At 40.7% G+C, this 536,056-nt stretch overlaps 1 protein-coding gene and 1 pseudogene across 8 annotated transcripts; both read right to left on the minus strand.

Annotated features, from left to right (window-relative positions):
• Positions 1-14,649: 14,649 nt before the first annotated feature.
• Positions 14,650-459,713, minus strand: PKHD1 (PKHD1 ciliary IPT domain containing fibrocystin/polyductin). 8 transcript variants are annotated; one of them, XM_048219585.2, is made up of 68 exons: positions 459,527-459,713; positions 450,522-450,720; positions 449,653-449,787; positions 448,055-448,132; positions 447,273-447,417; positions 444,809-444,917; positions 440,436-440,493; positions 437,088-437,166; positions 435,711-435,785; positions 433,462-433,526; positions 432,710-432,749; positions 431,788-431,858; positions 428,661-428,762; positions 427,774-427,869; positions 424,673-424,814; positions 421,692-421,806; positions 420,210-420,488; positions 419,127-419,216; positions 418,928-419,018; positions 418,102-418,244; positions 416,591-416,721; positions 415,128-415,303; positions 412,166-412,304; positions 409,568-409,695; positions 407,177-407,361; positions 406,157-406,279; positions 404,840-404,945; positions 403,817-404,092; positions 391,468-391,598; positions 389,378-389,513; positions 385,186-385,381; positions 384,404-384,471; positions 381,408-383,015; positions 379,071-379,214; positions 373,665-373,884; positions 367,227-367,377; positions 321,404-321,560; positions 305,154-305,366; positions 281,000-281,210; positions 280,239-280,396; positions 277,752-277,943; positions 274,931-275,056; positions 272,787-272,843; positions 272,401-272,531; positions 263,376-263,488; positions 262,003-262,108; positions 257,267-257,401; positions 251,437-251,572; positions 248,847-249,093; positions 235,604-235,781; positions 234,022-234,217; positions 223,116-223,181; positions 217,089-217,217; positions 179,992-180,129; positions 163,693-163,806; positions 161,196-161,283; positions 142,854-143,008; positions 141,314-141,466; positions 136,006-136,884; positions 135,145-135,313; positions 132,992-133,149; positions 60,360-61,374; positions 50,296-50,431; positions 49,258-49,345; positions 41,150-41,257; positions 34,849-35,007; positions 32,543-32,662; positions 14,650-17,720 (listed from the first exon to the last, which is right to left on the minus strand). In XM_048219585.2, the coding sequence occupies exons 3-68, from the start codon at positions 449,702-449,704 to the stop codon at positions 17,266-17,268; spliced, it is 12,234 nt and encodes a 4,077-aa protein (XP_048075542.1). In that variant the 5' UTR covers positions 449,705-449,787; positions 450,522-450,720; positions 459,527-459,713; the 3' UTR covers positions 14,650-17,265. The 8 variants fall into 8 exon arrangements, 7 of the variants coding, with proteins under 7 accessions (XP_048075542.1, XP_044243103.2, XP_048075543.1 ...); XM_044387168.3 differs by having other exon boundaries at positions 321,404-321,542; positions 459,527-459,699; XM_048219586.2 differs by lacking the exon at positions 450,522-450,720.
• LOC113261201 (keratin, type II cytoskeletal 8-like) lies at positions 292,010-294,865 on the minus strand (annotated as a pseudogene).
• Positions 459,714-536,056: the final 76,343 nt, after the last annotated feature.

Below are 536,056 nucleotides of genomic sequence, written 5' to 3' on the forward strand. Positions count from 1 at the left end.
CCACCACTAAGATTGTGTGAGTGGGTAAGGAGAAGACTTACTAATCAGTGACTTTTAAATTGTCTTTGTTTCTTTGAAGAATTTATTGATTTAATCTATTAAATCTGATTCCTTATCTTTAGTACAAGGGTCTTAGATGGGAAGAATTCTTAAGTTCCTTACAATTCTCTAAGTCCCTTATGTTGTGACTCCATCATGGCAACTCAAGACACCTATGAATTCAAACTTAACAGACAGAAGGAGAGAAATGTACTTAGAATGTTTTTACAACAGAAACAGACAAATAGAGAAATCTGGAAATAGAGAAAGTGTACAGCCACATAAATAGATGGTATATACGTTTTGTGTTGTGGAGTGACGAAGTTGGCACAGTTTCAAGAAAGCGTAAAACATACTTTAGTTGAGATATGATCTTGTCCCAAATGGGTATCATCTTGTAAATATATTTGGAAAATATAATTTTCTTCCTGAAGTAAATTTTGGATCATGTCATGTAAAATGGAGCCCCCAGATCAAAAGGATGACTCAGGGTTCTGCACCTTGAGCAAGCCACAACACCTGTGCTCTGACTTTCTGGGCAGGGTAGCACGGATCACCATGCATCCACTCAGAAGAGCCAGCCTTGAGAATGACTTGACTTCCCCTTAACCAAAGCACTGGTGTCTTGGGAGGTTCCTGGTTTTAAAGTCAGGAGAGCCAAATTTATTCAAAACTCAACTAGTCCTAATATGTTTTATATTAGAGAAATCACTTTACATTTTGGAGCTTCAATATTCTCAAGAGCAAACAATAATTATAGCACTACCATCCTCACATTGTATAACTTAGGATTAATAATAGACACTCTATTTATTAGATTGGTTTGGTGTTCAGTTTAGATTTGTGATTTACAAACCTTTGAAAACTCATTATTATAATAAAAGTCATTTTATAATTATTTCTCTCTATAGAATATAAAATGGTACCATACTTTTTAAGCATGTACTTTCCTAGGGCTATTTATATGACACTTTATATTTAATCAAAATGCTTGAATTCAAAAGAAAGTATAAACTATCTGGTGTCCTACTGGAGAGGCAGCGAGGTGAATCTCAGGTAACATAAATTTAATTCTAAGAGGTATATGACCTTTACTTAAATCTAGTACTTTGCTCATCTGAAAAATAGGAATCAAACTATTTTTTTACTATATTTTCCTCATCGGAAAATATTTGTATCACTATAAGCTATAATTATTATTTCTATAATTATCAATACAAAGGTTTTTTTCCCAAGAAAACGATACACTTGTTAATTCTCCTTTAACTTGCATATTCTGTTTCAAGAAATGTAATAAGTTTACAGCATTCATACAAACATTTAGAAAGAGTAACAAGAAAAAAAATTCACAGGGGGCAATCTAATTATCACCAGCAGCTGTAACCTGTTGCTTTCAATGCCGGAACTACAAGATAGCTGCTTTAACCAAATGTTCAAGCATTTAAAAGACTTCTTTTATCTTTTCTTGGGATTTAAAAGCAAATTACAGAGGAAAAGCCCGATGTAGGATACAAATGTGTTTTCTAACACACAGAAAAAGTCTTAACCCATCTCCAATTAGCTTTGACACTTTTGAATTGTGAGTCCCCTCACCTCTCAAAAACTAATCTCATCTCCTAGAGATAGAGATGTCAAGTATTTCACACCATGGGGTTTCCTTTTCTCTATTATATATCCCTTTTAAGAAGATAGCATTGCAGGTTGTCTTAGTGTACAATGATTGGGATAAATTGGCATGGTGTTTCATAAGAGAATGATCCCATTTTGAACCAACACGATCAATAAAAAATTCAAATTTGGGCTGATTATATGTTTTGTTTGAAAATCATAATTTATTTGACTGAAAATCATCATTTAAAATAGAAAGTTGTCACAATTCATTCAGATGGTTTGATTGATACACACATTCACAATTCGTGTTGTGCTTCTTAACAGTTATTATTTTGTGAAGGGAAGGATTCCTCTGATGAAGGGGAAATCAAGTTCTATTTCATTTCTCGAGTTGGAATAGGTTGTGTCTATTCCCTGAAGTATATCCTCTTCAATAAGCTTACTTCCAGCATATGAGTGGTAAACTGGCAAAGCTTCTTACCAAAGATTCTGTGTAGTATGAATGATGCTCTACTTTCTTTAATAAGAGAATTTTCCTCATTCATACGATGGGTAAAGGGTAAAAGTGGAAAGAAGCTTGAAAATGAAGTGTAAGAAGAGAAAAGTATAAGAGACAAAAATAATTAAGACTTCTACAGACCATTCTCTTATAGATAATGCAAACAACATATGGAAACCCGTAAGAAATCTTGTCTTCCTTTGTTTTCATTGAAACAAATTGTGATTTCTTTTTCTGGCAGTCACTGGGTGCAGAAACCTTAATGATTTGTTTTATAGATTTTGAAAATTGTTACTTTTCCCTTCTAGTTCCCTGTCATTTTTTGCTGAGGGTGTGGTAATGAAAGTATTTAGTCTGGTGACTTTTTCCCACACTCCTTCTTTAAAATAAAGTTTATTGCCTTTCCTATCCCTAGTAAAGGAGAAAAACATATATTATTGAATTTATTTTTTAAAAGAGAAACCTCAAATGTTGTGTGTTCAAATGCCTCTCCCCTCACACAGAGGCTTGGGAAGAAATTTAGTGCTAAATAAATGGTGCCTCAAACCAGGCAAGATAAAACATAAATCATTGCATTAAAACCTCTAACAAGTCTATCTGCTTTTTGAAATGACTGGAAGATGAAAGCGAGGAGTCTCATTTAAGAAGGCCCAGCGGATCAGTTCTGCATTTATATAGCTGTTATCAAAAGCAATTCATTTGGAGATCAAATAGACTGACAGATAGGACAAGCAGGGGATCACCATTGCCTTCAGGCAGCCCAAAGCCAGGACGGCTCCCCAGCACCATCACTAATATTGAGTCGAGTCCATGCTCCTGTTTATTACCCTTCCATCCTCTCCGGCTGCACAGTCTTGCATACTCCTTCCGCCCCTTCCCACTCAGGCGACTGGAGGGAGAAGAGTAGTAAGAATAACCTTTCTCCACCACACCCGGTGGAGACTAGTTTCACCCTAATTTTGGACAAAGGTGAGGACAGTGAAGAGGAATAATGGCAAAAAAATAAGAGGGGCTAGCCAAGGGGCCTTGGGTTCCATGACCCCTTCCCGGCTGCAGATTATGCTCAGTCCTTTCCAGATGATTCTCCCACAGTGGGGCAAGAGGGAAGCATGTCAGTATAAAGTGACTTTGTACAGGTAGGCATTTTCAGGGTTAGCATGGGAGGGATCTATTTATCACCCAGGAAGTTGGGGTCTCTAGTCTTCTTTTAAAGAAAATTTAACAGTTTTTTTTTTTTAATCTCATTAGAAGGTAACATGTAAATTGTTGAAAGTCTGAATAAAACAGAAAGAAAAAAGAAAAAGGAAAAGGAAAGAAAAAGAAAACACATTTTCCGAGATAACTCCTGTTATCACATGCACATACATATAGGGCATAACTGTGCATGCACACATTTATGTGACATTATACTCTGTTTGCATGCTGTATGTTTGACTTTAATATTAAAAATAAGGACTTTATGTTTCATTCCCCCTTCTGATTACCCCCCCTTTCTTTATCCCTTTCTTCCCCTACCGATCATCCTAGTTCTTATGTTCCATAGATGAGAGAAATCATATGATGGGTAGTAAGGAGGGCACGTATTGCATGGTGCACTGGGTGTTATACACAACTAATGAATCATCGAGCCTTACATCGGAAACCGGGGATGTACTGTATGGTGACTAACATAATATAATAAAAAATCATTTAAAAAAAAAAAAAAAAAGAATGACTCTGTTACACAACTAATGAATCATCGAGCCTTACATCGGAAACCGGGGATGTACTGTATGGTGACTAACATAATATAATAAAAAATTATTAAAAAAAAAAAAAAGAAAATTACATAAAAAAAAAATAAGGACTTTATGCAATTATTTGAAAACACAGTTTGTATGAATCAAAATCTTTAATTATTTGCATATGCCAATCTTGATTTAATTAAATCCACATATTTTTGTCAATACTTTAGGGAATTTGTTGTTGTTTTGGCATATGAGTTTAGTATATATTTTGTCTATATATTTTTCAATGAATTATTTAAATTTTTATTTTCTAATCACTTACACAAAATATATGTACATTTTAAAGTCTTTTGATAATGATCCAATTGCCCTCTATAAGGTTTCTACCAACTGATAGCCACACAGAGAATGCATGGTATGGTTATTAGACTGTATTTTTGCCAGCATTAAGGAATGCTTCCATATACTGAGTATTACTATTTCCTTAAATGTTTGCCAAATGAATGGGCAAAAGGAGGCATCACTTTGTGTAATATGCATTATTATCGAAATGAATGTTTTCACACGATTACTTGCATATATTCGTTCTATTGTAAGTATGTTTGCTAGTTTTGAAGGGAGTTGGGCATGGTTATTTTTTCCTAAGGAATTTTAAAAGGCTTTTAATTATTGAATTTTTTTTATATGTTACCAATAATTTTACCCAGTGACCAGAGCTTTGAGGAAGCATTAAATTAAACATCTAAAATAGATGTAGTAATGAAATAGATACATTATTGACTTGAAGGCATTTTATCTCTACCAATGGTTCTAAAGCATCATGTGTTTGTATAAAACTTAGGTTTTATTTATTTTTTTTTAAAGATTTGTTTATTTATTTGAGAGAGAGAGTGAGGTGCACGTGTGGGGATGGGGTGGGTGGTGGGAGGGGCAAAGGGAGAGGAGAATCTTAAGATTCTCTCAGATTCCATGCTGAATGTGGAGACAGAGGCAGGCTTGATCTCATGACCCTGAGATCATGACCTGAGCTGAGACCAAGAGTGGGATGTAAAGTACTTATTTTTTTTCCTATAAAGTACTTGTTTTAACTTGCAGTATTTAAGAACAGAATAAAAGGGGAAAAAATTATTGGAAGCTCCATCCTAAATTTGTTTTACACTTAAAACTCCAACCATTTGGATATAGAATATTCAAGAAAAAAATATTAAGCCTGCTGATCCCATTAAAGCGAACCCAGAATAATTTTTCTTCTATAGGACCTAAGTTATCAATCAATCAACAACTATTTACTGAGCACCTACTCTACTTCTGATTGCCTAGGAGAATCATAAATATGTAGAAATACATATTTATAGATATGTTAAAATCACAGATCTTGCCTTAAGTCTGATTTAAGAAAACAAAATTTTTCCTATACTCATTCATTCAACATTTGCATGCATTCTGTTAACTGAGTCACAGTATTAGGACAGTGACTCCTACTGTATTAGCAGTGGTGGAGAATTCAGTGATACAGGAGACATGGTCCTTGCTGTCACTATGTTTACAACTTAGTTGGGGAAATAGACATTCTATAAGACGCCAGCAGTCACTCATCACCTACCATGGCCTTGTATTGTAATGAGGGCAGCACAGACAATCTCAGGCAAGGAAGAGCTAACAGGGGCATGAGAGACCAGAATTAGACCCCGTCCGGCCTCTGAGGAATATATGGGACATGAATTGTGGAAGGAAAGGAAGAGAAAATTATACTTATGAAGAAAAAGACAAGTATTCTTTCTTGTAATTATTTGAGCTCCAAAATATAATCCTTTTGCTCCAAGATCCAATAGGCACAATGACTTTCATCTTTGTGTCTGTGGTGCCTTTCTTTAAGCTTCTGTACCTCTATCCCAGTAGCACTGAGTGGGGACCTTGGAGACAAGTGGACAGAGGGGCTCCACTCTATGACCTCTCCATTCTCCCTACCATTGGGACTATAAAGGTGTATAGAGAGGTAGTTACCATAATAAAGGACTCCATCCTCAATTCCCAAATTATACCCTCAGCTGAATGCAGGATTGTCATTACCATAGCTTTTCCTTCCTCCAGAGCCAACCTCACCCATAGACATAAACAACCAGTGAGGATATTATTTGTGGTAGGCTGAATGGTGGCCACTCCAAAGCTACCCCCATCCTAATTCCTGGGACTTGTGAATGTTACCTTACATAGCAAAAGGGACTTGCACCAGTGATTAGGTTAAGGACCTTGAAATGAGAAGATTACCCAGGACTACCCAGGTGGGCCCTAAATCACAGGGGTGATCACAGGGGTCTGTAGAGAGGCAGGAGATCAGAGAACTGTAGGAGATGTGAATCAAGAAGTTGATGTGAGGTAGACATTGGAGATATGCTTTCAAGGTACAGAAGGGACCATGAGCCAAGCAATAGAAGGAGCCACCAGGAGCTGAAAAAGGCAAGGAGGAGCTTCTCCCCTAGAAACCCCAGAAGGAACTGGCCTTGACTACATTTTGATTTTAGCCCAGCCAATCAGATATCAGACTTCTGACTTCCACAACTTTAAGAGAATAAATTTGGGCTGTTTTAAGGCACAAAGTTTGTGGTAATAGCAGCAGTAGGACACAAGCAATTATTTAAGGTAACTCTCCTAAAATAACCTTCTCCTGTAATTGGAATTCCAACGTTAGATATATTCTTTTAAGCCATGGCTTGAGAAATCTGTAAAAATAAAAATACCCCTAGCAGGTATGATATATTTAAACGTCACAGCATTATTGTGAATTATAGTGTGAATTATTCAATGAAACTATCTAGATATTCTGGAAGAAACGGGTCACTGAGGAGGCTAAGCTTGATGGGAAGGATGTAGAAGGGTAGGTCTAGAGCTTGAAACACATCTGAGATGAGCTCTACTCAGCACTGAAGATTTGGAGACAGTAATAAAATAGGACAAAGGTCAGGGCAAACCCAAAACATTCATGTTAATAATTCCACAGTTTTGCCTCACCTTAGCCCTGTTTTCATGCTCTTTACACATATAATTTATACCCATTTCTAAAGGAAAATACTCTATTTTAACTAATTAGTGTGCAAAAATACTAAAAAGGAAGATCCGTTAAGAAATCAAATATATTTCATTAAGCGTCCCAGGACTGTGGATTCTAAATGTAATAATTCAAGTTAAAATTTCTACATTACCATATAAACTTTCTTCTTGTGCACAAGGGAGCATGGATTTATTATTATTTTTTAATATTAAATGTAACACCTGTTATCTCAGGGGCCAGACCTCTGCTAGGTGAGAAATGTTATAGCTCCTTTGGGAAGTGAATGTACTGTTTAGCCCAACACTTGATTTACATTTTTGGATCTCAAATACATTAATGCACCTAAGTTGTGTTCTATGTTATAAGTAGACACATTTTTTAATGCAAGATCAGGTGTTCAAGCACATTCCTAAGTATCTGAAAAGCAAACTCAAGCTCCTTTACGTTGACTACAGCTGTATTGGGAAGAATGTTTTCTAAGCTTAACCACAAGTCAGGGAAAGTGGAGGCTAAAAATGCCATTTTTTTTCAGATATCAATAGTAATGCTCGAGCTGCAACCTCACATATTTTGGAAGACTGAACTCTTATCTACCAAGTTCGAGCAAATCAAGTTCACTTCCAGATACATGTAGAAGTTTATTTAGCTCAAGACCATTTTACAAAAGTATAGTCGACAATACTATTGATTTATTATAGTAGAAGAAATTACTCTTTTACATTAATTATAATGGTAATGTATTAGGGTGACCAATTCATCCTATTTGGCCTGGGACTTTCTGGGGTGTCCTGGTTTCAGAACTGACAGTCCCGTATCCTGGTAAACCCCCTCAGACTTGGGAAAATCAGGACATGAGGTCATACAGGGGGTAAATACCTGACAAAATGAGATTTCAACAATGGTTTACCCACTTAAAATGAGGAAATTAAAAGAAGATACATTAATCTTCTTTTAACATAGAGCAGTAGTTATAATTTTTATTTAAATTTCTTTAGTGGAATATGCATTACTAGTATGTATTTTAAGTAGTGGTGGTGTTTTCAATGTTCATTATTGGCTCAAATTTTACTTAGTCTTATTTTTACTTCAATGAGCAATCAAAGAGCCATCAAACTGTGCTTTTTTGTTTTGAAGTTAATCACACTTTTCAGGGTCCAAATCCAGATTTTCTCTGTACACAGTCAGATGCCACCTGTCAAAACCCCCGACAAGCTGGTGCTTGCCCACATATTCACACCCAGAATGAAACATCTATATTTCTAATGCTATTTCAGGGCAGTGTATCAGATTTAAGATCTTTACTATCTCTGAGACAGGACAGCATGTAGATAAATGTCCAGATAGCCCAAGCTTTCAAAGAATGTTACCGTTTATTCTGCGGATATGCACCCTTGTGCAGCCACCAGACATGACACAACTAAATGCAATTCCGCTTTCCCAATTCCCTTCTTCTTCCCCTTTGCTCCCCAATTTTCTCTTTTCTCTTTTCTGCTCCCTCTTTCCAATGTTCATTTGAAGATATACTTTTTACTAGGATTAAAACAGGGTTTGCATTTAAAAATTTCATTCACCAAACAGAAAAATATTTTACTAGAAGGGAATGGTATTAAGGAGAAATGAGTTTCTGTGTGCCCCGAGGCCTGGCATAGACAGGATTTGATTTGCTATGTTCGGCTGGAATCTGGATTGATACGCAGAGATGAGAGGGGGTGTTTAATAAAATTTACATTTCATTTTCTCACTTGACACCAGTCTCCTGTCACTCAGGGAACTGATGGGAATGTCGCAAATAACTTTTGTCAGAATCTAGTTGGGGAAACAGACTGGGAAATGAGAAAACAGAGGGAGAGAGAGAGAAAAGAACAATCTGGCTTGTTTTCACCTTGTGGTTGCCGTGAAGGGAACAAATCCACCATGGCTTGAGGACCTGACAACTGGCAGCTTTAACACAGAGGGAGCTCGCGGACCAGGGGTAGACGGGGAAAGGCACCTGGGAACTGATGGGACGGATCAGGCTTCCCGCAGCCAGAAGCCATGCTGCTGGATGGGAGTCTCTGGACAGAACAAGGAGTTTAAGTTCTGGAGGACAGGAAGTGATTGATGTTAGCTGAAAAAGAGATCAGGAGATACCCAACAAAGACAAGAGAGGAGGACGAAGCTCCCCTTTTATTCAGTGAAACCCTAGTGTCTATATCAGTTTTCTGTTGCTGTGTAACAAATTACCACATATGTAGTCGCTTAAAACAATACCCACGATAAGTATTATTCAGCCTTAAAAAAGAAGGAAATCCTGTCATGTGTGACAACATGGATGGACCTGGAGAACATTATCTCAGTGAAAATAAGTTGGACCTGGAAATATGACTGATGTGTGGTTTCATTTATATGTGGAATCTAAAAGGGTTAGACTCACAGAAGCAAAGCAGAGAATGGTGATGGCCAGAAGCTGGGGGAAAGGGAAATGGGGAGGTGATGATCAAAGGGTACAAAGTTTCAGTTCTGAAAGATAAGTTCTGAAGATCTATCTATTCAACATAGTGCCTATAGCTAAAAATACTGTCTTGTATACTTAAACTTTTCTAAGAAGATAGGTCTTACATTATGTGTTCTTACCACAAATAATAAAATACTACTACTACTACTAATAATAATAATAAGGTGGGAAAAAACCTTGGGAGATGATGGATATTTCTATGGCCTCAATAGTGGTGATAGTTTCACAGGTGAATACTTATTTCCAGATTCATGGAATTGTATACATGAAATATGCATATAGCTTGTTACATGTCAATTGCACATCAATAAAATGATTAAAAAACAAAATACAATACCTGTTTATCAGTTTTCAGCTCTGTAGGTCAAAAGACAGGAACAGCTCAACTGAATTTTCTTCTTAGGGTCTCACGAGGCCAAAACCAAGATGTTAGCCAGGCTGAGCTTTTATCTAGAGGCTTTGGGAAAGAATCAGCTTTCAATCTCATTCAGGCTATCAGCGGAATTCATTTACCAGTGGTCATAGGACTAGGTCCCTGTTTCTATACTAGCTGTTATCTATGGGCCACTGATAGCTCTCAGAGGCTACTTGGATCCCTTGCTAGGTGGTCTTCTCTATTTTCAAAGCAGCAATGACACACAGACTCCTTTCCATGTTTGGAATATCTCTGACTTCCTCTTCTACCATTAGCCAGAGAAAACTGTCTTTTTTTTTTTTTAAAGGGTGCATGTAATTAGGTTGGCCCACTCAAATAAATTTCCTTACTTTATTATTTTTCATTTTTTATTATTTTATTTATTTTTAAAGATTTTATTTATTTGGGAGATAGCAAAAGTGATCACAGAGGGAGAGGGATCACAGAGGCAGAAGGAGAAGCAGACTTGCCACTGAGCAGAGAGCCTGATGAGGGGCTCGATCCAGGGCCCTGAGATCATGACCTGAGCCGAAGGCAGTCACTTAACCAACTGAGCCACCCAGGAGCCCCTATTTTTTAAGATTTTATTTGCTTATTTATCAGAGAGAGAGAGCACAAGCTGGGGGAGAGGCAGGCAGAGGGAGAAGCAGGCTCCCTGTCGAGCAGACTGCATCTCAGGACCCTGGGGATCATGATGCTTAACCTACTGAGCTACCCAGGCTTCCGAACTTCCCCTGTTTTAAGGCCAAGTGATTAGTAAGCCTAATCAAAACTGTAGTATAGCTTTTGCCACTTAATTTAATCATGGGTGTGACACCAGGTGACTGAGATAATGGAGGCCATCTTAGAACTCTGCCTACCTTATTGTCCTATGTATGATCCGTGGTGCCAGCCAAGGGTAGACAGAATGGTTGCTGAGGTTAGCTGGTGGTTTCTGAGAAGTCTGAAGATCCAAAAGGATAGCAAGTAAGGCATCAAGCGAAAAATATTTATAATGTCTTAATCTGTGTCCTTCTTAAGGAAAAATAAGACATAGAAGTTACAATTTCTTGGTAATGGTCAGAAAGATAACATCAATGCTAGTTTGGCATATTTCTCAGCATTAAGTCAAAGTGGTTCTTTCACTAGATTTGATATGACAAGCAAATGAGGAATCTAAACAGCCTTGGAAGCACTGGTGGAGGGCTCAGGGCTGTTTGGACAGAAAATTCAGTCTTGAGCAGTCAATGAATGGTCTAGAAAGGGTGGGCATGGTGTGCGGTAAGCACATCACCTTGGCCTCATGGACTCTCTAACTATGTGGAGGAAGGTATCTGGGGATGAGGGAAGGTCAAAATGGAGCTCTCTAGAGCCCAGGGCCTGGGGGAAACTCTTCTTTACTGAGTCTAAAGGCAGTATTGGCTGGGGTGCCATATTTCTTTGATCCAAACTTTATTTGATACACAAAGAAAAAGAATATCTAGAGGTCATTTACTCCATGATATCCCATTATATTTATATATTAGACTAGGAAAGTGGCATTTAACCATGCCTTAAAAATCTCAACGGAGTAGGATGCTGAAATAATTGTAATATTTACCGTTATTTTTTCTAGGCAATAATTTTTTTCCCTTAATGCTTAATCTCTTCCTATATAGTGAGCATCCTTCCATCTAGCCCAGTCTAAGTTGAAATCATTTCTACCATCTTTTTAATATAATTTCACATGTTTAAAATGGTTATTAATTATTTATTCAGGCTTTTATTTCCTGTGTTCAACAGCATTAACTCATTCTTTGAACAATCCATGATCTGGGGATAAGTAACTCTTCCAGTCCAATTTATATATTTCCCCCTACCTGAAATGTCATCTTTTTAAAAATTTATTTAAATCCTATCTATTTTCTGAAGTCCCACTTAAATTTTCCTTCCCTTTAAAGGTTTTCTTCCCTTATTTCAAAAAAATTGTTATCTTCTCTTTTTCAGTGATTATTTCTAGTATCCAAAAAGACTTACCTATGGAGAGAATTTTCAAAGTGTTTAAAATAATGTAGAAAAAAGATCTTATGGTTTTTCAACTATTCCTAAATAGGAAAAAAACTCAGACTGATTTCTGACATCTCTTCTAAAACACTAAAGTCAGAAAATATTGGAATGATGTTTCCCCAGTTTTGCAGACTAAAAGTTGTGATTTGTTTACTTTATACACAGTCAGGTTGTCTTATGTGTCGGAAAACCATTTTCTAAGACAAATGGGCTCAGAAGGAAACATCTCACTAACCCATGTATCAGTTCTCAGTCTTGTAAGTCAAAAGACTGGGAAGACTCAACTGGGTTTTCTTCTTAGGAGATACAAGATTTGGGATCAAAAACCCAGCCCTGAGCCTTCACACTACTGCTTACTGAAAAGGTGTCTTCAGTGACATAAGAGGGAACCAGGGAGAAGAACCATTACAAAAGCCAAGAGAGGAAAGTGGTTCAAGAGAGAGGAAGAGAAAGGTTGAGTTAGATGCTCCTGAGATGTCATGTAAGATGAAGTTAAAGAATTATTCTTTAGAATTGGCAATAAGGAAGTCACTAGGTTTGCCCCAGGAGCAGTCCCTGTTGTGTAGATGGGTCAGAAAGCATCCTGGAGTCCCTGGTAGAGTGAACGAAAACTAAGGAAGTAACAGAATGTGTGAACAAAAGTCTTTTAAACAATGTTGCTGGAATAGGAGTAGAAAAATCAGAAAGAGAACTGAAGGGGCCTATGGAATCAAAGAATGTTTTCCTTTCCTTTCTTTCTTTCTTTCTTCCTTTTTTTTCTTTTCTTTTCTCTTTCTTTTTTTTTTAAGTGGGAGCTACTTAACCATGTTGGATAGTCATGAGAATAATCCAGTAGAGGGGGAGAGATTGATGATGTTGAAAGAGAGCTGATAATGGAGGCAGTGACATCCTTGGAAACAGAATGATGATATGTGGAAGAGAATACTAAAGAGAAAATGTGGTATTACTAAACTTATAGTCCAAGTTTATAGCACTTCTAGAGTTGTCTAAATTGTAGATAAGCAGACAGGATTATTTATTCATCCCCAAATTTAAGAAAATTTTGGACCATCTTATTTCTCAGGCCACATCCATGATTTGCAAATTAAATACCATAGTCTTTTTACTTAAGGTTCTATCACAAAACTCTGAGTCTCTGGAATCTGCCTAATAAATGTGCTGTGATAGCTGCTACCAAGAGTCGGCCCTTTTTGTTCAGGTCTTAATACCACGTGGTGTGGATTTAGAATAAGTCCTTGTGGAACTGGGCTGGATGGAGTACAGATTATGGCACTGATCTGAGAGAGAGAGAGAGAGGCATACTATTCAGTGGGCACTTCTCAGTGCTATGGGCATTGTGCTGGGTCTACTCATGACTTAGGGTGAGCATCGGGTTCCATAGCGTTTCTTCCATAGGAGTGATGGGAAGGTGGCTCTTTTATATTTGAATCTTACTGAGAAATGCTGAGTCCATAGCCATGTACAGGTTTTCCTTCTAGGCCCCTCACACAGATGGGACCTTAGGTGGCATGCCCTGTATGACATTCCAGGGATACTGTAGTGTGAACGCAGATTTGTTAGCACTCTAACCATTGTCCACCAAGGAGCATTTCTTTCTTCAGTTGAAGACTTTCCTTTCTTTCCCTTTCATTCCTCTTTGGCCTCTCTTTCTGATCCATTCGTTGTCCACTCTCTACTGTCTTTTCCTTCTCCCGTATATATAACTCTTCCATCAAGAACTAAATGCATTTTCTATAAGCAAGTCCTACTCTTGGATGAGAACTAAAGAGATTGCTAACCTCTGGTCAACCATAAGTTGCAGAAAATATTTTTTAAAATTTATATTAATAGTAAAATGTCTTATAAAATAACACTGAAATACAAAAAAAGATACAAAATTTGAAGTGCAAACCTGCTCCATTCCCTAAAGATAACTATTATTTTAAAAAATTATTGGCCACCTCTCCATATTTTTTCTATACATAAGTAAACTAGAGGTAAGAGCATAATATACGCATTGCTTTGCAATTCGCTTTTTTTCCCCCCAGCCTAATAGTATATCTTGAATAATTTTCTACATCAGTCATTCTACTGGATTACATTAAGGACATTTTAGAAAGAATCAGATACAGTCCAGACAAATTTCCAATTTTGCCTTGGACCATTGCAAGAATTTGGCAATTAACTGTTTCTTCATCTATAAAGTATAGAAAGAAGCGGCATTTCCCTCATTTTTCAAAAGGAAATCGACTCTCTTTCCTCTTGTTAAAGCTACTAATTTTGAAATAAAATATGTGGTGATAATAATAAATGAATCATCATTTTGAGACTGAAATAAGAAAAAAGAAACAATTCTTCAAACCCCAGTAAATTCTAGAAAGTCCTCCAAATGCATTAAATGAATCTTCTGTCTCAAAAGATGTCAGATTGATGGGCAGAAAATACTCTCGTCCTGAGCTGTTCCAAGCACAGAGAACCCTGGTCTTTTTTCATGTATAAAAATAACAAATGTTAGAGAATATTTGTAAACACACAAGTCTCCATATTCTACCACTTAAGTATCATTTAACTTTATAAAAATGGTTTATCCCTTTTAAAAGATTACATTCAGGAAATGTGATCTGCCTCTGAAATATATCTGCAATTAGTCACCGCGCTATTGTATAGGTTGAAATCAACTGTTCCACACTCACTAGAGTAATTCTTTCCACTTACAGCTCTTTCAAAATTGACATTGAATACATTATAAATTCCAGAAACAAAATATGGAATAAATGCATGAATTTTAAATGACAGAATTAATTAAAATCCTTTACTGTTATTGACATGTATGATTTTATAGAAGCTTGGTTGAATAATATTTACATGTGATTTACATTCAATTTCCCCATACTCATTTTTGCATAGAGTTTGCATACATTTCAATGTATAGTAATTTCATACATTTGGATTTTAGACTGCTAGATGGAAGAGAGCCATTCACTAAGTAATCCTTGAAAGGTCTGGGTCTCTTGGTTCTCAGTAGCCTCAACAGGCAACAAGATGGCCAAATCTGCTACGGGACACAACCCTGGTCAGACTGGGTCAGTCTATCACTCTGAGGGAGATCCGAAGTTCTGTCAAAGTCTGGTATCTTCTCTGAACATAACCCCTAAAACTTGAGATGTGGTGGAAACTACCCTAGCTCTCTTCATCCCTCCTTCTTGATTTTAACATCCAGAAATATTTACAAATATTTTTGAGCTCTGAAGAATTTTAGTTTGTTCAGTATCTTGGGGGAAAAGAATCCACCATATAATAGAAAATCAGAAATGGGAAGCATGAAGAGTTTTTTTGAAATAACAAAAGAACATGACACTTTTCAATTATTTATTTCAACAAAGAGTAAGGCCTGTCACTGCTGGGAAATATTTTCTGGGCCACCTGTGTTAATGGCTTGAAGAAATTTAAGGTTGGCCGGTAGTGACACTTTATCTAACCAGCTCATCTCCAGATATAAATGAACTAAGAGCTACTGTCTTGGCTTCCAGTATTTACCCAGTTCTCCCATATTCTGAAGAGAAAGAGGACTGGCTTAATTATGGGTTAGAGAATTCTGACTAGACTCTGAAATTCCATGCCACATGCTAGAGCCCTGCAAGTTACTCTGGATATCTCTGGCTGCTGTTAAGGCCCAAAAAGTCCATTTTGGCCTCCGGGACCCTAACCATTATGAAGGGAACATTAATCAATTAATTATGGTTGTTCCTACACAGAGGGATAGGATCAAACTTGCTTTCCAGAAAGATCCATCTCATGGCACATGGAAAACTGGTAAGAAGCTACTAAAGGTTGGAAGAAGGGTAAAGAAGGAGTAGGAGTAAATGACTGGGAAGAGTAAGAACATGGAGTCCGGGTTGACCTCCAGATCTTCAATCAGAGGGCAGTGATGTCATGTATTGTGTTAGGGCAAGCAGGTTTTAAGGCTGTGTTAACTTCTAAGTGGCTGTGGGATAACCTACTGAAAGTTCTCAGTAGGCAGCTAACTGTATGGTGTAGAGCTCAGGAAAGAAATCGGGGCTGGAATTTGTGGTGGTACAAGAAGTCACGGAGTGAAAGGGAGAACGTGCAGACAAACCCACGCAGTAGTGCTAAGACGGCTATCATTTCATAATTCTCAAAAGCCTTAACTTCTTTCTGAAATGCTTTTGTACAAAAAGATTACAGATCTCTGATGACTCAATGTGTATACTAAAGATTGTAAATACAAATAACTTCATAGACCAGGAAACTACAAAAAAGTGATAGAGGACAGGTTATAAGGGGGGACTAAATAAACTAGAGAAGGTATAATTTGCCCAAGCAAATCAAGTTATTTTTTTCTTTGTTATGTTTTTAAACACTGTTAGTGCCCAAACAAAATACAAAAAGGACTTCAGGAAGCTAGTTTGTGCCTCCAGAGTAAATTTCTATAGGTTAGATTGCCCATCAATGCCTTTCTTAAATACAGATAGCCTGGATTGAAATTTCTTGGAGAACATCAATCTTGATACCTAATTGTTATCTCCCTCAGAATCCAATACCACGGCACGGAGAAAGCTGCCTTCCTCCTTTCAAGGCAGCTTTGAGGTTTGAGATGTCTATAGTACATCTAAAGAGTGAACAAAAGGCTGAGAATGTTCCTGAAAACTCATGGTAGGGTAAGACATACTCTCCCATTGATGCCTTGCAGATGATGACTCCCTGCCAGTACCCACTATGGGACTAGTTCCAGGGCATCATTACTTAAAATTCTGCAAGAGAAGCATTTGTTTCCTTTCTATGTTCTAATTCAAACATAGGACAGCCTCTGAATCTTTCAGAGATTGGAAAATCCTGATATATATATTTGGAAAAGCTGAGAACAAGTTGTTTCTTGAAATTCTCCTCACTTCTGCCATCTTTGCTTTACTCCCTTGGATCCTTTTGGATCCAGAGCCAAGGACACAATCAGGCTGCTTAAAGTGTCTAGTTTGAACACTGATGAGCATTCTGCAGATGCTTGAATTAGGTGAAATTGCCTTTAGCACCCCTACCCAACTTGATACCCGTTGACCCTCCACTCTGGTCTTTATCAGAACTCCTCGCACACAGCCTAGAGAGGTTGCACATGATATAATCTCTTCCCTCCTTCATTGGGTAGCTGTACACATTATCTTCTCCAAAAAATCAGTGCTCTGAAAAATGAGTTCACTAATAATCTGCTTGGGCACTTGGTTATCCCTGGTCTCCCCAAATAGTTTTCTTCTAGTTGTAAATTTGACCCAGCTACTAACAGGAAGAACTATTTAAAAAAATGTCAGCATTGGTCTGTGGACAACTGCCTTCCCCAAACTTACTGTTTTTATATCTTTGTCCTTAATTAAAGTCTCAGCAAAGCCCATGAGCACATCAATTTTCATGCGTCCATCACAGCTGTTCCTGAATAGGTTCCGGGTGTACGGGAAGAGGACAGAATGTCTGGGGAGCACCACAAGAGGCTTTCTTCTCTTGAGAAAGCCCCAAGCAGCCTCCTTTCTGGCCCAACAGGCTCTGCACCTGCATCTGCTGCTGCTCTCGTCTAAGGTCTGGGCAGAGCAGCAACCTCTGATCTTGGCCCGCCAGCTGGTACCTGACCAACTGCTCTTGGGCCTCCTTCCAGCCCGCAGTCTCTTGCAGGTACACCTGCTGAGCAGGAGGGCCTGGAGCACAGGTGTGCCCCTGGGATGTGACGCTGGTAATACTGGGAGCAGGCACAGCAGCCTCTTCCCAGCGGCCACCCTCCTCTCGGGCAGCACGCCGGCCCACCTTCCTTCGGGACACTCCATTCAGGGACTGGTGTGGGAGCTGGCTCAGCTTGTCCACAAAGACCTTCATCTTCATATCTGTGGGAGAAAAGAAGTTGGGGAAGAAATGGATTTAGTTCTCAAATCAGTTAAGGTAAGAACCCTCACTTTATATATATTAAGATTCCTGAAACGATACTGTCAATTAAAGATTGAGTTGTATCAGCTTATTGATTTACAAATACCTCCAGAAACATATTTTTCCCAAAAGAGCCACTGTATTCCATGCCCGATTTATAATTAATATTAATTATCTGATAAAGAATTGAAAGGCGCATGTGAGTGGCTCAGGCAGTTGAGTGTCCAACTCTTGACGTCAGCTCAGGCCTTGATCTCAGGGTGGGGAGTTCAAGCCCTGCATTAGGCTCCACTTAATAAATAAGAGGATGTGGAGAAAGGGGATCCCTTCTACATTGTTGGTGGGAATGCGAGTTGGTACAGCCACTTTGGAAAACAGTGTGGAAGTCTCTTAAAAAATTAAAAATTGAGCTACCCTATGATCCAGCAATTGCACTACTGGGTATTTACCCCAAAGATACAGACGTAGTGAAGAGAAGGGCCATATGCACCCCAAATGTTCATAGCAGCCTTGTCCACAATAGCTAAATCATGGAAGGAGCCGAGATGCCCTTCAACAGATGACTGGATTAAGAAGTTGTGGTCCATATATACAATGGAATATTACTCAGCTATCAGAAAGAACGAGTTCTCGACATTTGCAGCAACATGGACAGCACTGGAGGAGATAATGCTAAGTGAAATAAGTCAAGCAGAGAAAGACAATTATCATATGATTTCTCTCCTCTATGGATCATAAGAACTAGGAAGATCGGTAGGAGAAGAAAGGGATAAAGAAAGGGGGGTAATCAGAAGGGGGAATGAAGCGTGAGAGACTATGGACTCTGAGAAGCAAACTGAGGGCTTCAGAGGGGAGGGAGGTGAGGGAATGGGATAGGCTGGTGATGGGTAGTAAGGAGAGCACGTATTGCATGGTGCACTGGGTGTTATACGCAACTAATGAATCATCGAACTTTACATCAGAAACCAGGGATGTACTGTATGGTGACTAACATAATATAATAAACATTAAATAAATAAATAAATAAATAAATAAATAAATAAATAAATAAATAAAAATTTCTGCTGGGATTAAAAAAAAAAGATGTGGCCCATATATACAATGGAATATTACTCAGCCATCAAAAAAGAATGATTTCTCAACATTTGCTGCAACATGGACGGGACTGGAGGAGATAATGCTAAGCGAAATAAGTCAAGCAGAGAAAGACAATTATCATATGGTTTCACTAACTTATGGAACATAAGAACTAGGAAGATCGGTAAGAGAAGAAAGGGAAGAAGAAAGGGGGGGTAAAGAGAAGGGGGAATGAACCATGAGAGACGATGGACTCTGGGAAACAAACTGAGGGCTTCAGAGGGGAGGAGGGTGGGGGAATGGGATAGGCTGGTGATGGGTAGTAAGGAGGACATGTATTGCATGGTGCACTGGGTGTTACACTCAAGTAATGAATCATGGAACTTTACATCAAAAACTAGGGATGTACTGTATGATGACTATATAATAAAAATATTATTAAAAAATTAAACAAAGAAATAAATACAAATAAAAAATAAAAATTTAATCATATCACTTCCCCTAAAAAAAAACTTTTTATGATGCAGATAAGTCAACAAGGATTTCTCCTTGTAAGCACAATGGCTTAAATACAAAAACCAGACCGCAGCCAGGCTTACCAAGCAGGCCAACTCACATTTATATTAAGAAATCTGAGCTCTAAGGGTGCCTGGGTGTCTCAGTCCTTTGGCTCAGGTCATGATCTCAGGGTCCTGGGATTGAGCCCCATGTTGGGCTCTCTGCTCAGTGTGGAGTATGCTTCTCCCCACCCCCCAACTCTCTAAGTAAGTAAATAAATAAATAAATAAAATCTTAAAAGAAAATTTGAGCTCTAAAAGCCAGTCTTACTTAACACTGTGGTTTTTATGACAAATTCACAATTTGATTATCTTTGATTTTACAAAATGTGAATATAAACAAATGTAGAGATAACATAAACACATCAGTAGGCATGTATTCGTATGAGTGTGTACATTTATGGTTGTGTAATAGTGGAAAGAAAGAAGGAGCACTGACTGGAGTCACAAAACCAGGGCTCAAGTCGCCCTTCCCTGCTAGCTGGCTCTGTGACTTTCCTCCTGCTTCTTCGCCTCTCTGGACCTCAGTTGTAGAATTTCATATTACTCTCAGGTACTATTTCACAATTTACTCAAATGTATTTCATTTTAGTAGTCTTGTTTTAATTACAGTTTCCTTCCCCTGACATTTCATTCATATTTTATTTTCCTATTCAACAGAATGAATATTCAGCTCAGAAGAGCACAACATTGGTACTGCTACAGTAAACAGATGATCCGGGCACTTTTGCCCTAATCCATCCCAGTTCTTTGCAGGATGCGTTATATAAGCCATAACACTTCTAGCCTTTAAAATGTGACCATGCCCTATGTGAATGAGCCAACCAACCTATCCTATTATTGGGTAATAAATAAAGATGAACTAGAGCTATATAGAGTTCTACTGATGCAGTGAAGTAAAACCTACTAAAACAGATGTTTATGGTATTAAATATATGAGACAGGGTCCCTAGAAGCAACATAGCAAAGCAGCTAAGGTTACAGGCTTGGAATCAAATGTAGTTCGAGTTCCTGCTTGGTCCTTTACTTGCTGAACACATGTGCAGATTCTGCTTACTCTCCATGTACTTCAGTTTCCTCATCTGTAAAACAGTTATATTGATAGTACCCATCTCATAGGATTGTCTGAAGGTTAAATAAGGTGAATCATGTTAGCACCACCCATGTGGTATGATGTGGTAGACTGGATAAACAATAATCACAGTAATTCAAATTGCTAGTGCTCAGAGAGTACTCATCCCTTCCAGGCACTGTTCTTCATGCTTGACATGTATTCACTCACTTAATCTTCATAGCCACCCCAGAAGGCTTGTCCCATTATTGTCCTCATTTTACAGATGGAGAAACAAAGGTACAGAGTATGAAGTTACTTGCCCTAAGTCACAAACCCTCCAAGTATAGATATGAGATTTGAATTAGCTAGCCTGGTCTTTACCATCTAACATAATTATTTAATAGGATTCCACATGCATCTTTTTTGACTCTGTCTACAGTTTATTTTTAAAAACAAATGTACCCTAAATTAATAGCCCTGTAGATATCTTTATCTCACACAGATAGAAACGTTATACAAATTCACATTAAAATGAACAAGCAAGCACAATTAAAAAGAGAGACTCCAGGGGACGCCTGGGTGGCACAGCGGTTAAGCGTCTGCCTTCGGCTCAGGGCGTGATCCCGGCGTTATGGGATCAAGCCTCACATCAGGCTCCTCCACTATGAGCCTGCTTCTTCCTCTCCCACTCCCCCTGCCTGTGTTCCCTCTCTCGCTGGCTGTCTCTATCTCTGTGAAATAAATAAAATCTTTAATAAAAAAAAAAAAAGAGAGACTCCAGGTATCTAACTTGGGAGTATCTTTTCTCCCAAGTTTGCTTATATTTTGTAGACACATTCCATTCTCACCAGTTTTCTTAGATGTCAGCTCTTAGAATTGCATTTATTTGCCAAGTATCTTGGTTGCTGAAGGTTTGAGACATTTTCATTCTGAAGTTTCAAAAGTGCCTCAGATTCAATATCTCTAAAGAATGAACTTGTCAAATTTTTCTCAAATTCTACTCTTTTCTTTCCTTACCCATTTCATTCATGCAACCCCATTTTAGGTGTTCAAACTAGGTTGTAGGATGAATCATTCTGAGCCTCCGGAGATTCTTCATTGGAGAGCTCATCTATTTTCTCACTGGTTTATTAGTTCATTGATTCATTCTTTCATTCATTATTTTCTGAGAACCTATGTGGTAGGCCTAGAAATACAGCAATGAACAAGAAGCAGTCCTAGTATCATGGAATTTATGCTCTAGTAGTGGAGACAGACATAAATTAGAAAATGCATGGAGCCTGTACTAGGTCCTATGATAACAAAGGTCCTGGGAACATGTCCTGTGCTCTCCAGGAGCTCCAGGAAACAGACCTGTAAGCTGATTAAGGTGAAAGCCTTATAGTGAGTGTGTGTAGAGCGTGTATAAGTAAAATACTAGGGAACACAGAAGAGGAATTACTTAACCCTCCTGAAAGGTTAGGAAGACTTCACAAAAGAGATGACTCAAGTTTTGAGGCATAATATGGTGGGAAGACATTCTAATATACAAAAAGACAGAAGAGAGTTTATAATCTAGAGAAAGTAAAACAGAGTGTATTTCTATTGCATCAGAAAAAAACACAAAACATTTTCGGTACATATGAAGATCAACCAATTGAAAATACAAATGTTCCTCTCAGGCTGTATTACTGGTGGCTGTCCAACTTCCTGGTGGCTGTAAGTGCTAATGAGTTTTTCTTGAATGAATACTATAAATATAAGGACGTGAATATATTTTACATTCCCCCCCAAGAAATTATAGCCTTCTTGAAAACATGGGCTTGCTCCTGCTCTGCTTTTATCTTCCGTAGAAATTATCTCACTGTTAATTGAATACTGGTATTAGTTTCCTTTTCTGTTAAGAGGAATGTTCAAGGAAGTGGGAAGCTTTTTCAGGTGACGTATATGGAAAAGCATTTCACAGTAACAAAGTCCCTAATTTCACATTCTGGCTAGTGCTCACTGTGTGTCTGTGGATGTGTGTGTGTGTGTGCATATTCGTGTATGTATGTGTGAGTGTGTATGTGTACACGTGTGTGTGTGTGCACACGCGCACACTCACACATGACCTCAGGGCAGTTGGTAAGAGTGCAAGTTTTGGAATGGGACAAACTACTGAACCTATGCCGGGGTTTACTAGAAAAACTAACTGACCCTTTGAATTGCAGTTTTCTTATTAGTGATATGGGATGATTTGGTCTGCTGTCTCTTAAAATTGTCATGAAAGCAGATGAGTTACACGTTTTGGCACCTTGTAAACTATGAAGGACCCTATTAAGCTCAGCTGTTGTGTTGTGGTTGTGTTATTATTGTGATGATGATGATAACTTGAAGAAGAAACAAAAGAACCATTCATATGAGTATTTCATGGGAATTTAATGTACATACTGCCATACACATTACAAGCACTGTTTTCAAAAAGTATATTCTCTTCCAACTTTGACATCTTAAAGTCTCTATGGCTGGGCGTTCAAGTCCAATTCCTTTAAAGTACTTTATAGACACATAGTGCTTAGTCTCTGGCTGCGTCCTCCTCTGAGCCCAAAAGTGTGAGCTCTTCCCCCTAATTACCTCATCTCCCACCTGTAAAAATTATCATAAAATACCGTAGCCCTGAAATATTTTTTCATCCTATCTTTCAACATTCTCTGCCTTTTAGTCATCTCTCCAATGCCTTACTTCCTTCACAAAGTACTTCCTAACTCATGTGCTTCTTATAATCACAACACATTGTGTATTGAGGGATGTATCAATCTATTTTTTATAAACATTAAGGTATCATGATTCAATTTAAAAAACAGTTTTATTGAGGCGCCTGGGTGGCTCAGATGGTTAAGCATCTGCCTTCGGCTCAGGTCATGATTCCCAGGTCCTAGGACCGAGTCCCATGTTGGGCTCCCAGCTCAGCGGAGAGTTTGCTTCTCTCTCTCCCTCTGCCCCTCCTCCTGCTTGTACTCTCTCTGTCTCTGTCTCTTTCACAAATGAATAAATAAAATCTTTTTAAAAAACAGTTTTATTAAATTATAGGGTTTTTAACAAATTAAAAGAAACTCAAGACTGTTCTCTTAATGATGCCCTTATTCATTTGTTTTCCAGTATGTGTCTTTTGAAGAGGAACGGGCTAATTATTGAAAATAACACTTAAATAGCAATTATAGCAATTATCACATGTTGGGCACTAATTATACATATACGTAATTTAATACTTACAACAACACCCGGAAGTAAGTGCTATTATCTCCCTTTTAGAAGGGAGGCCATCGGGTACAGAGAGGTTAGGTAGCCTCCCACGACCACATACAAAGTAGTGGCAGATCTTACTTACTTGACAGAATTCAAGATTCTTGGCTCCAGAGTCTGTACTTTAAGCACCACAGAATACTGTGTAGAGCTGAGGATAGCAGCGGGGAGTTAAGAAGAATGTTGGGTTGGATACATGCATGGGAATATGGCATGCACGCAAATGTCATCTTTCATGGGCCTTACAGTGAAAACAAATGTTGAGAACTATCCTAAATTCCTCGGGGCGGGGCGGGGGGGGGCTATGGCAATACTGTCATCAACATTTCCCATGCCTGCTTTTCTTATCTCTCACTTCCAAATTCCTTAACGTAAATGCTACTTTATTAACCTGTATATTATCTCCTCTCTCAGTTTCCCAAGAGTTGTTTTGATGTGCATTAGCAGACAGTGATCATGTCTGTATCAGAATTTATCGGGGCAAAGGGTACCAATTTTCTACCTCAATTTAATCTAATAATGAAGGGGAAGTGAGGTGAGGAAAGCGAGGGTAATGACATAATATAAATATATGTGATATACATTTGATTTGGAACAGTCAAGTGAGATAAAGTTATCATGTTGTTTACATTGTCTCTGTGATACATCAATTAATATTCTGCTAAACCCATGTTATTCCTATCTTCTCTCTCCTTTTCCATAGTCGTTTTCCCTGGCATGTATCTGCTGTGGGATATGACCTAACTATGGAATGATTTTCTTGCTTAGAGCTATGAGAACTTTCAGGTTATCCTAGTTTCCCTATGGGATCTTTAGATCCTTCCAGAACAGTTCCTGGACAGCTTAAACTACATTAATTTATGCCTCAATACTTGTTGACTAAAGTTTCTCATTTGACTTGGGCAACCGCTTCTATCATTGGTCACCTTTCCTTGTATGATGGTTTTGTCTTTCCCTTGGGATGTCGAGTTCCTTCCAGGAAGGAACTTTTTGTGCCATCAGCCTTGTCTCCCTCTTATGCCCAGTCCTATGCCAACTACTGAGATTGGTGTCATCTCCATAATTACTGCCCCCACCAGAAGGAAAAGACATAGTTTATTGAGATCAGCAAATAACCAAAGAACAAGAAAAATACATTGTCAGATAGAAGCAAACTTAAAAAAGGGGAAAAAAGGCTTTGAATTTTTATCCCTTGGTAAAACCAATACCACTTCATAGAAGAGGAATCAAACACGACAAGTCACCTATTTTCAACCCATTGAAGATACTGTTATCTTGTTTTTGAGAGACCGTCATTGGAGATCTGTTCCCCCTTGTTCTTCAAGTCTGCATCTATTCATAAAAGACTAACACAAGTGTATCTTTCCTTTTCAGGCCCCAAAACATTTAAAAATCTCCCATGAATTATTTACATGGAAGCTCCAATCAGCAACATACCTGACAGACTCCCTAGTCGAAATGAAAGTGCACTGTGTAAAGGTGCCCAGGGAGGCTGGCCGCCTCCCACTGTGAGGTTATAGACAGAACTAAGTCAGCACACATTATATGTCAGCACTGACATCAGAAAGAATCAGATCCTTTGATCTCGGACCTCCATAGGAAGCTTAGATCTCAGACAAATTAGATAAAAAATGAATTTATAGCAGATACATGTCCTAAGGCATTCAGCTGAATGTTTGGGTTTTAGGGAAGGAAGAATAGTGAATATCAAAACATATGAATTGGCATGCTTCTCTTCTACCTCCACCTTGTTGGTGAGTCCCCATTAAAATGGAAAGATAAGATTTCAAATGGCCCCTCCATGACACTGAGAGCCCCACTGGTGGGTTTGATCGAGTTTTAGGAAGAACGGGATAAAACACAGGAACATATATCCCTCTTCTATGAAAAGTAAGACTCAGTGGTTTTGGATCCTTTCAGCTAGTGGTTTGGGATCCAGTTCACCACAGACAGCTGTAACTTTTCCAGCTATCCTTAACCTCCTTTGTTTTCCAAAACTTTCTTGGGCAACAAGTATATGGAGTGCCTGTGATTGTTTTAAATTTGTGTGGGTACTGCTCACTGGCTCCTTTTGCAAGGGGAATATTAGCAATGAGCCTCTCCTCCTCCTTCCACCACCCTCACTGCTCCTATTTTCCCAGCCCAGTCGCCACGCATTCTGTGTTGGATGACCTGGATTCAGCATAGAGGGCCAAATATAGTCACCTGGACTCTAGAGTCTAAACAGCGTCTGAAGCAGACAGATGGACAGTTGATCAACCAACAGAAAGAATGTACTTCACCTTGGTTTCTCATTTGTTAATAAGGGCAACAGTCCTGCCCACATATTGAAGAAGGCATATGCAATAATTAAGATTAATTAATCTAGATTATTTGTTCCTTTAAGTGAAAAATGATAGTATATTTTTAATAAGAAATGAATTGCAGATCAGAAGGTATGGAAATTTTAAAAAGATGAAGGAAAAATGCATTTAATCCCATATCACATCATGAGTGATTTCCATTTTATTGTTTTTATAATATTCCAGCAATGGATATGTTTTAGTAAACCTGATTTAACTCATTAATCCATATGGAGTTTATTTTGATGTATTTTGGGGGGTTTTTGAGAGGGAGAGAGAGAACAAGGGTGAGCGGGGGTGGGGAGGGGCAGAGGGAGAGGGAGAGAGAGAGTCTCAGGCAGAGTGTGGAGCCTGACCTGGGGCTCAACCTCACAACCCTGAGATTATGACTTAAGCTGAAAACAAGAGTCAGATGCTTTACTGACTGAGCCACCCAGGCGCCCCCACTTTGCTTATATTTTGAAGTGTGAATCTAGATTGAGAAATGTTCTAAATAGTCAAATTTACTAACCTTATTGATAGACTAACACTTGTTCTATTTTTGTTATTTCCTTTATCATGTTACACTAATATACACTAATACTTATATCTAATTGAAGTTATTTGCACTAATATCTCCACATATTCTTGTGTCAGTATCATACTGCCTTAAAAATAGTAACTTAAATATTACTCCTTTGAGCTACCCATCCCTACTGTCATAAAATCAATTTCTTATAAAAAAAAAGTTGGCTTTGTATCATTGATCTGTATTTTCTGAAGAACTTTAGAATCATCTTATGCTGTTTTATTCAGTATAAAATGGTTGTAACTGCATTAAACCAAAATTAATTTAGGAACTACTGATGACTTCGCAATATTAGTCAATCTAATTAGAAACATGTTGCAATTCCTTATGTAATCAAGTCTCCCCTTTAAACAATTCAATAGAATACAGTTTATTTTTTATATAAGTCCAATACATCTCTTAAGATTGTTTTCCAAGACAGTATATTTTTTAAGTCGCTATTATGCATTTCAGTATGTTTCATAACTGTATACCATTGGCTTATACAATATTATTTTTGCATAAACTGACATAATATTGAGTAAGCTACTCAAGTTACTTATAAATTATAGCAGTTAAAGGTTGAAATCTTTTAAGTTACTATTAAACAATGTATCATCTGCAAACCATCAGGTATTTTTTCTAACATTGCCTTAATTTTTTTTATATCCGTGTTTCCTAGCATCCTAAGATATATGTTATAAAGTTATGGTAATGAATTACTTGTTTTGTGTTTGTGTGAGTAGTGCTTCTTGTAATATTCCATTTTTAAAAATGGTATTGGATCTCGATTGTAAAGAGCCTTGGAATTCTCCATCTTATTTAACAGGAAGGCTCTTATTCCTAGTATTTTAAAAAATACTCCTATTTTCAGAAGTTTTCTTAAGGAATTAAGTGCTAGATTTTATTCACGTTTTTAAATTAGGAGAGGTTTATATCTTTTTAATTATATGACATGGGTATGCTATTTATTAATTTCCAAATATAGTTTTACTTTCCTGGGAACTTGAGACAATTTGTAGTTCTGAGTTGTTTTGGTCTTCCCTGCTTCTGGATATCTTGAGGCCATCTCTCTCTTCCCATTTCCCTGTCATTCTTATAGATTTGTACTTATAAAGGTAAACTGACAGCCCTTTTTATTTTATATTCACAAAATACACCATATATAGTCAATAGGACTCTAAAGTGGGAGACATAAATCCCTGAAGTCGATGGTTACAGTCACACATCCATAGTATCTTGCCATTTTTACATGTCAATTTTCAATTTCTAACATCGTGTACATGGATTTCATAAAAACAACAAAAAAAAAGTGGTTAGTGTCCAAAGATCAGTGTTTGCTCAGAAGGCAGCACTGAGTTCTGCAGCAGTAGCTGTCCCACAAAGACTAAGGCAGTAGCAAGGAAACTAAAGTGGCCCTAGAAAGCATTTTGCCTGGAAGTAAGAAGTTACCTTTTGCTTATTGTTAGGATCCCGAAGATGTATAGTCATTACCCTGTTGTTAATTTTGTGAACCCAAATAAATGTTCTACATCTCTTTTACAAGAGATAAGGGGACTTTTCTATAGCAGTTGAAAAAACTGCTGGAATCCAGGGTTCTCTAAAGAGGGGGAAGGGTAGGAAGGGGTCTCATTTCATCTCTGTCTTCATCGTTCACTCAACAACAATAATTATAAGTGGTCTAATATCCTAACGCCCTATGGTAACAGTGCCACTAGAATTAGAAAAGATACAGAACTTTCATGAAAGGATCTGGACCACACAAACACCAAAATTATATTATATATAAAAGGTGTTAAGGGAACAAGAGGGAAGTGTTATAGAAGTTGAGAGAAGGGGATTATTCCTTCTAGCTAAAATAAAAAAATAAAAAATTGTAAAGGAGGAAAAGAATTCGATCTGGGATAGGAAGGAGTAGAGACTTCAGATATGTGGCTCTGTTGGAGAAGGACATTTTGAAGTTGGGAAAACTAGTTGTGTATGGGGACTATTGCCCTGGAGGGAAAGAAGGAGTGGAGCGGTGGACATCTATTAGCTGAGACTGAATGCAAGATATATCTGTGAAAGGGAGTGGGTGAAAGTGAAAACCCAAGACATTGTAGAGAAGGAATTGGTCGAACTTGTGCCCTGAACAAGGGCACGGGGCGGTAGGGGAAACACTAGGAGGTAAAGATAACTCTGAGGTGTCTCGCCTGGGAGATCTGCCCCCTGTCAACCAAATTAGGAGAGCCAGGGAACGGTTGAGAAGGAATGACACAAAACTGAGCTTTGACAGAGCAAAGCTAGACTCCCTCCCTGGCATTTCCATAAACCTGGGTGTGTGAAAACTGGACAGCCAAGCCCTTAGCAAATGGGATTTGAAACAGTGTGATATGATTTAGGAGCTAGAGGGACTGAACATGTAACTTAAGATAATGATATTCTTTCTCTCTTGGAGCATTCCCTCCCATCCATAAATGCATTGAATACATATTGTTTGTTTTGACTGCTTTACACTTAATTGTTTGTTGCCTAGAATTGTTCTTTCATTTTCCCCCAAATATAACTCTTGTGTCTCAACCATACTGCAAACTCATAAAGGACAGGGGACCAGATATCACTTCTTTGCAACTATACAGAAAGGATGTCATAAGGTTCTAAATAAATATCAGGAGGTAAATAAATACTTATTCAATATTTATTGGGAAACATAATCTAACTATTTATTAAGTCATTCCAGCATCTCCCATCTATATGTTACGAAGACAAATAACAGCTTCTGCCGGGATTTCTCAACCTAGACATTACTGATGTCTTGAGACAAATAATCTTTATTGTGGGGTGGTCCCATGCATCATAAGATGTTTACAGCACCCCTGATCTCTTCTCGCCAGACGCCAGTAGTATCTCCCCCTCCCTGTGACAACTGTGACAACAAAAATGTCTCCAGACAGGGGTGCCTGGGTGGCTCAGTCAGTTGGGCATCTGCCCCTTGATTTCAGCTCAGGTCATGACCTTAGGGTCCTGGGATCGAGCCCTGTGTTTGGCATTGCAAATGTCCCCTGAAGGTAGAATGGCCAACTGTCTCAATTTGTCTGAGACTGAGGAAGTTCCTGAGACATAAGGCTTTGATTTTTAAAACTGGGAAAATCCTAGGAAAATCAGGATGAGATTTTCATCCCACTTGGGGGCCAAAATTACCCTGGTTAAGAAGCCCTGGCCTGTGGGAACAGACAACCATCTATGTATGATAAATTCTAAAAAACACAAGTACTACCACAGAGGCACACAGTTAATATTCTTGGCACCCAAAGAGGAAAATACTAACTTTCAATGAAGTAGGAGGGACTGGGAAAGACTTTATGAAACAACAACAACAACAACAACACACATTTAGCTGGTGCTTAAAAGCTCCAGGAGGTTTTAACAGGTGAAGACAAACAATCTAACTGGAAGAAACCGTGCAAGCCAATGGTGGGAAGTTCTTAGACAAGTCCCAGGATGAGCAACTCGAGTTAGTGTGGGGAGTGTGAGCAGGTGGCAGGAAGGTGAATTGCAAAGTAAGATTACGAAGATAGGATGGAGTCAGGCCTTGGAAGGCTTTGAGTCTTAACTAACAAGAAGAACCAACAAGAGCTAACACATATATATTATATACAATATGCCAGGGAATGTTCTGCACACTTTAGTGATATTAACTCACTTAAGCCGCACAACTACCATAAGGACTGGCGGTATTATTATGACAACTTTACCAGTGAGGGAGCCTGACGGGCACAGAGAAGACAGTTGGCTTCCTTGAGGCCGGGAAGCAAGTCAACGGGAGAGTCAGGATGAAACTGAGTCTGTCTGACTCCTGGCCTTCATGCTGTTAACTGTCACATTCTCCTGCTCTCCAGCTAACACTGAGAATTCATCACATCTTCTGATGGGTAGAGTGACAAGCACAGATATGAATTTTAAAAGCTGGCTCAGATGGCTGGTAATAATAAAATATGAGGGATATATGCAGCACACCTTTCTTTCCCCGTTGTAACTCTTCACCTCCCCCCATTGCAACCATGCAATTTTTAGCAAAAGCCACAACAGGATGAGTTGACAGTCTGAATCTATGGGACTGTGGAAATGCTCAAGTCCACCAGCTGAATAATCTTAGTGGCAGGTAGTACTGAGTGAATGCATTGTGCTCAGGAGAGAGACATGGCCGATCCCAAAAGTTTAGAAAAAGAGGGAAACGGGAAACTAAAGTGCCATGGAAATAATGAAATAAAACCAAACTTATTTGCAGCTAGCAGTAACTAGTTGCTTTGTAGCTGGTAATAATTCCTGAAGAAAAGTAGGAAATGCGTCATTACTTGCCTTGGAATCGATGCTCTTTAGCTTTGGACAAAGCGTAGAAAATAAGGAAACAAATCTGCTATGATCCCTAGGGGTGGATTTGGATAACACATCTTTCTATTTTTAACCTGGATGTCCCAATAACATGGCCTTTGATACTCCCATCCCTTCAATCTAAACTTTTCCACAGGAACCCTGTCCTTTATCTCATTCCTGATAATTTATTAATAAGCCACCAGATAAAAAATGTTCCTTAATAAAACACCCAGGCATTGTGGACTGCTTAATGTAGTTAATTTAAGTAGGGCAACTGAGATTCATGGAGATAGCCATATTAGATTAGGAGGAGATTAGCATCACTCTTGTTGTTTGCTTAAGAATGCAGCTGAATATGCTGTTCTTTGCAGTGCTGAGTTCAGATGAGCATTTTCAAACACTTGGTCTGAATTTGCATGCAGTAATACGGACAAGAGTTTTCTAGAAACCAAAATTAGTGTGGTCTTGGATGGAATCCAGAAAGAATTCCTGTCCATTTTTCTTTGTCTTCCTTCTTCTCACACCCGCTCACTCCAAACCTATACCACCTTTGGGGGGCCAGGCTGGAGTATGGCTGGCTAATTTGTTGGGATATTTCTAAAAAAAAATGACTTCATTTCCTCCAGAGGAGAAATACAAAAAGGCAAACAAACTGATATTTATACACACACATGTGCACACACACACACACACACACACATACACTCCAGAGTTCATTGAACTAGAGAGGCAGAACAACATCGAATTGCTACTTTTTAGTTAAACATGGTACTAGAACCATTAAGATTCATATTCCTTTGTCAACCAGAAAATATCATGAATATTGACTATTGCTTAGAATAAATAGCAATATTATTCTCTGTAGAGTGTATGCTTCAAAGCATTTCAGATCCATGGAAATTATATGAATATTTTTCAGACACTATATCCATATTTGGCAAATCCATCTTGTGTTCTGTCCACCATCTTCCTATTTTCTGTGTCTTAGAAGGACAAGGGCAAAGCATTGGTCTGAAGTAAATGCTTACCTTTTCTTTGCTTGGCACCAATTCCAATGGCATATAAAAAATATAACAAGCAAAATCATCTAGCATTTATGTACAATGTAAGCAAATAATACATTTTGCTAAAAAGTATGACCAAACAACAAACAGAGCTTAACAAAGCTGACTCATTTCTTAAGGGTTCCATATTCAATCTAATTTGCATAGCTGGTATTTGGCAACTCCACTATCTTATTTCCCAAATTAGATAATGTTGCCAGACTGGCAGCTTTGCAATAGCTAAGGGAAAGATTATATGCCTATACTTTGGTTTTCCTTTTCTTTATGTAACAAATTCAAATGTTAAACCAATTATCATCTACTAAGAAAAAATATAAATGTCAAATTGAATAACTGATTAATAGCTCATTGAATCAGCTGGCCTTGCGTCCTCCTATGCTGGGGTGTAACTTCCTTGAGAAGAAGTGACAAACACTAAAGAAGGGGCTAACAACTAAATTGATCCAGAAACTGACAGCCATGGAGAGAAGGAGGCCACAGCTCATCCATGATGGGTGTCTCTTGTGGGAATCACTGTCCAAGCTTACCTTCTCCCATCATGGCATCTTCCTTTTTAGTCTCTTGTGATCTTTGGCATTTGGATGAGAGGTGGATATGATTCTTTTGATCGTTAGTCTGGAATTCAGAAATATCTTCACTTTTTACTTCTAGAGTAAAGAGAAAAAGATGTGACTGTTTCTTGTTTTCTAGAATGAAACATCATCTTTATTTGTAAACAGGTCCAGATGCTAAGGTGTTTCTCTTATATGCCCCCACAAGATGATTGTGATATACATGCGCTAGAATGCATATAATGTTTTCAGAGCTTAAGAAATAAGGAAGTACAATCCCTTATACTGACCAGCAACTTTAAGGCATAAAACTATACATTAGCCACCATATGTGGCTACACAATACTTGAAATGTGCCTAGTTTGAATTTAGATGTGCTGTAAGTGTAAAATATACAAATGATTTTGAAAAACTGTAAAATACATAATATTTTTATATTTATTACATATTGAAATGAAATTTGATGTATTAGGTCAAGAGGATACTAGAAAATTGCATCATGTGCCTCACATGTGTGGTTCATGTTATATTTTTACTGGACAGAGCTGGTATAGAATGTTACAATACTCTTTTTAACTTTTTACTTTGAAATAATGATAGAGTCACAGGAAGCTGCAAAGAAATATACAGGAAGGATTCAATTACCCTCCTCCACCCTCCTCCACTTTAACCTATGTAACTATATAGTATGATATCAAAACCAGGAAATTGACATTGGTGCAATCCCTAGAGATCATGCAGATATGTGCTTTTGATTGAAGACTTCTATTTTTGACTGATGAGATGTTTTATATTCTATTCATTAATTTATTAAATATCTTTATCAAAAATATATTTACCTTGCTCATACCACAAACTGTTCTAGGCAATGGAAAGACAATGAGTAAGAAAGCCCTGGTCCCTACTCTCATAGAGTTTTATTCTAGTTTGAATGGCAGAGGATAAACAAAAAAATTCATAATGTAATGTCACATGATGCCAGGCCATGGCATATGATAATTTTTCTCAAGAAAAAGCACTTCAGTGATTGAGGTTAGCTAAAAACCTGATTTTTTCAGGAAACGTCATTTTACATTGAAAGAACTTGGAAGAATGAGAGACAGATCCTGGTTATTCATACTTGGGTATTTGGTAGGTTTTTTTTTTTTTTAAGTGAATGAAGCTAGCCTGTAACTGCTATGAAACAACTGACAATATTTGCCACCAGTGATAAAATTCAAACTTTCATGGGAAATTTAGAATTTTGGACAATTTATATCAACTATAAGTTTTGCAGATATCTAATTCTTAAAGTGTAATGTTGATATTACCAAATGCAGTTTTTTAAAAAAATTATAGAATGAAATATGTCAGCATTTGGAATATCTTTATAACTCAGTGAAACAATATTTCCCAAATGGCTAAAGCATAATGTTTCAAAATCACGCGTAGGTAAAAGCTCCTACGTAGGTAAAAGCTCCATGACAGATTAGTGGTTTTCCATGTAACAGAGTATAGAAAGTACATTGAGATGTTTCTTTAAGTAACTATCTCTTGGCCAGTTTGGGTACAGTATCAAGGAAGATTCTCCACAATTATCTGTGAAGGCTATTAAAATACTCCTCCCCTTCTACTATGTACTTGTGCGAGGCTGGATTTTCTTCATATACTTCAGCCAAAGCAATATATTGCACCAAATGTAATGCAGAAGCTGCTAAGAGAATCCAGCTGACTTTTCTTAAGGCAGATATTAAAGAGTTTTATAAAACTGCCATTCTTTTCATTATATATATTTGAAAACATCATTTTTAAATTAAAAAACATGTTAATTATGTTAACATATAATGCATGTATTATTGTTATTTTAAGGTAAATACCTGGGCAGTGGAACATAGTGTTTCAGAGAATAGGATCTGGAGCCCAACTGCCTGGTTTTTTCCTGATTTTGTGACCATGGGAAAGTTACTTAGACTTCTGTGCCTCGGGTTCCACCTCCTTAACACAGACCCTACGTCACAGGGTTGTTATGAAGGCTAAATAAATCCATGTATGTAAAGTACTTAGAATCTGGCCCCTATTGAGTATTCAATAAATAAGAGCTCTCATTATTATCACTATTATTATTTAAGGTTAGGCAATCTTTGTCTCTACTGTATGAACTGAATAATTTGGTTCCGTGTGGTTTAATATGTTGCAGTTTCATAAAAATTTCTCTTTGGGGAAAGAAAAAGAAATGTTAGTATATTATACATGATAATATTTCCCCACCAATATTTTCATTCCCAAAACAAAAATATACATACTTCTACTTTTGCTTTTCTTAAACCAACCGCACACCAGACAGCATAGAGCCAGCCAAGAGGCCACTGAGCACAGGGAAGCAGCCAAGATGATGGTTGACTTCTCTGACCTAGCCGCAGGTGAGACAGTGAATGACCTTGATCGAGCTGTAAAATTGGCTCCTGTTAAAAAAAAAAGCCCCAATAATAACATATTAATAGGATTTAAAATGCTGATATAATAAAAATTTTGTGGAAGAGATATGTTTACAACTATACCTGCCACTTAGGTTCAATAAATATTTATTGAATTAAGTGATTAAATGAACTAATAATACATCCAAGATTTGTATTTCTGAAGAACTACAAGAATCCAATTCCAACAATAACATACAATTGTTCTTTCCAATTCTGTCCATTACTGATGGGACATTCTTCCAATTCTCTCCTTTCATTCTCAGACTTACCTTTTCCACCAATGCAAAATTTCAGTTTCACTCTCATGTTCCACTAATTAGAACAGAAATGCTCTCGACTCCAGAATGTGTGAAACTACTTGCTCTGACATAGGTATCCTATTTAAAAAATGGCATGTACACATCAAAACAGGGGAACAGTGTCTCCTACCACAGAGCCAAGAGAATTTTCTAATGTCCATAAGAATTTTGTTATCTGGAAAACTGGGAGTAGAGCAGTGGCAGATGGAGCCACTTTGGTCATGATGATGGGGCAAATGGGCAAGTTCCTTTCAAGACTGTATCTTTCTAAGAATTCATCTCAAATCCTTTAGTAGACTGAAGAATTTCATTTTCACTTCCTCACTTCATTATTATTTTTGGAATAAAGCATACAAGATCTAAGAGAACAAAAGCTTGCTTATACACATAAAAATAGTACACAAATGTTTGTAGCACCTCTATCTGTAATCATCCAAGCCAGCGAACAACCCAAGTGCTCTTCAACATGGGAATGAATAAACCAACGATGATTGATCCAGACAATGAAATACTACTCAGCCAAAAAAGAGGGGAAGAAAAAGAAAAAGAAGATGGAACAAACGAACAAAAGGAGGGAGGCTGGGAGTGAGGGAGGAAGGAATAATGGAAGGAAGACAGGCAGGAAGGAAAGAAAAAGAAAGAAAGAGACAGAGAGGAAAGAAAGAAAGAAAGAAAGAAAGAAAGAAAGAAAGAAAGAAAGGAAGAAAGAAAAAGAAAGAAAGAAAAAGAAAGAAAGAAAGAAAGAAAGAAAGAAAGAAAGAAAGAAAGAAAGAAGGAACCAGACTATTAGTAAGAAAGTAACAACTGGATGACCATCAAAGACATCGTGCTGAGTGAGAGAGTCCATCTCTAAAGGGTACACACTTTATGATTCCATTTATATGACATTATAGAAAAGACAAAATCGTAGACATAAAGAACAGAAAAGTGATTGTCAGGGATTAGTGGTAGAGCAGGGGAGAGCGTTGAGGACAGAGGAACAGAATAGGGGAGATTTTCTGGAAATGTTCTATATCCTGATTGTGATGGTAATTACATGAATCTGCTCATGTATTTGAATCCATAAAAATACCTACAAAAATAAATTTTACCGTATGTTATTTTTTAAATAAAAACATTTTTAATTTACCTATAATTTTAAGGGTGACAAGTTCATTATCTTAATCGTGAGGATAGTTTCATAGGAGTATAGATTCATCAACATTTATGAAACTGTATGTTCTAAGTATGTATAGTTTGCCCTATGTCAATTATACCCCAATACAAAAATGAAAAGTTAAAAAACAAAAAAGCTTGCCTATGAACGTGGGTTAGTCATAGCCAGCGATTTTTAAGGAGGACATCCAAAACAAACCAACCCACACCAACCTCTGCTTTCATCTGAATAATGCAGGCAAAACCAGTTTTTATTTTCTCTGTGCAAGGAAACATCATGCTTTTCCTTGCTGTGCTTTCCTTGGGCTGAATCTGATAATTTGATTGAAAGTCACAGTCAGGTTTTCAGTCTCTCGACTCCTGGCTGACTCAGTCCCAAAGCTACCATAACAAAATTAGCTAGAAATGGTTCTCCTGTGTGTACATCTTATATCTGAGACATACTTGGCTTGTTTGTTATTAATTAGTTGCTTTTTATAAGCATCTGAATAAGATAAATTTAGCCCAGAGACGGGGGAATGGATTTTACTGGGGATTTGCAGAAGTAAAACAAAATTCCTCGTTCTTTTATCTATTTTCCAATGATTGCTCAGTGATTGTTTACTTTGCTAACTGGATAAGGCACTGTTCTTATTCTGAAGATATTTACAAGCTAGTAGATAAAATGAGATAGATATACAAACATTTGTAATACAAATCAGAATGTGACGCATGCCAGCAGAATAATGCAGATTGCTCTGGAAGGATATTTCCCATCAATATGGTCAGAGAAAGCATCCCAGAAAAGAGAATAGCTGGGGCTTTGAGGGCTAAGCAAATAAAGGCAGGAAGGAGAAAAGAGCAATTGTTTAGGAAATTAATGCTGCAAAATACTGGGAATTAATGCTGGAAAACAGTTGAGATAAATTTTGGTCACAGTAAATGTCAGCCAAAAGCCCCTTGACTGTATTCTGAAGGCAATGAGGTGTCAGAGAAGGAAGAATTCTGAGCTGGGATGTGGCATAAACCAAGGGGGACATAGAAGGTCAGGCCATGGGAGTGTTCTGAACACAAATAACGGCAGAGGGGCCGAAGTCAGTGAAACTAGTTCATAAACCCAGAGAAGTGCCTGGGTCTAAGGGTAGAGACCACCAGCTTTCAAATATGGTTAGCAGCAGAACAATACAAAAATGTTATCTTAGACATCATCTCAATATCCTCACTTACTCATGAACAAACAGTCGTGCCTCTGATGTGCCAGCGATTTTTAAGTAGCACATGTAGAATGATTTTCTACATTCCGAAGATACAGTGCTGAGCGCAGCAGAACTCCTGTCCCTTTTGGAACTTAGGTTCTAACGGGGGGCAGAGCACAAAGGCATAGACGAACAAGCAAATACGCTGATACCCTGATGCCATGTAGCAGTAAAGTGCCATGAAGACCAAAGTGAGGTTGGCAGACAGAGAGTGACTGGTGATGGAGCAGGGCTAGGAATGGTCGTGGCGTAGACTGAGCGAGGCGGAAAAGACCTTTCCGAGGAGGTGACATTTGGGAAGAAATCTGAGTGAAATGATGAACGCAGCATGTGAATTTCAGGAGGAAGATTATCCTAGGCATGGAAATGGCAAGGACAATAGGGTTTCTCTGGATTTGGAACCCTGGCTCCCTCTCTTTTCAGCCCAGCAGCCCTTGAGAATCCCCTACGAACATGGCTCCAAAGAATGGTCAGAGAAACCACAGTCAGACCATGGGAATGATAATGAAGAGGGAAAGGCTGACTGGGAAGTCAATAGAATAAGCACACGGAAACCCTTCTCTTTCTTGGTGGTGTCTCAGGATGTTCCAAAATGAATAAATGAGCTGGATTAGTGAACATATTAGAAAGACTTGTGAGGGTCCCATACACATCTGGTCAGACCTAATTAATTTCTCAGTTCCTCAATTTCTTTTTTTTTTTTAAAGATTTTATTTATTTATTTGACAGAGATAGAGACAGCCAGCGAGAGAGGGAACACAAGCAGGGGGAGTAGGAGAGGAAGAAGCAGGCTCACAGCAGAGGAGCCTGATGTGGGGCTCGATCCCATAACGCCGGGATCACGCCCTGAGCCGAAGGCAGACGCCCAACCGCTGTACCACCCAGGCGCCCCCTCGGTTCCTCAATTTCTATACTTCTAAATATCGTTCTTCTATTTTAAGATATTTGTCTTCTATCTTCCATCTATTCTCTTCTAATTTAGACTCCGTAAATCTCATTCTGACAGAGCCTCACCTCATAGACGTGGTTTTGAAAATTATGAAGAATAATTTAAGGAAAAATGCTGAAGAAAACCTTTTCAAGATAATTCTTCCGTTAGCCTCTTCTACAAGTAGTCATTTGGTGAACATGAACACGAAAGCCCGCTCAAAATCATAAATATTACTGAGAAGTTTTTGTCTACACCACGTCTTACATCTGGCTGTATCACTTATTCCTTAAAATAACCTTGATGAAGTATTTAGTCTTGGTTAACCACGGGGAAATTAAAGGACAAAAGTCCTTTAAATAATCGGACAAATCTGGCACAAAATACCCAGCTCTGTAAGTGTTGCCCTTCAAAATCTATACACTTGGGAATCCCATGGTCCCGAACACTGAGCACATGTCTCCACGGATCTGTCCTTATGTAAAGGCACTTTCAGAGGTTTTAAAGGATATCTGCAAGATTAAAATTAATAATAATATACTTGACCTCAGAAGTCAAGTGCAGAAAAATTGTCCAGGACTTGGAATTAAGGGCAAGAGAGAGAGAGAGAGAGAGAGAGAGAGAATATATAGAGTATATATATATATATATATATATATACACACATATATATACATATATATATTATGTATATATATTTTGTATGTGTGTATATATATATATAATATAATATTAATTAGGCCTAGTTTTGTTAATTTGTAGCAGATTGGTAAACTGCAAATGATTTTTCTCCAGTACAGATGTGACTGGTATCTGTAGACGTGTAACCTCAAAGGTTACAGCTCTATTGCCCTGTATCCAATGTGGCAAACTTATTTCAGCTGGCTATGTGATTCCCATCTCTCAAATGCTCTTCTTTTTAATACTTATCTTTTAATTACGGTAATCTCAAATGCTCTTTAAACCAGCTTTGCCGTCTTCCTGGTACCCTCACTAGGGAGTTAAAGAACTTGTTGACAAATGCTCATTATATATTTTCCCAAGAGTTGCACTTTTTGTTTTTTGAGAAGTATACTATGACAGTTTGAATTCAAGTTTCATGAGGAGAACTAATATGTGGGCTTAATTAAACATTTTGTTGTCAGGCTTCAGATCTCTTACATCAAAACATGGGATTCCGCTGGCCATTTGCATGAACTAACTGGTTCAACGCCGGTAATGATTATTCGAGCATATTTTATAAAACTTTGCATTATCACACCCATGCATTAACTGCTTTCCACAGTTGCGTGGCTTTAGTATCAAACTAATTTTCTGCCCCAAATTAATAATTGATTATAAATATCTACGTTTTTAGTTCAAATGTGGTGTTAGCATTTTTAGATTTCTTTTAGATGCTCTCTTAGCTGAGGAATTTTTTTTTCTGGTAAATCACAATAATGAATGGGAGAGTTAAATCTCTTTTTCTTTTTCCAGTGGGTTATTCTGTGTTTCCATGAGAGTTCAGTATTTTAAAAAGAGGATGTCAAAGCTACTCTCTCAAAAAAAAAAAAAAACCCAAAAAAACAAAAAACTCCATTCTCACCACTCCTTGGTAGGAGGAGACTTGGCTTCATGGAGACCCTTCATGGAAATGGGAGAGGAGTATTTTGCATAGGTTCATTTGAAGTTTAATTAACATGTTATCTACTTCAAACTTATTGAGTAGTATTACCTTCTAATAAGGCAAAAATTGTCAAGAATGCTTCAGAAGGGGAGAAAACTTCAAGTTTTCATCAAGAAGAATTGGAACATAGAAGTAATTTACATACACCTTATACCTGTACTTCTAAAGTACCAGGATTTTTTTTTTTAAGATTTTATTTATTTATTTAACAGAGATAGAGACAGCCAGCGAGAGAGGGAACACAGGCAGGGGGAGTGGGAGAGGAAGAAGCAGGCTCCCAGTGGAGGAGCCTGACGTGGGGCTCGATCCCAGAACGTCGGGATCACGCCCTGAGCCGAAGGCAGATGCTTAACCGCTGTGCCACCCAGGCGCCCCTAAAGTACCAGGATTTTGAATGGGTATGGTTGTAATTTATGGAGTTGGGGGGAGGCAGTGGGTGAGGAGGGCAGAACTGAAAGATAAAATTTCATAATACTTAATATCCCATGACTCTCTTTCTTTTTTTCCATGACTCTCTTTCTTATCAATTAAAACGTTCTAATTAATATACAACCAAATGCCACCACATGTCAGAAAAAGAATAAATAATAATAAAAAACAGCATTCAAAGTAAATTTTACCAACTGGAAGAAAATGTACATTTGGATTCTCGCTTACCAGAATTCTCTGGAGGCTTAATTACCACACGTGTTCTTGCTTCTCATACCTTAATGATATAACCAAGTGATTTTTTTCCTCTAAACTATGATGACTTCTTATTCATGATAGGAGCTATTCCCATTATAAAGAAGAGGCTTTTTTTTTTTTTTTAAGAAACAGTAAAAGCACACTCTGCTGATATTACCTGGAGGGGAAGTGACAGTAAAAAGAAAGTGCCAATTTGACCCAGAGATCGAAACTGCCAAGTTGGAGAAGCTCACGTAACCATCTTGACTTTCTGCCTGAGTACACCCTACAAACAAACACGGAAACAAACGTAAACGTTAGTTACCTACTAAGAGCAGTTTCTTCAAGTCTTCTCTGTAAAGAGGCAATTGGGCACTAACGGGAAAACAAGATGTAATGAAACAGATTACCAAATCCATCAGGCTTTTCTTAGATAAATCTTGGAACCAAATAATCCAAGAAAGAATAATAATAATAATAGTAATTGAAAGTTTGTTATGCCGGACACTGTGTTTTATATACATCATTTTAAGTAAACTACACAACAGGCAATAGATAAGCTTATGAAAGGTGAGATTACTCAGTGTAGGGGTTACAGCCCCACAGCTGTCCGATTTCCAAGTTGGCATTCTTAACCACTACTATACATTAACTATTTCATTATTAAATGCATGTCAAGAAAGAAAGTCTATTATCTTATAGGTGGCCAGTTTCTAGGCTCTGCCTCTCTTTTACCCCAGGGATCTGTAGTTTATGTGGTGGCAGAGTTAGGCCAATAGAGCAGGACCACAGCGATACATCAAATCATGACTGATAAAGGCTACCCTGATTTAGCAACTTGGGTTGCCTAGGCTATGGTTTAATAAATAAATACACGAATAAAATGCAAAAAAAGAAAGTTTACATCTTCTTACAATAGGCCATCCGTTTTTAAAGTGAAAGAAGGCAACTTAACTCAGGATCCCATTCACAATGCCATTAATTCGTCTTCTGACTCCACTACCCTCACATTACTTTGCTAATTAACAGCTGCTACAGTTCACTCTGGAAATGTCACGATGATTGATATGATGGACAATGATTTGGGAGAGTGGTCTTAAAGTTTATAAATTGGTTTGAGATCTTTAAGGCTGAAAGGTATCATAAAGATATAATATGCTTAGTGTTACATTTTTCAATTCAATTGCTTAATCCTTTTTGTGGAAACATTGTCTTTCCTCATCAATTTCGCAGAGCTAACTAAAACTTCTTTTTCAAAAACATCTTTTCCTTCATCTCTTCAGCATCCCAAAATAAATAAAATGCCCAGAAAAAATGGAAATAAATAAGCCAAGACTCAAATAAATGATAGGCACCCAAGATAAATGCAGTTTATACTCTTTAAAACCTATATGCATCAAAATTATGGTCAATAAACTCTTGCAAACAATGAACTGCAGAGTACAGATGTTCAACATGAAATCGTTTGCTGCAGTTTTTCCTTTGACAAACGTCCTTATTGTTCCCATCTTTGGAGGAATACAAAGCAGCATTTAATCGAAATGTGTCCATCGAGCACAGTGAGTCTGGCTCGTAGAACAGCCGCCAAACTGCCTAATGGAAAGTGTTTTAGCTCCAAATGTGTTTGCTTTTGTGTTAAATACCAGCTTGCCTCAGAGATCTCTACAAAGATTCCCATATATATCTATGATATTCTCAGATTTGAAGCATATGTGCCCAAAAGCTGAGGCAGTTGCTGCCAAGTACAGTACCTTACTCCAGGGTTCATCATATCTCTGGAATGGTAATTGTAAAATATACAAATGCCATCGATAGGCTCCCTGATCAAGCTGGTTGGTATAAGTAATGTACTGGCTGGGGGCACTTGGGATGAGATGGGGTGCTGGGCTTGAAGCAAGACTGAAACTGACGACAAGACTTAGCAGAGAGTGCTAGCTGAATGTATTTCTGTGGGGCATGTGGTTTCCAAAACACCTTTCCGCCCCAATTCTCCCCCACAACTCTCCCTCTCACCCCTAGCTATATTAGCAAACTGGCATATCATTAATGTTGAGACTATTTTTTTAATATCAAGAACGTATTTTTTTCCTACAACTAGGATCTATAATTAAATAGGAAAAGGTCTATAGGAGCCTTAAATAATTATCTTCCAGTATATAAATTCACTTTTTTTGTTAATTGATTATAACCTCCTTTTTTACTGAGGGGGATCTACTGAGACAAGAATAGAAGGTTTAGACGAGACATACAGATATGGTTTGGTTGTTACTGTTTTTCTCCAGGAAGTACTTAGAATAAGCTAGGTCATCCATCCCAAATGGTTTTGGTTCTACTCTTCCTGTAGTTAAAGAGAAGTAGTTCATGATGGCTTCAAGTGATACTTTCATGCATATGAAAAACGGTGTTTTGGTGATGCGGGCATTCTAAAAACATAAAACTCCGCAAGATTTTTTTCCCTGCTTCATGACACACACCAAAATGTGTGCATAGAAACAACTTCAGCCCATTCCTCATACTTCCTCAGTGAATCTTCCAAGGAAGACAGTGGTGACCATACTAATCCAGATGAGTCAGCTGGCTGAGAGTGACATGGTTAATTTGAAACATGTTTTATTTGAAACAGCAAACAGTTTCATTCATTTTGCGTGGTCACAATATGATTCTACGCTAGTCGGTGATGGTATATTTGGAATAACTGAAGGAAAAATAATGAAGGATTGGGGGAGGGTGTCAGGACTGGGGCAAAGTAAAGCATAGAGTCTGAGTAAGGTATGGTCCGGAAGAAGGTATGGAGGATGGGTAAAACAGAGAGTGTGGGTAAAGTGGTGGGTATGGGTAACGTATGAAGAAGGGTGAGTTATGAAGTATGAGTAAGGTATGGAGTATGAGTAAGGTACAAAATATGGGTAAGGGTATGAAGTATGAGTAAGGTGAGGCATATAGGTAACTGAACTGTACGTGTAAAAAGGGCTATGACAGCAAGTTTATGTTGTATGTATTTTACCACAGTTTTTTAAAAAGGAATATGGACAAGGCATGGAGAATGACTAAGGATATGAAGTGTGGGTAAGACATGGAGTATGAATAATGTCCTAGATATGGGTAAGTTACAGAGTATGGGTAAAGGTATTGCCATGGAGTGAATGTTTGTGTCCCTTCAAAATCCAAATGAGGAAATTTAATCTCCAATGTGCTGGGATTTGGAAGTGGGGCCTTTATGGAGTGATTAGTTATGAGTATCCTTCTAAAAGAAACTCCAGAACGCTCTCTTGCCCCTTTTGCCCCCTTTTGTGATGACACAGTGAGAAAATGGCCATCTATGAATAATCAGGAAGCTTGCCTTCACTAGACGCCAAATTTGCCAGCACCTTGATCTTGGACTTCCCATTCTCACAGAACTGAGAGAAAGAAATTTCTCGTTTCTAAGCCACTCTGTCTATGGTGTTCTGTTATAGCAGCCGGAAAGGACAAAGGTAGTTATGGAGTGTGTGTAAGGTTTGGAGTATGGATAAGATATGGAATAGGGGTATAATATGGAATAGAGGATAGGGGTAGGTAAGCTTCAGTATCCAGGTGAGAGTAGTTGATGTACACATTACTAAAACATTAAAAAAGCCAAAAATTGATATTTTTGACACTGTTGTCTTAAGATCAGAAGGTAAGCGGATTACTGTTCTATCTTATGAATCTCCTACAAAAATGCCAGCAACAACCAAATGGCTTTGAAGAATGGACAGAATGACATCATCAAAACAGACAGTTTAAACTACTTCATAATACAGTCTTGAATGTTTAATTTTCACTGGCCAACCTTGGGTAGCTTTGCTTAATTATCTTACTTTCTTAATGATGTGGCTTGTTTCTGCAATCTTGCACATCCCCATCATTTTGGGCTGCCCTCTTTCCTTGGGATTTTAAACCTAAGGAGTTTCAGGCTTAACCATTTGGGTAAAGAAATGACCAAGAAGAGCAAAAATATGAGGCAGCAATTTGGGTGTTACTTTCACCAAAGTGAGTAAACTATACATTTTTGTGAGTGCAAGAATGGAAGACATTGAGTCTATGAGGTGAGTCTCAGAGAATAAGCAGCATTACCCGGGCCTCTAAAATTGGCTTGTATAAACAGAAAGTATACAGGGTGGGTGCTCAGGAGAGTAACAAGACTATGAAAGTTTAGGGAAGTCATTTTTGTGCCCAGGCTGAAAAGATTTAGTTTCTTGATAAGAAAGGAGACAGGGTAGGGAATTTATGGGCCAAAATAGTTGAAAGGCAACTCAAAAAGAGATAGTAGGGAAATTTATAGCTCTAATAAGAAAGGAAGAGAATGAGACAAGCCTGAAACAGTAAGGGTTTTGAAGCTATGAAATATTTAATCATGAAATGTCAATTGCCTGCTCAAGAACAATTTCAGAAGGACCAATTCTGTTTTCTGGAATTGACAAGGGGTAGCTTTACAGGAAAGCAAAATGTATACGCTAAATAAAACAGGGATATAAAAAAAATTCTGTGATTAATTCATTAAAAACTATGTTGAGTGATGATTCACTAACTTGGAAACTTTATCGTAAGAATTTTATATTTTGGGGAACCTGGATGACTCAGTCAGTTAAGCATCTGCCTTTGGTTCAGGTCATGATCCCAGGGTTCTGGGATCGAGCCCCACATCAGGCTCTCTGCTCCTCAGAGAGCCTGCTTCTCCCTCTCCCTCAATCTGCCACTCCCCCTGCTTGTGCTCCTTCTCTCTCTCTCTGTCAAATAAATAAATAAAATCTCAAAAAAAAAAAAAAAAGAATTTCATATCTTTCCTTTTTTTTTTTTTTTTTTTAAGACATGTAACAAAGAACGAAAGGACAATATCCTGAGGAGAGACAGGTGTTATATACCAGATGATAGTAATAGTTTAGGCCAAAAAATAAATGCAACTACCAGGAATAGCACGATTTAGTATTTCTACAATGGACTTATTCCTAAACATTTTGGCATTTCATATATTTTACAGAATCCATGTGAAGGAGCTTAGGCTCATAGCCAGGGTAGAGCAAGAAATAACGGTAAAGTCATGGCTTAGTCCTAGAAACCCGCTATTTGATAGATAGGCCGATATTTTGAACTGATGGATGAGTCATTTACAAGTTAGGGGAAAAAAAAAACATTGCAGACAACCCAAAACCAACAGAAATGTCCTAACCAATTCATGAGGTACATAAGAAATCTGATAAGCTGATTTTTTAAAAGAGTTATCAGTACACCTTTTACTTGGCTGCTAATTGTTGCCTGTGTGTTTGATGTCATATCTATGAAATCATTGCCAAGACCAATGTTAAGAAGCTTTCTTTTCTTCTAGGGGTTTTATACTTTCAGGTCTTATGTTTTAGATTTTGGTCCGTTTTGAGTTACTTTTTCTGTATGGTGTAAAATAATGCTCCAATTTTACTCTTTTTCATGTGGATATCCAGTTCCCCAACACTACTTGTTGAAGAGTTTATCCTTTTCCCCATTGTGTATTCTTGGCTCCCTTGTTGAATATCAGTTGGCCATATGTATGTGGGTTTATTTCCAGGCTCTCCATTCTGTTCAGTTGGTCTATACATTTATCTTCAGGTCAGTACCACACTGTTTTAATTTTTATGGGTTTGTAATATACTTTGAAACCACAAAGTGTGACGCTTTCAGTTTTGTTTTTCTTTTTCAAGAGTGCTTTGGCTATTCAGGATCTTTTGTGGTTGCATATAAATTTTAGAATTGTTTTCTCTATATCTGTAAGAAATGTTATTGGGATTTTGATAGAGATTACACTGAATCCGTAGATTGCTTTGGGTAGTATGGACATGTTAAGCAAAGTCAGAGAAGTAGGATTACATTAAACTAAAAAGCTTCTGTGCAGTGAAGCAAACACTCGACAGAGTTTGAAAAGGCAACTTACAGAATGGGAGAAAATGTTTGCAAGCTATGTATCTCATAAGGTGTTAATTTCTAAATTACGTAAGAAATTCCAATATATCAATAGCAAAAAAACAAAACAAAACAAAACCAAAAACAAACAAACAAAATGCCCCTGATAACCCGATTTTAAAAAATAGGCTAAAGACTCAAATAGACATTTCTCTCAAGAAGACCAGCAAATGGCCAACAACTGTAGTATATAAAAAGATACTCAACATCACTAATAATCAGGGAAATGCAAACCAAAGCTACAATGACATACAACCTCACACCTATTAGGATGGCTACTATAAAAAAAGGAAGGAAGGAAGGAAGGAAGGAAGGAAGGAAGGAAGGAAGGAAGGAAAGAAGGAAAGAGGGGAGGAAGGAAGAAAAGAAAGAAAGAAAGAAAGAAAGAAAGAAAGAAAGAAAGAAAGAAAGAAAGGAAGGAAGGAAAGAAGGAAAGAGGGGAGGAAGGAAGAAAAGAAAGAAAGAAAGAAAGAAAGAAAGAAAGGAAGGAAGGAAGGAAAGAAGGAAAGAGGGGAGGAAGGAAGAAAAGAAAGAAAGAAAGAAAGAAAGAAAGAAAGAAAGAAAGGAAAGAAGGAAAGAGGGGAGGAAGGAAGAAAAGAAAGAAAGAAAGAACGAACGAACGAACGAGCTGGTGAAGATGTGGAGAAACTGGAACTCTTTTTTTTTTTTTTAAAAGATTTTATTTATTTGACAGAGATAGAGACAGCCAGCGAGAGAGGGAACACAAGCAGGGGGAGTGGGAGAGGAAGAAGCAGGCTCATAGCGGAGGAGCCTGATGTGGGGCTCGATCCCAGAACGCCGGGATCACGCCCTGAGCCGAAGGCAGACGTTCAACCGCTGTGCCACCCAGGCACCCCAGAAACTGGAACTCTTATACGTTGTTGATTGAAATGCAAAATGGCGCAGCCACTATGAAAAACAGTATGGAGGTTCCTCACAAAAACAGAAACAGGATTACCATATGATCCAGCAAGCCCACTTCTGAGTATTTATCCAAAAGGACTGAAATCAAGATCTCAAAGAGGTATCCAAAGCCCCATGTTCATCGCAGTGTTTTCATACTAGTGAGGATATGGAAACAATCTAAATGTTCATCAAAAGATGAATGGATTTAAAAAATACAATACATGCATACAGCGGCAAACTATTCAGTCCTAAACGAAGAATATTCGGAAATAGGCAACAACATAGGTGGCTTACGGACATGATGCTAGGTGAAATAAGCCAGTCACAGAAGGACAAATACTACATGACTCCACCTATATGCAGTATCTAAAACAGTCAAACCCACAGAAGCAAAGAATAGAACGGTGTTTTTTTAACTTTTATATGAACAAGCTTCAGGGAAAGTAAATCAAGCCAGCAGTGGTACTAGGACTGAACAGGAAGGCAACAGAGGACAAGGAAAGGTGGAGAGGGGAACGTCAACCCTGAGGGCCTTCTCTGGACCAGGTGCTTTGCGTTTGCCATTGCATTTTTTCTTCATAACACTGAGAGTGCTTCTATTTCCCCATAGAAACCACATCATAGGGGCGCCTGGGTGGCTCAGTTGGTTAATCATCTGACTCTTGTTTTTGGCTCTGCTCATGATCTCAGGGTCCTAAGATTGAGCCTCATGTGGGCTCTGCACTCAGCCAGGAGTCGGCTTGGATTCTCTCTGTTTCTCTCCCTCTGCCCCTCCCCTCCCCTGCACTTGTGCTCTCTCTCTGTCTCTCTCAAATAAATAAATCTTAAAAAAATAAAAATAAAAATAAAAACCATATCACACCAGTGACTTGCTCCCTGGCTCCCTGGGCCGGTCCATGATACAGTACCAGAATAATTTGTCTTGGGGGACATGTCCTTTCTCTTACGTCATAGTGAGGATGTGATTATGACAAAAATGCCCCTTCATTATGCAAGGGGAGAAGAGGAGGTGGCTCCTTAAGTATTCACTGGCGGTCTAATCTTCCTTTTTACAGATGTGGCATTGTAGACTGGGGATAAAGGAGATTTCTTCCAGGTTACCCAAGATACTTAGTATTATTGACCTTGCTATGCTTTTTTTTTTTTTTTTTTTTTTTAGGATTTTAATTATTTATTTGACAGAGAGAGAGCACAAGTAGGGGGAGCAGCAGGCAGAGGGAGAAGGAGAAGTGGGCTCCTTACTGAGCAAGGGAGCCCAATGTGGGGCTCAATCCCAGGACCCTGGGACCATGACCTGAGCTGAAGGCAGATGCTTAATCAACTAAGCCACCCAAATGCCCCAGAATTCCTTACTATGAATTCTAATGGCTGCAAACATTTTCTTATAGATGTAGTAGTAACGGGTGTCAGAATGTCACAGGTACCGACCTTTCAGCGCTGAATCCGATGTCCCTTCCAGGGAAACAGAAATGGCCCAGGGCTCTGAGGGGGGCCCCAAGGACTCTACTCTCTGATTCTGGAAATAGAAAAAAAAAGAGGGGTGAGTTGGATTGAGAAGAGAATTTTGTGAAGTTTTCTAAACCAGAAAAGTTTTCAGACAGAATCTTTTATGAAACACAACTCAGTAGAGACAGGCGAAGGAAGGACCGTGATGAATATTTTCTTTCTTATGTTAAGAATATATCAAAATTAGCTTATCAAGAAAAGAGAATGGAGATTATTGCAGGAGAAGTTGGTGCAGGTCAGTGAAGAGGAGAAAGGCAAGCTAAATTTACAGAGGAGAAGAGTGGAATTACATGATGAAGATTAACAAGGAAGGCACGATTGAGAGAAAGCTGGACTCAGCTGAGTGGGTGCCAGATTACTTCAAAAAGGACAGGTTTCCAAGTGTGGACCTCAATCTCACAGGCTTCCTCCCCGTGCAAACAAGTCAGGGGTGAATTTTTACAGTAAAGAGTAGAAAGCAGATTTAACAACCATATTTCCCTTCCTTCCCCCCATGACTCAAGTAAATATAGAAGAGAGAAAATAGAATCAGAGGGCATGGACACTAAAATCAGAATTAAGCACAGACGCCTTTGTTGATGATTTACTTAACCACATATAAGAGAAATCATTTACAATAACATAAAACTGTAATGCAGATGTGATTGCAGACATTCTTTCATTAGCATATGAAATGACTTCTTTGGAAAGGCTAGATTTCCAGAAGATATGACAGACCTGCCTCAAGGATTTGCTTAGGGAGGAAAAGCATCAGGATTTTATTTTTACTCTTGATCAAATTCTGTGCACTCACAGATAGTGGAAGGAAGCCAGCTGTGAGATGGAAGGCAGACGACAAGGTCTGTAGAGGTTCTCAGGGCAGCCGACAGCACACAGGGGCCACCGGGTGAACGTGTGACATGTGCCGGATACGACACCCTCCCAGCTCTAAAGAGAGACTATTCCCCGTGAACCAGTTACCTGCTTATCCAGAAAAACGAGCTGTGGTTGTACTGTAAGTTCTTTTCCCACTTCTCCATCTGAAGGCTGGACCAGGACCGAGAGAGCATAGGGCCGAATATATACCAAGTTCCCAGTTTTAAAACTGCTTGTATTTCTGGCACATGTTGACAAACATAGAATACATCCATAAGGTTACAGATGTGATGGCAGGAACGATTTCTAAAATGCATTATTACCAGTGAAAATATTTGCATTTGCGTTGTTTCTAGAAACTTTGTAATGCAGTATATAGAAAATATGACCTTATAACCAAAGAATAATTGCTTATTTTTTGTTTGCTTAGCATTGTTAAAGGATGGACTGGGTGTGTGGGAGGGGTGGGAAAAAGCACAAATTATGAACATCGATTTTTATCACCATTCATTAATATCACCCCCAAGAATGCTGTGTCAGACTAAAATATTTAGAAGGTGCAGATATGTTCACGAGTCTGCTCGTAAACCAGCTCTCTCCCCAAAAGGCTCTGATTTGTGATGTTTTCCAATTTTTACGGTATAGACTTCAACGATGGCTGATTCCATGGTACCAAGATGATGTGAAAGGAATTGGAAAAGATGCCTGACAGCAAACTCCGGCAACAGCACTGTTTTACATAGAATAGCTCATGTAATCCTCACGACAACTCCCGTATTTACATTCTCCACAGTGTGCTTGCACTAAATAGGCTCAGTAACTGTGGAATTAATTGATTAATCTATTTTAATTGAATGAAGCCCTTAGGGAGAATAATAACTTAAAATTAATATATGCTGAGCACTTACTGTGTACCAGGTGCTATTCTAAGCTTTCCACATATAAACCCATTGAGTCTTGAAAATGACACTGTGATGTAGATACTTGTAGTTAAACTTGAAGAAACTGAGACCCCAAAGGGCTTAAGTAACTCGCCAAAGGTCTCACAAATGGTCAAGTGTATGATCAAGGTCTAGAGAAGTTAACCGATGAGCTATACTGTTTTTCACCGCTTTCAAGCACATTAATTGCTGATGTGACTTAGCAATAAAATACAATAAATATAAAATAAAACAAAATGGTTCTGCAGTTCACGATACCTTGAAACATCTTTTTCCAATAGCTTAGGTGTTTTTAAAAATGTTATTAAAAGAACATGAGAGATATCTGTTGTCCTATTAAGCCTATCGTATATTATACATCGCAGTCATGCAATAGATTTTTAGCAATTACATGGAGATAGAGAGACATCATATATCACATGTATGACCCTAGTATAGAGCATCCGTTGTTGACTTATTCTCAAAACAGCTTAGGTCAGTCCTAACAAGGCTAGGATTTAAAAAAAAAAAAAAAAAAAGAAAAAGAGAAAAAAGAAGTAGCCTACCCTGACTCAATTAAATGCTTGTAAGTCAACTACTTTATTCCCCAACTGTTTTTTTCCCCCTCTCATCTAAGGAGAAAAGGGTAAAATATTTATTTAACATGGAAGGTGTGTACCAGTCAAAGATGACAATTAGTCCTAAAAAGAGGAAGGAGTGGCAGAGCAAAGCAGTGGACCACAAACTATGAAGTTTCTGTAGGAAGCAGTTTCTCTCCCCCCGCCTCCCCGAGAAACCTGAGAAATGGAGACAGGATGGGAATATGGGGTCCTAAGAATCCCCTGTGGTCATCTGTCGGCTAAGGCCCTGACCTCTGTGCTAGAATCACTCACTGGGAATTCAACATACAGCAGCCTAATCATCATTTATTAGTTTGCTTAGCCTGAGTGGGCAAGGCTCCTTCTTCTTTTTTTTTTTTTTAAGGGGAACAATTTAAATCAGATTTTTAAAATCCATGCTATTAATTCTATCCTTCCATGGGGCCCAGGTTATTGGAAAATTCTAACATTGCTACCAGATCCTATTTTTCCCCTAACTCATTTCTGAAATGCTTCCTGATGTGGGATGGGGTGCAGGCTAGCAATGGGGTTAAGGAAGCCAAAAGACTCCAGTGGAGATCCTGACATAAGTACCTTGACATCTAGAGATGAAGAGATGGGAGCCAGCCGCCTGAAAGCCCACTGAAAGGCCCGTCCCTGACACACTTTAAAGTTTATTGTGAGCAAACATCTCTTATTAAATGTAAACAGCATCTCACTGGAGGTCAGAGACTTGCTGCTACAGCATATCCCAAGGTAATGCCACTTTAAGCTCCACATAAACTCTTAAGCAGTTTCTATCCTAAAACCTGACCGTAGGTGGTACAGTTTTTTACGATATGTTATAATAGTGCAATAAATCTGTTAGCTTAAAATCGAATCTCCGTGGCCTTTTAGAGAAATCATCATTAAATGCAGGGTCCTGTTAATGATGCCATCGAAGTGAAATTGTTTAATCTGCTAAGGGGGTGAAAGGTCACCAAATGAATTTTTTATAATACATCAACTTGACACGCAATAGGGAAAACTGTAATAGATAAAAGCAAAGGAAAAGGGCACTGTCTTCTTCTGATAGGTCAATAGCAGCCAAGAGAGTCACTCATCCACTTTCCTTTCACGATGGGGCTCCTTTTGCATTTAATATGGACACCCAATTAATACCTCAGCACCACAGACAACCTCATTTTAGGTGACTTATAGCAATTTCTCCCCCTTCCCTGAAATGAAAGTGATCACAATACATCATAGCATTGTGCGAATTAACGTTAATTGATTCAAGTTACCAAGCAATGATGGGCCACTTATATAATCTAGGCGTTATTGGGTGCTAGAAGGGATGGAGGGAAGATTAGATTCCAGTGTCCGTTGCTGTGACGACGGGAGTCACCTGACGCCTTGTTAGACAGTTGTAAGGTTCTATTGCTGGCCCCAGTGGGGTCGTCAGTAAACTGGAGTGATGTCCAAACATCATTATACGCTGCTCCGATATTAAAGCAAAGGGATTAGCAACTTATTGCAAGCAACCTGGATTTGTCATTGTGCTGTCGTTATCCAATTTCTAACTGCTAATGTGACTGTAGCCTGCAGGCAGAACGACCTACAGCCAAACTTTAAAAAATGGGGGAGGAAAGTTCCCTCCAATCCTCCCAGTTTTAACCACTATTTAACAGCTTCCAATACCCAGTCAGGTATGTGAAAGAATTTTCTTTTCCCTTTTAATGCTTAAGTACAAGCTTAAAAAGAAAAAAAATCAAGAGAATACAGTCATTTCCCAGTTCGGAGATCACCACTATTCACTCCAACTCTTGCTTTTCAATCTGCCAGATCCGAAACGCTTACTCTGTAGAGGAGAGGATTATTTCTATTCGCATGGCAAACCTAGCAGACAGAAATAAATCCCACTAAGGCTGGCTCTGGGCAAGACCTGTGGGGGTGGGCTGAAGGTAGGGGCATTAGAGATACTTCCTCGTTCCCTTTTCAACCTTCGTCTCCTCAAAGTTACTAAGTCAGGTTCCTATAAAAGTGCCCCACGTTTTGATTAAATGTTTCAGGTGTCCTGCATTTTCAGTCATTCCCGTTTTGACTAGGCTAGATAGGGCGGAATCTACATGAGCCATGAGGGGGCTTGAATTCCAAAGAAGGTTGCAAGATTTCCTGGAAGAAAAAAGTAAGCTTTCTAGTCAACTCAGTTTAACGAACACGGTAACCCTTCCATTATGGACAAACATTGTTCTAGGCACTGTGAGATGTGCAAAGATAAATAAAACACCATGACCTCTGTCCCTCAGGAACATAATGCTCCCCCCCATGTAGTTTGTAAGGCAAGAATGACTTTCCTGGCTATCTCTCAGAGTACACACATACCATTTTGTTTATATTTCCCAGCCCTTATGCTCCCTATTAGACTTAGCCAGTTGCCTTTAGCTGCTGTCAACTCCTAGGGAGAGAAGAGGGAAGAAATGTCTTGTGATCAGACAGTTTCCTTCCGGCACTACAACGAAGTACTTCCAAACCTGATACACTGTAAGTACCCAGTATACGTTACCGTAGTAACACTACGACAAAACAGTACTACCACGTACTTCCTCTGGTCTTCGGTCTTTACCTGCCTCTGGAAAGCCACTACCTATTTTGGCCTGGCTAACTTCAAGTGCTGGTATACTCCTCATTTGGTATGGTTACTGCTGTTCTCCAATACTTATTATTAAACTCTGTGGTTCTTTGAAATTATTCATTTTGAATTGAGACTTGAGTCACCCTAGGTGTAGGCTGCAGTGTGCCAGGAGCATATAAAGAGAGAGAATAGACATGGCACATCTTCCAACAAGTCAACTCAAAGGTTAAAACCTAAGTGTTTGGATGGAAACTCATTTAAAATAATATTTTGTAATAAATGTATCATGACTGTCTTATCTGGGATAATGGAAACTTTGAACACATTCTTTAAGATCACACACAAACTATTCAAAATGTCCTGTTTGCATTAGGGAGCCGTAGCAGTCATAGTGGGGCCAGGAAAACAAGATCCAAGGTTTACTTGATCGAAGAGATTTAATACAGGATATTGGTTACACAGGAGTATCAGAATAGCAGAGAAGCCAAACAGGTTACATTTCACTGTTTGCAACAAGTATTTAATGATCGTGACACTGTGCTTAGGCACTCTTGGGAATATAATAGTAAGTTGAAGTGTTGACCTAATAATTATTATAAAGATAAAAATATACTAAAGTTAATATAACTAAAGTTAATTTTATGAAAAACTAGACTAATGGTGAAGCAGGTTCATATCGAATTAATTTCTTTGTAATTATAGAATTAGATTTAATATAACATACTCTTTTAAATAGTTGTGCAAATGTTTGTTTTGCCTATCCATTAATTTTTAAATCTCTAGATTTTCATATGAGCCATATAATTTTTTGGACATAATAGCTGTTCAGTTAATGTTTGGGCAATAAAAGACATTGAAATGTAAGGTTTTATGAGTCCTTATTATATGTACCTACAACTTCACTATCCATACACAGAGATCTTAATTACTTGATTTTAAGGTAGCGTGGTTCAATTTTGGAGTTAGAACTACTTGCGAATGTTGAGTGGGGATCTGCTGGATGCAGATATGTCAGCCGTTGCAATGGATTACAGTTAACATCCTGTTTACAAGGAAAATAGCAGAAAAACATAACCTGCAGAAGTAGAATCAAGGATTTAGTGGTCTGGGGCCATTTAATGTAAGAACAATGGTCCCTAAGGGTATCACTGCAGATGTGAAATAAATGATAATTTTAATGATGACCATGAATCATCAATAAAAAATGTGAATGGTCTACATTATTTCCCATTTAATAAGGCTGGATAATATGTTTTTATTTTGTTTTGTTTTGTTTTAGTTTAAGAGATGAACGCTTTTTAAAATGTAGTGATAAAAGAAACAATTTTTAATTAAATAGAAAGCTTGCCGAGGCAGAGCATCTCATTTTCCCACAAAGCCAGATATAGGAAATACCATTATGACAATTTTGCCATTCACCTAACTTGACAAAGCAGTGAATTTGTATTATAGCAAAAAGAAGAAGTAGCACAGAAACATTCTTCAATGGCGGATCAGTGGTTTTGCCACGAAGGAGGAAAAAAACAAGCTGGCAGAAATCTCTTCCAGAACAAACATTCTGCCAGTCTTGGGAAGAATGTCCTCCCATGTTATCAGAAGATTCTGTTATTCTGGGGCGCCTGGGTGGCACAGCAGTTAAGCGTCTGCCTTCGGCTCAGGGCGTGATCCCGGCGTTATGGGATCGAGCCCCACATCAGGCTCCTCTGCTATGAGCCTGCTTCTTCCTCTCCCACTCCCCCTGCTTCTGTTCTCTCTCTCGCTGGCTGTCTCTATCTCTGTCAAATAAATAAATAAAATCTTAAAAAAAAAAAAAAAAGAAGATTCTGTTATTGTATACTCCCAACAGCTGTTTCCTAGAGAGCAGGTGCCTGGGGGTATGGAGAGGTTATACAAAAGAAGATGCTAGAGGAGACTGAGTGTCAATGGACTGCTAGTCTCACCAATGGTCTCAGCTAGTTCTCCTCTCTAGTCCAAGTCTGGTTGTAAGGTGCTATTTACACAGAGTAAGGGAACTTAAAAAGATACTAAGGTGATGGGCTCAAGAACACACAGAAACTCCTACAGTGTCTTGCTCACCCTCACTAGAACCGTTTTCATGCACGAGCTGAGGATCCTGGCAATGTCATTAACAGAGAACTTCATCTGAGATAGCATATTAGATTTTTATTGCTGCATAACAAATTACCACACACTTATTATGTTTGGGTTGTGGGTTAAGAGTCCAGACAGTCCTGGCTAGGTTTACTGCTGGAGCCTCTCAGGAAGAATCCACTTCTAAACTCATTCAGATTGTTGGTGGAATTTATTTCCTTGTGGCTGTAGAATGGAGGTCCATGTTTCCTCACTGGCTGTCAGCCAAGGTCCATTCTCTATGTATTCCACCTGCTTTTTTTTTTCCATGTGGTCCCTTCCATCTTAAAAACAGTGACACTTCAAGTCCTTCTCACACTTTGAATCTCTCTGTCTTTCTCTTCTGCCAGAGCAGGAGAAAGCTCTCTTCTTTTAAGGGCTCATGTTATTATTTGGGCCCACCTTGATAACCTTGGCTATTCTCTCTTTGGGTCAACCGTGCCACATGACATACTGTATTTAATGAAGTGCTATCTGACCATATGCATAGATTCCTGGGATTAGGGCAGCACATCTTTGGGAGGCCATTTAAGAAATTTTGCCAGGCACAAATAGCTTTGGCATTTCAATATTTAAACGTCCATAAAAGATACAGATATATTTAATTTATTTAAAGGTCTTTAAAAGAAAATTGTTTGTAATGAAGCAGGGGAAAGGGAGAGAGAAGAGGAGAAAGGAAGGAAAAAAATTTAAGAGAGCAAAAATCAAGTATTTACTGAAAGAAAGGTAAGCAATATTAAATGTTTCCTGCCAGGATTCCAGATAAAAGACAATAGACAAATAAGACTCCTGTGGAGAATGCCCAATGTAAAAAGGGCAGATTGACCTTATGTTTATTTCTGTGTCCCCTACTCCACTGAAATTACTTAAAAGAATAAAAATGAATAAAAATGGTGTAAAACATTTGGCGTAAATGGTGTAAACTAAAAGGCAGGGAAGGAGAGAAATATTGACAACAGAGGTCAATGAAGTTTTGGAAGATGGAAAACAGGTTCATGGAATTGACTTTGCCTAGCAGACAGAATTTAAATTCAGATGTCTCTAGAAGAGGTCAAAGACCAGGAGAGGCCAATTCACTGTGTATTATTTAATTAAAAAGTAGAGAGAATTCCATTTTTACCCCCTAAAAAAGAAGTTACTAGCTTTTTGAAAGCTGGTAGTACTCCCCTTGAAAAGTAACTGCCCAATATGGCCTCAGTTTGTTGAAATGCATGCAAACCCATTATATTAGCACGAGTGAACCTCTCAGGAACATCCTTGGTGTTTTTCACTGAAAGGCCTTCCTCCCTGGGCTGATCCTGCTGTGTCAAGGTCAGTTCATTAGCTTGTCAATGGCTCTCCAGTGAGTTCAATGGAAGTCCCAACTGACACTGATCAAAGCTGAAAGAAACAAGGCTGGCCCGAGGCCTGCACCAGGCTCCAGGGTTGTGTAGCATATTGTGCAATTCTTTGGACCATGAGAAACCTTGCTAATTTTCATTCAATCCCTTAGGACAAGGCATTTCTCATTCTGCAGGGATTTATTCAGATATACTTAAGCAGCAGTTTTTCCTTATCTTCAGAAGATTGCTTTTTGCCTGATGATGGAAATCTCTCTTAAAATACTAGAGGGACAGAGAGAGATGGGGGAATAGAACACATCCCAACAGAAAAATCGATGCTATAATATACATGTTCGGCAGCTTCTTATTAAATCAGAAATATCTGAGTCAAAAGTGAAAACACAAGGGCTATGATGGATGGTGGGCCATAAAGGTGATCTCTTCTCTAAAGCTGTCTTGCCTCTTCATAACGGAATGACATCCCCCACAGATATGTGTGTACCTAACCTGGTGTTGGATCCGCTCTCCTTGCTGGGCTTCCTCTGTTATACCTCTATTGTTCTACTCTTTGACTTTTCTTTCCTTCTACTTAAAGGCTAAATATTCACGGAGTCTCTTTTTATACATAACACAAAAATCAATATTTGGGAATGATGACCTATTAGAAAAGCTCAGTACTGTAAAATCTAAATAAAATTTAGCAATGGATGGGCCCTTTTTCTCTCTATAGTCAGCCATACATATAATATATTTATAAGAACTCAGTGTGATTTAAATGAAATTGGGCTAAAGGAAAAAGATATTTAAATACAAGTGAAGGTGCATTGGCATCGTTTTTTTTTCAGGTTCTCGATTCTTATGTTACCATGCATTATAGCATAACGATAAAACATGGTACAGTTTGGTGGTCGGTAAAAATATCCAAGATTTAATAGTTTCTGAGCAATCATGGAACTACGAATACTTTTTAATTCTAAGATAGCAATTCCTAAAGGCCTTCAAATCAACAAGAATTTAGGGGAAAAAAACTGCTTGAGTTTTCTTCTCGTATCTCCCATACGTATTAATGTACTGTTGGGAAAAGGAACACCTATCTACATTGTAATTCAGGTAAAATAGGATACAAAAACACTAGGTAAGCTTTCATTTGGATATATTGCTCTGCATTTAAGAAGGCAATCAATGTATCAGTTAAATATGCCTAACAATGTGAAGGTGTCTCTTTTTGTTTTTACTCTTATTTTATAGCAAATCCCATATCCATTGAAGATGATACATGGAAGTAACTGATATCCATTAAATATCAATAGTTTATTTATTAGTACTACCACAAATAAGATGAAAAAGCAAGTTGTAGGTGGCAGGAGTATCCCTGTTGCCAACTATGTTTATGGCACAGAACTGAGTAAGATCTGTAACATCCTTTGTGCTATGTTATTCTGACTGTAAACGCTTATATTTTGGAATCCTTGAACAGATTTCTGTTCAATAGACATTTCAGAATTAAATTTACCTGAATGTTTTTCTGAGCTTAGTAAATGCAGAAGCATGAGAAGTACACAATAAGGGAAGGCAAGGGTAGATTACTCTCAATTTTATGGATTGTGTTAGCCAAGGGATAAATTGACCAGCCCAAGTTCATCTAAGGTTCTCTCATAAGGTCCAGACTGTAAGCCCCAAGCTTCAATTTTTAGCAGATGCAAAAGAACCAAAAATGATAGCCTAGACTGAGAGACAAGATGAACTTGTTCTAATGCTTAAGAAACATATATAAAACCAACCATCTCACAAATGAACACTGCTGGTTATAGAGGGCTAAAGGTGGGCAACATGGATACATTCCTTATAAATTGTAACCTCTACTGGAAAATAAGATCAAACCCATGCACATTTTCAGTTGATACTGGATCCCTGAAATAAGTAAAATTACTTAGATTCTGAGATATATTATTCAATGAGATTTTAGAACATTCATATTCTTTTATATTATTTTGATGTTACTGTTTTTTCATCCTCTTCAGGGCTTTATAATCGTAGGCTAAATAAAACCCAATCAGTCATCGCATTACCCTAGTAAATTCCTAGTCATCCCTCCAAAATTTTCCTAAACATAAGTCCCTTCCCCAGTCCCTGTAGGAAGAATTATTATCATCCTCCACAGTACTCAACTTTTAGCTTGCAGCTTGTTGGAATTGTGAAACGTAGTGTTTCTGACCCTTAAGGCAAAGATCATAGCTGTTTCACTTTAGTAAAGCCTGCTACTTAAATTTATTACATGAATAAAAGAATGAACAAATGAACTGAAAACAAACTGCTTTGGAAAAACTTCTTCCTACATGTTTTTCACTTTAAGGTACCAAAATATAACATCTTCAACCACCCAAAATATAGAATAGTCATGAAGACTATAGATTTAATAAAAAGTTTTTAAATTAATAATTTAAGTCTATAAGCGACTCTCTAAGGTTTTATTCTTATCTTAAGCAACAAACAGGTTATGTGATTCAGTGGAAGTTGACTGACATTTGCAATATGCACCGAAGAAATCAGCCCTTGTTTAGATGTTATTATAATTAGTACTCACCCATAGTCAGTGACTCCCTTTGACTGAGTTACCAGTAAGGCCCCAATAGTCATATTCAGAACATTCTCTAGTACTCCAGTCTGTTGAGCAGTGATAATCTGGTGAGCCAAATTCTGTAATTTATTACTTGATAAATATGAAATCTGTCCAGTGCTCCTTATAGTTGCAGGATCACCAATTTCAATGACTATCACTTTTGAGATAGTTTCCATAGTGGGTGGTGGTGGGACCCTATATGAGCTCATTTCCATCATGAGAGGTCTACGTTGACCAACTCTGTAATGACTGGCACAATTCACAATTGGGCAATTGCGCTTTCTCTTTGCTTTATTGTCAGCAATGGCCTTTAAGGTTTCTTCATTGCCAGGCATCTCATGAATAAATCTGATTTGGTCTTGGCTAACTTGCAAGAAGTCAGTTAGTCTTTCGAGGATGATGATTTCCCAGCCTTTTTCTAGGACTGAAAACATCACAGTGAGGGCCAAATGAATGGAGACCCCTGAGCGTATTTCAATGGGCTCCTGTCCTTGTAGGACAACATACAGGAGGTTATCCAAGATGCTGAAATAGTTAGAGCCAATAGATTCATGCAGCAGTGAAGAAGTCGACTGAACCAGAATGGGTGGAATGAAACTTTCCCCTACGAAAACATGGGGGCTCTGGAGTTCATGGTAGAATATAGCCAAGAGAAGCTTAGAGGTACTTTTGTTCCCCAATAGAAAAAAACGTAACACTTGGGGAGGCTGATCCACAAAGCAGACCGTGGTGATTTCTCCGGTGGGTAAAATGGAATAGAAAGTAGATACAGACCCTGAAGTAGAACAGGGAGTATTGGCATTTACACTGCTAAAGGTGTCAACAAAACCACGAGTAACAGATACAACTGGATATAACTTCCTCATTGCAAAAGTGGCATCAGCATTGTCAAGAATTAAGATCACTTGGTCAGTCTGTTTGCAGATGTAGCCTTGTATCAGGACTCGGTATGTGCATTTCTGTTCTTCTCTAAATGTACCTATAAAATAAAAGAAGGTAAGTGATATATAAACCACAATCTCTCAAAGATTATTTGCAATCCATCATTCTTATTATCATCTGTAACCTTATGAAACATTTATTGAACTTTTAAATGTGCTAGATACTGAGTATGCAAAGAAGTCTGGGTAAAATATGAAAAGATACATATATTAAATAACAGCTATTAATAACATAAATGTACATGTTGCATAATATGTATTATTTAAAGGTAATAATGGACATAATAGCTAAGTTAAAAAAGATTTGAATAAGTCAAATAATTAAGGAAAAGGAATAATCACTAAGGCCTCCATAGCGGAAAAAGGATAGGGGAGAAAGAGGTAATAATATTAGAGTCAATGAAAAGGGAGGTAGATTGAGGGGGCTGGAATGGAGAATTTATGGAGGTGTATTAAAATTGAAGAGGTATACTGTGAAAGGTTGTGAAAGAGTTTGGATGTCAGACTATACAATTTTCTCATTCTCTCTTTTCTCTAAACATGAAGAGTAAAAAATATATATATATAAGAAGGAGAAAAGAAGAAAGTAGTAATTTGGGGAGTATTGCTATTAAATAGAGCCCAAGTTGAGGATGACTGGGGCTAATCAAGAGTTTAAGAAACAGCATTACCCATTATTCCTACCATTCCTAATCCTCCTGTCTACGAACTGTAAGTAGTTCTTGTTCTGAATCCACAGGGATATTTTAACTACGAACATACAGAATTCCACTGATTTAAAGTTGATATTCACAAAAGTATCTTGTATCATTTTCAAGATATTTTAATTTGCCTTTAAGTGCAAGGTCATCAAATTAGCCTCAGGATTAGAACCAAAAAAGAAAATTACTACATTTGGACATGATCTAGCCTTCTCCTATATCCTTCCTCCCATATGATGTGCTTAGAAATCTGTGCCAACGCTGTCTATGACATCAATAAATTTAATTACCAAAATGTTGCTTCGGGAGTAGGCCACATGGTTTACTTGTGCCTCAACAATAATAACAACAATAGCCAAAATTATGAGGGAAATTATAAAATATTTCAAACCGAATAATAATGAAATTCTAGCATGTCAAAATTTGTTAGATTCAGTGAAAACAGTGCTTTGAAGGAAAGTTATAATTTTAAGTGCTTATATTACAAAAGAATAATTGTCTAAAAGTAATAATTTAAGGTTCTGCCTTACAAATTTAAAACAAGCAAAGCAAATCCAGAGTAAATAGAAAAAAGGAAATAATAAATATAACAGCAGAAATCCATGAAATAGAAAAGAGATAAACAAAGAAACAAAAATAGAGAAAGTGAACAAAGCTAAAATTTGATTCTTGGAAAATATCAACAAATTGTTTAACCCCTTCACTAGACTGATCAAGATAAAAAGAGCACAAATCGCCAGTTTCGGGGATGAAAGGATTATTACTACAGATCCTACAGACAAAGATTAAGAGACTACTACAAACAAACCTCATGCTAACAAATTCATCAACGTAGATGAAATAGACAAATAGAAAACAGACACAAGATAAAACAGAAAATTCAAATTGTTCTAACTCTCTTAAAGTGATAGCATCACTAAATTGAATACTAAGTTATTAATTTAAATAGAGATTTAATTATCAAACATAAAAGAAGGGTTATTCTTACATAACATGCTTTCTCCCTATGGTCATATAATATGGAAACACTAATGTTAAATCAAGAATTGTTTTCAGAAGCATGGAACTAGTATGAAGGGAATTAATTCCATGATCTTAAAAGACATGTGCTCTAAGATTCTGACACAACAGTCTCTACCACAGATATATTCTTTTGAAATGAGATAGTTAGGTAGCCTTCTCTCATAAAAAACAAACAAACAAACAAACAAAAAACCCTGACTCACACTACTTCCCCTTTTCTAAACTTTACCTCTCACTCTCCTTCTTTTAACACATTTTTTTTCCAGCCATGTTGATGTCATGTTGATTAATTGTTCACATTCCATCCAGTTTTATAGATTTCTGACTTTGTTTCTCCTGCTTCTGATTCAGGAGATACAACATCTTTTAAAGTGATCTCTACAGACTGCTAAATTTTTGGAACTGTCTCTAAATAAAATACTCACTCTCAGTTGATATGCTTCTCATCACTCTGCTACTAACTGTATACAGTTTGATAAATCATGTGGAATTTGTTGGTATTGTTGCCCTTAAGTGGTTATTTTTTAAGGCCAGGGATCATATCTCCTATTTAAACTACCACAGGGCTTAACACCCAACCTCAAACACAATAAATGCTTCTTAATATGTATTAGTTGATTGATGTGTAGTGTCCTTTTCAAAACTCTTATTTTTAAAATAATTTTTGAAAGATTTTATTTATTTATTTGACAGAGAGAAAGAGTGAGCACACAAGCAGGGAGAGTCGCAGAGGAAGAGGGAGAAGCAGGCTCCCCAACATGGGGCTCAGTCCCAGGACCCTGGAATCATGACTGGAGCTGAAGGCAGACGCTTAACCAACTGAGCCACCCAGGCACCCCTAAAATAATTTTTATCTATTCTTGCCAGGTATCTAGTTATAAGATTATTATCCTATAGCTTGAATACATTTTAAACCAATTTATGACAACAATAACAGAATATACTACAAAACCTTATGAGATTTGTTCCCTGAATTGACTCTAATATATGATAATGTTCAATATTTGGTGAAATCCATCTATTTCACATGAAACCAGAAGATTGAAATTATGGATGATTATATCTATATGAATTTTTTTATGTTCCTGAATCACATAACTGATTTGTCTGATTCTGTTGTGACAAAGCATTGTTTTCTTGACTAATTCATTAAATAAATACACATGTAGAAACATGAGTTTTTATTTATTTCTATTCTTGATGGCAGGTGCCTTCCAAGGCTAAAATAACAAAATGGATGATTTATAGTGTGACTCAAATTCTTTTAGAGTAACATGGCATAGGAGCTAAACTAGTAGGATGCACACCTTCAAAGGAGTCGGGTATAGAATTCTTTTCATCAATTCATTTATTCTTATATGTGACTCCCGGAAGCTAGTCCACCAAGAAAGCTGGATCCCCAAGCCATCTCTACCTGCAGGATCCAAAGCTCCCTAATCCCTTATTTATTTATTTTTAAAGATTTTATTTATTTATTTGACAGAGAACGCACAAGCAGGGGCGGGGGGCAGAGGGAGAGAGAGAAGCAGGCTCCCCGCTGAGCAGGGAGCCCTACACAGTGCTCGATCCCAGGACCCTAAGCCAAAGGCAGACACTTAACCCACTGAGCCACCCAGGTGCCCCCCTATTCCCTTATATAGCAGTGACAATGGATGGGGCAGAATATGACTAACAAACAATGTTGGAGGCGGGATCCTAAGAGGAAGAATAGAATGAGGGAGAAAAGAAGGGTTTGTATAAGAAAGGGTCAGAGAGAATTTGAATGTGCAAGTTCAAGAAAGCACAACTTGTGTCTGTGCTGCAAAGCATGTGTACACCCTGCAGGGTCCAGGACCCAGGCCCATGACAAGCTCAGGAATAAGGTGATAGAATAGAAGTCACTGTCAAATCTTCGTAACCGGTCAGAATTTTGTATGAGTTAGATTATGAACCCCAGAAACAAGACAAGAAATTCAATAAACATTTATTGAATGCCTCGTGCATGCTGAACCTGTTAACAGGAAGAAGGTTTTGTTACTAGGTCACCTCTCTTTTCACTGTTAGGAGCGAGTTGCTTTTTGTTATTTTTAAGCACTATGATGTGATAAAGATTAAATGCCAGACACACGCAGTTACACAAATATGCAGGAATTATTTGTTTATTTAAACTTAATTTTTTCCTTATTCAGAGTAACTAATGCAATGCCAATTACACACATTGTTTCTATCCCTAATATGTTCCTTTTTTGTGTTTTAAAGCTCTGTGTGTGAACGTTTTATTATAAAAGGAACACATGCTTTCTGATGTCTGAGACATTTGCTTGGAGACTTACCACTCTGACTTTCATGAGGTCAATAATTAGTATCTCCTAAGTTAAGTAAAAAGAAGTTTCACGAAACATTGGTTATTATAAAATATTATCCCCATGCCTTCCTCCCCATACCCCCATAAAATGGAAGACATACCCATTTGATCCAATATAAGTATAAAGAATACTTAAATTACTTCTTTGTTTCAAGTCTTCTTGACAAAATATAAAACAAACACCTTTTCTCCAAAATCATATATCCTACAATTCTTGCCATCATAGGAATAACACCATAAAAAGTCTGTAATAAATAATGTATTAATTATATTTTCAGGCTGTTCAGCTTATGAGTGTTTTTCTGGCCTACATGTCTCAGAAGTCAAAGCTGAAGTTTCTTTGACAGTAGTCTGAGAATGGTGATTGGGATGTGATTGTTCCCACCACTTTGTAAAGGAGATAAAACTGCATACAAGTAACACTTACCCACCGAGAAAAGAAATTATTTACATGGTGTATATGTTATTGTAGTTAACTAGAAAATCCTTCTTTATAAAGGAAGTTAAAACACACAAAACCAAAACCAAAACAATTCCACTAAACCATTATACAGTCATCTCTGATAGGATAGGCTTACTTCTAGCTGCAATTTCTACCTTAGAGTTTTGACAAAAGGATTCTATACAAAAGAAGTGCCCCATGTGAGCTGAAAAGTAGGTTCTTTTAAAATACTTAATACTTAATTTTACCGAAGTACTCTGGTCTGGCACTCAAGATGAGGTTGGGAAGAGCAGCTGGGACATAACCATGGTAATTCAGAGCCTTATAACATGTACTAGGAAACAAAAGACAGATTGCTATGTCTAGACACTAGCTGAGATTCTGCAAATGAGAGAGAATCCATAAAAAGGGAGAGACTGGCATCAGAGGAAGTGGATGAATGACAGACGAAACTCCTTGAGAGGCTAAGGGAGAACAGGGTCCAGAGCTTTTAAAAACGGGTGGGATATGGTAGGTCAAAAGACTCCATGTCTCCTGGAGCAGGAAGGACAAAAAGTGTTCGTGCAGCTTGAGGTGAGAGGCAGACGGAAGGCAGTCATCTGCTGGGACATGTGAAGCAAAACAAGGTTATCAACTGGAAGTCAGGGGTGAGGATGTGTGTTGGGGGCTTGGATGCAGGGAGAGAGGATGCGTGGAATGTTTGCAGATTGAGAAAATGGTGGGAAACTGTCATTGTACAAGGGGAGTGAACTCAGTTGTTCTGGATTTTCATGTTTATACAAAACTGTGAATTAAAAATGAGAAAAATTTTTAAATGAGAAAAAGAAGTCACAACACAGTAATAAATGTAAACCCCATAAATACCATAAACATGATAAAATCTAGGGAAAATTAATACTATTAATTAAGTACCCAACATACCACTGTACACTTTTTCCTATTTCTTCTTGCACACTTTTGTGTTGCTTTTTTATATGAAAACAATGTTGTAATATTTTCTATAGGGGGATAGAAAGGTAATTCAGTCTTGCCTTCAACCTGGATGATTGACATTTATTTTCTATCACTGGTAGTTTAGAAAAGTTCCTTTTCGCTTCAAAACTCATGATTGGTAATGTATAAATGTTCAGAACTGTCACATATGGGACATTTCTTACAAAGTTTTCCTCATGTATGAGCTGTAATACTTGAATAGGTTTTTATAGAGTAACTTCTGTGGCAAAGTCAACTCAAAAACCTACTTCTCCTCCACCTCTCACTTTCTTTTCATGCCTTAGGGTATATTCATAACACATGAGACCTAGGGTCTGGTTCCTGTGTGTCACAGCACAGGTAAGATGACATAAATGGCTAGTAGGACCTTCATACAGAAGTGATTTTGAACCACAAGAACCACATCCTCTTAAACCCATAACATAACAAATATGTGTCCAGTTCAACTCCCCCTTAGCTAGATCTTAAAAATGTTGCGTCCATTGGTACCCACCCTCACAGTGCTTATGATGAAGGAGGATTTCGAGCAAGAAGAGAGTGTTATCTTAAAATTTGGTTAAAATATCTCAAATTTGCAAAATTTACAAAAACATAGGGCCATGCAAACACACTGTTGGCATTCCTTCTGGAATCTTGGAAGTGGCTTGTGTAAGCGAGGACCCTTGAAAGCTCAACTCCATCACCTTCACAGTAAGTCGGCCTGGGTTGCAGAGAGTGGAGGAGCAAATGCCTTGGATATACCTAGCAAGATGTCATCAGGAAAAAAGGGTGGCTGGGCTCACTGAAGGTCAGGTTTTTGCCTGTGACCAAGAAGAAGGGGCAGAGGATCACAGGTTCTAAAGATATTTCCAAAGAACCAATTGTAATGAAGCATAGCACATCTCAGCTGCATAAGGAAGGAAATGAAGCAAGGGGTGCTTGTGCATATTAAAAAAAAGGACATGTGGCCATAGATTTAACGTCACAAGGAAAGGGCTCTTGACTGAGTGAGCTGGAAAGGCATGGGTCATGGTCTTCGAGTAGGATACTTGGTTTGTGATTTTGAAAGTTGGCGGTGATGACAATTTCAGTGCTGTGCCTGCATTCAGTAAGGTAGAATGGAGAAAAAGCATACTCGAAAAAAAAAAAAATAACAACAACTTTTATGGAAGACTTTCTCTGTACCAGGTATTCCCCTACAGAAGCCTCAAGATAATTTGAGCAGTAAGAGACTAAATACACAGACAATAGCCAGACTGTATATGAAAACAGAACTCTGATCCACAGTCTACAGTGACCAGGCCAAGAAACCAGTCCATTATTAGCACAAACAGTTAAGGAAAGTCACATTTCTATCTGCATCAGCTAGTCCAGGATGACCAAACAACAACCCTCAAAACAACCAGCTCCCAACAGCTAGCACCTGATTAATAACTGTCAACCTCCCCAATTTCCTTCCCCACGTCCAACTTAGGACCAAATGAAGAAAGCCAAGTACGTGTCTCTAATCAATCACATAGGATGCCCCATTTCTGATGAGCCCACCTGCAGCTTCCCCATGCCAACAACAGCTTCCAATCAGGGTATACCTGAAGTCTTTCCTTTTCTTCCACCAGAAAGCTTTCTCCCTCTCCCAGCCTTTGAGCCTCTGCCAGAGCAAGTGCTGGTCGCTAACTCGCTTGCTATAGCGAACTCAGGGTAAACAGCCTCTGCTTCTTCTTATTTGGGTAGTCTTTATTTCTAAGCAGTCAAGGTTTCAGATGAATTCTTTGCCTGAATAAGAGCGATGGCAGAGTTAGAATGGAGAAGGAAACCATGAACTAGTTTCAATGGCTTTCAGGGAGTGAAAAGTAATGCCTCCTACGTCATTATAAGACACATCAAGTAGGGAGAGCAGGTAGTGAGCCTAAGGATATCAGCCTCAGAGAAGCAGGGGTGTTTACTTAAGGGATATGACATAGAGCATGCGAAGAACATCGAAACGTGGAAGAACCTCCAGGTTTGAGGGTGCAGCAATAGATAAGCTGGAGGTAAAAAGGTTCCAGAACACTCTATGAAAATAGACAGCAGTTTGTTGATTCTAATTTCAGAGTTCCACACAGCACTGGGAGCAAGATTTGGAAAAAGAGACTTAAAGGTTGGGTGGGTCTGTGAATGACTAGGCAAGAGATGTGTATTGTGGAGATGTCAATAGTGTGTGGTGGACTTGTGGTGGTGAACGCAGCAAACCGGGATGCTAAGCAAAATATGCTATACCCTTATACTCTCTAATGTGGTGTGGAAGTTGGACATTATCAGAGGGGTCTTATGGATTTCACAGCTTATCAATGGGCGACTCTGGTTACTGCTTAGTCTTAGGTGGCCAGATGGTGGCCATCCCATGGTTGTTGCAACTAATAGAAAACAGTTGCCCAGGAGAGCTTCGGGTATAGAAATATCTGACAGCAAGTCTACAGACTAATGGAAGTCATATCTGGAAGGGGGACCAGACAGGATAAGGACTAGAAGAGCAAAGAAAGACTTACTTCACTACAAAGATGCCCTCAAGCCATCAGATTGGTGGTCCTTCCTTCCCTATTTCTTTCCTTCCTTCTTTCTTCCTCCCTCCCTTCCTTCCTCCTTCCCTAACCTTTACCTAAAACTTCCTCATGGCAAGTTTAATTATCCCTAGTTCATAGATAGAAACATTGACTCACAATTTTGACTCACACAACTACTTAGTAATAGTAATGAGGAAAAGGGGGAAGAGAAAAGCAATGTAATCCAAATAATTTTACTCTGGGTTATACTTAGATGCAGGGTCAGATGTGACGAGTAATACTGGCTGAGAAGTGCCACGATCATCAGGGGTTCTCTCTACAAAGTCTAGTGAAAGCAACTCAGGGAGAGGTTTTGGGTTTTTTGCCATTATTTGTCAAATCATATATCTGGTGAGATTCCATTTGCTTTTTTATATTGCCACTTGGCTTTTTTAATATTTTAGCATACTATCCCAGAAGTCTAAACACGCATATTTAACAAGGCGCCAGTCTAAAGATTATCAGCAAGTAACATTGATTATTCCGTTTTCTAGCTAAACTTGGAGTCCTGGTGTTCATAAATAAGAAATTTTATTTTTATTTCTTAGGCACTTACCACTGACTAAGAGACAGGGTGGTTTATCAGTATCTTTCCATCCACTTTCCTATGTCATCTCTGGAGTTAATCAATTCTAGTATTTTCGTTTTGATGGGAGGCAAAAATAAAGCATATGTAAGCAATGCATTAGGGTTCCAGAGCTGCTAAATAAGCGTGGTTTTTAACTGTGGGAAAGGATACACACTACTTAAGAGAGGGCTGTGCACATGACCGGCAGACGTCATCGTTGACTGTCCTGGCCACAGCTGGCAGAAGCGCACAGACACAGGCTAGCTTCCCTTCGAAATAGTGTCTCATCTTTTCTTCCTATGGATCTCTTTCCCTCTTGCTTCTCTCAGTTGGGGGAAGGTTTAGTTTTGAGTAATGATTTTCTTTCTCACTTGTTCCTGTCTTTTCTTTTCCCACTTCTCCAAATGGCCTTATCTGCCAGTCACAATTTTTGTGGTCTGCAATTCTGATCACTTTTAAATGAAACCCATGCTGGCTTTGGTAATCATAATGTCATTTACAATTTACCACTAAACACGTTTATTCAGTTAGTAGCACACTGGAGAAAGAGAACTCCATATGAACTCACCGTGAAAGGCCTAATCTGATTATTTCCTCATGAAAATCCAGGCAGGGGTGCTTGTAAGAGGGGCTGAGAGAAGAAGGGGAAAAAAAGCAAGGTCTGGCCACAGCTGACTTTCATAATCAATGTGAAGAGATAAGTGACACAGCCTGTCAGGGCCAGCCGCCTAGTCACCCCAGGGCATTCCTCTCAAACAGGCAAGAGTGGACAGGACTTAATAAATGCTGAGTGACCATTGAGTATTGGCTTGGCATATGCTATTGCATTCAAGATGGACAAGCACAGTGATAAAGTCCAGAAGCTCTTCTCTAAGTGGGGGGAATTAGATTAAGCAGGTTGTATTCGTGTGTGCATGTGTGCACACGAACACTTGCTTTGTGTATTCTTTAACATCCTAGAATATCCTAGACACACAATATGCCCCATCCACCTTTCCCTCAACTGGAAACCACAGACCTAAAAGCCAAGAAAGGAAGTGAGTTAGGCGCCTGGTGAAGGAGGAGAAAAAGGAGAAGGTACGTATGCGTGTGTGTGTTTGTAGACTCAGGTTGCTTCCAGGGGTTCTAACAAATATTAACTTTGTGTCAATATTTGTCCTTCCTGTTGTGAAATGAGGATTTTCCACCTCATTTCACATTTGAAAAGAAAATATGCCAAAGGGGTCGTCTTTGCTAGGAAAAAAAAAAATTAAAAGAAAGGGGAAAAAAAGAAACAACTTCTATCTTTTATTTAGAAAAATGGGTCAGGAGGAAAGAAAAAAAAGTATTTTTAAAATAAATGTTTTGACTCAAAGGCACATAGGATCCTTCCATCTTCCCCTTTCAACAAAAGGGAGAAATTTATATGTTTAAAATTGAACGAAATACATCAACATTAATGATGTTTTTCCTCGAGGTAAACATCACCATTTCCCTCAATAATTTTTTTTAGCCATTTTGTGATATATTTCCCATTCATGGTACAGTAAAGTATAGGAGATTTTGACAAAAACAAAATATATAATCATTCTCTTATTTTCACGAAAGGTAAAGAAATCATTTACAATTCTTTTCTGTCAAACAACATTTACACCTCATTATTTCTAATTTAACAAATATAAATGGCCACAGATCAAATAAAGTGTAGACAGGTTGAATTGATCCCCATTTATAGATGTTGTCGTAGACCCTCAGGCTATGAAGAGTGAGACTCCAAAATCTCAAAGCTGTGTTCCTAAAACACAAAGAGAGTAACTGAGATCTTGGAAAGAAATATTAAAGAAAACATTTTGGTCATACTAGAAAGAATACACAAAAACTGTCTACTCTTTTAGAATGAGGAATTCTAGCTAAGACTTTTTTTGTAAACTTCAGAAATCATGGTTGTGTTTTATCTGTAAGGTGACTTGAGAATGGTGTTCTCATGCCTCATAGATTCCCTATGGATGACAGAAGACACAGGCTTGCTAACTTGTCTAGAATTAGAGGTCTGTAACTTCTGTTGAGTGACCACCATAGGGTAGTACCAGTCATTATAAAAGAGGTAAGATAGATACGCTTATACATACACTCACATCCACAGATGGGATTATAAGATAATTTAATTTGGGAAATTTAAAGTTCATTAAATTGAAAAATTAATGGAAATAAAGTTCAGCACTGGGAGTTTCAAAATTAAGGTATTGCCAGCTTGGCTTTTGTAATTCATTGACCAGTGGTGCTTAAGAGCATAGTCTCCTCTGGGATCATTCTTGCTGAAAAAGACAGCACTCTTACAGCTGGTGACTGGCGTGGTGCACTGGCTTGCAATGCGTTGGAGTAATGAGGGGGCAGAAAAGAGAAGTCCCAAGTGCAGAGACAGCGGCACAGGACTGAAGGGACTGCACAGGAGCAGGAAGCTGCTAGATGAGAAATACACACCTCTGTAGGCATAGATAATGGGCAGATGGACTTCAGGGGCTCTGCACTCTAGGATTTGCCACAATTTCATGAGCAATCTCACCGAAGTTCTTGAACTTGGGTCTATTTTTGAAGGGAACACATTTCCAATCTAATCTGAGAAAAATGGAACACTATATAAAACCAACAATTACCTGAAGCAAGATGCCTGTACGGCCTTCTGTGAAAGGTCTTTCTGTCTTTACTAAGTTCTTTGGATGGGTATTTCCAAATATTTGTTTCCATTTTATAGAAGTGTTAATGTTGAGGGGAAAAAATGATCAGGAGATGAAAGTAAGTGAGAAAATGACAATGAAGATGAGGGAAGAGCGTCAGATATGTATCAAATAGACCCTTCTGAATCAATCTATTTTTTTGGTTTTTTTTTTTAATTAAAAAAACACCTATTTTTATCGATGAAGTCTATTCAAACAAATTCCAGCAGACTATTTTGTATTCTTTTACTATGTTGAAATGTCATTTACATTTTGCTTAAAATAGTGGCTTAGAAAATGTTTTTATGTTTTTGTTATTTTGTTGTATTATGATTTGCCCTGCAAACACCAATGGGTATGGTCTCAATTATGACTTTTATTCTTTGAATAAAAGTTTATACATTGAAAACAGTCAAAGCAAATGCAAGTTCAGGAAGTACAGCTTGGCGGGTAAGAGATCAGGTTTTCTAGCCAGAGAGATTTGCATTGCACTTTCTAGCTGCAAAACCATGGGCAAGTTACTTATCCTCTTTCTGACCCAGTTAACTCATTTGTAAAAGCACCCAACCCACAAGCTGATGGACAGGATGAAATGAAATGGGGTATGTGCAGAGTCAGGAACAAACATGTGCTAATAAATATAAGTTGCTACATTAGCTATAATCAAAAAAGGGGGTATGTTTTTAAGATACTTTGCACTCTCCTTTGGCCTCTTTTGGCACCATCCTCATCTCAAATTAATAACATTTGCCTTGTCTGAAACAGCACCTGTAAGTGTTGCAAGCATTCATAATGAACAGTGTTGAAAGAGACAAGTTACAGGTGAAGAAAATGCTTACAATGCAGACATACTATCTATGATTTTAAAAAACATGTGCGAGAAAGAAATACACACTCACAGATACACACACACATCTATAAGCAGGATGTGTATTTTTTCCACCAATCAAGAAATCAATAAAAACCTTCAAAATCCAAGATGGTTTCAACCCTTTCGTCAATCTTAACTTTCCCCTTCATTCCTTCGGTAACGCTCTCCACCCCACTGCCCCTTTCTCGCCACCCTCCGATTTCCTTTTTGCTAGCGAACCTGGCCTGCCGTCTTTGACCACAGTGATGTTCATGGGTTAGATTAAAGGCAGGGGCAGCCAACAGCCTTCTTTACAAATACAATCTGAGCACGCTCTTTCCCCGGAATGATAAACTTATCACCTCTCCAGCCCTCAGTTGGAAGCTACAGCGGTAATTCTGTTGGATGCCAAAACGAAAATGAATGTGACTGTGCCATGCCCAGCTCTGAGCTGTGGCTGTAATGAGATTTGAATGGGAAGCCCTGGACACAATAAATCTGCGCCATATGTGACCATTTCCTGTGTCAGTTCCTTTCTCATAACCAGTGGAGACTTTTTTTTCCCCTCTCATGACCCCACACCATGACTCTGAAATCTTTCATGGCTGCTTATGGGCCTCAGGCTTTTTACAGCAGTTGTATAAATAAATGAATTTGACAGCAAACATCATAACAGTTAGCAGTAATGTGTGTTCACCACAAGTGCCTATACTACTCACTGGAGAAATGGCAGAGGAAACAGCTTGTTTTGTTACCTAAACAAAAGTAGTTTCGTTTGACAAGTGGTGAAAGAATTAGTCAAATAAACTTGAAATCCACTAGGACTGTTTGTGCCAACTCTCCCTGCCAGTGAAATGTTCCCAGCTCCTCAATGCCCATGACTCACAAGAGATAAATTTCCCTCTTTTATTCTGAGATAAAGATCTGGGCTGGGAATACAAAACCTTTGCCTGATATTTTATATTCATCTGCTTTGCAAGGCAAGAGTGTCATGTAGGAGAACTCAGGTAGGGCAAAGGGTTTCCAAAGGAACCTGTGGCGGAAAGGCCAAGGAAGGCAATTGGGGGGAAGGGGAAGGTTGGTGGCAATAATGACCCACCCTACTGATTACCCACTGAAAGCAAACTGAAGCTTATGAGGGCTTCCTTCTCTTTCATGTTTCCTTTATTCAAGAAAGGAAACTCCTTACACCAGACAGTTGCTGAAAGAAAGGGAGTTAGCATTTTCTCTGTATCTCCACACTCCCAGCAACCTAAGTGCTGTTGTCCATATTGGGGGAATTTGTGGTCAGATAAGCACACAAAAAAAGCATAGATTTTGCTCAGTTACATGGATTGGTTGTTTATAAGTCCTTAACTTTTTCTGCTCCTCTACTGGAATCTCAGTAACAATTCCATTATTTCAGCTGTGAAAGAAAGACATTATAGCTCAGTGGTTATTCCTATGGACTCGGGTCCAAACTGCCTAAGTCCAAATCCTGGCTCTGATACTTACTCTCCGGGTGATTTTAGGCAAGGAACTTATCTTCACTGTGCCTCAGTTTCCACTTTTGCAAGGTGGGAAGAAAACTGGTATGGTATTCAGCTCATAAGGTAGCTGTGATAATTAAGTGTGTTTTAAAGGGCTCAGAACATAAATGATAAATGAGGACGTTATGCAATGTGAAGTAAGTCAGTTAAAAAAAACAAATACTGCATGATAATACTTAAATGAGGTGTTTACAAGACTCAAACTCATAGAAGCAGAGAACAGGGGCGCCTGGGTGGCACAGCGGTTAAAGCATTTGCCTTCGGCTCAGGGCGTGATCCCGGCGTTCTGGGATCGAGCCCCACATCAGGCTCTTCCGCTATGAGCCTGCTTCTTTCTCTCCCACTCCCCCTGCTTGTGTTCCCTCTCTCGCTGGCTGTCTCTATCTCTGTCGAATAAATAAATAAAAAAAAAAACCTTTAAAAAAAAAAAAAGAAGCAGAGAACAGAATGGTGCTTGCCAGAGGCTGGAGGAGAAGGGGAAAAAAGGCTCAAAGAGTGGCCAGGACTTAAGTATTGTTGTCATCGTTATTATTATTCTAAACAAAGAAACTTGGATAATAGTCTGTTTAAAAACACTAGAGCTCTTCTCTAGGATACCTTGATATTGGCAGCTGATCTGGGAAATAAAATTTAAAACCTGTGTGGAGAAACTATAATAGCACTTTCATCAAAGTCAATTACAATTAATTATAAGATACAGTACATCATCAATAAAAATATCATCTGGACCTTGAAAATATTTTTTTAGATGTAGGTTATTTTCCCTCTTTTGAAAGTAGTGCTCTTTGTCATGGTCAAGTAACCATTGCCTCTAGAATCTTCTCATACTCAAAAGAACTCTCGCTGTTTGGGGGAATAAAAACTGAGAGCTATCCCCAACTAACAGATCTTAGAGTCTATGTCCTGCTCTCTGTTTTTATCTCTTTAAAATTTAATTATTAAAAGGGCTCTCTAAAGTGTTTTGCTTGTGTGATAATAAGCAAGAAAGCGCTTTAACATTTTAGAAGGTATAGATTATAATCAATATAATAGAGATATTTCGATTTATAGAGTACACTACTTACACAATAAGTTCCTAATGTCTCCGTTTTAACTGATTGACAAATCCGCTTAAATATACATTTCTCTATATCTAGTCAACTGTTTCTGTGGAGAAAGTCAGAAGTGTGAATGAACTGAACTGTGTAAAAGTAAATGGACTCTTTGAGCTGTGCTCTTACAGCAGGACCTAAAAATGGAAAGAAATGTGTCAACCAAAGATAGGGAACCATTTGACTTTATAAACAATGACAAACCAGGAGGGGGCAAAATGGGGTTGGTTGTGATTCGGGAGGGTGGGTTTTGCTAGAAAACCAAATACATAAAGTGACATCATCCTGTGGTAAAATAGGCTTAAGGGAGACTTCATATATAGTAAAATAAACTGAAACTCCACCTCATTGTTGCTTCCTGTGTACAGGCTACAGGGCTACATCTAGGAAACGTCTCTAAAATTGGTCTGAGAAAATAACTTTGTGCCCTAGAAACTTCGCTGTTGAGGAATGTCATCTGACAAAACACCCCCCCTTACTACCTCCAAATCCTTTTCCAAGATCAGCTTCTAGCGTGCATATCCTGATTCACTCTCGAAGTTGCAAATGTGAAGATGTCATGCAATAGATAACTCTAGCTATTCACACCCAACATGGCCACCAAGGCTGAATAAACACAGAGCTGAGCAGTGTCCTTGTTGATTGACTGGTCACTCCTCCTGCCTCTTATAGCAAAGGAACACTGCCACCTTGGAAGGTTTGTTTTGTTGAGTTAAAGAGAAAACTGAGGGAGTAGAAAAATTCTAAAAGAGCAGTAGCTTCATCAAGCATGGTGGAGTTCCGGAAATAACTGTTCAGCTCTTTCTTCATCATTTTCTGGTTATATGTGTGAACACCTATACAGGTTAGGCTTATCTCAGGAAGTGACAGGCTTGTACTTCCCCATCCTCTTGTGGTTGAGTAGAATCATTAGCTAATCATCAATTATTGAGCAGAGGTAACAAGTGGCTTTTTGGGGCCATACAAGTTAATTGAAAGAGGTGGCAAAATATAGGCCAAATCCAGCCCACTGGCTGCTGTAAATAAAGTTTTATTGAAACATGGCCCGTATTCATTTGTTTACATAATATAAACTATTGTAAACTCCACTTTTGCACTGCAATAGCAGAGTTGAGTAATTGTGACAGAAACTCTATGGACTTGAAGTTGAAGTTGGAAATATTTACAGTCTGGCCCTTTATAGAAAATGTTGCCAACCCCTGATCTAAGAGTTCTAAGTTTGTCTCTGAGGCAGTGACTAGCAAAGTACAGGATGGAGGCTTATCTCTCAGCCTGGGTCCCTGCCAAAGACAGATAAGAAGAGTAAGCAAGAAATAGACCTCTGCTGTTTTAAGCTATGGAGATTTGCAAGTTGTGCGTTCTGGCGTTCTAACCTAGCCTACTCTGAAGGGTACGACATCTTCACTATTCTCTCGTGTATCTTTTTCTCTGCACATACATAATATATCCCGCTTTAGGGAAGGAAACAGAAAGCATAAGAGGACTTTGTTTTTCTTTCTTTCTTTTTCTTTCTCTCTCTCTTTTTTTTTTTTTTTTGTCCTCAGGAGACAGGATGCGGACATGAAATGTTTGAGTTCTCAGTCAACATTTGGACTAGAATTTTTCCTTTTCTAAACATAAATTTTCTTTATATATTTTATCTCAATATTTGCTTCATCTAACACCTGAGAATCAATCTTCTTTGTTAAAGCTCTTTGAAAATGTGTCCCACAAATCTCTACAAACCTGCCTTCCTTGCCATGTAAAGATGAAATTTCCTCAGGGGCGCCTGGGTGGCACAGCGGTTAAGCGTCTGCCTTCGGCTCAGGGCGTGATCTCGGTGTTCTGGGATCGAGCCCCACATCAGGCTCCTCCGCTATGAGCCTGCTTCTTCCTCTCCCACTCCCCCTGCTTGGTTCCCTCTCTCGCTGGCTGTCTCTATCTCTGTCGAATAAATAAATAGAATCTTTAAAAAAAAAAAAGATGAAATTTCCTCAATATATTGCACACAGAAGGTTGTTGAAGTAATTAGGGGAAAAGATTTCTGTAAGCCGGAACTGGCATGCCAAAGTCTTTCAGAATGAGTTCTTGCGTTTGGGCTTTAGCAATTCTAATACGGGTGAAAAATGCATACAGTTGGTTCTACTTACTCATTTTGCTATGTCCAGATCTTCTCCTTTGGAGGAAATAGAAACAGGTCCATTTTTTGCCAGAAAACAACATGATCTCTTTCAACCTCACAGAAGGGCAAGTTGACTAGACAGTCTGCCACCGATACTGCTTTTTGGAAGCAGGAAGTGATGGAGGCCATTATGAGAGCATCATGTTCCAGGTGTCAGCCATCAAAGGGAGAGCCAAGAGGTGTCTTGCCAAGATAAATGCTGTGATCTGATGGATAGGGACACTGGTTTGAAGATGGCAATTCCAATTTATTTTCTTCTTATTCTTGATGACCTTAGACAACAGACAGACTACCATGCACCTCAGTTTCCTTATCATACGATACAAAGCAATAGACATGGATATTCACCTACCAAGAGACTGCATAAAAGTTAACTGCACTAACGTCTGTGAAATACTGCAGGGGAAAGAGAATTGAAAGAGGAGGCAGTCACCCAAGCAATCTGTTCACTGAGGGCAATAGATACGAGCCAGGAGGGAGTGTGATGGCAAACATGATCAGGATAACCAGGTACCGTTCAGTCATTTGAACAAATGATTTGTTAGGATTTTTACAAATAAGATATTGGGCCAGGGGCTCCCAGGTAAGCTCCTTCCGAGTCATCTTTCAAGTTCAATGGCTCCCTTAAAAACTGGTACAACACAGTTCAGCAAGGTGAAGGGGTTTTAAGGACATTTTGAAACTCGACTTGGAGGAACAAAACATAGCTACACTACTGAAAGGCACAATGGGCGCCAAACATTCAGACAAAATGGTTTATTTATAGAAAGGGCTGTACACAAACTGGAGGCGGAGTAATGTCTGGAGCTAGAAGAACAAGTACTGCAAAATCTGTCTATAGATGCCAACAAACACTATCTACAGACTCAATGTGGGAAAGAATAACTGATTAGGCAAAATTTAATTCTGCTCAACTATATATAAGATTTAAAAATTATTAATAGTAATATACTATGGTTTACATATAGGGTTCCTTCAAGATGAACTCTTCAATTTGGAAGAAGTCTGGTATGGAATCAGGAAATCAATAGTTATCCTATGCATTATCTTATTCTCGCGAATCTTTGTAAATTCTGGGGGAAGGGAGGGTGAGGAGAGAAAACAGGAAATGAGTATCATTTTCTAGCTTCTTCATTGGATAGTTCTGCCATTGTAAGCACTGATGTAACATTATATTTTGAGCAATTCTCATTATCCTGATAGCTATCTAGACTCTGGAAATATGTAGTTAAAAATAAAAGGAGAGTCACAATGCTTGCCTTCATGGAACTTACTTGGAGCCAAGTTTCTAGGTTAAAAAATATGCCTTCTTTTTCAGAGTGTGAACTCATGAGCCATCTGAGTACAGATGTCTCACTTACTCATCTTGGCAAGTTTTGCTCCTGTCCCAGTGCCTGTGACTGTCAGAGGGAAGAAACATCAAAATTCTGTGGGTCCTCCGTGCCGGCTACTGCAAGAATCGTTCAACCTGTCTCATTTTATTTGGTCATCATGCCAATCTGAGAAGTATGTTTTTATCGCTTCCTTTTTCCAAATAAAGAAACTGGACTTGCGGCTGGATGTAGAGGACCCCAAAATGGCAGAGCCAGACGAGAAGCAGCCTAAATCCCTGAGTCACCACTAAGAGCAAAGCTACCAGGGGATTCACCCAGTCTTCTTTAGGCTCAGTTGTGAATGGAAAAAAAAAAATGTCCTTTTTTTGAACAGTTGAGATTTGGGGGTTATCTGCTAACTGAAGTTAATTACTCTGTATCATACAATATCATGTTTTATATGAGCAAATGAAATAAATAAGTACACAGACATAAAGAACAAACAAGGCTAAGGTCTCAGTTGGTTTAGAAGCAGTATGAAGAGGAAAGGCCAAATGCTCTGACTTTCTGACCTAGATTACACCTACCACTTAAGGAGCCTCCATTTAGGGGCACCTGGGTGCTCCATTGGTTAAGCATCGGCCTTCGGCTCAAGTCATGATCCTGGGGTCCCAGGATCGAGCCCTGCATCAGGCTCCCCGCTCAGCGGAGAGTCTGCTTCCTCCCTCTGCCCCTCATCCCACTCGTGCTCTCTCTCTCTCTCAAATTAAAAAAAAAAAAATTAAAAATGGAGGCTCATTTAGTGAGAGTGTTGCTCTCTCAGAAGTTCATTGAGAACTGGCTACAGATGAGTTTGCCCTCTAAAGTGATCTCCATTTGGTGGCCAGCTCAAACTAATTTGGGAAACCTTAAAAGACAGCTAAAAATTCAGTTTCACTACGGTCTGGAATATAAGCACGCAAGCAGCACACTGCATGCCAAGAAAGTCAGAAACTACAAGCACCTGGTTTAAACTTTGAAAAGGTTTGGCAAAAGGGCAAGAGCATACTTATAATTCCTTAGGGATCACTCATGTGCTTCCTATCGGACATGTTCTGTGTCAAAGGCCATTTCCATCCAGTATGAATACACTAAGTTAGTTACATGAACATTGTGTTTAGAGAAATTCACACACGGGGTCAAAAGCAAAATTAGACCATATCCATATTCATCACTGGGGAGTTTATGATTCCACCAACTACGAAATTCTTTTTGCTTGGAATCCAGGCTGATTTCTTCTGAAATACAGGATTTTCCAGATAAAACTAGCCACTGGTCTTTTAAGAATGGTTTTACAGGTTAATGGGAGCTGCCTCCTGAGAAAAACTGCACCCCATAATGCATCTGGCCAATTCTTTGGTGCCATTCAAATTATTAGGGTAAGAGTGGGAGAATTCCTTCCCTGTCCACTGAGACGATCATTTTATGCCCCAAAGCTTCAACCTCATTATTCTTATCTTAGGGCATAATTACAATGTTATTATTGGTCATAAAATTAACCAGATTTTCCTCTCTTTTCTTTTCCTCTTCAGCATTTGACTCCCTGACCTCCCCCAACAGAAAAGTCTATGGACTGATTATATGCTAAATGTAGAAGTATTTCCTTTTATTTGTTTAAAATTTTCCCACTGTTAATTTCATTGAGAGCATGCTTGTTCTCATATGAAACGAGGCAAAGAAAAAATAAAAGAATTTTTACCACTCCTGTAAAATGCGAACATTTTTATTCCTGTCTCTCAATGCTTTTGAGACTGTTCACTTCTGTTACCTCACAATCCAGAGATCCCGGTCTGCATTTGCATCAACCTGTGGGTATATGGTTCACCTTATAACCCGAGATCCTTTGCCAATCGCTCCCCTGTATTCGGTGCAAACTTCACCTAACTATTCTTCAAAGTAACTTCTTTGTTCTAACTAACCCAAATGGCGAAAAGGTTTTACTTCTAGGGCTGCTGCCTATCTGTGGCAATGGCTGCCGAAGTACTGTCTTAGAAAGGATGATGAAGCCATGTAAGGTCTCAGTAGGAAAGGGCTATGATAGATTAGCAGTCTACTGGGGTTCGGGGTGATATATACAGCGGAGTCTCAACAAAACTTGCTGTCAGGACAAACACCACTACATCTGCTATACAAACACCTCTTATGTATTATATGCGTTCTCCGTGTTCACATATCCAAATTCTATCCATATTCCATTATCCAGAATTCTATCCAAATTCCATTCACCAATCCACATCTGATACTTTTTAAGCTTCATTTTATTTATTTATTTGTTTGTAAAGATTTTATTTATTTATTTATTTATTTGGGGGAGAGAGAGAGCACGAGTGAGGGGGGAGGGGCAGAGGGAGATGGAGAGAGAGAGACAAGCAGGCTCCATGAACAGCATGTGAGCCCAGTGTAAGGCTGGGTCTCATGACCCTGAGATCATGACCTGAGCCAAAATCAAGCGTCGGATATTTAACTGACTGAGCCACCCAGGTGTCCCAAAGGTGTACATTTAAAATTTGTAAGGAAATCTTCCAAAAAGGGCTTTCCAAGCAGGACTGGGTATCAAAGCCACCATATGTGTCTCAGGTGTCAGATATGAACTTACATTTTCTCATATACTCCATTTTCCCTTCGTTTTCAGAAAAGTTGATGTTCTTAGCTTCCTGAAATCCTAATACCACAAATGAAGACACAAGCTATCTCACAGCAAAAAGTGAATGAGAAGGAGAGAAACAAACAGAAGCAGGGTAGAAACAGATGATAGTATTCCCAGTACTTCCTGCATAGAGAGGAATGAATTAAACATGAGGCGAGAAAGTCACTACATTAGATGTAGGATTTCATCAGATTGCCGGAATCGCAGCAAGATTTCGATGAGAATGAAAAGTAAAAGGAGAAGACAACTTTACATTTGTGTTGTACCATTTAATATTCAAACAATTATAACTCCTGCTATTACATGCAAATGTAAGTCCTTTTCAGTAACAGCTACGTTGTATGCATTACCTGTTCTACAGATGGAGAGACTGATGCTCAGAGAGGTTAACCATAGACACCTGTCTACTCAGTGGCAGAGTCAGCATCCGAAGCCATAATATAGTTGCCATTCCATGCACTTTGCCCTTATTCTACCTGCCATCGTTTGCCCTTCACAACAACTATAAAAGACAGGTACGGGAGATGATATTTCCCTTTGCCTGATGAAAAAACTGAGTTTCAGATAGGTTAGTACTTGCCCAAAGATAGAGTGAATTGATCAGAAATACTATTCTCCTGACATCTTAATCCAATATTTTGGCCACAACCTGATGGTCCTCGTGTTGGCTATAAAACTAATGTTTTACCCAATAGTCACCCAAATAGCGGGTGAACTTAAGAGTGAAAAAATCAGCTTGATTCTGTCATCTCCAAAGTAACTCTGAAACTATTTTTATATTTTCAAATCATGTGGATTAACACTCAAAACATTTTTAATTAGAAAATAGAGGGTAACTAAACTATCAGACTGAATTCTATAAATAGTATTGCCTTGAGGTCCATCCACTTAAATTAACCAAAAAGCACCACTAATTAGCTAGACTTAAGCAAGGGCTGGTGCTAGGCAATGTGACCTTTTTAGGTCACATGTCACTGGGATTACATTTTCTCTCTGATATACAAGTCATTGGTCACAGTAGGCTGCCAGGATTTGACACCATGGATTTATTTGATACAGTGTGCAGAAAGTGTGCATATTGGTTTGTTGATTTCTAAGCACTATCTTGAGTCATTTTATAATAGTGTGTCCTCCTTTACAGTGTTTCAAGTATATAACCATGTGGTTTATTATACACAGCCCCACATGGAAACAAGGGCAATTGGGTTCTACTAGCACTTTTGCCAAAATCCACTGTTTTTTTTTTTTTTAAGATTTTATTTATTTATTTGAAAGAGAGAGAGAGGGAGGGAGCATGCATGATTGAGGAGATGGGCAGAGGGAGAGGAAAAGAAAGAATCCAAGCAGACTCCAGGCTGAGCACAGAGCCCAGTGTGGGGCTTGATCTCATGACCCTGAGATCATGACCTGAACCAAAATCAAAAGTGTAAAGCTTAACTGACTGAGCCACCCAGGCGCCCCCAAAACCATTGTTCTTGAACAAGTTGCCTTAGCTCTCAGAACTTCAAACTTATCAACTAAATAGACTGTTTAAGTCTATTTGTATTAAATAGGTTATCTTTGAGATCCCTTTCAACATTCAGCATGAAAATGATTTTATCACTTAGAAACCATCCCACTAGTCCCCACTCTAAGGGCCGGACCCTGGCCCTTTCATTTCTCCATTTCTGACATCTTAAAAAAGAAAACTCATCTCTCCAATGAAACCTTCTGCTTTTTAATTTAAAAAATTGTGTTTATGTTCCTGCTGTATCTAGTCCCTTACCTCACTGAAACTTCATTCTTGGTCCATCAGCCCTCTTCTGACTTTCTTCCATTACTCACCTAATGGCTACTTCCTTCCATCACTGCCCTGGACCCCCTCTCTCATCAGCATTCTCTGACCTCCCGTTCTTTCATCACTCATTCTCTACCCATGGCCACACATAAAATCCTTGACTTTGACAAAGCTATGCATCTACTTTCATCACTTTTGCTTCTGGGAAGTTTAAGAACTCTACCAAAAATCACATAATTAAAAAAATAAAATAAAATAATGTATAACTGTGAACTGTGTCATTTGGTGCTATCACAAATACTTTATCTCCAACCTCAATCAAGTCTTCCATGTTAATCAGCCCATCTTCCATTCATCTCTAGCGGAAGTGTTCTTCTGTTTAAGGCTTTGCTGCTCCCTATCTTTCTACCTGCATGATCAAGTCATGGACTTCACAAATACATCTGGGGACACGGGAATTAATCCTCCCACTTTCACCCCTAACATTTTCAAATATTCGCTCTTTCTTATTTCCTTCTCATCTGACTCACAGGAATGGAGAACTTTCATATTTCCCAAGCTAACCTCTACACAGGTGACCTCATCCCTGTCTTCTCCTGCTTGAACACCGCAAATTAGCCTCATCAATCACTGTCTGTTTTTTGAATCTTCAAACTTCTTGTAAAGCATGTGTACATTTCTCATATTATAAACACCACCTTTCTTTCTTTCCCTTTACGCTCAAATTCCTTGAAAAGATAGGTTTTCTTTTTCTTTTGATTTATGTTACTTATTATTTTGTTTTTCTCTTTTAGACAGGTCTCCATCTACTGAAGTCTACATGTTGCCCAGTCCCTCTACCAATACTACCGCCAGTGGTGTTACTAGAAGCCTAAGCTTTTAGCTCCAGTTCTAAGGTCCACTTACTTTTTTTCTGATTTAATCATATTTAACATAATTACAGCCTTTGTTATTGCTGTTCCTGAAATGCTCTCTTGCCTCAATTTCTAGGACATCATTATCTCCTGTTTCTCTCTTACCTCTGTTCCTCCTCAACTGCTATTGTTTTCTTGGGGAGCCCTCCTTCATCCAACCCTTTAAGGGAAGGTGTTCTTTAGGATTCAGGTCTTTGCTTCCTTCTCCTAACAACTATGCCCCCTGGACAAGCTCACACACGCAAGAAAGATGGAGAGAGAGAAAGAGAGACAGACAGACAATAGAGAGAGACAGTGAGCATCAGAGAGATGAGAGACACAGAGAGCATGAGAGAGACAGATAAAAGAGAGGGACAGAGAGACAGAGACAGCATGAGAGGGAGAAAGAGACAAATCAATTCATGTGCTAATGGCCTAAATTCATTATCTCTCCTGAATGACAAAACTGTAGTGTCAATTACCCTCTCTCTCAAGGCATTTCACACACACCTCAAACATACCCCCTTTCCTACATCCCCTCCATAGTTCAAGAGGAATTATGTGCTCATACCTACTTCCTTAAGAAATGATTAGATTTAAGAGACCCAGAAGGTCAATTGCTTACTCATTCCTTATCATATATGCAAATTCATTGGGAGGTTCCAATAGAATGGCTTCTAACACTAAAGCACCGAGCATGTCCCTGAGATGGTGTGGAGTGGAAATTTGCTGAAGAATAAGTGATATAGAGACAGGGATCCCACCGAGCCCTGCGGTTGCAGAGCTGTTCCTCGTGTGATACCGCCTCCAGGAGACATAGGTGCAGTTTTGTTTAAGGTATCGGATGACTGTGGCATAGCCATTACCTCCTTTGCTCACTGAAGATAATAATTCCAACAACAATAAGAGCAGACGACGTGGATTAAGTGCTTATAATGTGATAAACACTGCTTTAAGCACTTTATAAGCATTAGCTCATTTAATCTTCATGCTGACTCTATGGCATAGGTACTACTCTTATTCCCATTTTACAGATGAGGGAAGTGAGGCATACATGGTTTAAGCATCTTTTTCATTTCTCAGTAGCTTGAGGAAAGTGAACACTAGGCAGTCTGTTCCAAAGCCCATGTCCTTGACCTCTATGCTATACTCTCTTGCTATTTAAGCACTTTGCTGTGTTTCCGCAAGTAGCCTTGAGTGCTGGTTACTACGCATCCTTTCCCTTACTGGCACCACCACACCACCTGGCTTTGTCCCAATAATTAACAGCCCCGCTGTTACGATATTTATTATTTCTTTCTCCTTCTCCCTGTTTTGGCTTATTAGTTTATAACAATGTCTGCAAATGTTTTCTTTCTCACTCCCCCCAAAATCTGACCACATTCTGTTTCATCCTGGATAATCTATTTTACTGATCTTTTGCAAGCTACACACTACCTCTATCATAAAAAATAAGAACTACTTGAACCATTTCCACTCTCTCCATATAGCCTTCTAAGTTTGAAGTGACCATGTAACTTATTGTTTAAACCAACACACTTTGAGAGTGGCTGTATTACAATTGTGCTGGGACAGCAAGTATGGACTTTGGTTGTCCTGGGCAAACAGGAGCTATGGTCACATCACTTTAGACCCACAGAAGACTCGATACAGCTGCATGACCACGTTGTTGACTCAAGAGATTTCCTAGCTAACAGCTTCCCCACTGGCAATGACATCATGGCTTCGTCCAATAGCACTGACTACACAAGAATTGGAATTCTGCTGGGGCCTTCAAATAACAACAAGCACAAAGAAAACAATCTTGCCAAAATTTTAAAACAGAACATGAAGAATAAAAGAATATGATTTAAGGCTCTAAGTCTATATAACCAATGGCAAGTAGACAGAACTGAATAAAAATGGACTTAAAAGTATTTAGTAATATTTCTTTAAATCAGCAGGGTTTAAAGAACAGAGACCTTACTTCTTAAAGTCTTTCCAATAAAATCCTCGGTTCAATCTCATTGAAAACACTCATTTCTTGTTAAATAAACATTATCTAATGAACAAAGGATTTTTGCAAAATCCTTTCATATCTTGTTATTCTCAAGTATAAATTAAAGCTTTTAACTCCTTTTTTTAATGCAACCTCAATCTCAACCCTCTAACCTTTCTCTATAGCATTTAATTCTGTTATTTCTGAAACATAAAGACCAACTTGCCAAAAAAAAAAAGGATATAAAATGAAATCTTGAAGTTTATAATCTATTATATTGTTGGTGATCAAGAAATAACTTTTACCCATTCCACTTATTTTTAGGGTTCATTTCTATAGTTCTTCAGCTTGAACCAACGTTGCATTTACCTGAGTCTCAGAAATTGATACTCAAGAACATTTTTTCCCTAGGCTGTGAAATTGATAACTGATGGCTATTTAATATCATTGGTTTAAAATAATAACACTATGGATAGATGTGGAGATCTCTGGGAAGTACATAAATTATAAATTCCTAGGTTTTGTAGAGACTGTACTGTGTACAAGATTCTATGATGTAACAGTGAACACTAGAATGGAAATCTTCCTACTCTTTCCTGTCTTGTATTGGCTGTACATCTGGATGTGAAGAGTAGAAAGAAAATGGCATAAGCCCAAAGTAAAATTGTGAAATAGGAAAACTTTGCCTTTGATGGCCCTATGGTGCTTGGAAAAACAACCTCTCCCACTTTTGGGTTCCCAAAAATATCCTCTATTCCTACAGAAAAAGAAAGAATCTGCTATCCTTATTTGAATTTTGATGAAAACTTGTTTTAATAAGCTAGCATTCCCAGTTTCCATTTACAAGTTTGAACTTTTAAACTCTCCAGTGGATTTAAAAGTCTATCTTCAAGTAAAGGAATTATAAGCACCAAGTTGCAAGCAGTGCTATGATTTTTAGAAAGGGGTCTTCCTTAGTCTGCAAACCCTTAGCATTCTGAAGGCTGATCTGAAGCCAGTTCTGCTTTAAGAATTTGGCAGTGATGGACAGACACCAAGGTAGCCAAGAATGGTTGCTTCCCTATAGACAAGCCCATAGATGCATTATTGATCTCGGGAAAGGAGGGAATGGGGCGGAAAATTTTAGAAGGCTAGCTCTCAGGAGCAGCATAGCAAGATTCATGAAAGCCCCTTGACTAAGCAAAAATCTGCCCAAATGTCTTGAAAGTGGTTTTCTTTAGTCCCAAACCAAGGACTGAGCTATACCATCCTGTCCCCTATGCACTCTTCCCTGGACAGCTGATTATTTATATAAAATCATTTTCTGGTCAAGATACCTACCTATTGACTATCTCTTTATAAAGAGTTTATTTTCAAGGTCCAGAATTCAGAGAGAAAGAGAGAGTGAAATCAACAGGATTTTCTTCTCCAAAATCCTTCAAGTTTAAAACTCAAACAGCTACACAGAGGATTAGCAAACTAGAAGATTAGAGGCAAAACCGAGAACAGCAACCCTGCAGAACTGTCCTGGGAGCCAGGGGACCCCAGCTAGTAGGATGTGGACCCCAGAAACTGTGTGCCCTTGATAGAAAGAGATGAGGAAAAACTGTTGTCTGATCTTTGCATACTAACAATAATAGAGAGGAGAGGAGAACAGTGCTTACTCGCACAGGTTAAAATATGATACTAGGAATAGTCCTCTTAATGAGCTGTGTTCCCTGTGTGCCTAATCAAACAGGCTGCAAAATAATTATAATGCATATCATGAAGTTTGAGTTAGATTAACATTGCTTTGCAATTTGCTTAATTACAATAATAAATACTCTTCTTCTATGCCCCAGGTCTGATTTGAGAAGTCCCTTGTGAAAATCACCTCAATGCATATTCTGTACCTACCATGTTCAGGGCAATGTGCTCCATGCTAAAAACACATTTTCTTCTTTTGATCAAGTGGGGTTACTCATCCTTGGCACTAGTTACGTATTGGACTGGATCAATTCTCGGTTGTAGAGTCTGTCCCGCACACTGTAGGATATTTAGTGGCATCCCTGTTCTCTACCCACTAAATGCCAGTAAGTACACTTCCCCCAGACTCCCGCTGTCACAACCAGAGATGTCTCCAGATTTGCCAAATGTCCCCTGGATGGCAAAGTTATCTCAGTTGAGAAGTCACTACTGTAGAAAGATTCTCTACATACCTGGTCCTTGGGTTACTTACTGCTCATGTAACATAGCTGCCTTCTTACCAAGTTCTTAACCTCAACTTACACAACAACAAATATTCTCATTGAGTAGAATGAATATATTCCAACTCGTGAGTGTTCGCAGAAGGATTTGTCTCTCACCTGGCATTCATTAAAAAAAAAAAAAAAGTCTCCATTAGGAAGCTGTAGATGCTAAATGAGTTGCTGCTGGCCCTAAAACAATGCCTCTACATTTAACAGCTACCTAGGAGATAGGAAGGCAGAAAAGGATCAAATGATATTATTAGCCAATTCAACTGTTTCATTCTTTTTTTTTTTTTTTAAGATTTTATTTATTTATTCGACAGAGAGAGAGACAGCCAGTGAGAGAAGGAACACAAGCAGGGGGAGTGGGAGAGGAAGAAGCAGGCTCATAGCAGAAGAGCCTGATGTGGGGCTCGATCCCAGAACGCTGGGATCACGCCCTGAGCCGAAGGCAGACGCTTAACCGCTGTGCCACCCAGGCGCCCCCAACTGTTTCATTCTTAAGGAATCAAAGCAATCTATCAGAGAGAAAAATGGTAAAAAGTAACTAAAGATTTCTCAGTTTGATAACTCCTGGGAAGAGTGTGGGAGTAATTCATTCTGAGACCATAGTACGTAAAGCATTGAACAGTCATATTGCAAATACAGAGCGGCTTATTTGCTTTTCCTCTTATAAAATATGGGACTTTGAACATATAAAATCCATCAGATGAGATAGGATTTGTATCTAGTAGTTTTTGCAGCCTCATAGTAGAGTAGAAAGTCAAATGCTCGAGAATTAGATCAAGTGTATCACAGCATTCCTGTTATTTGAGATCTCAGCAGTATCATCCAATGGTCAAAATAAAGTTAGCTTTTAAAAATGTAAAAGCACTTAGTTGTATTATACTGTTTCTCTTTAGCCCAGCTTTCTCATCTACAGCTCAGCAATGAGAATCAACACTATTTGAAACAATGGTCAATGCTTTATAAGGAAGATTTAAATGTCCCTCAAAAGCATCAGATAATTACTTAAGCCAGAAGCAAGATGTTAGACTAGGCAGACTAATGATGTGATCTAGGATGGTAATTCCCATGGTTCTTAAGGAGCACAAACATCAATCATTTAATAAATACGTGGTTTCCATTGGACTCCAGACTGGGTGAAAAAAAAAGAAAATCTCAGCAGTGAGAAAATCGCCCAAGTTTTCCTGGCATATCAATATGCATGTCCCTTAAAGCAAGGCTCTGTCTAACATAACACATTTCTAATCTTTCTTTCAAATTCTGTTATATTAATTAATGCCAGAATAAACACCAGAGGGAGATATCTGCATAACTGGGCAACAAAGTGATGGGTTCAAACAAGATTCCACAACTCTGCTTCAAATTTTGAATAATTATAGGAGAGTTTCCTTTTTTGACAATAGTATTTTACGTCTTTTTGAAAAAAATTATTCTAGGAGCACCTGGATAGCTCCGTTGGTAGAGCATGCTACTCTCTCCTCAAGTTTGTGAATTTGAACCCCACGTCGGGCATAGAGTTTAATTTAAAAAATAATTTTAAAAAATTACACTATAACTGACTTTCTACCTTTCCAACTCTCAGACAACCATCCCATGGCTCTCAAAACCCATGGTATCTAGTTGCGTTGTGCCCGAGAAGTTACCACCTGACTGTAAGTAAGTCTCAGTTGGTTAAACAATTACCTAAATCTTATGGGCTGAGAGATTTTATTTTATTTTTTAAATAATCATATGGTGGCTTTTTTTCTTTTGGTGCTCATTTACGTGCAGTTCAATAATGTATCCACAATTAAGATACAAAACAATTCCGTCATGCCCCCAAACGCCCTGTGCTGCACCTTTGTAATAGTAGTCTCACCATGCCCATACTTCTGGTAACCAGTGACCGACCTTTTCATTGGCCTTATAGTTTTCTCTTTTCCAGAATATCACATAGTTGAAATCATACACTATGTAGCCTTTTCATACCGGCGTCTCTTACTCCCACAGTCTTCGAGAATTATCTATCTTATGTGTATTAATATCAATATATATCAACAGTTTGTTCCTTTTTACTGCTGAGTAGTATTCCATTGCATGGATATACCATGGCTTGTTTATCCATACCACTGTTGAAGGACGTTGGGATGTTTCCAGCTTTTGACCACAAATAAAGCTCTTCTGAACATTTGTCTAGAGGATTTATGTGGACATAAATTTTCATTTCTCTAGGGTCAGTGACCAGAAGTAGGATTACTGGGGAATATGTTAAGTAAATGTATAACTTTATAAAACACTGCCAGGGGCGCCTAGGTAGCGCAGTCGTTAAGTGTCTGTCTTCGGCTCAGGGCGTGATCCCGGCGTTCCGGGATCGAGCCCCACATTGGGCTCCTCCGTTGGGAGTCTCCTTCTTCCTCTCCCACTCCCCCTGCTGTGTTCCCTCCCTCGCTAGCTGTCTCTCTGTCACATAAATAATAAATAAAATCTTTAAAAAAAAAAAAAAAAACCACTGCCAAACCATTTTCCAGAGTATCTCTGTAATTTTGCTCCTACCACCAGTATATGAGAGTTCCATTTGCTCCACATCCTCACCAGCACTTGGTACTCTAAGCTGACAGTTTCAGTCTAAGAATGCTAGAATGGCTTTATTAAAAAATATCTTTATCAACTGTTATAAGGTAGTATGTACTTAATATAAAGCAACTAGCTCTCCAATTAGGAAATAGCATTATTTTCCAATAAAGTGTTTTGTAGAAGTACTTGGATACATAATACAATGTTGTATTCAAACTATAAGATCTTCTAAAATTGTACTATGTAATTTGTCAGAAGAGCTGTAATTCCCCTGAACTACTTGTTTAATTCTTTTTGTGTCTATGGTAACTATAAAAGTGGCCTCCTTGCTTTTGGGGCTGCTATAAAGACCAGAACCACATTCATTCGTTCAACAAATATTTGGTAAGAGCTATTATCCTAGGCGGAGTCATAGATAGGACAGACTTGGCTTCTGTCCTCATAAGGCGTATACACACTTGGTTTCATAGGTATCAGGTACTCACTCATAGAAAGCTGTGCTTTAATTCAAACAATGAAATAGTGTTTCTGAGAAATTAGTGCATATTAGAAACTAAAATATAACACAAATTCTGATAACTGAATAAAACCCTTCAACTGCACGATTCTGGAAAAAGCAGGTCTAGAATGCAAACAGAAAGAAAACTACGAATGGTGCACTGAGTGTTATACGCAACTAATGAATCATGGAACTTTACATCAAAAACCAGGGATGTACTGTATGGTGACTAACATAATATAATAAAAAAATATTATTATGAGAAAAATAAATAAATTAATTAATTAATAAAATAGCAAACCTCTTCTGATACATGGAGAGTGCATTTAAAAAAAATATTTTATTTACTAATTTACTTTAGAGAGAGAGGGACAGACAGAGTGAGGGGAGGGAGAGGGACAATCAGACTCTGTGCTGAGTGTGGAGCCCGATGCGGGGCTTGATCCCACCAGCTAAGATCACGACCTGAGCCGAAATTAAAGTTGGACACCCAACCAACTGAGCCACCTAGGTGCCCCTGCAGAGAACATTATTAATGTCATTGATAGCTACAACTTAATTCTCCCATCTGCTGAAAAGAGTCACCAGACCCCGTCTCCTTCCCCCCCACCTTCTTTCTTGGAACATTCTCTCTCTTGCCCAGATTCCCAGTGTCCACATTATTATTAAGGATCACCCCAGGGGTCTAATTCTCTAACTCCCCTGGACTGCTGGCTCTGGACCAGATCTGCAGCCTCCTGGTGTCAGAGGACAGCCAGCCCAAGAGGGACTGCATTTGCCCCCACCTCAGCCTCCTAATTCTCTGCACCCAGCCCCTCTTCTGGGCCATCCAGAGAGGGAACCAGACATTAATAGCTCATTCGTGATCCACTAAGGAAAGGATAATATGCCAGAACCATTCTTTCGCCTGCACTTCACATTGCTCCCTTCAGTAAAATGCAGCCCATTACCTGAAAGCCCTGTGAAATTGGCGGGGAATTGAAAACCTCATGCTTATACAGAAGGCTGACTTGCTTGCTAAAGGTTAGGCAAGGCACTCAGAGGGCTCTCCTGCTAACAAGATTCTTCAGAAATGAAGCCGCCTGAACATAATCAGCTCACCCTAATTGATTGCATACAGTTTTATTACATAACTGATGGTTTTAAACCCCTAGCCAATTAGTTTGTCAAACAGAGGTTAAATTCTTGACTGGTTTATTCAAACTAAATTTAGGCAGGATTTACAATACAATCCGCCCTATCCAGGCAGTGGAAAATGCACTCTTTTAACAAGTGAAAATTAGCAAGGACTTCCCTGGCACCCAAAGGGAAAAAGAAGTTTCACTAAAATGCTAAACTTAACGAACGAAGGCATTCACTCTGGGTTTTATTTTACCCGATGCAATTCTTTTGCCGTGTAGTTTACGTGGTTTTGAGATCTTTAAACATATTTGTATGGTTGGTATCACTGGTAATGCTGCATTTGAAATGATTAAGTGAAAGTTAAGCAAAAACCCACCCCTTTGGCCTGATGTGTTAATTCAGAGGACTCTCTTAGGCTGTCTGAGATATCACCTCTAGTCCTTCACAGATTGCACCAACTTCTAATGTTTGGCAGAAAGTTAAGTCTGTCTGATGATTCTAGAGTTTATTTCTGAGCATATCCCTCATAGTCCAGCCCAGTCATTTAAACTAATCCTCATTATAAATATCTGTGTTTACACTGCATTTTTAGGATTCCATGGATTAAAATTCTAATGGGATAAGGCAAAGTGTTTTCCTAAAACCGAGCAGTTAGAGAAATAGATCAATTAACCACTTTTTACTAAGTATCCATTATGCATTCAGTCCTATGACAAGTCAGATAGGGTACCAAAGAAGGGTCAGGCAGAAATGTAGATGAGCAGAATTCAAGATTTCAACGTCCATGCTAGTGTTAAAAGGTTACTAATGGAAATTTTTACAGGCTGATTATTTCTTAAACTTATATTTTATACAACAGAGCTCAGAAAACCTTTCCTGCTGACAGAGGCAAAATTGAGAATATTATATGTATACTTATGTAATAAGAAAACAAATTTCCACTATTTTTTCTTGACGAGATTCAAAACTTGTATCAGGTTTACATATCTCAGATAACATAATTAGCAAGGTAATGGCTCTATATTTTATCTCTAAAACCTCTATAAAGAATAGAGAATTCAATGTACAAATTTTCTCTGGGACTCAGAATTATCAGAAATTCTTTTTTTTTTTTCTCAGAGTTGCCTTTGGTTAAACAGGTATCAATTAAATGTTTACTATAATTCGCGTGGACTTTGCTAGCTGATGAGGACACAAAGAGAAATAAATGGCCCCCTAACTTCAAAACACTAAAATTCAAGGGGAGACAGACAAATAGACAAAGTAGTATAATGGCATATGATGTGTGCTTCAATAAAACTATGTATACAGTGCTCCATAAACATTTGTATAAAGTGCTACATAAACACAGATGGAAGGCTTATGAAAATATCGTTGGAAGTTTTTCTAAAAATGTGTATTTCTCCCCTTGCAGTCTTAATAACAAGGACTTTGAACCTACAGAATATTTAGTTGATTAGGAATTGCTTCTGAATAACCATTCTGACCCATTTTCATTGTCTCACTTCACAGAAATGGACATTCCAGGTAATTTGCCTGAATGAGAAGGGACAATGAGGACAGAGTCAAGAAGTATTTTATTTGTGATATGTTTTTACTACACCTGTCACAATAAGTTTTTTTTATATCCTGACGATTAAGATTCTGATTATTGGAGGGCTCTAATTAATGGGGAATTTTCCCCTGGACGTCTCAAAAATTAAAATGAGGATTTAAAAGAACAAATGAACAAAACGCCAGATTATTCAATATAAATCCAAGCCAAAAGAAAGAGGGGAGAAATCTTTAATATTATTATTATTTTTTTTATCTTTCAAACCAATGTAGCATACAACAGGCAATAAACCACCAAAGCCAGATACTTATTTTATAAATTCAGAAGGAAACCAAAGTCTACTGTCTCCTCTCTCCTGGGAAGGTCTGTGGTGAACTCCTACGTAACATGTGACAACATGCCTGGTTGATGAAGTGTTGAAGAATCTTGTAACCTATTCCTCTTCAGATATTAATCAGATGACAACTTTAGCATATCTCTGTACCACCCCAAAAGGTCCACCTTTTTTTAAAATCCGGGAAAGCTTATCTAGCAATAACCATAAAGAGAAGGGTCTAGAAGTTAGGACGCGCTGCTGTTTCTGAGGAACGGAGGCTATTCACATCTCTGCTCTGATGGTCCTAGTCTAGAAGGTGCCTGGGACATCTCTGAAGTTATTTGTACCTCAGGATCAGGCTAGTCAGGCCAGTCCTGATTAAAGGCAGTAGTAACCTGATGAGAAATGACACATGTCTGCCTTTCCTCATCCTTCCGCTGACATGTGCTTCAGTCAAGCCACACCTACAGAAAGGGAGTTCACTCCACAATCCCTGTTGGCATGGAGTCTATTTTCTATATAGGTAGATAAGACACAGTCATGAAACTAAGAGAATGATCCAGAAGAACATACTATCCAAAGGTTGTACTGTGAAGGGATGTGGTGCCTGGAGAAGAAGCCAGAGTCTTGTGAAGGTGGTTAGATCACAAAGCACATCAGATGTGATGTTAATGAACAGAGATTTTATTCTGTAAAATAAAGGGCAGACGGTTAGCAGGTTTCTGCCAAAGTTTACAGATCAGATTTGCATTTTAGAAAAAGCACTCCTTCCTTGTGCAAATGCTAGAATTATAGAGGTTTAAAGTAGTAAAGGGGAGAACAGTACTTACTGCTCTTGCTCAGATAAAGGCTCACACCAAGGCAGTAGTGAGAAAATGGAAGAGTATGAATTTTACAGCTATTAGGGTGATAGATTTAGCAAGCCTTTGGGACTGTACGAAGGAAGCCACTCAGAGGGCAAGGTGCCCAAGAATGACTACTAATTTGGGAGACTGAATATGGGGTGAAAGGTGGAAGATAAAGCATTCTAAAATAGGTAGGATGGAGATATATCTGATAGGTGGTTAGAGATTCAGATCTGGAAGGGATGTGAGCCTAGAATAGATAGAAATTTGGGACCCCAGAGTCAAAAGCCAGGGCATTGATAAGGTCAGGATGGGGGGAAAAAAGGAAAAGAAGGTGGTTATTGACAAAACTTTAGTGATCACTAACAGTGTAGGTACGGATAGAAGAAGATTGATTTGGAGAATATAAGGGGGAGGCAATGCTTGGGCAGTGGTGGCTCCCAAATTTCCATTTTGACAGGATCCAGAGCAGCAATCAGGTCAGAAGGGGTCTTGAATATCGTTTGCATAGTACTTGATAAAAGAATTGAGAAAATTTAATTGTCCATATCAAGAAATGGGGAACGCTGTGGGATACTGTTTCCCCACCCCCACCCCCAGCCCTGGGTCCACTAGTTGCTCTAGAACTGAGAGGTTGGAGAACCAGGGGAGCACATCACCTTGCCAAGAAACCAAAGGAGGATGGGATTTTAAGAAACAGGGAGCAGACTCAGAGTCATATTTGGCAGAGATCATATAGAGAGGAAGAAAATATCTGGTCAATTTACAATTGCTGATGTTTGCCGGTGCAATTTCCATGAAGTAATGGTGAAAGAAGCAACAATGGGTGGGCAAAGATGGAGTGAGAAGTAAGAAGGAGTCAATGAGGGTAGACTTCTCCTTGAAGATGTTCGACTATGAAGAGATGAAGAAAAATATGGCAGTACCCACAGGGGGTGCAGGGTCAAGGGGCCTCAAGAATAGTTTGAAGACACAAGAAGAGACTCTGTCTCAGAGCTAGCGCTCAGAACCCCATGTGACAGGCCTGCACTGCCCACAGCACAAACTCCTGGCTGCCCTTCTCCAGAAAATGCCTCTCCTGCAGGGCCCCATTTCCATCTAAAAGTCCGCGGGGAAAGAACCATCTAGTGGAGCCTTGAAGCCTTTTTCCCCCAGTAGCAATTTTCTATTAAAGTTCAAATACCTAAGTAAGAACTGGAAATGAGGCCAGGATAGATGCTTAAAGTGAAAGAGGAAGTAGGAAGGTAAATGCCAAAGAAAATTTTGCCTACCTCACAGTTTTGCCTGAGTTGGCCCCCAGTTCAGTCACTAGTAATGCCAGAAAACTATATGTGTTCTGTAAGGGGCAGAGAACACATATTAATCACGGATGCTGTTGAGCTGAATCCTCCTCCATGCCCTACATAGAAAGAGGCATCATACATAGATTATCAATCTCTAAGAATAAAAATTCAACTTAATAAACTTAATACTAATTTGGATCAAAATGAAGTCTCTTAGGAGATACAGATGGTGCTTAAAAATGTTAAATGCCCCAGGGTCAAACTTACAGGAATCAATTGCAATTTTCCCTCATTACAATCAGAGAAGTGAAGTAAGGATGTGGGGAAATCTAAGTCTGACAGCGGTTACTAGGTGACTTTTGAAAGGTAGCAGCATATGCCTCTCCCCAAAATGCCACTTTGGCATGCTGATTATTTTGAGCTGAAGACAATTGAGAAGCAGGAGAAACAAGAAAAGCTCTCTGCATTCCCCCTCTTTGCCTAAAGATAGGAGATAAATCTGTAAGGGCGCCACCTCTCCTCTCCCTACCAGGAAGGACTGAAGTTAATCATCTGAGACTCTAGACCCCTATCAGCCCAGTGATGATACCAGAGGAATCTACACAACAAACTTTACTGTGTAACCCTTGCCTACCATTAATTTCTCCACAAATTTACCTTCCCACAATTTCCACCCCAGAAGCTCAAAGTCCCAGGGGCGCCTGGGTGGCACAGCGGTTAAGCGTCTGCCTTCGGCTCAGGGCGTGATCCCGGCGTTATGGGATCGAGCCCCACATCAGGCTCCTCCACTATGAGCCTGCTTCTTCCTCTCCCACTCCCCCTGCTTGTGTTCCCTCTCTCGCTGGCTGTCTCTATCTCTGTCGAATAAATAAATAAAATCTTTAAAAAAAAAAAAGTCCCTTTATTTTGTCTTGCTACTTTTCCAGACAATTAGTGTTCTTCGCTAACAAGCTATATAGGCTCAAGTTCTAACCACTCTTTTGAGTTACTCATCACTGAGTCCTCCTTGTACGTGGGTGATGTAATGTTAGTAGGCTTCTTTTTGTTTTTCTCTCGTTACTCTGTCTTATGTTGGCCTAATTTGCTGGACCCCAGCCAATGAAACTAAGATGGATAGAATTTTTTCTTCCTCTACACATTCTTCTCTTGATATTTCTTCAACAATTGAAACAACTCACTTACATTTTGTCTGTTGTGTCTGCTATCCCCATCCCGAGTTCTCCATCTGGGGATCATAGACCCTTGTTTTGTTTTCTCATATATCGAAGGAAGGTCATTCACAATTTATGCATCCCCAATGTATAAATGTCCCTAAGTGCACATGAGCAACTGGAAAAAACACTTTTAACCTATATAAGAGGCACTGCAGCCCCAAGAAGGACCTTTCTTTCTACTTGCAATTGATTGTCCTTTCTTAGCCCTATGAGGGACAACTTCATAAACCATCTGTAATTCCCATCTCACTCCAGGACTGGTCTATATTGGTAGAAAATATGTAACATTACTGGTAAAAGAGGGAGAAGAAAGGAGAAGAGGAACATGTAGAGGAAGAGGGGCAAGTGCAACAGGTGGAAGAAGACTCATTTAAACACCAGAAACCACTTCCTAGCTATTCAGTCATGATGCTCCTCTTCAGTCCCTAAACTCTGTCCCATTTTATCACCTGTCCATTCATGCCTTTTCTCTATAGTCCTATCCCTGGCCAAACTCTTATATGAAATGCCTAGGAACATGTGAATCTGATTCTTCTCTGAAATAAAAATGAATTTCACTTCAATTCTTTACAAGTCAAGGAAGTACTATTATCTTTTATGTGTGAGATTGCCTCTCCCAAAAGCAACAGTTGCGCCCAGGACCCTGGCTTGTGGGTCTGAGCTATGGCTAAGTTACTATAAGTTGAATTATTATTATCAAAATTATTGCAAAGAATCTGAGGATTCATATGCTAACCAAGCATTGTGTAGACTGGAAAAGAGTATTTGACACATAGAATACCACCTTTTTAAAAATTTACATAGCTGTATGGTGATTACTAAAACATGTTCATTTAAAAGACTTACTGAATATATAGTAGCTTTATGTCAACATGTATTTTTCCAATCAATGGAAAATTAAGAAATGAATATTATTGTGACAGTCTCATGAGGTTTTTGACATTGAAAGTGGGGGCAGTCTCCCAATTAAAAAGATTGGGGGTCACAATGAGGAAGAATATTGAACTGTCAATTGCTTCTGAAAAGAAATTGACCAGCATCTTCATGCATCCTTTCTGCTTTCTATTGCCTCATTTGAGAAGCTCCTATTCCTGTGTGCTCTGAATCCTACGTCTTCCTGATTTCTCAAAAAACCTTGCTCCTGTACCATCACTTTATGTCTCTTGACTTTTTCTCATGCACATTAAAACATGTTCAAGACATCCCCTATTTTAGTAAGCCCCGTCCCCATTCTGACATCCAGCTCTAGCTACCATCCTGTTTCTTTCTTTTTCCTCCAACCTTTCAACTTGTTAGGCTTCTTGATAAAAGATTTCACTTTCACCATCTCTAGGTACTCACACTCACTGCTTGATCCACTGCTGTCTGACTTCCAGCCCTACCACTTCTCTGAAACTGCTTGTATCAAGATCACCAATGAAGTCTGTGTTATTAGATCCAATAATTTCTTCTCAAACCTTATTTTGTTTTCCCTAGTTGCAACATTTGATACTAGCACCATCCCATTCATTTTGAAATGCTTTCATTCCTTGAATTCAGTTCTCTACAATATCCCAGTTTTCCTCCTACATGTCTGTCTATTCCTTCTTGTATATTTTGTGAGATCTTCCCTGCCTAGCCATTCCTTTAACATTGGGAGGCTCTTCTTATTCTACAGATGCAATTTCATTCAGTCCCATGGTCTTGGTTCCCATCTATATGATGACCTTCAAATCTCTGATCTCTCATGTGAACAACAGAGCTGTTGTTGGTAGCACCTATTGGGTAGCACCAATTGGATATCTAGCATATACCTTGTATTTAGCATGTCTAAAACTATATTCTTATTTTCCAAACCTGCTCCTCCTCCAGGGTTCATTCTCGGTCAATGTCACCACCAGCCACCTAGTTGTTTAAGGAAGAAAACTAGTTGTTTAAGGAAGAACCCAGAAGTCATGCTTGCCTCCTATCTCGTCCTCATTCCCTACACTCAATCGATCAACAAATAAATGCAGCCAAGTCACCTCACAAATCACACTGAAGTCATGTATTTGTCATGTCATCATCCCAGCCTATGCTGCCTCATTATCTCTCCTTTGGACTTTTGCCACCATCCTGGACGCCTTGCTACCTCTCTTGCCCCATGCAGATCTGATCATTCATGTAAAACCCTCTGTGAATTTGTCTAGACCATTTAAATCTAGCTTAAAATCCTTAACATGGATTATAAAACATTCTAGGAACTGATCTCTCACATCTCAGTGTCATGTTGGGGCATTCTCAGCCAGGCTGGGTTTCTTTTGATTCTTTTTTTTTTTTTTTAAGATTTTATTTATTTATTTGACAGAGAGAGAGAGATAGACAACCAGCAAGAGAGGGAACACAAGCAGGGGGAGTAGGAGAGGAAGAAGCAGGCTCCCAGCGGAGGAGCCTGATGTGGGGCTCGATCCCAGAACTCCGGGATCCCGCCCTGAGCCGAAGGCAGACGCTTAATGACTGAGCCACCCAGGTGCCCTTCTTTTGATTCTTTAAAGATACAATACACTTTGGTCTCTGTGCTTTACATGTTATCCCTCCATCTCGTATCCTTCTTCCTACAATGCTTTACCCAGCTAGCTCATTCATTCATATTTCAAACCTCAGCTTGCATGCCACTTGTTCCAGAAAGTTTTCCTGATCTCCTAGATAAGGCATTGACAAATTATGGCCCATGGGCCAATTTACCCATGGCTTATAATGGTTATAGGCCTCAAGCTAAGAATGTTTTAAAACTTTTAAAGAATTTTTAAAGAAGAAAAGGAGGAGGAAAAGGAAGACAAGGAGGAGGAGGAGAGAGACCATATATGGCTCTTAAAGCCTTAAATAGTGAAAACCTAGCATATTTGCTAGACCCTTTGCAGAAGAGTTTGCTAAGCCCTACCTTAGATCATCAGCTGAGGGCCCCTACTGGATGCTCTCTTGATACCCTGGACTTCCTCAGTTATCACACTCATGCCTTACTGCAATTATTTAATGCCTCCATCTCACACTAGCCTCCAAGCTCTGCAAAGTCAGGTACCATGTTGTTTATCACACCATATCCCCAGATGTCATACATGGTAGATTCCCAGGAAACACTGGTGAATAACCACAATGAAACTGAAAATAAATGACAGCTTCCATGTTACTGTGTCTACAAATAGGCCATGGAAGCACTTTCAGGGGCATGTGACTCTCAGGACGATGATGATTTATACTTGTCATCCCAGCAAAATTATTAGTAGTTCCCCCTTTGCCTCTTGAAAGTGTCCCACTTTGAAGGAAGTTAGGATACTTGGAAAAAATATCAGAGATCCTACTCCCTGGGGAAGAGAGGCTTCCTAAGACCACGGGAGCAGAAACCACAATGGCCTTTGTATCAAACGTCAGAACTCTTCCTATGGGGAGAAGAATCCTGTAACACGCAGTGTTCAGAATCCAGAAAAGTATTAGTAAAATACTGAGCTTGTAGAATATCATGAATAAAATGGGCTTTTGTTCACTGACCTGGAAATTTGCCTATTTTTTTTCTAACATAATCATTGTGCGAAAAGACATCCCATATTGTACATAACAAACATTGGGAAATCAACCCATCTAGAATTTGGAGCAGTCAGTATAATTGCATTTAATGACTATATTTATGAGCAGGTCTTTTTGTCCATGCCATATACAAGTAAGTCACTTTGCTTGGGCAGCATGACTGAGAAATTAGATATTCCAGCTAATCAATATTCAGGAATGATAACATAACTATTTTGAAATATAAAATTTAAGAATTGAAATCAACTTTAAGAATGGTCTAGTTCAACACCCTTATTTTATGGAGGACAAAGGAAGCAAATGTTCCTGCAGTGTATAAAGGCTCCTTGAATCAGTGACAGGCCTGTTTAAATTTTTTCCCATAAATTTAAATAAAATTAAACATACCTAATAACAAAATATCTTTTTTATATTGTATTCCCTTTTTTAATGATTTGGAATAACTTTGGGATCTTCATGCCTGAGAGTCATCTTAAAGAATAGCAGTCCAGGGGCGCCTGGGTGGCTCAGTCGTTAAGCATCTGCCTTCGGCTCAGGGCGTGATCCCAGGATCCTGGGATCGAGTCTCGTATCGGGCTCCCTGCTCCACTGGGAGCCTGCTTCTTCCTCGCCCACTCCCCCTGCTTGTGTTCCCTCTTTCACTGGCTGTTTCTCTCTCTGTCAAATAATAAATAAAATCTTTATTAAAAAAAAAAAAGAGCAGCAGTCCGTACTGTACTTCTTGTGTACAGGAATCATAGCTATCCAATGAAAGGTACAAATCCTACATCTCTTCAAAATTTCCTTTTTGTTTCTCTAAATAGTGTTTTGCCACCACTGATCTGAGCTGCGGACCAAACTCAACAAATATATGTTTAATATGAATACCATTAAATATCAATGATAGAATTTATTGAGTATGTACAGTGCACTAGGCACTAAGTTTATGTGACTTACTCACTCATCACAACAACCAGACAAATGCCATTCATTAAAAAATGAGAAAACTGGAGCTAGGAGCAAATGACTTGTTCCAGATACACAGCTGGGAAGTAATCCAGATGGAGCCTCAACTCATATCATTCTGAGTTAACTCTGAACCACAACCCTGTAATTACCATTTTTTGAGGAGGCCTATGTTGGGTAACTGTATGCCGCTTCAAATCTCCATGGTGTCAACTCTTTCTCCAGCTACTGACATAGCTCTCAGTTCTATGCAGGAGAAATCTAAAGAGAGACCTACTTGCCTTCTGCCTCTGGGTCTTTCTGATGCTACTGCATGATGAACCACCACACATGTGACCAGAAAGTATTTGAGGTGGGGCTACCTTTGACCAATCAGAGACATGAACCTGTGTCCTGTGTCTTCTCTCTTTGTCTATGGTTAGTACTGAGATACATTTCGTAAGTTCTCAGAAGGCCTCACAAGATCAAGTATCTCCTGTAGGCATCTTGAGTTGCTTTCCCTCCTTCATTTCACTACTGCTGTCCCCCACATTTGTTCCCTGGAATCACCTCCCAAATAAATAACCTCTGTGTCAGGCTTTGCTTTCAGAGGCATCCAGGACAAGAAGGGGCCATTTCCCCCACCATCTGGAACCATCTTGTCTCTACTCCTGAGCTTTCTATCAGTAATATGCAACAGCTAACATACTTTATCTGAAGAGGAAATCCCCCGTCTCTGATGGACCTGACTTCTTCATTTCCTGTGAATAGCAGAGCTATCTGCATCTGTAGGGTCTCAGGATAGCATTGAGAATATTTGTCTACCTCTGCTGGAAGCCCTTCTGATTAGTCAGGCTCCTTGAGTTGGAAACATAAGGATTTATAATGAAAAAGAATCACACAGTAAAAACAGAAAGAATGAAAAGAAAACAAACCAATAAAGAACCTATCCTATCATAACATTTGAGGTTCTGGTATTTGCTGGCTTTGGAAGGAGTTCAAAATAAATGAAAGAAATGTGTATTTTATTAAATGCTAATATTTAGAAGATGTGGTGGAGGGGAAGAACAGATAAATGCTTCCAATCATATTTGCAAATATGAGGCATCTCGTAGCTCCTTCAAAATGGTTAGATGTTTTCCTTGCATTTGAGCCACCTACTCAGTTTTGGAAGTAATGCCTGGGACAAGCAGAAAATTGTGTGAGGAGTAGCAAATTTGCACGAGCATCAACCAACAGAGATGGGCACTGCACTGTGCTCTCAGCCTGGACTGTAATACAATAACCATTCTTTTCTAGCCAAACTACCGCTGCCCATCTGACTTCCTCCACAGGAAGAGCCTATTGCTTCTGACCCCACATAGATTTGCCTATAAAAAACTCTATCCTTCCTTTACAACATCTGCTATTGTTAACATGATCTCTGTTTGTCTTGAAGTATAAATAGGCCCCAAATTTCAAGAGTTCAAAATACACTGAACCAGAACAGCATAGCTTCTTCCTTTTCTTCTTGGTAAGAGTCTTATCCCTCTCTTGGGTTTTGGAATTCATTTTAAGAGCAACAATGAAATCAAGTGGAGAGGAAGATTTGGAAGGATCAGGAGTACTCAAGGCAGTCAGAAATGAAGAGCTGTCCCCTTGTTTTTGTTATTCCTCTATTTGCAGTAATACAGATCGACTGTCAATTTGAGCCATTTTCAGTATTCACTTTTTTTCCATAGTAATGTTAAGAGTTTGGGGCAAGAGAAGAAACTAATTTAATTATTAACTAGTACCCAAGGTGTTTTTGCAATGTTCATGTTTACCAATTTAAAGTTTAAATTTTTGCTTGAGCAAGACATTTTCTTGTTCTTTATAATTAATATACTTATTTTTAAGAAGAGAAAACAGGTGAGCATTAGTCCTTTCCTCCAATGCAGAATATGGACAAAAAGCAAGACACTGAGGCCCAATAGCCCTAGATTCCTAGCCTAGACTTGGCATTAGGCAAATTGACTTCACTCCTCTAAACCTCAACTTATCCATAAAATGAATGAAATGAGTAATTATTTCACAGCACTGTTAAAGTAGTAAATGAAATAATCATGTGAAATGCTTGGTAAGTGTGCTTAATAAATATTAATATTTATTACAGCAATAGGTGTAATTTTTATCTTCCAGTGAGACTCCAAAAACTCGAACAGTTCAGTTTTCTGAACTACCTCAGATAGGGAGGAATCAGTTCCATATGTATTTCCAGCTGAGGGGTTAAAACAGACAAAGTGCTCAGAAGAGTACCTAGCAGGTTGTAAACACTTGATAAATGTTAGCTATTCATCACCATCACTATTAATGTGTCATTAATAATGTACAATTATCCTTAGTATTGTAATCAGTTTATCGAATGAGCTGGACTCAGCAGGTGCAAGAGAGAAAATTTAGTGTTTCCTAACCAATTCTCATTTAAACTCATGCCGTCAAATGATTTTTCTCAGGTCCTGGATGAAACCCTAGGTAGATGACATCGCTTTCCTGATTGCTTTCACATTTGAAGAATTCCAGTCCAATCCAACACAATCTCAAATTCTTTGAAAACGTCTTCCTTCCCTCAGCTTGGGTCTGCCTCAGGCTGAGAAATTTGTGATGGAAAAAAGTGCGGTTGGCTTTGCATTATTTTCCTCCCTTGATTTCTCTTCCTCCACTGACTATGAAGATGCTGGTCCTCCAGGGTTGAGCCTGGGGCCTGGGTTAAGAGAGGGAAGAGCAACACAGGACAGAAGCGGTCTTCCTTTACCAAAACATTTACAATCTAGCACTGATATCGTCTGAGTGTTGCAGATTTCTAGAACAGTCTTTTTTTGCGTTAGGTCCTCCTGAGGGTTCCACGGAAATTTATTCTGCAGTTGCCTGCCAACTGGTGATGCCTATTCCTGCTGACCGTTTAAGACTTCTTTGGTAGCCGCTGCTGTCTGGTGTCTACCTCTCACTTGAGGTCACCTCACACCTCCTGGGTGGGTCTCTGTTAAAATGATGCATGATTCTCTCCCCTAGCAGGCCCATACCTGGTCTAGTGTTGGCCATCTATGCTCAGCAAGCTGGGAAGAGGATCCCTCTTCAGCATCAGCTCCTTTAGCCAGTCTCTCATGTGCAGACTCTTCTTCAGCCTGTCAGACACCAGTCTCTGCCTGTAAACCTTTCCTAATGGAGCTTTAAACACTAACTCATTTGGATAGAGACATGAGGGCAAGCACTATGCTCTGTCCCTCTGTGAGAAGAGATGGAGAATTCATAGCACAATGAAATTATCTGCAACCTGATCCTCAGAACAGTCTTTTTCCACCTCCCAGTGAATGCTCATCTTATCTTCTATACACTGGAAGTACATGACGGTTAGGTAGGCAGAGGCTGCACTGGGTTTTAGCTACTTCCTCTGCAAAATCAACATCTATTGTCTTAGTCTGCACTGTCCAACACAGAAGCCACTCACCACTTGTGGTTCTGTACTTTTACATTTTAACTGATCACAATAAAATAAAATAAAATACAATTCAGTCCCTTGATCTCAGGAGCCACATTTCAAGTGCTCAGTACTCACATGTGGCTGGTGGCTACCATATTGGATGACACAGATATTGAAAATTTTCCATTGTTGCAGAAAATTCCATGGATGGAGCTGGAACTCTAGCACCTTGCTTTAGAAGGTGAAGTATTTGTTATTTACTTTTTGTTGTTGCTGCTGTGTTCCCAGGCCTTGGAACCTCTCCTGAAGCTACAGTACAAGAGAAAATTCACATTTACCTCTTTTTTCACATAATCAGTAAGTAGATAGATTATGACATCTGGATTCTGGACTAGGGATATGTCAAAGCAAATGAATACAAGACCATTTTTCATAATGCTAAAATCTTAGATAAAATGGAAATAATTAATTGGAGTTCTCATGATTGAGCCTCAAGTCTAAAAAATATTTACTCAGGCAGAGAAATCATGTCCATCATTTCTGCCCCCATGATGAGACACAGAACAGTGTCCACCAAAGGCATTATCCTTAAATTTATGGTGTTTTTACAGTTTATGAGCCACATGAATTAATCTCTTTTTTTTTTTCTAAAAGCAACTATGAAAAGTAGGCAGAACAGGTATCATTGTACCTAGACTAAGGGAATATAAATGACCTGCCCAAAGTCACAGAGCCAGTAACTGGGAAAGCCATGTACCCAAGCTTCTTCTGCTTCATTCTCCTTGTTCCTGTAAGGCTAGACAATTTTAAAAACCAATTCTTACTACTACATACAAAGAAAGCAGGAATTCAGAACCGAATCACTTTCAAAGACTTCCACGATTTTGACTTGTCCATCATGGATGACCTTCCAGATACCTGGAATGCTTAGAATTAAAATTAAATGCTACTCTATTAGTAGGATGTTGAGAAACACTTGGTCTGATAAGGAACATGAAAGACACACACTAGATGTATTCTATCTTCCTCAGCAAGATTGGGAGCTGGGTTTTCTCCTTGAGTACATTCCCGCTTTGCTTCTTTGCAGGTCCATGTCATTTACTCAACAATACTAATAGACTTGATGCCAGTTCCTTGGGAGGATGACCTAATATGGAAAGACATTTGAACACAGCTGATAACAGGATGAGAAATGTCACTGCTACTGGTATATTCCTGTGTGGGGTAGAAGCTTGTTTGTTCATTCTTTTGCAACCAAACTTAATAAAGAAGAAGAAGTATGAAGAATACATAGGAATAAGAAATACCAAATTCAAGATAGTTATCTCTGGGAGGGACAGGGAAGGGAATTCAGCTGAAATCAGGGAGGGGCCTAAAGGGGCTTGAACTATCTTTTTAAGTTTTTAATGTTTTACTTCTAAAGATGGATGGTGGGTACGTGGGTGTTCATTATGGTTTTTTTTTAATACCATTGAATAATAAAATCCTTCAAAATCAACTTTTAGTAATAAAAAAGGAAAGTCAGTAAAGGCCTACTTGCCGGAACACGGATTATTATTATAGGCCTGTTGGTCTTAAATTGTTGAAACACAACATGTTGTTTGAAGTATTTTTCTATAACAAGGCCAACAGAAGGCTAAAACCTAGAATGTTCTCTGAATAGGGCCGGCTTCGCCCAAGTGGGCTGATAAAATGTGGCATGGAATTGAAATGACTTTCTGGTCATTTAGCTTGACCACACACTCCATACCAGTCACTAATACACTCCTGAATCTCGGAGGAAGAGCTAACAGGAGATGCAATATTTATCTGAAAACATTCCAAAAGCATTAACTTCAGCAAGCTTGGAGTGTAAATAAAGGTAAACACACAACTAATACAATGAATGGTTTGGATTTATTGATGGGCAGAGGCACAAGGGAAGGGTGCCCATTCCCCCTGCAGGGTCAGGAAAAGCTTCACAAAGTCCCTCTTCAGATGGGTCTTGGGATGTAGCATACTGTACAGCTCCTGTTTGGCTGCCCAAATGTCTCTGCCCCTCCTCCTTCTCCAGATTATGGATCCTGACCTCTGGCTAAGAGTGGATCCATAACCAAGCTCTGTCCAATCATATTCCCCCACTCCTCTGGACCCATTGATTGGTCCTGAAAGAGGCCTAAAGGCCAAATAGGAATTAGCACTCTTTCCCTAGGCCTGATATACAGATATTGGGAGAAAACAAAATTTCCTTTCAGCTGGGATTCTAAGCTGAACTAGATGGAAAAGGTTCTTCGGCAACAGATGGGAATGAGGTCAAGAGTCACAAGGAGCAGAGAGATGCAGCAAGAGCAGAAACAGGGCCTGACAGCATTGACTCTTTGGTCTCAATTCTTGGCAGGCCTCAAGGCTCAGATCCTTCCAACTCTTTCTTCCATTGTGTCAGGGATTGCACAAGCCAAATATTTACATGTTGCTTAAGGTTCTCAGAGTAGTGATTCACTCCCTCACCCTGAATGATATTTGGTCAGCGATCACCTGAGGCAGGGCAGCGAAGGGGATTTTGAGAAGAGTGGAAGGGGCACAGGCATGAACGCATGAGGCAGCATTAGAGAAGACAGCGTGGCCTCAAGGGGACTGGGTGTTTAAGAAATAAAGCCAATGTGGTAGGCCAAGTTCAGGCCAAGAAGACAGTTACTTGCTTTGACCCTCACTACAAGTACCTACTACATGTGTCTTATTTCCACGGGTCACAATACCTCAGCAAGGTATTCCAGGGTAGAAACCTTCGGTTAAATGAGCTAAGTAGTTTTTTGCTACTGGTTAAAAATTTCTGCTACATCTCAGCACATTAACATTTTAATAGTGGCCTGCTCAAGACAAGAAATTCTTCATCATATTTAATGATCAATCTTTTCTATGGGAACTCAGTGCCTGAAGGCCGGTGGGCTGAGTTGAAGTTGGAGGAGGGAGAGGAACCACTTTGTGGGGTCCTTCAGATCATGCCAGCAGACCGCTGTCTGCTTGGCCTACACGCACACCGCACTCTTTCTCCACTGCGTACACACCTCACTGCGTACACACCTCACTGCATCTGCTGGTGATGTGGGCCATTCTTCTGGATTCTAGTAAATGTAAGCACAGTTGTTATTCTCTGATGCCTACTTCCTCTGGGGGAAAAATGGGGAAAAGTTGTCTTCATGAAAAAGAATCACGAAATATTGGCATTAATGCTCACAGCTTAGAAATGTGGGTCTAGTCATTATTGTTTAGGAGGTTAAAATCTCTAAAGGATACATAAATATATTAAAAACTTCTCTGCAGATTATCTACTTGAAGTTTAAGCAATAAGGGTATTACTGGTGGGATCTGAAGTTGAGCACGGGGAGATTATGCTATGTTGGATCCATTAAATAACACTTATTATCTGTCATCTGATCTATAGATAAATAGAGATGGTCTCAGTGAAAGTGATTTATGATATTTCCAGCCTCTTTCACATAAAATGGAACAAGTATAAATGGAGATACAATCAAATAAAAAAGCCTGGCAACAGCATTTAAAGTTGATAACGTGGTTCAACGTGATGATGCATGCAAGAGTACCGCATCAGGACAAAGGGAAATACAAACGCAATGTTCATGTGTCGAGTTGATTTCTTATTTATGCTGTGGGAAATTATCACTTAAGTACTTATAATACAGCACGAGGGTTATACTGTTTTTGTGCTTATGCCGTTTGGACATTTCATTGTTTTATTTAATTCAGTGTATACCTTACCTGGCTAGACTGACCAGGTCTTAATATATTGACGTGGCTGCTTCATAGAAATGCAGACGAAATAGCCAATGTTAACTACGTATATGAATACAGATTTAACTTGAATGTCAGTCAGATACTAAAACTTCTGGGACAGGTAATGAAGTATAATACAGAATGTGTCAAATTAGGAGTCAGATTATATTTTAGGCAATTATTTTTCTTACAGGTAAAAAGGAAATAACTTACAGCAAAGTGTCTTGCCCTGTTCAGCCCTACTGACATTTTAGGGTGGATAATTCTCTGTTATAGGGAGCTGTACTGTGCATTGTCAATGCATAGCAGCCTCTCTGGTCTCTATCAACCAGGTGTCAGTTGCACCCCTCCAGTTAGGACAACTAATACAATGTCTTCAAATACAGATGGTTCCTGACCTACAAGGGTTCAACTTAATGGTTTTTTGACCTTATGATGGTGTGAGACCAATATGCACTCAGTAGAAATCATACTTAAAATACTGAATTTTGGTCTTTCCCCGGGCTAGCGATATGTAGTATGGCCCCTTCTTGTGATGCTGGCCAACAGCAGTGGGAACACTCCCCAGTCAGCCACACGATCATGGAGATACAGCTGGTACACTCACATACTCCATACCCATACAACCCCTTTGGTTTTCACTTTCACTACAGTATTCAATAAATTACGTGAGATATTCAACCCCGCTTTATAAAACAGGCTTTGCATTAGATTATTTTGCCCGTCTACAAGCTGATGCGTTTTGAGCACGTGGAAGGCAGGCTAGGCTAAGCTATGATGGTCCGTAGGTTAGGTGTATTTTTTTTAAGATTTTATTTATTCATTTGTCAGAGAGAGAGAAAGAGAGAGAGAGAGAGAGAGAGCACAAGCAGGGGGAGCCCCAGGCAGAGAGAGAAGCGGGCTCCCCACTGAGCAGGGAGCCAGATGTGGGACTCGATCCCAGGACCCTGGGATCATGACCTGAGCTGAAGGTGGACGCTTAACCCACTGAGCCACCCAGGCGCCCCGGAAGGTGAGGTGCGTGAAATACATTTTTGACTCTAGATATTTTCAACTTCTGAAGGGCAACCCCATCATGAGTTGGGGAAGATCTGTATTGCCAAATGTCCCCTGGGGGCAAACTCCATTACCTCACTGAGAACCATAGACTTGGAGGGTTATTGTGAGAATCAAAAGAGGTAATATCTGTTACTATCTTTATGAAGTGTCAATTCCCTTACTAATTTTCCAATCTTTTAATTGGTCTGATTATACTGTATAATAAATGGCATTGCTCTTATAACATAAACTTCATGATGCCCTTGACAAAATTCATAAACAAAGCGAGATCTGGCAGCTCTTCAAGCAGATTTTGGATTCACATTTGTAACCCCAGAATCTAATACAGCTCCTGACACATGTCATTATCCCCATAAATTTTTGTCAATTGAAAAAAAAAAAGCTTAAAAGAGATATTACTATGTATATTTTAAAGAATGCTTTAACCTTAGTGACTCTCAATGAATGACATGGATAGATAAAGCTCTCAGACGTATGTGCATGGAGTCAGGGTGAAGGGGGCATGGCTGAAGAACAAACACTCTTCATCAGTTCTATTACCAATCACAGTTCTGTCTCTTCTATCAAATAGTTTCCAAATCATCAGAAAATTAGCAGATCTCCACTGCAACGAGAGCAGTCCGTGCCACCATCTTCTATCACCTGGATCCCTGCAGTAGCACTGCTAATTCATCTCTCTCTTATCCATTCTTGCAAATCTCCCTTTATTCTTCCAAAGTTTTAAAAACGCAAAGTCAATCACACTGGTTTCCATCGCAAGTGGAATAAAATCTCATGTTTTGTTTTGTTTTAAGATTTTATTTATTTATTTGTCAGAGAGAGAGCACAAGCAGGGGGAGCAGTAGGCAGAGAGAGAATCAGGCTCCCTGCTGAGCAAGGAGCCACATGCAAGACTTGATCCCAAGACCCTGAAATCATGACCTGAGCTGAAGGCAGACACTTAACCGACTGAGCCATCCAGGCGTCCCTAAAATCTCATGTTCTTAAAATGTTCCACAAGGCTCCTCAGGATTCGGCTCTCATCCATTGTCCAACCTCATCACAGGCTACTCATGTATTTGTGTCCCCACTATTACTCAGTTCCTCTGGCCTTCAATGTTCTGCTCCTCCTGCCCTGGGATTTCTCTCTGTCTAGAAGGCTTTCCCTTCCACACACAATCTGGTGAACGCCTACTCAATTTCGGTCTTAGTTTAAATATCACTTCCAAGAGCAGCCTTCATTGACTCCCCACCACCCATCTCTACCATTCTGAAAGTATGGTGCACTTATCACACTCCTATTATGGCATTCATCATATATATAATTATATATTCATTTCCTTTTATGTATATATTTGTCTCTTATTGTTTACGTTCCCTAATAAGATGAGGGCAGGAATTATGTCATTTTGTACATCTAGCTCTATCACAATACCTGGTATATAGTAGCTGCCAGTAGATGTCTACTGAATAAAGGAATGAATGAATGAATGTGTACATCTTAACACTGACTTTCTGAAGGAAAATCTCTTGCAGCAAAGATAGCAGTTCCGGAGTGCCTGGGTGGCTCAGTCAGTTAAGTGTCTACCTTCAGCTCAGGTTATGATCTCTGGGTCCTGAGTTTGAGCCCCACATCGGGTGCCCTTCCCAGTGGGCAGTCTGCTTCTCCCTCTCCCTCCGCTTCTCCTCTCTGCTCATGCTCCCTCTCTCTCTCAAATGAACAAATAAAATCGTAAGAAAAGAAAAAAAAGATAGTGATTCCAGGCTAAAAAGGAGAAGGCAGTATGGGTAAGGGAAGTACGTAGGGGCTGACAAGACCCTGGGTGAACGAATCCCCTACATCACACTGTATCTGCACCTATTTCCTCCATCAGCGCACAAAACAAGCCCGGCTTCTCCTCCCGCTGGATGACACTCCACCCAATCTTTGTCCTGTAAGTATCCCAGAAGCCAGCAAGTAAGTATACAGTGAGAGCTTTTGCTCCCATGGTGGGTAGTCCTACCTTTCAGCCTCCTTGTCTCTGTAACAAGCCATAAAATATCATGTATTACTCATCTGCCTGCATACTTTCAAACAAAGGCTCTCCTCAATGCCACGCATTCTTCAACACTTTGGCTTCAGTTTATTTGCTTTCTCCCTTCGCTGGCATCTTTTTTTCCCCTAATGTTTCACCAACCACCTAATTCCAGATAAATTTCAATTTTATTTCTAGCTGCAATTTATCTCCCAGTCTCTAATCCTAGAGATTCCAGCCACCAGCTGCATTTGTGAGTAGTTCCTATCCTATACAGTGGGCACCCCAAACTCACTAAAGGCAAAGCCTAGGCAATCATTTCTTTATCTTACTTCCCCATATTTGCTGTTGGAACCCCCATTCCCCCAATATACCATGTTGACTTACTGTCCTTGGTCCCCCACAGTCAGGAGTAGGGAAGCCCTTTCTACTTCCTCTCTTTTGCATTTCTTTGATCTATACATCCTCTCCATTCCCACTGCCATCAATCTCTTTCAGATCTTCAATGCATTTCCTCAAAATTTAAACAATTGAAACAGTGTCCTAACAAGTCTTTCCATTTGGTCCCTGCTCCTACCCAATCTTCACCCTGCTTCCTACAGCCTGAGTAATCTTTGTAAACTACAGCTTCCTATAGGCTCCTCCTCTATTCTGAAATCTTCAAAGTACCCCCCCATTCCCTCTGTGCAGCTACTGAAGTAAATAGAAGTACTGGAGTCCAGCATTCAAGGCTCTCCAAAAATATGGCTCTGCTCTCCCTTTCATTTCAATGTTTCCCATGCTTCAGTCTATGAAAATACCTACACCCTGTGTTGTCTGTGTTCTTTATTCACGCCCCAGTGTGGGAAGTTCTTTCTTCCTCTCTCAAAATCCCACCCACCCAGTCTGCTCAGAGTACTCTTCAGGTATTTGCAGGTGCTTATTATTGCTTATTGCTTCATATTATAGTCAGATGTTTGGATTATTCTTCTAGAGTATCTCCTTCAGGGTCAAAGATGAATCTCACATGGAATTCTCCAGACAGCCTGTATACAGAAAAGGTCATGGGCATTATGAAAAAAAACTTAGGGGCACCTGGGTGGCTCGGTCGTTAAGCGTCTGCCTTTGGCTCAGATCATGATCCCGGGGTCCTGGGATTGAGCCTCTAGTCGGGCTCCCTGCTTAGCGGGAAGCCTGCTTCTCCCTCTCCCTCTGCTTGTGTTCCCTCTCTCGCTGTGTCTCTCTCTGTCAAATAAATAAAATCTTTAAACAAAACAAAACAAAAAACTTAGGCATTGAATTCAGATAGATTTGGATATAAATCCTGGCTTTACCACTGGACATACCATCTTAAACGAAGTCTCTAAACTCTGAGAGCCTCAGTTTCATTCACTTAGAATGATAAAAATGAGGCTGACTTTGCAAGTTATTGTAAAGATATGAGATATATATAAAGCACCTACCACAATGGCGGCATTTGAGAGGCACCCGGTAAATGGAAGCTAGCACAATAGTAGTACCTATTATTACTTTGTTCTGTGTTGTTTTAAGATTTTTTTATTTTTAAATAACCCAATGTGGGACTCAAACTTTCAACCCTGAGATTAAGAGTCCTACGCTCTACTGACTGACCAGCCAGGTACCCCTATTATTACTTTGTAAAAGAAAATCAACACATATTGGTTAAACAATTAAAATTAGCATAATAAATCTGTCCTGTCCTCCAGGAGGTTATAATCAACTTGGGGAGTGAAGTCATCACTACATGCGAATATAATTAAGCATTCTAAACAAAATGGAACAGGAATGATTGTTAGAGTAGGCAGTTAGGTTCTAATAGGATGCCTGGAGGCCAGCAAAGAGGAAGTCATGGCCAACTGTGAGGAAGTCAGAGGCCTGTCCTAGCCGTACTCCAAACAAATCCACAAGAAACTGGATCAAACCAGACAGGCCCAAGATGGCTGACAAAGCAGGCCAAAGTTCACATTATCCTTTCATTATACTACATTAACATACTGAAATCTCTTCCCTAATGCTGCCATGACAGGAAACCCCTGACCAAATATAAAAGAAAAACCACGTAACCCTGCTTCCCAGAAATCCCCACCTCAAGTCATGAATATTCCACCCCCTTGTTAACAACTATCAATACAAGATAGAAACCCAAACCGCAGGGGCCAAGTTCTCCCTTGAGCTCACCCACTCTCACATCTTGAGAGTATACTTCCGCTTTGCAATAAAGCTTCTTCTGCTCTACTTTACTCTGACTCGTCCTTGAATTCTTTCTCACAACAAAGTCAAGAACCTGGCACGGGCTGGTGGCAGAGGTCTCAGGGCCTGAGACCTCCCCCAGTCTGGTATCATGATGATATCACTAGTAAGTTCCAAGGTTTTCTGAGGAGAAAGACTTCATTTGTTCTGGAGTGGAGAGGGCAACCCCTAAAAGGACAGGTAGGCCCTCTGCAAACTTTTGGAAAGATGGAATAGCGGCAGTAGTAGACATGCTTTGACCAGTAAAGGGTTACTCTCAATTGTTTCTCTTTTTTCTTTTTCCTTTTTTTTTTTTTTTAGGAAAAAAAAATTAGCTTGTTTTAAATGAGCCATTAATCATTTATTTACTTCACTAATTACTGATTTATTTTTTAATTAACTTTTTGTTAAAAGACATTCTGATACAGGGGGGGAAATTCTGGCTTGAAGACTGTAAGACTGGTCTAATAGGTTATATGATTATAAAGGAGTCATTTTGCTCCTGGGACCTCCATGATAGCAGCTGCAAGTAGCAAAATATCAGATATGCTTTAACAGGAAACTAGAAAGAGTGAGGGGATGACCCAGCTGGTTATTACTGTCCTTAAAATGGGAATAAGGGGAGTTTAGTAGGCTTTCTAGTGACTGAATACGATCATGTAGACCAGTGCCAGAGCTCATGCCTATGAACTGATTGGCTCTTCAAGAACAATTTAGGTTCAGGTGGAACAATTTCGAGAGAGGTGGGAAATAAATGGTTGAGAATTTCAAATAGTGATGATAAACCCACCTCTAAAACTGGAAGTGAAAAATGTTCAAAGAATATTAAAAAACAATCAATGGTGAGGTGTTATTTTGGATCTGTTGTGAGTGTGTGTGTGTGTGAGAGAGAGAGAGAGATTGATTTAGGCAATTCAGGATATTTTCTTTCCCCATTCTCCTTCATCTGTTTCAAGAGGAGAAAGGGAAAGAAAATACCCTAAATTGCCAAATCTGGAGATGATAGATAGATAGATACAGATATAGATATATTCATATATCTATGATGATATATTCAAATACCTATGAAATATATATATGAATATATTTTTCATCTTGGAATCTTGGAATCACCAAGCATGTTAGTCTGAACAATGGCCCCAAGATGTCCAGGACTTACTCATGGGTCCCTGTGGATGGTGCCTTCTATGGCAACATGGACTTTGCCAATGTGACTGAGGATCTTGAGGTGGAGAGAGCATCCTGCATCATCCAGGTGGGCTCTAAACATAACCACAAATATCCTCACATTTGTGAGGAAGCTGAAGAAGATTCAGCCACAGAAGAGAAGGCAACCTGATCACAGAGGAGAAGTTAGAGTGATGCAGTGACCATGCAAACAGCAAAAGGCAAAACGGAGAGCAAAAGATTCCAGTCACACAGTGAAGGAAATGAAGACAAGCCCCATGTCTCTCCCATGCCATGTGGCTCAGTGCTTCTTGGTTGGGGCTTTTCGCTCTGAAGCTAGAGTAGGTCTTGGGGAAGGGGAAGCAGTCCACAATTAGGCTCCTGGAAAAGAGAGGGGCCTCCTGTGACTGCTGTGTGTTTCTGCTGAGGGAAGGACCCCTCCCCAGGCCAGTGAAGGGGCCTCGCGCGTTCCCATGGTTGTCATCTCCACAGGGGTTATTCAGCCACCAGCGTGGGAGGATTGATGCCTGCTCACTCAAATAGGCATTTGGACTTTTTTTTTTTTAAACAAGTCTAAACAATTGCTCCTTGTTTTAAAAACTTCTGTTTCTGTGTCAATTTTCATGTCCAAGACAAATGGAGAGCCAGGTTGAGGCACGGCAATTGAAACCTTGCCCGTTTCAGAAGAAATGTCACTCAGGGTGTCCTTCAAAAGAATTTCCCACCATGCACTCCATGCTGTCCCTCTTCCACTCAGAAAAATGGGAGAAAAAGGGGAAATACAAAGAAAAAGGAGAAAAATAAAGCAGGAACATGGGGATAAGAAAGTCCAAGAAAGAGAGAGAGAGAGAGAGAGAGACCATCGGGTGCGTGTGCGTGACTCTCTTTCACATGGAATTAATGGTGGTTTAATGGGGTATGAAAGAATGTTTTACTGGAAACAATGAGGAACAATTGTCTAGCTCACGTTTCATTTCACAGGTCATTATTGCATTAAGAAGTAAATCGACCAAGTCCGGTAAATAACAGTGTGCGTATTGCCGAGAGCTTCAAACCAACAATTTTAGCCATTGCCAACTAATATCTCTGTCATTTTAACCCTTGCAGGGAAGTGCTAGGGGGCTAAACAATTACAGTCTTCACCCAGCTCTAGCAGGTGAGCATAATTCATTGCCCCTCTAGTCCCTTCTTTTGCAAAACCCAGGAGGCCATATTTTAGCATTGTTGTTTTGTTGATGAGCCAGCCCGAGCCCTCTGCAGCTCTTGAAAAACAACCCCCATTTTAGTGAGTGCTGTAGGCGTCTTTAAACAGACTGCTTTCTCTGCAAAATTAATTGCTGCAAAATGCAGTGCTCCCTCATTGAAGCTTTTGCAAGCCCATACTCAGCTGTTTAGGTGGGCCGTAGATGTGTCTGAGAGAGCCAGGGAAAATGAGCTGCTTTCCTTGATTATAGAAGTTCACATTTGTGTCACCAAGCATCATCGAGCACCGGACATCCAGGACTTTCTAACGCTTAAATTCTGCTTCCCGTCACTCAGAGGAGGCAAATGCTAGCAGAGGAAATAAATACATCAAAGGTGGGGTAGAGCAAACAGGTGAAGTTAAAATGCATGTAATAAAAGACATATTTAAATGCAAACCAAAATAACATTTTCTTGCTTCAACTTATAACAAAAATGAGACAAAAATCGGGTTATGAATCCTAACGTTACATAATCTCATCGAATAAATCAGGTTACACTGGTAATTTATCCATCAAAACTCGATGTTCACCCTGCAGAACAGATAGGGAATCCTCCATATTTCTAGAATACCTCTGAAGCAAGACAAACGAGGTCCTACTTTCTCCCTATAAGAGAAGAAAGTTTCAAAGACAGCATCGGCGTTCCAACTTAGTATTTCTTGTCTCTGATTCTTGCACCTTTTACAACTAAAACTAAGGCCTTACAGAGAACTATGGTAGGCTGAATAATAACCTCCCAAATGTGTTCATGCCCCAACTCCGAACATGTGAATATACCGAAGGGACCTTGCCAAAATGATTAAGGCTATGGATCTCAAAGTGGGGAAATTATCTGTTTGGGCTGAATCTCATCCTATAAGCCTTTTAAAAGCAAAGAACTTTCTCTGTCTAGAATCAGATGCAGCAGAAGAAAAGACTGGAGAGATTCAAAGCATGAGAGGAGTACAATCCACCACTGGGGGCTTTGAAGGTTAAGGTCAGGGAACGTGGGCAGCCTTAGAAGCTAAGCATGACCTTCACGCCTTAGAGCAAGGAAATGGGGACCTCAGTCCTACAATCCCATAGACCTGAATTTGGCCACGCACCTGAGTGATATTGGAAGTGGATCCATCCCTAGATACTCCAGAAAGGAGTGCAGTCCTGCCAATGCCTTAATTCGGTCTTTGAGAGACTCAAAGCAGAGAAGCAGCCAAGTCTAACAGACTTCTGACTTGCAGAACTGAGAAATGATGCATGGGTGTTTTTTTAAGCCACTCAATTTGTAGTAATTTGTTATGGTAGCAATAGAAAAGTAGCACACAAGAATTGTTAAGACGTGAGGCCTGAAACGTTTAAGTCATCGCCCCAGCCGGAGGCATGATAAATGGGGACAAAGAAATAGTGGCCACTAGTATTTACTTGGTGCTTATCCCAAGCCAGGCTTGGAGCTAAGTATTTTATCCACGTTGTGTCTTTTATAGCTCTAAGTTCTGCTCCTTTACCTGGAAAGCGTTCAAACAGAGAGAATATGGCCTAGATGTAGGGATAGTCTGGTTTCCACATGGGCAATGCTCAAGGAGAGTTGCATCTTACAAACATCACCCAAAAGGGAAGAGATTATTATCCACAGCCACATTAAAAAAAAAAAAAAAAAGTCAGCTTCAACTCCCTTTCTGCATGGCAATTACTTTCAGGAACTTAGATTCAATTTTTATTAATATTTCTCCTGTGAGGGAGTTGAGCAAATTGGAATTGGGTCCTATAGGGAGTCCCTAATTCCATAGTAAAAAGATTGGCTTCTAGGTCTACGAAAATTTCCTTCCTTCTGTGTCCCTTTTCTTGACATGCTTTACATAATAACCAACTCATTTTTGAGGATTCCATTTGTTATATAAATGAGTTTTACTATCATTATTCGTATTAAAACAATAAGTAATACATATACATGATTTTTTAATACGGTAACTTCGCAGTTGTTCCCTCTGAGCAGTAGTACTGAAGATGAGGATAGCAGAGGGCTAAGAGGCAGGGAGTGTTTTCTTTCTCATTGTGTGTTTTACTGTTTTGTTTATTCGCTCAACAAAAATCTCTAGGATACTGTCTTAAAAGTGGGGTTGCTGAGTCAGAACTTTTAGATGGTTACCAGATGACAAGAGGCCGCCTCAAATGATATTTGAGAATAAAGTCCAAAAGTCTGAGACCTGTTTCTGTGCACATTCCCCAACACAGAGAGATCACACTTTTTAAATCATTACCAAGACAATTGCTAAAGCAATAATATTAATAGTAATTATAGTAGCAGTGGTCACCACTCTTAGTAGTAGTGGTGGACAACTTCGTTGAGCTGCTCTCTTTTAATCTTTACCATAATCATGAGTATATAATATTGATACCTCTAAATGGGGAAACTGAGGCTCCGAGAGGCTAAGAAACTTGCTCAGAGTTACATCCAGTAAGTGGACACCGTCCAGGCAGCAGGACTCAGTGTAAAAGCTTTTTTTTTTTTTTTTAAGATTTTATTTATTTATTTTGACAGAGAGAGAGCACAAGCAGGGGGAGGGGCAGAGGCAGGGGGAGAAGCAGGCTCCCACTGAGCAGGGAGGCTCAGTGCCAGGACCCCAGGATCATGACCTGATCCGAAGGCAGATGCTTAACTGATAGAGTCACTCAGGCGCCTGAGTATAAAAACTCTTAACTTGTACTTTGATTATGAGAGAAATTGGGCTTTTTGTATGTTTACTGGTATTTGTATTTCTTTCTCTGTGAAATACATTTTGGAATCCTTTAAATACTTTTTAAATTGGTTTGTTCCTTTTCGTTCTTAAATATTAGTAAGAGTTTTTTAATTAGCAGGTAATTAGCTCTTTTCTCTATGAGTTGTACATTTTTCCTACGTTTTTTAGTTTAGTTTTTTATATTCTTTGCAGAACTTTTTAATTCTTAATCAAATTTATCAAATATTTATCTCATGTTTCCTGTATTTTGATTTATGCTAAGAAAGAGCTCCATAACTAGAAAAGTATAATCTCACCAATATTTTCTAGTAATTTTATATATTCAATTTTTTCATCTTTAATCCATATGGAATTTATTTTTATAAAAAGTATGAATTCCTCAACGTTTTCCCTAAATGACTACTTAAATGCCTCAATGTCATTAATTGAATAATTTCTATTTTCCCATGATTTAAAATGTCATCTTTTTTATAAACTAAAATCCCAACGACATCTGGATCTATTTCTGACCTTTAAAAGTCTTTGTTCCTTCTACACGTCTATTTTCAGGATATTTTTAATAATTACATTCAAACCATCACAAAATAACATTAGTTTTTACATCTAGTGAGTGTGCAAATACATGGAGAAAAAGATCAAAGAATCTTCCAGGTCCGTAATATTGAAATGAGAGGATCTGAGTCGTGAACTTGTTTAGTATCTATTGGTAAGGCACAAGCATTTTATTTACTGATGGGACTGTTCAAGTATCTCCTTCCATTAAAATGCACATATGTGCGTGCATACACACACAAACACACTTAAGAATATATAAAATAATCAAACAAATAAACAACATCCATCTGTCTTAGGTGTAAAAGAAGCTGAAGTTTGAGCTTCTGCCTTCTAAATCTTCCAATACTTTTGTGCCGAAAGATTGAACACGGCAATGCAGAATTCTTTATTATTAAAATTTGAAGAACAGGAACACAGTTTACTATTTGATGAAGTCTGGAAATAATCTGGGGAGATGGTGTTGGGGATGGGAGCAGGGGCAAAGAAAGAAAGAGAGAAAAGTACGAAAATTAAGAAAAAAGAGAGAGCCAGTATATTATCACAGCAAAAAGTCATGTAATTTCATTTAGTTACAGATATTCAAAAATAGTCCCTCTCGTGGAACATTGATATTATCGATCTTCTCATACAACAAAGCATAGAAATGTGAATAGACTTTTCAATAAAGGGTCCTTAACTTGAGTAGTAAAATTCCCAGTCTCAGAGAACCTTGACGCTTTGTTGGAGTACTGGGTATTAGACCAGTAGCTCCTACTAATGGCAGACAATTCCCATAAGCTTCTTTCTTTTACTGACTGGATCATATGCCCAGAACCAATTAAGTAGTCCGTAGAATGGTTTCTAATTTTGGGCTTAGTGTCTGATCCAAAGAAACCCAAGTTACATCGAACGACCTGTAAAAGTGACTTATAAAAATGAAATTTAACGGAGATTAATAGAGTCTACACTACCTAGGTTAAAAAAAAAAATCGGTTCTCTTTCTTTGACCATCCAGAACTGGGGAAGAAAGATACCCATAGGGTAACCATCTCTACAGGTGGTTATTTAGCCCCCGAACTATGACTAGAGCAACTAAGAATTAAATTTTAAGATGAACATAATTTTAGTTACTTATAATTTAAAGTGCATACATGATTAATTGTTGGGAAATATTTAGGTATATTTGGAACAACTTGTACATGTGAATCTACTTATTCAATTCAAATCTAGATACACATAAAATAATTCTGATGAAAATGTAGTTTCTGAATTGAGATATGCTATAACTGTGAAGTACAAACAAAATTTCAAATACACAATATGAAAAAATAAATGCAAAATATCTCAGTCATTTTATATTGATTAATCTTAGAATGATAATATTTTTAATATATTGGATTAAATAACATATACTATTAAATTTCATTTCATTTCTTTTTACTTTTTTTAATCTGTCCACTAAAAAACTTAAATTATACTTAGGGTTTGCATTATTATCTCTATAGGACAATGCTGCCTGGATAGATAATGTTCTGGCTTCTACATTTTGGAAAAATCACCAACAAATTGAAGAATATAAAAAATAAGCCAATTTAGAAAGTGAAGACCTAAAAACAATCTGTCATATGTTGACTAACAGAAGGAATTTGGAATTTCTTTGCTTGAAAGAGGCATACTGGGTTATAATAAGATCATCGTTTTACTGATTTGAATATGTAAAAAGGCTGTAATATGGAAAGAATTAAACCTGTACTCTCACACCAAAAGGCAAATTAGGTCATGGGTGGTGGAAATCATAGAAAGAATCCTTACAATTAAAATTATTCAATATATATTAGGTAGCCCTGGAAGGAAGTGAATTCTCACTTCCTGAGAAAATTAAAGGTAGAGACCATCTATGCATTGAATGGAAAGTGGAACATATTAACCTTCAAGGAGCCATCCAAACTAAACATCCTGTAATCTTATTTCTTTCTAACTGGCATGTATCCCTACAAACTAATGAATTAATATGAGCCAGAATTTCCCAAAATGCATTCTGAAGTACACTAATTCCAACGGACACTAATGTGTAGAATGAATAAGTATTCACAGGTTAAGAAGTTTGAGAAATACTGGATAACACAAAATTTAAACAGTATTTTTAAATTTAACTGCAGAACTTATCAGAACCTTTAGTATCTTAATGTACATGATAAATCTCCAAAATGGGAATAGTCAGAGTTTTCAAAATTTAACCATGGACCACATTTTGCACCATCTCCTGAGATGAATGAATAGGGAACATTCTTTGAGAAAGCTCAAACAAAGTATATTAAGTAAATCTCTAAGATTTACTTTGTGGAACAGTTGGCTGGCAACGTAAACTTGAATTCTTGACTTTTTTACTCGTTTATTCACCCATTTACTCAATTATTTCCTCATTCAGCAAACATTTACTGAGCATATGTTATGTTCCAGGGATTATACTAAAAATTCAAGGATCTTTGCCATCAAGGTATTCACAGTCTGGTGAGATGACAGGTTTGAAAGACGATGGCAGGAGAGCATCATATATGCTATAAGAGGATTCAGTGACAGGTAGAGCAAGGACACAAAGGGCCAGAGCCCCAGTTGCGTCTGGACGCTGGAGAGCATTCCACAGGGGAGTTGCCACACTGCAACGCGATGTGTCTGCTGCTTCACAACGCACTCTTTGCCTGGCTTCTTTCCTGCATGCTTTTCAAAGCTTTTCCCGATGTTCTAGGCTAATGGCAAATTCCATTTCCTTTCTAGAGCCTTTGTCTAGATCCCCAGGTATATGTGGACTCTCCAGCGTATTTTGTGCCAATTTTATATTAACTCGTTTTCTCCATCTCATAGCCTGGCGCCCCCGCACCCAGGCACAAGGGCAAGGATGATTTCTTATCTTCCTTGCTGCGTCCTATAGGATACCCCAACAGTACATAGTGCTTTGCTCTCACTGGACTCTCAAGAAACATCTAAGTTGGACAAAACAACAACAACAAAAACAAAAACAAACAAAGAAACAACAACAAAAAAAACCCTACCTCAATTTATTGGGAGAAAGGGGAAGCTACAGAAAAATTACCGTAATAATTTTTTTAAAGATTGTATTTATTTATTTGAGAGAGAAAGAGAATGAGCAGTGGGGAGGGGCAGAGAGAGAGAGAGAGAGAGAGAGAAAAGCAAACTCTCAGCTGAGCGGGAAGCCTGATACAGGGCTCAATCCCAGGACCGGGAGCTCATGACCTAAGCTGAAGGCAGACACAACCAACTGAGCCGCCCAGGTGCCCCACCGTAATAAATTTTCGATCTCATGACCAAAGCTTCTACTTCATACTGCTCTATTGTCACACAACTTCCAGGGGTTAACACTGGCAAAACGCTTTTCTTGGATGCGACAGAGTCCATTTACTTCGGACACGGGAAATGGCTATATACATATGAGGAAGACAAACTGAGGCTTTTTTGTGGTCATTATTACCATTGCCTTTCAATAATGTTATAGTAATTGACAGTTATTTTTTAAAATCTAAAAATCGATTTGCTACCACGTAAAATGGAAAAATGTGAATTCTTGGTGAAATGTCTCTCTGTGCAGCTCCCCACAGATGATTCAGACCACACGATGATAATTATCTAGAAGTGGTTCCAAGCCCAGATTTTGGAATCAGACAAATATAGATTTCAATCTTGGTTCTGCATATTCTAGCTGGGGGACCATGAAAAATTAGTTAGCTTCTCTAAACCCCTATTTCTTCGAACGCTGAAAAGGGATAACAATCCTTACATGTTAAGGTTGTTGAACGGAAAAATGGGAATGTTTATAAACCACTTAGCATAATGCCTGGCACATGGAATATGCTAGATAAATGCTAACTATTATTATTGCTAGATGGGGTGGATCATTGCTGAAATAATTGCACAGTCTCAGTTTGCTTTGTTCTGTGTAGACAAGACTCTGTGTGAGAAAGGCTGATAGATCTAAGAGAGCTAATCCTGGAGAATGTAGAGAAAGAAGGAAAAAAAAACTTAGCAAGAGGGGACAGTATCGCGCATAGTGTCAAAAACACTTCAGCTTCAGTCCTGAATCTTCTATGAATTAGTTTATGGTTTGGGCAGGTTACCTAATATCTCTACATCAGTTTCCATAGCTACAACCGGTAGGGAATAAGAATATCTACCTCATAGGATATGGTCTGTTGATGGATTACATGAGATAATTCATCTGAAGTTCTTAGCACAGTCAGAAACATGGCAGATACACCACCAGTATTAGTTGCTAATAGACGATTTGAGGATCCAGGCAATCGCAGGAATAACAACGTGTCCAGATCAAGGAGAGGCAACAGAAATTATTCCCATGGTTCATATGCCTTCTCACATCATCCTTTACAAATCGCACACGAAAAGCATTCCAACTCACACTATGGACGATTTCAAAATGCAATCAAACACTGTTATGTCATTCAGGGCCTGGAGACGGGGCAAGTCACATGGGAGTGAGAGAATCAGGTGAAGGAAAGGTGCTCTTTGCATCTCACAAAGGATCACAGAAAGCTTTGCCCTCTTCTGCTTGGGAGAAAAATCCCTGCAGCCACGCATCCCAAAGATTCTCATATTTTCTGAGACTCTACTGTGCCTTTATATTTTAATACCCTGACATCTGGAATCCTAAAAGTCTAATGTTTAACCATAAATATCTGCTGAGATTAAAGAGCTATATACCAAGTTTCAATCTTTGGGGCCTATAATTGCTTGGGAAAAGAGAATGGTATTTCCCCCTCTAGCTAGAAGAAAAAGACCTCTGCAAACACAGATATTGGCAGACAGACCGTTTCCTCTCTCCATTCTGTCCCCTCATTTTCTCCCTCCCTCTCCCTTCTCCCATTTTATAATACCATCTTGCTGTCATTCCCAGGACAAATGGGAAGAAAGGGAAGCCTAGAAAGCTTAAAGAAAAGTCGCATTTCGAGATCTAGCCACAAAGAGTTGAGAAAATGCTAACCCCTCTGTCTGCAAGCAGCTGAGCGTACGTGTCTCCGTTGCTGGAGCTGTCCCATTATTCAGTTGGAAACCACTTCATCACTCCATGGGCTGACAGTCAAATGCCAGCTTTATTTTCTTTTTTATCCACCTCATCTTTTATTTTTGATTTGAGGCCAGTCACTTTTAAGGTCTCCATAATGCTTTATAACTTTCTCAAGAAGCGACCAAGAAGGAACGCCGTTTGAAAAATGTTTCTTACCCTCTCAGGCAAAGAATGGGAAACGCTCTCACCTGCCCCGAAGATGGATTTGGTCCGAAGTCCTGGTCTGACCACAGTACTCTGCTGGGAATGACGTCAAGGAAAGTGTGGGAAAGCTTATCATGAGTTTAGGTTTTTAATATAATGATTCAATGTAGAATTTAAAAAATAAACTAAGCATTGACCTCATTTTTATCCAATGCTTTATTATTAAAGTGACATTTTGAGGTCGTTCAACTCACTTTAGTACTAGCAAAAATAATGTACAGTTAAAAAAGTTTAATATATATCCTTATTATTTGAAGACTTAATTTAGATTGTGAATACGCCTCTATCTTTTTAGTGCATGTCTTATTCCGTTTTAGAAATATATCAGTGTGTGTGTGTAAGCAAGTATATTTATGCCTTTGCTATTTGGCACAGGGAGCAAATTCCGGATTTTTCATGAGAAATTGAGACTGCTCACTTTTCAAATTAAAAATATTGTCTTTATAACATCCTGTCTATTTACTTCAAAGGACGCACAGTACTCTACAGTTCGTGATTCTCAAACCTCAGCACAAGAGAATCACTCGGGGAGGTTGTGTGTGTGAGTGAATGCGTACCTGTGTGCACGTGTGTTTAAAAGGCCTGGGCCTCACACGTACCTATTGACTCAAAACCCCCCCCAACATGCAAATAAATGTTTAATGTCCTAGATAATTCTGATGATAAGTCAGCGACAGAAGCCATTGTCTTAAACACATCAAATTTACCTCCTCAACTGAAAAATACTTGGCAAGAGAACAGGGTTTTTTGTTTTGTTTGTTTTTGTTTGTTTTAAAATCTCCAGGCCGTTGAGGACCAATACTTTAAAAAATATAAATTATCTGACAAATTGAACATTAAAAAGAAAGCCCCAAGTTTTCTTTACCAGAGTCAACAGACAAAATTACTCCGTCAAGTTGCTATGTTTCCAAGTGATCGAGTCACGTCATTATCTCACGGTAGACCAGTGCAAGACTGCGGGCCAGCACACGTCAGCAGACCTCCTGTGGGGTGGTGCATCCCTAACCCACCCTTAGCTTTAGCTTCCTAACTGCACTGCCTGCTGCCAGTCTGACTCCCACTCCCTATCTATTTATTCCATGGCTGCATGTACCATCTTTTCGGAGAGTGAACAAAATCTTATCACCACCTTTCTGAAAACCCTCCTACATCATCTTAACAAATTGCCCTGGCCTAGGAAGGAGCTGGCTCCTGGCTACCTGCAACTACTCCCATTTCCATTCATTGCACACCCGTAGCACTGATCTCCTTTTCACCCACCCCTCACCACGTTGAGGCCATTCTTGTCTCAGAGCCTCTGTTCTGGCTGCTCTCGGGCCCTAGAAGGCTCCTCCCTTTGCTCCGAGCAGTGACCCCTTCCCCGTCATTCAGGTCTCGTTGGAAATGTAACTCTGTTCCAAAGAGCAATGTCCTTACTCACACTTGTGTGCACACCAGCACACCCTTCAATCTACCTCTCTAACCCTAAACCCTATACTATTTTCTTCGTACCTCCCATCACTATCAGAATATTTTTATTTGTTTCTATATCTTCTCCACCGGAACATAAGGTTGATGAAAGCAGGAGGGCTGTCTTGTTCATAGCCGGAGCTCCCGTCAGTAGAAGACTTGGTAGACCGTAGGTGGCCAAAATGCTTTTGCGCAATGAATGAAAATGCCAACTTCAGCAGGTGGCATGAAGAAGCTGCTCAAGGAGGGCCACCTACCATGTCACCCCCCCTTCTACTTTCTTCATCATGGCTCAGAAACTGTAAAATGCCATTGAAAGTAGAGCTCTGACTTCTCCCAGTCTTCTCTCAACCATGCAGGTACTCCACCCATACAAACTGGTCTGGGAGGTAAAGCCATCCATTTGTAGTCTGGGACAGACTGGAAATGACTAAGAAATCACAGTGGGAAGCTCTGGCACCTGTCTAATACCACCTGAATGGGATCCTAATTTCAAGACTTAGTTTTTGTTGGGGTGCCTGGGTGGCTCCGTTGGTTAAGCAGCTGCGTTTGGCTAAAGTCATGATCCTGGGACTCCAGGATCGAGTCCCGCATTGGGCTCCCTGCTGAGCAGGGAGTCTGCTTCTCCATCTGACCCTCCCCCAGTCATGCTCTCTCTCTCTCTCTCAAATAAACAAATAAAATCTTAACAACAACAACAAAAACGACTTTGTTTTTCTCCATGATTTTGGATCTTCAGATCATCAGCTGCTTCCATAATCAAAAGAAATCCTTTCCAGAATAAAATGCGAATGACTCTCAGAGGATCTCCTGCTTGGGATTAGCTGCTCTGCACTCTGTTGCCAGGCATGTTTCAAAGTTGGCTGCAGACGCACACTTACAGATAAGTACAAATCAAAATTAACAGCTCACTTTCCCCCTGGCTACACACCCTGCATCACACAGATAGCAAAACCCCCTGGCACAGTATTCCTTGAAGCTGATCCACGTGGATAATTTTTGCTTCTAATGCTAGAGTATATGACAATATGCTGGGATCTGTAGATATCTGTCTGGCTGGTAGCTCCACTGTGAACTTACGTGTGCAAAATACAATCTGTATTTTTCAAATTAAAAATAACCCTCAAAGGCAAGGGACTCCAAACCGTTTATTAATAAAGTTGAGAAAGAACAGAAAGGTGTGTCACACTCGACGCCACTTGGAAGAAATATGAGAGTTGGTTCTAGTGGTCTCCATTTCCATCTCTGCCACCCTCCTCTTCCTGTTCTACAGAAGATTATAGATTCTTGTCTTGAAGAGGGAAAATACAAAATAGACACTCCTTCTCTTCAGATTAAATTTGTGCTTTTCTCCTCTACCAGATTGTGTACAGGAATTGGAAAGCAGCATACAAGAGAATGGTTTAAAAAATAAAAAGGGACTTGAATTAGGGAAGGAGGATCTATTCATATCTTGGAAGTCAAAGGAAAACCCTACAAACCTGTCAGCACCTGGAAGACAGCATTTAGGCTATGTGCTGTCTCCTTCATTACAAGAAGACAGATTGCATTTTTAGCGGTACTACTGTGGAATCCTTGCGGTTGGTACCTATAGCAAACTCACTTAAAATGTTATAAAGCTTTAAAACATCAGGAGTTGAAAGCAGCCGGTCATATGCACCTTCCTATATACATTCAACCACATACCCACACATACACACACACACACACACACACACACACACACACACACACACACGTTTGTCTACACGCTGATAGTAAGTGGGATTTCTACTGTAATATCTGCTGGAGTTTTACTGTTGAATCAGATTTCACAACCACGCCAGAGAGTTAAGAAAAATAAAATATACAACCAGCTGCAAGAGCATGTTTATGCCTAACCAGTATATTTATACCACGTGGTAAGCAACCATCTGAGTTCATCCAACCACCCCATTATTTACGCTTGGAGTATTTTTAAAAGGTTTTTAAAATTTATTTGGCGGGGGGAGAGAGAGTGCAGGAGCAGGGGAAGGGGGAGGGGCAGAGGGAGAGGGGGAAGCAGACTCCCTGCTGAGCAGGGACACCCCCCCCCAATGTGGGACTCAAGCCCAGGACCCCGGGATCATGACCTGAGCCGAAGGCAGACACTAAACCGACTGAGCCGCCCAGGTGCCCCTACACATGGAGTATTTGGTCAACAATTTAGAGCTCCTCTTCGTACCAGACATTTTCAATGGCACAGCCATACATTTTTAGCACTCACCTTCACACACCAAAGACTGCTGGTGGAACCTACCACTTCGTTCTGAGAAAGGTTTGCTCCTGGCCCCAGGAAAGAGCACCGCTGGCCTTTGTTCAGGGAAAGCCAAAAGGCTAGAGCTTCAATGTCCACAGCATTCTTCAGCCAATGTCAAGCAGAGATCTGAACTACTAATACCTTAGCCTCTTCATAGCTTAGCAGGGATACATTTCGGTCAAGTGCCCAGGGTCTCCTGGAGCTCCCCCCGAGACTTGAGCACCTGCTGTCCACAGTGGTAACCAGTTTGACTCTATCCTTCCTGGTTTCATCTCTTCCCCTGTCATACTTCCCCACTTCTTCACTTCCCTGAGCTCACCCCCTCCCATACACTACTGGAGTCTAAGCCTTATGTCAGTGTCTGCCTCTGGTGCAACACAAACCAAGACACTCTGCAGTCCTAATTCTTTTCTGAAATGTAATAGTCATTAAATACTCCTGGACACACGTCCCTTGGTACTGATTCCACAGAAATGAGGTCCTCACCAAAAACCACAAGTGTAGAAAAGCTTCACAATTATGCCTGTACCTTGTTTGAAAGTCGGATGTTTTCTCCACGGCATAAACACCTGTAATAGTGGGATGACTCTGAAAACCAACAGAAGAACTTACTCTAGAAAGCTATTTGATTAGATATAATGGTAAATGAGAGAGTGGCTGCCCATCTCTTATTTCCTTTTACTACTCTGCACATATTCTCTCAATGTATACTTTCCCCACATTTTATTCCTCTGTGCAAAAATGTGTTTGCTGGTTATATTCAACAGATATGACCAACATATCAAAATGAATATTTACTTAGCATGTTCCACGCACTCAGCACTGACTTTTTAAAACCTATATTGTAGTCCCCACAGCTTGTCATCCTGTTGCAAAGATAAGCCTTCAACTTATGAAAATATTTAAGAGGAATGTGAAAAAGTAGTGAAGCATGAAATCATATGGTAATTAAAAGACTTATGTAGAAACTTCTGTAAATGCCAAACACTACAAGCAGCAGTGTTTCAAATGGAAGTAAGGTGGCAACAAGTAAAAAGAGACCTAGGAAATCTTGGTTCTGGATTTCCTATTATGGATAAATCCTTAAACCCATGACCTAAATTGAAGCCTCAGTTTCTTCTGTACGTTCTTGAACGGTTTGGAGCAAACAGCATTAATATTCTCCTTGGGTATCAATAATTCATTCACTTGATCAACCCACCAACTACTCTTTGTTGAGCATTCCCCAAATATACAACAATGAACAGGACAAAACCTTTGGCCTCACTAAGTTTGCACTTTAAAAAGAAAACAATAAATCAACCAGTAAAAAAGTATATTTGTAATACAATTTCAAATAATGGAACTCAGTAGAGCTAGAGAAAAATGGGGGCATAATTCTTTTGGACAGGGTGACCAGGGATGGCTTCTCTGAGAGCCTGTCATTTGAATAGAAGGAGCCAGCTCCACAAAGAAATGAGAACAGATTTCAGACAGAGGAAACAGCCAATGCAAAGGCAAGCCCTGGGGTAGGAATAAGCTTAACATGTTAAAGGAAATGTAAGACCACGGTGAATAAGTAAAAAGGGTGTCAAAGGTAGGCAGGGACCAGATACTATAAGACTTACAGGCTTGCAGTTTGGATTTCCTTCTAGGGGAATGGAAAACAATTGAAAACTTGAAAAGAGCACTCTGACTACCACAAGAAAAATGGATTGTGGGGTAGAAGAACAGAAGAAAAAAGACCAAGTTAGGAAGCTATTCCATTCCCTTGTTGGTGAGAGATGATAATGGTTTACAAGTGAGAGCGTTGATATCAGAAAAAGGAATAAAGGATTGCTGCTAGATTTTTTTACTTAAATAACCTCATGAATGATGATACCGATGACAAGGGTAGGGTCAACTAGGCAAGAAGCAGTTTGTGGATGCAGGCAGAGCTCAAGAATCCATTTGGGGTATGTTGAGTCTGAAATGCCGATTGTACTTTCCAATGGAGTCAGTGGGATATACCAGACCAAAATTCAGGGCTGCAGATATGAACTGGAAGTCGTCAGCAGTAGAAGATATTTCAACCTTGGACTTAGCCAGATTAGGGAGAGAACAAAATAGATCTGAGAACATAGTCCTGGAACGTTCATTCACTTAGAACTTAAAAAGGGAAAGGGAGACTAGAAGTATGGAAAGAATCAACCACTGAAACAGAAAGAAAGCTGGGGGAAATTCTTTAGATTTATGTGCAACAGTTCCCACCTGAACTCAAACAGAAACTCAGAGTCCCGTTGATTGTGGACGTAGAAGGATGATGATGTCTCTGGGGTTCCAGCTATTAAAACTGATCCCTAAATGGGCTCTGGTGTAGAAGCAAGAAGAAGGAATTTTGATTACAGCCCCCCGGGGACAATGAACAGATAGAGGAAAGGAAGAAAACTGCATGACATCTACTCCACCACCCTCCCCAGAGTGAGAGCCTTTCAGTCCGGAGGGAAGAGAAGTGTTGAGTCAGACAGCAGAGGAGCTGGCTCCCTGGCTGACAGTGAGCGGTGAGAGCGCTGCTCTGGCTGCGGGTGAGCACGCTAGTGAGGCCATGTTCTCACCCAGGCACAGGGCTGCGCGCTGGGAATCTCTCCTTACACAGACACATAAGCCGCTAATGGAGGGAATAGCAATCCTGTAATGGCATCACTTAATCCCTCAGCATTCCTACGACAGCAGGGACTCCAACTCGAACTCAGTTTCTCTCCTGGCTATTTTGTTCCCACTAGAGGACCCAGTCAAACCAGCTCCTTCACAGGCATGCTCCCTCTACTGGAGGCATCAAGTTCAGGTATAACCAACCTGTGTCGAAGAAGGATTCAGTCCATTCTGCCTCTGTTTTAGGAAATACAGATACTGGTGGTGGCAGACCCAGGGCTCTTCCATCCAGATCCTTAAAAAGGTATTTTCTTGGATTTTCACAATCTGATTCAGGGCAGACCAGCATTCCTAAACCTTTCCTGTGAAGACAGACAGAAAGCAACTCTCATTCCATGATAATCAACATAAAGAAAACAAGATATTGGTAGTGCTGACATGAGAAAAAAATCCGGGATGCCTGGGCGGCTCAGTCAGTTAAGTGTCTGGCTCTCAGTTTTAACTCAAGTCATGATCTCAGGGTCTTGACATCAAGCCCTGCGTTGGGCTCTGCACTCAGTGTGTCCCTCTCCCTCTGCCCCTCCCCCCAAATAAACAAACAAATAAATAAAATCTTTTTAAAAAAGAGAAAGACAAATTCAATAGGATTTCATTATTAATAATGTGCTATACAAATACAAAACAAAACTCTCTAGGAAATGTTATTTCCCAGTTATATGGGCAAAAAGAAAGACATTCTTATAACCAAATATTCTAGATATCTGAATATATAATTTTGCCTCAATTGCTAATTTCATAAGAAACAAGATATAATAAAATGCGTCTACCTCTAATATCTACTGAACATAATGAAATCATTTCTTTATGAAACTTTGAGGCCTTGCAAGACTTTAAAATTATTATTGTAAGTATCAATTCTATTTGTGCTATATACAAATAAAGTAAAAATAGATATTTTCATTCAACAAATATCTATTGAAAACCTACATTTATATGTTGGGGAATACAGTGGTGATAAAGACAGACATGGTTCCTATACTTTCAGAATTGAGAGTCAGGCGGGTTATATAAACAAGTTATAAGCAATTATAGCATTGAATTATAGAGCATTTATTTGATTTTCCCTGGTCTAATAATTTTAGGTACCATTGGTAATAATATTAAATATTTATTGTATGCCAACCATGTGTCAGGTATTAATAATACAAAGAATCAGATGCTAATATCATTTAGCTCTATAACGATTTCATCCCATAAGTAAGACATGAACCTAAGGAAAATTGGGCAGAAGAAAAAATGACAGAATAACACAAATTGCAAACCTTATAATGTTTAGGTACCAAAAAAAAAAAAAATGGTTCAGGGATGGGCATTAAAAAGAGATTGGTGTTGAGCCAAACATATTAACTTTCTAATTAGGGTCATTTTTCTTGATTCTTTTCTTCCAGCTAAAGGAGTTTACCTCAATGAGGGGAAAAGAAAGTAACCCATTATCCCTGCTCCTAACTTTCCCATTCCCTTTTATGACAAAAAGAATTCCTCATTTTGTTTTCAGATCCCTGTATAAAACTCCCAGATCGTATGTTCAAGAACAGTAGTTACACAGGGTCTAAGCGCCAATATCTAAGCCACTTTGTTCAGTGTAGGGATTCCTGGCAACAGACACGGTCTCCTTTGACCTCTTAGTCTCTGCACAAGAACTCCTGAACCTTCTTCTGAAAATTAGCGACACCATACTCTATGGAAGATTCAAGGATTAGAGTAAATTTTTTTCCAGTGATTTTGAAAACACCTCAAAGAAGTATCTCTAATAAAGATAAAACAATGAAACAACATTAGCAAAATTTGCATTCTGTTCCTTTTGCTCCCTTTTTTTTACAAATCACATGGATGAGCCCAAATTCAAGAGAGAAATAGAGCCACTGCCTCTCCTGTGGAAGAGACTGCAAAAATCTTGTATCGAAGGGTATGAACATAGGGTAAAGAACTGGAGTCACTCAATCAATCTACCATATCTTTCCAGAAAAACTTATTTCTATTCACACTGATGATTTCATTCTTTTTTTTTTTTTGAAAGGTTTTATTTATTTATTTATTTGACAGAGAGAGAGACAGCCAGCGAGAGAGGGAACACAAGCAGGGGGAGTGGGAGAGGAAGAAGCAGGCTCCCAGAGGAGGAGCCTGATGTGGGGCTTGATCCCAGGCTCCTGGGATCATGCCCTGAACTGAAGGCAGACACTTAACGACTGCGCCACCCAGGCGCTCCTATTCTTTTTTTTTTCTAGACATGTTTAAGGATTTGAGGAATTGCCAAATACGTCATAAACATGGCTTATTATAAATGCCAAAACTGGTACCTAGCTTGCAACGGAGGAAAGTAGAACTTGTTTTTATCTTTGATCTTCAGCATCCTGGTCCTCTCTGCTGTTATTGGATGCATGATTCCAGCATTCTCCACATTGGGCAGGATGCAAACATCGAGGTCATCACTATAACAACTCTTCACAAAACTAGAAAAGGTGACATCTGAAAAAAAATTTAAGATATCATAACATTAGATCATAGAACCAACCAACCACAAATATAGACTACACAATTAAATATTCTTACACCAACCCATATCTAAGGAGTAAATTTAAGCTATCCACGGTAGTTCCAGGAGTTAATATAAATTAACTATAATTTAATTTAATAATTTAATATAAATTAAAAATATCTGTAGTTCTTCAATACACGGGCATTGTTTGCAAAAGAGAAGAGTATTCCAACACATTAAAGTCTTAAGAGCAATACTTTTCATCAAAGTTTTGATCACAATCCAGTGGGAGATTAACATCATAAATTGTGGTATAACTTGTTCTAATTCCGGCTGCCCCATCATCCACTAAACAACTTCAGTGAGGCACAATTTCAGCATCTGTTTTCTCCTCTAATAGGAAAAAGAACACCTGCCTGAGAATTGTCATCTAATCAACTTAAATAATCACTGTGAAAGTTCTTCAACACAAAGAAAGCAATGACTTTTCAAAGGAGCCACTCCCTGTCGTTGTAAATCACCATTGTGCTTATCAATAGCCAGCAGCTTATCAACAGGACAGTAGGCAGCGGACTATATTGTGCCCTCTTGCTGCTATAATTTCAGAATGCTATTGAAGAGCCTATGCACAGACGTATGAAGATGCTAGGCGCTCCACTGCTTGGAAGCCAAAACCTCCTACCTTGAAGTTTCATAATTCCTGAAATTGAATGGCCATTCCTCGCTCTGTGCCATGGCTCCTGAGGCCACCGATTTGGTTCTGAGGTGAAGACAGGCCACAAAATACCAACTCGACCCCCTCTTGGATTGGAAGGAGCTCGATCCGTGGATGTCAAGTTGGCAGAGCGAGGCTTAACTCTGTCCTTAATGCAGTCAAAAGAGGAGCTAGTGGCCACAATGACTGAATTTCTAAGTAGAATCTGTACATTTTCAGTGTGACCCCGTGGAGCAGAAGACACGCACACTGCTGCCAAGAGGCCGATGGTATTATCCACCAGAGTGAGGTTGTCTAGCTGCACACTGTTCTTCACATGGAGCATGGCACCATAGTCAAAGTTCTTGAAAGCCAAGAAGCCAGAGATACCGGTACAGTTGTCGAGCCCATTTTCCTTGTAGAGATGAAGGCCGTGAAGGCTTGAGTGGGCCACATTGTCAGACCAGCGAGCTTCAGGAGAGGAACACCTGTGGCCTCGGACGTGAAAGCCAAGTCGCTCTGATCCCGCCACAACATTGCCATAGAGGTTGACGTCCTTTGCCTGGTTCACTTTGATTCCTGCCACCCACATGGTGGACCATGCTGGCTGTGTCATCAGAACCACAAGGTTATTAGAGAGAGAAAAGTTCTGACCCTCCAAATCTATCCCATGGCCAACTGTGCCAAACACTATATTGTCATTTAAAATGATCCCGTGACTGGCAGCTGCACGGATGCCCCCACTGCAGCTCTGGTGCAGAGTGGACGATACTATCCAGGATCCTGCCGATACATTAGTGAGTTCAATGGAGGAATACAGTGGTGACCCAAAGTTCTGAATTTCCACATTTGAAAGTTGAAGGACACCTGCAAACAAAAATGGATATCATCAGGTACTTTCTCTTTCCTTACAAAAGACAGAAGAATGGCCCATTTACGGACGTCAGGAGATGCAAAAAAATAATAATAATAATAATTTAATAGTTTATTCTCAATACCAGCACTCTATTTCACACCATGAGTCTCACTAACAATGTATGAATCATTAGAAATATCACATGAATGCCTGCCAAGGGTTCATGTGTAGTCTGAAGAGTCCGGCAATAGGATGGAGGAGAGGAAGGACAGATAAAGAAGAGAGACAGGCTTTGGAGATGAGCATGCTAGCTGGAGGATTCCATGTATTTGTCTGTTTGGCTGCTCAAGGACCCGGATGAGAATGGAGGAAGTACGGGTTCCTGGCCACTCACCTCAAGGCTATGTCTCCTTTCAGCGACCCCAGGTGAAAGGTCTATCACCATCCCCACAAAGATATTGCATGAAGGAATATAATGGTCAATTATATAAAACATATTTTGAAATCATTTTAAAGACCACGGAAAACCTTTTCTGTATTTTTATCCCAGCCACACTGTGGTCCCTGTCTCATTTTCACAATAAAAAGATTCTCTAAATCTTCTATGTCAGGAGAGGATAGTGAATTGAGTCTTACTGAGGAATTTGTTTGTACTAATTTAAGTAGATAGTTCAAAAATACAGTATGAACTACAGCCACTAGATTGATTTGAAAATATAATGAGCACTAATATGTCAATGTATATACTCTCGGTAAAATAGATAAGAACACGATTGTAGAAAAAATGAGGTGAATTAATAACTTTAGCACCTACTTCTTGTGTAGCGTTAATTAGGTACCAGACACTCTTTTAAGTCATATCTCAATACTGCATGTGTGTTTGTGTGTGTGTGTGTGTGTGTGTGTATTTAAACTCTTCACAAAATTTCTACGCGATCAGTACAGTTATCATCCCCATTTTACAGATAAGGAAACTGAGGTAGAGAAGGTTTAAGTAACACACTACACCTGGACGTAGGCAAATGCGTGCAGAGGATGCACTGTGAACCCCCACAGAGGCACACTGGGGGTGGGGAGATGTGGGGAATAAAACGAGCAGCTTTGCATTGGGATTCATGCGACTGGGCTACAGCGGATGTGCCAGGAATTAGTCATGTGCCCTTAGCTACAGAGGTCACAACTTTATCCCTCACGTTGCTTGTTTCTTCCTTCTTTTTCTTTTCTTATTTTTTTTTGTTTTTGTTTTTGTTTTAAGCTTTATTTATTTACTGGAGAGAGACAGAACGAGCAGAAGGAGGAGAGGGAGAGAGAGTCCCAAGCAGACTCCTCACTGGGCTTGAAGCCTGATGCAAAGCTCGATCTGAGGACCCTAAGATCACAGCCTGAGCCAAAACCAAGAGTTGGATGCTTAACTGACTGAGCCACCCAGGCAGCCCATTTTTCTTTCTTTTTCTGAAGGTGAACTATAAAGTTATTTCTCTCATTAAAAATGGTGGAGCTATAATGTTTCACTAATAGTATTTAAAGTTCAAAAGTAGTTCAGCCTAAACCCTCCACCTTCCCCACTCCCTTTTCACTGAGGAAAAACAAACACCCAGCTGCCATGAAGGACCAAACCATGGTCTGCAGGACAGATGAAGTGAAAGATGATGTATGTTTTTCTGGGTTACACGGGTGGCTAAGTTGGTTAGGTGGCCAACTGCTGACTTTGGCTCAGTTCATGGTCTGGGGTCCAGGGATCGAGCCCCACATGGGCCTCCGTGCTCAGTGAGGAGTCTCCTTGAGATATTCTCCCTGTTCCTCTCTCTCTGCCCCTAGCCCCACTCGTGTTCTCACTCTCTTTCTCTCTAAAGTAAATAAATCTTTTTTTTTTTTAAAAAGACCACATACATCTTTCTTTGTAACCAGATGACAGGATTCCAATATATCTAAATTTCTCAAATGACACTGATTAAGGAGGCACTGGTAGATGGTGTAGAAATATTCACTGAATGATAAAACATCCAAAAACTGTTTGTGTGGCGATAGCATTTTTGACAGTTCCCTCACCAATAGCACACAGCTGAAAGGGCCGTTGAGCCTGTCTCCATAGGTCTGTGGTCCAAAGGACACCAAATGCTAGATTCCACACAGAAATAGCTTATTTTATAGAATAGAAAGTGGTTCTAGAGTCTCAGTAAAGGCAATATATCAGTATTATTTTAATTTGTGGGTTTTTTATGTCTTATCCTTACATGGTTATAATTCATAGTTTTAAATCATATAGTATCTTTTTACTCGTGTGCATATTAACCAGTGGCCAAAAGCTAATCAATAGTAAATACTTAACAATGTCTTAGGCATTTAAGTGAAGAATTAAACAACGATTATGTTCACAACTACTATCTTAGTTTTTCTTTTGACAATCACAATTCTAAGTACAAATGGCTGGATGTTACGGTCAGAAAAAGAATGACAGGGGCCTCCAATTTAAAAGTAGGAATTGTAAGTTCTGGCCTGATTTTCTACCCTCTAATTGTTCAGCGCCCATAGCTGGCAACCTTGACCTACACCTGCAGACTCCACCTCGTCCAGACTCTGGAGTATACTTACAGAAAAATGCAAGGCTTCTTTATCTAGTGTGGGAACCCAAATTGGATTCTAGAACAGAAAGGGACATTAACAGAAAAACCGGTGGCATCTGAATAATGAGTTTTGTGAAGAGTAACGCACCAATATTAACTTTTTGGTTTTGACAAATGCAGCAGATATGTCAGATATTAACAATAAGAAAGACTGGATACACAGGAACTCTCCATTCTACGTCTGCAACTCTTCTCTCAGTCTAAAATGACTACAAAATTAGAGGTTTATTTAACAAGGGCTTCAGAGTCACACTTGAATTTGGATGTGACCTCTGTCACTTTCTAGCTGGATGACTTTTCTTACTCTCCACTTACTTTCTTTATTCCCATTTATGAAGCACATAATACCTAGCAGTTCCTATACTAGAAAAACAGTGATGAAAGATCCAACCTTACCCTCACATTGTTCACAAGCTCCTAAGTGAGTTTCACACATAAGCAGGCAATTTTATTACACACTGTTTCCTCATCTATAAAAATGTCTCTCTCACAAAGGTATTAGGATTGTATGAGATAAAACAGGCAGGAAAATCAGCATTAATCCCAGTCTATAACCTCCCTCCCCCTGGGGTTGATTTTAGAAACCCGGAATCAGCAATGTCAGTTCAGGACCATGTCAGTCTTGCTGCTCATTGAGTTCTGGCCTAGTGCAAAACTGTCAGAATTGGCCTTCTATCCTGTGATCATGTTCCCTTGGCCTGCAGTTCCAGTTAAAAGAGGCCCTGTCTCGTCTCGTTTCCAGAAGACCAGGACTCCCTCCGTCTGTGTCTCTGTCTTCTAAAGCATGGTTTCTCAAACTCAACACTATTGACATTTTGGACCAGAGAATCCTTTCTTGTGGGAGGCTGTCCTTGCCTTGTAGGATTGCAGGATACACTGAAGGCTCGTTAGCATCTACCTACAAGGTGCCAGAAACTCCCCCAAGTTGTGACAAGCAGAATGTCTCCAAATACTGTCAAATGTCTTTTGGGGGGAGGGAGGGAGCAACGTCAGTTCTGTTGAGGACTCATGGACACAGAACCTATGGAAAGAGAGCTTGTTCCGTGGGCCAGAAATCCTGAACTTTGGATTTAAGCTATGAACACTGCCCTTTACCATACTGGTAGAACAGATGCACCAACGAAAAGTGTTTCATACTCAATATATTTGGGAAAGAGTTAGATCCTTTACTCCAGCCCTTCTCAGAGCCTTTATTATATTCATGTACTCAGTGACTTTCTAAAATGAAGCCACTGTGATATCCTTTCCTGAATTTATTTGACCAGGAAACAATTCTGGAATTATATTTAAGGAATACAAGTTTAAGAACAAGGTCCTAACCAAATAATGTTGCAGCATTCCAAAAGAGTTAAAGCTTGAAAGAAATGAGAAAGATTGAACTGATCCTTAAAGCAGTCTAGAATATGGAAATCATTTTTATTTAAATTTACACTATTAATTTATAGCGTGAGCTGAGGCCTGCCATCAGATGTAGCATGCTACTGGGGAAGAGTAATAGAAATTCAGGAAAGATAAAATTCAAGTGGTCATTAAATCATCTATAATTTCAAAGCAGAGGAAATTTCACATCTGCTGAAGATGTTTTCTTTGAGGTAAAAATGTGCATATGTGCTGATCGCTAGTATATTATTTTAACATCACACTGATAATTAAGCACAGATTAGAACTGAAAATTCATAGCTTCTTAGAGCACAAAGGAGCCATCTAATTTGAACATTTTGTTTTATACATGAAAATTCTCACAGTTGGAATTTCTGAGTGTCCCAGATGAATAGGCTCCAATCGGTAATGCTTAGTAACTTAAAATTCCATTCACCTGAAAATTCCTCACTGCTGGATTTTCTGAAGGACCCCACAAGTAGTCTCGCCGTGCACGATGTATCAGGCTGGATTTGTATGTTTCGGGTCAAAAGTCCAACTTCTGCAGCCAAACGAATGTATCGGCCATTCTCCATGACATGGACACTTCCTGGGGCAATAGGAATCGGGCAAGAGAAAAAAAAAAAAAACAACTTTAAAAATGTATTTCGGAAATTGCCAGCTGGGGACCCAGAGAACCTGACAAATGAAAACACTCCTTTCCCCTCGGAAGTCCTCGCAACATTAAGGTTGCTTTTCCTCGGGCATTCTCCACAAATGTCAGTTGAGAAATGAAAAGCTCGTTCACATATCTCTCTTTGGGATCAGAGTGAGACTGTTCGAGCAAGAATTCATTTCTCCTTAATAACTGTGGGTACTGGGACAAGGAAGTCAGGGCACACCTGTCCAATTAGTGGGGTCCCCAACCTCCTTCCTTAAATTCATAGGCGTGAGACCTGAGTGTTTGGTTGTACATCGTCCGTGGACCTCTTTGATGAGAGTGAAGAATCCCAGACCGACTGAGGCAGTGACAGAGCTAAGGCAGCCATGTATAGGAGCAAAGGGACAAAGAGCAGCGGCAGTGTCCTCTCATGGTGGGTCTTAAGCTAAGCACTGCCAAAAGGAGCCTCCTCAGGGGTAGGAATTGAGCGCCCCGCTGGCGCACCTTACACTGCACCTTACATCCTACCAGCAAGGACTGCTGGAGATTTCTCCTTTCTCTTCCACTTTTTAAAAAAGAAATCATCCTTGGAACTATGATTTAGAAATAGCTTTACATAATCCTGCTAAATACATGTATGTTCCTCTCCCATATCAGAGACAAAAAGATATTCCCTAATCTATTTCCATGTTTTATTACTTATTGGTAAGAGTTCTTAGATTAAATATATTTATTGGACAGAACAGGAAACTCATGGTTATTTATAATTTATGTGCAATGTATTTGAACTGTGCATAGTGTATAAAAATATTTATACTTTTTTGTGAAAAAGGTATTTGGCTTTTTATCTTTCTTTATTTTTTTTTTAATAGTAGTAGTAGTCAGTATATCAAGTGTCAGGAAGGACACATTCCTGAGTATGGGAAAAGAAGTCATTATTTACAATAACTGCCAAATTCTAAGTGATTGTGTGATTCAGTGTGCCAAGGAATGAACTGGAAATTCAGCTCCCCTGAGGTTTATTCTGGCTTAGCCATGAAAATGCCCAGTGACCTTGAACAAGATGCTTGACCTTTCTGCTTGCTTCTAGACTTGCTATTATATGTAAAAAGCAAAAAAACAAAAAAAAAAATTCCTTCACATCTAAGTATTCTTTAAAAGTTAGGCAATACAATTAATGAAGGAATAGAAGTAAAGTTTCTAGGATGAGTCTAGGGAACAGCAAGGTATTATCCATTCCCTCTGAATGGCTACTGGCACAAGATCCCCGGGCAGGTTGCCTAACACATTCTTCCTGGCTCATTCACTTCCCTTACCCAACAAACCAAAGCTTTACCAATGTGCCGGTGTTTGAGCCGTTCATGGATCTTAACATGGTGAGCCTGGACTTCTTTCACAGTGAGGACCTCTGCTTCATGAGGCTCATAAGAAGAGGAGCTAAGAACGATTTTGTCATGGGGTCGCCAATCCACCGTGTCCTCTACTATAATTCTGTAAGAGCACAAAAATCGTATCAAGTCTGCTGGCCGTGCAACACAGATCACCTACTAACTCCAAACAGAAAAGGGAATCCACAGCAAGCACCGAATCCCACCAGGGAGATTGACTTAGAAATAACAAGTCAAGACAGAGAAAAAACATTTCTGTGAAGAATTTAATGCTCATGGGGTCAACGGTCTGGCTTACGTGTGTACATTACAAGGACTGCAAAGTGATTCTGTAGCCATGAAGTACAAGACAAACTAACAGGAAAGAGTAAAAGTTCCGGGGTTTATTACATGCCAACTACACATGGTTTCTTAGAACAGGACTCTTCCTCCCTGATTGGGAAACAGCTTGAATAATAAGGGTGTTTCAGAAGAAATCTTTTCTTAAATTTTCTGAAGAACTGTTATGGCATTTTTGGACAATTTATTGTCACATATTGAGGCTCCTACCTTCACGGTCAGACAGAGAAAATGTGGATCCTAGAGACACCACTTAGCAGCTACGTGACCGGAAGAAGTCACTTTTCTAAGTTTCACATCTTCATCTAAAAAGTGCCAATATCGAAAGCTTCCCTCTGACATTCCGTGTTACTGAAGGGACTAACAGGATGCATTTCTGGAGTGTGCTATGTTCTAAACACTACGCTTCCACCATAATATGAAACAACAATGGTTTTGTTCATTTTCATTTTTTAAACTCACATTTAATAAAACTTCTGTTCAGCCTTTCACTGCTGCCTAGCTTTTCCTAGGGACTATGTCTGCTGTATTCTTCATTCATAGTCATTACCAACTTCAATGGCATAAGTTTATTTTAATAACCTGCCTCTTTTGCTAATGTCCACATTTTAGCAAGCTTTGACAAGAGATTCTCCTCTACCCATAAATATTCACCCAGGCAACAAGTCCATGTGAAGGCTATTCAATCATGAAACATTTATTGATTAACAAGTGGTATGCACCAGACAGCATAGTAGGTGCTAGAGGCGTAATGGTAAATAGAACATATGTCATTTACATTTTTAAAAATAACAACTTAGATTCTGACTAGTAGACGTCCTTAAAGAGTTTACTGCAAGGGAGGGGAAATACACACATGTTTCTATATAATATTAACACCAAAAAAAAAACCTTAAATAAATTACAGGAAATCGTTTGTGGACCAATGGTATGAGTCTGCTATGAACCGAAGATTATAACTAATTCAAGTCTGTACACCTGAGCTTAGACAGAGAGGGAGAGTCACAGAAAAAAAGACTAACGTCAATTGCTGTAATTTTAATGAAAGAATTTAGTCCTACCTTTGTTCCTGGTTTGTAGTGACATCCTAGTTACAGAATATTAAAGCAATTGCTAGCTTTTAAAGGCAAAGTAACTAAACTCCAAATGATGAAATAACAAAGCTCAATACTAGATCATTGAATGGAGCCAGAGGTTGAGTTAGGACAAAGGAAGACTGCTGATTAAGTCCAGGTTCTTTCCACTAAATAACATTGCTTCACCTGTCTGACTCATAGTCCTTCCCCAGCTAAATGGTAATAAAAAGCAATATCAGGGTGCCTGAGTAGCTCAGTCAGTTAGGTGTCTGACTTTGGCTCAGGTTGTGATCTCGGGGTCCTGGGATCCAGCCCTGCATTGGGCTCTGCTTTCAGCAAGGAGTCTGCTTCTCCCACTCCCTCTGTCCCTCCCCTCCGCTCATGCTCTCTCTCTCAAATAAATAAATAAAATCTTAAAAAAATACCCCCACAGCTCAGAATGATATCAAGATAATGCACAAAATTATGAAAAGTCTGTGAAACATACAACAGAATACTATGCAGTCATTTAAAAAGGGCATTGGAGGGGCGCCTGGGTGGCACAGTCGTTAAGCGTCTGCCTCGGGCTCAGGGCGTGATCCCGGTGTCCGGGATCGAGCCCCACATCAGGCTCCTCCACTAGGAGCCTGCTTCTTCCTCTCCCACTCTCCCTGCTTGTGTTCCCTCTCTCACTGGCTGTCTCTCTCTATCAAATAAATAAATAAAATCTTTAAAAAATAAATAAATAAATAAATAAATAAATAAATAAATAAAATAAAAAGGGCATCGTAGCAGAGTATGAATTATAAGACATTTTGTTCACAATGTGTGGATTGAAAAAATCAGGATATAAAACAATATGACCAATTTGTTTTTTAAATAAAAACAATATATGCGGAGAAAACAGAAGACAGGAAAGATGCACAGTAAAATGTTAGTCCACCTACGGATGGTGAGTTTATTAGTGATTTTCACTTAAATCTAAATTTTCCAACTTAACAGGTAATACACCATAGTAAGAAAAAAATACTTTTTTAAAAAGAAAATAAGGCTGTGGATAAAAAGTCACACCAAAGTCAATTAGCAGCACAAATGAAACTGATCCTTTCCTTCATAGTCAGTATTATCTGGATAATCTTTTTATTATTATCCATACTGCTGAATAAAGTTCTTCAGACGATAGGCACTATAATGTTCTGAAAAGTTTCTTATGAAATGAGTTGAAATTCATTTCTTGTGGACACAGGGGATTTTTAGGGCAGTGACTTTGAGATCTCTGCCGACCCCCAGACCATCAGCCACAGTGTGGTCTCTACGCATGCCACAGTACCGCGCTGCCATGAGGCATGATGAGGGCCACACCTGCTCCTAGGGCCTTCCAGAGAGTCCAGCCAGGCCTAAAGAGAGCCCCTGGCCCTGTGTTGGGTGGGTGCCAGGCCCTTCCGTCTCTGTCTGAGGAGGCCTGCCCCTTCTTCCCTCCTGCAAGACCCACCTTGATGGGGCCAGAATCTGCGTAGACAACCACTCCCAGCTGGTCCTGATGGGATGGGCTGCATCTTCCACCCTGATGGCCCTGGCTACAGCTGTTGCTTGTACTTGTGAACAGATTTTTGTCTATGCTGGGAGTAGGCATGTGCAATGTTGGTAGGAGATAGAGCCCACCCTACTGGCCTGTCCCAGACTTTTGCTTTGTTTTGTTTTAAAAAGAAGTCCATGGGGCGCCTGGGTGGCACAGCGGTTAAGCGTCTGCCTTCGGCTCAGGGCGTGATCCCGGCTTTGTGGGATCGAGCCCCACATCAGGCTCCTCTGCTATGAGCCTGCTTCTTCCTCTTCCACTCCCCCTGCTTGTGTTCCCTCTCTCGCTGGCTGTCTCTATCTCTGTTGAATAAATAAGTAAAATCTTTAAAAAAAATAAAAATAAAAAATAAAAAGAAGTCCATGTTCTTTATTGTTGTACAAAAAAGAATGGGTAGACCCCAAAGTAAATGAAACATTATCACATTTGTTTACACCACTATCTAGTTCTTCACGTTAACGCACTATTCAAACAACAGAAAGTAGGTAGCAATTTAGGGATTGAGAAAGAGATAAAAACCAAAAAATTCCTTTGGACCATGTTTATTCTACATTATGTCTACACCGTGTGTTCACAGAGACATCTTCTTTTATTTCGCTGTACAGGAATTCCGTTGTATATAAAATCGAACCTGTTCAGAAGCTGAGGGACACTAGAAATGATGGGTCCATCTCCTGGTGCATTGTCATACAATTCCAACAACGGTGCAGCCACCCACTTGTAATTTTTAGGGACTGCAAACAAGGCGGTGTATGCTATGACAAGGATGGATGCATGTCATCCTACATTTGTCAAACCCCACGGAATGGACAACTCAAAGAGTGAACCCTAATGTAAACTTCCTTAACTTCCTTAAACAAGGGTTCTGCTCCAGCCAGATGAATCTGCTCACTCTCCCAAGAAATAGCTTTGTGCTTCTCACCCATCACTTAAAAATCATTGTCCTTATTCTGCCCTTCAGTCCACTCATTCTTAAAAGCTGACTGAAGTTCCTTGGCCCTCAAAAAGTCTTCCCACGGGCGTCTCTTCCCCACTGAACACCCAACCCCACCTCTGTTCCACCCCATTTTGACATCATAGATACTACTGCCTTGCAATTGATTTTGTTTTCTTGCTTTCTGTGGCTATTCAACTTTGATACCGTTAGGTAATATGCAATAAAAATATGGCTACATAGCTATATGAACCCTATAGCACATAGCAATGTTCTTGACAGAAAGAAAAAAGAACTACTGAAATCATTAGCCTCAGTTTTATATTAAAAAATATAAATGAACTTAAGCTGACCTTTTCCATTAAGGCTTCTGAAACCTTACAGGTTCATGAAAATTAATCTCTCCTCCATACTCCTGAAACCTTGGGAATCCATATGTCATGAGGACCGTATACATATGGCAAAGGAGTGTGGCCCCTTCCACTTCTGTGTCCACACAGCTGTAATAGTAACTTCAAAGAAAATCATGGTCCCTGTTATCAAGAACTTAGATGGCTCTGTAGGTCAAGTATCAGTTTTTCTTCAATTCCAACATCCATACTTTCCACTGACCATCTTCTATTATTTGGTTACCCTTCAACCATTTCAAGAAATCCTATCTTCAGGACTGCTTGAAGCCCAGCTGTCTGCTTAGTACTAATAAGGGTCCTATAGCTACAGGGGAGAGGATAGACCTTTTTGTTCTGAGCAAAACACACCTAAAACAATAAATAAACAAAAAAAATTAAAAGAGCTGTTTGCAACATAACTGGACCTAAATGAAAAACATATGAAAAGAGAGAGGAACCTATGAATAATTGCTGCAGAAGTCTCCAAAAGAAAACCTTTAAAAATATATAAACAAGATGTCATCACAGTTTTCTTTACTTTGGCACTAACATTTTATCTAGTTTTGAGACAACACAGTACGTTTGGTCAAAAGAACCTAATTACGAAAAAGGAAAAAAATGTATGCTTTCCAATTTGATTTAAAAAGTTTTTACAACCATGCATAAGGCATCCATATATAGACACCTACCACTTAAATGGATTTGTTAACTAAACGTTGGGGAGCTCTTAATGATGATGGCTGCATTTGACCACAGGCTCAGAGTGTCCGGAAGCCAAGATGATTTCTTCCCAGGAATAGGGATAGCCATAGATTTCTGAATTCTACTAACACTGAAGGTTTGTTTTTAAACTTCAGTTTAAATTTTTTTTTTCATTTTTTTTCAGTGCTATCAAAAGGTACTGTGACACCTCAGCCTGCATTGGACAATGTGAGGTACTGAAGAAAGGGAATGGCTGTAGCCATGCCGACACTGATGATGGCAATAAGGAGTTATCATAAATGTCAACTATTTCTCTCCCTGGTCTCCTTTCTCCTTTCTTTCCATAAAATCCATCACATCTTTTCTTTTCTTTTTTCTTTTACGATTTTATTTTTATTTATTTGAGAGAGAAAGCACACAAGCAGGGGGAGAAGCAGACTCTCTGCTGAGCCCGGAGCCCAAAGCAGGGCTCCATCCCAGGACCCCAGGAGCATGACCTGAGCTGAAGTCAGATGCTCAGCTGACTGAGCCACCCAGGCGCCCCTCTCCACACCTTTTCTGAGAACTGCTCTCCTTAACTACCATCCTAATTCTGTGTCCTAGTGAGCACTGCTGATTATAGTTCCACAAACCCTATGTGAAAGGGTGGGCGAGGGATCCAACCTGCCTTTGTCTGTGAAAATCCTTCCCTTGGACTTCATTGTATCAGCTTTATCGACGTATAATTGACAAATAAAGTGTAAGATATTCAAAGTGCACAATGTGTGGATTTGATATATGTAGACGCCATGAAAAGACTGACCTCACTGAGTGAATTGACACATTGAGCACCTCACACATTTACTTTTTGTGCGTGGGAACGTTTAAGTTCTACTCTCGGCAAACTGTACTGATGCAATACAATGCTCTCGACGACAGTTGCCTGGCCTTTTGAATTGAAACTAAGGAGAGAGAAAAATTTACTCTCTGGTGGTAAAGCTAGGAAAAGCCTGACAGGTCTGGGGTTCACTTGTACCCCACAGAACGTAGAAAACTTTTTTTCTGTAGATGCAAATGAGGTCGACATAGAGAAATAAGAGAGGTTGGGGGAGGGCCTGCCACAATCTTCCAAATGGATTGAGAAAGGCTACTTTCACTTATTTCTACTATAACCACAATAACTACCATGTCTTGAAGGTCACTTTGTGCCGGAAACGGGGCTAAGCCCTTTACATACATTAATTCACTTAATCCTTCTAACTACTCTATCAGCTGGGCATTTTATTCTTTTTTTTTTTTTTAAAGATTTTATTTATTTATTCGACAGAGAGACAGCCAGCGAGAGAGGGAACACAAGCAGGGGGAGTGGGAGAGGAAGAAGCAGGCTCATAGCGGAGGAGCCTGATGTGGGGCTCGATCCCAGAACGCCGGGATCACGCCCTGAGCCGAAGGCAGACGCTTAACCGCTGTGCCACCCAGGCGCCCCTGGGCATTTTATTCTTATATCACGGAATAAGAACTTGAGGGTCAGAAAGAATAGTTTGCTCAAAATTACGCAGTTAGAATTACTACAGTCTGCCTCCCTCAAAGTTCGAGCTTGTCTTCACTGTAGCATACTATTTCCATCCTATGTTCCTACCTCATGTGCCTTTTCCCGGCATGAAGACAAGAGCCAATCTGATACTAGAACCCACTAGTTCACTGGACAGACAGAATCATCTTCTTCTGGCGGCTACGTACTTAACCTTGAACTCCTGCCAATAAATGAATAAGGCCACCATCTCTATATTCTAATTTTACTTGAAGAAAATTGTTATAGTAGAATAATGAAGTTTGAGTAATAAGCAAAATAAATTATAGTGGTTCTTAAAAGTAAACATAAGATTCTCATTTATTAGATGATATACCACTGAATCAAGAGGCTCACTACGTTCTGATTTCCAGAAAAGACACATCCATTCAAGGCAGCAGGCATTTATTAGAAGTCTTCTTTGTGTTCAGCTGTGTACCAGGTGCTAAGTAATAGACACAATCGATAAAAAACAATATTTTCCTGCTCCTGTAGAAGCTACTTGGAGGAACAGGACACAGACAGCTTAAGTAGCTTAGGATCAGTCACCAGGAAGCACATTTTTGTTAAAATCATAAATCAGAAAACCACATTCTATAATTCAGATGGTGAGAAAATCAGTGTGTGCTGGAGGGGAGATTAAATGTCTCGTGGAAGATGTGGCAGATTCTCAGGATAAGCAGGGAGTGTCAAGGCAAGAGGAGATTCAAGAGTACGGTGCACCTCCTTATTTTACGTATCAAGTATTTAGGGAGCCTCGCAAAAATAATTGTTCTGGACACTCATGTGTGAAGTGGGAATGTATAAGAAAGGAGAACGAGAAGTATCCAAAGTACAGTCAAAGAACACCATCACTAAGTTGATACAGGAGATGGCAGGACAGATGACGTCAGCGCGGAAGGCTGGAGTCCTGGGGCAAGGCTGAGGCGACAAGTGATTTGTTGTTTAGTTCAGAGCTATTTCCTTATAAATAACAGAGAAAGTTAGTACATCACAGAAGAAACATAGAAAACAACAGGACAAAGGGACTAGATAAGGCTCTCTACACTGTCTTTCTCTAAAAAGTAAATGAGAAAAGGAATAAGAAAAAATTTGAGACCTTTTGAGGAAGGTTCCCCATAAACCTACTCTTCCCCCTGTTTCCTCTTCTCAGTAAACCAGAGCACTCCTCACGCAGTTGCTCAGGTCAAAAGGTTTACGGTAATCTCTGATTCTTCTCTTTCTTCTACCCAATCTATCAGCAACTCATATTTCCTCTGTCTCCAACATGTACTTCACCATTCTGTCCTCTTCCTTAACTACAACCCTAATCTGAGCCACCAGCATGTGTCACTTGAAAGACTGTAATGTTAGTGCTCTGTCCTAACAGTCTCTCTGCTTCCACTCTTGTCCCCAACAGTCAACTCTCTACACAGCATGAACCAGATTACAACATGAATTGGACCCTGTCCCTGCCCTGTTTAAAATTTTGCAATGACCAGGATAAAATCTAAAACCTTTACATAGGATTGATTAAGTAACCATTCAATTTTAAAGAACACACCATCACCCTTACGTGACTCACAGCAAGACCTCTACTTAATACTGAAAATGGGTAAAAAGCCAATTTCTTTAAATCTAAGTATAAATTTAAGTATAATTTCTCTTGTCTTATCTGAAGTCCAAAAAATCCAACACGTTGTTCATCAGTCTCCCCCAAAGTCAACTGAAACAAGTGACAGTGAAGAGTAACTTAAGAGATAAATTTATATTATAACATAGAACAAAAGAATATAATATGGTTTCAAATATCTTGCTAAGCCTACTTTTATCGGTGGTATGAGAAATGAGTCTCGGTTTATAAAGTTAACAAGAAATTTTTCCTCTGAAGATTTCACTTCAATGTTCTTCATAAAATAAATCAATTATACACAAATAAATTCAGATATATAATTCAGTTGGTGAAAATCCATAAGGAGGTCATATCTGTCCCCGTAACAATGCATTAGAAAGACTTATTAAACTGACTTTTAGCATAAAGAAGACCACAGATCAATGTTTAAAGAAATGGTTTGAATAAGGTCTGTACTTCAGTTAATAGTAGACTAGTATCAATTGGCTAGATTTTACCATGTCTAGGTTATGAAATACATCATCAGGGAATGTTGAGTGAAGGGTACATGAGAACTCTACTATTTTTGCAACTTTTTGTGAGGCTTTAATTATTTTACATTTTTTAAAAGGTTATAAAAAGGAAGGCTCTCTATAAAATGGATGCGCTATGGTAATTATGTAACATTCATATAAACTCATTAAAAACTCCTCATCAGGGCTTATACTAACAAATTTTGTTTTTAATATTTTTATTATATAGAACACTAGAACACAAGCAATGGAATCAGACAAACCACGATTTTAAAAAAGAAAAAAAAAAGTCAGCCCCAGGAACTCTAAGCTTTATAAACCTGGAAATTTTACTCAACTTTCTATCCTCAGTTTTTGTATCTGTAAATGCAGATCATGATACCTAACATAGTACTGAGAGATTTAAATGAGATAATGTATGTAAAATGCTTGGTAGATGCCTGACAGAGTAAACCCACATGTAAGAACTCATTAAATGGCAGCTAGTAACACTAGATAGTTTTCATTCATAAAATTGAATTTCTTTCAAAAGAGCCTATAGCTCTGACTCTGAATGAGGTTTTTAACACATTCTTGAAAGACAAATCCATTCAATATGGCTCTTGCCAAATTCCAACTCACTAAATTTATAACTAAAGTTTCGTAATTATCCCTGCTTGAACTGCCTACTCACATTTCCTTATGGGTATCAAGCACTTCAAAGTCAACATGATCAAATCTGAATTCATAATCTTTTCCCTGAAACTTAGTCCTCTTTTAGTGAATGGCACCGCCCTCTATCTCTTCAATCTAGAAACCAAGAGAGGGCCTCACAGCCAATACATCTTACAGACTTATGTCTCCTGTCTCTACATCTGTCCCACTTCTCTCCGTCGGCACTTCAGCTCCTGACTACAGGTTATGCTATCTCTTGCTTGGACCTCCTAAGTGGTGTCCCTAGATCTGTTTTTGACTCCTCCTGTTGTCTGCACTGTCCCTAGAATGATTTCTTTTCTTTTCTTTTTTTTTTTTAGGTATAGGAATATGATTGCAAGCTCTACCTCCCACCCAAACTATCCTCTTAGGAACTTAAAATAGTTACACAATGCTCCTGGAGGGTAAAAACTAAAATTCTTGATATTGCCAGTGAATATACCCTGACCCCTAACTACTCCTGGGAACCTGCTTGGTCCCTGCTCTCCAGATCAGCCAACCTGGCCTTTTTCCAAGTCCCTCATATTCCCCATTCTTCCTCCCATCACAGAATCACCTCTTGGGCCTCTGCTTCTCAGTCATCTGTGCTGACTCTATCAGCTTCTAAAGAATTAGAGTGGCCCCAGTCTCATTTCTAGGCTCCAATTTTCTCTTCTTCCTGGCTTCTTGATCAGTGACATCATCTACTTCCTGGATGACTCCCCATCATTTTCTACCTGAGTCCTAAACCACATATCTTAGTTGTCTTCTTGACATCTCTACTTGGTATCTCCAACTTAGCATGTCCCATCTTCCACCCTGACAAATTTGTTCCTCTTCCAGCCTTCCCATCTCAGTGCATGTTTCCACCATCCACCAGGTTGCTCAGTCAAAAAATCTGAGGCACTTCCTTCACCTCAACATTCAGTCCATTGGCATGTCCAGACAGCGCCATCTCTTCTCTCCCTCCCTGTTGCCTCCTCTATAGTCTTAGCCACCATGATATTTGGCCTCCACTGGCCTCCTAATGCATAGCCCAGCTTCTGCTTTTTTCTCTACCACTCATCATATAGCAGCCAGAGTGGTTTTCAAAACATAAGTCAGAGTCTATCCATTGCCCTCTGTTAACCCCTCAGTGATTTTCCCTCTGACCTCTCACACCTAAACAAGGTACCATGTGACTTGGCATTTACCATATCATTTCACTCTCTCCTCTCTGCTCACTCTGGTCCAGCTAGAGTGACCTTCTCTCTGTCTCCCACTACCCAAAGGCCACCTGAGAGACAATGGTGGACCAGATGTCCCTCCTTCACTGAGCACTCTAGCCCATTCTCATCAGACAGCACGATGCCTGCTACCATTCAGATCTCAGCTCAAGTTTTCCTTCCCCAGAGAGGTCTCCCCCTTCCATTCAATCTAAAAGGATACCCTGTACACTCCCCAACTATTTTTGATCGTACCATCCTGTTTATTTCCCTGCTAGTGCATTTTATAATGTGCAACTATGTTGTTTATATTTCTGTATTTGCTTCTTTATTGTCTCTCTCTCCATGAAGATATAAACTCCCAGAGGACAGTGATCTCTTCAAATTTGCCTCTACATCTCCAGGGCTTATAGCCATTCCTGGTACATAGTAAGTACCCATCAGATATTTGTTGAATGATTGAATGCTGTTTGCTCTTGTTGGAGTGCTCTTTCCACACACCCCCACCCCACTCTGCTTAATTAAGGCCCACTCATTGTTTAGTTCTCACCTCTGAAATCACTCTGCAGGGAAGCCATCTCTAACCTCCATTACTGCCTCAAGTTCCCGTATTCATGTTTTCAGAATCCTATAAATCCCTCCTTCATAGCATTTATCCCATATGTAATTTTACATTTACTTTATATTTATTTCATTAATGTCTGGATACAGAGACCATGTCATTTTTTACTTGTTATTGTATTTCCAGGCCATAATTCAATGTTTTACATAGGGTAAGAATTCACAAAAATTCTGTTGAATAAAACAGTAACAATGTTCAAAGGTAATAACTACTCTATGAAGAAATTCTGTACACAGAGAAAAGCACATCAAAGCAGTAGCCAGCTACCATCTCACCCACAAGGATCCCTGCTGTTCTGTATGTCCTTCCAGACATTTCTCTATCCACATATATGTATACATAAATGTTATTTTAGTTTATTTACAAAACTAGGCTAATATATAATATTAGCCTGAATGCCCACATCTCTTCCCCTTTGTCAACATGGAATTCAATCATCTTCCCCTTTGGTAATTAAATATTTTAAAATAGTGCTCAATTTTTTTTTTAAGATTTTATTTATTTATTTGACAGGATAGAGACAGCCAGCGAGAGAAGGAACACAAGCAGGGGGAGTGGGAGAGGAAGAAGCAGGCTCATAGCGGAGGAGCCTGATGTGGGGCTCAATCCCACAACGCCAGGATCACGCCCTGAGCCAAAGGCAGATGCTTAACCGCTGTGCCACCCAGGCGCCCCTCAATTTTGTTTTAATTAACATTTATTTCAACTCTAGTAGGGAAGAACATTTTTCCATATGTTTATTAGTCAGATGTATGTCTTATTTTGTGGCTCATGTATTCAAACTCTTTAATGTTTGTTCTTCTAGTATATTCATCTCATTTCCTTTTTATTCCTAAGCATTCTTTACATATAAAAAATATAAGCCCTCCATGTGTACTATCATAAATTACAAATATTTTCCATTTTATCATCTGCCTTTGCAGTTTGTAATTGGTATGCAAAAATATTAATTTTCTTAAATACTGATTTTTTTATGTTGTCAAATCTATGACTTCTTGCTGTTATAGTTATTGCATTTCTTATGATAGAGAGGTCATCCCCAATTTAATATTGCATAATATTTACTTAAATATTCCTCAAATAATTTAGTTTTATTTTTTTACATTTATTTTTTAATCTACCTATAATTTTTTTTAGAGTGAAGTATAATTTGAGAATTTAATTTTATAGTTTTCTGAAGTGTTTACCAATTACTCCAGCACAGTCTGCAACTAATTTGAAATGCTAATTTATTTAAATTCTAAGTAATAAGACATACCTGAGTCTATTACTACACATTCTCTTCAGTGTTGGTGCCAACAGCTATAAGTAATTATTCACACTGAAGGTATATATATATACACATTTTTTAAAAGATTTATTTATTTATTTATTTGTTTGAGAGAGAGAGAGAGAGAGGGAGGGGCAGAGGAAGAGGGAGAGAGAATCTCAAAGCAGACTCTTCACTGAGCTCCAAGCCAACATGGGGCTTGATCCCAGGACCCTGGGACCATGACCTGAGCCAAAACCAAGAGTCAGGCACTCAACTGACTGCAGCACCCAGGTGCCCCAAAGTATATATTTTTCAAAAAGTAACTGGTAATGTTGGCTATCTTCAAGTGTTTATTGTTCCAAAAGACTTAGACTTAGTGAATCAGATTTCAAATGCATATATTTGACTTGTTATTAATGTTGCATTAGATTTAACATCTTTATTTTTTTTTAAGATTTTATTTATTTATGTGATAGACAGACAGCAAGAGAGAGAACACAGCAGGGGAGTGGGAGGGGAAGAAGCAGGCTCCCAGCGGAGGTGCCCGGGCAGGGACTCGATCCCGGAACGCCTGGATCAAGCCCTGAGCCGAAGGCAGACGCTTAACAACTGCGCTACCCAGGTGCCCCAGATTTAACATCTTTAAAATATAGAGCCTTTCCGTTGATGTTATGCATCACCATTTATTCTAATCTCCTTTTATGCCTCTTACTAGTGTTTTATAGTTTTGTTTCTATTCCTCCTGTAATTTTAAGTTTATTCTAGATATTTTAAATTGAAATTCAAATAGGATTTTACATTAAAATATTCAAAAGCTATTAATTTGTGCATTTACTGAATGACTGCAATGATGGTTTTTCAGACAATTCTCTAGTGTCCTAAGACAAAATACATATAATCTACAAAAAACTGACAGTTTGGATTCCTTTTAATAGTAAAAACTGATGCCTTTTTTCTTGACTCGATACATTGGCTAAACCTTTAATAATAATATTTAATGATTATTTTAATACACAGTAATTTTTAATGTCAGTTTTTCCATAAAATAGAAAATTGCCTGTTTGAGAGGGATTTTTAATGATTTAATTTGTATTACTATTTAAAGTAGTGATTCTCAACTCATGGCCAAACCACTCTATTAAGAAACATTGATTTTAAAAAATATCCTTAAGAAAATAAAATAAAGGAATATCTTTGTAGTCTTAATTTACTGTTTATTCCAAAAATGCAAGCTGAATTTTATTAAATGTGTTTCTGTTTTGTATCAAATTGATCACGTTCTTAGTCTTTATATAGATTGCTTCGATAAATTATATTAAGGAATTATTTTAAACCATCCTTCTTTACTTGGATAAATCACTCAACCGTAATTTTTTTTCTTAATAAGTTACTGGATTTCATTTGTTGTTGTTTTATTTAGGATTTTTTTTTTTTTGTATTTCATTTACACTTAGGTGTTGCTCCAATTTTCTTTTTTTGAATTACCTTTAGCAGCTGTTTTAAAAATTATTTCATGAAAATAAAAATAATAAATAAATTAAAAGTATTTTATGCTTCCTTCCTAAAATTAATTGAAAAGTTTCACATATTTTCTTATGCTATGGAACGGATTATACAACATAAAAAGTGTCTAATATTTGAATGATTGAAATAATATGCCATCAGTTTATTTGAGCCAAATGTATTCTTGGGAACAAATCTTTGATAACTGCATGTCTTTTACTATTATTTGTGGTTTCAGTTATATTCTTCTCTAACCAATTATGATAATTTATATTCCTACATATAATTTATTTTTTTAAATTTCAGAATGGTACTCTATAGACGCATACATTTTATTATAATTCTAATCTCTTTGGTATCTGTTACATTCGAATTCTCATTTCTGAGTTTACATATTGTTTCCTTTGTATAATTAATGTTATTAAAGATTAGGGGCGCCTGGGTGGCACAGTGGTTAAGCGTCTGCCTTCGGCTCAGGGCGTGATCCTAGCGTTGTGGGATCGAGCCCCACATCAGGCTCTTCCGCTGTGAGCCTGCTTCTTCCTCTCCCATTCCCCCTGCTTGTGTTCCCTCTCTCACTGGCTGTCTCAATCTCTGTCGAATGAATAAATAAATAAAATCTTTAAAAAAAAAAAAAAAAGATTAAACCATTATCACTTTAAAAATTTCAAGTCTACAAATTTGCTACTTTCTAATTCACCTATTTCTGCCTTTACTTTACACAAATCAATTTCATTAGATTTATTGGTTATTTTGTTTCTGGTTTCTCACATTGACAGCTTAGTTTGTTTATTTTTGTATTTTATTATTCAGCAATTAAAGCATTTAATGTGATGACATGTTGGTCACGACTCATGCAATACTATTACTGCTATTTTGCTAGCATTCTCCTGCTGGAGTTTTCATCTCCTCGCTGATACAAAAGTTATTTAGGAGAAGGTTTATTTTTTCTTTTCTGCTCTTTTGTCTTGCAAGAGGTTAAGAGTATTGGTTAAGATGTTCCTATCTTTACATTTATTTTATTGTGATCATAGTCTATATCATTTCTGTTTACTAAAATTTGTTAAGGTTTTAGTTATATTTATATTTTGGGGTAAATTATATTTATATTCCTTGTATATATAAATTAAATTGCCTTTATTACATTATTCAGATTTCTTCATGTTTTCTTTATCATTTTTAACCTAGTTTAAACGTTAGAAACTGAAAGGGGGGCACCTGGGTGGCTCAGTCAGTTGAGCATCGAACCCTTGATTTTGGATCAGGTCATGATCTCAGGGTCTTGGGATCGAGCCCCATGCTTAGGATTCTCTCTCTCCCTCTCCCTTTCCCCCTTCCCTCACCATGTGGCTTTTTCTTTCTCTATCAAAAAACAAAACAAAACAAAAAAAACTGAATGAGGTAAGTAAATGTCTTTCATTATCATTTTTGTTTCTGTCAATTTCCTCATTTTTTTTTGAGATCTCCTTTATATATTTCTATATTATGTTACCTGGTATAAAACTTTCCTGACTCTTGTGGTCTCCCTGGAGATTGAATTCTTTATTAATATATAATGTATTATTTTATACACTTAATTTTTTCATTTCTTATAATTTTGAGTCTTTTGTTTTTGTTTTGTTTTTATTTCAATAATTCATTTTATCTAATATTTAATTTTTTTCTATATTGGTTTTATTTTCCTCTAGTAAAAAAAGTTGTGATTACATGTTGATTTATTATCCAATTTTTTCCTATGTGGGGTCATTTTTAACAATCATATTTTCTTTATTTAATTTTTTCAAGAAAGGTATCTTTTTTAAAATTTTTATTTTTTTGTTATGTTCAATTAGCCATGTAGTGTTCAACGATTCATTAGTTGCATATTTTCTTTTTATAACTGGAAGATTTATTCTTACTTTCTTACTTCTGTTGGCTCTTTATACCTTTTTGTTGCTTTAATTCTCTTACTATTTAATTTTCTTCTCCTTCTGTATTTTACTATTTATTTTATGGCTTCTTTCATTCTCTTTCCTCTCTGGTGGTTTGGAAGGTATATACCCGATTTAAAAAAATTTTTTTTAAAGATTTTATTTATTTATTTATTTGACAGAGAGAGAGAGAGAGAGAGAGACAGCCAGCTAGAGAGGGAACACAAGCAGGGGGAGTGGGAGAGGAAGAAGCAGGCTCCCAGCAGAGCAGGGAGCCCGATGCAGGGCTCGATCCCAGGACCCTGGGATCACACCCTGAGCCGAAGGCAGATGCTTAACGACTGAACCACCCAGGTGCCCCCCCTATTTTAAATTCTGCTAGAACAAACTGACTCATCTTTACTTCATATGGCACTAATGTCCCATCATCAGTTTCCTATGGCCACAGGCCCAGGTTGTAAACCCAGAGTTTTATCCGAGAATTATGACCTGTCATGGATAGTCTATGTGTCAGCTAGGCTAGGTTGTAGTGCCCAGTTATTCTATCAAATGCTAATGTAGGTGTTTCTTCAAAGGTGTTCTGTAAATGTCGTTAACATCTACAATGAATTAACCTTAAGTAAAGATTACCCTCAATAATGTGGGTGGGCCTTAGCAATCAGTTGGAAGGCCTTACAAGCAAAAGTTTCCCTGAAGAAGAAATTCTGCCTCAAGACAAGGTTCAAGACTTTGCAGCCTACCAACCTGCCCTCCAAATTTTGAACTTACTATCCCTCCTAAGAATATAAGTCAATTCCTTGAAATACATCTCTTTATATATACTATTATACTATTATATATACTATATATACCATATATATATATATATATATATACACTATATATTATACATACACACATACAACCTATGGGTTATATATATATTTATATATTTATATTTATATATTTATATTTATATATTTATATATTTATATTTATATATTTATATATTTATATATATATTTATATATTTATATAAACAGAACCCTAACATTAGTTAGTTAATGTACATTAGTACATTAACTTCTCAAATTTTATGTAGTTTCTTTTACAGGAATATTAGACTTTGTCTTCTTTTAACAGCCATATTTACAGTATACGGTATTATATTTAACTTATTCTAGTGCTTACCTTTAAAATAGACACTATACCTTTACAGTATTCCTGAATTTTATTCATGAATTTTAAGTCAGTTTAAGCGCTTTATCAGAATATCTTTTTGCATTTTTTTCAGTTCTTATAAAGCAAAGATATATATATGCTTTTTTGCTTTCACATGTAAATAGCAATTTTAACAGGGTATCCAGTTCTTTGATTGAAATCCCTAAACATGTATATATTTTTCCCTAAACATGTATATATTTTACACCACTATTTTCCTATATTTAATGGTGTAGAGAATTCTAAGGTTAAGAAGCTTTATGTTCCTTTATGTTTTTCTTTTATTTTGTTCACTGCTTTTTCTTGTAGCATGCGGATATGTAGCAATCATTATTGTTGGCATCGACGTCTTCATATTAAATGTAAGTGCTCTCAGGTTCACTAGTGTATTTTAGGTGGAGTTTTCATTATTCTTTCTGTTGTAATTACTCTGGGCTCTTATTAAAAAAGAGCAATTACCTATATGTACTTGGCATTTTCTTTTCTCTATTTCTAATACTTTCTCTTTTATGATTTTTATCTCCTGATCTTGTGTTCCGCGTTCAGGTAGATTCCATCAGTTTGCTCTTCATGGTGCCTATTCACTTTGAGGCAGTGGCAATTTCATTCTTTACCACCTCCAATGCATTATGAAATTCTGTTACTACATTTTAAATTCCATAAGATTCTTCATATGCTTCATCTCACTCCTATTTTATTTCTATCTCTTCACCAGCTATCCTCTCAGCTCAGACTATTATGATGTCACTTTACATTTCATCTATTATCTCCTAGAATTCATATTTTTAAAGATTTATTGATAGCAGTAAACATGTATTATCTAAACTTTACTCCCTAAATAAACAATGGACTCCTCTGCCTTTGATTTGTTCTTCTTCTTCTACTCTGTTACAAAGGCTTTTTAAAATCCCTTTTAGTCCCTTATTTTTTTTTAAAGATTTTATTTATTTATTTGACAGAGAGAGAAACAGCCAGCGAGAGAGGGAACACAAGCAGGGGGAGTGGGAGAGGAAGAAGCAGGCTCATAGCGGAGGAGCCTGACGTGGGGCTCGATCCCAGAACGCTGGGATCACGCCCTGAGCCGAAGGCAGACACTTAACCGCTGTGCCACCCAGGCGCCCTTAGTCCCTTATTTTATCATTTATTCTTCCTTGAGTTTTGAGTCTTAATCTAAAATTTAATTTCATCCTGTAACAAAACAGGAAACATCAGCAAACTAAACAAGCAAATACAACCCTAACTTACTCTCATTTCTTACCTCTCATTGCCTGAGGCGATGTCAGCTGCAAGACGGGTCCAGGATTTCTTAGAACAAGCACCATGAAGCTGGACTTTCCCATATACTCCTGAAGGGAAAAGGAGCATCAGCCGGATAAGAAATTTTCAGAGGAATTAGGGCCACCTACGTAAAACTCACGAGAGACCTTATTGTGCAATATCTGTGAAATGGAAACTATATATCAAGATGTCCACCTTATCAAAGACTACTTAAGTTCTCTATTTTCATCAGGTTGAATATATGTCACATGGCTACGGAAATTACTCTCGTTCTCTCAAAAGCTATAGTGAAATTAATGCTACCCCACATCTAGTAAGCCAAAAGTTGGGAAATAGACCATTCCAATGACTAACTAGTTAAATTCTACCATTAAGTGATTCAAACCATTTGTAATCCTGTTGGAAGTTAACTGGTTTTGATATTTTATGTTATAGGCTTCATTTTCTAAAAGGCAAGGGTAATTTTATTCCCTGAGGAAAGAGATTTGGGGCTATTAGCTTTGTTTTCAGTGGTTGGACCTCATATTTTTTTGTATTACAGATATCAAAGGATAGATCTCTAGCTCCTTTGTTTCAAAATATAATTTATTTCAGACTCATAAATTAAAGTCGTACCAGGGACATGCTTGATGCAGTCCAGTTTTATTCCTTCAGGTCTTTCCTCTTACATGTTTTATTGCCATTTAAAATCACATGAAGCACAATTCCTCATATTCCAGAGGTCTCAAAATGGTTTGAGCATGAACCCAAGCAGTAACAAAATTATGATTGTGCACCCCTAATGCATGTGTATTTATTTTTAGAAAAATATACATATCTATGAATATATTCACATATGTTTGAACAGAGCTCTAGCATTTTCTTCCTGAACCCAGATGTATTGTCTGTATACCGCTGGATTGGCACATACCGTGGTACAAAGACTCAAGACACAAATACTATGTGTTAGGTTTTAATCCAATGTGAACAACAACAACAACAACAAAAAATCTCAATCAGTTAGAATCTAACCAACTGCTTATGTTACTACCTATATTTTTTCCATACTCTAATTCAGAAAAAGTCATAAAACTTTAATTGGGATTAATGGAAATGTAAGAAATACTCTCACTTTCAAGACATGTTCTGGAATAATCAATCTTTCATAATAATAGTCATATGTATATGACTATACACATATATACAAGTTTCATATGATATCATCATCATCATCATCTCAAAAAAATTCCATCTTCTTTACTATTGGCTAAGTAAACTAGGAAGTGGAGGAATGTAAAGTAATTTAGAGAAATTTCCAACAACAAAAATTTTAGCAAAAACCACTTAGTTTCCTTAAATTTGAGTTATACAGAAAATATGATTGACCAGACAAGTAGATTTCTTAATCATTTTCAATCATCAAAGATCTACTGTAAAATTACACCATTTCTTAGTTGTTTCAAGATTATAATACTTAAAGAAATTAAGATCTGTCATTTACTTATGTCACAAAATTTTAAGCATGCAGTGAAATAAATATATCATTCTTTATTCAATTTAATATCAGAGAAAATTTTAAAGCCCCTAGCTTTGCCACATGGCTGGAGTCAAGGATTAAGACAGACATCCTTGCATACTCCTAAAACAAAGTTTCATCCAACGTGGTGCTGCATTACACAGAGTGGACACCACAGGCAAAAATAAATTGAATGTTCCTGCTATCCATTTAATTTGTCAACTTGAAAAAAGTAAAAATATTCTTGAACCTCATATTCTTAAAAAGATAAAAGCACGGATGAAAAATCCTTTGGAAACAATAAAGCTCTGTTGAAGTACAGTACTATCTGGCAATGGCTATCCATTATGAAACTAGGTTATCAAACTTCACACCATCCTAATATGGTTGCTTCCATTTTACTGGGTTGCTGAGACCTTAGAAAATTAGTAATGCCATAGAAAGAAAGTGAGAAAATGCTAGAATAAACAGCCTTTTATCCCTGTCCCTTAAAATGGAGTTAGTGAGGCTCTCACATCCTGGTTGGTGCAAGGCTGGTCCTGGCTTCTGTGCTCCTATATAGGTCAATTTTAAAATAGGATTTGGTGCTGTGATAGTATTGAATGAAGAAACTGCCAACAGTAAGTGTTTCTTAGTAATCTAGAGATCTACCAATTTAAAAATATCTCAACCACCACATAGCATTTACGGTTGATAACAGACACTTAGTCCAGGCTTCAGTGTCTGACCAATTTGGATATAAATCTAAGCTCTGACACTATAAAGCTGTGTGGCCTTCTGCATATTGTTCGTCATCTCTGAATCTTATTTTTGACAACTGTGAAATGGAGACTATTACAGGAGACCTGGTATGTGAAATAATAAATATAAATTATCTAGAAGAGTGCCTGGAATTTAGTAGATGTTCTATGGATGGTACTTCTATATCAGAAACACACACATTTCATTTCATTTTTAATAAAAACCCGTATTATACTCTCACCAATTGTTCCTGGGTCAATATGAATTCCATTGAAACGGTCACAGAAAACTCCCTCTGAGGCTCTAAGGACAATCAGAAGCTTTTGCTCTTTTTCTAAGGGATTTTTCAAAGTACCTGTTTACAAAGAAAAGTATATCATTTAAGTTAATTTGAAATTAAAAGAGAGAGGAGGAAATCGTCATGTAATTTAGAGGATGCAAAGTAGATGCTATCATGTAGGCTATATGGACAAGAGCCAATGGTCACAAAGATGAAATAAGAAATGGGGAAAAAATGGGATGCGGTAAACTTCTCAGAAGTAGACTGAACTACTGCTCAGCAAATATTCACTGTCCTTTCTCCATTAGGGAAGGGTATACTTTCCTGACTTACTAAAATTTAGTCTGGTCATGTGACTTGTTTTGGCCAATGAAATTTGGGTAGAAGTGATAGTAATACCAGTTCTGAGTTGATGCTTTTAAATACTTCCCCAGTTTTCACCAGATCGTTTGCAATTGTGTTGCCTGTCATGAAAGGAGAATTCCTTAAATAACACCTAGTGTCTGAATGAAGAGACATACACCACACACCTGAATAGAATTGCATAAGCTGAAACTGATGTTAGCATAAATATTTGCGGTTGAAAGCCACTGAGATTTGGGAGGTATTTGTTACACACTATTACAGCAAAACCTGGCTGATACACTGTCTGTGGCTGGATCTCTAAACTGCTTTACATGTACTTTTGCATTTAATCCTCACAGCAAACCTGAGAAGGAAGCATGATTCTTGTCTTGGTTTTAAATATCCATACATAACAAGGCTTAGAGGTTAAGGGATTTGTCCAAATTTCTCCAGCTAGTACGTAAGAGTCTGAATTTGAATGATGGTGAATTTGAACAATTTATGCCAAGTGATTTATTAAACAAGTACTAGGTTCTTTTCTAAGCCTAAGTTATTTTAGCAGCATAAGGAGACGATCTGTTCAGGCTACGAAGGTCAGCGTTACTTTTGACTTCTGACTTCATTCCATTGATGCAAACAGCGGAGTTTGGTCACTTTTACAGCTTGCAAATTGTTTGGGGAATTCTGCCGGAATAGTGCACGTATCAACCTAACAAAGGGGTTATTTTCTGCAGAACATACATCTTAAGATACAGAAAGTATTACCAAGACTTCGGTTTTCAAGAAGCAACCAGGGCAAAGATAGTCCCCAAATTACACCCTGGAACAACAGGTTGACAACATCTGTTAGCAAATGAGACTTTCCAGTTTAGAAATTCCTGAACACATAACCAAAACTGAGGTTGCCAAATACAGTATGAAGTCTATGAAGTCCCTGATGAACTGAAAATTGCCTGGTTGTCACTTTGGTTAAGTGGTCTTTCAGGGGGCATAAAATCATTCTCCTCAGCCGGCATTCCACGTACACACCTGGTCGGCCAGAAAGTTCCCATGTGAGTGTGAGTGTGCAGCTTGCTACATCTTTATAGTCTAGCCTTCACAGCCATTAGTCCACGAGGCCGTGTTGAAAGTAAGCCTCCGAGAGGTAAGGCAATCTGCCTGGAGCCACACAGCAGGTCCGTGGGCAAGGATCAGCCCCCACAGCCTGTGTATACCCGATGAATGGCCTAAGACCACTGCTACTCCACGTAGGCAAAGCCAATCCTCAGCTGAGTGACTAATGTATCCTCTCGGCCCAAACAAAGACGTGCTAGAGCTGAAAGAAGGAGAGCAGGGGAGGAGGAGAATGTGAAGAAAAATGTGCGTGGTGTGGCTCTTATCTAGCAGCTTCAAGTCTGTCCAGTAAGCCGTTTTCCAACTGTGATTTCATTTATTTCACGGAGGGTAGTTTAGATTCTTGGGAGGAAAAATGGCCTAGCACTAAGCAGATACCAGAGAGAAAAAAGTAGGACAGTTTTTGCCCTAGAGAAATGTATGCAGAGTCCCACAAAGAGAGTTCAGCGTTCCTCTAAAACCAGAGATTAAATCAATTATGCAGCCCCAAACTGCAGCACACGCGAGCTGTCGCAGAAAGTCTGGGCAAAATTAGTCTCTGCCGTGATATTTTGGTATCTGAAATGACCAGAGTTTGATTTTTTTGGGTGTGATGTGGGGGAAGGGAATGATAGAGGATAGGGACTAGGTAGAAAGAAGACAAGAATGAGCCAGGAGGGGGGGAAATTATGCTATTTTCACATGAAAAGGCAGTACCTCTTGAATGTGTACAAGCTGGTGAATGGGAAGCCCTAAAGGCCAGGCTCCTCTTTTATTCTCAAATCTAGCAATCAAAGAGAGGTGAGGGCTCTCACCAGCTTGGGCTTTGTCCCTAAATGACAGTGGCCACCTCTGAGAGAAAGCTCTCAAGATAATGCAGTTCCTCTCTGGTTTTCCTTTTCCCAGCTGCTTCAAGCTGCTCTAAACTGTGGCAAAAGGCATTTTTCAACTTGGATGAATTTAGATACCCGCGATGGAGGGGAGATCATTGTCCCTGCACTGCAGACATGCCCAGTGTTTTTGCATACTTGATTTCACTGAGTTCTTCCAACCCTCTGATGGATTATTACCGAGGTTCTCATGAGGGAACTGAGACAAAGAGAGGTTAGGTAACTTGTCAGAAATTACACAGCTAATAAGTGGTGAGACTTGGCTTAGACTTAATAGGTACCATCCTAGGACACGGGGACATCGGGGAACAGGAAAGAAGTAAAGGGAGGTTGCCATTCCTTAGTGTGATGGTGGGCCATGGAGGGGAAACAGAATATGTTCCAGATGCTAAAATCACCTGGGGAGATGGAAGAAAATAAGTTCTGGTATACAAAAGATAACTGTTATAATGATCTGAGGAATATGGTACAAATGGATTCCATGAACTTCAAAGGTAAGAAAAAGGGAAAAGAACATTCTATTATTTTATTAACTAAATCTCTTTGATGGAATCAAGTATAAACTTAGTTTACACTTAAGCCCACTCTCTCAACATGACTCCCCACACCTTGTAACTAAGCCAACACACACTGAATTACTTCCCATTCCCTTTACACTCTCCCATCTGCCCATGAGAGTCCCCAGGCTTTAATATCCCCACCGCTGTCCCGTCTAACTCCTAATCATCCCTCAAAACATGGCTCCACTGTAATTTATTTCTAACAGCCTTCCATGATTTTGAATTAGATGCCCTCTTTCATGCATAAAAATGTCCACACCCCTTGCTGCAGTAATTCTCCCCCCAAGGAGCTTGTCCTGAAGAAAGAATATGGAATATGGACAAAGGTGAATGCCCTGAGTTCTTCACTGAGGTGTTATCTACTTATAGTAGCAAACAATTGAAAATACTTTGAAATAACAAATGATTGGAAACCACTTTGTCCATTTAGATCCCTTCCTTTCCCCCCAGTTGCCTTGACATGCTCAAAAGCTGAGTCACCTAAGTCCCTAAACAAGCCCAAAGCCAGCTCTGATGCTACCTCTTTGGGGATCCTTCCTTGTCAGCAAAGACTGGGTTAAGTGGCCCCCTATGGGCTGTCACAACATACCATGGCTTATCTCAGTACTTCTAAACTCTGCCCTAAGTGCCTTCTCCCTGACGGTCTCCTTCTCTTTACAGTGAGTTAACTGAGAGAAGAGACTGTGTACTGCCAATAGAGTTCATTTACATTTTATCACAGAAATGGTGAACCAGTTATTTTTACCAACCTTCTTGTTTGCAGAAAACAATCAGAAATAAAGAGGGATATTCCAGAGTAAAAAAGATCCATTTCATCCATGTTAGAATAATCTTAAGCATCTATGCGTCTAGCATCATAGTTGCAGAGTAAATAAAGCAAAAACTGACAGAGTTACAAGGAAAATAGGTATATCTATAACAACAGTGGGAAATGAAACATAACAACTCACAGAATAAATAAAAAGCAGTGAGCATATAGCAGTTCTGAGCAATATGATCGGCAAATCTAACTTAATAGTCAGAGATGAAAAACTGAACCCACGAAGAACATGTATCATTTTCAGACATGCACAATAGAGTCACAAATATTGATCCTATGGTGAACCCAAAGCAAGTTTAACAAATTTAAAAGGATTGGAATCATATAGCATGTGCTTGCTGACCACCGTTCAAACAAAATATACAATTCATATTAAGAAGGTTTATAAAATGATCTATATTGAAATAAAGATTTCCCAATTATCTAGAGATACCATTAAGAGAGTGAAGAAGCGAGCCACAGAGTAGGCAAAGACATTTGCTATAATATAACCAACAAAAGGTATATTCTACAATATATAAATGACTTCAATAAATCAATATAAAACAGATAATGCGTCATTGAAAAAAGGCAAGAGAACATCTACCTCACAAAACAAGATCTCAAATAGACAATAAAAATTTTTAAGTGCTCAATCACATTAGAAATGAGAGAAATGTAAATTAAACAATAATGAGATCCCACTACACACCCACTAGAATGGACTTCTGTTCAATGAAGCTGGGTATTTTTTATTTCATAAACTTTTCTTTATATGCATGTCATATTTCACAATAAGTAAAACTTAATTTATTGTTATGTTTCAAGGACACCCATCAATAAGTGCTTGTTGATCAAAAATATGGAAACTGACCAAAATTATATTTGTTTTACTGCTTCTCCATGCCATTAATATTTTTACAGCTTTATTGAGATATAAATAATATGCAAAAAACTGCATATATTTAATGTATACTGACTAAAATTTTAGACATATCTTCTTTTCAGGTCCTTTCCATTGAATTCAAAGCAACAAACTGTGTTTCTAAATAATTTGTATTTCTGTCCAAGTAAACCTTGAAATTCCATGAAATATCATGATTGCACATGAAAGATAGGTTAAGAAATTACCCCCCACCAAATCAATTTTGCACATTTTCTTTTGTCCTCTGAAGTAGGTTATATCATGATGACTTTAGAAGTTGAGCTTGTAACTGAAGCAAAACTATTTTTCTCATGTCCTGCTATAGCTATTTTCTTCAGAGCAGAGCCTCTAGAACATTCTTACTATCAGACCAAAACTGACAAATAGTGCTAAGCCAGTTAAATTGTGAAGCAGATTTTATTATGAATTAGCTTTTAATTCCTAGTGTCCATTTGACCCACCTATCCTCAAAACACTGCTCCCCAAAAGAATCAAACTTGGTTAAAAACAAAAACAAAAACATAGGAGAGAGGGGCTTTCAGTCCAATGAGATAATGATTGGTCATAAGAGTAACCAGTAGGCACAATCAAATGATAATCTCTAACCCATCTGAGGTGATTTTATTCAGGCTGACAAATTTTTATCATTGATGAGGCCTGTCATTTTGTCCAACAATTGATAGAATACTAAAATAAAAGTTAATACATAATTTATTCATTCACACACTGGCAAAATGTATAAAAACTCTTAAACCTTTATAAACAAGGGTCAGCTTATTCACTTCTGTAAGCCTTGGTTTCTGCAACTAGAAAATAGGCATGATAACAGCATACATTTGTTGAGAGTTAAAAAATGTACTGCATGTTATGATACACAGCCCAGTGTCTACATATAATAGAAAATGTTTCAAGTGCTTTGAAAAATGTTGGCTCTTAGTAGTAATAATAGTAAAAAATAGTAGTAGTAACAGTACAGAAATGACACATTTTAAAATTAACATTTAAATTTAGAAACTAAGAAAAAGAAGGCAAGCTTTTCCCAACTAGTAATGTTCTGTGTCTAAAGTGCTAGAAACTATTAGGTAAAAATATTAAGTGGTTACTTATTTGAATGTCCAGCCCAAGGAACTGTAGGGAATACAATTAAATTTATCTTAAATTCAAACGCTGATAAGAGGTTGCTAAACAAGGAAACAAATTATTCATTCATTCAGTCACCTGTTTGCTTAAAATAATTTAGTTTTTCTATGCAAAAATAATTAAATAATACTTAACAGTTATTTTATTTATTATATAATTTATATAGTTATTATATAACCATTTAAATCATTTAAAAATAATAAATGTCTATGGAATTTTATGCTATTGTTACGGAAGTTCAAAAATCCAAAATATAGTTTGGGGGACACCGACTTAGAAAATATTTAAATATTAAAGGAAGAATGTTACTGTTTAGTAGAAACTGATAGTCTGACAAAACAGAAGAATTATTTCTTGTGTTAGTGTGTTTCTTTAAAATACATATATAGTTAAGATAAAGTGATGTTTATCTGTCAGAGAACTGATATCCATCTGCTTAATTTCATTTTGAGATACGTATTAAACATTGGCTGCCAGTTTGCTTCGAGACTCACAGAAATGGAGTTTAGTGCTTTCCTGAACCTGCGAAGAATAAAGCTTTTATGTTTTTGTCCTTATAGTTTAAAAAGTGCAATATTTAAAAGTAACATTCTTTTTGTGTCCCTTTTTTATTTCATCAGCTAACACATAGTTTAATTAGAGAATTGTCAGTGTGAACAGAAACTGATTTGTTGACTGATGGTTCATATCAGCTAATTTTTAAATGATCTATTTTGCAGACCCTAGGTATACTTATATTTACACCTTAAATGTGTATTTGTATGATTTTCTAATCATAGTTAAACTTCAAAGAGGAGATATATACTTTTTAACTTAATATATTATTTTTGAACATCACTACAAGATTCTTTCTGGCTACTCAATGAGTCTAACTACTGGGTATTGTGGCTTTAGGCTAGAGGATATGTTTTAATCTACACTTTTCTCTGGTTTGTCTCCTTTTTATTACTTAATCATCCAATGAGCCTTACAGAACTGTCAGTTTGGAAGGCAATAAACTGTGTATGGATTTTTCTTCTTTAGGATTGAGAAAGTCCCAATCATGGAAGCAATGAAAGAAACTTCCATACACCTAGTACTTCATTTCCTGACAATCAAAGTCATGTGCTAATGATGACCTTAGGCTCCTGGCTACAAATGTGAGACAGGGCTGACAAATACCCATCACTAGCTCTGCAAAACAATATGTGACAAGTTTTAGGATAAAAACCCAGTTCTTAGCATAATTACTGAGCAAATAGGCAGCATATCATGTGACCTGGTGGTGACAAGCCAAAGAAACAATGAACTGCCATGTCCTCAGGGAAACTGATGTTCAGGGCATGTCTTCGCTTACCTAGGGATCAAGGAGGGTTCTATTAACTTTTAAAGACACTAATTATTACTGGTAATCCCTCTCTGAAATCCACCTACAAAATATCAGAAGAGAGTTGTCCATTTGCAAGTTTAGAACCATGACATTAAAATACTCTTTCCTGGGGTACCTGAGTGGCCCACTTGATTAAGTGTCTGACTCTTGATTTTGGCTCAGATCACGATCTCAGGGTCATGAGATTAAGCTCCATGTTGGGCTCTGAGCTGGGCATGAAGCCTGCTAAAATTCTCTCTCTGTCCCTTCCCACCCTCACGCTCTTTCTAAATAAATAAATAAATAAATAAATAAATAAATAAATAAATAAATCTATCTCTCTATTGAGTTGAACATTTGAATGAATAACAAGTTAACATCATTGATATCTAAGATAACAAAGAACACACTTTAAGGCATAGGAATGATGTCTCCTCTAAGAAGAGACACTGGTGAAAAAGATGAGTTCAGGAAGCTACTCATGGTCAAAGAAATACAAAATGTAAAACAATCAACAAACCAAAGTTTATTAAACAGGCTTTGAGTTGGGCATTTTTATGAGTTTTCTTCTAGACAGACTAAAAATTGAAAATACTTTGGATTTGCAGGATATCACCAACTTTTCCAATGTGTTTCACCACTGTTTTATTCCTTTCATAGAGGGGGGAAAGCATTGCAGTCATTTACACATTAACACTATAATTCTTTCCTTACAGATGTAGACATTTAAATGTAGGGACACTGAACATGTTACAAGAAAAATGCATTGAGCTGAAAGACAGACTTAGATCTATCCATTCATTTATGTATACGCTAATCAGTCACACAGCACAGTATCAGAAGTCTACTATGCACTAGGTACTTTGGTTACAAAATGTCTGAAGAAGCCTATCATCTAATATACAGAAGGCATTCATGAAAACACACCATTGCATAACAATAAAATGAATATAATAGTGAAAATATGAACTAGTGAATGGACCAGAAAAAAAGACACTGAAACCTAGTAAATGAAATCAGGAAGTACTCACAGTAAAGATAGTCCTTAGGCACTGGCTTCAAGTATGGGTATTTAAGGTAACTAAAATAGCCTCTAAGCCTGGTCCTGGTCTTTATCAGCTAGGAGACCTGGAAACAAATCAGGAATCTTATCTGTCTTGCTCACTGCTGAGTACTCAAGTCCCAGGAAGAATTTCTGGCACAGAGCTGGCATTCAATGAAAGAGAGAGAAAGGGAAGGAAGCAGGAAGGGGACAGAGCCAGGGATAAATCTATAAATAAAACTTTGGAAAATCATCATATCAGAGAAATTATCTTCTCCTTAATATTTACTAATTTGCCACATTTTATTATCCAAAAGAAAGTTATTCATGAAAGCATATAAAGATTTCATGATCACTCTTAATGCGGATGACTGTTCATTTTTAAACATGAGATTTAATATGTTTAACTGCACTTAAGATTATACTAAAGCCAAAAAAAAAAAAAAATGAAGTTGTTAAAGAATAGGTAAATGGTATTGAACTCATTAAAAGTTACTGTCCCTCAAATAATTTGTTGAATTTTTTCTTTGTTCCACATTCAAAATAACATTTTATATTAAAACCATACTGGACAGCCATTATAAAAAAACAAAAACAAAAAACCAAAATAAGATGGCCAATTTCCTTTCCTACTTTCTTTGCTTTCTCTGCTATACCTTATATTAATGACCACTCTCTCTTTCTTGTAAACTGCCTCCTGTGTTTCAAGATATTCTTTTCTTATCATTTCATTTTCCTTCTACTTACACTACTGTTTCTTTTCCATCCTCCATCCTGAGCTCAGCTTCCTCTACCACCCTTAAAAGGCTGGTGCTCCTCCAAATTTTAACCACTTATGCACTCCACTGAAATCCAGTTTTGAGGGGTATGAGTCTATGTTTTCAACAAACAACTGTAAGGGCTTCCTATGTGCCTGACACTATTCAAGCACTTTAATAAATACTCAATTAATTCTCGTAAAACTCCATGAAATAAGAACTATAATTATTCCCATTTTGGAGGTAAGGAAACTGAGGCAGACGTAGATCCTGTAACTTACCTATAGTCACTCAACTAAAAAGTGGTAGAAAGGTAATTCTATCCTCGCACTACCATCAACCCAGATCTCCCAACCTGAAATGTGGAATGTATTCTAAGCAACTCCTTCTCACCTCACATCAAAATTGCCACTAGGTTCTAGTGATTTCTTACACCCTCAGTATTTCTGCAATTCATTTTTTCTTTTTAATTCCAATGCCTTAGTCCATTTCTTTTCTCTCCTGAAACACCTCAACAGCTTCTCACATTTCACTGTGCCCCTTCCAATACACCATCCACACTGCCAGGAGTGATCTTTCTAAGACCAAATTTAATTATGTCACTTCCCTACCTACAACTATCCAGTGACTACCCACTCACTGCCTTCATGATAAAATCCAAACTCCTGGGGTGCCTAGGTGGCTCAGTCGTTAAGCGTCTGCCTTCAGCTCAGGGCATGATCCCAAGGTCCTGGGATGGAGCCCCACATCAAGCTCCCTGCTCTGCTGGGAGCCTGCTTCTTCCTCTCCCACTCCCCCTGCTTGTGTTTGCTCTCTCACTGGCTGTCTCTCTCTCTGTCAAATAAATAAATAAAATCTTAAAAAAAAAATCCAAACTCCTTAACGTAATGTGTAAGTCCAAGAAGCTTCACCAGCTACCACCATTCTATAAATCCTGCAATTCAGACTATTCCCTACAATTTTCGGAAGGTATAATGCGTTTCCACAAAGATGTGCCTTTTCAGATCTCTTCCTCTATTTTTAAGTGCCCTTCAGGTTGGGAGATGGGACTCTTCCAATTATGTTACTACTTGTTTGTCTCCACTATTTTACTGAGACATCTCTTGCAAACTAGGGTTGATGACTAATATTTCTGTACATCCAACTTCTCCCATGGTACTTGGCAAACAATAGGCAATGAGCAAACACATGATGAATGAAAGAATGGACACACAGATGAAATACTTCAAGCTTATCCCAAGTGTTTTATCAGATTAATGAGACAATCGCTGAATGAAGAATGAAATTGAGTTTGCCATTTGTGATACAGCTATAACCCTCTAAGCAAAGCTATGATCTTAAAGTTCCCTTCTAATTCCATAGCACTCTATCTTTCTACTCTACTAAAAGTCACTTGATACCTCTTGCCAGCACCAGTTGACTTAAAAGCAGGACCACCATATAATTCCACCATGTTAGGACTTGGCTCAGATGGCATCAGACAGCAAACATACTCTGGCAGTGCTCTGTGCCAATGTCCACATCTATTAAGTCTGTTTACTAACCAGTCTTATTATTTATTTCATGTTGGGATTTCTTTAGGGTGTGGTAGAATTAGACAGATGGGTTGAAAGTCTTCCTTCAGGCATAATACACATAAAATTGGGCAGATGGGTTCCAGTAATCAACCTTTAGGCCTAGAACACATGGACAAAGCAGGGAGAAAAATAATACACCATTGTCTACTAATAGCTAAAAATACAGTTGGGAATGGACAAATTATAAAGTAAGATTTAAAATGTATAAATCAAAACCGGAAAGTTTCTGTGTCACTTCCCTTCAAAGTATATTTTTTCAGGCAACAAGTTTTTATTATAGTGATAAGTGAACTCAGAAGCCTAAAAAACAACTTATAAATAAAAGACTAATCTTAGCAATAGATGTCAACCTGAAATACATTTTCTAGTCAGAAGAACAAGGCTCAGTTTTATTAAGTGCTTCTCTCAGTTAGCTGAATGAGGATTTTATAGGCTATTAAATAAATGAGCAAATGATATTAATCTGGGAGGAAAAGATCAGAAACTAAAAGGATTTCCCCACTGTGGGAAAATGGATTGAAATGATAAAATAAAGAGATAAGCAAAAGTATCACACTTAGATCCCCCTAAAACTCAGGGGAAAACAAAATAATCCTTACACAAGTGTACAATGTAGAGATATGAAAAGAATAGGAATTAGAGTTGACAATATAGTTGGCAGGACCAACAGCATGAAGGGTTGGACAGAGATGTTAGTTTAATGTCTGACTGTATTAATAAAAGGATGGTATATATTATGGTAGCTGGAAGCTGATTGTGCTGGAGAGCTTCCGTTGACACCTCCATTTCCACACTCCGCCTTTCTTTTCTCTGCTCAGTTCCCCAGGATGCTGTTGACCTACACGCACTATATCAACTTCTCCTTTCCTCTGAGCTCAGGTTTAGCCAAATGATAGAACAAGCAAGAGATAAGGGAGTAAAGAAAGTGAGATTAAGGTATTTTTCCCCATAGGTCTTTTCCTGTACCAAGTGAATCCCAGATACACAAAAGGTCATGGCACTATCTGGCAATCACCTCCACACATCCCCCCCAACTCTAATCCCAGCAATGTCTTCCTTTTCTCACTCCTTTAAAGCAAGGGGTAGTAAGGATGCTCTACTCTTACTAGCCTTAGGGAAGTCCCCATGCCATTTGGATTTTTTGTGAATATTTCCTTCATTAACATCTCCTCAAGTTGTCCAATTCAGTATGGCGCCTATTTCCTTCAAGCACCCTGACAGGTAAATTTCACCAAATACCTATAACATGCCAAGCATGTAGAAAGAGCTGTTATTTTTAATGGTTTTAACATCCCTCCAAGGAAGTTTCTATTTTGCCACATATTTACTGATGAGTAAATGGATGTGTCCAGAGGGTGATTTGCTTAAGGTCAAACAGCAAGTAGGTAACCAAGCTGGATTTGATCCCAAGCCATTTGACTTAGAGCCCATGCTCGTCACTATACTCATTTTACTCTGTTCAGAGTAAGTCAGGGTCCACCCAGGAAAAGTTCTTTCCCTCTGGCTTCATACTCTCAGAGGAATTGAACAAAGTGGTGTTTGAAGGCAATGTTAGAGAGTGTGAGGGATCTCATAACTCAGATATGTGAAGTGAGTGCAAATTTGTAAAATCTGTCTGAAAAGTAATTTGACAACATGTATCAAGGACCTTAAAACATGCACTTATCTGAACGGAGAAGAAATACAAAAACAACCATAAAACAAGTAGCAAAATGGCAATGCCTACATACCTATCAATAATTACTATGAATGCAAATGGACTAACTGGTCCAGTCAAAAGACATGGAGCGATGGAATGGTTTAAAAAGCAAGACCCATTTATATGCTACCTACAAGAGACTCATTTCAGACCTAAAGACACATGCAGATAGAAAGCGAAGGGATAAAAAAACATTTATTGTACAAATGGAAGTGAAAAGAAAGCCAGGGTAACAATACTCATATCAGACAAAACAGACTTTAAAGCAAAGCCTATAACAAGACACAAAGAAGAACACTACAAAATCATAAAGGGAACAATCTAATAAGAAGATATAACAATTGCAAATATTTATGCACCCAACATGGGAGCATCCAAATACATAAAGCACTTATTAACAAATATAAAAGAAGTAATCAATCGTAGTAAAATAATAGAAGTTATTTTTACACCCCATTTGCATCAAATGGATACATCATCCAAACAGAAAATCGACAAGGAAACAGTGGCTTTGAATGACACATTAAATTCACAGATGGATCTAACATATATTCAGAACATTCCATTCTAAAACAGCAGAATACACATTCTTTGCAAGTACACATGGAACATTCTCCAGAATAGATCACACAATAGGCCACAAATCAAGTCTCAACAAGTTCAAAAAGAGTGAAGTCATAGCATGCATCTTTTTCAACCATAATGCTATGAAACTAGAAATCAACCACAAGAAAAAATCTGGAAAAAGCACAAATACATGAAGGTTGTATAACATTCTACTACTCAATAAATGGACCAACTGAGAAATCAAAAAGGAAATCAAAAAATACATGGAGACAAATGAAAATGAAAGCATAATGGTCCAAAATATTTGGGATGCAGCAAAAGTTATTCCAGGAGGGAAGTTTATAGCAATATAGGCCTACCTCAAGAAGCAAGAAAAATCTTAAATAAAAACCTAGCCTTACACCTAAATGGAAGTAAAAAGAACAAAAAACAAAACCCAAAACCAGTAGAAGGAAGGAAATAATAAAGATTAGAGCAGAAATAATCAAAATAGAGACTAAAAAAACAACAGAACAGATCAATGAAACCAGGAGTTGGTTCTCTGGAAAGATAAAAAAAAAAAATTGATAAGGCTTTAACCAGACTCTTCAAAAGAGAGAGAGAGTGAGAGAGAGAGAGAGAGAGAGAGAGAGAGAGAGAGAAGACACAAATAAACAAAACCAGAAATGAAAGACGACAAATAATAACCATCACAGAAGTCCAAAGTTTACTAAGAGAATATTATGAAAAATTATATGCCTACTACATGCCGACAAATTGGACACAACAGAAGAAATTGATCAATTCACAGAAACGTATAACCTCCCAAAACGGAATGAGGAAGAAGTAGAAAATTTGAACAGAACAATTACCAGCAATAAAATTGAACCAGCTATCAAGAAAATCCTGATAAGCAAAAGTCCAGAAGCAGACGGTTTCACAGGTAAATTCTATGAAACATTTAAAGAAGAGTTAATGCTTATTCTCAAACTATTCCAAAACAATAGAAGACAAAGGAAAGCTTCCAAATTCATTCTATGAGGTCAGCATTACCCTGATACCAAAATCAGATAAAGGTACTACAGAAAAAGAGACTACAGGCCACTATCTCTGATAAACACTGATGCAAAAATCCTCAACAAAATATTAGCAAACTGAATCCAACAATATATTTTAAAAAATCATTCATCATAATCCACTGGGATTTATTCCTGGCATGCAAGGATGGTTCAGTATTTGCAAATCAGTCAATGTGATACATCACATCAACAAGAGAAAGAATAAACATCATATGATCATTTCAATAGATGCAGAAATAACATATGACAAAGTACAAGATCCATTCATGATATAAACCCTCAACAAAGTAGGTTTAGAGGGAACATACCCCAACATAAAAAGGCCATAGATGAAAAAAAACACAGCTAGCATCATACTCAATGATGAAAAACTGACGGCTTGTCCCCTGAGGTCAGGAACAAGACAGTGATGTGCACTCTCACCACTTTATTCAACATAGTATTGGAAGTTCTAGCCATAGCAATCAGAAACAGAGAGAAATAAAAAGGCACCCAAATCGGTAAGGAAGAAGTAAGACTTTTACTGTTTGCGGATGTCATGATACTCTATATAGAAAATCCTAAAGACTCCACCAAAAAACTACTAGAGCTGATAAATGAATTCAGTAATACAGCAGGACACAAAATCAATATACAGAATTCCATTGTATTTCTATACACTAATAATGAAGTAGTGGAAAGAGAAATTAAGAAAACATTCCTATTTATAATTGCACCAAAAATAATGAAATACCTAGGAATAAACAATCAAGGAGGTGAAAGACCTATACTCTGAAAACTATAAAATAATGGTGAAAGAAACTGAAGATGACACAAAGCAATGGAAAGATATTCCATGCTCATGGATTTAGAGAATATTGTTCAAACGTCCACATAACCCAAAGCACTCCCCACATTTAATGCAATCTTTATCAAAATACCAACAGCATTTTTCACAAAACTAGAACAAATAATCCTAAAATTTGTATGGATCCACAAAAGACCCTGAATAGCCAATGCAATCTGGAAAAAGAACAACAAAACTGGAGGTGTCACAATCCCAGATTTCAAGAAATACTACAAAGCTGTAGTACTCAAAAAAGTATGGTACTGGCACAAAAACAGACACATTGATCAATGGAACAGAATAGGGAGCCCAGAAAAAAACCCATGATTATATGGTGAATTCATCTTTGACAAAGCAGGAAAGATTATGCAATGAGAAAAGGACAGTCTCTTCAACAAATGGTATTGGGAAAACTGGACAGCTACGTGCAAAAGAACGAAAATAGACTGCTTTCTTACACCATACACAAAAATAAACTCAACAAGGATTAAGGACCTAAATGTGAGACCTGACACCATAAAAATCCTAAAAGAGAGCACAGGCAGCAACCCCTTTGACATAGGCCATAGCAATATATTTCTAGTTATGTCTCTTGTGGCAAGGGAAACAAAAGCAAAACTAAACTATTGGGACTACATCAAAATAAAAAGCTTCTGCATAGCAAAGGAAACAATCAACAAAACTAAAAGGCAACCTACTAAATGGGAGGAGATATTTTCAAATAACATATCTGATAAAGGGTTAGTATCCAAAATATATAAAGAACTTATAAAACTCAATACCCCGAAAATGAATAATCCAATTAACAAATGGGCAAAAGACATGAACAGACATTTTTCAAAAAAAGACAAACAGATTCTTACCCATAGAGAACAAACTGGTGGTCACCAGAAGAGAGGTAGGTGGGGAGATGGGTAAAGCAGGTGAAGAGGATTAAGAGGACACTTACCATGATGAGCACTGACTAATGTACAGAATTGTTGCAACACTGTATCATACATCTGAAACTAATATAGCACTGTTAACTATACAGGAATTAAAAATTTTTTTGAAGAATTTATTTATTTATTTCAGAGAGAAAGATCATAAGCAGGGGGAGTAGCAGAGGGAGAGGGAGAAGCAGACTCCCTACTGTGCCGGGAGCCAGATGCAGGGCTTGATCCCAGGACCCTGAGCCAAAGGTAGATGCTTAACTGACTGAGCCACCCAGATGCCCTGGAATTAAAATTTTTAAAAAAGTTTTGGAACTAGACAAAGGTAATTGTTTCACAACAATTGATTAATTGTTCCTTCTGAAAGACTAAGCCATAGGTAAATTCTTGTACAAAGGACCAAAGGCAGAATTGATCTGTGGCCTGCAGGGAGCCAGGAGCCCTGCCATGAGCAGCAGCATGGGAACCCTAGGGCCAGAAGTATGGCCTGATAACAGCAGGTGGACATGGGAATGACCCATCAAAGTCACCTCTGTGTTGTCTAAAGCTTGTAGAGGAGAAACTTTCCTAATTAACTTGCCCCTTCCCTTAACCCTCCCTAAACTCCATTAACCAACCTGCTGGATGATACCACCATTTTCCAAGGCCTTTCTCACAGAGTTAATTCCCACTGGGCTCCCAATCGTTGTGCCCTGTACTTACCAGCTTTCAACTCCCCGCCTGCAATGACCATGCACGCCACACTCAGAACATTGCTTCTGTATACAGGGAATTCTAATGTCCCCATCACATAAAGGCCTTTGAGGAATGGAAGATTTGTATCCACAAGGACAGTCCTGTCTGTAGAAGAAAAAGAAATTGCTCAGACACATAAGAAAAACAAGAATTGCTTTCTCTCCTCCAGTGATTTACGTGGGGGGTCTCCAGGCAATTCAGGAGATGCTTACATTGCTACCCATGCCAGGACAGGTGTAGCAACTAGAAGAACAAATAGTTTGTTAAAGACTAGGTCTTAATAAGGACACGGGAGGAAAAAAAAACAACACATGATTAATACATTCTTCCCCTGCCCCACAAACCAAGTGTTATGGCCAAAAGGCGTGTTTATGCTCCAAACCCCCAAACCTATGTATTTTATTTCTTATTTTTTAGAGGGTGGGGAGGGGCTGAGAGGGAGGCAGAGAAAGAGAATCCTCAAGCAAACTCCCTGCTGAGCACAGAACCCAATGCAGGGATCGATCCCATAACCCTGAGATTATGACCCAAGTTGAAATCAAGAGTCAGATGCTTAACCAACTGAGCCACCCAGGCACACACACACCCTCCCCTGCGCAGGCTTACTTAGTGCAAATGCACTAAAGGTTCCCTATCCAATGTCCCTTCCCTTCACTTTGGCTATAGTTTCCAGGACGTAGGGAACCACAGATATGGCCCCTGAAGTCAGATTATTTGGATGTGAATCCCAGCTCTGTCACTTATTAACTGTGTGAACCAACACCTTTATCTCTTTGTCCCTCAGTTATCTAATCTGTAAAATGGGAATAATAAAAATACCTGCTTCATTCATAGGGTTTTCGTGAGGGTGAAATGAGTTCATAGATCTAAAGCGCTTACACAGTACTAGTAAGTCATTCTCAACCTACTGATTTAGAGAGACATTTGTGTTTCCCAATTTATGTTTCTACCACATAGAGCAAAGATCAGGCTTGTGCTCAAGAAATGCTGGGTATTTTCATTACCGGTACTGTTGTCAATTAGTCTGGCATGCTTGTAGAATTCATTGGACAACTTAAAACCATTGTTCTTCATCTCCCCTTTCATAAAGTTTCCATATAACTTCAGGAGAAAGGAAACATAGATTTTTGTCTGAATGTAACAATAGGGCAATACGTGAATAAAAATTCTCATTTAAAACAGTAAATATTTCATGTATGCCAAAGTATTAAGCGTTATTTTCTATGGCTTAGTAGTAATTCAACACAAATTAAAGAACTCAAATAAATGTTTCTGCCTGAATTCAAGTACTGTAATCACTGACACATGTAAAGGTTTTAAGGAATTTTGTTAACATAATCTCATGGCTCATTCCAGGAAACAGCATACCCTGCTGTTCTTAAGGACCTGCCCTCCAAATTAACATCTCAGAGGTTGTCTTTCCGAGTCCCCAACTATTCCCTAGCTATAAGACTGCCACACCCTCCTGTGGCAGAGACTCTAGGGTTTTAAACCAACTATTTCCCTTTTCTCTTGGGTTCACAGTTAGACCATCTTTTCTAGCCTCTTTTTTTTTTTTTAAGATTTTATTTATTCGACAGAGATAGAGACAGCCAGTGAGAGAGGGAACACAAGCAGGGGGAGTGGGAGAGGAAGAAGCAGGCTCACAGCGGCGGAGCCTGATGTGGGGCTCGATCCCAGAATGCCAGGATCACGCCCTGAGCCGAAGGCAGACGCTTAACCGCTGTGCCACCCAGGCACCCCTTCTAGCCTCTTTTGTAGTTAGGCGAAGCCACATGATTGAATTGTAGTCAATAAAGTGTAAGCAGAATTAAAGTGTGACATCTGTAGGCCTCCAGCATACACTTTCTCCTCTCCCTTGTCTCTCAGTTGGAGAGGAGAACAACGGTTCTCAAGGTATGGCTGTGGCCCAACTGCATCAGCGCCACCCACTCACCCACCAGAATCGACCCAAGGTCTAGCTCTGCTGGGAAGACATTTCCTGTCTTCTCCCCTTTGGACCCACCACTCCCCCCACGGAAATCTCTCTACCTCCTGATAACATAACATTAAAACATTTGATTATAATTTTATCCATAATTAGTATATGTAAGGAGGTAACTGTCACTCGGCTGTTCCTCAGTGTAATTGTGACTTTCTCACCCACTGTAACTTTCTTAGGGGAAGCAACCGTCCATTTTTAAAAATCCCTAATGCTTACTGTGACATTAAAGATAAAGTTGTTAAATAAATGTTGCCCAGATCTGCCGAGTTTATTAAATTCAAGAGCACATTAGTAAGTAATACAAAATGAACAAGCAGGCTAAACAGATAAAAATAAATATATATTTCAATTTCATCTCAGGTACTTTAAAAACATTCAAACAAAAGAGTGAAATACCTAGAGAATGTTCTAGGTTTAATACACATTTTGTGAGTTCATGAGTTTTATATGATTTCAAAAGCAAGACAGAAATTATTTCAAGTCAGCACCTTAAAAAAAAAAAAAAAACAAGAGTTCTACACCGATGGCATTTCTTCCAACCTTTGGCACAAACTACCAACGTTTGGCTGCTGGGCCTGATTGTACATAATGATTAAATTGCTTCAAAAACTATTTTCTCTCATTCACGGAGTACTCACGCACATAAAAGCATGATATTAGGCTTCTTTTTAACAAATTTTATCAGGTAAAATATGACAATAACACAGAATCTAAAGTTTTCCTTTTGGTCTTCATCACATATCCTTCTTAGAAGAAATTTTTCCTTTCAGTTGCCTTATCCACTCCAAATATACCAACAAATTTCACACAAATCATAGACAGCCTAACTCTTGTAAGCTCCATGAGAATAGAGACTATAGCTATGATTCTCACTTTTATTTTCTGAGGAACTGGAACTATAGATACTCAGAAATAACACCAAAGAACACACACAGACACACACAGACACACACACACCCTGCATGTAAAATCTAATAGGTATTCGAGGGGAAGTACAGGATGAAGACAAGAGTAGAAACATTGTTCTTATTGCTTTCTGTGCCACCTTCCACTTTGAAATTTCCTGTCTAGGGGCTCCTGGGTGGCTCAGTCAGTTAAGCATCTACCTTTGGCTCAGATCATGATCCCATGGTCCTGGGATCGAGCCCCATATCAGGCTCTCTGCTCAGCAGGGAGCCCGCTTCTCCCTCTCCCTCCTGCCTTCTGGTGCTCTCTATCAAATAAATAAATAAAATGTTAAAAAAAAAAATGAATGAAATTTCCCGTCTATTCACCTTTTCTTCTTTCTTTTCCTTCCCCATGATGTGCCAAATCTTGTTGGGTGGTGGGAAATCAGCCATGAGTAAGACATGGGTCCTATCATCAGATGAGGATAGATAAAAAATAAGTACAATGTGGTATACTTGAAATGATAATACAGTTGACCCTTGAGCAATATGGGTTTGAACTGCATGGGTCCACTTATACACGGATTTTTTTTTTTTTTGTAAATACTGTAATACAGTACTTACTGCAAATGTCCTTTATCTTCCTTATGATTTTCTTTTCTCCAGCTTACTTACTGAAAGACGACAGTAGATAATATATGTAACATACAAAATACATGTTAACCAACTGTTTATGTTATTGGTAAGCCTTCTAGTCAACAATAGGCTATTACTAGTTACGTTTGAGGGGGTCAAAAGTTATATAAAGATTTTTGACTGCACAGTGTAGGGGATCAGAACCCTAACTCCCATATTGTTCAAGATCAATGTATATTTTTTCATTATATAGAGGTTGACCTCATCTTTTTTCCCAACTACTTCAAAATGGAAAGTCTATTAATGTGCCTAATAACAAAATTCTGCTAAGATGAAAGAAACATATGCCCTATAAATATTTCTTTTTTTTTTTTTTAAAGATTTTATTTATTTATTTAACACAGATAGAGACAGCCAGAGAGAGAGGGAACACAAGCAGGAGGAGTGGGAGAGGAAGAAGCAGGCTCATAGCAGAGGAGCCTGATGTGGGGCTCGATCTCACAACGCCGGGATCATGCCCTGAGCCGAAGGCAGACGCTTAACCGCTGTGCCACCCAGGCGCCCCGCCCTATAAACATTTCTATAAGGGAATTTTCATATCACAGTAACAGAGACTACAGCTATCATTGCAAGTAACAAAGGGAGAAAAATTCATTCCAATATAGTCTCCACAGCAAATCAGCTGCAGGTCCAAACTGACCAACCCTCAACTATAATGACAGCTTGTAGTAGATGTTTCTCCCCTCCAGGTGTGGAAAATTAGGATCAATATGCCACTTTCACTAAGTAGCCTCATTTCCATGAAATTCCTCAAAACATTTCAGGAAAAAAATCACTCAGAAACAGTTATTTATACAACCCACTTAAAAACATAAATGATAGACCACCTCTAAAACGGTGGCCTGATGCTTTTCATCCTGCCTTGCTTTGACCAAGGCTGTTCCATCCTACTCTGTCAGTGACCAATCTATCCTACTTGAGAGAATGAGCACGGGCATATGGAGGGAACCATCTGGAATTTCTGTTGCTTGATGGGAGGCTGATAGGGGAACAGATCTGGGGAGAGACTCCAAAAAGAATTAACAAGTACCAGATGTAATTAAAGACTGCTTTTTCCCCCCAAAGGAGCTCAGGACCAGCCTTGGGGTGGCACCTCTTGGTTCCGAATTATACCCCCTTTCCACTTGTTCATCTATCAAGCACTAAACATCCCACCATCTTTATTTTAGCATCTTTTGCCAAGCAGTGGTTTTTTTTTTCCCCTTAAAGAGCTGTATTTTGACAATAATAAGGACAAAGCCTTAAAAATAATATCTGGAAAGTTAACACTAAGGAGGAATCACCTGAATTTCCCCATGTATCAAATATACCAACAACAAAGAGGCTTTAGTCTTCTGTAAATGCACTAGCTCCCTTATGACCAGAAAGCCTGAACCAAATCAAAAGGCAGATGTCTCTGACAGAGGGCTGGGGATTCTTTTGTATTGGGACTAATCTGGTTACAAGGCATTCCGTATCATTTCAACACTAGATTTAAACTCATTTTTTTTTTCACAGCAAAGTCAGGGAATCAAGGTCACTATTGTGTAGCATTCCAAGGGTCTGACACTTGTCTAAATCCTGTAGAAATGAGATCAAGGGCGAAGGGCACAGATCCTGGGAATAATGATGGGGTCACATTAACAGGCATAATTTAGGGCAGGCCGGCCCACTGCTTCTATGGTATTCACTGTATCAGGCCCCATAACTTAGGTGGTGAAGACAGTTTCCATTACAACCCTGCTATTGTCAAAAACACAGCTTACAACCAACTTTGGACATAGCTCAGACTTCTGAGGGAGCGTGATGGCATGCAAGGGCAGAGCAGGACATACAAGGACTATTTGTGGGCTTGTCATTTTCCTGTACCTTCCATAATTAACAATTAAACACAATTGTTTCTACATTCAGCCTGACCCACAATACTTTCCCATAAATATATGCACAAATGGAGAAGTAAGTTTTAATGCCATTTGAAACAGTAATTTGGTGGTGTTTTCTTTCCTTTGTAGTCTTGCTTAACTTTTGGTGAATCTAACAATTTATCCAATAGTCTGTCTATACAATTTATGAGAATGGCTGGCACACAAAAAAGGTACTCTTAAAATAGAATGGGAATTCTCATACGTAAATAGTTCACAGGGATGAAAGTTTAGTGTGGTTGAAAATTAGTGTCAAAACTGGGGATGTACTGTATGGTGACTAATACAACAAAATAAAAAATATTTAAAAAAATTAGTGTCAAGTAGCCTAATTTACACAGATGATGGTATTCGTTTATCAAGAATTCATTCTATTGTAGAAAAGGCAGAACAAAGAAGAGCTAGAAGGTAAAGATGCATTCTTTCTATAACGAAATTCTTTTCAAAGAGCTGGTAACTTTATAGCCTGCCTTTTTATCAAATCCACACAGGTGGTTTCTTTATTCTACTCTGCCTATCATTTTCTTTCAAACTGGTCTTAAAAATAGGCAGAAGAGGCAGTTTTCAAAGTGCCCAGAGGCACGTGATTCAAGACTGAAAGCCAGCTTCCTTAACACCTTGAAGAAAAGCCATCTGTCTGTCTGCCTGCCTGTGGGCGAGGTGGGAGGGGTGGGGAGCTTGGGGGAGGGGCAGTTTTAACTTTGGATAATAAATCCGCATCCCACTCCCCGTGTACACTCTCTCTGTCTTTCTCAGTCACATACAGACATGCATAACTCTCATAGTAGAATCAACATTTTAAATTATGATATTTTAATTGATCAATAAAATGTTTAACATACAATGTTTATCTCTTCCTCTAGTCTATACCATCTGTTCTTCAAAAATATTTTGAATCTATTTAATAGGAAGGTCTTTAAGTAAAATTACCAACTGTATCAGATCAATCCTCTGAATCCCAAATTCTGAAAGGAAAATGCCAGAAGGTGCTGCTGTTTTCATAAGAATAGAAAAGAATCTGTGCCTTCTCTCATTCCAGGCTTTCTTTGTTTTATTTTTTGAATCTTCGGATGGTGTTGCGCGGCTCTTCTCTCCATTAGACCTCAAAGAATTCAGAGTGACCAACTTGGTGGTGTCTTTTTTTAAAAAACAACTTTAATATTAAAAAATATTGGTATATAATCAACATACAAAAAATATGTATATGTACATATTTCATGTATACAACTTAATGAGTTTGGAGATAGGTACATAACCATGTACCCATCATCCTAAATCTACCCATTCTTTCCAAAAGTTTCCTCCCACCCTTTTCATTTATTATATTATTATTATTTTGTGACAAGAACACTTAGCCTAAGATATACCTTCTGAGCAAATGTTTGAGTATATAACACAGTATTGTTTCCTGTGGGCAGATCTCTAGGACCTGTTCATCTTCAATAACTGAACTGTGTACCCTTTGGCTATCACCTCCCCATATCCTCCGCCTCCCAGTTCCTGGCAATCACTCCATTAAAAAAAAAAAAATAGGTTAGTGAGTGAGATCTCGTATGTAGAATTTAAGAAACAAATCAATCACAGGGGAAAAAAAGAGAGAGGCACACCAAGAAACAGACTCTTAACTCTAGAGAACAAACTGATGGTTACTAGAGGGGAGGTGGGTGGAGGGATGAGTTAAATAGGTGATAGGGGATAAAGGAGAGCACTTGCTGTGATGAGCACTGGATGTTGTGTGGAAGTGCTGAATCACTAAATTGTACACCTGAATCTAATATTACACTGTATGTTAACTAACTGGAATTTAAATAAACATTTTCTTAAAAAAATTTTTTTAAATTTTAAAATGGACAAAGGAACTGACTAAACATTTCTTTAAAGAAGACATACAAATAAACAAGTAATAGTAAAGTGTGCTCAATATCACTAATTAATCATCAGGGAAATGCAATCAGAACCACCATGAGATATCACTTCATATCTGTTAGTGTGACTTTCATCAAAAAAAAAAAAAAAAGACAAAAAACCCAAAACAAAGATAACAAGTATTGGTAAGGGATTAAAGAAAAGGGTACCCTGGTGCACTATGGGTGGGAATGTACTTGGCACAGCCACTCTGGAAAACAGTATGGAGCTTCCTCAAAGAATTAAACGACCCTATGATAGTAGGGTAGAGGTATCGACCCAAAAGAAATGACAGCAGGTTCTGAGAGAGCTATCTGCATTCCCATGTTCATTGGTGTTGCCATTTGAAACAAGGTCCATGGTGCTCTGGTTGCTTTGATGTCTTGAGTCTCAAAAAGAAATCTAGACCTTGTAATCCCCAGAAGACCTAAAAGTGAAAAGTATACCTTTTGAGAAACATGAGGTCAGATTTAAACTATAGTTTGGCTTTATCCACGTAATTTTATTACCTCTATAGATCATTGATGAATCTATACTAACCATAAGTTTGAGGACAAAATCCCTCTTCAGTCATTATGGTGAATGATCCATATATATGTGGAAGGGCATAAACTGGTAGCTCTCAGGCAATGGAATCATTACATTTTTACATGTTACGATTAGTGTCAAAGCCAAGGACACACAGATCTTATTTTCCTGTGGGGTTTTTTATTCATTTCCTTAAGAAAAATAATGAGACCAATTGCTAGTTAACAAATATATTTTCACACTTTAACCCTGAAGAAAAAAAATGAATACCCATAAAATAAATGATTTGTTCCTGAAAGAGGCTATTCAGGCATAGGCCCATGTAGCAAACATTCTATTCAGTGAGTTTATTTCCCCCATCAAATATTTTTTTATTTGAAAATAAATACTCTCTTTCTGTCTCTGCTTGACCTGAGAGAAGGCAATATGTCCAGAACAGGGTGAGATTTTCATTTTTTTAAAGTTATTTTTTTTCTCCAGCTTTCAATTGCTGCTTCTAACTGGGAAAAAAAACCCAAAACAAAACAAAACAAAAAACCCAAATCCTAAAACATTACTAAATTTCTTAAAGAAAGATATTTATATCCTCTTTGTTTAAAAAAATTATATCTATTATTGCATAAATCCATAATTAATGCTTAAGAGAGAGCTTAGACTATAGTACCTGACTAATAAATATTGAGAAAATAACCTCTATTCTACATTTTAATATGTTGTATCAAAATTTATATTTTTTGGACAAACTAGTCTATGAATTATTTCCTAAATTCATAAAGTGCTTATATTCTATATAAATATAAAAATTACTTCTGTAGACACTTTCACTGTTCTCAACACTCCCATAGTTTCCATGGTTACATTTTCTAGAAATTCCCAAAGCCTTTAAGAATGTTTAATAAATTCCAATAAATAATTGTATTTATTTAATGCAGAGTTCCTGCTTGAAGTTTCCAAAATAAGTTCCTTTCCCCTTGAATTCAAATACTGTCCCAGAGACCATGAAGTTTCCTAGAACTTTTACTCACAATGCTAAGTATTTCAATAACAATATCCAGATCTTATAATCTCTGCCAAAAACCCAATGCTCTATAATATCTCCATGGTGCCTGGCAAAGGTACTGAAATCCCCATCTTTAGAGCTAATCCCCTGTTTAATCCAGGGTACCTAGAAGTTCCTAAGAGAAGAATGATATGTAAAGAAAAGCGTTTTTATTGATCAATACATATATTCATTCGTCCATTCATTCAATTAGCAAATATGATCCAGTGGCCTTGCCAGATACTGACCCCTGCCAAAGAAACAAATATAAATAAAACAAGGCTCTCACTCCACATAGAGGAGTGAATATTTTCATAAGATTGATGAGGAAGCAGTAGATCTGAATCATTTTTAGTATTTATTTCTGATACCCTCCAAAATAATCACGGCAAGGCCCCGGTAACGTTTCAAAGTAAGGAAGACTGCATCTGTTTCCCTCTTCCTTCTAGTGCCCATCCATCCCTGAGCACTCAATGCCCTCATCTGCTCATAACTCCCTAATAGCGAGAATCCCCCTGATGTCCCCATCTACCTACACTGCACACATACCCGGGGTCTAAGTGGTTCTGTAGTTTCAGTCACTTCTCAACTGTGCCCTCATTCTCTCCAGGCTCCCTTCACTGATACCTGACGAATAAAGAATTAGTGTAGGACAAATACACTGGCTGATTCATCTATTACTATTTGCCCCAAAAGCAAACTGGTACAATGGAACATTCACCAGATTGCAATCCAGACAGACCAAAGTTGGAATCCTAAATAAGCCTTCCCTTCCTTGAAAAAATTGCTTAGCTTCTCCAATTTTCTGTTCCTCAAGTGCAAAAATAAGAGACATAATACCTCATGGAGGTGATAGTAAGGATTAGATGAAATGCCACATATAAAAGTATTACAGTGTTTGGCACATAACAGGCATAAAATGATTAGCTATTGCCTGTTTTTATATCCGATATATATTTTTGAGTATCCACTATATACCAGTTGCTCTGTTGTTTGGTGAGCCAGAGAGGCATAGGTCCTTGCTCTCATGAAACTTAGAATATTTTAGAGAAAATTGACATTGAACATAATCACCCACGAATAGCTGCATAGCACAAACTGTGCTAAATGATAAGAAGAAAACTGCATGAAGCTATGGGGATAGCATGCTCTAGAGAGAGAAAGTAGTATACATGAAAAGTGAGAGATGGGAAAGAGCCCCATAAATTAAAAAGACTGAAAAGCAGCAGGAGTGCCTGGACTATACAATCTGGAGGAGAGCCATGAGAGTTGGGAACACAAAGGTAGGTGAGCAAGCTGATTAAGCAGGATTTTGGAGGCTCTGTAACAATTGGAGACTTTAGGGGTGCCTGGGTGGCTCAGTCGTTAAGCGTCTGCCTTTGGCTCAGGGCATGATCCCAGCATTCTGGGATCCAGCCCCACATGGGGCTCCCTGCTCAGCAGGAAGCTCGCTTCTCCCCCTCCCACTCCCACTGCTTGTGTTCCCTCTCTCGCTGCCTCTCTCTCTGTCAAATAAATAAATAAAATCTTTAAAAAAAAATTGGAGACTTTATCCTAAGAATGACATTAAGCCAGGAAAGGCTTGTAAGCAGGGGGATTACATATGCAATTCATAAATTAAAAGGATCACTTTGGCTTCAGTAGAGTGGAAGAGGGCAAGAGTGGCAGGAGGGAAATAAGAGGGATTCCAGTGATTCACACAAGAGGTGATAATGCATTGAGTAGGGTGGTGAGAGGAGAGATAAGAAAGGCAGACAGATTTGAGAAATAGCTAGGAACAGAATATACAATATTGGTTGAAGTGTCAAGAACAACTCAAAGCAATCAATAGTGGAAAATGATACCAGGTCCTGGAATGGGAAAAGCTAGAGGAGGAGCAAGTTGTCAGCTGGGAATGGCAGCCTCGGGGGCAGAAGAGGATATATAAAGAGGATTTTCTCCGGGTTATTCTTGTTTGAAATACCTTTAAGTCATCCCAGTAGAGATTTCATGTTGGCAGTTGGACATATGGGTCTGATACTTGGAAAAAGCAAAAAGATTTCACTGGCTTCCAATGCTGTCTTTAGGTTGACAACTATCAAATTTATGTTCTCAGGAATTACCAAGGGAGCAAAGACAGAATGAGGAGAGAATAGCCAGTATCTAGAAGTCAATGAGGGCTCAAGGGACTCATTTTAATCATACATACATAAAAAGATGCATGTGTGCTGCTAGAAAGTAAGCTGAAGGAGGGAAAGCCTGCAGACAGGGAGAGAAAAGAGACACCTGAGGTACCTGGAAAGCAAGACTGGCATCAGATGCAAAGGACACCAGGTGACACTGACCTCTGAGAGAAGGTAAAGCCCTTTCTCCATTAGAACAGGAGGGAAGATAGAAACACGTGCAATCTACATGTACCCACCTCCTTTCAAGAAGAAACTGAGGGTTGGTACAAAGTGTAAAAATGAAATACCCTGGAAAAACGGTGAAGTTAGGACACACCTTCAGCTTGCCTCTAAATCAGATAAAACATTCAACTCCACCGCCAACAACCAATCAGGGAGGACCTCTACTACAAAGTTCTTTGTGTGAAATAAATCTATATAGCAGGGCGTTGGGCTTAGTATCTCCCTAAGAAACTGTGTTACCTTAACAACATCTGAAGGGGATTCTTTTTAAAGTAATTGATGAGAATTAATACATAGAGATGAGTGACTGCTATATAAATACACGGAATTATCAATGTGATTAATGCAATGGAATTAATAGACATCCACATATCAAACCAAACATATATTTTATATATGGGGTCTTTTTAGCCATCCGTCCATTCTCAAAAAGAGACTGGTTCCATACTACAACATGGGTGAACCTTGAAAACATTATACAAAGTGTAAACAGCCACTGTATCATTTCATGTATATGAAATTCTAGAATAGGCAAATCCATAGAGACAGAAAGTAAATTGGTGGTTGCTTGGGGCTGGGAAGGATAGAGGGAGTAGGGAGTGGTTGCTAAGGGGTACGGGTTTGGTTTGGGTTTTTTTTTTTCTGGGTAATGAAAGCGTTCTAAAACTGATGACAGTGATGATTGCACAACTCTATAAATATACTAAAAGTCATTGAATTGTACACTTTAAATGGATGAATTATATAGAATGTGAATTATGCTTCAATAAAACTCTCAAAAAATGAAGACATAATTAACGTAATACAATGGAAAAATCTTCAAATAATATCTTTTAAAAGAAGGTACCACACAGTTTATAATATGCTATCATTTAGGTAAAGGAAATGGTTAAGGAAAACTATATGTATATACGTGTAATTTAAATTTTTTTGTATATGCAGAATATCTCTGGAAGGATACCCAGGAATTAGTAACATTGTTGTTTTTAGGAAATGAAACTAGACAGAAGACAGGATGAAGGGAGAATTTCCAATGAATATTTTTTGTGGGTTTTTTTTTTGAATGGTGAACAATGTGAATGCACTATTTTAAAACATTTTAAAAATTATTACCAAACTAAAAATAAACTGGTAATATCTTTATTTGCTATAGGCTAAATTGTAGTCGTGTGTGTGTATGTACGTGTCTGTGTGAGAGAGAGATAGAGGGAGAGGGAGAGAGATTGAGAGAGTCTTTTCTTGAATTCTCTTCTTGTCTTTGCCAGACGTATAATTTTTTTCCACTGCTACCAATGCCTTGAGGAAAAGAGTTACCTATGCAGTCTCTTACTTGACTTGCCCTTTTTGGCTTTCTATTTCTAGTGTCCTTAGTTTACATTTTGGTATGTAGTGCTCCTTTCCCATTTATTTCCATTTTTGCCACTTTTACGTTTGGATATTTGTGAAATGCTTCCTATTGCTGAGTAACTGTGAATACAGGAAAATTTTGACTCTGCCACTGGGATTGGAGTTTTGTACATTTTAATTTGTTCTGATTTCAGTTTTTGCTTGATAAATTAATATTTGGACGAAACCAAACTGTAATACTTGCAGAGATTACACTGCTCTTCAGAAAATTCTCCATATTGCATTTTTACTCACCCAGAGTCACTGGAGACAACTTAATAAAACAAGGACTCATGGGTAGGCAAATAAGGAATTGTAAACACAAACATAAGCAGAGAACCATAAAAGAGAGATACCAAATAATCAATAATCAATTTAATAATGTCAAGAACCAATACTAAAACACACAAAATAGAGCAAATAGAAGGATCCAGTTTGAGCATATTTCCAGAGATATTTTAGAAACTATATCTGTGGAAAAAAAAAACCAAATTAGATATATGGTACTTTAAAAATTATCATACAAACATTTTTTATTGAAGTATAATAAACATATAGTGTTATATCATCAACAAATTTTTTTTAATCAGTAGACTGAGTAAATAGTACAATGGATAGTGCTAGAAGTTTAAATTCAAAATCAAGCTCATAGATTCTACCCAAAACAAAAACAGTAAAAAGATAGAAAATAGGGAGGTGGGGGAAGATTATAAAACATACTAATATACCCTAAAGTCTTAACATCTATTTACATGTTTCAAAGGGGAAAAAAAGCAAAATATCAGGAAGAAAAACCATTAAGAAAATAATTTACCATGGTCAAAGAAAAATATATCCTCATAATAAAATAGTTCAGTGAGTAAGAGAAAATCCTTTAAGTTTTCCAAAGATTAAAACAAATTACCTACAAAAACTAAAAACCAAATGGATTTCAGTGTTGTGTGCTAGAAAACAATGGACAACATCATCAAAGTTCTTCAGTTGTTCCATGAATGAATTACTAGAAGACATGTATCAGCAAACAAAAAGTAAATCCAGAAAAGAGGAAGATGTGGGATACAAAAAAGGTAGTATGCAGAGAATCAAGTATAAATTACAGATTTCTAACTGTTAATGTATAATGTTAATAATGTAAGTTTCGATTAAAACCTCATCTATAAAGTGTGGATAATAATCATACATATCCAATATATCTAATAAGGTTATTAGGAGGATAAGAATGTCAATGTATAGGGGCACCTGGGTGGCACAGCGGTTAAGCGTCTGCCTTCAGCTCAGGGCGTGATCCCAGCGTTATGGGATCGAGCCCCACATCAGGCTCCTCTGCTATGAGCCTGCTTCTTCCTCTCCCACTCCCCCTGCTTGTGTTCCCTCTCTCGCTGGCTGTCTCTCTCTGTGTCAAATAAATAAGTAAAATCTTTAAAAAAAAAAAAAAAAGAATGTCAATATATAAAGCACATATATAGCAAACGGCAAGTATTCAATAAGTGCTAACTTTTATAATCTCAGTAATCTGTGCTAATCTGGGAGCCAAAAAAGATACTACATCTTTTTAAAGATTTTATTTACTTATTTGAGAGAGAGAGAGAGAGCACAAGCAGGGAGGAGAGGGATAGGCAGGTTCCCTGCCAGCAGGGAGCCCGATGCGGGGCTTGATCCCAGGGCCCTGAGATCATGACCCGAGCAGAACGCAGACGCTGAACTGACTTGAGCCACCCAGGCACCCAATATCTATCTTTTTTTTAATTAATATTCTCCTGATTAGTAGTAAGGTTCAGAATTTTTTTGTGTTTTTTGGTCATTTTGTTCATTTCTCTGTGCCCACCATTAGTGTTTTTCTTCATTCAGAAAAAATTCATAGGATTTCTTCATATACTGTAATAATATGTATTGTCATGTACTGTGTATTGCAAATAGTTTGTCCTCATGGCTTGAACTTTAGCTTTGCTTACAATTTCTTTGATCATAGGGAAGTTTTTAATTTTTTGTAAACAAATTTTTCCATCTTTTCTTTTCCTGCATCTAAAGTTTCCTCTGTCTTGTTCAGGAAGGCCTTACACAGAATATAAGCAAGAATACAAAAAAAAAATAATCTCCAATATTTCCTTTCAATTCCTTTATATTTAATATAGGGCTTTTTCATTTAGCCTGAATGATATAGCTTGATAATAGAACATGAATTTTTTTAACATATGGGCAGATAACTTTTCCAACATTGGTTACTGAAATTTAGTCTTTCCCCACGGTTTTAAAAAGCCATCCTAATCACCAAGTAAATTCTCCTGTATCCATGGATCTGTTTCTGGACTTTATTTTGTTTCGTTCACTTCCAGCTGTTCTGTCAATACGACACCACCCTGATTGCTGGGCTTTATCTAGAATAAGCCTCCACAAGGTCCCTTAAAAAGTTAAAAATTGAGCTACCCTATGACCCAGCCATTGCACTACTGGGTATTTACCCCAAAGATACAGACGTAGTGAAGAGAAGGGCCATATGCACCCCAATGTTAATAGCAGCAATGTCCACAATAGCTAAATCGTGGAAGGAGCCGAGATGCCCTTCAACAGATGACTGGATTAAGAAGTTGTGGTCCATATATACAATGGAATATTACTCAGCTATCAGAAAGAACGAGTTCTCAACATTTGCTACAACATGGACAGCACTGGAGGAGATAATGCTAAGTGAAATAAGTCAAGCAGAGAAAGACAACTATCATATGATTTCTCTCATCTATGGAACATAAGAACTAGGATGATCAGTAGGGGAAGAAAGGGATAAAGAAAGGGGGGTAATCAGAAGGGGGAATGAAACATGAGAGACTATGGACTATGAGAAACAAACTGAGGGCCTCAGAGGGGAGGGGGGGTGGGGGAATGGGATAGACCGGTGATGGGTAGTAAGGAGGGCACGTATTGCATGGTGCACTGGGTGTTATACACAACTAATGAATCATCGAGCCTTACATCGGAAACCGGGGATGTACTGTATGGTGACTAACATAATATAATAAAAAATCATTTAAAAAAAAATAATAGAATAAGCCTCCACAAATTAACCTCCTCTTAAAAAATTCTTGCCTATTGTTGTCTATTTATTTCTTCCTAAAAATGTTATAATCACCTTCTCCCATTCTATTTTTTTAAAAGACTAGCTGCAATTCTAACTGGAACCACTTGAATTTCTAGATTCATGTAAAAGGGAATCTCTGTAATAGTATTTTCCTGTACTGGTATGTCGTTCTACTTACCCAAGTTTTGAGGGTTTTTTTTTTTTCATGTAATATATGAATTTCTTGTTATGTTTATATCTAGATATTTTTTGTCTTTTTTAATCAAAAATAGAATCTTTTGCTTATGACTTTTTTAAATTAGAAATGCTATTGCTCATTGCATGTTGGTGTTATTTCCATTTTACTGACCTCTCTTATTTAGTAGTATTTCACTTGAATCTATTGTATTTTTCTAGAAAAAAAATGATTTGTTTTACCAATTATTGGTTTGCCAATAATTATTTTCCTCCTTCTTTCTAATGGTTGTGAGCTTTGTTATATTTTTTCGTATTCTACTGCATTGTTCTGCAATGCCAGTGGTAAAAATAATGGTAGACATTCATGTTTTGTTCTCGACTCTAGTAGGATGCAATTAATCTTTCCTGGTTACTTACGATGTTTCCTGTGGATTTCTTGTATTTTATATCAAGTTAAGGAAAATTCCTTCTATTTCTAACCTGACAATTTTTGTTGTTTAGCAGTTCTTGAAACTGATCAAATGCTTTCTCTTTTATAGATTGAGCAGCCTTTGAGAAAAATCCTCTTGATACCACCATGTAATCATTTTTCCTTCAGGTGGGAAGCAGATAAGTTTGACACACTATTATTAGCTTTTGTCCTTATTCAAGGCATATAAATACCTCTGTGCCACATTCAAGAGGGAGACTGCATATTAAAAAAAAAAAAAAAGGACATGGAATACCTTCAAAAGTCTTGCTTGGAAAAGATGCTTAGATTTTATATTCATTTGCTCTAAATCTTAGATGAAATAACTTGAGGAAATTTTCCCCTCAGAGTCCCAAATATGTTGAGAGACTTGTGATGGGATATCGTTAAAACCCATAATTTCTGTTTTCAATTAGTCTGTTCCTCCTTCAACCCTTTCTATCCCATTCTTCTCTCTTCCCCTAGAATAGTTTTCTCTGCTCATTCATACTTAGCTCCCTATAATAGACAACATTTCCATCATTAACTCCCAAGACCCTCTGGACTCTGGAGACTTGGACAGTCTGGGTATCTAAGATACCCATACTCGGGTAGAGGAACAGAGCAGTGTAGATGGAGACTGTGATTGTATTTGATAAGGCAGGGAGAGGGAAAGTTAAGCTCTTACCATTCTCTGGTTCTCCATATAGTGAAAATTTTGTCTCATTATCATAATAAAGATTCAAAGTGCAGTCTTGGGGAAGGAAGAGAGAAAGTTCTAATTTTGCCTTAATGAATTATGTTAATAGATTTTTTTTGTTTCTGAAGTAGAACCATCCTTGCATTCCTAGGATTTAATCATTTATGAGTCTTCTAAAGCATGGGCACATTTGATTTGCTAAGGTTTCTTATCAATGTCAATTAAGATTAGCCTCTAATTTTCTTTCATTGCGCTAACTTTGACTAATTTTAGAATTAATTCTATAGCCTTGAGAATGAATTGGGAAGCCTTCTATCTTCCCTCCCACCCCCGGGGCTCTGAAGAGTTTATAATATGCTGATTATGTGTTTCTTTAAGGTATTTTTGCATTTTTTTAAGAAGCAGCCTCTGATTTCAGATATAAGTAGGCTATGGACTCCACTTTGGGAATCAACTGGCCTGAAGAAATTCTCCCATACAATAAGGGCTATTTTTTGCTGCTGTATTTTCTATAAAAGCAAAAAACAGAAAAATAAAAATCGTCAGTGCTTATCCGTAAGATAGTAGTTCAAAAATCATGTTACATTCTTACTCTGGAATATAATGTAGTCATAAAAAGGTTATGATAGCTTTCTCTTCACTCATATGACAGTATCACCAAGATATATTGTTAACTTTTTTAAAAGCCACATACGAATACTTAGAACATAGTTTCATGCTGAAATGAAGGAATCTAGCGTGGCATGTAAGAGTTCCAGTCAGACTTTTGGTTCCAAATATTGTCCCTCTTTACAGTCTTTAAGTCTCAGCTTGCTTGACTGATAAAGAAGGATAATAATAGTGCTTCATAAGGTGGTTATGAGGGTTACAAAGTGTATTCATCTTAAATACTTATGATGGATAAGAAAGATTTGTAGCAGTAATTTAATAATAGAACTAATCACAGTATGGTATTAATAATAGTATTATAATAATAATGTGTCCATTAAAATAACAAGATAATAATGGGAGTTCAGGTTTTTTTTAATGTGCTGGGCATTGCATTAATGTTTATTTTATATCACCAAAGCTTCATAAAGATGCTGTGACATTGGTATCTAATAATAGTAGCAGTAATTACAGTCTGGTATTAATAGTAGCATTACTAGTAATAATATGCCCATTAAAATGATAAGATAACAATATGAATTCAGTTTTTTTAATGTGCCAGGCATTGCGTTAATATACATTATCATCGAAGCTTCATAAACATGCTGTGACACTGGCACCACACTTTACACACAAGGAAGCCAAGACTGAGAGCAGAAGTTCTTAAACCTGAGCACGCATAAGAATCACCTGAGATGGTTTTAAAATACTAGTGATCTGCGTTTTGGGTGAACTCTGCAATTAGTAATAAAGCAAGGTGTCCATGGACCCCACTTTTGAAAGCCCTGGCTTAGAGTAACATTCCCTAGATTACACAACCAGTAAGGACTGAGTCAGAATCACATGCAGATCTGTCTTATTCCTGCTGCCTTATCTGTATTTTCCTTCATGTTGCTTTGTACCCAAATATAGGTGTAATACTTTCCTTTCTTGCCTTATACACCCAATTTCATATACTATTGGACGTCTTCACAGTTAGTTTGGCTTCTGTCATTTTATTCTTCTTTTTGTTTATTTTTTATTCTGTTCACTTAGCCACTGTATAGTGCATCATTAGTTTCTGATGTAGTGTTCAATGATTCATTAGTTGCTTATAACACCCAGTGCTCATCACAACACGTGCCCTCACCCTGTTACCCCCTTCCTCTACCCCCATCCCCTCTGAAAACCCTCAGTTTTTTCCCCCGGGGTCCACAGTCTCTCATGGCTCATCTTGCTGTCTGATTTCTCCCCCTTCAGATTTCCCTCCCTTCCCCTATGGTCCTCCGTGCTCTTGCTTATGTCCCACATATGAGTGAAACCATATGATAATTGTCTTTCTCTGCTTGACTTACTTCACTTAGCATAATCCCCTCCAGTTCCACCCATGTCAATGCAAATGGTGGGTATTCATCCTTTCTGATGGCTGAGTAATATTCTATTGTATATATGAACCACATCTTCTTTATCCATTCATCTGATGAATGGCATCTCGGCTCCTTCTACAGTTTGGCTATTGTGGACATTGCTGTTAAGAACATTGGGGTGCACATGCCCCTTCTTTTCACTACATCTGTGGTCTTTGGGGTAAATACCTAGTAGAGCAATTGCTGGGTCACACGGTAGCTCTGTTTTTGACATTTTGAGGAACCTCCATACTCTTTTCCAGACTGGCTGTTCTTTTATAAAAAGTTTAAATAATATATGAAAAATCTTTCTTGTCCAAAATAATATAAAGATACACAAAGCAAAATTATCAAAGAATTCTTAACCCCTTCATGTTGCCCCCCCCCCCCCGGATATCTGCTATTCTTAATTGGGATTCTACTATTCTTCCTAACGTGCGTTTTTACTTATAGAATGTATGGATTTCAAAATCATTAATGAACAGAGCACTTTATTATATGCCAGGATCCACCTGAATATCCTGAATTGGAATATCCTCAATATTTGCCTTATATTTACATAATTTACGCCCTTTTTTGGCTCAAAAAATCAAATTTAAATACCTCTGCTATTTTCTACATCATTTCTTGCCAATAATCATTTATGGCTTTCTGGTTTTAACCCAGCTTCTCTGACCACTGTTATTCAAATAACTTGAGACCTTGAAGGGCACATTCATTACTTGGTGCCAATATTCTGGCATGCTCCTTATTAATGTGATGTGATTTGCATCTGCCTGTGATGGGAGATGGTAGAATTAGATGGGAAAAGAGAAGATAGTAAAACAGTAGAGTTTATAAAAATCGTGGTGAAAATTTTCCTCCCGGAGTGAGGCTTGAACTCAGCCCAGTGTGACAGAGCTGTTACCAATGAATCTTCTATTTTTGGAATACCAACCCATCTCTCCCTTCTTTTTGTCACCTGAAAAACCTTAGCATGAAGATACGTGCACCTTTGGTCCTAATTCTGCTCTTCTTTGGGGGGGGGGATGTACATTTCTCACACAGCTTTGGGGAAGAGACTCATAACAGTACTTAATGTATAAAAGCTGTGATTTCTATGCAAACTGCTGCTTTCCCAGAAAAATGGAAAAGCCCTTTTTAGCAGTTGAAATACTTTAACTATTTCCTTCCCTTCGTACTTGCACTATGCAGCCAGCTTGCTCTGCCTCATCTCAATGGCGCTTTCAGATGAATAAGATAATTTCAGCAGTGTTAGAAGCCACTTCAGTTCATTCAGACCCATCGGATATCACTAAATACACACCAGGTTCACACACGAGGAGCATAAAAGACTGACGACACCTCTCTGATCCCCTCAGTTACAAATGACTCCCTCACCGGTACTATGATAGAGACTTTAACTTTTGGACAAAGAGCAAAACTTGGGTCCCTTTGCAGTAGCCAATGTCATGGCTCTAAGCCGGCACCAGTGTGTTCTCATTTTCGCTCTGCCTTTTATAGCTTCACCAGAAAAGAAACCAAACAAGAGCAGGTGCAGGCACACTATGCAAATGAGAAAAGGTAACCTGTGAAACTCTTTCACAGCAAACAGAAGATCCTCCAGCCGCTCCCTAGCTACCACCACAGGAGGCGTGTCAAGCGTCTAGAGGCGAAGAAGCCGCGGGAGGCCGACAGGCTGGGAAGGCAGTAAATCCCCAGAGTGCTCTAAACTCCTGATCGGCAAGCCACGCCAGGCCCCTCCGTTCCTCAGGTGCTGCTCCACGGGGGGGCCCATCAACCGTTCAGGTGGAAGGTGCAGGAAGGAGGGAGGAGGCAAGCTGTGTGGAGGAGGAGCTTGCAGGAAAGGCCGCCAGCTCACCGGGGGAGAAGGGAAATGTGAGGCACCTACTGGGAATAGCAGAGTTCAGAGAACTCCATTAAGAAGAGGAATGAGCCTGAGCTCTCTGGCATAGAGTATCTTCGTACCCGTGGGAAGCGCATCTCACAAAGTGCCAGTTTCTGGCTCAAGAGTTCTAAATAAACGCTGGTGTTGAATGGTTCCCAGACTGGGTTCCGTGGCAGACACCCGGGGCTCCCCAACACGGTCAGCACCTCCCAGTCAGTTGCTAAGGTTCTTAGGAACCCACCACCCTCCACCCATCCCTTGTTCACAAGATTCCCAGCATGACAGGGACATCCCTCCCGTTAGCTTCCCAAGTCCCTAGAAGTCCTTGAGCAGGAACCGACTGCACAGTCCGTGCATCTCACTCTTTCGCTTACCCACTCTCTCATTCACTAGTATCGGCTACATGCCAAATGCTGTCCTTTCCCCTGCAGATATAAAAAGTCAAATGAGGCGTGGCCTCTGTCCTCAAGGTGACGTAAAAGTAAAGCATAATTTCAGAATACAGGCACATGATAAAAATACGCCCTCGGTGTTGTAGGAACACGGGGAAGGAGAATTAGATCAAATGGGATTTAGGGATACTTTTGAAAGAGATAACACTAAGTCTAGTGTTAAAGGACAAAAGGGAGTAACTGGAAAGGAGTGTTGGGGTGGAAAGGGGAGGAGAGCCGGGAGGAGAGGTGGGGGAAGCTAGGCACACAGGAAGGGAAAGGAGAAATAGTTGATTCCACCCAAGAGCGGTAAGCAGATGGGTGTGATTGGGCCTCCAGGCACCCAGGGACAAGGTGGGTGATGAGGCCAGATCACGGCGGACTCCGGACTCCGTAGTCGGAACAAATGAGTTTGAGACTTACCTTGAAAGCACTCGGAAGCTCCTGAAATAAGATACAAAATCAATACAAAAGACCAAGACCTCAGGGCGCCTGGGTGGCTCAGTCAGTTAAGCCTCCAACTCTTGATTTCAGTTCAGGTCCTGATCTCAGGATCCTGGGATTGAGCCCCATGTCTGCTCCACGCCCAGCGTGGAGTCTACTTGTCCCTCTCTCTCTCTCTCATGAATAAATAAAATCTTAAAAAAAAAAAAAAAAACAGACCAAGGCCTTAGGAAAATGAAAACTTGCTTCTTTTGACCATTTCACTTTTTTAGATTTCCATAAAGGTTAACTTATGTTTAAGCTTCTTGAAGTCAAATTTCTCATTTTATATTCTATCGTTCACTTTTAAAAGCTTCTGTAAAATCATATACATATAAAACGATGTGTATCATATATAGCCCATATTTTACTAGTAAGTATTTTTAAAGGGGATTCTTACTATAGTTATTAAACACCACTATGGCATTAAAATTCAAATAAATGTCAAATATTCCTTCTCTAGACTTAATAAAATTTTAATCTATTCTCAATATTTATTTACTTATAAATTTAATGATAAATTTGTAATGTAATACATATTATTTATATAATCAAACATATACAAAGGTAAAACTTTCAAAGGATAGGATAAAAAAGAACAAATTAAAATAAAGGTTTTAGGAATTTTCTATCTGCTTTTCCATGGATTATCTTTCATGCCCCATTTTGGAAGCCACTCCATTAGATAGCTAACAAATGCCTAGACTCACCTCCCCTACACTCATACATATGCATGTATATAGATGTCAATATGCCATTCATGAAAACAAATCAACTAAATGAAGGAAAACAGAGACGAGGAGAGTTATCAAAGATGGTGATGACATAACACGCTCCAGTCCAGCTAATCTCTGTATAGCTGATAAGAGATTGAGGCAACAGATCACAACTTGACACCCTTCTCTCAGCATTCTGGGGTCATTATCAAGCTTGAACCTAGCCCAAATTATGAAGCAAACTCTCGATCCCCCTTTATAGCACAAGAAAAGCAACCTGAGTGAAGTCAGAGGACTCGAGGCAGGATACTTCACCTGAGGAGTGAGGGGGACTCATGGGCTTCCAGAAAAGCCTCTGCTTTCATATTGCCAGAACTCCAGAATCTCCAAGACAGATCCATATTTCTAGGGGCTAATTTTCCAGTTTTCCCTCAGGAGGATCTAGGAGTCAGCACTCTGGGACCCACTCTACGTCAGAGGAACGTGTCTATATTTCTTTGCCAGAGGAAGCATTGCTGAGCTTGAACCCTACTCCTAGGATCCTGCCTGCTTCCCTTTTCCCCGGGGTTTTAGAAAGAAAAACCACCACGGTGGTGAAGACTGGAATTATAAATACCTGCATCTGTGAGAGGAGACTCTGTTCTAGACCCCCTCATTCCCTGGATCTCTCAAGGAGAAAGCGCCTCCACACCCAGGCCCCTGCCCTGTGATGGGCTGAAGGGAGAGGAAGGGATCTGGCTTGTCAGTGTCCACACTCTGATTCAGAACTAGAGCCTTGTCCCCAGGGCAACCACCCAAGGTGTTTGCCAACAAGCGATTGTTCCTTCTGATCTATCCCAGATCCAGCAGTTGCACCGTCAATATGGATGGTAGAGAGGGCCTGGGATTTAATCAGAGTTCTATCCAATTCACTATTGACTCACTTGCTCACTCAACTGTTTATTTAACAAAGATGTGAAGAGTATCCACCCTGTTCTGGGCTATCCAGGACGCTGGGAACACAGAGATGACGAGTTCTCATTGGTACCAAGAATGTGCTACAAGACGGCAGAGTGATGGCTGCCATTTGTACCGCTGAGCACAGCCCAGTCTGTCCTGACACAGTGCGATGAGTCCACCACCTTTGTGCAAACCCTCCATGCGGGCTTGATGGACACCATCTCTCCACACGCTACCACTGCCTGAGAAACGCAGTCAGAGGGATTAGCCCACTGTCGTGCAACCAGACAAAAACCCAGCTCGATCTAGGTAAGAGCAATGTTTTTTATCCAGACACTAAATTGCCATCAGGTGATGTTATCGTGTAAATAAAGAGAGGCAAACAGATGGCTTCAGACAGGACCCAGGGCAGCAGAGCATCACTGATGTTACAAATGAAGAAAAGCTGGGACAAGTCATTTGACGCAGAGCAGGCCTGGCGTGCACAGCAGCCCGACAAACAGAATCCTGGTTTTAGTAACACATCCATAGCGAAAGGCAGTCACACCTCACTTACAGATTTTGTTAGTCAGGGGCTGCTAATTTCCAAATGTGGGGATATACCTCTAATATATATTCCTACCTTTCCCTTAAAATTATACTTGACAGTAGTGTTATCTGTTTGGATCACCAGGTTTAGACCCGTTATCTGTTTATACCACATCCTTTCAAAGGCTCTATTCTGATCCCTCCCAAATGTGTAAATAGGGATAGTGTCATGAACTAGAGAGACTCAAGGAATCTGGAAGCTTGGATTTGAATCTGTGCTGTCTCTCCTATCCCTGAGCTTTTTTGGGCACCCCTTTTGGGGCCCATTTTTCTCAGCTGTAAAATGAGACCACCAGCTGCCTCCTAGTAAAAATTCCTTAGTCAAACAAACAAATAAAACTCCAACTTTTAGCTGAATATATTGTTACCTAGTCCAAAAATTACATTTCCCAGCCTCCTTTCCAGCGAGTTATGGCCATTTAGTTAAGTTTTGACCAATAAGATGTAAGAAGAGGTGTCATGTGTGACTTGTAGGGAGATTCCTTTTATACTTCCTGCTGTTTAGAATGTGGTTACAAAGGCTGGAGCTCCAGCAACCATACTGGACCACAGAGTGACTTTGGGAATGAAAGCAACACATGGTGAAGCAAGAAGATAAATGGAGTTGCAATTACTAAGGAGACATAAACTTCTATTTCGGGTCTTTGTAATTCACAGAAGAACTAATCTTACCTAATACAAATGAATACCCAACCCTGTGGAGCCCTTGCAAGGATTTAGGTTAAGTGTGAGATTACTTTGTACTCAGAGTGTTTCCCTAAAATTCTGGCATGAGCTGCTCTGTGAATAAAAGGATTACGTGGTTAAGCGTCTTTGAGAAACAGCACATACTATATCCCTTCTGGAAATTACACAATCCATATTACTATATAAAAGGCTTTGAAAAGACCAGATGCAAAGAAGTTATTTTTCTGTGTTTAGTCCAAAATTTTCCAAGCTCACTTGACTTTGTTATCTTTTTCCCATGTGATACTTATAAAACAGCCAGTTTCATAGGAAACAATTTGAGAAATTCTGGATACATTTATTATTAGTAATAATATACAAATGGTTGTTTTTAGCTTTAAATATAGTTCACCTAGTTGGATTCTCTTCCATTCCAGTCCAGGCCCTCATGACATATGGTTTCAGAACTCTCTAAATGTTTCCTACAGCACAGTTGTTAATTTTATCAGTTTATAATTGTATGTGTGATTACATTTCTGTCTCTCATACTAGGCAGTGAGTTCCATGCAGGTATTACAACTGTTTTGCTCACCATTTTATCCCCATCATAAGGCCAAGCACCTGGCACATAATAAAACATGAATCCAGTAAATAGTTGTTCAATATATTCATGGCTCCTGAACTCTGCTTTAATATCAGGCACAGTGTGCAAATGGCATGATAGAATAAGCGTAAATCAATTTTGGAGAAAAAAGATCCAATGTTCACTTTCAGGGGAAGTTTTTCGTCACTTTTTGCTCTCTTGGAGAGCATGGAGGCCATTAACTCCTATAGGGCCCATGTGGAATCTTAATGGACAAAACCTCATTTAACCCTACCAAAAAATCCTGAGTAAGATTGAGCCAAGGACAAAATAGGAGATTTTTAAGGTGTTTTCAGATAAAGGGGAAAAGAAATCCCTCAGAGTTGTCAGCAAGACCACATTATTGGGCTCAATTGGCCTGGATGTCCAAGATAGATCACTGACATGACTGGGAATTGGTGTTGTCCACAAGCTAGCACTTATCTGGGGCCAGCAATCAGTGTGAAAAACATGGCCTCTCCATATGATTTGGGATTCCCATAGCCTAAGGCTAAGGGATTGAAATGGGAGCATCCCAACTGCAAGTAAGACATTTAGGCAAAAGGTTCTTCTTATATAAGGGTTCTTGTGACCTGCCACTGGTAGTCCCAGAACATCACTTCTACTACATTCTATTGGCCAGCTTAGATTCAAAGGGAGAGGAGTGAGGCCCAACTTCTCCAGGGGAGAACATAACACATTTACAGGGAGAGAAGGAATATATGGCAATACTTCTTGAAAAATAGCTGCAACATTTAAATTATGACAATAATTAGAATCAGCACTAGATATTATCATTTAATGCTCTAATAAAGAGCTATATATATCACAAATTTTATTTTTTAATATTTTGATAGCTATATTAATATAACTGGTTTCTTTTATAATCCTATTTTTTTAAGATTTTATTTATTTGAAAGAGAGAGAGCAAGCACAAGCAGGGGGCAGGGGCAGAAGGAGAGGGTGAAGCAGACTCCCCACTGAGCAGGGAGCCTGACTTGGGGCTTGATCCCAGGACCCTGAGATCATGACCTGAGCCAAAGACAGACACTTAACCAACTGAGCCACCCAGCTGCCCCTATAATCCTATTTTATCTTATGTATGAAAAATATTATTATGAGAATGGACCTAGGTAGGCTTCACCAGACTGCCAACCAGACCTAGAACACATGAAAAGTTAAGAACTCCTGGGCTGTATAAAAGCGTGGTGACTCAGGAGTTGACAGCAAGCCCCCTATGCTCCTCCTGCCCCTGCTGGCTGGACTGTGCCCTTAATCACCTCCTCACTGGACACACTTCTTTTATCTGCAAAGCTCTGCATATGAAGAAACTCCAAAAGCAACCTCAAGAAAGTATAATCAACTCAAGAAATGGCAACTATACCTACTAAACCAATACTTGGGAAATCATGAATTATTTAAGTCTACGTTCCAAGAATATGGAAAAACAGACCATGAAGTAAAGAGAAAAAAGATGTAATTCAATTAGAGCAAGGGAAAAAAAGCCCTGCTCTATATTAGGGGCCCCATGGGCAGCTGTTCCTTACTTGGCTCTACTTCCCCAATTCCAACCAGAAGGGCAAAATGCATATGCAATCACTCAGGTCCCCTTCGCTTGTAAGAAACGCCTGTGTCTCTTCAAAGAATATTAATTCCATGAGACAAATTTCCTGAGGGAATAAAACTAGGTAAAATATCAGTTTATGTATTTAAAGCAAGAAAAGATTCATTAATTCTCAGCAAATGCATAGCAACGCAAATCATAGAATATGGGGTTGGGAGGAATTTTAAAAGTGATTTCTTAGTGGACTGACCAAACTGTCCTAGTTTCCCATAGACTGTCTAGGTGTTATCACCACAAGTCCTGGGTAAACCAGAGTGGTTGGTCATTCTATTTACTAATGACTTTAAGAAATGTATTCCTAATATCAACACCTGAAAATAAACATCAAAATCTCCGGATGCTGCTTTCAGTATGCTGAAGTTGAGAGGAATGGGAAGTGCTCTGATGACCTACGGCTACGTGTCTTAAATGTGACCCTCAATTCTTACCTCCAGAATGAAACCCACTGTAAGAATTATACACAATCTTCTACACATTTTTAAAAAATTGTCTATTGTCCTATTCTGTGTTTTTGTAATACTGTACCCCTTTAGGAAATGACAGCTGATATCTTAGAGATTATAGTCCACTCTATTTTCTGAACAGATTGAACTATACAAATGGACCGCTTCTGTTGGAATTAAGCTATCATAGGAGCCTATTAATTTAGAACACAGTATTCTAACCAGAGAGTGACCAGAGACAACTTGGTTGCCACCCTAGAAAGGCTGCTATCTCATCTGAGAGTAATTGCTTTTAATTTTTACAAAGACATGGGGATCCTTAAAGACATTGATCTAAACAAGGGTTTCCATAAGGATCCAATGTAGATGTGTGAAATTGTAAGACCAGACAAGCATTAGATTTTGCATTTGACTTGTAGCAGCTTCCAGGGAGTAGGTAGTTTATCTTCAGGCAATTTCTAAATCCTTGGAACATTTACTGTTAACCAACTCCACCATCTTGGTGTTGCTCTTTTCCTGCCTTCTGCCGTCCTAGCTCACGTCCTAGTTTCGCGATTGCTCCTTTTCTGGTTTCTTTTCCTTCTACTTAAATTAGAATTTCCTCTAAGATGTTGTGTCCTTCCCTCTCCTTACAGCCGTGTGTGATGGTTCTCCTGTTGGCTCTAACCCTAGTTCAATCCCCACGGCTTCCTCAGTCAACTCTTCTGAGGATTACCAAATCTAAGTCCAGATTCCCAACTGGCTTCCCTACTAAACTTCTGGTCCACATTTCCTGTTACCATTCAGGCATCTGCACATGAAATTTAGGATATGTCTAAGGGAATGTATTATCCTCCCTGCTAAATCTATTCTTTCCCCTGCATCCTCTCTCCCTATTGATGGCATCCCTAGCCGTTCACCCAAGCACAAAAGCTCTGAGTACTCTTTTCAGGTTCATTCTCTCTACTCTTCACAATTAATAAAATGCCAAGACCTGCCAGTTCTGCTTCCCACCATAGCAGCACGGTTCCATAGCAACCCCAATGCATGTATTCCTCCTATGAAGCTGGTAGTTTACACAGTTAAGGTCAAAGTATACTTAAAAGTTCTAAGGAAAATAGTGCACAGTTTCTTGAACAAGTAGTATGACACTATGCGTGGAGGTATGCAGAGGTTATGGAGGAGAAAGAAGTTGTTACAGAAGCAAAGAAATCGTATCTATTGCAACTGAAGGAAAAGCACCATGGGTGTTCTATAGGCATACCCGTTAGGCTGGAGCAGAAGGTGCCCAGAAGGGTTGCACTTTTGTAAGCCTTGAGTCAGGAGTTCGTAAACTGATAAAAGTGGTGATTCTCCAGGTGGGGGTGACAACCAAAATAAGCCCTGGGCCCCTTAGGTACTTCACACTTGCCAACGCCACCCTGTCCCCTCACCCAAATTATGATCTGCAAACCCTGAAGAAATATTTCCCCTCTTAAAAAATCGCTGATACTAGCACTAATGGACTATGATAATGAGTATGTTTGTCAGGTGAGTAATGACAGCAAAGGGTTTGAAAAACCACTCAATTCAAGTAGAACTCTCATTAGTTCCAGCAAGTTAGCAAGCCATAAAGAGTGTAAGGGCCTACATGACTTTGGGTCCCAAGAGAAGATTCTAAGTGAGTTCTAATTAGCCCAGAAACAAACACCATGAGTGAGTCAAGCAGAGATTGACAAATTGAGATTAGGAAAAGGATATCAATTTATTTTAATATATATTTTTTAAATAATGCTCATTTTGTCACTTATAGGAAGTAAAAATTTCTGTGCTGCTGTTATTTTAAGTGAACTTTAACTTTTATGGAGAAAACCTATATAACTATAAAAATACTTTTTTTTTTTTTTTTTAATTCCAACTCCTGTTTGGAATTGTCTGCTCCTCGAAAGGGTACTCCATTACAGGCCTAGGTCAGTAGTTCAGATACTACTACTATTAATTTGTAAGAAGCCATTTGAATCATGGTCATTGCACTAGAAGGATCTCCCAAGGCTGCAAATGTGTTTCAGAGATGTAATCCTATTTTAAGGAAACAGAACTCTAAAACAACAAATAAAATAACAATATCCCTTCTTATACATTTTAGGAGGCAATTTGCAACACTGGGTTGAAAACAAGGAGACAGGAAGTCTATTATCCTCGGTACAAAATATCATAGAAGTCTGGGCAATAATAATGCATTTCACAGCATTTTACAATTTCTAAAACACTTGCATTACCTTAGCTCATTTCAGTTGAATTAGATAGCACCTAAATTCCCTAGCAGCTTCAATAATGCTATGTATCCATATTTTTACATTTATATTAATATTTACTTAATACAAGTCAATCCACATAAAGACACCCCCAAATAAGACAAATTCCTAGATAATCATTCAGTTCATCAAAGGACTCCATTTTGCAAAAAATTTTATGCTTAAATTGCTTTCCAGAGTGAGCTTCTATCGTGTATTCTTAAATTAATGGACGTATGAAAAGTCAATTTACATTCAATATTTCAAAACTATTTGGGGAGCTCTATGGAAATACTTGCCCCATGAAACCTGAGATTTCGAGTTTTCCTTCTTGTGGGAAGAACGTGGCCTTAACACCCTTTACCATTAAGCGATGTTCACGGTCTGTATTCTCCTCCAAGGAACTGCCTGAAAGGAAGGGGATTTATACAGTACTAAAGATCCTTTGATCTTTGGTTTCAGATTTTCTTTTTATTTATTTTTATTTGGCTGTAATACTGATTAAAGTTTCTGTGTCAAAAGTATCTCTTAAAAATCATATTCATCTGTTCTTCCCCATAAAATCTTAAAGAATAGCTTTCCCAGTCATATTCTAAATAAGGCAAAAGAAAATCCTGACTGTCATCCCTGTGCACTTTTAATTTCTGCCCTGAGAGAAATAAAATGTTCAAAATATTTGTGTTCTGTTCTTCCCCTCAGCCCAGCACACTCCTCTCTCCCAAGAAGAGGCTTCTGGTCGTGCATGTAAAGATTTGGACAGATGCTGCAGCCCAAACATTGTCATCCAACTCCCCCCCTCAAAGTGAGCAGTCCCAGGTCAGGGGCCCACAGTTCTGTTTAGAGGGTTGAAGAATCCTACTTTTGGGTGGCAAAGAAGCAATACAAGACCACCAAGCATCACAGGTTGTAAAGAATAAAGAAACTAAAATCTTTTGGCCAGTCTGTCTCCTGGTGTTCTTCAATTTCTGATTCAGGTAAGCCAACAGAATCTAAATAAATTCTGCCCAGAGAGGGAAGACAGTACAAATTTAGCAGACCCTAAAACCCTCAAATCTTTTGAATTAAGTCAGGTACATCTGCTTCTAATTACACGCGTGCACACACACTCACACACATAAACAAATACACAGTGGTAAGATTAAAGACAGCTGCAAGTTCTTTGCTTGTCCTCGCGTTGAAAGGTGGAGCCCAATTCTCCTCTCTTGTAACTGGGCTGCCTTTAGTGCCTCACTTGACCAAGAGGATGTGGTTGTCATAATATTCTGAGGCTGCTAAGGTTGGCTTATAAGACATGCAGCTTCTACCCGGGTCTCTTGGACTGTTCAGTCTAGGAGAGTTCCCTCTTAGCCTGCTCTTTCTTGGAATCCAGCTGCCATGCTGTGAGAAAGCCCAAGAAGTTCCACAGAGAAACCCACATGGAAAGCAACCGAGGCCTCTTAGCTGACTGCCCTGACTGAGCTCCCAGCCAATAATGACCAACACAGACCGCCAGCCATGGGAGCGAGCCATCCTAAACCATGCAGCCAAGGTTGAGCTTTAGATCACTACATCCCAGCCATCATCTGGCTGTAACGTCTGGAAATCCCAAACGAGAACACTCCAGCCTTCCCCCAAAAATTGTGAGCAAAATAAAATGTGAGTTTTAAGCTAGTAAGTTTCCAGGTGGTTCGTTAAATAGAAAGAGATTTCCAGAACATGTCAGTCACTATTCTGATGCCATTCCTCATAAAAAGGATCCCAGCAACTTAAGCTTAAATTTCTTCCCTTTTCCATTTGCCAGTAATCCAGAATAAATGGGGTGATGGTTTGCAAGACTCTTTGGTCTCATCCAAACGGGACGAGGTCAGAATATTGAAAACTACTCAAGCTACAGGGATATAACATAATATTACAATATCTGATTTCTAACTGATTTTGCAGACTTAAATCTTTGTTACATGTGTCTTATCCTCAAGTAGTTATAATCTCAAGTAAGAAAAAGGTAAATCGAGCTAATAATGCTATGATTACAATATTTTGTAGCAATTCTCACCTCCACTATTACTTCCTGGTTTATGATCATTTTACCTCATATCCCCAACTTTAATGCCTTGTGATTTAATAAAGAAATGCATGAAATATTGCCATATTTGAACATCACATGAGCTTCTCTGCCATTTAAAATACCCAAGTATTGAAAATCAGAACAAACAGAAGAACTATTATAAAGGAAAAACAGTATTCTTCCATTCATTTCTTCAAATAAGGACAGTTCAAAGTAATACAGAAAAAGGAACACAGTGAATTCTATCATACACACACACACACACACACACATACACAACGCTGGAGGCTATATGATATCATATCTGTACCCTTCAAAACAGAATCCTATCATTTGGAATTAAAACACATTTTCCTTTCATTAAGCCTGCTCTGTGTGAAAAGGGTGTTATCCTGTCATGGCTGAAATTCCTTCAGAGAAAGCACTGGAAGCATCATATACAAAACCTCTCAGGTCATTTCAGGACAAAACGTGGAGTACAGTTTAGCAAGATTATTTCGCGCATTGACCATCTATGCTTGTGAAAGTGCAATTTGTAGAATATGTTAGACAGAACTTGTCTCCACTCTGTAAGATGCCTAGAATGCATTTATACCAATTCTCTCAATATTTAGGAGGCAAAGACAATCAGATATACTTGTTTGTGGGAAGCAAAGTTATCATAAACTAAAATGCAAAGCAAAGTCTTCATGATTACCTTAGCTTACTCCATATAATACCACCGAGAAGAATTTATAGCTCTTTCAAAATCCAATGTCTATAAAGACAGAACGCCTTGGAGGAAAATGGTACCATACTTAAGATAGTGATATCTTTTATTAGTACAGTAAAGTCCTATTTTTATGGAATAGGATGGGTCTGAGGTCATTCCATAAAATTGATTTCCCAGAAAATGGAAATAGGCAATTTACCCTAAGAATTTTATTGAAAAATTATGCTATTCTATTTGAATAATGATGGGAATGTTCTACACGTTTCCTTTATTAATGAATTAAAATACACAAAACACCATAAAATTATATTAGAGGTTCAAAAGTATCACTTAAATCTTCTTTACCAGTCACTTTCATTTTGTAAAATCAGCAGTTCCATTAAAATCGTATTATGTAAAAATGGGTTTTTACTGTAATAATAGTTATTACCTATTTAGCTCCCAAGGATGTTGTGAAAATTAAATAATAAGCCATTGGAAAGCAAATACAAAGTGTTGCTAATACCAGAGGCCAAGAGGGGCAGCCAGATGGAAAAATGAAGGAAAAGAGCACCTGATACATTAAAAATCACAGCTTTCATCTCTAATTCCATTACTGCCAATACTCTATGCAATGGTCATGTGTACTGACATGATCTCATTTAATCTTTTTAACACCATGACATCCATATTAATTACAGCCCTCATTTTATAGATGAGGGTCAGAGAAGTTTACAACTTGTCCAACGTCACACAATTGGGTCAATGTCAAAATCCAAATGTGAACCCAGGTTTATCCTAGTCAACAGCCTGTCCTCATCTCCTGAAGCATCACTAACTCCCCAATAAGCTTTTGTGTCTCCTAACTGCCCCTCAGATTCTTACTCCATTTTTCAAGGTCCTCTTCTGCCATGAAACTATCTCACTTCCAAAACACTTCTGTTGCTGATTCCAGCTATTTGTTGTATTATTATGTATTCTGTGTTTTATTGACTCAGCTAACTCCCTAGCTATTTGAGGTCATGGTGTATCTGACTTGCCTTTGGAGCCCCAGATCAGAAGCACTTGGTACAGCGCCCCGAACACAGTGAGTGTTCAGTGAATGTTGGCTAAACTGAATTGGGAGAAAGTGTTAACTTGAATTACAACTACATTTGCTGCCAGATGCAAAGCACATGCTTTTACTAAAGGCTCATTACATCAGATACCTCTTTGGGAAGTTTCTCCAGTTTTCTCATGTGTATGTACCTAATGGGGATGTGGTAAGATTCAATTCTTTGAGTATCTGACATATGCTAGGTACTCAATAAATAGTTGGGGTTTTTCTTCTTTCCTTCTTAATTCCAAGGGAAGGAGACAATATGAACAACAAGCAGAGAAGTATAAATCCTGTATAATATGCAATCTGATCTGGATGAATCAGAACAGGCAGGGATGGTGAGTTTTGTGGTTTTTTTTTTTTTTTTTTTTTTTTGAAGAACTCTATAAAAAGGCCTTGGGAATCACACCGATTTCCTGCCCCAGCCGCTTGACTTACTAGCTGGATGAAACCTGGGCAAGTTACTTAACTTCTCTATGTCTCAGACTCCTCAACTATAAAAAGCAGGCCCACAACAGGATCCACTCATAAAGCAGTTGTGAGAATGAATGCAGAACACGTGGAGTACAGGGCACACACCAAGCAGTCAAATCGCATTTGCCGCTATCATCGTCAACAGCATCATCATAAAAATCTTAATTCGTAGGTACCTGCTCAAAGGAGAAGACATTATTTTTCACAGACCTGCACGGTCTTACAGTTGTGCTGTATCAAACCCATCAAACTCAAAGATGTAATTATACTATTAAATTACGGGTGGCAGCATTGAGATTGTGCGCCTCACTCAAGCAATATTTGCTGTCTATTTTGTGCCACACTTGGGTGAATAAACTTACTTGATTCAAGGAAAGCTGGGAATGAGTGAAACCAGAAAAGCTAGGAAAAGGTCACAAATACAAAACCACAAGTAGAAAGAGAAGGTAAATTTAACCGAAAGGTCCATTGGAGGTCAAAATACCAGGTGTGCCAAAGATCTGAGAGGAAAAGTAAAGCCAGCACAGCTTCTACGTGAGACCCCAAACAGAGGGGAACAACAGAGTCAAATGCTGGCCGCTGTAAGATCATGTGTTGGAGGAATTAAAAGAGAGCTTATAAGAGAAGGGGGAAAAGGCAACAGAACAAGGGTAAGACTTCATTATTATGTATTACACACCCGTTTTCATTCACTTATCTTTCCACTTGGAAACAAGAAATAATGAACAATAACTGCATGGTTTAAAAATCTTAACTTCTCTGATTCTCACAATAGGACTAAAGGACCAATGGAAAGATACTTTATACAGCCAATGCTTGTGCCTCCCCCTCATGCCCCCTTTTTTTCCAAAGCACTGATCTGTGCTATTTCTTTTCTTTTCTTATTCATTCATTCATTCATTCATTCATTCATTCATTCATTCATTTCTGTGCTATTTAAAAGCAGCTTCACAGAGAATTCAGGCCCATCATATAAACTGACCACGCACCAACAGAGGAATGAAGAATGACGGACAATGCTAGGGGCTCCCCAAAGTCAGGGCGCACAGTGGATACAGTCAACGGCAGTGCCAAGCAAGATAGCTAAGATTACTCCCCTCTCAGCATAAGGGTCCCAAAGGATACTAAAAGCTTGGCAACCTTCAAAAGCTTCACTTGCTTCCTGCACAGGGTGGGGGAAACAGCTTGCTTAGTGGGAAAAACCATAGCCCAGGGCCAATCCGCTGGCTACATTCATCAAAGAAATGGCTGAGATGGAACAGATTTTTCCCTTCCGTATGGGAATGACTCATGAGCTTGTTTGTTCAAAAAGTTACATTCTCCATTGAGAGAGGTGGATGATAGGGGAGTTGGATGATAATAATAGTTCAAGTTCGTACTGGTCAGCTCACCCCCTCCAGTCCCCCATCTCTCTATGCACAACCATACCAGCACACCACCAAAGCCCAGTGGAGGTTACCGCGTTTTAATCATTCTGCCTTCATTTTTTTTTTTATCCTAAATAAAAGCAACACAACTACTCTTTGTCATTTCCTCTTTGTCCTTTTACAACAGGAATGCACTTGACGGGTTAAGAATAAGGCCTCGAGTCAGACTGCCTGGGTTAAAATCCTGAGCACTGAATTGCAAACTGCATGAACCTGGGCAAGTTACTTACCTGCCCTGGGCCTCTGTTTCCTTGTCAGTAAAAATTGGGGTAATAGGGGCGTCTGGATGGCTCTGCAGGTTGAGCCTCTGAGTCATGATCTCAGGTTCCTGAGATCTCAAACTCACCGCCCAGTGGGGGGTCTGATTCTCCCTCTGCCCCTCCCCCCAGCTCATGCGCACATGCCAAATAAATAAATAAATAAAGCCCTAAAAAAACAGGGATGATGATAATATCACTTATATCACAAAGAAGTTCTTGTCAGGGTTGAATTAGTTAACATATGGAGAATCATTCCTGCCATGTTGTTGTCAATAAATGTTGGATATTATCATTGTTATCACTTTACAGATGACCAAACGTTCTTCTTCCAGTACGGATCTTTTTAAATTCAGTATTACCTTAGGAAGTTCGAATCAAGCCATAAATGAAATTAGGTCTTTTAGGGAAAATATATTTGTTGTTTGAAAACCATTTTCTTCTCAGCCTAGAGAGATTTTCTGGGAGTTTCAAGAACTCACTCTTAAGAAAGAATTTGGGGGGCACCTGGCTGGCTCAGTCAGCGGAGCATGTGACTTGATCTCAGGGTGGTGAATCTGAGCCCCATGTTGGGCATAGAAATTCCTTAAAAATAATAATAATAAAATAAAATCTTTAAAAAAAAGAAGAATTTTCTTTAAGTATGGCTGTGTGTTTCTGTTTATCTGAAGAATCATCTTCTTCCATATGTGTCTATGTGGGAAGAGTGTTCTAGATAGATGATAGATACATACATACATACGTACATAGACTTTCATTTTTCTGTTTGATTTATCGGTTTCCTTTTCCAGCATCTTTGAAAAATCATGGCAACAGAAGAGCTTATTCATCATCTTTCTATATTTGAAAGATTCTATATTTAAAGTTTAAAAGTTCTATATTTAAAAGATCCACAAAAGGCAAAAGAAAAGAAAACATTGCAAATTGCTTCTTTCCAAACACTCTATGCCTTTTCAACACAAGGACGCTAGCATTTTTCTGCAGATCTGTTCTCTGACACATAAGAAACATACCTCATTAGTGGATTATCCTAACTCCTTGTGGCATTGTAACTACTTATCCCACCTTTAATGAAAGCAAGCTGAGCTATTTTTTCTGGATTTCATAGGATTATAAAATTCTTCACCTATAATAATTTTAAAAAGGAGGTTGTAGGCGCATGTGCCCACAAATAAGATTGCCCGCACTCTTGACTTGTACAATATATTTAAATGACAAATAATCCCCAATTGGATTGTCCTGGTTCATTATTTAATTCATGGACGGTTTTACTCACTGGGTAAAATCAGGACGTCATCCCCAGGACCTGGAATGGTATGGTTGTGTCCTCCCCAGCCCTTTTCAATGCCTGTCCATGCTTCAGGAAGGGACCATTTTAAAGCTGATTCAGGTACAGAGGTAGAAGCTACAAAACAGAAAGAAAATAGCAAAGTAACTGTGAAAATCTGATTCACTATAATAACTTTCAAATTCTATCCTTATTTTAGGATATTGACAATATTTTTACCTCTCAAGGTAAGCTGCCTTTTGATATTTTATAATCTTCTAAAAATCATTTTATCAGTGTAAAACAAGTAATTATTCAATCCTTCAATTCCTCTAGTTCTAGGGAAAATACGTTCTACTTTTGTTATTAAACATTTGTGCATTGCCTGATATAAATATGACATAGGATTATCATGGCACATTTGAAAAATGCAAATACAGAAAGAAAAATAATAATAATGGCCTATAATCTCACTACCTAGAGATAACTGCCATTAACCTTCTATTTGCATTTCCTTCCTGAATTTCTCAGCATTTTTATATAATTGAGATTACATCATATATGTAATTTTATATTCACTTATTTTTCTACTTAGCTTCGCCATTTTAATATGCATTTTCTAATGTTATTAAAACTCCTTGTCAACATAATTTTAATGGCTACATAATATTCTATCATATAAAAAGTCTATCACTTACTCAATCCTTAATGTTTGGTATTTAGGATCTTTCCACTCTCTTAAAATTCTAAGTAATACAGTGTTAAATATCTCTATACAAACCTGCCAGTAAAAATGATTTCTTCTTAAAATAGAATCTTAGCAATGGAATCACTGAGTCAAAGGTGTAATCCTGTCATAGCTCTTAATGCATATTAAAGGCAAGATAATCATCTGGACACCTCTCATTGTAGTAATTTACATACAGTTCATATGTTCCAACTGGTTTTTATTGATTTTGCCACTGATGATCAAATGGCATTTTCTTTTCAACCATCCCACTAGCTTCTTCATCGGGAATTATAAGTCTAATAATTTCCAGTGGAGACTGTGCAGTATCCATCACACGCAACACCATGTTGAACTGCCCCCCGCATGTCCTTTTCTGGAGTGTAATCCCTAGCACAGAGACAGAGGGCAGAGTCTCCCAAAAGAGAATGAAAATATTTCCAGGTGACTCCAAATGTTCTTTGAGTTTCAAGAGCTCAAATGATGTGGGATCTCACATGATGGGGGGGGGGGGCAGAATCTCATCCATTATACTAATTTCACAAGCACAAATAACGAATGCCTTCTCTACCAAAATCTCCTAAAAAGTAGGGATACGAAAAGGAGTAAAATGTCATTCTTGTCCGAAAGGAGCGAACGATGGTGTATAAGTTGTATAAATACATAGTGAGAGGATAGAACTCTAAAGGGAGTTCTCTTTAATGGTATCCCACAAAGACAGGAAGTGAGACCTTGCCAGGGGAGGCTTCCTGGAGAGGGAGCATCTGAGCTACATTTTAAAGGCTTAGGAGCTATAAAGGTAAAGTGGATTGTGGTGAGGTTTGCACTCCAGACAGAAGGATGATCATAAGTAATGGCGAGAAATAGATGAAGTGCAGGGTCTCTAAGCAGACAGAGCTGGGAGGAGGTCTCTAAGCAACAGAGCTGGGAGGAGGCAAGTGATGGGGCTGGAGAAATAATCAGAGATCCAGGTATGATGGGTAACAAAGATGGAAGAGCCAAAGATGACCCCTGGGTTTCCAGCACAGCTGGTAATGGGCAGAGATGTTCATTAAGTCAGACATCGAGGAATTCAGTTTGGGCGATAAAGTGTTTGGGGTGTCTTTGAAAGACCTCCAAGTTGAGATACACAGCAAGGAGGGATTAGATATGAATCTGAAGAATGGGAGAGAGCTCTGAGTCAGAGATGGATTTTGTGGTCATATTTGAAACTCTAAGGATGGTTGTGACAGCTCCAGAGGATTATAATGAGAAAAGAGAAAATACCTGAGGTCAGAACCTTGGGAAACACCCAGTTACTTTGTCTACCGGAACCCAACTCCCTCATAATCATGGTCTCATTAGAGCCCTGGGATAACTGAAAAGTATATAGATTGTGGTCAAGTAGAAATCCTAGGCGATTTAATTAGCACAAAATAGACCCCACACCATGGGAATCAGACATGGGCTTGGCACAAGCTTCACTCAGAAAGAGGCTGTATAAATATTTTATAAACACCAAGACTATAAAACCTAGATTCCTCCCAATTTTGCCTCCTTTCCAACACTATACTTTAAATATTCAGGTGGGGTTGGGGTGGGGGCTTTGTTGAAATGACCACTAAATGGCCAGAAAGAGAGATTCTGATGCTTTATTTCCTGTGATATTTCAAAAGGGCAATGAACAGACTCTTAAAAACCACATACCAGGCTTCAAAAACTCTTTATATCACAGATGTTGGAAACAAATTCTTCACTTTGTCATCTTCGTTTTTATTTATAAGAGGGCTGAAACGGTCTTTAATTGAACAAACTAAATCTTAAAGTAACTATTCTAAGAGTTGTTACTATGAACAAATTTAATCGTTCCATACCATTCTGCCTTAAGATAAGAACACTCAATGGAGAAGAAAACACATTTCAGTCTCTTGCAAAGTTATCAGATTTCTATAGTTAATATCAGGCTTCTGTATGGCTATTGCTAATATAGAAAGGTGGGGAGAGAACAAGAAGCCTACAAGAGTTAAAGAAGAAGCAGAGAATCAGGCAAGGAGAACCAGGAGAGAGCAATGTCTTGGAAGCCTACAAAATCGAGCATGTCCAGAGGGCAGAAGTGATCTTCACAGCAAAGTTCTAATAAGAGAGTGAATAAGGAGTGGCTTTTGAATTCAGCAACCAGAGCGGGTCATCTGGATAATCCAGATGAGAGCGGCTCCAGGGGGTGGTTGAGATGGTAACCAGGGTGGATTACAGTGGATTGAGGAATGCACAGGAGGTGAGGCAGGGAAGACACTGGGTCAGGTCGTCCCAAAAGCTCATGGAGGAACGAGCAGCTTTAGGATTTGAAACCCTCAGGCCTTGATCTGTCTTCCCAATCTTTAGATAAATGAGTCTTACCTCGAAACCAGATTCCATGAATTTTGGTCAAGACCAACATTTGTGAGGAAGCCTCACCTTGCTTTCCTCTACAAATCTGTCACTCAGCAACAGCTACAATTGAAGGTGGTCTCCAACTTGCTACCTGAGCCAAATATTCCCCTCTCCACCTTGATCCTTCATCCACCCAGCTTTTTACGGCTCTGCATCAAGAGTCTAGTCTTTCAAGAAGTTTGCAACAGAGATACCAACTAGGGGAAAACTCAGTATTCATGAATTTTGTTTTGTTTTGTTTTAACTGAGAGGCACTGACCAGAAGGAACTAGTAAAGAAGAGGTTAACTACACAAGACAGAGTCATTTACTGATGGGACAAAGTTCAGAAGATGCTGACAGGGATGAGTTGACTTTAAAAAGGAAAAGGGCTGACAGATTCTCAGAAACCCGAGGAAAGGAAATAAGCTTAGATCCGTGAGGGAAAGGATGGCAAATTTAAGAAGAGAATATCTGATCATCATAGTCCCATATGACTATACGCCATATTTCTAGTTAGCCCCCACTGAGAAGACAACATCGTCGCGGTAAAGGCTATTCAGAAATATTTTTATCCTCCCCCAAAAGTGGGTTGCTTTGTCCATTTTCCCCTTTCCCATTTTTCTTATAAAGCATTATGCACACTGAGAGGAAACCAGCAAGGCCACAGGGTTGGAAGAACATGAACGACCTGCACAGGGGTGCTCAGAAACCTGGATATCCTCTTGAGTCAAATTAGCATAAAGCCTCACCACAAACCCACTAAGCATCCATACCACAACTTACATCACCACCACCTCCTCTGCCTCTCCTCAACAGTGGCCCATATATACCCCTAATTTCTCCTGGTTCTGGAGTTTCCTGTCCACAATTTCTCCACAGTGTCCAGCACAATCTTGTACACTCAGAATAAGCCTTCAAGTGAGTCAACTAGGAGACGCTCTGCAGCAGAACACCCTAACCCAAAATGTCTCATCTGCATTATATACTCATATTGAATCTCTGAGTGGGTTAACATATAGATAGAACTCCATTAATCATTCCATTGCTGTTTTGTCAAAGAATTTTTGATACTGTAATATTTTACTATTTTTCATAGAAACTTTCATTAAGCAAAATACACACTCACATTTCAAGTTTGACATTAGCACATATACCCCACACTATGGGAATCAGGGAACGTCTCTGAAGTATATTAGTATTTGAAATTTCTTTCTGATGAATGGTAATGTACAAATTCTGTAACTCCCTGTGTTTAGGGTTGTTTTCTGTTGCAAATTATATCGGCTAGGAAAACTAACTATATACAATTAATTTTAATCTAAGTCATAAATTAATATATGCCAAAAAAGGTACTTTAAACATCTTAGAGTTTATATGGTATAGCAGAATGAACACTGGACTGAGTTGGGTAACTTGAGCTCTCATCCAAGTTCAACCACTGACTAGGTGTGACTAAGTAAACTATTTAATCTCTAGGCTTCTGTTTCCTCACTTGTAAAATGAAGCAATTGGATAGGATAGTCTGTGAGGCTCTTTCCCTTATTAATATCCTATAACTCTATGAAGCTTTCTATTTATTTAGCATGCTGTAATTGATAGGCCAAGTAAAGCATCTTCCATTTAAACTGACCCCTGCTAAGAAGCCCGGGAGGCTGGCAACCCACAGTCTCCTTCCAAAGAGTCCTTAATACAAAAATCTTCCTACTAAGTCCTGAGTGGTATGGCACCTTGACTATATAGCTGGTTGAATGAGAAATGGCCACCCATAAATAGTCCAGTATCCTCTGAGGGGACCTGGCAGGAGAACTATCCCCAACAGATATGTTTTCTACAAATGGCGACTGACCCAACCAATTGGAAATCTGAACACAGAACTGTCAGAGAAGAGAGAACTGCAAGATACTTTTCTTGGTAACAGTTATTTTAAAAGAGATTTATTCATTGATTATTTAGTTAGTCATTTAATTGACATCCCCATATGACCATAAGACCCCAAGGAGTCAAACATCATTGCTCATCATTGTATCCTCCTGCATCTTGCACAAGAGGTCCTCAATAAATAATGCATCATGAGCCACCTGAAGGAAAGGAGGGATAAAGGACAGGGGACATAAAGAACAAAATGCTACGATAGCCCAGAAACAGTTATAAAAACAAAGAACCACGTTCTTCCCAGTCCAATAAGCATGGAGTAGTAGCCACCAGTACATCTAGTTTATAGTTTTAGTCTAGTACCTTTTCTTCATTTATTTATTAATTTAAATGGAGCAGTTAGATCATTTTCTGATTAGCATGGGCTCTGCTCTGACATAACACAAAAATGCCACTGGAAATCAAAGGAAAATTTGGCCTTTGAAAAGATTTGTCCCTGATGCAAATGCATAGTTAAACTGGCTCAGGATAAACAAAAACAAACAATGAAATGCATTAGAAGGTGCCTAGGAGTCCTTGAGTTTTAGTCCTTGAGAATTTGGCTTTTATGAGTTAGAGAGATTTCACAGAACCATCTGACTTTGGGGAAGGGTTTGTTTACCCTGATGTCCTGAGATTACTGGGAACAATTAAACTTTGGAGATACCCTGAATTTTTCTTTCCATTTGGTAGAGGCCTAATGGCCCATCTGCAGATCTGGACTCCTGTGTGCACATATGGTCCATAATTTATGAAATGTGCTTATTTACATGTTTTAATTCTTACGTTCCAATGTTTTGAAATGCGCCCTTCTTATATCTTTCTTTGAAATGCAGACACATATTTCCGCTATCGGGGTGACACAATAGGGAATCGTTAGGGATGATAGCATTCGGGCTGATGCTTACCTGCTTATAAACAATTTGATGGAAGCAAATTATAGAACTATTATTGGACGACATTCTGCTGTACCAGGCACTTCTATTTGGTGGGTGGGTTAATACTCACCTGAAATAGTTGGGGGCACACCCTCCTTCACCTGGAGAGTCACTTGAATGTTGCCTTCACCTGAAACTGAATGCAAAAAGCCACAACTTGGATGTGATGCAAAGAGCACCTTAATACAGAAGATATTCATATGTGATAAAGACGGCTTTATGCTAAATTCCTCCCAACCTAACTAAATTTTCAAAAAAAAAAAAAAAAATGAAGTCCTTGTTAGTCTACCAATTGATTTCCAACATTTAATTTTGATTTCTTTTATTTGATTAAACTTAAGTGCAGTGAGGTCTCCAAGAGAATTGGCACATAAATAATTGGGGAAGAGGACCCTTTAGCCATATGTTCTTGGGAGGCCAACGTTAGTCAGCAGGGTACACCTCTTATCCTATTTCCTCTCCACATTTTGAAGGCTTACCTTTTAGAATTCATGTGTTTTTCAATAGAGTTCAGATCGCCCATGAAATGTATTTGCTTTACCTTTATCCAAACAAATTGTCCTTTTAATGAAGGCTTTTTTCCACCCCCCGCCCCTTTCTCCTCCATCTTCCAAACCAACTGAGCACATTTAAAAGGCCTGGGGTTCATTAATTTTAAGTGTTCAATAAATTAGAGGAAATAATCAAAAGGCCTGATTCTTTCTGATAATGACAATTTGATGTCAGTATAAACCAGTAGATTAAGCTGGGAACATATGCTCCTTTGCCAAGAGAGGCTGCTATAATTAAATAGTGAATGCATCTACAAGGTGCTCTCACGCCTGATTAATTAGTAATCAGGTGCGCCAACTCCACTTTTCAGTAACACCTTGTCTCTTATTGGTTAATTACCTTTCTGCCTTATCAGATGTCATGTGAGCCAACACCTCCCACCACTGGAGGGCCCAATGCTGTCTAAGGCTGTAGCCTTGAGGACTAGGTCAAACTCACGCTCTCCATTTGCCTTTCCATGGAACCCTAAACCTTTACCTCCATCACAAGATGGAGTAGACTAAAGACCATTTTTTTTCTAATTACAAAGTATAAGCTTCAAAATATTACCAATATTATTATTTGTAATATTTGTATTTATAATAATATTTGTAATAATATTATTTGTAATAATAATAATAATAATCCTCAAAGGGATCCAAGATGAGAACTCCCCTTTTATTCTGATTTTGATAATTACTCTCATATAATTTTTTCCCATTGTAAAAAGTGACTTTCTCCTTACACTGCACGTATTTTGAGACCAGGCACAATGGCCAACATGTTCTCTGTGTACTCTACTTTATCACTACTACTAAGGCTTCGCTTATATTATTTCTCTATCCTGTTGCATGTTTTACCCACTTTCTACCTTAAGTAAATAAATAAATATAACACCACCAGCCCAGCATTTCATCTCTCTCTTTTTCTATAATGTCTAATTTACCCACTTGTGCTCATACTGATTTTGGTGATATTTATCCCAAGCTTGCTCTCAATTTAGCAAATATTTATAAAGCATCAACTGTGGTAAACTTCACATTGCATCAGTCACGAGCTCTGTCTCTAAATCTTGGAGGGAGGGAATTTTCTCATGTACCTTAGAACACCAGACATTGCTGGACATGTAGACACTTACAATTCATGAACTAATCTAGAAATCCTAAATTTATAGGGCTCTACTCTGAATACCCAGTACTTAACTGGCTATTTCAACCAATTGAGCAAATAGAGGCAGGAAATAACCTTTTTAAAGGAGCCAAAAGGCAAAATAATATAATCGGCTCAACTGGAAAGAAAAGCAAAAGAGAACATGGACAAGTTGACATGTAAAAACATGCATAAGGCCGTAACAATGGAGCACTCTTCCCTATGAGGAAGGAATTAAATATTGTAATAGAATCAAACTCCAAAGAAGGCAAATTAGAAAAAATTCCAGGAATCATTTAGAAAGGGTTATTAGTTCATTTAAAGATTTTGTTTAAATCATCCTTGTTAAAAGCAGCTACCAAGAGGCACTACATCTGTGCCCTCTTCCTTAAGACACAGCCACTGGAGTAAAGAGAGTAAAAAAAGTAAAGTTACACATGAAAAAGTCTTTTTCAAAACCACTGTAGTCATTTTATAATGCATCATGCATTGTAACCATCATGGTGATGATGAACCCAGAGATGGAAAAGGGTAACCCCCAGCACATCCAATGCCCATGACAGACTGTTCCACTTGTCCTTCCGTTCAGAAGTCCCTTAACCCAGGCCCCATCCTTGGTAAGCCAAGGCTTCCTGGTGAGGGCGCTGTCACGTCTGCGGCTCTACACTGATGGCTTCTGAACTGCATGGCCACTGATCTCGTTCAGCCTCTACACATGCACAGATGTGTCCCAGTTCCTGGAAAGCCTCTTCCCCAAAGCATACATTGAAAAGCTATTGCTCCTTTTACTAAAGCGAGTGTGAGAATATCATTCAATCTGAGAAAAGGAGTAGTTTCGGTATCCCACGAAATGGAGAAAGTTACCAAAAGTAGGAAAGACTGAACAAGTCTGATTTCCTTCACCACCACTGGTACATGGCCCTCTGCAGGCTGGTTCTGAGGTCAGAGGGTTATTCTTCCCAAATACCATTTCCACACCCTGAGAGTGGAGCCATAGAGAGTCATGGGGAAGAGTGTGGCTGCTGAATGAAGTCCAACAGCCTGGCTTTGAATCCTGGGTCTTCCATTTCCTTGATGTGGGCAACCCACAAGTTCTTCATCATGTCTGAATCTCCCTTCCTGTGAAAAATGGAAATAGTCGTCCTATCTACCTCATAGCGTCATTGGGAAGAAAAGATGAGATAATCCCTATAACATGCTTAGCACAGTGGTTGGCACAGAAATACTAGTCATTTCCTATACTGTTATTATGGCATGTATTATTATTATTATTATTATTATTATTATTATTATTATAGCAGCAGTCAACAAAACCCAAGAAATATGCTTCTATTCTTTTTACTCTTTTTTACAGCTGTACCTAATCATGATGAGCCTTAGTATTCAGAGTTGGAAGCAACTTAACCAGATCTGCTAAAGTTGCTAAGTGCTCTGACTCTATAAAAGACAGTGTAAAAGTTACACGTCGTTTCCAATTTGGACAAACACAAAGAAGGATGAAAATCATTTGAGAATAAAGGTATTGACTCAGGAAGGGTTTAAAAGCCTTACACAAGCTGTGATATTATACATATGTCTTCTCAGTGCTTATGATTTCTGAGCGTGTATTTGTAATATGAGAGTGGTTAATCTACTTTGTTTATAAATGGAGCCTCATTGCAGTTGATCCTTCCCAGGTTGTAAGAATATCTGGTTGGTCCTCAAAAAGAAAAGAAGCCTTTGGGTCAATTACAGTCAAATTATTCTGGTGGATGCTATGTGATGTAAGGTTGCTATAAACACAGAGATCTGGGAGAAAGCAAGAAATGTGCCAAGAAGGAGGAAAGAGAGTTACCCAGCCAAATATGATACTAGTGTCTTCCAGAATTTCGTATGTTGCCCGGCAAGTTTTGTCTGCACTAGGGCACTAGGGAAGAGAAAAATTAATTCTCTCCTTGAGTAGATCCCATTCTCTTTTGCAATTTTGAAGGGAGAATTAAGTACCTATCTATATAAAAAGAAAAAACAGGTGGCATCTTCATGGGCCTTGACTCCTTTCCTATTTCATTCTTCATCCATATTCCCATTCGCACTTCACCATTGAGGTTTAGCACATATTTGGATCTCTCATTCAATTCACATTTATATGGTGTGAGTCAGCCATTGGCTACACATGGAGAGAACCAGAAACAGTGACCACAATCTGTGTCTGCAGATTTCACCCATTCTCTCCCTGACGCGCCTTCTCTCTCGGTCTCTGTCTACACTGGACCCAGGCTCCAGCTCTGTCCTCATGAGTCAGCTGTTGGCTTTGGTCCTCTCTCTCTGCATTGCAGCTTAGCTTGCCCTATCTTCTCCGTCTACCTCTTCTCTCAGATCTGTCTCACACACCTGTAGACTCCTGCTCTGTCTCTTCCTCCGTGTTTAGTGAACTTGACCTCACGCCCCAGAAATTAGCCTTGTTCCCTTAGCCATTGAGAAGTACTTGCCAGCTGGTCCCTGGGCAGCTAAAGCTTGATTCACAGGACCACACTTCTGTCTGAGGCCACCTTCACAGGGACAGCCACAGAACCAGCTTGGCCCTCATAACACAGGACCTTTCAAAGTCCTTCACAGACACATTACATGAATATCCTGTGATCACCTTTGAGTCTTCCATGATCCCCACTAACATTCATTCATGGAAGGGTATACATGTTTTTTGAGGTGTAAGAATACAAGAACTTCTTCAAGGGACTGACAGATGGGACTGTCATTAACTTCAGTCTACAAGGGACTACGTGAACTTCAGTCCTGAGAGTTAGTTCAATTAAACCTTCTTAATTAACTCAGAAAATAATAACGATTGTTATTTTAAGTCAAGGATGTTTGCCACACTTGCAATTCCTGTGAAAAATGGGGCATTTGTGCAGATCGACAGAACCAGAACGTCCAAGGGAGCAGCCTGAGAACAAGCATTCCAGCTGTTTGCCCATGAGGCACATCTAAAAAGCCCCGAATTGAGGAATTTTACAACTTCTCTCAAGAATGTGGTTTGTTAATGGAATATTACTCAGCCATCAGAAAGGATGAATACCCACCATTCACATCGATGTGGATGGAACTGGAGGGGATTATGCTAAATCAAATAAGACAAGCAGAGAAAGGTATTTATCATATGGTTTCACTCATATGTGGAACATAAGGAATAGCACTGAGGAAGTGCTATAGGGGAAGGGAGGGAAATCTGAAGGGGGAGAAATCAGAGAGGGAGATAAACCATGAGAGACTCTGGACTCCAGGAAATAAAACTGAGGGTTTCAGAGGGTTAGGGGGTTGGGAGATGGGGTGGGTGATGGGCATTAAGGAGGGCACGTGTGATGATGTTATATGTAACTAATGAATCATTGAACACTACATCAAAAACTAATGATGTGCTGTACCGTGGCTAACTGAACATAATATAAATAAGTAAATAAATAAATAAATAAATAAACAAACAAACAAACAAATATCCCTGGGTAAAAACAAAAAACAAAAACCAACCAAACAAAAAAGAATGTGGTTTGTTCTCAAGAGCAGATGTTCTTAGCAACTGAGGGAAGAGACCCAGATAAAAAAGAGATCCCTGGGCTCACACTTCTTACTTTTCATCAATTATACCAAAACCTTGCAGACCACATTATATTCCCAATATGTAAATTGCGAGGTGATGATGTTCGTGGCACTAATGTTTTATTTTCGTAGGTATGGATGCTAATGTATTTTAGAAAAAGCAACTAGTTTATTAAACCCCTGATTTTATGGATATTATTACTTAAAAAGAGGTTAGGTTTTAAAAATAGGATGGTGTGGGAATTGACTGAAGAAAAATCTTAGGTAAATGACAGAACAGGAGACACAGAGTGTGACAAAGGGTAAAGTTGGTATTTAAATATCTAAAGCTTAGGAAGCATAGAGCCTTCAATAAGCCCAAGTTTTTCCTATACATAGAAGGAAGAAGAACTGGTTTACAAGGGTATATACATAAGTCTGGATTAAAAAAAAAAAAACCCAAACACCAGTCTACTAGAAAAAGCACTGAACTAGAGTCAGAAAGGCTGAGTTTGAATGCTGATTATACCCCTATGCCCTGCGTGAACTAGGGTCAGCCATCAGCATTGCTACGAATTAGCTCCTTAAGCGGAGTGCTTCCTAGGAAAAATATTTGATCCTGACTTCTAAGTTTTCCTTCTTCCTTTCCTTTTCTCCTTTATTTTCTTCCTTTTCCTTGTGGGAGAGAAGTTGCTCATAACCAAGAGGCAAAATGCCTTTTCCATTCTCTCTGTTTGCCATAAAGGTTAGTGCAGTTCCCCAAAGTCAATCCTGTATATTGCTGGCAAAAATCCCTGGGGATCTTTGGGGAACGAGTTTTCTATAAGAATGTAAATTAATTTATTAACTAGAATGCTATGGATTGCCTTAGAGGGCCTCAGCATGGGAATGGCAGCAGAGTTTCGAAGGATTATGATTCTGCTCTGCTTAGGCCACCCTCGCAAAGTGCTCGGGGCAGTGGGTTGAGTCCTCTCTCCTCCACAGATGCTAACAGAGCTCCTCCCGAGGCGCTGAGGGGGTCTTCTGGACCCGCTGAACAGCAGAAGGCCGCAGGCAGCAGCCTGCTCCCTCCCTGTGCCCTGAGCGCTCTGGGGAGAGAAACTCAGGCAAGTACCCCAGGAGCTCCTGGCCGCAAACTCAGGACAGCACTCCTTATTTTCAGGACCCCGCGGGTTAGCAGCCTCTTTTCTGGGCCTTCTGTGTGACGTGACTTGACTTCTTCAGGGCAACGGGTGCACACAAAGAAGTCCATCTGTCTTTCCATCTACGGCCCTCTTGCCCTCCTGGAAAACGGCCCCGGCTTCTTGCCAAACAGCCTGCCTTTATCTTGGCGAGGGGGCCATTTGGAGACAGGCACTGGCCGGCCTGGCTAGACAGGCCTTGTTTCCCGGGCAGATGAGAAGAAGGTGGTAGGCCGCAGCCTCTGCGCCGCGCAGGCGCTCGCTCAGCTGCCGCCTCGCACAATATCCCGGCGCGGCCGCTCTCCGCTGCGCGAGCTGGCCTGTGTGAACCCGGGAGGGCAGCCGTGAATGGCTCGGCATCTGACATGAATTTATCACCGGCTGCGGTTGGGTGAAGGAGAACGCAAGGGGAAGGGGCTGTGGGTGTTTAACGCACCCTGCCACAACCCAACAGTTTGCCCTCAAGAGCCTTTTCCCGATATAAAAGGACGGGGTCAAAAGTAAGTTGACCCCTGACAGAATGTACAATTATTAGGAGAGGACTGTGCACGGGCAGCTGCTGGAACCCCACTGGCTCCGCGTCGGGCTTCCAGGAGTCAGAATATGAATAATCAACTCAAGATTGTTTCCTCCACCCCTATCAACCCCCGTCACCTCCCCCCAACCTTCTCCTCCTGTTTTGGGCAAGTCCTATTATCTTCCTACAGGAAGGAGCAGAGCCCTCCCTAGCAGCTGCAATAATTGTGTTCCTATTGTGATGAAGACCTCCTCCCGGCCACCCCCCTACAAGTGGCCATTGTGAGTGGAGAGTCAGTGATTATACGCTCCGCCTGATGCTTTGGGGGACCCAGCTGCCCGAGTGCTGACACACGAGCGTGCGTGCGGAAGGCCAGGGAGGGGGCCGGTGGAGGTGGAGGCAAGAGGTGGGGGGATCCTGCGTCTGTGAGACGGGACCCTGACACACCAGACCTTTTTCATAAGTCAAGCCCAGAACAAATGAGGCTTTATCAGGCCCCAGTGATGAGGGGGTCTCATCTCCCTTTGAAGTGGAGCTGCGCATGGGGCCTAGCAGCTTTTCCTCCTTTGGACCAAGCAAACATCCTTCTTTTGATATGCTACATGCTCATTATCTCTGCCCCATTTAATGATTTTTGATTGAAGGGTGGCGGCTGGGATGCCGAGAAGATCGTTAGAGAGGCTCCATCCAGCCAAGCCTGCAAGAAAGGCTTTCCTTGTGCCTGGGCCTAAATTTGGAATTTCTTAACAGTGTGCGCTTGTTCTTAGAGGCAGATAAGGGCTGAGCGTGAAATTCTTAATTAAGCAATAAATAGAGAGTGGGGTGTCAGCAGATGTAGCCAGTAGCCATGGCAACGGGAATCACATGGGCAAGAGAGCTGAGACTAGATGTAGGCCTCAGGCCTGGGCCTGACTGACAGCTGAAGAATCCTACAAAGCTTGTAAACCAGATTAATTAGCTGACTAATTATTTCATAGCGTTAATGTAACTAAAAAATAAAAATAGTTAACCATGAACTGAAACATCCCTGGGAAAAAAAAAAAAAAACAGCAGGGAAAGAGGCAGTGGGGAAGGCAGAGACAGGAGCTGCCGGTTAATCAAATCGCATAAAGGGAAAAATGGGCTTGCTGGATTTGACTCGACTCGGAAACTATAAAAGACTACGTGTCCTGCAGTCTTGCCCATTCCCAAGCGTGGCATAGAAGTCAGAGTTCGGAACTGCCACTCATAATCATTTCTCACATCAAACGCTGCTCCTCCTGGGTCCTAACACACACTGTGGCCCATGCGTCCTTTGCGGTGGTCTGTGCTGCAAGTGGCTTCTCAGGCAAAATTCTCAGGGGCTTTAGAAAGGCAACCTGAACCAATCTCCTTAAAAGATATTTTTAAATGAGCGAGGTGATCTTATTCTGTGGGTCACAATTGCTTAAGTGGTATTACACTTCGATCATGGAAACCAGATATCATATATGTCGTGTTATCACGAATCTCGGTTATCTTATAAAATCTAGTCAAGGAAAATAGAATGACACCCTTCCGGAAAGGTTATGATGTGTACGCTAACTTCAAGGCACGTGACATCGTTCATCTTCTGGGGGGAGAAAGAACAAATCTAGAGAAATAAGCTACCGAGAAAACGTACAGTCAAGTAACAGGGCATGCTAATCACATTTGAAGATATTTGGGTGTTTTGTACCACAATTCCGAGATAAGTAGGTATTCTTAACCTCGTTGTATAGATGAAGCCACTGAGGCATAGAGCATTTATAATTCCATGCCCCAGGTGAAATAGCCAGCCAGCCACTGATTAAAACCCTAAGCTCTGGCCATGAGCTTTCCAAAAGAATCTGCATCCCATAAAGACATTTGCCAAAACAAAAACAAAAACAAAAAAAGACAAAACTGGCCTTGGTAGAGAAGAGGAATACTCTCAAAACATATTATATGTATAGGATTTTTTTCTTTGTCACTGGGGATCAGCGAGAAGTTTTCTCCCACAACCCTGCCTAGCACCCCCACCCCCCCACACACACCCTATTTGGTCAGTGATCAATGATTATTTAGTGGGCAGCACACTCTAGTGGGGAGATCCAGACCAGGAGCTAGAATGCCTGGGTTCTGATTTTTTCCCCCTTCTCAGCTGGGTCTAAGATTAGTCAGGTATCTGCAAACACACACCAAGTAGCCAAATGGAGGAAACAAAGATAATTGTGATTTTGCTTGAAACTTCCTATCCTGGGGGATGTGGAGAGGTTGCAAACAAACAATACAAACAAAGATGGTCCGCTTAGAAGTGGTCAACAGATTAATGAAACACAGCGAACTGTCAGTGAGGCAGCACTCTGAGCGAAAAGCCAGCCAGGAACAGGAGCAGGGTCTCTCCATTCCATGCCCCCCCCCCCCAAGTCTGGCAGGAAATTCAATGGCCTTGAAACAGGTCAAGCAGTCTCCCTGCGGTAAAATGAAACTTCTGTACACACAACTCTCCCCACGTTGTTGTTGGTTTTTGTTTTTTTTTTCAGGAATATGTCCACATAGACTGTGAGGTCTCGACTTATGTTCTCTTCTTAGATTTAAGTGTATTCTATGCAAATTATCCCAGTCACCGACCTATAAAGTCACATGGTCCAGAAAAAAACAATTACGTGAAAGTAACAAACTAATCAATATGGAGCGTGCAGGGCAGAGAGCTAGAACTCTATGGCTTGGGGTCCTGTTGGGGTCCCCGCCGCCAACTACCTTACTGCCATTACGGCATTATGAGCCTTCCCAGTGATGCTGTAAACTTGACACAGAGGATAGCCAAAATTATAACCAAATCTACCGGGTCCAACATAGCTGCTTGGGACGCACCACCATCGAGGAGCAATGCAAGCTTCGTTCCCCATGAGTCCTCGTATCCTCACTGTACCGGCCCAGGAATGAGAACGGAAGTGGCTCTTGCCACCTACCTACCCCATTCACTCAGAGCATACAGGGGGCACAAATGACCTCAGAGGCCAGTACGTGGAGCACTGGGAATCGTCTTAAGGAACAAGGGTCTCCATGTTCATTAAACATTCAACCAACCCTCTGAGATTTCCTGGTCCTTTTCCAGTTCCTCTTATCTAAAGGTGGAGATACCAGGGTATTCTGATACAAAGAATGATTTCAATTAATAAAGGCTACCTACCTAATAAAAATGTTTTATACTGAAAAATGCATCTATATCATATATATATATACTCTTACATACATACAGATGTACATGTAAACATAAATATACATACTTACACAGATGTGCCTTTCTACCATATATGTGTATAAATAATATGAGTATAACTTGCTATTAATTCAATAAATAATGATAACAAAGGGGAAGAAAATCTGTAGCTGCACGACTTGATTTTTTTTTCTTTATGCCATAAATGTCCCTTTGCCATGCTTGCCTCACTTGGCCATTTAAGTTAGTTTGCAGTTCATCAACAAAATCGGACCAATGGACAAGACAGGCTCTTCACAAGCATGCTAAGTAATAGAGAACAATTCGAAATTAAAATTTTGTTCTAGAATATATATCAAGTGAACAGTCAGAGTTAATGACACCTCTTTGCTCTTATTTAATGGCTGCATTTGGCTCTAGCTGTAAAAATAGTCTCAGGGTTCTCTGTCCACTCTCAGTTTTTATAATTTTAGGTTACATTTATGGTTGATGAAATCAGAAATAAAATTTGAATGGTACAATTCAGTACAAATAGAACGTACAACAATCCATTTGGCAAAGACTTAACAATACCAGGGAATCACCATATTCTCCTCTCTAGTGCTATTGAAATTTCATAGTCACAGGGCTCAAGGGTAGATTAGGCTCAGCTGACCAATGGAGAGGGGCAAGGAACTCAGAACAACTGTCCAGGCAGTCTGGTTTCAGAGCCCAACCACTTAACCATAAAACACAGCTCTCCCCTTCAGGTCCTCATCACTTCATAGCACAAATATTTGGAATTCAAGAGTGAACAGTGGCTTCAGACTACGTGCCCTCAAAATTCTCATCCAATTATACTTACCCAGATAGGTGAGTTGCCTCAACTGGGTATTGAAGAACCAGTCACAACCTTGGTCCTGACCAGGTGATGGCAGAGACGGAAGGGACCGCCCCACCTGACTCCCACACCTTACGAGGATGTCAGGGTAAGGCCACAGGACCGTGTGCACCAGCAGGAGGTAGTTCCCAGGAGCAAAGCTGCCAAAAGTTGCTGAGTACTTGAAGTGAGAGAACAATACAATAACGCTCATTGAGTAAGGAAAGCTTTCCCTGAAAAAGAACTACAAAGAACCCAGATGGAGTACTTTAGAAATACAGCAGTTCACACCCAGATTATTCTTCTTGAAGGAAATAGGCTTACTTAAATCCACTCCATGATAAATTCATAACCAGGGCTCCAGAATCCTAGAACGTGAGGACTGAAAAACTCCATAGATTTCTCTTGTTTAACAACCTCAATTAACAGAGGAGAAAACCCAGACAAGTGAGTTGACTTGTCCCAGGTCAAACAGCTAGGAGAGACAGAGCCAGATCTAGAATTCTTTTCCAGTTTTTCCCATAATTTAAAGAGGCAGGCAATGATAGCAGGCGCACCCATCCGTTTGTGATAGTAAAGCGAGCATTGCTGGAGCATTCATTACATGCTCAGGTTCTATTCATGTCAAGGCATTCAATCCTTCAAAGACTCCCTGTGATTGTCACTACTACTGCCCCCATTTTACAGAGGAGGAAGTTGAGGCAGGCAGAGGTTCAGGAACTTGCCCCACACCACAAAGCAGGGGAGTACCGAGCCAGGATGGACACTAGGGTCTCCACCTTTACAATCATCATTCTGATGCCTTCACCTTATTTGGTGGAAAATTCCCCAAAATGTTCTCATGGGAACCTCGAGGGAAGGAAAGAACTCTTCTTTCTGAGAAGCGTAGCGAGAGGATCAAAGGAGATTCTGCCTTCAACTATACCACACGTAAGACCCGCTCTCATGACTTTAAGGAGAATGTGAAGGAAGTAAGAAATGCATTAAAAGGAAGAGGAGAAGCTTGAGGAAATCCACTGGATTATCTTTTTTTTTTTTTTCAGAAAATACACCCACTTTCCACATAGCTATTCCTATCTTCACCGCCCCTAACCATTTGACTCCTTCAACCACCCCAATGAAGTTCCAGACCTTTATTTGCAAGTTAATATTTGACCACAAGGTGGCAGTATGCAATGTAAAAATGCTTTGTTAAGACCTTTTCTCTGGCTACAAACACTTCTCTAAGGGGTAAATTGGTTCTTAATCCCTAATCTAATCACATAATTCTACAGAATGCTTAGAAGGTGTTTGTCATTGTATTAATAAAGTTAAAATTTCAGGCAGAACCATTGTGTTATTCAAGACAAAATTCAAACAGATTCTAAAATTTTTAAGTTAAAAAAATTAAAATAAAAAATAACTGCCATATCTTATATTCAGATTACATTCATCAGGCCAAAATGCTGTGGCAGTTTTCTTTATCAGCACCAGAAGATTCAAATTTCTGCAAACTGCTATTTCACAGGTTGAAAGATAAAAACCCCTGGGGAATGGACCATACCCGTGAATGAATTCCTGGGGTTACCTGCAGAGATCTGTTGATCCAAGGGGTCTCAAACTGCAGTGTGTAGGTCTCTTGATCCAAGAGCAGAGCCATCCAGCCATAAAGGTTAGACAATGTGTCATGTATATAATTGACAATGGTTGTCTTATTTCTGCTGTCAGTTATGGTTAAATCATAAGAAACAACTGGAGCAGTAGCTCTAGGGTGAATTAAAAAGAAAAAAAAACAAAAAAACCCAAATGGGTGGTAAGTTATTTGTCCATTCTGGATCTAATCCACTCCTCTCCCGTCAGTGGTAATTCATCTTCTATTCTTTCCACGTATGTCTTGGGCCATCTTGTCTGTATGTTTATGGAGCTTTTAGCAATCACTGTGTGGGTCAAAACAGCCCAGTTGGGAAGATGTCATTGGATCATTTGTGCATTCCACTGGTCTGGTGGATTGAAGGTAGAAACACTCAGACCTGAGGCCACTGATAAATGCCATCCCATTGAGTTCACACAGGCCAGGACTATATACTATTATTTTTATAAAGTAATGTCCATGTCTGGAATTTTGCCATAGACCAATTTTATCAGCATCAGAAAACATTATATAGTTATTAGATATTCTTACGGGAAGCAATGACCGAGAACCTAATGTGCCCATATTCTCAGAAGCCCACCTCCCACTGCTTGGCAGAAACAGCTTCGGTAGCCTTCCCTACAATGAAGAGGTAACCTTGCTCCTCTCTCCTGTGGGCTTGCATAATGACCAGCTCTCACTGCTACCACCGTACCTGGTGTCGGCTTTTTTGTGTGTTAATATAGATTGTGAGATCTTTTAAGTTAGAGATATTCTGTCCATTTTGGTCTCCTCCACGTTGGCACAGGACCTGCACATGATGGGCACTCAAACCATGTTTGTTGTAAGAAGGAAGAGTGCATGGATGAGCTCTCTCTAAGGCAGCTGGTGCCCACCCATTTCCTAGTTTACAGAAAGCATTTCTAGAAGTGCATTTTAGTAAATGAGGAAACTGAGGCAGAGTATGGCAAAAGCATTATGTGAATGTCAATGGCAGAACTGGAAATTTATTAATTTCTACAAATTACACAGCCCACCCTAGAAAGTGATTTTTAAGACTTCACTAGAACAAATAGATTTAGCCACATGCTAAGATCCTAAAAGAAAGTCAAAGTGGACAGAAAATAAAAGGCAAAAGTAAAAAAAAAAAAAAAATCAATACACATTATGACTGTCCTTCCCCCTTTGGTTTGGTTTTCATGAGAATCTTTAACCGTGGCATTTTGCTGCAGGCAGATAATTAAATTCTCAAAGTAGAGGTAAATGAGACAAAGGAGGATGTTGGGTTTTCAAAGTGAGGTGTGGCATGAGCATATCCAAAGCCAATTTACAATCCAGTGCATTTTATAAAAGGGAAACTGTTTTTAGCATGAACTGCTTGGGCACTCTGATCAAATGGGCATCAACTGGGAATCTGTATCTGCACACCCGAGGTGGAGGCATTTGGGTGAATTACTGACCCTCTTTAAGCTTTCATTTCCTTTTTCAAAAAATGAAGGCAAATAATATGTATCTTACATATACGTAAAACTGTGAAACTCAGAAATGATCTATGTATTCAGTAACCATCACCAAGCCTGGTTAACATCTACCCACAGTTCATTTAAGAACGAACCTGAGGGGGCTCCTGGGTGGCTCAGTTGATTAAGCGTCTGACTCTTGGTTTTGGCTCAGATCATGATCTCATGGGTCCTGAGATCTAGCCCCACACTGGGCTCTGCGCTCAGCAGGGAGTCTGCTTGAGATTCTCTCCCTCTGCCCCTCCCCCTAGTCACACAGTCTCTGTCTCTCTCTCAAATAAATAAATCTTAAAAAAAAAAAAAAAGGAACAAACCTCAGATGTGCCAGGTTTGCCATTCTGTACTATTTATTTTAATGTTTAGCAATTTATCCATGATATTTGGTCATTTAAAAACACACTCAAAACCCTCCATGGTACAGAGCCTTGGCCCTGGCACTGCAGTATTTGATACATACTTCTTAAAAGAATACGTGTGCAATGGCTGGATCATAGGGTCCAGCCATTGCGCTACTGGGTATTTACCCCAAAGATACAGATGTAGTGAAGAGAAGGGCCATATGCACCCCAATGTTCATAACAGCATTGTCCACAATAGCTAAATTGTGGAAGGAGCTGAGATGCACTTCAACAGATGACTGGATTAAGAAGATGTGGTCCTGGTGATGGGTAGTAAGGAGGGCACGTTATTGCATGGTGCACTGGGTGTTATACGCAACTAATGAATCATCGAACTTTACATCAGAAACCAGGGATGTACTGTATGGTGACTAACATAATAAAAAAACATTAAAAAAAAAAAAAAGAAGATGTGGTCCATATATACAATGGAATATTACTCAGCTATCAAAAAGAACGATTTCTCAACATTTGCTGCATCATGGACGGCACTGGAGGAGATAATGCTAAGTGAAATAAGTCAAGCAGAGAAAGACAACTATCATATGATTTCTCTCATCTATGGAACATAAGAACTAGGATGATCGGTAGGGGAAGAAAGGGATAAAGAAACGGGGTATAATCAGAAGGGGGAATGAAACATGAGAGACTATGGACTCTGAGAAACAAACTGAGGGCTTCAGAGGGGAGGGGGGTGGGGGAATGGGATAGACTGGTGATGGGTAGTAAGGGGGGCACGTATTGCATGGTGCACTGGGTGTTATACACAACTAATGAATCACTGAACTTTACATCAAAAACCAGGGATGTACTGCATGGTGACTAACATAATATAATAAAAAATATTATTATAAAAAAATAAATAATAAATAAATAAAAAGTAAAGACACTGCAAAAAAAAGAATACATGTGGTTTTTTCGTTTGTTAATTAATAAAATGAAAGGGATGAAAAATTTGGGGGGCATTTGGGGTAAAAAAAAACAAACCCTACTCGTTTCCCAGATTTCCCGATGCAGCACTAACTGAATCTTTAGGAAGCTTGGGGTGGAAGACTTTCTCTGATTGGGCTTGGGATACTTAACGTTTTTCACATGTGTATCAGGATGTACATCAGAATGAAAGAACAATCCCAAACTCGTATTCTTAGAGTCAGAATGGACAGGAAGGTCATCTGTTCCAACTTCCAACCCACTGTAGGAGTTCCGTCCACATTTCAGCCTGTCCCTTCCTCCAGTTATGGGATCTCCACCATTACATTTATGGTGTTTATTTTTACATTTTAATCTTCAGACAATCTTTAGAAAGGTAAATTTTCTTCCTTGTATTTCCTATCCATTCGCAGTCCTCATGGCTCTCTTTTCCTCCAACTGAAACCACATGTTCCAGAGTCCCAGGAGATGCTCCAGCACAATCTGGCCCCACTTATACATTTCAAAAATAGTCTTCTAAAAAATAAATGTAAAACTAATGTGTTAAGAAGAGATAAAGTTGGAACCAAGAAATACCAAAGAGGTCAACAGGTTGGCCAGAGTAGCTACCCTGATCAGTTTGTAAAGCGAGAGTCCTCGAACTCCAGAGAATGATTCTGAGTATTTCAGATTCTGAAAGTGTCTCCTTTCAGTTTTCACAGAAACATATGGGCCCTGGAAAATGAATCACAAGAACTAAATCCAGGAGAGACATATAGATAAATCAGAATTCCCATTTAATAATTCACAGTAAGAAATAAGGCTATCTTTCAAACAGCAGGTATTTGATACATATTTGTTGAATGAGTAAGTGTTAAAATGGACCAATACACTCCAAACCGGTGTTTGGTGATGTCTCTCCCCAACAGAGAAGTCTACCTGGAAAAACCACATGAGGGTCAGAAGACTTCTTATGAACTTATCAATTGAAGAAGACAAGCAATTTGATCATAAGTTATCAGAGCCTGATACAGCCAACCCCCATATTAGCAGGAAGTTTGCCATGAAAACTTAAACACTTATACATAATGGTCAGAAAACGTCTCCTGAACATATATAAGCAATCTATACTACTAGTGAGCCCTGGTTTAAAAAAATGCGAAGGCAAAAAAAAAAAAAATTAATTTAAACTTTAAAATGCTAAGGTTTCCTTATGAACTGGTATTTCTTTTATCCTAGTCAGGTGCTTTCAATTATACCACTTTTACAAACAGTTTTTTTTTTTTTAATTATAGACCAAAAGAAGACTTCTACTTATTCAAAGCCATCTGTCTGTTCACATTTAGTTCCTCCAACCTATATTTTGTCACTTACATTGCCTTAGCAATCTATGTTTGTCACTCTTTTCTTAAGATATCATGCATACCATCTGCAAAAATATGAAAATATTACCTCAGTATGTTACAAAACAATCAATTGGGTAGATAGTTTCAGAAATGCTTCTTAATTTCAGCAGTGTGGCCCCAAGAATCTTCCAGGTCATTCTGACTAGACTTCATTATTTCTCAAATTTCTATCAGCATCACATTTATAAATCAATGTTTAGGGTACAATTTCTCCTGGGGTCAGTTTCTATGAATTGTGAATTCAATTATTGAAGGTGCCATTTTTTCAGACCATACGCCCCAGTTCCTAAAAGCTCATATAAACATGACCCCCTCTTCAAATATTGTAAAACCACCGAATGTTAACATTCATTCGGTTCTATTTGTCTCTGGGACTACCTATCATACCTTCCTTCTGATGCCCTTCTCCTCCCAAGCAGCATCCGACAATCTGAAGCTAGCTGCCTGATCAACCAGAGACCCACCATAGCACACTGTGGTCCTAAACTATCCTTTCCTCTGCCTTCTTCATGCATTGCCCTGACCCTATCAAGCCATCCCAACCATCTCAGCTAAGGTTTATGTGGGATGCAATTTTACAGGCCCTCGTGTACAGCACCAACTTTGTGTAATTCAGTCCAGGTAGAGAAGGTGGTTATCAAATAGGCCTTCATTACAGCTGGTAATGGAAAAGGTGCATTCTGAAAAGAAAATCAAATGTCAAAGACCCATCACCCCATAGGCAAGATGCCTTACGTTGACCATCACTGGGGGCCAAAAATCCAAAGTCAAATCAACTCCTCTCCTTGTAGGCCAAATGCCAGCAGTGACAATGGTGGGCTCTTCTGAAAAGCACCAAAAGAACATCAAGTCTCAAAGAACACCATGAAGAGAATTTACCAACCATAATGACTATGATTTTCACTTGCCCTAAATAGCCACCAATTTCCCTGTGCCCTAAATAGCCACCAATCTCCCTCTTTTTACTGTTAATGAAGCAAAGGAGCACAAAAGTCTTTCTAATTTGGAGGAGCCAAGGGAGTCTGCATGGGCCATTAGCAGCGGAGAGCTTCATTACTAGGGGAAGAAGTCTCTCCCTGAACTTCTCATGGCTTTATGTGCAAGAAATCAGGAGGCAACCAGTCCATTTTAAATGTTAACCCTTCCCTCTGCCTCAGCAAGAGCTCTGTATATAATCAAAAAGACAAAAAGACTACAAGCCTTTCCTTCTTTTTTCCCGTTCAAGGGAGTGCCCTAATTTTTGTTCTTTTTTTTTTTTTTAATAACAGAGCTTGTTTTTAACTAAGGGATATTTTCCTTTAGAAATACAGCACTATCACTGGATAAAACTTCCCAGCCTAAGTATCAATTTAAGATACTAGTTGCATAAACAGTTATGTAATTTAGTGCCCATATACTGTGTGGAGCTGTTGAATGTATACTGCCCACAAAGGATTTGTTAGGCAATCAACAATACCAATGAGAACAAATATTAACTCTCTGGTTTGTGTTTACCATTAGCTTACTTTTCCTGAGGGTCCATATCTCTGTGTATTAAGACAAACATTGCACTGAGCTCTAAATGCTCTCAATTCAGAACAATTGTGAAATAAACCCTTTATAATTACACATCTCCTAAGCCAGACACATCCTAGTAACTGGCCTCAAAGGGTGCCGCATCTCCTGAATATTAGTTCTTGCTGCCGTCACTCTCCTCTTCTACCGCACAAAGAGGACGAAATCAGAATTTCGAGCACAGACACCAGCTGTGTGTGGGACAGCATTGCTTGAGCACCCTTTAAAAGTCCTTGAGCTCATAACACGTCCTTATCAGAAAACCACTATCCTACCTCTGACCTGCCACCATCCAGTACTATTTTCTATGTAGCAATAATTTTTATATCCCCTTATGGATTGAGAAACACTTACAAACATTTCTCCTTCTGAGTAAGACACCTAAAAAGAGGAAGAAAGCCACCACACTCAGTCGTCTCCCCCAAACTTTTAACAATCCTTAAATACACATACAAAATAGAACGGTTAAGCAGAGAGGAAAACATGGGATTTAATAATCCTTGTGTTTCCGACAGGCACACCCCAACTTCACTCCCCCGTGACTTTGCAGCTATCTGTCTCTGTTTTTCTTTTTTCAGAATTGGCTAAAGCAATAATAATTTATTGTAGAGAAGTCCTGGAATCAACCCAGCACCTCCTCAAAGATGGCGTCTATCGTTTTGGCAGCATGCTTAGGACAATACTTCTTGCTTATTCTATTCTGAATCCGTGAAGAGAAGCAATAGATGTCTAATGTCCTACCTAAGATAATCCTTCATACATTGCATCTCTTCTCTTGATCTGTTGAATTCAGCCAGAATGACCACCTCAGAACATGTGAACTTCACCATTGGAGCTATGTCCCCAGAAGGCAAACAACTACTTCTCAGGGATGTTGAAAAACAATTTTATGCATCAGATAGGGAGTTAGACTACGAAACTCATATTCCCTTCTATACACACACACACACACACACACACACACACACACCTGGTGCTGTGGTGGAGCTGACTGACACCTACTCACTAGCTCACTGTCAGCCCCTCTTCCCGATGTGTTCAGTGACAGCACGATGGTAGCCGTGAATAGGTCATATGAGAGTATTTTCACCACGGAATTGGGCAAATGCTACAAATCAGGGCTTTTCTGTTCTAGAGAGCTAGCTTGTAAACATTTACTGGCTTGCTGCTATGGCCCTTCATTATTCATGAAATTTAATAACCATGTAGTATTGTTGATATTCCCCAGACTGGGGTCCATTTTTAGATCTTTTTCTACTTTACTTCTATAACCTCTGGTGACAAGAAAGGATAATACTTCTTGGAATTTTCCTGCCTCACTTTTTTTTTTTTTTTAGAACTGAAAAGATACCATTAGTGATGCTATGCCTTTATCCCTAGGAAAGAGAGCTAGGCGATTATTAAAGGAGAAGCTAGGCCAAAATTTCCATTTGAACTCTTCTTTACTTTTGCATTCACAGAGGCAGGGGGTGCCTCATACTTTGAACACGACACATTAAGAGCAGTTACATAGGTAAAAACTGAACGCAAGCACTACAGGAGAGGATATTAAGCAAGATCTAAGAATCAAGGTGATCAACAAGAACATTAACCTTTTCTTTTCCAGAAGTAGGAAGAAGAAATAGAAGGTATTGGAGCACAATGAGTCAAAGACTGTCCTGAATGACTCCCGATTCTAAGATTAGCTGGGAGGTTTTGCTGGATCGGTACAATGTCATGTGACCATTGCAAAGTATTCCTTAATTTTCAAGAATTGGATTAAGCCGCATTTGAGTTGACTTAATTCCCTTGCCAGGCATTTGTTTCTCAGAAACATAAAATCTATAGTATTTTATTCAATTAGTAGTATGTTTATATGTTGTTTTGTAAATCACAGCTGTAAAATAGAGACTTTTTAAAGACGACATTTATTAAGTACTCACTATATGCCAGGCAATGACCTTGTGAATTAAATACCATTATGTCCATTTTATTGATATGAGAACTGAAGCAAAAAATAAAGGTGAAGCAACTTGTCCAGAAAAACACCCCTTAGGAAGGGGGGGAGTTACAACTGGTACCCACAAATTAGTCTTACTTACTTTTTTATTCTTTAGTCTTTGAAAAATAATTTCAAATATATGCATGTGTCCTGACTATTTTATGTATATCCTATAAACTTGGAAGGACTGGTTGGCCAACCTATAACACCTTATAAACTTTTAATTTTTCCCATATTCAATACAGTCAACAATTAGAGAGACATCAGGGTTTGATTTATTGATATTTGAATAAGTCTATGACAATTGAAATACTACTACTGCTACTACTAATAATAATAACAATAATAATGATAATTCCCAGATAGTAATGGTGAGGGTTGAGTTCTTATTCTCCCCATCACAACTAGATGCATCTAAACCACCAGGTAAAGAAAACAACTGTGAATGCTGACAAACTGCTAATTCAGTAAGGGTGGGATGGGGCAGAGTGAAGAAGGAGTCAGTTATTGGAACACATCATCTGGTCAACCGACAGCCTCAGGAAGCAAAAGCCCAGAAGACATTATGAAAGAACATTCTTAAGTATTACATGTCCCTCGGAATTTTAGAAATAAAGTCAGGATAGTATCTTAATCTTGGATCTTCTAAACAAATGTTCAGTGCCATGAGCTCCTCACAAACATGTCTCAACAGAGAAATGGACAGTAAGAACATGAGGGGAAAATCTGGGGAGTCCACAATTTTTTTAATTATATTCATTTATTAAATACTAATTTTATTGAGTTACTGTGTGTTCAGCATGATATTGGGCACTCTGAGTCAAACAAACAAATAAACAAACAAATAAACCCTATCCTGGCTCGACTTATCATCTACAAGAGATGGACAATTTATGGGGCTCTACCGGAGCTTTGAGTATCGGGTAGAGCAAATATAGAGAGCCAGCACACAGCAGAGTCACCAAAACCTGTACAGGAAACTCAGGGAAGCTTACCCGAGAAAAGGACCTTCATGCTGAGTTCAGGGAATTGAAAGGCACTGAGAAGTTGAGCGTGGCTGAGGCACGGGATGTAGGGAAGGGAGGGCAGAACACTGAGCAATGAGGCTGCAGCTATAAACAGGGAGCAGGTCATGAAGGCCCTGAGAGACATGAAGACTCTGGGACTCTCTTTGGGAGGCACCGGGAGCCCTAAAAAAGTTCCAAGCAAGGGAATGAGTGGATGGCGAGTCAAGATCTGCCTTCACAAAGTTCAAGGATGAGGTCCCAGCAAGGCAGCCAGCTAAGAGGCCATTGTGGTCCCACAGGTGAGAGGACTAGAGAGGGGAAATTGGAAAGGAGAGAAATAGAAAGACGCAAGAAAGATTTTTTTTTTTTTATTTTAAGAGAGAAAATGGACAGGACTTGGTAGGTGATATATGTGGGAAATAAGGTAAAAGAGGAGTCAAGGGTGACCCCATGCTTCTGGTTTAGATAACTGAAGCATTCGCCTGAACATCCAGGATTTCTCAACACCCAGGGAGCAACAGTCTATGGATAAAGAACATAAATTCAGCTTTGACAAGTTGACTTTGAGATGGCTATTATACACTCTAGTGGAAAGCATTGCTGCTCAGTAGGAATATAATGCAAGCCATAAAGGCAAGCCACAGCTATAACTTTAAATTTTATAGTAGCCACATTAAAAAAGACGAAACAGGTGAAATTAATTTTAGTAATATATTTAACCCAAAATATCCAAAATATTATTCTTTCAACATAATCAAAATAAACAAGTTATTGAGATATTTGATTTTTTCCTACAGCGTCTGAGAAATATGGAGTATAATTTAGACTTACAAGACATCTCAATTGGGACTAGCCACATTTTAAGTGCTTGGTAGCCACATGTGGCTAGGGGCTATGATATTGGACAGTGCAGATCCCAAGGGCAATTGGATAAATGGGTCTGGAGTTCAGTAGAACAGTATAGACTAGAGGAAAAAAATCTGGAAGCATCACTGCATGTTAACTGAAATAACTGGGTGAAATAACCCAGATCCCTGGAAAGAGTATGACTTGAGAAGAAAGGAAAGTGCTTCACAGAGCCCTAAGGAATGCTAGCATTTAATTTATTTTTTCAAGTAATCTCCCATTGTGGAGCTTGAACTCACAACCCCGAGATAAAGAGTCACACACTCTACCAACTGAGCCAGCCAGGTGCCCCAACATTAGCATTTAAGAGATAAGGAGAAGAGCTTATAAAGGACACATAGAAGGAGCGCACAACAACCTCTTGGTAATATTATCTTTGTTCCACGTAAGTATCCCTATACAGAAGAAAATATCCATCTAAATTTGGGGGAATCCATAAATCAATGAATTATGTGAGGCATGTCATCATTATGGGACCTCTGGAGAAAAATGGTCACGGATATATTTTTCTGAAATGAGGTTCTGACTTACACAATAGGACTAACACCACCCCTGTCTTATCAGGAAGGATGGGGTCGGTAGAATGAGACTTGCAGTAACAGAAGCTGGGAAAAGAACACTATCCAGATACCTGTGGCTCCTACAGAAAGAAAATGTTTTACAATTGGTGAGTGGGAGAGAGAACATAAGCAACACTCATACAGATCAAGCACCTTGCCGTTTTAACAAAACAGGAACTAGACTCTGCCTTGTAGAGAGTGGGAATTTGTCTTCACCTAAGTATTAAATATTATTACCAACTTCAAATATATATATTCGCCTCTGTCAACCCAACTGTTACAGTTGGAGTCAGAGGAAGCTCCAAAACAGGAAATGTCACAAATATGGGTACACATCAGACCTAAATAAGGTAGTGAGGGATAGAAACGGAAGGTCTCCAATGTCAAACAAAGAACTTAGAGTGAAATTGGACCATAGAGGGGGCCTTCCCAGAAAGAAATCACTCTCCGGCCACTTGGTTGTTAGCAAAGGGGGGAATGGATGCCTTGTTTATGCAGCTCTGTGAGGCCTCCCACCCTGCCCTTGGGGGGGCCTTGTGCTGGGGGAGGGAGGTAAGAGCTGAAAGTGAAGACAGCAGGGTGCTTGTGCCATATCAGATCTCCATCAACACGCAACCCCAAAAGATCATGACTGTGGGAGCTTTGTAAATCAACTCTTAGGGTGCTTGCTCCGGGGCAAATAGCACAACAAATTAATCCTTTCTCCATGAAATGCAGCAAAGTTTGTATCTATGCTGAATTCAAATTGCTCATTAGCTCTGACATGTTCCTAATGAGGTTATAATGCTCTGGGACAGAGATCAAGTCACTGAGCACAAATAGCTAGAGATAGAATCATAGAAAAACAAAGTTAGAAGGACCTTGGAGCAGAGCTTCTAAAAGTTTAATATCAATCACCTAGAGATTCTGATTCAGGAGTCTGAGATGCCCCACGTCTAACTAGCTCTCAGGTAATGCTGATGCACTTTGACTAGCAAGGCCCAAGAGATGATCAAATCCAGTCACCTTATCTTAGAGGTAAGGACACTAGAGCCCAAAGACATATCATTGGGAGTGTGTTGCAACTTCCCTGAGGATTATTTTGGGGTAGTTGGGCATTTGTCCATAGACCTGTAGGTCCGCCTAAAATTTTTTAAATAGAAGCGTAGGGAGTAGGGTGGCCAACCATCCTGGTTTCCTCAAGGCTGGGACGTGAAATTTTCTATTTTAAAACCAGGAAAATTCCAGATAAACCAAGACTAATCTTTCATCCTTGTAGGACCCTTTTGAATCTCCACATTAATATTGTATCAGGACTATTATCATTTTTACCTTATCAGTCCCTGAGTGCTGGGATCATGACCTACTGCCAAGATAAGCACCTAAGTATCCTGTCCTGCAGTTGTCCAAGAAGAGTTGCTTAGACAAGATCACATCTGCAGAACCTTTTACCACCACATGGCTAAGTACTTTTTGTTTTTAATTTTTATTTTGTTTTATTTAAATAGAGTTGGTGCACAATGTTACACTAGTTTCAGATATATAACATAGTGATTCAACAACTTTGTATGTAATGTTCACCACGAGTGTAGCTCTCATCTGCCACCATACAACGCTATTAGAATACCACTGACTATGTTCCCTGTGCTGTATTCCCATGACTTATTCATTCCATAACTGGAAGCCTGTGCCTCCTACTCCCCTACTAAGTATCGTTCTAAGAGACAGTCTCCAGTAGTTCTCAAGGTCGTGCATGAAAAAGGAGTATCAAGGACACAGAAAAAAATACATAAGCATATCATGTTCTTTTTAACTACACAAATCTATTTTAATTTTTCCCCATTTGAAAAAATATATATCTAAGAAATAAATCACTAACTTTTAGAAGTCTCAAACACACATTAACAACATCGTCGGTAAAATCACTAAAATAACAGTAATACTAAGGATGTATCCCTGATATTGAAAACAGAAAGTATACTGTGCACAACTGAAATGATTAGAAATTAAAATCTCTCTCCACATTGCTATTTTGCTCACTAGAATTAGGCCCATTAACATCTGAAAGAATAATAAGCAGTTGAGAAAGCAAAAGTGGTAAGTTTTCAGACTAGCCAATGCTAGCAGTGTGTTGCTATGGCTTCTAAAAAAGAATCAAAATGCACAGTCCTGATTGCATTGACTTACCATGGAGTTTACCTGCTTAAATAAGATGCCAACATTGTCTGGCTGAATCACTTGACTTAATATTCATGCAGTTAGGACACTTAAAACAATGGAAGGAAAGAAGTGTGGCTAAATATATGCAATGCATTTGAAATAGGTAAAAGATAGAACCCTAGACACTCAGCAATCATTACCTGGAAATTAAAGAGGGCAGAAGCAATCCTATTATGCATTATAAACAGCCTAGCTGCTGACTTAATGGTAGTTTGACTAGCATAACCAAGGAGTCCTTGCTCCAATATTAATAGGAAATGTATTGTGCAGATCCAATAGTTCATGAAATTAACAAGGAAAATGAACTGGAGTGGAGCAACTTTGCAAGTAATAGGAAGGCATCAGCAATTGCTTCCCCAGAGCATACTGAACACTTAAAAAGAGCTTGGGGAGAGTACATGTATATAAGTGAGAATGGACATTATTGGAATTTTTTAAATAATACTTCTAATTTAAATACTTTTCAAATTCTCCATTGGTTGCAAATCTTTTCAAGAAGAAACCATCGGCTCAAAATGTCAATAAGTGGTCATGGGCTTTGGGATCTGGTCCACTGATATTGAAAGTTAGCTGCCACTTGAATCAGCCTAAAATGACCATAAACATGATTTGACAGCTGTCAAAAGCATTCCCATATCATTTTTATAGAACTAAATACTTCTAATAGAATCTAGAAAAGTTTCCCTTCTATAAACCCCAACAGCCTGAACAATATATGCATGCTCATTGGCAAGCCAAAAAGTATGGTGAAGTCAACTTACAAACCAATAGACATCCGATGAAAGAGAACATCTTCCCCACAGACACTGCCATGAACAATCTGACTGAAGCCTGCATTGACCAAACAAGAAGCTGGGAGGGTTTCCATAGAAGGAAGAATATGACTTCTGTTTCTCCCAGATAGAGACCCATCCAAGTCTTCCAAAATTGCTGCATGAGGAAATGGAAATGCTACTAAGTTGGGAGAGTTTATAAATTTCAGCTGGTTGGTCTTCACAGTAAATCCACCTATAAATCGGAAAACAGAAAGACCGTTACACATGGCCCAAAAGACTATTACAACAAATGACAGCTGAATTCACTGGGATTTTTTAGTACTTTAAACTGCCTATTTGTACAGTTACCATTCACTTGCTTATTTATTCAAGGAAAAAAAAATCATGAGAGTTTGTTGTATGCCAGGCTCTGTGGTATGCGCTAGAGACACAGAAGGGAGCAAGAGCGGGATTGGCACTGCCTTCATGCTGCCTGTATTCTAGGGCAGTGATTTTCAACCAGACTGGGTTTGCCCTCTAGGGACATCTGGCACTGTTTGGAACCATGGTTGGCTGTCACAGCTGGGTCAATGGCAGGGCTACTGGCATCTGGTGGGTAGAGGCAGGGAGGCCGCTAAACATACTCACTGCATGGGACAGTCCCCACAACCAAAAATTATCCAGCCTAAAGTACCAATAGCACGAAGGGTGAGAAACAGGTACAATGGGAAATAAAGATACAGAACACTAATTTACTAGTTATTAGTAAAGGGGTCGTGGTTCAGTCTTTCCATCTTTCTGCTCTCGTTCTTCTATAGGGAGTCTAACTCTATCTGTTATGAGGCTCGTATTTCAAGCATTCACCCTCAAAAGCAACGTTCAATCAGCCATGTGGGCAAATGGCAATAATAGCACACTTTTTAAGTATTAGCAGTAGGGCTACACTGTTTGTGGTCTTTCTCTCACCCCACCTGCATGTAATTCATCAGTACTGCTGCTGGTCCAGCGGCCAGGTCCCTCAAATTCCCACAGCCCCATTATTAAAATGTAAAAACTGAGTACATATAGGACCTCAGTACATATGCTACTATATTTCTGTGTTATGTACATTATAAAATATACATTATAAAATATAAAAGGAAAATAAAAAGAGTAAGATACAAATAATTAGTGGCCCCGATGTTTTCATTCCGCATCCCAGCAGAGTCCATGCAGTGAATTGTCATGCATTCGAGACTCCAGGATTCCACCTCTTGCAACTTATATAGTTCATCTAATACCACAACCACCCACCCCTCTACCACTAGGTCCTGTTGGAATGTTTGCATATGCTGTTCCTAATTCCTAGAAAATTTTCTCTGCCTGTGTCCCCTTGCAAATTTCTATTTGTCTTTCAAAACCCTGCTCAAGAGCCACCTCTATAAAACCTTGCCTGACCCCTTTCTTGCTCCTTCACTGACCTTGTTCAGTTCTCTAGGACTGGACTCATCACACTTACTACAGTGACTGGCTTAAATTTATTTTTGTGTCTAGGTCAAGAGATCCTGGAAGAGAAGAATTATGTGTTTTTTCATCTTTGTACACCCCAGTTCCTCAGACAGAACCTGGAATGGACAGTTTTTAAGTAAATGAAAGAGACAGCTTAGCCCAGGTCATCCAGTGAGAAGAGATTAGAGGTCATGAAGAGTAGTATGCTTTTCTTCAGGGTCTCATGAATGATATGAAACAGTGAAGCTATTAAAGAACTGAGGGATTGTAATTTGAAGGGAATGCCATAAGGCATTTTTTATTCCTATTATTATTTCTACAATCTTAAACTCAGATGCCACCCAAAAAAAAAAAAAAAAAAAACAGTCTCTGACTCTGCCTATACAGAAAAAAAAAAAGTAAAGTGGAGACTTACTGATTATTCATTTAATTAAAAAAACAAACAATTATCTAAATTGGTGAATCAAACCACAAGAGCATATTTACTTGAATTACTTGGTTTGGCTGTTTACAATGATCAAATCAACTAGATTGCTCTCTACTTCTTTTCACCTTGGCCCATGAGTCCTTCAAGGTATTTCTCACCACCTCAGAGATGTGGTTAACAAGTGAACGAGAATTCCTATGGTTCTCTTTGTGTATACAACAAGCCTTGGGCTGTTGAAAACATAAAGTACCGAATTCTGGCTCTTTTAAGAAAGATTGCGTGTGTGTTAGTTTATACCCATATGTCTATCCACTCAACTTCATTTATTCAATCAATGAACGGCCTAATGGGCACCAAGCTGCTGGGACTAATGATAAACCTCTGAGCAGGGGAGACAGGGTCCCTGCCTTTGTGAAGCTCAGAGTCCAACAGAGATGGGGCACCATAAAGATGGAGTAAGACAGATGCCATCATAGGGAAAGAATGGAGGGCTACAAGAGTCACACTGGGAGTACCTGGCCTCCTATAGGATTTCTTTCAGGCGATCAGAGCAGCAGTTTCTACTGACGCAATCTTATAACCGAAAGAAATGATGACTCACAAAAGTTTTATCACTATTTATCACATTTTCTTGAATGTGGGCCTTCTTTAGTGTCTGTCTTATCTCTTCAAAAAACTTACCCTGTCCCCGGGAACAGCCGGCACAGGTCCTGATGGACACGCAGTCAGTGAGATCAAAATTAACAAAGGTTGTGTTAGATATTATCAGTTCCCATCTTTTGGGAGTTTTGATCCCAGCTGACATACACAGGCTTCCCTATGATTTGGAAAGAAAAAAAAAGAAAAGAACTGGCCACATGAAATACAATTTGTAATGCACAAATAAAAACAAGAGAATAAAAAGACAAACTATAGAGTGGGAAAAAATATTTACAAATCACAAATATGACAAAGGATCAAGATAGGATGCACTACACACACATTAGAATGATTAAATAAAAAAGAGTGATGAGAGCAAGTGCTGTCAGTTTCCACAGCCACTATGGAATATAGGTTGGCAGTTTCTTATCAGGGTAAACAAACTCTTATCATATGACTTAGCAATTCAACTCCTAGGTAAATGAAAATTTATGTTCATACAAAGACCTTACACAAATGATGGTAACAGTTCCATTTGTAATCACCAAATCTGGAAACAACTCAAATGTCTTTAAACAAATGAATGGATTAAACACTGTGCCACATCCATAGAGTGGAGTACTACCCAGCAATAATAAGGAAAAACTCCTGCTTCTTTCAACAAGTTAGGTAAATCCCAAAGGCATTTGAGAGTGAAAGAAGCCAGTTTCAAAAGGTTGCCTGCTATCTGATTCCATTTAGATGATTATTCAAAAGACAAAACTATAGTGACAGACAATAGATTAGAGATTTCCCCCCCCCTTGCCCTGGGGCTAGACCTGAGAGGAGGATTTGGCTACAAAGATGGAGCCTGAGGCAGTTTTTTGGGGTTGAAACAACTGTTTTGGATCTTCATTGTGGTCATGATGGTGGTGGTGGTTACACTAATCTTTATATATGCTTAAAATCATAGAATGCTACATCAAAAAAATTAGTTTTACTGTATGTTAATATAAAAAATAAAAATAAGAAAAATCTAAAAAGAAACGAAAACTGCTTCTCGTATTTTCCACAAAATCTCTTCAAAAAACTCTGGCCAATCGAGTTGTTAGTATTTTACTCTTCTACTCTTAAAAATAATTGTATACCTGAGAATCACCAGAAATCTGTCAGGGGCCTCCACCATGAAAGACAGTGCTGAAAAGAAAGAAGAAAAGCAAACCAGTGGAGACAAAGCCAGTACAGAAATCAGAAGGACACTTAAACACTAACATTAAAAACCTCAGGGAAATAAGTATATTATGTCCACAGAACAAGAAGAACCCCCCCCCCGAAAGGATTTTTCAGAAAAGAAAAAAGAACAAAAATGAGAGAGCAGAAATAATCAATTCAATAAAAAAAAAAAATTGAGGAAATAGCCCTGAAAATAGAATAAAAAGACAGTTGACTAATCAGAACACTAAGTAGAAAAGCAATAGAGGAGACCCAATACCCAAATAATAATACTTTCAAGAAAGAGAGAGAAAGAGAGAGAAAGAAAAGAAAAGAAAAGAAAAGAAAAGAGAAAAGAAGAAAGATAAACATGAGGAGAGAATTATCAAAAAAATGACTGAAGAAAATGTCTCAGAAGGGAAAGATAGATTTTCTAAATTGCAACATCCCATTCAGTGCCTAACACAGTTGTTAGAACAAAAAGTTTCACAAGAGACATCATCCTGAAACTGCAAAATACCAGGGACAAGATTTTAAAAACTTCCAAAGAAGAAAACTTAAAAGGTTACATAACAGACCGAGAATCAGAGTGTCTTAAACTATTCAACCCCAATGCTAGAAGCTAGAAGACAATGGAGCATAGCCTTCCAGTGTCAAGTCAAAATGAACGCCAACCTGCTATTCCATGACTAACAACCTATGAATAATGGGGTCTCTGTCAGTAGCTCAAAATACTTACCTTTCATAGACCCCGACTTTGTTAAGAAGTTTCCTATAGGCTATCTTCTAATAAAATGAGGAACTAAAACAGAAAGGAGGAAAATGTGGGAATGAGGAACAAGAGCTCCAATACTAGGGAGGCACACAGGAAAACTAGCATGTTGGTCAAGAACCATTTCGAGGTGCAGCTGTGAAACCCTTCTCCAAAATTGCTCGTGCAAGTGTAAACACTTGGAATTGTTGTCTAGCATGATTCACTAAAGCTGCAGGGATACCTCTGAGCCAGCAATTTTATAATTTGGTCTATATTCGACAGAAGTGCATGCACATGAACACCAAGAGACATACAGAAGAATGCTCATGACATCATTATTGATAGTAGCCCAAAACTAAAAATAATCACATGCCCATCAATAGCAACATGCCTTTAAAAAACTGTGGTATAGTCATGAAGTGAAATACTACATAGTGATAGTGATTGGAAGAACAAATTATTGTAACATATAAAAAATATAAAACCATGTATAAATCTCACAGACATAATGTTGTGCCAAAGAAGCCAGGCACAAAAGAATTATTACTCTATGATTCCATTTATATAAAGTCCAAAAATGGAATTCAAATTAATCTATGTCTATAGAAGTCTGAGTAATGGTTTCCCCTTTGGCTGGGGGGCTAGGGTGGGGCGTTGGGTGGCAGGAGGAATGAAGGGATTTCAAAGGAACAGGTAATATATTCTATGTCTTGATCTGGGTAGTATGTACGTGGTTTTTGCTTTATAAAAATCTATTGAGTTCTTCACTTGTGATCGGTGCACTTTCCTCTATAAATGTTATATTTCCATAAAACATTTATTTTAAGAAGTGGAACGGATATGAGAGAAAAGTAACATATAAGATGGGAGGGAAGAAAGACGTTAAAGGAGTTTAAGGTCCTTGCATTACTCAGGTAAAGTTTAACAGTGCTGTTGTAATTTAGACTTCATTCAGATGATAGGGCATGTTGAAACTTTAAGTCCAATAACTAAAATAATCATAACAAAATGAGTAACTTTCAAATAAGTAAATATAAAAAAAGATACTCCTCAATGCAAGACAAATCAAGTTTGAAAAGTAGAAAAGAAAGAAAGAAAGAAAACTGATTGCCAACTGGGAGCACAAAGTAAGATGGTAGAAATAAATGCAAATATATGGAAGACATCAGCATGTGGATAATTGAAACCACTAGAGAAAATGAGATTTCGCCCAGGGAGAGCAAGTACATTGAGAAGAGAAAGGGCCCTACAACAGAACTTAGAGAAACAAAAGGATGAAAGGTCTAAATTAAGGAAGACAAATTCACAAAAAATAGGACCTAACCTCCCCCTCCAAGAAATAGTAGGAAGAATGAAGCCATCCATCAGCATCTGTCTGAGTAAGATGTATGTTAAAGTCTTGTCATCTGCTCAAATTAATTTCAATAACAATAGAAGGCGACCATCCCACAGAGACTTCCCAAAGTAGGGTGACCATGATTTACATCCAAATCAGAACACTTCTGAGAGTGAAAGCGGATGCTAACGAAATAGGATGTCAGGACAACAGGCATAAGCAAACTACACAGCCAGACTGGGGGGGCATAGAGATAGGAGAAGGCATCTCCTTTCCTTGTGTTTTAAAGCCATCCTCCCTGAACGTTAGTCCACCCACCTCAATAGAAAGGTAATGTTGAGTGTGAGGGTCCCAACATACACACAGCTATGCTTAGAAGAGAAAAATTCCATTTAATAAAAAGTTCTCCCGGAAACAAGTGTTTGTTTTAGGATAGGACTCACTGGTAATTGAGCACTACCACGTATGCGTGGGTGGAAGGTCGAAGAATGGATAGGCCACATTCTCTGAAAATCTTAATTCCTAAAGGAATGGCAGGCACGAAAGATAGAAGCTAAAATCAGAGTTCCACAACCACAGGAGGTCGGGCATCCTTTTTTTTTTAAAAAAAAAAAAAAACTGACAGTTTCACCTGACAATAAAGTGGTTCCCAAACAAATCTGAGCAATCTTGCATGAAATAAAGATTCATAAATGTTTTTCTCTTTTGTTCTTAACCTCAGAACTTCACAGCGCCTTGAAAGTGTGAATATGCAATGTGAATGTCTGGGAATGGAGGTATTGTAAACAGCATATCTTAAATGTAATTAACCTAAGAATTTTGTTTTTCTCAGATCCCCTTTTGGGACTAGCCTTCCATGAAAAACACTTTAGAAAATACTGGACTAGGCAATGCTCCTTGCCAAAGCTATTTTCCATGTGCGTTTGGAAGAGTGTTCGGCCAGGAGTGGGAGGACATGCTGGTGGTCCCAGCTCCACAGTATTAGGTGTAGATCTTGGGCTATCGCTTGGCTTCCCAAATCTTCCATCACTCTACCTATAAATGTAGGCGTTCTAACGAAATCAGCTCTTCAGTCATAGTTAGCTCTACAGCTCCATGGTTTTATGATTTGAATGCCCAACCAGCATCTAGATCTCTCCTAGAACTAACCATTTAATATCTATCCAGGGACTTTTGTCCTGCACTTTCTTAGAGACTGAGCGATCCTTGCTTGGCTGAATTGGCTTCGTGGTGAATCACACCTCAGGGGCGGGAATATTTTTTATTACCTTATGATAAGCACCCTTTTGTCATAATTTATATCTTAATTTATGTCACTCTCCTGTTAATTATGGTGTCTATCATATCAATTAAGATGTTGTGACATTAATTTACCAGGACAGTTAGTGACTCAGCTTGATGGACATTTTGTTTTCAACATCTTCTCTAAGGTTATTTCTGAAGAATTTAAGGGCCTTTGATCTACCAGTATCATAGAATCTATTTCTGGGTTCCATCCTTTCTTGAAAATTCTGCAATCTGAAAAGAAGATTCATCTCTCAAGGTGGTAATCCTTTCAGAGAAAAGGAAAAACAGACAGGTATTTCCCTCCTGAAAAGGATGGTTCAAAAAAGATTTAACTAAGTTTGAGAATTAAACGTAGGAAAATAAAGCTTGGTAAGAAAATTATTTTTTAACCTTAATATTTATATCTATACATAGAAAGTAACCTCTAAGGGAAGTACAAAGGGCAATGATTATTTAAATTTCAATTGGTCAAAGCACTGAGGAACAAACTAAAGATAATGCTCTTTCCTTGGTTTCTAGAAGTACCATAGATCTCTTCCATCTCTGTTATGACAATGTGATATGAATATACATGTAACTCCTTCAAAAACAAGAACTTAGGGGACCCATTACAGGTCTGAAGCCCACTAAGACCAATGGCAATCATGGACTTCCCTTAAGGGAAGCCAGTAGTTCTAGTTTCACACCTGGGAAATTTTTTTGCCTCATCTACATTCTGGTACCCTGTCCATGCAGTGGTGGCAGAAAGGTCATCTATAGTCTGATGTTTATCATGTAGAAACCCACACTTAGGTAAGTATTATGGAATCATCTAAGAAACCCTAGTATACAATACAATGTAAATTTATGTTACCTCCTTTGTGGGGAGGTACTCTAAGTAGAATAAGGACCCTATAGACAAAATGTTGATGCTGAAACTTGGCAAACCATAACACAGAGAGAAAATGTGGAGTTATGCTAGTCCATAATCCTTGTGAGGTTAGAATAAATTAACCCAAAATCATTAGGTTTATTATTGAATTGGTATGAAAATAATGCTAAATAGCAACCAAGTAAGAATTCTGCAAGCTACTCATGACTTTTATGATTTATATGGACTCATAACATTGAAACCTTGTGTATATTTGAATTTCATCATAAATATCACCACGGTTGCAAATAAAAAGCTCTTCCAACTTTTACCAATTAAACACAAGATTCACTGAAGACTGCTATTAAAATCACATATTCTGGATCACCAGGGAACCTAGCACATATGATTCTGTTTGATGGACAGCCTTAAACAACTACACTAAGGCACTTACCTTGTGGGCAAAATGGCCAAGTAATAAGCTGTCAGTAACTGAAGTATTTGCATCACTTTCCAAGATGTCAATTCCAAAATCTCTGCATGAATAAACCTGGAAGTTTTTCAGGTGAAGATTGCTACTTCTAAAAATCTATAAAACAACAGCATATGATATGGCAAAGGTCTGAGGCTTGTTTTTTTTTTTTTCTTGCAGACTTCCTATAGCTTCTTTAATTATTGATTAAGTATAAATAAGCATGCTATACCATATTTAAGCAGCTTTTGTCCATCAATATCTGTACAGACATCCCAAAGTTGCCGTGAGGTCAGCACTAACTAGTCTCCTTCGGTAACATCCCCTCTGTCCTTTTCATTTCTCCTCATAATAACTGTTACATTAAAAATGTCAGTGTGAATTCTTCACATATCTAAAATAAACTTGCAGTTGTCAAATCACACAAAATTAATACAGAAAAACAGAGCATCCAGGAATTCTAGTACTTACCATTTTCCTCAGTATAGTATATCTTAACTAACATTATCAGAAAATTATAAATATGAAATAAGTAATTCAGAATGACTACAGACTCAAAATATGTTATGTGCCTATATAGTCACGACAACTTGGGTTAATGGGCCCAAACAGGGATCGAGTATTAGCAAAATTAGTTTGTTAGAGTTGAAAGAATCCCTCTAGTTTGGGGGACAGAGCCCTTGGTTTTGAACTAGCACTGATAGGAGCTAACTACATGATCCTGGGCAAGACATTTATCTTTTCCTAGACTTCAGTTCAACCATCTTTAAAATCAGGGTGCAGGTCTGGACTAGCAATTAACCTCACACAGTCATTCCTCTATTTATTAAATAGGGTCATATTTACATTTGTATCTTGAAGTAGAAGTTTCCTATTAAGGCCAAGATGGTCTTGATTGATTGATTGATTGATTGATTTTTGGTAGCCTTGATTTATCACAGTATCATGCTTCTACCTGTCAATCAGTCTTCGTGTTCGAATTTTCAAGAATCAAACAGCTTGCATATCCCACTATGTATGCACCAACAGCTTTTATAAAATGATAGATCTTTGAAGACACGAAGATTTATTTAAACAAAATAGGTATGATCTGAACTGTTAACCTGACAACAGTTGTGACCTAATTACAGGCATCAGCCCAAGTACTGGCAAATATACTCATAATTAAAAACAACGAACACCCAGCATTAGCTAGAAAAGCTGGTGACTTTAAAAGAAAACCAACACATACCAGCAAAAATCACCTATTTGTGGTATGAATACTTTCATAATGTGCTCTCATCTCTCTCTCTCTCTCCCTCTCTCTCTCTCCCTCTCTCTCTCTCCTAAAAGAATCGCTTTGTATTTATGAAACATGGTGAGGAGCGGGTATTCTTCTCAACTCTTATTAACATGCACGCACAAAGGCCAGATTATCTGAGTTGGAATCTAGCAATTCTTAGCTGTATGACTTTAACAAGTATTTTAACTCCTACCCAGAAAGTTTTCTTACCCTCAAAAAACAGTGTAATAATGGTGCAGCTCCCTCAAGTTTATTAAGATGATTAAATGAGAAAATATCCCAAATGTTAGCTATCAAGCTATCAATATCATCAAATAAATATAAATTTATATTTACACACAATAGGAATTTTACCCAATGGAATCTTCTAATCAAGCATCCATATACACGATGCTTATGTCTAATGACAAGAATACAGATATATCTAATAATGAAAGTTTATGAAATTTAAACACAATGCATTTTTGATGGATACTGAAAACATTTCTCAACGTTAAAATTTTCAGAGACATTATTGCCAACACTGATCTATCACCACCTACTCCTGTTCACTAACAATGATACGAATAAGAGCTGTTACTGTGTACCCACGAACATCCAGGCACTCTCCTGGGCACGTTACATGCAGGCACTTACTTAACTCTCAAAACAAACTTATCCTTTAGGCACTATTACTCTTTCCGTTTTACACATGAAGGAAGAAAAATCATGGGATTTGCCCAACATCACACAGATAGGATTTGGCTCCTTTCACTGAACATAAAGTTTCCAGGGTTCATCCATGGCGTAGCCTGTATCAGCACTTCATTTCTTTTTCTGGCTAAGTAATAGTCCATTGGATTGATAGACCACACTATACTTATCCATTAATCCAATGGTGAATATCTGGGTTGTTTCCACCTTTTGGTTATTATGAATAACGCTGCTATAGACATTTGAGTAGAAGTTTCTCTGTGGATCTATGTTTTATTTCTCTTGGATACATACCTAGGAGTAGAGTTGGTAGATCATATAGTATCTTTATGTGCAACCATGTGAGGAACTGCCAGACATCTAGACCATTTTATTTTTTTAAGATTTTATTTATTTATTTGACAGAGACAGCCAGCAAGAGAGGGAACACAAGCAGGGGAGTGGGAGAGGGAGAAGCAGGCTCTCAGCATAGGAGCCTGATGTGGGGCTCGATCCCAGAACGCCGGGATCACGCCCTGAGCCGAAGGCAGACGCTTAACGACTGCGCCACCCAGGCACCCCGTCTAGACCATTTTAAATTCCCACCAACAGTGTGTGAGGGTTCTAATTTCTCCACATCTTCATCAACACTTATTACCATTTTGATTCTAGTCGTCCTAGTAAAGTGTGAAGTGGCAGCTCACTGTGGTTTTGATTTGTATTTCTCTAATAGCTAATTATGTTGAACATCTTTTTATATGCTTTTGGCCATTTGTGTATCTTCTTTGGAAAAGTGTCTATTCAGATCCTTTGCTCATTTTTTTAAATTGGGTTGTCTTTTTACCGTTGAGTTGTAAGGAGTTCTTTCTATATTCTAGATACAAATCCCGTATCAGATATATCATTTGCAAATATTGTGTCCCATTGGATAGACGGCGTTTTCACTTTCCTGATGAGGTCCTTTGAAACATTAGAATTTTTAATTTTGATAAAATCCAACTTATCCATTTTTCTTCTGTTGCTTGTTCTTTTGGTGTCATAGCTAAGAATCTTTAGCTAAATCCAAGGTCACGAAGATTTACCCCTTTGTTTTCTTCTAGGAGTTTTATAGTTTTTGTTCTAATGTTTAGGTTTTTGATCCATTATTGAGTCAATTTTTATAAATAGTGTGAGGTAAGGATCCAACTTCATTCCTTTGTTTGTGACTATCCAGTTGTTCCAGCACCATTTGTTGAGAAGGCTATTATTTCCCCCACTGAATGGTATTTGCACCCTTTTCGGACATCAGTTGTGTGGGTTTATTTCTGGACTCTCAATTCTATCCCATTGATCTGTACTTCCATCCTTGTGCCCATACCACACTGTCTTGATTGCTATTGCCTTATAGTAATTTTTGAAATAAGGAAGTGTAAATCTCTCTCGTTCTTTTTCAGGATTGTTTTGGTAGGAGTTACTTTTTAAATCCCTGCTATCATGTTAATTACTCTCCTTCACTCTCTTCATCAAAATAAGCTTCCAAAAGCATTTTCATTATTTGAACTTTCTGATTAATTAAATTTGAGTATAAAGAGTTTCATCTTTAAGGATCTGTGTTTTCTTTCATGGGTGTAGCACTTATGACTGTAGAATTTGAGAAAACTGACCTTAATGATCATCTTTTAATATGTTCATGTTACTAGGTTATATCCTTTAGAAGAAGGCTATTCAACAGCATGGAGACAGAGTAAGTCTCTGTAAGGCATGAATTGCTTCTCTGCATAAGACGGCACTCAACCAATGTTTCCACTGGATTTGTCACCCTTATATTCATAATGTTCATAGGCAACAAAGTACTTTATAAAGTTAAATAAAAACAAAACACTAAATATAATTGGGATTCTTCTTGTTAGTTACCCTAATTATATATTTTTGGGCTTTCCCCAACCACAATTTTCTTCCTCTTGTTCGATATGCGAGATAAATGTCTAACGTTCTTAATGTAACTTAATTATATGTTTTTATTCTACTTCCTGAATGCCCTGTAAACATATTTTTTCATCTACATATCTTAGGCTCCAGATTGCTAAGTGGCAGAGACCAAATGTATGTAATTTTCTCTGTGTTGCACCAAATAGTGACCCTGGATAATTTTGTATTTTGCTGTTAACAGTGAGCATCCAAAGCTTCCTTATAAGAAATCACTGCGGTAATAAAAAGTGAATGATTGAACATGAACTTTTTCCCTTTTGAAGAAAATGTGGCTCATCAATAAAGGTAAGAATGCTACTTGAGCTGGAATTTTTGCGTTCCAATGATGAACAGCATTTTTTTCTTAAGATTGAAGCATGCATTATTCAGGATATTAAGATATCAAACGCACAACATTTGGAGACTGAATTCTGCACCAGGCTGTGTTACTAACTAACTGCATGACCTTTGACAAATCCTTTTACTTTCTGAGCCTTCATTTCTTATCTCTAAATAGACATGGGAGGTAAGGAACGGATGACCTCTATGATCCCTCCTGCTTGCAAATCTCTATGATTCTGTTGTTTCCATTAGAGCTGGCTGAAAAGTCACCATAGAGGAAATGAACTGACCCTGGCTTCCTGAGCAGGAATTTGTTCATTCCACAACTCTTCCACACACCTATGATGCTTGTTTGCTCCTTCACACTGTGATAATATTGCAATGGCTCCCAAACCAGCTCCCTTTAAATAGAGACACATAATAAATTCCCATGAGAAAACAAATGACAATTTAATGAAAAACTAACACAGCTTACCTGGGCACCACCTGCACTTCCCCAAACTGTGAAGTTTTGTAACAGGGTGGGGCCCCTGCCATTACCCCAAGGTGGCCGAAACTGAGGGTATATAAAGAGACCAGACCTTGAATGCAAAACAAAGAGTGAAAATCAGCCACTTTCTGTGTTTGTGTTTCAAATGTCCCACTTTTTCTCCCTGGGAAAAATAAAATGAAGGTAATGAATAAGGAGAGCAGGGATGAGGCCTGTGAGCCTTCTCCCTACCCAGTATTGCCCATCCCTCAGCCTTCCCTCTCTGTTGCCCTGCACGACCTGCTCTTGAATCTGAATCTGCCAGATGCAGATTGCCATGATCCCAGTCTCTTCTCCCAGCCTCTCTCTAGGTTCACCCCTTCCTAGGAGTTTGGACACCTGTGCCTAGCCCATTAGAACGTGCTAGGAAAGTGAACACGAGCACCTTTATTCCCTCTAACTTTTGTTCTCCTCCTTGAAATGCACTACCTTCACAGGATTCTGGATGTCTTCTTTGCTCACACTACGGAGCTGCCGAGAGCATCCTGGTAAAACTTCATACTCTTAATTCATGGCACACGGGCTAATCCTAGCCTCAGCTGGCGCCTCAATACGGCATAGCAATCATTCTTCATCCTTATTCCACTCTTCTCTCACTGTCCATCAGGGGAGTATTGCTATACTATTACTATCGTAATTACTTATAGCTATCAATTAGTGAGTTCCCACATATTCCAGGTGTTCTCTTGGGTGCATTATATGAGTCATCTCTAATCATCACATCAAACTTTCAGTGTATGACTGAAATTTTACAAATGAGGGATCTGGCTCTTAAAAAAAAAAAAAGCCAATTTCCTAGCAGAGTCAAGATTTGAATCAGGGCCTGACTGACCCTGAAGTCCACATTTTCCCCATATTCCCACCATGTTTCTCAGCTCTTGCTCTTAGCAGATGACCTTACCTCCATGAACAAAAGACTTTGAACAAGTCCCCTCCCCTCTTACCATAGTACCTGTCCCCGGCAAAGAGCTTCTCCCCAAAGGCTCCTCACCCCACTCAGCTCCTGAGCCCAGGCACCCTTGCCTCCTGGTAGCTCCCAACCCCTTGGAACTTCAATTACTCTCTCTATTGAATTCTCCTCTGGACGTAAAAGATGCACTCTGTCCTGCTACCCTCTCAAGTGATTTCTCTGTCCCTTTCCTTCCCTTCAACACCAAACTTTTATGATTCAAAATGCTTACACAGGTGAATCATCAAATCTTACATGGATTCCCGGATTACATCCTCTCTGAGAGTGTTGTACAAAAAAAAAAAAAAAAAAAAAAAAGTTCAATCATAAGCTTTACACCCAAAATGTAGATGAATTTCCCCAAGGTTACCTTGTACAAGAATGAGCAATATTCTTGGTGAAGGAAAGAAGTGGAGCTTGTGATGTTTGGCTGGTCACAAGATGAAAAAAGTAGCCCAAACCAGCAACATACACCCTGTTTCCCTACAGAAATTAAGGATAGTTAAATAACAGTTATTCGAAATTCAAGAAGGTTGCCGGAAAGAAAGACTCTTCTATTGTGCTCATTCTGCTCTTTTTATTTAATTCCTGTCAAAGTATATTGATACTTTCATGGACTCATTTACTCTTCACACACCCTAATCCTTCCCCCCACACCCCAGGAATCAGATATACTCCCATATTTCTTCCTCAGTGCAGCTCAGCTAGGCTGTAATTTGTCCATTTTAATGTGTAATATCTCATGTTAGAGCATTCTTGTAAGCTTCCATAGTGAGAAGCTTCTCATGTTAGAGCAATTCTCGTAAGCTTCCATAGTGAGAAGCTTCCTTCATTATCAGTCTGAGCCTTCCTCCTTGGTGTATGCAACAGCATTGGGGGCAAAGGCCCCCAACTCTACACAAAGTGTCCTCTCCAATCCTTCAAACGAATCAATGATTTGCCTATGGGCTGAAGACCAATGATTGCACGAGCTATAGCATGGTTCTGAGCCACGGTGCCTGAGCTCAAATACAATTTGAATCTCCTCAATGTACTCTTATCCTGATTAGATCATTCTAATCACCTTAAGATTTCTTTATAGGATTTCCTATCTAAATAATTTGATGTCTTTTATATGCTGATATAAAATCTAAATTCTCCACTGGACCACATGAGTATAATTCTGATCAAACTGAACACAATGGATTAGCTTTATAAACTCAAAAAAATATCTACAATAGAATCATCACTGTGTAATATACTCTAAGACAGAGTAGAAAATAATTCCCTAAAGAGTCTATTATTGTATACAGAGGTACTTTGCTTGGCCTACCCAATGTTCACAAAAATTGTTACTTTGTTTCTTTTTAAAATTAGGACACTTGATATAAAAATTTAGACTCTCAGTTTTTTAACAATACTAAGCCCAAATTCCTATGGGGTAGCCATGGACCATCTGGAGCTAAGAAGTGCCTTCTTGGATTACGGTTATTCTGGCATAGTCCCCACCCTTCCTGTTTCACTTATTTATGATACCAGCCTAGTGCCCATGGGTATTTGAATTTGCAACCTCTAACTCCAGGCAGTAAGGTAAATGGTATGTTGACTGTTTTGTGTTCCAGGAGGAAGAAGGAAGGGCCAAGAGACCAAGCTGCTGGACTACTTCCTGGGCAATTATGTGCATCTTTTCTCTCTCAGCCTCAGAGGCTGGTCTGAGGCCAAGATGCCCATGTCTACCTAGAGAGTAGAAGTCAAAAAACAGGCTGCTCTGCCAGCCTCAAGCCTAAGCTTTTGTGCACCAGGGACAAAGGGAGCTCCAGAGGCTTCCACATTGTTCATCCCTGATCATTTGGGGGGTTGACATGGCCTGGCTGGTGTGTCCGTAAGAAAACTGCAATGTCCCCTCTGTGAGAAACTCATCTCATGGGAGCACATGCTATGGGACTAGGACAATTCATCCCAAACATTAGCAGCAAGTCACAGAAGAGAGAATTGAAAGCAGAAGGGACTGTGATGCTATGCAACCCAACAGGGCATTAATTAAATGTCTTTCCATAAAACAATATTTCAGTGCCACAGCTGCCTCTATACAGGGCTTGGTGGGACTGTGCTGTGAGTGTCTTGCTACAACAGTTTCTTAAACTTCAGTGTGCATGCAGGACAGTGCTGTAAGATTTAGCAAACCAAAACACAGAAGGCAAGTCAGATTTGAATTTCAGATTTGAAAGAAACAGCTATTTTTTTCAGTATATCTGAAATATTATATAGGATAGATTTATACTAAAAATTTATTAGTTACATTTCAGAAATCTAAATTTAGCCACATATGCTGTATTTTGTCTGGAAACCCCAACCTGGGGTCTATAAAGTACAGATTTCGAGGCCCCCGCCACTAGATATTCTGACTTAGCAGGTGCTGAAGGTGACGGTGAAGGGTTGGAGGACAGTATTCGGCACTCTTGAGCACCACCAGTGGCTCCAATATGGGTGATCTTTGACCCCATTTTGAGAACTACTGCTCCGGAGGTGACTGAGATGCTAACACTGTACTGTCCGGTCATTGAGCACACTTTTTTGCTTGTAGCTATTCTCTGTCCTTAGGTTGAGTAAAAGCATTTCAGCCCATAGCTTCAGTCATTCTAGACTAATACTTTCTTGACTTGAATTACTCAGTGAAGGGATTTTAGGTACTATCAAAGGTAGCTCTCTGAACCTGAGTAGACCACTGGCTGTCATTGGACAGCACTGCTCCCCACAGAAGGGAACTTTAAAGAGACTTGTCCTGGGGCACCTCGGTGGCTCAGTCAGTTAAGCGTCTACCTTCAGCTCAGGTCATGATCCCAGGGTCCTGGGATGGAGTCCCACATTGGCTTTCTGCTCAGAAGGGAGTCTGCTTCTCCCTCTCCCTCTGCCTGCCTCTCCCCCTGCTTGTGCTCTCTCTCTCTCTCAAATAAATAAATAAAACCTAAGAAAAAAAAAAAAAAAGAGGGACACCTGGGTGGCTCAGTTGGTTATGTGTCTGCCTTTGGCTCAGGTCGTGATCCCAGGGTTCTGGGATGGAATCCCACATCAGCTCCCTGCTCAGCAGGCAGTCTGCTTCTCCCTCTCCCTCTGCCTGCTGCTCCCCCTGCTTGTGCTCTCTCCCTCTCTTTCTCTGTCATATAAATAAATAAAATCTTAAAATGAAAAGAGAGAGAGACTTGCCCTCTCTGCCACCTGCTCCACTAGGAACTTATACACACACACACACACGCACCCACACACGCACCCAGGCACAGAACCAAGCAAAGTCAACATGGAGGAAAAACTGAAACAGGTTGTTTTAAAACCAGAAATATGCAACTTCTGCCTCATGTGAGAAGAGAAATCAATGCCCCTGTGCCCTAGTCCCTGGAGGTCTCCAGCCTCTGGGGAAGCGTCAGTGAGGACCAAAGCTCACGGAGACTGAAGCCTGGCCAGCAGGCAGCAGCAAGCACCTGATCGGGGAGCCAGCACAAGCTGACACAATCAAGGTGCTGTTTCCATAACTTTTAGTTTATTGTTCGCTGTCTTCCGGAAGGCTCTTTCATCCTGGGTATTTGTAATTAGCCTGCCATTCCTCATTTTTTACTCCGTTCCAGAACGTTTTCTTTCTTTGTGGACTAGCGGCTCTTTTACTCCTGTACTTCATTATTCTGGATTCCAAGCATTTCTCCAATTTCCTGAAGCCATTTAAAATTCTAATCACATGTCTCACTGACCACACGGAACTTGGCACAAGTGACTTTTGGATATCATGTAATATGAAGCTGAATTACTATTCAAGACGTAACGTGACTTCAGGAAACCTGGGCCATCTCTAAGACTCCAATCATCTTGAGTTGGCACAGTCTAGAGCTGAAGCTGTCAATCAGAGATGATTTTGTTTCCCGGGGAGCATTTGGAAAGCTCTGGAAGACATTCCCGGTTGTCATAACTGAGGGGGAGGGACGCTAGTGACCTTAAGTGGGTAGAGATCAGGAATGCTTCTGTACACAGGATAGCTTCTCACAGCAAAGAATTAGCACCTAAAATACTAATACTACCATGATTGAGAACCCCGGATCTAGACAGGCACCATGCGTTATTGAAACAACCCATACCCGCTTTCCAGTAGCCTGTCTCCAAATTTGGACAGAAAGACCACCTAAATATAAAAACATGGTTAATTCCAGTACGAATACTTTGACAGTCTTTACTAGGAGGGTATTTATATCTTTTAAAACATTTAGAACTGACATCAGGCATTCCCCCAAAAGAACACTTACTAGCATCAAATCAGTTATCTCATTTTTTTCCCTCATACCAGAAAACAGGAAATGCGCTCATGATTTTCAGCTTTAGGAGGAATTACTGTCACTGGGTTGGCAAACACAAGTGCCTAGTATATCTCTTCAGCCCTCGTAGAAACACAAGGAAGTAACATGGCTATTGATTTTGTTATGATTGCACAGCTGGAACCTTCCTCAGGGAAGTCCACGTGAAGCTCCACCTTCCACATAGCCTGCGTGGAATAGCTGTGTCTCTAGCACACGTTTGAGCCGCGGGAAAAGCCAGGAGTATATAAGCACTGAGAGACAGGGAATGGCGGTTTCTTTACACCCACCTTTTCTGCAAGTATATAAACAATGAGAAAGGTACATCTCACTGGGACGTAACCTCTATATCATTACCGATGAAATGCTCATTCATTACCAAGACTCTACCAGGGGGGAAAAGATTCAAATATTTCAAGAAGATATTCCACGGACTACATCCGTATTCATCACCTTTGCCAAGCAGGTGCTCAGAGAGTATACATTTTGAGCAAATGAATAGATTTGTGGAATCACCTGCCCTAGTGTCATTAGCATTTATGGAACATCTGGGTGAACATATATAAATATAAATGCTTTCCAAGTGCACTTATAGTTGGGCAGGATATTGTAACTTTGGTCTTTTGTTAGCTGGTAAGGCTCACTTTTCTTATAAAAGCAGCACTTGAACAGTCGGATCACATTACTTCCCAGCCCTTTTTACTCTCCATTCCAATTGGGTATGCTACAAATGATTCATGAGGAAAAACCACATATTTATGCAGGCAGCCGGCGGCTTGTGGGGAAGGGTTTAAGGCAAGCAAGGAATTTTGTGTGGAAATCAATTCTTTGCGGAAGTCAATGTATTATGGACATTCAAGCAAGAGAAATTCCAGAGAGAAATTAACTGCCCAAGTAAGCCAGCTCCTTGAGGTGTGCATCTATAATCACTAGAAAAAAAGTGAGTTAACCCTTCAGGCAGCTCTTAAATATACATTAGCTATTGAGTGGGGAGAGCTAGAGAACTGAAATTGGCCTTTAAACACAGAATTCCTTACAAAATTGATTCACAAACCAGAACAAATTCCCCTCAAATTAAATGGATGTTTCCAAAGGGCTTGTCTCCAGGGTTTTTCCACGGACCATCCTAAACAGGAGTCTGGTCATGGGAAATTTCCAGTGCCTACATAAACATGGGATACTCTAGAGCTCTGGAAGTGAACAGTCCCTTGCTGTTTGAGAGCAAAGACTTTCTAGCCTGAGGTGGACCTAGGTTACATCTACTGAAAAGATGGAGCCGAGGAGCCCCTAGCTAGATAGCAAGAAATCTCCATAAACAGAGTCACAGACTCAGATGCTGGAGAGTCAAGGGAAGACAGCCCGGAAATGGAATGCTCTAAACACTACAGGCGAGGCATAGAAGAACCACCACCAATCTGTTTTTGAAAAGCATGGCAAAGGCCTACCTAGGGAGTATTCAGAGGAACACCACGAGTTCCTCAGACACTCAAACAGGAATAGCATGCTTGAGTATCCTATCCCTAGCAAGAAGACACAAAGCTCAGGTTTTGCTTCTTAGAGAAACTGTCCTGGGCATGACTCAGTGGCAGCCTGGCCCGGGACGCAGACAGACAGACCACTGGTGCTTATGCAAGCTACCAAGGAATATCACACTTGAAATCCCCTTCTACTGTGCAGGGTTGAAGACGAGTGAACTATCGCGGTGGCTGGCGAGAAGCCAAGGTGAATTCCGTGGGCTGTGGCAGAGCATTTGTTCCTAGGCTCTGGGCCAGGGCAATTGGGAATAACATGTCACCATAAATCACTACAGACACTTAAGGATCAACTGTTTCTTCCCTGCCTGCCCTCCAAGCCAGAGATTTCATGGTCAGACTCCTGTATACGAGAGGGAGAGTTTAGGCTCTCAGAAGTGGTTGCCCAGCCACTAGGATTAAGTTAAGTCATCTTCTTCAAGTCCAAATAAGGGCTTTCATTCAGTTAATAGTTTTGTCCCAATGTCAATGTCTTGGTTTCGATATTACTATGGCAATGGTTGATATGGTGATGGTGATGGTTATGGTATTACTGAGGGATAGGGCTATGGTTATGGTGATGGTATCACTGGGGAAAGCTGAGGGAAGGGCCCACAGGAACTCTTGGTTATGTTTTTGCAACTTCTAAGTCTAAAGTTATTTCAAAATCAAAAATTTAAGAAAACAAAAATGAAAATCCCAATAAATCACACCAATAGAGTGACTTTTAAAAAGTATTTTGCCAGACTGCAAGAAAACTTCAAAGCAAGGCAGGAGAAAAGGACGACAAAACTGAGCACACCCAAGACTTGACTACCTTCCATTTAGGGGTAGTCTGACTTTGAACCACTCACACAGCAGGACACAGACACCACCACCCATGAAACAGTTTCTCAGAGTTCAGGAATGTCTCTCTCCTGAATACCAAAAATACCCAGGGAGAGGGAAAATTTTTCTACCACATCCCTTCCTGTTCCACATATCACACACACACACACACACACACACACACACACACACACACACATCATTGTTATCATAGCTTCCTTATCATCCCTTAGGAACTCAGGCATATTTCTAGAATATATTTTTCAAAGTACTCTGTGTATCATCCACTGTTTGCTCAATGACTGATACGACCTTCACTGGCCCTCAGGGTCAAGAGAAGTTCCTAATTTTTAGGTTTTGCCACATACATCAGTTATTATCTATGTCTTTAGTAGTGATACATTCTAAACAACAGATACAAAAGAGAGTATAGAACGGTGACGTGCAGCTAAGAAAACTGGAGTGCATTGTGCAATATTTAGCACTGAAAGGTAAGTCCCACGGGATTTAAATGCTGCCTCAGATAAACATCTTATTTTTCAGTCATCAAAATGATTGGGAGATCTTGGAACCTATTCTTTACTTTTCTCCCTCCATTCTTTGATTACGGAATTATACTTACATTCATTCATTCTATTCAATTATTTTTTACTGAGCAACTACTATGTTTCGGATACTGTGCTAGGGTCTAAAAACCTAATGAAAAGACAACTACAGAATTTTAAGTTCATCAAAGATGAAAATGTCAGGAATACACCTAATGAGTATGTTTAATGAATCTATACTGCCAGCAAAAATGAAAGCTTCATTCTCAAAACATATACATTGTATTTTTTTTCACTTTTGTATAGTGGATAGAAGAGGAGAAAAGTAAATGAAATCAAAATAGAAAGCTTCTGGGGCACCTGGGTGGCACAGCGGTTAAGCGTCTGCCTTCGGCTCAGGGCGTGATCCCGGCGTTGTGGGATCGAGCCCCACATCAGGCTCCTCTGCTATGAGCCTGCTTCTTCCTCTCCCACTCCCCCTGCTTGTGTTCCCTCTCTCACTGGCTGTCTCTATCTCTGTCGAATAAATAAATAAAATCTTTAAAAAAAAAATAGAAAGCTTCTAATGAGAAACAAACAGCTTGCGTTATACTTAGCTTTTCTGTTGCTGACTTGGAACTGCTCACAGGTCAGTCTGCAAAAGCTCAGGTGACCAATCAGCTTTTTAGATGGCCCTCTGGTCCTCTGCACCGCTAGTCAACTCAATGATGCCAGTAGACAAGAGGCCAGGACCTGTGGCCACACTACAGTGTGCTACCCAGAGAAGCAAAGTCAGACGGACATTACCCCTGGCCTTCAATGCAGGACTTAGATACATTCCAGCCTCATGGAGGAAGATGAACTGGACAATGCTGAGGACCTACTCTCCTCTGGGTAGTTCAGTGGAGTTGAGGTGAGCTGTCTGAGAAAGCATACAAGCACAGAGTTCTTTAGGCCCCAAAGCTGCAGGCATAACTACACAACCAGCCCCATAGTCACCGGCATGTTAAATGCTGCTCTTGTTGTTCTGGGTCTAGAGTTTGGTTTCCTTCCATCTAAAGCAGTTCTGCTTCCTTTCCTCACTGGCATATTAGCTGCCCCTATTAGGCACCTAAAATGGTGTGTAAGTGCTGTGCTTGGAATAAGCATAATTAAGAGTCTGGAGCAAGGTTGAGGAGATAACCATGACTTTTATTAGGGGTTACTCAGCTGAAGGTAATTAAAAACAGATGATCAGAGAGAGAGAAGTTCATTCTCTCGGTTCCTCAGAAATCTGGCATAATTGCCACGATACAAGAGGTGTTCAGACTAGTGAAGACTGAGGTCCTTAACCCTTTGGGAGATGAGCCACAGGGTAGACTCATTAAAAGGGGAAACTAAATGGCCTTCCCACTACTCTGATGTAACTCTTAATCACAGATCTATGGTTAAACTGTACTCTAAAAAATTAATTTCTTAAAGTGTTTGGAGAATAATTTACCAAGGAAAAGTAATGTCAAGTTCTACTAAACAATGGGATACAAACGGCCATCAGAGTGTGCTTTGTCTTGGAATCTGACATGAGCTCACATACCTCATGACTTTGCTGACCGCTAGTTCTTTTTATTTTTTAAGATTTTTAAAAATTTATTTCAGAGAGAGAGCACGCACACAAGAATGAGCAGGGGGAGGGAGAGAGGGAGAAGCAGGTTCCCTGCTGAGCAGGGAGCCGGAGGACGTGGGGCTTGATCCCAGGACCCTGACACCATGACCTGAGCCAAAGGCGGACACTTAACCAACTGAGCCACCCAGGCACCCTGACCCCTAGTTCTGCATACTGTTAAAGGGCAACAATATGACCACATTTATAGGGTAAGATAATGAAGACTCAATAAGTAATTATTACTGGAATTGAGACGAAAATCAGCAACCCCAGCAGACAGCTCTGGAAGAGATAGTTTGTGTTAATGTAAAGGACCAGAAAATAATCAATATCTACTTCGTTTTGCTACTGATAGATAGATATTGCTTCAAAGAATGTTCACAGGAATTCTGAGAGAATGATTAGATGTATTCTAAAGCACTTGTTTAACATAAAATCATAAAGTTGTTTTTCAATACCAGTGTGCCACAAGTAAACGTTTTATACCATCGTACTGCTGCCGCCCCTCCAAATAACTTTTGGAGTGAATTTTATGGCCTCTCAGCTCCGACCTCCCTAGTGGAGCCACAGGTCTTACCTCCACAACGTTGGTGGGATTGCGGATATAGATACCAGATGGTGTCAACATTTCAGGACTGGAGAGTCCCTCGGTGCCAGAAACACTGATGATCACATTGTTTCTTATTATATTTCCCTGTTCTGACCAGTCTAATTTAAGAAAAGATAAATCAAACCCAGGGGAGCCACAAACATAATTAAAATTTACATAACTCAACAGTCTTGCTTCTACTAATATACATTACAGTTTACATCATGCATATATAAATACATATATATTTAGAAAACATTTCGTATGTTCCACAAATTTAAGATATCTAACATTTTTGCCATCAGATCTATCTGTAAAATACATGACAACTTAAGTGGAGTGTAACTCGATTTAAAACCAATTTACATATTTACCAATTTTTTTTGCAGGAGTCTCTTCCCAAGGAATGTATTTTATGTCCATGTCTGTACCTGAGAACAAAAAGTCGTGTTACTTCATTCATTTCATGCCACCCAGGAAAATGAGAGATACGGCAACTCTACTTCTTCTTTTAGGTATGGCTTATTTTAAATTTGTTTGTGTGTTTTTAGTTTATGGACCAAAGAGATATAGATCATATGGGCTTTTTAGTTCTAGAGTGTCTCAGTGAATCAGAAGTTCATTTTAAATAGAACAAAGAACAAAGACGTAGACGTACTGTTTTACTTCTTAGGAAGAATCTAAGTGTCTCTATAGTCAAATGCCACATATGCATGGGTCAGCTCCAACCCCTTCCCTAGCTGTTCAAATTGGCCACCAACTATCTGCAGTGGTCTGGAATAGAAGAGAATAAAAGAGCATGGGCCACGCTACAGAGACCAACTAGCCATATCTGTGGCATCAGTAAAGAACCTTACTAGGTATTTAGGTAAATGAGCTTCCCATGTCATTTCATGAACTGGATTTACAAACCCATTTTGCATGAAATTAAGTACTTTATCCATACTGCACTAATAAACAAATATTATAATTTCATCATCTGCAGGATAATAGATGTCAAGAGCCTCCAATTCACAATAAGCACTAAAGGCTAAATTCCTCCTGCAGGTTTTCTTCCTTGTCTAGTTAATGTCTATTCCATATAATTGTTTTCTGCTAAATTAATATTGTTAGGGTACCTTCCTGAATTTCTGCTCCAGGTTTCAGCACACATGTCCCTTACACAGACAAAAGTAAGAATAAACAAAGTCAATCTTCCACTGTTAGTCTAACTGCCCTGTAGCTGTCTTTTTCTAATAAAAAGATTTTCCTGCACCTGATTACCACTATTGTCCTTAATTCTTTGTCTTTTAGAGCTGGAGTTTGTTTTAAAGCAAGTTTATATGATCCATATTTTCTCACTAAAGAGTTTCCCTCTCAGGATTAGGACCTTTATAACTTTTTTCTCAATAGATCATTCTTAAATGAAACACATGTTTCCACTGATGGTACCACAGAATTAATTTAAATATAAAACACTATTTGACAAACATAGTCTGACTTTCACTGAAAATCTCTCATTTGTTTTTGTATTGCAATGTATTCAAAGACCTTTTGTTCATTAATTCATTCACTTCTTTCAACAAATAAACTTACAAAGGACTAGTTAATGTGCTAAATGTTAAGGAAACAATGTTCACATGAAATCTGGTGGTACAAACAGACATTAATCAGATGATCAGAAACATGATATGTAATTTTAAATCAATAAATAATGATTGGTGCTCAAAGAGTTAAACAGAGGGGCTTAGGAGTGCGAGGGAGAGAACTTTACAGGAGAGCCCAGCAGTATGAGCAGAGGCAAAGAGCTTGTGCAAAGGCCTTGAGGGAAAAAAAATGTGGCCTTTTGAAAGAATTAAAATAAAACAGTTCAGTGTAGCTAGAGTACAGAGGAATAGAAAAAGAGCAAGAAAAGCTCACAAACGTTAATAGAGACAAAAATCACTGAGGGAGTCTTCTAAACCAGGTTAAGGATTTAGGATTGTATTCTAACAGCAATAAGAAATTCTCAGAGTTTTAAGGATGGGAGTGATATGATGCAATTTAAGTTTTTTAGGGATAATTTTGGGTTCTGCAAAGGGGAGTGAAATTTAGGAGAAAAAAAGTGGATACAGGTGACCAAGCAGATTATTCTGAAATACGAGCTTCTTTAGCAAGCCGCAGGAGAAGCTTAGAACGGAATTCAGGATTTTTAACTTCCTGTCCAACATCAAGGTGTTGAGTCATGAGCCTGTACAGAGATTTATGTGACTTTAAATTACTGTGAAAATTGCTGAGAGTAAATTTAAAAACCTCCCATTTCAAAATTATTAACCTGAATTAAAATGTCACCTTTAAAAGATCAGTTTCCTCATGATACAGATGAGGAAGCTAATTGGTGATGGGTAAATTTAAATTCAGAATTTTAAACTATGGCCTATTTCCAATGATCAGAGAGTAAAGTTTTTATAGATTGGGAATTCAAATTTTGGGAAAATTCCTCTTGAAAAACTATTTGTCCTAATCAAGAATGCCAAAATTAAACAAGTTCATCACTTACCCACCAGCAGTGCATGGCCTGAAATTTTGTAGAATATGTTACTGTCCACCTTCAGGCCCATGGTCCTTGACATGCTGAGGCCGCGACTAAAGGAGCCCCACAGTGTGCAACTCTGTACGTAGGAATCTGAAGAGGAAAGAGGAAAGCAAACATGTGAAGTGAATCTTGAAGTCTCCTTAGATTCTGTTGATCATTTCCAAAGCAAACTGTAATATAACTGAGAACATCCCCCTCCCACACACACACAATAATGAATCTCAGGAAATGAGGAGTTGGAAAGAGAAATCAAATCAAGAAAATGGGCAACTCAGGCCAATGCACCCCAAAGATACCAGAGATAACCAAGGTGGACTCCAAGAGTCAGGTGCTAGAAAGAAAACCATCTGAGCAACAGTCTGGCCAAACCACCGAAGAACTCATGGCTGTCAGGATTTCCAATTAGCCACCATCTTTGCTACCCTCATCACAATATGGCAGACAGTGGATATACAGAAGCCAAGGATAATGTGAAGTACTCTTGAAGGACCAAACCTAATCTTTGAAAATCACATCTTTCATGTGGAGATACAGTCATTATTTCTTCAGGCTGTGACATAATTTTTTTACCTTGCCAGGTAATTATAGTCTTCTCCCAAGACAGCCAGAGATTCTTATTCCAAAATGTAAGCTGACTGGATCAGTCAGTAAGTATTTACTGAGTATCAACTATATATTTCAGGAATTGGGCAAACAAAACTAAGTAAATTCGGCACTTGTGTATCTTCATTCTGGCGTAGGAAACCTACGTTAAAATAATAATGGATAATTAAATGATAAATCCTGATTAAGGAGTTTTATATTATTTCCAGGTAGTGAGAGATATTGTATGAAAATCAAATGTTTGAAGTACTGAAAAAATTACTTCGGTTTATGGAGTAATTTGACTTTTAAATTGGAACTATCCAGAAAATTCTCAACTATAATGTCATTATAGACACTGAGCCTCTGGATTCCCCTCGATCTCAGCTCCTCTACTACCAGATACCCTCACGTTACTCACCAATAAGCTAACCCATCCATACCTACCCCTGTAGGAAACACTGCCTGCTACAGACTGTTCCTGACTCCAGATCTCTACCATATCATACATTCAGTATAGGCCTTTGCATCTGAATAATCAATAATTACTAATGTGTTCTTGAAGCTATTATGGGTGGAATTCAGGGATTTACCTATAGAAGTATCCAATACTTTCTAACTCCAGTGTCTAGGGGCAATTGGCCACACAGGGTACAAGGGCCTTCAGGGCATGAAACAATAAGAGATTCTACGGCAAGCATGCCAGAAGTTTCTAACCCTTCCCAGGAAAGACAATTGCATTTTAACAGAGACCTATAGAGGATAATGTATTAATTCAGTGCTTTACAAACTTTTTAAAGCACTGAATCCTTTCCAACTAAAACCAAATTTAAAAAATAGATAAAAGTATAGTTCTTCTGAAGCAGGTTGGCAGAGGCAGACTTTTGAGCAAGGAAGGATTTTGATTACATTTAATTGATATAACTCATAGGTGAGTGCTACCCTGACTGCTACTGGAGCTCGTCCCACATCAAACTTTCTGCAGCACTATAAGCACCAGGAGACCAAAGAACAAGAGAGTAGGGCACAAGGATAGTGATCATCCCAGTGTGCTAGGGAAGGGGCCATAATAGGAACTATCTCCCTAAATGAATGTCAAAAATAAATAATGTGGAGAAGATCTGGAAAATTAGGATAAATAGACATTCTTGGTGTGCAGATGATTTGAGGTGAGAAAAAAAAATGCTGCAGTTACTACAATTCTGCTCTTAAGGACCTCAAGGATTACTTTGTTATTACCTGCTGAAATCCTAGCACCTCTCTAGACCTGCCTGAACCACCAAGTATGCCCTGATACTCTATAAGACACCACCCCCAGAGCACCACCCCTTTCCAGGAAGGCAAAGCTTGAATGTGTGGGTGTTGGAGGAGCTGGGGGTGGGGAGGGTGATTCAGAAAGGGAGCTGCTATCCTCATTACTTAGCATCTCTGGCTCTCTGCATGTCCGAACCCGGTATTGGGTTTTTGCCCTGGATGATCTTACGTCTCTCCAACTTTGGTTTCAGAACCTTTATCTACATCTGGTTATATTCTTCTTTTCTGGTTCTGTTCTTGTTTTTCACCTGGTTGTTCTCACCCGCATTTGATGTTTCCTGCTCCCTTCCTGTATCTTCAGCTCTGGCCAAGATCTGCACACTCTGCCTGCTCGATGTGCCCAGGAAAAGTACCTGGTTCTCAGCCCATTCTCCCCCATTTTCCCAGGCAGAAGATTCCTCTGAGTTAGGACACCTTCATATGGAAATGCTTTCTGCTGTGTCTGGGCTCTCACAGCACTGATTATTTGTACTATTCAATATCCACTTGCCTGCAGTCACAAAGCTAGTAAATGACAGAAGCGGGATTCAAAATACAGATTCGTGTGGTTCACTCCATGTCTATTGAACCTATAGTGATGTTTCTCAGCGTGTACACCTTAGACTCCTTGTTCCGGAATCACAAGGCTTGTTTTAAAAAATTCAGATTGCTAGGCCTACCTTAGAACAGAATTTGTCAGGGCAGAGTCTATAACCCTAAATTTTAGTGAGCCTCCCAAATAGTTTTTGTTAGGCATACTGAAATTGGAGAACCCCAGATCTAGAGTATAAATTATCCACCTTTCAACCCCCCGTGTCCCCATCTGTCACCTATCATGACCCCTGCATGTACAGCTTTGAACATGGAAGAAGAGAGGAAAATGAGAAGTCATAGGCCTGGACCTGCTTACCTCTCATAGCTCCCACCAGAGTCAGTGAGCTCAGATGCTTACGGAAGGCTTGCCCCAACACCCGAAACTGCACTCCCTTCAACTGCACCCGGCTGGGCTCCTCTGGGAAAGACTGAACAATAACTCTGGCCCCCAGATCCCTGGATCCCAGCATCTTCTCACTCTTGGAATATAAACAGTCCTGCAAATTCCCTGAAACACAGAATGAAGTCGGGAGGACCTGAAGCATGAGCAATGTGCTTCTAGACAAATCATCCAGTGTGAAGGATACTGTCAGGGCAAGGGACAAACCATTATTGTTTGTTTCATTTAATAATCTTATTTCCCTTTTACTTTGATTCTCCTCTTTGGATTATTAATTAAAACATCCGATAACTAGGACATGATGTTGCCTTCACTCTATTATTTCCAGAAGCCCCCATATCAATCACCTTAATTACTGTCACAAAGAGGCTGACAATAACCCACAAAACCAACCTAAATAGATGCTTATTTCAATCCAAAAGATCCCCTGGAGGGAGTGTGCAGTAAAATGACCTTCTCGTGGTTGATAATTGTAGGGAAGAAATGTGAGCGCTGACTGTAATCACAGCTCTTTTTAGTCTTAAGCTGTCCAATGGGGTTTCCCCTATATTTTGCTGCTTCGTAGTTTGGGGACTTGGCAATAAGGCCACTGCAGAAATGGCAAAGGGCTCCAGAGAAGCAGCTGAGCAGCATCCTCCCCACCTCCACCCCCAACCCTTCCTTTCCAGCCAGTTCCCTAGTGAGGACACAACCTGCATGACTTTGATACACTCAGCTACCATTGCAACAACAAAGCATCGTGACCTCAGGATCCAGGACGCTTTCTGTGGACATGTGGCACTTGGTGGTATAAACTAACCTCAGAATGGATAAGAAATCATCTTCTGAATTAGTTATTATCCATGTTAATAAACCAAAGTGCCACAAATACAAAATGATGTATCATTCCACAGTGAATAATCCACAGTAAATTTGCTAACACTCAGGAATAAATATATAAGAGGTAGATGGAGAGGTGTTTCGTTATTTGCACACTTTATCACAATTTTGATTCTTTCTGCTGATGATCCATAACATTTTGAGTGGCCAGGCCTCATATTATTTATTTGGCTACCTCATTTCCACACTTCAGCCCCACACAAAGAAAGTGCAAGTGATATGTTATTTTTTTTTAAGGAATGCCTATGGATTTGTTTTCTTTTAAGAATTTTGCAATAGCATTTAAGAGTTGTGATGAAATCAGGGATTTTTCCATTGGGAGCCAACAGATTGATAATGGTCCAGACTTAGAAGCATGGTCTCTCAGCAGCATAATCAAATGCAGCATTTTAGACAATATGATCTGAGAATACCTGTATGAGAACTACTGAGATAGTTTGAATAGAATGCAGCTCCCACTTCAGCAAGATTGTTAAATTTGGCAATCATTAGATTCTAACCCACGGTATCCAAACTTTTTCAGAACAACACGTTCGTGAGCTAAGTGACTGGGTGGTGAGGGTAGAATCAAGTCCCTCTCACCCAACCACATCCCAACATGACACCCACATGCATCTATGTGTAGACATGACTCACATCTTTAACTCCAGCCATGACATTTCTTCCAAGCTCCAGACACTCCCACGGACCTCTACTCAGGTCCTGGCCTGGCATCTATCTCGACATGTACAAAATTAAAGTCATGATCTGTAGCCTCCCGCTCCAAAAGCTGTTCTTCTTCCCATCTCACTAAATAGCCTCATCATCCATCCAGAGCTCATGCCTGGGAGTCATCCTTGACACCCACACCATCCTAAACCAAAGTTGACAAATGATATCTTCACAACATGTGAAAGCCTCATAATCTACAGCCTGGGAAACCAAAACATAACCTACTAAACTAACCATCCCTGAAATAGATGTTTAATAGGCACATCAGTGTGATTCAGTGCCTGTTATTCTTCTAGAAGATAAATTGACTTTTTCAACCACTTACTTAAAGTATGTGGTAGTTCACTCAGAAAACAAACCCTTAAAGCAGGGGTGAGGTGGGGGGGCTGGGGAGGCACAAGAACCCTATCAGTCTAATCAGTAAGAATGGGTTCCCTGGGTCTGTGACTCTGGCATTAAACAGTTTTCCTGAGAATTTTAGAAGGGGCCTGGAATCAGAGTTAAGACTTCCTTATAAATTTCCTCGGAAATTTAATCTGACTCTCTGGATTTAATTATTTAACAGGATTTTTTTCTCCAGAGAAATGATTTCACAAGTGGAAACTTGTTTACCTCATTTACAAGGTCGAAGTCGTAGAAGGCAGGAGACAAAATGACAATTTATCAAGAGCATTCTGAAAACTAAAGAATACTATGGACTTGCAAAGGTTAAGGGTTTATTCCATTTTGAAAGAAGTCGACATTACTCCACACTGTTTGACAGGAAGAACACTCTTTTTCACTCATTGACTTTCCAGCAAAATACTTCTCTACCTTCTGAAGCACTGGCCTCCTGGCATGAAGTAAGGTGCTCCCTCCTCTCGGTAGTGAGGTTTCCTTGTACGGTGACACCCCTGCTGAGCAGCACTACCATGACCTTTAAAACATGGCGTTCTCCAGCCACCCAGTTCTCTGTGAAGTTGTGAGAATATCTGAAGAAAAAAAATGACACATGTGAAGATATTACTCCAAATCTTATTAAAATAGTAAGCTACTGGATTAGCATAGTTCTCCTTCGGGAGTCTATTTCTGTACGAACTTAGGTACAGAAGCGTTGGACTATGGACACAAGTGTGTGAGAATTAGGTGCATTGCACCATAAGACGGAAGTTTTTGTTTTTGTTTTTTTATAAAGATTTTGTATTTATTTATGTGACAGAGAGACAGCCAGCGAGAGAGGGAACACAAGCAGGTGGAGTGGGAGAGGAAGAAGCAGGCTCCTAGCCTAGCCGAGGAGCCCGATGTGGGACTCGATCCCGGATCTCCAGAATCACACCCTGAGCCGAAGGCAGACGCTTAACGACTGCGCTACCCAGGCGCCCCCATAAGACGGAAGTTTTAGAGTCTCACAGGAAAAACTCCTTCAAGAAGTCTAAATCTTTCAAACGGTTCATGCTTTGTAGTTTTCTTATCAACACATCTAGCATTATTTAATGTCAAAAGACATCACTGAAAGACGAACAAGTGTCCAGATGCCAACACAGTTAAGACCTCATCTGCTTCTGTCTAAACGGAGCTAAGCTGACATTCAGTACCTCAAGGGCGACCTCAGATGGAGGTCAGTATTGTGCACAGCTTCCACAATGACAAGCTCCTCTGTGGGTCTGGCACCTTCGACACCTATTCCGCCAATAATGACAACTTCATCCCCGGGGCGCCAGTCCACGGCATCCTCCAGAGCCAACACTGTGTCCCCGGCAGAGGCAGCTGCTCGAAGATGGGTGACAGTTACCTCTGGGAGCAAACCTAAAGCCGAATGAGGAAAACTTGCCTTTAGACATTTTAATAATATGAGTTTGATATTATTCAGCCAAAGAATCCTGTGAAAAAAGAAAAAAGCAAGCTTCAGGCTTGATGGGTACCGATGCTTTTACTTTTTTTTTTTTTTTTTTTTTTGCGGGGGGGGTATTAGTTTTCTCATCTGTTACATGTTGCAATAAAAATAATGCAGGATTAAACATGGCATGGGGTGAAAAATACAGGAATTGGAGTCAAACTCAACTGACAAATCAGTTTTGCCACGTTCTTTTTTTTTTTTTTTTTAAGAGTTTATTTATTTATTTGACAGAGAGACAGCCAGCGAGGGAGGGAACACAAGCAAGGCAAGTGGGAGAGGAAGAAGCAGGCTCCCAGCAGAGCAGGGAGCCCGATGCAGGGCTTGATACGGGGCTCAGTGCGGGGCTCAATCCGAGTACTCCAGGATCACGCCCTGAGCCGAAGGCAGACGCTTAATGACTGAGCCACCCAGGCACCCCCAGTTTTGCCACAATCTAACCAAGGGTAATATACTCAAGGATGGGCTCCAGCTTCCTCAGTCACAATGCAGAAGTGGCGAGGCCTTTCCCCACAGAGTGTTAAGAGGATGAAATGAGAGAACTATGAAACATCGAGCTTGGACCTTGCACGTAATAGATATAAAACAGATTTTAGTCTTTCCCTTCCCGGCATCACACTGTTTTGAGAATGAAATTTTACCACCTCTTTCTTATTCCAAATAAAAACAAATGGCTATTAGACTCTCCAATATAAAAGTTCATAACAAATCTCTAACTGGGAGACTTCAGCTCAGTTTACAAATGGGTTAGTAGAGTACAGAATCAAAATTACCTTGGATTGGTTGTCCTAAATTTTGATGTATTAAATGATCCCTTCAAACTCTAAGGTGGGTGTGTCCAAGATGGCTTCGCTAAGCAAAGTTGAAGACAGGGGAACTTGAGTCTCTAGAAATCTTGGTTTGTATCAGGCTCCAGCTCATCTAACCTCCCCATGCCTGTACACTACTCCTTAACTAGCAAAGAGTCACGAAGCTAGTCTGTCTCACAGCTTACTCTGGCCTTTCCCAACAATGGTCAAGGCAAAGACTTTTTTCAAGCCATTATCTGAAGCAATACTTCAGAAAACACATGGCTTACTCCCAACTCCTTCTTCTTTCCTCAGTACATTTCCTTCCTCCTTTGCAATAGATCATAATTTACCTTTAGCCCACAGCAACTTACTGTCCTCCCTTGTTGCACTAAAGTAAAGTAATAATACTTGAATCTCCAACTACAGAGGTAGCCAACAATAAATCATTTTCAAATTATTTTAAACTTCCCTCTTTATTTATGTGTCTGTGTGTGCACAGGCTCTGTACCAATAATGTTGTTCTAGGCTTAGAAAGGTCCCTAGGTTAATGGTGTAATTTCTGAAGTTTACTTGGGCAATAATTTTGTCTTGAAATAATTTACAGAGTTCAAAATTTCTAATTATAGGGCAGGTGGAAATTAAGACATAAATCATCCCAAAAGAAAATAATTTTAATTTTATTCCTTGTTTGTATGTTTTAACCTTTGGGAACAATAAAATAAAATAAAATCTATTTTTATGTATATGCATATATATGTGAATTTCTATGATCTGTACTTGAATGTCTATATGGAAAATTTTCTACCAAGCATAGAAAATGTTTATCAAAGACAAAATGCTCCTAACCTCTGTGAACAATTGTGCACAATACTAAATCAACATGCAAAAAACACCTACTCGTCACCTACCAACATGCAAGCCCCTGGTGGTAGGACCAAGGGTAGGGACAACAAAATATTTCTCAACTAATCATTCTTATAAATAACAGTCAAGTAAGAATGAATGAAAAACATCACAGAGAATTTTTGAAGTGCATTTTTAACTACTAATGCAAACATATGTCCTTTCAATTGTTGACAGAGCTTCTAGAAGGCAATAAAATTATCTCATAACTTACTCACTCTCATGGCAACATAAACACATGTCTATGTGTATGACCAAAGCTTCAAGTTTGGATGCTTCCTCAGTGCCTGCATCGTATTTCCAGCTACATGGCAGATACTGACATTTGGATGAGCCACCATTATCTCAAACTCATGAATGTCAAAATAATTTTAATCATCACCCGAGCTAGACCCTCTGCAAACACCTTTTTCTCTTCCAATGATTCTGCATTGCATTACTCTTTTTCTTTTAAATCTTTGCTAAGTTATTTAGTTACATCCCTTCTCTATTTATAACCTGCAGTACTTGTCTACAATACTCAGTAACAAAGCCCCAAATTCCTTTCCTGACTTTTAAGACTCTCCATAATCCGACTCTACTTGATGGTCTTTGACTCTGTAATATTATTCCAGGAAGCCCAGTCTGTTTACCTCTTCTCATTTAATAGGATCATTCCTTCCTCCATCCTTTTACCTATTCTACCCCTTCCACTGCATGCCTGGCCTTCCTTCCCTCACCTATCCTTCCAAAACGTAGCTCAAGTCTCACTTCTTCCACTGGATTTCAGGAGCACTTCAGCCCATGCTGACATCTACCTCCTCCTATAGGCCTTGTAGTGATGTGAGATTTGTACTTGAGCAAAAGGTCTGTTTACATCTGGGACTTGGGCATTCCCAGGTTTGCAGCTAGACTGTGGGCCATTTGTTTGAGTTGCTTTGCATGGGAGAAGCTTATACAAAGGAGCAGATTGAAAAACCGAGGATAACAGGGTCTGACTCAGATATAGGCCCTCTTCCTGAGCCCATGGACCCAGGACTGAACCTGAGAAAAGGGCCTGAAGGGAACTCTCCAGGTGGCTTTTGCACCTGATGCTCCTCTGCCTGGAACCCTAGCACTAACTCACTCTGCTCATTCTTCAGAATTAGAAATTTTGAACTCTTCTCCTTAGAGAAGCCTCTGAGACCTCCCGACTGAGTCCAACCTTGTGTTATAATCTGTCCCATCACCATGTTCTTCTCCTTTCTAGCACTCAACACACTGCAATTTTACCTCTTACTGTAATTCTGTTTGTCTCCCCTACTGCACAGGACAGCAGGAACTATACCTACATTTGCTCACCCGCATAGCACCAACGCCCATCACGGTGTTTAGCATAAAATGGGTGTGCAATAGATGCGTACTGAATGAGGAAAATCATGACTGAGACATGGAGAAATAAGCACCCCAAAGTTTTGATGTCTAGGTGATCAGGTGGAACCCCAAGTGGCAAAGAGAGGTGGACACAATACTCCACATGCCAGGGTCTGACCAGGCAGTGAAAGCCTGCCCCCTCAGCGCACATGCGTTCAGTACTCTCATGGCAGGTACTAGCAGCAGGGACAGAGGACGCCCTCGGCACCTGCCTGAAGGGAGGACAATGACCAAGAAAGCCAAAAGAGGAGGTAAGGTACACGAAAGAAGTCTCACAGTGATGGCAACAGACAGACCAGCTGATGAACTCACATGACGTTTGTCATGAATAACAAGCAGCCAGGAATGCTGAAAAACGCTGGAGATTCCGTGAGAGTTGGGGGTGGGGAAGGGCAATACATTTTTTTGTTATCTCTGCTGAAATACGCAGGCTGAGAAGCTCCGTCAGAGGTGGGCGGGGCGCTGGGGAGACAAGCTATGTAACCTATAGTCAGTACCATACATTTCAGTATTAAATTATTCCGTAATTATTGCAGTGCCTATGTCTTATCTCCCACCTCACCATTTACTACCTGAATTCAGGGTCACTGCTTTATGTATTTCTTTATATATGTCACAATTCCTAACCCAGTCCTGGGCCACAATTAGCATTCAACTAATAAGGATTTAAGTTAACTATTTTGAATACTGCCTTCTGGATATTCACTTGCAAACTTCCATCAAATATATGCCTAGGGACGCCTAGGGGGCTCAGTCGGTTAAGCATCTGCCTCTGGCTCAGGTCATGATCCCAGGGTCCTGGGATGGAGTCCTGAGTCCGGTTCCCTGCTCAGTGGGGAGCTTGCTTCTTCCTCTCTCTCTGCCTGCCGCTCCCCCTGCTTGTGCTCTATCTCTTTCTCTGACAAATAAATAAATAAAATCTTTAAAAAAAAGATATGTGTTTAAATGAGTATATAATATCCAACATGCTTAAAAGCTGAACAAACAATGCAAACATTTATTAAGAAATTAGAATAAACCCAACCTAGGCTAAGTAGTCTCACTTGAAGTAAAAACTGTTTTGTTTTCTGTTGTTTTTCTTTAGACAGATTGAACAGATTAGGAAACTGAAATGCTTCAGGGACAAGACTTGACAGTCATGAGAGGTCAGCACTGAGTTCTGAAACTGGGGCTTCTGAGTCCAAAACCAAAGAACTGGACACATAATCGAATTGCCGGCCTCTGGAAATAACTAAATTAACTGTACCCGGATAGCTTTGGTACTCAAAAAATGATTTTTCTTACTTCATAAATGTTATTTAAGTGCCTCACAAGGCAAACCAGCCAGCTTCTGTGATAAAGAAAGCATTGCCTACATTGTAAACGTGAGTCATTTCACTTCAAGAACTCTTAGAAAACTCAAGTTGGGCAGCTCCCTTCCTTTCTCTACCACAAATCAAAAAACATAAAAATACAGTTTGAAAAGCTCAATAATTTATGAATATGCTCAAATGAAAAGGGTTAAGTTCTTAATGTGTAATTTAATACAATGTTTAACCACTTTAGGCTTTCAACATTGACCTGTTAACCAACAAACTATTCATTTACTCCCACTAATGACTTCGACTCATAATTGTATTTCCTACAAATTATTGTCCAAGCATTTCAGTGCCATTCATCCATAATTACACAGTCCCAGAGAACCATCTTACCAAATGGGCATGGAGAGAAAGAAAATAATCTTTGTGGGTTAACACACTTTAAAATCACTAATTTCCCTCTGTTTATTTTGTAGGATTTCAATCTTAATTCCAAGTGAATAACTGCCAAAACCTTTCCAAATCACTGGGGGCAAGGAGGTAGTGAAGGATGAGGAGAGGAAGGAGAAGGAGAGAGAGTGAGGGGAGGGGAGAAAGGAACGGAAGAATCATCTCATCAAAATGTTCACATCAGAATAGAAAGATAACGGAACTCACAAAAGAACTAGAAATATCTTTCTGAAATACGTGCAAATGATTTGCCCCTATTTCTGTATGCAGCTTCACATTATGCATAGCAAAACGATGAACGCTGCCGTGTGTGTGTGTGTGTGTGTGTGTGTGTGTGTGTGTGTAGATAAACATTTTTCATGCACTAGAAAGACAGACGTGAAGGGAACAGAGTCCCTGTCTGCCAGGGTCCATGACCAGTCCAGGAAATGGACAAAAATTACAGATGTACTATGTTTTGTCTGAACCAGGGTCTCCTGGTGAACAGACATGGAGCACCTCACTCACACCAAAGGAGGGGTTTTTCTGGGATTGCTTCTCAGAAGAGGTGATGACTGAGCTGGGTCTTTAAGAATAAGTCCTAGTGGGCCAGGTGACAAAACAGGCAGAGCCCTCCAGGCAAAGGCAGTGATGCATACAATGGTGGGGGAGAACATGACACATTCGAATAGCTGTTATATGCGGCATGGGCAGAATGCACATACGCGGAAGGGGGGTTGCTGATGAGAGTGAGAGTGCACCCAGAAAGGCGAGCAAGACCCACTCAGAGAGGGACTCACAGGCCCTCCCAAGGAACTAAGAGTTTATCCCAAAAGTAACCACCAAAGGAACACATGAGATGGTAACAAAGAAATCACACTTTTGTGAGACTAGTGATATTTTAAGACCATGAGTACACAAATCAAATGGAGGGGAGACAATCCTTAGCAAGAAAAATGTATTCACTGCATATTTGGGAGAAAGAGAAAGAAGCCAAGTCAAGTCCTAAGATGAGCAAGAGCCAGCCAGGGGCAAGAGGGAGCTCCATGTGTTCCAGGAACTAAATGGAGTTAGGAAGTTAGGAAGAAGACAAATGAGATGGCACGGTGTGACTGGGCGAGATGGCGCAGGACCTTGTTGGCGTGTTTTCAAGGACTTAAATCTAACTTAAAATAATTCCATGATCAAATCTCTGTTTTTACAGGTCACCCTGGCTGTTGAGTGAAGGGAAGGGAAAGTAAGAAGTTTATGTCGCAGGCTTACCTGTGTCCTTAACCACAAGGTTATCAGCGTTTCTTTGAGGAAAAAATGCATTCTAAGTTCCAGACTACCATCTTACAAGGGAACCCTTTGAACTCAAAGCATTCGTGAATTGGAGGCAATCCAATTTACTGTGCTTCAGAAGAGGGGACTCTGACATTAGCATTAATAGAAGATTATCTGGCAGACCAAAGAGATGGAATGGACATTTTTCATGTACCATTTCCCTCTGCCCCTGAGAACCACTTGCTGTGATATCTCCGTTGGTTGAAGACAAAACCCGGCTCTGGAATCCTGCCTGAGCTCAGCTCTGTGTCTGGACTGTGAGCCCTCTGCATCATGACTGGTTAATCTCTGGTGATACTGACGGAGCGGGGAACATGTGCCCGCAGGAAGAAGAAGGCTCAACGGAGCAATCCTCTAAATGTGCAGATCAGCTGGCTGTATCCACAGCTGAGTGGTAAACATTTCTACACTGTGATGAAAGGTAATTGGGCATAGTCTGTTCCCAATGCTGAGAAGAAGTCTACCATTTTGTTGGCACAGGGCTTTAGACCAAGGCTAACCAAGGTTACTTGGATGGTGCTGTGAGCCATGCTTTGATTGAAGGCCTTTTCCAAAGGCATAAAAGAAAGGCTAACCGCAGTTTCTACCCAATCTGAGCTTTACTATTGCTACTGTGATTAAATATAAGGGACTGAGAAGACGACAAGGATAAAGCTCAACATACCCAGGAAACAGTGAATTGTAAAATACATGGAAACATCTGTAACACTGTTCTAACTCCTTCAAGGATTTTAGGCCAATTAAACAGATGGCATTCTTAGGCCCTATAGAACTGTACTGGCCAGTCCTTTACTCAGAGGGGCAAAAGCCTGCTGGTCAGAGCAAAAGGCTTCAGCAGTGTGTCTTTAATCCCCACTCCTCTTCATTGTCCAAAAAATTTTTAAAACTTCAGGTATATTTCAGACCAGATAGATACTATTTTTTATAATCATTGCTACAGTTTATGGCTTGGAGTGGAGGCAGCAAGGAGGAAAAAAGGGGCTAATTTTTAATAGCATAATTTCTTTTAGAAAAGCAATTGATAAATACTGTTTAATATAAAAATATACAGCTAAAAGAAGATAATAAAAGCATCCACAATATTACTACAACAGATTAATAAATCTCTTTTTTATCCCATCCTTTCTATCCTATGTTCACAAGTTGACAAAATTTCACATTTAAATAATTAATACTCTACATACTATAGAATCATGCTCTAATTCTTGACATAGCATTTTTGTAAATTCTCTTTACTTAATATAGTAAATACTGATATATTAATATATTTAACTAATATAACATTAATATATTCCCTTTACTTAATATTACACTTAATAGTAGCTGCATAATTTATTATTTAACATCATAATGGTATCACAGTACCCCATTTAAAAGATGTGTATTTTATATACTAATCCCTTATTTCTTTAAAATCGTTTTTTTCCCAATATTTTGCCCTCATGAACAATGCAGACGTGGACATTCTTGAGCCTAATTTTTATGCATGCTCATGGTCACCTCCTTAGAACAAACTCCTAAAAGTGGCGTTGCTATATCAAGGCATATACCTAGTTTTAAGCCTATTGATATAATTATCAAATTGCCTTTCAGGAAGATTCAGAACTTCTGAATCCACTAGCAGCACGCGTGAGCGCCAGTTCCTCAGACTTTCTACTACTTTGTTTTTGGTCTTGGTCAATTTGATTGTTAAGGGGAAAAAAAACCACTTTTGTTTTAATTTGCATTTCTTTGATTACCAAGGAAGAGAAGGTAGGAAAAAACCCATAAAAACAAAAAAGAATCTCTCTTTTACTGTCAACATACGATAAACCTGAGCCCTCTCCACATGCACTCACATTAACTGGACATTCGCATTAATGATACGGATATGCCTATTCACATTCTTTGCTAGATTTTAAATTTGTTCTAAAAAGTTGTTTATAAAAGACATTAATCTGTATCTACATTAGGTAAGAATTTAGTGTGTGAGGAAGGTAACATTTAAAATTCTAAGGAAACGCTGCTCTATTCGTTTCCTACTCCTGCCGTAACGAACCACCACACTATTGTCTTTAAACAGCACAGATGTATCACTTAATCGTTCTGCAGGTTGGAATTCCAAAATTGGTCTCACTGAGCTAAAATCAAGGTGTAGGCAGGATTGTTTCCTTTTGGAGACTCCGAGGAAGGAAAATCTGTTTCCCTGCCTTCCTCGGCTGCTAATGGCCACCTCGTGTTTCTTGGCTTGTGGGCTCTTCTGCCTTCAGGCTGCAACCCTACTATCTCTGCTTTCTTCAATCCCATCCTCTTCTTTTTTACGTGACTCCTCCTGTATCCCTCTGATAAAGACCAGTGTACTTACATTAAGACCATCCAGGAAATCCGTGATAATCTCCCCAAGACCTTTAACTTAATCACATCTGCAAAGTTCCTTTTGTCAAATAAGGCAACCTTCATGGGTTCCAGGAATTGGGACATGAACATATTTGGGGCCATTTCTCAACCTATCACAATTGCATTGTTGAATAAATAGTATCGAGAACACTGATTAGACATTTGAAAAAAAAATTAGGTAACTGACTTAAACGCTATATGGAAATATATTCTAGATAGATTAAAGCAGGAGTTGCCAAAGTCGTTCTGTAAAGAATCAGATTGTAAAGAGTTTTGGGTTTGCAGGCCAGGCGGTCCACGTCGCCACTGCAGCATGACGCAGCCATAGATAATACCTAAACACATGGATGGGCATGACTGTGCGTGATAAAATTTTGTTTACGAAAACAGGCAATGGGCTGGATTTAGCCCATGGGCCATAGTCTGCCAACCCTGGATTAAAGACACTAATGTGGAAAAATAAATAAATAAAAGCACCAGGAAAGAAAGAGGTAAATTTTTATATTGTCTGTATAGGAAAGGGTTTTCTGGGGGCGCCTGGGTGGCACAGTGGTTAAGTGTCTGCCTTCGGCTCAGGGCGTGATCCCGGCGTTATGGGATCGAGCCCCACATCAGGCTCCTCTGCTATGAGCCTGCTTCTTCCTCTCCCACTCCCCCTGCTGTGTTCCCTCTCTCGCTGGCTGTCTCTATCTCTGTCAAATAAATAAATAAAATCTTAAAAAAAAAAAAAAAGAAAGAAAGGAAAGGGTTTTCTGGGGTGCCTGGGTGGCTCAGTCGGTTACATGATGGACTCTTGATTTTGGCTCAGGTCGTGATCTCAGGGTTGTGAGATCGAGCCTGCTGTCCAGCTCACACTGGGTGTGGAGGCTGCTTAAGATTCTCTCTCTCCCTCTTTAAAAAAAAGAAAAGAGTTTTTTAAGTGTGAAAACAAAGGCAGAAACCATAAAAAAATACTTGTAGACTTGGTATTATACAGGTCAGAAAATGACAGAAAAATACTGAAGGGAAAGAACTGGGAAAGAAACAGGTTCTTTATGCCCCTATGAAGAATATTACAAAGGGAGCCAAAAGGGGTACAAGCCCCACTTGGAACCCCAAAATAACTTGAAAAATTAAGAAGATTGTTCTTGAAATCTGAAAGGAGTATCTTCAGTTTGTCTGTCTGCCACAGGTGAACACCAGCTGTGTGTACACAAAACAAAAGTGAGCCATGTGTGTCTCAAGCATATGAAAAGGATGGAATGAGTGTTACCTCCCTGTCTGGGCACAGTTCCATTATCTGTAAGATGAAAGTAATAATTCCAGTCTTTGCTACTTCACAGAGTTGTTGTGAGCGTTAAATGAGAGGGAAGAATGGGAAGCAGTTTTGAAAATTATAAAGTGCCAGGATCTAGGTAAAATCCAATTTTAAAAATTCTGAATATAATGCCCAATTCAATGATACTCTTCCTCCATGACCAGGCTGAAAGCAATACTATTAATAATACTGCTTTGATGATATATATGGAAGAATTCTCTTTGAAGGAAAAATCACAAGCTCCAGCCCATGTAACATTCCATTTACTTAGCAATGTGGAATTTCTTTTGATACTAAAAAATGTAAAAAAAATGTCAAGTCAAGACTATTATTAACCATTTGACAAGCTAAAAGAAGGTTACCAAGACTGGAACACTGCAGTGAGGCAGGGCAGAGTAGGAGGGGCCTGGAAAACAAGGCAGAAGGAGTAGGCAGGGGTTGCATCAGGCAGAACATTGTAACCATGTTAGAAATCTTGGGACTTTAGATGGGAAAGCACTGGAGAGCTTTGAGCAGCAGTATGATATGAACAGAGGTGTGTTTTTAAAAGATCACCTTGACTCCAAGGTAAACAATGAACTGGAGAGGGACAAAAATGGCAACTAGCAGATAAACCAGAAAGCTTAAACAGTAGTCCAGACACAAGTTGGTAGAGGAAGGTGATAGTACTGGGGGTGAAAAGAAGTAAATGAGTTCATGAGTTCTCCAAGAATTAAAATCAGGACTTGGTGATGGACACAATATGGGGAATGATAGAAAAGGAGAAATCAAGAACAGTCTCTAGCTGATGGATTACAGGAAACAATGAATACCACCCCAGCCTTCTTAGAATAATAATGAAGCAGCTTCATCAAATCGAACTGCAGGTATATGTAACAATGACAATAACTAACATCTCCTGAGTGGCTGCTTGATGTTTGTCCTTGTGCTAAGCGCTTTACATGTTTTAGTTCATTTAAACCACATAGCAGCACCAGGAGAAATGTTTTTGTTTTAATTTTATTTGGGGGGCAGGGAATTAGCAGAGCCACCTGGGGCTTTATTTTGGAAAAGACACTTGAATTGGTTTTTAGTTGGGGGCATGGGAAAGAGGGGGTCCCCAGGACAACAGACTTCCCCCAACGGTAGGATGAGAACTGGGGCTGAGCCTTAGGTGGGTTCTCTGTTCCCAGTGCTCCCCTGCACAGCTCCTCCCCCAAAGGCTCTATGGCAGTCACAAGAGCAGGGAGGCTGGGAGGGACCACAGTGGTTGTTCACTTGGATAGGACAGCAGGTGACTCAGACACCAGCCTCCCATCACAGGTCTTGATTTTCTTCACAACCACAGTCTTGAAGGAGCTGCCCTGGCTGGAGGCACCGGAGTCCCTGCCAGAGTCGAAGCTGGACTAGAAGGAGCTCAAGCCAGGGTTGAGGCCAGGCTTGTGAGCCTCCCATAGACCGAGCTCAGGCCACCTGAGTAGCCGCTGGTGGTCTTAGCACGGATACTCATGTTCTACCTTCCAGACTCCAGCCAGCTCTCGGCCTCCAGCAGCTTGTGATCTCAATGTCCAGGGCCAGCTTGATGTTCCTGCTTGGCTCCCTGTGGCGCTGCCTCCAGCTCAGCTCCCTTGTGTTGGTGTCCTTAACAACCAGTTCCCCGTGCTGCTCAGCCTCAGCTATGGTGGCCGCCAGGGAAGCCCTCTGGTCTTAGGAGCCCCCAGTCTCAGCCTGATGTTGGCTGATGCTCTGGTTCACCTCAGAAATCCCCATCTTCCTGAGCCAACGGTCAATCCCGTGCTTCCCAGCCAACGTCTGCAGCTCCTTGTACTTGATCTGGTACATGGTCTTGGCCTCAGCCCGGCTGTAGTTGGCAATTTCCTCGTCGTCGGCCTTGACCTCAGCAATGATTCTGTTCAGGTCCATAGAGCTGCTGTTGTCCGTGGACAACACCACGGATGTGTCCAAGACCTGGGACTGCAGCTCACGGATCTCTTCATAAGATGCCTTAAGAAACTGATCTCATCGGTCAGCCCTTCTAGGCGTGACTCCAGCTCCACCATGTTCATGTAAACTTCATCCGTATCCTTCCTGATGAGGACAAATTCATTATCCGTGTCTACATGCTCTTTGATCTCCTCCTCCTGTTTATTCTCGATGTCCCCCACCAGCCCCTGTATGTTGCCAAGTTCCACCTCCAGCTTCAGCTTCTCCTGGGCTACCGTGTGTCTGGCTGCCCCTGAGGGCTGTTGAGGTAACTCTTGAACATGTGGTCCATGTTGTTCTGAGCAGTTTCCTGCTGCTGCAGAGGCTCCACTTGGACTCCAGAATTTTGTTCTGCTGCTCCAGGTGCTGCGACTTGTCAATGAAGGAGGCAAACTTGTTGTTGAGGGTCTTGATCTGCAACTTCTCCTGGGTGTGCACAGCCTTGATGTTGGGGTCCATCTTCAGCTTAAGGGGGCTCAGCAGGCTCTGGTTCAATGACACAGCCATGATTCCCCTCACATCCCTGGCCCTGCTCTAGCCCCTGACCACACTCATGCAGGTGGCCAGGCCACCCTGGAAGCCACTGCTGCTGCCCACCCAGGAGAAGACGGAGGAGCTGACGTGTGCTCAGGTAGGAGCGGCTACTGAAGGCCCCAGGCCCAAGGAGGACATCTTGTAGGACTTCAAGGTCACCCAGATGGACATGGTGGAGGCTAGAGTGGAGGCTGGGGTGGAGGAAAGTGGGCTGAACCCGACAGAAGTTCAAGAAGGAGCCAAGAAGCTGCTTCTAGGTCAAAATGTTTTAGAACCATCTCTAGTTTATAGATATAGAAACTGCAACACTGAGGAATTGACTTTGTCACGTTCCACCAGATCAGTGACAGAGACAGTATCTGAGCCCAAGCAGTATCCTTTCAGAGCCCAAACTCCTGACATTCATCAAGAGGAAGATGAGTGAGTGAGTGTTCTGTAACTGAGTCAGGACAAGCTCATCTGGAGAAAATGCAGAAGGTCAGCGAAGATCCTCATGTGCTAGCAGGAGAAAGTAAACTATAGAAATCTTGAAAGGAAGAAATGGATCATAGAGCTAGCTATTTCCCCTTGGGAAGCTATGTGTCAAGACAAGAGGCTTGCTAACTTCCTGGATTATGTGTCAAGATATGACACGGAGTCAGTTATAGAAAATGGGATCCACTTTAGTGACCTTGATGGTTAACTGTATATGTCAACCTGACTGGGCTAAGGCCAAAGACAATGGCCAGACATTATTCTGGTGTGTCTGTGAAGACGTTTCTAGATGATATTAACATCTGAATCCACGGACTAAGTAAAGCTGACTGCCCTCCCTAATGAGGGCGGGCCTCATCCAATCCATCAAAGACCCAAATAGAATGAATAGTTCAAAAAGGCTAAGTGAGAGGGAACCCCTGCCCAACTGCTGAGCTGAGACATTGGTCTTTCCAGCCTTCAGATTTGTACTGAAACTCTGGTCTTCTTGGGTTTCAAACCTGCTGGCTTTTGGACTGCAACTTACAGCATTTGTTCTTCTAGTTCTCAAGCCTTTGGACTCAAACTAGAACCTATATATATATATACATTAGTTCTCCTGGGTCTCCAGCGTGGCTGACTTCAGATCTTGGGACTTCTCAGCCTCTGTAATCACGTGAGCCAATTCCTTATAATAAATCTTACTATAATCCGCAACATTAGGGTTCTCAGGATAAATAGAACCAATATGATCTATCTATATATCTGTTTAGCTATCTATCTATCTATCTATCTATCTATCTATCTATTGATAGGATGAAGTAGAGAAAATAGTACCTAAGGCCTTAAATTTCCTATCTAAATCCTTACAGTTCCAAAGTTTTTCTTTGAATTTTTTTATAACGTTATTCAAGAATAAGCCACAGCATTAGTCAGCATTCTCCAAATAAATAGAACCAATATGATATATGTATCTATGAAAAAAATTTGGAACTATAGGGGTTTACATAGGAAATGTAAGTCCTTAGGTATTATTTTCAGTGCCTCATTTTTTCAACAGTTGGGATTTTAGAAGGAAGTAGCTCGCAGTTTTAAAAAAATCTATTGTTCTAAATTGAAAAATACCTTTCCAACTTATCTTTGTGCGGGCTAAATATTCTACTATAGTACTAACACGTCAATGCCTCTGCTTTTGCTAAGAAATAATAATTTTCTTAGTAGCTAAGAGACACCCAGAGCTCTTCCCTGCCTGCCCCTTCAGACCCCCAAAGAGGTTGCTATCAATCAATCATTTCTAGGTTATACATGGCCTAGTCCTGGGAAATGGAAAATTCACCAGGCCAAACAAAGGGGAGCCTCTGCTTTTACCCTCTTCTCCCTCACAGGGATAGGGTAAAGGGTTCAGGAGGCAGCTCCTTCCAATCTTCCCCTACTCTAGAAAAGCCTAAAGCAGATAGGCCAGGCATGCTCTCTCCTGAGCACGGAGGTAAGTCTGCTCTCTTCTCTTCTTCCACTCACTGGCTACACTATCTTATATGGCCTTAGGAGTAAAGAAGGAAAGCAAGCTTGTTGCCCATCCCCTTGTAGCTTAGTCAAGAAGAATTAGTCACATGATACCTCATTGATCACTAGAGGTTCTCTTTTTGGCTTGAACCAAGTCCTAATACAGTGGAGCCTTGAACAACATGGGTTTGAACTGCACGGATTGGCTTATATGCAGAATTTTTACACTGCAGGACTGGAAGTGTATTTTCTCTTTTATGATTTTCTGAATAACATTTTCTTTTCTCTATCTGACTATAAGAACAGAGTGTATAATATATATAATGTACAAACTGTGTGTTAATTGACGGTTTATGTTATTGGTAAGGCTTCCTTCCAGTCAACAGTAGGCTATTACTAGCTAAGTTTTGGGGGGAGTCAAAAGTTATACACAGATTTTCAACTGTGCAAGGGATCAGTGCCACTAACCCCCATATTGCTCAAGGGCCAACTATACCAAGGATTGATGCCTTTGCTGGTCATTGCCTTTTGTGTACGTATTTACACAAAAAAGTGGCCAATCTAAATCAAGATATGTGTGGTCCTAGATCCCCTAACTGAAAACTATCTTAAAATCAACCTCATTCTTTTACTAACGATTTCTAGGCATAATCAAATCTAGAAACTATCACAATGCTATTATATACTCCTTAATTCTAAATTTTCTATTAATTGTGTTTCTATCAACTGTGGCTTTGATTTTGCTTAGTGAAGTGACTGGTTTGTTGGGGTTTTTTTCCTAGCCAAGCTAAACAAATTGGAAATAGTTTACCATCCGGTAAAATCTTCATAATTTGCAATTTCAAATTAGTAAAAGTAGTAAAAATGTTAGATTGTCAAATGTTTAAAAGGTAGACAAGCCATTGTTTTTACCTGTCCATTCTCTTATTCTGGTTAGATAACACATCTCTAAAGTTAATAAACTATCCTCTCTCCACCTCGGACAATGTTGTTCTGGGGTGTCGTCCACATACTTGCTCCCTGTTGGCCAAAAGAATACCACTTCCCTGGTCATAGTAGCAGTTTTAGTGATAGGCTTCTAGCCCAAACAGGGCCAAAGTTAACCCTGAGGTTTTTGTTCAAGCTTTTCATTCAGTCATTCACACAACATATATTTCTTAAAGCCTTCTATGAGTCCAGGCACTGTTGCAGGCAATAGAGATATTATAAATGAGTAAAAACAAAAAACAAAACAAAACCAGAAAACTCCCTGCCATCATGATGTATACATTCTACTAAGGAAGACTCTAGAACAAGTACAAAAAGATGATAAACAAACAGTATATAATACCTTACTGTTAAAAGCTAAGGGTGAAAAACAGAAGGAGAGATGTGAATGTTGATGGAGGGAAATGCTGAAATTTGCTCAGGGGTCAATTAGCCATTGGAAAACAGTCCCTCTTTCATCTGTTGCTGCACAGACCTGTTTCTATCTCCAGGAGAGGAGAGCTTGATTGAAAATGACACCAACTTAGAGCCCCTGGGTGGCTCAGTCACTGAAGTGCCCAACCCTCCGTTTCAGCTCAGGTCACAATCTCAGGGGCTTGAGATAGAGCCCGGCACTGGGTGTGGAGCCTGCTTAAGATTCTCTCTCGCCCTCTTCTTCTGCCCCCTCCCCTGCTCACGAGCACATGCTCTTTGTCTCTCGAAAGAAAGAAAGAAAGAAAGAAAGAAAGAAAGAAAGAAAGAAAGAAAGAAAGAAAGAAAAATGGGAAAAAGAAAAAAGAAAAAGAAAAAGAAAAAGGGAGGGAGGGAAGGAGGAAGGAAGGAAGGAAGGAAGGAAGGAAGGAAAGAAAGAGAAAGAAAGAAAGAAAGAAAGAGAGAGAGAGAGAGAAAGAAAGAAAAAGAAAGAAAGAAAGAAAGAAAGAAAGAAAGAAAGAAAGAAAGAAAGAAAGAAAGAAAAAGAGAAAAGGAAGGAAGGAAGAAATGGAGAGGGAGACGGAGGGAGGGAAGGAGGAAGGAAGGAAGGAAGGAAAGAAGAAAATGAAGCCAACTCAGAGGAAAGCAGAGCCTAGTGTTGCAGTGAAACAAAGTCCTAATGACTACATTGGAGCACCTGGACTCAGCTGTGCCTCAAGTTTTGTTTTTTGGGTTTTTTTTCCCAGTTATATGAGGCAATAAATACCCTTATTTTTTTCTGAACTGGGTTTTCTGTCACTTGCAACCAAAAAAGATCTGACTAATGCCAACACTCACAGGTATATATAGAAACTTAAAGTATCTTACAATGTGTTTCTAAGTGGGGTTCCTGCTGTACTTGGATTATTGAATAGCTAGAACTCATTTCTAATTAGCAACATGCATTTACATGTAAACACCTAAAATCCTAAAGACCTTAAAAACAGCAGGTTCACTTTAACGTGTTTAAACAAGTTCTTTAAAGTGTGGTTTATACTCTTTAATTTAAGAAACTCTTTCGTATAGACTGTTCCAAGGTCGCTGTTGTCCAAATCAAGGAATTACAGATTCTAAGTTATCTCAGTTAAAAAAATCAATTAGATTTTACCCGAAATATTTGTGCCATTGTACATAGGATAGTTGTATTTTGGACTTTTCTGAAGCATGACACAGAATAGAGAAAATTCTCAGCCGGCCTTCCTTTGGCGGTATCGGTTATATTTTGAGACATGTATGCAGTTGAAGACCGACTCTCATGCGCTCTAAAGGGAGAACCAGTCATCCATCACTGGCCATCCGACCACGCTGCGGGTTCCAAGCTAACTTGACCGCATAATGACGATCTGCCACACATACCAGCTGACCAGAACCCCAGTGCTGTACTGAAGCTTGTTTGAATTTAGGATTATAGAAGGCAAAGAATAGGTGTTAAATTTTCCCTGTCCATCTTCCTTCATGTCTCCCCTCAATTTGATCTTACTTCCTTCCCATCCCTATATCATAACGAATCACCGCAACATACACATACACACATAAACAAAAACACAAGTATCAAAGGTTGCTTTCCCTTTCAACCCAATATCCCTTGCGGCACTCTTTCATATGGGTGCAAATGTAGCAAATTCTGAAGCAGGACTTCAGACTTCAGGACTCCCCCAAACCAACCAAGAGGGCCCAAGCAGGAAGCTAAGAGATGATAAAGACCTGACACTGTAAGTGAGCCATGAACAGTTAGGGAGCAGACATTTCCTTGGGGCTTACAAAAAGGAACTAATCTAACTCTGTCATCTGAGCCATCCCTGGACAGACCCTACCTCAGGCGCTATGAGCAACAAAAAGAGGACATTCAAAGGAATTCTCAGAAATGGGAGTGAGTCATCAGCCTGGGTAAACAGGCCGTGGCCTTTTCCTCTCCTTCCCATAGAGGGAAGTCTGAAGGTACTTTTCTCCACTTACAGAAAAAGGGCTTCAAAAGTACCAGGCACAGGGTTGCCAGCAAGAATAGGAGACTGGCTTCTTTTCCCCAGGTTGGATGTGTGCACACGCAGCACGTTTGCCGGGCTGCCCGTGCCTATCTGAATAGGAGAAAGGATAATTAGAGAAAGAGAGCTGAGCAGGGAAAGGAGTGGTGCGTGGAACATCTTTGATGTGCAAAGATTGGTAACTTTCTTCTGATCAAGAGGACTCTGGGGAAGGTAGTTTGCCGTGAGCCGGTATTCTGGTACCACACCCAAAATGGGCCCTAAGGTGATATCTAAGGGCGCTGCAGGCCCGGGGCGTGGCGGGGGGGTCTCCATGCTGGAAAACAGTGGGAAGGTCTCCTACAAGGTTCCAATGATCTTGTAAAAAATCTTTGGAGAGAAAACCAACAGTCGACCAGTATTATCCAGAGAGGCAGCGACACCTAACAGAGGATACAAGCACACAGTTCAGTAAAACCTGCAGTGAGCCTTCTTGCCTCACCTCTTCCACCTGTCCTAGCACCAAGAAAATACAAGTAAAAAAGATGGACAGAAAAGCAAAGGAGCAGGACAAACCGCTGCCACTCCAAATGCCTCAGGCCAGAGCCTCAAGAAGGAGAAAGGCGCATTACATGAAAAGGAGACTGAAGTTTTAAAGTGGATGAGTTGGAACTGACCTTTTAAAATATCTTAAATCAACTAGAAAGCTATGGTGCCCAAGTTGGTGTTGTTAAAGGAAAGGGAAAAAAAGGTCCATCGGAATATGGATTAAGATGGTGATTTGAGGTAAATAAAGTCTGTTCCGAGTCAGATTTCTGCCTAGAAGGTTCAAGTCTCTCAAACATCCCTAAAAAATTACCTCTTCCATTTGCAAAGACCTATGGCCGATTTACACACCACACCAGCTCCAGATTCCCACGAGATCTCAGGTAATAGTTTGCGGTAAAAAGTGCTAGGGGAAGACAAAGAAACTCTTCAACATTGAGAAAATCCAAGATCCTTGAAAAGGAGGAAGAAAAACCGTAGCATTTACAGTAGTCCCCCCTTGTCTGCAGAATGTAACCACCAGTGGATGCCTGAAACCACGGATAGTTCTAAACGCTACGTATCCTATGTTTTTTCCTATGCATCTATATACCTATGATAAAGTTGAATTGATAAATTAGGCACGATAAGAGATTAACAATAATAACTAATAATAAAATAGAACAATCATAATAATACACTGCAATGAAAGTTATGTGACTGTGGTCCCTCTCTCTCTCAAAATATCTTACTGTACTGTACTCACCCTTTTCTCCTTCTTGTGATGATGTGAGATGGTAACATGCTACGTGATGAGATGAAGTGAGGTGAATGGCGTAGACCTTGTGAAGTATCATTAGGCTACTATTGGCCTTTTGAGGATATGACAGAGGTGCAACCATCTGCTTCCAGAGCTCTTTTCTTTGGTGGTGGAAAACCGGAGTCCACATGAAACAAGAAAATGCAGTGGCCACAGAGATGCAACCAGTAAGGAGCAGGAGTAATTGAAGCCATACAATTGAAGCCATGGACAGAGACGCAGACGTGAGTGATTGTGAGTGAGTCCTGACAGGATGGGGGCCCGGGAGGCAGTCATCCCCAAGGCCCCGTGGTCTTCCCGTCCACCTCGTGCTTGACTGAGAACTCATAAATCCTTTGTTCTAAGTTTGTTTGCCCTGGGTTTCTGTCCCTGAAAATCAAGCAATTTAAGAGGAGCAAAGCTACACACAAAAATGCCATGCCACTACAATGGTTTATAGGAATGAGAGACAAAAAAGTGAAGACTCATGGTCTCGAAGAAATAGGTAACAGGAGGGGCAAGAGGAGATGTGCTGGATGTAGAGGAGGCCGAACCGGAAGTGGCTGGTCAGGTGACAGAAGAGCAGAGATCTGAAAACCTATTGTTGGAGGAACCGTTCTAAGATGAAATAGGCTCTGGAAAGTCTCACCCTACATCAAAGAGCAGACGGTAGGAAAAGTCCCCGAGCTCTACCCGTGCTGGGGAAAGAAGGGATCAGACAGAGAGGAGTGCCGAACTTCTCAAAAGGATCGACACACCACAGCTAAAAGGATGAGGTACAAGAGCTGCTTTTAACTACTATTTTAGCAACGGAACTCTTTCTTCCAATGAAATATTACTTTGAACGCGAATAGAGAGACAAGCAATGGATTACTTGAGCAATTTGAACCTTTATGGCTTGGCCCCCAAACCCTTCGTGGTCTGAGGAACCCCTGAAGCTCCTCCAGGAAACATCTGGATTTTGTGGAGAAGGTGAAAGCCAGGAACACACTCCTGTATGCGTGTCTACTCCGTGCACCCGGTACCATGCTTCAAGACAGCCCGATGCCCTTTAGCAACTAAAATAGTGCCCGTGACACCATACTTCTAAAAAGCATGGAATTTAAATAAAGATACTCGGTGCTTTTAGAAGGAAAACAAACCGTATCTAAACTTGCCTGTTTAGACTAGTTTTCTTCCTTATTTGTTCCTACCAAATCCTTAAGTTCCTAACAATCACCCTAGTGTTTTCCTCAACCACGCTCCCACATACCAGCTTTGCTCAGAAACTTCCATGTATATTTAATGCCAGTATCTTGTAATTTCTTGAAAAGGACAAAGACAGAAGTCCATTCAAGGCCATAAGACTGCTGTTTCTCCTAAGAAACTGTCAGCCAAATTTCTCAGGGAGGAACTGGAAATGAAGTGAGAGACATTGATAAATTTCCCTTCTGAACAATCAATAAAAGCCCCACCGTCCTGTTCAGACTCCCACTGTGGAAGCAAGGCCCGTAATTACATTGTCAAAAATTCAAGTTGCCCAGGCTGACAGCAACCCCCTTGAAAAGTGACAAGTGATTGGCACTTGGTTTGGGGTAGTGAACCTGGATTGGCAGACAGAGTGGGGAAAGAAAAAGGCACAAGTGAGATTTCCTTATCGACTACAACCAGCCAGACCCCAGACTGCCCCTCTGGAGGCGTCCTGAGACCCTCGAGTCGCATTTAAAATCCCGGAGAGCAGCTGACAGGATCTCCTAGGCAATTGAACCCCATCAGAGATTCCGAACTGAACAGCCCTGCCCCAATCCACTCCCAAACCCCGAGAAAGAAAAAGATGGTGTTGCGTGTGTGTGTACAAGTGTGTGATAGTTTCCCTACATTAAAAGAAAAACGTGAAATGTGCTTTCAACTCCATCGTTCCCCATGACAGTGGAACAGGAAAGCCTGTTTGCTTAGCGATATGAATCCAAGAGAGAAATCAGCTGGAGCAGAAGGGTTCCAGGGGGTGGCAATGAAGAAGGAGATGGGGGTGGGAAAGCCATAGTCCTGACATGCAGACCATTTGTGTGATTCTCCATGACCCGAGCTAGAGTTAAATTAGTACCCATCAGTCAGTCCTCTCACTGTTGGACGTGAGAGATAAAATGCCTCCAAAAGGCCTCGTTGCTGGGCAGTGCTCTGCTTCCGGCTATTCTGGGGCCCATGCAAATGGTTTCCAGAAGACTGTCTTGTAACCACACCCAGGAATGGCGGTTTTCCACTGCTGGGAAGCAGCTGCACCACCAGAGATTATAATCAAAAGGTGTTCAATGGGTGGTGGGAACAGAATAGAAGATGCTGGGAATGTTGCTAAAACCTCTCTCTTGCTCTGATTAGAAGAGGCAGACGAGGAAATTAATAAGGAGAAAAATCTCTAGGCAGGGATGGCCTCATGCCAAATTTTGAGATTGAAGCCCCTCTCGCTCTCCCTGCTAAAAGAAAACACTAGATAATTGGCACTGGGTCCTCACTGCTTTGTGGGGGGGGGGGTGGAAAATATAATAAAAATAGCTGTAAGTAACCTCTAACCCTGCTTGAGTGTCAGTGTGTGCCAAATACTTTGGAGTAGTTCACAGCAGTAAATCTACAAGGTGGGGACCATGTTTTCCTGGTTTTATGGAACTTCATTTGCCCAAGGTCATAGGTGATTAGTGCCAGAAGTGGACAGAGTTCTGATTCCAAAACTATTAACCACTAAAAACATCATTTCTCCAAGATTAGTCAGCGAGCCACATGAATCAGATCACCCACTGAAATGCACATTTCTAGGCCCACTCGGGCCCACCGAGTCAGACTGTGGGGGTAAGGCCTAGAAACCTGGATTTAAAAAAAAATCTGGAGAAGAGTCTTCTGTGCACTAGGTGGTGAATATCCCTACATCACGCCAGGAAGCTGAGTGAACACTGGGTCATTAGGGACTTAGGGGGCGAAGCAGTGAATCAAGTTGCTCACTGTTTTGCATACTTGACAACAAAAGAAAATTAGTTTTTCCCTAAAGCCCCAGTGTCACCAGACACACGTCTGGCCCTGAGAAAAGGCCAGCGAAATTACGTAATGATTTTAGCCATGCTATACAGCGTTGCCAGAGGGGAATCTGAGACCTCAGGTGTGCAGGAGACAGGGAGGGAGGGGGGGAGGGGACTGATGAGCCTCAGGCCCGGAGGGGGGGTGATTTTCTGATAGACACTGAGGGAAGGGAACCCTCACTCGGTGACTGTGCTCTTTCCCACACAGTGTTTTCTTCAAATGAATGAGAGGTGGTGTCATCATTTCAGAGAGGAAAAGAGCCTGCTTTTGCAAGTGTTCGCTGTGCAAGCTCTGTGTTTCTCCAGAGATCCTAGTTACTCCCGTTACTGGCAAAAGGGTAAAACAGTTGCTGTGGACAACCTAATCCTGGGAATGGAGGAAGCAGGAGAAAGAGAAGGAGAGGAGGAAGGGAGGGAGGGAGAGGAGGTGTCTGCACTCTCAATATCCAGGAACATCACAAGACCAAAGCCGCAACGTTGTTTTGTAACTTTCCGAATTCTCAAAACATATTAGAAGTCTCTACTTGGCTTTGGTTGCCCTGTAATGATTGATTATAAGCAATGGCACTAAGGATTTTCTTAACTTGTGTGTGTGTATTTGGTACCCTCCGTGGTTTCAGGGATCCACTGGGGGTTTTAGAACACATTATCCCACAGATAAGGGATGGCTACTGTATCATAGACAGAGCCTTGACAGAGCAAAATGGTAGACTCTTCAGCATAGCTACCTGCCCACGTCTAGATTAATTAATCTATGACATGCAGTGGGGTTTAGGTTGTCATGCCAATATAGAAATGCCAATGTCAATGACATCAAGTTTTCTGGAGATTGGGCCACCATCTGGAGCCTCCATTTTGATTTCCCTTTGACTCATGCTATTGTAACCAAAAGTATGTAAGTATCCACTGAAAGATACTTAAAGCTCATCACTTATACATTCTCCAGCTGATACCAAGGATTCTCCTGGCACACTTAATTTCCTGAATTCCAAGGAAAATAAAAATGTCCATTTTGCAAAAGAGGACTAAAGGATCAGAAGACAAATGAAACTGCAACAGAAACACATGTAGCCTAATTCCTGTTTCTTTCCCCCCAGAAATCCATAAGCACCCAACCCCTCTGTGACACGATTCTAAGTAGAACTCTAAACGAACCCTGCTCCCAGGAGGGAAAGACAGCCATGACCAAAACAAAATAAAGCTGTCTCTATTTGACTTGCGATGCCATCAATGTAAATGGTCCATCAGTCAGTTTGCACTACACTATGCTGCAGTTATAAACACCAATCTCAGTGGTTTAGGTAGACAAAGATCATTCCCCATTCACATTCAGGACAGCAGTAGGTGGGCTGCAGCTCCGCCCCCTCTGTCCTCATTCAGGTTCCCAAGCTGAAGGAACCACCCCTACTTTGGACAGGCTATTCTCCAGCAGAAGGAAAAGGACAAATGGCCAAGGCAGGGTAACAGCTCTTAAAACTTCTACTTGGCCACGCAGTCTATCATTTCCACTCACGTCCCTTGACCAAAGCAAGTCCGTGGCTGACCCCCACGTCCCAGTGGGACAGGGAAGTATGTCCACCCAGTGGGAGGCACTGAAAGTCAGCTGGCATTCGGTGGAGGCATATAATCCTCTTACAGGAAGAGGAGCACATAATCGGGAACCTGCCACAGGGACCATAACTAATATTTCTTATTTAAGGAAATAGTGCCCATGCTGTAATTAACTTCGTTGCTTCAACAACTAACAGCCAGAGTGTTACCATTTGCCCCATCACCAGCACATTGTCTAGATACCTCACCTCTTCTGGTCAACTGTCTCACTCACCATGCAGGGAAAGAGTTCCATTCCTCACAGCCAGGAACTTGACACCATATGGAAAGAAGGGGGTAGAGTGGGAACTCCCGTAGAGTTTGATCCTGGCTTTGCCTTGGAAGGGCTTGTCCTCAGATCCAATCCGGAGCTCTCCACCATCAGAAATGAGGATGGAGTGTACCCTAAGCTCAATGGGTCCTGGTTCGACGAAAATCAGCTTGCCTCCTAAGAACCAAAGAGAAGATTGTCAGTCACAGGGAGGATAAGGTTCACCTCCTTTTGACAGTTCTAATGTCTGATGAAATCCTCTGCATTTATATACTTTTGCTACAATTTAGACTTCTTTTATCTTGCCCTCTCTTCTAGAAGCACAGTAGAATCTGGATTGGACGGACCCCCAAAGGTAGAAGCACTATACTAAGCCAGATTATCACTATTCACTATCACTATTCACTGCGTCTTTATTTATGTTATTCTTCATGGCAATATCCTAAATGCCCAGCAATTTAGGACTGGGTAAATAACAGAGGAGAAGGTCACCATTTCGGCCATCGAGCACCAGACAAAAGCAGCATATAATTAAGTTTAGAAATGCTAAGAAACAAGTGAATGAGAAATAGGAACAGAAGGAAATATACCAAAAGTACAAGAATTATGGTAAAAGGAATGTAATTAGGACTACCAGCATGGCATTTGCAGCACTTAAGCTGGCCAACATCCTTTTTACTTTACTTTTGATAAGAGACCCAAGTTTCCTTAAGAAATCAGCTCTGCGTCACTGAATATGGTTGAGTGGGACTGTCAATCACAGTATCCCATCCTACCATAGCCTAAGTCATGTACCCGGGCTTCAAATGAAAATTTGGAACAAGAGGGAATAGAAGACTGGAAATGTTTAGAGTTTAGTAATTCCAGTGGTGGCATCTAAATGAGCCTGAGAAGAGTTCCTGTTTCTGAGGCCCCCCACCCCAACTTGCGAAGCCCCTTCAAAATGCCCTGATCCCCTGATCGCTATCACTTCCACACCTGATTTTCCAGACTTCCCCGTCAATTCTGTAAGTGACCCAACATATTCTTAATAAATTGCCTTTTGTAAAAGAAAGTTGGTTTCTTTATTTGCAATCAGATAACCTTAACTGATACAGATATGTTTCCTCTAATACCCAAATTTTCTATAACATAGGAATAGTATTTTATAATAAAATTATATTGTGAGGATAAATACTTAAGACATTAAAACATACCGTCACCTTTATAATACTTTACTTTAAAAGGATTTAGAATATTTGTATTTCATGTAGAATTTTCCCTGTAACCCCAGAATAATTAAAGCAGCCCATGCAAATGACAACTCTAACCTGAATGAGTTACTAAATCTACCTCCCTTCTGTATGTGGTTTGCAACAGTACTGGCTGTGACTCTTCTAACCTGTAACAAAGTGGTTAGAGTTGTGACTTCACACTGAAAAAGCCAGAGGTCCTCTTTTCCACACCCTGCAACAACGTCCCATCCCGGTCAGAATAAAAGTCGAAGTCCTGATACTGGGCTCCAAAAGGCCCTTCATGATTCACCACCCACCTCCAATCCCCCCGCAACATCATCTTGTAAGACTCATGCCTTCCCATCAGCAACAGTCCCAGGATGTTGACGTGGATTCGACCCCTGAAAGAGTTCTCTCCTTGCAGCCACTATTTAGAACAACGTACCCCACGTGGGTATCCAGTTTCTCCCTCGGTAAAATGTGCATGGTAAGAGTTCTTCCCTCCAAGAATTATGATGAGATTTCTTGAAGTGATGCTTATAGATCCCTGGTCTCGGGTCTGACACCTATGAGACACTTAATGCAGTGGTGGCAGTGGCTACCGTCACATTCATCATCTGCACGGCCCCCACTGTTGCCATTACTACTCATTTAGACAGTCCCTCCAACCCTCAAGCACCACCGGCCCATCTCCTTCCAACGACTGACCATTGGCCGGCCCACCTTTCCTTCTGAAACATGGCACAGCGTCACGCGCTCAGGTAAACTATCTGAGAAGCAAAAAACTCTCCTTTGATCTATCGGCTTGATGCTGGAGCAGCAGCACATGGTTTCTAGACTTCCAAAGGACTTGCTGGTGATTTTGACTTTAATTTTCCCTTCCACTGTCATTACAATGACAAGAATAATCACTAGAAATGCAATGATAATCCTTAATCCTGCTGCAAACGAGAGGGAAGAAATGTGACCTGTTTCCTAAAACTTCATTCCCAGCCACGTGTCATTAATGTCCCAACCAATGCTCTTCAACTGGAAGAATCCACTGCCGTGGATTTGCATGGCATGTCTCCTCTCTTACAGTCAGGAAATCTGAACTGACCTTGATGAGCAAGTGGTGAAAACAGGGGCAGAGTGTCTACCGGCCTCTAAAGGACCCTCAATAAGTCCCATAAAATGGCTGGGCCTCCGATTACCCAGTTTCCAAATCTGTCCTACTGCGTGCTGGGGGATGGTCTGTTTTCTCATCATGTGCTTGCAGAACAGAACCATGCATTCAGTGAGACTCCTTCCAGTTCTAGAACATTGGACATCTACATCTTCCAGAACAGAACCATGCATTCACTGAGACTCCTTCCAGCTCTAGAACATTGGACATCTACATCTTCCAGAACAGAACCATGCATTCACTGAGACTCCTTCCAGCTCTAGAACATTGGACATCTACATCTTCCAGAACAGAACCATGCATTCACTGAGACTCCTTCCAGCTCTAGAACATTGGACATCTACATCTTCCAGAACAGAACCATGCATTCACTGAGACTCCTTCCAGCTCTAGAACATTGGACATCTACATCTTCCAGAACAGAACCATGCATTCACTGAGACTCCTTCCAACTCTAGAACACTGGACATCTACATCTTCAAGAATGCACTTGGTGTGCCAATACTGATGGAGACATGGAGCTCATGTTCTCCTGACACCACCCATGCTGTAGTGGACTTTGAATTTCACTTAGGAAAAGTATCCCATACACAATCAGAAGTCCAAATAATACTACAGGGAAAACAAGGGTGCTAATACTTATTAAGCACCCACCCTATGTCAAAATCTTTAGACATGTTGTAGGAAATGACCGTCAAAACAAGCCTATGAGGTCGATATCATACTCCATATTTTGCAGACCAGAGAGTGGGCTGGGAGAGGGGGTTTGTCTCAGCCCAGAATCAGCTGAGCAGGCATTCAAGCCCAGGACCACCTGCCAGAAGAGCTCATATTCTATCCACTTCTGCAAACCCTCCCACACTGCTTTTTATTAATTAGAATTATCATAGTTACATTTAAGAAAAAACACGTGTTAGCCTAAGTTAAGTTTGCCTGTGGCTTGTTTATATATGATTTATTTTCACTTTGTTAATGCAGATATACCTCGCCTCATTCCAAACAGGATTTGAGGCAGATTACAAGGATCAGTGGGTGAATTTATAAACCTGGTCTTTGTTCCTTGTCACATCAAGCAAACTATTACACACGCTAAAACAAATTGGTAGAAATTTTAAAACGTCATTTACTGATGGGAACTAATAATGACGCTAATGAAGGGAGAAATCTCAGCCCAAAGAAAATGAATGATTTGTGTTGGCAAGAGTACTAAAAACAGGACTAATTAATTAATACATGATAACCATTATTCCCAGCTAAAAAGCCTTCCCTCCTTCCTTATCAGTGGCAAGGATAAGGAAATCTAGGTAAATTACGAAGAGCGTTTGATGAGGAATTCAGCTCTTTTTAATTGAAATAATTAAAAGTGATAACCAAAATGAAAGCTTCTTAGTGTGAAGGCATGTAAGGTTTATATTCAAGCTAGCCCTGCGCCGAGGCCCTGAGTGTTGTATCCTCACACTTTATTAGCTTAAAACAAATATCCAGTGGGCTGCTGTGGAGTGTAGTGGCTTCGTAGGGGAGCGCAGAGGGAGGACTTTATTCTTCCACTTTATAGAGCTTGACCACATTTCCGAACGCTGAAATAAAGCGCAGGGCTGAAAGCAGCCTGTGGCCGTGACCCTTCAATTGCTTGTTATGATTGTTCATGAAAGCCAAGGCTGGCCCACAAGTGACCTTGGGTAATTTTATAAAAATCAATCAACCATCATGATTGTTACTTCCCCTCTAAAATAAATAAATGAACACAACTTTTTTACATGTAATCCCTTCTTTCCATTTAACATCCCTTTTATTTCTTTTAAAGGGAAGTCAAAGAGACTTTTAGCAGCTAGCTAATGTTTGCAAAGGACATCAAAACCTGCTTTTGGCTAACCCTACAATTAGCCATCCTCTGTAATAACCACAAAATGATTTGTTGTATGTGTTTTGAGAAGAAAAAAAAACAAAAACACTGTTCTAGCTATTTTCCCCCTCATGGTAAAAATTTAGAATATAAATATTTTACTGCACAGTAAGACTCTGAAAGAGCCAGCCATACCTTCTATCTTCAATTCTTTCCCTCCCTTTCCTTAAGCCCACCCCAGCTGGACCTTTGCCTGACAAGTCTATCAGAACCGGGCCTGTTAAGGTCACAACGGCAACCACATCGCTGAATTCAAGGTCCGATGCTCTAGTCTCACCTGTCCTGAGTGGCCAGCCCTATCTGACACACTTGGTTACTCCTTCTTTCTTGAAACTCCTTCCCCTCCCTTGCCAGAGCTGGTTTTCCTCTTCCCAACCCCCCTCGAAACCCCCCTTCCCCCCAGCAAGCCTCCCCTCCCAGCCTCCTCTACCTGATTCCTCCGCATTGTCCCAACTGCTGGCACTTGGAGCACCTCCACCACTTCTCCTATCATTCTATGTACCATGTGTCAGTTGTCTCACCTTGTCCTCAGGTTTTAAACACATCACAGGCTAATTGCTGATGACTCCTAAATTTCTATCTCCAAGGCCCATCTCTGCTCTCCACTCAAACTAACACACCCAACGACCACTCAACATCTCTACATAGATGTCTCACAGGCTCCTCAATTTAGCACATCCAGAAAATGAACTCCACGCCTTGACCCACGACTCATCCCAAAATCCTTGCCGAGGAACGCAAATGGCAACACCATTCTTCCAGGTGCTCAGTCTGAAAATCCTCGGGTCAACATTTCGCTCACAGCCAATTCTCCAGGAAATTTTGTGCCTTCTTCCTTCAGACAATCCCCATGATACAACCACTTCTCACCACTTCCACGTCTAGCCCTCAGGTCTAAGTCACTCTCATCTCAGCCCTGGATGATTGTAACAGCCTCTCAACCCACCCCAGGGTCTACTCTCAAAACAGCACCCAGTGTGATTGTTTTCTTTTATGTGAACCTAGGTTATCATGTCACCTCTCTGGTCAGAGTCTCCAATGGCTCCCACCACACTCAGAGTCAAAGCCTACTAAACCCTACAGGGTTGGTTCTCTCTGGCCTAGTCTCATTCTGTTCTGCCTCAGGCTTGTAGTCCTCCTGCTACACTGGTTTTCCTGCTCCCCCTGCCTCACAGCCTTTTCCTCACTGTGTGCAAACCCCCCAACCACCACCAGATAAGCTCTCCATCTTTCCTGCTGCATTTTTCTCCATGTTGCTCAACAAATCTCACAAAAACTATAATCTGCTCACTTGACTACTTTCTTCATAGAAACAAATGTCACCAGAGCAAGAATTTTGTTTTTTTTTCATTCACAGCCATAGCCCCTGTGCCTAAAACAGTGCCTGGCATATGGGGGACTTGGCAAGTGGTCACTAAATACTGGTTGAATAAGGAGGAGTTGAATTTATAGAAGGGAATGAGGTCTCCCATGGAGAGTGAGAGCAGAAGAGAGACAAGAGAAACAAACTGTTAAATATTATTATTTTAAAACTAGCGTAAGGTGAGGAAGTAGCAAGATTCTCGGGTGTGGGTCAAAGAATTAGGTGAATTAGAACATTTGGAAGGTCGCAGCAACATAAGCTCTGGGAAGAACTTTAAGAAGTGTGAAGGTGGTGGACGAAGATGTCATTATGTCATGTTTAGGAGGCTCAGGGGAGAAAGGGTGCAGAGCAAGAATGCACTTGTTTGGGTGAATGGCAGGTGATAAAATGAACCCAGGGAGAGTGACTCCAGGGTTAAGCAGAGGGAAAGCCAGAGGTGAATGGAGGCAAGACTCAGGGAGGCATCTGAGGACCTCAATTAACTAGATCAATCTATAACTCAAACTAGATCATTCCTTGCTCAAAGCTTGAACTACCTAAATTTTTATATGTAAATTATCCAGTTTACTTATTTATATTGATTAACCTCCAGTCAGCTTTTTGTGTCAACCCCAAATAATTCCTTAAAATATTTAGCAGCCTGTATCTGGTTACCTTTCCAGTTGTTATGCAGTCAGATGGGGAAGCTTGTGGAATTTCCTTTCCCTGGAGAATTATAGATGACTATCTATACAGGATGGACAGACCCCTCTCAGCCTCGGTAAGAAGGACTGGCACATGGCCGCACCTTACTGTACCACGTTGCAATGGAGGTAGGCATCAGGAGGAGGTGAGAAAGGGGGGGGAAAGGTAGTATCAGGGGAGGGCAGCCACAGCCCAAAGCCTGTGCTGTGTTGGGGATGCACACAGTTTCCTTTGTTGGCAAGATCCGGATTAGGCTTGTGCCTGATCCATTGGAGCAGAGCCTGGAAGCCTTCGAGGTGGGCTTGTCCCCGGCCAGAAAGGCGGAAAATCAATTTGGCTGGCAAACGAGAGCCCCCAAGAGCTCAGTGCACGCTCCATAATCCTATCCACTAGCAGCTCAGGAAATAGATGCCTGAGCCCTCACATATTCATGGGGGTTGTGAGGCATAAATCAGGCTTTAAGGATTGGGGGCAAAGGGAACGGACTCTCCGGCTGGCTACTAATTAATCAAGCACAGAACACCTAAACCTAGCAACCTGGGAGCGAGCCCCACACACAGCAGCACAGGCGGCTGCTGCTGCTTTTCCTGATTTTTTTTTTTCATTTCAATTAAAATAGATATCGAATGAAATTTTCCCCTTTAGCTGATGCTGCTTATGCAGCCCCCTGTTCTTCCTTTAATTAAAAAACATGCTTATTGCAATACTTGCCAGAATCACTTTAACGGTATTTTAATTGTAATGTCTCTGCCTGATTAAAAAAAGAAAATATGAACTAGAAAGTGTGGGCAAAAAGGTTCTCAGGATGCAGGAAAAGAATCACCCACCTCCCCGAAATGGATACCACGTACTAATTCCTTCATTAGCCTGGCACTCCCGTCAAATGGGCAATGTAGAGGGGGAAAAAACAGATCTGAAATAAAATCACCGACTCAGAGCCACAAACAATAGCAGTCGGGAGAAATCATTTTCAGCAGCTCCGATTTCCCTGGCAGGACAGAGAACTACATCTAACAAAAAACCGCCATGCTCAGGATTGGCCCATGCAATGTAACCAGCCAAGTTTTCACTGTGCTTTGCAAAGGGTCACATAGCCTTTGGGAAAAGAGTAGCAGGGCTAGGTTAATAGGCTTCCAGTCCTGACAATTCTATGTGGCTCCCTTTATTGTTTTAGGCTAGTAGTTCTCAAACTTGAGCGAGCATCTAAATCCCCCTGGAGGTCTTAAAACACAGATTGGTGGGCCTCCTACCCAAAGTAGGTCTGCTGTGGGGCCCCAAAATTTGCATTTCTCACAAGTTCCCAGGTAATGCTGTCGCTGCTGATCAAGGACCACACTTTGAGAACCACTACTCTAGGTCAACTAAACGATTGCTCTAGGTAGTCCACAGTCTTGTGCTGTTCGCCATTATCTAAAGTAGATGGAGAAATACAAGGCTGGGATTGCAGATTAATTCACTTCTGTTTTGCTGCTATTTCCCAGCCTTTCTGCTAGGTGTTGAAAGAAAAAATGTGAAAAGTACAGTCTCTACTGCCACAAGGTCAAGGTGAGGTTTAATTGCTCCAGGAGAATAAAAATACCCTGGTTTTAGTGCATTGGCCAACTTTACAGACAATTGAGAAAGAAGATAAAGATTGTGAGTGAGCTTTTAGTTTTTCTATGAAACATAAAACTCATTAAATAAACCTTATAAATTGGTTGACTATATTAATTACAACATTTAAACCTAGTTGTGGAAAAGAAACTGTATAGAAATATTTAAAGGAACCGAAACACAGATACAAATAAATGCCTTTGTCATTATAGCTACTATTATCAATTATTACTTAACTAAACCTTGGTTCCTTTTTTTTTTTTAAGATTTTTATTTATTTATTTGACACAGAGAGAGAGAGAGAGGGAGAGCACACAAGTAGGTTGAAAGGCAGAGGGAGAAGCAGACTCCCCACCAAGCAAGGAGCTCGATGCGGGGCTCCATCCCAGGACCTGGGATCATGACCTGAGCCAAAGGCAGACCCTTGACTGACTGAGCCACCCAGGCGTCCCTCTTGGTTCCTTTCTATCTCCAAAAAATCATCACGTCCTTTTACCAACACAGCTTCTGGCATTTAAGTACAAAAGGTTCTCGGCTGTTCCATGGATTTCTAAAAAGTCACTTAAGACCTCAGAACAAAAGTTATTTATAAGGAGAAACCAAAAGGATCAGGAAAAAAAAAAAAAACCCACAAACAAACAAAACAACAAAAAACCTACCTTTTCTTCAAAGTCTGTACCAGGCAGGTAAAAATCTCCCTCGCTACCAAGTTACTCATTCATTCAAACAATCTCCTCCTTTCTACCAAAGTTCAAATAAGCATTGAACCAATCACATCTTTGAAGAGCCCCCCAATTTGATACATTTCTCTAAGCAATTCAAAAGTTCCAAATATAATTGTTCTCTGAATAATGTAAACATAAATTGGCTATAGCCTAATAACTTCACGAGTGAAAGGTCACTGTTGTTTCCTCATAGGATTTATTTATTTAAAAAATGAGAACACCTCCTACCTTTTCCTGACCCCTAGGAATATTACAGTACATGAAAAATAAAAGTGATGAGGGGCGCCTGGGTGGCACAGCGGTTAAGCGTCTGCCTTCAGCTCAGGGCGTGATCCCGGCGATCTGGGATCGAGCCCCACATCAGGCTCTTCTGCTGTGAGCCTGCTTCTTCCTCTCCCACTCCCCCTGCTTGTGTTCCCTCTCTCGCTGGCTGTCTCTATCAAATAAATAAAAAAAAAATCTTTAAAAAAAAAAAAAAAGAAAAAGAAAAAGAAAAGTGATGAAATGCTTGGTCTCTGATATATTTTTATATGTATAAGAATCCCGGATACATAAGCATCCCAGAGTTCTAGTTCTGCTTTCAATCTGGATAAACAGGATGTGGAAATCATTAATCAACAATAAGGTAAAGAGGTAAGGAGAGACCAAACCCTGAAGGATCCCATAAGCCATATTAAGGAGTTTAAGCTTGATCTCAAGGGCTAATGGAAAGCCAGTGAAGGGTTTTAAGCAAGGAAGTTTAAAATATTTATCTTTCATTACTGAAAATATTATAGCTTCTGTGCTAGGAAGGGACTGGTCCCTTTCGGTAGCATTTTTCATGTTACAACATTCAAGCTGTCAAGACATAAAACTGTAAATTGTTTAATATCTATCTATCTGTCTGTCTGCCCATCTATGGAAAGCATGTCCTTTCTCATAGCAATGGCTTATCTTTCATTTAAGGCTAATCAAGTGTGTCTGGGACTGTTCTCTGGAGGTAAATAATGTAAGTCATTGTCTGATTGGGAAAAATAAGGGGTTTCAGAGCCAAGTGTCCCCCACAGTAAAAAGCCTTTGTCTCTGATCTCTTGATACACAAATAGTAAATGAAATTGGTCACTGTCTGGACTAATTCACTAACATTTGAGAATACCAGGAAGGACTCTGATTATAGAGAAATCCACAACTAACATTAATCTGCCTCTTTAGGTCAGAAATTCTTTCATTAGTTCACTCATTCAACAATTATTTGAATACCTACTATGTGCCTGAAGATACAGTGGCCCTACCATATAAACGTGAGCAAACACACACCTGGTTCCTGCTCTCTTGAGCTTATAGCCTTATACCGCACCTTCTCCAAAGGTAGAAGGAGTTAAAACACACCCAAATATTAAATATGTAATCACCAGGAAAAGACTAACACAGAGAGGCACACAAAGTAAAGGAGTAAAGGACGGATTTCAAAAAAATATCCGGTTATTTCTTTCTGATGCTGACTTGTTCATCAGGCTTCCCCTTTTGCCTACTGCAAAGCTCAGCCCATTCTGGAGCACCATGTTTGAAAATATGGTGAAGAAAGTACATTAATTCCCTTACTGCCCTTCCCTCCTACAAAGGGGACAGCACCACCATCATTTGCATTTTCCGCCTTATTTGAGGTCCGGGACCTTACTGAAAGCTAAAGGAGAATCTGTGGCTGTTTCAAATTTCAACTCAGGCCCCCAGTTTCCTGACCAAACTACAATAAGCCCACCTTGCTGCACTGTCTACACCTCCTGATCTCCCCTCTTGCCTTGAAGGGTCACTTTGATTCATCTGGAAGAGGAGGAATTCAGTCGATCTCCTTTTTCAGCCAACTTCCAGATAAATTATTTTCAACTGACCAATTTGTAACAAATGTCACCACCCCCCAAACTCCCTCATGTTGACCAAGATATTACATAGTTAAGGAAGTAACATTAATGCAGAATATTTCATTTTTAGCAAAACTCCAGTGTGCCTCCAGATAGATTTCTTTTGAATCCGTGCTGATATCTGTGAAGTTGAAATTATAGGCAGAGGGTAATCTGCCCAGTGACTCACACAGACCTGATGCTCAGAGAAACCACAAGTTATGTCCCAGGGAAGTCCTGCCTCACAGCTTTCCCAGATCGCGGCACTGCAAGGTGTTATCTGAAGCACGCATCTACTGCAACTGAGTCTGACTCCGCACTAACTAGAAGGAACCAAGTGGAGAATGCCCAGGGTTAAAAACGCTGTGCTGGGTACAGCACTGAATACCTCACTCTGAACTCCTCAGATCCTTACCGAGGATGAAGAAACTCCACGATGAACTTGACAGTGGCTCAGGAGAAGGTGGCTCATCTCAAAGAGCCAAGAACATGCATTTGCATGCCCTAGACATCCCAAATATAACAGACTAGAAAGATCTGAGCATCTTCAAAACTGAAGACCACAAAAAAATGGGAGAAAACAAGACCACATGCCGAACAGCACCAGAAAAACACGCCTCCGTGAAGTCAAAATAACATGGAAAATGGAGACAACCAAATGGATAGACTCTGCGACTGTCATCTCTGTATCTTTCCCTCTCTTGCCATAGAAAGAAAAGCACTTCAATATGTATTCCAAAGATAACAGAAGCAGAAGCAATCCAAGGTCCTTATTACCAAGCTAATTCTTTCAGTAATCCAGTTTGCTTTGTATATAGAAGCAGCCACTATCTGTAAATAAAATTGCAACTTAGGCCTGATATTTCAGCCATCTCTTCTGTTATCCCCATCAGTCCGGAAAAAAACAAAACAAAACAAAACCTATCGTTAATTGGTGGCTTACTCTGGACCTGGTCCCATGCTTTACAAACATTCCCTCATCTAATAATACTCAAAACATCCGAGTTGGGCAACACGTTGTAAACTTGCCACAAAACAGCAAACAAGAAAGGTTAGCCATCATTGTTACTGTTGCTGCCGTTAGAATAGGCATGACCCTCATGAGGAGAAATGTTAGCCTTATGGAGACTACGCAACTTGTCCAAGGTCACAGGGCTAGTAAGACGCAGAGCCCAGATTTAGACTCCGTTCTCTCTGGCTCAAAACCCTGCCAAGCATTTAACTGCTTTGGTATATACCAGCAGATCAAGAAATAGAAAATCACATTAAAAGAGACCCACGCACTACCCAGCAGCCACAGACACTAGAAATAAGTCTCTGCTCAAGCATTGTAAAGGGCTGGCATCGTAAGTAGGAAGAAACTGAAATGTCTTCCTTTTGAAAGCCCAATGCCAACGGAAGAGGGGTTTCTAGAGTTCATCCTCCCTTAATTGGCCCTTTCTTTTTTTTTTTTTTTTTTAAGATTTTATTAACTTATTTGAGAGAGCAAGAGTAACGAGAACACAAACGGCAGGGGTGGGGGGCAGAGCAGCAGAGGGAGAGAGAGAAGCAGGCTCCTCACTGAGCAGGGAGCGCGATGCGGGGCTCAATCCCAGGACCCTGCTTCATGACCTGAGCCGAAGGCAGATGCTTAACTGGCTGAGCCACCCAGGCACCCAATAATTGGCCTTTTCTTAATCATTATCTCTAGGACACTTTATGTCAAACTGCTTGGCCACCAGAAGAGAAAGAAATTCATTGCTTCATTCAGAAACTATGAATGTTTCTCCAACTACCGACTGCAAACTCAAGGTCCTTGCCCAGGAAGCATAACAACTCTGACAAGAGGGTAACGTCCCTCCTTTGTTATTATGGCTCATCATAATTACTTGGGATAAAATAATAAATTTTAATTCAGTGATGCCTATGGCCGTTGGGCATCTTAACATAAAAGAACGAAAAATATAATTAATTAAATCAAGGCAATGTGCCTATTTCCATCCCAGCTCATTAGTATTAATTGATTGGGTTAATTCTCTTTTGTGTTTAACAGTACCCTCTAAAAAATAATCTAAAAAAAGAGAGAGAGAGAGAAATGGAAGGAAGAAGTAGAGACGGTAAGTAAATGAAAGTTCTGGATATCTTGCTAATTAAGGCAAAATAATAAATATAGCTGAAGCTCTTATGGTCACAAAATTAAGATGCCATTTTTTTAATAAAGTTCAGGAATCAGTATGTAGAGCATCATAAATAATGGTGAAAATTTTGCCTCGAAGAAATTTATAACCCTCTTTTCTACTAGATAAGTTGTACTAGTAAGAAAAGAATGTCAGTTCTCTTTTATAGATGGAAATACAAGTAAGGCACAGAGAATTCAAGACTCTTGAGGGCCATATATAGAAGTATTGGTTTTCCTGATGTAGGGGCCGAGACTTCTACATACTGCGAGGCTGGCTTTCATGAATGGAAAGCTAATATAGAGGATGCAATATTTTCATAAAGTAGCTCTAAATACAGTTGTCAGGTGATCTAGTTTCACTGTTACATAGCACGAATCCTTTCAAAGTCTGTACCACACTTCATTTAGAATGTAGCCTTGGTTATACTGTGGGGATGGCTGAGAAAGTGCTCCCACTATCACACTTTCTATGTCATTTGTTCAAATCTTTTGAAGAAATTATTTTGGGGCTTGAAATTGTTCATGCTTTGTCGTGGCCCAAAGATGGTATCAGAAAAAGAAAGAAAATTCCACTCAGCTACTTTTCCGATACCATGAATGGGTATGAAAAAGAGAAACAGTAACAGAGATTCAGAGACTGAATTACTGTTGATGATGATGATGATTCAATCTTATATTTGAATAACTTTTTATTATCTCTTAGGAACTTTCACACATATTACAGACAAGAGAAGACATTAAATGTTTAGAGCTACGCTAGCTACAAGATTTTTGACAATTGGAGTCCTTCGCCAGTTTCAAATGCCTTTTAGAAACAGAAAAATAACTTACCGATGGATTTCTTATTTCTCACAACTCATAACTGCACACATTTATATATATGTATATGTCTCTGCATATATATGTAAATACATATGTATATTTGTGTGTATATGTATGTGCACATATACATGTGTGTTTACCTGTGAACCGACCCATACATATATATCTATATATGTGAGAACAACGAAGGACAGTAAAAGCTCATTAGTTCGGAAAAGTAATAATGAAGAAAGCAAGCGTTCAAAAATTACGCTTCTTAAATTTCATCCGGGATCTGAACTCGGCACCATTTTACTTATCCATCAACCATCAACACATACTCGGTGTCCTAGACCCTGAAGAGACAGTAGCAAATAAATTGCTGAAGTCATTTGCCTTTTTCAGCTTATTCTAGCAGAGGAAGCAGACTGTAAAAAAAAAACAAGGGAATTTATAGTATGTTCTCTGGTGATAAAAGTTATGAAGAAAGATAAAGCAAAATAAATAAGAAGTGGATGCAGTTTCAGAAAAGATGACCAGCAAGGCCTTTCTGATAAGTTGACATTTTCTCAAAGAGCAAACAAAAAAAGAAAAAGCGAGCTGTATGAGTATCTGGAGGAAGACTATTCTGGGCAAAGGACATTAAGTGCGAAGCCTGAAGTGGGCATATGCCTGGTATATTCATAGAAGAACTGGAGCAGAGTGAGTGAGGAAGACAGGTCAATGAAGAGAGCAGAGCGTTGATAATGGTAAGGTTATATGTTATTCCTCATGAGATGGGAAGCCACTGGGGGGTGTTAAAGGAAAGAAGTACAAGATCAGACCTGTTTTTAAAGGATGTGTGCAATAACCTATTGGGGGTTTATTTTAGCATATGGCATAAAAGTCAAATATCAATGACTTAAACACATGAAGTAACTTCAGAGGTAGGCGGTCAGAGTCCCCATGCTACTAAGGCAACTCCAAAGTCATCAGGGTCCTGGGTTTCTCCCATTTTTCTGCTTCCCCATTCTTAACCACCACATTGTCCAAGATGGCAGCTGAAAGTGGAGCTATCATATTTACATTCCAAGAAGCAAAGAAGAGGAAGATGGAAGGACAAATAGGGCATGCCTCCTATAGGGTCCACTCTACTTTAGGACATTTTCCAGATGTCCTGTACCACACCTCCCCTTATATCTCATTGACCAGCTATTAGCCACAAGGCTATGTCTAACCACAAAGAAGGCGAGGAAATAAAGCATTTTAGCTGGATACATTGCTGCCCCAAATAAAAATTGGGGGTCTTCAATTAAGGAAGACAAAGAATCAGAAACATAGGAACCAATTACGAGGCCATTTGAAATGGTCCCAGCCAAAAATTATGTTGGTTAGGACTAGGTTGGTACCAATGGAGATGCTGATATATGAGACACATAAAATGGGACATCCAGAGACTCGGTTGGGCAAGACTTTTAGCTGGGAAGGTTCTCCCAAATGATATCAATATAAGGCAAAGACCCTGAGAGCCTAAAGGTCATCCCATCCCCCACCAGCATTTGACTCCTGGTTAAAGGTCTACGAAGAGCATCTTTAAGCTGAGATTTTAAGTCTGTAATTTTCCTGTGTTATTGCTAGTCCTTAGGTAGTTGATGTCCATGGATAAGTCAGCATTCCCCAAAGCCACTGGTCACACACACACACACACACACACACACACACACCCTCCACACAGAGGTTAAGAGCCCAAGCTGACAGACCATTTTTCCTAAAGGATACTAATTAACTGATTTGCCTGAAAACTTCTTCCTGGCTACCAGTGGGTGGAGGGGGGGAGAAACTTCTAAAATACAGAATGCAAAACGCCTAATCAGAAAAACCTGAGTCTATGTCTAAGAGACAGGTATCAATATTACATTGGTTCATCCCCTTCAAAACATTTTATTTCCCTTATGTAGCCATGCTCTTACTTTAATAAGAGCAAATACCCCTGTTAGTGTTAAACATATTTTTAGTAAAGAGTAATGTTTTAGTGCAGAGTTTTAGAGCTACCCATAACTAATCACATTTCCAAAGCTGCTTTCATTTGCCAATGAAGACAGTCACTTTGATAACCATTCCTTATTATTAGCCACTGAAGTAGGCAATGATTTTCATTCTCATTTAACAGATAAGGAAACAAATGCTCAAGGAGGTGGAATAAGTGACTTAGTCATTTGGTGATGTGGTGGAGGAGCTGAAATTTGAATTCTCAGTCTCGTCCAACTTCCCAGACCCTAGAGCTATGTGGCCAGCTTTGCAATAAGGAAGCCTATTTATATGACTTTCCATGGGACCAGGAAGTCAAAACCACAACAGGGTAAAAGCAGGAAGACATTGCTTTCTTGGCAGGGAATTTCAAAGGCAACAGCCTTAACCAGTTTCAGAGCATTTTGCTACATTGTGGGGGCTGCCCTGGACAAGCATGACTACAAAGTGCTTGAATAAAGAAGGATATTCTTTGATAACACTGTTAACCTTCTTGTATTTGAAAAAATAATTAAGCTCTGTGCTTACAAGAGGCAAAAGACCGGGCCTTCATTTTGAACCCTCTGGCCACTTCCTCCTTTCATAGTAAAATTTCTATTTGTTCCCAGAATAAGTTGTCAATCAAGTGCTGGAACTTATACAAAAATTTCCCCTCCCTCCTGCTGCCCCAAAGTGATAGAATTATATATAGTAATGCCACCACCGATCTCCAAACTCTACAGACCTTTAACGTGCAGTAAACTGAGGACGCTTGTGTTGGTATCAAGCAGCAGCGATTGGCCATTCTCCACCGTGACGTTGTCGCCATCTTGTGGCACTCTTTCAGGAAACCAGCTGTGAGCCCTCGACCACCTTCGGCAGAACTGAAAGGAAAAGTTGCTCTGGAAAACAGTTTTAATGCTTTGTTTTGTTTTGTTTTGTTGTTTTAAAGCAGGATAGTATGGGGGGGTGTCAATCTAAATGGAAACTTCTTAAACTAAAATTAATTTACATATAATGTCAAATGTCTCAGTAAAATTAGTCACCTCTCTTCCTCATACCACTTAACTCAAAAAAAGAGAAAAATACAGAAGGGGCAAAGTTACGCTTGAAATGTCTCTGTCGGCCACTGGAATTCTCCAACAATGTCATGTTGCTAATGCTTTCTTACCTTCTTTTTTTTTTTTTTTTTTTTTTTTTTCTGGGACAGATCCCCTTCTACCTAATAGACGGGGTCGATTCCATTTTTTATTTTTACAGACATGTATTGAATCTTGAACAAAAAGTCATAAATAGCCTGGAATAGAGAGAATTAAAATGTTCTGCTTGATGGGTGGCATTTTGCTTTATGTAATTGGAATCATTTTTCACTGACTCTACTGCCAAGTGTCCCTGTTTTATAGGAACATTCCTCTTCCCAAGTGCTCCGATCCATCCTCCCAATCTACCTTTTTGTTGTTGTTGTTGCCTCTCCCTCTGAGCTTGGTGCATCAGTGCTGAAAACGAAAGGCACAGGTGAAATGCCCAGTGACTTCAAATGATAACCTGGAACCTTTGAGTGAGGGGCAGGGAGCGAGGCTGAGAGGAGCCTGGATGAGGAAGCAGCCCCTCCCCACCCAACCTCCAGTCTCCCTCCCAGAACTGTTAGCTTTCCTTTTAATGTATGGTCATACTGAAGTCACATGTTTTCAAAAGAGGAATGTGAAAACCACAGAAAGCAGTATTCAGCTCATGCAAGAGGCCAAGAACATGTCTAAATGTCTTGTGCAGTTATGGGACTGTAATTATGATAAGTATAATAAAATCAGAATCGAGAAGGTATTTCCCTCAAGGTAGTACATACAACATGTGCCTGCCTCTTTCCACACACTTCTTCCCGTCCAGATTCCAAGCAAATGTGAAGCCTGAGTTCCTATGAAAGAACTGCCTAGAAGGTCCTCTCATGAAGTGTTAGAGGCAGATGGAAGAAGATCATTAAGGAGGGAAGGCATGTTTATGATACCAATAACTACACCTACACAGAGAATAGTGCCCTGGAGTATTTCTGAGAGAGAAAATGGAAAAATGTGTAGCCAGAAGAGCCAGTAGATTTTCCAGGAGAGTGTACTGACCCCCCAGCTCAATAGTCTTGAGTTGTCCACCCAACCCAATCACCAACAAGCCTTCGACCTAAGGAAAAGTAGGATCTTTTCATTCTCTACACCCACAAATGAGAAAAAAGCCAGTGACTCCTCTCAATTTAAGAGATGGAAGAGCATAAGGCACAGTGATCAGCAGCGCCAGCACCCTGAAAAGAAGAAGGGGTGGTACATAAGCATCTTTGTGAGTTGTAAGAACCATAGCCCCACGATGACCGTCCATAGACTCAAAAAGTCAGAGAGAAGTTTAGTGCTCTACTGATTTCACACTGAAGCTAGGCAAAGGAAGGTGAAATTTCACAAAGTGGTCCTTAACAGGCTATACAGGATATGTTCTTAGAATCCCTAAATTCACTCCCATAATATCCATAAAGAGGAAAGGGAGGTGAATAGGAGGAAACTGGAATGGAATAGAGTAGTGAGAAGGTGGAAGAGGCTGAACAGGATGAAGACAGTAAAGTCAACAGCAGAGAAGGTGAACCAAAGGACTTTAGAAAAAGCCTAAGTTCCTAGAAGGTCAGAAATGGAAAGACTCTAGAGAAATCCTGTCCCTTCATTTTAAAGGGAGTCGCTGAGCTTAGAGCTGTGTAATGTGCAGAGTCCCTGAGCGCCACCATGACAAGATCAGCTCAGGAGGTGGGGCCCAGGGAACTGTCGGTTCATGATCCATCAGATAACACTTCTGCATCAAAGTTGCAGAATGAACTCGAGGCAAGAGCTAGATATCTGGGACGCCTGGGTGGCTCAGTCGTTAAGCGTCTGCCTTCGGCTCAGGGTGTGATCCCTGCATTCTGGGATTGAGCCCCATATCAGGGTTCTCTGCTGGGAGCCTGCTTCTTCCTCTCCCACTCCCCCTGCTTATGTTCCCTCTCTCGCTGGCTGTCTCTCTCTGTCAAATAAATAAATAAATAAAATCTTAAAAAAAAAAAAAAAAAAGACCTAGAAGTCTGGGAGATGTATCCCAGAAAGGGATCCAGATGTTTCTTCCAAACCAGCCCCTGAAGCTCAGGGTCTTAAGGAAGGCCAGCAAGCCTGGCAAGATGGGGTGTGGATGAGTTGTAAGGAGTATGAAGGATACAGCAGCACAGCTCTTCCTGAGACATTAACCTGGTGGTCAGATCCATACCCCAGCTACAGAAGGACAAAAAAACCAAGGCTCATGACCCTCACAGTGGAAAGATCTGGAACAATTAGACATTAATCAGGTATGTAAGAGAACTGAGAACATCTTAACACTTACAATTAGCACTGATACCCGTTATCTAGCTCTAAGTGAACTTTTAAGACTTCCTCTCTTGCTCTAAAGCACCTGTGTATACACGCATTAGCTGTCTTCCATGTGTTACAACATCTTGGCCCAGCCTGGCCACCTTCAAAAACTGCTACACTCAGCCCCCACCTGGCAAGCGGAAAGGTTAAATATTGTTATCTCCTCACCATTGAGGAAGCAAAGCCTCAAAGAGTTTGAAGGATGTGTCAAGAGGTCACAGTGGTAAAGACAGATGTGACCTAGGCAGAGCAAGCCCCCGACTCAGATTTTTTCACTCATCTTGGGCCTCTCCTCCTGGAATGCTCTTCCTCAAAATATCTGCTGGCTCCATCTCCTACTTCATTCAGGTCTCTGAACAAATAACTCCTACCCTATCTCTTTAATAAAAGAGCACCTCCAATCACTCCCTCTCCCCAATACTGCTTTATTCGGGTATAAGATCTTCAATTCTGTATGTTTTTATCATCTGTTGAGCTTACCCACACGAAAGCCAGGACTTTGTTCTGGTTGTTGCTATATCGCCACTCCCCTAAAAAGTATCTGACACATAGCAGGTACTCAATGAAAATCGATGAAATCATGTCTAACTGCTAATCCCATACACGCATTTACAGACACGTGCACATTTACACACGCGTGCACACACACACGTGCACACACACACATGCATCTGAGTGAAACCACCTTCCTGATACAGTAGGTGAACAAATAGGTGGAAACCCAGAACACTGACAAATCTGCAGCGCCCTGGTTTGATCCACTGGGTTTGGCCCACTTGTTTTCACACTGCTTTCTGCATTTTCAAGCTCTATTTAACTTAAAGCAAATGACAGTGAGTGTATCTAAATCAAAACCCTAGACTCAGATTCCCTCTCCCTGTGAAATCTTTCACCATTTTTTTCTTTCACCTTCAGTTTCCCTGTTCAGTGTGGTAGATTTCAAATGAATATAAATGTTAAGCATTACGTTTCAAGAGACTTAAGCTTCCTTTGCGCCCAAACTTCTCCTTAGCATAATAATGGTATCTTGAGATGTGTATATTTTTACGGATGGCTCATGCTTTAGTACAAAACAATGGCTAAATACTAAAAGCTCTAAAAAGTTTAATGTGCCTCAACTACCCAGCAGCCCCCTGGGGAAGTGGAAGAGAAATGGATCACCATAATCGCAACTTGTCAGTGAACCTGTAGCTACAAACCCAAGGTCTTAGCTCTTGACTTCTTCATAGGACACACTGGTAGCGTCATTCCGTGTGTCAGTGGTAGTCCCGTGACTACCGGGGCAACCCTCCAGGAAACAGTGGGAGAGGCTCACTTTCCAACATCCTTACTTCTGATCCCTATCACTTTGATCCAATTAAGCAAAAAAGAATGTTAAGGGGATTTTTTTTTAAAGATTTTATTTATTTATTTATTTGTTTGTTTGTTTATTTATTTTTATTTATTTATTTTAGAGAGCTAAAGCCCAAGGGTGAGGAGAGGAGTAGTGGGGGAGGAGCAGAGAAGGAGAGGGAAAGGGAGAGAAGCCCAAGCCCAGTGGGCTGAGCGCAGAGCCCTAGGAGGGGCTCCCCATCTCAGGACACTGAGATCATGAGCTGAGCCTAAACCAAGAGTCAGACGCTTAACCCACTGAGCCACACATGTGTCCCTGCTAAGGGTATTTTTTTTTTTTTTTAAGATTTTATTTATTTATTTGACAGAGATAGAGACAGCCAGCGAGAGAGGGAACACAGCAGGGGAGTGGGAGAGGAAGAAGCAGGCTCCCAGCGGAGGAGCCTGATGTGGGCCTCGATCCCATAATGCCGGGATCACGCCCTGAGCCGAAGGCAGACGCTTAACCGCTGTGCCACCCAGGTGCCCCCCTGCTAAGGGTATTTTAAAAGACATCTTGTCAATATACCAGAGAGCCTCTCAGCTGATACTAACATGACGTATTTGGTGAAAGCCCTGTTCCATGTCAGCAGCCTAGCTCATCAGCCAATGCAGGTTCCCCTCCCACTAAATATAAGCTCTTGCCCCTATACTCCCCAAGGTGCTCAGCCTTCAGCTTTAGTTTTCTTCTTTGAGACAAACGACTCATTCCCATCCTGACTCATTCCCATCCCCAAAACCATTTCTTCACAGGCCTATGGGGGTGGCGGCGGAAATAGAGATTTAAGAACTATCCAGAACATGCCCTCATCTTTCCTCAGTACGTACAATCCCAAATAAACATATATATATATACACACACACACACACACACACACACACACACACACACACATATAGGCAAAAACTTTCCTGCCTCAGCGAGGAAGCTTATGCAATTTGTTTTCTTCTTACAGCACGTCAGCACTTCTCTGAACTTCAGGGAATGTGCAGTGTCTGCAAATCTTACATGTCACCTTAAATGTACTTGCAACACCACCAGAGTCATCTTGAAAGAAGTCATTGATCAGCAAGTTGGAACACCAAGCACAGCAGAGACCTCTTTGTGAGCGTATGTGTCAAGCTGGGGTGGTGGAGGAGGCAGAGTGGGGGCCTCTCTCTAGTCACAGTGTCTCCTGGATGACAAAGACAGGAAGAACCGTCTTGACACCTCACCAGAATGCCTTCTTGAGCATGCAAGCTCAGGAAACAGGAAAAGACAGGTCTCTGTGACCAACATTCTCTCTACCCCTGACCCTTCTGCATTTTCTCCACAGCTTTTGCCATCACGGGAATACTGTGTATTTGTCTATAGTCCATCAACCTCCAATAAAATATAAGCTTCATGAGAGCTTCCTGAATTTCTGCTGTACCCCCAGTTCCTACAATGCCTGGCATGTAGTAGGCACCCCCAAAATAGGTTTGAATGACTGGTCAACTCTTATTTGGGCTCCTAATCACTATGCCATCACTTAATAACTGAAGTCATTGGATATGAGGCTGCAATTTTTTTTAATGCTCTTTCACATGGAAATGTTTTTAAGTTTTATGAAAACAAATGTATTTATGTTTTCTCTTGTGACATCTTGTTTTATGCATAGGACGCCCTTTTTTCATTCTGACATTAACATAATTTATATATTCTTCTTGATTTGTAGGGTTTTATATCTGTATGTTAATCCTCAATGAATTCAGAATTTATGTTGGTCAGAAGTTTCACATTTTTCTTTGTTTTTTTCCCCTAAATAGTTAACTGCCTTCGCATCACTTATTAAATAACATTTGCTCTCCCAACAAATAGTCTTGGCTATTTTAATAATAGTATTATAATGTTGGGTGACATTAAACTTGTGAGCCAATTAAAAATCCCAAACCTTTTATGTTTGAGCTAATATAAAGGCATGTGCCCTCGTCCTTGTTCTTAAGGTGCTCATATTATCATTGAGAAAAAGATAAATAGCCAGATAATTAATAGAAAGTGTAATAACTAAAGGGCTAACGCAGATGCTATGGGAGCTCAGCAGATTAGCTGACTGACCCTGGTCGGGATGCGTTAAAGGTGAAGCCCAGCTTACTAATCACCTTTTCTTTCCTTTTTTTAATCTGGACACTGCAGATAAATTAACACAGGCTGAGATTATTTCAGCTGATTATGAAATTAAAAAAATGCTTATTTTAGAAAAGTCAACCATCTACAAATCCAGGATTACGAATAAAGCCCCTGACCTATAATCTAATAACTCCTTAGGGAACAAAAAGGAAATTAAATTAGTTTGGCATAATTTGTTCTTACTGAGCTCATGCTGGCTCTAAGTTATCACTTTCTTTTCTTGGTGCTTACAAACCCTTCATGATTATGAGATAACATGAGAAGGCCCTTCTACACCATCCAGCACACTGACTTCTCAAAGATGTGGCAACAATACCTTTTGCCAGAGACATGTGCCCAGTTCAGATTTACCCATTGTCCCTGTTAGAAAACAAGACAATTTCCTAGCTTACCTCTGGGTTCTATACACATCCTCAACTCCCATTATTTCTCAACAAATATTGATATTAACTGAAAGCTTCTTACACATAAGTTATTTTAGACACTTTTGAGTTTCAAGGGACTATTACCAGTCTGCAAACAGAACAAATTTACAGAGCCTCTCTTTCTCTTCTCTTCCATGTGAATCTTCAGATCTCCTCTAACAATGACTCTTCTGAATTATAAACTGGGAGATCATTCCACTTGCCAGAGGAACTAATAATGACAATGATAGCTACAGATCCTTCCATTCCTCTCCTATCCCAGGCACCGCACTAGACATTTTATTTACTGTATCACTAAATCCTCATAACTGAAAAACACACATATTGTCCTCTCTACTTTAAATTGAACATTTTTAAAATTTTAAAAATTAATAATAATGGCTATATATTTTTGCATGCACCTACCAAGTATAATCCCACTTCCTAACCCGTCTCTTTTCAGTCTTCTTGCCTGGAATGACAGCGCAGATGGACCTCTGGATTCAACAAATATTTATGGAGCACCTGTTACCTGCCAGACATTGGTGTAGGCACAGATCATAACAAATCCCTGACCTCATGGAGCTTATAATTTAGGGACATAAAGTTAAATATATAAAACAAATAATGTGAGGGGTGCCTGGCTGGCTCAGTCAGTTAAGTGCCTGCCTTTGGTTCAGGTCATGATCTCAGGTTCCTGCAATCAAGCCCTGCATCAGGCTCCGTGCTCAGGGGGGAGTCTGCTCCTCCCTCACCCTCTGCTGCTCCCCCACAGGTCGTGTTCTCCCTCTCTCTCCCTCTTTCTCTGTCAAATAAAAAAAAAAATCTTAAAAAATAATAACAATAAATAAAAATAAAACAAATAATGTGCTCTGAAAGGAAAAAAAAAAAAAGCAGGGTGAAGAGTATCAGAAGAGCCAGGGTGGAAAGAGCTATTTTCTATCTAGTGATCAGGGACTGCGCCTCTGATAAAGGACTGGAGCCGAGGAGTGAACTATGAGCCAGAGGCTATCTGGGAAGAGCCTAAGGAAGGCGCAGGCGTGGAGCACAGGGGGGTCAGCAAGGAGGGCAGGCAGGGCGAGGTCTGAAGGAAGACTGCACAGCTCATCACCTTCCTGCTGATGCAGTGGGACGTTTGTTTTTCTTTAAGCCACTGAATAAAGGCTTCAAGTTCTTTATATGCCATAGAGAAAAGAATCATGTAAAATATTCAGTAGTACATAACAGGGTCAGCAAACCACGGCTTACGTCCGGCCCACCCACTGTTTGGATAAATAAATGTTTATTGGAACATGGTTTTGACTATTCATTTGCATATTGTTTACAGCTGCTTTTAGTTCATCACAGAAACAATATTGCTCACAAAACCTAACATATTTACTGTCTGGGTCTTTATAGGAAAAGTGTGCTGACTTCTGGAACATTCCAATTCATATTATCAGGTTAGTATTAAGGACTGATATTGCCCAAGTACCTATAATACGCTCAGTACTGTACATCCATATACTCCATCAATATTTAAATACATTCAAGATGAAACTTTCTGTAATCAAAAATAAATAAGTATAATACAGCTACTTAAGAGTTTGGGGACTGGCAGACAAAAAATACCTTAGTAAAAGATATACATCAAAATGCTGGAAACTGGTTCAGTTCTCCTCATTTTTCCGGTAAGCAATGATCCAGGTCTCTGAAGGCTACATAAATGCAAATAAAAGTGTGGGCAAGTGTGTATGTGTGTGTGCGTGTGCACACACGCCACACACATGCCAATGCACACATACACACATAGGGCGAAATCAGAAGATTGACAGATACATGCTAGCCTTTTCCACAGAACTGACACGCTGCCATTTAACCAGCGAGCACAGAGCATGTGTTTCTGTTCCCAGTCACCAGTAAGAGACAAGGTTAACATTTTAAGTGATGGACTACAGCACGTTATTTCCCCATGCAATGGACCCATGACTGCACCGCCTTTGAAAACACTTAATTTCAGTGATTGAATACACGGGAGTACACTTTCCCTGCTATGAACCTTTGACAGCTCCTCTGTTTCATACACCAGGGGAACCTTTTTTCCCCTCCTTTTCTCTTTTTTCCTCCCCTTTCTACCTGAAGGGAAACAAAATGAATATGTGGTGGCAGAGGGAAAAGAAGGAAGCCAGAGAAGGAAAACCCATTTATAAGCATCAGTGTATTTTACAATAGAAGTATTCGCTGCCATCTGCTCTAATTACTTTTAATGTTTGGGCTACCATCTTCATACAATAGAAATAATGATCTCCTTAAGGGCAAAAAGAAAAAAAAATTTTTTTTTTTACAGAAACAAACAAAAGTTGATTACATTTAGCTCCCAGGCTAAAGAAGCATCAAGCTACTTTGTAGTGAACAATCAATTAGGAAAGTGGGTAGGTCTCTGATTAACACAAACAAAGTGGGTTCCCTTTGTGGTTCCCTCCCACTCTCTCCTTTTCCCACCTCTCTGGAAGAGCCATGCCCACAGCTCACAGAGGGCAAGGAGCTGGTAGGCACATTTCAGGTCTGAGGTTATTTCACACCAGTTCCTTACATTTGGATCCGAATCAGACAAAGCCAGGTCTTCTGCCAGCCTTCCTGTTGGCAGCAGACGTGCCCCACCTTTGAGAAAGACTGAATATGGAGATGGATATTGTAATAAGAGTACTGATTATGTCATGGAATGGGCTCTTGGGAGGCCACCCTGGACCTGAACCCCTCATGGAAAGCTAGAACTAACAGCCTCACGAAAGTCTCCAGGAATAGAAATTAGCCAGATTAGGGCCATTGCCCATTCCTTGGTAGTCTAGGAGAGCCCAGCACTAGGTGAAATAGGTGGAGGCCAGGAAGACTTGAATAGATCACCACAATGCCAGCAGAACCTTGATTTTCACAAAGGCAGTGTCTAGAGACCTGCTCAAAGCCCCAAATTCAAGCACACTCCCTGCATTAAAGAAGAATCCTGAAGTGGCCCCCCAGAATTCTTGCACCCTGTGTACAAGCCCAGCACAATCTCCTCCCCTTTAGTAGGAAGAGAGCTGGTGAATATAACGGGATATCACTCCCATGATTAGGTTTTGGCAATGGTGAAGGAATTCTGCAGGTGCAGTGAAGTTGAGATATCAGTTGGCTTTGGCTCAAGAAAAATGGAGATGGGATTCACCTATTCAGGAGAGCCCTTAAAAGAGAGATCACCCCACTGGCCTTGAAGGAGTGAACTGCCATATCACGAAGAGGACCATATGACCAGGAACCAAGAGCAGCCTCTAGGACCTGAAAATGGTCCCCAGCCAACAGCCAACAAGAAAATGCAGACCTCAGTCCTACAGCTGAAAGGAATGGACATCCACCAACAACCTGAATGACCTTGCAGGAAGACCCTGAGCTCCACATGAGAAGGTAGCAAGGCTGACTCCTTCATCATTTCAGTCTTGTGAGACATGCCTGGAGCAGAGAACCCAGCCGCTCTGTGCTCAGACTTCCAACCTCCAACCTAGAGAAACTGTGAAATAATAAGCAGGCATTGCTCTAAGTTACTTGTTATGCAGCAATAGGAAGTGAATATGGCACCATCGTGGCCTTCTCCGGAGAGTCATTTTCATTTGCTGACAGCTGGGTTTTGCCCCCCTCATTAAACTTACCACTCCAAAGGGTGGATAACAACACACCAGGCTGCAATGGCAGTGCTGGCCAACAGCCAGGTCGTTCTTTCAGTGACCCCTCACACACACACACACAGAGGACATGGAATATAATTTTTTTAAATGTATGATGCCAAGAAGTTTAAATTAAGACCTGATAGAGACCTTCCATTTGTTCCGGAAGAGCTAAGACTACTGAAGATAAACAGCAAATGCCACAGGACTGCTGCCTCCACAACCTTTCTGCCTTCAAGCTGAAGAAATGCAAAACCTTCCTGGTCCTGAACGCAGCCAGAATGTGTGTCCTTTGGGAGATACCAAGAATATTTAAAAGCCCATATTCTGACTCTACTTCTGAGAATAGTATTTGAATATAACTGGCTTTAATAGCACGACTCTTTGGCTTGCATTGCTTCCTTAAGAAAGAAGACGATCCGACTGACTTTTTTATTCCCACACACACACACACACACACACACACAAAAACAATGCTTTGCAGGAGAAAACCAAGCTCAGAAACCAGAGAAATCCGTCCTGCACCTGGTATCTTCACCAGTCTTGACTAAATAACTTTTCCCTCATTCTTTAAGCTTCAGAGTCGAGATTAATAGACCTTTTTGGAAGGACAAAGGGAATGTTAATTTATGGTTTTAGCTCTCTTGATATCAAAGTAACATCATGTTTTCTCTTTGAGCATTCATGCATGTATTGCCTGGTATTTAATAATGCAAAAGGTTATTCACTTTAAAGCTAATACCACAAAATTATCAGTCCTACCTGAGGAAGGAGAAAGATGAAATGATGTGTTTCAGAGCTAGGATGAAATTTCAAGTATCTAGAATTTGGGGAACTTGCCCAGGCACTGCAGTGCAGATGCCTTTTTTATATATACAGATTATGCCAATTAAAATCATCACCAGCATCTTCGAGAACGTACACTGGGTGCTCACTAGGGCCCAGGCATTGTGGTAGCCACCCCGTACCCATGAAAGCATAATTGAATTTCTAAGCTCTTAGAGCCCAGTTTCAAGTGCATTGTTCCCTTTACTCCAAACACATCCGCCACACATTGTCCCTTTTCTGCCAAACTCTGCTTATTGGTTCCAGATGCAATGAATCATCTACTGACTTGAGTGACATTAGAGGTAAACACCAAGGTAAAATGTAGAGATAATTGAATAACACCAACTACCAGTAACAGCAGTCCAGGCAAAGGAGGAAATAGACCCAGAGATTTCAGATAGGGCAGTCTGATGGAAACCCTCCACTCTCAGGATCAAAACCACATGCCATTTTGACATGATGGAAAAATATCTGTGTTTTATTTTTCCAAAATTTCATATGCCAGCTATCAGTATGGGTAGTGGCAAGCAGGTGGCAACATAATCTAAATGTCCCCGTGATTAAAAAGAAAACATCCAAAAATCAACTGCCATCTATTTAGTATATTAAAGCACTGTGCTTTAAACTAACTTTAAAATATATATATAATTAATTTTTTTGACCGCTGATAAACAAATTAATGAAATGTATGCGTTTTCCTTTCTAGCAAACTCTTCTTCAGAGGAAAGCCTCATAAAGCAAAAATGTTTCAAAGCCTTTTCAAAAATTCATAAAGCTCAATATAATTTCCAGATAGAAAAAAAGGCACTGTAATCATTTGCTTTACGGTCACCTGGAATTCATTGTATACAATGAAAATAATGTAGAAACATGGGCTTATAACATATACACCTAAGTTTATATAAACATTTGGAAAAGTTTCCTTATTTTATATATATATATCTTTAAAGGCAGAAAATTCAGAACCCTTGGCAAATACCAAAGAATCCGCAGCCATAGTTGTCACCTAGGAAGCTCCTCAAAGTTTAGAATTTGAAAGCTACGAAGACCCCTATGAAATGAGTCTGAAAGCAACAGTAATCAGCTATATTGGGATTCAAGACCAGACCAAGTCAATAAGCAATATACAGAGTGATCAGAGGCCATGCCACCTCGGCCTTTCTGCAGAATTCTCTCAACTTTGGGGCATTAGCCCCTTGCTGGAAATCAATTCCTTAACTTGCTGAAGATTAAGTATTCATGTGGCCTCTGTTTTGCCTTAAGAAAACAGAAATTTCTCCTTTCCCCATTTTCCCAATCAGAAAAAATAAAGCTCTCCATAAGTCCCTCTATTACTCAGAGTTGCTGAAAGCTTAGATATCTGTTCCAATGCAGTAGGCTCCCCTTGTCCGTGGGGGAAACACATCCTAAGACACCCCCCCATGGATGCCTGACACCACAGGCATAGCAGTGAACCTTAGAGATACTACGCATTTTCCTATACATACATACCTATGATCAAGTTCAATTTATAAATTGGATATAATTTAGATGTAGTAAAAAATTAATAATAACTAAATATAAAATAGAGCGATTATAACAATATATTGTAATAAAAGTTATGTCAATGGGGTCTCTCTCCACCTGAAAATTATCTTATGTGCTGTATCCACCCTTCTTCTTGTAATGATGTGAGATGATAAAATGCCTAGGTGTTGAGAAGAAGTGAAGTGAAGAAGGAGGTATCGTGACACAGCGTTAGGCTACCCTTGACATTCTGACATTGGCTGTGGGACACTGAAATCATGGAAAGCAGAGCTGGCATAAAGAGGGACTACTGTATCTCACTTCCAAAATGGGAAATAAAGTAACTACTGTAAGATTACCCACAGAATCAAGCAGGAGTAGGGTCAGGATAAAAGCCAAATCAAAGTGACTTATTTTTCCACCAAAAGGCATGTACTTTATTTTTTAACAAGATAGTATAAAGAGCTCCTTTAAAATGTTCTCAATCACTCTGCATTCCAGTAGGAATGAGCCCCACCAATGGATCCCATGAAAAGCTGGCAAGCATGTGGCATAGCTCTTCCTCCCCCTCTCCCACTATTTGACAACTTCCCGACATCCCCCTCTCCAGGTGAAGTTTCCCTTGCCTGGGATCTACCCAAAGAGTTTTTATTGTTGTTTTAGAAAACTGAGGCAAAGATGACTTTAACTCTTTATCAATCACACACAGCAGAAAGAACTAACGGCTCCTTGTTACTCCCTCCTCTTTCCCACTGTACTCAACTAATTCAGGCGGGAGGGTAATTTCTAATCTGTAAGTCTTTAGGTTTCTCATCTGGGCAGACCGAAGCAGACCTAAACTTGATTTTGTTTAAAATGATTTTTAAACCTTTGAACATAATGAGAACATCTATATACAACGTAATGGACATTTACGATTGACACCTTGCCTAATTCCCTAAGCAACCAAGATGATAAGAAGGCACCAGAAGAACGTGTGGTGGCTAGGAGGCCAAAACAGACAATAAATGAAGCTTAATTACATTCTGCAGACCAGGCAGGAGATTTGGATTTTAAAGATAAAACTTAGGTCAATATAACTTATATAAAAGATGTTTCTTTGTTCTTACACAGGAGCAACCTTCATGACATTAATTTGGCAACGATTTCTTGGATATGACGCCAAAAGCACAGCAACAACAACAAAAATAGATAAACTGGACTTTACCAAATTACAAACTTTTGTGTATCAAAGGACACTAACAACAGAGTGAAAAGGCAACCCCTGGAATGGAAGAAAATACTTGCAAATCATATATCTGATAAGGGATTAGTATCCAGAATATGTGAAGAACTACTACAACTCAGTGGCAAAAAAACAACCTTATTTAAAAGTGGGCAAAGGACATTTTTCCAAAGAAGATATATAAATAGCTAATTAGCATAGGGAAAGATGTACAAGGTCACTAACCATTAGCAAAATGCAAATCAAAACCATAATGATACCACTTCACACCCATTATTATTAGTAAAATAAATAAATAAAATAACAGGTTCTAGTGAGAATGTAGAGAACTGGGGTTCTTGTGCATTGCTGGTAGGAATGTAAAATGATACAGCCACTTTGGAAGTGAAATGGCCGTTCCTCATGAAACCAAACATAGGATGGGGCTTCTGGGTGGCTCAGTCGGTTGAGCGCCTGACTTTTGGTTTCCACTCAGGTCATGATCTTGGGTTATGGGATCAAGCCCCGTGTCAGGCTCCATGCTCAGCAGAGTCTGCCTGGGATTCTCTCCCTCCCTCCCTCTGCCCCTCTGCCCCTTCCCCCGCTTGGGTGTGCATGCACCATCTCTCTCTCTCTTCCTCTCTGTAAAATAAATAAAACCTTTAAAAATAAATTAAACATAGGATGACTGTATGACCTGACCTTTTCACTTCCAAGTATATATCCAAAAGAATTGAAAGCAGGGACTCAAATATTTGTACACCCACATTCATAGCAACATTACGTACTTTGGCCAAAAGGTGGAAGCAGCACGTGCCTTCATCACAATACATGGACAAAGAAAATGTGATATGTATGTACAATGAAATATTATGTAGCCTTAAAAAGGAAGAAAAATTTGGCACAGGCTATAACAAGGATGAAACCTGAGGACATTATGCTAAGAGAAATAAGCCAGCCACAAAAGGACAAACATTGTATGATTCTACTTAGATGAGGCACATATACTGTCAAATTCATAGAGACAAAAAGCAGAATGGTGGTTGCCCAGGGCTGGAGGCAGGAGGCATGGGAAGTTATTCTTTAATGGCTACAGAGTTCCAGCTGGGGAAGATGAGAATGTTCTAGATATAGAGAGTGGTGATGGCTACACAACAGTATGAATGTATCTGAACTGTACAATTCAATATAGTTCAAATGGCGAATTTTATTTCACATATTTTACCACAACTTAAAAACTAGGGGGGAAAAAAGACTTTCTTTGCCTTTATTTAAATCACTGAACTTCTTGGGTTCTCTAGCTCTCTAGACCAAAGCAACAGATTAAAAATGCAACTTAGCCAGTTGCTTTGGTGCCCCTATAAAGCCTCGCTAGGGATTGGGAAATTTTGGAGCACCCAGTCTCCTCATGTTTCAGCTGAGGGCACCGGAGCCCAGAGAGGTTAAATGACTTTTTCCAGGTCCTAAATAAAACCAGATGAAGGAACGAAAAACCAAAAAGAAGACAAGTGTCAGCATATAGGTTTGCCTTATTGCTCTGTGGAGTGTGGGTTTGTACTCTGTGTGAGTGTGTGTGCACGAGCGTATCTGCAAGGTCTCTCTGCTCTCGTCCCTGTTCACCTCTCCAGAGATGCTCGTGTGACAGAAATCCCCTGCGGCTCACCAGCCACACTGAGCTATTTCACAGCTCCATGCCTACTGTCATGGGGGTCACGTCTACTACTCCATCTAGAACACCTTTCAACCCTATTCTGCCAGGCAAATGCTTGCGCTGTCTTCAAAAGCCGGGTCATCCTCCTTTTCTGTGAAGCTTTGCTTGAGGACATTCAGTGGTGCCGAGGTGGGAGAGGAGGCAGTCTAGAACACACAGGCAGGGACCAGCCTCCTTCTCTGCTCATCCTACAAACGCTGGCGGTCCCCACGCATCCACCCCCTTCTTCCTCATCTGCCCATCCTTCCTGGATATTGTCACTGCCTCCCATGGCCTCTATTATCATCTACCTTATAACAATTCTCAGATCTCTATCTCAAACTCCAAATCCTCTCCTCAATTCTGAACAGCTGCGCATCTCCACTTGTACGTTGCATGGCGCACTCACCCAGAGCATGCGTACACCTGCATTCATTGTTTCCCTCTTCCCACACACTTCCACACTCAGCCATCGATACCGAAAGTATCACTTAATGATGCCACCATCCACCAAATTACAGAGCTCCCCCACACCAAACACATGCAGTCACCTACAACTCCTCCCATTCTTCACCTCTGACAGCCAGTAAGTCACTGAACTGTGACCATTTGTTTCGTAAATGCCTCTCAGTTCATTCTTTTCCTTTCCACGTGTGGGCTGTAGGAGGTGTTCATCTCTCACCCGGATCTTCTTGACTACAGGCTCCATGAGGGCAGAGAACAGGTCTGTTTGTACATGTAGAGTTTAGCATACTACTTGGCCCACAGCAGGTTTTTAATGAATACTCATTAAATGAATGGATGGATGGTGAATGAACGACCACTGATTGTAATAGCTTATCTGATCTGTTTGCCGTCTCCCTGCACACATCCGTCCACTCCTCTCCACTGCTAATACTGCTAACATTGTCTTCCTAGGAAAATGAACATCATTAATTCATATTCTCTCCCTCTCTCCCTCTCCCCCTCACCGACACACACGTGCACACAGGCAGACACACCTGGCCTGCCCCCCATTCCAACACTTGGAATACACAGGTGTAGAGCTTAGAAGAGAGCTGATTTCCGGCGCCTAGAGCATAAAGTTCAAATTCAAATAAGTATGTAACTCTGTCTCATAACATAACCCTCACACCATAATTGGTCTCCCCAGCCTCATCTTCCGCTCCTCCTGATGCCTCCATTGGGACTGGCCCCATTTTAAGTTCCCCCCAGGTGACTTTGTTAGACCCTTGAGAAGCTATTCTTTCCTCAGCACCTGTCCTGCACTCTGCCTTTACTGCTTCTGCGGTCCAGTGCTTTACCCTTGCTAGGTTGTAAGTTCTACAGGGCATGGTCACCTGTGTATTACAAGTCACTAGCACAGTACATGGCACATAACGGGCACTGACCACGTTAATTAGAGCAAGTCCATGAATTAGTCCAGCTGTGCGGAAGACGCAGCCAGCAAACAGTGGACTGCAGGGACATCAAAAGCTTTCTCTTGCTTGGAATTTTACAATTTCTTTGTCTTCTGTCAAAGGGATTTCGTGTTTTTCAAAAGATTACAGAATATATTCATCAAGGAATAACTCAAACTGCTGGCCTTGTGCCGGCTGGCAGGATGTCTCCAGAGCTGCTCCAATAAATTGATGGCGCTTATTTATAATTTGCAACCTCCATTTGCATGCAAATAATTCATGTGCTAGAGTCCATAAAATTGATTTTTCTCTTAAGTTAAATATTCCACCTAGAATCTTGTTAGTGTATCAATTAATGAAGTTTTACTATATTCAACCAATAAACATTTATTGGGCCAGGTACTATGGTAGGCCCTAAGGATAAAATGATAAAAAACATAAATCCCTGCTCTCAGAAGCTCACTGTCCAGAAGAAACCAACATAGAAGCGAACTCTTACAATACCACACACACTTGCTTCTTTTTTTTTTTAAAGTGCAAAATCTGGATGTTTACAGGAAAAGGTAAAGAAGATAAAAGCTAAAAGAGTATTCTTAGGAATACTCTCCCAGACAATGATCCCACTTTCAGAAACATAATCACTTGGCTTTTAAAAAGAAATCATTCTGGGGCGCTTGGGTGGCACAGCGGTTAAGCGTCTGCCTTTGGCTCAGGGCGTGATCCCGGCGTTATGGGATCGAGCCCCACATCAGGCTCCTCCGCTGGGAGCCTGCTTCTTCCTCTCCCACTCCCCCTGCTTGTGTTCCCTCTCTCGCTGGCTGTCTCTCTCTCTGTCAAATAAATAAATAAAATCTTTAAAAAATAAAATAAAATGAAATAAAATAAAATAAATAAATAAAAAGAAATCATTCTAACTTGTAGTACTCTGAACAATATAGCCCACTCAACATGATCCCATATTAGTAAACCTTTATCTGTGAGCCAAATCTCATTGAAATCTATAAATAATAGCTGAACACACATTCATTTAAAGAATGTAACTAGATTCCAAGATGGTAGACTGCTTACAATTAATGACCTTTGGTAGCACAGCAACATTTGTCCAAATAGGTCCGCTTCTTTAAAAATCTAAACAAACGCTTCCCTTGTTTTGACAAAAAATGGAAAAAAGCCACAGGGCTCACAAACCTCTGTTTGGAACTCATGCTTGCCCCCCAGAGAATCAGCACAACTCCTCTGAAGAAATCCCTGATACAGCACCATCCCCTGATACACACTCCCTCTACCTACTCTCCCCGTGACCCTCGACCTCTCCTCGGATCAGAGACACACAAAACCACAGTGCCACCCAAGCCCAAGTTCCTTGAGACAACAGTGGCCACAGAGCCCAATAGGAGAGGCTCCAAGATGGCCACACCAGACCACCAGGCATCCGCCCCGGCTCCTTAAACCTACCACACCACACTCTGAAAACCAGGCCTTGCTCACTCTGTGCCCGGGGAGCCTTGCAGGACTGAGGAAGGAAGCACTCCAGTCTGCTGCTAGCCAAACTCAGAATCAAAAGGGACGCCAAACTGATGTCAAATTTGTCCCCGGTAGCTTAAGCATTAATTAGTTTGTTAAATTAGAATGTAACACAGCCGGCCAGCCCCCGGTCATGACTGCACAAGTACGTTCAGAGCAAGTTTTTAAAAAATGTGTTTTCATTTGATTTTCCAGGTAGCCACCGTGGTGAGAACCAACCAGGCTATGAGGACCAGGGGGTGCTTGCTTGTATTAATATTTTCATTTGAAACCTCCTTATTGTGTCAACGGAATCTCCTCGTGCATTTGTATTCAGACGAGGCTGGAAACGGCATCTGAACACATAATCATATCACAGTGTGTCTCTCCCGCTCCAAAGCTGAACCTTCTGCCTTAACGCTCTCACAGACTCCTCCAGGCCCGCTTCAAACAGACAAAACACTCCTCCTGAAACTCAAAGAAACATCGCAACACCTTTGTAATAGGCCTGTTTCCCAAGGGGGGGATAAAAGGACAAGGCAAATTAAGGGAAATGCGGAATATAAACTTGAAACCTACTGTCAATAAAACCCAAAACAAACTCGAAGCGGAGGTGAGGAAAGCAGGGGGAGGAAAAGCAATGTTAAATGGTCATCTTTCTTCTCATTTTATTTGAGGAAGTTAAGTTTGCACAGCTCCTTACAAGCTGTCTTTGGCTAAAATCACTATTAATGAGCTTTGACATTTGAAATTTAACTGAGCATGAGCTAACAGCTTCCAGCACTGAACCACCCATGAAGGCAACTGGAAATATTTTGCTAGGGCCTAACGGTGTGTTTATTGAAAAGACACAGCTTTCAAGAGAAAGTGTTTATAGCAACCACTTTACCTGCTATCCTTGCCCTGTGATGTCTGTTTGGTTTCAGGGTTTGGGGGCTTTTCTTTAACTCCTTCAAGTCACTACCCTAATTGTTTTTCAAGTCTAGCAGGAAAATGTTAATGAAGTTCTTTGCTCTACAGCAACGTGGATCCTAAGGACAGATTTGAAAACTTTGAGTTGCGACAAAGGGGCGGGCCACAAGGCAAAAAGGAATGAACCTACGGAGAGACTTCAGCTCACTCAAAAGGCAAGATGAAAAAAAAAAATTTTTATCAGTAGCATAAAAAATATTCTTTTCCGAAAGAGAACAGGGAAGAGACTGATGAGGCTAGGAAGATGCCATGGATTCTTCTTGGGTAAAATTCTGGTACATTGAATGAAAGTGATTCCATCATTAACCCAGTAGTTTCCCCAAGAGAAAGGCCTAGAAGGAAGCTATTCACTTTACTCTTCACCAAAGAAGCCTGTAGGGACACTGACTTCTTTTAAAAAGGGGGTACAATGAGAAGGAAAGAATGAGCTAGAAATAAAAGTCTACTCACAACGCCCTGCTCATGCGCAGAGTTGGTGCGTCGTCAGCCTCCTCCTCCGTGATGTATGAAAACAGAGTGGGAGCATGACTCTGAACGTCATGCCGCAGTCCCAGGAACACTGTCGTGTGTCCAGTGACCCTGTACAGATTCTTGACCTTAAACATGCCTGGATGTCAATGTTGGTATGAAGCTCAGAACCACCACCCTTTCCCTGAAGCCAGTGTTATGCTGAAGAATTTAGGGGTATCCTTTGCTGGAGGCATTCCTGGACCAAGTAAGAGTAAAAGTAAAAGGAGAAATGAGACCTTAATCTGGAATGCCTCTGAGGAATGCAGACGGAATCTCAGTTACAAAGAAAAGGAAGTTCAAGATCTGTGAACTAGAAAGCACATGTGATTTCAAGGCTTTCTTTCACCAAACCAAGGCTGGGCCACCCCTACAACACAAAGGAGGAAATGCTCAAGGATGAAACCAAACCATGAAGACAATTCGTGGGTCACAAGTGAAGGAATGAGGAGAAAGCAGGAAAGGTGGGCTCTGTGTCCAAAGATATATTTGTCATTACTAGATTTTTTTTTCATAGAAAAATCAAATATTATTCAATTGTAGTTCTTTCAAAATACCATATAGAATCTTTGTTATATGTTCCCTTATTGTCACATGTTACAAGACTTCTAAATTATTTCTAAAAGTTATACAATGGGCAGCTTTTTAAAAAATAACATAATAATCATTAATGAATCAGAGTGTACTTTTGATAGTTATGGCTTAACAAATTGGTCACACTACCAATTTATTTTCCATCTTAGCATATTTCCAGTTATGAAATTGACAGAGTGAAGTAAAAACTTAATGATAAACAGGAATAACTCTGTTTTGGAAATGTGTCTAACTATAATTACCTTGTATCTTATATTTTTAAAAAACCATAAATATAGGTAATACATAGCATTTGGCTCTAGCTCTGTAGGAACACTATACCAGGTCTTGATGGTGGAGCGGTGCAGGGCCAACGCCTCACAAACTCAGTCCTCAAGGTGACTAATGAGAAATGGGGGAGGGGAGGAGAATATGGCGTAGTATTTGCACACTAAACATCATGCACTTCTTCAAGAAGCATCTTTGAAGGCTGCACTTGGATATTTTTACTCGGATTTTGCACATGTATCTATTAAGATTTTGTTACCTTGTTCCTTGGTGAAGAAAAGACCAGAAGGACGGATTGGAAGGAAGTGGAGGCTGCTGACAGCAACCAGATGTGACACCTGACCCCCCGCAGCTGACGCCAAAGGAAGGGCCAGAACATACCAGCACAGTCATGGGCCATTTAGTGAGGAGCACGCACGCTCCTGCAATTTCAATACCACCTAGGGTAGAGGTATTATTTTTGAAAGTAAAATAACTGATTTATGCAAATGACGCAAAGGCATCGAGAAAACATTTCATTCTACTGCCTATATTCAGTCAAAAAGGCAGCACCTTTACTGTTCTACAAAATAAACACAGCTTGGTGTTTAAAGGGAAATTTTTTGGTTGCCTGGAAAACTAACTCCCACATGATTCCTCATTCCCCAAGGAAAATAGAAGAGTAAGGAATGAAATTTGCAAATGTCATTAATTCAACAAACAGTGGTGCAGCCCCCACTAAACTCCAGGCACAGTGCTAGGTTCTCAGACTACCCCCCCCAGGGGCACATAATCTAAAGGGAAACAAGTATATGAGCAGATGCTGGGTATAGCGATGGGTACAGGGACATAGAGGCACTGTGATGGGGCACCAGCCAGCAGGATGCGAAAGCCCTCTGCCGTTGGGGGCAAGCATGTGCATTGCACAATCTTAGACTCCAGCTGTTTACTCACTCGCCCAAAACCCCCCATTTGGGTAGCACTTTAAATTGATCTGAATTTGGAAAGTATCAAAACAGAAACCAAAACAATTAAAATGCTCAGGGCTGAAGGCGTGAGGCTGGGAGGAATGATAATTGTAACAATAAGGATAGTAAATACTGATTGAATTTATTAGACACCAGGCACTGCCCTAAGATCTTTACTTCCATAACCCTATTAAAACCTTCCGAGGAATTTATCTTATTTGTCCTATTTACAGATGGGAAAACTGAGGCTTGCTGAGGCCTGAAGGCACATACCCAAAAACAAAACGCTAAAAGTAGTGGGGCCAGGACTTCAGAGCTCTCTTTTCAGACATTAGGAGCCTATGCCCTAAAGAACAATCTAGAGCAATATTAACACTTGTCTCAATAGTGGTAAAGTTTCCAGAAAGCTGAAATTATGAGAAAAATACAGCCCCAGAAAGATCTCAAATTAGACTGAATTGCCAATCACAGGTTATACTCCATTTTCTCCCCTCCTGAGGGAGTTCTTTTTCTTCAGACTTTTTTCCTGCAAATGTGGACTTTCCGTATCTCTGATTCTGTGGAAGAGCCTCTGGTCCCCAAATCACAGCAACTGTTTTCTTTCACCAGTTGAAGAAAATAGATTTTGGAGTCAGCAGTACAAACTCAAATCTTACTTTCACCTTTACTGTGTGACCTTGGGAGTCACCTAATTTCCTTGAAGCTCAGTCCCTCATCCATAAAATGGAGATTTTTCAAGGGTCATTATAATGAGGGAGCTAATTAAGTGAAGACTAACTCAGTGCCTGATAAATAATAGGTGTTTAGGGGTGCCTGGGTGGCTCAGGCAGTTAAGCGTCTGTCTTCGGCTCGGGTCATGGTCCCAGGGTCCTGGGATCGAGCCCCACATTAGGCTCAATGTCAATGAACTATATGCATTTAAGATCTATGCATTTTCTTACATGTTATTTATACCTCAATTTTTATAGAGATAAATTCTTGACAAGATAAACTTTAATTTTAAATTTAGTATCTCAAACATATTAATTCTATGAGCTAGCCAAATTGCACAGCAGATATTTTATATTGCCAAACCAGAAGTTGGTAAAAGCCCAAAACATCCACATGATACATTTTTCATCTAGACCTAAAATTTTATTCCTCCACCTTGCTCCCACTTTAATCAATCATATGGAAATTTCCAAGAACCACTGTTCCATTGCTTTATAATGCAAATGCCATATTACAGTTCTCTATGCAGGCACTTGGCCCTATTACAAGCAACCACCACCACAGTACCTCACTGGAATCCACATTAATATGAGAAATGTCGGAGTTGAATAGTACGTTAATACTTTTGGAAGGTTTTCACATCTGTAGACTCATTTAAATCTCAAAAACTTTGCAGGAAGGTAGTATGAAGCAGTCCTGCGATTGTATACATGAGGGCAATTACGACCCTAAGAAACTAAGCCATTGAGTCGGGGTCCCTTAGTAAGATGATGTTGGCAGGGACTAGAATCCAAGTCTTCCAAAATCAAGGCTCATGCTCTTCCCTTACTCTGATGCCTCTGACAGAGGAAGGGATGGCAGAATGAAAGGGAAGCCCTCCAACTTGTGCCAATTAAAGATGACCCCGCACAACACAGGCTAGTGAGAACCAAGGATGCAGGCCAGGGGATCACATTGCTAAACTCCTCTGGCCTTAGAAAAGGAGAAAACTCTGCCGCGAATATATTTCTCTACTCTTTCCAGAGTTGTTTCTGGGAACCCATATTTTTATTTCTGTTATGTCTGTTCTCCTTTGAGAACACGGACCCACTCCAGCCTTAAGACCCCTTGCCCTAGAACCAACATTTTAGCTTCTACAAACACCAGAAGGGGAAAATTTTTTTTAAAAATTTAAAAAACCTGGATTTTTCCAGGTCAAATGAAAAGAAAAAATTCACAATAATTAAAGCCATATTCTTTTAGACAAAAATATTCAGTTCTTCCTTCTTTTCTTTTTCTCCTGCAAAACTTGTTTCAAGGCTAAAGGGAGCCAATTAAGGTTTCTATTATCATGAAATAGAATTCTGTTGGTGCAGCAAACACTGAGCAAAAGCAATTTTATTCCTGCCTCTCCAAAAGTGTGTATACGTGCTTGTGAAAAAACTATGCATGTGGGCACACCTGCAGGTAAGCATGTGTGCATGAGGAGGAAGACAAGAGAGTTATTACACTATTGAATTCCCATATCCACCACAAATAAATTAACAATAGCATATTATAAAGGCATATTTTTCTATTATCTAGAGGAATTTCATTTTATTTGTTTTGGATCTTTCACTCTTGAATTATCATTATTTTACAGACAAAGTGCCAGGCTAATTAATGTCTTTAATTTCACCTCTCGTAGAAATTAAGGGGGAAAAAAAAGACTTAACAGTCTCAATCAGTCCATTTAAAAAGTTCAAGAGGAAAACAAAGACTCTGTACCTACATCTGCTAAATCCCCCAGAACAGCTCAGGGTTTCTCTTAATTTGAAAGAAAGGGGGAGAGAGAAGAAAGAGAGAGTGAGGAAGAAAGAAAAGAGAGAGAGAGAGAGAGGAAGGAAGGAAGGAAGGAGGAGGAAGGAAGGAGGAGGAAGGAAGGAAGGAAGGAAGGAAGGAAGGAAGGAAGGAAGGAAGGAAGGAAGAAAGGAAGGAAGGGAAGAAGGGAAGAAAGAGAAAGGGGAAACAGCGATTTCACTTATCCCATCCATGCACCTAGCAGCCGCTTTTATTGTTATTTATTTATTTCCTCCCCTTTTGAGCTAGATCCTTTTTTCTCATTTAGTCCGACAGAGACTGTCCTCCTGGAGTGACCTTTTATTCTTTCCTTTTCCTTCACCCCTCCGGGCTATTGCCCTCATGCCAGTAACTAGATAACACATTCTATCAAAGATTTTTTTAAAAAATCATTGGGAAGGCACTAGGGCTGATAGTGGCATCAATCGTAGCCTGACACGGGCTGGGGTCAACCATTTATCTCTTCACATAGCCTGTGGTTACTTTGGCGGCCATCTTGACTTGCTACATCTTAACAACCTTGTGCAGATGTTGCGTCTCCCAGCACTGATAATATCTGATCCGGAGTCCTTTTCTTCCCTTGTTTGGCATATTTCTTTGTTTTATTCCAGTGGACATCCTTTCATACAAAATCAGGGTAGGAAGCCCCCCCCCCCTTCTTTCAGAGGCTCTCCACATTCCAGGGCCAGGGCTGCGAAATGCATCTGGCTTTTTTGCCCCAAAATTTTCAAAACACAATTGAAACACTTCTGTCCCTTAGTAAATACAGCCATGTCCTTGAACTTAAACTATTCACGTAGCATTGTTCTAATTTTATGAGACATGAGATTTTATAGATTTCTTTTGATTAACTCAAATTTATTTTCCAGATTACTCCATCCTTGTCTCAGCTCATTCTCTCCCCATCCCTGACATACCACTTGCTATCATTTTTAGTAACTTATTCAGCAGGCAGCATCATGGTTAAGAGAAAGCTTAACACTAGGCAGAATGCATTTCATAACCCCTGCTCCAACATTATTAGCCATGTGGCCTTGGGCAAGTCTCTCAGCCTTCAGAAGCATCTATTTCCTTACCTGTAAAATGGAGCTAATAATATATACTCCATAGCTGTGAAAATAATGTACACAAAATCGTTATACACCATGTGTCAGCTACATATAAAAGCTTAATATAACTGAGTTACTATTTATTCCCTGAAAGTTACTGAAGAGTCAGTCAGTTGCTCAGGCAATGGAATTTGATGGGGTCCCAAGCATGCCCCACACCATATGCAAAAATGATCCTCACTGTCTATTTTTCTACCATTATACCTTCACATATTTGGGTCCCCAAGAATTCTGTATTAAAATGCAAATATCCTGGAGAGTTTTAGACCTCAGCCCTAAGTAGGAGTTGAAGTTGAATATGAATGAAAGAAACAAAAGAAAGAAAAAATTAAAGGGGCTCAAAGCAAAACTTTGCATATATATATATGAACAATTTTTAATCTAAACTCCAGATGCCTCATTGTTCCTATAAATGCCAATAAATGTGAAATACAGTTATCCTTTTCACTCTGAATATATATTCTGTATAAAATACGAAGCTATGAGAGCATCCTGGGTTAAAAATTACTTTTATCCTTAAAATTCCCATTAGCGGATTCCCTTTTCAAAGATAACCCATATAGAAGAGTCTTCAATTAAAAGTTAAAAAAGCAAAAGTAAATAAGCCGATAGCTATTGAAGGTGGGTAATGGGTACATGGGGTTCATTATGCTATCCTCTCTACTTTCGTATTCAGTTGACCCTTGAACAACACAGGTTCACTTCTACACCGATTTTTTTACAGTACAGCACTGTAAATGTATTTCCTCTTCCTTATGATTTTCTTTTTTTTTTTTTTAAGAATTTATCAACTTGCTTGAGAAAAAGAGAAAGAAAGAGCATGAATGGGGGGGGGTGCAGAAGGAGAAGCAGGTTCCCCACAGATCAGGCAGCCCAACATGGGACTCAATCCCAGGACCCCAGGATCATGACCTGAGCCAAAAGCAGACCCTTAACCAACTGAGCCACCCAGGTGCCCCTCCTTATGATTTTCTTAATAACACTTTCTTTTCTCTGGCTTCCTTTATTGTATGAATACAGTATATAGTACATATAACATACAAAATATGTGTTAATCGACTGTGTTATTCATAAGGCTTCCCAATTGACAGTAGGCTGTTAGTAGTTAAGTTTTGGGGAGTCAAAGTTATACACAGATTTTTGACTACACGGGGGGCCAGCTGTTCAAGCATCAAATGTATTTTAAATTGCTTATTAAAAAATTAAAGAAAAATTAGGCCCTAATAAGTATATTGCCTTAAATAGACCAGTTGCACTGTTCTTCCAGTTTTACCATAGAAGTGTGTAACATCCCGGTCAAGAATAGGGTCAATTTCCCATGATTCTGAAAAGGATGGTTTCTTAAGATGGAACACAGAAGTCTTCAAAATTGTCTTAATGATGGATTTCATGAATAGATATATAGCCATAGACATAAATATATCACCCCATGCATTACCAACATTAAACTTATGACCTTTCCAAATTTACTTATCCAACGTACAGAGAGTATCTTTTAATTACTTCACTAAATTATCATACTTCTATACTCCATGTCTATACATAAAAATCAGGAGTTGACATCTTTAAATGCCCCCACCTTGAAAATTACAAGGTGAAGGTGCCAAAGAATCCTTGAATGGCTCTTGACAACACTGGTCAACATTTCCTTGGCCAGAACCAAAACAAATGGATGCTGAAATTATGAAGGATATTTTTTGTCTCTTTCTGGTATCTCTTTTTAAAGTTTCTACTCTAAGCATGTAACATATTTGTAGTAAGATGAAAAAGTGTTTTGTTTTACATACTAAACCTCTTAAGTGATATGGTGGAGAAACCAAAATGATAGGAAAGTGAAGCTGGAATTCTGGGGCAATATAAAATTGGCAAGTGCCATTTTATGAAACTTTTTTATCTCCCACACCAGCCCCCCTCCTCCTTACCTTACAAGATATACTGCCCCATTCCCCAGAAAACTTAAAAAGGAAGATGAAACTGGACATCCTGGAACTATAGATCTGGTCTCCCACTACCTCACTAAAATAATACAGCAAAGAAATTATGAGGTTCTCTCTATACTGCAAAATAAGTAATTTCTACTAAATATTACATTATCAAGACTTAGTGAAAGAGTTCAGAAAGATACCATGAAAAAATCAACTATTTCAAGCATATCTCCCCCTGTGCAACCCATAGGAAAACCCAGGTAGCAAATGTAAGACTATTATGGTTTTAGAGGCCAAATGCCTTCCTTTGAAATGGGAGGGCCCTTCTGAGTAAAACCACCCTTTCTTTAACATTTCTTTGGTAATAGTAGGATTCTTTGGTTTTCCCAATATCTACAGACTCAAAACAATCTCTGAAAGTTTCCCAGTCAACGTTTTGGAACTGATTTCAATCTAGTGACCATCAACCTTAATTATGTTCATGCACATATTCATTCAATAAAACTTTACTCCTGTAGTTGTTACAGAGCAGATGTAAATACTAGGCTTTACATCATACACTACCCCACCAAGATAAATGCATAAACACACACACACACACACACACACACACACACACACAGAGGCACTTCCACTCAAATCACTGTCAGAGCAAAAGGGTAAGGGAAGCAGGAAATTTCACTGGAAGGACCTGGAACACAAGCGGTAGGCTAATACCCACAAGAAGGCAAAAGCTGTGGTAGGTGAAGGAGGCAAAACTATACCTGTGCTCACAGCTGAGGTTGAAGCTCAGGAGATAAATTTTGATATACTTATACTTTCTCCACTACCCTGAGATCTACTTCCACAAATCGATATTATACTTTCACATATTTATTTTGGGAAATGTTTATAAAACAGAACAGATCTTCTTTTCTTTTTTTTGAAATATTTTTTCAAAAGAAAATTAGCAGTAATAGTACAGGCTCCAGAATTCCTGTATCTTTCAGTCCCTGCTCTGTCACTTACCTAAGCTGTGGGTCCTAAAATCAGCCACGAACTTTTCTGAGCAGTTACTAAGCTGTGAACTGGAGATGATAACAGCAATCACTTCAAAACTTCATTTTCAGGATTAAGTGGGTAGTTGGAATCAAGGGCTTCACTCAGTTCCTAACAAGAAGTAACTATTCAGTGAATGTTATCACTTTCTTTTAATAGATGTAGTGTTTCCTTACAATAAAATACAGAATATACCTCTCTACATGGCATCAGGCCCAACACTGAAGTGCCTTATCATGTTTTTCCTCCCACTTTCTCAATTTTTTACCAAAACCATAATTACATGTTTGGTCATTTCATTTTAATGTGTGAAAGCCATTGGTTTATCCAGGGCAAGTGATGAATTCTGAGAGAAGAGATTCCGCAAAGGATGGAGAATTACCTTCTGACACAGTGGTCCTGGATTAGACAGAGTCCAGCGTGAAGATGAATTTAAATGCCAGAATAGCTCTCCAAGAGAGCTCACACAATCTCCTTTTTGAGAAGCTATCCAGCCCAGGAAAGTTTTACGGCCATCTGACGGAGACAAGAAGCTGGGAACCGTCCCCCATGTGTTCTCAAGGCCCCCTCAGGCATGGGCACTGAAGGCCTCAATCAGCGTGAGGCCAGAGGACCTGAACTGTAGCCCAAATTGCATGCCACCTGGCAGGGTGAGGCTTTTTTCCAGGAGCAGTGCATTGTTAGCATATAAGAAACATTAACAAATTCCTATCGCAAATGTGCAGACACGTTGCACAAAGAGAGGAGCCAGCTTGTCCTCTCGCTGCACCGTTCCAGCTCTGGGTTAAGAAGGTACAACTTTCAGTGCTGCTGGTACAAGGGTCCCAGTTCAAACCTTCAGTCCCTGCCCCCATTAAAATTTAAAACCAGATTCAACCCATCACGGAGTGGCACCAGAGGACTGCAATTTCATCCAGCATGATTTTTATTAGCCTTGCAATTTCTTAATGGGCTCCCCTGAGGGCTGGCTGGTAGAATCCTGCACTACCAGTCCGGATTTGCTACAGGCAACTTAATAAACATGGCATCTGCCCCGTGACAATTGTCATAACATCCGACCAGGGTGCAGAAGGCAGAGCTAAAGGTTAACAAAACCATTGCTCAGGTGGCAGGGAGGTGAATGGGGAAAATATTGGAAACCGTCATCTGAAGGAAAAAAAAGGCTGCTCGCCCGATGCCCCGTTCTTCCAGCCTGGCCAGAGTTCCCGGGAGCTGAGCAGGCAGCTTGCCGCCTCCTGCAATCAGCATGTTTCACACATCTCATCAGTGTCACCACTCCTGACATCTCATTATGCACCAGAGGTGGAAGTGGACAGGTATGGAACACCCGAACTTTTCCTTTCCTTATTATTTCTGCGGCGCACCATGAAACTGAGAGTTAATTAAGTCCTGTGGGACAGGCAATCAGTGTCTTTTTTGGCTAGGTTAAATTACATTATATACAGATGCAAAAGAGGGAAGAAAAAAAATAATCCCTCAGCTCTTTCCTGGTTAATAGAGTACGTTAGAAATATGATGATTCCAAACTGGAAGGTGAAGTTGATAGCTCCTTGGCATACGGGCGTTCTAATGAAGTCACGTGACAAATCCACGGGGGGGGGGGGGGGGGGGATCGTCGTCAGAAGATCCCAAAGCACTTTAAAAGACACTTTTACAGAACTTCTTGCCTCAACTCTGAGACAAAGTTGATTGGGGGATGACGGTAAATCCTACATTACAGGTAGGAAAATTCACTCAACCAGAGCAGTCGAGACTACTTCCTTTAGATCTGTAAACTCCTCGAAACCCTCAGTTTTTAACCCACAATCAGAGAATGTGACAATGAGACTTTTCCCTTAAAATGATCAGATTCGGAATTCCCACAGGGAGCCAATAGGAGTCGCATGGAAAAATAAAGAAGTAAAATCCTCATGACCAAAGAAGTCTGGGGAAGGTGAATTTGACAGAGTGAAACTGCGTCCCTTTCTGCAGGACTCCCCACGCCTCTAACGTGTCACTGGACGTCACAACTCCCAGAGTGGAGTGGTGTCTGCAGCATTTCCCACACTTACTTGACCACAGACCCTTTTTCTCCAACGGGACATTCTTCATGGCTGACTGTCTACGGAACTCACGTTGGAAAATGCTGATTCGGTCCCATTCCTCATTGCAGGTGAGAAAACTGAGGTCTTCCTCAGGACTTGCCTATAATTTCACAGGTATGTATTACCCATGCCTGGAAGGTAGAACCAGACCAGGGACTCTCAAACCACTTTAGCAGTCTCTGTAACCTACCAGGAAGCCAGAACACCAAGGAGAGGCCCTGTGCTTCCTCTCATTGCGTAAGTCATTCAGCATTTCTCTGTACTTCCTTCAGAATACCCATCTTCAACCCTCTCGGCCTCAGCTTTAAGACGCCTTATTTCCTTATACCTTCGCCTCAGGATTGACCTTCATTGACCTGTATCTGAGCCCCAAGAGAGCAGCAGTTACCTGTGCCGGAACTAACCTGGAGGCAGGCCACTCTTCAGCCAGACTAGCATTCTGACCCTGATAGGAGCTCTGAGGGCTATTTCATGAGACAAAGTGGTAGCTATGAAATTTATAAAGCCTCGAATAGCTCTACAGTTCCTCCTGGAGGAAATCCACACTCCTTAGTTTGACGTCAAGACCATTCATGTTTCCCAACCCTTGTTTCCAGTCACTCCCTTCCCCATTACCTCCTTTCAAACCTTCCATTCCAGCCGAATATAATCACTTATATATAAACCCTGTGTTTCCACTTCTGGAACTCTGGAATACTTGTCTCTTCGCTAGTATACACCTTTGCTCCTTATCTCTCCTTATCCTTATAATCCTCATAAATGTATAATGCCACACTCTCCAGGGAATTTCTAGGTAATTTTTCCATCCGGATGATTTCTTGGCCTTCAATGATTTTCCATAATAAAATGCAAATACCTTTATTATCACGTTTATGACATTTAGCTCACAGTCCAGTTATTGGGTTCTTATATCTCCCCTATCAAACAGTACATTCCACAAGGTAGAGGCTCTATCTTATTTATCGCAGAGTTAACACAACCCTTCCAAAGCTGAACACAGAATTTTATCCAAGCTCTTCATAGTTGCGGTCTTCTGTCATGTCTCACAGTAACTATCTAAAACTCCCCTACAGGGACTAATATACTGACTGGCACCTTGGGAGTGAGCTGTCAACAATATTTGAGGAGGATTAAAGGCCAATAATTTCATTTTCCTGGTGCAGGAGTACCTTGCCCTCCCTGATGGTCATATTCTTCCATTCATTCAATGTCTGAGTAAAATCATCAGGTAGTGTCCTTCAAACTCACTTAATCGGTGCCAGGCAGGAACAGAACAAAATATATTTTCTTCTGCTTGGCTATGCATACTTTTCCCCTCTGGGAAGGGAAAGAAGTTGAATGGCAGTGCTTTTGGGTGACTGGTACTGGAACTGTGAGCCCAGGAGTCATGGTCCTTGCTTTGACATTCATTCATGGAGGGGCTCTGTCAACTTTACTCCCTATAAAAAGATATTCATTGTGCAGGGACACTGAGAGGTTTAGTTAATTAGTATTTGTAAAGTGTTTGGGAGGACCCATTATGAGAAACAAACACTATAACAGACCATTTCTTTCCCTAGATGGCTCTTTTCTCTGTTACTAGAGGATGGCTGTCTCACATAGAACTGAATGATGAGCCACCCCCATTGGGAGCTGGTACATCATAAAAACAACTACTGTCATTTTGAATCAGGAAGATTGCACATCACCAAAAAACATAACTGATTCTGAGGTCCTACTGAAGGTATATGTGTTTTATGTGCTCATTATGCTTTCTTGTTTGCTTGTTTATTTGTTTGTTTATTAAAAGTAAACACTCTACTGAATTCTAAGGGAGACTTACCAACTCTGTGTTTCCTTCTCATTTAGCCAATTTTTTAATAGGTGGATCTTGCTGGGCTTTTTTTTTTAATTTTATTTAAAGTCAATTAATTAACATATAGTGTATTATTAGTTTCAGAGGTAGAGTTCAGTGATTCACCAGTTGCATATAACACCCAGTGCTCATTCTATCAAGTCCCCTCCTTAGTGCCCATCACCCTGTTCCCCCATCCCCCACACCTCCCCTCTAGCAACCCTCAGTTTGTTTCTAGAGTTAAAAGTCTCTTATGGTTTGTCTCCCTCTCTGATTTTATCTTATTTTATTTTTCCCTCCCTTCTCCTATGTTCATCTGTTTTGTTTCTTAAATTCCACATATGAGTAAAATCATGTGGTATTTGTCTTTCTTGGCTGACTTGTTTCACTTAGCATAATACCCTCTAAAGCCAATTCTCTTATACAGAAGAGGTGCTTTGTTTTCACACCTGTCAAAATGCCATGCAATAGCAATGCATTAAGTTATCAAAAAGGATCAGTGAGGAAGACCAGAGGAAGAGGCCTTAGTTTAGGCCCATTAAGAGAAGTGAGGCCACTGTAGTGAAGCCTTGGCTGATCCCCCTAGTTTCCATTCTCCAGCTTCCCTTCATCAATAACCCCAAGATTTTCCTTCCAGGCATCACTGTTCTCATATTCTTACCCAGGTGTGGGGGTGGGAATAGGTCTATTTTAAGGTCCACAGTGGACACTCAATGGCCAAAAACCACCACCAAAGCCTATCTCCCTGTGCACAGGGCAATGTGGTCAAGTAACTCAATTTGGACCAATGAGTCATGAGGAGGCATTTGTTGAGGGGTTCTGGGAAAGCCAGCTTCTTCCTTCTGAGACTGTGCCCATAAAAGACCCTTTCATTTTCATGCAATGTGAAGACAGACAAGAGCAAGTAGCCTTGGGAGCTGCTGGCAGCCATCTTGTGGGCACAGAGGAGGCAGCCTTAGGTTGAATCTGACCCTCTGGTAGGTAAGGCCACCCCATTAGTGAGCACTGAGCTGCTGGACCAAGCCACACCTATGATTCCTGAGCTTTCCCATTCTGTGAGCCATTCTGTGAGTCTCTTTATCATTTTAGTCCATTTGAGTTGTGTTTCTTCCCTTGTGATTGAAGTCCTTATAACAAATTTTCTTTAAAAAAAAGTAAAATTTAAAGGGACAAAAGAGCATGAGTTATGGAACCAGAAAAGACCCTGAATAGGGTCAACTGTGGTCAACTAAACTTTGACAAAGCAGGAAAGAATATCCAATGGAAAAAGGACAATCTCTTAAACAAATGGTGTTGGGAAAATCTGACAGCCACATGCAGAAGAATGAAACTGGATCACTTTCTTACACCATACACAAAAATAAATTCAGAATGGATGAAAAACCTGTGAGACAGGAATCCATCAAAATCCTAGAGGAGAACACAGGCAGCACCGTCTGTGACCTTGGCTGCAGCAACTTCTTGCCAGACATGTCTCCAGATGCAAGGGAAACAAAAGCAAAAATGAACTATTGGGACTTCATCAGGATAAACAGCTTGTGCACAGTGAAGGAAACAATCAACAAAACTAAAAGGCAACCTACAGAATGGGAGAAGATATTCACAAATGATATATCAGATAAAGGGTTAGCATCCAAAATCTATAAAGAACCTACCAAACTCAACATCCAAAATACAAAAAATCCAGTCAAGTTATGGGCAGAAGACATGAACAGACATTTCTCCAAAGAAGACATAGAAATGGTTTATAGACACATGAAAAAATGCTCAACATTACTTGGTATCAGGGAACTACAAATCAAAACCACAATGGGATACCACCTCACACCAGGCAGAATGGCTAAAATTAATAAGTCAGGAAACAGCAGATGTTGGCAAGGATGTGCAGAAAGGGGAACCCTCTTACACTGTAGGTGGGAATGCAAGCTGATGCAGACAGAATGGAGGTTCCCCAAAAAGGTAAAAATAGAGCTGCCCTATGACCCAGGAATTGCACTACTGGGTATTTATCCAAAGGAAACAAACGTAGTGATTCAAAGGGATAGATGCACCCGGATGTTTATGCAGCAATGTCCACAATAGCCAAACTATGGAAAGAGCCCAGATGTCCATCAACAGATGAATGGATAAAGATGTGGCATATATATATAGCCATATCTCCCCACAAACTGCCCAAGTTTGCAAGAACACTACCCAAGGAAGTGACTCATTTCTCAGCATGAGAAAATCCCACAGACGATCTTCAGAGGATAGGAACCACGAGTAAGGATGGAAGCACACCACCAGAATATAGAAAGAAGCTGATTTTACCCCTCTAAATCCTGTCGGTCCATGGTATCTGTCATCTCACAGTCCAGCTTGTCATACCTGTCACTAACGTGAACCACGTCATGACTCCATGTGGTCAGAGAGAAGAATCAAAGACACCGTGTGGAAGGCAGTGGGTAAGCCACAAGGCTAACGGTGAAAGATGATGTGGCTGGTCGCCATCTAGGGCTGGCTAAATTATATGCAGTAACAAATGGTCTCAAATCCTGCTGGACACAATACAATAAATGTTTATTTCTTGCTCACACAAAGTCTGCTATAAATGTTGGCAACTCTCCAGGATGAAACAACTGTCCTCTATACGTTGTCGAGCCTGTGCTCTGAGCCATTTGGTCCTCATGGCAAAGGAAAAGAGAGGGCTGGAGAGTCAAGCCCAAGAAATGAAATGCCTCTACCCACATTCTAAGCAACTCATATGGCCCATCAGACCTTAAAAGGGTGGGAAAGTGCAAAGCGTCCTTGTGCTCAAAATAGTTGAGAACTGGATATTAGAGATGGCTATCACAGAGGAGACTAGATGCAGAACTGTGATACATTCTCTTGATTAAAACTGAGAGGCAGTTCTGGAAAATCACTTAAATATCCATTAATCGTAGGAGGTTCCTAGCACTTAACTGGAAGTAAGAAAATACTTCACATTGATTCTTCTGAGTTATATCTCCATCTCCCATCAAAAAGAGAACCTGAAGAAAATAGTACAGTAGTTATCATACCCTAGAAAGGCCAGAAGTTCCTTTGGCAAATCAAGGGAATTAAGACACGTCTTTCCTTTTCTTCATTTTTGGTGGCTTTTAATGTATAAGCTCCTATGAGCAACTTATTCCTTCATTAAATGGCTGCTTCTACATAATTCCTTCCTTCCTCCTATAGAAAGGACACATTTCCCTCATTTTAATAAAGCTGAGGTGATTTCCTCATATATATTTTATGGAAAAGCTTCCCTCACCCACATATTCTTCCCTTGACTTGCATTTATGATGTTTCCATAGAGAAGGGGAGCCAGAGAGAGAACTTGAACCATTGTTGGGGTCAGATACATACACCGTCACCATACCCCAGCAGTAGCCTGCCATCAGCAAATCAACAACAAAGGGCCAAAGAGATCCTAACTGCCCTACCAGGGACCAAAGCAATCCACAAAGATGGCGGGACAACAGTAACTGAATGAACCATTAAGCAGAATAGAGCATATGTACCCTCCATTGATCTGCCCAATGACATTAGTTCAATCCCCTCAAAGCTGAAATGAACCAGTAGGAAAAGAAGCAGAAAGTCCAAATTTATGCAGGAAAGCCTCTGCCTGAGACAACCATTTCACAGACCCAAAAGCAAGTTAACATCAATCCACTCCTAGAAATGACAATGCCATGAAGAAGGTCTCCATCTCCATAACAGTTTTTATCACAAAGCAGGTCAGTACTCTCTTAATTCTACCCAACACCCATGCTTTTCTTCTTCTGGTTCCCCTTCCCTCCCCCTCTAATGCAAGCCCCTGAGAGACGGGAGTTCTTCCTCTCTGAGCTGAATATTCAGTTGAGAAAGTCAGCTTCCATGACACTTTCAATGTTTGAACGACCACATTCTCCCTCATCCAAAATGAGATGTCTTTCCTATCGCTTTTACCCAAATTTCTTCACCCTCAGGGCTCCAGCTGGTACTCTAGCTAGCTAGACAAAGCTCCCCGCACTCCTCTCATAAAGACGTGCATTTTAGAGGCAGTACTGTGTAGCTCTTCAAAGAAAGAGCAGACCTCAGAGTCATGGCAGTAACAGCAAGGACCTTGAAGAAGAACGTGAATGGCTGAGCAAACAAGATTTCAAAGAGGACAGTACTGAGTGGAAAACCCCAGTTGCCTGTTGTATTTCAAGACTGGGATAATTATTTGCTGTTTCAAATAGAAATGCTATATATATTAGACTCAAAACTGGTAACATTTCATACCTGTTAGCAAAATTAAAAAATGTTTACCATGCCTAGTAAGAAACCACATGTCCAAACAGTTCTGAAACTCATATTGTTACTTCCACCAACACAAACACCACCACATCATTACCACCACAACCACACCAAACACACACACACACACACACACACCTAATCTATATCTAATTTCTGAAATCCATTCAAATGCTCTCTGAGACCCTTTGTACCTGTGAAGGGAGCCTACTCCTAGTTGGGTGCCCTCTTTCTTCTTCACTGGGTTCAGGAAGATGGTGATTCACTATAATCTCTCCAGGAAATGAACTACTAACCCTCTGAAAAAGCATGCTTTCCTCTCAGATGAAGAATTCAATATACTGCTAATGTAACATATTCATATATAACCCTTCTCACATTCCATTGCTAAGGGCTATAATCCACCTATGGTACAGAGGGGGAAACTGAGACACGAGATTAGAAAACTAAGTTGTGGGGCGCCTGGGTGGCACAGCGGTTAAGCGTCTGCCTTCGGCTCAGGGCGTGATCCCGGCGTTGTGGGATCGAGCCCCACATCAGGCTCCTCTGCTATGAGCCTGCTTCCTCCTTTCCCATTCCCCCTGCTTGTGTTCCCTCTCTCACTGGCTGTCTCTATCTCTGTCGAATAAATAAATAAATAAAATCTTTAAAAAAAGAAAACTAAGTTGTCCAAGGTCACCAATGAGTCAGCAAACAAGCTAACTTGAACATTTCTGGTTCTTCATTCACCAAGCCACTCTGCCCCTGTAGAATCTAAAGAACCCTATTATGGGGCCATCCTACCACCCAAAGCAATTTCTTAGCACCTACGCCTATCTGCAGGCTAGCTAGAGTTTCATATCTGGAAAGGCCCAGAAGAAATCCGATCATTACATTCCCATAATCAGACCCAAAATGAGCCCGTGTATTTTTGCACGATATTAGGTTCCCTGAGAAAATTCCTCACAGTATTTATTTAGACCAGAATGGTTTCCATTTACAAAGCTGTACTTTAGAAGGAAATAATCATGTCATGTCCCAATGGGACTGCCCTCTGCCTATCATTAATAGAGTCATTTTCACAGGGCTAATAAAGCTCACTGTTTTCCAATGAGAACAGAAACTATCATTTTAAGATAAAAGTTGAGAACAAATTTACCTAAGATGATTCAGAGTCCTGTATGGTAGTGTAATAATTACTCAGTGACATTATAATACCTAAGAATGATAAGGACTTTTTTTGGCCAAAACGTGATAGAGTCTTTGAAACCATAACCTCATTTGTTGTTAAAATACCTTGGTAGGGAAGGAGCAGGCGGATGTCATGAACTCATTTAATACAAAGAGTCCTTGAGAAACAGAGAGGCACAATTCATTTATTCAGATGAATTTAAGCCTGCATTCAGGCTAAATGTTGCCTGAATTCCCTCTTCTTAAAGAAAGAGCAAGAGAAAGAAGCCTTCAAAGTCTCGGGCTCAAAAAAGTGGCAAGGCCTATTTTACGTGGTTCTGGTTATGACAACACCACAATAAACAATGCCATAAACTATAACAGCTTACTCATTCATCACGGTTTGCAGAACCCTCACACACTGAACTATCTTTCTGGATCGTATAGTCCCGCTCTGTATTTAAGCAGAGGTGGTAATACCCAGCACATCATGGTGGCTTCCTATGAGTGAGACATAGTGCTAAGTGCCCTACATGTATGAGGTAGGATTTAACAGACTGAAATTAAGAAAATGTGCCCGGTATTATATAATAAGTAGGAGGCTCAACCTCCAGTCCAGTTCAGAGCTCAAGATCATAACTAGTATGGCATAATGCATCTTGAATTCTTAGTTTCCTCCTATTACTACCCTTTTATGTGAATTGTCTTCCTCTCTCTGAAACCTGGAAGTCGGGTTAATTTTTGAATCAGCCTGGAAATTTCTACCCAAAAAAGGAAGGAGGGAAGGAGGGAAGGAAGGAAGGAGGGAAGGAAGGAGGGAAGAAGGAAGGAAGGAAGGAAGGAAGGAAGGACGGACGGAAGGAAGGAAGGAAGGAAGGAGGGAAGCTGTTGGGATGTTTCACTGGAATTGAATTGACTCTAAATATTAACTTAGAGCATACAGCTTAACTGGAAGAACTAATATCTTAACATTACTGAAAACTCCAATAATGGATCTCTCTTGTTAGGTTTCCTCTGGTTTAATTAATCTTAGATTTGTGGGTTTGTAATTTTCATCAAAGTTGGAAAATCTGGGGCCATTATTTCATTAAATATTTTTCTACCCCTCCTACCTCTACCTCTTTTTCCATACCAGCTCCCTACATAAGCAGCCCTGAACTCCAATCTCAGATTGCTCCTGCCGGTGAAACTGCTTCTCTCTTCTCTCTGCTTGGGTTCTATTTCCCAGTGCTGTATTTGGAATTGTGCTCCCCGACAGAAAGTCACTCTCCTGGTGTGTGCCCCTTCTCTCCAGGATCCCAGCCTTGTGCTGACTACTATCTGATACATTTTGACTAGTTATGTAGTAACATGTGGCAAAAGGGTAGTCTAAAACTCATTATTCTTTCATGACCAAAACCAGAAGCCCACCCATTCACATTTAAGAACAATGCACTAAAAATCTAAGTGGATGATCTGTGTAAACAGGACTTCATGAGGCTTCCAAATGTCGAGTCTGTGGGTCTTTACTCTCATTTAATCTCTCCAAAGAAGGATCTTTGTCTCCTTTCTAGAAAGAGGAGAACTTTGTTTGCCAGGATTCCAAGCTGGGCAGAGGAAAGAATTTAGTGGGATCAGGGGAGGTTGACCTCTCTCTAAAGAGCTGGCAGACTTTCCATTCATCTGCCAGATTTCAGTACCAGCCTCCATGCCCATCTCCCTGTGCTTGGCATCAAGTGCCTCCTTAAAACCTTACTAATTCAATTTGTCCACAAATTTTGCCTCTGCATCCTGGAGGGAGGGGTAGGAAGAGAGGACTCGTTGGGTCAGCCAGGAGCAGTATCCTAGGGATCCAGACATTCTTTATAGGGGATTTCAAATAAACCCCACACACATACACACAAACCTCTTAGCATCTTGCCTCAGACCTATTTCCTGCTACTTGCATTTCTCTAAACCTAAAGCTTCTTTAGGGTTCTTTTGGGGCAAACTGTCTTGCTTTTTACCTAAATTTCCCTTTTCGGGGACTTAATTTTGACTTGCCTCCACCCCACCCCACCCCACTAAATCATTTGTGCCTCTCTTACTTTTCATCTTCGTATGTTTGTTTGTGTTACAAATGTCTCCTCATTTTATCAAAGAAGAGATGTATGCCTCTGTTTCTTGTTCTCCTTTTATTATATCTATGTGAAACAGGTGCCCAACTCTGGTTAAGAATCCATTCTTAGCTATATTAAGCTTCACAGCCACATTTTCAACAATTTTTATGTTTTCTGCTGTTTTGGAGGCTATTGGCTCATTACTGTTCCCTGTGTCCCATACCGTCTCCATTCCTGGATTCCTTTTACAATTTGCCAGAGCACATCATTTTTCAGAGAGTGCACAAGGGTGATAAACTTTCTGAATTCTGTATAGCACGGATGTCTTTACTTTGTTCTTACTCCAAATAGTATTTGACTGAATATAGGATTCTAGGCTTAAAATCATTTCCCGGATAACTTTAACAGCACTGTTTTCAGACTCTTTTTCCACTGATATGGCAGATCAGATGTTCAGAGAAACCTCTTCCAGTTATCACAACTGAAATTGCTGGGTAAAACATCTGGATGAGTCACGTGAATGTAAAGGAATCCCTTGGAGGCAGAAATGGAGAGGATGCTTTGTTCCCGCACCCCCCCCTCCTTCCTCAGAGTTTCAGAGCTGCACGGGTTTCACTGAGTTTAACAGCAGTCCGAACAACCACAGTAGACCAAACCTATCTCCTGCTCCCAAACAAATAATTCCTTTTAATGAGCTGCTCTTAAGACTTCACCTTGAGAGTCACAGACCCAACCACTTCCTGTACAAAGGGAAAGAGGGAGGGGGGAGGGAGGACAAGGGGGGAGGGAGGGAGAGAGGGAGTGAGACAGAGAGAGAGAGAGGGAGAGAGAGAAGAAATGTCAACCCAGCAATTCCCACAAGCAATCCCTCTGTTAATTACCCCTACTCAATGTCTGCCCTGACTTAAGCTTGGGATTTCTCCCAGAGCTCCACAGAAGAGTATAGCTGTATTCTAGCAGTTCTTTCTAAACTTGTTTTGCCTTGTGTTTATTCTGCTGCAGTTTCTCTACCTCTCCAACCCTATTTCTCCTTCAGAAATTCCTCAAACCCACATGTTGTCTTACAGCACCTCGCTGTGTTTTCCAGCATTCTTTCAGAATCTTCATTCTAATATATTTTCTCTTGTTTCAGCATATCACAGGGATACACAGTAGGCGTAATCGATGTCTTCTGAAGAAAAGCAAAATGTACCTGAGCTAAAATGGAAAGAAGACCGTGATGTATTCATTCATTTATAGATCTGTTCATCCATTCCATAACTGTTAATGAGATCTGCTGTGTACTAGGCATAGTTCTAAGCATTTGGAAACAGCAGTGGCAAAACAAAGTTCCTCTATTCAAGGAGCTTATATCCTAGAATGCCATGAGATTTAAAAATTAAAAAATACAAGTTGAAGAACAATATAATTAACACAATAATATCTTTGTGTGCAAATGTATGTGTGTATACTTGTGGTGTGTGTGTTTCAGTGTGTTTCCTTTCAGATATTATCTTCAGAGGATAGGATTAGAGAAAAACAACATGTGATTTGGCTTCTTTTAACTGTCCTCATTTGTGTTTCTGTATTGTTCATTAGTACAACTGCTCGGTCTCTGTTCTAGTTACTTGGTATATAACAGTGAACGGAGCAGACAAACACTTCTGCCTTCTTGGAGGTAGTATTCTAGCGAGAAAAGCCAGACACTAAATAATAAACATAATAAATTAGGAATTTATGTAGTATATTGGCAGGTGATAAGGACAAAACAAAACAGAGTAAGGGAAATGCAAGCACGACATATGGAGTGAGCAGCACTGGGTTGCAGTTTTCAATAGGATGGTAAGGGTCGACCTCCCTGAGGAAGTAACTCCTCAGCAAAAAGTTAAAAGTGAAAGATGATACTTAAAAAATGAGAAGGAAGAGTATTCAAGCAGAAGAAACAGTAAATACAAAGGTCTCAGCGTGGAAGCAAGCCGGGCATGGTCCAGGAATTGCAAGGAGCCAGTGGGCTTGGAACAGAGCAGACGAAGGTGACAAAAATCAGTGGTGAAGGCAGAAGGACTTGGAGGAGGGGGTGGGTGCAGAGAACGGCCCATTAGGTCAATGTCAGGACTTGGCTTTTAATTGCAAGAGAATTTGGGAGCCACTGGAAAGTTTTTAAGAAGAGTGAAATCATCTGACATATTTTGAAATCATCACTAGGGCCCCATTAATATAGTCTGAAGGAAGGCAAGGGTGGAAGCAGGGGGACCCGTTGGGTGAGCCTTGTCATACTCAGTAAAACGTGACAGTGATGCCAACTTGCTACAAAGTGGTCAGATTAAAGGTACAGCCAACATAATTTCCTGATGGATTTGATAGAGAATTTGGAGGATCAAGGATACCTCCATGGCCTGAGCAACTGAAAAGACAGAGCTGCAACCAGCTCGGTCCAGCACCATGGTGGGGGGCGGCGGAGTAGCGGGGACAAGCAGCAGCGATCAGGAGCTCAATTTAGAATCTGCTAGACTTGAGATGCCACTTCCATATCCAAGTGAAAGTATCAGTAGGCCCCAAGCTTCAGGAATCTGAAGTTCAGGAAAACTCTGGGATGGAGATTACAATTTGGGAGTCATGAGCATGGAGATATATATAAATATACATATATAAAGAGAGAGAGATTTCAAAAATTTGCAAAGATCATTTTGGAAAGTTGGCATGTCATTTCCTACCTACCCCATTTCACTTTCCATATCTTGGAACACTTTGACTAACACAAGTTATCAAGTGCTGATTACTGTGTATGTTCGTCCTCTCTCTTCCCTCTATCACTTTCCTAGTTCAATTACCTCTCTCCTGGTTGGGACACTCCTGCCTGCCCTGGATTCCCTGAGGCATCCCAGACCCAGCATGTGGGATCAATCAATGTGACTAAAGCACACCTGTGATCATGCAGCGCCTCCTCAAAGATGACCCATCACCTGATGAATTCAAGGGCCAAACCTGCCACCCCAATCCCAGCCTACCTTCCCAAACCTACAACTCATTAGTCCCCTTTACACACATCATGTCCTTTGCCCTATTCCCATGGGCTCTTGCCTCAGTGACTTGTACATAATGGTACACTTTTGTGTACAGCTTTCATCTGCACGCTGAATGACTAAACCCTGCCCATTGTTGAAAGCATGATACAAATGCCACTTACTTCAGCAGACCTAGATGGCTGCCCAAATTGGAAATAATTTTCCCACCTCTGATCCCCTGCTTGATGGTAGGGGAAGAGCATGGCATGAGCAACATTTTCTAAAGTGAGAGCAGCAGGACAGATATGAGCCTCAATTCCAAAAATAAAGTGTTCTTTGAACAAACAAATTTGGATAATACTCCACACTAAAGTCTCTCTTAGAAATTTGTATAATGTCTCACATGTGGAACACTCTTAAATATCCTTTGGCAAAAAACAAAAAAACAAACAAACAAAAAAAACCAACAACAAAAAAACCATATAACTTTGTTTAGCCCAGGTTTCACAAATGTATTTGACCTTGGAACACTTTTTTCACAGAATACTAACATTCTATGAAACCTGTGTTCCAAGGTTCTCACCTAGTACTTAGAGCTGGAGACCTGAATTCTAGTCCTGGTTAAGCACCTGTCAGCCCTGGTTTTCCCCAGGTTCAGGTCCAGATAAGGAAGGTGTGTATGCCAACACAAGTGACATGTCACCCCCACACCTGAGCAGGGAAACCAGACAGCCCAGCATCTGCAGGGTAACCAGACAGCCCAGGACTGCAGTCTCCCAGATGCTGGCACTAACCTAGTGGATTTTGACAAACATGCCCTTCTGGTTCCTAAAGACTGAATGGCTTACTTCCCCCATAATGATTGATAGCCACACGGGCTATGATGCCAAATTACTAGGTGTGTGACCTTTGTCAGGTCACCTCTTCAAGGACCTCAGTTAACTCAGCTCTTGAGTGAAGGGCTTGTCTAGAGGGTGTTCAACCTTTCCTCCAGCTGTGATGAACTGACTCTCCGTGTCCTTCCTCAAACCCTACCTACTTCCTATATGGCCTCTCTTCCCTATTATCCCCCAACGGGGTCTCTTTCCCTGTTACTTTTTTTTATCTCCTCAGAGCATGGCAGAGAATCTTGAACATGGCTGGAACTCAATAAATACATGCTTCACAGATATTTAAAGAAGACTGAAGCATTGAAGCCTCTGAAAAAAAATTCAAAATTATTCTTTGAGATGATGAAAAATTAAATGAGATCTGAGAAGCAAAACGATCTTGTCAAAGCAGCAAGCACCACCGAGATGTCATGCTGTTGAATTTTCTAGCACTACTACTAGCGAACTAGCTAGTAGGACTAGCTAGAACTGGTACTATCAACCTAGAACTAGTTAGTAATGGCTAACACTGGACACTCAGCAGGAGCAACAGTTTCAGTGGCTCCCATTATCCCCACTTTACAGATGAGAAAACTGAAGCACAGAGGGGGCAAGTAAGTTGTCTGAAGTCCGCCAGGTAGCAAGTGATAAGGTCAAGTCCCCAGTCTAGCCCCAAAGCCCACCCTTGAGCACCGTGCAACCTGCCCCTCCCTCCCTTTCACTGGCATCGCTCCCATGACATCCCAACAGCTGACATTATTGCCCAGGCAGAAACCGAGGCCCAGGAAGACGTAGAGATTGCTCGGTGCCCCACAGCTCTCATTGCACAGTACAACACGGAGACACAGTGCTGCTCAGCAGACCCACGGCCCTACAATAAACATTCAAGACGTCACTGACAGCCGACTGCCAGAAAGGGGCATGGGAGTGAGGTGGGGTCTATGATCCGAGGACTGTAGTCCCGGAGATGATAAAATGAGCAATGAACTGAAAAGAAAAGGCCTATTCGGGGGACACAAGGAAGCCAGAAGTGACAGGCTGGTGCAGTCTTCCCTGAAGGGAAGGTGAAGGGGCGTGAGGAGCCTGGAGAGGTGAAGACAGGGAGACCCTGGGGGCGGGAGGCGGACAGGGGAGAGTTAAGGAAGGACAGAAAAGTTACGTTATTAGTAATTGCATACATTTTTGACACTAGTCTGAAATTATTTAAGAAAGAAAGAAAAGAAAGAAAGAAAGAAAGAAAGAAAGAAAAGAAAGGAAGAAAGAAAGAAAGAAAGAAAGAAAGAAAGAAAGAAAGAAAGAAAGAAAGAAAGAAAGAAAGAAAGAAAACAAGCCATGCCTACACACCCAGAAGTATAGTTCGGAATTGGGAAGGTTTGGCTGAATGCAGCAGCATTCACCAGAGAATCTCGTGTAGTGTGTGGCACATAATAGGCGCTGCATAAATGTTTGTTCCGAAGAAAGGAGACAAAAAGAGGAAAACTGAGAATGCTTTCATAATGAGAAAGGCACCTAAAGGAGTAGGTGCTCATAAATATTATTTTTTATCTGTGTATCCCGAGAAGCCCAGAGAGTTGTAAAAGATTATCTGATCTATTTCCAAAGAGCCCTCAGCCTCTGATTTCGAGTCTCGAAAATTCCCTGGGAAGGCTGTGGAATCTCTCAGGGGGGACTTTCAAGAACACATTCTTCGGGGAGCCCCTTGGAGGGGTGGTTTAGATGGTGTCAAAATGGCTATATTAAGGTAAAGAGGCTAGACCAAACGTCCCAGCAGGGCTCTGCAGGTCTGACTGCCACATAAGCCCCTCAAAAGCCAAAGCTTCCACTCTGCTCTCCACAGAACCGATGAGCCGGACGGCCCAGCAGACATTGCCATCCCACCAACTGCGGATGGCTGAGTGATTTGGAAACCTTCCAGAAGGGCCTGGTTAAATTGAGGGCCATTTATTTCATGAGGAAATAAACCACAGAGAGCCCCTTTCAAACACGCACGCAGAGAGCAGGACAAAACGCTGAGGAGATTATCTGTTCAGAATTTGCTTTAAAAGAGCCCAGGCAGCACTCATTTGTTTTTGAGAAAATATATGATTAACCATAGTTAACTAGGAATTCAGATGTTGTGCATTAGACCAGCTTCTCAAAGTTTGAGAGCATTTAATATTATATATCGCTGCCATTTGGACTAAATTGTTTTTTTAATGTACACAATATTACAAATTTAATTTGAGCTGTTTGAATCAGTCTGTAAAAAAGATTTGATTATACCTGAGTGTTCTGGCCCCGGCTCTTCCGTATCTCAGTAATCTTGGCGGTAATTGGCTGATTAGACGTCTCACACTCCATCTTTGCCTCAGTTTCCATGGCAATGTTACAGGAGCTATTATAGATGAGAACTTCATCTCTTTCCACTTTAGGGCTGAAACGAGAGGGGAGGTTAAATGGGGTGTCATCAATCTTAATGAAATGCAATTATTTTTACTCTTATTAATCATTGCAAGCCATTAGCTTGTGGCAACTACAGGCCACCATTTGTCAAATTTTGCAAATTTCTGTAATTTTGTTTCCATTCTTTTATTGTTTATTTGTTTTCCTTTTATCTGCACACCCTGCAATGAAAATGCACGTGGTAAATATCTTTCACTGAGGCCTTTCTCTTTTCCGAATCTATTAGGAACATTAGCAAGAGCTTCTCCAAAGCCCAACTTAACAAGCAATGCGCACACAATACTTCCAGTTCCAAAAATGGAAGCAAATATTGGGCAGAGGGGTTTTTTTTTCTTTTTTTTTTCTTTTCTTTTTTTTTTTCCTTTTCCCCGTCCCTCTTTCTGTTCTTACTCACACTTAGTGTTGGGGGAGTGAATTGCCTGAATCCCCCCAGGGCAGATGGAGAAATTGGAAAACCCACACAACTGGCTAACTGGTCCCTAATTCCAACTGTGAAAAAATGAGCTCATTTAGGCTTTCAATTCCCTCTCCCCAGCTGATGGCAATGAGGCTCTGTTGCTAGCAGTGGAACATTAACTTAGTAAATTAATTAAACTTACTTAACAGCCCAGACTAAGGAGATTCGATATATGTGCCAGTCATACTACCAGCCACTCGCTTTAAAAGTCCTCTTGCTTTAAGGAGAGAAGCCAGACTGGATTTAAAATGAAAAACAGCAGTGTAGCGTTACAGAAAGTCTAAAAATATGCTGTCTAGAGGATGTGAAAGTGTGAATATTGCAGGCAATGGTCCCCAACAGGTGTGATATTTATTCGACAATAATCCTGGCTTTAGGCATTGTTGCGACTAACTCAGAGATTATTAGCAACGATAATGCATGATGTCTCATACTTTTCAACAATTTCATTCGTATGATCTCATTTAGGCCAGTAAAGTAGGTAGAGGCATAAAACAATGTAATCTAAAGAGATAGAGATCGGGAGATTTGCATAAAGCCAAACGCAGAAGTACAGCAGCTCCAAGATTAGAACCCAGGTGCCCTGTCTCCTAGAGCAGGATTGTCAAGTTTTGAGATGCTGTTTGAATATCAGCATGAAGAAAGCAGATCCCATGGGAAGACCAGCAAGGGCCATGGAAAGGACAAAAGGTCACTGGTGAGAAACTATAAATCAGGTCGAACTAGAACATCTCTTCTCAAACCGATGTCAGAAAGGTTTCTTCCACAACTTGCTAGAAATACCACGAAGGAGAACTGCCACATCTACTTTGTCTTCTCTTCTTCACAGTAAAATATTCCCAGCTTAGTATTCACCAAGTCAGGACTTGCATACCCACTGTGCTCTGGACCTACTAGACAGTGTCCATATTTTAACATCATGTGGCCCAGAACCGAACACACATCGCTTGAGCTGGCTGCTGGGGCTGTGGTCTCCTCTTATCTGAGCCCTCCTTCCCATGACATCTAACACGGTGCTGGCTTTATAGCCCCACGCTGAAATTAAGATGGCGGTAAACGCAGTCTCAGAGCCACAATGCCTGAGGACTTCGCCATGTTGTATTTGTTCAGCTGATTTTCTGAGAAGTAGTTAGCATCCAGAGGTTATGCTCAAAAGCAGACCAGCTAGATTTGGATCCCTGAGCAGATATTTGCTTCTACAGGACATTATGAAGACATGAGTCTCTAAGCTTTGGTTTGCACGTTTATAAAATGGAGTTATAATCATCGGGTACCTATTCTATATAGGTGTTGTGAGGATGGGATGAAATGCAGCCTATAAAGTGATTTGCAAAGAATCTGGCACACGTAAGTGCCCAATAAAGGCAGTTCTTGTTACAGTTTTTGGTGGCAGTGGTGTTGGCGGTATTATTGTTGAAATTAACTGTGGGAATTATGTGTCATCTCACTGATAACGGACCCATTGCTCAAATAAATTTTGAACCTGGAGCCTGTCTTGTAACTACAAATCCATTTAGCTGAGCCATGATCCAGAGGGTAGACAGAGCCACAGGATAAATAAAACCTTCACTCCTCAAGTGTCACTTGTACTCAAAGTTTCAGAAAAGCAAAGCAATTTAACTTGTAAATTAAAATGTAATGTAATATTTAGATAAATATGGAAACATGATTGAATGGAATGCAAAGTTCACATGGATTTTTCAAATAAAACCCCTGACTTCAAAGCCACTTGATGCTTGCAGCAGGCCACTTTGGGCTTTGCAGCTAGAACCTTCCTCTTGCTACTGAGGGTGGGGGTGAAAGGTGTTAGAATCATTTGAGAACTTCTCTCTATATATATTTCCACCAGAAATCACTTATAAATATATCAGGAAGGAAATAAAGTTGGTTTACTACACCATCACGTTCCTTATGAATCAGTACTCAGATAACTACAGATGGTCCTTGAGTTACAATTGTCTGACTTATGATTTTTTTACTTTATGATAGTGTAAAAGCAATATGCACTTAGTAGAAACCACACTTACCAATTCTGAATTTGGGTCTTTTCCCAGACTAGGGATGTACAGTACAATCCTCTCTCGTGACACGGGGCAGTGCAGCTCCCACTCAGCCGCATCATCACGAAAATAAGCAGCCGATGCACTTAGAGCCATTCTGTCCCCATGCAACTACTCTGTTTTTCATGTGCAGTACAGTAGCCAAGACATTCCATGAGACATTCAACACCTTCTTAGAAAATAGGCTTCATGTGAGATGATTTTGACCAACGGTAGGCTAATGTAATTGTTCTGAGCACATTTAAGGTAAGTGAGGCTAAGTTATACTGTTCCGTAGGCTAAGTTATACTGTTCCGTAGCTCACAAACCATATGGTTAATAATTCATGCTAGAATTTTGTCAGGGATAACACAAGCTCAGGTGTCTAAATTTCCAGAACTCCCTTTTCCCCTTTTTAGGCAAGTGAAACAGTATTTGGCCATCTCTTCCATCTGTTGTGGGCCCCCGTTCATGTTCACTACCAGCAAGTAATGATCCTCAATCCTACAAGCAAGTATTTTATACTCAGTGTATAAATGATCTGGGATATAGACTTGAATTCAAGGAAAGGAGTGACCAATTTCCTGTACAACCTTTTCTGGTCTTGAGCTTCTGCCCTGTTAATGAGCCTTCTGCCCTCTCTAGGCTCATCAGCAAAGACTAGAGAAAAATGGGTTAAGTCACCCAGCAATCCTCTCATTCGCCAGTGGCAATGCACTGTCTTCCCTAATCATGTTCTTCTTGCTCGGAAAGAGTTAAAACCACTTTCTGTTAGCTTAGACTTTTTCTTACAAGCTTTAGGTCACACTTCTTTTTGTATTTTCCCCTAGTAATCTCACTAGAGGTTATTTTTCATTAAAAGTCCATCATCAAAATTAGCAGAGACACCCGGATATCAAAAATAGACCAACATTTATGAAATGTCAAAGTTTCCCAATAGCTACTATCCCATGTTTTCTTCCATAATGATCCTATCAATTAAATATAAACATAAGTGTAAACATACGTGCATATACAGACATACACAAATGCAGATGAGACAGTTGTGCATGCACACATGCACGCACATAAATATTTGAGGGAACGTGGTAAACATTTTTGGTCCAACTAGCGGCAAAGAGACTTCTAGCACCTGTTTCCTGACTCGCAATCTGTGGCTCTTTCAGTCGGTCTGATGAGGTCCAAAAGTAAGCAGGTAATCATGAATGCACTCTAGGACAGATATCAAAGACATTTGCAGGGCTTATGTCTCCCTCACTTGACCTGAAATTGTTTCTGGTGGTTCTGGAATCTCATTGAACCACACACCTCAGCCCAGGCTCTCATCCCTGATGCTGAAGGCCATCATCGTGCCAAGTACACTGTCAGCCAGAGGTCTGGGTTCCAGTCCTGACACTGCCAAGGCTGGACTGTGTGACTCTGAAAAGATACTTAGTGTGTCTGTCTCTAGAATAGAATCTAAACTCCTTACACGGGCCTCCAAGACCTTAAATACCTCCCGGAGCCCATGTAGAGAACTTTCCTTCCTTCTTACTCTACTCCTGCCCTTCTGGCCTCTGACCATTCATAAAATGTGTCGGGGCCTTTGCATTGCTGTCCCCACTGTCTGACTGTCCATAACGACACCTTCTTCTCCTTAGCTCAGCAAAAGACACTCCAGAGAAGCCTCCCCTGGGCACATTGTATACAGTAGTCCCCCATGATTTTCTATCACATTATAGCCCCTATCGCAACATGTGATCTTGTTTATTGTATGGCTTCCCCCTCTACCCTTAAAGGCAGGGATTTTGCCATCTTGTTCCTCACTGAGTTACAACTCCTTGCACAGTAACTACAATATAGTAAACAGTTGATAAATTCTGGATAGATGGATGGATGGATGGTTGGATAGATGGACAGATGGATGAACTGGGCATATTTTTGCCACAGATACACGCCTACCTTTGCCAAATGACATCAAATCCATAGTGGTAGTGGCTGGGAAGGGGATAGTATAAAGCATTTAATGGAAATGGGTTTCTTGCAAAGATAATGGCAAGTAGTTCTCCAGGTTCACAAGCATAATCTTAAGAGGAACCAAAGTAATCCATTTGGCATATAATTTTTTAATGCCCACTGTATAATTATAGTGTGTTTTCTGGTTATTAAATTAGTACATGTTCACTGAAAAAAAATACATAAAAACTCAATGAATAAATATAAGTAATACTCCAATCACCTAGGGTAGGCATTCAACATTTAAGAATACATCCTTCTAGTCTTCTTTCCGATCACCTGTTATATGTGTAGACAATCATACGTACTACAGACACCATTAAGAGTAAATCGATACACTATGTTGCGACCTGTCCTTTTTACTTCCCAACATATTGTAAGCATTTCCCTCTTCAGTTAAATATTCTACATCATGACTTTTAAAGGTTTCCTAGTATATTAGTATTTAGATTCGTCCTTTATTACTCAACATTTCATTTCAAATTTTTTGTTATTATACCTAATACTTCAAAAATGTAGTTTTTCATAAATATTACATCTCTCTAACTGCCTTCTTAAAATCCCAGATGTGAAATGACTAGAGCACAGGGAATGAAGAGTTATCAGTACATATTGCCAAATGATATCAATAAGAAGGGCATAAGTTGTAACAGGGTCTGAGGCTGTTCCCTCAGCGACCTCAGGAGTAGAGAAGAAGAACACAAGAAGAACTTCAAAGAAGAGCTGTGGGGATTTGGTGAAGTCTTCATATTCAGTGGAGCCGGGATATGACATGTACTTCTCCGTACCCAGCATTTGTGAGTTCTGAAATCCAGTCCTGCCTGAGTACAACCTCCAGAACCCCATTTCCTATGTGACCTAAACAGGGTTCTTCACGCCTTCTAGAAAGCAACCAGCCAAGGAGGTTCCTCTCTTCCTCTGGCTAAATACAACCCTCTCTCTGGTGATGAATTCGTCCTAAAACACAGGCTGTCTTGGGACATCAAGAAGTCAGACTGTCAGGGAAAGTGCTGGTTACTCTCGTTTAGTTGTAATTTTGAACGGGAAGATAGGCCTTCATTAAACAACCAGGTGTAACCAGTCTATCTAGATAGAAATCAAGAGAGTGCAGGGCGACATTCAGCACTGAAGTATCATGCTGCGTGGGCAAAGAACTGCCGGTAGAAATTAAGGCGGTCCTAAGTCACCAAGAGGATCACACGTTTTCCTTAAATGTGTTTAGAAAAGGGGGTTTCACCTGGAAAGTGACAGTATGTTTGTTTTTTAAGTTCAAAAAATCCTCAGAAGCTTATGGTTTCTAAATCCTAGATCTACAGTAATTCTGCCTGCACATCCCCCCTTCTGTTGAATAAACATTGTGCAATCTGCTGGATTTCTCTATGACTTTTTTTCATACTTGTGAATCTGTTTGGAAAGAAAAGAAAAAGGAAAGGGGAAAAGAGCCTTCTGTTTTTCATAATGTCTAATCTTTTTCCCCATTGGCATTCACCAGATGTTGCTTTGGATCGGAAGATAAATATTAAAATCTAAGCAAGAACAAAGCGAGCTGTTTACTGGGCAGATTTTTCAGATGTTCTCTCGAACACTTGAAAAGACAGGAGATGCTTTGATATGCAGGCTGGCTGGAATCCACAGTGGAATGGTCCCTCTAATAAGAGTGGTAGGCCCTGGGGGCCATGTCCACCCAGCCTGCCATTCCTGACGGTTCCATCTGTCCATTGGCCATGCATTTGTGGGGAAGGTCAGGGAGGGAGAGGACAGGGTTACCTGATGAAGAGGCCTGAGAACCATGGGAACGTTGACTCTGTCCAATGATCTGGTGCAAAGAGGCACTGGGGACTTTCTTCACAAATGTAGAGGTAAGGCCATGATTGGGGCAGTGTCTCTGTCCCCACAGTGACAGTCAAATCACACTGCACGTAGGTGCTGCTGGAGGCTTCACAGCTCTCCTCTGCATGCTTCAGGTCACACAGGAAAGCCAAGGACACTGCAGGAGACACTCACCATTAGGTTAGGCAGTAACCACGGAAATAACAGAGGACCTCACACTGTTACATAAATGCACTTCATGTGTTGTCCCCTGACCAATAGGAGAATAAAATTATCAGTTTACTTTTCTTAAACATGCATGATGTGTATGAAACACATACAGAAGAATATAAGTAACTTTTTTGTAAAATATGAATCATCATCATAAGAAAAACTCATATGACTCTACAAGCCAACATAAGGTCTAAAACAATTGTGATGCTCTCGAATCTGTGTCTCTTCATCAAGCCCATCACCTTCCTCCTCATCCTCAGAAACAATCCCCTGCATTTTTTAAATCACTTTCTCACATGGGTTGAGAGCTGGTTGAATTCCACTTGGTTTTGAATTTTATACAATAGAATACATGACATATTTTTGGACCTGCTTTTTTCCACTCAGTATTACAGTTCCAAGATGTATCAAATTCCTTAGAATCACATAAAACTTGAGAATACATTTTCACTGCTGTTCAGTACTGCATTGTGTGAAATTACTACAGTATATTTATCTATTCTCTTACCAATGGACTTTGGGCTACTCCCCAGTTTTTGCTACGACAAACACATACTAAATTTCCTCTAGGGTATATGTCTTAAAGAAAATTACTTGTTCCTCAGGTAGGTACCAGTTCAACTTTAGAAGACGGTGCCATAGTGTTTTCAAAGTGCTCGTGCCATTTTCCTATAGCCTACCAGCCACAGCCACGAGTTTCCATTACTCCACATAACTGCCAGCACTTGGGATTATCAGACTCTTAATTTTGGCCAGTCCCATACAAATACAATGGCATCCCATTCCAACATTAATCTGCATTTGCATCATTACTTCTTAGGTCGAACAACTTTTTATATGTTTAGTCAGAACTCATATTTCCTCTTCTGTGAAATTCTTCTTTTTGTCATTTGCCCTTTTTTATACTAGAATGTTTGTCTTTTTCTTATTGATTTGTGCTCTTTATATATTTTGGGTACTAATCCTAGAAGGTTATATGGTTACTCATACCTTCTCCAGGTTCTTGGATAGCCTTTTCATTCTCTTGATGGGATCTCTTGATGAACAGAAGTCCTTGATTTTTACATAATTTTGACTATTAACATTTCATGAAGAAGAAAAGCAATTATTTGAAGGCCTTTGACCCTTAGGCCATTTCTTTCTCACTCATGAGACACAATGTAAAAAGCATCAACAAGGCAGACTGGCAATAACCTTTACGAGGAAGATAAACAAGTCTCTACATGGGACAGTTGGGGGGCAGCTCTGCTTGAAAACCTTAATAAAGTAAAAAAGAAAAAGAAAGAAAAATCTCTCCAGCTTCCTACCTCTGCAGCTAACCTGTCAATGCAAGTATGCAACAAATATTACCAAGGACTATGGACTTGAACCCAAGCTGCCCCACCTACATCACAGCACTGCGTGCAGCAAGGGGCACAGGAGACAAACACATGTGAGAAGGTTTACAGTTGTACGATCACATCCAAATAGTATACGGCTGCTGGTACATTCCAAAGCACGTGACACATAGTAGGTTCTCTGTGAATGTGTTCAGGATGAATTACAGCAATTAGGTTGGCTGACAATAGGACTCTCGGGTGGAGAGAAAAAACGTAAGCACTTGCCAGTTAGTAAGCCCTGGGACAAATATAGGCCCAACCCCTATAAAATAAAGAACTCCTTACAGGTGACTAGGTGGATGCAAATTTGACAAGGTGGTCTAAGAAAGGTACCCAGGGCTGGGGATCAGAATCCAAGGTTCTGCCACAAAATAGAACTGTGTGACCTCAATCACTGTAGCTTTTCATGCCTCATGGAAAAATTTAAGTTCCCGTGAAGAAGCCACGCCATATAATTCAACATATAAATGCAAGAAACACAAATATCAAAGATTTGGCTGATTTTTTGAAAAATATGAAGTACTTTCGTTTCAGTGAACGAGATGTTTTAGCAACCCGTCATATGAAAGACTAAATCTCTTCTTTTGTTAGAAGTGCAAGTGGAGGAGAAAGGTCAATGCAGATGACCCCAAAAGCAGCAAAAGCACTTCCTCAGAGCTCTACCTGTACCGCCCCTGCCCCACTGATGAAAGGAAACACATGAGCGGCCCTGTGGCAGGGGGACAAGCAAAACAATAATTAGGGAAGCCGGAGTTCTAGGCCCTCATCCACAACCTGGAATGAGAAACACCACCGTCTTCAGTGTGCAAAATCACACTAAGGAATAAAAGTCAGAGCGGGCGTCAGAACTCAGTGACCTTAGTAAATTAGAGAAATGACAGAAATAAACAAAATACCAAATGAAAATAGGAAGGCAGCAAACCACAGGAAAAAGAAATAATAGAACTCGTGTAAATATCAGATGAGGAATGTCCAGCTGTGCACAAGCACGTCAGGAAAAAAAAAGAAGAAAAAGAAAAAATCCTTGGAATAATCGTAGGTAACAGTAAGATTATAAACCAGCAAGACAGCGATGCGGTTGTAAAAACAAATACGGTGCCAGGTGCTATGCGGGCAATCCTCTGAGGCTTCCCAATAGGGCCAGAACTGGCTTACACAGAGGAGCTGCCATGTTGGAGACTTCAAATCAAGAAAAAAGGTAGGAATGCAGAGAGGGCTCAGAAGAGAAATGCCAAAAAGTTTACTTGTGGGCAAGTTTCTGATTCATTAGGTCGCCCAAATTTCTAACATTTCTAACAAACTCCCAGGTGCTGCTGCTGCGGCTCCAGCAGCGACATTAATATAATATTCTCGGGGCACCCAGGTGGCTCAGTCCATTGAGTGTCCAACGCCTGGTTTCAGCTTAGGTCGTGATCTCAGGGTTCTGGGATCCAGCCCGCATCAGAGTCCGCACTCAGCATGGAGTCTGCTTGACACTTTCTCTCCCTCTCTGCCTTTCCCTCTCTCCCTCTCTCTCTCCGTCTTTCTAAAATAAATAAATAAGTCTTTAAAAAAAATAATATGATATTCTCAATAATAATATAATTCTCAGTAATAATACCCTTGTGAACCACTGTGTTAGAAGGACCGAGATGATTCAGCCTTCTGAAGGGCTGGGTAAGTCTGAAAAAAGGAACGTGGGGGAGAATCAGTTAAGTCAAAGGATAGATTGCTCTGAGAATGATAACTGAGAAACACGGATAACCGTCGCTGCTGGGAAATAGTCCTCTTCAAAAACCTTTTAAAATATAACAGATTCTTAACTAAATTAGTTATACGCAATCTTATCTGAAAGTAGGGGAATTATTCGCAGTTTCTAACAATTTGTGAGACACATTTTGCTTGACCATTTGATGTCCATTATAGACCTACTTTCTAGAAAAAAAAAAAATACACAAACATGCTCAAAATGTTTTATGCAACTCAGGAAGTTGATAGAATCCGTGACTACCATCCTGGGTCTGAAGAAACCAATAGAGTTGACTTTCATCAGTTCCTCTCCATTTTTAGACACTGTAATTAAAAGTCTCTAAAAAGACTTTTTCTTTTTTTATGAAAGAGGAAAATAAGTCCAATTATCCATTTCCCAAGTAAATGAGCGGCTCCTGCACAATCAGTGGGTGTTTGGTGACACCTAGTGGCAATGGTTAGAGTTACAGCTTCCCGCTTGTATTTTCCTTTTTTAAAAAACAAGGCATTTTGAGAAGTCCTTTTCTAAAATTAAATCAAATCTTTTAAAATATAACAATTTCTATTCATCTTCTTCTATAAGTTATCAAACTTCCAATATTACAATTTACCTGTCCCAAGAACCTCAATGATTTTTATTTTGTACTTCTAATTGAAATTGGGTCTTGACCTAATACCAAGGAGCTTTAAACAGTTAATTAACTTAAGATGTGTATGTGTGAAAGCCTTTTTAAAAGACTGTAGCAGTATTAGTTAAATATTGGAACCTAGAAATATGGAGTCTTGGTTTTCTGTTTCCACAACTTTCCAATTCATTTATTCTTTCATCAAGCATTAATTTCACACATTCGCTGTTCCAGTGCTTGTCTATGCACAGGAGGGAGAGTGGAGAAGGGAAGAGTCAACATCTTAAACTTAAATATTCTACTGTGTCTTACGTTTCCTACTGTGGAATCTTCAGTGGAATAGATCTCTCTTCCATAATGCTCTGCTTGTATATATGGTGGGTAACAGGAAACTCCGTTTTAAACAAGGATCATTACTCTCTCTCTCTCCCTCCTCTCCTCCCCCTTCCCCTTCATGAATAAGACAATCTAATGTAAACTGCCATCATCAATTACTCATCATGGAATTTTTGTCCAAGCTCAGACAAAGTGATGCTTTGATCACTTTGTAAATCCTTCACCCACATTCAAGTTACAGACACAAGTTAGGAACATAATTTCAAGCACTATTCTGAAAGCATGTGTAAGGTGTCCAAGCACATAAGTACAAAATCTATGATTATGCAAACAAGTTAATCACCTGGCTAAGCTGGTCCTCTAGTGATAATGGCAACTTCTTCCCTTTGACTTTTTTTTCTGAAGCTCCATGGGTAATTACTCACTGTTAGAAAGCCCCATCATGGGTCTATCAAGCTTTGCACCTTTCTCTCTAACTAAGACACACCTTCCTGTACCCCGATTTACATGATGGCTGTGATGCTTAAAGCAATGAGAGATCACAGTGTTCTACTGAGTAAATACCTGGGCATTATAGAAGAAGAGGACGGTGTTCATGTTGGCTCTTCGGCCTCTAATAAGAATTCCAGAACTGGGCGCACCAGGGAAATACGCAAGAGATCTCCAGCTCGCTGATCTAATCCCTAGCCCAGTACCTCCAATAAGCAGATGTTTTCAGCAATTCCACCCCAAAACAAGACAAGAGATTGTTTTCCCCATATCTAAGGCTGTCATTGAAACTAGTATTCAGAACTCACAACTACTTTCTCCATCATCGTATGACAACAATCGAGAACACGGCTGATAAATTTTCCATTGCCATCAAGAGGACAAAGGTTACTATGAACCATTTTAATAGGCAGTCCCATCTAACATTTTAGATGGGGAATAAAGAAATCCTCTTCCCAAGAACACATAGAAGAATTGGGGGTCAATACAGCATTGATTACAGAAATGCAGTTAACTAAAGAATATCATTTTTATATACACTCTTAAAAAAAATATGTGGCATTTGTACACACCATCCAGGGGCAGGACCAAGCAGCTGAAGGCTGACACTGTAGCATTAGCCAAGACCTGGCAGGGAGCGCCACACACAGCAGCTGAGATGTTCCCTGGAGAAAATCCTGCTCCAAACACATGCACAAGCCTTCCACCCAGGCAGCCTTCAAAACAAAATATAAGTTCATGATTACAAACGCAAAGGTCTCTTTCTTTACTTACCTCAAAATTCAGATCCATGCTTTCTTGCTGCCCCTCATTCTTCCTCTGCCCTCCAGGATCCACACAATTGGCTGCCAGTTCCGATATCCCTAGCATCTTCCCACTAAGCCCTGGCCTCCAGAGCCTGGAGTCCTTGTTCTGTCAGATTCCAATCATATTCAACCATCTATAAAAATGTAATAACTTTTATAGACAAAAGTAATGCTTATTTATCATTCTCACATTTTTTTATACCAAAGAGTATACAATGGAAGTAAAAGTTCCACTGAACCACCTAGATCACTCCCCAGAGGTGGCCACGTTTGGTTTCCGGTGAATCCTTCCAGAATTTTTTAAGCATCTATATTTTTATACAAAGAGATATTTTCTAGGGGCACCTGGGTGGCTCAGTCAATTACGTGTCTGACTCTTGATCTTGGCTCAGGTCTGAGATCTCACAGTCATGAGTTTGAGCCCTCCATGCCTAGCATGGAGCCCACTTAAAAAGAAAAATTAAAATCTTTCTATATATATTCTTCTACAGTTTGATTTTTTCTTTAAAAATATAGCATAGACAATTTTCCAAGTATGTGTACATGTATGCATGCTACTTAGAATTCCATCATTTGATTATGCAACAATTTATTTAGCAATTTTCCTATCAGTTGGTTCTTTCTTTATTTCTCCTCTCTTGCTATAATTAATGGTGCTGAGGAACTGTACATTGATTTGCATAGAACTGTTGAAAACTGTTAGAAGTGGGATTTCTAGGGGCGCCTGGGTGGCTCAGTCGTTAAGCGTCTGCCTTCGGCTCAGGGCGTGATCCCAGGGCCCTGGGATCGAGCCCTTCATCAGGCTCCCTGCTCCACTGGAAGCTTGCTCCTTCCTCTCCCACTCCCCCTGCTTGTGTTCCCTCTCTGGCTGGCTGTCTCTCTCTCTGTCAAATAAATCAATAAAACATCTTTAAAAAAAAAGAAGGGGATTTCTAGGTCAAAGGAAACATAAGGTTTTAGATTTGTCGAATATTGCCGAATTTCTCTCCAAATAATGTTGTGCCAGTTTACACTCCTACCAGCACTGTAGGACTGCACCCGTCTCTGATGGATAAAAGTATGACAATTCTAGACAAACACCATGTTTTGCTTCAGTCTGAGAACCAAAAAAGATAAATGTCACCTGGACTCTCAGATACGTGGCAACCTGAGTCCACACTGAGAGAGTTCCAGTGTCTACTTCCCTCAGGTCAACTTTCGGTGGTTCTTCCAGCCGCCTGACAAACCCAAGAAGAACTCTTTGCTTAGGGTGCATTTCATAGCCCTGCTCTCTCATCATAAAAATCAGGGAATCTTAGAAGAAAGGGGAACTAGGGAGCATCCAGACCAAACCCCTTTATCCGTAGAAAATGTACCCCGCTAAATTACTAAAACACGTGGGACCAAAATCCCAATTCCTATAGCATTCCACCCAGCCGAGGCCAAACAAATTTGTTCTAAGAATTGGCTCCACTAGAACTTCATCAGTGTAAGATTCGCTCCCATAATCTCCTCTGTACTTTCTGCATCACGGTCAAATTTGAGCAGTCTCGAGTGCAGTAAGGCTTTACCTGAACAGAAACCAAAACCATCACTGGAAGAAAAGGCAAGGCAAATTTCAGTATATCTATCTAAAAGGAGAAAAGAGTTCAACCAATGCAATCATACTATGCAACTGGCCTCTTATTGCTGGGGTGTGGATTTGTCTGTGAAATAATTCCAAAATGATAAAAGTTAATGATATTTAATAAGTTTTAAATAATTCAGGGTGGCATAGAGGTCTAAAGAGAAGTGAAGGCATCTATGTACTACTTACTTGATCAAATTATGAGCTCTTCCAGATGGAATTATTGAAGACACAAATTAAATCAGGTTAAGGAATCAAATTAAAATAAAATTATACTTATGGAATTTGCACAAATTCCTTGATTAAAAAAAAAAAAAAAAAACCAAAGCCTCATACAGGGGGCATGCCAAAGACAAAAAACACAGGCCAATCAGGTTTCTCTCTCCTTCTGTCTTTCAGATTGTGGTTGATTTCCTACCTTTTAGAGTGATAACAGTAGCTATTAATTCACTTACATAAAAAAGAAAAAAGAGGTCTGTCTTATTTGCTTGACTTACCAAAGTTCTCAGTCACTGCTGAAATAGTGACTGTGGATGTGAAGACCAGGACAGATGAGGCCCAACCCCTCGTGCGGTCGTACCCTCTGACTGGGTACTCCCCAGCAGGAAGGGATGTGACCACACACTGGAGAACTGTGTGGTTGCCAGAGACACCTGCACAGGGTGACATCCCAATAAAAATGTCAACATTCTCAGCTCCTGAGACTTGGGCCACCACGAAGGTTAAGACGCCATCAGTCTGAGAAATAGAGAGTAATTGTGGGGTGAAGGCATTGCTGTAACCAATGACACCCATATGGTATGAAAGTCCATCTACCTCGATGACCAGGCCCACAGAGCCATTTCCTGCAGGCACAACGCACTGGATGAGCTTGGAGCTGATGCTCACTGTCAGGCAGGCCTGCTGGCCAACGAAGACTAGTGTGCTGTTCTGTCCTCTCAGAGCTGTGCCCTCCATGGTCAAGAGGCTTCCACCATGGATGCTGAAATTCTTGGGGGAATAATGAAACACTTGAGGCAAAATGTAGAAGTGTCTGGAAACATTACCAAAACAAGCATATCCACTTCTGGTATGAAAAACTGATACGTAGTGGAGTCCCGGGGTCAAGTCTCTTATCCAGCATGCCACATGGCTTGCATTAAAGGAAGTTACAGCACAAGGAAGGTGATTATCCACAAACACCATTGGCTCATCTGCTGTGATGTCTAACTTCTGACCCCTAATCAGCACCATGGTCAGAGACCCATGGATGTTAGTGGTCAAGGAGTCCACGATCGGAGTTGTCTCTTCCTGCAGGAAAACAGTGCAATTGCCCTGACACTCGCTAGGCAGCCCATTGACCAGGACTGAGATGTTCAGGGTGAAGGAAGCATCAGGCAAGGGGTCACCCACTCTGTTAATCTGGCAGAGAACTGTCTGGTCCCCCAAGCTCAAAATCACACAAGTAAATGGACCTGAAAGGTCCACCTGAACTGACCTCTTCCTAGAGTTGAGAGCCAGTCCCCTCACTGTGAGTACGGTCCCGCCACAAGCAGACCCATGTGTCGGCAAGATGGCCATTATCCGAGGTGTCATCACAAATTGTTGGAGCACTGCAGACATGTTCGCAAACCCCATTTGCTTTTGACGTACTCGGAGAGGATAGACGCCCGCCTCCAAACTCTGAAGAGGAAAGGAGCACCCAGACAGGCTCATGTTGCTCTTTAAAGACTGTGTCTCCAGATCACAGCTGAAGACCCCCAGAAGAATCACTGAGCTGGGGAGGTTATTTCCTTCCACAGAGAGCCTCAGGCTGCTATTGGCCATTTCTCCTCGCACGGCAGTGACCACTGGTGTCCTTGCTGCTTCATATACGAAGGTAAAGCCTTTCCCCACGAGGCTGGGTAAGGGTCCTTGGGCGAAGGACACATTGCCAGCCCAGACCTCCACGGGGGCTGGAACAGCAGGAACGTCCGCACCAGGCAGCAGGGCAATGGGCGGGGTCTCACACAGGATGACTGTCTCCGTTAAGTGGAGGATGTCACAGGTCCGATTACCCACAAGCACCCAAACCAGAGCAGGGTCCCTGCTGAACCCTATTCCCGAGATACTGAGGATGGTTCCACCTAAAACATGAATATTGAAAACAAAACTTAAAAGCTGATATTCAGAACTCACAGCACTCACAACACATACCAAACCCCAGGGCAATTTAAGTGGAAGGCGGGCTGTTAGCGAAACCTCAGTGACTTCACCTCACCCCATCAATGTTACATTTGTAGCAGGAGTTAGAGGGGCTGAAATTCACGTAATAGTAAAATGATGTAAATTGTTATATAGGGGGTGTTTATAATACTTCAGACAAAATTTTCAAGTGTATTTATAGATCCTAGAAGGCACTTCTATCAATGTATACACTAATGAGAAATCTAATTTCTAGAAGTGTTCTTGTCACTGCTATGTTATGTGGCATGTTAGTCTGTAATAATACTTTATATAATTATTATGTAGAGACAGTATATGTGTAATGTCTATGTTAACGGAAATTCAAATTCCTGAGTCTTCTTGTCATTTGCCATATGATCTCACATACTATTCCATATTATTGTCTGTGTTATGATGTAGAGTATATGCAGATTGTTCTGTATATATTCAACTTATACACTAATAAAAAATCCAATTTGTCGAAGTCTTTAACTTCTCTTCTATATTATTCTATGTGATAGTCCGATAGTCCATATGTTATGTAGGCATATGTCCGTGTGTGTGCATGTGTGTTTTCAGACATCTCAAGAGCCACTGAAATACGGAAACATGCTTGTGATCCCGCTACTATATTCCTAGACTTTGCCTATCTCGTTGAGGTACAAGCAAGCCCCATCTTCAGGACAGGGGTTGGAGCAAGGTACCTCGGATCATGACCAAACCCGTGGTACAGGCAAGCAACTTTAAAAAGGATTTTACTGTACTCCGAAAGGATAAAGCATTATTGCAAACACTATCGCATGATCATTCACGTGCAGATGTATAGCTTTCAATTTTTTTCTAAAAATGAATAGTTTCCCAGATTTTTGTCTTGTCCTTATATCTCCTATATTGACATTTGTGTTTCTAACTCCTTCTGGGTCCTTCGTCTGCACCCCCAGAGGAAAGTGAAGACACCAGACTCATTCTTTCCCTCCTTGCACCTCCAGTACCTAAAAGGATAACATGACTGCTCTTCCCTTGTTTTTCTAACATCCTCTAGACATGTACTATCCATTGGATGTTTCAGCCTCTTTTCATCCGAAAAACAAAACCAGGCACATCTTCTTGTCACAAAAATTCTTCAATTTCCTGAGCTCACTGGGGCTCACCGGTTTCCACCCTTCAAAGTACACCACTCAATTCCCAAAGCGCAAGGAAAGTTCCTCACCCCAATGCCCCATCTCTGGTCTCACTGGTTCAAATCCAGGAACAAAACCTGAATATCCAGTGAACAGACCTGCTGAATAAATGGTAGACAGCCACTCACCCAGAAGGGACCCACAGCAAGGCTCAATGCTGAAAACTTCTGTGACGTACTGGACGTGAAGATCAACCCTGCAGAGAACGGGGAGATTGTTATAAAATAACTGAGTCAGAAAGAGAGAAAGGGAGCAGCAAGACAGAGAGACGTGGGTATTTGGGAGAGAAGAACAGACAAAGGGAGCAGTGATGGAGAGCACGTGGGAATGGCACTGCCTCACAGAAAAGAAAGGACACAGTGGGGAGAAAATGTTGTATGGGATATTTTCCTGGGCTGGTACCATGTGGTGGCATCAGCCCCACACAGTTTAGCTAACTTCCTGGAATGAGGAGAGGGAACTTCTGGAGAAATACTAGGCAGAGGGACTTTGAGGCAAAGAGGAACTGAGCACAGCTTGGGCAATAATTGTAAGCCATTTATTCAAAGCCCTAGACACTATCTTATTAAAGGTCTTATGTAGTCACAGACTCTAATTAAAGCACAGAATATTCCCCCAACGCACATAAATTCTCACCTCACCCCCACCTTAACCAGAAGCCATGACATCCTAGTTCCAGAAAGTTCTCTCTTCCCCAACTAATGAACCAAACATTGCCCTTGGATTGGTCTTGAGAGTGAATAGTCCTGGAGGGTCTCTAAGATTTCTTCAAATTGCGTGATTCTCATGTGCTTATCACCTAACTTCAGAAAAAGGGGGGAAGTGAACACCTAACTCAAAGCCAGAATTCCTCGACTGAATCACCAGACCGTCAAAGAGACCTACAATGAATGGCCAGCATCCACCTCACCCTTGTGAGCACACGTGGAACCCATTGATGGAGACCGAGATCCTGTGGAGGCCGGCAGGCAGCGGGGGCAGCACCACCTCCAGGCCCTGAGGCATCTGCACATGAGCTGGAGCCATAGCGTCCTGAACATGAACGTCCACATCCAAATCGGTGTAGTTCACCAGAAGTGCCATTCTGATGAAAAGGGTCTCACCTCCTGCATTGAAAAGAATCCATTAGCCTCTGTGATGTAGGTTTATGGCCTCAACCACTTATTCGAGCTAAACCTATCTTTCAGGATTAAATACATGACCAACCCTGTGCATACCACCCTAACTGAGCATTTCAATGCCAGTCGAATTTTTTTTCAGAAAACTTTTAGCAACTCTTAAAATAATAGAGCCACTGCCTCTAATCTCATGAGACCATGACCTGAGCCAAAACCAAGAGTCGGACACTAAACTGACAGAGCCACCCAGGCGCCCTCCAAGTCCTTTTCTTTAACTTTCACTTTGCTTCACTTACACTCCGGGTACATTGAACCCCTTAACAATGCTGTGCAGGAGTGCAGTGCCACAGAGCGCAGACCCCTTACACATGTGCCATCCCATTTCGTCCTCACGCTTTCCTCATGACATCCTGCAGCGCGAGCAGTTAGTAGCACTGGCATTCAGCTTTTGAGGAAAGTAAGGTTCAGCAGCCAAAGTGTAATAGCTACTTAAGGGAAATATCAAGGCCTAAACCCAGTCCTCTCTTACATTCCAATACCTTTTTAGTTTAATTAGCAACTTTACTAAAATGCCATGTATGCTATCGACACTTTACTTCAATTCCTTTTACCTTAAAAGGTTATTGAGTACCAAGGAGAAGATGCCACAAAGGGCATAAAAATAAGTTAAACACAGACCTTGCCTTAAAAGAGACCTCAAAGGTAGTAAAAGAGGTGTTAAAATAGCTTCAGTACAAGACATGCTGTAAGAGGTGAAAACCAAGCAGTGGGCTTGTTCAAACCACACCAACATTCTGAATATCAACAAAGACTTCATGGGCAAGATAGAGCTTGAAATTCTATTTGAAAAATAAATCCCAGGAGGAAGTGATAAACAATCGGGGGTTCACAATTCAATTCTAAAAACTTCACAGTTTTATCCAAAGTCTTTGTAGCACTTTCTCATTTAATCATCCAGTGGCTTGGAGAGAAAATTAGAGAATTGGGTGACTTTCTGGTAGACAAGATACATGTGCATCGTCAGGGACTCTATGGGTCTAGGTCAAGTTGATGGTGGGTGTATGGCTGAAGACCAAGAAAGCAATCCTAAGGGGTCTTAACCTAATTCAGTAGCCAGCAGAGACCTCCAAAGGTTTCTAAGCAAGAAAAGGGTGTGATTGAAGCTTTCTTCCAGTCTATTAGGTTAATTGGAGAGACAGGGGAGGAGAAATTCAGTCTTCAGACAACGGAGTCTCAACAAGAGCCAGAAATCAAGCATGCAATGGCAAAGGTAGAAATAAATATATGTACCTCCACTGTGTCCTACAGAGACGCAGCGTAGGCCAAAGCGTCTCTAAAACTTCTTTAGCTGAGAACACTTTAGACCTAGAGAGCTGGCATCTACAGGACAGCACAGCCAATCAGGTGAGGAGGAGAAGAGGCTACTTGAAAGAGAGAAGGCAAAGACCAGGGGTTGTGGGGTGTTGGGAAGACTGACTCAACGTTCAAATCCTTGCTCTGCCATTTGCCTACCCGTGTGAGTTTGGATGACTCACTTTGGGCTCTCAAAGCCTTGGATTTTCCATCAGTAAGACGGTAACAATGCCCACCTTGCTGTAAGGATTAAGTTAGACATCCTAGGACAGTCTCTGGTAGAGTACATCATCCGAAAACCCACCATTAAATTCATTTTCTTTCTTGCTCCATACCCTCTTTACTTCTTGATAGTCTCCCCAACCTCATTTCTACTGTGAAGTCTGAAACCTCAGTGTAGTGATTTTGAAGGATTTCAGGGTTGAGCAAGAAAAAGACATGACCATGATGTGGCAGGAGCATAAAATTGAGCTTTATTTGGGTGGCGCTTTGACAGGTTTGCACGGCTACCAAAATCTCACAGCATGAGACCTTCCAGAGGCAACAATAGGAGACCACCACCCAGAAGAGTAGGAAGGCAAGGGAAGTCCCCCGGGAGAAGGGGAGGGGGGCTATGTGTTTAGATGACGTCACTTCGTTCCTGGCTTGGAGACTTCCAGAGGGCATTAGTGGCTTAGAGTATTTTATAGCCCCCAAGATTATCTCACCTATTGCTAGCAGATGTTGGATACAGTTTTGCAGGGTATGCAAAATGGACAGGCTCTAAAAGGCTAAAAATCTGGGGTTTCTTTGGGGGGGGCTATATTTTAAATAATTGGTTATGTAAAAATTTTAGTTTGACATTGGCATGTTTTTGAGCAAATGGGTCCCAGCCTGCTATCAAGAAGTAAACAACACAGGGCCAATATACACAGGACATCTTTGGCTTATCTATGGAACAGTCAGTATCTGGAAGAATGATACCATTCACTCAACAAAGTGTTTGTTGAGTACTTCCTCAATGTTGGTTCCTGGGTTTGGTTACTTTTACCTACTTTACCTCCAATTTTCACAGTAACCTTGAAAGAATTATTCCCCCCTAGCAGGCAGAGACACTAAAGATAAAGGAAGTTAACTATCTTGCCCCAAGGAGTGGCTGAACTTGGATTTATTCAGACCCAGTACTGCCCAACCATAAACACCACACGAATGGCTCTGCACATCAGGTTCTTCTTTCCCCTCCCCCGTCCCTCCCTCCTCTCTTTCTTCAATTTCATCTTGGCTTCACTGTTCTCATCAACATCATCATCTCCTGGGTGGATATTTATAGCATTCCAACTTTCAAAGGAGCCTTTCCCAATAGGCTGCCACTCTTTGGGGATTTTATAACATGTTCTTTATTCTGCCTGTAGAAAGATTTAAATGCAAGTGGAAATTCTGCAAATCATGCATCATGTTGTATACATCAATAACATGAACTCCTTGGGTTCTTGGTCAGTTGTCAAGCTAATCCTAGATGCCTCTGAGGCATTGATGTAAGGTACTAATTCTTTTCATTATCGATAGGAAATTGTATTAAAAGCCCAAATCACTGAAATCTGAAGAGTACGCAGAACTCCCTCCTCTCTTTCCTACTTTGTTGGGAAGTAGCTATACCACTAAGGAATTTTATACATTTTGGTTGCCTGAGGCATCCAATTCTTTTTCTGCACTAACTGAGCTGAATAATATTGAGAAGCTAAAGGACACTTCCCTTTATTTATGTACACTTGAGCAATGGAAAATGAAAATAGTGCCAGAAAAATGGAGTCCAGGCTTTTTCTTTGGGAAACGTGTTGGCTTTTTGTAATAAATCCTTAGATATGGCTGCCATAAACTCTCTGTTATCTGGCATTCAGTTAACCAGAAAGGCATGTTACCTGGTACTTTTCCAAATCGATACGGTATGACATAATAATAAATTGTTATAAGTCCATCCTGTCATATCATCTGAGTTATCAATGAAAGATTAAATTGTTTCAAGTAGTTCTATGCTAAAGAAGTCTTTCTTTTTATACATTCTATGTCTCAAGGAATAAGAATTCTTGGTTAATCAGAACACCTTATTCTCTAATCATATCAAATAGCTACTGCAATAGAATCTGATGCCAAAAAAATGGTATTTTATAGTAAACTATGCCGTGGTTAGCTGCTTAGACTCTGTAACCAGAGTGCTTGGGTTCAAAGCTCAACTCTGTCACTTGCTAAAGGTAACATCTTAGACAAGTTATTTCAGTTCCCTATTCCTTAATTTCTTAACCTATAAACTAAAGATAATAATCCTATGAATCAATGGCAGGGATTAAAGTCTATTACATGCTTGTGCTATCATTAGCATATACTAGGTGCTCAATAACTGTATATTGAATTGTTACCTTTGAATTCTCATGTCATTTTCATGATGGAAATGGTCCCAATTTTAGAGGAAAAATAGATAAAAGGGGATTTACTCAGTGACGGCTAAAATGAAAATAGCAGTGTTCCAGTTTTCAGAAAAATAATTTCCATTCAAAATATAATGCTATCTTCAATATAATTAAGAGACCGTTGTTTGCATTCTTTATAGGACCAGTGGTCTAAAATAAAAAGATGCTGCAGTATCATGTATTTTACCTGCTATGTTGCTCCTGTTTCTGCTCAGAGACGTGATCACTGGATTTAAAGAGGAGACATATGTAAATGCCATGGGAAGAACTGCAGAATGGTCCCCGGTAATCACAGTCAAATTCACAACAGGTCCATCTTTCCCCTGAAAAATCAGTTTTTAAAATCAAACCTCCGTAAATAAGACTGACTTGAGAGAATTCCATCTAGAATTCGTTTAAAAGGTTAATTTCAAGAAAATTATTTTTTAAAAATATATTGCCACTTTCAAGTCTTTCACTCACTCTCTCTCTCACACACTCACACATACACACAGTGACAATTACTCAGAATAGGCAAGTGTGGCATCCAACTGATGAAAGAGTAACTAAGAATGATTTGCAATTAACACACCAACTGGTTCTGCAAAAAAAAAAAAAAAATGGCAATTTCAAATATATCTATACCCAGCTAAACTATCCATCAAGTGTGAGAATACGTTCAGACATGTAAGTACTCAGAAAACTTCCCTCCCACATATTCTGTCCTAAGATGTTTCTTTAGGCTATGGTCTCATTACATAAACAACAGCCAAAAAAGAAGATATGAACTCGAAAAGACAGTGAATCTACCCAGGAGAGCAATCAAGGGAAGTGCTAGGATGAAATTTGTAGAATAAACCAAGAAAACACCAAGTTAGATTGAAGCAGGAGAACAGAGAGCCTCCAGGAAAAAGAGGAACTGATGTGATGGGATTTTTTTTAAGATAGAGGATTTTTATTATGAGGAAAACATATTAGGAAAAAGAATTAGAAACTCTAAGAAAAAAAATAAACTATAAAAGAAAAAATATATTACCTGATTCTGCTCATGTCATTAAAATAGTTATAATAATGTAAACATAGTTTATTGATTTAACAAAGAAATGGTACTGTTACTACATTCAAAAGAATTAAAAGTAGTTGCTTCAAAAAGAGGAACTTGAAGAATGGCACAGAGAGGTAGGAGAGCAGGATTGTTTTACTATTTTCCTTTTATACTCTGCATGTATTAATTGGATCAAAATTTAAAGTTTGTTTTTTAAAGTTTATTCTGTCTAGCAAGAGAAATATTAACCATGCAAATTTTACCAAAAGAAATTACAGATAACTGGATACTACATATCAAAAGCTTTAGGATTTAGATTAATTTATCCTGAGAAAAATAAATATGCTCCAAATTGTAGTGGGATGATCAAATTTCTGTTGCTTAAAACAGAATATTTTGAAAATTATCTTAATGTCCAGTAATGGGGAAGAATTAAATTACCATTCAACTATATATTGGAATCCCATAAAGTTTTTATGTAAATGTGAACATGTCACAATATTTGAATAACTAGATAAGACAAAAATGTAGGGCCAGAGATCAAAAATGATTCTGAAATTTCTCTTCCAGGGGTTTTTATTTGTTCAGTAAACAGTTCTCCTTTGGGTTCATGGGTGTGTTGAGAATGTTGATGACACTGAACTATGAAGAGATAGTTCAACTTCCACTATGAGCATGACTTTCAACAACAGCACCAGGGAAGAGTATGGCCTCAAACCTCCTAGGAGGCTATGAGATGGCACTACCTGAAGAAGAAAGGGACAGCTAAGGGACTTGTTCTTAAGGGAAAAGAGAAACAGAAGGGAAAAATTAGGAAGATATTTTATAGGAACCAGAAGTCCTAGAAGTTTCTAAGTCCCACCATTCATATCCACGCCAGCAAACAAAATTGTTAGTGAAAACTACTTGCTTAAGAGAGAAATGAGATGATAATATACGTAAGTTTTGCAAATCAATACCCAGAAAGTACACTAGATAAAATCATTTTTTCTGCGGCATTATTATTCCTTGAGAGTATGAACTGGGACTGCCTGGCTGTCTTCTTTTAAAAGAAATCAACTGATGTTAATTGCCAGCCCCACTGGTAGAGTCAGCCTCCCACTTTATTGCAACATAGGCAATATAAACAATATTAGCATACTCTCAAGATGAAAAGGTCGTGTTAGTTAATTAAGTTCTAAGAAAAGATTCATGAAAACCCTTACACTACATGTTAATAATGACCACCCACCCAGAGAGGAGATTCCACTTACTCTGGGTGGAACTTTGCATTGAATTCTTCGTGAATTGCTAGTGGTGATGTTGATGGCACAAGACCGAGATCCAAATAAGACCAGGCTCACATCTTCCAAACCAGAGCCTTGGATGGTGGCCCAGAGCCCTCCTGCAATAAAGAAAGCATTTTCAGATGGAATGAAGAGCCATACAGGGAGACAAAAATTAATTATCCACAAGAGAGATAAAATGAAATTAAAATATGAAGCTCCTTAGTCAAAACACAAGTCCTGCTCAAACTGCAGAAAAAGACTGATGCTAAATATGAACTTGCCCTGAAGATTCAGAGCAAGACTACAATAGTCTTCAGAGGTAGAGAATAAAATTGAAGAAAAGAGCCAATTTACAATAGTAACATAAAAGATACAATATCTGAAAACAAGGCCGACAAGAAATATTCAAGAACATGAAGAATTTGAAGAAAACTTTGAAATGCTACTGGGGAATTTAATAGATGGATTAAAACTTAAATTTAAAAAAAAACTAAAATAAATGGGTAGAAAAAGTGAACCTCATGAAGCTGGCATATCTTTCTAAATAAACTGGAGCATCAATATAATCCCAATAAAAATACAAAGAGGATTTTTAATTTAAGACAAGCTGATTTTAAAATTTAAAAAACATAATAATATAAGCAATAGAGAGAACACAAATATCAAAAATAAGAGCAAAGGGGTCTTCTGCCAGACATTAAAATACCTTATAAAACAACTATAATTAAAATGTAAAAAAATGCAATAATAAAACACCCACATACAGACAGATCAATGAAACAGAACAGGAAGTTCCGAAATAAACCCAGAAAAGTAAGAGGCTAATGAAAATGATATGTGTCATTTCATATAAGTGAAAAATAGATGAATTTTTAATAAGTAAAATAAGTGAATAGTATTGAAAAAATTAAATCTGATCTCCTACCTCACATCCTCATTAAAATAAATTCCAAAGTGAACAAATATTTAAACTATTATATTAAAAAAAAGGAAAGCATTAAAATAATGAGAAGCCAATATGGGAAAACTTTTATTTTTGTATAATTTCAGAGATGGAAAGCCCATTCTAAAGTAATTTATAAATCCCAAAGCCATAAAAGAAAGATTGATACACTTACTGCACAGACAGGTCTTCAAAGGCAAGGGAAACAAAGGCAAAAATAAACTATTGGGACTTCATCAAGATAAAAAGCTTTTGCACAACAAAGGAAACAGCCAACAAAAGACAACCAACATAATGGGAGAAGATATTTGCAAATGACATTACAGATAAAGGGCAGATATCCAAGATCTATAAAGAACTTATCTAACTCAACACCCAAAGAGCAAATAATCCAATCAAGAAATGGGCAGAAGTCATGAACAGACATTTCTGCAAAGAAGACATCCAAATGGCCAAGAGACACATAGAAAAGTGCTCCACATCACTAGATATCAGGGAAATACAAATCAAAACCACAATGGTGATGGGTAGTAAGGAGGGCACATATTGCATGGTGCACTGGGTGTTATACACAACTAATGAATCATCGAACTTTACATCGGAAACCGGGGATGTACTGTATGGTGACTAACATAATATAATAAAAAATCATTAAATAAATAAATAAATACCACAGTGAGATACTACCTCACACCAGTCAGAATGGCTAAAATTAATAAGTCAGGAAATGACAGATGTTGGTGAGGATGTGGAGGAAAGGGAACACTCCTACATTGTTGGTGGGAATGCAAGCTGGTGCATCCACTCTGGGAAACAGTATGGAGGTTCCTCAAAAAATTGAAAATAGAGCTACCCTACGACCCAGCAATTGCACTACTGGGTATTTACCCCAAAGATACAAATGTAGTGATCAAAAGGGGCACCTGCACCCCAATGTTTATAGCAGCAATGTCTACAATAGCCAAACTATGGAAAGAGCCCAGATGTCCATCAACAGATGAATGGATAAAGATGTGGTGTATATATACCATGGAATATTACACGGCCATCAAAAATGAAATCTTTCCATTTGCAATGATATGGATGGAACTAGAGGGTATTATGCTATGCAAAATAAGTCAATCAGAGAAAGACAATTATCATATGATCTCACTGATATGTGGTATTTAAGCAACAAGGCAGAGGACCATAGGGGAAGAGAAGAAAAAAATGAAAGAAGACAAAACCAGAGAGGGAGACAAACCATAAGAGACCCTTAATCTCAGGAAACAAACTGAGGGTTGCTGGGAGGGTGGGGAATGGGGTTGCTGGGTGATGAACATTGGGGAGTGTATGGGTTGTAGTGAGCACTGTGTGTTGTATAAGACTGATGAATCACAGACCTGTACCCCTGAAATAAATAATATATTATATATTAATAATTTAAAAATGAATTATAAAAAGAGTAAACAAATAGACAAACATATAAAGGGCTTATATCTATAATAAATTTTAAAAAGCTCTTAAAATCAATAAGAAAGAAAAATAATCCAATTGAAAAAAACAGTGGGCTAAGGAGATGGACAGGTAACAGAAAAGAAAATACAATGCTTCTTAAACTTATGAAAAGATATTTAATTTCTCTCTTAGCAAAGTAAATGCAAAGTAAAACTACAATGAAATATTATTTTTCTTCCATTAAATAGGCAAATATCAGAAAGTTTGGTAACACACTGTGTTAGTAAGATGTGGTAAGTATATTGTCATATATATTGCTACACAGAGAATAAACTATAAAACATCTAAAGAGAATATTTTGGTATTATCAAAATTTTAAATTTACATAACCTCTTGACTCGGCAATTCCACTTCTAAGAAGTTATACTACTATTTTCACATATATGCAAAATGGAAAAACAGTATATCCACATACAAAACAATGAAGTTGGGGGTTGAAATTTTTCTCCCCCAAATTCATATTTTGAAGTCCTACCTGCCAATACTTCAAAAGGTGTCCTAATTTGGGAAGAGGGTCATTGCAGCTGTAATCAGTTAAGACAAGATGAAGTCATTCTGGAGTGCGGGCCCCTAATCCAATATGACTAATATCCTCATAAAAAGGAATAATTTGGACACAGTAAAGATACTGGGAGAACACCAAGTAAAGGTGAAAGAGGAGATCAGGTGATGTTTCCACAAACCAAGGAACACCAAGACTGCCAGCAAACCACCAGGGGCTAGGGGAGAGGCATAAAACAGATTCTCCTTCATAGGCTGGCTCAGAAGGAATCAACTCAGTTGACAGCTTGATCCTTGACCTCCAGCCTCTAGAATTGTGAGACAATAAATTTCTGTTGTTTAAGCCATCCAATTTCTGGTACCTGGATAAGGAGCCCTAGAAAATTAATATAGACCCCTACCTCACACCATAAGCAAAAATTAAAATAAATCAAATACCTAAATGCAAAAGCTAAAACTATAAAATTATCAGGAAAAAATATGCATAAATCTTAGGGATATTGGATTAGGAGACTGTTTCTTAGATACGACACCAAAAGTGTAATAGGGATCCCCTTTCTCCACATCCTCTCCAACATTTGTTGTTTCCTGCCTTGTCCATTTTTGCCATTCTAACTGATGTAAGGTGGTATCTCAAGGTGGTTTTGATTTGAATTTCCCTGATAGCTAATGATTTTGAACATTTTTTCACGTGTCTGTTAGCCATCTGTATGTCTTCATTGGAAAAGTGTCTGTTCATATCTTCTGCCCATTTTTTGATCTGATTATTTGTTTCACGTGTATTGAGTTTGAGAAATTCTTTGTAGATCTTGGATACTAGTGTTCTATCTGTGGTGTCATTTGAAAATATCTTCTCCCATTCCATCGGCTGCCTCTTAGTTTTTTTAACTGTTTCCTTGGCTGTGCAGAAGCTTTTTATCTTGATGAAGTCCCACGAGTTCATTTTTTCTTTTGCTTCTCTTGCCTTTGGAGATGTGTCATGAAAAAAGTTGCTGTGGCCGATGTCAAAGAGGTTGCAGCCTATGTTCTCCTCTAGGATTTTGATGGATTCCTGTCTCACATCGAGGTCTTTCAACCATTTGGAGTTTATCTTTGTGTATGGTATGAGAGAGTGGTCAAGTGAACAGGACAAACTAGACTTCATCAAAATTAAAAACCACAAACAATACTGCACAAACCATGAGAGAAGTGAGGAAGAGAAGAAAGGATTAGAGAAGATCTATAAAAACAACTACAAAACAAGTAGCAAAAAGGCGATGAATACGTTCTTATCAGTAATTACTTTGAATGTAAATGAACTAAATGCTCCAATCAAAAGGCATAGGGTAATGGAATGGATAAAAAAGTAAGACCATCTATATGTTCCTTACAAGAGACTCATTTCAGATCTAAAGACACATATAGATTGAAAGTGAAGGGATAGAGAAACATTTTCCATGCAAATGGATGTCAAAAGAAAGCTGGGAAAGCCATACTTTTATTAGAAAAATAGACTTTAAGACAAAAACTGTAACAAGGGACAAAGAACGACACTATATAATAATAAAGGGAACAATCCGACAAGAAGATATAACAATTGTAATTATTTATGCACCCGAAGATTTTTTGTTTTTCTTTTTTTGTTGTTCAAGAAATTTCTTAATCTATCTTCATTTTTTAAAATTCTTTTCTCAAAGAAAGAGAATAAAATAAAATTCTTTTTTTTTTTTTGCTGTTCAGCTTGTATGCTTTCCATCACCTTGTCTTCCAGATCACTGATACATTTTACTTAAGATGTTATATATGAACCTCATGGTAACCACAAACCCAAAACCTATGATAGATACACGAAAAGTAAAGAGAAAGAAAGCCAAGCAAAACACTATAGATACTTATCAATTATAAAAAAAGAGAGCAAGAGAAGAAAGGAACAAAGAAAAACTACAAAAACAACCAGAAAACAAATTTTAAAATATCAATCAATGATTACTTTGAATGTAAATGGCCTAAAAGCACTAATCAAAAGATAGAGTGGAAGAATGGATTAAAAAAAAAAAAAAAAACAGGAACCACATTCTGCCTACAGGAGACTTACCTCAAACCTAAAGACACACACAGACCAAAAGTGAAGGGATGGAAAAACATTCCCCATGCAAATGGAAGTAAAAAAAAAAAGCCAAGGTAACAATACTTATATCAGACAAAACAGCCTTCAAACAAAGACTGTAGTAAGAGACAAAGAAGGGCAATACATAATGATAAAGGGTTCAATCCAACAAGAAGATACAATTGTAAATACCTATGAACCCAATACTGGAGCATCTAAATACATAAAGCAATATTAATGGACATAAAAAGAGAAATTAATGGTAATACAATAACAGTAGGGGACTTTAATAGTTCACTTACATCAATGGACAGATCATGCTGACAGAAAATCAATAAGAAAACAATGTCTTTGAATGACACATTGGACCGGATGGACATAACAGATATATACAGAACATTCTAACCAAAATCAACAGAATACACATTCTTTTCAAGTGCACATGGAACGTTCTCTAGGACAGATCACACCTTAGGCCATAAAGCAAGACTCAATAAATTTAAGAAGACAGAAATCATACCATGAAACTTTTCTGACCACAATGGTATAAAACTAGAAATAAATCACATGAAAAAAAAATAGAAAAAACACGAACACATGGAGACTAAACAACATGATACTAACCAACCAATAAGTCAAAGAAACAATCAAAGAATAAATTTAAAAAATACATGGAGACAAATGAAAATGAAAACACAACAGTCCTGGGGTTCCTGGGTGGCTCAGTCGTTAAGCATCTGCCTTCGGCTCAGGTCGTGATCCCAGGGTCCTGGGATCAAGCCCTTCACCGGGCTCCCTGCTCAGTGGGAAGCCTGCTTCTCCCTCTCCCACTCCCCCTTCTTGTGTTCCCTCTCTCACTGTCTCTCTCTCTGTCAAATAAATAAAATCTTTTAAGAAAGAAAGAAAGAAAGAAAGAAAGAAAGAAAGAAAGAAAGAGAGAGAGAGAGAGAGAGAGAGAGAGGGAGGGAGGGAGGGAGGGAGGGAGGAAGAAAGAAAAGAAAAGAAAAGAAAAGGAAAGAAAGAAAGAAAGAAAGAAAGAAAGAAAGAAAGAAAGAAAGAAAGAAAAGCAAAACACAACAGTCCAAAATCTCTGGGACACAGCCAAATCAGTTCTCAGAGGGAAGTATATAGCAATACAGGCCTATGTCAAGAAACAAGAAAAAATTCAAACAATCTAGCTTTATGCCTAAAGGAACTTAAAAACAAAACCCAAGGTGAGTAGAAGAAAGAAAATGATAAAGATCAGAGCAGAAATAAATGACATAGAAACTTAAAAAAAAAATCAATGAAACCAAGAGCTGATTCTTTGGAAAGATAAACAAAATTGATAAATCCTTAGCCAGACTCATCATGAAAAAAAGAGAAAGGACCCAAATAAAATCAGAAACAAGGAGGAGAAGTAACAACTGATACCATAGAAATACAAAGGATTATAAGATAATACCATGAAAAATCGTATGCCAACAAGCTGGACAACCTAGAAAATATGGATAAATTCCTAGAAATATATGATCTTCTAAATTGAACCAGAAAGAAATAGAAAATCTAAATAGACTGATTACAAGTAACAAAATTGAATCCATAATAAAAAACTACCAAAAAAATAAAAGTCCAGGACAAGATAGATTCACAAGCAAATTCTACCAAACATTTAAATAAGAGCTAATAGCTATTCTTCTCAAACTTTCCAGTATAGAAGAGGAAGGAAACATTCCAAATATATTCTACAAAGCCATTACTACCTTAATACCAAAACCTGATAAAGATACCACAAAAAAAAAAAAAAACACAAAAAACTACAGGCCAATATCCCTGATAAACATAGATGCAAAAATCTTCAACAAAATATTAGCAAACCACATACAACAATACAATAAAAAGATCATTCACCCCAATCAGGTGGGATTTATTCCTGGGGTGCAAGGAGAGTTCATTAGTCACAAATCAATGAACATCATACACCAGATCAACAGAATGAAGAATAAAAATCATATGATCATCTCAATAGATGCAGAAAAAACATTTGACAAGAATCAACATGATAAAAACTCTCAACAAAGTGGGATAAGAGGGAACATGACTCAACATAATAAAAGCTATGTACAAAAACCCACAGCTAACATCATCCTCAATGGTCAAAAACCGAAAACTCTTCCTCTAAAGTCAGGAAGAAAACAAAGACGTCCACTCTCACCACTTTTACTCAACATAGTACTGGAAGTCCTAGCCACAGCAATCAGACAAGAAAAACAAATAAGAGACGTCCATATTGGTAAAGAAGATAAACTGTCACTGTTCACAAACAACGTATCACTATAGTAGAAAATCCTTAAGATTCCACCAAAAAACGACTAGAAATAATAAACAAATGCAGTAAAGTGGCAGGATACAAAACTAATAGACCTAAATGTGAGACTTGAAACCAGAAATTGGTAGCATTTCTATACACTAACAACAAAGTCACAGAAAGAAAAATTTTTTAAAAACAATACCATTTACAATTGCACCAGAAAGAATAAAATACCCAGGAATAAACTTAACAAAGAAGCGAAAGGCCTGTACTCTGAAAACTATAAAACACTGATGGAAGAAACTGAAGATTACACAAATGGAAAGATATTCCATGCTCATAGATTGGAAGAATTAATATTGTCAAAATGTCCCTTTGAACCAAAACAATCTACAGATTCAATGCAATCCTTATCAAAATACCAATAGCTTTTTTTTTTTTTTTACAAAACTAGAACAAACAATACTAAAATGTGTATGGAATCACAGACGACCCTGAATAGCCAAAGCAATCCTGAGAAGGAAACACAAAGCTAGAGGTATCACAATCCCAGATGCCAAGATATATTACAAAGCTGTAATAATCAAAATAGTATGGTACTGGCGCACACACACACACACACACACACACACACACACACACACAAACAAAAACCACATAGATCAATGTAACAGGATAGAGATCCCAGAAACAAACCCGCATTTGGGAAAAGACAGTCTTTTCAATGAATGGTGCTGGGAAAACTGAACAGCTACATACAAAAGAATGAAACTGGACCCCTTTCTAACACCATACACAAAAGTAAAATCAAAATGGATTAAAGACCTAAACATGAGACTTGAAACCAAGAAATCCTAGAAGACAACATAATGGGACAGATGGCAGCTACACTTGCGGTGAGCCTGGCATAATGTATAAACTTGCCAAATGTTGTACCCCCTGAAACTAATACGACGTTGTGTGCCAACTATACTCAAATTTTTAAAAAATACAATGCGATACCATTTCACACTCATCAAAATGGCTTCTAACAACAACAACAACAAACTTAAAAATAACGAGTGTTGGTGAGGATGTGGACAAGTTGGCGCCCTCATATATTGCTGATGGGAATGCAAAATCATGCCGTTATTTTGGAAAAGTTCAACAGCTTCTCAATGTTAAACAAAAAGTTACTACATGGCCCAGCAATTCCACTTCTAAGTATATACCCAAGAGAACTGAAATGTACATTCACACAAAACCTTCTACACAAACGTTCATAGCAGAATTATTCGTAATAGCCAAAAAGTGGAAACACCTCTAATGTCCACCATGAGATGAAGAGATAAACAAAATATGGTGTATCTACATGATGGAATATTATTTAGCATAAGATGGAATGATGCATGCTACAACACAGATGAACCTTGAAAACACTATCCTAAGTAGAGAAGCCATACACAAAAGGTCACATATTGTGTGATTCTTTTATATGAAATGTCTAGAATAAACAAATTCATTGATGCAGAAAATAGATCAGTAGTTTCCAGGGATCAGGAGAGGGGAGAAATAGGTAGTGACTCCTCATGGATAGAAAGCTTCTTTTCAAGGTGATGAAAATATTCTAGAATTAGGTAGTGGTGAGGTTGCACAACTTTGTGAATACACGTATACTGAAAACCACCACAATGTACACTTTAAAGAAGTGAATTTTATGGTGTGGAAATTATATCTCATGTTTTTTTTTAATTTCAAAAAGAAGAAGACTGAGCCAAAAAGAGAATGCCACCAAGGCAGTTCTATGTATTTCTAAGCTACACTGCCCTGGTCCAGCCCAACAGTGTCGCATCCCTGGATGATGGTAATAGCATCCTAATTGGTCTCCCTGGTTCCCCCTTCGCTTGCCTACGGAATATCCTCAGAGAGCAGCCTAAGGCAGATCGTGTCGCTTTTTCACTGAAAATCCTCCAGCAGCCCACATCTCACTTAGATTAGGGCCAGTAACCTTTCATCGTCCCCAGAGCCATCTGACCTGCTCCCAGTCATCACCTACCCCTCTCTCGCCCTCAAGCTGTTTCAGCCACAGCAACTTCCTTGCTCCTCCTGGAAGAAGATGAGCTCATTCTGACTTAAGACTTTATCATCAGGCATTCTCTTTGCCTAGAACTCTCTTCTCCGAGATAACCCCAGGACTCATTCGTTGACGTCATCCATGTCTCCATTCTCCAGTGCCACCATGTCACTCCTCCAAAGCCAGTGACCATCTATCACAGCCACCACCCCTCTCCCACTCTTTCCCTGCTTGATTTTTCTCTTACACACTTCCCATCACCTCTACAAGAGCAGGGACTTTAACTGATGGTATCCCCAGCACTATTAGAGCCTGGGACAGAATAAGAGCTAAATCAATTGTTATCATTGTTACTGTTGGTGCTAATAATTAAAAGTTGCAGAGGAGATGAGACTGCGCCAATCCCCTTGAAAGCTGCCTCACAAGGATCCATACCTATGGAGAAGGCAACTCTATCTCAGCTCAGAAATGGGCCAAGGAAGTACATAAGACAAAGCCAAGACTTCCCTCAAAAACTCTTTCAAGGGGCGCCTGGGTGGCTCAGTCAGTTAAGCTGCCACCTCTTGATTTTGGCTGCGGTCATGATCAAGCCCCATGTCAGACTCTGCACTCAGCAGGGAGTCTGCTTGAGGCTTCTCTCTTTCCCTCTCTCTCTGCCCCTCCCCCTGCTCACACTCTCTCACTCTTAAAAAAAAAAAAAAAAACCTCTTTCAAGAGTGCTTCTGCATATGGGCAAGTGGTGATTTCGAACGTCATTGATTACACTGCTTTATGTATTCATTACATGTAAAACTATTCTATAAATTCTTTGCTGGTAGGCTTCGATCTGGTTCTCTTTAAACTCCCCATAGCAGCATTTCTCAAACTGCACTATTCATAGAAATTGCCTGAGGATCCTGTTAAAGTGCAAATTGATTCCGGAGGTCTGGGGTGCAGCCTGAGACTCTGCGTTTCTAACAAGCTCTTGGATGATGCCGACACCACTGGTCCAGAACCACGCTTTGAGTGCCAAGAACTTCAGCATCTAGCACAGGGCTTTATAATGTTAATTGATTGATTGATTGATTGATTGACACTGGTTGTTGATACTAGATAGGCAACAGGGCAGAGGGAGGGTTAATAGGGAGAGTTTATAGCCAGTAATTAGGAAAGTAGGAATAGACAGTCTCTTGCTCCTTCCATTTCCCCTTAGTCTTACTAAAAGCTCACCTGCACCCATCAGACACTCCCCTTCTCATAGTGTTCCATTTTTACTATAGAGGGATGATACACAATCCTTCCAGACAAATCCTTGCACTACGCGTCGCTGGTACAGCATGCCCTGATAGGTGACGACTCATCCTGCTTTGCCTGGGACTTTCCGAGTTTTAGCCCTAAGAGTCCCACGTCTTCATTTTAAAGCTGTTTAAGTCTCATGTCCTGGGAAACCCCTCATTCCCAAGAAAACAGGACAGTTGGCCACCCTGCCTGTGCAAAGCACTCTGCAGAGGGGAAGTGAAGATGACAAGGTCCCATGTCTGCACTCGAGGCGTGTGCAATCCAGTTGGTGGGGGATGGAGAGGAGCCGAAGCAGGTTTGTGTGACCTGAACTGCAAAGCCAACCTTCTAAGATCAAAGCCCCTTATAAATCTCGGAAGAAGACACTATTTTAGGCCCTAAATTCAAACCAATAATTATTGAGTTCATAGAGAATATGATCTTTCACCCCAAACACCCTATATCATCTGGCCCCTGCCTGAAACCACTGAGAAATAAGAGAGAGCTTGCTCTGTTTTTGTGCAGAGATGAGGCAGGGCGGGCCTCATAATTCACTCTGCTAGGCAAAGTCAAGTCAGAAGTGAGCTGTTCCTTTGAGCAATAAGTCTGTGGCAGGAAATGCTGCTTGAAAAAAATGTTCTAAGCCACAGTTCTTTGACCAAGAGAATAAACAATGACAAAAGTCCAAGACATTAAGGAAAGTAGCTTTGTGCTCTAAAAATCATACATTAATACATATGAGGGTTCCTGACATTCTTACAATCTGGCTGGGCTATTTTTAACTGGTTGTGCCTCTCAGAAGGCATGGAGAGATCCTTGGTTTCCACGGCACTAACCTACAATCCATGAGGTCAATGTCAATAAGACCCACTGCCTTCTGTCTACCCCCTGCTTAAATAGTAGTTAGCTTTGCTTGCTAGCCAAGTATCCAATCGTACATCAGCCCACAAACATTTGTGTACATAAGGCCTGTGTTTCGTATTTGCAGATGTCTTTACTTTTCAAGGTCCTTTCCCACCTGTTGGCTCATTTTAATCTCACACCAAAGAAGGAAGCTTGTGAGTTAGGCATCGTTAGGCCCGCTGCATAGCTAAGACAGCAGGGCAGCACAGAAGAAGCAGGAGGCTGAGCTTCTGAAAATCCCAGTTGGCATCAAGCTCTACGTCTTCCCATTGGAAAGCCTTGGACAAGTCACTCTTCTTCGAGCCACCATAATCTCATCTAAAAAAGTGGATAATACCATCTTTGGGGCAGCTCTAGGCATTTAGGGAGTGTGACTGCCCAGGTGAGGTACTCAAAAAATGATAACTGCGCCCATCATCATCATTATTAGGAGACTGCATCCCATAAAAGCAACCGAAACTCCTAAGGTCACACATCTGACCTGGACAAAAACCCAGGCGCATGTCTTAACTCTCAATCTAGTGGTGTTTCCACCGGGCCAAATTGTCCTAGTGACTCAGTGACTGACCCAGTTATGCCTGACACCCTCAGCCAACTATGATCCTTTATGTGACAAGTGACTTCATTTAAGGGCTCAAAAGTCAGTAGATCATTAGAAAAAAGTGCTGATGGCAGAAAACAAAAAGCTGTGAATCACAGGGGCTATGGAATTGATCACACGACAGGATAGGATTCCTGCATATCGGCAAGCATGCTAGCTTCAGAGGGTCAGATAGATGCAAGGGGGGGTGCTCCCCGGATTACCAATCTCTGCAGCTCTGGAAGGCTCCACAGCATCCAGTCTGGGCTCCACGTTTAGGAAGAGGGCTTCTCCACTGGCGTTGATGGCACGACCAGAAGGCCTCACCACCACGGAGAGCTGATGCGTTCCAACGGGCAGCAGGTCTGTCCGACAGACCACGTGTGTTTGGTTTGAGAAAAGAACTTGGCAAATTGTTTTGTTCACCATAACCTCCACGGCCTGGGGATCACCAGAGAAACTAGTTCCGAAAATATAAACCAGTAAGTCGATGTCACCATCTTAAAGGAGGAGAAAAAAATAAAAGAACAAAGTCATCTCTCAGTGATAGAACTCCATTTAAGAGAACTCTGTCCAATGTTGAATGCTCCTTTCTTCTCACCTTCCCCTCCCAAAACTCAAGGAGTTGAACGCTGCCTCAACTATTGGGTATCTATATTTACCATTGCAGTGTACAGCCCCCGTCTGAAGTTTTCTCAAACTAGGAATAAGAGATCACTAGTCAACTTCAAAAAATGAAAAAAAAATCAAAATGAACACCATTTCAAAACAAGGGACAGAGAGAATAAAATATTTTAGGTCATCAAAACTCCACCGGTCTCGGGGCGCCTGGGTGGCTCTGTCGGTTAAGTGTCTGACTCTTGGTTTTGGCTCAGGTCATGATCTCAGGGTTGTAAGACTGAGCCCCATGTTGGGCTCTATGCTGAGCATGGAGCCTGCTTGGGATTCTCTCTCTCTCTTCCCCTGCTCATGCATGTACTCTCTCTCTCTCTCTCTCTCAAAAAAAAGAACAAAAAACAAAAACCAAAAAAAAAACCCACAAACAAAATAACACCTCCCCGTCTCCACTTCAAACCATAACCATATCATTTTGATTGAACAAAAACTACACTTTCTGCGGCATCACTCAACATCCACCCCATGAATTGATGCACCTTCTGTCCACCCATAACCAGGTACATGGCCTCTAACAAATCAATCTGAGTCTGAAGTTCATGACTATCTCAGTGTCAATTCACAAATCTTACCAAGGGAATACCACACAGAGTGGACCTGCGGAGTTGACGCTTCAAGGTACTGGAAAGAACAGGAACCTGAGCAATAGGCTGGTATGTCATTCACTCGCACAACCACCTGAAAGCAAGGCAGAATTAAAGGTAAATGTGTGCATTTCGTGTGCTCAAGAGTATTCAGAAAGCACTTGTGAAATTTGCCCAAATTTACATGTTTAATGACTCGGGTTTTTTTTTTTCTTTCTTCTGTTTCTCAGTAACAAATCCTAATGAATGGTTCAAAACATGTTAGGTTTTCTTAAAATGGTGGTCGTTATGCTGAAACCTACCATTTCTACAATCAAATATGCTAAATCTTGAGTAAATTTCCTCTCTGTGGTAAATTTAATAAAATTCAAACTGCCCAAGGACTTTTTATCACTCTAGACTATATTCAACTGGATACGTGTGCAAAGTCCTTTCTTTGCTGCTACATGCCAACAAAGTACGCCCCTTCCTTCCATCGTACTACACGGATACGGAACTGGAAAATTGCGTACATGGGCATTTGGTTTGGGGTCTTCTTGTCCCAGAATGGTAGGTTCCCAATAAGAGACTACAGGACTCTTCCTCTCACTGTTAGTAATGTTAATCTGGCAGAACTTACAATACTTGGAGATGGGGAAGGTGAAAAAAATAGGACTTGTGTGGTGCTCTACGTATAAAATATGCATTAAAAACACACCCTATATTTATAATACTGCTTGCTGATGGAGTGAGGGGGTGTGGGGATGGCATGAAGGCACAGATGATAAAGAACAGTTTTATCTCTAATGTTTTCTTTTATTCATAAACACACACAAAACATAATCTATCAAAATGTTGGCAATCACTAACCTTTGGTTTGGATACCCAGGTGTTGGTTACATTATTCTTTGTATTTTTCACATTTTAAAATTTTCTCAAATTCAAAGCAGATGACTTATAACAGGAATATGGGCAGATGGGAAAGATAAAAAGACATTTTAAAGAGAAAAGGCACTGACTTAGCTCATTTACTTTCCAGCACCACCGTGTGGAGGTACTAAATCCTATGTAGCTACAGAGGTTCTCCGTTTTTGGCACCGTAATAACAGCATCGATAATTATAATAACAGGATGCTGTGTTTACAAAGCGCTTCTATTTTCGAAGTGCTTTCCGTGCACTGCTGAAGTAGAAAGAGGACAGGCATAACTGTCTCTGTTTTATGGATTGGAAAACTGATCCTTGAAACCGGTTCACGTTACACATCAGGGAGGGGCTGAGACACTTGGAACTGGTACTTGCACTCTGGGCGGCCCATCCACTCTCACCTGAGTGTGCTGGTTGGCGGTAACCAACATGTCTCCAAACACGGGTCCAAGAAAAACTCCACCATCATACACCACACGCGTGGTTGCCTCAGGGTTCACTCCAGTTAGATTTCCATCAGAGACCTGAGATGGTTACATTTCTGGTGAGTTCTGTCATGGAACAGACGTCTAATCTAAGAGAAGTCTGAATCTCATGATAAAGGGTCTTTTCCCATCTTATTTAAGATAACCAGATAGCTAGAAAGGGAAGATGGGGTGACAGGGGGGTGAAGTCTAGAGACCTAACTGTAAGTAACAGCTAATGAAAGCCCCAGTAGACTAGAGGTTTATTTATTTGCAAGTAGAGTTGCCAAAAAAGGCACAAAAAACAATCTTCTCTCTTGTCTTGAGATATTTTGTTTCGATGTGCTTTTCTATTTTATATGTTTGCAATCCAAAATAATAAAATAAAAGGTAAGGGGAAAAGTGCTATGAGAGGACTCTCATCTGTCCTCCATCTCCACCCCAGTATTTGGTTTGAAAACCAGATGACCCACAATACCATATAATGGGGATAAAATTTTATCTTGGGTTTCATTTTATAATAACCAAATGCTAGATGATCATTAGATTATTTTTTTAAACCCTAAATATGCAAGAGCATCTGGTTTTGTCATTATCCAGAGACAGCAAATCCTTTTCGAAACTTCCTTCTGCTGTGCCATCTGCCTCCATGATCATCTAAGTCAATCACATCTGCTTAAATTATCCAATAACAGATGTAGAATTATTGTATGGTGGACACTGACCAACAACTTCTACCTACACTGAGTTAGGGAAGGAGATGTTGGGTTTAAATGGTTTTATCAGCAATATGATGTATGAGATACAAAACACATCTTGAAAATTTCCCGAAAGATCACTGAACCCTTTTACTTAAATATTCCAACAAAACTAATAATTCATGACAGTTTTCACTCACGTAATTCTGATTTTTTTTTAACAAAATTGCTCCCAAATCCACACCACTACCATACATACCCTAATGAAATTGGGCAAATCTCCAACTTGGGTGGACCAGGAGAGGGTCCACACATGTTCGTAGCAAGACTTTAGATCCTCTTTTACAGTGAGGTCACTGACGTTGAGGTACCTGGATGTAAAGTTATCAGCATTGTTCTGTAAGAGCTTGAGAAGGTGACTAGCTGATAGATGCACAGGGACATCTGTGGGACAAGAATTTGATATAAAAAACACAAGATACGAATTACTCCATTGCACGGGGTTTCCTCTTTACAATAACAGAGAATAAATATCAAGATGCCCACTAATTATACAGGAGACCCTCAAGTTCAAAATATGCCTTCAAGAGAAACCCCAGCCCAGTTAACCATGTGTTTCCTAAGGCAAATAAAAGTAGATGCCTACTTTTTTATATTGTCATACATTTAATCAGTATCCTATCTCATAGCAAGCAGAGAGCATAGTCACATCAGACAAAACCATCCCCACTGTCAACTCCAAATATACACTCCAGACACCCTGGTAATGCCTGAAAGCCTAATTAAATAGTGGGTTTTCCCTGGAAAAATTTAGCTAGCCCTGTGAACAGAGAAAAGTTGGCCACCTTTCACAGGGAGTGGGGGAGGCACATAGCAGCTGACACCCATAAAAACTTAGCCAACCCAGCTGAGGAATGTTGGCATTGAACTTTGGTTTCTCTATTAGAATTCTTTTAAGCCCAACCACCTGCTTCCCCATTCCACATCCCCACAGAGAAATAACAGCGCTCTGTGCTTAAGCCCTGCTCGTGTTTGAACCCTGGTTCTTGCTTTACCAAAAGTTTCCATTTCATTAGCTACTCCCAAAAACCCTGTGAGGCAGACCATTTAGGTATCCTAATGTCTGTTTTAGAGGTGAAGAAAATGAGATCCAGTGAGATTCAGAAGCTTGTCAACCAAGCGAGATGGGTTTACCCTTAACCTAGAACGCCTTTTATTAAGGGTCTTCCTCTTGAATTCCACATGGCCTAGGAGTGTTAAGAAAATACCTCTGTATTTCTAAAGTGCAAACAAAATTCTCCTCCTTTTAAAAAATGCTGTTCTACATTTAAATCATTTGATGCCATTACCATTTCCAAAGGCCAGGTTAAGGCTGACTTTCCTGGATTGTTTGGCAGTGGTGTGAAGAGCATTGTAACAGAACATGGTGTCAGGAAGCGTACCTACTGACGGCCTGCAGCTCAAGAGAGGGGAAGCATGATGCAGGGATGGACTTCACAGACACAGGGCACTGCTGACACTTACTCACCCATTTATCAGACTCCGATAGCCCACGGCCTTCAGTTTGTCCTAAGTGGCCCTATTAGAGTAAAAACGCCACTCCTCCCACCCGAGAAGATTCTTGCAAGCCCAGCCATCTTTCTTCTTGGGAAGGCAGAAGACTTTTGGACCACATGCCAATTTTTATACAGCCACCCTTCAACTCTCCTGAGCCTCCCTTCTGATTCCTCTAGGGTTTTACCAAATCAATAGTGTCATCACTTCTATTCGCTATCCTTTGTGAAATGTGTATATTCTTAAGGATTTAGAAAAGGTTCCATGCCAATTACATCTGAAAGGTCTTTCTACATTGTTATGACCATTAAAATTCTCAATAGCATATGGTGTCACCATGGAGTTTAACTCAGAAGGACCATAGCTACCATGGAATTTGGACTAGGAAACTCTAGAGAGAATAGGACTGACCGGATAATCAAATACCTGAGTTCACATCCAGGCTGCCATCAACTGTTTGTATAACCTCTGGGCACGCTCCAGTATACTGGGCTCAATGGTGGCCTTCAGAAAGATATGTCAATGTCCTAATCCCTGGAACCTATGACTATTTCCTTAAGGCAAAAGAGTGTATATTGCCTTATATTGTAGAAGATGTGGTTAAGAATCTTGAGAGGAAAAGTTTATCCTGGGTTATCCAGGTAGGCCCTAAATGCAATCATATGTATCCTTATAAGAGAGAGACAGAGGAGGTTTTGAGACAGAAGAGGAAGAAACAATGAGACGATGGCAGCAGGAGTGGGAGAGACGTGGCCATGGAATACAGGCAGCCACCAGAACCTGGTAGATCTGAGAGAACAGATTTCTGTTCTTTTAACCCACCAAGGTTGCGGTGATTTGTTATGACAGCCCCGGGAAGCTAATCCACTCAGTTTCCACATCTACAAAATTAAAAAGTTGGGATTGTTTTAACAATAATATGGTATTGGTATTGTCCAGATCTTTAATTTTAAGAAGGCCACTTTCACACGCTGGAAAATAAACAAAATAGCTTTAAGACTGTCACCCTGCCTGACAATCTCTCAGGATGCTGTTTGCCTGGGAATGCCCCTAAAAATGGAAATGAGACACTGGTGCACTCCAGTTGCCCCTTTACCAGGAATCACTGTCGTAGGAAGTTGGATGCGAAAGTATCCTCCTAAAGGTGGACTTGTCCTCTGTATCCTCTGTGTTGTCACCTGGACCAACCTGGCTCCTTCTTCTCCCCCTTCAGTGGGCACAGAGCTGTGGCATGTCAAAAACAAAGCCTTAACCACAGTAACCATCCAGAAGTGCCACTCTACACAGAACTTTACTCCATCTCAAAGACCATACAGTCGGCCATGTTTCCAGGACACAAACTCAACCTCCCAAATATTGGATATCCCTGTCCCATCACAGCAGAGAAGTTCATTGTAAATATTAGGGTTCTTTTTTTTAAGGTGTTATTTATTTATTTGAGACAGAGAGAGAGAGAGAAAAAGGGCACAAGCAGGGGGGAGAGGCAGAGGGAGAAGCAGACTCCCCGGTGAGCAGGGAGCCTGATGCGGGACTTAATCCCAGGACCCTGAGCCAAAGGCAGACACTTAATCAACTGAGCCACCCAGGAGCCCCAAATATTAGGATCTTACAGAATGTTCCACCCTGCCCCTGCACTGATTCCGGACCCACAGGGACCCAGAGTAAAAGGTGATGACTCTGGCCTCCACAGCTCTGGCCCTGAAGCACAGAGTGGACAGAGAACTTGGTATTTTCTGACCCATTCACATCATCAAGTGAGGAGTCAGTGCCCTGTTCCACAGATGCTTCCCCCCACTCTGTATCCCCATCTGAAACACAGGCCTCTCCTTCTGGCAACTTCTTAGCTGGTGCCTGTGTACAAATATACTGCCTGCCTAATCTTGCTTTTAATCAAATAAATCATTATTTTAGTCAAATAAATCATGACATACCATGAGATGGAATACCGTTTAGCCAATGAAATCATATTTTAGAAAAAATCATACCATTCCCCATCAATGATAGGGGGAAATACTCAATTTATACCATTAGGTGAAATGGGCATGTTGACAAATATAGTGTGTAATATATGGTCCCAATTAGAGGTTTAAAAAGTCTATATGTATACCTTATATACTTTATATATGTACACTTTAAAATGTGTATACATGTGTACGTATACAACAACTGCTTAGGGAAAAGGGAGCTAGAATATGGATCTGACATGTCAGTAAAAGTTACCTCCGAGCGGAGGGATTATGAGTGACTTTTTATCTTCTTCTAAGTCTTTTTCTGTATTTTCCAAATTTTCCACAATGAACATATATGATCTTTATCAATACTATTTAAGAACAGCATGCTGGTGTACAGAAATACAACTCTACAGAAACAGAGTGGTACTGTGTTGGGGGACGAAGCTAGCAGAGGCCGGTCCAAGGGGCTCCTGTCTTGCTGAGGCAGGAGGCTTCCAGAAGGAGTGAAGGTATTTGAGGAAATATCAGAAAGGAAGGTTGCCAGGACCATTCCATTGTAGACCTGTTCAGAGTAACCCAAGCCAGCCCCTGGCATTTCTGAGTTAAAGCTTTGGCACTTGGAATGCAGGACTGCAGGCTGGCTAATATGGCAGCCCCCTCCACCACCTGGGCTCCTTTACTCCTTGATTCTATTGATGGTTTGCATGTCTTTCCCGCCCAGCGGGCCGTGGAACACTAAGTCAAGGAGAGTAGCCCACAGATCAAGGTCTCTGCGCCTGCCTTTTATACACCAAACCAAGCGTGGTATGAGAAGAGCTCATCTTGGAACATGTTAGAAAAAGATGGAAAGAAAAATGTTAAAGGCAAAGTATCTCAATTCTTTCATCCTACCGGGGTTTAAGTGAAAAATGAAAAGAGCGAATTAGAGCACACGTGTTCCAGGAGTTGGGGAGAGCCTGATCCTTAGTTACTGCTCTATAAACCGTGGCCGGACTCTGCTGACCATGAAGAAGCCGCAATGCTTATGGGCCTCTAGTGCCATCTGGTGGTAAGTTGTTAGAAACAGTTGTTTTTGTTCCTTCGAGTATTTCAATTCCCCTCGAAAGATTCCAGTAAGATAAATATATGGGAAATGGAATGAGGGAAGTAAACTGAAAATAGTGGTAACGAGAAGCTCTGAACAGCATAAAAATACAACTACTTAAAAACAAATTCACTAGACACTAGTTCTCAAAGTGTCGTCCCCAGACCAGTAGAATCAGCATTGTCTGGGAGCTCATTAGAAATGCAAATTCTCGGGGCGCCTGGGTGGCACAGCGGTTAAGCGTCTGCCTTCGGCTCAGGGCGTGATCCTGGCGTTATGGGATCGAGCCCCACATCAGGCTCCTCTGCTATGAGCCTGCTTCTTCCTCTCCCACTCCCCCTGCTTGTGTTCCCTCTCTAGCTGGCTGTCTCTATCTCTGTCAAATAAATAAATAAATATCTTAAAAAAAAAAAAAGAAATGCAAATTCTCGGGCCTTGCCTCAATCCTGAGTTAGAGAGGGAGTGGTTAGGGCCCAGCAATCTGTGTTTTAATAAGACTTTCCGAGTGAGTCTGTTGCTGCCTTCCTAAGACTGAGAACCATGGTTTTAGGCAACAAGTCAGGTAGCTCTTCCTGATAAAAGTCCCACCTCTGTCTGTGTCCCCAAAGGCCAACTGACAGTCCTAAAAAGGGATGAGTGAGCAAAGACCGCTCCCTACCTTGCAGTGATGAGTGGGAGCTCCCGGCCACACTCCACCAACGAGAAGCTTACATTGTAGACTGGAGGGGATCCCACTACACAGAGTGACTCCACCAGATTCCCACCTGGGCGAGCTGTTCCGGAATCTGCTTGAGAAACTAGAGACCAATGATCCTATCATTAACAAGCAACTGGTGTCTGGTGGAAACTCCCAGGGGCAGATGCGGAGTTATTTATATCTCAGCCCCCACTTCAAGCAGATTCCCACCTGTCTGCCACTATGAAAAGCAAAGGAAGAGGAGGCAGGAGGACCCGGCTTCAGACCAAAAGGAAAATGTAGGGTCATGGTTTAGGGAGACAAACACTAATTCCATAGCAAAGCCCCTCGCTAGGCTAACTCCCTCCCGATGCTATGCGAGGCACCCCCACACAGAGAATCTGCTGCAGCATGGACTGCTACCCCTTCCTCCTTTCCTCCTCAAGGCCCCTGGTAACTCTGGGAATGCACAGCTGATCCTCTTCAGGAACAAGGGGTGCACAGGTGCCTCCTTGCGATATATGAGCGCCCATCCACAGAGCGGGGTCAGCATGTGCGCAGAAACAGGCCAAGCTTTCTTTTTTTCTTCTTTCTTTTTTAAAGGGACTTAGCAGATGTCATTAAGGTCACTCATCATCTGATTTTTTTTTATTTATTTAACGGAGAGGGAACACAAGCAAGGGGAGTGTGAGAGGGAGAAGCAGGCTTCCTGCTGAGCAGGGAGCCGGATGTAGGGCTCAATCCCAGGACCCTGGGATCATGACCTGAGCTGAAGGCAGACACTTAACGGCTGAGCCACCCAGGCACCCCAACAGTGCAAGCTTTCAAACCGACTGCCGATCAAATCCTGATTTCTCACTTCCATTAGGTAACCGTTTGGCTGATCAACATAACCTCTCCGTTTCCTCATTTGTGAAGTGGGAATCATAACACATTAATCTGCATGGCAGGGAGCGTTTAGTGGGATGGCAGATTCAAAATGACCAGCACAATATATTTTAATATCCTCTTCCCCTGGGTAAGGGACACACCTTCCCCAAGACTGTAATAGGAACAGTGGACAGTGTAAAGACAGCATCTTTGCACATCCCCTGCTTATTTAGCACAATACCAGGCACACAGTAGGTGCTCAATAAATGCTTATTTGCTCAGCTGGGTACAGAGTCATTGAAGGCTTGGCTCTGGTGTCCAGATTCCAATGTTCCCCACATCTTAGATGTGTGATTTGGGACAAGCTACTCAACCCCTCTTAGTTTTGGTTTCCTCATCTATAGAGCAGAGATAATAGGACCACTTCAGGGGCTTCTGAGATCTCAGTGAGAAGTAAGTGGTAGGCACCACTAGGTAAAAGGAACTGACCTAGAGGAGATTAGGTGAGAGAATATAAAGTGTGAAGCTAATCAGATAAATCTCAATTAACTATGACTATCAGGCCTGATTTTGTAGGGTTCATCTTGCCATTAACTAATCCTCCAAGCAAAGTCGTCGCCAGCAGGGAAACTAGACAAAGTGGGAAGGAGGCTGTTTCACCCAAGCCACCCCTCCCTCCCTCACCCTCACCTAGATGGTTCCACATACTGGAACATTTGATGGCTAAAGGGTGGGGGCAGTGAGCAAAGGCTCTGGCTCCTGGGCTTCGGGGGATTGGAGAGAATGGAAACAGAAGTGATCACCTAGTCCTGAGTTCCCAGTCAATGGTTCAAGTGTGTGAAATATTGATCTTCTCAGGACTCCAGGAATCTGGACAGTGCTTGGTGGGGGGCACCAAAGGGCCCAACCAGTTGTCTCGGGCCCCAAGAAATTCAAATGGTTGTCCCAGCACACCATTTGTATATTATCATCGTCTATGTGTGCCATAACATGAACAAGGTTTAAAATCAGTAATAACTCAGCTCAGATGCCCTAAAACACTTAAACGGGTGAAACAGATAAGAGATAGAATTGTGATGAGTATCCTAGAATGATGAAATCTCAAAGCCGAAAGTGAGTCCTCTTGCCACCCACCTCCAAGCTCTCCTGCCCTCAGCTCTATAACTTTCAGACAAAAGACTATAAAGGGAAAAGGGAAAGTGAGCAAAAGTTGGAAGCCTTGAAGCCCCAGGGGATAGACTGCACCATTCTGTTTTGGCCATGGGCTTCTCTTCCCCTGTGTACCCATCATACCTGGCCAGCCTTTGTAGGACCCGTAATGAGCTCTTTGTCCATAAGACTCACGGACAAGCAAAGCCAGGGGAGGCCTCTGTGCCTAAGGGAGATCAAGGGGGACTTCCTAGAGGAAAGGGCCAGGCTTGAACTTCGAATGGTGAGTAGGAAGAATGTGGATAGGCAGAAAGCAGGACAAGCCTATTCTCATGAGGACACAGTTACTCTCTCACTTTTCTGAGTCTGCCTTAAATGCATAGATGAGTTGCTGAAGGTCTCATTTACAGGGCCAGATATTGCCTTGTTCCTTCCAGCACTTTGCATGACAGATATTAATTCATGGACAAGTGGAGAAATCCTGCTGGCCTAACAATAATAATGGTAATAGTAATAAGAACTGTTTATATTTATTGAGCACCTACCATGGTCCAGGACCTGTAATGACTTAATTACATGCTATACTTCAGTTAACCTTCACAGTAATTCAATGAGATGGGGCCCTGATTATGCCCATTTTACAGATGAGGAAACCAAGGCTTCTCAGCATGAAAGTGGTAAAATTGAGGTAAGAGCACAGAAGCGAGAGCAAGCATTGTATAAAAAGGGGGTGAGGGAATTAGCAAAAGAGATAGAGAGACCAAGCGCACACAATCCCAAACCCATCTTCTTTCCAGAACCAAGGCAGACAAGATAGCGAATCACCTGTTCCCTCTGCATTAAAAGAAGAACCGCCCCTAGCAGAAAAATTTGAAGTCAGCATTTGATAGACAGGCCCCTTGACGAGAGCAGATGCGATCATCACCTGTTATGTTTGTGTCCGTGATAATAATTTCATCCACATAGAACTGCCCTGTCTCCTGAGACAGAGGGAAGAGGTCAATCCGATGAACCAGCACAGGGCAGTTTGCCAGAGGTGGCTGGAGATACGCCGAGCGACGCACACAAGCCTCCCAGAGGTCAGTGCAAGTGAACCGCCAGCTGAAAAACAAGCCCCCAGCAGAAATGGACCTCTCCGTGTGCCCCTGCAGCCCCTTCCCGAAGAGCCAAGTTCACCACCTTGGAGGCCTGTGGCCTGTGCAGTCGGGAGAGACACCCCAAGAACCCCTGCACCCCAAGAGTCCTGTGTGCCCTGGGTACAGGCATCCCATCCAAGACAGGCTCAGTTAGACTTGTGGTATCACACGAGTGAGTCACATTTCAAGGCAATCATTCGCTCATGACACTCAATGTCAGCAGCATTTTCAGACGACAGTATTAATTATGTATCTCAGGCAGGTCGTATGTTAGGCTCTAAGCACAAAGAGTAATATTCCCGGACTCAGTCAGGTTTAAGACCGCTTAACAAAACCCACAAGACCTATGCGGAAAGCACACCAAATCAAGGGGTCAGGATGCCTGAGTTTTATTGCAGAGTCTTTGTCTACTTGCTGTATAAATTTTGGTGACTCACAAATTCTCTGGGTCCCAACTTTTCTCATCTGCGATGTCAAGTAACGGTCCCTAAAATCTCTTCCACATATGATGTTCTATCATTCTATCCCTGCGAAAAGTGCCAGAGTACTTCTAAAAAGTATATATTTATATATATGCATTATATATATCCTTATATATATATAACTTTTATATATTTATTTATATTCCTAACAACTTACTCTTTTTTTTTTTTAAGATTTTATATATTTATTTGACAGAGAGAGACAGCCAGTGAGAGAGGGAACACAAGCAGTGGGAGTGGGAGAGGAGGAAGCCGACTCCCAGCAGGGAGCCCAATGTGGGGCTCCATCCCAAGACACTGGGATCACGCCCTGAGCCAAAGGCAGACGCTTAATGACTGAGCCACCCAGGCGCCCGAACTAACTACTCTTAAATCAGACTTCTTAGCTGAATAAGACATGTTCAGAATCCCAAGTGAAGAGGCGCCTGGGTGGCTCAGTCAGTTAAGCGGCCAACTCTTGATTTCAGCTCAGGTCATGATCTCAGGGTGGTGGGATCGAGCCCCACATCGGGCTCCACACTCAGCAGGGAGTCAGCGGTTGCTTGAGATTCTCTCCTTCTCCTGTCCCTCCCCCCACTTGTGTGTGTGCTTTCTCTCTCTCTCTAAAAAATACACAAATCTTAAAAAAAAAAAGAAAACAAAGAACCGCAGGTTACTATCTGAGGCCCAAAATAAGAGATCATTAGTACCTCACACGGGCCCCTGTCCCCCAGAGAGCTAATCATCCCAGCTGGCGGAATTCCCACCACACCTCCCCACAGATTAGCTACCTGTTGGGACGGGTCCCCACAAGACTCCAGTCACAGGTGATGTTCTTCTCAATGAAGTTTTGAGAGTCGGTTGTGAAAAATACGGTCACCTTCAGAATGTTATTCATGTGGCCTTTGTATGCAAGGCACAACTGTGGACACCAAAACAGTGTATGAGTTCGATGAGTGCAAGAAGCAGCTGTTCAGGAGGGTCCCCCTCCCTAGGAGCCTGCCTCGTGCTGTGAGAGACAGAGCGAGCCCAGTTCCCATCCTCCTACAGCTTACTAGTCTCACTGGAATGACAAACAGAATAAATTGCGATTGACTCCACAGAGAGTTGTGCTTGGCAGTGAGGACTGTAGAGTATCTCTGTGAGAACACCCCTGCTCCAACCCAGTTACCTGTGCGACCTTGAGCAAGTCACTTCACCTCTCTGAGCCTCAGTTCCTGAACTCTAACTCGCTGACATCCTTGGTTTCTGAGTTTAGTAAAATTGTCACAAGAAGACGTTATAGCAGGATTTTTTTTCCCCACAGTTGGCCTTTCGGACTGGAAAATTCTTTTCTGTGAGAGGGCTGTCCTGTGCATTATGGGATGATTTGCAACATCCCTAGAAACTACCCTTTGGATGCCAGTAGCACTTCCCCAGGGGTGACAACCAGAAGCGTCTCCATAATCGCCAATCTTCCCCAAGCGGGCAAAATCACTCGTGTTGGGAGCCTGTCCTGCAGAGGGCAGGCCAGAAGATGGGTGGCGCCCCAACCTGACCCGTCTAATCCCAACTCCCCCAGCAGTTCCACTAAGAACCGACTGAACACTGGAACAGATAGGAGATGGAATTCTGAGGAATATCAAAGAATGACACGATCTCGGGGCTAAAAGAGGCTCCTCTTGCCACCCACCCCCCAGCACTGCCATAAGTTCAGCCAACCTGTTAGGCTCCCTCTAGCTCCCAAAGGGCAAACAGGCTGCACTCTTTTTATGAAAGATGGCAGAGCTTAGCACAAAGGATAGAAGTTATTCAAGAAATGTGCCAGTCCACCTATTAATAACAAAAAAAAACTATAATAAATAACAGCGACTAGCATTTAACAGAGTCCTAACCAGTGCACATGTTAGTAGATTATCTCATTTAATCTCCACCACAATTCTAGACCATATGACAACCCATTTCACAGAGGGGTAAACTAAAGCAAGACCCTGAGGACATGTAAGGGGTAGAGTCAAAATTCAAAACCAGATAGTCTGACTCTTTCCTAAGGAGCAAAGAAGATACTGGAGCACATAAAAACACCCATAGGTCTCACAGTTAAAACAAAGGCATTTCATTTTCATGTAACAACTAACTAATGAAGGACCACAGGTTCACCGCTTGACACAGCAGTTAAGAAACCCAGAACCTCAGCCTGAAATGCACTGGCAGATCACAGCAATCAGTCCTTCGTGCTTCTGTTTCCCCAGTCTCAACCCCACAGAGTAACGTCAACCCCTCCCCACCCACCTCAGCGGGAAGCGTGAGGGCTGCTACTTACATGCGTGTACCGATCTAGCCGGTAGCCCTTCTGGGAAGCTGGGGGTGTTAGGACAAGCCGTTGAGGCTGGTGGAGGCTGAACCTCCCACAGAAGGGCTCTGTCCCACTGGTGAGGTCCCCCTCAAAGCTGGAACCTTCTGGGCCTGGCAGCAGATAAAACAGGAAGACCGGCATGGAGATTGATAAGACAGAGCTTCCAACATGTGTAGAGGAGTTGGGTTATGAGTTCACCATGGCAGGGGCCCTTGAGCCCTTGGGTGAGCAGGGGCGAGGCTTGTGCTTAAAGGCTTGAAGGCTCCTGATGTGAGAACCCCTTTCTGTCTGCCACGGAGCATCGAAAATCTATTACGATTTTCTCTGCATTCCATGGCATCAAAAACAGTTGAGAAGCAAAGAGACAAGGAGTGCTGACTGTAAGTGAGTTCACCTTAGTATCTTAAAAACTTGCCCTCACATTGTTAGAATTTGGTAAGATGACTGTTTCATGTAACAATTCCTTTACTTGGATACAATTTGAATGAAATAAGATACACTGTTGCGGTGTCTTCCTTCCGCCTGTGTGGTTTGCCCTTTCCCCACTGGGCAGCGTGGGTAGCACCTGGCTCCACCTGACAGCCCAGGGGGAATGGCTTTTCTTTCTCTGACACCCACACCAAGCGGCTTCCTCCCGCGTATGTCATCACTCTCTTGGCCACTGTGTCCAAATCCAGTTTCCACAACTTTTCTTGACTCTGGTAGCAGGAAGTGAAGATTTCTCCCATTTTACAGAAAAAGAAACAGAGAAGACAATGGAGGATCAGCATTTGTCAAGCCAAGGAGAGCACACCTTGTTCAAATCCAAGCCAGAGTAGGGTGCTAGCCGAAAGTGGTTCCAGTTTGCACTTGACAGCAAGTAATTCCTCAATGGCTGTTTGAATCTGGTTTAAAAAAAAAAAAAAAAACCCTCTAGAGTTTATACCATGGGCATAAAGACCCCCCCTCCCCCGCAGCTCCTCCACCTGTCATTATTTGGAGAAGGTTCCCACCTGATGGGCTGTGGCATTTGCAGGAATTGGCTGACTGGTGACATTGTCCCAAGTAAGGAAGAAGCTCCCTCTGCCAGACACGGTCAGCATCTGTCAAGAGTAACAGGAATAAATGACGTATGCTAATTAAGCCAGAGAAACTTGGGACATATCTCCTCCACTGGCTATTTCTTTTTATTTATAATTTCAGTTTTGTCTAAACTCACTGTCATCTAGAAATATCTGCAAACCCAAGTGTCAGCACCAAACGATAATGTTTATATGTCGATCTCCCTATTCATCCGTGTCCCCCCTTCTCTTTAGGGTGTGAGACTTCAATGCTGCCACTGAACAGCCCCCTTTCAGCCCTTCCCGCCCAGCACCCTCTCCCAGGGTGGGTGGCCTGGTGGGCAGGAGCACAGGCTGATTGAGTCTCTGCTTTGCTCCTCACATGTTCCCCAACAGGCTCACTATACTTTAGTTACAAGTAAGATCGGTCATCTTACACCACTTGTTCTTTTCCACTTTGTTCTATGCTTATTTGGGTACATGTTTTACTCTTAGACTCTAAGCTTGAAAAGCAGAGTCCATATGGACTCATCTTTGTACTCCAAGAAGTGAACAACTGAAAGTACACTGACCTTGTTCAACACATATATGGGGCGCCACTGAGAGACCCAAAGGATCTTCGGGTCCTTTACAAAGCGGATGGAGAAAACACCGTGTGTGGGGAGACAGGACCTGGACCAGTAACAGCAATGGAATCACGTGTGTGCCCACTCATGAGCATGCACACATGGGTGTGTGTTTGGAGGACTTTATCTCTACTCTGGGGAACAAGATTCCAAAAGAGAATTTACCTGGAACTTAAATTCCTAAAACTAAGACCACAAGTAAAATTATCTTAATAATAAGACTTTGCCTTTTTTTGAGATGTCCTCACAACCCTATTGGATAGATAGCCTATCTCTTTGGCAGCAGAATTACCATGACAACTCAAGTCTCCTGGCTCCCAGCTGGTGATCCTTCCACTAGGCAAGACGATGCTCCTTCCAGAGTCCAGACCCTGAATCCAACCCCACAGGGCAGAGAAGAGACACACACCTGGATTTCTGGAAGTCTCTGGGCACGGATTCGGATCTGATGCTTCTCCTGGAGGTACGTGCTGACCACATCAGGATTCAGCCAGGTGTTGTGGATCTGGACGCCGATCCTCATCCCCCTGCTGGGGGCTCTCCCACAATGCTCTGCTTCCAGGTAGTACCTGGTGCCACCAACCAGCTCCAACTTGGGAGTCTTCCATTGCCAGGTCCCTTCATGCCCATTCTGCTCCCAGGTGTCAAACCAGTCGGCAATGCCCACCCCGACGGAGGCCACTTTCACCTGTGGTCCAAGAAGCCTATCACGATCAATGCCATGAAGCGTATGGGCATTTCTTCCTCAAACAGCAAGTGTCTGGACAGGGACTAACAGGGTCTTTGGACTGGTCTGCTTTTCCAACAAGTTAGCTCCGTCACACTGGAGCGTGTGGTTGTCCATGCTTCTCCACTCCTCACTCTAGCGCTGTCTATTAAGCTGTATGCAGGTGAGGCTGCATGGGCCGTGTTTAGAGCAGAAACAGCCAGCGTGAAACCCTGGCTTTACATGATAGTCTGGATAAAAGAGTACTAAGCCATTTGAGAAACCTAGAATGACCTGACCACATCAACATCTATGCTGTTCCTCTAGCAACCAGAAAAGCAATTTCACAGAAGTGTGTTAGTAATTTGAGGGGGAATACGTGGTTCTTTGTCAATGGTGTTAGTGAATTTTGGCTTTTCGTTTAAAGCACTTTTTCTTATCCTTCAGAGCTAATGGGGAAATTCCTAAATAAGACTGGCTACATGTCTATCCAAACACCAGGGGAAAAGGCACAAGTTTTAGAGTCAGATAGATATGAGTTTGAACTCTAACTATGTTAGGGTCCAAGTGGCCCTGGATTGCCCATATAATCTTCTAAGCCTCAATTTCCTTATCTGGAAAATGGAGAACAATATACTTAGCTCACAGAGATGCTGGGAAGAACAGAGACAAGGAACATAAAAGATGTAGCTTCATGCTCAGCTTATAGTAAGTGCTCAATAAACATGCCAACACAGTCGACCAAATTCTTTTTCAACAATTCAAATCATGTCAATTATATTTCAGTTTTCAAAAAAAATTAATAAAATAGGGGCGCCTGGGTGGCACAGCGATTAAGCGTCTGCCTTCGGCTCAGGGCGTGATCCCGGCATTATGGGATCGAGCCCCACATCAGGCTCCTCCACTATGAGCCTGCTTCTTCCTCTCCCACTCCCCCTGCTTGTGTTCCCTCTCTCGCTAGCTGTCTCTCTCTCTGCCAAATAAATAAATAAAATCTTTAAAAAATTAATAAAATAAACCCACCCATGCCCCAACAAAATGAAATATTAAAATCCCTGGTTGCTTAATGGTATATAACAACTCTTAGTAGAAGATGAGAGTTTTAGTGTTTATTCTTTTTTTTTTTTTTTTTCAGGAGTGAAGGACTGGGGAGAAGAAAAAGGAAAGTAAGAGGAAGGTGAATACCTTGGTCCTTGGGTCTTCTGACTGACTGAGGTACAGAGAAGCTTGGCTGTCAGCGTGGATCCAGAAAGTATAATTATTTGTCTCTGGAGCCACAAAGAACCCACTGAGCCGTGCTCTGGAGAGGAGAGAAACACAGAGAAGTGAGAGCAACCAACACCCAAATCACTGACCCAACAAATGGGCACCCTTGTACTTTGTTTTTTTCTTTGTGGCAACGAGGAAGAAACACTTGACTCTTGTGCTACGTGAGTGACCAGCACACTCGAGAAACAGCTATTCCTGTGGCACCTGCTAGTCAGTATCTCAGCCCATCCCTTCACAATGGCCATGACCCCTTTGCAGTCAATGTGTCTTTGGGAAAGTTGTAGCCACCGCACAAGGCTGTCTGGAGGCTTAGTTGAGAACATTTACTAACACTTAGTGCAGGGCCTGGTCCATGGTTAGGAACTCAATTAATAGTAAATATTATTCTTATTATTAAAAATAAAGAGATCACCAATCAGAATTTGCTCTGACTTGCTCTGGAACCTTCATTCCTTGTCTCCTATTCCAACATATCGTACTTCCTAAGGTATGTTTGATAATGTCTCTGGATCAAGTCAGCTATTAGCCACATTACATGTGTGCAAGTGCATAGCCATAAGCGTCTGTGGATTCATAAACCAGCAAATGCACTTCCTGCCGAATAATCTTACTTGACTTGTGGACAATGCTTTGCAGTTCCCTATGAAGGGAGTAAAGGGATAGACTTGCAATGGCCCCAAGTGACATTAAGAGAAGCTTCTACTTTATCTCCCTTATGGTAGACATGAACTTCACAGAAGCAGGTGTTTATGTGGGGTTTCACAGACTGCTGTGTCTTTTAAAATATCATATTCCTATGGGTGAAGAAGGATATGTGCCATAATGTGGCACAGGCAGACTTACAGAGAAATCACAAGACCTGAAATCAGAAAAATTCAGAGCCTAGTTCTGCTACTTGATAGTCATATAACATTAGAAAAACACTTTACCTATCGGGGACTATGGTTCCTCACCTACAAACTAGACCTATAAATGCTTCCTCAGTTGTTGCTTCTCATGAACTAATGTCTTCGAAGGCCTGGAACATGGCAGTAAGTCAATACACATCAGTTGAACTGAATCAGAAGATCGGGAGACACCCTGGCTATGCTGAGGAATGTCAGTACGTGCTGTCCGACCTTGCTCTGTAGCCACACGTGCATATGACAAGGCCGGCCATTCCTCAAGATCGTGACCTTGCTCTCCACCTTCTAGACCTCTGGATACTGAGCACAATGTCGTGTGGAATGTACGTGATCAGTAAATAGTTTTTAATCGTTTGAAGGCTTACTAATTAAACGTTATCTCACAAAAAGAGGGGCGTGGTGATTTGCTCTGAGCTTACCAGACACCTCAATACCTACGGAGAGTATTTTTCCAATTAAAAATACTCTGGCCCACAGAGAAAAGTCAATCAAATGTGTCAACAATTTCAAATTAAAAGACACATCCTACAACTTCAAAGGAGAATGCAGGCAATTTTATGAAACATTTTAAAAATATAACTACATTTTTTTAATGTTTAAGATCAATTCCAGTGACCTTAGTATTAGAGACAGATCTGGCTAAGTAAATGATTAAACTATCTCAATAAATATCAAGAATATTTTCTGAAAATCATTTGAAAATAACTATTTTAAAGGTCCATCAATACAACAATTTATCAATTAATCAATAAATAGTCTAATCTTTTAATTTAAAATTTTTAAATTTTAAAGAACTGAAGGACAGAGAGGATGAAAAGAGTTACTCTGGTTTGTAGCCCTTCCAAATGGCAGTTAAAGAGACATTCCCTGCAGGTGGTACCATACAGCCAAAATGCCCTTTTGTGTTTTGAGGGGGTCTGACTCTCTCCCTAACACTCCCCCACACACTGAACATAGCTGAAAGGTTTTCCTTTGAACATCATTGATGTTTCTCAAAAACCATGATAAAGATGTATCATTAGGTGCCACAAGGGACCACAACGATTGCCACTTTGAAACTATACATTGGTGGTTAAATACCTAGTTAGTTAGACTTCTGGGACAATAGAGACTACTCTTTTCTGTTCACAGATTTTCTTCCCTCCTTGGCTTCTTTGATGTCTGAAATTCCCTGAACGGGAACAAAGTCTTTCATTCCACAATTGAGTTGAAATTTTAAATGGCCAAATCCTTGGAGGAAGTCACGGAATGGCTGGAATTCACATTCAGGGGTCATGACCAACCTCTTTGAGAAGAGGTTTGAAAGGAGAAGAGAGATCCATCACACAGTAAAGAATCCATCCCTCTGTATATACGCTGAGGGCACATGAAGGAAACAGTGTGTCTAAGCAATTCTCAACTTTTTGTATTTTTAAGACCACTTAAGAAAACTAGACATTTTGGCCATGTCCTTGAAGGGATTAAAAATACTCAGAACAACACTAATAGGAAAACCATAATCACACTGCCATTGCTGCTACAGAAAACGTCTCTTGGAGACCACAATAGCTTCCCCTGCTATGTGCCAGCCATTGGGTTGACCTTTGACACTGGGTGCTTGTTTCAAATGACCGAAAGGCATATTCTTGCTTCTTTCTTTGGCGTTGGTTTCACGTCTTAGCCACGTACCTACAGCAAGTTTTACCCTGCTCTCTACCAAGTCCCCTGGCTTATCCAGCTCAGTGTTCCAATTAATAGTCATCTCCCAAAGCAGACTGTAAACCAACTTGTAGAAAACATAAATTTTACCAATTGATCAAAAGTTCATGTGCACCTATAAAAGGCTTGTTGTACTAGCATGACCGACACTGGTTGAGAACAGTGGTCAAACTGCTGTTGAATCAGCAGCTGTTCAAATTTTTCCCCTGGGAATCTCATGGCTTGTTGTCTCCTGGTCTCACCTAGGCCAGTAAAGACATTTTTGATGGGAACTCCACTTTTCCTACAGCATACCTGAAGGGCTGCCCTTCTTTTGACCAAAATCCATATGGTGAACTGGCATTAGGGACAATCTGCCACCGGTACCCAGGGGTGGCTGAGGTGAGATCCAAGCCCTCGACAGCATCTCCAACTTCAAACAGAAGCCCTCGGTTGCCTGTAAGACATGCACGCCTCATAAACATCGGAGGACATTCGTCCCCAAACTGGGGAACTACTTTACCTCAGATAACAGACTGAAGGTGATCCAGATATCTACAATGGTAAGTCAATGGAGATCCAGACGGAGTAGTCATGTGAGAGGTTCTACAGATAATACAAATGTTCTGAAAGCAGAAAATATTGCATAGTGTAGGACTGGGCCTCTTGGAAAGAGATACTTGATAAGGAGCAGTAAGGGGAAATCTTTTCAGGGGACCACAGAAGGGTAGGAGCCCCTTCTAATGGGAGTGTCAGGGCAAGAGAAGCCTGTCATGTGGAGAACTGACAGAGCAAACAACTGCTGTGATTGAATAAAGGAGGACAACATAATCGTGTGCACTGACTTCTCTTGTTCAGTAGTGAACTTAGGTATCTTTTTCTTTTAAGATTTTATTTAGTTATTGAGAGAGAGAGAGAGCTCACGAGCTGGGGAGAGGGGCAGAGAGAGAGGGAGAAGCAGACTCCCCACTGAGCAGGGATTCAGATGCAGGATTGGATTCCAGGACCCCGAGACCATGACCTGAGCCGAAGGCAGACGCTTAACCGACCGAGCCATCCAGATGTCCCCTCAGTATGTTTTAAGGTCGAGTTTGGCCTGGGAATTCTATTGCTTACAACCCCTCTTTCCCAGAAAATCAGCAATCCTTAAATTTTTCACATGTCGTGGCTCCAATTTGTGGACTCACACGTGGAACAAATTATGTGGTGTGCTGCCAGTACATGATATTTTCAATGATACTGTACTTATTAACTTATGTTTCATATTTTTTTTAAAGATTTTATTTATTTATTCGACAGAGATAGAGACAGCCAGTGAGAGAGGGAACACAAGCAGGGGGAGTGGGAGAGGAAGAAGCAGGCTCATAGCGGAGGAGCCTGATGTGGGGCTCGATCCCATAACGCCGGGATCACGCCCTGAGCCGAAGGCAGACGCTTAACCGCTGTGCCACCCAGGCGCCCCATAATTTATGTTTCATATTAAGCAAACCCTGACACCATCAATACTGCATGCTAACTCGGACTGAGGGTACAGCTAGGGAATCATCCCCTGTGGATTCGGATTCCAGCACTGCCACTTCCTGCACGTGCAGCTTTGAGCAAACTGCTTACTGCCTTCCTTTTCTCGTGCATCAAACAGGGACAATAAACAGAGAGCATGCACCAAAGACTAAGGGAGATGGAGTTACATGTCAATTGTATCTAAATAAGGCTAGGGGGGAAAATGAGTCAATTTGATAATGCTGGCAAAAAAGAAAAAAAAGACTAAGGGAGCTTAAAATATATACACAAAGAGGCTGAAATATAGTAAGTATTCAATAAAGGGTCACGGGGGTAACTATTACTATTTCAAACTAGTATTGTTGTTCCTTGTGAAATCCAAAAAAAAAAAAAAAAAGGAGGGGCGCCTGGGTAGCAAAGTCATTAAGCGTCTGCCTTCAGCTCAGGGCATGATCCCAGTGTTTCAGGATTGAGCCCCACATCGGGCTCCTCCGCTGGGAGCCTGCTTCTTCCTCTCCTACTCCCCTTGCTGTGTTCCCTCTCTCGCTGGCTGTCTCTATCTCTCTGTCAAATAAATCAATAAAATCTTCAAAAAAAAAAAAGGAAATAGATAAGGAACAAGCAGAAAAATAAGAGCATATTTTAATATAGTACTTGGATTACTGGAGAGCTGTCTTGATGCCTGTGCTGTGCATGGAAAGATGTTCGGGGCCCCCCTGACCTCCCCTCAGGAGAGGCCAGCCGCACCACCCCTACCATTTCTGATGTGCCAACCAGCTGTTGCCAAACATCCCCTGTGGACCACGGAACATCACTGCTTTACGTAGTAATTTGCCCTCCTTTCATAGAAGAAACGGCAGAAGGTCTTCATAAAGGACGTTAACTCCCAGGAACAGCTGCATTCAGGAAATTATCCTACCATCCATTACCCAAGTAGCTAAGGCAGGAACCACGCGAAGAGGGGCAGCTCTCTATTTCCTGACAGGAAACACACATTCTCTCTATCACCTGCTTCAGTAGTTTTGTTGGCTGGATGGGAGGTCTCCCTGCGTAAAAATGGCAGATCTGGGACCTGGAGAACGCCCCAGCCAAAGCTTTGCATGCGTTTTCACACCTGAATGGCCTTTCTTGAGAAAGGCTTCTCCCCCCGCTGGGTTACTTGCCCTGTGAGCGCGGAGCTTCTGGAGTTGAGCTCACTGTCTGTAGCTGAACCATGAAGTCAGCCCCTGTGGGGCAGGTGAGGAGTACAGACGGCAGCCCGTGGCTCCAGGCTCTGTAACGCACCAACTGCCCTCAGTCCCCAACTACACCTGAGCTTCCAGAGAAGTGCTCCAGGGCTGCGCTTTTCATCTGCAGAAAAGAACAAGTCGAACCTGTTTCTTGTCTCCCTCATTTCTGCCTACTTCCAGCATAAACTTGAGGTACAACACGTCCCGAATTCCCAAAGAAGCAGGCAGCCGCCCACAGGGAAGAAGAAATGGCATTTACATGCACCCCACTGTGCCCCACTCTCTGGCCTTGCCTGCTGCTGTCATTATGAGCACAGGGGAGGACTCTCCAATGCTCTGGTCTTCTTAGACAATGGGCTCCCAACCGACCCACAGTGCGGAGGGCGGCAGCTTAGGCATTTCCACCAGTAGCTACAATGATGTCTTGACTGCCATTATGCTTTCTAGGTCAGGTCTCCCCTGAACCCCACTGGCCATTCCTCTGCTGGGGACTAGAAGTGCAGTGTCCCAAAACATTGGAACAAAACTAAGGGCCTCTCTGAAAGGAAAGACCTGACTGTGGTATCCCAGGCCCAGAGTTCACTGAGCTAACCGGTCAAACAGCTGAGACAGCACTCATTTCTACTTCCCAGTCCCTCACGGTCATAACTGGAGTTCATTGAACAGCCGTGGTGATGACTGCCTTACCTGCCTGAGGAGCAGTGAGCCTCGCACCTTTTCCTGGAGCCCTAGTGGTGCACTCAATCTTCCTGGGAGACACGTGTCTAATATCACATGGAATGCCTGAGGAGAATTTGTCAAATTAGATAAATGGGTAAAGACAGAGAGAGAGAGAAATAGGCATACAGATGAAATGGCAGGACAACACGGCTACACTGAAGTACACAGGCTCCTCTTCGAAGGCAACGAACTGGATGTGGATAACATAGCAAACACTGTCCCCCCAAATGAAGGGGGCCAGGAAAGAAAGAGCACAGGGCAACGGGACATAGGGCAGCTTATAGTAATCAGAAAGAAAACCAGGCAAAGCAATGCCATTCACTGAGAATGCGCCCAACCACTCAGCTGAGCATGGGAGGATAAGTATGACATGAGATGATGAGGACATTTTCCTGCATCCTTGGTGTCGCCAACTGGAGAAGCCTCCCACCTGGCAGGACAAAAGGTCCTAGAAGAGTCCCACAAAAGGATTAGCCAAGAGGTCATTCCAGAAGAATCTGCATAGCAAATGAGTGTCCACTCCATCTTATAGAAAGGGCTAAGCAGGGAGGGTGGGGAGGAGGTTGCCTTTCAGTAGGAGTAGACCTTTGTCAAGAGGCAGCTGTACTTTTCCCTTCTCTTCATTCCCAGGATGAGGACCCCTGAGGGAATTGCCCATGAATTACGAGTGTGTCCACAGAACACCCTGTTTCTCAGGACTGCAACCCCACCCGGTCTCAACGAAACAGGGCAGCGTGGCAAGAGTTGTAAGAGGCAAAAACTGCTTCCCCCAGTCTCTCCATGCTGTAAGAGATTCATAATCTCCTATGGCATTTAAAACTAGGAACTATTTTCAGCCCTTTCACCTTAGTTACCTGCTATGGTAACCTGGGCAGGATTGTCAAAGAAGTCTCCTGTAATTGTGATGTCTGTTCTTCCCCCAAGGCTCCCAGTTTCTGGAAACACTGAAAGTATTTCTGCAAAAGAAAAGGGAAAAAAAAAAAGTAAGCTTCCGAATATAGACCAGAATGTGACCTAGATAATAATATAATAATAGAAGGCTATCAGTAATGTATTCTTCACTTGAACTTTTCTAAGATGAGCAACGGATGCAAATTTTTCTAGTAATAGTCATTTAAAATACATATAAGGACTCATCTCTAACAATATGTACAATATATATATAGGATCAATATTGGAAAGTGACTGAACTCAGTCACTCACACTATCAACAGAAATCCCTACATACCATGATGCTTTCTTAAGAAATCTGTCACCAGACCTCAAGTACTCAATTTATAAGTGACAGAATAGTAGGTTATACATTATACAGGAATCAACTTTGGATGCACCAAGCAAGGCCTCGGTCACCCATATGAGTCTGCAGTTTGCACTAAGCAAAAGAATGAATCCCACCACCGTCTTCAGGAGCCTTGCCCTCCTCCCCTGCTGCAGGGTCCTCCCGCTGTGTGCACTCACCACCTTGAACCTGTTCTTCCATGCTGTCTCCTGACTGCTTCAAAGACCCACTGTCATATGCCACATATCCCCCAGAATATAAGATTTTCTGGTCCTTTCCTCTCCTTTCCTCTCCTCTGATCCAACTTTGACAGTTCTAAGTTCCATTCCCTCCAGGGAAAAGAGGAGTTGTGTTCTCCAATAAACTGAAGATACAAAGAAGCTAATCATGAATGGTTATGGAGTTTATCAGGGCATTTCTTACATAATGCTGCTGCCCAGGAAACAGTGCAACTATGACATCCTGGGCTACTGACATTAGAGAGTGCACAGGAAAGTGCACAGGGGAGGTTTAGGAATAGAGTGAGGGTCTGGTGGAGTAGAACGAAATTTCTAGAAATGACTCCTGAGCAGAATCTTAAAGCATGAGTTAGAACTGGCCAAGTGGGGGCGCCTGGGTAGCACAGCGGTTAAGCGTTTGCCTTCGGCTCAGGGCGTGATCCCGGCGTTATGGGATCGAGCCCCACATCAGGCTCCTCCACGATGAGCCTGCTTTTTCCTCTCCCACTCCCCTTGCTTGTGTTCCCTCTCTCGCTGGCTGTCTCTCTCTGTGTCAAATAAATAAATAAAATCTTAAAAAAAAAAAAAAAAAAGAACTGGCCAAGTGAAGGAGAGAGAGGGGGGAAAGGGTGTTTAAATAAAGCAAGTGATAGACTGAGTGTGGAGAGAAGTTGAGTTTCAAGTCCATTTCAGTGTTGCTGGAATATAAGAGGGAAAGATGGAGCAGGAGAAGCAGACAAGGAGGAGACCAGAGTCTGGTACCTGGTACCATTTCCTATAGTGGGTGGCCAGCAGGGTTAGAGGGAGAGGCATAAGGTGTGTGTTTGGTGTAGGGCATGGTGGTGGCAATGTTGAGCGCGGACCAGCAGGGGACAGATGGCAAATCGGGGCCCCTGGGGACCATTGTGGCAGGCCGGGCAAGAGATGATGGGGCTCTGAATTGAGGCAGTGGTTTTAGAGATAGAGTGGATACATCATCTTTAAGAGATTGATGGGAGGTCTAATTGCAATGAGTAATCTACAACCATATCAAGAAACCAACAGGAGGTAAAACCAACAGAAACTGGTAAATGAATGGGTTAGAGATGAGAAGGGAGGAAAATTGTAGATGAATCCCAAGACTCTTGCTCAACTCCCTTTCTCGACAGCTTTTGGAGTTAGGACAGACACCATTTTGTCCAGTTTACAATATTTAATTACTGCTCAGAAAGCCTAAATGACTTAACCAAACTCAACAGGTAATTGAATGCCAGTCCTCAGGGAGCTCTTCTGGGAGCTCTCTGTCATTGTCCACAAAATGTCACTGTCCACATCCCCCCTCCCATAGCCTCCTCTGCTCTGAGAAAGTTCTGGCCTGAGAGTCCTCATCCCAAGAAGACATTGGTGCCAAAAACGTGAAATAGCTATGTGCTTGGAGATACCTGTCAGCCTGTGTGGCATTCAGGGTTCAACAGTGTTAGCCACACTCACAAGAAAGCTTGGGGTCAGGTGGCCAGGAGAGTGCACGTTCCATTATATTGTTTATGTGCATAAAATTTCGAACTGGATCTGCATTTTCTAGCACTGAAACCTTTGGTTTCTTTGCCTTTCTGGTCTGTTTCTTCATCTGTAAAATGAGACTAGCACTGTCTGTCTCATAGTTGAATTAAATAAATATTGTGATCTCATGTAAAACACTCAGCAAGCCCCAGCCACGCTTCTCTCGGCCCTCACTCTCACCACCCCCGCGGGCACGTCTTCAAACTGACTCCCAAAGAGACTAGTTACACTGCTTCAAGAAAATAAAGGCGAGGTCGCAATTCAGCTTTTTACACAATGAGACTATCTAGAGAGTGAATGGCATTTGCCTCACCGCCTACGCAATTTCTTGCACTTTTGCCAAAGGTCAATCCTGCTGCCCCAGGAATGTGCTCCTACCTCACGGACACATCTTCAGCGGTTTTATGATCGCTGTCGAGACTCAGATCTAAGCACCCTTCTTTAGTGGTCAACTTCCTACTGCCGAATTGGGTTCACAATTTCATGCAAGTTTCCAATTGTCAGCATTCATTTTTTAGCACGGAGGTTGGGGTAGCCACACCATAGTTGAACACCAATATCAGCAAGTCATAAATTGTTGGACGAATGCTCAGAGGTGGTGTTCAAGTAACTGGAAAGACACACTTTTGTACTTCTCGGGGCCACCCCATTTCTGTTATTTCTCAGAACATAGAACAAGGATGACCTCCTTTCTTTCATTCTGTTTATATCCACAAACTTTGTATAAAGTCTATGACTGAGTCTCTTTTAATATAGCAGTGAAAGCTGACACTCACACAAGCAACTGCTTCTCATCCCAAACCCCAGGGTCACCCATCATTATGAGGATGGCTTCAGGTGCTCATGGTTATAGACAAATGGCGCCAGGAGAAAGGGAAGGAGGATCCAACATGGCGCGAGGCGTGAGGGCGGGAGTGAGGAGTTCAGGGAGAAGGGCAATAGTACCTGAGTATGTCTGGTAGAGGAAAAGGTCCAGTTTAGCACTGACCAGCCATGCATTCTTGTGTACCATGGACCTTCCAAGACAAAGTTCTGTTTTAGATGAAAAAAGCACTCGAGATTCCATTTCTTAAATCGGCTGTCTAAAATGAAGATTGGGGGCCAACCTCCTCTGATCTCTAGTACAGTTTGGATACCAGCTTCCTTTGATGAGTAGAGAACGATACCAATGGGGCAACCTGTGTTTTGTGATTTCGAAAGTTTTTGATAATAATACCTACTTACAGAGCATCACAAGTTAGGGAAAGATGAATGTGAAAGGGCCTGGTAAGGAGCCGGCCTATGGTTGATTCTCAATAGATATTGGTGTTATTCCTCACTAAATTCGAGAGAGAGAGAGAGAGCCTCCATACCTGGGGCTGTGAGCTGATGTGTCACTATCACCACAATGGGATGAATATCAACTAGAGAGTATGCTTTTAAGGAAAACCCCTGACAAATTATACGGTGTCAGAACATAGGTGAGGCATGCAGAAACCACTCAGAATCATTATTTACTCTCCAAAACTCTATGAAATTTGGATCCTTTCCATCTTGAAGAAGGCATTTCCTGGAATGGTACAATGCATTTCATAGAACAATGTACTGTTTTAAAGTGACAGCATTATGAGATTACTTAAGACCTAATTCTCACAATTTTATCCTATCATTGCACTGAAACATTTACATTACCTCAAGACGAGTGTGTAGGACACAATTATATTCACCTAAGTAAAAGAAATCAAGTGGGTACAGGCGGTTTCATTATACTATTCCGTTCCTATGTATCTGGAATTTTCCATTATAAAAGATTCAAAAAAATAAGCAAGACAAGAAAGAGCTCAATAATATAAGGTGATGATAAATTTGCTTGTTTCCAGTTACTTACTTTCCTTTGTTAAATACTGAGAAACTAACATTCTGGGAGCCTGTAACAAAAAGAAACAGACATTAACACAGGAGTCTGCATGTATCACCGGGACCAGGCCATTGCTACCTTAAACCCAAGGACTCCAGATATCACCAAGTTACCACCTACACCTGTAATTTCTTTAACAGTGCCCAAAATAAACACCTCTGAGACTCAGCACCATCACTGTTGACTTCCAACAGTAAAAGGATAAATGTGGTAGCACATGGCAGTTATAATTACACTTAACATGGTAAATCCAGCTGCACTGGTTGCTACCTGCAAATTTCTCACCTATATAAAGTTAAAATTTTATATATATATATATATATATATATATATATATATGCTCTGTAAGTATATATATATATATATATATATACACACACACACATAATTTTATATATAAAATTTTATATATATATTCACACACACATAATACATAAATATATAAATAAATGTATATAATATATGCAGTATATTCTATATATAATATATATATTTAATAATATATACAAAGTGAAAATAATTCCAGTAACCTCACCAATCCACTCACTGTGAGGATTAAATTAGTTTCTACCTGAGCTGTTTCATATAGCTTTTTAAGCAGTTCTCAATACATGGTAGTTACTATTATCATCCTTGTGAGAACCAATTCTTGAAACAGTATTTTTCTGATACAGAAAAAGAAACAGATAAGACGTTCAACTTATGTTGCTTCTTGAACAGACCGATGTAGTTGCCTTCCACACGACACTGCAGAGTCCCAAGACCATGGTCTTCCTGAAGAGGATAGCTAGAGAAAAAACCAAAACCTGACGTGAGAATTACCAGACAACTCAGTTCAGAAGTTCTGACTCTTTAGCCAGTAAAGTAAAAAAAATAAATAAAATAAAAGGCCAGTTTAGTCAGTGAAATTGGCAGATACTGAAGGCATAATGAATTCATTGGAGCAAATATGTAGAATAGTACTAACTAGAGTTCTCATCAATACATATGCTAGCAGTCAAACACAGTGTGAGAGACAAAATTTACTCACTCGTAACCTCTATTCAGACCTTTCCATTCTTTCCAAAATCTTTACAAGGACAGCAAAACTCTTATCAAAAAAAAAAAAAAAAACCCTATTATTAAGTGTGAACCCCCTACAGAATGGGAGAAGATATTTATAAATGACATATCTGATAAAGGGTTAGTATCCAAAATCTATAAAGAACTTCTCAAACTCAACATCCAAAGAACAAATAATCCAGTTAAGAAATGGGCAGAAGACATGAATAAACATTTTTCCGAAGAAGACATCCAGATGGCCAATAGACACATGAAAAGATGTTCAACATCACATGTCATCAGGGAAATACAAATCAAAACCACATTGAGATATCACCTCACACCTGTCAGAATGGCTAAAATTAACACCACAGGAAACAATAGATGTTGGTGAGGATGAGGAGAAAGGGGAACCCTCTTACACTGTTGGTGGGAATGCAAGCTGGTGCAGCCACTCTGGAAAACAGTATGGACGTTCCTCAAAAAGTTGAAAATAGAGCTACCCTATGACCCAGTAATTGCACTACTAGGTATTTACCCAAAAGATGCAAAAATAGTGATTCAAAGGGGCATGTGCACCCCAGTGTTTATACCAGCATTATCAACAACCAGCCAAAGTATGGAAAGAGCCCAAGTGTCCATTGACTGATGAATGGATAAAGAAGATGTGATATATATATATATATATATATATATATATATATATATATATGGAATATATGGAATATATATAAAATGAAATATTATTCAGCCATAAAAAAGAAAGAAATCTTGCCATTTGCCACAATGTGGATGGAGCTACAGTGTATTATGCTAAGCAAAATAAGTCAGTCAGAGAAAGATAAATACCAGGTGATCTCACCCATATGTGGAATTTAAGAAACAAAACAGATGAACACAGGGGAAGGGGGAAAAAAAAGAGAAGGAAGCAAGCCATAAGAGACTCTTAACTATACAACAAACTGAGGGTTGCTGGAGGGGAGGTGGGTGGGGGATGGGCTCAATGGGTGTTGAGTATTAAGAAGGGCACTTGTGTTGAGCACTGGGTGTTATATGTAAGTGATGAATCATGAAATTCTCCTCCCAAAACCAGTATTACACTATATGTTAATTAACTAGAATTTAAATAAAAATTTTGGAAAAAAAAAATGTCAACCTAATAAAGAAGGATCCTGAGCAAACAAACTGAAGACACCAGGAAGAAACTACATTATAGAGTCTGGCTCTACAAAATGCCCGTCCTAAAAAACTAAGCCGTAGAGTATAATTCTTGTGATGGCCTCAAGGGAAGGTTAAATCTACTCAATCATGAGTGAAGTGAAAATCCAGCAAAATGTTGGTTAGCTAAACCGTAAGCATGTAGACACTCATTTTAAAAATTCATTGTAATACATAAACAAACAAACAAATTTTAGTTGTTTTAGTTGTTGTTGTTGTTGTTGTTGTTTTCCCATTGGCTGGTCATTATAGTGGAGTAGTTAAAAGCATGAAGTTGGAGGCTGGCTAGTCAGCCCAGGTACTCATTCCAGCTCTGCCACTTTCTCTTTGCAAGGCCTTGGGCAAGTTACTGGACCCCTCTGTGCCTCAGTTTCCTCATCTATAAAGTGAGACTAAGAACCATTTGTCCTCACAAGGATATTGGGTAACCTAAATAAAGAAGTGTTAGAGCAGGGCCTGGCCTAGAACGAGCACTTAGTATTAGCTATTTGTTTTCAAGAACAGTTTCAGAATCCACTTCAATTTGCATTTTGAATCAATTACCATGTATTTTCCAGTAAGTCTAAAAATAAGGCAGTCAGCAGTTATGGGTGATCTATATTAAAAAATAGATGTGTGTGCCTGAGCATGCACGTGTGTGTGTGAGAGAGAGAGAGAGAGAAACCCACATGGAAGAACATAAAGCATGTATGTAGGCAGGAAAGACACTCACCGGCTTCCTGTCTGCCTGTTTACAAGAGAGCAGGCTGTGACCCATTTGCCTCCTGGAGCTTCCAAGATCAATGGGCTGGATAAAAAAAAAAAAAAAAAATGGGGGGGAGAAAGACATGAGACAATAGTGTTAGGCTCCCTGTAAACATTCCTGGCAAAACTCACGAGAAACATGGTTATGAGCATTCTCCTCTGGTTTTATGGGACACTCTACAGGTGGCTGAGCCTGTCCCCTGAGGAGCTGTTGAATCAATTCTCAGCCTGCAGGTAGGAGTGTATAGCACTGTTTCATTGTCCTCACTTTCACACTGCAGAAGGAGTGTTTCTCTTTTCCCCCAAATCTTCATCACGTCCACCATGTCTTGGCTTTATTGGGTCTACCCAGAACCACCGTGGAATGTATGCCTTTCTTCCCCCTTTCAAATGCTGTATCCCAGACCCAAGCTGACATGGGACCAAGCAGTGAAGGTGGCATATTATTAAGGATACACTTGGGGCTTCTAGCCTCCACAGAAAGAATCATTTCATTTCAGGACAAGTTGACCATGACTTCATGCCGGAAATGTAGATCCTGAGAGCAGCCAAATCATGTCCTCTAAGCTAGGACGGAATCACAGAGAGGAAACAGTTCAGAGGCGGATACCCCCATCCCTTCTAGGAGTACGAGGAAAATCAGAAACAGTATAGAGAATCTGCTCAACTATAGTTTAGACTATGTTCCTTCTACCTCATCGATCCTCGCTGTAACTACCTCAGATGTTGTATAGTCAGCTGCATAGAGCTTCCCCCAAAGACTACAACTCCAACACTTTCCCTCTGGTTCTCCTCTTTCCCTAGCACACATGATTTAATAGTAACACTTTCTGTTTCAAGAGTCTCTGGTAAAGTCATGTTGGCCACCCCAATCATTCCCAGAAAACAGTAAAACTCAACGGCTCTCAGTACCTTCTCCCGCATCTTCCTCTGATCTCACTAATAGAATTTCTAACTGTACGAACGCATACCGACCAACCAAAGAAGTTATAATGGTCTTTTGGGTTCACACGCCATTTTATAAAAAATTTATTTCAGCCTGAGAAACAAGGGGGAGAAGGGTAAGAATCGAAAAAGAAAACCCACAGATGCAATTACAGCACGATTCACGCTGAGCCCAGAGTGACTAGTTGTCAGTAAATAAATGGACCAACTTAATCGACCAGTTGCAATTACATTAACAAAGTTTGCTGAAGCCCAGCTCACCAGGGACCATAAACTGCAAAGAGGAAAACAGCAATTCTGTGCCAACTGCTCACAATTTATTGCTCTCGGGGAAGCTGGTCTCAGGAAGCAACCCAGCATATTTGTAACTAGTTCAACACCGAAACGAACACATGCTTACCTATCAATGTACGCAGCATCAAAATCAAAGGTTTCTGATCTTCCAGTGATAATCCAGCCATACACGTGTATTAGTTTTCCTGTTTTAAGAAGATTTGTTAAAAATTTAATACACTTAGCTCCAACCGTAAATTATAAACTATTTCTTTTTGGTTACATCTATTTAATATGGCCAAACTGGTCATGAGTCAGAATATTAATGCTTTTTTACAAACCGTGCAACAGGAAAGGAGCCCCAAATATGATCCAGTGATCAATACTACACGTTAGAAAGGTTAAAATAACCAATTACTGCAATCAGACTTAATCATCTATGCATGGAGCACAGAAGCAATAACAGGTCTTCCTCACAGTCCCATGAAGTATGAGGCTTTCAGGAGGAAGGGGTCGGTTTCCACATGCTGCCTTGTTCTACTCTCTTGGCTGTATGTAGACCATCCACCTAACATGGGACTTAAGGACAATGTGCGTTGGGGGGCTCCACGTTTCACTTTCCTCTGGACGCTTGCTAATATGGCAAACCAGGAGGTATCTATCCCGCAATCTGGACGGGTATTCAGGATATTAATCTTTTTTCCTTATCTCAGAGTACAAAAGATAAATGTCAAGGATGACTCAAAAGGATGGGAACTACGAAAGGAGGGGATGAAATGGAACAGAATTACGGCTTGAAGGATGGGCAACGGCACATCTCATTCATTCAACCAATACGCTCATGTTCAAAGACAGGGCAGATTGGGGATCTGCAAACAGTTGGTGTCTGCCTTGCCCACTGACAAACGGATGACTTCTGCTGCTGAGCTCCTCTATGTGACTCACAGGGATTTCCACCGGGTAGCAAACATTTCCTTAATACTCTCCTCTTTTGAGTTCAAGTGCAAGAAGAAGTGCAGGCATCAGCAATCCCCTCTCAGCAAGGTGCACTCTCGGTACTGCCCCCACCCGCTCTGCTCACAAGAGGTGAGAATGGAATCTGATGTAACTCTTTCTCAAAGAGTTTGGGGGCCCCTCCCGGATGTGACAAGAGCTGATTTCTTCCATCGTTGAAAACACCTAAACTCAGCTCTGTGCAACTACATGAGGCCAAGTTTAAGCAAACACCCCATAGCGAGGTGATGTAGTTAAAGCTACCAGACAACCCCATGACCTGGCAAAGTGTGCCTTCCAAATAATCAGAGAATTTAACCATCTGCGCTGTGATCTTGTAGCACCACAAATGATGTTAAGAGACGAGAGAGGCTTTTTGGTTAATGAGTAAAACCTCAAAGATGGAAAAGAAAAGAGCACCTATGGGACTCAGGAGGTCACTGAATGCAGAGGACTTGGAATCTCTTCACGGCCACACTCAAAGTCACAAAAGAACGTTACCAAGAAGTTGTTCCCTTCCGACTGTGTTTGTGTAGTATTAATATGAGATGCTTTCAGATGCGGTCATTGGATGACTGGCAGTGAAACCATGGGAACCCTCCAGGAAGCCTGAGAGCCGCTGTGCAGTGAATGGGTAGAAAGGGAGGGAACCTAATGCCTTAGACAAAGGTCACAGACACAAGGAAGCCTAGAGTCTGCAGTTCTCTGCTCCTATCAACACCTGGCAAAATAATTTCCCTTCGTTTTAATAGAGCTAAATTATTGATTCCTAGCTCTGATGGCCACAATTTTAAAAATTGGTAACAAGTTATAGAAATTGGGAATTCTGTGAGTTTTTGTCTTGTTCCTAAACAAAGCAGCCCAACAGAGGCTGAGAAATGGCTAAGCCTACCCATGATGCCAGGCAATTCTGCGTCATAGTGAAGGACTGTTAACCACAGACAGAAATTCAACTGCTCTTGGAACATCATCTCTCCTGTCCCCACCACCTCCCCCATCTCCCTGGCTGCCACTCTGGGCAGGCTTCCGAAATGAAATGAGAGTAATTGTCTGGAAAGTGATTTCAAAGATGCCGCTGCATGGATCCTGCCTGGAGGGACCACTCCACTCTACCCAGGCCAGCCACCAATCATTCCCCCAGAAGGTGAAGGAGACAGTGTGCGGCACTCATACTTGGTGGGAGAAACGGGCCTGACAGATCTGGGTGAGCCAACATCCCATTTCACACCTCTGATGGCAGGCTCCTTTCTCAGCCCTCACCCTGTGGACTTCTGCCATCGAAACAAGAGCTTTCTAACACCAGAACAGCAGGGACCGAAACGTCCGTATCTGATTTTTCAGACAACATCTCATTTTAATAAAACATGATCATGCCTTGATTATTCAGACAAATGGAAAGGTACAGATCTCTGAATAACCTGCATTAATAAAAACATGCCAGATTCATATTCTTCAGGATATCATATAAATACATGCATACATGCTCTATGTCTACACACACACACACACACACACACACAAAGTACAAACACTTTCCAGCAACTCAGATAGTCATTTTGACATTCTTGAGCAGTCAAGCCATTTAAAACTAGATCAGTTTATGCATTTAGACACAACTACATATAAACATTTAGCAACTTGTATTCCCATAATTATACCATCTGGAAAGCCTGAACAAAGGAAAAACATGAAATAGACATAGGAATTTGCCAAGAATCAGACAGCAACTTCTATATAATCCTAGCTGTACTTACAGTACTTACTTGTCAGGCAGGCTTAGCAATTCTTGAACCTATTTCTTAGCTGCAGTCCCTTCTTTCATGTAAATCTCAGCTTTCTCTCTCTTCTTCCCTTCTAGCCCCTGGCCTTCCATGTGGTAGGTAACACCACCACTCAGCACAGAACAAAACGCTGGATATACCTGCCCACTTTGGATTCTGCCTGTCTGAGTCCAAATCCTGGCTGTACACCCACTAGCTGACTTTAAGCAAGCTTCTTAACCTTTTAGGTTAAGGAAATGAGAATTTCCTCATCTGCAAATGAGATTAGTACTAGTCCCTATGTCATCAGGTTCTTACGAGGATCTAAGAAGATAATACATGCCAAAAGCTTAGAACATAGCCTGGCTCTCAGTAAGATTCCATAAAGGTTTGCAATGATATGGATGATTATAAAGTTGAGAGCAAGGAGGATTTCTACTTCCACCATTCTCTGGCAGTACCTGGTTTGATTTTACTGGCCTCTTTCTTTTTTCATGTTTGGATTTCTTTGGTTACCAGTGAAGTAACAGAGCAAAAGTGCCCAGAGGTGAAACCAAACCCAGTCAAAAATAAACCAGAGATTGGCACTTATTTTCAAAACAGCATCAGAGAAGACGCTCAGTGCTCCCATTTACAGAGAGCACCCATGTGGGTAGAAGAGTTTGCAATAGCTTTGGCAAAGGGATCCATAATTATTCCTATTTCAACAGGAGATTTCTTACCTGGAACCCCACTTGGTGGTGTAACTTGGTAAACAATGGGTGTCTGCCCTCTGGAAAACTGTTCAGGAAAGGTCATCACAAGGGAGAATTTCATTAGCATATCACAACCGCAAACAAGAAGCAAAAGTCATTCGGCATCGAATATTAGTTAAGTTGGTAAATGCTTACATTTCCTCAAATCAACTTACACCTATTTCTTTTTATCCCTGTAATCTATCTGCGAAGCAGAGGTGACAGATATTATTATAGTTCTTCCATACAGGAAGTAAAAGGAATTTTATCAAGGTCACATAGCTCTCTGCCCTGCACCATATTGTCCAAACTTTGGCAAGTCTCTTTCCACCTGCTCACTTGTCATACCCAGGAACACACTTTACCAGAAAGAAAGGTAGGTAGGCCAGGCTTGAGAATTCCATTATTGTAACTTGGTATCTTGGAATCTTGAAGGATTTTTTAATTTTTCTAGACAAGAATTTCCTTACTTAGATTGAAAGAATTGCAACTTAAATTATTATCAGCCAACATCTAGGCAGGAATTAGCAAGCTACAAAAAACTGGAAGTTGGGTAGGCACACAAGTGATGTGTTTTTTGGGAAAATGGATGGTGCCTATTGGGAGAAAAATTATTCAAATGATTCAAGGAATGGGAAGCAACCTTACTCTTTGAGAAGGAGGAAACAGCACTGATGGGAGAGAGGAAAGCCTGGTCATGGAACTCCAAACCATCTTTCTATGCTCCCTCCCCCAAAGCACATTATCTGCTAATTATAAGCTCCAGAAAGGCAGGGACGATGCTGGACTCAGTCGTGGTCATATCCTTGTGCACAGCCTGGGATAGAGAAGACATTCAAATTTTTGTGAATGAATAGAGCGGCCTGCTGTGAGAAGGTTGATCTGGTGCCTGGAAATAGAGGAGAGAAAAAGACAACTCCAGGAATTCCATCTCACCTATAAGCATCTGGGTTAGCCCAAGATTAGTGCATTTCATGGCCAGGGCCGGTGTGAACAAACAGAGAAGCAGAAGGATGGACTGACCAGGCCAAGGTTTGACCCACGAGCTAATGACACTCAGGAAGAGACCAGGTCTCCCCCTCCTGCCACCCTCACGCCCAAACTCCTCTGGACGCCTAGACCACCTTCATTCCCCATAAACTACACTGCTTCCTACTTGCAAATCCAATGAGAGCAGATTGTTTTGCTTGGTCTGCTTCCAGCATTCCAGGGGTCCACCTTCTCAGGGAGACTATCAGCAAAGAATAACTCCATTGTTCATTGACTGCCCTGAGCAGAGGGAAAGCCCATGACATTTCAACAAAGCTGACAGTGGCTTGGCAGGTATGGGGTTTAGGCATTGATCCACATGGCTGTACAGCCTGCCATCGAGGCTAGTTTCCTTCTTTCTAAAGGAGAAAGTTAAAGAACAGGTCACAGAAAGTATGTACAGTCAGGAGGTCAAGGTAAGAATGTTGTGACCTCACCAATTGGGAACTGGCTCTAATCTCACCAAAAGATAAGGATTAATGCAATTCCACACACACCTGCCAAACATGGACTCCCTACCCTGGTTTCTCAGCTTCCTCCCACACCCCAGCTTTCACCCCTCACTGGGCGACCTCCGTACCAATGTCATTTCCATTGAAAGTATATCCTAGGAGCCTCATGAGTAGAGCAGTGGTTACTGCTCCTTCTCATTGACGTTAGAAACGGAGGCGCAAGAACAATCGAGTCCAAACCAAATCAGGAAACACGCCTCTGGTTTCCAGCTTGCCATGTCAGATCTACCACTCAGTCTGTGAGCCTTCCACCAGAAACGCGGGGGCAACAGAGTGACTCCTCGATCACTCCCTCCTGTTCCTTGGCATGGTGGGGCGGCTCAGAGTTAAAGCCCACAAAGTCTCCCTTGTGAGTCCCTCTGAGCTGACACGACATAACAATGGTACATTTCTAAGGAAAACAGGTCCCGCTCACCCAGCAAGCTAGAGACATGACAAAGTGAAAAATTAATGAGCTTTCAAATCAAGCTTCCTGCGTGCTGATCCCTGAGCCCCAGCGAGGTCAGCGGCAGCAAGATGGGGGAGAGGAAACGCAGAGGATTAGGAGAGTGAAGCCACAGCCACCAGCTGCTTGATAAACCTTCTGTGAGTTGTTCAAACCTGTCAGCGCCTGCAGCGGGCTCTTTGAAGTGGACTGGCGAGATGGAATTAATTTTTAATACTCACAGTTCCCCCAGTCCCAGTCCCAAAACAGAGACACACCGTGTTTTATTTAGCTTGGAATGCCTCTCATTAACTGCGTCCCCTGGTGATTTTTCATCAACTCACCAAGCTAGGCGAAGCACTCAAGGACTTGTTTTCTTTAATGTGCAATTTTAGGGAGTGCTTCTCCTCTCTCCCCTTGCCCTCCTTTCCGATCTTTAATAAGTAGGAACACTACTATCCGGGGTGAAAGGAACATCAAAACCAAAAACAGCATGGTGATCAGGGAGCGTGCTTGGCCACCCGTCTTCTGTCGCAGTCACAGAAACAGTGGAGAGGTGGGGGTGCGGGGCTTAATAAGAAAGAATGATCTTTTTTTTTCTTTCCGCTGCATATGTACAGAAGCAAAATTCCAGAAAACAAGACTCTCTGGGAGTGAGAAACAATTTGTTAAATGTGAACTGACAGCAAATTCCAAATTTGTCAATGAATTGCCTGTATAAAAATGTGGACTGAACAGGGATGAATGTAGGAGATGACGTCTTGTGCTAAAGGAGCATTAATTAATGACTAAGACTTTTGTGAACAGCTCTTTGGCGGAGGCACCCTGTGGGAAGAACCATGACGAAGAGCTCTGTCAAACCTCAGCCTTTTATGAAAAGTCTAGGGCCCACCCTTTCAGAGATCAGTGGAAAACTAACCTGAAATGGACAATAGGCTGAACCAAACATAAAATTAAGACCAAATATGCATATTGCTTCTCTAACATAAGTTAGGCATTAACTCACAAACTCTCCCTCTCTCTGCTTCCCTTTAGCTCTGCACTTGAAGGAGAATGCCACCAGCAAATGCCCTTTCAATCTAGGATTGGAAAGAAGGGCAGGAATCAAGCACAAAGCAGAGGGCAAGGTAGAGCTTGGGTCCCTTCTTGCTACTGAGACTTAGGAGAATTGCAGCAGTGAAATGAAACATTGACCAATGACAATCTTCGCGGCTCCTCATGGGCTTCAGTTTAGATGAAGATTTAGAATCCAACACAGGGGGATGTCTGGGTGGCTCAGTTGGTTAAGCGTCTGCCTTCAGCTCAGGTTGTGATCCCAGGGGTCTGGGATCGAGTCCTGTATAGGGCTCATTGTTCAGCTGGGAGTCTGCTTCTCCCCCTCCCTCTGCAGTTTCCCCTGCTTGTTCTCCCTCTCTCTCTGTGACAAATAAATAAAATTTTAAAAAAAGCAGAATCTAATGCAGGTTCAAATCTTAGTTCTTTTAGATTCCACATGTAAGTGAAATCATACGGTATTGGTCTTTCTCTATCTGACTCCTTTCATTTGGCACAAGACCATCTCATTCCGTCCATGTGGTCACTAATGGTAAGACTTATTCTTTTTTATGGCCGAGTAACATTCCATTGTGTACATACACCCCATCTTCTTTATCCATTCATCTACCGATGGACACTAGGGCTCCTTCCATATTGTGGCTATTGTAAATAATAAACATAGGGGAGCATATATCTCTTCAAATTGGTGTTTTCATTTTCATCACATATATATCCAGAAGTGAAATTGCTGGATCATATTTCTATTTTTAATTTTTTGAGGAACCTCCTTGCTGTTTTCCACAGTGGCTGCACTAATTTACATTCCCACCAGCAGAGGAAATATAGTTAATAATATTGTAATAACTCTGTATGATGACAGGTGTCAACCTAAACTTATCATGGGGATCATTCTGTAATGTATAAAAATGTCAAATCCCTATGATATACACCTGAAACTGACAGGACATCATATGTCAATAAAAAATTAAAAATTAAACTAATTTTAAAAAATCCTAGTTCTGCCATTTAGTACCTGGATGACATAGATAAAATTATTGATGATATGGGCACATTATTTCATCTCCCTGAGCGTCAAGTCACTCGTCTGCAGAACCAGGATAATGAATAGCTACCCCATAAAATTGTTGGGAGCATCGAATTAATGTACATAAAGCACGGAGCCTGACATACAAGTGCTCCATACTTGACTTTCGATGGTATCGTCTCAGAAACCCCACAACTACCATCCCCCTTTCTTCTCACCCTGGAAACGCAGTCTCTGGCTGACTTCTAACTTGCTTGCTGACAGCACAAGCATCCCTTCAGATTCCCCCTCACATTCCTCCATCCTTAGAACCCACCTTGAACGTACAGTTGTCTCGCGGTCCTGGGCTTGGGCTGCCTCCCACCTGTCCCCCAGAGTGCACTTCCAGGTAGTACAGACCCTCGTGTGCTTCAGACAGCAGAGATCTGAGGGCAGAAAGTGGAAATCCTCATGAACCAAAAACTGAACTACCAAAGCCAGCAGCCCCACGTGACCACTCCAAATTTCCTCCGGCATCTGAGAAACAGAGCTACCCAAGGAGTCCTATGTTTCACTTTTCACCTTCTAGATCCACTCACCCACTAAGACTTTAAAGATTGGATCCTTCAGCAACATGTTATGATTGTTTTATAGAAAGTCCTTAAAATTTAAAAAAAAAAAGCTGTCTTATGCCTCAGAATTGTAGGTTCACAGGACTTCACGACTTGGAACGGACTTGATAGATAATCTAATCCTAGTTTCCATTAAAAAAAAATTTGACAGTTCCAAATAGATTAAGAAACTTATGTGTGTGAACACGACAGGTCAAAGGCAAAGTGGGACTTGAATCCTAGACTCTTTCTGATAAAAGGCATTCATTTCACGTGTTGCCAAAAAAATTCTTGACTTCATAATATTCAAGCAGTCCATAAACACTTCATATATCCATCAAGAGAGTCCTGGACCCCCTCTCCTCTTTTCACAAATATCACAGTGGTTTTGTCACCTCTTTGATGCTGCCATTCCTGTTGATTTTTGTAAGAGAAGGAATATGATAAATAAGGAGCTAGAATTAGGAAGTGCCTCCCCTCCAAGATTTTCTTACCAAACTCTTCAGTATGACTTTAAGTATTTAAATCTGCAACATCCAATGTGTAACCATTAGCCATATGTGGTTACTAGGTACTTGAAATGTGGCGAGTCCCAAAGAGAGTATGCTGTAAGTGTAAAATCACAGTGGATTTTGAAGACTTGGGGTGCAAAAAGTATATAAAGTATATCAATAATTTATATATTGATTACATATGAAATAATATTCTGGATATGTTGAGTTAAATAAAAATTACTAAAATTAATTTCATTTGTTTCTTTTGAATTTTTGATGTGGCTACTAGAAAATTTTAAATTACATTTGCAGCTCACATAATGTTTTGAGTAGACAGTGCTGATTTAGATGCTACAAAGTCTGTTTCGGTGAAAGCAGATACATCTTTATGATAATGAATATGACAGTATATCATTGATAATAAAATGTGCATTTTTTTCACATTTGAGGGTTACTGGAACTTGATATTCATCTTCCAACCAATGAGTACTTGTAAGAGGGTAGTGTTTCTTTTCCTCTGACAAGATTATATAAAATCAATGGTGCATCTGAAAATCAGCAGCATGTTGGGACCGAGGAGATAGAACATATAAAACTTCAGTTTTTATCTATTTCATGGCAAGTTCTTGCAGGAGCTCCATGCCCAAATCTACCATAAAATGTAAGACGTACAACCCAGTTTTAAAACCAATAGCAGCAGGGCTGTAAGAAAGTTCAGTTCAAGAGACATCTATGTGGCCATGTCTACTCACAAGGCATTGTGTTAAGTACCATAAGGACTACAGGGTAGTATTAACACATCCCCTGGCCTCAAAGCACTTCATTCTAGGATGAATCTGACAAGTGAACAACTGACATAAATATCATGGGAAACACAGGGCTGAGGAAAACAGGGCCACTGAGGCTACACGTGCCATGCCTCTCTGTAAATTACAAAAGGTTCTCCTTCCTCAAAATTGTGGCAACCGTCACCTGGATTTCAGCCCCTATAAAGAAGGGCAATATTATACTCAGTTGTATGTTCAGGGAAGAGGTGACATTTGCAGGTTAGGATTTCAGTAGGCAGACATGGAAGAAAGGGAGCCTTCCTGAAGGACAGAACAGAAAACAAAAGGAAATGACCATTTTTCTTCTCTTAAGCAATGATCCACTTTCACGCAGCATCTCTAAGACATGAGTAGGGAAAGAATGAACTCGTGGAAACTTCGTAAACCAACAAAATCTTGAGCAAAACAGTAGATAATCTGGAATCCCGTACAAATCATACAAAAAGGAAATACACTGAGGACGAAAGCAAATTTCTTTTCTAGCTGGTTTTGGGTTTACGCACAATCATTACAATTACGCCTATTTCGAAAGATGAGTTCTTTAGATGGTGAAATTGCACTGTTTATTGAAATCTTAATAGCGACAGAGCTCCTTGCAAATGACAACAAGAAAACACAGCTGGAAACACAATCCAACTCCTCCTTATAAGTGTCTCAAGTTTCTCAAAATTCTTCCCTATATTTTCATCCTCCCTTAAAGCCCTAGAACCCTAGTAGGGAAATTTTCAGAAGCATATTCACATGGGACATTTTTAAAGCTATAGCTGATAACTCCCTTATAAAGGGAGTTGCTCTAATTTGCCACCCAAAACTACTGAGATAAGCAAGGCACTCGCCCTGTCTGATCTTCTCCTACCCAGACAGGTTACCTGGTCCTGCACGTGAGCACTGGCAAATCCAAGAAGGCGGGAGAAACATCACAAGGGATACTCGGCAGGGCGGGCACAGCCACATTCACCAGGTATATCTCCAGCTGAGAGCCATTGGTGGGGTGAAGGAGCTCCGATTCCCAACCTGAACACAAGGGAAAGGGGAATCTCGGGCTGAGCAGACTTGTTAAAATCCACACAGGAGAATATAAAGACATGGCCACACAGGGGCAATGTGACACGCTAAGCTTGCCTGAGGATTAAATGACTACTCTTCATTTCCAAATGCATTTACGACTGTGGTGTAAATGGATGGTCTCATTTATACGTTTATAAAAATTTTCTCTCTTCAGGTCCATCCATTGAAACCCGGGACTTTTTCAGCTCTCAAAATTACTCTTTACCCTGGTACAAATGGGTAAGCTAAGCTGCGGTTTAGAAGTTCCCACATATAGAACCATCTGCAAGGAAGATAACCAAGATTCTGGGGAACACATTGCTAAGGACTATGCTACACGCTTCCATATCGTGTCATTGTGGGTTCCTAAGGTACCATCCCACAGCTTGGCATAAGAAAGCGGACATGGGCATATCTAATGGTGTGATGTGCTCTGCTTCTGTGACATCAGCAAGTAAGCATCTGGAAACACAGAAATCAGTGTGAGTGGGTCCAACGCCCGTCAGGCCCTCTTTTACACCTGTCCCTAGCCAAAGACTCATATTCTTTAGGATTCAGAATACCAGTAAATAAGAAACTTGCATTTGTTAAGACCTAAACCCACCATCAAAAATGACTGTGATCCACGTTCCCCCTGCAAGACTACCTTCTTCAGGTTCAATGTGGAAACTCAGGGAAGGCTCTGTAAATAAGTAAGAAAAACAGTGTTTTTGTCAATACACCCACTTCCCTAATGTTATAAAAACAAAAGTTAGCATTCTTCAGAATCACCAAAAGGACTTGATAAAACACAGATTGCTGGGCCCCACCCTTGTAGTTTCTGATTCAGTAGGCTTAGGGTAAGGCCCAAGAATTTACCGTTCAGACCAGGGGCTGCTGGAGCTACTCGTCTGGGGATCACACCTTCAAAAATTTCATTTTAAGGAGAGTTCTGACTGATTCTCTTATTTTGGACATCCAAAACCCCACTGTTCACCAGAACAATCCTGAATTTCTACTTCCTTTGGGAAGGGCCTCAAGGACACATTTGGTCCCTAATTAAACATATAGTATCTCTTCTCTCTTTCCCACACTCTAATTGGTTTGTCATACTTTAGTTGTAAAGTCACCATTTATTTCTTGTAACTCCACTTCCCAGAGGAGAAACTTCTAGAAGTTGTCCCTATTTCAATCATCGTGCTCAGTATACCATCCTTTGATTTCCTCCTTTTGAATATATGATCAGAATGACTCCCCAGATGGATATAAAATTCTGTAGATTTTTTTTTTTTTTTTGCCTTGCCTGCTCAGAGAGAGGCTGAAGCATGGATCAGTGCTGGAATTTTCTTGGGAGAAAAAAAGACACACTATAGACTACACATGCTAGGTTAGATAGGGTTCTCCCATCAAGACCATTGGCTGGGCATAATAATCAAATCCTTGTCTTTGAAGACACTCTTGGACATGCCTTAGCCAAGGCAAAGCCAATTCAAGGAACCATCAAAAATCAGTCAGCTCCTCAGTGAGATCATAGATAGGAAAAGTGTTATCTACAGAACACTTTTCATTTCCTATATCAGAAAAGATAAAGGGTAATCCAGGCCATGCTAACTCTGGTTAGCCCAGGCCTTCCATGTACACAGCAGGCATAATGCACAACCAGGGGTGATGGGGAATCACTCACATCAACACAATTATTCATGGCAGCCCCAGCCACCCCAGCCCATGCTTACCCTTCAGAAGCATATTAGATATTTCTACCTAAAGAAGGCCCAAAACAAATGCTGTAAAAAGATACCGAGGATCACCAAATTCACAGAAAAAATTAGAGACGTGATTTGAGAAACGACGAGTTTGATACAAGCAGTCATTAACTGCTGAGACAAGATAAGCTATTCCCTTTGGGAAGATAAAGCAATAAAATCTAAAAAGAATTACATCATATAGCTCAAAAAGGAATTATAAAAAGAAGGTTGTAAGTTATTATTAGAAGCTCTAGACTATAACAGCAACCTCCATCAGCCATTAAAAAATCGAAGTATATATCCATAACTAATTTATAACCTCAACTACTAAACAGAAAAAAATAATCTTTAAGCAGTGAAAATTTAAACCCAGAACAGATACTTCAAAACTTTCCCCCCAAATAACACTTTAAGTATCAATAGATTAGTTCTCAAGGTAAGTTCTATCTATAATCCCTTCAGAACACATCCTACTTACCTGCCAGAAGTAGTATTTCCATACTCATCAGAGAGCTCAGCCAAACAGTCATCCTGTCCACTTAGATCAATCCTCTCAAAACTGCTCAGACATTACAAGCATTTTCAATTCTGCGGGAGCAGTATAGCTTTCGTGCTTTATAAAAAAATAAAATGAAAAATTACTATCATTTTTTGCTCACATACTATTACTTGACTGTGCCAACACTTGGTAAATTAAGGAGGTGATACCAACATGGCCCTAGAGTCTTCAAAGGGACCCGCCAAACTCCCAAACTCAGGAGAAAAGGATAATCCAAGAATCTTGTATAAAATCATCACTATTCCACCCCCTCCCCCTCTCCCACCAACATATTTTATGCATGTTTAAGCTGGGTAAATAATAACAGCCTCTTTCATTAACTCATTATCGAACAAAGCTTAATTTAAAAAATAATAAATTCTAGATATCAAGATACTAGTGGTTCTTGGGTGGGGGGTAGGGAGAGGTTGTTTTTTTTTGTTTCATTTTGTTTCTACAAGAGTCTCAGTCCTCCAGGAAACCAATCAACACAAAAAAAGTAAAAAGTTTAACAAAGCAAGTGTTAAGTATGGTACTGGGTTTAAAAAAAAAAAATGGTACTAATGGGAATTTGGGGGGAAACAGTCCTGTCCTCGCAGCAGAGGAGAAAGGGAGAAAAGACACAGGAAGAAAAAGCTGGACTCTCCAAACTGGACCCCATTATTCCAGGGTCTCTCTACCCCATTCTTGTGAAAAGTTGGTGCAGTCCACCAGGCCTATCTTCCTCAACTCTACCTTTATTGCGCCATTGTTCTGCTTAATGCTTTTAATTCAGTGCAAAACCTCCATCATTCATAAAATAAGAATACCTCTCAGTGGGGCGCCTGGCTGGCTCCGCCTGTGAAGCAGCCCACTCCTGATTTTGGCTCAGGTCAAGATCTCAGGGTGGTGGGGTCAGGGCCCCCCTTTGAGCTCTGTGTTCAGCACAGAGTCCGTCTGCTTTAGAGTCTCTCCCTTCCTCTGCTCTTCCACCGGCTCACACTTGCTTCTCTTTCTTTCTTTCTCTCTCTAAAATAAATAAATAAAATATTTTTCTATAAAAAGAATACTTCTCAGGATTTCATCAACATTAACCGAGGTGATATAAACAAAGAAATTAACACAGGGCCTGGCACAAAGGAGACACCCCAGGGATGTTAGTTTTCCTTTCAGGGGCTTTCTGTTTCCAATGCAAAGCCCTGTCTCTGACCTCTCCGTCGGTCACGACCTGGGCCCCTACCTTTCCAATTTTCCTGGCCATGGCTCTCCAAAGTGAACCATGCACTGCACCGGACGGTTCTCCCCAACACCTCGAAGACAAGCCCCTTCCTTGGCTCCTGTGGCTGCCTTCTGCACTCCCCAAACTCTCCCATAGCCTAATGAAATCCTGCCCTTCCTTCCCAGCCCTGCTCGGGAGCCACCTCCTCCATGGCATCTGTCCCCTGTGTTGGTTCGAATGCCCCCTTCCCTGGAGGGCAAGGAGAAACAGAGGAAAGAGGCAGACAGACCCCTCCGGACTGGCAGGCGGCAGGTTCAACACAAGGAAACATACATACGGGTATGTCTCGGGCACCCTCAGGACGAGTAGATCTCCACACCTGCCTCCCTGAATCTTAAAAGTTCGTATAGAGGCCTCAGCTGGGTTCAAACGACACCCGGCAGGTAGTCTCAGCACCACACTGCTCTCAAGGCCGCGTCCCGGAAAATGGTGGCCACTGTGGGAAAGGTGGGCGGAGTGTACATTTCAAGGGGAGGAGTGAGGAGCCTCCGATGCCGGGGTCTACTCTCTGGTCAACTGGAGGTCACGTCCTCTCCATGACCTCTCCTCCCAACACTCCACGCCTCCTAGCCCGTGTTTACAGTCTCACGTGCCCCCTCTTCTGCAGTGCGCCCTGAACAGTCAGCAAGGGCTTCCGCCAGCATCGAGGGGGCTCGTTGCGCGGCTCTTCCGCTGCGCTTCGAGGCAGATACCACAGCAACGCTCCAGCGCGCGCAAGAGAAAACTTAGACGAAGATCATGATCCCCAAAATAAGTAATAATTTTTTCCACCAAGAGCCCCGTGATCCAAACCATTCATTTACTAAGCCCCCTAGCATAGAGGTCGAATCGTTCAGGGCAGTCACTTGTGTCCTGGTGAGTTAATTAGCAGGCTCTCACGAGTGTGAACATACAACACTGTTTGGAGAACGGCACAGGTGCCTCTTCTTGAGGCAATAATAATGTCCAAAGCCATCCTATTTTGGAGGATAGTTTTTCTCATCAGAGACATTTTGGTGTTCAGTAAGGACAGACTCTGCCGGCTATCATTGAAGGCTTGCTGGGTGAATATAGTGAGGGCTTCTATGTGTTTATGATGTCCTCCAGGCCAAGGGAGGGACAAAGCTGGTGGCCAAATGATTGTACCTGTGGAAAACAGAACGCGCTCACCTGGCCTTGAGGAGAGGAAGTTGGAAACTTTAGGAACTTGACCTGGTTGTGCGCACACCATACATGTTGGCGAGGGGAGGTAGAAGAGAGGAGATGAACTAAGAACTAAGACCAGGACCCTCACCTTCTCCCTCTTTCAGTGGTGTATGTTCCACTCCAAGCATAGTGTGTTTCAACAGGTCCAGCTTGCCACAGTACAACTGGATCCCAAAGGAGACTGAGTAGTTTCCATTCACCAGGGACGTGAAACAATTCACCCATTCCAGTAGGACATTCCATTGTAACGCTAGGAGATAATGCCTGTCCCAGGTATGATGGGGTTTGGTGTTCTCAGCAGCGTATCTTTGATCGATATGAGAGATGGGGCAATGGCTGTTTTCCATGACTTCCATATCTTTGCCATTTTGAGTGTCTCCATGGGGGTCCCCAGTCTGGTATATGGGGCAATGGGCCCTGCTGACTTATCATTCAAATGTCTTAAAATCTGGGATAGTATTTTAGCCCATCTATCCAAATGTTTTTTCTTGTTAGTAATTTAATCTGTTGCTTTAATATTATATTTTTCTTTCCTACCAACCCTGCTGCTTGCAGATTATAGGGGAGATGGACCCTCCACTCAATGTCATGTTCTTTTGCCCCATCTTGGACATCACGACCTTTGAAATGTGACCTCCTACCATTGTCTATTCAATAAGGGTATCTGTACAGGGTACTTAGCTTCTCTAATTCCCTAATGGTAGCAGCCTGGTTTATGCTGTGACAGAGGATAGCTTGGGTTAAGCCAGATATAGTGCCCATATAAAACAAGGCATATTTAGAACCCTCACTCAGAGGGAGGGGCCCGTTACAATCAATTTGCCAATCCCTCACTAGTTGGAAACTCCGGTGGATGGTCCCGGGACTCCTTCAGTAGTTGCCTTGGATTTTGTTTAGAACATACAGGACATGCTGTTACTGCATTAACCAAGTCACTGTATTTCAGGGCCAAGATGGAATCCTTGGCACTAGGCCATCTTATTTGGGTGCTCTGGTGACCTCCCTTTGTATGTACTCCATCTTGCTAGGGTTTGTACTGGGCTAGGGCATCAGCTTCCTGATTGCCGCGGGGTGTCAATGCCTTACTATCTGTGATATGGAAGACAGTGAGGGCTATTTCAGGCTCTGGCGGATGGCCCCAAAAGTCTTTCCACATATCCTGAGCCTTCTAGGGCTTATTCATGACCATCCATCCTTTGGCTTCCCACTATTTAAGCCACGGGGTTCATCTCTTTGTAAAGTCCGACTGTCAGTGCGAAGGGTTAACAGGCAGGATGCATAAGGGATCACCAGCGAAAAGACAGAGCTCAGCCCGCTGGGCTGTTGAGGTTCCTTCCAGCTCTCATCCAGATGGTGTCAGTGTTGGGCTGCATGGCAGCTGCAGTCCCTACAGAAGGGTCGCCCTGACCACAGCCATCTCTCTACCAGGCACCAGCAGGAATTGCCCCCATTTCCTCTCTCCAGGCTGCTGGGGCCTCACGGGGCTGCCTTAGGAAGAGGGGTGGGACCATCTACACACTCCACACAGCCCAGCAGCCCCTGCATGTTTTAGAGGGTAGGCTGCTTCTCTGCTGCAAACGGGCATGCCACTTAGTCCAAGCAGGGGTTTGCGCCATGGCAGAAGTGGGTCAGTGGAACATACTTTTAACACATCTCTTGACGGGAAGGGAAGTTCTGACTATGATATGCTCTTCCTTCATGTGAGGCTCTACCTGGAGGAGCACGGGGTACACTGCTAGGAGCTATTGCTCTATGGGGACATAGTGGGTTTCTACCCCCTTCTAGAGCTAGGACTAAAATCCTAGAGGGATTCTGTCTTTCCTTGTCTCTGCTATTGTGCCCATCCCATACCTCATGGAGTCACAGACACATCTAACTCAAAGGGTAGCCCTGCTTGGGAGAGGCCCTGAGCTTTAATCTGCTTCACTAATATTTTCACCTTCTCAAAGGCAGCTTGTTGTTTTGATCCCCGGTTCTAGATGTGCCCTTTCTTTACTAAGTGGTATAAGGGATGGAGGTATGGAATTACAGTCCCCCCAAGTCCCCAAATCCGTACAAAGTCTTGCATCTCTTTCATATTTTTAGGGGTTGGATAGACTTACATCTTATCAATCATAGCTGCCAGGATAATGTGCATCTTACCCAAACAGCTCCCCAAATTTTTATGGCACTGCCTTGGCCTTGAATTTTCTGTGGGTTCACTGCCCATCTTCTCCCACAGAGATGTTTCAGCAAATCCTGCAAAGTGTCCTGCAGCGGAAACTAGTCTTCAAATTTTAATATGATATCATCAATGTAATAGGCCCATTTTTATTGATGTGGAGAAGGAGACCAGGGACAGGTCTCAGATTACCATCTGGGAACACATTGTGGAGCTGCGCAAGTAGCTTGGGGAAGTACTGGCATCGTGCATTGTTGCCCCTCCCACATGAAGGCAAATTGATCTTGTGACTCAGTGGCCAGTGGTATACCTAAAAAACCTTTTGCTAAGTCTAGCACAGCTTGGTACGTTCCTAGGATGGTGGTCACAGTGTCTAGGACACCGGCAATGTTGGGCACAGCCACCTGGGGGGCATGACATTAGTCAATTTTTGGTAGTCTACTATTATCTTCCATGAGCCATCTGGCTTTTTTATTGGCCATACAGGGCTGTTGAAAGCATTATGGGCAGTGTATACCATACCCACCCAGTACAGTTCTTGGATAGTTTTCCTAGGTTCTTGTGTCCCCCAAGCAATTTGTATTGTTTCACAATTAGCATTTTCAAGGGGGTGGTAGACTTCCTGATTCCCAGCTGGCATTTCCCCTCAGAACGGGTTTGATGATGCCACCCTGGAGGCAGAATTCAATTAAGGTTTGCAGAGTGTGACCTTGTAGGCTCTGGATGCCCAGTGTGCTCGCTCGTATTGAAGATAGAAACTTTGTATTCTTGAAGCACCTGTGAGGCACGGTCCATTAAGTGTCTGGCTCTTGGTTCCAGCTGAGCATGGAGTCTACTTAAGATTCTCTCTCCCTCTCCCGTTGTCCCTCACCCTAAGCGCACGCTCTCTCTCTATAAAATAAATAAATAAATCCTTAAGAAAAAAAAAAATCTTTGTATTCTTGCAGAAGAGAATGACCAATTTGTAGTAGTGTCCCAGCAACCTTCCTGACCATAACTGTTTGTCCTCAGTAACCATCAATGGCGTGAGGGGGCCAGAAAACTTCTGAGGGTTACCATGCGTTAGGGTGCATTCAGCTCTGGTATCCACCAGAGACATCACCTCTTGATAATCTCTGGGGGACCAGTGAACAGTGAGCTGAACATGAGGTCTCCAACCTCCTTTACTGGCTCTCCCCTGGAGGCGATCGTGGGGTGCACCCTATACGGAAGGTGTGGAAGGCACCCACCTCAAGTAGGACTGTATCCCGGCGGCCTCTGCGGGAGCAGATGGGGCAGCAGGGATGGTAGGGGCCAAGGGAACTGGTCTGAATTGCCGTTCAGGTTTTAAGGTCTTCCACTGGCCAACCAACAGAGAGCATTGGATTGCCGGTCTGTTTTTCAGAGGGAGGCCTGGCAGCAAGGACGTCAAACCACAGTAACATCCTCATTACCTTTATCAGACACTTTACAGCCAGTTGGAACAGCTTTTCAGCTTTTTGAGTTCCCTCTCTGTTCCAGATCTTTCCCACAGCCCATACCCCCTCCCAGGATTTGTCAGTTTTGCCTAGATCAGTGATGGATGGCCCAACATCATTAATGTCTTGTCCCACGATTGGACTCGGCATGGATCTCTGCGTTCCATACTGGGTGCTGAGGGCACACTGGGGTAACTTGGCTTTCATTCTTGAGGTGACTGTGGCCTGAGTGGGGCAGTCAACGACAGGGACATTGATTCCCTGTCTCATGTCCAATTCCCTAAGAATTTCTGGTACCCTCTCTATAGATTTCCACGACCTCTTGTACCCAGGGAGAGCCCCCTTTTGGGCCAAGCCTCCCTACAGGCTAGAATAATCCAATCTATAAGGAAGTGAGTCCCTTGAATGCCTGAACGTCACACAGGCACTGCTGGCAGGCAGAGTATGTGGCGACATTGCTCCTCTTCTCTGTCTCCTACCTATTCAGAGAAATGACACGGCCACTTGGATCCATCCCATAGCCACGCTAACCACACCTGGATACTTACCCTTCGGGGAATTTGGCATCTGTATCAATAAATTCCGTGGGAGTATATTGTGTCATCCCGAATGTTTCCTGAATGAACCGGCGGCTGCCCCGGCGGGCTGGGCTTGCTGCTGCTGTGCTTTGTGCTTTCCTTTGTATTAGGGCTGGGATGGCACGGGGCTCTTTGTCCATTTCATAACATCCCCCTCAACATCCTCCTCCTTGCTCTCCTCACTTCCCCGGGATTCCACCTCTTTGCATCCCAACCAGGCTTTGTTGTTAGTGCTGGGATCTTAATCCATGGCATTTTGTGCCCTCCTCGCTCCGGCACATGAAGATCTCCAGCTGATTACCCTGCTCTTCCACCTTGTCTGCCAGCCGTAGAGCCAGCAGAGGAGGGCACACCTGCACGTCCTTCTCTAACATCAGCTCTTCTTCCAACTTTCTAGCTTTGAGTTTCAGCCTGTAGTGGGGCATCGGTGTCTGGCCAGATGGCTCAGAGCAGAGGAGAGCCCACTGCAGCAGATCTTCATTTCCCCTCTCTGCCACCTGGTGCTCCACGCAGGTCCTCCACCCAGCATGTGGGTCCAGCTGGCATTTTCTGGTGTCCTGGCACTCACGTGGTAATCCACAATCATCTCACATCCAGGCCACCCCTCCCTGCATGGAGGCCACTGGCCAGTGCAGGATTTCCCCTGCAGATACCTCTTTCCTAAGGCCCATGTCTCTGGTCTCCTGGCTGGATGGCCAATCATTGGCTTGCAAACTGACTCCTGTACTCAGAGGGCAGGGAGAGACCAAAGAAAGAGGCAGACTGCTCCCGATTGGTGGGTAACAGGTCTAATAAGCAAGGGAATTTACATATGAGGCTTGTCTCTGGCAGCCCCAATGAGAGTAGATCTCCATATCTGCCTGCCAGAATCTTCAAGTCTGTATAGAGGCCTTCACTGAAGTTAGTCATGTAGGCCGTCCGGAGAGTCTCAACAACACATCACGATCTCAGGGCTGTCTCCTTGAAAACATCTTGCCCTGTGGGAACAGCGGGATGGGGGAGGGGCTGCGGAGCCTCCAACTGTCCTTGTCGAACTCAGGTCAACCAGCAGTCACGTCATCTCAAGACCTCCTCTAACATCCAGCCATTCTGATTCTTGTCTCCCTTTCCTCTCTGAACCTCTAGCTCATGTCCTGGGCAGCCTGGGCCACATGGTGTACATGTGCCTCTTCTTTTAAATTATCTCTTCCCCAAAGAGGTCCAGGGCCCAGTCTTCTATTTCCACAACCGTCTCTGTGTAAAGGTTCCACAGGTCATTCAGTAAATTCTGGCTGGTGAATATATATTTTAGAACTCTATGTCTGCTTTACCTAATCTGACAGAAATGGCTTTCACACATGTGAGATGGGCAGAATCCATGGAAGCCTAGCTAAAAACCATATGCCTTGGATAACGCCCTGATGACTGCTCCGGAGAGGCTGATGAGCTCCTTCCGGGCACCCCCAAGTCAGACGACACAGACAAAATCCTCTGAAAAATACTGGCTGTGATATTTTCTAAAAGTTAAAAAAATTCTACCGGGTATTTACCCAAAGAATTCAAAAACACTAATTCAAAAGGATATAAAAACACTAATTTGGAAGGATATATGCACCCCTATGTTTACTGCAGCATTATCAACAATAGCCAAATTATGGAAGCAGCCCACATGTCTACTGATAGATGAATGGGTAAAGATGTGGTGTATGCAGTGGAATATTATTCAGCCATAAAAAAAGTATGAAATCTTGCCATTTGCAACATGGATGGACCTAGAGAGTGTAATTGTAAGTGAAATAAGCCAGTCAGGAAAAGACAAGTGCCATATGATTTCACTCATATGTGGAATTTAAGAAACAAAACAAACAAAGGGGGAAAAAAAAGACAAACCAAAAAACCAGACTCTTAACTATAGAGAACAAACAGAAGGTTACCAGAGGGGAGTTGGGTGGGGTGATGGGTGAAGTAGGTGAAGGGGATTAAGAGTACACTCAACGAGCACTGAGTAATATACAGAATTGTGATTCAACAATTATGTTCGACAGAATTTTTGAATCAATATCGTACACCTGAAACTAATATAACACTATATGTTAACTATACTGGAATTAAAATTAAAAAATAATAAAAAATAAAAGTTAAACAAATTGACAGAACTAAATACGTGTATATATTACTAAATACATATTTAATTTATATTTTTAAGAAAACAACGAAACTAGCTAACATAGTTATACCCTTTCAGAAAATATAAAAGCCACAATAAACTCCCAGAAAAAAGAATATCTGCATGAAACTTAGAATAACTTATAGGAACGTCCTGATTAAGATAACCCAATATATGAAATAATCTATATTTAATTAAACTCCACAAACATTTATTATATTCCTAGTATATGCTGGGCACTGTGCTAGGAGCTGGGAAAACAGAGACAATCTTAGTACATGCCTTCAAGTCCCCTGTGGATAGGATAGGGATGGAGGCTACTTACATTTATGAAAGGAGATCTATAATATCCAAGTGGATTCAACAAGTGTTCCTGTAAGTTGCAAAATTCTCTACATTTTTACATCTATTTGGAATAGAATTCAATTTTAAAACATTCAATTTTCAGAAATACATCTACCACATAGGGAAAGATACCCAGGAGTATTTGCTACTCAGTCCAAAGAACAGGATTTGACTTGCCTATGACACCCAACAGAATATTCTCAGCACAGGAGAGTCTATTTTCAATCTGGCTGCATGAATTTACTATTTCATTTCAATGCCTGCTTCCCATCTTGGAACAACAGAAGTCAATAGTTATACATTGGTTTTCTTAAAGTTCTATGTTCAGACCTGCATTTTTCTTCTAGAATAGAGCAATCAAATCAATAATAAGCGTAATTTTTCTTAACATGATTAATCCACTAATTCCTCCAGCCTCCACTTAATTCTCCCAACCAGAGAATTTCCAACCGAACAAGAGCTGTGAGCATTTGGTCAAGTCTCCTCTCAGCCCCCTCTCTCTCTGCTCCCATTCCTCCCCTTCCTCTTGTTCTCCCTCCCCTATCACCTTCCCCTCCTTTGGAACTCAGAGAATAGTAAGTTTGCTAATATAGATCCTCCATTTCCTTTTGCTCACCCGGACTTTGGCAAGAGACACAATACCTAGAGAACAGAGAGCAGAGACGTTTCTGAATCACACGGTACCTTTTCTGTTTCTGTCTCGTTGTGACTCAAGGGAAAGATTATCTTTCCTTTCTAAATGATCCTGTTTCTGTCTGACGAGAATCAATGGCCATGTTTTCTGGTTAACGCTCAGCCAGTGGTGCTGTGCAGGTAACCCACTCTCGTTGGACTGTAACTCACCTAACTCGTTTGTGTCCTGGCCAAACATGCACCAAAGTAAGAGTTCAGAACGGACCACAGGGCAAGTTTAATGATTAACACAAGCTACGTAGGCTTTTTCCTCAGGGACTTTTATTAATGACCAAAGAAAGAGCGTCTTACATTTTTCTCCACTTACTGCATGAGCCCCAGATAAGAATTTTAAGTAAAAGTCCACCCAGTGAGACAAACAGGCATTCAATGATTGAAAGAATTTGCCAGGAAGTTAGTGACCAAACACAGGGCCCAGGACAAAGGCCCAGCGGAGGGCTGGTCCCTATTTGTGAACAGTCTTTTCATCGAGAGGAATGACTCGTGAGTTCCCTGCTATGGGCTGACACTCTCCCTACAGGGGTGTGCGTCTAAAGAAACAGACAAAGGAAGTGACTTGTTCAAAGTCTTGCTAAGAAAGGGCCCACTAGCCCTCTTTGTTGTTTTACTTTCCTCCCTCCCTTCTGACCTCGCTTTCTTGACCAAGAACAGGTCCTTGACTTGTACTCATCACCTTCTAGTAGGACCCAGACCATGGGTCTCAGTCGTTGATTTGATTCTCTTGATAAAGAATCAGAGAACAAGCAGACCCAGGAAGTCAACACCAGCCACATTTTTCATCGGTTCATGTCTGACTTCTCTGTCTCTGTCCCACCACCCATTCCAATTTATATCCCAGCTTCCTGAGCATGTCAGTCTATGCCCAGTGGTTCCTGATCAAAAGAAATGCTCATCTTTTCCTGAACTTTCCTTTGGGAGGGGAACCTTTCCAGTAGAATTTAATAGCCCTGAGTATCCACCTCAAAGGACTATCATCAGACCTAGGAAGCATCCCCAACGAGACCAGATTTAATCCACGGGACTATAGCACAATTCTGATGATAATAGTAAACCTATTGTCTGAAAAGTATCAGAGGTTACAGCAAATCTGCCATGTAACGCACCCTGCAATCAGTGACAAGCAGGGTGCTTTTCCTAGTGCTGCAGCCAGCAGTACGGAGACAGGGTGGCTGGAGAGGTTGGGCTAGTAGGGAATCAACCACCCTGCCACCCTACCTGCCTGCTCAACCTCAGTTTCCACTCTGGATCCCCCCAGTGCAAGTCAACAAGCACCCTTCAAGCCACCCTTGTGTACTTGGCACATGAGTAGTGGGAAGGAGAGGACAGACCAGGTGGGAGAAGATAATCAAAGGGGATTTCAGAATTATTGTTAATTTCTTATTTTTGTAAAAGAAAACATATTCATGAATCACTCAGCTGATTCAAAATGATTTTTTAAAGAATATGACACAGTTTCTGCCCTCAAAACACTTGCTGTCTGGCAGGGGGGACAGAAGCATGATCAGATTAGATTACTACAGTGGAGTAAGTCTCCTGGTAAAGACCTAACCATGTTTTATTTCTTGTTACTTTAGCAAAAGGTTTCCAAAACTTAATCTCACTATTCTTGGGTAAATAGCCTAGACTAGATATTTATAATTCTCTTTGCCAGCCTAGCTGTCAAGATATTACCCAAAAGCACCCCAAATTTCTTATGGGTAGATTTAGTACTCCATTCTTGACCAAAAGAATCCTGACGACTCTGGCTTCTGTGCTCTAGGAACTTCCTGGCAGTTAAGCAAGCTCTACTGTTAAAGAAATGAACAGAAATGAGCCATTTAACGTTCCAAGGCCTAAGGGAGAAGTTGTAGAACTCTACAGGGAATGGTATGCCACCTGAGAGCTTGGGAAGCCTCAAGTACTCCCCTCTGTGAGTTCCCACATCCACCTCAAGACCCCCGAAGCTAGGCACAGATTTAAGCTGGCCAAGCAAATGCAACTTCTAGACATTTAATCATACTCCAAATTCCCTCTCATATAGAAAATCTAAATAAAGTCTTGAGCTCAGGTCTCTGACCCAATGATAAAGACAAATGTTCCTTAGAAGGTAGCCTGACCATGGTTCCCCTGCCACCATAACAGAGGTGGCCATGCCCACCCCCAGACATTGACACTGTTCCACAGGAAGCTATTTCTATGAGAGTTTATGAAATCTTGGCACAAAAATTTTTCCCCAGGGCTATGAAGCCAACTTAGGGAGGTCAAGGGAGAAAGTCATTCTCTGACCCCTTTCTCTTGGATTCTAACACCAGTCTGAATTCCTGGGGACTAGCAACTTTAGGAAATGGGGGGACAGGGGCACATGAGAATGCACCTCGCAGATCCCCAATTATGGAAAGCATAATCAAATAAGTGTCTCGATGTTGTGCTCTAAAGTTCATCACTACATTTGCCAAGGCCACGCTCTATAGGCTTCCCCCAACCAGGGAGCGAATGGGACAGGGCTAGCAAAGCACAGGACTCCTCTCATGAAGACTGTGGCTGGAAGGCTCCCCACCAACCTTGTAGAACCTTTCTTAGGCTACAGAGCAGCCCAGGATGCTTCTACCCACCTCTCCTTCACTTGGGGTCAGTCTGACAGCTCTCCCAGTCTTGCTAGCTCGTCCCCATTCTCTCTCTTCAGCACTTTCCCTAATAAAATCCTTGCATTTAATCCTGTCTTAGCATCTATTTCTCAGAGGACTCAGACTAACACAGCTACAGTGGAAGAGAACACATTGGCAAGAATTTCAGACATTTTATTAGTCACCCCAGGAGCAGTGTCAATGGTGAAAATCCTTTAGATCATTTTGCAGGCTGTGGATCTTAAACAAAGGAAAGCAGAACAAAAGAGGAAGGACAAGGGAGTATCACCTTAGGAACTCTCTGAAACCAGTGTGCTTGACATCTTCCATCTGACCCTCCAGATCTACTCTCTACCTTCTCTGCTCTGCTCTGTGCCCAGGAAGGGTGACCTATGTGGACTGCTCCAGTGGGCTTCCTCGCCCGTTGGCTTCCGATTGGTTTCGCAAATGGAGGACACCACCGGGAGCCCAGGGGGAGGTGCAGAGAGGCAAGATGTGATAAGGATGTTTTTCCCCCAGTTATTTCCCTGCAAATCTCGGCTTCTGACAAGGCACCCTTTCCATACAACGCTCTCTCTCTCTCTCTCTCTGCAAGTTCTGGTAGCCTTTCTCTTCATCCCTTCAGGCCCAAGACAAACAGCTCCTATCATCGCTAGCTTGCATGTACCACAACATCCCTTATTGCTTCTCCTAACCCTTGGCCACACCTCTAAGAAGAGTCCCTTTATTAATTTTTCAGCCTGAACGTTTCATCTGCTTCCTACTGGAACCCTAACTGGTATATAAGCTCCCAAGAGATAGCTAAGCTCCCAAGCGGGAAAACGTAGAGTTCCAAGTCATCAAAAATTGGATGCTACTGTAAATGTGGCGTCATGAATACGCACAGGCTGGTGATGCCTGGCAACTTCTGAGCTATCCATGCATTCCCAAATCATGCGGCATTTCGTAAGGAAAACAATTATCTGTATTTCTCTGTACCCCCAGAACATTTTACATTGTACCTTATACAGCGGAGCCATGACAAAATGCACAGGAATGCCTTGTAAGTCCATCTCAGAAAAAAACACCGAGTGGTTAAAGGCCACAGAAGCCAAAACTAGATTTTGAATAGAAGCCAAGAATGCGGGGCGCCTGGGTGGCACAGCGGTTAAGCGCCTGCCTTCGGCTCAGGGCGTGATCCCAGCGTTATGGGATCGAGCCCCACATCAGGCTCCTCCACTATGAGCCTGCTTCTTCCTCTCCCACTCCCCCTGCTTGTGTTCCCTCTCTCGCTGGCTGTCTCTATCTCTGTCAAATAAATAAATAAAATCTTTAAAAAAAAAAAAAAAAAAAAGAAGCCAAGAATGCTTAATGCATTTCGCTTTTTCGCTTTGTCTTCATCAAACTTGTTTTTCAGATGCTCTTCAAATTATATGCATGTTTCTGAAAGAAGGCAGAAGCAGAACACAAAGCAGGACATTCTCATGGCCCCTTTGTCTAAGTAAGAGCTTCATCTTACCTGGAGGAAGTAAGATAGGGGAGAGGAGCTCTGAAGCAAGCTTTGCCCTCTTTCTCCAGGGACACGTCCTGTGTGACCAGCCATGGAGCTACGGCCATGGAGCTGTGGCCCCGCTGTGCTGCTTCTGTGTCCTCCCCGGACAATTCCCCTTTCACCTGTCTAAAACAGACCCACTGGTCCTCCTTCCTTTTCCTCAAGGCTTCCTAGCATCCCTTGTCCATGGAGAAACAGAACTAAGGCAATGGTATTCTCTCTCGCTTAATATCATATTCCTAATTAAATGGAGATCCTAATTTAAAGGAATATAGTTACTCCAATTTGGGGGGGGGGGGCAAATCTGTTCCACCAGAGGGTCTAAGGTATGAGTGACATACCTGCTTCATAATTTCTTCAGACAAGTTTTCTTTCCCACTAAGTAAAATTACTCAAAAGTAATTTGTCATGATTGCCTCTGCCCTACTTCAGTTTTGCTCATTAAATTATTTTGATAACAATGACCCCACTTACCCAGAAGCCAAGCTGTAGTGACCTCCATCATCTCCATGAGAGTCCTGAAAACCAACAAGGCCCCTGGAGGGCACAGATGAAAGCAGCTTACAAAGCCTGCACACTTGGGAGTAACATGGAACTGTAGGAGTTCCTCCCATAAATGAACAGAGCTGAAGGGCGACTCTCCCATCATAGGGTCTGAAGGCACATGGTGCTGTATGCCTCAATCGTCCTCAGGGCATCATTGGATTATAACATTCAACACAGCTGGGTTCATACCAACAAAACACAGCAATCAGAAAGCGGTGAAATCAAGTCCATATCTAAGTGTAGGGTGGCCACCTCTCCCCGCTTACCCTGCCTAGGACCTTTTCCAGGACCTGGGAGACTTCCAGTGCTAAAACAGGGCAAGTCCCAGAAAAACCAAGATGGTTGATCATCCTACAGCTAAGAAAACAGGGAAATGAGTATAATGCACGTTAGGTCTTATTCTAGAAAAATTAAATATTTTATAAAATACATTGGCACTCAAAGGGGGTAGACTTCAGTTGCTTATAAAATTCATTTATGTGGAGTAACTCGATGCTTGTCATGTTGGATAAAATAGATGTTGCAATATCCAATGTCTTCCAGACTGCAGAAACTTCCTTTGCTCTGAATTTGAAGCATCTGGGAGAGATGGGGGCAAAACAGCATATGTCAGTTTCTGAATTACAGTAAAGCTCCTTCTCCCCGGGTTAGCGGAATTTAAAATAAATCATCCCAGCAGGGAGCAAAAACACAAAAGCAATTAATTTTTTTCTAGTTTGATACCATGTTACTCTCTGAGTCCAGAAGCCCAGCTGAGATTTCAGAAGTGTATCTCACACTTAGTTTTAAAATTATGAGTGACACTAAAGTCATACATTTCTGCAGCCCAGTAGAATGCTTGCTTTAGCAGCAGAATGTTATGATACTGTCAAGTTCTGTGTCTTAGGGGAAATTGTTTTAAAAATGGAAGAAGCGTTTGCCCCTTCTCCAGCAAATGTTGCACAGCTGATAAAACAGCACAGAGTGCAATACCTAATACGAGGGACATTGAAGTGATAAACAGGAGGGGATTCCAAAAATCTAGAAAGAAGAGTGCCTTCAGAATACAACAATAAAAACAAGTTAATGGGTCAAATGACTCAGTAGGACTTAAGGCCATTCCTGTATCTGAAGAAAACCATTCAGATGGCCTATTTGTGAAGATATGTAATGTGACAGTTCTATGAAAATGGTCACAAATTCTTTGTCAGCTATCTCACTGGAAGGAGAGTCCATGTCTCTCTCCTCCTGAAGCCGGAGGGGCTTGTTGCTCACTTAAAACTAATAGAAGGCGTCAGAAATGATGCTGCCTAACTTACGAGCCTAAGTCAGAAAACACAATGCAGTTTCGCCTTGCGTGTTGGAACACTGATGCTCGGAGCTCTGAGTCCCCCTCCGTGGAAATCCAACTACTCTGGGGCCGCCATGCTGTGAGGAAGCCGAGCCACACAGAGACACTTCCTGTAGGTACTCCAGTTGGCGGTCCCAGACACCACACCCGTGAGTGAATGGACATTCTCACCATTCCAGACCCCAGGCACCCAGTCACTGCCAACCTTTGAGTCTTCCTATCTGAGGCCTCACACATCACGTATTAGAGACAAGCCATCCCTGCCATGCCGTTTCCACAGTCTTGATTCACAAAACCTGTGAGTATAATAAAGTGGCTGCTGTCTATGCAGCAATGGCAACCCGAATCATCCCTAAAAGCTTGGGAATAGGTGAGCCCGGGACAAACACTTACTTGATCCACCAAGCTCTGAACTAAGAGGTAAGCTCTGAACTAAGCTCTGAACTAAGAACTAACGCTCCTGTTACCTCATTGTTAATTCCTACTCATCCTCAGATCTCCAAATGACTATCCCAAAGAGAGTTTTCCTCCTAGACTAGATGAGGTTCCCCCACTCTAGACACCTGTTAAATCCTTACTTCTTCATTATAGCATTTAATCCAATTATACCTAAATAATTATTATGGATGTATTAAACTCTGTATGCATTATTATTGATGTAGGTGAAATGGATTTCTTTTTCTCCAGTCACTGTCTTCAGGCATGCTCATCAAATTTTTTTATTGCTTTTTAATAACACCTCAGGCATATCTCATAGATTGCAGCTTATATCTATTTGTTAAAACAAATCCAGTCCAGGTTAAATGTGAATAAAGCGTGCAGTTGAGTTAATAGTATTATATCAATGTCAATTTCCTAGTTTTATAAAGGTTCTATAGTTATGTACGATGGTACCATTAGGGAAACTTTTAAACTATTTTAAAATGGTTTAAAATAGGGAAACTTTTGGGGCGCCTGGGTGGCACAGTGGTTAAGTGCCTGCCTTCGGCTCAGGGCGTGATCTCGGCGTTACAGGATCGAGCCCCACGTCAGGCTCCTCCGCTATGAGCCTGCTTCTTCCTCTCCCAATCCCCCTGCTTGTGTTCCCTCTCTCGCTGGCTGTCTCTATCTCTGTAAAATAAAAAAATAAAATCTTTAAAAAAAAATAGGGAAACTTTTAAATTATTTTAAAATAAAAGTATATTTAAAAAAAAATCCAGTCCATCTTAATGTGTTCCACCTTGCATGGAGAAAGTCGCATCAGGTATGTACCTGATGCCCTTAAACATTCAAATCCTATATCCAGTCCCCAAATCTGACCCCATGCCACCAAGCAAACATTTTGGCTCTCAGGTACAGGTGTAAAGGGAGAGCTACACCAGCCAGGATCTGCCATACCACAAGCAAATCAATGAGTATTGGAGGATAACAGAGCAGTCGCTTAGGATTTAGTGAAAGAAAACCAAACCCAGCTGAAAAGTGGAGGTTCCTTGGTATGCTGGCCAATCAGGTTCCTGAACCGTGCTACATCCTGAGCTTCGGTGCTTTGCCTGGCAGAGTACGACTGCCCATGAACGCTTTTCTGAATGCCAGCCAGTCTTTCGCAGGTGGGACACCCAGTCTCACCACACGCTGAGGGAGCCTTTTTATTTTGGTACACCATACTTGAAACACCATAGGCATTCAACAAAGAAAGTAATAGATGGCTGAATGGATGGATGGATAGATGAAGAGTTAAATTAATAAAGCCACAAACCATGAACAAGATTTACAGCAACACATTTGCTATGTAGACTATGTCTGAGGCACTGAGGCATCATGCTGGGAACGTTCACGTCCTAAAAATAATGCCTGATATTTTTTTTTTTTACTTTTTCAAGATTTTCTTTTCTTTTTTTTTTTTTTTTCACACATTAACTCATAGAATCCTTACTGAAGTCCTCTGGGTTATTGTACCCATTTATTGTGACTCCAGAAATAGGAAGTAAGCTCTTTTGAAGTCACAGTTGATTAATGTGGAATAAGGACTAGAAACCAAAATCCCTGGACCCCAATGTGTTTCCCCAACTGAAATCGGTATACACCTGCTGCGAGAACTGGTCGACACCAATGGCAATGAGGTAGGCTTAGGGCCGACATGGTGGAATGAGATGCACTTCAAAGGAAACTTCTCCCCTGGCCCCCCGACTATCCCCAGTGCAGACGGACGCTCAGCAGCAGTCCTGAAGAACTGGACCTACAAGGAAAACGTGTGTCATTAACTGCAGTTGCTCGTTTCTCACTTAATGAAGAAATTAAATTGGGAGATGGAAAATCCAAACTTCTGACTCTAATTCAATACTATTAAGCAAAAGAAACAAATGTTGATTGAGTACCAGTGACGTTACGCTAGATGCTGTGAGGGCCACAGCAAGCCTCTGCCCTCCAGAAGCTTTCAATCTACTTGAAAAAAATAGAACACTTACCAACCAGGCAACATAAGGCAGGACGCTGGATGCGCCCTCGAAGAGGAATGAGTGATAAATCCAGAGTAATCACTTCAGGGAGGCCTTTGGAGCCGCTGACACCTACGTGAGATGTGGTGAGATTTCTACAGAGAGAGAGAGGAGAAAGACTGTTTCTTTGAAAAGAAATGGAAATCCAAAAGTACCTTTGAAAGCTACAGAGAAGCAAAGCAAAATTGGTCTCGGGAGAGGCTGCAGCGCAAGGCTTAAACGTGTGGTCACTGAAGCTTAGCCATGTGGGGTGGACATCCCAACCACAGCCCTGCGCTTTATCAGCGATTTCTGTCACATCCAACAGCTAAACTGCCATGAACGGTACAGCGATACGTGCAGCAAAAAGAAACAAAAGATCTTTGTCTATGAAAAAGAAAAGTAACTTGCATTACATTTCTAAATAGTAGGTTGGTACATGGAGAAAAAGATCACTGGAAAAAAGGTGCAACTTGATGGGATCCAGCTTTGACTGGCTCCCGAAACCTCAGGCAAAGGACTGCCCTCCTCAGTCTCCACAAACCTGGTCTCTTTGTCCATCTGCCTGTGGTCGCGGCCCACTCCCGAGTAATGCTGCGTTTGGGCGGCTCCTGCGGTACTGGGCCCACACTCACCTTGGGCAGCATCTCCCACTTTCTTCTTGGCTTCACACCCTGTGTCCCTCAGCCAGCCCCCCCCCCCACTCCTGACCAAAGCTGCAGGGAAATGGTTATATCGGGCTCTTTATTTTGATATTACCTGTACATACCAGTAGCATCACCTTGAGAAATAAATGATTTCTCTATACCTTTTCAATTTAGATCTGGATAACCCCGCTTGGATCCCCAAAATAAGTTGAGCAAAATGGGTTCGTTGTGGGGGTAGAAGCAGAGCCTCAGCAGATTCAAAATCGGCGAAATTCTGATCACTCTAGAATAATCTCCGACTTTTTCATATTTAAAAATCAAGCAAGCAAATAAAACTTTTTTAAAAGTGAGAGAGAGAGAGAGCGTGCTTGAGCAGGGAGGGGCAGAGGGAAAAGGAGAGAGAGAATCTCAGGCAGGTTCCATGCCCAGCCTGGATCCTGATCCCCGGCTGGATATCACCCCAGACCCCGAGATCATGACCTGAGAGGAAATCAAGAGTAGGACACTTAATCAACTGAGCCAGCCAGGCAGCCCCGCAAGAAAATAAACCTTAATCAGATAAGACACTCATTGATTATTTTCAGTTAAAACAAATGGAATAAATGAGAAAGTGGAGTCCATGCCATGGTGACACATTTCAAACCTGGAATTAAAATCAGAGCTTCCAGGTCTGGGTTTTCAGACAGTCCCTCAGAAATAGATAAATTATGCTTATCAACCTGAAATGTGAACCTCTGTACAAGGCCATCACGCCTCATTCATTAATTCATTCAACGAAAACTTAGATGAGCACATCTGTGTGGCCCAGACGTGCCCTAGGAGGTTGAGAGAGACACAGACAGGTGGGATGGGCCACCTCGTGGAGAGCACTTTTCTCCTATAGGCTTTGGAAAGCAGCCGGTGCTTTTCAGGCATCAAACGACATCAACTGACAGAAAGGGTAACTGGCAGCTGCATAGACTGGCCGAGGGGAAAATGGATGTTGGAAGAGATGTGATGAGGCCTTGGGAATGATTCAAGGAAAATGGACTAATAGGAAAACAGTGGTTCCCTGAACTCCAGCAGCAGCCAGAGGAGAAATTTCTGAAAGGAATTTCTGCTACAGATCCAGGAGAACTTGACCAATGACATAATGTAACAGAAAGAGATATCAAAGATGAGTCTGGGGTTTCTAATTTGGGCTGTTGGACAGAAGGCGGTATGATGACTGAGACATAGGGTGGAAGCTATTGATGCCCAGCTCAGATCCCCTTCACCAGGCTGGTGCACCTGTCCCTCTGCTGCTGCATGTAGGTTCCCTTGTAGCTGTGCCCATCTCCAGAGAATCACCCTCAGTCCTGGGAGCCACCTTGCCCAGAATGCCTGGGAGATTACACCCATCCCCCAAAGCAACCCAAAGCCATTGACGGATGGATGTGGAGTTCCACAGGCCAGCTTTGGATCAAAAAGGGCTTTGTGGTACTGCGCTACTCCAGAGCTCCCTGAGGGATCAGGCTCACCCACATCTTTGCATGCCTTCCAGGATCCTCAATCCCATTCCTTTACACATCATCACCTGAGATCACCCCTCAATAAGCACCTTGCCCAAGGGTATCACTGGCTCTGCTTCTTGGGAAACTGACCTGGCACAGGCAACAAGATAATTGGAAGAAGATAAGTTAGAGGCAAAGTGATTATTTTAGCTTGAGATGCTTCCAGAGAGAGTAGCATTTACAAGAAAAGAGGAATCTGGAATCAAGAATCAGACAAACAAGGCTTCCAATCGACGACTTCCTAGTCTTGCAGTCTTGGAAAAGTTGAGGTGTGCTGAGGTCTCTCCCACTGCAGGGTGGAGCCCAAAGCCCATCACCTTCACCTCGAGCAGCTCTCTCATTTTACCGCAGGGTGAAGTTCAAATGTTACCACTTTCCATGTGTACCTGGGAGTGAAAAATTGGGGAAAGCACTGCTTAACCTCCGCAGCCCTGACTCCCCGTTTGTGAAATGGAAATTCTTACACTCCAACTCCAGGGGGTAGTCATGAGGACGAGATGGGAAAACCTAGTATAGTTGAGTCAAGAGTTAGCCCCAATAAATACAGTGATCATTAGTATTACCACCCAGAGGGTCGTCCAGGAGGCACCACGACTCAGAGAACGTCTGAACGGATGTTGGCTACTGGGCTCTTATCCAAATGCTCATTTCTTTCCTCTTCCTTCTTATTAAAAGGAAGCAGGAGAGAGTCTGCCAAGTGTGACAGAGCTTTGATTATTCTCTCGGGGGCCTTCATGTATTTTTTACATGCAGTTGGAGGTGGAAGGATGGAGGAGAGGTGGGGAAAACGAATGAAACCAGGATTTCTCTCTAACACTGCCCTGCACTTCCAGTGTTCTTGTGAGTGGTGCCCTTCATCTCAGAACTCTGATGGCACTGGGCATGCCTTATTTATGGATAGCAACTGCCTTAGAACTTCAAAGAGGGCACCCAGCCAAGCCAGAGACGTGGCAGGAACACTCTGAAATGTGAAGTTCTCAAATGCAGTATGGAAGGGACCGTACACAGCAACTTCTGGGATTCAGCTCTGAACCATGCCAAGAATGCCCAACTGTCTGCCCCTCCTAACTCTGTGCATAGGTGGCCAAACCCTGTAGGTCAATCCCAGAAGTGTGCCTTTCAGCCAAGGCAGGTGATGCAAGAGGGCTTTCTTTGACTTTCTGCCACCCTCTGACAAACTCTCATATTTATCAGATATCCATGGCCCTTAGAGACCAAGACTTCCAGAAAATAAAAAATATCTAATTCTTACCTTAAGTTCTAAAAAAATAAGACAAAAAAAACAGCAGAAGAAAGAAAAAGCCAGTGTGGTAGACTGAACTGATTGAATAACACCTCCCCCCAAGATATCCACACTCTCATCCCCGGAACCTGTGACTGTGTTACCCTACATAGCAAAAGGGACTTTGCAAATGTGGTTAAGAATCCCGAGATGGGGAGGCTCTCCTGGACTATCCATGTGGGCCAATGTTTCACAAGGGTCCTCAGGAGGATCACAGTCAGTAGTAGAAATGACAGTGGAAGCCAAGTTGATGTGACACGAGAAAGGGGCCAGAAGCCGAGGCATGCAGGTGGCCTTTAGAAGCTGAAAACAGCAAGGACACAGATGTTCCCCTCAGAACCTCCAGCAGGGACCGGCACTGCAAACACCTTGACTTGATGATTTTGGACTTCAGATCCGCAGAGCTGGACGATAAAAAATCTGCATTGTTTTAAGCCCCTAGGTTTGTGGTACTGCTACAGCAGCCACAGGAAACTCACACAGCTGGGAAGGTTGTCTTTGGGTGCTGTTAAAGTGTGTTCCTCTTGGAAGACGTTGATGCAATTATCCATAAAACATAGTGAGCTCCTTAGCTCCTGAGTTACCCCTTCAATACTTCACCATCTCGCTCCTCCTGCCTCCTTTATTTTTAAAAAAAATTAATTTTATTTATTTGACAGAGAGAGAGAGAGCACAAGCAGGGGAAGTGGCAGGCAGAGGAGAGGGAGAAGCAGGCCCCCCATGGGGCAGGGAGCCCGATCGGGACTCGATCCCAGGACCCTGGGAAAACGACCTGAGCCGAAGGCAGACACTTAACCGACTGAGCCACTCAGGTGCCCCAGCTCGTGTATCCTTTAAAAGGACCAAAAATATTCAAGGAGCAGGTACTCTGATATTTAAGTGAAACACACACACACATACACAAAGGCTAGAAAAAAAATTTTTTCACTTAAGAGCAGGGAGGTACAAATTTTTATGTACACATATAAATAAAAAAGACTGGAAGGATATGCATGTCTAAAGACTAATAGTTAACTTTTGAGCAATAAGATTATGGGTTATTCTTTTTTTCTTCATTTTGTTTACCTGAATATTCTTATTCCAAAACAAATGCATATTATTGTATCATAAAGATTTTTAAGTGATATCCTGTATGAGAACAGTATTATCTTTTTTGTGACTTTAAAAGATTCTGTTTTGTAGAAACTGCCAAGGTCATATCCCAAATTTAGGACAATTGCACAGAGAATCCAGGATCTAACTGGACCCACTGGAGGGCAATATTGAGCCCTTGAAGATGAACACAGGACCAGACTGCTGGGAACAAATGACAATTAGGAAAAGATAGCCATTCAAAATGTAAAATTTCAGGCCCCTCAGTGCCCAACCTGGCCCAAAATATCTTCCCACCAATCAACCCCACGGGTCAGCATTAGAGCAATTTCTTTAATTTGAAAAAGATTTAAAAAGGATATTCTGTGCATCTGAAAAATTTAGAAAGACAATCCTTAAAAAAAAAAAAACAAGTTTAGTGGACAAATAAGTTTGGAAAATGCTAAGTTATCCCCTTCCTTAAAAACATACAAAGTAGATTGAGTTATTAAAGCCTCTGAGAAGTCCTGCAGAAAGGAATCCTATTTAAGATGTTCAAGTATCTCACAAATACTTCATCACAGATCCATTGTTTTGCTTGAAACTAGGATTTCTGAACATTCTTGGGAATTTGTAACAAGAAATATATATTTGGGGGGGGCGTCTGGGTGGGTCAGTCAGTTGAACATCCAACTCTTGGTTTTGGCGCAGTTCATCATCTCAGGGTGGTGAGATCAAGCCCCACATCAGGCTCTGCACTCAGCGTGGAGTCTGCTTGGGATTCTCTCTCTCCTTCTGCCCCTTCCCCCACTCACAGACTCCCTCCCTCCCTCTCTCTTTCTCTCTCTCTCTCAAATAAATTTAAAAAAAAAATTTTTTTTAAAGAATATATATTTGGTCTTCTCATTTCTGGCACAGAACTCATAAAATCCTTGGAATTTCCTCAGTAATAAGAGCAATAAATGTCATATGAAATTCATAATAAACCTCTTTCAGTTACATCTGACTTGACGTTACTGAGATAACTTTTGGAAAGCACCTAGGAATGGGGGCTGGTTGCCAAGGGAACCAATCTTGTGATTAGAGGGTTGCAACTTCCGGTTCCACTCATTTGACATCCAGAAAGGGGAGAAGGGCTGGGGAGGGAGTTCAATCACCATGGCCAATGATTTAATCAGTCATGCCTAAGTAATGAAGCCTCCATAAGACCCCAAAAGAACAGAGTTCAGGTAGCTTCCAGGTTGGTGGAGATGTGGGGGAGAGTGGTGCCCTCAGACAGAACATGGAAGCCCCCTGCCTCTTCCCACATGCTTGCCCTATGCATCTCTTCCATCTGGCTGCTTCTGAGTTATGTCCCTTTATAATGAATTGGTAATCTAGTAAGTGAAATGTTTCTCTTGAGTTCTGTGAGCCACTCTAGCAAATTAATTGAATCCAAGGAGGGGATCATGGGAACTTCTGATTTATAGCCAGCTGGTCAGAACTACAGGTAATAACCTGGATTTGCAATTGGCACCTAACGTGGGAGCAGTCTTACGGGACTGAGCCTTTCACCTGTGGGATTTGACACTATCTCCAGGTAAGTAGTATCAGAATTGAGTTAAATTGTAGGACCACCCAGCTAGTGTAACAGAATGGCTTGATGTGGGAAAAACCCACACATCTGGTGTCAAAATGAAGTAGTGTCATAGTGAAGTGTTGAGAGTAAGTACCCAGGAGAATGTTTTCCCATCTCATCTGGTGTAGAGTGTTCAACGCCAGAAGTCCCAGTATGTTCCTTGAGAGAAGCAATATATTCCACAAACACCCGTCGGGATTTCAGAAATTGATTTTTCTGTGCTTTGGTAGAGTTTCATCATTGCCGGGCCTAGGTGCCTGGTCCACATCTACCCTTCTAACTACTCATATATCCTTTATTTACCAAAGAACTTATGAGAGGGACTAGGAGCAGAGAGATTTGATCTTAAAAGTCCTGGCATGTAGGACCAATGCAAGAGCTTACAGACATTCTGGGAAGTAGGCAGTGGCACCATTGTTTTCTACAAATAGGACTCTTCTCATGGAACTCTAAGCTGGGGGGACCCCACGTGTTTAAATATACTTCTACAAAGAGGTGATCACATTGAGGTGTGCTGGCTCCAATGCTTCTCTTCAGATGATCCATCTCCATCACTGGGGGGAACTGAGGCAGCTTAGCAAAGTCATCATCGCTAGGTAGCCCATGAGCAAGATCCCTTCCCTGAGGATATGGGGCATCAGAAGGAAGGGGGTAGGTCTAGAAGAGAAAGAGTGTGGCTAGCTAGGTCTACACCAGCAATGGTGGGGGGAAAGGAGCCCGGGGGGAGGAGGGGAAGGGAGAAGGGGATCAGGGAGGTTGTAAGGCAAAACGTAGTCATGGGTCAGGGCACCTGGGTGGCTCAGTCAGTTAAGCGTCCAACTCTTGATTTCAGCTCAGGTCCTGATGTCAGGGTTGTGAGATTGAGCCCCCTGTCAGGCTCCACACTGGGTGTGGAGTCTGCTTGAGATTCCCCCTCTCCCTCTTCCCCTCCACATCCCCTGACACTCTCACATGCCCACACTCCCTCGCTCTAAAAGTAAATAAATAAATATTAAACAAAAACATAGAAAGGGTATTCAAAATCAGAGAAGTGACAGCCATTAATCCATGGCTTTGCTGATCTCCTAGGCTGGGAGGCCAGAGGATATTCAAATTATCCGTCTATCAGTAATCAATGTCAATATTATTAATATCAATCACCTAGTCCCATCCCCTCATTTTAATGATGAGGGAAATGAGGCCTGGAGATAGAAAATGACTTGTCCAAGATCACACAGCTGACAAGGGGCAGAGCCAGGCCCAGCCCCAAGGCCTTCCCATTATACCTTTACTTTATCTTAAATGGGCCCCCTTCCCTATCAGAGGCACTTGACAAATGGAAACTCTGAGGCATACTGTATGTGATTTTTCTTAGGCTTTTTTTTATAAGACTGAGCCTCAGTTTGCCACCACACTTTAAGGAGGAGCTATTTTCCCCAGTTCTCCATCTCAGGGACAAGGAGAGTTCATTCTAATAGTTGAGATATCAGGATAGGGAGCAGACCATACTGAAATCAATGCCCCTCAACTTGAGCCCAGCTGAACCCCAAAGAATGGAGCCCAGACAAGGTTGGGCCCCTTTAATGCAGTGTAAGGCCCAGAACAAATCATTCTCTCAGCTTCCCCCTCATTGCCCCAAACTCTCCCTAACAATGTATTTATGCAGGTGAAATTTGGATCAAATGAGCTCCAAGGACTGAGTTAAATAACCCAAGGACACATGAAATAGCGCTCAAGGGGAACGGGTGGCAATGGAGAGAAGCCATCCCACCTGGCTGGTTTGTCTCGATGATTGTGGGCTGCACAGGGGGAGTGAGGGAGGACTTGGGCCTGGAATATTGTTAGCATCTCCCAGGGGTTGCTATTTGTGTGTTTTGTTGTTTAGCTCTAGCTGGTTGACTCCTTGAATCCCTGCCCAAGCCCTGGGTCACCAAATCAATACCCACTCCCCTCTACAGGTTTGGGATCTAAGAAAGTCACCCAGTTTGAGGAAGGCGACTGTAACAAAGGGGTCGGGCCAAGTAAAGAGCCACACAGAGCCTCCTGGACAGTGATTGAAGGTCACTGACCTAAACTAGGAACTAGACGAGGTTCACCTTCTGACCTCCCACCTCCATCTTTCTTCCTCTTCTCCCATCCCCTCAGCCCCACACTTGCTCTTAAAAAGTCTATCAGCTAGAGCCCTTCTTCCAGGGTCTTTCAAAAGATATGCATATGTGCACCATCAGCTGAGAACACCTTCTAGAAAATGACCTTTGTTTGCTCTACCCCTCTATCCGCAGGACCCTCTTGGGGTCTGATCCACTCTGAACACATGAAGGCAGAGAAGCTACTGCAGGGAAAACAGAAGATCTTACTTTGACTCCTGCTTCAGCATGGACATAGGCAAATCCCTCAATCTCTCTGCCTTCCAGATTCTTCCTCTGCCAGATGAAGGTGATTTTTCTTTGAAAGATCAGATTAGAAAGAACTGTGATATACTTTGCAAACTGTAAAGTGCCCTCAAATGCAAAGAACTGGCCTTATTTGGAATATTTTACTAAGATGTATTCATGTATAATGTGTGTGATTTAAAAAAAAGAGAGAGATAGATGGTCCTAGGAATGAAGGTATTAATGATATGTTTCAAAGCCAAAGGATAATTAGCAAGAAAATGAGTGCAGTGATATTAATATGTGTTCAGTTAATTTTAATAAACTATTAAATGTAAATAGATTTCATAATTGAAATTATGAAATGTTTCCTTTTTTTTTTTTTTAAAAAGATTTTATTTATTTATTCGACAGAGATAGAGACAGACAGCGAGAGAGGGAACACAAGCAGGGGGAGTGGGAGAGGAAGAAGCAGGCTCATAGGGGAAGAGCCTGATGTGGGACTCGATCCCGGAACGCCGGGATCACGCCCTGAGCCGAAGGCAGACGCTTAACCGCTGTGCCACCCAGGCGCCCCTATGAAATGTTTCCTAATTCTTTCATATTTCATATTTATGAAATAATATTTATAAGATAGTTCCTAATTCAAATTTAAATAAATTTCATATATTTCAAATTGGACTGGAAACTAAATTGAAATGAAATTAAAACGTTTCAAGGAAAGGAAAAAATAAGATTAGATGAAACAAATAATTAATTTTTTAAAGTGTGAGTTGTTATCATTTTGGTAATTCACTTCCTTGGAAAGTTGAAGTGGAAGTTGGAGGTATCTGACTGCACTCCGCCCCCCAACCCCACCAGAAGACCCCCTTTCACCCCAGTCCCTCATGACTCATCACTTCTCTTTGGAGCCTTCTTATCTCCTACATACACTTGACAGCCATCGGCATGGCTTCTCAAGGGCAGCACAAGATTCCTGAAACGTGATCCCAGCCTGCTGTCCTGGGACAGTTGTTCACAGTGGAAAAAATCTCCCTGTGGTATTCCGCCCGATTGGCAGCCTCTGCTGAGGAAGGGGGAAAATTTGCAAGGGATTTGGTGGCATGTGGCCTTCTTGCCCCCACCTGCTCCCACTCCTCCCAAACGGAGGCAGCTGCCTGTTCTCAGAGCACACCATCTCCTGCCCAAGAATTAAGATCTGATTGTACTCCCAGGTGCTTTTCAGTCAAAAACTGCCTAGAGAAGCCACATGGAAGACCCCAGCACAAGCAAGATATTCATTCCTGGCAAACAGCTGCTACAAAGAAGCCTGAGTGCAACCAGAGTGAATCATGCTAAGCTGTTGAACACAACCAAATTTGAATTTAAAACAAAATTTAACAAGACAACCCATTGAACCAGTTGAAAAAGAAAAAAGAAGGTGCAGACGAGGAAACAGGACTTGATTTCTCACGTATACTCTTCTACACTGAACTTTTTACAATAAATATATGATTTAAAAAATATTTTAAATAAAAAAAGTGGAAAAAAATAAGCCAAAACCAAATGCATAGTTTCCTACAACTGTTAATTCAGAATGAAACAAAGATAGATATCAAAATGTTCAAAGAACTGTAGCAAGATCTGTGTTCAGTTGAAGGTATTTCTATTAGCCCTGTGCTCTTCATTTCTTGAACTATGTGTCCCTCTGCCCCCACGAAACACTAAATGACTGTGGTCTGAGCACAGATCCAAAAGCTTCGAGAAAAAATTGCTCCCACTTGCAGCTGGGTTAGGTGACTGTCGCCATCCCCTCACATCTTCTTCACAGCCAGTTGGTCGTTGGGGAAGACTCAGAGGTGATGAAGCAGGGAAACCTGAAAACAGAGCTCAGTCAAGAGACAGAGTTGCAATAATGTCCAGACTAACCCTGGTGGGAGGGTCCCTGGTAGGACTCAACAGAAAGTTTAAGGGTCCAGTTGGAGATTGAGAGTACTCTGACGCTTAGTCTAGGAGTGACTTAGCAAACAAGTCTTCCCAGAGAGAAACAAGCGTAAATGCTAGAACCATAAAAATGTTCGATGAATTTTTGGTCTCACAGGTGCAACCTGATACTGGTTTTTGTTTATAACCTACTGCCATGGCTTCATGTACTATCTATGTGCCGATGACTCAACTATTCTGAGCTCCTGACCCGAATATCCAACTGCCAACACTGTATTTCCACTCCTCTATCTCCCAGACATGCGAAACTCAGCAAGTCCAGATACTTTGAGCCCTTGATCTTCTGCCTGAAATCTCTTCCTTCTCCAGGGTTTTCTGTTTCCAGGAATAGAACAACCATTCACACAGGTACTCACACTAGAAACCTTAGATTCGTTCTCGACGCAGCTCAGCTTCCCATTTCTAATGATCACCAGTGGTTACACTTTTAGCCTCCTCACTGTCTCAAAGGCACCCCCTTTCTCCATCCCCACTGCCACAGCCCTAATCCAGGCTACCACTCTCTGTCCCCCAAACTACTGCAAGTTCCTCCTACGCTGTGACCCCAATGCCACATTTACTCTTCCCATCTTTCACAAATCTCCAAAGCAATCTTTTTTCAATGGAAATCTGACATTCATCGCCTTAAAATCATTCAGTGGCTTCCCAGTAAAGTCCAGAATTTGTAATGGAACCTACCTGCTCTTCCTTTTTTCATGCACTCAACAAATGTTTACTGAGGACGACTGTGTGCCAAGCACTACCCAAGCATTGGATATAATAGTGAACAAAACAGACAAAAAAACCCTTACCCTCTTTGAACCTACAGCCTAGTGGGAGAGAGTGAAAATAAACAAGGACAGTGAGTAAAATATATAACAGGTTAGACTATGTAAAGTGCCAAGGAAGAAAATTAAGGAAGGGAGAGATGAAATGTCAGGGCAGGGACTAAAATTTGCAAAAGGAAAGGGAAGGAAGTCCCCAGACGAAGACACAAAGAATGAAGAACAAGCCCACAGATGGCTCAGGGGCAAGAGCTCCCATCAGAGGAACAACGAGGGTAAAGTCCCTGACAGAGGCATTGGCTTGGTCTGTTCAATGTTTAAGATTTATTTATTTATTTGAGAGAGAGAGGGCACAAGCGGGAGGGCGGAGGAAGAGGGAGAGAGAATCTCGGGCAGACTCTACACTGAGCATGAAGCCTGATACAGGACTCAATCTCACGACCTTCAGATCATGACCTCAGCTAAAACCAAGAGTTGGACACTCAACCAAGTGCACCACCCAGACACCCCCGTTCAATGTTTAATGAGCAGGCCAGTGAGACCAAAGTAGAGTAAGAAAGATGAGCTCAGGGAAGTGACGGTTGGGGGACGGGGAGGTGTGGCAAATTGTATAGGACCTGTGGGTCATCAAAGCACAAGACCTTGACTTACCCTAAGATGGGAAGAAGTAAAGGGTCATGAGCAGAAGAATGATTTATGAGCCCCCATATGTACCAGGCACCATTGTAGGCCCTGGGGGTTGAGAATTAAATGAGACGAGATCCATGTTCCCACAAAGGTTACATTCTTTCGGAGGGAAACAGGCAAAGCACAAAAAAATAATAAATGAACAAGATGATTTCAGTAGTAAAAAACCTGAGTAATAAAAAATAAAACAAGATGGAGAGCCTGGGTGGCTCGGTCAGTTAAGTGTCCGACTCTTGATCTCAGCTCAGGTCTTGATCTCAGGGTCGTGAGTTCAAGCCCCACTTCAGTCTCCACGCTGGGCACGGAGCTTACTTTAAAAAAATAAAGAAGTAGGGGCGCCTGGGTGGCACAGCGGTTAAGCGTCTGCCTTCGGTTCAGGGCGTGATCCCGGTGTTCCGGGATCGAGCCCCACATCAGGCTCTTCTGCTATGTGCCTGCTTCTTCCTCTCCCACTCCCCCTGCTTGTGTTCCCTCTCTCGCTGGCTGTCTCTATCTCTGTCGAATAAATAAATAAAATCTTTTAAAAAAATAAATAAATAAATAAATAAATTTTAAAAAAATAAAAAAAATAAAAAAATAAAGAAGTAAATAAAACAAGATGATGTAATGGGAGTGACAAGGTTGCCTAGTAGCTTTACATATCCAGGGAATATTCTGAGGCAATGATAAATCAGCAGAGACCAAACATCCAAAAGGAGATGGCCGTGGGTGCAGAAGATTCCACATGAAAGAACAACAAAAGGAGAGGGCCTGAGATGGGCATGAACAGGAATGTCTAAAGAATGGAAGGGAGGTCAGTGTAGCTGGAGAACAGAGCATTGGGAGAAGGGACAGCGGTTGACATGAGAGAAGCTGGTGGGGTTCACATACGTTATAGAAGAGGTCATGGTAGGGCTTTTAGATTTCATTTTAAGTAAAATGGAACTCTATTGGGGGGTTTAAACCATAAAATAAAACATTCTGATTTGTGTTTTAAAAAATCTCATGGCTAGGGGCGCCTGGGTGGCTCAGGCAGTTAAGTGTCTGCTTTCAGCTCAGATCATGATCCCAGGGTCCTGGGATCAAGTCCTGCATCAGGCTCCCTGCTCAGCAGGGAATCTGCTTCTCCCTCTGCCCCTCCCACCTGCTCATGATCTCTCTCTCTCTCTCTCATGCTCTCTCTCTCTCAAATAAAAAAGTAAAATCTTTTAAAAAAATAAAAAAACCTCTCATGGATAATTAGGTACAAATTGATCAAAAGGAAGCAGGAGTGGTCATAGCCCAGCCAAGACAGACTGATGGCTTGTAATATGGCGGTGATGCACCGGAGGAGACAGACATGGAGTGTATTTGGGAGGGCTCAAAGATGACACCAACCTGGATCTGGGGCCTTAGCTACCGAATGTCATCTTCTGAGGTGGACAAGAGAGAGGAAGAATGTAAAGCGGAGGAGAGCATTAAGAGTTACAATTTGGCCATGTTAAGTTTGAGGTACTTCTTAAGACTTCCAAATGGACAAGTCAAGTGGGCAGTGTGCTATATGAGGTGGAAGGTTGGGGACAGGTAAATCTGGGGTCGTCCACATAGGTGTCTACTAGGTCAAGCCACGGGGCTGTGTAGGATCTCCTCAAGAGACGTTACAACTAGAGAAGAGTTGGGGGTCAGCAGCGTACTCTAATACTTACAGGCCAAGCAAAAGAGAAAGAGCTGACATAGTAACTGAGAAGATGCAGCAAGGAAGGAAGCAAATGATGGCTGTGGAGATGCCGCCATGGGAACTAGAAAGCAGTCGGTGAACTTGGCCATGTAAAAGTCATTAGTGACCTTGCAAGGGTTTCACTGCAGAGAGCAAAAAAGCTCAACTGCTAAGAAGAGAAGAGAATAAGAGGTAAAAACATGGGCAGGAGACAACAGACATGTTTTTCAAGAAGTTTTGCTATGGCGGGTTTTTGTTGTTGCTGATGGTGATCCTGGAGCACACCTGTATGGCAACAATGGAGATGATTCAGGAGAGAAAGAAATGGATTCTCAGGAACGGGTGTCGCCCTGTGTTCAGGCCTTATCCAAATTAAGTTCCCAAAGTTGTATTCCATTAATTTTCCTACCTCCAGAACCACAGATTATGCCTCCAACTATGGCCAGTCACCCGGGAGAAGATTTTCCTTAGTCACTGGGGAACTGGATGCTAGAGTATGGACGGATCAACTCAAACCCATTAGCTCGACTGGGAAAGAACTCCAAATGCAGGCATGAGGAGGGTGGGTCAGCAGCAACACCAACAAAATAGGCAGCTGGTTATTGTTCACTGGCACACAGAACAAGCCTCCTCCTGGATTTACGGAAAGCTCTCAATACACAGCAAGTGTAGACAACTCCTCAAGGACAGGAAGGGCTCTTAATTCATTTCTACATCCACAGCACCTAGTATAATAATAGGCACACAGGAACTACACAGTAACGTTTGTTGGAGGAGGGTAGGAAAAAAGGAAGGATGGAAGGAAAGGAGGCCAAGGAATTCTGTAAGATGCAAGATTGCTGCCCTTATAGTTCTAATGGCCCGTGTAAGTTTCTATATGTCTCCTTTCTTTAAAACTCTTCAGTAACAGGAAATAAACTAAAACACTCATTAAAATTCAAAATGTATTAATAAGCCATCCCTTCTCAACACACACACACACACTTTAGATAAAAATGCACAATTTATGTATGGTGTATGGCCCTATCATAGAGTCAGGCATGGGATCCCACTTGAATGGCCAAGATCTTTATTTGTAAATTGCAAAGGAAGAAAATGAAGTAGAGATAAATTTACAGGATTGCTCTTCCTCCTCTGTGAAAAGACATGTATCACGCCATAAAGATCAACAGGATAGGGAGCCCTTGCAAGGCCCAGAGAAGGGATGCTTCATTATTGGCTTCGCAACGGGGAAGGCTCTTCCATGCTCTCTTGGAAATGGGACTCAGCCCAGTGGTAGAACTACTCACCGGGGTAGTGGGGAAGACAAGCCTGACTAAGGGAATGTAAGGCAAAATACAGCTCATGGGTTTTTTGTCTCCAAGAAAGAACCTGGAATCCTGCAGCTCTGAGTTGAATAAGAAAACCAAAGGGAAATCTATCTCAACCATAGCTGCTCCTGTTTCATTCCCTCCCCTGGGTCTGTTTCTGCAAGCAATTTATGGCTCATGCAGCTGCTTTGACAACAGGTTTGGGGCTTCTTTGGTTTCAGCCATCAGCTCAGCCCCGTGCAGCCCTGCTATATCTGTGGGGGCTTAGGAGGTGTGCTCCTGGCCACCGCCATCATAAGGAGAGCAGATGTTCTGCACGTGGGGAAGGGTGAAATAAATGGGTCTCTCCCTCTCCACCCTTGCATCCAAATAGCATGGAGTATGAACTCGGCTTTCTGCAGCCATGGCCAGGAAGAAGCTAAGAAGATGGGCTTACAACACTCAGTAGCATACATAGTGCTGCTCACTTCAGTTTATTTTGACACAAATGCATGGAAGCAGAAGAGAGAACCAGACAATTTCCTTGCCTTATAGTAAAGTGAAGATGTTGCTGATTCCTAAACATTCAGCTTCAACAAAGTTCTCTTTCTCTTATGAGTCAAGCTATTTATCATGCATCCTACCGGATATCACCACTTCATGCTAGAACTGAACCCATAATCTGTCCTCATAACTGCCCCCCTCCCAAATGGGTGTCTTCCTGAATTTCTCCCTCCCCTTCAACCCCCCTATAGTAACTAAGTCTGTGAAGTCCTCTTCCCTGTCTCTCAAACCCAGCCACCTCTTACCTTCCCACAGCCATTTCCTCACTGAGGCACCACCCCCTTCTGCCTGAATTACCCTCACTGCCCCCTAACTAGCCTCACTTCCCCAAGCCTTTGTCTCCTTTTAACTCTTGTCGCCCTGAGGGCAGTGTGTTCTCTCTAAGCACACGTAAGATACTGGGTTCCCCCACTTCCAACCCTTCAACAGCTCCCCAGGGCCCTCAGGTTGAAGCCCAGTTTCCCCAAAATGGCACTTGTGCATTCCCCATCGGGACTTTGACTATCCTCTTCTCTGTCACTGGCTAATTCCTACTTACCTGTTAGGTCTCTGTATCAACATTCCTTCCCTGTCCCACTGAGGTCTAACAGCCCTGCTCTGTTCACACCTGGTGCTGCCTACTCCCATCGTCTCTGCACTTGTCAGACTGCCTGAATCTCCCATTTACCTATCTATATCCCCAAGCAGTGAAGAGCAAAATGGACACACAGTGTTTCTCAAATGAATGAATGAATGAACTATTCTACTTATTCTCCACATTCCCCCAAACCAGAAAGAGTCAGAAAGACATGCTCATCCCAGCTGTCCACCACTCTTCTGGTCAAAACTGGCGAGAACAAAAAAGAATAAAGAATTTCAGGAATACCATAGCACCTGAAAACACCTCCCTAAAGCCCAAGTGACATGATATCCTGGACCTGTGCTCTTAATCCCATAGGCCCCCACCTCCTCGTAAAGTTTGTTCTATCAATTACCAAACTATGTGTTATAATTAACTGGAGTTTTTTTAAAAACACCCATTCGCAGAACCCATACCAGAAGCATTAAGTCAGAATCTCTGGGAGTAACATGCCATTAGGGATATGAACCTTGACTTTGGCTTTCCCTTCCATTATCTGCAGACTGATTCTACTCCACTTAGAGACATGCTCAGATCTCATCTCGAGCGAGACAAAACTCTTCTTCGTGCCTATGCTTTCTTATTTTTTAGAGAGGGGGGAGGGAGGGGCAGAGGGCAATGGAGAGAGAGACTCTTAAGCTGACTCCACACCCAATACAGAGCCCAACCTCACAATTCTGAAATCATGACCTGAGCTGAAATCAAGGGTCAGACCCTCAACAGACTGAGCCTCCCAGGCGCCCCTCCTATGTTTTTTTGTAGCTACTGATGCATCTTTGCTTCTCTTCTCATTCAAATTTTCTGAAGAGTAGATTATGCCAGCCAGCACATCTTCCTTTTTCTTCCCAACCTAATGTCTGCTCTCACCACTCCACTGAATCTGGTCAGACAGCATATTTCAATATGCATCCATGTTGCCATGGGTATCAATAGTTACTCCTTTTTACTACTGAGGAGTATTCCATCATATGTCTGTACCATAATTTGTTTGTTTATCCATTCATCTGTTGATGGAAACTGGTGGTTTCCAACTTCTGTTTTTACAAAAAAAACCCACTGTGAACATTTGTGTACCAGTCTTTATTGGGACATATGTTTTCTTTTCTCTTAGCCTAAGCGTAGAATGGCTGGATCACATGTTAGGTAAATGTCTAACTTTTTAAGAAATTACCAACCTGTTTTCCAAAGTGGTGTACTAAAGTTATATGCCTACCAGCAATGTGAGTTCTTTTTCCTCCACACATTCACCAAGACTTGATATGGTCAGTCTTTTTTATTTCAAACATTCTAATAGGTTTCTCATTATGGTTTTATTTCATATGTCCCTAATAACTGCTAAGATTGAACATCTTTTCATGTGCTTGTCATCCATAAATCTGCTTCAATAAAGTGTCTGTTCAAATCTTTTGTCCCCTTTGGGGGGAGGGTAGGAGGCATTGTTTGTTTCATATTGTTGAATTTTGAGAACTCTTTACATATACTGAATATGAGTTCTTTATGAGATACAAAATTTTGCAAATATTTTTCCCAGTCTGTGTCTTTACTTTTCATTCTTTCACAGTGGGTTTTAAAAAACAAGTTTTGATTTTGATAAAGCCTAATTTATCCTTTTTTTTCCTTTAATGGATCATGCTTTTGGTACTGTACTTAAGAAATCTTTTTATAACCCAGGGTCACAGAGATTTTCTTCCATATATTCTTCTGCAAATTGTGTGGTTTTAGGTATTACATCTAGACCTATGATCCATTCTGTCCCAGCACCACTTGTTGAAAGGCTATCCTTTCTCGGGGCGCCTGGGTGGCACAGCGGTTAAGTGACTGCCTTCGGCTCAGGGCGTGATCCTGGTGTTATGGGATCGAGCCCCACATCAGGCTCCTCTGCTATGAGCCTGCTTCTTCCTCTCCCACTCCCCCTGCTTGTGTTCCCTCTCTCGCTGGCTGTCTCTATCTCTGTCAAATAAATAAATAAAATTAAAAAAAAAAAAGACTATCCTTTCTCCACTCAATTGCCTTTGCACCTTTGTCAAAAATCAATTCTATATACGTGTAGGTTTATTTCCAGACTCTCTATTCTGTTCCATTGTCTATCTTAATGCCAAATACCACACTGTCTTGATTATTACAGCTTTATAGTAAGTCTTTATTGTAGGGAGTATGATAGGTATATTAGAGGTATGTCAGGCAATGTCAGGTCTCCAACTTTGTTAATCTTTTTCAAAGTCGTTATGACTTGGCTCTTGTGAATTTTTTTTTTTTAAAGATTTTATTTATTTATGTGACAGAGAGACAGCCAGCGAGAGAGGGAACACAAGCAGGGGAAGCGGGAGAGGAAGAAGCAGGCTCCCAGCGGAGGAGCCCGATGTGGGGCTTGATCCCAGAACGCCAGGATCATGCCCTGAGCCGAAGGCAGACGCTTTAACAACTGCGCTACCCAGGCGCCCGTCTCTTGTGAACTTTAGAATCAACCTGTCATTTTCACTAGGATACCTGTTTGCAGATATTTGGTTTAGGGTTGCACTGAATCTATAGATCAGTTTGGGGAGAATTAATATCTTAACAACACAAAGGCTTCCAACATATGAACAAAGCACATCTGCCCATTTATCCAATCTCCTTTAATTTCTCTCAGCAGTATTTTGTAATTTCCAGTGAAATTGGCCTCAGTCTCCTAGGATTCTTAGCGCTGTGTCCTCAACTCAGAGAGTCTGCTGGTCTCCACTTGGGCTCCCCCTCCCTGCACCACAGCCTGGGGACTGTCTCCAAGCAGTAAGCTGAGGAAATCTTAAACCTCATTTGTTTCCATCTCTCAGAGATCAGTGTCCATGACCTGATGTCTGGTTTCCTGAAAACCTTGCTTTATGTATTTTGTTTGGGTGTTTTGTTTTTTTCAGGCAGGAGGGTTAGTCTGTCCCCTGTTACTCCATCTTAGCAGAAGCAATAGTCTCTACTAAACTGCTTTCCTTTCTCGCTACCATACTCTTCTGTTTCCTGCTTTCATGCCTTGCTCATGCTATCCCCTCTGTCTGGAGTGACTTTGTCCCCTTATTCACCTGGGTAAATCTTGCTTATCTCTCAAAACTCAATCAAAATGTCTAACTTCTCTAAGGACATCTTCCAGGTGAGTGACACTCTTTCTCCTCTTCGCTTCCATATTATTCTGTGAATGTGTTTTCTTCCTCTGTTAGCACTTTCTATTCAGATTATCTGTTCATATAACCTTCTTACCTACTTGATCATCAGCCCTCAAGGAGAGGAGCCATAGTTTATTCCCTTTCCTTCCCGAGTGCCTGGGGAAGACCTTGGCACATAGTAGGTACTCCATAAACACTTGCTGAACTACATCTTTGAGACAGAAGCTATGAACAATGAGTAAGAAATGGCTATCTATCCTTAGAGACTATAATCTCCAGGGACGGTGTGGGGCAGGGATGGGTGTTTCCTTCTGAACACAACAATTTAATTCACCATCTCTCAGTGGAGTAAACAGCTTCTAGAAGCTGGGTTACTGGGTCAAAGAGTATTTTTTAAATGGATAGTTATGGCCAAATTACTTCCCAAAACAACTATCAATTTATGTTACCAATAATGTATGAGAGTTCTGACTTCTTTCCATCCCCACCGAAACTAAATAGCACATTTATTCTGGTTTTCCCAGTCTGATGTGAGAAAAGAGTATCTTGAAATGTTAAATTTACATTTAACATAAATGTTAAAATTACATTTCACTGCTCATTAATGAGGTTGAGTTTTAAATAAATTCAATATTTATTAGATATTTATGTCTAAACTGTGAGTTTCTATTTATGACTATCCTGGTTATTCTCTGTTCCTCCAGCCCCACCACAGATCCATTCTTTACCCTTCTATGCTCTGCTCTGCATGTCTGCTCAGGCTCAGATCAGGATCCAAGACCTATAGGGAACCCCAGCTCTCTCCAAGCTTCAAGAAGCCTTTCCTTCCCCTTATGCCTCCAGACCTCGGAGTGGTAATGGCTTCCTAATTTTGCTAGTACCATTGCTGTTGTCCTCAATTCTGGTCTCATCTCTGTAAATAGTCCCTTCATAAAACTTCTTCATTGAGATCTTTGAGTAAGCCATTGTTTCCTGCTAAGAAGTGACCAATAAATTAACCTTTGCCTGTTTTTACATTGTAATCTTTACTATCATTGATTTGTAGGAGCTCTTTATATATGGTGGATGTTTTACTTCTTGGATGATATAGATATTACAAATATTTTCTCCCAATCTATAACATGTCTTTTAAGGTTGTCTTTGTATTTCATCACCATACATAAGATTTTTTTTCTTTTTCCCCTGAGGTCTAGCCTGATAATTGCAACACTATACCTGAGTTAAAAACATACCCTCACTTCCAGATTTGACCCAAATACTCTTTATATATCATTCTTAACTATTTTCCTGTGGCCAGGTTCAATCTCTCCTGGAGTTCATATAACCTTTATTACATAAGGCTAATTTAGCACCAAAATTCTCCCAGTCTTCTATTCACAGATTGCTTAGAAAGAATTCACAGATTGCCATAGGCCTTCTAGCCATCTCTAACTTCTCTTTCTTTAGTTGTCCACTGGAATAAGTAGGGAAGATATAACTTCCCTGAAAGACTGTAAATTCCAGAAAGACGGGAATTTTGTCTCTGTTTTACCACTGCATCCCCAGCTTCTAATGACCAGTGTTTACCACAATAAATATTTCTCTAATAAATGAACGAATGACAAAGGAGAAGGAATAGCATTTTCTCTCTGCTTTCCAGCTCCTGACCGTGTGATATATCCATGACACATCAATGTGAGTGATGCTGGGCCAAGTATTCTTCCTTAGGAATAAAGCTTTTTCACTTCTTCTATCCTATAAAATACCCCATAAATAGCATTTATGTTCCCTAAAAACCTTTAGAAATGCAATGCAGGCTACAAGCACACAGAAGGGAGCATTCAGACTTCACAGGCAGGTAACTTATTTGCCCTGGGGCAAGCACCCTGGTAGAGTTGTGGGTTTTTTTTTTTTTCCCCTCTTTCTTCATTGTAAAACTACAGAGGCAGCTCCCCTTTGGGTTGGGTATATATGTAGGGATTGGGGCAACTACCTTAAGACAGAAAGCAGGGATGCTATCAGGTAGAAAAGGGGGTAGAACCAACTTTTCATTGCTCTTTTAGTGGGAGAAGGCTAAGATGAGGGGCAAGGGAGCCATGACCTAAAGGGTACAGGTGCAGTGCACTGGGAAAGCAACTACTGTAAGAAGCACCCGGGCATCAGAAGCTGTGCTGACCTTGGCCATAGTTTGGCTATCCATCCCATCATATGAGTAGAGCCATTCATTCAACTTGCAGATGTTCTAATCATTTAGCACATATCCATGAACAAAATAAGGAATTTACATTTTAGCTCTCATCCTTTCTGTGCACATAAGCCCTACCTAGCCACTCTCTAGATATGGCCTATGTGGGAACATGATCCTACAGGAAAAAGTCCTCGAATAACTATTTATTTATCCAGCTGTGGGGTTCAACCCTTGATATACCCCAGACATTTATAATCCCGAAGGGGACTATGTCTAACTCCTAGCAGAGTAGGGAAGGAAGGATGCCCACGAGGGGTCTGGTAAGGCATTCCAAGCTGGGGAGGAAGGGTATGGACACTCCTATTACATGTTCTTTCATTCTTATCAAGCAATTCAAAACAAAATACCATTTATCTTGGTAGAATACTCCATTGCCTCCTCTCCTCAGATCACAGGCTGAATGTCAAACATTTACTTGGGTTTTCTTTTTTTTCTCTTGCTTCCCACATTAACCACGTTTAATAAAAATTCCCAAACATTCTTCCAGTGTAGTTGGAGCTAGTTAATGATTTCTGTATCACAAAAGCTAAGAGGATGGCCTTTCTCAGAAACCACTCTGACTGACTTCTCCATTGAACTTCCAGCCGTTCTATAGACCCAACTCATGGCCAATCTGGTGGTCTGTCTTCAAAGGACCCAAATCTCCCTTCTGAACACACTGGTGTCTGGGGTCCACTAACCTTCTCCCCTTGCCCTAAAATTCTAGGCTCTTACTCAGAACCTTATTTTCTTGACCTAAACCCTAATAATAATTCTTCCCTGAGAAACTAAAATGCCATCTCATCAAAAATTATTTGAGATTATACATCTAGTGTTCTCTGCCCAAGAAAGATCTTGGTGGGGGTTTCAGCATGAAGACCTTTTGTCATTTGAGAGAATTTCTTTCTGTTCAACAGGTTTTTGTTTTAAACATTAACTAGGCAACTTGCTGGTCTCGGGCTTTAAGGGCAGGGCTAAGCCGGGGGACAGGTGGGAGTGCTGGTTTCTGTCGATGGAGAGAGAAGCCAGGCAGTCTGTACTAGTCATTTTCCTGTTGCTATTGTAAAGACTACCCCCTTACTTCTCCTTAAAATGATTCCCAGAAGGTCTGGGGATCCATCTCGACTAGGTCTATCAGAGGGTTGAGACAGGAGATTACAATTTCTCTACTGGGAAAAAAAAATCAACAAGAAAAAGGCTTACTTCACCCCCAAATCATTGCCAAAATGGTACTTTTCAGCCCCAGCCTCTTGTGGAAAGGGTGGGGGAGGGGCATGGGATGTGGTAACTCAGAGGCAGCTGATAGGGAAGAAGGAAGGGGTTTTTACAGCTGCCACTCAACAAGAACTCAGGTTTTTATCTGTAACTTGAGTTTCCACTGGACAGCCACATACATTGGTATGTAGCGGCAAATGGGGCTTCATGAAACCAAACGTCATGGGCCTGGCCCTTACCTATGTGCTCATGGGACTTCCGACGATTCTCCCCGAAGTATGTCAACATTTCTGAGATGCCTCAGGGAGGCTTTTATTTATTTATTTGTTTATTCACAAGTAAGTGCTCCCACTACCAAAGACCTCTGCCAGGTCCTACCTGACAGTTCCTTGAAAACTACAGATTCAGAAACGGGGGCCATGCTGCCTTGTGTACAATATAACTTAATACCCCCTCTGACTGACCATTCTCCAAACTTGATTTTTGTTCACTGTACATACATTAAATATTAATAAAATTAGAAAGATAGAAATTGGCTTATTTATATGTGTGTGACAAGTCTCCCAGATGGAGTCAGGGATACGTGAAATTATCATTGTGTTACTAAAAGAAAAAGTATAATTCAAAACAGTGGAAGCCAATTTGACATCATGAATAAATAAGACTTTTCATTGTAATTGGAAAATGCATGGGTGGCTGGATGGCTCAGCTGGTTATGTGCCCAACTCTTGATTTTGGTTCAGGTCATGATCTCAGGGTCATGAGATCAAGCCCTGCATCAGGTTCCACACTCAGTCTGGAGTCTGCTTAGGATTCTCTCTCTCCCTCTGCCCCTCCCCACTGCACACACACTCTCACTCTATCTCTCTCTAAAATAAATAAATAAATAAATAAATAAATAAATAAATAAATAATAAAATTTTTTGAAAAAAGGAAAATGTAGTCGCTTGGACTTTCTCTCGTGTTTAGATCTCTGCCTGTTTTGTACCCTTCGACATTTTTTCTACTAGAGTGAACTTATTTCTCCATTTTTATATGCAAGTACATTTAATTCTATAAAATCTCTGACTCTCAAATTTTATGGGCCATGAAGATGATTAACACTTTCTTCACTTAGCTCCATGCCATAATAGCATAAGCCTTTAACTTGAAGGACGTCAGCCTAGAGTACTATGAAAACAGCCACTTGGTTCCTCAACCCTTCTTGCCCACCCCAAGCAAACCCTTTTTGGTTGGTTAGACCAGAGGTCTGAAAATGGGAGTAAACAAAGATCTTCTGATAAGTACATGGACATAGAAAGTTCTAGGGAAACCACTTCCAGATCCTTGGTCTCTACATATACTCTCTGCTAAATCTCAACTCTTCTGACTACCTCAATCCAGTTCTCCTCTTCTACTACTTCCAGAGCCCTATTTCTTGCTCTCCACAAAAAAGACATTTTGCCTTTAAAATTCCACCTGATTCTTCCCAGGGCAAGTTTTCCTGAGGTAAAAACAAAAAACAAAAAACAGGGGCACCTGGGTGGCACAGCGGTTAAGCGTCTGCCTTCGGCTCAGGGCATGATCCCGGCGTTATGGGATCGAGCCCCACATCAGGCTCCTCTGCTATGAGCCTGCTTCTTCGTCTCCCATTCCCCCTGCTTGTGTTCCCTCTCTCGCTGGCTGTCTCTATCTCTCTGTCAAATAAATAAATAAAATCTTTAAAAACAAAAAAAAACCCCAAAAAACAAAAAAAAAAAAACAAAACCTCGGAGTGACCAAAAAAAGGGGCCGTTTGAAATGTTAGAAGTCTGCAAAACCTGCTTCAGTCAAGGCCCCATGAAACTGCCCTAGAGCTGTGTCTCTTTCTCTTTGGTATATTTCTGTTACTGCAAGGTATGGCATCAGAGATGGGCACTTGGACCAATATGTAGGTGTGTTGAATTTAGATACAGAGTAAACTGAGGATGCCAATTTTATCTTAATGTCCTCTCTGACCCCCCATTATCAAAAAATACACTGCTCCTGATGGAGAATTTGCGACACTCAAGACTAACTGCAGTGTGAAACTATCTTTGCAATCTCTTCATTTCAAACATCCAGATTTGAAAAAAAAAAAAAAAACTACACATTTTTTGTTGATGAAAACTAAGGGTATTGGCAAAAATGTAAATGACTTAAACATTTTCAAGTAGTCATCAAAGTCGACTTTGGATACTCTATTACAAATTAGCGCTGTTCATTGCAAAATATGGAAAGTGTTATATGATTGTTGAAAAAGTTATAATTCTTGGTACACTGGTGATAGCTACAAAGTTGATGGAACTGTTTTCTTTTTAAGATTTTATTTATTTATTTGGGAGAGAGAGAGAACACGAGCAAGAGAGGAGGGCAAAGGGAGAGGGAGAAACAGGTACCCTGCTGAGCAGGGACTGCCCCCCCCCCCATGTAGGGCTCCATCCCAGCACCCTCGGATCATGACCTAAGCTGAAGGCAGACGCTTAACCAACTGAACCAGCTGGGTGCCCCCAAAATTTATGGAACTGTTGATAGCTAGATGCCAAGAGCATCATTCATTAGTTGAATGATTCATTCGCCTATTTATTCATCCAAAAAATATAAGAACCTACTGTGTTCCAAGCACTACTCAGGATAGTTAGGATACATTAGTAATAAAACAAAGATTTCTGCCCGAGCTTATATTCTAGCAGGGAAAAGTACAGAGGATAAATTAGTTATCTAAGTAATAAATTACTCCCAAAATTTAGTGGCTTAAAAGAACACATTTTTTTATCTCACAGTTTCTATGGGGCAGGAATCCAGGCACAACTTAGTTGGACCCTCTGTTTCACAGTCTGCCATGAGGCTGCAATCAAAGAGTCAGTACAGCGTCTATGGTCTCATCTGAAGGCTTGACCAGAGAAGGGTCCAATTCTGAGGACCCTCAGCAGTTGTTGGCAGCACTCAGTTCCTTGCAGATTGTTGGACTGCATCCTCAGTTACTATCTGGCTGCTGGCAGGCCGCTCAGTTGCGTGCCACACACACCTCTCCCACGGGCAGCTTCTCTCATCAAAGTACAAGTCAAGAAGGCAATCGAGAAAATCTGCTAGCAAGATAGAAGTCAAAACCGTATATAACCCTATCATGCAAATGACATTTCCTCAACTTTGCCATAGTCTATTAGTTAGAAACAAGTTACTCGAGGGGCGCCTGGGTGGCACAGCGGTTAAGCATCTGCCTTCGGCTCAGGGCGTGATCCCGGCATTATGGGATCGAGCCCCACATCAGGCTCCTCCGCTATGAGCCTGCTTCTTCCTCTCCCACTCCCCCTGCTTGTGTTCCCTCTCTCGCTGGCTGTCTCTATCTCTGTTGAATAAATAAATAAAATCTTAAAAAAAAAAAAAAAAAAGAAAAAAGAAACAAGTTACTCGAAGGAAAGGGATTACCCGAGGCTCTGAATACCTGGAGGTGAGGATCACAGGGGCCATCTTAGAGGCTGCCTGCCACAGGGTATAAAGGGGAATTGGACATGCTAAGCCAAGGAATCTGAGTGGCACTTTTTAATAGCACTCTCAGAGTAGGCTGCATTGAAGCGACAAGTGAACAAAAGCCTGAAGGAGGTGAATGGGTCAGCCACATGAATATTTGTGGAAACCAGTTCAGGCAGAGGAAGCAGTGAGAATGAAGACCCTCCCCCGCAATGGGAGTACCCTTGGGGTGAAGAAGAAACATCAACGAGGCTAGTCAGTGTGATGAGGGTAGAGAGCAAAAAGGAAGAGTACCAGGGGATGAGGTCAGGGGATTGGGGGTATGGGGAGAAATCATGTAGGATCTCGTGGGCCATCATAAAGACAATGACTTTTATTCTGGGTGAAAGGGCATTGCAGGGCATAAGGCCAAGGATGGACATAATAGGATGTATGCTTTTAAATGATCCCTTGGGCTGCCATGTTGAGAATAAACCATAGAGGGGCACAGGTAGAAGCAGGGAGTATTGTTAGGAGCTTACTGCAATAATTTAGACCAAAAAAAGGATAGTGTCTCAGAACAAGACAGAGATTGTGGAAGTTGAGAGAAATGACCCGATTCTGGATATATTTTGAAGGTCGGCCTATAAGATTTCCTGGTAATTTGGATTTGGGGTAAAGATGAAATAAGATTTTAGGATGACTCCCAGGATGGATTTTGGCCCAAGAAACTAGAAGGGTGCAGTTGCTGTCAACAGAGATCAGGAAACTTAAAGATGAAAAATGAGTTTAGAATTGAAAATTCGTTTAGTTCTAAAGACCTCAAGTTTGCAGTGTCTGTTGGAAATGGGGAGGGAGATATTCAGCAAGCAGGTGAACACATGGTTCAGGAATTCAAGAAATAGCATTCCTACAATTAAATGGATTCCCTATTCAGATATCTTGGTACTTCACTGAAAAGCCATTCAGCGGATTGTGGTGAAAATTGCAGTAGATGAAGTATTTGCCTTACAGATTGGCAAACCCAGGGACAGTTCCAGCCATTTCCAATTAATAATATACGTTCACCATTACAATAAATGAAACAATATTGTATTTAACAATACTGTTAAATGTTACAGCATGCGAAGGCTTTTTTAGGTTCATAACTGAAGATGTGATTTTTAAGTTTCCCTACTTTGATTTGTGTTGATTTGGGCTTTTTTGGGTGAGAAAGAGTAAGAATGTCTATCAATGGAGCTGCGGCAACGCCCAGGCACAGCGGCTTCATTGCTCAGATCCATGCTTTAAACCTTAATGAAACCCTGTTTTATTCATGAACAAGCTTGACTCGCCCAGTGGTTGAATCTGAATTCTCCCAGAACATTGGATGTTGCCTTTAAGATAGCAAATGTTATGAAGTTAGGGGCGCTGAATTCCATCATTTTGAGATGTATAAGATAATACCAACTTGAGCTGTTTGAGAGGATTTATTGCTGTGTTCAGAAATAAAATGAGTGTCCCAGAAAGGCATATTAACATGTTCATTTGTATTGAAAAAATAAAGATAGATAAGCAAAGTTGAGTAAGTTTATCTTAGCTGATGAGTTTGAGTAGACAGACTGGTTTTGCCAATTAGGTTATAATGGCAGAGGCTCCCAAAACTTGAATGAATTACATCTATGGCTCCAATTTCTTTATGGTTCCAAATTTTTGATGATACATATTCAAAGTCCATGATAAGATTTTCAGAGAGTTTTTCAAAAATATCGTATTGACAAGTGTGTATTAAAAGTTAACAATACTTAGATTTTTTCCCAACACTTTGATTGTATTACAGTAATGGGGGTGCCCCCATGCGAAACAGTAACTGCTGTAATTAACAGTCATTCAATGTGCCATGATAATGCTTTCCTGGTAGTGTTCCCAGAAATTAAAAACATAAATATGTCAGGGTCTGTGAAGGATCTGGGACTTTACCCTACTTAAAAGTTAATGACCTCATCTGTGAGGGTTTCATGGAGACAGTCAAAAGACATGAAACTTGTGGGTCAGAGGCTATGATCTTTGTTACTCTCAGCACAGCAAGAAGCATGAGCTTGGTTGGTTTACATTGGTTTCCTGTGTCCTCCAAGTCTCATGGAGGACATGCAAGTCCGTGGATGGACTTAGGTGAGTGCTGTGTACACATGCCTGTGGGTTCATATCACACGGAGCCTGGGGTTTCAGCACTTTTATAGCAAGCAGAAGCAAGCCTGCTCTTTATCTAGGAAGAGATGTTACTTCATCTCAAGGTTGCTCACCGCCCTGAGAAGTGTCCTGGGTAAAAAACAACCAGCGCCTTGCTTCTTGGCAGACTTACCAAGAATGTGCAGGGACACGCAGGGCCCATGTGGACTGCCCCTCCCATCAAAATACTTTCATAACTGGGTAACAGGTTCTTTTGCAAATTGGGTAGGTCCCATTTCTTAGCTTTCAACAAAATTGAAGGAGAACCTCAGCAAGTTGTGAGTGATGGGTTACTAATAATAATTTTTATAATAGAATGCTACATAATATCTGGCATAAAACTCAAGGGTGGGTCAAAGAATTTTGAGAAATAGCCATCATAAAGTTCCTTCCTCTCCCATATTCTTAGTACTTAGTACTTTCTTAGTACTTATCAAACAAGTACTCTCAGTATTCATACCTATAAGTGGAAAAAAAGAAGAGAGTCAATGCCAAACCTCCTCCCTAAAAATTAGCAATATCCGTCATGGATGTATGAACACATGGAAAAGGTTGGAAAGTTTTTAAAGCCCTATCAATTTCATGAGATATATTTCCAATAAATATTAATTTTTATGCTTAGTAATTATTATTTGAGACGTATTTATGCTATTCCTACATACTAGGAATCATTGTAATGATAATCCAGAGAAAAACATTTAATACTCTGTATTCACATGAAATAGAACAATTTCTATTTTAATTTTTAATTAAAAGGTTTTCATCTTAAACTTAATGTCAAGCTTTGTACATACATTTGGTAGCAAAATCTGATAGATAAATAAAGGTACTTTCAAACATAATGCACTACATTAGGATAAAATGTGTCGTAAGAAATAAAATGGAATAACACAGGTTTCAGGCAAAGAGAATGAATATTACAAAACTCCAACTGCTTAAAAGAGCTTGCTTTTGAATTCCTTTAACGAAAGATGATGAGCGTCAAATTGCTATGGATTAGGTTTCACTGGATACATTTAAAATAATGATATACTAGTTGAACTTAAAATGTAAGTATTTATAACAGACTAGAAATTGAGTCTTTTAAGTAATTATAATTTAACACCCCAACTATAAATCTTAAAATGTATTTGAGAATATGTCCTTTTTCAAAATTGTTTTAACTGGTGCATGGACAAAAAAGACATAGGTTACATTTTTTAAAATAATAATCTAAATGCAGAAAGCCAGGACAGAATGTGAAAGACAAAGAAGACGACCCTGCCATAGGGAGTTCAGCATCTCTTTGGGGTAAACAGTTTTATGAGGATTAAATGAGAAAAAGTGTGGGAAGGCATGGAGCTGTCCCAGGCCGGAGGACTGATAAAACTTAGTTTCCTTCAGATAAACTAAAAAAAAAAAAAAAAAAAAAAAAATCTGGGGGGGTGAATCCCATGACTGGTAATCAACTTTCATTTAACATCTTTGTAAGCTAAAGAGAGTTAAATCACCTTTCTAGTCTCTTTTAAGTTCTGGACAAGCCTCAGATGTTAAATTTACAAAGAACAAGAAAAGGAGAGGAGAGAGAAAAGAGGGAGGAAGGGAGGGAAGAAAGGAGAAAAGGAAAGAAGGAAAGAAGGGAGAGAGGAAGGAAGGGAGGGAGGGAGGGAGGAAGGAAGGAAGGAAATGAACAAAGAAACAAAGAGAAAGCTTTTAAACACTACATGCACTGTCTTCCCAAACCAACCAACTGGGATAACCTTTGTGTTGATTTAAGGGCACATCTAACCAAATGAATGTTCCATTGTTCCCACCTGTTTCCCAAACAGCTTCAACTGTTCTGCATTTGACCTGCTTTGGCTAGATCCTAGATGGAATCTGCACTCTTGGAATCCCCCACTCCTGAGCCCCTCCACCACAGAGCTGGCCCTAGCAGCAGCTGGGAAAACCTTCTGGGGAACAGCTGGTGTCCAAGGCCCCACATTTCTGCCACTACCCAGGGTGAGGAGTAGTTGTCTGCAGTATCAGGATTTGGGGGACACATTGCATTAAATAACACTTCACATTTGTGTATTTTATTTCATCGACAGATAACTCTCATAAGCATTTATTGGTCTCAGTTGAACAAACCTGGCAGATGGTAACATTACGAATCAGGAGCCCAAGTTCTGGGCCTTGGTTCTGATCCTGCGTTTTGACCCTAGCACTGGATGCTTACTCCATGAACGACATGGAGGGGGGCGGAAATCACTCTAAGACTCAGGACTTTATTTCCTTAGTACAAAAGGAGAAGACTACTAGATGATCTCCTCTTAAAATAAACATTTATGGACAAATGCCTCAAAGCATCTCCCCACCCCACCCCTGCCCTGGCCACATCGATTCCATCCACCATTGAATGAAATTCCAGCTGGCCCCTCACCTTTATCGCACCGCTTCCTCTTTCCCCACTGCAATATGACTAAAGCCGACCAACCAAGAACCACTTCGGGGTAGCTCATAGCAAATAAGCTACTCCATTTAATCCTCCCACCAAACCTAACGAGGGAAGTAGTTCAGATATTATTACATCTAGTTTTTAGATGAAGAAATTGAGGTGAGAATCGGGGGATTTCTAGCCATCACACAGAAAGTAGCAAAGTCCTACCTTCTAGTTTTGAGGAACTCAAACCATTTTGGAAATGAAAAAGTTAACAGAACTTTACTGCTAACACCACCTGCATGGGTGTCCAGCCTCCTCCATGCTGACAACTGTCAACTGTTTGGTTGAAAACAGGATAATCAGCGGGGGCCCCTGATACTTTATTTGATCTCTGGTCCATGCAGGCCAGTTCACGGGGCCATAAATGCCTCTCTGTCAAACTTGACATTTTGAGCACATTTTCAAATCCCACTAATTCCTTAAGGAGTGGTGTCTAAATCGAAACCCTCACCTCCAAGTGGCTTTGCCCTGTGTGTGCCCCGCACATCTTGTTGATTTGTTTCTCCCGTATCGGGGTGGGTCTCTCCTTGACAACTGGGGGCCACATTTAGCCAAGCAGCTGCCCAATGGCATCTAAAGCTTGCAATATGGAGTTCTGGCCACATCTCAAAGGATTTATTATTATCATACCATGATTTCATTATTATTATTATTACCGTCCTTATGAAATTTGGTAGCTGAGCCCACTACAGAGCATGAGACTCATATTTAACATGGAACACTCTGTTTTCTGCCTTCTCCCCATGGTTGCGGGGTTCCCCTCATTTCTGCTCACTGTGGGAGGGCTCTAAGAGGTACCCTGCAGTCATAAACAGGTCAGTGTGAGTATTGCCTTTGCCACCACTGCCCTGTCCCAGTGTTGCCTGGAGGTGGGGGTGGGGAGGGGGACTCTTCACGGGCTCTTTACCAAACAGGAGGCAATTAGAATGCAATACAAAGAGCACTGACCTGGGGTCAGGAGGTACTCATTCTGTGACAGAGGGCAAGTCTCTGCTAACTGAGCCTTGGTTTCCTCATGTATTCAATGGGGTAACTAAGTGAGATGATCTTGAAGATTAATCTTGAATACAGTCTTGCTCAGACCAGCTCTAATTTTACCCTTTTCCTGGCTTCTGGAGATTTCCACAGGGAAGAGCATCTCATTAGGAAAGATCTGAGGAAAAGACCCTCTCCACCCCTCAGTTCGACCTCTGCTTCACTCATCAGTTTGCCTGGTTAAAAACCGACCTGGTTTACCAGAGACTTTAAGGAAACAAAAGTAGCTCTTTATCACAGAAATCAGAATTCCTCACCTAAAATGTGCCAAGATTTACAAAGGGGGGGAGGTCGACTAGGATTTTGAGGACTTGGGTTTCATCCCAGTTTTTTCAATAATTAGCCACTTAGCCCTCAGCAAATCCCCTAACTGCTCTGTACTTCTGATGGCTCATCTCCCAAATTCGAGTATCAATACCTCTCTGACCGACCTCAAACAGTCTTTGAGGCTCACAAAAATATGACTTGAAAATGTAAAGTATAGGGACGCCTGGGTCAGTCAGTTAAGCATCTGCCTTCTGCTCAGGTCATGATCCCAGGGTCCTGGGATTGAGTACCACACTGGGCTCCCTGCTCAGCGGGGAGTCTGCTTCTCCCTCTTGCCATTCACTCTGCTCATGCTCTCTTTTTCTTATCTCTCTCTCTCTCTCAAATAAATAAAATCTTAAAAAAGAAAGAAAGAAAATGTAAAGTATAACTCTATATACGGATAAGCCATTAAATTAAGATCACTTCCCTCCTTGACCCTAAATAAATCTCAGAAGAACTAAAAAGATTGATACAACATTAGAAAGATGTTTGTCTTCCTATCAGTGGGGTGGCTGGTGGGTTTATATTTTGTTGTAGAATTTAGCAAACCTCTTTCTGTGGTTTACTTAACAAACATTTATTAGGAGCCCACTGTGTTTACCTTATACTAAAGACAAGGGAAGAAATTAAAATGAGTATAAACCTGACTTCTAGAAGTTTATAGTCTTGGGAATTCAAGACTTATACACACACACACAAATTGTAAAACAATTAAAACAGTATAATGGTGGGGCACCCGGGTGGCTCAGTCAGTTAAGCGTCTGCCTTCAGCTCAGGTGGTGATCCCAGGGTCCCAGGACCAGTTCTGTGTTGGGCTCCCTGCTCAGCGGGGAGTCTGCTTCTTCTTCTCCCTCTGCCCCTCCCCTTAGCTTGTGAGCTCACTCTCTCTCAAATAAATAAATAAAATCTTAAAAAAAAAAAAAGTGGGGCACCTGGGTGGCTCAGTCAGTTAAGCGTGTGGCTTCAGCTCAGGTCATGATCCCAGGGTCCTCGGATTGAGCCCCACGTCAGGCTCTCTGCTTAGCAGGAACCCGGCTTCTCCCTCTCGCTGCCACTCCCCCTGCTTGTACTCTCTTTCTCTGTCAAATAAATAAATAAAATCTTCTAAAAATAAAAACAAACAAATAAGGCAGTATAATGGTAAAGTGTATATAGACCTAAAATAAATACTTAACCCAGCCATGTTGGGACTGAGCCTTCGAAAGAGGAGAGATGGTGTTGACTAGCATTTGGGACAAGCTACGTGAACAAGACAGAACTGGAGACAGACTGTGAATGAGTGGGATGAGCAGTTTTAACAGCAGACCTTCATAACAAATGCCAGAGTTAAAATAATATTGGGGTTGGAGAGAAATGTTTATTTCTCTCTATATTCAATAGCAACAGATTTCAGACTGTGGTTTTCCAGATGATGATATTCAAAGAATCCAAATTTATATTTATATAACTTGTAGAAATCATACCAACATAGCATTACTCTTTTTAAATTAGGTTAACCTATAAATGTGTGGTCTAAAGGACCATTGCTGGAAAAAACAAAACAAAACAAAACAAAACAAAAAAACCCCTGGTATTTCCTCCAATAAGTATATGTTCTCAAAATGGCTTGCTTTGCGCCCACAGCCTTCCCCAGGGTGACCCCTCTAAAAGCCCTGGATCCAGCCACAGGTTAACCAGTATTTCTGGAACACTCTGGACATTCCAGCTACCATGCCTTTGCTCTAGCTGTTCCCCCATCTAGGAAAGGCCTTCCCTCAGCCCTCCAGGTATGCAAGGCCTCCCTATCTTTAGGTGACAGCTGAAACCCAATGTCCTCCAGTAAACTGTCACTCCCTGGTTCACCACTTAACAATCTCTGCTTCTGAATGCTCATCATACTTATTTTCTGTACTATCACTTTGCAATTATCATATTCTTTTTTTTTTTTTTTTGTATATTTTTCTAGATAAAGGTTCTAGCTCCGAAAAAACCTGTGTAAGTCTCTCAAGAAGAGGAACATGGACATGTCTTTGCCTTTCCAGTGCTCAGCATGGTACACCAAGATGGGCAGACACTCACTAAATATATGCTGTTGAATCTAGTCAAGCCCCAAACTAGCCGTATTTTCTCTAACTCCACGGCAGCCAACCTCCCATTGGAAAAATGGCCAAAACAAGCTACAGGCAAACTGAAATGACTGTATCTGAGGTGGCATATATTGACATAGCCTAAAAGAAACCCAGTATCAAAAGATGGGGGATTCATTCACTTGAAAAAAAATTAACGTTCTCACTCTTTAAAATAACACGTGCCTCATTTCAGTATATTCCATTAACAGAAGCATTAATATAGATTTGCCTATCTGAAAAGGGATTTAGCAAAGGACATTTCTCCTTGCCATGGGACAGCTGAAGAGGTGTAATTTAACAGCTTTCAGAAGCCCGTCACTGTGGTGATTGAGGTGGACAGAAGGCATGGACATGATCAAGGCCCTTAAAAGACACAAACAGGTGGAGAGTGTGCTGGGGGTGGGCAGAGGGCTGGGGAGTACAAAAGGAGGAGGTTCGCTTGGAGAGCAGGGACAAGAGAAGGCAGAGGGTGAGGCTCGCAAGGAGCAAGAGGAGGGGAAGGGAGGAGGGAAAGGGGGGAGGGGAGGCAAGGTCACAGCCAAACAGGACATGAGGGGAGGTAGCAACAATAAAGGACAGACCTGAGAGAAAGACAGACAGACGAATGGACAGAGCACAGGGGAGAGAGGACAGACCATCGGGGCAAAGGGTATATATATAGGAAGACAAAGATGGCTCCTCCGTGTGTGACTAGAAAGATAGCGATTAAAAAGAAGAGTGAAAGGAAAGAAAACGGGGAATAAGTGAGGAGACAAAATAAGGAAGAAGCGCACAGGTACTAGTTAAATGCTTCGAAAATCACCAGGCTGTTAGGCTGAGCTGGAGGAAGCCCCACAGCCATACCCAGGAGGGGACCATCAGTAAGACAGAGGCAGGCAATTTAAGTAGCTAGCTACTGAGGTAAAAATGAAAAAAAAAAAAAAAAGAAGATGGAAAAGGTGAGAAGCAAGAGAAGGAAAACCCAAAGGAGACACTGGCCCAGAAACCTTTTTAACTTTCTGTAAGAATCTTCAAGGCCCCAAACTAGGCCAAGATTCTGACTGACATTTCTGAGCTCACCAGCTGCTGTTTCCTTGAGAGAATTCTGACAGGAAGGCATAGAAATGCAAGCCAACACTGCCAGCTCTGAAAAAAATAATAATAACAACCCATGCTCTAAACACCTCAGTGAGGCTGAAGCCTGCCAGGGAAGAAGACACACAGAGGAGGAGAGACCCGCCTACAACTTTTCCCCAGGTATGTACTGAGCTGTTCCCGGTCTTGCTTTCTCCTCTAATTGTCCTCTGGCCGTTCCTGCCTTGCCCATCTGTCTCGCTTTCTTTGTGAATTTTTGGGAAGCCCTGCAGGCGATCTGCTTCTGTCATCTGAAGCCAGCACGGCAGTGTCTATGCAAGCAGGTGAAGCTCCACGTTCAGCTTATCACATGGGCAGGGGAGGACGGTCAGAATCCAAGTCCATCAGGCAGAGCTAGGCGAGGGGACATAAACTAGAGAAATCACCTCTGCCCACAGTTTCGGTGCGTAGGAGTGATTTGTTGGCTGTGCTGACAGTGGACCTGTTTCGGGGGGGTGGGGGGGGCTCAAAGCAAAGGCAGAGGGAAGGAGGGTGGGCGTGGAGACAGACAGACAGGGAAACAGCTCGGCTTGAAGGGAGAGATCTGGCATAATGGCCCTAGGAGCCGGTCAATTACCTAAAGAAGAGCCAGGCTTTTTGGAGTGATGTATGAAAATCTGACAGCACATGACCTTGAACTTTCAGCTTGTCTTTTCAGTGCCTTGGTAAAACACTTTGAATGTATGTTGAAATTTCCTTCAAAGCAACTCGAAGGACTTTATTTCTAATACGTAACTTATCTCAAATATTCCATCACTGAATGAGGGTGGTTTCTTCGGATGACCCCAAAGCCATCCCCACTAAAACAACGTGAAGTGTTAAGTCTTTTTAAAAACTAAGAAACGAAGTCCCTGAGCAATGTATTTCTTTGGAAAACTAGGACAAGAACCAGATTCTCTGCCATCTCCCCTGGACCTTAAGCAATTCTGACTACTTACTCAATGTAATAAGTGCACTTTTTTAAGAAGAGTTTTTAGAGCTAAAAAGCTTTATCATTACTTGGTATTATTACATTATGTTATGTTATCTAATCATTATGATCCCTCTGCAAATATCATATGAGGTCCTGTGAGTGAGCAAACCCCTGCTGGCCTGTCTTTCCCAAGAAAAACATTCACTTCATTTTATATCCATTCTTCACCATAATCCACTTAAGTTTTGTCAGTAAGATCTGGGAATCAAAACGACAATTTCCAGTAGTGTACAAACCCTCAGGCTGAAAACTCCTAGTGACTTAGCAATTTAGCAACTTAGTAACTTCGCACATGGGGGTTTCCCTCTCTTTGGAGTGCTGACCATCTGTCTACACCCTCCTGGGTGAAAACTCCTACAATCATACCCTTAAAGAGGACTTACACTTTCTTGGACTTTGTGTGGCTTTACTCTTTTTCCTTAACCTCCCCGTTTTCAGGAAGCTCAGAACAAAATGCCAATGTCTTGCCCTTGAATTATTCAGGCATCAAAAACATTGAACTAGACCAGTATGGTCCCCAGACAAGCAGCATCAGAATCACCTAGGAACCTGTTAGGAATGCAGATTCTCAGATCCTCCTCCAGACCTCCTGAATCAGATACTCTGGGGATGGGGATGGGCGTTCTGTGCTTGGGCAAGCCCTCCAGATGACTCTGACACGCTAAATCAGGAGGTTACAAGTTTGTTTTTTTTAAAGATTTTATTTATTTATTCGACAGAGATAGAGACAGCCAGCGAGAGAGGGAACACAAGCAGGGGGAGTGGGAGAGGAAGAAGCAGGCTCACAGCAGAGGAGCCTGATGTGGGGCTCGATCCCATAACGCCAGGATCACGCCCTGAGCCGAAGGCAGACGCTTAACCGCTGTGCCACCCAGGCACCCCAGGAGGTTACAAGTTTTAAAGTGCTGTTTCCTTTAACACAGAGAGCTCAGGTCTTGTTACAGGCATGACTCCAGCCCCTACAGAGCTATTGTTTTTAAAGAGACCCTTCCACAGACAACCACCTCTCAGTCGGTGCTTTGTGTCCTTCGTCTGCAAAATAGGAGTATTTCTAATATGTGTGACTTGTGACAGCCCGTTCTCAGTACCCGCAGGCAGTGAGTGCTAAGTGAGGTGATGATGGTGGTTTTATCAGTGCCCCCCTTCCTGTGCTGAAGGCTTTCACTGGGTGATGTGGGAAATCAAAAAGGAAGTAGTCAGGATCCTGGCCCGAGGAGAGGAGATGCGTGACTCAGAGGTACACAAGGATTGGAACAGCAAAGACGGGATAGGTGCCTGAGTACAGGTCCAAAGGAACTAAGAAGAGAACGAGAGAGAACGGGGAGAAAACTTTGTGGGGGATGTGCTTTTTGAACTGGGGCCTAAAGAGAGAGAAATTTTAACTAGCAAAGATGGGCAAAGAGAAAAGAACATTCCAGGTGAAAGCTGAGCGCAGGGAACACTGCAAAGGTAAGACCTTAGTGGGCCGGTATGGACAAGAGTGCCCGCTCCCCTTTGTGTTATTGATATTAGCCGTTTGTGTTGTAGAGACGTATCACCTTGTGTCTGGGTCTAACCATGTGTCACGGGGGTTGCAGAAATTCTTCCTTTAATCCAAACGATATAATTTGCCTTAGACTGTTGTAAAATGAATCCTTTCCAGAATTAACGATTTTATTACTTAAGCATCCAACCCTCTCCCTTCCTCTCAGAATAAATTGGAAGAGGTTGCAAAAATGCAGATTCCTGGGCCCCCCAGATGGCTTCTTTCAGTATCTTTGAGAGCAAGACAGAAAAATCTGCATTTTAACAAGCTCCCCTGTGATCCTAACATTCACTCAAGTTTGAAAGGGATGCTTCTGGAGCTCTTCTTTGTCAGACTTGCTGAGTATCACCTGGGAGGGCTTGTTAAAAATATGGACATCTGGCCCCTCCCCATGGAGATTCCAAGTCCATGGCTGTGGAGTGAGGTGGAGGGAAAGGGGTTTTGATAAGTGCCTCTGTGGCACGAAGGATCAGGCAAGCTTGGAAAACATCATGTGTTAGAATGAATGCGTGCTTTGGGTTAGAGAGGAACTCCAAGTCGTAGGTCAGTCATTTACCAGCTGTGTGATTTGGGCGAGCTTCTTAACTATTCTGTGCTTCCAAATTACCTAACCTGCTGGAGACAGTCTTATCCTGTCTAATAAAACGTGCTTCACAGTATTGCTGGGAGCGTAAATAAGTAACTGCCTTTGGTAATAACACTGGCTCCCTCTCTACCCCTTGTTCCATCTTGCCTGAAGTCCCAGCTCGGGCTCTCCAGCTCTGCTGGGAAGCAGGGCAAGGACAACAGTGCTGGTGAAATGCCACCAGGACTCACCTCTGCAGAGCAAGGTGGCAGGATGCCTGCAGGGAGAGGAGATGGGCTCTTGGAGCTAGCCTTGCTCTTGGCTGCCCCGGGAAGTTAAAATGGGACTCATGCCCATGATTGAATCAACATTCAGAACTGGCCAGTCCTCTAAAAATAGCTAGACATTCTGGCTGAGCCTAAGGAAAAATAAGGTCCTATCCCAACATACTACCCCATGCTTGCCTTAAAAGGAGGGGCCTCTGCTTTATTTCCTACGTCCTCAGCCAGATGATGGTAAGTCCCAAATAATTTGGCTTGTACCTTGGTGAACTTCAGAATAGCTTCTGTTTCATGAACAGCTACCCAAAACAGCAGTAGTGATACCAGTGCGTAAGGTCACATGTGCTCAATTGGGGGGGGGGGGGACACATCTGTGCAGACCACCCCTCCTGCAGACACTAGCAGGGTCCTACTCCCCATAAAAGCATGCACTTCTGGTTATATTTTAAAAGAAAAAGAAAAGAAAAGAAGAAATTATTGATTATCTTAAAATTTTAGTGGGCCGGTATGGACACTGTGGACAGAGAAAGGATAGGGAAAGCTAAGTTTCCTATATTAGCTATTCACAGAGTGAGACACAGGCGATTTTTCTGCAGAAAGTCCTGTTTTCCTTCCCTCGTCCAGCAAAGGGCTGACTGACTAAGGATCTGTCATCAGAGGGCCAAGGCCTTGTGGCCAGTAAGGGAACAATCTGAGCACTTGACTCTATTTCTCTTTTCATAACAATCCTGAAAATGAGACCGGCGCGCCAGATACTCAGAACCTCTAATGATTGTTATCAGAAATGACACTGATGAATCCTTCTTCTTAACAAATCCTTTTCAGACATTTGAGAATATCAAAAATTGCTTTTAAAAAATAGGCAAACCAAAATTGAGGGGGAGAATATTTTTGATAATATTTAAGCTTTCTCAAGTATCTTAGAACGACCCCTTTCCTCATAACAATTATCATGTTAATGAAACTCTTGAAAGGTGAGCAAATATAGGGACTTGCATGCAGTGAGTGGTTTTGGTTGCTGTCTTCGGAGGAAGCATGTATGAAATACTAGTAATCATAGTAAGGGACCATTTATTAGACTTTTATACTGTGTTCACAGCACCTTACATAAATCTCTCTCGTTGAAACCTCTTTTTGAGTAAGCATTATTATTCTCACTTTACAGATAAGAGAGTGAGGCTCTAAGAGGTTAAGTAGTTTGCTCAAGGTCACAGGGCCAGAAGGCACAAAAGCACAGATGTCCACACCATGGTCTTCCTCCCTACAGCCCTCTGCCTCCAATAAAGATGACATCATGTTACTCACATTAGTTAGTTACACCGTGTTCTCCCTGTCGTAACCCGTCCCGGATTTGTCCCAAATCCAAGAGTCTTTCTGCTGACCACTAATGGGAAATCCCCATCCTCACTTCTCTGTAATGCTGTGTCTGAGTCATTTATGTTCAAATGCTACCCTGCTCAGCAAAAGAAATAGGAAAAAAAAAACTGTGATTGCAGCTTATGCTTCTGATGCTGCTTTTACTGTTACTTAAGTTCTGGAAGCTTTAAAATGATGCTTGCTTCCCAGGAACTAGGGAAAGGACCATTTACTAATTTAAAGCTTTGAGCAATTGTCTGATTACAGGGCAGAGCAAGGGAGAAATAAATCTTGTTTTAATAACACATTGAGTGACATTTTCTATTGTCATCAGTCTGTTATCCTAAGAAACTCAAGACCCTCCCATGTGTTATCTCATTAATCTTCAACCCATCCTGTGGTGGGCAGATGGGGTTACACAGCTATTTGCAGATAACTGGCATGGGATCTGGTACAGGGATGAGGGACAGAAAGGTCACCAATATCACCCAGTACACAAGTGGCCAGGTGACACACCATCCCTCCCCATTCTTCCTCTTAACACTACCTACCAAAGTCAGAAGATTTGGGCAGGTAGGACACTAAATAAATAATGTGAAAAAAAACCTACATCCGATTGCCATATCAATGCCCTTTGCCCTGTGCAAAATTCAGAGAAACGTGTCTTTATAATTCCCATCCTAGATTTTTTTTTATTTCCAATCATGCTTGGTCTGAAACCTCTTAATTCTGTTGCAGTTGTTTGTTTCATTTTATCTTTCCAGCCTACCTTGTGCTCCATTTTCAAATCTGTTCCATGCATTTCTTTCCTTGCATGTTAAGTTAGATGACCAGGGAAAGTGTCGTGAGGATTTAGACAACACGTTCCAGTTTCAAACTTTCCCTTCAGGTTCAAAATTTTTTGTGAATTCTAAGTTGGAAAGAATTTAGTTTCCTGGACTTAAGAACAACCGAGTAATTGTTATTAAAAGCTTTTTGTTATTATTTTTTTCCTGTAGATTGTGAAGTTAACTTTTAAGTAACCGTTTGACCATATAAGGTTGGGCTTGATAAAGACCAAGAAATTCACACCCCAGTGTTGTGTTAGCACTATCTTGGTTATCTCACATCATTTCTCTAGAAATCTATTTCTTTTGTAATCTTACATGAATTAATCACCTTCTGGATCTCAGCTTACTCATGAATGGCAAGTCTTTTAAAGCTGGCTCTTTCTAATTCTCTGGACCAAAAAACACAGTGGTCTTTCTCTTCTGTGCAAACCTCACTCCTCAAACCAACATGCCAAACACTTTGGAGGATCTTGATCTGACAGATTTAACCAGTTAAAATGAAACTTTACTCAGCCTGGAAACTTTACTCAGTTCATTGGAAGAGATGAGACATCTTCCTCTTAGCCACATCTTCTCCTTTGGCCCCATTCTCTCTCCTCCCATCAGCTCCTGCTTTTGATTGACCACCACCCCACACCTGGGGGAGGAAAAGCAACCCCACATTCTCACTCATCTGAAGCTTGCCTTTGACTATGGGGGAGAGCCATGTTTTCACAGCAGAAGCTTGTACAGCCATTGGATTGGATTAAATGAATGACTCCCAAGACCAGCTGGTAAAGGTGGTGAATGGGGCACTTAGGACATTTTCCTATTTTCCTGAGAAAAATTATGGTTTCTAAGCCACCAGCAGCAGTGGCAGCACCCCAAGTACATAGCTACAGAGGAACAAGTGTGCACAGAGTGCAAGGCCCCCCATAGTGATTCTTTCCCTTTCTTCTTTCTCAACATGTACCTTCGTGGCCTGAATCCATGGGTTGATGAAGACTGTCCCTCCAACCAGATTAGTTGCTTTTTTTTTTTTAAGGATTACCATGTACATATATGTAAACCAATTTGTTTCTATGACCCTTCCCTATGAAGCCAGATAACAGTACTAGCTACTTCATAGAGTAGTAGTGAGGATTTCAGGAGATCGTATTTGCAAAGCACAGAAAATTATCCCTGTCACAGAGTATGCTCCGGCGGAAAAAAATTGTTCTTACGTTTAGTACTTGTATTAGTAGAGTTCATTAACTGCCCTTGTCAGGGCTGTGAGCCTCTAAACTTCTTCGGGGTGCAATTCTACTTCGGGCATCCTCCCTATTTGCTAGCAGAGAAGCAGATGCCCAGAAGCTGAAAACCCCATCTTCTTCCAGCCAGGGTGGCCTGTCCAGACCCAGAGCGGCAGGCAGGACAGCTGCCAGCGTCCCTCACTCTTCCGTGGCTCAGGCCTCCCAGACAGCAGGGCAGGTGACGGGCTAGGGGGAGCAGAAGCCAAACAAAAAGATCCTTCCCACAATGAACAATCGTGCTTGGAATGCTGCGCCGGCAGCTGCGGCCCATCACCGCGCGCCCACGACAACTGTACAGTAGGCGACCCAGGACGGCCGCTGGGTTTGCACGCAGGAGATGCTCTCTGCACACATGAAGAGCAGTTCTCTGCTGGGTTCTCGCTTGATTTTAAAAAAGGTTTTTCCTTCATGGGATTCCAAACATGAAAACAGAATCATATTGACATATAGAAAGCCGCGGCGATTTAAATAATGAATAGTCATAACAATCACACGATGGTAACGGCACCAAAATCAGCCAGTGACACTTGGGTGCTGTTTAGTTCTGAACAAACAGTGGGGGGAGAAATTGGGCCCCCAAAGCACCGCCATTGCCCACCACACTGTTCCAGGATGGTCTGGGGGCCACAATAGGATGGCAGAGGAATGTCCTGGTGGTCCCGCCTCTGAGCGTTTCCATCTCGCGGAGGGGTGGGGGGAGAGGTGCCAATAGCCCACATCAGATGTACGGGGCTGCATCTGGGCGAGAGGAGAAGCCAGGCCAGGGCCAACACTGCTTCCCGAGGCCACATGCTTCTTTATATCCCCATACGGATTACGTGGCTATGGAATGTAAGGAAGTGTGTGGTTTCGGCAAGTGCCTCTTCCGCAGGCCCACCCCAGCACCCAGCACGGGTTTGGCCCCCTTCCTCACCGGGGCTTTGCCCCCACAGGCAGTTCCCTCTGCAACAGAAGCAGGAGCCTCTGCATCCTGTCGGGCCCCTCTCCCACAGACCCTTCTCTGCCTCCAGAAGCTTCATGGCTCAGCCCAGTTCCAGGCCTGCTGATGGTTGTGCCAGCCTCCCAGACCCCACTGCTCATGCCCATTGGCAGAGAGAGGACACATCACCTAAAGGTTTTCACACGGTCAGCCCTCAGCCTCCAAGTTCCTCCCTCCAGTCATTTTCCTCCTGAAATGAGAGCTAAACAAACTGAATCGTGATTCCTTCACATTCATCTGTAGCACTTACTTCCCGTTAGAACCAGCGGTGTCTCTGGCACTTTGCACAGCTCAAGGGCTTTCCCTGCAGGCCGGCGGGTGCTGTGAGGCTCAGGAGACTATAGTCTAGGTCCCCGGAAGTCCCCTGGCCCTGCTCTGCCCCCTTTTCCCCTTCACATTGCAGCCCTGTTGCAAAGCAGTGCCAGATGAAGCTGCTTGCTGAAAAGGTCAGAGTACTCAGAGAGCGGTTCACTCATCGAATTGGCTAAGTTCCTTTCTCCCCTCTTCCCTGAACCCCTGTGTCCCCAGCCCTGGCCCTAGAGGGCCTGAACCCACATGCAAAAGGAGTTGGACTCGCAGAGCGAAGCCTTGGGCATGAGGAGACACAGCAGTCTCCCAAGGCTTGGGCCATCACCTAGCCCAGCATTTCAGAATGGAGGAGGCAGCTGAAAGGATCCCCTCCATCACTTAACCCCCAGCGGCAGGATGGCCTTGTGCCTTCCACTGCTTCCTGCTGTTCGGGTGCGTGTGTGTGAGGTCAGGGCTAGGCCACCCTGAATTTCCACTGTGAGTTCTTAAGCAGAAGCACGGGATTTGAGGGGTGCGTGTGGAGACATACAGGATGCAGAGGAGACAGCTGTGAGATAGAACTGAGAAGCAGCAAGACGGGGCATGGGCAGAGGAGGACAGGGAAGGATGAATGTAGAGTGGTGGCAGGCAAAGGGGACCACCTCCTCAGACGGGACTGCGGCACAGCCCCCACCGGGCTGCTGTGGTGCACGCGGCACTGCCCACTACCTCGCCCAGATGCCAGGCAGGGGTCTAATGGCCTTCCAGGGCATGCCGACCTGTACTCCTTGGGGGCTGGAGGGAATTCAGAAGAACGTGGGGGGCTTACCAGAGATGGGGCAGTTGCAGGACTGAACACAGAGACTTAGAGCTCTAGTTAAATGGTTCTCAGCTGCAGGAGACGTTGCCCCTCAGAGCACATTGGGCAATCCCTGAAGACATTCCTGGTGGTCACAAGTAAGGAGTTCTACCCGCATCTGGTGGGTACAAACCAGAGATGCTGCTAAATACTAAATACGACGCACAGGACAGCCCTCCTCAGCAAAGACTTAGCTGGCCCCAAATGTCCACCTGCTGGGATTGGGAATCCCTGCTCTAGACAGTGCTGCTTTGAATGAATAAGGTCTCTGATGTCGGCATATTACGACACACTCAATCATCCAAAGAAAATTACTGCCCTTCTTTTCCAAACGTCAGTCAGTCTTCACGTCTCTAAAATAGGCAGGTGACTCAAAGCTGTACTTCTTCTCAATGACAACCCTTTCTTTTTCTAAATCAGACTTGCTCCAAAGATAGTTCTCCTTTTCCTCCCAAGGTTGATTCCATGTCATCTGTGCAGAAACTGGGAGGCCGGGGAGCCTGGGTGGCTCAGTTGGTTAAGCATCTGCCATGGGCTCAGGTCATGATCTCAGGGTCCTGGGATTGAGCTCAGCAGGGAGTCTGTTTCTCCCTCTCCCTCTGCCACTCCCCCTGCTTGTGCTCTCTCACTCTCTCTGTCAAACTAATAAATAAAATCTTAAAAAAAAAATTGGGGGCCATTGTGCAGGTGGGGCAGGACATGAGTAAAGAGAGGAGAGAGGTGATGAGGAGTATTGTCCTGACTTGAAGAAATTACCCTGCAAGAGGTCTGTTCTGATTGGATGAGCGAGACACATGTACTGCCTGGCTGCCCCCTGCCCCCACAGCTGCTACTCCCTTGCTCCCCAGGAGGAACAAGGACAAGGTTAGCCAGAGGAAGAGCTGCCAGGCCATAACCCCAAGACCCCTGTGTCACTGATAGGAGGCGGAGGGAGAAGGTAAATGCCTGACTGCGGAGCCAGCAAGATGCGTGCAAAGGCAGAGGGGACTCAGCACAAGCAAGAAGCTGCAACATGGTGCTCTACCAACCATCTAGAACCGAGCCATAGTCAGTGCGGCTCCTGTCCCCCCACCCCCCACCACATCATAGTGCGCTTTTCCCCAGTCGCCACATCTACAGTGCCTTGTTGACCGCACTGACTTCTGTGATCTCATACTTATTTCAGACAGAACCCCCAAGCTGCTGTCCATTTGGCAGAAGTCTGCTTGGCAGGGTAAACCCGTTATGCTTTTCTGATCAGTGGTTTTTACAACCTCAGGGTTGAAATGAAAATACTTGCAACCAAGGGAAGGGAAATAGGTAAAGAATGGGCCGAAGTTGAGAGTGAAACTTTGGGCCTCAAAAGCGGGCACAATTGTCTCTAGGACTTTCCCACAATGCCTGGAAGTGTCCACTGTGTCCACCGGGGACCTCGTGTTGAGCAACCTTTCTGTGGTTATCATTAAGTCTTACAATGAGGAGACAAGGTAGGTATGCTCTCCCACTATACAGATGTAGACACTAAGGTTTAAAGAATTTATGTAACTTTCCCCAAAGCAAAACAGCCAGGAAGCCTCAGTGCGATTTGAACCCAGATAAGTGTGACTCCCAGGCCACTCTATTACACTTCCCTTCATCAGGGAGGGGAAATTAAAAGAACAGGCAGGAGTACCCCCCAAGGGAAGTGGACAGCCTTCTGGCATTCTTCAAACTGTCCTCTCTGCCTGCCTCTTCCCCTGCCTGCTCAAAAACATCATGACGATTGCCAGGCTGCCTGTCTGGGAAAGGTCTTTGTCTCAATCAGCTCCCTGCTCCCTTGATCACACTTTCCCAGAAATAGGCAGAAACCAGTGGGTACCTCTGCGGGTCTACTGGTTCTCAAACTTCAGCTGCGTGAGAATTACCTGGAGGGCAGGGCACACGAATGCCTGCGCCCACCTCCAGTGTCGTAGCCAGGTAAATGTTACTTCCTCTGCAAGGCCAGCATTCAAGTTCTTTTTTTTTTTTTTAATGATTTTTTATTATATTATGTTAGTCACCATACAGTACATCCCCGGTTTCCGATGTAAGGCTCGATGATTCATTAGTTGTGTATAACACCCAGTGCACCATGCAATACGTGCCCTCCTTACTACCCATCACCGGTCTATCCCATTCCCCCACCCCCCTCCCCTCTGAGGCCCTCAGTTTGTTTCTCATAGTCCATAGTCTCTCATGTTTCATTCCCCCTTCTGATTACCCCCCCTTTCTTTATCCCTTTCTTCTCCTACCGATATTCCTAGTTTTTATGTTCCATAGATGAGAGAAATCATATGATAGTTGTCTTTCTCTGCTTGACTTATTTCACTTAGCATTATCTCCTCCAGTGCCGTCCATGTTGTAGCATTCAAGTTCTAATGACCTGGAATCCGGACTTCTCCTTTAGAAACTATAAGAATCAAAGATTTCCCCACCTCCCTTGAGAAACTATTTTGTCAATTCTACCCATTTGTCAAACCGAACAATCTCAACATCTATCCCTAGGATAATAACTAAATACATTGTAATATATTCACGTAGTAGAAAGCCATAAACAATGAAAATTAATAAATGACAGCTGCCTCATCAATATGGATGAATTTTACAAACATCATTTTAAGTGAAAATACCAAGTCAGATGAACACCTGTGGTATGGTACCATTATATAAAAAACAAGCAATATATTGTTTAGGAATAAATGCATAAATATAAAAACTATAAAAAATAACATTTAAATTATTTTTAAAAAAGGAATTCAGAATAATAGTTGCCTCTGAGGGGAAACTGAAGAGATAAATTGGGAAATGCATTCAGGAAGCCTCAACAGTATTGGTGAAGTTCTTTTCCCAAGGTAGATGGTTATTTGGGTAATGGTTTTATCATTATGTGTCATAGCTTACCTATGTGTAACATGTATTATTTTACAAACACATCATATTTGAATTAAAAATTATAAATTTTATTTAAAAAATTAAAATGTAATCTTACATCCAAAAGAATATAGACCAAAATGTTACGTTGATTTTGGAAGACAGGAGGAGAGAGAGTTATGGAAGGAAGACTTTCGTTTTCCAAATTCTACAATTTGATATTATTTTAGCTCTTCGCAGTGTTTATATTTGAAAAAGAATAAAGATCTGTCTTTATGATAATCACCTGTGACCAACAAAGAATAACCAGCCCCTAAAAAGGAACTAAGCCATTGAAGGTGTTATCAATAGAGATGTTAAAAGGATTTAAGTTTCCTGTTTAGCTTTCTATAAAAGACCAAACCTAAAGTCCTCATTGGCAACCCTGTCGGGACCCCTCTCATTCTTGAGAGCTTTTTCTGTATCTTCACTTAATAAACTTCTATTGCTTTACTCAGAAAAAAAAAAAAAAAGAATAAGGATTGAAGACAGAAGATAAAACAAAGTCACTCAATGCAAAGTACAAATTACACATGGCTTTCACAAGCCCTGTGAGACAGCGTCCTGGGTGTGGCAAGCTACTGGGATTTGATTCATGCTAATGCTGGTTCTTTCTGTGTTGCAGGCTTGCACAGACAATGCTCGGAGGTGTCAAGGGATCCTTACACTGGAGGCTACCGTCACCTCCCAAGGGAGCCGCCCCCTGCTCTGGCTGGTCAAACGGAACCAAGTCCGTCTTCCTGAGAGGTTTGGTCCCCTTCAACCAGCTACAGCAGGGCTGGCAATGCCCAGTCCTTGGAGAAACAGAAGAGATTCACCTGAAGCTGAAATCACTTACTAATGCTTCCCTTTAGGAAATGACTCTGATTTTGTCACATACTCTCATGCTCCCAGGAAGGGAAAAGAGAGGGGCCTTGGGTTCAAAAGTGAGCAAGATTTTCATGCTGAACACATAGAGCTCTGTGCCCTTGCACTCACAACTAGACCCACTCACGTGCTCTTGACACCCACAGCCAGTAAAGATTTGGAGGAGGGAATTTGTGCCAGCCAGGGGAAGAGTATGGGACCTAGAAGACAGGGCTCCTGACCACACGGGGCTAGGAGTCCAAGTAAAGAAATTAGACGTATGAATATGGCACAATTCAATGGAATCGCAAGTCCGAGCTCAGCTAGTTCCAAGACATAATTCTTCTCACATAGCCCACCAAACATGCCCAGCACATGGCACGACCATCGAACCTCTACACATCCATCCAGCCCAAGATATCTATTCACTAAACAATATGCACATGACTCAGTTTCCTGATCTGTAGAATGCGGATAATAGTCATACCATCTACCACGTATGGCTTTGTGTGGGATGAAATGAGAATACATGTAAAGGAGTTAGAAAACTCTTAGTAAGTGTTACCTGTTATTAAGGGGAATATCCTGACTTGTCTTTCTTTCAAAATTTGTACCTTTGACAGTGCACCAGGGAGTGTGCCCGGAATTTAGCTGGAGCTCAGTAACATTTGTTGTTTGAATTGCAGAAGCACACTGTTCTGCACAGTGTGGTCTCATGATGCCAAGAGCCCACCACGTCTCCACACAGGGGATGTGGTGCTTATCTGCGCACGCCTTGGGGTCAGGGAGACCCGGGTTTGGATCCTGCCCTTCTCACTTTTTAGCTCTGTGACAGCCTCTCTGAACTTGAGTTAACGTTGCAGAAACCTTAGTTTCCCCATCTGTAAAACGGAGGCAAGAATACTTAAAGTTGATTGAAGGGATTAAAAAGTAAGGTTTAACATAATATAATAAAAAATCGTATATTAAAAAAAATAAATAAATAAAAATAAAAAGTAAGGTTTACAAAGGGCCAAATATAAGCCCTCAAGAATAGAAGCTGTTGTTTTGCTATTATAGTACGTGGCAACAGCTCAAGGACCACCCGTTGCGTCTGCAGGCACCGGACAAGGGGAGAGGAGAGTTTTAAAAATAAAATAAAAAAGAACTCAAAAAATAAATAAAACCTCATTACAGGATCTTTCTATTTCCCAACTATTAATTCTACTATCATGTAGCATGCATTCATCTTTACATGTGTTACTAGTATTTAATGAGTTACTTTAAAAACATGCTTCATACATGAGACTGATACTATCATCTTAAAAAAATATCCTGCCTGGAAAGCCTTCATTTGTGAGCAGTGCTGAGATGCTAGCCTGTAACCACGTGTCCTCCCGAGCACACAAAGCCCACAGAGTGAGTATTCCAAAGGTGTGGAGTTTGGACATCAGCACGGGAGCTGGAGTGCCTGGGCTCAAATACCAGCATTCCTACTCCCCCACCACCACCAGCTGTGCCACTTTGGGCCAGTTGCTTGACCTCTCTGAACCTACATTTCCTCATCTATAGAATGGAGATGTTAATAAGAGCATCTACCTCAATGGGGTTTTCATGAGAATGAAGTAAAAATACATGTAAATGTATAAAACTAGTGCTGGGCACATAATAAGTTTTTAAGGGTTTTTATCTTTGACAATGTACCTGAAATGTTCCTGAAACTAAATTGGTGTTCAATAAACACTTCTTCAATAAATCGCCACCTTCTTTTTTTTTTTATTATTCAAACACAAACTATGGGATCCTACAGTTTGTGTTTGGTTCACACAACCTGGTTCAACTATTTCTGCTGATCTCTTTAAGCTGGTGCAGATCAGTAGTAAGGGGTGGGACACCGGCCAGCCCCATCTCTCCAGTTCTGCAGTGTGATGGAGCTGCCCCCAGAGCGAGACGCACGCCTCTGGGGGGATTGGCAGGGGGGTACCTAAAGCACCGTGATAGAGCTCCGAAGCAGACACCCCAAAGAACAGCAGGGTTAAAAGATTGAAAACAAATTTGACATAGTCAAAGACTAGGTGTACTTCACAAGAAAGGACCTTTTCCCTCTGGGAGAGCAGAGGTCCTGTCGGTAAAGATGAGATGAGCACTGGCAGGTGCAGGTAGCAGGAGACTAAAGAGAGGGCCACTTTCAGATTTGGGATTTTATGGCTAAACCACCTGATGAAACTGGACAGGACCACATAAGTCTAAGATAAATAATGTCTTCTGCTATGTTAGGAAGAAGCAACGCACACGCACCTTGACTTGAAAACTCCTAGCCACCCCCATCTAACTGGGTGGTTTGGGAAGCAACTCTGTCCCTATGTCAGGTCACAGGACTTTCGACAAGGGTCAGACAACACGGGGTAAGTATTACCATCCAAATTCCCACAGCCTGGCCCCTGACCACCCCACTGGATGAAAGCAGTTCGAGTCACAGCTTGCAGCCAAACCCAAGATTCCATACTGGCGCCACTCGGCCCCAAGAATACAAATGCAATGCAAGTTTCTGTCTGATTTTCAAAGAACTAGAAGAGGAGCACATGTACCTCTACTCCTGCCAGCCCCGAAAAAGAAAGGCAGAACCCTTCAGAAAATGGGTATTTTCTGGTAAGTGTGAATGTTCTCGATAACTTTGCCCCAAGCCGCCACAAAACCAAACTCTGCGTTTTAGGAAGGAATCCAGCTCAGTCACAGAGTTGGGGCATCGTGCCATAGGTTTGCTCTTGTTCACCCTTTGCAGGGCAGAAATCTAGGTTAGGCCACCCAGCGGGGCCATGTGGTTTTGCTATTGCCGCTATGTCCCTTCGTGAGTGTTCCTGTAGAATCGTCATTCCTGTGCCAGGAAGAGGCAGCACATGACCTCATGGTGGTCAAAACTGACAACTCTGGGTCCCCTTTAGAATGGATCCCATCCCCACATCCGGCAAGCGTTATCTCAAAGAGGGAAAAAAATGATAGCATGAGAAGTGCTGAAGGAGCTCTTCCCCACAGGAGTTGATGGGAAGCAGCGCCGGGGCTGTCTCGCAGGAAGTCAGAACAAACAGGAAAATCCCATTAGACAAGGTTCCTCAAGGCTTTCTTTTAGGTGATAATTTCCAGCACTGGCGAGACCACAGGCCACCAGGCGGCCCGTACACGGCGGTGGGGAGTGAGTACGGCTACATGCTCTCGAGAGCGGCATTTATCAACACACATGCACTGAGGATGCTACTATTTCTCTGTCCCAAATCCTCCCTTCCTCTGTTAACAGCGCGGTCCCTCTTCTATGCTCATTCTCCTTCAAATTCTTCCTCCACTCTACTCACCACCAGGTTTTCTACAAAAACCTTTCATACCTACACACTGCTAAGTAATCCCGGTGGAGCCCACTTGTGGGAATTTGGACTGTGGTCTCTACAAAAGGGGATATATCTCCTTGGAGAGCTCACATGGAAAGATGTAAAACTCCACAACTAGTCCCAGTGTGTCCCCCCAGTGTTGCCTAAGAGAGAAGAATAAACCAGTTACATTTAAAAAAACAAAATCAGAAGAGATATAGAGTCCTGGGGGCATTCATGTCCTGGACCCACTTATTCCTAAAGCCCAGTCCCTAAATCCTGTATCCCTTTTAAGGCACTTACTACTGAAATTCTGCCACTTGGGAACAAAATATGTATTGTTAAGTGACAAAAACAAAATAACATGATCCAATTGTTTAAAAAATGCATCTATGTGTTGAGAAAAATATGGAAGCATCTGGAATGAAATTTCAATAGTAACTATTTCTAAATGGTGCATCTCAGGAGCAGTTCTCTGAATTTTCTAAATTTTGCCCAATAAGCATGTATTTATTACTTGTATAACAAAAATTTAGCAGCAGAGATTTTTTTAGATTTTTATACACTTTTTTCATTTTTCTCAGAGGTACACATGAACAAAGTTTTGATATTTAAAGCTTTAATTTTTTTAAGATTTTATTTATTTGAGAGAGAGAGAGAGAGAACAAGCAGGTAAAGCGGCAGGCAGAGGGAGAGGGAGAAGCAGACTCCTTGCTGAGCAGGGAGCCCAATGAGAGGCTCAATCCCAGGACCCCAGGATCATGACCTGAGCAGAAGGCAGACACTTAACCTAATGAGCCACCCAGGTGTCCCTAGATATTTAAAGCTTTATTTTTATTATTTTTTTATTTTTTAAAGATTTTATTTATTTATTTGACAGAGATAGAGACAGCCAGCGAGAGAGGGAACACAAGCAGGGGGAGTGGGAGAGGAAGAAGCAGGCTCATAGCGGAGGAGCCTAATGTGGGGCTCGATCCCATAACGCCGGGATGATGCCGTGAGCAGAAGGCAGATGCTTAACCGCTGTGCCACCCAGACGCCCCCCCCCCAGATATTTAAAGCTTTTAATGAAAAACAGTAGTGCTCTGCCCCATCCCCAGTTTCTACTCCAACGGTGGCATCCATGTCTAAAGCAATCAAAAAGATTATTTGGAGAAAAACATGGGTCATTGGAAATAGGTCTTTGGAAATGCAGATTGGGAATGTTCTGTGAGTCAGATCAGGCCATCCTTGCTGTAAACGTAACCATTACTTAGGCCAAAAGCCTGATGGCTCCTCAAAAGACAGGGCTGAATTTGGACATTGACTCCCCCACTGTGGAGGACCCCTTGAATCCCTGCGGGCAAAGGGAACTGGAAGGAGGGTGGGTGGGGTCACTGCAGACGCCTCTCTGTCCTTGGCCAATGTGGACCCTGCTGTGACTATCCTACCTCCCAAGGAAAGAAGCTTCATACACATTCTTGACAGAAAGTTGCTGCTGAAAACTCTTCATTATGTCCTCCCCAAAATCCCCCCTGCTATGTGAGCCCATTTCCTCTTGAGTTTTTCTCTGGGGAAACCAATAACAGCTGCATTTCCACCCAGCCCCACCCTCAAATTTTTAGTTCTTTCGTCATAGAAGGCTAATAAGTAGGTCTCATATACTTAGAGACTTTTCAAGTAAACTATTAGGAATTTTTGTTCTTTTCATACGAAAACATATTGTTCTAAGTAAAAGTACACTAATGAGAGCACACTTAGAAAATACAGGAGTGTGTCCACGGCCCAAACTTCCTGATAATTCTATGGCTTGTCTCAGGGGGCCATGCCCAAGCAGTTTCTTCCCCCCGAATGTAAATCCTTCCATGGGCTTTTTCTGTTAGCAAAGATGCAAAGTCATTTCTGTTTTCTTATAGTTCTTGGGTGAAAAAAAGATCAGTGTAAGAGAAATAACTTTATATATCTTGAATGTTGCCCTTTAAGATTTCTCATGTTAGCCTGAGTACCTCACATTTTATTATGGTCATTTTGGAGCAGCGATTTTGACCCCAGTCATGTTTGGACACTTAGCCATTTCATGACTCTTTAAAAACAAACGTTAAATAAATGTTCGACTTTTCCTTGTTATCAACTTCCATGTATAGCCACACTTACCCTCCCTAAGCCTTATTCCACCCCAGATCCCACCCCACCCCCAAACTTTCTCCAATCCCAAACTTCTATCCACCCCTACGCGGTCATTCGGTGAAGAGGGTTGCAGTGAAGGTGATGTAGGCAGGTTACTTGGTAACTTATTCTTTTATAAAAAAAAAAAAATGCTAAAGGTTCACAGCTTGTCTTTCCGTTCTCATTGGAATGGATCAGTGGCCACATCGCAATGGTTTTTCAAAATATTCCTTCAGTCAACACACCCAAAAATGGTATTAAAGCCCAAGGCCCCAGAAGTTACCTGAAGGAAGAAGTCCCAATGTTGTTTGACAGCAACTGAAGTCTGCATAGCGGTATCCCCTAAGGGAATTTGCACACTTTTTTCCCTTTATTTTTTAGGTTTTGCGGAGAGAGACTACTGGTCAGAAGAATTCTAGCCAGTGACCTAAGCTCACAGTGATGTCCTGTTCCTGCCTGACCCTGCCTGACTCAGCTGTTGAGCATATGTGCTCGTCCTCGTGACCTCCGTCTCCCATCTTCCCCCCGCCTCCACATCCTCTTCTTGAGGCAGCAACTGTGGACACCTTAGAGAACTGGAAAAATGCCGTCCTGGAAAAACAACCACCTGTTGACTGCCTCTCCTGAACTTTAACCCCCCAGCCAAGGGCACTCAGTAAAGCATGTTAGCCAGAGGGAGCCACTGTTCTGCTTGACTTGTCCAAACTGGAATGCCACACAGTGATACAAGGGACATATGCCAAAATAAAAGACTTACACTCTACAACAAAGAAAACCTTTCTCCCCTGCCTGTGGCAGGAGACCCCGCCACACACACGCACACGCACATGCACACGCACACCAGTACACACACATAAATAAAGAGAAAGGGAATCCTTTAAAAAAAATAAGCTTCTGTGTTACAGACATGCCTTTGGCTCCCAGCCTTTCCAAGTGGCAAATGGCTCCTTCAGTCACTCTCTGTTGGAGCTCATCAATGTGCTTTATTCATCACCGTGGACATGCATGGGAGGAGTGCGGTGGGTGGGACGGGAGGAGTGTGGTGGGTGGGACAGGAGGGTGTGAGGGAGGTGCAAAAGAGTGAAGAAAGAAGGATTGAGAAGAAATTGGAGGAAAAAGAAAAGGACGTACTTTTTAAAATATTTATTTATTTTAGAGAGAGAGAGAACGGGGGGAGGGGCAGAGGAGATGGAGAGAGAGAGAATCTCAAGCAGGCTCCACATTCAGTGCAGAGCCCAACAGGCGGCTCAATCTCAGGACCCTGAGATCATGACCTGAGCCGAAATCAAGAGTCGGACACTTAAGCAGCTGAGCCACCCAGGTGCCCCAGAAGGGACATATTTCTAAAGACTAAGAGCAAATACTGTATTCCTGAATTGTGGATCTTCCGAATACATCACTGCACATTGGTTTCTAAGCAGGAAGCGATAACGCCTTCTCAAACTCCAATTCTCAAATTCCAACAATGTAGCATGTTTTGACATGATCCACAGAAGTGCTTCTTGATAGAGAAGGGAGGATTTCAGAGAGATCTGTCCGGAAATGGACTGGGGGGACTATGGAGGATCAGACATTTAGAAAAGAAAAATCTGGTGTGAAGAGGTAATGCTAAAAACTGCCATATACATTACTCGCTTTAGATATTTCTGTGACCTTAATATCTTCTCTCACTTCTCTTCCTCACTCCATGCCCCTTACCCATTGCATTCCCCTGGCTCCCTGGAGGCCCCTGCCTCAATTCTGCCTGCCCTCCCAGGTCATAGTCTGAGCCTCGCTCCCAGGGTTCGCACCTAGCCTCAGCCGTGCAGTGACGTGCTGGAACGTCACCACGCTTCAAACCCACTGACAGAGTGAAGCTGAGCCAGGAACTCTTCCCTCTCGTCAGCTTAAAGGGGAGGGAGGGAGAATAAGGCTAGATCAGGAAAAGCCAAAAGTGTCCTGGGAGTGAGAGCTGAGCTGAGCCGAACATTAGCCGGGGTGCCGCAGAGCACCCATCCCTTCGTGGCCCTCAAGGGGGACATGTGTTTGCTTATCATTTATGCCATTTCTACTTCTCCCAACGAACACATGCAGTACATCCTTAAGTTGTGCAGTTTGGGTTCTTTGCAAGTGACTCAAAAAGCCCATGATGTAGTGATTCATAATTCTTCTGAGACAGGAATTTGTGCTCCCTCCCAGAGGCTGGTGTATGGAAGTGAGTCATTTAGGAAGTGAGGGAGCCCCAGGGGGCTGCCCTGCATCTAGCCCCTCAGCTTGGGGGTGCTCACTTCTTCCACAGTCTCGTGTAATCCTCACAACAATATAGGTGTCTTTATTTCCATTTAAAGATGGTGAAATGACAAAAGCAGGTATTTGAGATTTAGGTCGTCTCACGGGTCCTGGAGCAGTTCAAGGCAGAGTCAGAGCAGAGCGTGGGATCCGAAACATGTACACGAGGGAAGTAACCCAACCCGGGAAAAGATGCTCCCTGTGGGCAGGCATTGAACTTCACCGGGAGTGTCCTCACAGCCAAGGCCAGGGGGAGATACGGCAAAGTTCAACAAACTCAATAGCTTAACACTTCAATCATGAATGCTATTGCCTAAGGTATCGTATGTATTTGCTTGGTAGACAGAAATCTGCTGAAAGAAATTCCTTCAAAGAGCCGGGGCACCGTTGGAGTTCAACCTTTTCTGACTCACTGGAATCCAGCAGGCAACTCTCCCCCTCCACCTCATGCTAATAGATCTATGCCACCAGAGCCTGCATGCTCAGATTTATCGAAAAGTACTACTTTTTGGTATTGTTTTCCTTAAAGTAATAACAGAATGGTTTTCAATGTACAAAAAAGGGTGAATCTCCATAGATGGCCAAGAAAAGAAACAGACCAATTCACCAATATCCAACATGCCAAATGATTACAAAAATCTCCAAGGATGGGGTCCCTGGGTGGCTCAGTTATTAGGTGTCTGCCTTCGGCTCAGGGCATGATCCCAGGGACCTGGGATCGAGCCCTGCATCAGGCTCCCCACTCAGTGGGAAGGCTGCTTCTTCCTCTCCCACTCCCCTGCTTGTGTTCCCTCTCTCGCTGGCTGTCTCTCTCTCTCTGTCAAATAAATAAATAAAATCTTTAAAAAAAAAATCTCCAAGGAGTATATTCTTTCTACAAATACGCTTTTTCTTATAAACATATCCGTGATAAATATAGTCACGAAACAAAGAAGTATTAGGTAATTGTAAATAGAGGTCTAAGATCACCAAAAAGCATAGAACCTCTGCAGGTGAACAATACAAAAACAGAATTAATATTCACTTTAAAGTTGCCCAGAAAATAGAAAAAGAACAAATGTTAGCCAGTTCATTTTAGGAAACTACTGTAATCTTGACTCTAAAGCTATCTATGAGCAATACAAATAAAATTCCATTATTTTCATTTATGAATATGGATAATAGTCATAATAGCGATAATACTAGGTAAAATATTAGATAAGCAAATCTAAAGAGTAATAAAACAATAATAATATGTTATGAACAGGTGCATTTTCCCCCCAAAAGAATAGAAGCACAGTCCAACATTTTTTTAAAAATCTGTCAATATAATTTACTACAGAATAACATAAAAGAGGAAAATTATCTGATTATCCCAATAGGTGCAGAAAAGGCATTTGGTAGATTTCATCACTATTTATAACTTTAAAACAACTCTTAATAAACTAAGTTATATTTCAACTTGGTAAAAGTTATATACCTAAAAACAACAGCAGAGAAACTTTGGTGCGTTTCTTTTAAGAAAAGGAACAAGGTAAAGAAACTCCCCCATACCACTACTGTCCAACATGGCATTGGAGGTCCCAGAGGACATAGAAGGATGAAGGAAAGGTTTAAGAATTGGAAGGGAAGAGATAAAGCTGTATTTGCTGATGATATGATTGCCCACCCCACCCACCCCCATAAATACTAACAGAATCAACAGGCCAACTATTAGAAAAGAAAAAAAGAGCGTTCAGCGGGGAAGCAGGATATAAGATTTAAAAAGAAGAAGAAAAAAAAAACTGCATTTTTCAACATCAGCCAGAACTGCAAAATATGTTTTAGAAATAAGATACCAGGGGCGCCTGGGTGGCACAGCGGTTAAGCGTCTGCCTTCGGCTCAGGGCGTGATCCCGGCGTTATGGGATCGAGCCCCACATCAGGCTCCTCCACTATGAGCCTGCTTCTTCCTCTCCCACTCCCCCTGCTTGTGTTCCCTCTCTCGCTGGCTGTCTCTATCTCTTTCGAATAAATAAATAAAATCTTTAAAAAAAAAAAAAAAGAAATAAGATACCAGTACCATGCTGTCTTTGTGATCACAGCTTTGTAGTACAGCTTGAAATCTGGCAACGTGATGCCCCCAGCTTTGTTTTTCCTTTTCAACAATTCCTTGGCGATTCGGGGCCTTTTCTGGTTCCATACAAATTTAAGGGCTGTTTGTTCCAGTTCTTTGAAAAATGTCATTGGTATTTTGATCGGGATGGCATTGAAAGTGTAGATTGCTCTGGGTAGCATGGACATTTTAACTATGTTAATTCTTCTGATCCATGAGCATGGAATATTTTTCCATCTTTTTATGTCTTCTTCAATGTCTTTCAAGAGTGATTTGTAGTTTCTAGAATATAGATCCTTTACGTCTCTGGTTAAGTTAATTCCGAGATAATGTATGATTTTTGGTGCTATTGTAAATGGAATGGATTCCCTAATTTCTCTTTCTTCAGTCTCATTGTTCGTGTGTAGAAACGCAACTGATTTCTGAGCATTGTCCACAATAGCTAAATCATGGAAGGAGCCGAGATGCCCTTCAACAGATGACTGGATTAAGAAGATGTGGTCTATATATACAATGGAATATTAGTCAGCCATCAAAAAGAACGATTTCTCAACATTTGCTGCAACATGTATGTGACTAGAGGAGATAATGCTAAGCGAAATAAGTCAAGCAGAGAAAGACAATTATCATATGGTTTCACTCATTTATGGAACATAAGAAGTAGGAAGATTGGTAGAAGAAGAAAAGGAAGAAGAAAGAGGGGGTAAACAGAAGGGGGAATGAACCATGAGAGACTATGGACTCTGGGAAACAAACTGAGGGCCTCAGGGGGAGGAGGGGGAATGGGATAGGCTGGTGATGGGTATTAAGGAGGGCATATATTGCATGGTGCACTGGGTGTAATACGCAAGTAATGAATCATGGAACTTTACATCAAAAACTAGGGATGTACTGTATGGTGACTAACAATATAATAAAAAAAATTATTGTAATAAAAAAAAGAAATAAGATACCATTTGGTGTTACAATAAAACTATCCGCTATCTTAACTGAAAGGTTTTATTTCTGAAAAATTTAAGCTCAATAAAAAACATAGAGAATGATTTCAATAAGTAGAGATATATTCTTTGCTCTTGGGCCAGATGGGTGATATATAGAGAGCACTTCTCCCCCATTAACCTACACATTTATGTACACATTTAATGTAATCCCAAACAAAGTTATACTTGGATTACTTTTTTTTCAAGTCAGAAAAAAAATATTTTTTTTAGTTTCAGAGATAGAATTTAGTGATTCATCAGTTGCATATAATACCCAGTGCTCATTCCATCGTGTGCCCTCCTTAATGCCCATCACCCAGTTACCCCATCCCCCCACCCACCTCTCCTCCGGAAACCCTCAGTTTGTTTCTTATAGTCAAGAGTCTCTCATGGTTTGTCTCTCTCTGATTTCGTCCTATTTTACTTTTCCCTCCCTTCCCTCATGATTATCTATTTTGTTTCTTAAATTCCACATATGAGTGAAATCATATGATAATTGTATTTCTCTGGTTGACCTATCTTGCTTAGCATAATACCTTCTAGTTCCATCCATATCATTGCATGTGGTCAGATTTCATTTTTTGATGTCTGAGTATTATTCCATTGTACATATATATATATATATATATATATATATATATATATATATACCACGTCTTCTCTATCCATTATCGGTTGATGGACATCTTGGCTCTTTCCATAGTTTGGCTATTGTGGACATCGCTGCTATAAACACTGGGGTACATTACTTATTTTTTTTAGAACCAGTTGCATTTAGTCAAAAATTAATGAAAGAATAATTATTAATAGCGAGTTAAGTCAACTTAAAAAACAGGTAGGTATCTTGCCCTGCTAGACAGTAAAGCCTACTAAGCCAAACTCATTGAAACAGAGAGTAGATTGGTGGCTGCCTGGGAGTGCGGGTGGGGTGCATAGGGTGACATTGGTCTAAGGATACAGATTTTCACTTATAAGATGCGTAAGTTCTGGGGAACTAATGTACAACATGATGACTGTAGGTAATAATACTATATCATATACTTGAAAGTTGCTAATAGGATAAATCTTAAATGTTCTCACCACACACACAAAAAAAGTTAACTATGTGATGAAAGTGTTAACCTTGTTGTGCTACTATTTCACAATATACACATGTATCAAGTCATTGTATTCTGCACCTTAAATTTATACAATGTTATCTGTCAATGATATATCAATGAAACTGAAGGAGGGGGGGGAAACTTATCAGAAAGCCACAACTAGTGGTGTCTGCATAGTTCAGTCAGTTAAGGATCTGCCTTCGGCTCAGATCTTGATCTCGGGGTCCTGGGATCAAGCCCTACATTGGCTTCCCTGCTCAGTGGGTAGTCTGCTTGTCCCTCTGCTGCTCTTCCCACTGCTTGTTCTCTCTCTCTCTCTCTCAAATAAATAAATAAAATCTTTAAAAAAAAAAAAGCCAAAACTATAAGTTAGTTCAGGGTAGTTTTGATGGAAACGGAGAGATAAGCCAGTGAAACAGAGAGCTCAGAGGCACACCCATCTACGTACGGAAACTTAATAGCATCAAAATAGCCCCATATGTTGAACAGAAAAAGGTGGAGTATTTAGAAGATGATGTAGAGAAAACAGCCTCCTTTTACAGAAAGAAATACAATTGGTAGGTAGACTCCACGTAGATGAAAAACTCATGCTTAAAGTAAAGCTCTAAAGTCAATAGAAGAAAATACACAGTGACTGTCTGATACCTGGTATAAGAAAGCACTTCTTAAACAAAGTCTCAAAACACAAAGTGAAAATAAAAGGGGGGAATGAATTAAATTATATCAAAATTACTGATTTCTGTTCAGTAAGGAACCCCATGGAAACATTAACGAACAGGCAACAGATTCACAGAAGTCCTTTGCAAACTATAAAATAAGCATTGTAAGTCGAAACAATGAATATTTATAGTATACAAGAAATCCCACCATGCAGCAATAAAATGAAGAAATTAAAAAGTTAACAAGTCTAAAAAGTTGTAGTAATCACAGAAGTGCTAATGGAAACAACCGTGAGATGACTTGATACATAAGTAGATTTGCAAAACATTTGGATCTGCATAGAGGACCCCTTGTGCTCTGGAAGAAGTAAAGGCTGAGGAGAGTTCTGGCAAGTCTCAGTAAAACCGATACGAACATACCTGATGATTCAGAGTTTCCACTCCTAGGTATAGAGCCTAAAGAAATTCCCACCCAGGTCTGTAAAAACACACATCAAGGGTATTATTATTACAGTGGTACTTGGGTAGAGGCAGAGGGGAGTTGGCTGCAGCCTGGTACCCATCACTGAGAGAGGAGCTGGGTGAAATGCGGAGACGCTGCCGCACAGGGTCAGAAACACCGGTCAAGGTGTGCTGGTGATAATTTGAATGGCTTTTATCATGGAATCCTGAGTGAGCCCATAAGAAAGAGAATGAGATCTATAACATAGTATCATTTGGGTAAGTGAAAAATACATATGCACAAAATAACACCCATGCCGCCGAACACATAAAAGCAAAAAGATACAAATGAAGCTCATTTTAATGCTTGCCTAGGTTGGCATGGGGGAAGATGAGAAGAGGAAGTGGGAATAAAATCAAAGAGGGAGAGAAAGAGAGAGAGGCTTTGGGCCCTTCAATGATAATGATAATGTTTAATAACTTGACAATCCTATGATCCTATTAGTTCCAAAAAAGGGGAGGAGAGAATATATTCATGAAGAAACATTAATATACTCCTGAAAGTAAAGATTCCTTACAGTCTTTTGTCAGTGAATGAGCCCACCACCACTACCACCCCCAACCCTGCTCCCCCTCATCCCCATTCATCTTCCACCTCCCTCTACCCCATGGCATCCAAATGCAGCAGCAGGAGCTGGGGCAAGAGCAAATTTAACATCCCTTAAAACAAAGTTATGAAAGTAGGTCACACAATACCGAATATATAAAAACAAGTAAATGTGGTACACTGATCAATTGATGAATGGCTTTCAAGAAATTGATTTTTGGAAAGTTGGCATAAAGCCATTAGGAAAACCTAGGTTCTGATTCTCTTTATCCAACTTCCCATAATACGTTGGAACAATGCCATGTTCCTGGCATCAGTTCTGTATCTACAAAATTGGGGAAAGCAGGAAATGGGCAAAAACATCAATTCTATAAGCCAATGAATATTCAGTAGACCCAAAAGCCAAAGAATTAAATTCTGTAGCTTCAATCTAGCACGTTCCTTCATGCAAGGACAGCAATATTCCTTCAACAGTGCTGGACACCTACTATGTGCTAGGTACTATGCTAGGAATGCACACAGATTTGAAGTTTTGACATAAAATCTACTCTTAGGACCAAAACTTTCAAAGACTGTATCTTAAAGCAACCAAAGTGTAGCATCATTGAGGAAATACTACATAGAATAAGATACAAATGTGTCTATAATTATTAATGGTATAAATATGTTTATAATTACTCATGCATTTTTGGTAGGCAAAAAATTGTCAGAAACACTAACACAAGCAGCACATAAGATTGCTTTGTTTCTTTCCTCCTTCTATTGAATTAAACCTTGATGCCCCCCACACACACTACAAAAAGGTCTTCAATTAAAAGTTTTTCCTTTAAATCTACATCTTATTCCCAATATAAAAATCTTCCTTTTATGTCCTTCCATAGACAAGGATCTTTATAATATATTTTTTAAAGATTTTATTTATTTATTTGACAGAGAGAGAGACAGCCAGAGAGAGAGGGAACACAATCAGGGGGAGTGGGAGAGGAAGAAGCAGGCTCCTAGCAGAGAAGCCCAGTGCGGGGCTCGATCCCATAACGCCAGGATCACGCCCTGAGCTGAAGGCAGACGCTTAACCGCTGTGCCACCCAGGCACCCCTATAATATTTTGAGCATATTATAAATATAGATTATTAACATTCCATAGAAGCAACAATATTTCAGAATGCTAGTCTGGAAGCATCCACATAGGAATGGAGTTTCTGTCTTCAGAAGATCAGTGGCAAAGCATTTAATAGAATTGGGGGTTCAGAGTCAGAGGTTACAAAGTAGTTACTTCATTTAAAAAATGTTTATGACCCTAAAAATATTTCTTACATAATGAACTATTAACTATAATTATGTCTTCTTTATCCTTCAAATTAACTTTTAAAATAAAGACTCTTGGATCTAGGTTCTTATTAGTGGTGCTAGATTTGCCATCTTCAACGTTAAAAATCAAAAAAGGAATCAGAAATAAACATTGAGTTGCATTGTAAAAAACAAAACAAAAAAAAAGAAAAAAAATGAAGATCAATGGAACTTTGGCTCAGTGACTCTCCCCACCCACAACTGTCCAGGCATGTTCTCTCCACCAGGTATTTCTCAGGGTTCCCAGAAGAGTTTGGTCATATTGTTTCTAAATTTTCTCTTAGGTATTACATCATTTGTAGAACCAAAACTTTAATTAGGAAACTACCATGTAATAGAAGTGAAGGAGGTAGCAGTGGTAGGAATGAGGATCCCAGTCCCACCAGCCAAGCACCCCCTTCCTTCCCGTCCCTCTCTCACTGGTCTCATCACATGTGGAACCACCAGTGCATCACAAATACCAGCTTGGAAACCAATGATCCTGTCCACTTCCAAGATTTTACAGAAAAGAGAATGGGACGTAGCAAAGGGGAATATGCCTCAGATGCCTCCTGAGGTAAGTCTTTTTTGGACCATGGAATTATTTTTAATAAGGTAACGGTGGAGCTAAAATTCACACCCATGGGGCGCCTGGGTGGCACAGTGGCTAAGTGTCTGCCTTCGGCTCAGGGCGTGATCCCGGTGTTCTGGGATCGAGCCCCACATCAGGCTCCTCCGCTGTGAGCCTGCTTCTTCCTCTCCCACTCCCCCTGCCTGTGTTCCCTCTCTCGCTGGCTGTCTCTATCTCTGTTGAATAAATAAATAAAATCTTACAAAAAAATAAAAAAATAAAAAAAAATAAAATTCACACCCAAATCTTCTATTTCCAGTTTCTTCTCCCTCCCTGGCCATCTTTGCTTACGTGTCTACTGTAAAGCAGTGGTTAAGAGCATGCACGCAGAAATTGGGTCTCTGGGATTACCATTCTGGCTCTGTCACTTATCAGCAGGGTGATCTGGATGAATTAGTCAACCTGCAGATGCCACAATGTGATAAAATGAATAATGATATCCACCTCATAGAAGTCTCAGAAATATTAAATGAGATGAACCGTGTAAAGCACTTGAAACAGATCTTGGTGTCTAATACACTTTCATTAAATATTGGTCATTCTAACCTGAAGAAAAATAACTGAAGATGTTAATCTGTGGTAAGTGCTAGCTTTGTCAAGAAACACTTAATTTGATCATATGCTACAGGCAAACACAACGAAAATACTCAATCCACTTTGCTGAACAAAAAGAGAAAATTACTATGGTTACTGAAGGTTTCTGCTATTCCTCAAATTTGCCACCAGATGACAGCAGTTGATAACAGGAAAGACAGTTCAGCCAACGAGTTGATGAATGTCCATAAGAACATCCCTTCACGCCTCATTATACACATACGTTTGTAAAGCGTTGTCAAAGAGGTGTCGAATTTCCTTCCTTCTCTAGAATTTCTACTCTAAAATGTATGTTGACAACAAAGGTTTAAACAGAACAGAATCTAATTATATACATATAGTTACTACTCAGCATTTTGAGGGAATAATGCTCATAAATATTTAGAAACTATAGAATTTACATTGAACCAGATTTTCACAGTGAATAAGCTATGTCCAAGCCAATACGAGCAGTTGTTCACAAAATAAGATTCCAAGCATCAGAAGAAAAAAAAAAAAAAAAGCACAGATTCCAGCCCCATTTGACTTTTAATTGAAGCATTGAAGGTAGGGTTTCTTTAGAACAGAGGGTTATAGGAGTCTGATTAAACCCAAAGAACCAATCTCGCTCAGTCCTCTGAGCCTCAGTCATGCTGCCAGTGGCTACCTGCAGACCTCAAGAGAGTAAGACAGAAGGGGCATGGAGGATTGCTCCAGAAATCTGGTATACAAATTAGCCTCCCGAGTCCTTGGGCCAGACATGACGAATTTGAGCCTAACGGGTCCAAGGTTCCACTGGAGGCCACCACTCGTGGAGAACCATTGAGAGTGTGAGCTCAGAGTCAGACAAGAGTCAGACAAGTTGGGCTCAAATTCTGGCTTTGCCATTTGCTCTCTGGCTGTCTTTATAAAATCTATTTCACCTACCTAAGCCTTCATTTCCTGATTTATGAAATGGAAATGATAGCACCTTTCTCAAAAACTTCTAACTGAGGGTTATGTGAACTTAAATTAGTGAACAGTCAATAAATGTTAGCTACCACTTGTCTTATTTTTATCATCACCTAAATATTATATGCCAGGCTCTGAGGATACAGTAGAGAACAAAATAGAGATATACCTTCACAGGTTAGATATAGACAGGCAAATAAATACATACTGGGTGTTATAAAAAGGAGAGAATAGGGTGCTATGGGAGCCAGTGGAGGGCAGTTAAGCCCAATCAGAGAAGCAAGGGGAGGCTTCCCTTGGAGAAGTAAAAATCTCCACTGGGAACTAAAAGATGGAAAGCTTTATCCAGGTGGAGTGTCTGCAACAAAAGGAACAGGGCCTGCTAAGCCCCGGATTTCAGATATTGCATTTAGCTTATGCTTAATAATAATGAGAGCTAACACTTCCCAAGAGCTTAGTGTGTGCCAAGCACACTCCTAAGTACTTTACATGTAAAATGTATTTGCTCTTCATAATAACCCCCCATGAAGAACTATTGCAATCCCCCATTTTACAGATGAATAGACTGACGACTGACGCAGAAGATCAATTAGGTCACATGCCCAAGGGCATATATCCAGTAAGTAGCATAGCCAGGATTTGGTTCCAGAAACTTGACTTTCAAGGAATTACTAGGCTCTATTGTCTGGGAAGAACAAGCTAGAATGGAGTATTCTCTACTATAAGTTTGGAGAGACCCCCAAAAGACCAACACAACTAAAATACAGATCTCCAACCCCATCCAAGAGGACCCAAGAATCAATGTTATCTCTCTGAAATCCTCAGATCTGAGAATGAATCAGGGTTTGCCCAGAACCCCTGGGACATCTACAGATCAGACCAGCCCCAAAGGAAATGGCAAGAGCCATCTGTCACCACAAAGACCTCTCTCAAGAAGCTCTCGAAAGCTATGCTCTCTAGTATGGTAGCCACTAGATATGTGTGGCTCCTGAGCACTTAAACAGCGCTAATGGGACCCAGGGGCTGAATTTTATGTTTTACTTCATTTTAATTAAAATTTATATTTAAAAATTGAAGCAATGTAAAATATTTCTCTGTTAAAAACAATTTATTGTTTTGGTAGAACTGCATTTCCCTTTCACTGCTGTATCACATAAGATATTGTACTGTAGCGTGTGTATTGGCAAATATTGTCTTTTCTAATTTCTTGTTAATTAATTTTTATAGTATTGCAGGTTGAAATGATAATGTTTTAGGTGTACTGGATTTAATAAGATATATTTAAAATTCATGTTATCTATTTCTTTTCACTTTAAAAACATTTTTAAATTACACATGCAGCTCACACATTCTCTCTACTGAACAGGGCTGGTCTAAAGGACCCCTGGAGGTTCCATTCAGAGTCACCATCCCATCATCAGGGAAGGGTCTGAGATGGAGGATTTGGCTTCTCACACTCCAGGTGCTACATCCTTGTGCTTTGAATGTGTGAGTTCTTTGAGCTTGAATTAGAACAGGTCAAAAAATCAGCTTACAATTTCTTAGCCCAACTGGCTAAATCCATGTGTTGCAGTAAAAAGAGCACTGACTAGGGAGTCAGACAGCAGGCAGCTCATAAACTAGACTTAGCTTTCACCAAATTCTTTTTTTTTTTAAGATTTTATTTATTTGACAGAGAGAACGTATAAGCAGGGGGTAGGGGCAGAGGGAGAGGGAGAAGCAGACTCTCCCATAAGCGCAGAGCCCAACGTGGACCTCCATCCCAAGACCCTGAGATCATGACCGGAGCTGAAGTCAGACACTTAACTGACTGAGCCACCCAGGTGCCCCACCAAATTCTTTCTTTTAAAAAAAATACTCACTATGATGTATTTTACTTAAGAATAAATTATTTTTAACAGATCCATGTAGTCCTTTGAATAAGTGAGAATTTCCAAATATTTCACATCCAAGGTTAGGAATACCACTGAGAGTAGGAAAATGACAAAGGGAAATCTCTTGGCTATCAGAGATATCACAAAGCTTAATAAAGTAAGTTATATTAATTATACAGAGAAGGCAAAATTTAAAAGAAATAGAAATTCCCAGAAAAAAAAAGAAGAGGCATGACCAAAAAATGTCAACACTTGGCTCAGGCTATGGGCTTTGCAATCCTGTGCAGTTTTTCATCCCCAGAACGATTGGCCCTTTTAGACCTGCCCTCCCAGAGAATCTCATCAGAGCCTCCCCTATGTCTTTGTTCCTTAGGCTGTATATGAAGGGGTTTGGCATGGCCATGGCCACAGTGTACATCACCAAGGCTACTGCACTTGAGTGAGAGCTCCGGGTAGCAGCAGAGCTAAGGTACACTCCCAGGCTCATACAATAAAATAAGGAGATAACCGAGTGATGAGACACACAGGTGGAAAATGCTTTATACTTGCCCTGAGCTGATGACATTCCACGTATGGGGAAAACTATCTTAGAGTAAGAGTAAAGAATCCCATCAAAAGGACCAACAACCAGCAACATCACTGCAAAATATATCGCCATGTTATTGAGAAAGGTGTCAGACCATGCAAGTTGTATTAACTGATCGAGTTCACAGAAAAAGTGGGGGATTTCCAAGACTGTACAGAAGGACAGCTGCAACACCATTGATGTTTGTAACAAGGAATGCAAGACACTCAGGATCCAGGACACCAGAACCAGCAGTCCCCAGAGCCGGGGGTTCATGATCACCATGTATTTCGGGGGGTGACAGATGGCCACAAAGTGGTCGTAAGCCATCACAGCGAGGAGGAAGTTGACTAATCCTGCAAAGAGCATGAAAAAATACATCTGGCTGAGGGAGCCTTCATAAGTGATCACTCTGCTCTGAGTCTGGATGTTCCACAGCATCTTGGGGACGGTGGTGGAGGTGAAACAGATGTCTACAAAGGACAGGTTGGAGAGGAAGAAGTACATGGGTGTGTGGAGGTGGGAGTCAGC

Source organism: Ursus arctos, unplaced genomic scaffold (assembly GCF_023065955.2).
Source record: "Ursus arctos isolate Adak ecotype North America unplaced genomic scaffold, UrsArc2.0 scaffold_29, whole genome shotgun sequence".
Classification (NCBI taxonomy): Eukaryota; Metazoa; Chordata; class Mammalia; order Carnivora; family Ursidae; genus Ursus; species Ursus arctos.

Coding starts and splice junctions, on each gene's coding strand:
- PKHD1 (XM_048219586.2), bottom strand. CDS start 449,704: ATGACTGTTTGGCTGAGCTCTCTGATGAGTATGGAAATACTACTTCTG. Junction 379,215..381,407: donor AGCAGTGACTGAGAACTTTG/GTAAGTCAAGCA, acceptor TTTGTTTTGAAG/GCTGCCTGGGTGGAAGGCTT. Junction 133,150..135,144: donor TTTCCTCCGTTGCAAGCTAG/GTACCAGTTTTG, acceptor CTGTCTTCACAG/GAAAGGTTTAGGAATGCTGG.